This window comes from Mobula birostris, chromosome 11, assembly GCF_030028105.1.
Source record: "Mobula birostris isolate sMobBir1 chromosome 11, sMobBir1.hap1, whole genome shotgun sequence".
In the NCBI taxonomy this organism is placed as follows: domain Eukaryota; kingdom Metazoa; phylum Chordata; class Chondrichthyes; order Myliobatiformes; family Myliobatidae; genus Mobula; species Mobula birostris.
This window is the reverse complement of record NC_092380.1, coordinates 113720952-114137563: the sequence shown is the minus strand read 5'-3', so window position 1 is coordinate 114137563 and position 416612 is coordinate 113720952. Positions and strand designations below refer to the sequence as shown.

General features: G+C 44.6%; 5 protein-coding genes across 10 annotated transcripts; 3 read left to right on the top strand and 2 right to left on the bottom strand.

Annotated features, from left to right (window-relative positions):
* Positions 1 to 14601: 14601 nt before the first annotated feature.
* LOC140204699 (polypeptide N-acetylgalactosaminyltransferase 18-like) lies at positions 14602 to 53659 on the bottom strand. Its single transcript, XM_072271387.1, has 4 exons — positions 53252 to 53659; positions 23017 to 23212; positions 22014 to 22180; positions 14602 to 14789 (listed from the first exon to the last, which is right to left on the bottom strand). The coding sequence occupies exons 1-4, from the start codon at positions 53463 to 53465 to the stop codon at positions 14602 to 14604; spliced, it is 765 nt and encodes a 254-aa protein (XP_072127488.1). The 5' UTR covers positions 53466 to 53659.
* A 26231-nt stretch (positions 53660 to 79890) lies between these two features.
* On the top strand, positions 79891 to 83224 carry pyurf (PIGY upstream open reading frame). 2 transcript variants are annotated; one of them, XM_072272903.1, is made up of 2 exons: positions 79891 to 80079; positions 83074 to 83224. In XM_072272903.1, the coding sequence occupies exons 1-2, from the start codon at positions 79922 to 79924 to the stop codon at positions 83222 to 83224; spliced, it is 309 nt and encodes a 102-aa protein (XP_072129004.1). In that variant the 5' UTR covers positions 79891 to 79921. The 2 variants fall into 2 exon arrangements, with proteins under 2 accessions (XP_072129004.1, XP_072129005.1); XM_072272904.1 differs by having other exon boundaries at positions 79891 to 80152; positions 83074 to 83162.
* On the top strand, positions 83190 to 83741 carry LOC140205323 (phosphatidylinositol N-acetylglucosaminyltransferase subunit Y). The gene has a single exon (XM_072272902.1). The coding sequence runs from the start codon at positions 83190 to 83192 to the stop codon at positions 83505 to 83507; it is 318 nt and encodes a 105-aa protein (XP_072129003.1). The 3' UTR covers positions 83508 to 83741.
* Positions 83742 to 109769: 26028 nt separating this feature from the next.
* usp47 (ubiquitin specific peptidase 47) lies at positions 109770 to 339698 on the top strand. 5 transcript variants are annotated; one of them, XM_072272897.1, is made up of 29 exons: positions 109770 to 110028; positions 176793 to 176852; positions 186646 to 186849; positions 194880 to 194993; positions 198610 to 198760; positions 215935 to 216031; positions 217699 to 217841; positions 217954 to 218033; positions 230193 to 230342; positions 234621 to 234716; positions 235065 to 235217; positions 236667 to 236834; positions 240777 to 240908; positions 242854 to 242930; positions 249996 to 250051; positions 251575 to 251687; positions 252735 to 252839; positions 253438 to 253645; positions 259648 to 259763; positions 276897 to 277016; positions 280671 to 281451; positions 311453 to 311628; positions 312430 to 312510; positions 319367 to 319482; positions 320719 to 320837; positions 326655 to 326785; positions 327126 to 327173; positions 332741 to 332871; positions 338248 to 339698. In XM_072272897.1, exons 1-29 carry the CDS (start codon positions 109990 to 109992, stop codon positions 338420 to 338422), a joined length of 4140 nt encoding a protein of 1379 aa, XP_072128998.1. In that variant the 5' UTR covers positions 109770 to 109989; the 3' UTR covers positions 338423 to 339698. The 5 variants fall into 5 exon arrangements, with proteins under 5 accessions (XP_072128998.1, XP_072128997.1, XP_072129000.1 ...); XM_072272896.1 differs by having other exon boundaries at positions 109771 to 110028; positions 280671 to 281466; XM_072272899.1 differs by lacking the exon at positions 176793 to 176852 and having other exon boundaries at positions 109771 to 110028; positions 280671 to 281466.
* A 367-nt stretch (positions 339699 to 340065) lies between these two features.
* dkk3b (dickkopf WNT signaling pathway inhibitor 3b) lies at positions 340066 to 363830 on the bottom strand. Its single transcript, XM_072272901.1, has 6 exons — positions 363613 to 363830; positions 356323 to 356454; positions 353807 to 353899; positions 349637 to 349781; positions 344830 to 344986; positions 340066 to 342750 (listed from the first exon to the last, which is right to left on the bottom strand). Exons 1-6 carry the CDS (start codon positions 363784 to 363786, stop codon positions 342507 to 342509), a joined length of 945 nt encoding a protein of 314 aa, XP_072129002.1. The 5' UTR covers positions 363787 to 363830; the 3' UTR covers positions 340066 to 342506.
* Between the last annotated feature and the right edge of the window lie 52782 nt (positions 363831 to 416612).

The window sequence follows — 416612 nt, the reverse complement described above, 5'->3', positions numbered from 1 at the left end:
TACCAATCTCCCCTCCCTTCCCAACACTCTACCAATCTCCCCTCCCCTCCCAACACTCTACCAATCTCCCTCCCCTCCCGACACTCTACCAATCTCCCTCCCCTACCGACACTCTACCAATCTCCCCTCCCCTACCCACACTTACCAATCTCCCCTCCCTTCCCAACACTCTACCAATCTCCCCTCCCCTCCCAACACTCTACCAATCTCACCTCCCCTCCCATAACCACACTGTACCGATCTCCCCTCCCCTCCCCTACCCACACTCTACCAATCTCCCCTCCCCTCCCCTACCCACACTCGACCGATCTTCCTCCCTACCCACACTCTACCGATCTCCCCTCCCCTCCCCTACCCACACTGTACCAATCTCCCCTCCCCTCCTATACCCACACTCTACCAATCTCCCCTCCCCTCCCCACACTCTACCGATCTCCCTCCGCTCGCAACACTCTACCAATCTCCCCTCCCCACCCAAACTCTACCAATCTCCCCTCCCCTCCCCTACCCATACTCTCCCGATCTTCCTCCTCCCCGACACACTACCAATCTCCATTCCCCCCGACACTCTACCAATATCCCTCCCTACCGACACTCTAACAATCTCTATTCCCTCCCGACACTCTACCGATCTACCTCCCCTCACGACACTCTACTGATCTCCCTACCCTCCGACACTCTACCGATCTCCATTCCCCCCCGACACTTTACCAATCTCCCTCCCTCCCCGACATTCTACCGGTATCCCTCCCCTCCCGACGCTCAACCGATCTCCCTCCCCCCCGACACTCAACCGATCTCCCTCCCCCCCGACACTCTACCGATGTCCCTACCCCCCGACACTCCACCAATCTCCCCTCCCTTCCCCAACCAACACTCTACCAATCTCCCTCCCCTACCCACACTCTACCGATCTCCCCTCCCCTCCCCTACCCACACTCTACCGATCTCCCTCCCCTCCCGACACTCTACCGATCTCCCCTCCCCTCCCAACACTCTACCAATCTCCCTCCCCTCCCAACACGCTACCAATCTCCCTCCCCTCCCAACACTCTACCAATCTCCCCTCCCCTCCCATAACCACACTCTACCGATCTCCCCTCCCCTCCCCTACCCACACTCTACCAATCTCCCCTCCCCTCCCCACACTCGACCGATCTCCCTCCCCTACCCACACTCTACCGATCTCCCTCCCCTCCCAACACTCTACTGATCTCCCTCCCCTCCCAACACTCTACCGATCTTCCTCCCCCCCGACACTCTAACGATCTCCCTCCCCTCCTAACACTCTACCGATCTCCCTCCCCTCCCGACACTCTACCAATTTCCATTCCCTCCCGACACTCTACCAATCTCCATTCCTCCCCGACACACTACCAATCTCCATTCCCTCCAGACACTCTACCGATCTCCCTCCCCCCGCCACTCTACCAATCTCCATTCCCTCCCGACACTCTATCAATCTCCCTCCCTCCCAACACTCTATCAATCTCCATTCCCCCCCGACACTCTACCGATCTCTCTCCCCCCGACACTCTACCGATCTCCATTCACCCCCGACACTCTACCGATCTCCCTCCCCCCCAACACTCTACCGATCTCCCTCCCCTCCCGACCCTCAACCGATCACCCTCCCCTCCCGACACTCTACCGATCTCCCTCCCCCCCGACACTCTACCGATCTTCCTCCCCTTCCGACACTCTACCAATCTCCATTCCCTCCAGACACTCTACCGATCTCCCTCCTCCCGACACTCTACCAATCTCCATTCCCTGCCGACTCTCTACAGATCTCCCTCCCTCCCAACACTCTACCGATCTCCCTCCCTCCCAAAACTCTACCGATCTCCCTCCCCTCCCGACACTCAACCGATCTCCCTCCCCTCTGACACTCTACTGATCTCCATTCCCTCCCGACACTCTACCGATCCCCTCCCCCCCGACACTCTACCGATCTCCCTCCCCCCCGGCACTCTACCAATCTCCCTCCCCTCCGACACCTAACAATCTCCCTCACCCCCGACACTCCACCAATCTCCATTCCCTCCAGACACTCTACCGATCTCCATTCCCCCCTGACGCTCTACGGATCTCCATTCCCACTGACACTCTACCGATCTCCCTCCCCTCCCGTCACTCTACCGATCTCCCTCCCTTACCGACACTCTACGAATCTCCATTCCCCTCAACACTCTACCAATCTCTATTCCTCCCCGACACTCTACCCATCACCATTCCTCCCCGACACTCTACCGATCACCATTCCCTCCCGACACTCTACCGATCACCATTCCCCGCCGACACTCTACTGATCTCCATTCCCCTCCGACACTCTACCGATCTCCATTCCCCCCCCCCCCGACACTCTACCGATCTCCGTCCGCACCTGACACTCTACCGATCTCCATTCCCCCCCGACACTCTACCGATCTCCCTCCCCTCCGGACACTCTACCGATCTCCCTCCCCTCTCGACACTCTACCAATCTCCATTCCCCTCTGACACTCTACCAATCTCCATTCCCCTCTGACACTCTACCAATCTCCATTCCCTCCCGACACTCTACCAATCTCCCTCCCTCCACGACACTCTACCGATCTCCATTCCACCCCCCCCCCGACACTCTACCGATCTCCCTCCCTCCGGACACTCTTCCGATCTCCCTCCCCCCCGACACTCTACCGATCTCCCTCCCCCCCGGCACTCTACCGATCTCCCTCCCCTCCCGACACTCTACCAATCTCCATTCCCCCCAACACTCTACCAATCTCTATTCCTCCCCGACACTCTACCCATCACCATTCCTCCCCGACACTCTACCGATCACCATTCCCTCCCAACACTCTACCGATCACCATTCCCTCCCGACACTCTACCGATCACCATTCCCCGCCGACACTCTACCGATCTCCATTCCCCCCCGACACTCTACCGATCTCCATTCCCCCCCCCCCCCGACACTCTACCGATCTCCCTCCCTCCGGACACTCTTCCGATCTCCCTCCCCCCCCCGACACTCTACCGATCTCCCTCCCCTCCCGACACTCTACCGATCTCCCTCCCCCCCCCCCCGGCACTCTACCGATCTCCCTCCCCTCCCGACACTCTACCGATCTCCCTCCCCGCCGACACTCTAGCGATCTCCCTCCCCTCCCGAGGCTCTACCGATCTCCCTCCCCTCCCGACGCTCTACCGATCTCCATTCACCCCTGACACTCTACCGATCTCCCTCCCTCCCGGCACTCTACCGATCTCCCTCCCCCCGACACTCTACCGATCTCCATTCCCCCCTGACGCTCCACGGATCTCCATTCCCACTGACACTCTACCGATCTCCCTCCCCTCCCGACACTCTACCGATCTCCCTCCCTTACCGACACTCTACCAATCTCCATTCCCCCAACACCCTACCAATCTCTATTCCTCCCCGACACTCTACCCATCACCATTCCTCCCCGACAGTCTACCCATCACCATTCCCTCCCGACACTCTACCCATCACCATTCCCCGCCGACACTCTACCGATCTCCATTCCCCCCCGACACTCTACCGATCTCCATTCCCCCCCCCCGACACTCTACCGATCTCCGTCCGCTCCTGACACTCTACCGATCTCCATTCCACCCCCCCCCCCCGACACTCTACCGATCTCCCTCCCTCCGGACACTCTTCCGCTCTCCCTCCCCCCCCCCGACACTCTACCGATCTCCCTCCCCTCCCGACACTCTACCGATCTCCCTCCCCCCCGGCACTCTACCGATCTCCCTCCCCTCCCGACACTCTATCGATCTCCCTCCCCGTCGACACTCTACCCATCTCCCTCCCCTCCCGACGCTCTACCGATCTCCCTCCCCTCCCGACGCTCTACCGATCTCCATTCACCCCTGACACTCTACCGATCTCCCTCCCTCCCGGCACTCTACCGATCTCCCTCCCCCCGACACTCTACCGATCTCCATTCCCCCCTAACGCTCCACGGATCTCCATTCCCACTGACACTCTACCGATCTCCCTCCCCTCCCGACACTCTACCGATCTCCCTCCCTTACCGACACTCTACCAATCTCCATTCCCCCCAACACTCTACCGATCTCTATTCCTCCCCGACACTCTACCCATCACCATTCCTCCCCGACACTCTACCGCATCACCATTCCCTCCCGACACTCTACCCGATCACCATTCCCCGCCGACACTCTACCTGATCTCCATTCCCCCTCCGACACTCTACCGATCTCCATTCCCCCCCCCCCACACTCTACCGATCTCTGTCCGCTCCTGACACTCTACCGATCTCCATTCCCCCTCCCCGACACTCTACCGATCTCCCTCCCTCCGGACACTCTTCCGATCTCCCTCCCCCCCCCGACACTCTACCGATCTCCCTCCCCTCCCGACACTCTACCGATCTCCCTCCCCTCCCGACACTCTACCGATCTCCCTCCCCCTCGACACGCTACCGATCTCCCTCCCCGCCGACACTCTACCGATATCCCTCCCCTCCCGACGCTCTACCGATCTCCATTCACCCCTGACACTCTACCGATCTCCCTCTCTCCCGACACTCTACCGATCTCCCTCCCCCCGACACTCTACCGATCTCCCTCCCTCCCGACACTCTACCGATCTCCCTCCCCCCGACACTCTACCGATCTCCCTCCCCTCCCGACACTCTACCGATCTCCCTCCCCTCCCGACACTCTACCAATCTCCCTCCCCCCCGACACTCTACCAATCTCCATTACCCCCCGACACTCTACCGATCTGCCTCCCCCCTCACTCTACCGATCTGCCTCCCTCCTCACTCTACCGATCTCCCTCCCCCCTACACTCTACCGATCTCCCTCCCCCCCGACACTCTACCGATCTCCCTCCCCTCCCGACACTCTACCGAATTCCCTCCCCCACGACACTCTACCGATCTCCCTCCCCCCCCCGACACGCTACCGATCTCCCTCCCCTCCCGACACTCTACCGATCTCCCTCCCCTCCCGACGCTCTACCGATCTCCATTCACCCCTGACACTCTACCGATCTCCCTCCCTCCCGACACTCTACCGATCTCCCTCCCCCCGACACTCTACCGATCTCCCTCCCTCCCGACACTCTACCGATCTCCCTCCCCCCGACACTCTACCGATCTCCCTCACCGCCGACACTCTACCGATCTCCCTCCCCTCCCGACACTCTACCAATCTCCCTCCCCCCCGACACTCTACCAATTTCCATTACCCCCCGACACTCTACCGATCTGCCTCCCCCCTCACTCTACCGATCTCCCTCCCCCCTACACTCTACCGATCTCCCTCCCCCCCGACACTCTACCGATCTGCCTCCCTCCTCACTCTACCGATCTCCCTCCCCCCTACACTCTACCGATCTCCCTCCCCCCCGACACTCTACCGATCTCCCTCCCCTCCCGACACTCTACCGATTTCCCTCCCCCACGACACTCTACCGATCTCCCTCCCCCCCCGACACTCTACCGATCTCCCTCCCCTCCCGACACTCTACCGATCTCCCTCCCTCCGGACACTCTACCGATCTCCCTCCCCCCCCCGACACTCTACCGATCTCCCTCCCCTCCCGACACTGTACCGATCTCCCTCCCTCCGGACACTCTACCGATCTCCCTCCCCCCCGACACTCTACCGATCTGCCTCCCCCCTCACTCTACCGATCTCCCTCCCCCCCTACACTCTACCGATCTCCCTCCCCCCCGACACTCTACCGATCTCCCTCCCCCCCGACACTCTATCGATCTCCATTCCCTCCCGACACTCTATCAATCTACCTCCCTCCCGACACTCTACCAATCTCCCTCCCCTCCCGACACTTTACCAATCTCCCTCCCTCCACGACACTCTACCGATCTCCATTCCCCCCCCCCGACACTCTACCGATCTCCCTCCCCCCCCGGCACTCTACCGATCTCCCTCCCCTCCCGACACTCTACCGATCTCCCTCCCCGCCGACACTCTACCGATCTCCCTCCCCTCCCGACGCTCAACCGATCTCCCTCCCCCCGACACTCTACCGATCTCCCTCCCCTCCCGACACTCTACCGATCTCCATTCCCCCCTGACGCTCTACGGATCTCCATTCCCACTGACACTCTACCGATCTCCCTCCCCTCCCGACACTCTACCGATCTCCCTCCCTTACCGACACTCTACCAATCTCCATTCCCCCCAACACTCTACCAATCTCTATTCCTCCCCGACACTCTACCCATCACCATTCCTCCCCGACACTCTACCGATCACCATTCCCTCCCGACACTCTACCGATCACCATTCCCCGCCGACACTCTACCGATCTCCATTCCCCCCCGACACTCTACCGATCTCCATTCCCCCCCCCGACACTCTACCGATCTCCGTCCGCTCCTGACACTCTACCGATCTCCATTCCCCCCCCCCCGACACTCTACCGATCTCCCTCCCTCCGGACACTCTTCCGATCTCCCTCCCCCCCCCGACACTCTACCGATCTCCCTCCCCTCCCGACACTCTACCGATCTCCCTCCCCCTCGACACGCTACCGATCTCCCTCCCCGCCGACACTCTACCGATCTCCCTCCCCTCCCGACGCTCTACCGATCTCCCTCCCCTCCCGACACTCTACTGATCTCCCTCCCCCCGACACTCTACCGATCTCCCTCACCGCCGACACTCTACCGATCTCCCTCCCCTCCCGACACTCTACCGATCTCCCTCCCCCACGACACTCTACCGATCTCCCTCCCTCCCGACACTCTACCGATCTCCCTCCCCTCCCGACACTCTACCCATCTCCCTCCCCCCGACACTCTACCCATCTCCCTCCCCCCGACACTCTATCTATCTCCCTCCCCTCCCGACACTCTACCGATCTCCCTCCCCCCGACACTCTACCGATCTCCCTCCCCTACCGACACTCTACCGATCTCCCTCCCCTCCCGACACTCTACCGATCTCCCTCCCCTCCCGATACTCTACCGATCTCCCTCCCTCCCGACACTCTACCCATCTCCCTCCCCCCGACACTCTACCCATCTCCCTCCCCCCGACACTCTATCTATCTCTCTCCCCTCCCGACACTCTACCAATCTCCCTCCCCTCCCGACACTCTACCGATCTCCCTCCCCCCGACACTCTACCGATCTCCCTCCCCCAGACACTCTATCGATCTCCCTCCCCCCGACACTCTATCGATCTCCCTCCCCTACCGACACTCTACCGATCTCCCTCCCCTCCCGACACTCTACCGATCTCCCTCCCCCCGACACTCTACCGATCTCCCTCCCCCAGACACTCTATCGATCTCCCTCCCCCCGACACTCTACCGATCTCCCTCCCCTACCGACACTCTACCGATCTCCCTCCCCTCCCGACACTCTACCGATCTCCCTCCCCTCCCGACACTCTACCGATCTCTCTCCCTCCGGACACTCTATCGATCTCCCTCCCCTACCGACACTCTATCAATCTCCCTCCCCTACCGACACTCTACCGATCTCCCTCCTCCCGACACTCTACCGATCTCCATTCCCTCCTAACACTCTATCGATCCCCCTCCCAACCTCCCACTATGCTTCATTGCCCTTTTCCTGCGTGAATGTGTGTGTGTGTGTGTGTGTGTGTGTGTGTGTGTGTGTGTGTGTGTGAGAGAGAAAGTGTCTGTGTGTGTCTCTGTGTGTGTTCGTTTCTTTGTGTGAGTGCCTGAGGGGTAATAATTTTACGTAGAGTGTGGCAATGATATGGGACCAGCTGCCAGAGGAAGTGGTTGGGGCAGGTACAATAGAATCATTTAGGAAGTATTCAGGTAGGTACATGGAGGGGCAGGGATTGGACGGATCCGGGTGAACACAGGGAATTGGGACTAGCTGGGTGGGCACTGTGGTTGGCATGGACATGTTGGGCTGAGTGGCCTGTATTGCTCTGACTCAGTGACTCTCTCTGTGAGGGTTTGGAAATGGGTGAAGAATCTCCAGGGAGTCAGTGGGGAGGGGGAAAGTTGAAAAGTATCAAGCTGGTGATAAATGAAAGTTCTGCAGAGAGCAGACAGTAAATGTGGGGCTCTTGCTGGTAAAGGCAGCAAAATTATATGGGGAAGACAGAAATAAACAAAATATAAATACACGTTTTCTGTCATCTGTCATCACAACTCCTTCCTGGAATAAACAAGGTGCCCAGGATCTATTCTGAATCTGCCTCAAAACTGGGCTGTCTGGAGACATCAGGAAATTTCAAGCAACACACACAAAATGCTGGAGAGACTCAGCTGGTCAGGCAGCAACCTTGCAGAGGAATGAAGAGCCGACAGGAAAGGACGGGGAAAGAAGCCAGGCTAAAAAGGTTTGGGGAGGGAAGGAGGACAAACTGGAAGGTGATAGGGGAAGCACGGTGGACAGGAAAGGAAAAGTTCTGGAGAATCCAAATCTGAATCAGGTTTAATATCACCAGCACATGTTGTGAACTTTGGTGTTGTGTGGCAGAGGTACATCACAATGCATAATAATAAAAATGTGAATTATAATAACTATATATAGAAAAAATCAAATCAGTAGTGCACAAAGAGAGGGAAAACTACTGAGGTAGGGTTCATGGGTTCATTGTCCATTCTGAAATCTGTTGGCAGAGGGAAGAAGCTGTTCCTGAAATGTTGAGTGTGCGTCTTCAGGCTCCTTTACTTCCTCCTTGACGGTAGCAATGAGAAGAGAGCATCCCTGGGTGATAGGGACCTTAATAATGGATGCTGCCTTTCTGAGGCATCGTTGTTTCAAGGAATCCTGGATGCTGAGGAGGCTGGCTGAGTTTACAACTTTCACTGATCTTGTGTATAAAAACAGCCCCTCCATACCAGATGGTGGTGCAGTCAGTTAGAATACTCTCCACAGCACATCGAGAGAATGTAGATTAGATTAGGTTATGATGATTTTGTGCATATCTTTGGTGACATATGATTTCTCCTAAAACTCCAAATGAAATATAACAACAATCGTGCCTTCTTTGTAACTGCATCAATATGTTGGGCCCAGGATAGTCCCTCAGGGATGTTGACACCAAGGAGTTTGAAACTGCTCACGCCTTCCACTCGACGAGCACTGGCATGGGTTCCCTTGACTTTGTCTTCCTGAAGTCTACAATCAATTGCTTGGTCTTAGTGACGCTGATGGTGTTGTAGGCATCATACTGCCGTGACACCACTTAACCAGCTGATCTAGCTCACTCCAGTACATCTTCTCATCACCATCTACAACTCTGCCAACAATAGTTGTGCTGTTGACAAAGTTACGGATGGGGTTGGAGCTGTGCCTAACCACACAGTCATGAGCGTGGAAGGAATCCGATGGGAAAGGTGTTGTTTTGCGACAGTGGTACAGAGCAAGATAGAGAAATTACTAAAGATCACAAGAAGAAATTCAGAGGTAGGGATTGGATACTCACAGAGTGTGGAAAATTCTTCCAATTCACTTTGGTGTGGAGTGATGGGCCAGTGATCAGAGGATTGAGGTGGTAGTCACAGTAAACTCCAGCCTCCTCATCGGCGTAGCTGACAGTTACTTTCTCAGTCAGGTCGTAGAGCACTCCAGCATTGAAACAGGCCCTTCAGCCCATCTAGACCATGCTGAACTATTATTCTGCCTGGTCCCATCAACTCACACCAGCACCATAGCCCAATCCCCATCCTGTCCCATCCATGTTGCTAGCTAAACTTCTCTTACATGTTACAATTGAACCCACATCTCTCACTGCCAATGGTAGCTCATTCCACACTCTAACCACCCTCTGAGTGAAGAAATTCCCACTCAGGTTCTCCTTAAATATTTCACCTTCCACCCTTAACCTATGATCTCTCGTTGTAGTCTCACCCAACCTCAATGGAAAGACCCTGCATGCATTGACTCTATCTATACCCCATAAGTTTATATACTTCTATCAAATCTCCCCTCATTCTCCTACACTCCAGGGTACAAAGTCCAAACATATTCAATATTTCCCTCGAACTCAGGTCCTCAAGTCCCAGAAACATCCTTGTAAATTTTTGTTGTATGTTTTTCAATCTTATTGACATGTTTCTTTAGGTATGTTGCAGATTGACAGGTATGATGCTGTAGGCATCACAGAATTATGGCTGAAAGATTATAGCTGGGAGGTTAGTATCCAAGGATACACATTGTATCAAAGGACAGGCGGGAAGGCAGAGGGGTTGGTGTGGCTCTGTTGGTAAAAAATGAAATCAGATCAATAGAAAGAGGTGACATAGGGTCAGAAGGTGTTGAATCATTGTGGATAGAGCTAAGGAACTGCAAGGGTAAAAAGACCCTGATAAGAGTTGTATACAGACCCCCGAACAGTAGTAAGGATATGGTCTACAAATTACAAAGGGAGAGAGAAAATGCATGCCAAAAGGACAAGGTTACAATAGTCATGGGGACTTCAGTATGCAGGTAGATTGGGAAAATCAGGTTGGTGCTGAATTCCAGGAGGAGGAATTTCTAGAGTACTTACAAGATAGCTTTTTAGAGCAGCTTGTGGTTGAGTCCACTAGGGGATCAGCTGTTCTGGATTGGGTGTTGTGGAATGAACCAGAATTGATTAAGGTAAAGGAACCCCTAGGGTAAAGTGATCATAATATGATCAAACTCACCATGAAATTTGTGGAGAAACTAAAGTCAGATGCAATAGACAATAGACAATAGGTGCAGGAGTAGGCCATTCAGCCCTTCGAGCCAGCACCACCATTCACTGTGATTATGGCTGATCATCCACAATCAGTACCCTGTTCCTGCCGTCTCCCCATATCCCTTGCCTCTGCTATCTTTAAGAGCGCTATCTAACTCTTTCTTGGAAGCATCCAGAGAATTGGCCTCCACTGCCTTCTGAGGCAGAGCATTACAGTGGAGTAAAGGAAATTACAGAGGCATGAGAGAGGAGTTGGCCAGAATTGATTGGAAAAGGACACTGACAGGGATGACAGCAGAGCAGCAGTGGCTGGAATTTCTGGAAGCAATCTGGCAGACACAGGATGTATACATCCCAAAGAGGAAGAAATACTCTAAAGAAAAGATGACACTAGAGTGGCTAACAAGAGAGGTCAAAGCCAACATAACAGCCAAAGCAAGGGCATATAATAGAGCAAAGAATAGTGGGAAGTGAGAGGATTGGAAAGCTTTTAAACACCAACAGAAGGCAAATCTTAAAAATCATTAAGAAAAAGATGGAATATGAAAGTAAACTAGCCAATAATATTAAAAGAGGGTACCAAAAGATTCTTCAGATACGTAAGCGTAAAAGAGAGACAAGAGTGGATATTTGACCTTTGGAGAACAATGCTGGAGAGGTGGTAATGGGGGACAATGAAACGGCAGGCCAACTGAATAATTATTTTGCATCAGTCTTCACTGTGGAAGACACGAGCAGTATGGTGGAGGTTCCAGGTGTCAGGGGGCATGAAGTGTGTCAAGTTACCATAACTAGAGAGAAGGTTCTCGGGAAACTGAAAGTCTGAAGGCAGACAAGTCACCTGGATCAGATGGTGTGCACCCTAGGGTCCTGAAAGAGGTGGGTAAAGAGATTGTGAAGACATTAGTCATGTTAGATATTTAAAGAATCACTAGATTCTGGAAGACTGGAAAATTGCAAATATCACTCCACTCTTCAGGATGGGAGAGAGGCAGCAGAAAGAAAACTATAGGCCAGATAGTCCGACTTCAGTGGTTGGGAAGATGTTGGAGTGATTATGAAGGATGAGGTCTCCGGGTACTTGGAGGCACGTGATAAAATAGGTTGCAGTCAGCATTGTTTCCTGAAGGGAAAATCTTGCCTGACAAACCTGTTGGAATTCTTTGAAGAAGGGAATAGGGCCGCTGCAGGGAACGGCTTTGTTAGTCAGCACTTGAGCAGTGCGGTTGCGAGGCTGCGGTTGGAATGTGGAGGAGATCTGGGCAGAACAAAAGGACACACAAGTGATTAGAAAGTTGTAACTGTGGGTGAGGGGTTTTTCAGTGGCTGAGCAAATCAATTCAGATACACAGGCTCGTTGACTGCAGAGCTCTCTAATCACAGACAATTCAAGATTCAAGATTGTTTAATGTCATTTCCAGTATAAAATTGTAAAGGAGAACGAAATAATTGTTACTCCACATCCGATGCAGCACAAAAAAAGCCCCACAATAAGATAAAGAACACAATAATAATAAAAAAACACAATGAATTTAAAAAGGTGCCGGAAAAGGGCCAGTAACATTATGAAAAATCCCACCCACCTCGCTCATGGACTGATTGTCCCACTCCCGTCAGAGACGAGGCTACATAGCATCCACGTCAGGACCACCAGACTCAAAAACAGTTACTTTCCCCAAGCAGTAAGGCTGATCAACACCCCCACCCACTAACCCACCCCTCCACACCCCCAAACACCACTACTTTATCATTTCCTGTCAGTCACCTTATGTACAGACACCCCCGTGCCTAGCTTTACTTTATGGACGTACAATTAAACTATGTATATAAGCTATCTTATGTATTTATATTTATTGTGTTTTTTATTATTGTGTTCTTCATCTTATTGGGTGTTTTTTTGTGCTGCATCAGATCCAGAGTAATAATTATTTTGTTCTCCTTTACACTGGTGTACTGGAAATGACATTAAAGAATATTGAATCTTGAGTATGTAAGATAGCTGATATACTGTAAGCGGGGCTGGGGTGAGGGTGGTAGTGGTGATAAGCTCCCACTACCTATTGAAAGCCTCAATGCAATGTGTCTCAAACCAAGTCCAGCTCCTGGCCTTCACGGCCCAACTTGCTACTAAGCCCGGTGAAGCTGTTTCTATTGACAGCAGAAGGGCCAAGGTGGGTTACTGGTGCCTTAAAACCAGTCACTTCAGACAGATGGGGCTCCCTCTGCCCCCACTCACAGGACACGGCAGCCATTCACCGGAGAGAGCAAGTGTTCACCGCGCAGTGGGGGCGGGGGGAGTGTGTCTTTACCATTGATCACTGAATTCCACATCAGTGGTGGCAGCTCATCGGGGAGGAGGAAACCGCCGATCTCAGGCCTCCACTGCCACTCGTGGGGAAGGCTTCAGGAGTGAACCCCCGAGGAAAAATCTGGAGCTGGAGTCACTAAGGCAGTCCAACATTGAGTTCAACGCTGACTGGCAACTCCTGCGATGCTGCTGCTGCCAGACTGTATTGGTGTCTGTCATTCCTTTGGATCCATCAGCTGCATGGAGAGTGAGTACTTGCTACACAGGCAAAAGCTGCTCTCCATTTCGTACCCCACTGGCTTGGGTATCACGTAGACAGCTGGGACACAACATCCATGGCCAACTCCGACCAACAGAGGGCACTAGACCGCTGCCGCAAAACAGATTTCACTGCTCATGATTTACTGATAATGATTCTGACTAACTGATTAGTGTTCTGGCAGTGGTCTCACCCAGACCTTATGTAACTGCATTGAGACATCCTACCACATCATTCGGAAGGATGTGGAAGCCTCAGAGAGGATGCAGAGATTTACCAGGATTAGAGGATGGGTTGAGTGAGCTGGGGCTTCTCTCTTGATGGAGCTAAAGGGGGATAAGAGGTGACTTGATAAAGATGTACAAGATGATGATAAGAGGGATACACTGAGTGGACAGCCAGAGGCTTTTTCCCAGATGGAAATGGCTAACACCGAGAGGCATTATTTAAGGAATTGGAGGAAAGACTGGGGGCAGATGTCAGAGTTAGGTTGTTTTTACACAGAGAGGCGTAGGTGCGTGGAATGCCCTGCCAGGGCTGGTGCTAAAGGCAGATACATTAGACAACTTAAGACATTCTTAGTTTGGCACATGGATGAAAGAAAACTGGAGGGTTATGTAGGAGGAAAGGGTTAGATTGATCTAACCAGGTTAAAGGGCCGGCACAACACTGTGGGCTGAAGGGACTTCTGTAACTGGGCTGTAATGTTCTGTGTCGACATCTTCAAAAGGAGATGCCTCAAAAAGACGGCACCCCCTCATTAGAGACCCCCATCGCCCAGGACATGCTGCTTCTCAATGAGGAGCTACAGGAGCCTGAAGACACACACTCGGTCTTTCAGGAACAGCTTCTTCCCCTCCACCAGCAGATTTCTGAACAGACATCGAACCCATGAACACTATCTGACCATTTTTTTCCTCTCCTCCTGTACAAATTGTTTAGTTTTTTTTAAATATTTACTTATTGTAATTGGTAGTTTTTATGATTTATTGCAATGCTTTGCTGCCACAAAACAACACACTTCATGGCAAATGCCAGAGATATGAAACGTGCTCCCCGCCCCCCACTCACCGGACACGGCAGCCTTCACTGGACAGAGCAAGTGTTCACCGCGCAGTGGGGGTGGGGGCGGTACGGGGGGGGGGTGAGTGGTACGAGGAGGTGGGGGCTATACGGTGGGGGTGGGAGTGTTACAGTGGGGGTGGGGGGGTTACGGGAGGGTGGGGGTGGTACAGGGAGGTGGGGGGGGTTACAGGGGGGTGGGGCAGTATGGGGGGTGGGGTGGTACGGGGAGGTGGGGGGGTTACAGGGGGGTGGGATGGTACGGGGAGCTGGGAGGGGTTACATATGGGGGGTTGCGTCTTTACCATTGATCACCAAATTCCACGTGAGCATCAAACAGAGCGACGACGGGTGCCGTGGCAGCCTTCCAGCCGCTGATGCGCGAGCGGATGAGACCCTCCTGCCGGCCATGCCGGATCACCTTTATAAATCCCGGACGGCGACCATTCACCCTCTCCACGTACGCCTCTAGGTCTCTCCGTAGTTCTTCTGCCGGACGGGAGACAGGGCCGGCGTTAGTAAGGTCACACGGGGGGCTGACAAGCTCTCACCCTGCAGACAACAGAAATGCTACACCTGCCCATTCCTCTCCTCTGCCCACCTGCATTCGAGGTCCCAAACAGTCCTTCAAGCTGAGGCAACACCTCACCTCAGAGCGAGGGACTGCTTTGTCAAGCACCTCCACTCCATTTGCAAAAAGTGGGACTACTTTAATTACCAAGCCTATTCCTGTTCCTACATGTCAGCCCATGAGTGACCTTTCGGCCACAATGAGGCTACCCTCAGGGTGGAGGAGCAGCATCTCAGACCCTGTTTAGGTAGCCTACAACCTGATGGCATGAACAACAACTTCCCTTTCTGCATTTCTTCCATCCCCCTTCCCTCTTCTTCAGTTCCTCACTCTCGCCCCTTACCTCTTCTCCTCACCTGCCTATCACCTCCCCCTGGGTCCCCTCCTCCTTCCCTTTCTCCCATGGTCCACTCTCCTCTCCTATCAGTCTCCTTTTTCCCCAGCCCTTTACCTTTCCCACCTATCACCTCCCAGCTTCTTACTTCCTCCCCTCCTCCCCCACCCACTCACCTGGCTTCACCTATCACCTCACACACACAAGAGAATAACAGCAGATGCTGGAAATCCAGAGCAACACACACGAAGTGCTGGAGGAGCTCAGCATCTATGGAAAGGAATACAGTCGATGTCCTGGCCCGAAATGTCCACTGTACTTTTTTCCATACATGCTGCCTGGCCTGCTGAGTTCCTCCAGCATTGTGTGTGTCTTGCTTCACCTATCACCTTCCAGCTTGTCCTCCTTCCCCACCTCCCACCTTCTTATACTGGCACCTCCCCCCTTACTTTCCAGTGCTAATGAAGGCTCTCGGCCTGAAACGTTGACTGTTTATTCCTTTGCTGACTTGCTGAGTTCCTCCAGCATTCTGCGTGTGGCCTCTTGTGTTTTATTTGTCACATGTTTATTTCTTTATTTGGAGATACAGCGCGGAACAGGCCCCACTGACCCTTCAAGCCACGTCGTCCAGCAACGCGCCCCCCCCCCCTCCAATCACAGGACAATTTACGTTGACCAGCTAACCTACCAACTGGTACACCCTTGGAGTGTGGGGAGAAAGGGAAGCACCCGGAGGAAACCCATGATATAGAAATGCCGGAATTGAAAGCTGAACCCTAGTGCTAAGTGCTACACCACCATGGATGTACATCAAAGCATCCTTTGAAATGCTCGACAAAACAGTGCCCCATCTACGTTTTTATCTACAAATGAAAATGGGAGTTTTTCATTGTATCCCTGTACATTTGGAGTAACAGCGTAGAGTATTTTATAAATGGGAGGCAAATCCAGAAATCAGAGGTTCAAAGGGACTTGGAAGTCCTCGTGCAGGGTTCCCTACAGGTTAACTTGCAGGTTAAGTCAACAGCAAGGAAGGCAAATGCAGTACTTGTATTCATTTTGAGAGGATTAGAATAGAAAAGCAAGGATGGAATGCTGAGGCTTTATAAGGCACTGGTTAGACTGCACTTGGAGTATGGGAGCACCTTCAGGCCCCTTTCGAAGAAAGGATGTCTCTGGGATGGTTTAAACTAATTTGGCAGGGGATGGGAACCAGAGTGATAACGCTGAGGATGAAGTGCTTGGTTTACTTATTCTAAATGGGGAGAAAATCCAAAAATCTGAGATGCAAAGGGACTTGGGAGTCCTTGTGCAGAACGCCCTAAAGGTTAACTTGCAGGTTGAGTCGGTGGTGAGGAAGACAAATGTAATGTTAGCATTCATTTCAAGAGGTCTAGAATACAAGAGCAGGGATGTGATGCTGAGGCTTTATAAGGCACTGGTGAGACCTCACCTTGAGTATTGTGAACAGTTTTGGCTCCTCATCTAAGAAAAGATGTGCTGGCAATGGAGAGGGTTCAGAGGAGGCTCACAGGATGATTCCAGGAATGAAAGGGTTATCATGCGAGGAACGTTTGATGGCTCTGGGTCTGTACTCACTGGCATTTAGAAGGATGAGGGGGGATCTCATTGAAACCTTCTGAATGTTGAAAAGCCTAGACAGAGTAGATGCGGAAAGGATGTTTCTCATTGTGGGGGAGTCAGGACAGAGGACGTCCATTTAAAACAGATGCAGAGAAATTCCTTTAGCCAGATGGTGGTGAATTTTGTAATTTGTTACCACAGGCAGCTGTGGAGGCCAGGTCATTGTGTGTATTTAAGGCAGAGCTTGATATGTTCTTGATTGGACACAGCATCAAAGGTTTCAGGGGGAAGGGTGAGGAGTGGGGTTGAGGAGGAGAGGAAAGGATGAGCCATGATTAAATAGTGGAGCAGACTCGATGGGCCAAATGGCCTTATTCTGCTCCAGTGTCTTAGGGTCTTTAGAAACATAGGTAGTGCATAGTGAGACTGCAAGCAAGGAGAGGCTGACGATAGGGTGAGTTGCAATGTAAAACGTGGACAAGGTCAAAAAGGGTAGTTATAGGACTGAAGGAGTTATGTTTGCAACTTTGCAACTGGATCCTTGACTTCCTAGCCGAAAGACCACAATCTGTGTGGATTGGTGATAACATCTCCTCCTTGATGATCAACACTGGCTCACCTCAAGGGTGTTCCCTACTCTCTGTACACACATGACTGTGTAGCTAGGCACAGCTCAAATACCATCTATAAATTTACTGATGATACAACCATTGTTGGTAGAATCTCAGGTGGTGACGAGAGGGTGTACAGGAGTGAGATATGCCAACTAGTGGAGTGGTGTCACAGCAACAACCTGGCACTCAACGTCAGTAAGATGAAAGAGCTGATTGTGGACTTCAGGAAGGGTGAGATGAAGGAACACATACCAATCCTTTTAGAGGGATCAGAAGTGAAGAGAATGAGCAGTTTCAGGTTCCTGGGGGTCAATATCTCTGAGCATCTAACCTGGATGCATCATATTGATGCAGAGATTTGGTTTGTTAACTAAAACACTCTAAAACTTCAACAACTATACTGTAGAGAGCATTCTGACTGGCTGCATCACTATCTGGTTTGGGGGATAGGCTACTGCACAGGATTGTAGTAAGTTGCAGAAATGTGTAGAATCAGTCAGCACCAACTTGGGTACCAGCCGCCATAGTATCCAACACACTTCCAAGGAGCAGTACCTCAAACAGGCGGCATTCATCACTAAGGACCCCCACCACCCAGGACATGCCCTCTTCTGTAATTTCATTTTTTCTCTATTTTTATCTATCATGTATTTCATTGTACTGGTGTTGTAAATTTCACAACATATGGCGGTGATATTGAACCTGATTCTGATTCTGAAAGCGCACAGTATTCAGCACAGTTACTGACTGGCATGTGTAATTAGAACTGGGATCTTAACATCAAAGGATACACATTGTATCAAAAGGATAGGCATGAAGGCAGAGGGGGTGGCGTGGCTCTGTTGGTAAAACATGAAATCAAATCATTCGAAACAGACGATATGGGGTCGGAAGGTGTTGGATCATCATGGATAGAGCTAAGGAACTGTAAGGGTAAAAAGATCCTGATGGGAGTTGTATACAGACAGAGTTGTAAGGATGTGATCTACAAATTACACTGGGAGATAGAAAATGCATGCCAAAAGGCAATGTTACAATAGTCACAGGGAACTTCGATATGGAGGTAGATTGGGGAAATAGGTTGGGGCTGGATTCTAGGAGGAAGAATTTCTAGAATGCCTACGAGATGGCTTTTTGGAACAGCTCATGGTTGAGTCCACTAGGGGATCAGTTATTCTGGATTGGGTGTTGTGCAATGAAACAGAATTGATTAGAGAGAAAGTAAAGGGACCCTTAGGGGATGGTTGTTAAAATATGATTGAATTCACTCTGAAATTTGAGAGGGAGAAGCTGAAGTCAGATGTATTAATATTACAGTGGAGTATAGGGAATTACAGAGGCATGAGAGAGGAGTTGGCCAGAATTGATTGGGAAAGAACACTGGCAGGGATGACGGCAGAGCAGCAATGGCTGGAATTTCTGGAAGCAATTTAGAAGGTACAGGACAAATACATCCCAAAGAGGAAGACGTATTCTAAAGGCAAAATGACACAGCATGGCTAACAAGAGAAGTCAAAGTTAACATAAAAGCCAAAGAGAGGGCATATGATAGAGCAAAAATTACTAGGAAGTTAGAGGATTGGGAAGCTTTCAGAAACCACTTAAGGCAACTGAAGATATCATTAAGAAGGTAAAGATAGAATAGAAAAGTAAACTAGCCAAAAATATTAAAGAGGATACCAACAGTTTCTTCAGATATATAGTGTTAAAGGAAGGTGAGAGTGGATATCAAACTGCTGGAAAATGATGCTGGAGAGCTGGTAATAACGATAAAGAAATGGTGGATGAACTGAATAAGAATTTTGCATCAGTCTTCACTGTGGAAGACACTAGCTGTATGGTGGAAATTGTAGGTGTCAAGGATCATGAAGTGAGTGAAGATACCATAACTAGAGAGAAGGTTCTTGGGAAACTGAAAGGTCTGGAGGTAGCTAAGTCAACTGGATCAGATGGTGTACACCCCAGAGTTTTGAAAGAGGTGGCTGAAGAGATCATAGAGGCAGTAGTAATGATCTTTCAAGAATCACTAGATTCTGGAATAGTTCCAGAAGACTGGAAAATTGCAAATGTCACTCCACTCTTCAAGAAGGGAGAAAGGCAGAAGAAAGGAAACTATAGGCCAGTTATTCTGACCTCAGTGGTTGGGAAGATGTTGGAGTCAATTGTTAAGGATGAGGTTTCAGGGTACTTGGAGGCACATGATAAAATAGGCCGTAGTCAGCATGATTTCCTCAAGGAAAGATCTTGCCTGTCAAATCTGTTGGAATTCTTTGAAGAACTAACAAGCAGGATAGACAAAGCAGAATCAGTTGACGTACTTGGATATTCAGAAGGCTTTTGACAAGGTGCCACACGAGGCTGCTTAACAAGTTACAGCCCCATGGGATTACAGGGAAGATTCTACCATGAATAAAGCAGTAGCTGATTGGGAGGAGGTAAAGGAAATAAAGGGAGCCTTTTGTGGTTGGCTGCCGGTGACTAGTGGTGTTCCACAGGGATTGGTGTTGGGACCGATTCTTTTTATGTTATATGTCAATGATTTGGATGACAGAATTGATGGCTTCATGGCAAAGTTTACGGATGATATGAAGATAGGTGGAGGGGCAGGTAGTTTTGAGGAAGTAGAGAGGCTACAGAAGGACTTAGGCAGATTAGGAGAAAGGGCAAAGAAGAGACAGATAGAATACAGTGTCAGGAAGTGTATGGTCATGCACTTTGGTAGAAGATATAAAAGGATAGCCTATTTTCTAAATGGAGAGAAAATTCAAAAATCTGAGGTGCAAAGGGTCTTGAGAGATCTTGTGCAGGATTCCCTAAAGGTTAATTTCCAGATGGAGTCTGTGGTGAGGAAGGCAAATGTGATGTTATCATTCATTTCAAGAGGACGAGAATATAAGAGCAAGGATGTAATGCTGAGACTTTATAAAGCACTGGTGAGGCCTCACTTGGAGTATTGTGGGTAGCTTTGGGCCTGTTATGTAAGACATGATATGCTGACATTGGAGCGAGTTCAAAAGAGGTTCACAAAAATGATTCATAAAAGTTGCTGGTGAACGCAGCAGGCCAGGCAGCAACTATTGGAAGAGGTACAGTCGACGTTTCGGGCCGAGACCCTTCGTCAGGACTAACTGAAGGAAGAGTGAGTAAGAGATTTGAAAGTGGGAGGGGGAGGGGGAGATCCGAAATGATAGGAGAAGACAGGAGGGGGAGGGATGGAGCCAAGAGCTGGACAGGTGACTGGCAAAGGGGATATGAGAGGACCATGGGACAGGAGGCCCAGGGAGAAAGAAAAGGGGGAGGGGGGGAAGAAAAGGGATCCTCTCATATCCCTTTTGCCAATCACCTGTCCAGCTGTTGGCTCCATCCCTCCCCCTCCTGTCTTCTCCTATCATTTTGGATCTCCCCCTCCCCCTCCCACTTTCAAATCTCTCACTAGCTCTTCTTTCAGTCAGTCCTGACGAAGGGTCTCGGCCCGAAACATCGACTGTACCTCTTCCCAGGGATGCTGCCTGGCCTGCTGCGTTCACCAGCAACTTCTATGTTTGTTGCTTGAAATTCCAGCATCTGCAGGTTTCCTCATGTTTGTGTCACAAAAATGATTCCAAGATCGAATGGCTTGTCATATGAAGAGTGTTTGATGGCTCTGGGCCTGAATTCACTAGAATTCAGAAGAATGAGGGGTGACATCACTGAAACCTATGAAATGTTGAATAGTCTTGATAGAGTGGATGTGGGGAAGATGTTTCCCATGGTGGGAGAGTCTAAAACCAGAGGACACAGCCTCAGAGTAGAGGAACTTTCTTTTAGAATGGAGATGAGGAGGAATTACTTTGGCCAGTGGGTGGTGAATCTGTGGAATTTGATGCCACAGGTGGCCATGGAGATCAAGTCATTGGGTACATTTAAGACAGAGGTTGATAGATTCTTGATTAGTCAGGGTGTGAAGGGATACAGGGAGAAGCCAGCGGGAGACTGGGTCTGAGAGGGAAAATGGATCGGCCATGATGAAATGGCAGAGCAGACTGTGTGGGCCAAATGCATAATTCTGCCCCTTTGTCTTATGGTGTTGACATTGGAGAGGGTCCAGAGGAGCTTCACGAGAATGATTTTAGGAATGATAGGGTTAATATATGAGAAGCATTTGATGGCTCTGGGCCTGTTCTTGCTGGAGTTTAGAAGAATGAGGTTGAAACCAATGGAATACTGAAAGGCTGAGATAATGTTGACAGGGAGAGATGTTTCAACAGTGGGTGAGTTTAGGACCAGAGGGCACAGCCTCAGAATAGAGGGATGTCCATTTAGAACAGAGATGAGGAAGAATTTCTTTAGCCAGAAGGTGGTGAATTTCTGGACTTCATTGTCACAGGTGGCTCTGGAGGCCAGGTTGTTGGTTGTATTTAAAGTGGAGGTTGATAGGTTCTTGGTTACTCAGGGCATCAAAAGTTACAGGAAGAAGGCAGGAGAATGGGGTTGAGAGGGATAATAAATCAGCCATGATGGAATGGTGGAGCAGACTCGATAGACTGAATGGCCAGATTCTGCTCCTGTGTCTTATGGTAGCAAATCAACAGCAAATGTCAAGAGCCCCCAGCACAAGCCAATGTCCCCACCATTGTCGCTGTTGTCATCGATCAGCACGATCTCCTTGAGCAGGTGGGCTGGCGTTTTACACATCACCGAGTGCATGGACCGGAGGATGACTGAGGAGGCTTCGTTCACAAAGATGAAGACCACGCTGATCTGGGGGAGGTTGTTCGGGTAGGTGAGGTTCCTGCACCTGGACAGGTACAACCAGAGAAAGCAATGAGACTTCACAGCTTCTCCTGGAGAGATGCAATCGTGTAGACCTTTCCCAGCCCTCACCAGCCCTCCACCTCCCCAGTCACACCCAGTGGGAACACGTTCCCAGATCCTGACTTCAGGATCAAGGATCATCTTTATTCACCATACACATCTACATGTTTTGTGGATTTTGGTTAATTGGGACAACTCTTAAAGAACAAAAACTAATTGAGAAAATAGCTAGTATTCTCTTCATTTATTTGGGACGCGATGCCACTTAATTGGGGCAGAAGACTGTTCCCGAACAGTTTCTAACTGGACTCAGGTACAGGGACCTGCATTCCCATTAGACGCTATAATTGCTTCATGCAAACAGTTACATTTGTTTGTGTTCACAAAGCACTGAATTTTGTCACTGATCGTTGGCAAGAAATAAGCAGTAAGGCAATTGACGACTATTTCACTCACCGCGGTTTCAAGCACAAGTTTGGAAATGCCAGAAACAGCCTGGAGTGAAAATGAAACAAGTTCACTACTCCAACGAGTTAGGACCTACGAAGAATTTGAAGGTATCAACAATCATCTTGAATGTTGCAATGAAAATGAAGATTTGGAGGATGTAATTGTCCAAAAGTTATGTGAAGGCAGTCCATTATCTACACTAGGAATCTGCACTGGTTTTGTTTACTTACAGTCAATCAAAAGAACATGGCAGGATTCCTCCATCGATAACTATTAGGAACTAATACACAGTTTTAGAGCACTGTAGTAAGTTTGGTACAGACCCTCCCACTCTCTGTACTCTGACACAGTGCTGTGGTCACCACGTACCCATCAGGCCTGAAGTCGGGGATGGGCCTGTCCAGTGGGAGCTGGTCGCTGAGGTAACTGTTGTAGCCATAGTACTGGAATTTCCTCCAGGCGACAAGCCGTGTCTTGGGCGGGAGGTTGTCTCCCCACTGGGCGAAGAGTGGAGAGTTGTCGATAGACTCGGCATCTGTGTTCTCCTCCTGCTCCTCCGGAGATTCTGGCACATAAACAGAGGAAACACATCAACAATCACCACAAAGCACTACAGCACAGAAACATGCCATTCTGATCTAGTTCATGCTGGCCTGGTCTTTGGCTATGCCCGTTGACCCGAACATGGACCGTTGCCCTCGATGGTGGCAAGTTTGGAGTTTGGAGATCGAGCGACCCAGCTCTTTGCTGACTCTGAAAAGGTTCCGGGAAGCAGCGAGCAGAAACCTCAAGGCAAAGAAACTACGAGATGAGGCGCAAGCCAATGTCCAACTCCACTGCGCTGATTAGAGCTTCCATTACTTGTCAATTAAAGCGACAAGGAAGATTGAAACATGGAGGGGAATGCAGAGGGCAAGTGTGGGGAGCCTTCTGATTGCTGGTGGGATCATTCCACTGCCAGAGAGCAAGCTGATGTGGCCTGTCGCCGTGGCCAAATTCTCTCTCTTTCTATAACGCTGGTGAACGCGACCGAGGTTTCAGCACATGGATTTTCGACCATGGACTTATTTTTCCAGTCTTGTGGTTTTTTATATTCTGTGTTTTCGCTATTCTTTTCATTTTGTTGTGCAGGAGAGGGGGTTTTGGGGATTGATGTTCATGCTGTGTTTTGTGTGGGGGAAGGGTTTGAGGGGGTCGATGCTCATGTTGTATTTTGTGTGGAGGAGGGCTGGGGGGGTTAATGTTCTTGTTGAGTTTTTGTTAATTTTGTTGTGCAGGAGAGGGGGTTTTGGGGATTGATGTTCATGTTGTGTTTTGTGTGGGGGAGGAGTTTGGGGGGGGTTAATGTTCTTGTTGAGTTCTTGTTAGTTTTTTGTGCGAGGAGTAGGAGGGGGGTGATGATCATGTTACTGGCTTTGCTGTCTCTCTCTGAACTGACTTCCACGCTTTTCCTTTGTTCTTTGGCTATCTGGAGAAGAGCAGTCTCAGAGTTGTGTACTGATAATAAATGAACCTTTCAACCTTTTGAAGGAGGCATACAGGAGTGAGACTGACCAGCTAGCTGAATGGTGCTGCAACAACAAACTTGCTCCCAGCATCGGTAAGATCAAGGAACTGACTGCACAGTTCAGGAAGGAGCAGTCAAGGGAACACAAACCAGTGCTCATCGAGAGACCAGCAGTGGAAAGGGTGGGCAGTTTCGAGTTCCTGGGTGTCAACACCCCTGAAGATCTGTCCTGGGCCCAACACACTGATGCAGTTACAAAGAATGGCATGACAGTGGTCGTACTGCACTTGGAGTTTGAGGAGATTTGGTATGTCATCAGTGACATTCGCAAATTTCTACAGATGGAACATGGAGAGAATGCATCACCGTCTGGTAGGGAGGGGCTACGGCACAGGATCAGAAAAAGCTGCAGAAAAGGCAGCACTCATCATTAAGGATCCTCATCACCCAGGACACGCCCCCTTCTCTTTGCTACCATCAAGGAGCATGAAAACACACACACAACATTTCAGGAGCAGCTTCTTCCCTACCGCCATCAGATTTCCGAATAGACAATGAACCCGTGAACACTACCTCACTATTGTTTTGCCCAGTCTTCCACTAGCGACTTAATTAATTATATATATTTCTTGTACTTCATAGTTTTTATTACTATGTATTGCAATGTACTGCGGTCACAAAACAACAAATTTCACAGCATATTAGATTAGATTAGACTATGAGGACACGCAGTCCTCTTTTATTGTCATTTAGTAATGCATGCATTAAGAAATGATACAATATTCCTCCGGTGTGATATCACAGAAACACAGGACAGACCAAGACTGAAAAACTAACAAAAACCACATAATTGTAACATACAGTTACAACAGTGCAACAATACCAAAACTTGATGAAGAACAGGCCATGGCACAGTAAAAGAGTTCAAAGTCTCTCGAAAGTTCCACATCTCACGCAGACGGGAGAAGGAAGAAAACTCTCCCTGCCATGCCCGACCACAGTCCAACTCTGAGTCGTCCGAAAACTTCGAGCCTCAGACCAGCCGTCGGACACCGAGTACCGAGCACCATCTCTGCCAAACACTTTGACCCCAGCCCCTGCTGCCAGCGGCAGGCAAAGCTGTGGATTTTGGGGCCTTCCCTCCGGAGATTCTCAATCGCACAGTAGCAGCGGCAGCAAACTGGGCATTTCAGAAGTTTCTCCAGATGTTCCTCTGTGCTTCTCACGTCTGTCTCCATCAAATCAGAATTGTGCATGGCATCCTACTTACAAATACGATATCATTTCACCGGAGAGCTGCGCGCGCTGCGTCGTGCCACCATCTTCTCCTCCTGCCTCAATATGCCACTGATTTTAAACCTGGTTCTGATTCAGATACCTATGTAAACTTCTCTTCAACGTTGAAATCAAACCTGCATCCACCACTCTCATTCCATGCTCTCACTACCCTCTGAATGAAGAAGTTCTTGCTCAGATTCCCCTTAAATATTTCTCCTTTCACCTTTACCCCATGACCTCTGGTTCCAGTCTCTCCCACCCTGACAGAGAAATGGATACATGGATTTGTGGAGAGAATTTCATGACTCAGTCCTCAACATCTTTGAACAACCATTGGTCGTTCCCAGTGAGCGAAGCAACCAGTGAGTCCAGATTCTGTATGAAACCACCTGGTTTCCTTGGCTGTGTAAGTCTGGGGAAGACTCACTCCGGTCCCGTCAAACCCGTGAGATCGAGACGGCTCTCTCACCCCAAACCAAGGTTTGTGTGGGTGCCGTGTAAGTTGCTGTCTTGTTACAACTCAGTGCCCAGAAATAACAGACAGCACACTGCATATGACTAAAGGAATTATATTTATGAATCTTATGTAGCCCCCCCGGTAAGCCTCAGGCTCGCTCAACTCACTTTCGTCTAGGGGGAGCAGCCTTCAGCCCTGCCAAACGGGGTAATCAAGTTTGTGTGGATGTTGTGTGATGTACCCCACCACGCCAAATAACAGACAATACACCATGTGCCATTAACTGATTGCTGGAACTATGTAATTAATAGAGATAAAATATAAAAGGAAAGTAAAAGGCACCAAACTTGTCAGAGTTCAACCACTTCGTGCACAACAGTTGGAGATCAATTAACGGAGTCTTCTTTCCACCATTCGATCCCCTCCGACCCCCTCGACCCGCCGCCTGGGAGCAACCACGGTGGTCGACCAGATGCTCCACACGAGTCTGTCTTCGTCTCCTCTCCTTGCCGAAGACCCTGGGCCTCGGACTCCCACTGTCTTCCTCCTCCTTCCTTTCCAATCCTGATAAGGGCCTCGGCCCAAAATGTCGACTGTTTACTGTTTTCCATCAATGCTGCCTGGCCTGCTGAGTTCCTACAGCTTTTTTTGTGTGCGTTGCTCTGGATTTCCAGCATCTGCAGAATTTCGTGTCTGATTGTGGGTTGTTATTGCATTAACGTCTTATTTTTGTACAGTCTTTTTCTCTCTTCACGATCTTGTACAATCTGGTTGTATCATGACCTGGTAAGCCTACAGAAAGTACTGGGTACAGCCCAGTGCATCACCGTTTCGACATCTCGCAGTAGCACTGTCGCAGGCGAGCAGGGACCCCACCACCCAGGCCATGCCCTCTTCTCGCTGTTGCCACCAGGAAGGTCCAGGAGCCTCAGGTTCTGGAACAGTTATTTTACCCCTCAACTTCACTCACCCCGTCAATGAATGTTCCCACGACATATGGACTCACTTTCAACGACTCTTCATCTCATATATACTTCCTCCCTCCATTCAATTCAGTTCAATTCTTTTCAAATCTTTTTATTAATTCTTCCAAGATTATAAACAAAATAACAATGTTGATACAAAGAGAATGGAATAATCTTATTGTTAATAAACATATACAGAAAACATTTCAGATAAGACAGGTATAGTAGACTTCCAAACTCACGATGTAATTAATCACAGAAAAAAATAAATAAAAAGAAAAAAATACAAAGAAAACCCCCCAAAAAAACAGAAAAAAAGAATTAAATACTGAACCCAAAAAGCAAATGGAACAGAACAAGGCTAGACCAGTATCTTAAATCGAACAGATTCAATAATGTCGTCAACTCTGCTCCTCTATTCATATATTTCAAGTTAACACAAGGGATTTGGAAAGGTCAAATTACGTCATCTGAAAGTGTTGACTAAATGGTTTCCAAGTCTTTTCAAATTTAACCGAAGGATCAAAAATATCACTTCCAATTTTTTCTAAATTTAAACATAATAAAGTTTGGGAAAACCATTGGAATGTAGTAGGAGGATTAGTCTCCTTCCAGTTCAATGAAATAGAGCTTCTGGCCATTAAAGTAACAAATGCAATCATCAATTCAAGTTTAATTGTCATTCAGCCATGGCATGGATACTCATGTCCCAAACGAGACAACATTATTCCAGGGCCAAGATACAAAACACAGTACCAACAGTCACGTACAGTGCAAAGCACACACAGCCTGTATAAGATAGAAAGATACAGTCATTAAATAAAAGAGACCAATCTCAAGCTACTCAATGCCGCCAAAATCTGCCAACGACCATACAAGAGCTTGTCTTCTGCCGAGCAAACACTGGGGAGGGGCAGCACCCACTGCAGCTTCAACTCTTTGCCACGCTGCCCCCGGTGCCTCTCCCTGGCAGCTGCAAACAGGCAACACCATGGCCTGAGGCCCAGTCTTCACACGTACAAGACAGCAAGCACGTACAGGACATCAGTAAAATGCACCACACAATATATATGTGTGTATCATTCAGACTCTGTCTGTTGTTCTGCCAAGTGAACGCGGGGGGGGGGGGGGAGACACTGCATGAACTCCAGCCCGAATGCTGTGCCACGCTGCCGCAGTGGAACACACTGGCTCCGATGTCTTCTCTCTTGGCAGCTGAAAATGGGCAACACCACGGCTTGAGGCCCCAAGTCCAACTGAGTCCCGCCAAAATCTGCAGTCAACCACAATGCAGCTTGACTTCCGCCGAGCAAATGTTCGCGGTGGGGGGGGTGGGGGCAGCACCGACTCCGGCACGGACGCGACACCGAGCACCGTGTCCAAGGTCCAAGGTGGGGTGGAACGGACGTTACACCGACCACCATGTCCAAGGTGGGGTGGAACGGACGCTACACCGACCACCATGTCCAAGGTGGGGTGGAACGGACGCGACACCGAGCACCGTGTCCAAGGTCCAAGGTGGGGTGGAACGGTAGCAAGGCAGCAGTTTGTGCAACATTTTACCTCACAACCTGTACGAGTGGGGTTCAATTCCCAACGCTGTCTGTATGTTTACCCAGTGATTGCACAAATTAATATGCCGCTTTCAGCCCACATTCCAAAGATGTGCAGCTTAGGGGAAGTGAGTTGTGAGTGTGCTATGTTGGTGCCAGGAGCTGCCTTGAGCACAATCCTCGCTGATTTGATTTGAGGCAAAGGACATATTTCACTGTGTGTGTGGCAAATACAAGGGAATCTAATCTTCTTTGTACCTGTGCTTGTGATGATAATTGCAACTTGTTAAGCAGAGGATCTGTCACTGATACGAATGCTGCACTGGCTTCGTTCGAGGAGCCTTTGTCCCACGTCCACTCCAGCACTGGTTTGCTATGGCCTTTCTCTGTGGGATTCTCAGGGGCCAAAAATGCGATGCAGGGGCTTAATAAGGCATTGGCCAGACTGCACTTGGAGTATTGTGAGTGGTTTTGGGCCTTAGATGTGCTGGCATTGGAGAAGGTCCAGAGGAGGTTCATGAGAATCATCTTGTCAATGTAAGGGTTAATGTATAAGGAATGTTTGATGGCTCTGGCCCTGTACTCACTGGAGTTTAGATGAATAGGATGGGGGGATGTTACTGAAACATATTAAATACTGAAGGCATAGATGGAGTGGATGTGAAGAGGATGTTTCCTATAGTGAGGGGAGTCTAGGACCAGAGGACACAAGTTTAGAATAGAACGACATCCGTTTGGAATACAGACACTGCCTCCTGCCAGTGATGCAACACGCATGCATCTCAACAACGCTGTGGCCCTCAGCAGTGACCATTCGACTGTTCCTAACACCACAAGACATAGGAGCAGAATTAGGCCATTTACCCATTGAGTCTGCTCCACCGTTCAATCATGGCTGATCCTTTTTTTTCCTCCATCTCAGCCCCATTCCCCATCATTCCCCCCACAACCTTTGATGCCATGGCCAATAAGAACCGACCAAGCTCTGCCCTAAATACAGCCAGTGACCTGAACTGACCATGAACACTGTTCAGAATCAGAACCAGGTTTAATATCACCCACATGCACACGTTGTGAAATTCGTTGTTTCGTGGCAGCAGCACATTGCAATACATAAAATTAAAAACTATCAATTATAATGGGAGGTACATATAAAAATGAATTATAGTACAAAAAAAGATGGAAAAAGTTCTGAGGTATTGTTCATGCGTTCATTGTCTGTTCAGAAATCTGGTGATGGAGGGGAAGAAGCTGTCGCTGAATCAGTAAGTGTGTGTCTTCAGGCTCCTGTACCTCCTCCCTGGTGGTAGCAATGAGAAGAGGGCCTGTCCTGGGTGATGGGGGTCCTTAATGATGGACACTGCCTTCTTGAGGCATTGCCCTTTGAAGTCTCCTCGACGCTGGGAGGCTGGTGCCCATGATGGAACTGGCTGAGTTTACAACTTTCTGTAGATTTCCCGATCCTGCGGAGTGCTCTCCCCCCAACACCAGATGGTGACGAGCCAGTTAGAGTGCTCTCCACAGTACATCTGCAGAAACTTGTGAGTGTGTTTGGTGACATTCCAAAGCTCCTCAGACTGCTCATGAAATATGGCCACTGTCAGGCCTCCTTTGTGACTGCCTCAAATTCCCAGCAATTTCTCCTTTTGGCACTGCTTAGTTTTCAATTTTTAAATAACTTTATATATTTGCACTGCACAGCTGCCACAAAACAACAAATTTCATGAAATATGTCATTGATAATGAACCTGATTCTGTGTTGTTTTTAACAAAATAAATCCTCTTATGGTTCTTAGCCAACACCTGGCACTGAGCCAGATGTATTTTTGGGTCAGTACAACTGGATCCGAGCCAGTATCCCAGCAGTTCTATCCCACCACCTAGCCATAGTAATACAACAAAGTAACAGGCCATTCAGCCCACTATGCTCATACTAGCCATTGTATTTATCAATCCAGTCCATAGCCTTCCCTGCCTTGATAATTTATACACCAGTACAGTGCAGGAACAGGCTGATCAGCCCACTAAATCCATGCCAACCCCTGTATTCTGCATGAATTCCATTTCCTTTGCCTGGATGGTCTTTACTGGTGATTCACGTACTTGCCCAGATGCTTCACGGATGTCATGTGAGATTCAGTTTCCATTACCCTCTCAGGATGTACGATTCTGACTCTAACCACCTTCTGAGAAAAAATACTCCTCCTTTGATCTTCTCATAACCTCTTCTTTAACGTAGCACCCATAATGGGGAGTGACAGCAGCGGGCAAGACTTGGGGCAGTCCTGGGCCAGTCTTTTCCCAGGTCTAGCCTACGTGTCCTTCCTCCATCAGCGGTGAGGTGTTTGGAGCTTCCTCTGGTGTTTCTGTAGCTTTGGATTTGATGCAATAAGGTTGCTAGCCCCATGACCAGCAGCCAGGCTTTGGCAGAGTTCAAAACCTCTTACCTTAAACCCTGCCCTCTCGCACTAGACAGATAAAAGATTCTTACTGTCCTGATGAAGGGTCTCGGCCCGAAACGTCGACTGTACCTCTTCCTAGAGATGCTGCCTGGCCTGCTGCGTTCACCAGCAACTTTTATGTGTGTTGCTACCCTCCTTACCTAACCCTTTTGTAACTTTGTATGCCTCTGTCAGGTCACCCTGCACCTTCCTCTGATCCTAGGTAAATAAGCTTAGCCGATCAAGTCTCTCCTTAGCACCAAAATGCTCAGATCCAGAGAGGTTTTGCAGCCTTTCCCGTGTAACCACATCCTCCTGTGAAGTACAAATGGTTGTAAATGCCGTCATCAATAACATCAAACTGAGCTCAGGGCACACGCATTCTTAAAACTCAAACTCCATTTACTTGTGCACAAAGAGAACAACATGGCCCCAGTCACCACACTGTCCGGAAGTCTGAACAGCAAAGTGCCGTTTTTATACAGAACTGACATCAGGTATGGATATTGATCATTATAAATTGTAAATGTTTGAATTCCTTACTCACAACATCAAATGCCATTCACAGAACTGATAAAGTCAATCGAACTTCAAGCAGACAGCCGATGATATTCTGAAGTTAGTAAAGACAATAGAACCTTAGCTGTTGGGTATGTTTCACCTCCCACTATCTCATCTGTCCCTGGCATCCCCTATTATGTAATGGACATTAAGTTTTTGGAAGACCGTTCTGGAAAAGTCTCCCTACAGAAGCCTCACTTGTTTGGCTTTGAGTGTACACGGTCTCATCCCTGGTAAGCAGAGGTGTCTCCAGCGGTTTCCGTTCAAAGGTCTTGCTTAACTACAACTGCCCTGGCTATCCTTGCTTACCATGACTTTCACACCGCCTAGAGAGTAGCCACCAGACTGAACAAGGTGCTTGGTAGAGTTGGCATTGTCTAGAGAGATTGGGATGTTATGTTGGAGATGTACAAGACACTGAAAGAGTGCAGAGATTTATGAAGACATTGCTGTGGTTCGAGGGACTGAGTTATGGAAAGAATTTGAGCAGAACGGGACTTTATCCCTTGGAATGTCGGAGATCTTGTTGAGGTGTGTAAAATCATGAGGGTATAGATAGGGTGAATGCACTCAGTCTTTTCCCCGGGGTTGGGGAAACAAGAACTGAGAGACCATAAATTAAAGGGAAGAGAGTAAAGACAATCAAAATCAGAGGGGCATTTTTTAACCCAGGGGAGGTAGGTATATGGAACAATCTGCCAGAGGAAGTCATCAAGGGAAAATTTAAAAGGCACTTGAACGGGTACATGGGTCGGACACGTACAAGGTTTAGAGCAGGGGTTCCCAACCTTCTTTATGCCATGGACCCCTACCACTAACTGAGGGGTCTGTGTTGGGAACCCCTAGTTTACAGGAATATGTGCCAAACACAGGCTAATGAGACCATCTTAGATGGGAGTATTGGTCAGCAGGGAACAGATGGGCCAAAGGGTCAGTTTGTTGTTGATGACTTTAAATCCTGCTCAACATCCACAAATGTTGGAGGAATTAGCAGGTCAGGCAGCATCTATGGAGAGGAATAACCAGTTGACATTTCTGGCCAAGATCTTTCATCAGGACTGGAAAGGAAGGGGGCAAAAACCAGAATGAGAAGGTGGGGAAGGGGACGGAGTACAAACTGGCTGGTGATAGGTGAGACCAGGGGAGGGGAAGGAGTACGAGCTGGCAGGTGACAGGTGAGACCAGGTGAGGGGGAAGGTGGGTGGGTGGGGGAGGGAAGGAATACAAGCTGGCAGGTGACAGGTGAGACCAGGTGAGGGGGAAGGTGGGTGGGTGGGAGAGGGAAGGAGTACAAGCTGGCAGGTGACAGGTGAGACCAGGTGAGGGGGAAGGTGGGTGGGTGGGTGGGGGAAGAAGTAGAAACTGACAGGTGATAGGTGAGACCAGGTGAGGAGGAAGGTGGGTGAGTGGGGGAGGGGAAGGAGTACAAGCTGGCAGGTGACAGGTGAGACCAGGTGAGGGGGAAGGTGGGGGAGGGGAAGGAGTACGAGCTGGCAGGTGACAGGTGAGACCAGGTGAGGGGGAAGGTGGGGGAGAGGAAGGAGAAAAGGCTGGCAGGTGAGAGGTGAGACCAGGTGAGAGGGAAGGTGGGTGGGTGGGGGAGGTGGTGGATGGAAAAGGTGTTCGGACACAACAGATTCTGCAGATGCTGGAAAACGGGGGTGAGCGCAGGTGTCATCAATGGTGGAGGAAGGGAAACCAGGTTCTTTAAAAATTCTCTGATGCCCTGGAAAGGAAAGCCTCATCCTGGGAACAGATGCAGCAGAGGTGAAGGAATTCAGAAAGGGGGATGGCATTTTCATAGGAGACGGGGGTGGGGGGGGGGGAAGGTACCATCAAGATCACCATGAGAATTCGTAGGTTTATAGAAGACAGCCGGAGAGAGATGGTCTCCAGAGATTGAGAAAGGAGAGAGACGGGTCAGAGACAGACCAAGTGAATTTAAGTGCAATGATTTAGGAACATCTTCTTCCCCTCCAGCACTGGTTTCCTGAAAGGCCCATGAACACCACCTTACTATGTCGCTCACCTTTTCGCAATTTTCTTTACACATTCTCAGAGTAAGTTAAAGTTTTTTTTATGTACATAATGCACTGAACAAATTTCATGCTGGATGTCGGTGGTAATGGCACAAGGTCCAATTCTGGAGTCACACGAAGGCTGAGACCAGGTTGGGACAGAGGGACCACCACAGACAAACGAGGCAATTCGACAGTAATCCAACAAACGCAAGGAGAACTTGCACTTTGTGCGATCAAATGTGAAGGGGCAGGACATGCAGGATGTTGAGATCCAGAGGAATCTGGGGATCCATGGCCACAGCCCGCTGAAAGCAGCTACACAGGTTGATGGGGTGGGAAAGAAAGCATAAGGTATGTTTGCCTTTATTAATCGAGGCACTGAGTTCAAAACTCAGGAAGTTATGATGCAGCTTTTTATAAAACTCTAGTTAGGCTGCTTCTGGAATATTGCGTACAGTTCTGTTCACCCCGTTATGGGACAGATGTCGAGGCTTTGGAGAGCGTGCAGAAGCAGTTTAGCAGGATGCTCCTGGATGTGAGGGCATGTGCTATCACGAGAGATTGAGCAAACTAACATTGTTTACTCTGGAGAGGCGGAGGCTGAGGGAAGATCTGATAGAGGTTTATACGACTGCGAGACTCAGATACAGCAGACAGACAGTATCTTTTCCCGGGGTTGAAATGTCATATTGAAGGACCGAGCAGACTCGACAGGACAGACAGCCGGTGTCTGCACCAATTTCTTATGTTCTAGTGTAACAGGGCGTCTCGGTGTGCATGTCAGGATTTGCGGGGGTGGCGGGGGGCCTGGGTGTGCCAGTATTTACATTGAGTCTCAGGGAGTGTGTCAGTATTTACAGGTTGTATCAAGGACTGTGTCAGTATTTACAGGCTGTCCCGGGGAGTGTGTCTGTGTTTACAGAGGGTTCCGGGGAGTGCGTCAGTATTTACAAGCTGTCTCGGGGAGTGCGTCAGTATTTACAGGGGGTCCCGGGGAGTGTGTCTGTATTTACAGGGGGTCCCGGGGAGTGTGTCTGTCTTTACAGGGGGTCCCGGGGAGTGTGTCAGTATTTACAGGGGGTCCTGGGGAGTGTGTCAGTATTTACAGGCTGTCCCGGGGAGTGTGTCTGTGTTTACAGGGGGTCCCGGGGAGTGTGTCAGTATTTACAGGGGGTCCCGGGCAGTGTGTCTGTGTTTACAGGGGGTCCCGGGGAGTGTGTCAGTATTTACAGGGGATCCCGTGGAGTGTGTCAGTATTTACAGGCTGTCCCGGGGAGTGTGACTGTTTTTACAGGGGGTCCCGGGGAGTGTGCCTGTATTTACAGGGGGTCCCGGGGAGGGTGTCTGTATTTACAGGGGGTCCCGGGGAGTGTGTCTGTATTTACAGGGGATCCTGGTGAGTGTGTCTGTATTTACAGGGGGTCCCGGGGAGTGGCTCTGTATTTACCACGGGTCCCGGGGAGTGTGTCAGTATTTACATGCTGTCCCGGGGAGTGTGTCTGTATTTACAGGGGGTCCCGGGGAGTGTGTCTGTATTTACAGGGGATTCCGGGGAGTGTGTCAGTATTTACAGGGGGATCCCGGGAAGTGTGTCAGTATTTACAGGGGGTCCCGGGAAGTGTGACTGTAGTAACAGAGGGATCCCAGGGAGTGTGTCTGTATTTACAGGGGTCCTAGGGAGTGTGTCAGTATTTACAGGGGGTCCTGGGGAGTGTGTCAGTATTTACAGGCTGTCCCGGGGAGTGTGTCAGTATTTACATGCTGTCCTGGGGAGTGTGTCTGTATTTACAAGGGGGCCCGGGGAGTGTGTCTGTATTTACAGGGGGTCCCAGGAAGTGTGTCTGTATTTACAGGGGGTCCCGGGGAGTGGGTCTGTATTTACAAGGGGTCCCGGGGAGTGTGTCAGTATTTACAGGGGGTCCCGGGGAGTGTGTCGTTGTTTACAGGGGGTCCCGGAGAGTGTGTCTGTATTTACAGGGGTCCCGGGGAGTGTATCAGTATTTACAGGGGATCCCGGGGAGTGTGTCAGTATTTACAGGCTGTCCCGGGAAGTGTGTCGGTGTTTACAGGGGGTCCTGGGGAGTGTGTCAGTATTTACAGGGGGATCCCGGGGAGTGTGTCAGTATTTTCAGGCTGTCCCGGGGTTGTGTGTCTGTATTTGCAGGGGGTCCTGGGGAGTGTGTCTGTATTTACAGGGGGTCGCGGGGAGTGTGTCTGTATTTACAGGGGATTCCGGGGAGTGTGTCAGTATTTACAGGGGATCCCGGGGAGTGTGTCTGTATTTACAGGGGGTCCCGGGGAGGGTGTCTGTATTTACAAGGGGTCCCGGGGTGTGTGTCTGTATTTACAGGGGATCCTGGTGAGTGTGTCTGTATTTAAAGGGGGTCCGGGGAGTGTGTCTGTATTTACAGGGGGGTCCCGGGAAGTGTGTCAGTATTTACAGGCTGTTCCGGGGAGTGTGTCAGTATTTACTGGGGGATCCCAGGGAGTGTGTCAGTATTTACAGGGGGTCCCGGGGAGTGTGTCTGTATTTACAGGGGGTCCCGGGGAGTGTGTCAGTATTTACAGGGGGTCCCGGGGAGTGTGTCTGTATTTTCAGGGGGTCCCGGGGAGTGTGTCAGTATTTACAGGGGGTCCCGGGGAGTGTGTCTGTATTTTCAGGGGTCCCGGGGAGTGTGTCTGTATTTACATGGGGTCCCGGGGAGTGTGTCAGTATTTACAGGGGGTCCCGGGGAGCGTGTCTGTATTTTCAGGGGTCCCGGGGAGTGTGTCTGTATTTACAGGGGGTCCCGGGGAGTGTGTCAGTGTTTACAGGGGGTCCCGGGGAGTGGGGCTGAGGGAAAAAAGGACTAGTCATGATTGAAAGGCGGAGCAGGCTCAATGGGCCAAATGGTCTCATTGGGCTCCTTTGTCTTATGGTCTAATGACTCCCAGCAACTGGCTGGAGATTTGTTTTGCTGCTCTCAATAACATAGTTAGAGGTGTTAAACTTCAACACTGCGTCTCTGTCCCCGTCGTGGGACAGCATTGGTGACTGACGGTTTACGATACTCCCCCACCTCAACGCAAATCGGATCACAGTGTTCAGTTGATTAGAGAAAAAGGTTTTTGAGTTGAAGGATTTCTTCCCCTTCACTTCGTTTTTCCATTCACCAGTGATTCCACTCGCACCCCTTCTCTTTTCCCATCACACCTGCCCATCATCTCCCCCGGCACCCCTCCTCCTTCCCCTTCTCCCACAGTCCACTCTCCTCTCCCATCAGAGTCCTTCTTCTCTAGCCCTTCATTCCTTCCACCTATCGCTCCCAGCTTCTCACTTCATCCCACCTCCCCACCCACCAGGCTTCACCTATCCCCGTCTGTCCTGTACTCCTCCCCCCCCCCCATCTTTTTGTTCTGGCTTCATTCCTCCTCCTTTCCAGTCCTGATCAAGGATCTCAGCCTGAAACGTCAACTCTTTATTCCCCTGCATAGATGCTGTCTGACCTGCTGAGTTCCTCCAGCATTTTCTGTGTGTTGCTCTGCAATTCCAGCATCTGCAGAATGTCGTCTGTGTCTGATTGCTGATGCCCCCTGAGAAGAACAAACCGACTAAACTCAGCAACTCCAAACACCAAACATTCTACCCTCTCACCAACTTCAAGTTTATTGTCATCTGACTATACCGTACATCTGCCACCAAACAAAACATTGTTCCTCCGGACTACAGTGCACCCACAAAACATATTTCACACACAGCACAGAAAACAAAATATTACCGTGAATAAGTTGATAAAATTCCATTCAAAATGCAAGTAGAGTGCAGCACAGCTAAACAGTAAACAGATTGCTGAACTAGTGACAACACCTCAGCGGTGGTTAACTGGTTAACGTCAATCGGTTTGCAGAGGGATTAGGGAGGGGTACTCTACAGGATATACAACGTCTATGTACGGTTTGCAGGCTTCACATTTGTACAGATTCACAGGTAAAGACCCACCCCAAACACCAGCTGAGCACACCCAAAGGAGCACTGCCACGAGAAAGCAGCAACCATCATATAGGGCCCCCACCATCCAGGCCAAGCTCTCCTCTCACTGCTACCATCAGGAAGGTGGTACAGGAGCCTCAGGACTCACCGCACCAGGTTCAGGAACAGTTACTACCCCTCAACCATCAGGCTCTTGCACCAGAGGGGATAACTTCACTCACCTCATCGTTGAACTGATTCCACAACCTTTGGACTCACACAACTCATGGTCTCAATGTTCTTTTTTATTTGCGCATATATTCTTCTTTTGCTCATTGGCTGTTTGGCTGTCTTTGTTTACATGTAGTTTCTTGTAGATTCTATTGTATTTCTTTATATTACCCGTGAATGCTTGCAAGAAAAGGAATCTCAGAGTTCTTTATGTTAACAAACATGTACATTCATAATTTACTTTGAACTTTCAACTCCTGGGTTAAAGAAGTGAGATGGTTCTCCCACCACCTGGGCCCATGTCCTGTGCGTCGGTGTGCCTGTGATAACCACTGCATGTCCTGCCATGCCTCACTCTGCGTTTCCCTCGAGGCTATGACTGGTCAGGTGCCTTGATGACGGCCACCTTTCATCTGGATGCTCCCAGGGAAATGTGAGATTCCTGCCGTGCCTCATCCCCTCCCATCAACGTGCAGCAGCCTGTCCGGGCCGGGAGCAGCAGGCAGCGAGGAACGCTGAGGGTAACCGGGTTGACGCAGGGGTGAGCATCACTGCTTTGCAGCTCCAACAAGGCGACTTCAATACCAACCTGCCCCGTTTTACTTATTTGGAAATAAAGCACAGAACAGACTCTTCTGGCCCAAGAGGCACACCGGCCAGCAGCCCACCTGTTTAACTACCTGCAATGACCAACTGAGCTGCCCAGAAGCTCTTCAGACTGTGAAGGAAAACTGGAGGAGACGTGCACTACCTGACTGGCAGACCACAGTACGTGTGCTTGCAACACTGTGTGTCCGACAGAGTGATCAGCAGCACTGGGGCTCCACAGGGGACTGTCTGGTCTCCCTTTCTCTTCACCATTTACACCTCGGACTTCAACTACTGCACAGAGTCTTGTCATCTTCAGAAGTTTTCTGATGACTCTGCCATAGTTGGATGTATCAGCAAGGGAGATGAGACTGAGTACAGGGCTACGGTAGGAAACTTTGTCACATGGTATGAGCAGAATTATCTGCAGCTTAATGTGAAAAAGACTAAGGAGCTGGTGGTAGACCTGAGGAGAGCTAAGGTAACGGTGACCCCTGTTTCCATCCAGGGGGTCAGTGTGGACATGGTGGAGGATTACAAATACCTGGGGATGCAAATTGACAATAAACTGGACTGGTCAAAGAACACTGAGGCTGTCTACAAGAAGGGTCAGAGCCGTCTCTATTTCCTGAGGAGACTGAGGTCCTTTAACATCTGTCGGACGATGCTGAGGATGTTCTACGAGTCTGTGGTGGCCAGTGAGATCATGTTTGCTGTTGTGTGCTGGGGCAGCAGGCTGAGGGTAGCAGACACCAACAGAATCAAAAAACTCATTCGTTAGGCCAGTGATGTTGTAGGGATGGAACTGGACTCTCTCACGGTGGTGTCTGAAAAGAGGATGCTGTCCAAGTTGCATGCCATCTTGGACAATGTCTCCCATCCACTACATAATGTACTGGTTGGGCACAGGAGTACATTCAGCCAGAGACTCATTCCGCCGAGATGCGACACAGAGCGTCATAGGAAGTCATTCCTGCCTGTGGCCATCAAACTTTACAACTCCTCCCTTGGAGGGTCATACACTCTGAGCCAATAGGCTGGTCCTGGACTTATTTCCTGGCACAATTTACATATTACTATTTAATTATTTATGGTTTTATTACTATTTAATTATTTATGGTGCAACTGTAACGAAAACCAATTTCCACTGGGATCAATAAAGTATGACAATGACTATTCCACGAGGAGGAGGTGCAAACTCCTTACAGACGATGTCAGAGTGGAACTCCAAACTCTCCATGCCCGAGCTGTGATAGCATTGTGTGAGCTGCTTCGCTCGTGTGGCAAACAGTCACCACTGTTCTTGCTTTGCAGTTTGCCAGCGGGTTCTTCCCACAACCCCGTCCCCGCGGATGTTCCGGTTCCCCCCCACATCCCGAAGGTGTGCTTTATCGGCCGCTGTGAATTTCCCCTCGTGTGTGTAGGCGAGGCGAGGCGTAGGACATGGGTGGAAATGTGGAGAGAATGTGGCAGTTCTACCGTGAAATTAACAGGATGGACAGGCAACACCTTTGCCCCAGGGACATCCATTTAAGATTTCGCAGGAAAGTAGAGGGGCACATCAACTCTGTGGTAGGGAGAGTGGCGGGTGTGCGGAACACCTTAGCAGAGGTGGTGATAGAGGCGGAAACATCAGGGACATTTCAGACACTCTGACTACAGAAAAACTGAGGGCTCTGTGGGAGGGAAACGTGAAGAGCATGTTCAGCACAACATTGTGGGCCGAAGGGCCTGTACTGTGCTCTAATGTTCTGTCTTCTATGTTCAAGAAATAAGGAGAAGGGAAAAAGGAAGGATGAGATTTCTCTGCTCTATGCTACCATGATTCCTGTTGGCCAAATGGCAAATCATCTCTGTGTTACTCACAATGAAACCGAGAGAGCCTCCAAACTCGTTTCCCAGCAGATCACCTCGAATTCCAGAACGGTGGGTTGTGCCCATAATAATCATGAGTAAGTCACTAAATGCAGAGTAATAGATCATCCAGACCAGTGACTGGGAGCTCTCTCCCTCACACCTCTCACCCAGCATCACAACTCACAGGATTGGGACATACCATCCAGACCGGTGACTGGGAGCCTTCACACCTCACACTCTCCCTCACTGCTTACAGCCCCCAACCTGACATCACAACTCACAGGATCAGGTTACACCATCATTAATTACTTGTCCAATTTTCACAAACCCATGAGAATTACTTTCATAGAGTCATAGAAAAATACAGCAAGGTAACAGGCCATTCAGCCCATCTTATCTGTGGCACAGCATTTAAACTGCCTAGTCCCATCGACCTGTACCAGGACCATAGCTCTCCATACACCCATCCATGTACCTATCCAAACGTCACTTAAATGTTGAAATCGAGCTCGATTCACACTCTCATGACCCTCTGAGTGATAAAGTTTCCCCTCATGTTCCCCTTAAACCTCACTTTTCACCCTTAACCCATGACCTCTAATTGTTGGTCAACCCAACCCCATTGGAAAAAGCCTGCTTGCATTTACCCCAAGTATTTTCCTCATATAATCCCCCCTCAGTCTTCTACATGCTAAAGAATACAGTCCTAACCCATTCAATTTTTCCTTGTAATTCAGGTCCTCTAGATCTGGCAACATCCTTATAAATTTTCTCTGTACTCCTTCAACCTTTTTCCATTGTTCCTGTAGGTAGTTGACCAAAACTGCACACAATACTCCAAATTATGCCTCACCAATGTCTTATACAACTTCAACATAACATGCCATCTCCTGCACTCCTTGATTTATAAAGGCCAATGTGTCAGAAGCTATCTACCTGTGATGTCACTTTCAATGAATTATGGACTTGTATTCCCAGATCCCTTTGTTCTACCCCACTCCTCAGCGCCTACTGTTCACTGTGTAAGATCTACCCTGGTTGGTCCTTCCGAAGTGCAACACCTCACACTTGGTGCATTAAATTCCAGCTGCCATTTTTCAGCCCATTTTTTCCAGCTGGTCCACATCCTGATTCAAATTCAGATAGGTTTCCTTGCTATTCCCCCAATCTTGGTATCATCCACAAATTTGCTGATCCAGTTCACCACATTATCATCCAGATCATTGATACAGATGGTAAACAACAACAGACCCATCACCGATCCCTGCGACACAAACACTAGTCACAGGCCTCCAGTTGCAGAGGCAACCATCTACTACCACTCTCTGGCTTTTCCCAAGTTAATTTACTACCTCATAGTAAACGCCAAGCAACTAAAACCTTCTTGACCAGCCACCCATGTGGGACCTTGTCAATTCCATGTCAACAACATCCACTGCCTTGCCTTCAACATTCCTGGTAACTTCCTCAAAAAGCTCTTCAAGATTGGGTGGACAAGACATTCTATGCACAAAGCCATGCTGACCATCACTAATCAGTCTCTGTCTATTCAAATAGTCATATATCTGGTCCCTTAGAATACATTCCAATAATTTCCCCACTACTGATACCAGGCTCACCAGCCTATAATTTCCTGGTTTATTTTTAGAGCCGTTCTTAAACAGCGGAACATTAGCTATCCTCCAATCCTCCGGTACCTCATCCTGTACTAAGGATGATTTAAACATCTCTGCTGGGGCCCCTGCAATCTCTCCAATCCCTCCCACATGGACTGAGGGAACACCTTGTCAGGCCCTGTGGATTTATCCACCCTAATTTGCATCATGACAGCAAACACTTCCTCCTCTAATCTGGAGAGAGTCAGCTTCTCTCAGTTCCTCCGTCTCCGCCACATCTGCTCTCAGGATGAGGCTTCTCATTCCAGAATGAAGGAGATGTCCTCCTTCTTCAAAGGGCTTCCCTTCCACCACCATCAATGCTGCCCTCCATCGCACCTCTTCTACTCTCACGCACGTCTGCTCTTACGCCACCCTCCCGCCATGCTACCAGGATTAGGGCTCCTCATGTCTTAACGTACCACCCCACTAGACTCTGCGTCCAGCACACAATTCTCCATAACTTTCACCACCAAGCACATCTTTCCCTCCTCCCCACTTTCTGCAGGGATCGCTCCCTACACAACTCCCTTGTCCATTCGTTCCTCCCCACTGATCTCCCCCCGGCACTTATCCTTGCAAGCGGAACAAGTGCCACGCCTGCCCTACACCTCCTCCCTCACTACCATTCAGAGGCCCACATAGACTTTCCAGGTAAGGCAACACTTCATCTGTGAGTCTGTTGGAGTCATCTATGTATCCAGTGCTCCCGGTGTGGCCTTCTGTATATCGGTGAGACCTGACGTAGATTGGGAGACCACTTCACCGAGCACCTACGCTCTGTTTGCCACAAAGAAAGGGATCTCCCAGTGGCCACCCATTTTAATTCCACTCCCCATTCCCATTTATCTATCCATCGCATCCTCTACTGTCGCGATGAGGCCACACTCAGGTTGGAGGAAAAACACCTTATATTCCATTTGGGTAGCCTCCAATCTGATGGCATGAATATCGATTTGTCAAACTTCCAGTAATGCCCCCCTTCACCATTCCCCATCCCCTTTTCCCTTTCTCACCTTATCTCCTTCCCTGCCCATTGCCTCCCTCTGGCGCTCCTTCCCCCTTTTCTTTCTTCCATGGCCTTCTGTCCTCTCCTAACAGATTCCCCCTTCTCCAGCCCTGTATCTCTTTCACCAATCAACTTCCCAACTCTTGACTTCACCCTCTCCCTCCTCTCCCCCACCCCTTTACTCTGACTCGTCATCATTTTTTGCTCCAGTCCTGCTGAAGGGTCTCAGCCCGAAATGTTGACTGTTCTCTTTTCCATTGATGCAGCCCGGCTGACTGAGTTGCTCCTGTGTTTGTGTGTGTGAAGTGAAGTCAAAGTGACTTTGCCTCACATCTGTAGACTCCGCGTCCGTCTCATGAGTAAATAGAGAAGCAACAAATTCATATAAGATACTCCTCCCCCACCATCTTGGCCCCACGCATGGAGCACCATTCTGATCTCCAGAGGACCAATTTTGTCCCTTGTAATCCTTTTGCTGTAAACATATCTGCAGAATTGCTGAGGATTCTCCGTCACCTCGTCTGCTGGGCAACCTCATGCCTTCTATTACCCCTCTCGATTTCTTTCTTCCTCTGTGTTAGGGATCACTTTGTTGATGAGTCTATTCTGGTTTACGATGAAGCCACCTGTGTGGATCCTGAGATTCCTCTCTCTGTCTGTCAAAGGTTCACTGTGAAGCAGATCGCAAGAATCAGAACACAAAGAGGGTACCATGGTAGTTCAGCGGTTAGCGTGACACTGTTACAGCTCGAACGCTGGAGTTCTGAGTTCAATTCCAATGTCATCCGTACGTCCTCCGTGGAATGAGTGGCTTCCTCTGGGAGCTCCAGTTTCATCACACAGTCAGAGGCGTAGCAGGCAGTAGATTCATTGTTCATTGCAAATTGTCCTGTGATTAGAGGCACAGGAGAATTTACAACCCTGGGGTTAAATCAGGAGTTGCTGGGCAGTGCAGCTCAAACGGCTAGAAGGGTCTATTCCTCGCTGTATCTTTAAATAAACAAATCCTAATCCTCTCCTTGTCCTTAATAGATACCTTCTTCACAGCCGATATCACACTCTGGCATTGACTGGCAAATTGTCCTGATTCTTCCTGAAGTCCATCAGATTGTTGGAATCATACAGAATGGATGTGGAGAGGAAGTTTCCTATGGTGGGAGAGTCTAGGAACAGAGGGCACAGCCTCAAAATAGGGGGATAGCCCTTTAGAACAGAGGGGAGGCGGAATTTGTTTAGCCAGTGGGTGGTGGATGTGTGGAATTCATTACCACAGATGGCTGCGGAGGTCAAGTCATTGGGTGTACTTAAAGTGCAGGTTGATATGTTCTTGATTAGTCTGTGTGTGAAAGGTTGTGGGGAGAAGGCAGGAGAATGGGGCTGAGAGGGATAATAAATCAGCCATGATGGAATAGGGGAGCAGACTCGATGGGCTGAATGGCCTAATTCTTCTCCTGTGTCTGATGGTCTTATTCAGCACAGGAACAGGCCCTTGGCCCTACTGGCCTATGCTGAACACAATGCTCCTCCAGGCTAGTTCCATTTACCAGCTTTTGCCCTTTGTCCCCCTGAGGTTGGCATGGTAGTGTAGTGATTAGCACAGTGCATTACAGCACCATAGGGAAGTAATCAGGGTTCAACTGTCTCCCAGGTGTTCTCCCTGTGACCACGTGGGTTTCCTCCAACACTCCAAAGATGTGCTGGTTGGTCACAGTCACGAGGTTGTGGGCATACTTACGTCGGTGTCGGAAGCACTGCAGCACCTGTGGGCTGCTTACAACATATCCTTGGTCATTGACACGTGACATATTCCAATGTACATGTGACAAATACAACTAATCTTTGCCTTCATAAACTTTTCCAATTCATGTACCTGCCCAACTGCCTCTTAAACGTTCTCAGTGAATCTGCCCACCCGCTGCCCCAGATAGCTTGTTCTAATTTGCAGAAACGTTGCCCGTCAGCACCCCAATAGATCTATTAAACCTCTCATTATGACATACGCCCTCTAATCCAGGCCGCAACCTGTTATGCTGCTTCTACATGTCCATCTAGCCCAAGGGTTCCTGATTTTTTTTTATCCCATTGAGCCAATACCATTAAACAAGGGTTCAGTGGAACCCCAGGTTGGGAACCCCTGATCTAGCCTGTTCTAGCTCTGCGTAAGACCACTCTCCAGTCAATCCCACTGCCCGCCTCTCTCATTACGGCTCTAAATGAGTTCAACTTGCAGAATTGATTCAACTCAGTGGGATTGGAACCAGGATGATAGAGCTGAGGATGAGCCAGCAGGTTTACAAGTAGATGATGGATGTAACATGAATGTAAGGAAGGACAAGCCAATGATTAGGTACAAATGCAGACAGAGCAATGAGTTAAATTGTACCACAGAGGCAAAATTCAAAAGAGTGAAGATTGCAGGACTGAAGATGCTGTATTTAAATGCGTGTAGCATTCGGAATAAGGTGGATGAACTCATGGTGCAATTAGAGATTAGTCAGTATGATGTTGTGGGCATCACTGAGTCAAAACTAAAGAAAGACCATAGCTGGGAGCTTAGCATCAAAGGTCATACTTTGTCTTGAAAGAACAGGCAGGAAGGCATAGGCGGTGGTGTAGCCTTGTTGGAAAGAGAATGACATCTTTAGAAAGAGGTGACAGAGGGTCAGAGTATGTTGAATCGTTGTGGGTGGAGTTAAGAAATTGCAAGGGTGAAAAAACCATTATGGGAATCATATATGGGCCTCTAAATAATAGCCAAATGTGGGGTTGAGATTGCAAAGGGAGTGGGAAAGGGCATGTAATAAGGGTAAAGTCACAATTGTAATGGGGGACTTCAATATGCAAGAGGATTGGGAAAATTAGGTTGGTGTCAGATAGTAAGAGAGGGAATTTGATGAATGCTAAGAGATTGCCTTTTAAAGCAACTTGTGCTTGAGCCTACTTGGAGAAAGGCCATCTTAGAATGGGTGTTTTGTAATAACCCAGATCTTATTAGGGAGCTTAATGTAAAGGAAGCCTTAGGAGGCAGTGATCATCACATGATTTAATTAATACTACAATTTGAGAGGGAGAAGCCTAACCCACATGTATCTGTATCACAATGGAATAAAGAGAATTACAGAGGCTTGGGAGAGGAGCTTGCCCGGGTGGATTGGAGGAGGATACCGGCGGGGATGACGGCAGTTCAGAAATGGCTGAAGTATTTGGGAATAGTTACAAGGTGCAGGATAGATCTGTCTCACTGAGGAAGAAGTTCTCAAATGGCAGGTGTAGGCAACTGTAGCTGACAAGGGAAGTTAAGGACAGCATAAAAGCCAAGGAAAGGGCATATAAGGTAGCAAAAGCGAGTGGGAGGTTGGATAATTGGGAAGCTTTTAAAATCCAACAAATGGCAACTAAAAAAAGTATAAAACAGGAAAAGATGAAATATGAGGGCAGACTAGCCAATAATATAAAGTTTTTTCAGTTTTATAAAGAGTAATATGGAGGTGAGAGTTGATATTGGACCACTGGAAAATGATGCTGATGCGGTAGTAATGGGGGACAAAGAAACGGCAGACGAACTTAATTGGTACTTTGCATCTGTCACTGTGATAGACACTAGTAGTGTGCCAGAGGTCTGTGAGTGTCAGGAAGGAGTGAGTGCCATTGCTCTTACAAAGGAATAAGTGCTAGGCAAACTCAAAGGTCTTAAGGTGGATAAATCACCTGGGCCAGATGGACTACATCCCAGAGCCCTGAGAGAGGTTGCTGAAGAGATTGCGGATGCATTGGTCATGATCTTTCAAGAATCACTTGATTCTGGCATGGTCCTGGAGGACTGGAAGATTGTAAATGTCACTCCACTCTTTAAGAAGGGAGGAAGGCAAAAGAAAGGAAATTATAGACCAGTTAGCCTGACCTCAGTGATTGTTGGAGTCTATTATTAAGGATGAGGTTTTGAGGTACTTGGATACTAACGATAAAATAAGTCAAAGTCATCAGAGTTTCTGTAAAGGGAAATTCTACCTGACAAATCTGTTAGTTCCTTGAGGAAGTAACAAGCAGAGTGGACAGAGGAGAGGCAGTTCAAATGTTGAAAGGACTAGATAGGGTGGATACGAAGAGGATGTTTCCTATGGTGGGGGTATCCAGAACTAGAGGACACAGCCTCAAAATTGAGGGGTGACACTTTAGAACAGAGGTCAGGAGGAATTTTTTTTAGCCAGGGAGTAGTAAATCTGTGAAATCCTCTGCCACAAGCTGCAGTGGCGGCTACGTCTGTAGGTGAAGTTAAGGTGGAAGTTGATCGTTTCCTGATCAGTCAGGGCATCAAAGGTTATGGTGAGACGACAGGTGAACGGGGTTGAGTGGGATCTGGGATCAGTCATGATGGAATGGCGGAGCAGACTCGATGGGCTGAATGGCCTAATTCTGCTCCTGTGTCTTATGGTCTTAAAATTCAACAGAAACTGCTTAGTGAAGGCTAATGGATGAAAATGAATGGACTAATTCCTGAGGAAAGTTTGGGATTTTATCCACTGAATTTGGAAAACAGGGAATTTGATAGGGAACAGGGAAGCATATTAAATCCTAAGAGGTCTCGATGGAATGAACGTAGAGAGGCGCGTCTTCGAAGTGTGTGGATCAGCTGGCTGGTGTGTTTATGGACATTTTTAATCTTTCCCTCTCCCAGTGTGTAGTGCCGTCCTGTTTCAAATCATCCATCATTATCCCTGTACCGAAGAAAACCAAGGTAGCATGCCCGAACGGCTGGTGCCCTGTCGCACTCACCTCAATAATAAGCAAATGCTTCGAGAGGCTGGTTAAAGATTACATCCGCAGCTTGCTACCACCCACACTGGACCCCTACAATTCACCTACCAACAGAACCGGTTTTCCACAGCACTACACACCGTCCTCACTCACCTGGAGAAGAGGGATGCATACGTTAGAATGCTGTCCCTGGACTACAGTTCAGCATTCAACACCATAATTCCCTCCAGACTTCCCAGGAAGCTCAGAGACCTCGGCCTGCACCCCACCTTGTGCAGCTGGATCCTAGACTTCCTATCAGATCGCTGACAGGTGGTAAGGATGGGCTCCCTCACCTCTGCTCCTCTGACCCTCAACACAGGTGCCCCTAGGGTTGTGTCCTGAGTCCCCCCCCCCACTCCCTTTACACCCATGACTGTGCTGCCACACACAACTCCATCTGCTGATCAAATTCGCAAATGACACGACTTTCATCGACCTTATTTCTAGCAGTGATGAGACAGCCCACAGAGGAGAGGTTGACACCCTGACACAGTGGTGCCAAGATAACAACCTCTCCCTCAATGTCCAAAAACAAAAGAGCCGATCGTGAATCACAGGAAGAATGGAGACAGGCTCGGCCCGATCAACATCAATGGGACTGCAGTTGAGAGGGAGAGTAGTTTCAAGTTCCTCAGGACACAAATCACCAGTGATCTCACCTGGACTGTACACACCGGCTTTGTGGCAAAAAAAACACCACAGCACCTCTTCCACCTTAGGTAACTGAAGATTTTCGGCATGGGCCCCCAGATGCTCAAGACCTTCTCCAGGAGCACCATTGAGAGCATCCTGACTGGCTGTATCACTGCCTGGTACGGGAACAGCACCAACCTTGATCGCTGGGCACTGCAGAGAGTGGTACGGACAGCCCAGTGCATCTGTGGATGTGAACTTCCCTCCATTGAGGACATTTACAGCAGCAGGTGCAGAAAGAAGGCCTGGAAGATCAGCAGGGACACCAGTCACCCCAACCATAAACTGTTATAGTTGCTTCTGTCTGGCAAACAGTACCGCAGCACTAAAGCCAGGACCAACAGGCTACGGGACAGCTTCTTTCCACGAGTCATTAGACTTGTAAATTCACATGTCTGTACATTGCAACGGAGTCGTAACACGAAGATTTTTACTCCCTCACATTGTGGGATGGATGCAAGATTTAAATAAATTCAAATTCCTTTGTGAGAGAATCTAGAAAACCAGAATGATACTCCCTGGAGGCAGATGCATTAGGGGCATTTCAGAGAGGGCTGTGTAGGAGGGAAGGGTTCGATTGATCTTGGAATAGGTGTAGTGTTCTATGTTCCAAGAATGACAGGAGTTCAGAGCACGGGTTCCCAATCTGTGGTTCACAGACCCCTTGGGTAATGGTAGCAGTCCATTGCATAAAAAAGGTAGCCAGCCCCTGATTTACAGGAACGGGGCATCAGGTATCATGCATAGCTTTGGTCCCTTTGTTCAAGGGAGGATATGCTGGCAGAGAGAGCCTGAAAAAGATTCACTTAGACAAGGTTTGGAATAAGAGGACTCTCTCTCTATGGTTTACAAAGGCAGATTTGCACTCTTTGGAGTTACCAGTGAGGAGAGATCTGATTGAAGCACAACACACAAAGAGACCATTACAGGTAGATACTGATGAGCTTCCACGAGAAGGAAAGTCTCAAACAAGAGGATGTCAGTATAAGACTCACCACACAGAGTGCTGGGTGTGTGGAATGCACAGCCAGGAGTAGTGGCATTGGCAGGCACATCAGGGACATTTCAGAGACTCAGATAGAATATAGAACATAGAAATCTACAGCACACTACAGGCCCTTTGGCCCACAATGTTGTGCTGGCCATGTAACCTACACCAGAAACTGCCTCGAATTTCCCTATCACATTGCCCTCTATTTTTCTAAGCTCCATGTACCTACCTATGAGAGTCTTAAAAGACCCTATTGTATCCACCCCTCCCACTGTTGCTGGCAGTGCATTCCACACACTCACCGTTCTCTGTGTGAAAAATTTACTTCCGACATCCTGCCTGTACCAACTTCCAAGCACCTTAAAACTATGCCCCTTGTCTAAAATACCCAAAAGGAAGAAGGTTGTTAACTCAGATTCGGAAGATGAATTTGGAACCATACCTGTAAAAGCCACTAACAACAAAAAATCCAAGATGCTGGACAATGATAGTTTCCACATTGATAATGCTGGAGACTCCAACTTCACTGCTGACATGGATATAGCACCCAGAGTTACAACAGGTCATGCAAAAAAGACTGTCCGATACCAGGAGGACTCTGATGGTCATATATTTTAAAACAAATAGTTCGATTTTAGCACTGCACTACTGATCCTGTTTCAAGCTTGACAAACTATGGAAATAGCAAATTTAGTTCTAAGTGTAGTTCTTCAGTTGTCAGTGTTTTCCTAGTTTCAGTTTGGATGGATGGAGAAGGCAAAATTCCTGTTCTTGATTCTATCTTGATGAGATGAGAGGGGATAGTTGTTATTGAAATGTTGTTGGCTAATTTTAATTGCTGTAAATATTTGCTGATGACTTGTTCTTATACTCTCCAACCTGTCCTCTTACTCTTGCACTTAAAATATTTTTTCTTTGAACAGTTGTTCATTGTTTCAGTGGAAGTGTATTTGTAGTGCAAAATAAACATCTGTTTTACTTGGTTTAAAACGTAACTATGCCCCTTGTGTTAGCCATTTCAGCCCTGGGAAAAAGCCTCTGACTATCCACATGATCAATACCTCTCATTATCTTATACACCTCTATCAGGTCACCATTTGTCCTCCGTCGCTCCAAGGAGAAAAGGCCGAGTTTACTCAACCTATTCTCATAAGGCATGCTCTCCAATCCAGGCAACATCCTTGTAAATCTCCTCTGCATCCTTTCTATAGTTTCCATATCCTTCCTATAGTGAGGTGACCAGAACTGAACACAGTACTCCAAGTGGAGTCTAACTAAGATCTTATATAGCTTTAACATTACCTCACAGTTCTTGAACTCAATCCCATGGTTGATTGATTGATGACAGCCATCACATCATACACCTTCTTAACAACACTGTCAACCTGCGTAGCAGTTTTGAGCGTCCGATGGACACAGACTCCAAGATCTCGCTGATCCTCCACACTGCCAAGAGTCTTCACATTAATATTATATCCTGTCTTCAAATTTGACCTACCAAAATGAACCACTTCACACTCATCTGGTTGAATTCCACCTGACACTTCTCAGCCCAGTTCTGCATCCTATCAATGTCCCACTGTAACCTCTGACAGCCCTCCACACTATCCACAACACACCCAACCTTTGTGTTATCAGCAAACTTACTAACCCATCCCTCCACTTCCTCATCCAGGTCACTTATAAAAATCACAAAGAGTGGGGGTCCCAGAACAGATCCCTGAGACACTCCACTGGTCACTGACCTCCATGCAGAATATGACCCATCTACAACCACTCTTTGCCTTCTGTGGGCAAGCCAGTTCTGGATCCACAAAACAAAGTCTCCTTGGATCCCATGCTTCCTTACTTTCTGAATGAGCCTTGCATGGGGAACCTTATCAAATGTCTCACTGAAATCCATGTACACTACATCCACTGCTCTACCTTCATCAATGTGTTTTGTTACATCCTCAAAGAATACAATCAGGCTCGTAAGGCACGACCTGCCCTTGACAAAGCCATGCTGACTATCTCTAATCAGTTTATGTCTCTTCAAATGCTCATAAGTCCTGCCTCTCAGGATCTTCTCCATCAACTTGCCCACCACTGAAGTAAGATTCACTGGTCGATAATTTCCTGGGCTATCTCTACTCCCTTTCTTGAGCAAGGGAACAACATTTGCAACCTTCTAATCCTCTGGTACTTCTCCCTTCCCTATTGAAAATGCAAAGATCATCGCCAGAGGCTCAGCAATCTCCTCCCTCGCCTCCCACAGTAGCCTGGGGTACATCTCGTCCGGTCCCGGTGACTTATCTAACTTGATACCTTTCAAAAGCTCCAGCACATCCTCTTTCTTAATGTCTATACACTCAAGCATTTCAGTCCACTGTAAGTCATCCTCACAATTGCCAAGGTCCTTTCCACTGGTGAATACTGAAGCAAAGTATTCATTAAGTACCTCTGCTACCTCCTCCGACTCCGTGCATGTTTCCGCGATCGCACCTGATTGGTCCTATTCTCGCACAGTTCATCACACGGCACATGGATAACAGATAAAGGAAGGGCTTTGTGGGTGGAGTAGGTTACAAGGTCAGCACAGCATTGTGGGCAGATGACCTGTACTGTTCTATCTTCTGTGTCTAAAAAGGCATAAGTATGTGAAAGGCAAATATCCATTTAGGGCAATGATCAGAGAAACATCTCCTCTCAGAGAGTAATGACTACTGAAACTCTCTCTTCTACGAGCAGCTGAAGTAGTTATTGAAAATTTGAACACAGAGTTAGATTAATTCATTATCTCCTCATCTGCACAGTTATGGTGTTTGCATGGTATTAGTCTCACTGCACGACATTTTCTCTGTAATGAGATTCAGTGGCCACTTTAATAGGTACACCAGTACACCTGCTCATTAATGCAAATATCAGCCAATCATGTGGCAGCAACTCATACAAGCATGCAGACATGGTCAAGAGGTTCAGATGATGTTCAGACCAAACATCAGAATGGAGAAGAAATGTGATCTAAGTGACTCTGACTGTGGAATGACTGTTGGTGCCGGACGGGGTGGTTTGAGTATCTCAGAAACTTCTGATCCCCTGGGATTTTCATGCACAACAGTCTCGAGAGTTTACAGAGAATGGTGCAAAAAAAAACATCCGGTGAGTGATAGTTCTGTGGTCAAAAGCACTTTGTTAGTGAGAGAGGTCAGAGGAGTTCAAGCTGATATAAAGGTGACAGTAAATCCAATAACTACATGTTACAACAGCCGGGTGCAGAAGAGCATCACTGAATGTACAACACATCAAACATTGAACTGGATGGTCCACAGCAGCAGAAGACCAGGATCAGACACCCAGTGGCCACAGGAGGTACCCAGTAAGGTGGGTACTGAGTGTATATTTGATTACCTCAATAGAACATACTACAGCACAGAACAGGAACGGGTCCCTCACACCAGCATGTCTGTGCTGAACACAGTGCAAAGCAAACTAAATCTTTTCCAGACAAGATCTACATCCTTGCAGATTCAGGGGCACTTTCAATACCTTCTTCAGCATCACGACCACCACCACCCCGGCAATGCATTCCAGACACTCTGTTAAAAATAAAATCTCATTTGCAGATGATAGCAAGATATTATTTTTTGATTCCCAGATCTCTTTTGCTTTACCCCATTCCCTCAAAGCGTAAAGTGATGATCAAAGTACATTTACGTCACCATAGAAATAGAAACACCCGCCGCAGGATCGATGAAAGACAGCAGCCAACAGGACAAACAACCAGTCTGCAAATACTGAAGAACGGAAAATTTTAAAAAATAATAAATAAATAAGCAATAAATATCAAGAACATGAGATGAAGAGTCCTTGAAAGTGAGTCCAGAGGTTGTTGGAACAGTTCAGTGATGGGGTGAGTGAAGTTCTCCCCTCTGGTTCAGGAGCCTGATGGTTGAGGGGTAGTAACTGTTCCTGAACCTGGTGGTGTGGGTCCAGAGGCTCCTGTGCCTCTCTGATCGCAGCAGCGAGAAGAGAGCATGGCCTGGGTGGTCCTTGCCAACAAGCTTCTTACCTTTAAGGTGCTCCTGGACCAAGACCTCCAGCCGCTCCAGCCTGTCCTGCAGCCGGCGGCTCTCGCCATCCTCCTGCCCCGCTGGCCGCTCAGCCGCGGGAGGCTGCGCCTTGCCGACCCAGGCGACGTAGATGAGACACAGGAGGTTGACGAGAGCGCCCACAATCACACAGCTGCCCAGCAGCGAGCCGCCCTTCCGACAGCGGTGTGCCATGCTACCGGCTCTCCGCAGCCGCTCCGGCTCCGGCTATGTGGCCGCTCCGCCCCCCTCGTGTCCCGGCTGGAGGGCGGGACTGCGCTCCCGGGCTCGCCGCGCCAGGCCGGTGTCTCTCCGGGTCTGCAGCCGATTAACGAGCTCCATCTACGGGCCAAGTTAATCCATTCCGCCGCACCGGTCCAGAACCGGCGGCGTCTGCGCATTGCTCGTCCCGCCGGGTAGTGGGGGCACTGAGGGAACGCCATTAACAGGGGAGACTGCGCCGCGTGGGGGGGAGGGGTACTGAGGGAGCGCCGCGCTGTTGGATCGCCCTCCCTCGCTCCATCCCTCTCCTTCCCCTTCCCGCTCTCGTTCCCTCCCCCTCCCCTTCCCCTCATTCCCCTCCTGTCTCTCTCCCACTCTCTCCATGCTTACTCCCTCCCTCTCTACAGTATTCCCCTCCTGTCTCGAACCCCTCTCATCCTTCTCTCCCTCTCTCACCCCGCTTCCCCTTGCTTCCCTTTCCCCCTCCCACCCTCTCACACCATCCCTATCACTGCGACCGGAGATGAATTGTCCACGTTTCCGATCCCAGAAAGGAGAAAGAGGGATTCTCCACGTTTCCGATCTTTGGGAGAGAGAGAGAGAGAGATTGTCCACGTTCCCGATCTCTATGAGAGAGAGATTGTCCACGTTCCCGATCTCAGAGAGAGAGAGAGAGAGAGAGAGAGAGAGAGAGAGAGAGAGAGAGAAATTGTCCACGTTTCTGATCTCTATGTGAAAGAGGAATTGTCCTCGTTTCCGATCTCTGTGAGAGAGAGGAATTATCCGTTTTTTGATCTTTGTGGGAGAGAGGAATTGTCCAAGTTTCCAATCTCAACACCTGTTCTGACGTGTGACGTTGAGATTTCCTCCTCTTCCCAGAGATATTGTTCCATTCATGGATCGAGCCGTCCACCTTCACATTGGACCCTGGGTTTTATGCACCTGCAGGGTGTATGTGGTGTTCAGGGAGGGGCAGCACCTCTGATGAAGGGTCTTGTTACATTCAGGGGCAGCTCACTCAACTTGCGGTCCACCGGACCCTCAGTTCTCACTTGTGGCCGCAAGTAGCTGTTGGCATGTCACAGTGGTCACGCCCTTCAGCAGCTGAGCGAGACGAGGTGAGGGTTGCCAGCGGGTTTCCTACCGGGCATGCCTGTTCCATCAAGAGAAGTCAGCTCCGGCAGACTGGCCGGATGAGATCTGCAGTATGATAGGGACGTGCCGAACTAGCAAGTGAATTTATCTTCAGCGGAATGGCCAGATGAGACCTACAGTGAGATACAACTGCCAAGAAGATGCTTCTGCACCGCTCCGTAGAGAGTGAAGAGCGTGATGAGGCGCTGAAGAAGAGGAGGAAATTTACAGCGACTTCTGAGGCCGGTAGAATGGAACGGTCCCAGCGCAATAGGTTTTCCACTTTAAAAACTCCCCCACGCAGGTGTCCAGTCATCGTAGGATAAAGACATGATGTGCAGGAGTAGAGTCTCATGATCAACCTTCATAAACATTGAGTCATCGATAAACTCATCACCGTGTCCCGATCCGCGCTCTCTGTTGTGGGGACGATAAAGGTCGTAGAGAGGGCGGAAAAAGATTTCCTAAATTGATTCCAGGGATGAATTTTCATTCTGTGGATCGATTGGATAAGCTGGTGTTGTTCTAAAGTCAGTCATACAAAAACAAGATGGACTTTATTCATCACGTGTATATCAAAATATCTGGAAAATACATTGTTTGTGCAATAGACTCCCCCCACACCCCCCCTCCCACGCAGCTGATGAAGCCAGGGGAACGGGAGAAAGTGTTGCTGCTGCCCCACACACGCGGCCCGAGCCACCCGCCCAGGCAGTGGTGGTACCAGAAGGAGGGTGGGGTGGGTTGAGAGGTGGAGACGTGCCTGAGAGTGGAATTCTGTAGAATTTTATCTTCCTGACCGTTACACCGCTGCCGGTTAGGGCAGCAATGAAGGTCCCCCGTTTCTGCCGGTGTTCAAGGCTTCCTTCATCGTGTCAGTAGTTTCCTCTGGGTCTCCACTCCTGTCTGCCATGCAAGTCCTGGATGGAGGCTCGGGAATATTATCACACTCAGGTGTAGAAGGATTCTTCATTGCTATTTACAGTAATAACAATTTTGTTTGATCAGTCAGGGTTGTTAGCCCTGAGCTAAACCCCCAAACCTGGAGAAGCAGTGGAGCTCTCTTAGTCTGACCTCTACCCTTTGGTCTGTTTGGCATTGGTGACCCCAGAGCACTCCAGCCAGTGGAGATCCCCGGGTCACTGAGGGACGCAAGCCTCTGAACACTCTGACAAGGTTGTGGTCCTCCTGGAGGTGACAGGAACTATGGAGAACGTGGAACTGGTAATGATCAGGGGAAGCCGATTCTCACTGAGTGCGGAGCGAGATAGAATGAGAGCGGATGTGCGCAAAAAGGACTTGAGTGGATGGTAAACTATCAGGCTCCTGAACCAGCTTGGGGAACACTCTGAACTGATAAACCATCAGGCTCCTGCACCGGCCTGGAGAACTTCACTCACCTCAACTCTGAACTGATCCACAACTTGTGGACTCACTTTCAGGGACTACGCTCATGTTCCCAGTGCTATTTATTTAACTTGTACAATTTATCGTCCTTTACAAATTGGTTCTTTGTCCATCTTTATGCACAGTTTTTCATAAATTCTGTTGTATCTCTTTATTTTCCTGTAAATGCCAACAAGAAAATGAATCTCAGGGAGGTATATCATGACATATACATATATTGAAAATAAATTTCAATTGATTTTGACTTTTGACAGATGTTGCCTGACCTGACCAAAAGGCAAAGGAGCAGAATTTAGCCGTTCAGCCCATCAAGTCTGCTGCACCATTCCATCATGGCTGATTTATTATCCCTCTCAACCCCATTCTCCTGTCTTCTCCCCGTATCCTTTGATACCCTGACTAATCAAGAACCTATCAACCTCCACTTTAAGTTGGCATGTACAGGGGAGTGAGGAGATAATCAATCAGAGTTACAGGGAAGTAGTCACCCCACGTTGCAGGAGGCAGGTAGTTGGGTGACTGTCAGGAGAAATGGTATGTTACCACCCAGGTACCAGAGTCAGGGACGTCTCTGATCACGTCCACAGCATTTTGGAGAGGGAAGGGGTGCAGCCAGTTGTCTTGGTACATGTTGGTACCAATGACATAGGAAGGAAAAGCAAGAAGGTCCTGAAAAGAGAATTTAGAGAACTAGGTAGAAAACTGAGAAGCAAGACCTCCAGGGTAGTAATTTCTGGATTGCTGCCTGTGCCACTCACCAGTGAGGGTAGAAACAGGATGACCTGGCAAATAAATGCATGGCTGAGAAGCTAGTGCAGGGGGCAGGGCTTCAGGTTCTTGGATCATTGGGATCTCTTCTGGGGGAGGTATGACCTGTTCAAAAGTGACGGGTTGCATCTGAACCGGGGGGGGGGGGACCAATACTCTCACGGGCAGGTTTGTTAGAGCTGTTGGGAGAGTTTAAACTAATTTGGTAGGGGGGTGGGAACCAGAGTGATGGGACTCAGGACAGGACGGTTGGTAAAAAAGCAAAGCTAGTGTGCAGTCAGACTGTCAGGAAGGGCAGGCAGGTGACAGGGCAAAATTATAGCCAGTAAGGTGAGTATCAGTGCACTAGGGATGCAGAATCAAAAAGGGTAGCAAATACAGTACTCGAAGTGTTCTATCTCAATGCAAGGAGTATAAGAAATAAGGTGGATGATCTTGTTGCACTATTACAGATTGTCAGGAATGATGTTGTGACCATCACTGAATCGTGGCTGAGGATTGTTGAAATTGGAAACTGAATATCCAAGATTACATGTTGTATCGGAGGGATAGGAGGGTGGGAAGGTAGGAAGAGGGGGTGGTGTGGCTCTGCTGGTAAAGAATGGCATCAAATCAGTAGAAAGATGTGACATAGGATCAGAAGGTGTTGAATCCTTGTGGGTTAAGAAACTGCCAAGGTAAAAGGACCCTGATGGCAATTATATACAGTACAGACCTCCCAACAGTAGCTGGGATGTCGACCACAGATCACAACAGGAAATAGAAAAGATGTATCAAAAGGGCAAAGTTATGATAGTCATGGGAGATTTCAACACGCAGATCAATTGGGAAAATCAGGTTGGAAGTGGATGTCAAGAGAGTGAGTTTGTTGAATGCCTAAGAGATAACTTCTAAGACAGTTTGTCTTTGAGCCTGCTAGGGGATCAGCTATACTGCATTGGGTGTTGTGCAATGAACCAATGGTGATTAGAGAGCTTAAGGTAAAAGAATACTTAGGAGATAGTGATCACAATATGATTGAATTCAACTTGAAATTTATAGGGAGAGAGTAAAGTCTGATGTAGCAGTATTTCAGTGGAGTAAAGGAAATGACAGTGGTATGAGAGAGGAGTTGGCTAAAGTAAATTGGAAGGAGATGCTGGCAGGGATGACAACAGAGCAGCAATGGTGTGAGTTTCTGGGGAAAATGAGGAAGGTGCAGGATAAATGGATTCCAAAAATCAAGGAAATACTCAAATGGCAAAATAGTACAACTATGGCTGACAAGGAAAGTCAATGCCAATGTAAAAGCAAAAGAGAGGGCATACAACAAAGCAAAATTTAGCGGGAAGATAGAGGATTGGGAAGCTTTTAAAAACCTACAGAGAGAAACTAAAAAGATGAAATATGAAAGCAAGCTAGCAAACAATATCAGAGTGGATAGTAAAATTTTTTTCAAGTATAAAGCAGGATGAGAGTGGATATAGGACCGCTAGAAAATGAGGCCGGAGAAATAATAATAGGGGACAAGGAGATGGCAGATGAACTATATGAGTATTTTGTATCAGTCTTCACTGTGGAAGACACTAGCAGTGTGCCAGATATTGAAGGGTGTAAGGGAAGAGAGGTGAGTGCAGTTACTATTACAAGGGAGAAGGTGCTCAAAGAGCTGAAAGACCTAAGGATATGTAAGTCACCTGGACCAGATGAACTGCACCCCAGGGTAGAGATTGCAGAGACATTAATAATGATCTTTCAAAAATCATTGGGCTCTGGCATGGTGCCAGGGGATTGGAAAATTGCAAATGTCGTTCCACTCTATAAGAAAGGAGGAAGGCAGTAGAAAGGAAATTATAGACCAGTCAGCCTGACCTCAGTGGTTGGGAAGATGTTAGAGTCAATTGTTAAGGATGGAGTGATGGAGTACTTGGTGACACAGGACAAGATAGGACAAAATCAGCATGGTTTCCTTATATTTTGCCTTGTTGGAATTCTTTGAGGAGATTACATGTAGGATAGATAAAGGGGATTCAGTGGATGTTGTATATTTGGACTTTCAGAGGCCTTTGACAAGATGGCACACATAAGGCTGCTTAACAAGTTAAGATCCTACGGTATTACAGGAAAGTTACTGGCATGGTTAGAGCATTGGCTGATTGGTACAAGGCAGTGAGTGGGAATAAAAGGATCTGGTTGGCTGCCAGTGACTAGTAGTGATCCACAGGGGGTCGGTTGGGACCACTTCTTTTTATGCTGTATACCAATGATGGAATAGATGGCTTTGTTGCCAAGTTTGCAGATGATACAAAGGTTGATAGAGGTGCAGGTAATGTTGAGGAAACAGGTAGGATGCGGAAGGATTTAGACAGATTAGGAGAACGGGCAAGAAAGTTTGAAATGAAATACAATGTTAGCAAATGGGGAGAAATTCCAAAAATCTGAGATGCAAAGGGTCTTCAGACCCCTTGCGCAGAACATGCTGAAGGTTAATTTGCAGGTTGAGTTGGTGGTGAGGAAAGCAAATGCAATGTTAGCATTCATTTCAAGAGGTCTAGAATACAAGAGCAGCGATGTGATGCTGAGGCTTTATAAGGCACTGGTGAGGCCTCACCTTGAGTATTGTGAACAGTTTTGGGCTTCTCATCTAAGAAAAGATGTGTTGGCATTGGAGAGGGTCCAGAAGGTTCACAAGTGATTCTGGGAATGAAAGGGTTATCATACGAAGAACGTTTGGTAGCTCTTGGTCTGTGCTCGCTGGAATTTAGAAGGGGGGGGGCGGAATCTCATTGAAACCTTTCGAATGTTGAAAGGCCTAGACAGAGTAGATGTGGAAAGGGTTTTTCCCATGGTGGGAGAGTCTAGGACAAGAGGGTACAACCTCAGGAAAGAGTGGCATCCATTTAAAACCAAGATGCAGAGAAATTCCTTTAGCCAGAGGGTGGTGAATTTGTGAAATTTGTTACCACAGGCAGCTTTGGAGGCCAGGTTGTTGGGTGTATTTAAGACAGAGCGTGATAGATTTTTGATTGGACATGGCATCAAAGGTTATGGGGAGAAGGCTGGAGAGTGGAGCTGAGGGGGGGAAAGGGATCAGTCATGATTGAATGGTGGAGCAGACTCAATGGCCCAAGCTGCCTAATTCTGCTCCTATGTCCTATGGTCTAAATTTGATGGCCTTCACAGCTGTCCATGGCAATGAATTCCACAGATTCACCATCCTCTGGGTAAAGTAATTCCTCTTCACCTCTGTTTCAAATGGATGTCCCTCTGTTTTGAGGCTGTGTCCTCTGGTCCTCAAGTCTCCCACTACAGGAAACATCCTCTCCATGTCCACTCTATATTCAGTATTTGATAGATTTCAATGAGATCCTCCCTCATACTTTTAAACTCCAACAAGTACAGACCCAGAGCCACCAAACACTCTTCTTTCCTTAACCTTTTCATTCCCAGAATCATTCTCGTGAATTTCGTCTGGACCCTCTGTAATGCCAGCATATCTTTTCTTAAATACATAAAGGCCCAAAAATGCTCACAACATGCCAAGTGCAGCCTTATAAAACTTCAACATTACAACCTTGCTCTTAGATTCTGGTCTTCTCGAAATGAATGCTAACATTGCATTTGCATTCCTTACCACCAATTCAACCTGCAAGTTAAACTTTAGGAAATCCTGTGCGAGGACTCACAGATCTATTTGCACCTCAGATTTTTAAATTTTCTCCCAATTTGGAAAATAGTTTATGCTTTTATTTCTTGCTTGTCCTCCAAGTACTCTGAAACCACATCTTTAACAATCAACTCTGGTATCTTCCCAACCACTGAGGTCAGACTAACTGGCCTATAGTTTCCTTTCTTCTGCCTCTCTGCAATTTTCCAGACCCCTAGAACCATGCCCTAATCAATTGATTTTTGAAAGATCAATACTAATGCCTTCACAATCTCTTAAGCCACCTGTTTCAGAACCCTGGGCAGTAGACCATCTTGTCCAGGTGACTTACCTACCTTCAGACCGTTCAGTTTCCCAAGAACCTTCTCACTAGTAATGGCCACTTCACAAACTTCTGCACCCTGGCACTCATGTACTTCCGGCATATTTGTTAGTGTCTTTCACAATGAAAACTGATGAAAAATACTTATTCAGTTCATCCACTATTTCTCTGACCCTTATACCTTCCTCTCCAGAATCATTTACCAATGGTCCAATATCATTTCTTGCCTAAAGAAATGTTTGGTATCCTCTTTAATATTATTGGCTAGCTTACCTTCATATTCCATCCTTCTTTCTTTATAACTTTTTAATTGCTTTCTATTGGTTTTTAAAAACTTCCTCTAACTTCTAACTTCCTAAAATCCTCTCATTTCCCACTAATTTTTTTCTCTATTATACTTTTTCTCTTTTCCCACTAATTTTTTTCTCTATTGTACTTTTTCTCTTATGTTGACTTTGATTTCTCTTGTCAGCCACAGTTGTCTCATCCTGCCTTTAGAATACTTCGTCCTCTTTGGGATGTATATATCCTGCGCCTTGCAAATTGCTCCCAGAAATTCCAGACATTGCTGCTCTGCCGTCATACCAGCTACTATTCTCTTCCAATCAGTTTTGGCCAGCTCCTTCTCATGCCTCTAATTCCCTTTACTCCACTTTAATACTGATACATCCGACTTTAGCTTCTCCTTCTCAAACTGCAGGGTGAATTCTATCATATTATGATTACTGATTCCTAAGGGTTCCTTTACCTTAAGCTCTCTAATCAATTCCGATTCATTGTACATCACCCAATCAATCCAGAATAACTGATCACCCAGTGGGCTCAACCACAAACTGCACTAAAAAGCTATGCCATAGGATTTTTAGAAATTCTCCCTCTTGGAATCCAGCACCAACCTGATTTTCCCAATCTACCTACATATTGAAATCCCCCATGACTATTGTAACATCTCTCTTTTCACAGGCATTTTCTATTTGTAGACATATTCTTTACTATTGTTTGGGGGTCTGTATATACTGGAACTCCTATCAGGGCCTTTTTACCCTTGCAGTTTCTTAGCTCTACCCACAATGATTCTACACCTTCTGACCCTATGTCACATTTTTCTGATAATTTGATTTCATTTTTTACCAACAGAGCCACACCACCCCCTCTGACTACCTGCCGGTCCTTTCGATACGATGTGTATCCTTGGACATTGAGCTCCCAGCTATAATCTTCTTTCAGCCATGATTCAGTGATGCCTACAACATCGTACCTGCCAATCTGCAACTGTGTACGACTCATCTACCTTATTCTGTATACTGCACACATTCAAATATAACACCTCAGTCCCGTAATCACGCTTTCTGATTTTGTCCACATTTTACAATGACGGCTATTTTGCCCTATTATCAGCCTCTCCTTGCCACAGTATCACTACACACTGCCTCTGTTTGTAAACCATCTACCTCATCCTCAGCTCTATCACTCCAGTTCCCATCCCCCTGCCAAATTAGTTTAAACCCTCCCAACCTGCCCGCAAGGATATTGATCCCCCTCGGGCTCAGGTGTAACCCATCTCTTTCGTACAGATCGTACCTTCCCCAGAAGAGATCCCAATGATATCAGTAATCTGAAATCCTGCTCCCTGCACCAGTTCCTCAACCGCACAGTCATCTGCCAAATCATCTTATTGTTACGCTCACTGGCACGCGGCACAGGCAGCAATCCAGAGATTACTACCCTGGAGATCCTGTTTCTCAGCTTTCTATGTATCTCCTTAAAATGTCTTTTCATGATCTCCTCACCCTGTCTACTTTCGTCACTGGTGCCAAGATGTGCCCAGACTTCTGGCTGCTCATCCTCCCCCTTGAGAATACCATGGATCCAATCCGAGACATCCCTGATCCTGGCTCCAGGAAGGCTACATACCGTCTGGGTATCTCCATAGCATTCATAGAATCTTGTTCCTGTTCCTCTGAGTAAGCAATCTCCTGTCAACACTACAGTCCTCCTCACCTCTCCGCTCTTCTGAGCCACAGCACCAGATTCAATGTCAGACAACCGATCACTGTGGCTCCCCCTGGTAGATCATCCCCCTCAACAGTATCCAGAGCAGTGTACTTATTATTGAGGGAAACTGCTACGGGGTGCTCTGCACTGGCTGCCCAATCCCATTCCCATTCCTTCTCCTGACATACGTGTGAGTGTGCGTGTGTGTGTGCATGTGTGTTTGTGTGTGTATGTCTGTGTGAGTGTGTATGTCTTTATGAGTGTGTGTGTGTGTGTGTGTGTGTGTGTGCGTGTGTGTGTCTGTGTGTGTGTGTTTGTGTCTGTGTGTGTGTGATTTTATATATACACACACATCGTGTTTACAGTTTGGATTGGTTTGATGAGAATGACATGAAATTTGTAGTTTTGCAGTGGCAGTGCAATGCACAGACATAAATTTACTAAAAATGACAAAATAAATAGTTAGCTGAGCAGTTGCATAATGCTTTACAGTGCCAGCAACTGGGATTCGACCAGAGCTGCTTGCTATAAAGAGTTTGTATGTTTGGCCGTGTGGGTTTCCGCCAGGTGCTCCAGTTTCCTCCCACAGTCCAAAGACATTGGAGCAAGTATTAGTAAGCCGTGGCCATTGGGAGTGTAGCGACACCTGCGGTCTGCCCCTGGCACATCCTCGGACAGTGTTGGTCATTGATGCAGGCGATGAATTTCACTGTACTGGATGTTTCAATGTGCATGAGACAAATAAGCTAAATGTATGAGTAATGAGCTTGTGTCCATGGATTCAGACGCTGCCCAGACTTCAGTTGTTAATAACAATTTTAGTAGGGTTCAGTAAGTGCACTAGTCAGCGAAGGGCAGGTTCTCAGGGTGTTTGATGACTGCTCCGGACCCGTAGAATGAAATATCCCTGTCCCTGACCTTCAGGAGTCTGGAGCTGGGACAGGGAGGTGGATGTCTGCATCTGCTGCTGCTTCAGTCCTGTGGCGCCACCTGCTGTACAGACTCTCAAATTCGAATGTTCACTGTCAGTTCCAGCACACAAGTGTGAAGGAGTAGAAAACCACTGTTACTCCAGGCGCGATGCAGCACAAAAAAACACAATAAGGTAAGCAACACAATAAACATCAAACAACACACAGAAAATGTTGGAGGAACTCAGCAGGTCAGGCAATATCTACGGAGAGGAATAAACAGTCCACAATTCAGGCTGAGACCCTTCTTCTGAACTGAAAAGAAGGGGGAAGATGTCGGAATAAAAAGGTGTGGACGGGGGAAGGAGGACAGCTGGAAGGTGATAAGTGGAGCCGGGAGGGTGGGAAAGGTAAAGGGTTGGAGAAGAGAGAATCTGATAGACGAGTGGACCATGGGAGAAAGGGAAGGAGGAGGGGACCCAGGGGATGTGATAGGCAGGTGAGAAGAGGTAAAAGGCCAGGGTGTGGAATGGAAGGTGAGGGGAGTGGGAGAGTTTTTTTTACCGGAAGGAGAAATCAATAGCCATGCCATCGGTTTGGAGGCTAACCAGACGGAATATAAGGTGTTGCTCGTCCACTCTGAGGGTGGCCTCATTGTGACACAAGAGGAGGAGAGGAGGCCATGGACCAACACATTTGAACAGGCATGGGAATCAGAATTAAAATGTTTGGCTTTTGGCAGACGAAGCGAAGGTGCTCAACTAAATGGTCCCCCAATTTACGTTGGGTCTCACCAGTGTAGAAGAGGCCTCACCAGAAGCAATGGACACAAGCAACAACCCCAGCAGGTCCACAGGTTAAGTGTTGCCTCACCTGGAAGGATTGTTTGGGGCCCTGAATGGAGAGAAAGGAGGAAAATCACTTGCAGGGGATAGGTGCCCAGAGGGGATTAGTGGGGAGGGACGAATGGACAAGGGAATCATGGAGGGAGCGATCCCTGTGGAAAGCGGAGGGAAAGATAGGTCTGGTGGTAGAATCCCTTTGGAGATGGTGGAAGTTGTCGAGGGTGATGAGTTGGATGCGGAGGTTGATGGGGTGGTAGGAAAACTCTATCACTGTTAAGATGACGGGTGACGGGAAGTGATGGGGTGAGCGCAGCTGCTCAGGAAATGGCGAAGATGCAGCTGAGGACAGCATCAATGGTGGAGGAAGGGAAACCCTATTCTTTGAAGAAGGAAGACATCTCTGATGTCCTGGAAAGGAACGTCATATCTTGGGAACAGATGTGGCGGAGACAAAAGAACTGAGAAAAGGGATTAGCACTTTTACAGGAGGTAGAGTGAGAAGAGGTATAGTCAAGATAACTGCGGGAATTGGTAGGTTTATGAAAGAGATTGGTAGACAGCTTGTCTCCAGGGATGGAGACAGAGAGATCGAGAAGTGGGTCAAACGATCCATGAGCAGGGTGGGTGGGATCCTTTATGAGTTTACTGGCCCTTTTCCAGCACCTTTCTGTATAACCCAAAAAAGGAATGGCCATTCAACGCAGGAGAAGATAACCTATTGTAAGGCCTAGGAGCAGAACAAAATTGTGATTATAATCATAGTCATACTTTATTGATCCTGGGGGAAATTGGTTTTCATTACAGTTGCACCATAAATAATAAATAGTAATAAAACCATAAATAGTTAAATAGTAATATGTAAATTATGCCAGTAAATTATGAAATAAATCCAGGACCAGCCTATTGGCTCAGGGTGTCTGACCCTCCAAGGGGGAAGTTGTAAAGTTTGATGGCCACAGGCAGGAATGACTTCCTATGACGCTCTGTGCTGCATCTCGGTGGAATGAGTCTCTGGCTGAATGTACTCCTGTGCCCAACGAGTACATTATGTAGTGGATGGGAGACATTGTCCAAGATGGCATGCAACTTGGACAGCATCCTCTTTTCAGACACCACCGTGAGAGAGTCCAGTTCCATCCCCACAACATCACTGGCCTTACGAATGAGTTTGTTGATTCTGTTGGTGTCTGCTACCCTCAGCCTGCTGCCCCAGCACACAACAGCAAACATGATCTCACTGGCCACCACAGACTCGTAGAACATCCTCAGCATTGTCTGGCAGATGTTAAAGGACCTCAGTCTCCTCAGGAAATAGAGACGGCACTGACCCTTTGACCCTTTGATTACTGTACATATATTTATATATATACATACATGCATACATACATATATATATATATACACACACACACACACACACACAGTGCCTATAAAAAGTATTTACCCTCCTTGGAAGTCTTCATGTTTTATTATTTTACAACATTGAATCACAGTGGATTTAATTTGGCTTTTTTGACACTGATCAACAGAAAAAGACTCTTTCGTGTCAAAGTGAAAGCAAATCTCTACAAAGTGATAAAGTTAATTACAAATACAAACACCTTGACATGAAAGAGTCTCCTTTCTTTGTTTGTTGATCTCCCAGATTCTAACATATTTCCTATTCATCCATCGGTTGTATTGTATCCGGCTGCTCCGTCTTGTATTCAGTAAGCCCTATCGCTCCTCTCTTTATCTTCTGCATTTGTCTACTCCAAAGTTCATGTTGAACATCTTTTGAAAATAGTTCTACTATTTGTTTAACATACACAAAATGCTAGAGGAACTCAGCAGGCCAGGCAGTATCTATAGAAAAAAATACAGTCAACATTTCAGGCCGAGACCCTTCGACGGGACTATTTGAATTAATTGCTATAGCTTCACTGATGAAGGAACACACAATTTCAAATCGTCCGTGTATAGAATTGGATGAAATAGGGTATCAAATAGAAATTTATTTGTTTGTCTCTGATTTGATACCCTATTTACATCCAATTTGGTAAATTAGAGAGTGGGTTTAAAGCTAAGCAAAACCACAGAAGGTATAGAGAGTTGTCCTAGAAAATGCCTCGGTTTATTTTGATAATGGTGCTTGCTGTTTGGTTGTTAATAGATCGGGTGATTACAGTACGCCGATACTTCATGAGATGTTGCAGGAATTTCACAAGTATTGGGTGTAGTTTATATATATTAAGAGCTTCTATTAACCGTGAGCGTGGGACAGAGTCAAATGCTTTTTGGTTGCCAATATAACAACATGAAAGATCTCTGCTTTTCTGCTGGGCTTGATATAGAATTACAGAATCTATTATCAGTTTACATCGTTTCATATCCTTGTGGCATCCTTTCTGCTCTTCTGTGAGTATATTGTGGTTATCTGAGTGGGTGGTGATTAGTTGCAAGATGCAAGATGATACAATTTTAGATGTCGTTTGTAAGCAAGTAATAGGACGATATTTTGATGGGTCATTTGTGATTTCTCCTTTAGGTAAAAGATGTGTTTTGTTCTGTCAAAAATTCAAGCACTTTCTCAGAATTTTAAAGAAAATTGTTGATACAATACATATTACAGGCATGGATGAAGACAAGTAAATTTTATACCAATAATTATATTTATTATTTTTTTTCTTTTTGTATTTGCACAGCTTGTTGTCTTTCGCACAGTTTGAACCCCAAGTTGATGAGGTTTTTCATTGATTCTATTATGGATTTACTGAGTATGCCCACAAGAAAATGAATCTCAGGGTTGTATACTGTGACAGATATGTACTTTGATAATAAATTTACCTTGAACTCAGAGGAGGGATGAAGGGACTTGTTGGCATGGAAATGGGAAGTTGAATTGAAATGGGTAGCCACCAGGAAATGCTGCCTTTTGTAGTGGACAGATTGAAGATACTCGATGAACTGCGTCAGGTCTCACCTACGTAGACGAGGCTGCACCATGAGGTGACAGACTCGGAAGGTGAAGTTTTGTCTCAGTGAATTCTCATTCACAAACGACTCTGGAGAAATGCAATTCCATTGGGGGCTAGTCCTCTGTTCTAACACTCTCACTCTCTCTCTCTCTCTCTCTCTCTCTCTCTTTAGAACTTTTTCAGAAGCTGACAGAGGTGACTGTGGAGACCAGAACAGGGATGGGTGTTTGTCACCAACGTACAATATCTCCTCCTCTCCTCACTTTAATCTTCCAAATACTTCCACTGAAGAAAATATTTTTATCTCACCAGCTGTGCATCAGTGACAGTGAGTGGATTGAACTCGGGATTTGTGTGTGTGTGTGTGTGTGTGTGTGTGTGTGTGTGTGTGTGTCTGTCTGTCTGTATGTGAGTGTGTCTGTGTTTGTGTGAGCGTGTGTATGTCTGTGTGTGTGTGTGTGTGTGTGTGTGTGTGTGAGTCTGTGTGTGTGTGTGTCTGTCTGTATGTGAGTGTGTGTGTGTGTGAGTCTGTATGTGTGTGTGTGTGAGTCTGTGTGTGTGTGTGTCTGTCTGTATGTGAGTGTGTGTGTGTGTGTGAGTCTGTGTGTGTGTGTGTGTGTGTGAGTCTGTGTGTGTGTGTGTGTCTGTCTGTCTGTATGTGTGTGAGTGTGTGTGTGTGAGTGTGTGTGTGTGTGTGTGTGAGACCCTGTTGCCCCCATCTCCATGTGCACAAATCAGCAAACACTCCAGAGATGGTTAGTTCCACTTTATTTTTAAATCACGGTGAACCATTGAAACAATAATGTAGGTGATGCCTTCCCTGACCACTCCCTCCGTTTGAACACAGTGCCTCCAGTCCAGCCCTTCGATCAGCAGCCAGCCAGAACCCCCAAGCCCACCGATGGCCTGAACCCTTCCCCATCCTGTCCCACGGTGCAAACGGTGGCAGCTGCCGATCAGCTGAGAGCTGATCCCATGCCTTCAGGGCGGGATGTGCTGATTGGACTGGAATTCCAGAGCCAGCAGTGACTGGTGGATGGGACGGTGGGGCAACAGAAGCATCAGCACAGTTTGAGGAAAATTCCTTCAGGTGTGAAGATGTGATAGTCATTGTCACAGTCATACTTTATTGATCCCAGGGGAAATCGGTTTTCGTCACAGTTGCACCATAAATAATAAATAGTAATAAAACCATAAATAGTTAAATAGTAATGTGTAAATTATGCCAGGAAATAAGTCCAGGACCAGCCTATTGGCTCAGGGTATCTGACCCTCCAAGGGAGGAGTTGTAAAGTTTGATGGCCACAGGCAGGAATGACTTCCTATGACGCTCTGTGCTGCATCTCGGTGGAATGAGTCTCTGGCTGAATGTACTCCTGTGCCCACCCAGTACATTATGTAGTGGATGGGAGACATTGTCCAAGATGGCATGCAACTTAGACAGCATCCTCTTTTCAGACACCACCGTGAGAGAGTCCAGTTCCATCCCCACAACATCACTGGCCTTACGAATGAGTTTGCTGATTCTGTTGGTGTCTGCTACCCTCAGCCTGCTGCCCCAGCACACAACAGCAAACATGATAGCACTGGCCACCACAGACTCGTAGAACATCCTCAGCATCACCCGGCAGATGTTAAAGGACCTCAGTCTCCTCAGGAAATAGAGATGGCTCTGACCCTTCTTGTAGACAGCCTCAGTGTTCTTTGACCAGTCCAGTTTATTGTCAATTCATATCCCCAGGTATTTGTAATCCTCCACCATGTCCACACTGACCCCCTGGATGGAAACAGGGGTCACCGTTACCTTAGCTCTCCTCAGGTCTACCACCAGCTCCTTAGTCTTTTTCACATTAAGCTGCAGATAATTCTGCTCACACCATGTGACAAAGTTTCCTACCGTAGCCCTGATTTAGACTCTCTTCCTTTGGAGGCCACACCCTGATGCTTTTCCCATCCTTCCCCAACTCCTGTACTGGGGGAAATGTGATATCGGCAGGACACAGGGGGACCGAGAACTCAGCTTGTTGACACCCAAAACAAACAGACCCATTACTCTCCACAACACTCACGGGCACAATGGGGGTGGAGACTAACCAAGTAGTCCAGTAGATGAGGAGGGGAGGAGAGGCTTGGCTGGGAAGAGAGACTTAAAGTGAGCATGCTCCATGAGTGCCACACTGCTGGGATTTCCGAATCCAATGTTTGTTCCAGCTGAAAGCACCTGGAGCATCAATCAGTGTGTGGAAGATCCAGGTCCACGTCCTGACTGCTGAGCTCCTGTTTTGGGTTCGACAATGGCATTCCGGAATAACCCTCACTTCGATCGATTTGTCCCCAGAGCCGCCTCCTTACCCTGAGGCCCAGCTGGACAGTGTCCGACAGTGTGTGGAGTATGTTGGAATGAAGAGACCCAACAGAAGGTCGGTTCATCTTCAAACGTCCATGACCTGGCATTCTCCTGGGGCTCCTGAGCCGGCCTGGCCCAGCAGAAGTGAAACACAAAGGCGTACGAGGATGGTCTGTGAGGCCTGGAAAGGGTTAACCAGGATTACCAACCACTGGAACTCCCGGTAGCATCCTGGAGATCAGGCAACCCTCAGCACCAAGAGCTGGAGAAGGACCACAGACTGTGGAGCCTCGAGGTCCACCCGAGGTCCGAGCAGAATGGTGATTGTCCAGGGATGCAAACAACTTGCTCAGTCTAGTAATCCCGCCCCCCCCCCGAGACCAGAGGGGATCTGCACGTTCTCCATGTGGATCATCCAGTCATGAGGGCGGAGCTGAAGGAGCAACTGAAGGGCCTGAGGGCCACAGCACCAAGCCTGGAGAGGGCTGGGCAATGAGATCTGAGATCCTGGTTCACTTGTGGACACATTCCCGGCAGAGGGAGTGAATGGGCCAAAACAACCCACGTTGTGAGCAACAAGGGGGGCTGAGGGCACGAAAGCAGAGGGTCCTCACTCCCTCAGGACTCCTGGACCCTCACACTGGACTGGGCCTCCCCTAGCTTCCCCTTGGGACCACTGGCAAATGGCCCACTCCACGTGCGTGGTACTGGGTGACCGAGGCAGGATCAGTGCTTGGGAAAGTGGAGCTGGACAGGATCTGGGAGGCGAATGGTTGCAAAAGGTGGCTCTTCATTCCCAGTCGGAATGACGGGATAGCGTGGCACAAAGGACACTGAGGTCCAGGCACAGCCTTGGAGAGGCTGGAGGAGGGAGCAAGTATAGGGGGGAAAGCTATTGTGAGCTGTGTTCCCACTCCTTGATACCAGTGAGGGATCTCCTGAAGGGTCAGCTGTCATGGCACAGGGGCCCCGAGGTGGAAGGGGAGGGGAAGTGGTGACTAGGACGATGAGAGACCGCGCTCCTTTACTGAGGCCGCACAGCCTGCTGCCGCAGTGGGCGCTCCCAGGTGGTCCTCATTCTGTTAGCGGTGGCCACCTCAAAATACCTCGCAAGTCATGAACTGCCAGTGGGCACAGACGGGGAAGGGACACTGGCAGGACAAATGGACGGACTTCCAGACTCGAATCACTCTTGTGTTCAGTACGACAGAAGTCGTGACTGACCCAGGCTCCCACTGGGCTTCTGAGGGTGGGGGTTGGGGGTTTGGGGTGGGGGTTGGGGGTGGCGGTGGGTGTAGGGGTGGGATTGGGCTTCCCTCTGGTGAACCAGAGTCTGGACACCAATGCCCAGCCCAGGGGAGAACTCATTTTGGAAACAATCCGGGATGGCAAACACCCATCTAGACACAACTCAAAATGGCAGCTTCTAAATTTAGAAATATCAGCATCAAGACATTAGAATTTTGAGACGGAAGGGTGAACCCGCTGAGCTCGGGATGGACGGGCTGGAAATGGTTCTGAGGTGAGAGAGGTGTCTTCCCTGGTGGGCGTGGAGGGGAATGCCAGCAGCTGCCGAGTTATCACCGAGATGTGGGCCGGACAGGACACAGGGGGACCGACATGAGCAGCAGAGCAGGGAGATCTGCTGCCTCGGCCTAGTAACGTAGATCAGTTGCTCTGGCTCCATCACTGGTTTATGTGGTGAAAGTCTCCGTTTCCCTGCGCTCACCCACGGCTTCCGGCAAGCGTGTTTGTCTCAGAGAAGGGGGGGCAGGTGTAAATTCAGGTTTACATACAGACAGTAACAGAACAGTTTACAAATGTACACAGCACAGGAAATCATCCAAACCTTCACCGCCCTGTTTTCCTGTGTCTCCATTTTCAGAAAACTCTGGACTTGTTAGACTAACCAGACTGTTGTACACACTGCTCAGTGTTAGACTAACCAGACTGTTGTACACACTGCTCAGTGTTAGACTAACCAGACTGTTGTACACACTGCTCAGTGTTAGACTAACCAGACTGTTGTACACACTGCTCACTGTTAGACTAACCAGACTGTTGTACACACTGCTCACTGTTAGACTAACCAGACTGTTGTACACACTGCTCACTGTTAGACTAACCAGACTGTTGTACACACTGCTCACTGTTAGACTAACCAGACTGTTGTACACACTGCTCACTGTTAGACTAACCAGACTGTTGTACACACTGCTCACTGTTAGACTAACCAGACTGTTGTACACACTGCTCACTGTTAGACTAACCAGACTGTTGTACACACTGCTCACTGTTAGACTAACCAGACTGTTGTACACACTGCTCAGTGTTAGACTAACCAGACTGTTGTACACACTGCTCACTGTTAGACTAACCAGACTGTTGTACACACTGCTCACTGTTAGACTAACCAGACTGTTGTACACACTGCTCACTGTTAGACTAACCAGACTGTTGTACACACTGCTCACTGTTAGACTAACCAGACTGTTGTACACACTGCTCACTGTTAGACTAACCAGACTGTTGTACACACTGCTCACTGTTAGACTAACCAGACTGTTGTACACACTGCTCACTGTTAGACTAACCAGACTGTTGTACACACTGCTCACTGTTAGACTAACCAGACTGTTGTACACACTGCTCACTGTTAGACTAACCAGACTGTTGTACACACTGCTCACTGTTAGACTAACCAGACTGTTGTACACACTGCTCACTGTTAGACTAACCAGACTGTTGTACACACTGCTCACTGTTAGACTAACCAGACTGTTGTTCACACTGCTCACTGTTAGACTAACCAGACTGTTGTTCACACTGCTCACTGTTAGACTAACCAGACTGTTGTACACACTGCTCACTGTTAGACTAACCAGACTGTTGTACACACTGCTCACTGTTAGACTAACCAGACTGTTGTACACACTGCTCAGTGTTAGACTAACCAGACTGTTGTACACACTGCTCACTGTTAGACTAACCAGACTGTTGTACACACTGCTCAGTGTTAGACTAACCAGACTGTTGTTCACACTGCTCACTGTTAGACTAACCAGACTGCTGTACACACTGCTCACTGTTAGTCTAACCAGACTGTTGTACACACTGCTCACTGTTAGACTAACCAGACTGTTGTACACACTGCTCAGTGTTAGACTAACCAGACTGTTGTTCACACTGCTCACTGTTAGACTAACCAGACTGCTGTACACACTGCTCACTGTTAGTCTAACCAGACTGTTGTACACACTGCTCACTGTTAGACTAACCAGACTGTTGTACACACTGCTCAGTGTTAGACTAACCAGACTGTTGTACACACTGCTCACTGTTAGACTAACCAGACTGTTGTACACACTGCTCACTGTTAGACTAACCAGACTGTTGTACACACTGCTCACTGTTAGACTAACCAGACTGTTGTACACACTGCTCACTGTTAGACTAACCAGACTGTTGTACACACTGCTCACTGTTAGACTAACCAGACTGTTGTACACACTGCTCACTGTTAGACTAACCAGACTGTTGTACACACTGCTCACTGTTAGACTAACCAGACTGTTGTACACACTGCTCACTGTTAGACTAACCAGACTGTTGTACACACTGCTCACTGTTAGACTAACCAGACTGTTGTACACACTGCTCACTGTTAGTCTAACCAGACTGTTGTACACACTGCTCACTGTTAGACTAACCAGACTGTTGTACACACTGCTCACTGTTAGACTAACCAGACTGTTGTACACACTGCTCAGTGTTAGACTAACCAGACTGTTGTACACACTGCTCACTGTTAGACTAACCAGACTGTTGTACACACTGCTCACTGTTAGACTAACCAGACTGTTGTACACACTGCTCACTGTTAGACTAACCAGACTGTTGTACACACTGCTCACTGTTAGACTAACCAGACTGTTGTACACACTGCTCACTGTTAGACTAACCAGACTGTTGTACACACTGCTCACTGTTAGACTAACCAGACTGTTGCACACACTGCTCACTGTTAGACTAACCAGACTGTTGTACACACTGCTCACTGTTAGACTAACCAGACTGTTGTACACACTGCTCAGTGTTAGACTAACCAGACTGTTGTACACACTGCTCACTGTTAGACTAACCAGACTGCTGTACACACTGCTCACTGTTAGTCTAACCAGACTGTTGTACACACTGCTCACTGTTAGACTAACCAGACTGTTGTACACACTGCTCACTGTTAGACTAACCAGACTGTTGTTCACATTGCTCAGTGTTAGACTAACCAGACTGTTGTACACACTGCTCAGTGTTAGACTAACCAGACTGTTGTACACACTGCTCAGTGTTAGATTAACCAGACTGCTGTACACACTGCTCACTGTTAGTCTAACCAGACTGTTGTACACACTGCTCACTGTTAGACTAACCAGACTGTTGTACACACTGCTCACTGTTAGACTAACCAGACTGTTGTACACACTGCTCACTGTTAGACTAACCAGACTGTTGTACACACTGCTCACTGTTAGACTAACCAGACTGTTGTACACACTGCTCACTGTTAGACTAACCAGACTGTTGTACACACTGCTCACTGTTAGACTAACCAGACTGTTGTACACACTGCTCACTGTTAGACTAACCAGACTGTTGTTCACACTGCTCACTGTTAGACTAACCAGACTGTTGTACACACTGCTCACTGTTAGACTAACCAGACTGTTGTACACACTGCTCACTGTTAGACTAACCAGACTGTTGTACACACTGCTCACTGTTAGACTAACCAGACTGTTGTACACACTGCTCACTGTTAGACTAACCAGACTGTTGTACACACTGCTCACTGTTAGACTAACCAGACTGTTGTACACACTGCTCACTGTTAGACTAACCAGACTGTTGTACACACTGCTCACTGTTAGACTAACCAGACTGTTGCACACACTGCTCACTGTTAGACTAACCAGACTGTTGTACACACTGCTCACTGTTAGACTAACCAGACTGTTGTACACACTGCTCACTGTTAGACTAACCAGACTGTTGTACACACTGCTCACTGTTAGACTAACCAGACTGTTGTTCACATTGCTCAGTGTTAGACTAACCAGACTGTTGTACACACTGCTCAGTGTTAGACTAACCAGACTGTTGTACACACTGCTCAGTGTTAGATTAACCAGACTGTTGTACACACTGCTCAGTGTTAGACTAACCAGACTGTTGTACACACTGCTCAGTGTTAGACTAACCAGACTGTTGCACACACTGCTCAGTGTTAGACTAACCAGACTGTTGTTCACACTGCTCACTGTTAGACTAACCAGACTGTTGTACACACTGCTCTCTGTTAGACTAACCAGACTGTTGCTCACACTGCTCACTGTTAGACTAACCAGACTGTTGTACACACTGCTCACTGTTAGACTAACCAGACTGTTGTACACACTGCTCTCTGTTAGACTAACCAGACTGTTGCTCACACTGCTCACTGTTAGACTAACCAGACTGTTGTTCACACTGCTCACTGTTAGACTAACCAGACTGTTGCTCACACTGCTCACTGTTAGACTAACCAGACTGTTGTACACACTGCTCAGTGTTAGACTAACCAGACTGTTGTACACACTGCTCACTGTTAGACTAACCAGACTGTTGTACACACTGCTCACTGTTAGTCTAACCAGACTGTTGTACACACTGCTCACTGTTAGACTAACCAAACTGTTGTACACACTGCTTCCTGTCGGACTAACCAGACTGTTGTACAGTTCTAGTCTTTGTCTGTCTCTTTTTGCCTCTCTGTCCTGTCTTTCAGAATGGCGAGGCAGTTAGTGTAACGTTTTACAGAACCATTGATCATGGTTCAATTGCCACCACTGTCTGTAAGGAACGTGTACTTTCTCCATGTGACCGTGTGGGTTTCCTCCGGGTGCTCTGGTTTCCTCCTACATTCGAAAGACGTGTGGGTTAGGGTTAGGGAGTTCTGGGCATGCTATGCTGGTTACACTTGTGGGCTGCCCCCAGCACAACCTTGGATTTTGTTGGTCGTTGATGCAAACAACACATTTCACTGTGTGTTTCACAAACAAGAGAAAATCTGCAGGTGCTGGAAATCCAAGTAACAGACACAAAATGCTGGAGGAACTCAGCAGGCCAGGCAGCATCTATGGAAAAGAGTAAGCAGTTGATGTTTCAGGCCGAGACCCTTCAGCCGCACTGGAAAAAAGGAGATTATAAATCAGAGTAAGAAGGTGGGGGGAGGGGAGGAAGATGTACAAGGTGGTAGGTGATAGGTGAAACTGGGAGTGGGGAGGGGTGAAGTAAAGAGCTGGGAAGTTGATTGGTGAAAGAGATACAGAGCTGGAGAAGGGGGAGTCTGACAGTGGACATGGAAGAAAAGGGATGGAGGTGAGGAAACAGGATGAGAGCGGGAAATGGGAATGGGGTATGGTAAAGGAGAAGGGGAGGGGGGCAATTACTGGAAGTTTGAGAAATCGATGTTCAACCGGAAATTTGTGAAATTGATGTCCAACTGGCAGTTTGAGAAATCGATGTAGATTGATGAGAAGTATATGTTTTGAAGTACATGTGACAGATCTTAATTTATAGCCTTTATGGGCCTATTTAACCACCTTTCTTACCAGTTACTCTACACTTATCTGTCTGTGGTCAAATATTCCAACATTTTTCTGTTCCTCTGCAGATCTTTTCCCTCGTGGGACTCGTAGTTGTCAGCAGTACAGCTGAACAAAGATGCCGGTGAAGGAATGATGGATTTTCCAGGAGGGGATTCGAATCAGTAGAGCATCCATCAATCTTCAGAGACTTTTTGATTAGAGAGAGGCTACAACCCGTAAACGGGCCAGACGGCCCAACCTCCTCATGGTGAGCCCGTCCCCTCTGCCTGCAAATTGTTCCAATCCCAGACGAGATCTTAGAACATAGAAATGTCAGATCAACAGAATGCGAATCAGGTCCTGACGAAACGTCAACTGTACCTCTTCCTAGAGATGCTGCCTGGCCTGCTGCGTTCACCAGCAACTTTGGTGTGTGTTGCTTGAATTTCTGGCATATGTCGTGAAAGTTGTTGTTTTGTGGCAGCAATACATTGCAAACCATAACGATAAAAGTAACTAATATTGATTTCTCTCATTTCAAGCTGGTAAAACCTGAGGTGCCAGCTTAACCAAACACACCCATTTCTCAATTGCCAGGAACTTTCAGACTAGTCTAGTGGGGTTTAGTATAGTGACTTTCTCGAGATTTACATAAATATTGCTGTGTGGGTCTAATTGTTTAATGCTATTGTGTAGTGACTTCGGGATTATACCAGTTGTAGATATTACTATCGGGACAATGTATACCCTGTTCATGTTCCATAGTCTTTCAATTTCCTCTTTTAGTTCAGCATATTTCTAATGCTTTTCACTTTTTGCCTTCTGTATGTTGTGTGTGTGTTTGGAATGGCTATACTGTATCTATTAAGTTGTTCTTTCTTGTTTATCGGATAGTATTATATCCAGACAGTTATTACAGATTGACCTATCTGTAAAAATGGATCAGCTGTAACATAATTTGTAGGATTCTGATTCTAAAACAGGATCAGGCTTGTGTTTATAGTAAGGTTTGGTGCCTTTTATGAGTTTGTAATTTAAAGTAAGGTTATGATGAACGATGTTTGCTACCTGGTTGTGCCAGTGTAAGTAATCAGATTGTGTTAAACTGCTGCGGGAATCTGTAATATGTTGGGTTGTTTCTGGTTTCTCTTGGCATTTTCTGCATTTATCATCTTGAATTTGTTGTTCTTTCATTTTGCATGTTTGATTTTTCTTTTGTTAAGCTCCTGGCCCTGTAAGGCCACAATGTTTTTGGGACGAGGTCTCCAACTCTGAGCCGGGCGTTTGCCGCTTCCTCGTTGACATCTAGTCTGCTCAGATTGTGGGGATGTTCTCCATGGAGGGTCATGATCTTCCATTCGTTAACGTTTTCTTCAGTGGTGATAATTTCTTTGCTTTCCTGGGTTGTGTTCTCATTTACAGTAAGTGTACTGGTGAGTACTGCTTATCAGAATTGAATATGCTCATGTGGAGTGATGAATCCTGTTTTTGTTGATATAAATGTTTTATGTCTGTTATTTCTCTTCCTCCTGCTGCCCTGGGTGGTGTTAATCTAAGTGTGTTCAAGTGTGCATAGTGTTTTCTAAAATTTATCATTTCAGTTTTTTTTTTGTTGTAAAATTTCCTTATCGATTTGCCAAAAGAATACATTGGTATGGGTATAGCGAGAGTGTTTATTGCTTTTGTTATATTTTACTATTATAATCATTTTGTTTTCTTTTTGTATTTGCACAGTTTTTTGTCTTTTGCACACTGGTTTATCTGTCATTGTTGTGTTCAGCTTTTTGTTGATTCTGTTGTGTTTCTTTCTAAATGCCCACAAGAAAATGAATCTCAGGGTTGTAAATGGTGACCGTTGTGGGCACATGGCCAAGTGGATAAGGCATTGGACTAGCGATCTGAAGGTCGTGAGTTCGAGCCCCAGCCGAGGCAGCGTGTTGTGTCCTTGAGCAAGGCACTTAAAAAGCTGCAACGAGTTTCAAAGGAGAAGTCTTGGCATTCTGCCCAGACAAGCTGTATCGGTCCTTGCCCTTCCCTTGGACAACATCAGTGTTGTGGAGAGGGAAGACTTGCAGCATGGGCATCTGCCAGTCTTCCATACAACCTTGCCCAGGCCTGGTCTCGCAAGACTAACGGATGCCTTAATACCATACTGTAAGACCATAAGCTATAGAAGCAGAAGGCGGCCATTTGGCCCATCAAGTCTGCCCTGCCATTCAATCATGGGCTGACATTTGCAATTTTTCAGTCATCCGGTGCAATGCCAGAATCTAGCAATCCTTGAAAGATCATTGTTAATGCCTCCGCAGTCTCTCCATCTACTTCCTCCAGAACCCGAAGGCACATTCCATCAGGTCCAGGAGATTTATCCACCCTCAGACCATTAAGCTTCCTGAGCACCTTCTCAGTCATAATTTTCACTAAACATTGTTCACTTCCCTGACACTCTTGAATGTCCAGTATACTGCTGACATCTTCCCCTGCCAGGGACATACTGATAATAAATTTACTCTGAACTGAGAATAAGGCTTGAAGGCCAGGTGATCTTCTCTTGCTCCTATTTCTTATTTCCTCCTGTTGTACAGAGATGACTCCTCCTGTCCATTCTGGGCAGAATGTTGTAACTGAGTGCAAAGACTTCTCCTTTGAAATTCGTTTCAGCTTTTTAAAACTCTCGTTAGACCACATCTGGAGTATTGCATACAGTTCTGGTCACCTCATTACAGGAAAGACTCTGAGCCTCTGGAGAGGGGGCAGAAGAGGTTTACCAGGATGCTGTCTGGATTAGAAAGCATGTGCTATCATGAGAGTTTGGATAAATTTGTTTGTTTTCTCTGGAACAGCAGAGCCTGAAAGGAAATTAATAGAGGTTTATAAGATTATGGGAGGCATAGATAGAATAGACAGACAGTATCCTTTTCCCAGGGTTGACAGGGTTGTCTAATACAAAAGAACAGGCACTTAAGGTAAGGGGTAATTTCAAAGAAGATGTGAGGGGCAAGTTAGAGTGATGGGTGCCTGGTATGCACTACCTGGGGTGGCAGCAGAGGCAGCTACATTAGGGGCCTTTAAGATGCCTTTAGGTAGGCACATGAATGTGAGGAAAATGAAGGGATAGGGATATTGTGTAAGCAGAAGAGATTCATTAGCCATTTGGATTCTAATGTAACTGTTTTAGTGGTGGGTTAAAGAGCCTGTCCTGTGCGGTACTGTTTTACATTCTACACCTGTGTCCTTGAGATGGAGGTGGTCTCGGGAATGGAGGAAGGGGAATGTCAGTGATGATGAATGGAGAAAGGAAGGAGTCTGTGAATAAGAACTGGCGGGGATGGAGCAGGGCCAACTGCGGCTGGAAGGGCTGAATGGCCTAGCCCGCGGGGGGTACTTGTCCCTTTAAGTGGGCGGTGCCGTGACGGCTCCGGGAGGGCGTTACCCGGATGCGGAACCGGAAGTGCAGCGGTGAGTGCCGCCATGCTGCGGGCGGCGGCTCGGAGCGGGCTCGGGATTGTGCGGGGAGTCCGCGGGCTGGGCACCGGCCCAGGGAAGGGCCAAGGGGCGAACCCGCAACCCCGCATCGACCCCGAACTGCTCGCCTACCTCGTCTGCCCGCTGTCCCGGAAGCGCCTGAGGTCGGTTGGGTCGCGGGGTTCCGTGAGCAAGGTCGTGCCGTGCCGTGCCCGGTGCATGGGGTCGAGGGTGAAGGTGGGGGATCGAGGACCCGTGTCTGCACAAGACAGGAGGGGAGCGATTCAGTGAACCCGGGGGTGGCCAGCGAGGAGATTCTGGAGCAACTCGGCAGATCAGGCAGCGGCAATGGAAATTAATTAATCAGTCGACGTTTCGGGCCGAGACCCTTCTTCAGGACTGGATAGGAAGGAGGAAGAAGCCGGAATGAGAAGGTGGAGAGAGGAGAAAGAGGACTAGCTGCCAGGTGATAGGTGAAGCCAGTTGAGAGGGGAGGGGGATGAAGTAAGAAGCTGGGGTGATAGGTGGAAAAGGTAAAGAAGAATCTGAAAGGAGAGTGGAATGTGGGAAAATGGAAAAGGGAGGTGATAGGTAGGTGAGGAGAAGAGGTGGGAGGCCACAGTGCAGAACAGAAGAAGAGGGGAGCAGAAAATCACTAGAAGAAGAAATCGATGTTCATGTTATCAGGTTGTCGAGCACCTCCGCTCCATCCACCAAAAGCGAAATTTTCCAGTGGATAACCGCTTCAATTCCTATCCCCATCCCTGTTCCAATGTGTCAGCCCACGTCCTCCTCTTCTGCTATAATGAGGCTACTCTCAGGTTGGAGAAACAACGCCTCGTATTCCATCTAGTTATCCTCTGACCTGACGGCATGAACATTGATCTCCTCTTCTGGTAATTTTCCTCTGCCCCTTCTTCAATTCCACAGTGTCCTTTTTACTCTTCTCACCTACCTACACCTCTCCCTGGGTCCTCTCCAGCCCTTTACCTTTCCCACCCACCCTGGGGAAGATGCTCACCTATCATCTTCTTGCTTGCCCTCCTTATCCGCCCCACCCCTAGTCTTCTCATTCTGGCATCTCACCCTATCTAGTCCGGAAGAAGGGTCTGGGCCTGAAACGCCATTTCCATTGATGCTGCCTGGTCTGCCGAGCTACTCCTGCAATGTGTGTGTGTGTGGGGCTCTGGATTTCGGCATCTTGTGCTTGGAGACCTCTGCTTGGTCAGATTTGTGTGAAAGGAATGCAATGATGGAGAAGGACGTTGTGCTGGTTGGCTGTGAGTGTCACTGCTCAACATCCATTTCCACACCTCCTTTCAGCCCGACACCATGGACCTGATGGAGGATGTTGGAGGTATTCACTGGGTCAGGGGGTGTAATGGGGACAAGCTCCCACTGCTGATTAAATACTCCCAATGGCATGAGTCCCAAATAGCCTCTGACAACTAGGCCAACTCCTGGCCTTCGCTCGTGGCTTAGCTACTAAGCTCAGTGGAACCATTTCTACTGACGGGAGATGGCTCCTTAAAACCAGTCACTCTGGGCAGGTGGGACCCGTCAGACATGATTGGCAGCTCATCTAGGAGAAAACGCTGATCTCAAACCTCTGCTGCACTTTGGCTATACCCACTCGAGGGGAAGGCTTCGGGAGTAAATCCCAAAGAAAAATCCAGAGCTGGGGTTCCTAAGGCAGTCCTACATTGAGTTCAATACTGACTGGCAACTCCTGCAACACTGCTGGTGCCAAACTGTATCGGTCTCTGCCGTTCCTTTGGGTTCATCAGCTGCGAGGAGAGGGGGAGCCCACTGCACGGGGAACAGCTTGATCTCCATATCGTACTGCCCTGGCTTGCGTATGTTGTACTGCCCAGGCTTGCGTATGTCGTTCTGCCCTGGCTTGCGTATGTCGTTCTGCCCTGGCTTGCGTATGTCGTACTGCCCTGGCTTGCGTATGTCGTACTGCCCTGGCTTGCGTATGTCGTTCTGCCCTGGCTTGCGTATGTTGTACTGCCCTGGCTTGCGTATGTTGTACTGCCCTGGCTTGCGTATGTCGTTCTGCCCTGGCTTGCGTATGTCGTACTGCCCTGGCTTGCGTATGTCGTACTGCCCTGGCTTGCGTATGTCGTACTGCCCTGGCTTGCGTATGTCGTACTGCCCAGGCTTGCGTATGTTGTACTGCCCAGGCTTGCGTATGTTGTACTGCCCTCGCCTGTGTATCTAGTGGGTAGCTGGGACGTAACATCTGTGGTTGACTGAAGCAGTGAAGGTTTCGTCTGTAGCTGCTCTGTACCCTGTTGTAGCCTTTTCACCAAAAACTCTGCCATTCTTTGTGTTGTCTTCAAACTTACCAACCCATCCTCCACATTTGTATCCAAGTCACTGATATACATCATAAATGACAGAGGTGCCCTGTGGAACCCCACTGGCCTCAGACCTCCAGGGAGGATAACGAGCTTCAACCCCACTCTGTCTTCTGTGGGCAAAAATTCTGAATCCACTGAACCAAGTCACCTTTGATCCTGAGCATCTTAATCTTCTGGAACTGTTCATTGGCACGTTATCTTTTGGGACAATTTGTACATTAGCACAAGAGATTCTGCAGATGCTGGAAATCCAGAGCAACACACACAACATGCCGGAGAAATTCAGCAGGCTGGGCAGCATCTGTGGAGATGAATAAACGGTTGTGGTTTTGGGATGTGACCCTCCCATCGATACCTGAATGCTCTTTTATAACTTTTTTGTTCTTTAACTTGCTCCTTCATAAGTTTAAGTTTTTAGGCATTCAAAGTTGAATTTTTGCTCCTGGCCTGGCCAAGATGTCCAGGCAGTGAGCTGTCAAGGGCTGTGCCTGAGCTAACTGCCTGTCCCTTTTCTGGGGCTACATTCATGCCAGGGTGTCCTTAGAGAGGGAGCATGCGACCAAGGTGGGTTCAGTGGGGGATTTCCAGGAGCAGGCCCCCCCCCAGGGAATTGGGTGCATAGAAGATAGTAATAACTATCTTAATTTGTAATCATTAACAGTATTGTAATCACTAACCTTTGTATGCCTTTTGTTACTGAATAAAGATTTGTATGTTTGTTAAAAAAAGAGCATTTCTGTCCATTATGAATCTACACTTACCTCTTCAAATCCCTGTCTGTCACATCTGCAGGTATGAGGAGTCCACCAATCAGCTGATCAACGATGAGCTCGGGATAGCCTATCCGGTCACTGACGGCATTCCCAACATGATCCCACAGGAGGCCACATTAATTCAGAAAAGTGAAGATGGCAGCAAGGCTGAAGAGAGTTCCCAGCAGTGAGGAGTGGAGAGGACACCTGTGGGAGACTGTGGTCCGCGTGATCATTTCCCCGACACCCTGCAGGATGATGCCCGTGCACCTGTCCACACTGACCGTACTCGTTCCCCTGATGTCTCTTGCGGGGTTGTTGTATTCTGCAGCATTTGACGAGGGGTTTCCGCAAGGTTGTACCAGTGCGGCCAGTGTCTGCTTCTACAGCCTGTTACTCCCCATCACCATTCCCGTCTATGTGTTCTTCCACCTCTGGAATTGGATGGGGATTAAACTCTTCAGACACAACTAATCCCAGCATGATTCTCCCAGAGTATTTAGAACTCTCTGAACTTCACCCTGCCGCCAGAATGTTAGAGTGACAGAGTTTTGCTTTGCTTTGAAATGTTGAACCTCTTGGTTGTGAGTTGCTGGTTTTCAAGTGCAAGTTTATTGTCATTCATGTGGATACAGCTAAACAAAAGATAATCTCTCTGGAGCCAAACAAATTCAAGTTTAATTATCATTCAACAGTGCATGAATACAGCCAAACAAAACAGCATTCTCCCAGGGCCAGGATGGAAAACACATTACCAGTAGCACATAGCACAGCGTATACCGAAACATGGTACAATAGCACATACATCCAGTAACAAAATAATGTCCCTGAGTGACGTGGCCTGGAGTTTGACGGGTTGACATAAAGTGCGAGGTGCATTCTGTTTTCAGGGTCGACAGTGGCCTTGGTTAACTCGTCTCTCGGGGTGTGGTGTGTTTTTGTTTGTCAATGTTGTCTCAATACTTATTGCATCGGTTCCGGTTTCAGTGTCCAGTTTGGGTTTCTGTGGTCCTGCGAAAGTTTCCTGGTCGGACTCCCACCGGGGAGCAAGCATTGCAGCATGCTGTCTGCTGTCGGTGATGTCAGGTGAAGAGGCAATGGATTAACCTCCCTGATTTCAGTTGGGACTTCCACTGGAGTTCCTGGATCCTCTGCTTCGTAAAGAAGGGGAGGTGTAAGCTATACTAACATCTATCCTGGAGCAAACATCACCAGAACCAGTGATCTGATCTTTATCACACGCATCTTGCTCTGTGCAATGTGCAGCACAGGTCAGGCGCTGAGGTGTGATGGAGGGACGTGTTCCCCAACCGGGAGAGGTTGTGGGGCCATTGATCATTACACAAAGCAGAGTTCGGAGGCAATGAACCTCAAAACCGACCATCACCCACTCTCAGGTCACAGGCACCAAACTAACACTCGCTCCTGTTTGCTGCGTTAAGTTAAATAAAAAAACAGTTTGAGCAATAATCTGGGATTTTTTTTCAGAGTAGTTTGACTTTTATGGTTGATCCTGTCGTAGGTGTGGGGAGGGAAACAATGAGGTCTCCTGACAGCTTCTGTGAGAGAGAAACTGACCCTGCTGCCAGGATAATCAAGGACACGACCCACCCAGTCAACACAGTTTTCGTCCCTCTTCCCTCCGGGAAAAGGCTCAGGAGCTTGAAGACTCGTATGGCCAGATTTGGGAACAGCTTCTTTCCAACTGTGATTAGACTGCTGAACGGATCCTGACCCGGATCTGGGCCGTACCCTCCAAATATCCGGACCTGCCTCTTGGTTTTTATGCACTACCTTACTTCCCCTTTTCTATTTTCTTTTTATGATTTATAATTTAAATTTTTAATAGTTACTGTTGATTTGTACTCCAGGGAGTGTGAAGCGCAGAATCAAATATTGTTGTGATGATTGTACATTCTAGTATCAATCGTTTGGCGACAATAAAGTATAAAGGGGAAAAAGCTGAGCAGAGCAGTGGGGGGGGGTGCTTGTTTGGGGAGTTACTGCCCCCCCCCTGCCAGCGTGTGTGCCGTCACTTCCTGAGATCACCGTGAAGATTGCCCCTCTAGAGGTGGCATGGTAGCCTAGCAGTTGGCACAGCCCTGTTACAGAACCATTGACCACGGTTCAGTTCCCACCGCTGTCGGTACGGAGTTTGTTCATTCTCCCCATGTCCATGTAGGATTTCCTCCGGGTGCTTGGTGTCCTTCCACATTCCAAGGTTAGGGTTAGTGAGCTGTAGACCTGCTCGGTTGGCGCCGGAAGCATGATCACACTTGCGGGCTGCCCCCAGCACAGCCTCAGACTGTTTCTGATTGGTGACAAAATGGGTTTTTTAATGTACATGTGATAAGTAAAGCTAATCTTTAAAATCAGCCACGGTCAAAAGGTGAGGCAGATTTGATTGTCTGAATTTGGGCACACCCGAGCCCCTGTCTGAGACATAGAAAATAGGTGCAGGAGAAGGCCATTTGGCCCTTTGAGCCTGCACCACCATTCAGTATGATCATGGCTGATCATCCAACTCAGAACCCCGTACCTGCCTTCTCTCCCATACCCCCTGATCCCTTTAGCCACAAGGGCCATATCTAACTCCCTCTTAAATATAGCCAATGAACTGGCCTCAGCTGTTTACTGTGGCAGAGAATTCCACAGATTCACCACTCTCTGTGTGAAGAAGTTTTTCCTCATCTCGGTCCTAAAAGGCTTCCCCTTTATCCTTAAACCGTGACCCCTCATTCTGGACTTCCCCAACATCGGGAACAATCTTCCTGCATCTAGCCTGTCTAATCCCTTTAGAATTTTATATGTTTCAATGAGATCCCCCCTCAATCTTCTAAATTCCAGCAAGTATAAGCCTAGTCGATCCAGTCTTTCATCATATAAAAGTCCTGCCATCCCAGGAATCAATCTGGTGAACCTTCTCTGTACTCCCTCTATGGCAAGAATGTCTTTCCTCAGATTAGGGGACCAAAACTGCACACAATACTCCAGGTGCGGTCTCACCAAGGCCTTGTACAACTGCAGTAGTACCTCCCTGCTCCTGTACTTGAATCCTCTCGCTATAAATGCCAGCATACCATTTGCCTTTTTCACCGCCTGCTGTACCTGCATGCCCACTTTCAATGACTGGTGTATAATGACACCCAGGTCTCGTTGCACCTCCCCTTGTCCTAATCGGCCACCATTCAGATAATAATCTGTTTTCCTGTTCTTGCCACCAAAGTGGATCACTTCACATTTATCCACATTAAATTGCATCTGCCATGAATTTGCCCACTCACCCAACCTATCCAAGTCACCCTGCATCCTCTTAGCATCCTCCTCACAGCTAACACTGTTGCCCAGCTTCGTGTCATCCGCAAACTTGGAGATGCTGCATTTAATTCCCTCGTCTAAGTCATTAATATATATTGTAAACAACTGGGGTCCCAGCACTGAGCCTTGCGGTACCCCACTAGTCACCGCCTGCCATTCTGAAAAGGTCCCGTTTATTCCCACTCTTTGCTTCCTGTCTGCTAACCAATTCTCTATCCCTGTCTGCAAATAAAGGGTTGGCCGTTTAGAAGCTGTCAGGTTTTGAGCAGCCAGCTATCTCTACTTCTCGTTCCAAACCTTGGTTTAGGTCTGTGAATCACGGTAGCGGGTGGGTGCTCGCTCAATGGCAGCAATTTCATCCCTCCGGGATTCACCCCGCTCCCGGGACCGGAGTCCGGCCCCCCCGGGATTCACCCCGCTCCCGGGACCGGAGTCCGGCCCCCCCCCGGGATTCACCCCGCTCCCGGGACCGGAGTCCGGCCCCCCCGGGATTCACCCCGCTCCCGGGACCGGAGTCCGGCCCCCCCCCGGGATTCACCCCGCTCCCGGGACCGGAGTCTGGCTCCCCCGGGATTCACCCCGCTCCCGGGACCGGAGTCCGGCCCCTCCGGGATTCACCCCGCTCCCGGGACCGGAGTCCCAGCCCTCTGGAGCCGCAGCGCTGAGGTCGTCCCATTGTGAGTGAGTGTCCAGACGTCCCAGTCCAGCTACCCGTCCGGCCCTGCCGCTCTCAGACACCGGGTCTCTGGAAGACAGCATCCATCACTGAGACCTGCCCTCTCCTCATCGCTACCATCGGGGAGGACACACACTCAGCGATTCAGGAACAGCTTCTCCCCCTCTGCCATCCGATTCCTGAATGGACAAGAACCCCAGCACTACCTCACTAATCCCTTTGTAATTTATTTCGTAATTAATAATTTTAAGTTTTTATACTGTCCTGTTGCTGCAAAACAATACATTTACTGCCAGTGAAGACTGATACTAAACCCGATTCTGAGGAAGAAAGAACACTCCAGCTCAGTACAGGCCCTCCAGCCCACGATGACCCTGGAACCTACTCCCACCATCAATAAAACCCTTCCCTGACACATTTCTTTCACCTATCTGTCAATCTAATAGTCTCCTAAATGTCACTAATGTACAGTATCTGTCTCTCCTACCGGCCCTGACAGAGCACTCCGTACATCCGCCAGTGCTTTCCTCCAATCACCCTTAAATGGTGCCCCTCCGATTAACCATTTCCACCCTGGGATTGAGTCTCCCGCTGTACACTCGATCTGTACCTCTTGCACATTAGAATCAGAATCGGGTTTAATATTACTGTCTTATGTTGTGAAATGTGTTGTCTTTGCACCAGCAGTAAAATGCAAAATATAATAATAGAAAAAATTGAATTACAGTACTATAAGTATTAAATTGTTAAATTAAGTAAGTACTACAAAAACAAATTTTAAAAAAGTAGTGAGGTGGTGTTCATGGATTCAATGTCCACTCAGAAATTGGATGGCAGAGGGGAAGAAGCTGTTCCTGAATCATTGAGTGTGTGTATTCAGGCTCCTGTACCTCCTCCCTGATGGTAGCAATGAGAAGAGGGCATGTCCTGGGTGATGCCATCGCTCCTTGAAGATGTCCTGGATGCTGGGGAGGCTGGTGCTCGTGGTGGAGCAGACTGAGTTTACAACTCTCTGCAGCTTATTCTGATCCTGTGCAGCAATGACCCCCCCCCCCACCCGCCCATATCAGGTGGCATAGCAGCCTGTTAGAATGCTCTCCATGGTATTTCTGTTGAAATTTGCAAGTGTTTTTGGTGACATAACTAAAACTCATCAAACTCCTAATGAAACAAAGCCACAACTGTGCCTTCTTTGAAACTGTATCACTATGTTGGGTCCAAGATAGAGATCTTGATACCCAGGAGATTGAAATTGTTCTCTCACTTCTGATCAGTTCTGATCCCTCTGTGATCAGTTCTTTGATTAGTTTTTTTGTCTTAGTGATGTTGAGTACAATGTTGTTGCTGCGACACTACTCAATTCTGTGAATGAATCAATTGTTTTAATAAATTTAAGCTTTTAGATCTGAACATGTCCTTTTGGCTAATGAGACCTTCAGCAACAGAGAAAAAAACTGCAAAGCTATTTTTGAAGTTGAGCGTCAACTGTTGTATCACATGAGTAGAAGATTGGATTTCTGGTTGATCAAGGAGGTGACAATGATATCCCCAGTATTGCATTTCATCTCTTTCACTGAAATTAACTACATGCATTTACAGTGTAGTCCGTATGGTCAGGGTGAGCAGGGATGCTTTCTAAGTGAAGTGGTTCTCATTGAAAGTTTCAATTTGTAATAGTTTTGGTAGGTTTGCAAAGCCCTTCCCACCACTGAGGACATCCGTGCGGAGCACTGCCACAGGAGATCAGCATCCATCATCAGGGACTCCCCCCATCATGCCCCCCTCTCACTGCTGCCAGTGGACAGGAGGTACAGGAGCCTTGGGTCCCACACCACCAGATTCAGGAACAATTATTACCCTACGACTAACAGGCTCTGGAACTGGTGTGGATAACTTCCCTCACCACAGCTCTTTATTTATTGAGATACAGTGCGAAATAGGCCCTTCCAGCCTATCTATTGTGTAAATATATCCAATGACTTGGCCCCCGCAGCTGTCGGTGGCAATGAATTCCACAGATTTACCATGTTCTAGCAAAAGAAATTCCTCCTTCTCTGTAGTAAATGCTTGTCCCTCTATTGTGAGGTTGTACCCTCTGGTCCTAAACTCCCCCACTCTCAGAAACATCCACTCTATCTCGGACTTTCAGTATTCGACAGGTCTCAATGAGATCCCCCACCATTCTTCTAAACTCCAGTGACCGGAGCCATCAAACATTTCTCATGTGTTAACCCTTTCATTCCCGGGATGATTCTAATAAAATACTCTGGATCCTTTCCATTGCCAGCACATTTTTTTCTTCGATAAGGGCCTAAATCTGCTCCAAGTGCAGTCTGACCATTGCCTCATAAAGCATCAGAATTACATCCTTGAGCATACATAGTCCTTCTGGTGAAGCTGCACCCACAGATCCGGTGAGGAGTGAGTTCCGAGGTTCAGAACCAGTGACCGTAAGGGAACAGAGGTCGAGTTGTGTGACTGAGAGGAGAACCTGTGAGCGGTGGAGTTCCCCCGCACCCGCTTCCCTCGCTCCTCACCCTTCATGGTGCAAGAGGTGATGAGCTTGGAGTTGCCTGGGAGGACTTTCCACCGAGTAATCCCGCAGTAGCATAGCTGTTGGCACAATGCTGTTACATCTGGGGACATCAGTTCCATTCTGTAAGGAGTCTCTATGTTCTTCCACGGCCATGTGGGTTTCTCCCAGGTGCTTCACTTCCCTCCCTCAGTCCAAAGACACACCCGTTGGTAGGTGAATTGGTCATTGTGATTCGGCTGGGGTGAAATCAGTGGGTTGCTGGGCAGCGTGGCTCAGTGGGCTGGCGGGGCTGTTCTGCATTGTGTCACAAAATAGATAAATATTAGCAAGTTCCTGACCTGTACCCTGAGGCAGAAAGGTTCTGGGGTGTCCAGAGGTGAGCCACTCGCTCTTGGATACCGGCTCTTGTTACCTCAGCAAATGCCGAGATGCACACTCGGGGCACGCAGGGCCGGAAGGGCCTGCTCCCCACTGTACTGCAAATATAAAACTGTATTTTGTACACCTGTATCAAATCCCACCTCATTCCCCTCTGTTCCAGGGAATAAAATAGACAACATTTGCCCAAAATCCCGGGTCCTCAAGTACCAGCAAGACCCTTATAAATTTTTCCCACACTCTTTCAAGATTCTTTCTAACTTTCCTGTAGGTAGGTGACCAAAAGTGTACACTAAACTGCCAGTTACCCCTCCATGCACGTTGCCAGCGGCGTAGCGTAGAGGTTAGCGTGATAGTATCATAGTTCAGAGATGATGATGGAGAGGGAGAGCAGATCATCCAGGAAAACCCCAAGCGGCAACGGGGAGAAGACAAGCACACCTGAGACCAGGATTAACCCGGGCGCTGGTACTGGGCGGTATCAGCACTAACTGCTGCATCCATACGCCATTTCAGAATAGAGCGTAGCGTACTCTGGTTAATTGAGCTGCTCATTTCGGATAACTCTTAAAGAACACAGACTAATCAGTAAAATAGCTGGGATTCCCTTCGTTTATTTGGGACAGCACGCCAACTGCGCCAGACGCTATTTAACAACTGTTCTCTCTGAGGACAGCACAGTGTCAAATGGACAGGTTTTAAATAGCTTCACTTGTGTTATGTTAGACATTTGAGCCAGCAGACGCCAATTCAAAACAGTGATTTTAGATCATTTTGTTTGTTACCTTGCAGAGATGCCATGAAAAGATCTGACACGAGCCAAAAGATTTACCCCACTGGATGAAACAGCAACCTACACTGGATGAGTTCCTCCTTTAATAATTATTAGGAATGTACACAGGGTTTTATTCTACTGTAGTAGTATTGATAGTGTTATCAATTGGTCTATATTTCATTTAAATACATAATTTTTTGCTCTGTTAAATGGTGGTTTTGTTATACCTGTGTAATAATTTCCATGAAACTTTGGCTAATTGGGGCAGCTGCCTAATTGGGCCAAAATCTACCGGTCCTGATGTGTCCTCATTAACTGGAACCCACTGCTTACCATCGCCCTGAAATGTTAACTCTCTTTGCAAATGTGAACCAATGACTTCTGACTTAAAACACACTGAGCCAAACAATGCTTTTCACAATAAATAGTGGGGGAGTCTAGGACCAGAGGGCACAGTCTCAGAATAGAGGCGTATCCATTTAGAACAGAGATGAGGAGGAATTTCTTTAGCCATAGGGTGGTGAATCTGAGGAATTCAGTGCCACAGGTGGCCATGGAGGCCAAGTCAATGTGTATAATTGAAGTGGAGGTTGACTGGTTCTTGATTACATAGAACATAGAATAGTACAGCACAGTACAGGCCCTTCGGCCCACAATGTTGTGCTGACCCTCAAACCCTGCTTCCCATATAAGCCCCCACCTTAAATTCCTCCATATACCTGTCTAGTAGTCTCTTAAACTTCACTAGTGTATCTGCCTCCACCACTGACTCAGGCAGTGCATTCCACGCACCAACCATTCCCTGAGTAAAAAACCTTCCTCTAATATCCCCCTTGAACTTCCCACCCCTTACCTTAAAGCCATGTCCTCTTGTATTGAGCAGTGGTGCCCTAGAGAAGAGGTGCTGGCTGTCCACTCTATTCCTCTTAATAGCTTGTATACCTCTATCATGTCTCCTCTCATCCTCCTTCTCTTCAAAGAGTAAAACCCTAGCTCCCTTAATCTCTGATCATAATGCATACTCTCTAAACCAGGCAGCATCCTGGTAAATCTCCTCTGTACCCTTTCCAATGCTTCCACATCCTTCCTATAGTGAGGTGACCAGAACTGGTCAGGGCATCAAAGGGTTGACAAGGTTAATGAATCAGCCATGATGGAATGGCAGAGCAGACTCGATGGGCCAAATGGCCTAATTCTGCTCCTATATCTAATGGTCTTAGGGTCTTAAATTAGTGAATGGAAACAGGCCCTTTGCCAATTATTAGTATCCAATTACCCAAATCCTACCTTAATCCTAAATTTTCAGCAAATTCCCCCAGATTACACTCAGTTTACAGCGGTCAATTAACCAACCAACATGTACATATTTGGGATGTGTGAGGAAACGGGTGCACAGGGGAAATCCCAGGTAGTCACGAGGGCAGCCTGCAAACTACCCACAGACAGCAGCCGCATCTGGATTGAGTGCAGATCTCCGGTGTTGTGAACTACTGGCTCTATCGCCATGCTTTTCAGCACAACCAGTGGATCCAATCAGCTCTAGTTCAAGTTTGTTATCGTGTATACTGCCAAACGAAACAAAGTTCATCTGGACCAAGATGTACAACACAGGTCATATAACTCACACCCAATACGTAAAGTAATATTACCACAAATAAACTAACAAATAATAAACTATATTCCAGAAGACAGACATTCAGCATAAGGCGATGAAGAAATCATGGCAGTGCCTCTGCTGCCTTCACAATTTGTCAAGATTCAGCGTGACATCTCAAACTTTAACAAACTTCTATAGATGTGTGGAGGAGAGTATATTGACTGGTTGTATCACAGCCTGGAATGGAAACACCAATACCCTTGAACAGAAAATCCTACGAAATGCAGTGGATGTGGCCCAGTCCACCACAGGTAAAACCTTCCCCACAACTAGCAGATCTACACAGAGTGTTGTTGCAGGAAAGCAGCACCCCCTCACCGGGGACTCTCACCACCCCGGTCACCAGGGACTCTCACCACCCCATCACCCATCACCAGGGACTCTCACCACCCCATCACCCATCACCAGGGACTCTCACCACCCCAGTCACCAGGGACTGTCAGCACCCCTCACCGGGGACTCTCACCACCCCAGTCACCAGGGACTGTCAGCACCCCTCACCAGGGACCCTCACCACCCCATCACCCATCACCAGGGACTCTCACCACCCCGGTCACCAGGGACTGTCACCACCCCTCACCAGGGACTTTCACCACTCCGGTCACCAGGGACTCTCACCACCCCAGTCACCAGGGACTGTCAGCACCCCTCACCGGGGACTCTCACCACCCCAGTCACCAGGGACTGTCAGCACCCCTCACCAGGGACCCTCACCACCCCATCACCCATCACCAGGGACTCTCACCACCCCGGTCACCAGGGACTGTCACCACCCCTCACCAGGGACTTTCACCACTCCGGTCACCAGGGACTCTCACCACCCCAGTCACCAGGGACTGTCAGCACCCCTCACCGGGGACTCTCACCACCCCAGTCACCAGGGACTGTCAGCACCCCTCACCAGGGACCCTCACCACCCCATCACCCATCACCAGGGACTCTCACCACCCCGGTCACCAGGGACTGTCACCACCCCTCACCAGGGACTTTCACCACTCCGGTCACCAGGGACTCTCACCACCCCAGTCACCAGGGACTGTCAGCACCCCTCACCGGGGACTCTCACCACCCCAGTCACCAGGGACTGTCAGCACCCCTCACCAGGGACCCTCACCACCCCATCACCCATCACCAGGGACTCTCACCACCCCGGTCACCAGGGACTGTCACCACCCCTCACCAGGGACTTTCACCACTCCGGTCACCAGGGACTCTCACCACCCCAGTCACCAGGGACTGTCAGCACCCCTCACCGGGGACTCTCACCACCCCAGTCACCAGGGACTGTCAGCACCCCTCACCAGGGACCCTCACCACCCCATCACCCATCACCAGGGACTCTCACCACCCCGGTCACCAGGGACTGTCACCACCCCTCACCAGGGACTTTCACCACTCCGGTCACCAGGGACTCTCACCACCCCAGTCACCAGGGACTGTCAGCACCCCTCACCGGGGACTCTCACCACCCCAGTCACCAGGGACTGTCAGCACCCCTCACCAGGGACCCTCACCACCCCATCACCCATCACCAGGGACTCTCACCACCCCGGTCACCAGGGACTGTCACCACCCCTCACCAGGGACTTTCACCACTCCGGTCACCAGGGACTCTCACCACCCCAGTCACCAGGGACTGTCAGCACCCCTCACCGGGGACTCTCACCACCCCGGTCACCAGGGACTGTCAGCACCCCTCACCAGGGACTCTCACCACCCCGGTCACCAGGGACTCTCACCACCCCTCACCGGGGACTCTCACCACCCCAGTCACCAGGGACTGTCAGCACCCCTCACCAGGGACCCTCACCACCCCATCACCCATCACCAGGGACTCTCACCACCCCGGTCACCAGGGACTGTCACCACCCCTCACCAGGGACTTTCACCACTCCGGTCACCAGGGACTCTCACCACCCCAGTCACCAGGGACTGTCAGCACCCCTCACCGGGGACTCTCACCACCCCGGTCACCAGGGACTGTCAGCACCCCTCACCAGGGACTCTCACCACCCCGGTCACCAGGGACTCTCACCACCCCTCACCGGGGACTCTCACCACCCCGGTCACCAGGGACTGTCAGCACCCCTCACCGGGGACTCTCACCACCCCGGTCACCAGGGACTGTCAGCACCCCTCACCGGGGACTCTCATCACCCCGGTCACCAAGGACTGTCAGCACCCCCTCACCGGGGACTCTCACCACCCCAGTCACCAGGGACTGTCAGCACCCCCTCACCGGGGACTCTCACCACCCCGGTCACCAGGGACTGTCAGCACCCCTCACCGGGGACTCTCAGCACCTGTCACCAGGGACTCACAGCACCCATCACCAGGGACTGTCACCCACCCAGCACCCATCACCAGGGACTCTCACCACCCCGGTCACCAGGGACTGTCAGCACCCCTCACCGGGGACTCTCACCACCCCGGTCACCAGGGACTGTCAGCACCCCTCACCGGGGACTCTCACCACCCCGGTCACCAGGGACTCTCACCACCCCTCACCGGGGACTCTCACCACCCCGGTCACCAGGGACTGTCAGCACCCCTCACCGGGGACTCTCACCACCCCGGTCACCAGGGACTGTCAGCACCCCTCACCGGGGACTCTCATCACCCCGGTCACCAAGGACTGTCAGCACCCCCTCACCGGGGACTCTCACCACCCCGGTCACCCCGGACTGTCAGCACCCCTCACCGGGGACTCTCAGCACCTGTCACCAGGGACTCACAGCACCCATCACCAGGGACTGTCACCCACCCAGCACCCATCACCAGGGACTCTCACCACCCCGGTCACCAGGGACTGTCAGCACCCCTCACCGGGGACTGTCACCCACCCATCACCCATCACCGGGGACTCTCACCACCCATCACCCATCACCGGGGTCTCTCAGCACCCATCACCAGGGACTCTCAGCACCCATCACCAGGGACTGTCACCACCCTGGTCACCAGGGACTGTCAGCACCCCTCACCGGGGACTCTCAGCACCCCGGTCACCAGGGACTGTCAGCACCCCTCACCGGGGACTCTCAGCACCCGTTACCAGGGACTCACAGCACCCATCACCAGGGACTGTCACCCACCCATCACCCATCACCAGGGACTCTCACCCATCCCTCACCAGGGACTCACCCACCCATCTCCAGGGCCTCTCACCACCCATCACCCATCACCAGGGTCTCTCAGCACCCATCACCAGGGACTCTCACCACCCACCACCCATCACCAGGGTCTCTCAGCACCCATCACCCATCACCGGGGTCTCTCAGCACCCATCACCAGGGACTGTCAGCACCCATCACTCCTCACCAGGGCCTCTCACCACCCATCACCCATCACCGGGGTCTCTCAGCACCCATCACCAGGGACTCTCAGCACCCATCACCGGGGTCTCTCACCCACCCATCACTCCTCACCAGGGACTCTCAGCACCCATCACCGGGGTCTCTCACCCACCCATCACTCCTCACCAGGGACTCTCAGCACCCATCACCGGGGTCTCTCACCCACCCATCACTCCTCACCAGGGACTCTCAGCACCCATCACCGGGGTCTCTCACCCACCCATCACTCCTCACCAGGGACTCTCAGCACCCATCACCGGGGTCTCTCACCCACCCATCACTCCTCACCAGGGACTCTCAGCACCCATCACCGGGGTCTCTCACCCACCCATCACTCCTCACCAGGGACTCTCAGCACCCATCACCGGGGTCTCTCAGCACCCATCACCGGGGTCTCTCAGCACCCATCACCGGGGTCTCTCAGCACCCATCACCAGGGACTCTCAGCACCCATCACCGGGGTCTCTCACCCACCCATCACTCCTCACCAGGGACTCTCAGCACCCATCACCGGGGTCTCTCAGCACCCCGGTCACACTCTCTCTTTGCTCCTGCCATCAGGACCCACACCACCAGGCTGATTCAGAATCATGTCTAATATCACCGGCAGATTTGGTGAAATCTGTTAACTTAGCAGCAGCTGTACAATGCAATTCATGGTATGTCACCATATAAAATAGTTAATTTTAAAATAGTGCAAAAACAGAAATAATTTTTTAAAAGTGAGGTAGTGTTCACAGGTTCGATGTCCATTTCGACATGGGATGGCAGAGGTGATGAAGCTGTTCCTGAATCACTGAGTGTGTGCCTTCAGGCTTCTGTACCTCCTACCTGACGGTATCAATGAGAAGAGAGCATGTTCTGGGTGATGGGGGCCCTTAATGACGGACAACGCCTTCCTGAGACACCGCTCCTTGAAGATGTCCTGGATACTACAGAGGCTAGTACCCAAGATGGAGATGACTACTTCCACAAATCTTTGTAACTTTCGATTCTGTGCAGTAGTCAACCGCCGTGCGCGCGTGCGCACACACACACACACACACACACACACACACACACACACACACACACACACACACACACACACACACACACCAGACAGTGATGCATCCTGTCAGAAAACTCTCCATGGTACATCTGTAGAAGTTTTCAAGTGTTTTAGATGACAAATGAAATTTCTCAAACTCCTAATGAAGTATAGTCACTGTCTTGCCTTCTTTATAGCTGCATCGATATGCTGGGACCAGGTTAGATCCTCAGAGATCTTGACACCCAGGAACTTGAAGCCGCTCACTCTCTCCACTTCTGATCCCTCTACGAGGATTGGTATGTGTTCCTTCATCTTACCCTTCTTGAAGTCCACAATCAGTGTTTCGTCTTACTGACGTTGAGTGCCAGGTTGTTGCTGTGGCACCACTCCACTAGTTGGCATATCTCACTCCTGTGCACCCTCTCATCACCACCTGAGATTCTACCAACAATGTTTGTATCATCAGCAAATTTATAGATGGTGTTTGAGCTATGCCTAGCCACAGTCATGGGTATAGAGAGAGTAGAGCCGTGGGCTAAGCACACACCCCTGAGGTGTGCCAGTGTTGATCGTCAGCGAGGAGGAGATATTATTACCAATCAGCACAGATATTCAGTTTTCTGATTAGGAAGTTAAAGATCCAATTTGCAAGGGAGGTACAGAGACCCAGTTTTTGTAGCTTATTGATCAGGACTGTATGAATGATGGTGTGAAACGTTGCGTTATGGTCTGACATAGCAGCCTGACATAGGTGTTTTGTATAGTCCAGGTGATATAAGGCTGTGTGATGAGCCATTGAGATTGCGTCTGCCGTAGACCTATTGTGGAAGAACAGTTACTACCCCTCAACTAACAGCTCTTGAATCAAAGCATAACTTCACTCAAATTCAGTTGCCCCACCACTAAACTGTTCCCTTTGGACTCACCCTCAACAACACTTCATCTCATGTTCTCGATATTTATTGTTCACTTATTTATTGTTATAATTATTTGTTGTTCTTTCTTTTTGTATTTCCCCAGTTTGTTGTTTTTGGAACTCTGGATGTCTGCCCTGTTTATGCGGTCTTTCATTGATACTGTTATGATTATTGTACTTATTGAAGAAGCCCACAAGAAAACAATCATATATTTGATTTGATAATACATTTACTCTGAACTTTGAGGTGCATTTACAACAGAAGTGAAAAAGTAAGCAGTGCAATGTTAGTGGCGCTTCACACGTGACAAGATCTGGGTGATGATCATTCGGTAATCTTATTACATGCACGTGTATCAGCAAAGGAAAAACACCCATTCAGCAGTTGAAAATGTTTCTCATGGTAGAATTTTCTTCACCAAAATGTCACAAACATTTCCCTTTGGTCAGCCGCTAAATTTAACTTCCTGGACATTAAATTGTGAAAATGTTCCCTTCTCATGAATTGAACAGTTAATGTCTTTATTTGTGTTGATTATAAATAGGTTTCATCTTGAGACTGGCTGCAGTAGAAAGATTTCCTTGTCGGTCAGCTCTCCTGTAAATAGTGCCCACAGCTAGAAGCTGTATTGACAGTCTGTAAGATCGAGATGATTCATCAGGCTCTGTGACACTGTTTACCTGTGCCATTTATGTCACTTCAGGAAAAAGTTTTTATGTGCAGCTCAGCTGACAGTCCCAATAAAATACCTCCAAATAGACCCTAAGACCTAGGAGCAGAATTAGGCCATTCAGCCCAATGAGTCTGTTACCATATAACAATTACAGCACGGAAACAGGCCATCTCAGCCCTTCCTGTCTGTGCCAAACGCTTACTCTCACCTAGTCCCACCGGCCTGCACTCAGCCCATAACCCTCCATTCCTTTCCTGTCCATATAGCTGTCCAATTTTACTTTAAACAACAACATCGAACCTGCCTCAACCACTTCTGCTGGAAGCTCGTTCCACACAGCCACCACTCTCTGAGTAAAGAAGTTCCCCCTCATGTTACCCCTAAACTTTTGCCCTTTAACTCTCAACTCATGTCCTCTTGTTTGAATCTCCCCCACTCTCAATGGAAAAAGCTTATCCATGTCAACTCTATCTATCCCCCTCATAATTTTAAATACCTCTATCAAGTCCCCCCTCAACCTTCTACACTCCAAAGAATAAAGACCCAACTTGTTCAACCTTTCTCTGTAACATAGGTGATGAAACCCAGGTAACATTCTAGTAAATCTCCTCTGTACTCTCTTTATTTTGTTGACATCTTTCCTATAATTCAGTGACCGGATCTGTACACAATACTCCAAACTTGGCCTTACCAATGTCTTGTACAATTTCAACATTACATCCCAACTCCTATACTCAATGCTCTGATTTATAAAAGCCAGCATACCAAAAGCTCTCTTCACCACCCTATCCACATGAGATTCCACCTTCAGGGAACTATGCACCATTATTCCTAGATCCCTCTGTTCTTCTGCATTCTTCAATGCCCTACCATTTACCATGTATGTCCTATTTTGATTAGTCCTACCAAAGCGTAGCACCTCACGCTTATCAGCATTAAACTCCATTATACATTACACCATTCCATCACAGCTGATTTATTATCCCTCTCAACCCCATTCTCCTGCCTTCTCCCTGTAAACCTCTGATGCACTGACTAATCAAGAATCTATCAACTTCCGCTTTAAATATACCCAATGACTTGGCCTCCACAGCCGTCTGTGACAATGAATTCCACAGATTCACCACCCTCTGGCTAAAGAAATACCTTCTCATCAGGGTGCACAACACAGTTCATATACAGGCATCCGTTAGTATCGTGAGACCATAGATTTGCGCCTTGGAAGGTTTCCAGGGCGCAGGCCTGGGCAAGGTTGTATGGAAGACCGGCAGTTGCCCATGCTGCATGTCTCCCTTCTCCATGCCACCGATGTTGTCCAAGGGAAGGGCATTAGGACCCATACAGCTTGGCACTGGTGTTGTCGCAGAGCAATGTGTGATTAAGTGCCTTGCTCAAGGACACAACACGCTGCTTCAGCCAAGGCTCGAACTAGTGACCTTCAGATCATTAGACAAATGCCTTAACCACTTGGCCATGCACCAACACAGTTCATATAACTCACACAGAACTGTACACATGTATACCAACAAGTGAAACAATATTCCTCCGGACCAGGGTGCATAACACAGTACATAAAACTCATATATAAAACACAAGTAATGATAGGAGAAGACAGGAGGGGGAGAGATGGAGCCAAGAGCTGGACAGGTGATTGGCAAAAGGGATATGAGAGGATCATGGGACAGGAGGCCCAGGGAGAAGGAAAAGGGGGAGGGGGGACCCAGAGGATGGGCAAGGGGTATAGTCAGAGGAACAGAGGGAGAAAAAGGAGAGAGAGAGAAAGAATGTGCCTATAAAAATAAATAACGGATGGGGTACGAGGGGGAGGTGGGGCATTAGCGGAAGTTTGAGAAGTCAATGTTCATGCATATCTGTGTTGTTTTTTTACTGATATTCTGTATAGGTTTGTTGACTAGTATGTGTGAGAACTGGGCATATCAAGCCGTGGGGGTGGGGGGGGGGTCTCTTTATTCTGTGAATGTGTTCTTGTATGTAACTGTTGGTAATGCATTTTAGCACCTTGCCCCAGAGAAAAGCTGTCTTGTTTGGCTGTATTCATGAGTATTCATGTATGGTTGAATGACAATTAAACGTGAATTCAATTGTGCTAGAAACTTGTTACCAACAGCACACAGCACATTGCACACATTACAACAAGCACATATAGTTACAATGGTAGAACAGTCACAAAGGGAAAAAAAAAATGTATAGGTCAACCTTCACTAATCTGACCACCTGTAATCCAGTTCCTTCGATAATCCAGCACTGATTGTGTTTAACGTGATCCTGCTGTAATTCGGTATTTTCACTGATCCGGCACTCCTCAGGTCCCAATGGTGCTGGATTAGTGAAGGTTGACTTGTAGTCCAATTTCCTGAGTTGTCCTGGTCCACTTTGTTCTTCCACCAATGAACACCGGAGGGCAGCACCGAGCGAACACAGGAGAGCAGCACTGAGTGAACACTGGAGAGCAGCACCGAGCGAACACCAGAGGGCAGCACTGAACAAACACCAGAGGGCAGTACTGAGCCAACACCAGAGAGCAGCACTGAGTGAACACCAGGGAGCAGCACCAAGTGAACACAGGGAGTAGCACCGAGTGAACACAGGGGAGCAGCACCGAGTGAACACCGGAGGGCAGCACTGAGCGAACACCGGAGGGCAGCACTGAGCGAACACCGGAGGGCAGCACCGAGTGAACACTGGAGGGCAGCACCGTGCGAACACCGGAGGGCAGCACTGAGCGAACACAGGAGGGCAGCACTGAGCAAACACTGGAGAGCAGCAATGAGCAAACACTGGAGAGCAGCACCGAGCAAACACAGGGGAGCAGCACTGAGCTAACACTGGAGGGCAGCACCGAGCAAACACCGGAGGGCAGCACTGAGCGGACACCGGAGGGCAGCACTGAGCGGACACCGGAAGTCGGCACACTTTGCCTCCTGCCAATCAGCCACTGCTTTATCCATGCTAGAATCTTTCTCATAATACCATGGGCTCATAGCTTGTTAAGCAGCCTCATGTGTGGCACCTTATCAAAATCCAAGTACACTACATCAACTGATTCTCACCAATGATTGACTGAACAGGAGGGTTGTGTGGCTACCGTGGAACCGGCAGAAGGTGGCACATTTTTATCTTTGGTCACGAGTTGGGAGGTGTTTATGTTATAGCCTAAGCAAATAGCAGCATTGCTTTTGGTAGATGGTGCATACAGCAGCCACAGCGTGCCCATACTGGAGGGAATGAAAGTTTAGGGTGGGTATAAATCAGGCCGGTGGAGGGGGGGGGGGGGTGCTATGCCATGGGGCCAAGCTTCTGGAGATGGATTCACCCAGGACATTCAGAATCAAAATCAGGATTATTATCACTATATATATGTCAGTAAGTATGTTGCTTTGAGGCAGCAGTAGTACACATGAATATGACTGGAAATCACATTTCACAGTATAGATAAAAGAAATAGATAGTGCAAAGAGAGCGCGAAGTGGTGAGGTAGTGTTCACGGGTTCACTGTCCATTCGGAAATCTGATTGTGGAGCGGAAGGAGCTGTTCCTGAAACATTGAATGTGAGTCTTCGGACTCCTGTATCTCCTCCTTGTTGGTAACAATGAAGAGACGGCACGTCCTGGGTGCTGAGAGTCCTTCATGATGAATGCCATGTTCTCGAGGCACCAGCTTTGGCACGCCCTCGATGTTGTGGAGGCTGGTGCCTGCGATGGAGCTGGCTGAGCTGATAACCCCCCTGCAGCTTTTCCCGCTCCTGTGCTGTGGCCCTTCTAGACCAGGAGCTGATGCAGCCAGTCAGCACATCCATAGAAACGTGCAAGAACCTTTGGTGACATTCCAAATCTCCACAACCTCTGAATGAAATATAGATGCTGTTGTGCCTTCTTGAACTCTGGCTCTGTCACGGGCACCAGCCTCCCCAGCATCCAGGGCACCTTCGAAAGGCAATGACTCAAAAAGGCAGCATCCATCGTTAAAGACCCCCATCACCCAGGGCATGCCCTCTTCTCATTGTTACCATCAGGGAGACACAGCAGCCTGAAGGCACGTACATACGTTTCAGGAACAGCCTTTCCCCCTCTGTCATCAGATTTACAATGGACAATGAAGCCATGACACTACCTCAGTATTTTTTCTCTCTTAATGCACTAGTTATTTAATTTAATTTTCTTTTTCTGTGTGTACTTCTTACTGTACTTTATAGTTTTTAATTATGTGTTGCAATGTACTGCTGCTGCTGCAAAACGACAAATTTCAGGACATATGTCAGTGATATAAGACCATAAGGTATAGGAGCAGAATCGGGCCATTTGGCCCATCATGTCTGCTCCACCATTTCATCATGGCTGATCCATTTTTCCTCTCAGCCCCAATCTCCAGCCTTCCCTCCACTCCCCTGTATCCTTCATGCCCTGACTAGTCAAGGATCTATCAACCTCTGCCTTAAATATACATAAAGACTTGGCCTCCATAACTACCCGTGGCATCAAATTCCATAGATTCGCCACTCTCTGGCTAAAGAAATTCCTCCTCATCTCCATTCTAAAAGGACGCCCCTCTATTCTGAGGCTGTCTCCTTTGGTCTTAGACTCTCCCACCAAAGGAAATATCCTCTCCTCATCCATTCTTATCAAGGCCTTTCACCATTCGATAGGTTTCAATGAGGTCATCCTCATTTAAAAGCCCAGGATTAATCTTCAGAGATGTTGAGATGTATGAAGTTGAAGCTCAGTGAATTTGAGAGTATTCCATTACATTCCTGACTTGTACTGGAATCATTGAGTAACACAGCATGCAAAGGGGCCAAGGAATTCATCCAAGCTGATGGAAATGTTTTTTTTGATGGGTGTGTCTAATTCAAGTTTAATTGTCATTCAACCATACACATGAATGCGGGCAAATGCAACAGTGTTCCTCTGGGGCCAAGCAGTAAAACACAGACCCAAGTCACACACCGCTCACGTAATTACGATAGCAGAAAAAACATATAGTTACAAAAAAATTATATCGTCTGACTCCCTGAGTGTCACGGCCTGTAGATTGATGGTGCATGGATGTTGTCCTGGAGCCACGTTTCTGCAAGAACGAGCACACAGCAGTTCATTATCACACTGCAGACAAACGCAATCCAGCTGGACTTCTTCCGAGTGAACACTGGGGGGCAGCACTGATGGGTGGGGCCAGCACCAGACAGCTGAGGCAACGCAGTCCCTCTGGTCTTGCCAATGAACCAGTGAACTGGACCAGGGTGACTCAGGAGTTAAAACATTTACGGTGGAATTCACAGCCCTCAGGTAGACATTTACATGGCTGGTGCAGTGAGTCAGTGCTGGTTGTCGAGTTGTTGATAAATGCAAAGTAAATTTGTAATCAAAGTATGCATTTGTTACCATTTACACCTCATATTCCATCTTGGTAGCCTCCAAACTGACAGCGTAAATACTGATTTCTCCATCTTCTGGTAATCACTCCCCTCTGTTCCCCCTCCCTCCCTTTTCTGGTTCCCCCCTCACCCCTTCTCTTCTCCTCACCTGCCCACCACCTCCCTCTGGTTCCCCTCCTCCCGCGGTCCACTCTCCTCTCCATCCGATTCATTCTTCTTCCGTCCTCTCCCCATGGTTTCCTCCCAGAGTCCAAACACACACCAAAGAGGTAAATTGTCACAAGGTTATGTCAGGGTTAATTAGGGTTGCTGGGGCGGTGTGGCTTGAAATTGTGGAAGGGTTTATTCCATGCTGTATCACTGAATAAATGAAATAAATAAAGTTATCTTTTCCAGCAATTACCTTCCCCACTCACCTTCACCCTCACCTGGTGTCACCCATCACCTCCCAGCTTGTACTTCCTCACCTCCCCCACCTTATTCTGGCTTTTCTCCCCTCCTTTCCAGTCCTGATGAAGTGTCTTGTCTCGAAACATTGATCAACACTGGTGCACCTCAGGGGTGTGCGCTTATCCCACACATCTACTCTCTATATATACATGACTGTGTGGCTAGGCATAGCTCAAATACAATCTATAAATTTGCTGACCATACAACCATTGTTGATAGAATCTCAGATGGCGACGAGAGGGCGTACAGGAGTGAGATATGCCAACTAGTGGAATGGTGCCACAGCAACAACCTGGCACTCAATGTCAGTAAGATGAAAGAGCTGATTGTGGACTTCAGGAAGGGTAAGATTAATGGACACATACTAATCCTCATAGAGAGATCAGCAGTGGAGAGAGTGAGCAGTTTCAAGTTCCTGGGTGTCAAGATCTCTGAGGATCTAACCTGGTCCCAACATATTGGTGCAGTTATAAAGAAGGCAAGATAGCGGCTATTCTTCATTAGGAGTTTGAAGAGATTTGGCATATCAACAAATACACTCCACGGTACTGTGGGGAGCATTCTGACAGGCGGCATCACTGCCTGGTTTGGTGGGGAGGGCTACTGCACAGGACCGAAAGAAGCTGCAGAGGGTTGTAAATTTAATCGGCTCCATCTTAGGTACTAGCCAGGGTCAAACTTTAGTCAGGGCTAGGCTGGGCTGCAGCCCAGGGGCCAGAGCTACAGAGGGGTCCAAAATAGGTAGCTATCATCATGGCGGATGATACAAGAGTGGAGTACAGAAAAGAAAAAAAGAAACAAGAAAAAGACCATGAGAAAGAAGCATTTAAAAAGACATTGAAATTGACAGGATTGTTTAAACCTGTTCTCAATGACGCAGCAGTACCATTGCTCTTGTCACAGTCTGAGACCGGTGGACAAATGGAGACTTGTTCAACAGCTAGCGCTAGCACCAGCGTTAGCACAGGAGCACAGGCCTTGCCACAGTCAGCAGCCAATGTTGAAGAGGTAGAGAACATGACTTTGAGATTCCTGAACACAGATGCCTCCGAACAACCAAGTCAGGCCGCCATTAATGTTAACGTTACTGCTACTGAGGATTCTACAGCACTGATCCTGCTCGCTGGGGAAAGGAAACGTTAGGTGATTCAGTCCGAGTATACTGGGCTGAGAAAGGGCCGGAGTCCTGCCAGGATAAGGATGTGGATATCAAAGCTTCGAAACGAGTATACAAACAGAAGAGTCGTTTTTTCTCCAAATTTCACTTCAAACGCAAGATTGTAAATGGTGAGCACATATCAAGGCAATGGCTCTTATATTCCCCTCCCACCGGCTGTGTGTTTTGTTTCTTGGAACAGTGGGTGCCATGTGCAGCACACACATTGAATCGCGTTGGAATCAACAGTGTCAACTGTTGTGTTCAAACAGCTGATTTTTTAAGCTTCGTGCGGAATGCGTTCGACTTCCGCTCCAAGTCAACTTCGAGGTGGAAAGTGATGACTGCAGGACTTCGGCCTAATGCGAACAAGCGCATTGAAACTCTGCACATGCAGAAGCCACACAGGCATTATGCCAATATTGAAGATTCGTTAAAGAGCATTGCAGATGACATTAATCAGAATGTGGCATCTAGAAGTGAAGCAAGGTCACTATACAAAAAAAAGGACAAGCTTGAGATAGTTTTTCTGAGCAAATTGTGGCATTGCATTCTTCAGTGCTTTGAAAGTGCAAGTGTTGCATTGCAAGCTGTAAATCTAGACCTGTGTGATGCTGTGGATTTGGTGAGATCACTATGGAGATACATAGCAAGCTTGCGTGATCAATTTGATACTTTTGAGACCCAGGCTAAAACTATGTCTCCAACAGTCTCACAAGTGTACAAAGAAGACACCCAACAAAAAAGAAAATGTAAAGCCTTTCTGGGTGAATCCACAACATCTGATGTTGGCTTGTCAGCCAGGGAAAATTCTCAGCTACTGTTTTTTTGGCCGTGATGGATAGATTACTTGCAGAAATTGATTGCAGATTTGCATCACCTTAACAACACATTTGGCATCCTAAACAATACCCCTTCTCTCTCTGTACAAGATCTGCGCAGGAGAGCATCTGATCTTCAAAGCAGATATTCAGCTGACCTGGAGCTAGACTTTGTGGAGGAGATTGTCCATTTCAGGGAATTTGTAAGTGGCAAAGATATTTAATCTGCAACAGAGCTTTTATGCTTCCTCAGAGAAAAAAATTTGCAGGTCATCTTCCCAAACGTAAGCATTGTTTTGAGGCTTTACCCGACTCTCCCTGTCACAAATAGTCATAGTCATACTTTATTGATCCCGGGGGAAATTGGTTTTCATTACAGTTGCACCATAAATAATAAATACTAATAGAACCATAAATAGTTAAATAGTAATATGTAAATTATGCCAGTAAATTATGAAATAAGTCCAGGACCAGCCTATCGGCACAGGGTGTCTGACCCTCCAAGGGAGGAGTTGTAAAGTTTGATGGCCACAGGCAGGAATGACTTCCTATGACGCTTTGTGTTACATCTCGGTGGAATGAGTCTCTGGCTGAATGTACTCCTGTGCCCACCCAGTACATTATGTAGTGGATGGGAGACATTGTCCAAGATGGCATGCAACTTAGACAGCATCCTCTTTTCAGACACCACCGTCAGAGAGTCCAGTTCCATCCCCACAACATCACTGGCCTTACGAATGAGTTTGTTGATTCTGTTGGTGTCTGCTACCCTCAGCCTGCTGCCCCAGCACACAACAGCAAACATGATAGCACTGACCACCACAGACTCGTAGAACATCCTCAGCATCATCCGGCAAATGTTAAAGGACCTCAGTCTCCTCAGGAAATAGAGACGGCTCTGACCCTTCTTGTAGACAGCCTCAGTGTTCTTTGACCAGTACAGTTTATTGTCAATACGTATCCCCAGGTATTTATAATCCTCCACCATGTCCACACTGACCCCCTGGATGAAAGCAGGGGTCACCAGTACCTTAGCTCTCCTCAGGTCTACCACCAGCTCCTTAGTCTTTTTCACTTTAAGCTGCAGATAATTCTGCTCACACCATGTGACAAAGTTTCCTACCGTAGCCCTGTTCTCAACCTCATCTCCCTTGCTGATGCATCCAACTATGGCAGAGTCATCAGAAAACTTCTGAAGATGACAAGACTCTGTGCAGTAGTTGAAGTCTGAGGTGTAAATGGTGAAGAGAAAGGGAGACAAGACAGTCCCCTGTGGAGCCTCAGTGCTGCTGATCACTCTGTCGGACACACAGTGTTGCAAGCACACGTACTGTGGTCTGCCAGTCAGGTAATCAAGAATCCACGATACCAGGGAAGCATCCACCTGCATCGCTGTCAGCTTCTTCCCCAGCAGAGCAGGGCGAATGGTGTTGAACGCACAGGAGAAGTCAAAAAACATGACCCTCACAGAGCTCGCTGGCTTGTCCAGGTGGGCGTAGACACGGTTTAGCAGGTAGACGATGGCATCCTCAACTCCTAGTCGGGGCTGGTAGGTGAACTGGAGGGGATCTAATTGTGGCCTGACCATAGGCCGGAGCAGCTCCAGAACAAGTCTCTCCAGGGTCTTCATGATGTGGGAGGTCAATGCCACCGGTCTGTAGTCATTGAGGCCGCTGGGGCGCGGTGTCTTCTGCACAGGGACGAGGCAGGACGTTTTCCACAGTACAGGAACCCTCTGGAGCCTCAGGCTCAGGTTGAATACATGGCAAAGTACTCCACATAGCTGAGGGGCACAGGCTTTGAGCACCCTGGTACTGACACCATCCGGTCCTGCAGCCTTGCTTGGGTTGAGACGTTTCAGCTGTCTTCTCACCTGTTCAGCCATGAAGCCCACCATGGTGGTTTCGTGTGGGGGAGGGGTATAGTCATGAGCGCAGGGTGGGGGACTGTGAGGAGGGGTAGGAGGGGAGAGTGGAACATGTATTGATTGGGGGCCGATAACAGATGGCTCATGTGGAGGATGGGCAGGGGTCACAATGTGAAATCTGTTAAAGAACAGGTTACGTTCATTAGCCCTGTCCACATTGCCCTCAGCTCCTCTGTTGCTAGTTTGCCGGAACCCAGTGATGGTCCTCATCCCCCTCCAGACCAAATGCAAGTGGTAAGCTATCTTTCTCCAAACTCAAGCTAGTGAAGGATAGGCTCAGATCCACAATGGGACAGGACAGGCTGAATCCTCTTACTCTGATGTCACTTGAAAGTGATCTTGTTCGGAAACTGGATTTTAGTGATCTGATCAAGGACTTTGCTGTGAAGAAATCCAGAAGAACTAGGCTTTAATTTTGAAAAACAAGCATCTGACTTTGTAAATATCTAGGTTTGTGTGTCAGTGCTGTTCCTGTTTTTGTGGCAATAGGCTAATAGTTGACTGTTTACAAACCTAGTAAGTAATAAGTGGTCTTTACTCTGCAAGCCACACAGTACAGCAATAGGTTAGTATGTGCTAGATCTCATTTTTCAAAGTATTGGAGTATTGTCAAGTTTCCTAGTTTGCCATAGTGCCATCTCTCTTGGCCTTTTTGTCTCTCATTTCCATTTTACTTTCTCAGAACACACAGTTGAGGAAAATACCTAGATAAAAATGCTTTGACATTGTTTGAGAAATAAGGCCTATGGTGAGAAATAAGGCCTATGGTATGTGCAGCAATAGCTAAATAAAGATTTAAGATTGGGTACATCATACTTCATCTCCCTCATAACTTTACTAAGCCAACTAAGCCTAGGTCAATTTTTCAGTGCTTTAGATGCTGTCCTTCAAACTAAGAACCTGCATTACTTTCTGTCCTCCCTCTTAAGGCCTGTAAGTTTATAGCCTATATATTGTACTAATCCAATGTCTTGGTCCACAGCTTTGATATTTAGACCAGTACGAACTTTGCTCTTGTTCTTGCCTTTTTTTGCTTGGTACAGCAGCATTTTATGGTGCCCACAGGGGTCCATCAGGTCCTCCAGCCCAGGGGCCCCGGCCCTGGTACTAGCCTACAAAGTACTCAGGACACCTTCAAGGACTGGTGTCTCAGAAAGGCAGCATTTATTAGTAAGATCCTCCAGCACCCAGGCACGCCCTTTTCTCACTGTTATCATCAGGTAGGAGACACAGAAGCCTGAAGGCACACACCCAGCGATTCAGGAACAGCTTCTTCCCCTCTGCCAACCCTTGGACATTACTTCACTTCTTAAATGTATATTATTTCTGTTAAGTATGACTACTATTCAATATACGTATACTGTAATTGATTTACTTATTTATTATTTTTAAATGTTGGTTTTTCCTCTATACTATGTATTGTATTGAACTGCTACTGCTGTTAACAAATTTCACGACACATGCCAGTGATAATAAACCTGATTCTGACTGTTTATTCCTTTCCACAGATGCTGCCTGACCTGGGAAGTTCCTCCAGTATTTTGTTTGTGTTGCATTGGTGCAGTTCGCCTTGATTGGGGCAGGTGGCGCGTGCGCACAGCTGCCCGTCCCGGCAGGCGGGGGCGGGTCCGCGTGACGTCACACGCCGTTGCCGCTGACGCAGCGCCGGGGCCGCATTCGCCATTTTGGTTGTTGCCCGGGCGCCTGGACCGAGTTTCTCGGAACTCTCGGGGTCGTTGGTCTGTTCATCCGTCTGTTCTTTTACCCGGCTCCGCTCCCTGCTTCGGCCAGTTTACTGCGGCCCGACGATGTCTCCTTCTTGAGAGGCCCGCTCGCTGCTCCAGCGCCCGGATTGTCGTTTCCCCCTCCCCACCGCCCACCCACTCCCGAGACATGGTGCCCAATGAGGAGAACCGGCTGTTACCCCGGGAGGTGAGGCCTGGTACCAGGGACAGGGCGAGGGATGGATGGAGGGAGGTGTGGGGTTAGAGGGTGAGGAAGGAGATGGGTGGGGATAGGGAGAGGACAAGGTGTGTTGGGGAAGGAGAGTGTAGTGTGAGGCAGTGGGGGAAAGGATGATGGGCAGAGTATGTTGTTGGGGAAGGAGGCAGGCAGTGAGAGGGAGGATGGTGTTTGGAGTGTATGGGGAGGGAAGGAGAGTGGAGGCAGAGGGAGGAGGGTTGGGGGAGGGTATGAGGGGGAAGATGGGTGGGGAGGAGGGGGATGATGCAGTGTGATGTAGGGCAAGAGGGAGTGGGGGTTTGGGAGGGTATGGTGGGTGGGGAAGATGCAAGGAGAGGGTGGGATGGTGGCGAGAAAGGGTTAAGGCAGGGTGACGGTGGGTGGAGGAACACGGATAGGGGAGAGTAAGGAGGGGGATAGTGTTGGGGAGGTGTAGGGCCAAGGAGAGAGTTAAAAGGATGAGGGAAGAGGCTGGAGGTGGGTGATGGGAGAGTGGCTAAGAGGTTCAGAAGCAAAGAGGGATAGAGGTGAAGAGGAGGAAGGGGGCAGAGGAGTAGAGTGGGTAATGGAGACGAAGAGGCCATCGGATTGCTTTAGCGGAACCATAGACAAACTAGTTGGTGCAATGAGGGGAGAGGGGTTTTGAATATGTGTGTGGGCTTGAGTGGGCAAATGGGGAAGGAGGTGGCAGAGCTGAGGGGTGAGGGGTTGGGTTGGATGGGAAAGTGTATAATGCGTGTAGGAAGGTTGTAGAGGTGGATGTGTAGGGGCATCGCTATCTTTACCTTCCCTCACATCTCTGCCCAATTTGAAGATAGTTTACAAGATACTAAGATATATAATATTCCTTGTCAAGTGAAGGGAGATGTGCTTGTTCTCTTCTGCCTGAGGTGGACAGATTGCTCTGATTTGAACCATGATTTATAACCTATCTTTCTCTGCACTCTGGACTTGAGAATTGTTACAAGTACAAATGCTGCCCGGTCCATCTCTCTTTGAACAGATTTGTGTTGGGGTATATCTTTAAAAAAAAGAGCATACAGCCCGGAGCCTGAATTTGATTGATTGCATGAGCTGTGCGGTTGGCACGCCCTTCACTATGCACTTTGTTCTCGAGGTAGAGGGGAGGCACAGGCTGTCTCCATCACGTAAAGAAGCCCTTGGCTCGGGTACAGTTTCACTCTCCCATGGATTGTCAGTGTGCCTGTGTGCAATGTGTGTTGGTTTTATTTTCTGTGTTACTGACAGCTGTCCACACGTGGTTTTGCAATAATGTTATGTGTTGAGTCATTTCTAATGTTCTTTGGATTTGGCTCTTCAACACAGTGCTGTTGACACCCAGCTCCATGTAATTAATTTCTTTGTGCATTGATGTTTATGATAAAACAGTTTCGAAGTTGAAGTGTTCAAAGTGCTTGGCCACTTTTGATGTCTGGTGTTTACCAAAGCCACTCCGCTTATTCCAGCATCTATATTTAATAACTCTACTGGTACACATACTCACAGGATTGTAATTTTAGAATTAAACTCTAGAACTTAATATAATTTTTGTTTTGTACTATATGTGAATGAAAATTGTAATTTTAATTTGTATCATAGATTGGGTTGATGCAAAATATGCCGTATGTAACTGCATCAGCAGCTTTTCTGTTTTATAGCTCTCAGTGAATGTTAATTGTCCTTTCAATTGGCGTATTTCATGTTTTGACAGCAGCAGATGGCTGTGGGGTCCAAGTCATTGGCTATCTTTAAAGTAGAGGTTGATGGGTTCTTGATTAGTCAAGGTGTCAAAGGTTACAGGGAGAAGGCAGGAGAATGGGGCTAAGAGGGATAATAAAACTGCCAGGATTGAATGGCTGAGCAGACTTGATGGGCCAAATGGCCTAATTCTGCTGCTATGTCCTGTAGTCTAACATCTGGGATGGCACGATAGTGTAGCATTTAGCGTAACATTATTATTGCGCCAGTGATCTGGCTTCTATTCCGCCCTTGTCCGTAGGGAGTTTATACATTTTTCCTGTGACTGTGGATTTCCTCTGGGTGCTCAAGTTTCCACCACAACACAAGGATGTACGGTTTGTCAGGTTAATTGGTCACGGGTGTAATTGGATGGTGTGGGCTCGTTGGACCAGAAGGGCCTGTTAACCTGTAACATTACATAGTAACATTACTATGTATATATTTTCTTTAAATTTGGCCAAGCATTGGTATATGGGAATTCTATAGATGGGTACGTTGATCACAATGTGTAGAAGCCTGTTTCTGTATGAAATAATCCTGACTCTAGATTGATTCCTGAAATTAAGGAAGTGTCTTTTGAGGGGAAAATGTAGAAGATTGCCCCATATTGCCAGCAATCCCGTTGTGGATTGTGTGTGGGAGTGACAAGATGCTATTGGATTGTTTTCCAAGGTTTTGGTTGAAGGTTCCCTATTTAGAATAAAAGTGAAAAAATTTCTTCACATGGAGGATTATAAATATTTGAAGTTGTTGATCCTGCAGAACTGTTAATGCTCAGTTTGAGTATATTTGTGGCTGAGTTTTTTATTTTAAAGGGAACCTAGTGGGAACATGGACGAGGCACAGGTTCAGCTATAAGCTTCAAAGCGTAAAAAGATAGAAGCTGGTGCTTTACAGTTCCAGCTGCACCATTCATTGAGACTATGGTTGTTCCTTAATACCATTTTCCTGCAGTCTCTAGATCACTTAGCATCCAGGCATTTATTGTTCTCAGTTTTAATGAGGTCAGTTTCTGAGACTTCACCGTACTCTGGAATGGAGAATTCCTAAGATTCACCGCCCTCTGAGTAAATAACTTAAATGGCAGAATCTCTGCTGAGATGTTGTCAAGACTCCTCAGCAGAAGAAACGTCTTTCCTGCATTTATAAGCTTGAGATCCAGCAGCTGCTGCAAGTCCGTAGCAACACACACAAAATGCTGGAGGAACTCAGTAGGTCAGGCAACATCTGTGGGAATGAATAAATGGTCGCTGTTTTGGGCCGAGACCCTTCATCCGGACTAGAAAGGAGGAGGAAAAAATCAGAATAAGTAGGGGAGGGGGAGGACACGATTGAAGATGATAGGAGAAACCAGGTGGTTGGGGGAGGGGGAGGATGAAGTAAGAAGCTGGGAGTTGATAGATGAAATTAGCAAAGAGCTGGAAAAGAAGGAATCTGATAGAGGAGAGTGGACCATGGGAGAAAGGGAAAGAGGTAAGAAGCTAGAGTGGAGATTTGAAGGGGGAGAAAGTTGGTGAAAGTCCTGGTAAAAGATTCTCAGTCCGAAACATTGACTATTAATTTCCATAGATGCTGCCTGATCTGCTAAGTTCCTCCAGCATTTTGTGCTTGCTGTCTTGCATTTAGCCTTGAGTCCAGTGAGGACTTTGGAAATTTTCTTAGTGTTGCTTCATTTTTATCTAAATTTTTAAGAATGCATACTAAGTCACCCCAATCTCTCATTAAAACATCAAACCTGTCGACCCTGGTACCATCTAGAATATCTTTGCAGCACTACGTTCATGGGCATTATATTCTTGTAACAGTCAGGAGTCCACAGATATGGAAAATGTGCATCTAATAGATTGGCAAAGCAAGCTCAGGAGATAGATGGCATCTGGCTGTTTCTTTTATTCATGTGAGATGCAGCACTGAACAGGCCCTTCTGGCTCAGCAACCACCTATTTAACCTTTGCCTAATCACGGGACAATTTACAATGACCAATGTGCCTACTAACCAGAACGTCTTTGGACTGTGGGAGGAAACCAGAGCACCCAGAGGAAGGAATCCCATGTGTTCATATGGGGGTTTGGGGGGTGGAAATGATGTCAGAATTGAGCTTTGAACTCTGACCCCCATCCCCCTAAGCTGTGATACCGTTGTGCTAATCGCTATACTCCCTTGCTGCCCATCAATTTGTTTTATTGGTACAGGATCGGTCCGAGTCAGCATGTATTTACGAAGGGGAAATCGTGCTCGACTAATCTTCTGGAATTTTTTGAGGATGTAACTATGAAAATGGACAAGGGACAGCCAGTGCATGTAGTGTACCTGGACTTTCAGAAAGCCTTTGATAAAGTCCCACAGAGGAGATTAGTGGGCAAAATTAGGGCACATGGTATTGGGGGCAGAGTACTGACATGGATTGAAAATTGGCTGGCTGACAGAAAACAAAGAGTAGCGATTAACGGGTCCCTTTCGGAATGGCAGGCGGTGACCAGTGGGGTACCGCAGGGTTCAGTGTTGGGACCGCGGCTATTTACAATGTATATTAATGATCTAGACGAGGGAATTAAAAGTAACGTTAGCAAATTTGCCGATGACACAAAGCTGGGTGGCAGTGTGAAATGTGAGGAGGATGTTTTGAGAATGCAGGGTGACTTGGACAGGCTGGGTGAGTGGGCAGATGCAGTTTAATGTGGAGAAATGTAAGGTTATCCACTTTGGTGGTAAGACCAGGAAGGCAGATTACTATCTAAATGGAGTCAAGTTAGGATAAGGGGGAAGTACAATGAGATCTAGGTGTTCTTGTACATCAGTCACTGAAAGCAAGCATGCAAGTACAGCAGGCAGTGAAGAAAGCTAATGGCATGCTTCATAACAAGGGGAATTGAGTATAAGAGCAATGAAGTCCTTCTGCAGCTGTACAGGGCCCTGGTGAGACCACTCCTAGAGTACTGTGTGCAGTTTTGGTCTCCAAATTTGAGGAAGGACATTCTTGCTATTGAGGGAGTAGGGGATCTTATTGAAACATATAAGATTATTAAGAGATTGGACACACTGGAGGCAGGAAGCATGTTCCCGCTGATGGGTGAGTCCAGAACCAGAGGCCACAGTTTAAGAATAAGGGATAGGCCATTTAGAACGGAGTTGAGGAAAAACTTTTTCACCCAGACAGTGGTGGATATGTGGAATGCTCTGCCCCAGAAGGCTGTGGAGGCCAAGTCTCTGGATGCTTTCAAGAAAGAGATGGATAGAGCTCTTGAAGATAGTGGAATCAAAGGTTATGGGGATAAGGCAGGAACTGGATGTTGATTGTGGATGATCAGCCATGATCACAGTGAATGGCGGTGCTGGCTCCAAGGGCCGAATGGCCTACTCCTGAGTCTATTGTGTGTGTATGTACGTCGACAAACAATATAATGGTAAGTCATGAAAGTGGAAAATAGATCTCTGAAAAGAGAAGGCTTGCGTCCCTTGTTTATTTAGCTGGTCTGCATTTCAGTTTTGTCAATGCATCCAGTATAAGGGCAAGGAAATTGTGATGGTCCTTTGTAGTCACTGAGTTACACACTACAGAAACAGGCCATTCAGCCCAATTTGTCCAAGGTGCTGACCTGAATCTGGAGGAGCGGGGCCACAGGAGTTCCCTTCCCTCACTGTTCTCATCCACTTACTCCACTTCCCTATTTAGATCCACGCACACCTTCATCTCCTGTCAGGTTCCATCGTCGACATCCCTTTGTCAGCTCCAGCCCCTTCCACTATTTCCACCGTTCTCTCCAATGTCTGCCGCTCATCCTCGCCTGGATCTATTTATCACTTGCCAACTCTCACCACACTCTTTCACCACTGTCTATAGCCTGTCCCTACTCACTCATTCAGACTAGATGAAGAGTCGTAACCTGGGCATTGTTGGATCTGACTGCTTAAATTTTTTCTTTGCAGCTTAACATTTGTCTGCTTGTATTTCAGTAGTTCTTGTATGCATGTAACAGTTTAGTATGCGTATGTGCATGTTCAGTGTGTCCCCTAGAGGCTATACAAAAATGATTTTGGAAACTTCTCTCGGTACTGCATTATTTGAATAAGAGCTATCTCATTGGTTAATTTTTTTCTACAAATTTGAATGGAGTTTTCCTTTATGGGTATAAAATAGTCGGCCATGAGGCCAGCACCATGTTAGATCTTGGATCTTTCTTCTGTTCCTCCCTTTACTGAGTAGGCCTCTATCACTGTCCCTTTCAATTTTCTTTGTTTTATGAACACTTAATAAAATGACCATGAAGCAACACGTTTTGTGCCTTTCAATTTTTGTGACTTCTGAAAGAACCTTGGATTAAAACATTAGTCCAAGAATATCGACTAATTCCCTCAGCAGATGCTCCCTGTCCTCAGTTCCTTCTTTATATTTGCTATTCAGCTTTTCCCTTTCCTTGCTGAATTCAGAAATCTCATAATTACAGCTTTTTCTGACACTATCAGCCTTTTTCTTTGAACTAATATGACCTTCGGCTTTGCTTGATAGCCATTGTTGGACCACTTTCTCTGTTGTTGTAGGTTAATCAGCCACTGTAAATTGTCCGTAGCATGTCGTAGGTGAGTTATGGGACCTACAGAAGTTGAGAAGAATGTTGTTCGTCCATCGTTGATGTCGATGAGGACCTCGACACCATATGATGGTGTCGAGACTAGCGCGTCATTTGGATTTAAGTGAGGGAGAGTTGCGCAGCGTCGGCCTCACTCTCTCTTCCCAATTCCCATCTGGATCCAGTGGCAAGACAGAGTCTAGGCGACTGGAGATGGGACTAGGTGCAGTGGATGACCAGGACGTCTTCTGTGTCTTGTCCTGCTCTACACTTTCCACGACGCTTGCAGAGACTGCCTTCTTGACCGTTGGACCTTCCATGGGTCTCGTCCGCTCAATCCGCCGGAGTCTGTCTTCACATGCTGGGATAGACAACTCCCTATCTCACCGGGGGTTTGAGACCCGTCGGCTACCCTCACCTGGTTTAGCCCGCTTGTCGAAGCCGTTGCCTGGGGTGTGGCCGCTGTTGCATGCAAACAGCTACGGGGAGCCACAGGTGAGAGCTGAGTGCCAGGTGGGGACCAAAGGTGGACTAACCGCCCTGAAAAGGAGGCGACATGTTCCCCCACCAGAGGTGCTACCCCTCCCTGACACCCCATACATAGAAGAATAGGAGATAGGACACAAAAGTGGGGAAATGGGATTGCTGTTTGTGTCGGTACAGATGATGGGCCAGAATAGTTGTGTCTAATGTTGTAAAGAACTTCGATATGGTGTAAATGTGGTATTTGTAAACTATGTATTAATTGAAAAGGGATTTAGTGCTTTTGTGGCGAATATGACGAATAAACTCTTCTCGGGCTTCAGCTAGGTATAAGCGTTGATTATAACTGATGTTTTGATGACAAGTTTTGTTACCTTCAGGGATTTCATCATCCTTGATGAAGATGGCAGAGCTTGTCATTGAAATATCAGTTTTAATCAATACCTGTACCTGGCTGGGACCCTGGAAGGGTTTATTCATAGGTGCTAATTATTGAAGTTTAAGTTTAAGTTCACGTTTATTTTCATTTAACCATATATATGTATGCAGCAAAATGAAGCAGCACTCCTCTGGGTCCACGGAGAAAAGCACAGCACATACAGCCACATAAAAAAATTAGCACAAGTCCCTGTGTAACTTAGCCTGAAGTTTGCTGGTGCATGGGATGTTGTCCTGGAGCCACATTTCTGATAGAACAAGCACTCAGCGGTTCTTCATCTTGCCCTGGTGTAACTGACTATTGCTATACTCAGATTTAAAAACCCAGGATTCAGATCGAATCGAATCACTTTCAATGTTGATGTAAAGTTCTATTATATTAACCTCATATGCCCTGAAGGCTTCTTCACTGCCTCAGTTCAACCTTAAGAAATTGGGGTCTGTTCTTGAAAGGGGATCTAATTGGGATATTTAAATTCACAAAGGGTCTAGATAGGGTAGAAAGTATTCCCATCGATGGAAGAGTTAGAAACTCTAGGACATGGAAGGAAATTGATTTCAAAAAGCATCTGGAGTCATGTTAAGAAAACTTCATGTGATTATGATCCTGAATGCAATTGTTAAGAGATGTCATTAGGCAAATTAAATCACAGCAACCAAAAGTGGACTGGTAAATTCAGAAACTGAAGAACAATGGGAAGGGGATGGGAGTGCAGCTCTAGAATGCTCTCCCGAGAGCCATCATGAACTCTGCTATAACCTTTCTAAGGTTCTGCAAAATATTTAGCATTTCTTAAGACTCTTTCCTTCAATATTTCCAAGTATTCACTTTGAACTACATTTTTAGGTTCAAGTTTATTGTCATCTGACTACACACACACACACACACACACACACACACAACCAAATACTGTTCCTCAGGACCATGGTGCACCCACAAAACATATATTATTCACAGCACTCAAACCAAAATATTACCAGAAATAAGTTAATAAAATTTAATTCAAGTGTATGTGTGCAGCACAGGTGAACAGTCAACAGCTCACTGTCTTAGTGACAAGACCTCAGTAGTGGCAATGTATTCATTAGTCTCACAGCCTGAGAGGAAAGAAGCTTTTACCCTGCCTGGCAGTCCTGATGCTCCTGTATCCCCCTTCCTGGTGGTAGTTGGTCAAAGAGATTGTGGGATGGATGGTAGGGATCCTTGACAATGCTTCGGGCCCTTCATAATCACAATTCCAGATTCTTTGCAGGGAAATTGGGAGTACCTTCTGGAAAACTGGATTTATTGTAGATTTGCCATATGACTCTTGGCAACGGAATCACTAATTGTAAATATGTGATTTTTTGATCAGTGAGTTATTAAATGAGAGATATGGGTAATGCATTAATAAAAACATTTTACCTGTGTATAAAGAACAGGTTTGTAATTGAAGGAGAAAGGAAAACCATTTACTATCACATAGCAATAGTCTTTGCCGATTGTGTGTCTGTGACATTACTGTAACGCATTCATTGCCCTTTAATCCATAGAGAACCATTATTTATTTACTGCCCCAGTGTGCACCACAGCCAGGTGTTAATTATGTACAATTGCTGTTTTATTCTGACCCTCACCCTCACCCTCACCGTGTCATTTGCTTAGTTATTCAGAATCAGAATTAATATCTTTGGTATGTGTCGTGAAATTTGTTTAGCAGTACATTGCAATGCTTAATAAAAACTAAATTACAATAAGTATATAAATTACATTATGTGCTGCAAAAAAAAAGAATAACAAGTGAGATAGCATACATGGGTTCACTGTCTATTTGGAAATCTAATGACAGAGGAGGAGAAGAAGCTGTTCCTGAAATATTGAGTGTGTGTCTTTTGCCTCCTTGATGGTAGCAATGAGAAGAGAGCATATCCTGAGTGATAGGGGTCCTTACAGATGGATGCTGCCTTTTTGAGGCATTGGCTTTTGAAGGTGTCCTGGATGCTGGGGAGATTATTTCCCATGATGGAGCTGATAGTTTCTGTAGCTTCCCCCCACCCCACCTCCTCCCCATACCAGATGGTGATGCAACCAGTAGAATGCTTCCCATGTACATTTGTAGAAATTTGTGAGTGTATGTGGTGGCATACCAAATCTCCTTAAACTCCTAATGAAATATAGCCATTGTTGTGCCTTCTTTACAGTTGCATCAATATGTTGGGCCCAGGATAGATCCTCAGAGGTGTTGATACCCAGGACAAAAAAAAAGGCAATCCACCGGAGCCCAATGTCAGGCTGTCTTTCAGGAGGGTGAACCCTCATAAGGCAGCAAATCTGATATTGCTCTGAAAAGTTGTGCCAACCAACTGGCAGGTGTTTTCAAGGACATATTTGACCTTTCATTGCTATGGTCAGAAGTTCCCACCTGCTTCAAAAGGACAACAATTATACCAGTGCTCAAGAAGAGCCGTGTGATCTGCCTTAATGACTATAGTCCAGTAGTACTCATATTTATGATGATGAAATACTTTGAGAGGTTGGTCATGGCCAGAATCAACTCCTGCCTCAGTAAGGACCTGGACTCACTGCGATCTCAATGGTTGTTCACATGGTCTTAGATCACTATAAACACCTACGTCAGGATGCTGTTTGTTGATTGTAGCTCAGTGTTTAATACCATCATTCCTACAGTCCTGATCGATAAGCTGCGAAACCTGGGTCCCTGCACCTCCCTCTGCAATTAGATCTTTGACTTCCCAACCTGAAGACCACAATCTGTACAGATTGTTATTAATAACTCCTCGCTGACTATCAACACTGGTGCACTTTGAGAATGTGTGCTTAGCCCACTGCTCTACTCTCTATACTCGTGACTGGGTGGCTAGGCATAGTTCAAATGCCATCTGTAAATTTGCTGATGCTATAACTATTGTTGGCAGAATTGCAGATGGAGACGAGAGGGCGTACGGGAGCAAGATATACTAGCTAGTTGAGTGGTTTCATGGCAACAACTTTGCACTCAGTGTCAGTAAGACCTAAGTGCTGATTGTGGACTTCCTAGAGGGACCAGAAGTAGAGGGAGTGAGTAAATTCAAATTCCTGGGTGCCAAAATCTAACCTAGTCCCAGCATATTGATGTAGCTATAAAGAAGGCAAGACAGCAGCTATATTTGAAGAGATTTGATTTGTCACCTAAGACATTCAAACTTCTACAGATAAACCGTGGTGAGCATTCTGACAGGCTGTATCACTGTTTGGTATGGGGGGGGGGGTGCTCTGCACAGAATCAGAAGAACCTACAGATAGTTGTAAAATTAGTCAGCTCCATCCTGCGTACGAGCCTCTGTAGTATCCAAGGCGCCTTCAAGGAACAGTGTCTCAGAAAGGCGGAGCTCCTCCTTAAGGGCCCCCATCACCTAGGGCTTGCCCTTTTTTCATTGTTACCCCCGGATGGGAGGTACAGAAGCCTGAAGGCACACACTCAGCGATTCAGGAGCCCATGATCACGTTGTTGAGTGTTGTCAAATCGTGTCGACTCATGATGACCCTATGGATAGTGTGGTTGTCGTGGCAAGATACTGAAGTAGATTGCCAGGCCTTTTTTCTGTGTAGATACTGCTGTTCCCTAGGTAGTGGCATGAACATTACTTCACTTCCATTATTGTTTATTTCTGTTTATGCACTATTTTTAATTTAATATGTGTACATACTGTAATTGATTTTTTTCCTCTATTATTGTGTATTGTATTGTACTGCTGCCGCTAAGTTAACTAATTCTTGTAATTAGTAAGTCTTTTTGATGTTGCAAATGTACTCGAATTTGGCTGTTAGTTTTCTTGTAAAATGGGGGTTTATCAAAGTTCAAAGTAAATGTATTATCAAAATATGTATATGTCACCTGCTACCTTGGGATTCATTTTCTTGCAGGCATTTACAGGAAATTAAATGCAATAGAATTTATACAAAACCATAAATAATAAATAACCAATGTGCAAAAGGAGACAAATCGTACAAATAATAAAAAAGTAAATAAATAATACTGAATTGTGGATTCTATAGGTTCAGCATTGAGGTGTGTCAAACTCAGGAGCCTGATGGTTGAAGGGTAATAACTGTTTTTAAACCTGGTCGTGTGGGTTCTGAAGCTGCTGTATCCCCTCCCTGATGGCAGCAGTGAGAAGACACGATGGCCTGGATGGTGGGGGTCCTTGAGGATGGATATTGTTTTCTTATGGCAGTGCTGCTGGTATATGTAAGCTGTATTATGGTTTGCTGCTTCAAGTGTGACTATGGAAATCACATGCTTTTATATTCACTGTTAAATTTTGAATTTTATTTATTACTGTCTATTTGTGTTCCTCACACTCATTGTATCTTTGCATTCTGGAATGCTGCCTTGTTTTTTTTTATTGTTGATTAAGTTGAGCTTTTGTTTTTGAAATCAGTTCATTCCCTTTATATTATAAAATCAAGCCATGTCTACATGCTAGACAGAGATTCAGAATGATAAGGGTCGAAGGATTTAATGTCTAAATCAGTCAAGATCTTGCTCTGCCTTAAGGATCTACTTGGCCAACTTTTGTTCTGCTCCTATGGCCATAACTGTGGTGCTTCTCACTACTGTTCCTGGTACCTCACTAAATCTTCCCTGCACTAATACCCATTCCCAAACTTGTATTTATGATTACTGTACAGGAATTTTGTTACAGGATCTGTTTCTATTGCACATTCTCTGGGTGCCCCTTACCCAAAAGACAAATACAGCCTTTTGAAACCATGCTGGTTAATACATACACAAGAACAATAGAACTGTTTTGTCTTCTCTTTCAAAATACCCTGTGCTCTTTGCAAAAATTCCCTACAATTCACAGGGTTTGTCAGAAGTCACTCATATCAAAAACATCTGTATAGCAGCTGAAATCTGCTGCCTTATTTGTATTGGGCTCCCTTATTTTAAACATCTGTCTCCATATTCACCATCGTTCAATCACTAGTGTAGATCCCAGAGGATGATGAGGTGAGATGTTAGCACTGTGGTATGGAAATTGTGAGAGCATTTAGTAGAATTCATGAGCAGTGGATTTCGGCAGAACATTAAGGACAATATTTTTATTCTCTGAAGCTAGGACAATGTTTTTAAGGAACGTAAGCAGGTTATTGAGCAGGAAAGTACTATTCCTTTTGGAAATGACAGAAGATAAGGCACTAAGAGTGGAATGTAGATCCATGGAATGAATAAACCTGACCTTGGAATTGCTTTATTATTGTCACGTATGGAGATAGTGAAAAGCTTCTCGCGCATGCTCTTCATACAGATCAGATCATTACCCAGTGCATTGAGGTAGAACAAGGTAAAACAATAACAGAATGCAGTATAAAGTGTAATAGCTACAGAGAAAATGCACTACAGGTAGATAATAAGGTGCAAGGTCAAAATGAGGTAGATTGTGAGGTCAATAACCCAACTTGTTATACCTGCGAACTAGTTAATAGTCTGACAAAAGTGGGGTAGAAGCTGTCCTTGAGCCTGGTGGGACATGCTTTCAGGCTTTTGTATCTTCTGCTGAATGGGAGGGAGAGAAGGGGTGGATGGGGATCTTTGATTATGCTGGCTGCTCTATTGAGGCAGTGAGAAGTATATATGACAGAGTTCGTGGAGGGGAGGCTGTGCCCATAACTGCAGTTCTTTGTGGTCTCGGGCAGAGCAGTTGTCAATTGTTGTGCATCCAGATAGAATGCTATCTATGGTGCATTAATAAAAACTGATTAAAGTCATGAGTGTGCAGGGATTAGGGTAGGGGGCTGTGGATGTGTCTCATGAAAGAAAGAAAAAAGAAATATTATTATTAGATAGCTACATCTTGGTAATGTTTGTGAAAGCCATCTGCTCCTATTCCTTCCACCAGCACTTTAAAACACGTCCATAGAATATAGAGCATCTGTGTTTAACAGATCCTTACTGGTCGAGGGCTGTTAGTGAGGTAGTTAAGGATCGAATTACAAAGGGAGGTTTTGACTCCCAGGTTCTAGAGTTTGCTTGGAATTACAGTATTGAAGGCAGGACTGCAGTCAATAAACAAAAAATGTAGCCTGACATATTGTAAGTGTCTTTACTGTCCAGATGCTCCGGCGATGGGCGTATAAAACCGGGGAGATGGCATCTGTTGTAGATCTGTTTTGGCAATAGGTGAATTGCAGTGGTTTGAGGTTTTCTAGGACATTTGGAGTTGTTGTGTGCCATGTCCAGCTTCTCAAAGCACTTCATCGTGATAACTGTCAGAGCCACTGGGCATGTTATCTTGTTTTTTGTTGGTACTGGGATGATATCATCTTGATGTAGGGCGAGTTTAAATATATCTGCAAATACTCTCGCCAACTGACTTGCACAGGATCTAAGGACACGGGGTGCAAAGAGTTTTAGGTTGCTCCATTGAGCCAAACCAAGTGCTGCTTTCTCTTCCTTCAGTGTCTTTGCACCAAAGTCACTTTCCCCCAGTGACAACTATATTTCAAAGCTTGTATTTTAGCAATCTAAGGTTTTGTTTCATGTCGGGGTTGTCCTCAAGCTGTTGAAAAGCTCCTCTGTGGTCAGCTGTTTACCACACTGATAAGCCTTGAGTTTGAGAGAGAATTTTCATGTCATTTTAATCAGGGAAAAACATTTAATGTAGCACATAAAGTGCTGGAGGAACTCAGCTGGTCAGGCACAGTCTATGAAGGGGAATAAATGGTCACTTTTTGGGCAGAGTCCCTTCATCAGGACTCTTGCAGGGTCTTGGCCTCTCTATCGCTCTCTGTGCATGCTGCCTGACCTGGTGTGTTCCTGTAGAATTTTGTGTTGTGCTGGATTTCCAACACTTGTTGGAATGTCTTATGAAAAAGATTAATGGCAGTTTGAGTTGATAGAATTGGGTATAAATTTGTTAAAGGCAAATCGTATTTGGATTGGATTCAGTTTTAGTATCACTGATGAATGTCTTGAAATTGCTTGTTTTGTGGCAGAGGTAGAGGCAATACATAAAACATACTATAAATTATAAAAATATTACAAAGTTTGTATAATTTTGAAAATTAAGTAGTACAACAGTAGTGAGGTAGTGTTCATAAGTTCTTTGTTTAGGAAAAAAATGAGGTTTATGAAGAAAATGCAGTCATTCACGGATTTTGAGAAGGTGCTTCACAATATCCCATTTAAAAGACTGGTTAGCAAAATAGACAATTGTGAAATTAAAGACTCAGTGGCATGTTGGCTTAAAAATTACAACTTTTGGGTAAAGAATCAGGATAAATAAAGCTGCTTACAGTAAAGATTTTTTAAGCCAATGTGCCAAGTTTTCCTTCACCTATCCCCTGCCAGCTTGTATCCTTCCCCTCTCCCCACCTCATTCTGGCTCTGTCCTCTTTTTTTCCAGTACTAATGAAGGGTCTCTGCTTGAAACAGTCACTGTTTATTCTCCTTGATGGATGCCATCTGATCTGCTCAGTTCCTCCAGCATTTTGTTTGTGTTGCTCTGGATTTCCAGCATCTGCTGAATCTCTTGTGTCTATTATTACAAACCGTTTGTGCAAGTTTAGAAATTGTGGCTTGGATGCCTAAGTCTAGGTTGTCAATATAGACCAAGAAGTAAAGTCAATTTCCTGAATATCAATTCTTAAGAGATTGCTATTTCACTTTCCTTCAGTCTGGAGGAGAGGGGTGGTGGTAGAGAAGAACAATTAATGAAATTAAACTGTATCTTTTGGAATTGATTTTAAAGTTCTCTCATTTTTAAAGCTCTGGGGCCAGCGTAGATCACAGAATAATTTTTGTTTTGTAATCCTGCTTGAGTTCTGAGGTCTGCTTCCTCCAGTCTCTTAAATGTAAACAATCTCCCTTAAAAGATGGTTGGCAGGTCAGCTGTTTTGAACTACTGTACTCTCCTAAACTATGGAACAGATGTATACTCAGGTTTTGAGCTGGTGTTTAAGTTTTAACTATTTATTTAACATTGCTTTTAACTAACGTCTTTTTATCTTTTATTTTAAAGTTTGCACGTTACCCCATTGTGAAACACGTTGAAGTACATTGTTTGTATGACAAATGCTCTAAAGAACATTATTAGTAAACTATTCAGCACTACACTCTTCTAACCAACTTAATCAATGTTGTTTTTATGCTGTCAATCTTTCTTTTACTCTTGCATCAGAATATGTGGATCCTGGATCAGCCTCTACAGCCATCTGTGGTCCCAGCAGTAGACAACCCCTTAGGAGATCATCATTCTTGACTCGAGTGATCACCGTACTACTGCAACAATATCCCTTTTATGCTATTTACTTCAACTTTGCAGATATGTAATGCAGCATCTTAGCAAAACCTTCTGGAGGTCTGTCTGTACCATGTTGGCTCTATTACCCTCATCAATTCTGTCACCTGATCAAAAAAAGAGTTTCAAACTGGTGAAACAAATCTCTACTGACTTGCCTTAATTCATGACCCTCCAGAGTCAGTAGGGGGAAGTCTGTCCTTTGATTTGTTTCTTAATTTGCTTTGATTGGTTTGACAGTGAATGCAGCTGTATTTGGAGTGTTTGAATGTATGGCAAGGCTAGTAGTTATTGCATAAAATTTGAAGATTCAAAGGTTTTATAAAATGTGAAGTCCAGAGGAAAGCTTTTGACCTAAAATGTCGACTGTCTGTTTCCCTCCATGAGTGCTGTCTGAGTTTCTCCGGTTTGCAGTGTCTAACTCCGCAATGGACAGTCCCAAGTCCGGCTGCAAAAGGAGTAGGGTTGGGCATGGGGGGAGCAACCCCTTCCAGTAAAATCCAGAGCAACAGAAACGTCAACAGAGGCTGCAAAGACCTTGTTGCTACAGAGAGGAAGGATACATTAAAAAGTTGGGCTAACGTCTTGAGACAAAGTGAAAGACAGACGACTGTGGTGAACTGCTGACGGGGGCCTATGCCCCAGTAGGGAAATGAGCTTAATAAGAAGTCGTTTGCAGCATCTGAAGTATTGTGTCTCTCAACGTTTGAAGTATCACAAACACCAAATAGTCCATAGTTTCTGGAAATCCAAATTAACACACACAAAATGCTGGAGGAACTCAGCAGGTCAGGCAGCATCTATGGAAATGAATAAACAGTAAATGTTTCAGCCCTGATGAAGGGTCTTAGCTTGAAATGTGACTTTTTTTTTACCTCTCCATAGATGCTTCCTGACCTGCTGAGTTTCTCTAGCACTTTGTGTATATGTGTGTGTGTTGGGAGTCTAGTGTTCAGTAAGGAGAGTAGTTGAGAGACTGCTGAGTGGGCAGATGACATTTAACAAAGCAAACAGTGAAGTGCTGGGTACTTTCAGAGAGATAAAATAGCTGAAGGAATTTCTTCTCTTAAATGGCTAACAGCTTATTTTATGACTGACCCAAGCCTTTAGATCGTGCAGCCAGGGAAAAGCTCAACTTGCATGAACCCCAGGCAAGGCCCTTAATAATTTTAAACATGTCAGTGAGGTCATCTTTCCTTTTTGAAAACTACTAGTATAGGCCCTGACTATTTATTCACTTCACGTGACAAACCTATCATCCCAGAATCAGTCTGGTGAACCTTTGACACACCTGCTGTACCATAAGCCTTGGGAGCAGAATTAGGCTCTTCAGCCCATTGAGTATTCTGTCACTTCCTCTCGGACAAATAAATATTCTTTCTTTTGTAGGGAGGCAGTACATGTAGATAATATTCCAGCTTCAAACTCACCAAGGAATAACAGGAACAACATGACTTTGAAAGCAAATTTAAAAACGAGAATTGAAGAACAAAGATCAAAGTAAATTATCAAACTGTGTTTGTATGCAAATACAACAAGAGAAAAAAAGTTATCAATAAATATTGAGAACACAAGATGAAGAGTCCTTGAAAGTGATTCCATGGGTTATGGAATCAGTTCAGTGTGGGGGTGAGTGAAGTTATCCCCACTGATTCAAGTGTCTTTTGGTTGAGGGGTAATAACTGTTCCTGAACCTGGTCCTGTTGGTGTGGGTCCTGAGGCTCCTGTATCTCCTTCCCAATGGCAGTAGTGAGAAGAGAGCATGGCCAGAATGGGGGGGTGGGGGTGAGTTGTTTCCTGATAATGGATGCTGCTTTCCTGCGACAGTGCTCTCTGTAGATGTACTCAGTGGTGGGGTGGTCTTTATCTGCGATGGAATGGGCTGTATCCACTTAATTTTGTAGGATTTTTCCATTCAAGGGCATTGGGTGTTTCCATACCAGTCTATGATGTAACCAGTCAGTATACTCTCCTCCGCACATCTAAAACTTTGACAAATTTCTATAAATGACATGTAAATTATCACAAACTTATAAGGAAGTAGATTCTAAGAATGTTTGGTAGTGAATGTAGCAGTACTTAAAGGAAAAGTTTACTTTTCCATGGAATGTCTGAATGTATGGCAAGGGTAATCTCTGATTGCCCACGAGAATGGAATTGTGACTGTGTTGATGGTATACTATACTAGTAGGAGGAAGAAAAGCCATTGTTTTCACAGAGAATGAGGATCATTGCTGTTTGTATCATTGACAGAAATGATAGTGCAGAAACTGTTATTCATGCTCTATACATACCTCCCACTTCAGCTCAGTTGGCATTAAATTCTTCCATATTTTACATCTAATACTTGGATGTTACCAATTGTGTTATATGCAAATCCCGTCTTCATTATGAGCTGCATATGGGAATGTAACAGAATTGTGCTATTGTACTTGATCTGTTCAATGTTGACTAAATTATTAAAGTGAAGCTACTTTAATCCAGCATTCTTGGGACTTTGGTATCAGACAAGCAGATTTTTTGGATGCTCGCATGTTATCCTTGACAATACCCCAACATTCTTTTGATTTTCATTTTATTATCAACTTTGTAAAATCGGAAAATGTTCCTATGAACCTGATAAGTTTTGTGGAAGCCTGGGGAGCAGAACCAGGTGATTTAAGGGAATGGATGGTGTACTGTGAGTTCTGTGTTCAAAGTACAAAGAAAATTTATAATCAAAGTACACTGTATGCAACCCTGAGATTCATTTTCTTGTGGGCATTCACATTAAGACAAAGAAAGTAACATAGAATCAATGAAAGACCATATGTAACTGGATGGACAAGCAACCAAAGTGCAAAAAAAGCCTAACAAAGTGTGCAATTACAAAAAGAGGAAAAAAGTAATAATAATAAATAAACATCACGTGTCAAGACGATGAGATGAAGAGACCTTGGAAGTGAGTCCATTTCGGTGGGATCAGTTCAGCGATGTGACAAGTGAAGTTATCCCCTCTGGTTCAAGAGCCTGATGGTTGAGCGGTAATAACTGTTCCTGAACCTGGTGGTGCAGACCCTGACGCTCCTTTATCACTTTCCTGATGGCAGCAGTGAGAAGGGAGCATGGTCTGGATCGTGGTGTCCTTGATGATGGATGCTGCTTGGTGGGGAGGTTTTACCTGTGATGGTCTAGGCTGTATCCACTACTTTTTGTAGGATTTTCTGTTCAAGGGCAGACCAGGCCGTGATGCAACCTGTCAATATATTCCCTACTACATGTTTATAGAAGTTTGTCAAAGTTTTAGATGTCATGCTGAATCTTCGCAAACTACTAAGAAAGTAGAGGTGCTGCTGTGCTTTCCTTGTAATGGCACTTGTGTGCTGAACCCAGCACAGGTCCTCTGAAATGATAACACAAAGGAATGTATGGTTACTGACCCTCTCTACTGTAATCCCCCAATGAGCACTGGCTCATGGACCTCTGGTTTCCTTGTCTTGAAGTCAATAGCAAAACATGAAATCTCAAAACACAACACCAAATACAAAAGCTCCTCGTTCTTGCTGACATTGAGAGGTTGTTGTGGCACCACTCAGTCAGATTTTTGGTTTCGCTCATACATGCTGATTCATCACCATCTTTGATTCGGCCAATGACGGTGGTGTCATCAGCAAATTTAAATATGGCATTGGAGCTGTGCTTAGCCTCACAGTCATAAGTATAAAGTGAATAAAGCAGGGAGTTAAGCACACAGCTTGTCTTAAGAGTTTGAATAAAATTACTTTATTGTCACCAAACAATTGATACTAGAGTGTACAATCATCACAGCGATATTTGATTCTGCACTTCGCGCTCCCTGGAGTACAAATTGATAGTAAAAATTTAGATTATGAATCGTAAATAGAAAAGGGGAAGTAAAGTAGTGCAAAAAACCGAGAGGCAGGTCCGGATATTTGGAGGGTACGGCCCAGATCCGGGTCAGGATCCGTTCAGCAGTCTTATCACAGTTGGAAAGAAGCTGTTCCCAAATCTGGCCGTAGGAGTTTTCAAAGCTCCTGAGCCTTTTCCTAGAGGGAAGAGGGACGAAAAATGTGTTGGCTGGGTGGGTTGTGTCCTTGATTATCCTGGCATCATGTCTCCAGAATGACAAAAACAGGCACAGGAGGAGGAGAGAGGAAGAGACAAAGGAGCAGAGAAATGCATGTCTTCAAGATCAGAGACAAAGAATAAACAGCAGAAGAGATGAAGAGATGGCGGATGAAAGGACTGCACGTCTCCAGAATGACCACGAGAGGCACAAGGGTGGCAGATCAACCACAAATGATGCCATCAAAAATGTCCTTCATAAACGAGGAGGAGCTATATTTGCTTTGCTACACATCGTTCTTTAATAAACTGAGGTTTTCTTCAATTTCCAAAGCAAAGCGATACCAATAGCATTCAGGAAAATTTAATGTTCATTCTGGTCACATCAGACTGCACTACTCTTCTCTCAAAAGGTGCCCCAACAGGTCACCCTGTTGTCTAGTCTGTAATAAATATGACTTTGGCACAGTAGGTGTCATGAAGGGGAGTCCCTACCTTGAAGTTGGGTAATAGTGTGGAGTTTTTCAATGACATTCTTGGTTGGCAGCAGCAAAATGTTTTTCTTAAGTCCATTACCCCAACTGGGGCACAGGTCATTGACAGCAGCTTGCCAGAGTCTTCAGTCCGGGTCTGGTATTTCAGTCTGTCAAGGTGTAGCCCATTGAAGATCCTTCCTCTCCCAGAGATGAGGTCTTCAGAGTTTCTGTAACGCTTTTTTTTTACCGTGGCCAACTGTCTTCCTTTTGCAGCTGGGCTTGGGACCATCCATGGCATAGTTTGATGTCCCTTTGGGCCAGTGGAAATGCGCTCATGTAATTCCAGAAAGGTTTGCAGTGTTGCCATTGGTTCTGTGGCTGATGAGTAATTGCATATTCGCCAGGAAGTTCTATTAATTGCCTGCAGTAATAAATTCATCTTTCGGGCCTTGGAGATTGCTTGCAGTGGGATAGACATGCTTGTGCAGCTGATTTTTTTTTAGCGTCAATAAAAGTTATATGAGGATTTTTGCTTTAGTTAAGGAAGCACTTTTGCAATATTCTGGAATAAGTGTTGAATTCAGTAACTTTCTTCTTCCCTGTTGCCATATTTATGTCTCTTTCTCATCTCATTTCTTTTGTGTGCCTTGTTAATGGCCAGTGCTTGGCTTCCTTATCACTTGATCTATCTCTGGTAATTTCAAAGGAGTGTTCGGGTGCGGGGAGGGGATTGCAGAAGATAAATCGAGGACAATTTGTAAACTTGGCTAAATTGCATTTGATAACAGGAGGAGAGAGAATATTAAAATTGAGAAACAATTGGAAAATGGATCTTGATGGAAAGTGCCCATGCAAATTTTCATTGCAATTTCTAACGGTTTAGCTGTGTTGTAAACTTATCACTCGTAGGAGTTGATTGAAACATTTGAATATAAAAATGTCACTTCACTAGCAGCATATCTGATCTTCTGTTAGATTGTCAGAACATTAGGAAACGTGATGACTGACGAAGGTTCTTGTAATTTCACTAGATTTCTGATTGCCACTTGTTCAGTTTTATCAGCAAGTGGAACACACGTCCCTGCATGCTTTACTCACAGTGTTGGAGCAACTATTTGGAGCAGCACGGCAGCATAGCAGCGCTTTAAGGCACCAGCGACCAAAGTTCAATTCCCACCATTGCTTGTGAGGAGTTTGTACGTTCTCACCTCGACCACATGAGAATCTTTCAGATGCTTAATTTTTTCCCAACATTTCAAAGACATGCATGTTAATAGGTTGATTGGTCACAAGGGTGTAATTGGGTGGTGTGGACTCATTGGGCCAGAAGGACCCATTACTGTGCAGTATCTCAGCAGGTCACGCAGCATCTATGGAGGGAAATGAACAATCAACGTTTTGACCCAAGGCTTGATGAAGGGTCTCATCCTGAAATGTCAACTGTTTATTCCTGTCCATAGATGCTACCTGACCTGAGCTCCTCCAGCATTTTGTGTGTGTTGCTCTGGATTTCCAGCATCTGCAGAGTCTTGTGCTTTTGACTTCAAGCTTGCTTGTTGCTTTCATAATAGTTTTGATAAGTTGTGCGAACACATGATGTGTTTCTTTGCTCATTAGTCTCTGGCGGCAATCTGGCAATGTTCTGGCATCAACAAGCCTGTGGATCAGAACTGTGCAGTAATTTATAGAATGTGGTGTCAGATCATACCCTTTTCCAGCATGCATCTCTCCCTCATGCCTTCAGAATGGAACTGATAAATGTTCAGTTTACTCTAGATAGTTCAATAACTATTATGTTTCAAGGGTAGTTTTATTTATAGTGACATTGATGTTGGTTATGGATAATGTAGCGGGTGAAGTATGACTTTATTTCCTGCTGCTATATCCCCACCCCACCCGTTCAAGACATAGTAACGGGGAGAGTACAAATTTGTAACAGTGCGATGTAATAAATATCGGTTAATCTTCATATTTTTTATAGATACTGCCTGGCCTGCTGAGTTCCTCCAGCATTTTGTGTGTGTTGCCAGCATATCAGGAACAGCTTCTTCTCGTCTGCCATCACATTTCTGAATGGACAATGAACCCATGAGCACTATCTCACTATTTTTTTGTTCTCTCTTTACAGGACTTAATTTTTTATATGCATTTCTTCTTGGAATTTATTCTATTTTGTTATTATGCATTCCAGTATATTGCTGCTGCAAAACAATGTACTTTAAAGCAGAACCAGATTTAATATCAATGGCATCTGTGATGAAACTTGTTTAGTTGTAGTTGTTTTACTGCCGCAGTAATTCTCTCCTATCCTGGGGTGGCTCCGGTAGTCCCATTTGTCTTAGGTTGTTACAAATGGCCCAGGCTTTCCTTGGCTGGACATTGTATTTAACTTTTGCCTTACTGCAATTCCCACAATATCACACAGATAATATTGACAGTGAACTAAGATTCATTTACCCCCCCTCGACACAAGTGCTCTACGGTAGAGTTTAGTGTGCAGAAGAAATCTGCCTGGTATCATCAAGGTTCAAGATTATTTCCTGTACACAAATGTAAGAATGAAATAATTGTTATTCCGGATCTAATGCAGCACAAAAAAACACGGTAAAGAACACAATAATTTAAAAAAACACAATAAATATAAATATATAAGATAGCTTGTATACATTTGTGTATATCCATAAAGTGATGCTATCAGTCACATAGGGTGACAGATGGGGAAGAGCAAAGTAGTGGTGTTAGTGGGTGGAGGTGTTGATCACTTTTGCTGCTTTTGGGGCAAGTAAATGTTTTTGAGTCTGATGGTCTTGGTGTGGATGCTACACAGCCTCTCCCTGAAGGGAGTGGGACAATATTTCAAAAGAGGTTATCTGGTCTTTATTCCTTTGCGAGCTTGCTGTATACAATACTGTGCTGAAGTCTTGGGCACATATATATATATCTAGGGTGCCTAAGGCTTTTGCACATTACTGTATTTGTCTACATGGAGCAGAGAGTGAGTTTGTAAATCTGGCGGGAGCAAACGATATTGGGAATGATGAGGGTAGAGCATCATGGAGCGTCCAGTTCATAATTGTCAAATTGTTCTTATGAGATGATTCCTTGTCTAACAGTTACAGTTTATTTTGTACTTTACTGTCTTAGAAGCTAAGCAAAGCCTCATAATAGAGGCACATTCATTTAGAACAGAGATGAAGAATTTTGGACAGTGGTGGATCTGTGAAATTCATTGCCACGTAATGTTGTGGGGGCCAAGTCATTGAGTATGTTTAGAGCAGAGGTTGATAGGTTCCCTCATTTCTGCCATGAGGGAATGCAGAGCAGACACGATGAGCCGAATGGCTTAAATCTGCTCCCATGTCTTTTGGTCTTATCACTAATTTGGCATTGTACTCCTTAAATCCTGGGAGGATTGAGGTTATAAATTTGAGCATGACAGTATAGCCCAGTGTTTAGTACAGGCTGGAACTATACTGTGGGGGGAGGAAAGAAAGGTTCATTCTTAAAATTGCCGGTTTTGGGTTAGATATTAAACTGAAGCACTATGTCCTGGTTCAGATCAAAGGTGGCAGCACTGAGACTTCTACTGTTAGTCTAATAAACGCTTCCAGCAATTTTTGTTGGTAAGTCAGCCACCTTCTGGTATGCCTTTGTATATCAAAAACAAGATATCAACCTGTAGTCTCTCCAAAGATAGAAAAAAATATTGCCCCCCCCCCCCAACTGAACAGCAGATGTCACACAGTGACATGGAATCACTGGCAGATCTAGGGGGACTGGTTGCCCACTTGAATTGGCAGATGCTGCATCTCCTGTTGAAGTCTCCCTGTCATGGCACTTTCCTCTGCAATAATGCATCAGTATTCATTGTTCATTCACAAGGATGATGCTAGGAATGAAATATAGAAAAGATTCTCTACATTTCCACTGTACCTATGCAGTTTAAAAGTGGCTTTAAATCTACAGGGTTTGAAGACAGTAAAAAGGGATTAAGTTCAAAGAAAATTTATTATCAAAGTACATTTATGTCACCATATACAATCCTGAGATTCATTTTCTTGTGGACATTCACAGTAAGTGCAAAGAAAAGCAATAGAATCATTGAAAGACCACACACAAGAAGGATAAACAAATAATATGCAAAAAAAATGAACAGTGCAAATACAGAAAGAAGAAAAAAGTAATAATATCAAAAATGAGATGAAGAGTCCTCAAAAGTGAAACCATGGGTTATGGGAACATTTCAATGATAGGGCGAGTTATAGTTCAAGAGCATAATGGTTGAGGGGTAATAACTGTTTCTGAACCTGGTGGTGTGGTCCTGAGGCTCCTATACCTTCTTCCTGATGGTAGCAGTAAGAAGAGAGCATGACTTTGCTGGTGGGGATCCCTGATGATGGATGCTGCTTTCCTGCAACAGCATTTCGTGTAGATGTGTTCACTGGAGGGAAGGGCTGTACCCTTGATGGACTGGGCAGTATCCACTACTTTTCGTAGGATTTTTCATTCAAGGGTTTTCCATACCACTCTGTGATGCCACCAGTTATATACTGTACATCACACATCTGTAGAAATTTGTCAAAGTTTTAAATGTGCCGAATCTTCACAAATTTCTAAGGAAGTGGAGGTGTTGCTGTGCTTTCTTTGTAATTGCACTTGTATGCTCAGGACAGATTCTCTGAAATGAAACACCAAGGAATTTAAAGTTGTTGACCCTCTCCACCTCTGATCCCTCAATGTGGACTGGCTCATGGACTTCTGGTTTCCTCCTGAAGTCTGTAATGAGCTCCTTGGTCTTGCTGACATTGAGCAAGATGTTGCTGTTATGGTACCACTCAGCCAGACTTTCAATCTCCCTCCTATATGCTGATTCATTGATTTGCCCAACTATTTTAAGAAATAGCTAGGGTGTGGATGATATCTCTGTTTAATGTTGCCTCTAAAGAAGAACATAGCAGATTCTGAAATCTTGAAGAGAAACAAATGCTGAACATAGTCAGCAGAACCTTTGGAGAGAAGAATAGTGTAGTTTCACTTGATATTTCATGTGGTCCACGTTCATACCAGCCACATGTGCATGCTCATCTTCTGCCTACTCCAAGAAGCTGTCCTATTTGTCCTTCACTACATCCAGTGCCTTAAAATATTTTTTTCTTAACGTTTCACTTAGTTCATAGAGTAGTTCATATAGTAGTTGTCAAGGATAACTTGTTGTGGACTGTCTTTCCACCTGCTATAGGAGGGCTTCAGTGGCAGTGTGTGGTCCAACAAACAGTGCAAATAATTGTCTTAGATGATATTCTTGTGATCACAAGACCCTTTTGGACATTGGTAATGTCGATTACTGCAAGTCTGGTTCATTGGCGGGACAGATGGAAGAGAGTTACATGGCCTTGGTTATTGCATGGATTGGGCCCTCATGCCGCGAGGTCGCCTGTTGCAGTCTTCCAGGGGAGAAGTGGCTGGAGGTGGTGTGGTGGATGTCCATGCTGGTTTAGGGCTGGACCCTCCCACTGGTGCTACCCTCCATTGTTCGTTCAGTGGAAGACAGGTTGGATTGTGTTTGAGGCTGCAGAAGCGTTTGATGATCAGACTGCTGTGGGTGTGTTCTTGCTGACAACATCCCTTGCACCATCAATCTATAGCACATAATACTCAGAGAATTGGACTATATTATTATTTCTCTTTTGTGAGGATGTTTACTGCTATGGTAATTATATGTGCTGTATATGCCTTCTCTGTGTGATTGTTGGTACTGTGTTTTGCAGCTTGGCGCTGGAGGAGCACTGCTTCATTTGGCTGTGTTCATGGGTATTCAAAGTACATTTATTATCAAAGTATGCATGCAGTATACAACCCTGAGATTTGTCTTCCCACAGACAGACATGAAACAAAGAAAATCATGGAACCATTTCAAAGAAAAAGTGAAATACCTAATGTGCAAAATAGAGGACAGATTGCGCAAACAACAAAAATGAGCGAAAAACGCAGACCATAAGGCATCAGTCATTGAAGCAGTTGAGGAGTATTCAGCCTAGTTCACTTCAACTTAGCACTGTGTCGTTCGTTGACTGCAGGCCGCAGAGCCAGTTCTTTCCAATCAAAATTGCACAAAATAGCAATTAAAATAGGAGTAACTAGTAACACATCACAATGTGAACTGCAGAGTCCAATCCACAAACTGTGTTGATTAAACCTTGCCCAAGATCCTGGATTCTGGCAACATCGAACGAGAGGAGGAGAGAGAGAGAGGGGGGGGGTGTGGTTAAACTCGGGCACCTTCCTCAGGAAGCAAGCAGCAAGAGAGAGACCTGTCAAACGCAGGCAGATGGCACTGAACACCCACTCATATTCATGTGTGGGTGAACGACTTTTGAACTTGAACTTGACCCTGTGGAAGCTGATCATCTTGCCATCTTTAAATTTTGGATTGTTAGCATCTGTAGCTTTTGCTTTTGTTGTCTTGCTTGTCAGGCTCAGATGAAAGGTCCTCGCTGTAACTAAATTGTGTGCCAATTCAGCCAGACACTTTATTCTGTTGGGCATTCAGAAATTTATTGAGGTACAATATCTCAATCTCACTTGACTGCACGTGAATTGTAGTATAATTACTCTTTATTAATCCAGCAAACTTCAATTAAAAAAATAAAGACAATTAAGTAAAGATTTGCTTAGTTGACTAATCACAAGTATGATGTAATTCACTGGATCTAGACATAATTCCTCATTGAACAAAATTCCTTAAAATTTAATCTTCAACAACCATCAAATGCCAATCCTGGATGACCTCTTCCCTCCTGATCTGGAGTCTATAAATAACAGAAAATTTTGCTTTGGGTTTTTGACAGCCCCCCCCCCCCCCATATTATGCATGGGTTGTGCTCCAGTCCAATTCATATTCTTCCATTACACAAACCTGCATCTTACACATTTGCATCGTGTGCTCTAAAAAGTAATTGGTGCTGATTTATTCTTTTTTCACACAGGTTCCACGAGAGTGAGTTTTTTTATTCCATGTCTCAAATGTTTTGGATTTCTGTATTCTGTAAGGATGAATTATAGCTCAGGCAGCTCAAGTGTAGCTGTTGGTGGTCACTAACAGAGGAGATCGTTCCTGCCTTACCTCACAGGCAGTAGTGTGTACTGCTGACACATGGTGCCCTTCCCTTCAATATACAGTCAAATAGCAGCAAGAAAATATTATTGCCAAATTGTCAAAATATTATTGCCAATCCTTTACGTCTGATAAGTATTGCATTTTTGAGATTAATTCTCACTTAGCTCTTAGTCTATTTTATTCCAACATTTCTGGAACATTGGGATTCAGTATTTTGTGATGTTTAGTGGTTACTCTCAATATATAAATTCATTTACATGGATTATTTTCCAAGTTCAATATTTTTTCTGCAGCAATCAATTTATGGGCTTTTAAGAGACTCTTGGTAGGCATATGGATGATAGAAAAATGGAGGGTTATATAGTAGAGAAGGGTTAGAGTAGATTGAGTAGGTTAAAAAGTCAGCACAACATGATTGGTTGAAGGGCTTGTACTGTGCTGTAATGTTCTACATTCCAATTTGCGTTCAGCTGATCTAGATTTCCTCAATCTCCATAGCATTCTGCGTAGTGTGGGAATGATTCTTGCTTCTGCCCCTTTTCTTTCCCGTGTTGATGAAGGGTCTCGGCATGAAAAGTCAGCTGTTTTTTATTCTCCATCGATGCTGCCTGACCAGCTGGGTTTATGTGTGCTATTCAACCAAAAGGGTTGGAGCGGTTTGGAACCAGTGAAGGCATTGCCTTCCATTTCTGGCAAAGTCAGGTTTGGAGGTGGTCAGGGGATCAGAATTGGACAGGGGTGGAGTCTACAAGAACTAGAAAAGATTAGATTAGATTCAACTTTATTGTCATTGTGCTGAGTACAGATACAAAGCCAATGAAATGCAGTTAGCATCTAACCAGAAATGCAAAGAATAGTGTTACTTACAAAATAACTGCGAATAAAAGGTAAGTGCTATAGCACACAAATATATAAGTACTGAGACGGTACAATATGGGTACAATAAAGATCATGAGTAAGAGGTGTGTCCTCAATTCAAGATCAGAACATTCAAATCCAGGATGTGACCTTGTCATTAATATTTTGCTTCACCTGGATTTGAGCACAGCATGTTGGGTGAGTAAGGTGCAGGTGAGGTCATGGACTTAAATTCTTTGTGGACAGTTCATGGAAGATAGGATGATGAAGGCTGGAGAGGAGCAAGTTGAAATAATCATGTTAAACTTGCAGTTATACCCACTTATGGGGAAGGCTTCAGGAGTAAACCCTGAGGAAAAATTTGGTACTGGGAATGGAGAGAAATGGGCCATTAGTTTAATTTGGCATCATGGTTGGCATTGACATTGGGCTGCAGGGCCTTGTCTCTGTGCTGTTCTATATTTGCTTTCAACCTGAACTGGTATCAAGCAAAAAAAAATGGTTCTACAGAGAAATTGTAGAAGTGTTTCTGTTCTTTCTAGGTTCTGATGGAAGAAGATTCATTTGCCACTACATAAAGGAGAGCAAAATGATTGTTTCTCCGGACCCCATGCAAGCATAAAAACACAATAAATATTAATACATAAGATTAGCTTATACAGAAAGACGGTACATAGGCTGACGAATAGGTACATGAGTATCTGTACATAAGGTGACATAGGAAATGCAGAGATTCTGCATATGAGTCTTGTTTTATTTTCTATTGGAGTAAATTTTTGGCCTTCAAGTTGGATTTGTATTTCAAGTGTACACAGTCACTTTTGCAATGCACTAAGCTTATTGAGAATAATTGGGTCTGAAATTTTGTAAAAAGGGTTGTAAAATGTGGATAGCAATGGAGCTGTTTAATAGTGGATGTTGCGTACAGTGCAAAATCTTAAAAAGTACTTTATAGCATATATTGAAGACCCTCTTGTTGGTCAGAGTCAACCATGGATATTATGGAGATGATAGAGATGAGCTATAGGCAAGTAGTCACACTGGGGCTTCGTGAGACAGATAAATGGGTAACAGTCAGGAGAGGGAAGGGCAAGAGTCAGATACTAGAGAGTACCCCTGTGGCTTTCCCCCTTAACAATAAGTACTCTTGTTTGAGTGCTGTTGGGTGAGGGGGGGGGGAAGAGATGACAGACCTGGGGGAAGCAACAGTGGTGTGCCTCTGGCACAGAGCCTGGGCCTGTGGCTCAGAAAGGTAGGGAAAGAAAGAGGACGGCGGCATTGATAGGGGCCTCTATAGTTGGGTGGGGGGGGGGGGCGGTCAAACAGGCGATTCTGTGGACTCAGGAAAGAAACACGGATGGTAGTTTGCCTCCCAGGTGCCAGGGTCTGGGATGTTTCTGATCGCGTCCATGATATCCTGAAGTGGGAAGGTGAACAGCCAGAAGTCGTGGTACATATTGGTACCAACGACATAGGTAGGAAAAGGGAGGAGGTCCTGAAAACAGACTACAAGGAGTTAGGAAGGGAGTTGAGAAGCAGGACCTCAAAAGTAGTAATCTTGGAATTACTGCCTGTGCCACACGACAGTGAGTATAGGAATAGAATGAGGTGGAGGATAAATGCGTGGCTGAGGGATTGGAGCAGGGGGCAGGCGTGACATGTACGAAAATGACAGTTTGCACTTGAATCTGAGAGGACCAATATCCTGGCAGGGAGGTTTGCAAAGGCTTTTGGGGAGAGTTTAAACTAGAATTGCTGGGGGATGGGAACCAAACTGAAGAGACTGAGGAAGGGACACTAGGCTCACAAATTGAGAAAGCTAGCAGACAGTCTGAGAGGGAGGATAGACAAGTGATAGAGAAGGGATGTGCTCAGACTGATGGTTTGAGATGTGTCTATTTTAATACAAGAAGCATCATGAACAAAGTGGATGAGCTGAGAGCATGGATCAGTACTTGGAGCTATGATGTTGTGGCCATTACAGAGACTTGGATGGCTCAGGGGCAGGAATGGTTACTTAGAGTGCCAGGCAAAAGATGTTTCAGAAAGGATAGGGAGGGAGGTAAAAGAGGTGGGGGCATGGTGCTGCTGATCAGAGATAGTGTCACAGCTGCAGAAAAGGAGGTTATGGAGGGAGCCTAAGTGGGTGGAAGTTAGGAACAGGAAGGGGTCAGTAACTGTACTGGGTGTTTTTTTTTATAGACCACCCAGTAGTAACAGTGAGTCAAGGAGCAGATAGGGAGACAGATTCTGGAAAGATGTAATAATAACAGGGTTGTTGTGGTGGGAGATATTAATTTCCCCAATATTGATTGGCATCTCCCTAGAGCAAGGAGTTTAGATGGGGTGGAGTTTGTTAGGTGTCTTCAGGAAGGTTTCCTGACACAATATGCAGATAAGCCTACAAGAGGAGAGGCTGTACTTCATCTGGTATTGGGAAATGAACCTGGTCAGGTGTCAGCTCTCTCATTGGGAGAGCATTTTGGAGATAGTGACCACAATTTTATCTCCTATACCATAGCATTGGAGAGGGATAGGAGCAGACAAGTTAGGAAAGCATTTAATTGGAGTAAGGGGAAATATGAAACTATCAGACAGGAACTTGGAAGCATAAATTGGGAACAGATGTTCTCAGGGAAATGTATGGCAGAAATGTGGCAAATGTTCAGGGGATATTTGTGTGGCGTTCTACATAGGTTTGCATGTGGTGTTCTAATGAGACAGGGAAAGGATGGTAGGGTACAGGAACTATGGTGTACAAAGGCTGTTGAAAATCTAGTCGAGAAGAAAAGAAAAGCTTATGAAAGTTTCAAAAAAACTAGGTAATGATAGAGATCTAGAAAATTAAAAGGCTAGCAGGAAGGAGTTTAAGAATGAAATTAGGAGTGTCAGAATGGGCCATGAGAAGGCCTTGACGAGCAGGATTAAGGAAAACCCCAAGGCATTCTACAAGTCTGTGAACAGCAAGAGGATAAGACGTGAGAGAATAGGACCAATGAAGTGTGACAGTGGAAAAGTGTGTATGGAACTGGAGGAGATAGGAGAGGTGCTTAATGAATACTTTGCTTCAGTATTAACTACGGAAAAGGACCTTGGCGATTGTAGGGATGACTTAAAGGGGACTGAAAGCTTGAGCATATAGACATTAAGAAAGTGGATGTGCTGGAGTTTTTGGAAAGCATCAAGTTGGATAAATCACCGGAACCAGGTGAGGTATGCCCCAGGCTACTGTGGTAGGTGAGGGAAGAGATTGCTGAGTCTCTGGCAATGATCTTTGCATCATCAGTGGGGATGGAAGGGGTTCCAGAAGATTGGAGGGTTGCAGATGTTGTTCCCTTATTCAAGAAAGGGAGTAGAGATAGCCCAGGAAATTATAGACCAGTGAGTCTTAGTTCAGTGGTTGGTAAGTTGATGGAGAAGATCCTGAGAGGCAGGATTTATGAACATTTGGAGAGGCATAATATGATTAGGAATAGTCAGCATGGCTTTGTCAAAGGCAGGTCATGCCTTACAAGCCTGATTGAATTTTTTTGAGGATGGGACTAAACACATTGATGAAGGTAGAGCAGTAGATGTAGCTTATATGGATGTTGACAAGGCATTTGATAAGGTACCCCATGCAACGCTTATTGAGAAAGTAAAGAGGCATGGGATCCAAGGGAACATTGCTTTGTGGATCCAGAATTGGCTTGCCCACAGAAGGCAAAGAGTGGTTGTAGATGGGTCATATTCTGCATGGAGGTCAGTGACCAATGGTGTGCCTCACTGATCTGTTCTGGGGCTCCTTCTCTTTGTGATTTTTATAAGTGACCTGGATGAGAAAGTGGAGGGATGGGTTAGTAAATTTGCTGATGACACAAAAGTTGGGGGTGTTGTGGATAATGTGGAAGGCTGTCAGGTTACAGCGGGATATTGATAGGATGCAAAACTGGGCTGAGAAGTAACAGCTGGAGTTCAGCCCAGATAAGTGTGAGGTGGTTTATTTTGGTAGGTCAAATATGATGGCAGAATATAGTATTAATGGTAAGACTCTTGGCAGTGTGGATGATCAGAGGGATCTTGGGGTCTGAGTCCATAGGACACTCAAAGCTGTTGCGCAGGTTGACTGTGTGGTTAAGAAGGCATATGGAGCATTGGCCTTCATCAACTGTGGGATTGAGTTCAAGAGCCGAGAGGTAATGTTGCAGCTATATAGGACCCTGGTCAGACGCCACTTGGAGTACTGTGCTCAGTGCTCATCACCTCACTACAGGAAGGATGTGGAAAGTACAGAAAGGGTGCAGTGGAGATTTACAAGGATGTTGCCTGGATTGGGGAGCATGCCTTATGAGAATAGGTTGAGTGAACTCGGCCTTTTCTCCTTGGAGTGACGGAGGATGAGAGGTGACCTGATAGAGGTGTATGAGATAATGAGAGGCATTGATCGTGTGGATAGTCAGAGGCTTTTTCCCAGGGTTGAAATGGCTAACATGAGAGGGCACAGTTTTAAGGTGCTTGGAAGTAGGTACAGAGGAGATGTCAGGGGTAAGTTTTTTACGCAGAGAGTGGTGAGTGCATAGAATGGGCTGTTGGCAACAGTGGTGGAGGCAGATACGATAGGGTCTTTTAAGAGACCACTGGATAGGTACATTGAGCTTAGAAAAATAGAGGGCTATGGGTAACACTAGGTAATTTCTAAAGAAAGTACATGTTCGGCACAGCATTGTGGGACGAAGGGCCTGTATTGTGCTGTAGATTTTCTGTGTTCCATCCCATTTGTCTACGTTGTTGCCATCAAGGTAGAACGATTTGGAGAGCTATTCCTCTTCACACAGTTGATGAATTCAAAGGAACAGCAGAGTGCAATGCAGTTTGGCACCAATGGTGTCGCAAAAGTTATCAGTTAGCCATAGCTGATGAGCCCCATCTGCCCAAAGCAACTGGTTTGAAGGCACTAACAGCTCCTTCTGTCAGTTTAAACTGTTTCTCTGCACTTGGTAGCTAAGCCACAAGTGAAGTGAAGACCAGGAGCTGGACTTGGTTGTCAGAGGCTATTTGAGATACATGCCAGTAGGTAGTGGGAACTAGGTAGTGAGTAGCCCCACGCCCTCCACCAGCTATGACAACCTTATGGAACCTGAGCATATATCACATAGTGAATGCTGAAAGATCTTGAAGTGATTTATCAGTTAGCTGGCAATGGGACAGCACCTCACACTAGATGAGTTGTAGCTACAGGTAAACAAGCACAAGTACTTACCCCTCGTCCGTCAAAGGGAGACATTCATTGTAAAGGAAAAGTCTGTTATCTTTTTAATATACAAAGTACCTGCTGCCACCACCAAAGTAATCAGAAAGGGCTTCACAGTAGCATAGTGGTTAGCACAACATGTTATAGTAACAGTGACCTGGGTTCAATTCCCACTGCTGTTTGTACGTTCTCCTCGTGACTGCATGGGTTTCCTCCAGGGGCTTTGGTTTGCTCCCACAGTCCAAATAAGTACTGGTTGGTATGTTAATTGTTCACTGTAAACTGTCCTGTGATTAGGCTATGGATTAATTGGGGTTGCTGGCCAGTGTATCTCAATTTAAAAAAAGGCTACTCGCCCTGCTCTGATTATCCTTTGACTCAATCCACCTGCTGTATTCACCCATAAAGAAGTCTCTGGGGTGCTTTGGTTTTCCTCTGATCTGTTTATCTGCAGTTGGGATTTCCAGCGCTTTCACCAGTTCAGCAAGTTGTGTGCTAGGTGGCAGCCTTTTCCTTGGATTTAAGTGATGGAATTAATATAGCTGTTCCCAAAACTCCAATGTAGTTGTCACTTGAGGATTAGGAATTGAGCTCTTCATCAACCATTTTCTCTTTCAGACCAATGTGGCAGTGATTCCATCGTTTCCAAATCCCTGACTACCATTCACAGCTTAAATATTAGTGCTCCTATTTTAACTTTTAGACCATACTTATATTTAACTTGACGTTGTGATAAGTCATATTCTCATTACTTGAACTTAGCCATTGTGCTATATTTTTCCTCCCCACAGCTCAAAGATGTGCAGTTTAATAGGGTAATTGGTCATTGTAAATTCTCCTGTGATTAGGCTGATTGGGCCAGGAGGGCCTATTCTGCACAGTAGCTTTAAATAATAAATAAATAAATAAACATACACAGGGGCAGGTCCTTTTAACACATCAAGTCTGTGCCCTCCACAATGCCAATCTAATCCCATCTGACTTCATGGGTCTCTCTATAACACAAAATAATCTGCAGATGCTGGGGTCAAAGCAACACTCACACTGGAACCCTTCGTCAGGACGAGGGTTCCGGCCCGAAACGTCGACCGATCTTTTCCACGGATGCTGCCTGACCTGCTGAGTTCCTCCAGCATGTTGTGAGTGATGGGTCTCTCTATTCCCTCCCTGTCCATGTGTTTGTCTAAATGCTTCTTAAATTTCACTGTTGTGTCTGTTTCTACCACTTTCCCAGCACCTACCACTCTTGTGTGGTAAAGAAAAATCTTGCCTCATCAATCTCCGTTAAACATCAAACATACAGTTGATCTATTCTTTTACTTAACTAAGATGCAGCCACCATGATTACTCATTGAGGAATGAATTGTACTGTGCACTTTTACCAAGTTATTATAGCTTTTAAATATAGCTTACTGTAGTATCGTCCATTCCCCAATGTACCTGTTACTGAATCCCATCTCCGTGCTTTATTCTGGCATACTACAGTCAATATGCTTGACACAGACTCCCCAAATGTGAACTCATCTAATTTACTTTTGCCTTTTCCTAATTGGCACCGTTTTATTCACCTTGCTCCATGTTTTCGCTAACCTCTATACCACCCTCTCAGCCCTTTCCCTCTCCCTCTGGTCACTGTCTGAAATTTCAAGTTCCAATATGGTTTTGGTCTTCAATATTGAAATTTACTGAATATTGAAAGGCCTAGGTAGAGTGCGTGTGGGGTTAACAGTGGGTGAGTCCAGGCACGGAAGGCACAGCCTCAGAACAAAAGGATGTCCATTTAGAACGGAGATGAGGAATTTCTTTAGCCAGAGGATTGTGAATCTGAGGAATTCATTGCCACAGGTGGTTGCGGAGGTCAAGTCATTGGGTGTATTTAAAGCGGAAGTTGATAGCTTCGTGATTAGTCAGGGTGCCAAAGGTAATGAAGAAAAGCTAGGAGAATGGGGTTGGGGGGGGTAATAAATCCGTTATGATGGATTGGTGGAGCGGACTTGCTGGTCCAAATTCTGCTCTTTTGTCTAAAGATCTTGTCTATTTCCCCCAGCCACCAGTCAATCACTTGATCTCAGTTATTCCCTTCAATCCTCTCAGATCTTTGCTTTTCTATCTGGCAATTTGATCTTTAATTTTCACTGCTCCACCATTGTTGCTGTGTGTTTAGTTCTAGTATTTCCTTCCTGAGCTTCATTATCTTTCTTTTCTCTAAAGACACTCATTCATTCCACCTCCTTCATAAAGCTTTTGGCTGTCTTTCCTCAGGGTTTGGTTTTAAATGTAGTTTGATCTTGCTGTAGTGTTTCGTTATGTTACAAATATTGGAATAAATACAAGTTAATGCATGAATTCACACAAGAGAAAATCTGCAGATGCTGGAAATCCAAGCAACACACAAAATGCTGGAGGAACTCAGAAGGCCAGTCAGCATCTATGGGAAAAAGTACAGTTGATGTTTTGGGCTGAGACGCTTCAGCAGGACTGGAGAGAAAAAGATGAGTATATTTAAAAGGTGGGGGAGGGGAGAGAGAAACCAATGTGATAGGTGAAACCAGGAGGGGTAGGGGTGAAGTAAAGAGCTGGGAAGTTGATTGATGACAGAGGTACAGGGCTAGAGAAGGAGGAATCATTAGAGGACAGAAGACCTTGGAAGAAAGAAGAGGGGGGAGGGGAAAAGGGGGTGGGGAGGCAGGGGCATTACTAGAAGTTCGAGAAATTGATGATCATGCCATCCATCAGGTTGGAGGCTGCCCAGACAGAATGTACGGTGTTGTTCCTCCAACCAGAGTGTGAACACTTTCTATTCCAATCCATATACTTGATAGCTTTTGCTGTGTATAGAGTAGTTTATGTGTTGCTGTGGTATGCTTGGACCTGCTGATTCTACAAGCACTAATAGATCTGTTGTAGACGTGATCTGGCTATTGAGCCCTATTTATAGAGGATTTTGCAGATTCTTTCTGTTACGGTATTTTGCATTTGTCCATGTGGAATATCATCTGTCACTGTTCCATTATAGTTACATATTTCATCCTTTGTCCTGCTGAGACCTAAATTTTTTCTTAATCTCTGTCGCTAATTTTGTGCATTAATTTTGAGCTGACTGAGGAACTTTCTAGGGTAGTACATTCAAATCTGACTCCAGAGCAGGACTCCATGGACCCCTTGCTTAATGGTATTGGGCCATGCCATAAAGAAGGTTGGGATCCCCTGCTCTAGAATAAGATCCCAAAAGATTACAGAATAGCTGCTGCACTGTTAAAGGTACACTCTTTCAGATGAGGTTTTAAACTAAGGCCCCACCTGCTCTAAGAGACAAAGATAGAGGGAACAGTCAGGCATTTACCCCAGGTAGAAATAGCTAATATGAGGGGCATGATTTTAAGGTGATTGGAGGAAAGTGTGGGAGGGCTGTCAGAGAGAGTTTTTTTTACACAGTGGTGGGTACATAGAATGCACCGCAGATACATTGGAGACATTTAAGAGACTGTTAGATAGGCTCATGGATGGTAGAAAAATGGAGGGCTATGTGGGAGTGAAGGGTTACACTGATCTTAGAGTAGGTACAAAGGATGGCATGCAACCATACTGTTCTGTTCTGTAGTAGTACTGCTTGCAGTACTGTTTTGTTCTAAAAGATCCCATGGCACTATTTTGCTGATAAGCAGATTTTAGTGATGTACACATTATTTATTCCCTCAAGTAAACTGACCAGGTTTATCATCCAATGACCGTCTCATTTGCTGCTGGTATAGAAGTTGGTGGGAGCCTCCTGTGCTTGGTCGTCATCCGCTTTTCAAAAGGGAAACATGAGCAGCTGGGAATCCAGAGCAACACACACAAAATGCTGAAGGAACTCAGCAGGTCAGGCAGCATCTGTGGAGAAGAATTGGTTGTTGAGTTTTGTACTGAGTACTGATGAAGTGTCTCAGCCCAAAATCTCAGCTCTTTATTGCTCTCCATAAATCAGGGGGTTCCCAAACATTTTAATGCTATGGACCCTTTTCATTAACCAAGAGGTCCGTGGGTCCACGTTGGAAACCCCAGCCATAGACACTGTCTGCCCTGTTGGGTTCCTCTAGCAGTTTTGGTGTGTTGCTCTTCAAATGGGAGACTGATCCAAAATGTTGAAGCTCATGGAAGTTGATAATCTGGGTCAAGAATCGTCCTGGTGATAGGGGTGAGAAGGTGATGCTCTGTTGGAAACCTGTGGCTGGTAGTGTGCTATAGTACAAGACACTTGCAGTTTGTTTTAGGCATTAACAACTTGGATTTGAATGTCTGAGGTATGATTATTAAGTTCTTGAAGACATGAAATTGGTGGTGTTGATTAGGTGGGAAGTCTTTGGCTATTGAACATTATTGATGGATTGGTACAATGGGTAGAGATATTGCAGATGGAATTTATTCCTGAAAAAATGTGGTGGTACGTTTTGCAGAGAGAAAAATGTGTAAAATGAATGTTAGGATCATAGGAAGTACTGAGGTACAAATAGCCAAGAGCTATTAAAATGGAAATGCAGGTAGATAGTGGTTAAGAAGGCACAGGGCTTACTTGCCTGCTAACATGCATTCAGAATACAAGGGCAGGGAGATATGGTCCAGCTATATAAGGTATTAGTTAAGCCACAGATGGGGGTAGTGTGCATTTCTAGTTGCCACATTATAGGAAGGATCTGATTGCACTGAAGAGATTCGTTGGTATGTTACCTAGGCTGCAGCGTTTCAGCGACGAAATGTGATCAGAGAGATTTGGCTGGTTTCGGCAGTTCCCAACCTTCTTTTATGCCATGGACCCCTGCCCATTAACCAAGGGGCCTATAGACCCCAGGTTGGACACTCCTGGTCTGTTTCCTTTGAAGAGACAGCCAAGGGGAAATCTGATAGGGTATCAAGAATGAGGGGCATAAATTAAGAGTAATGAGAAGTTTTCCCTTGAAAGAATGATTAAAATCTGTAAGACACTGCCTGAAGAGAATTGTATTGGCTGTCCCTGGGTTGTAAATGCCTGACTTCTGGATACTAATACAGACATATGTACTTCCATAATATTAAATTCAAAAATCTGACGTGCAGACGCCTGTTGTTATGAGCAGCAGAACTAGTTCTCTCAGCTGTGGAGGTGTGGTTATCATATTGATTTTTTTGTCTTTTCTGACTAATCTGTAAAAATGGAACCAGTTCATTACCCATGGGGTGGGAGGGTGGCAGCTTGTATCCTGATTTAAGTACAGTCGATTTCGGTTATTTGGGGCACATGGGGACCAATACATTTTGGCCCAATTAAGTGTTTGCCCTAATTAGCTGAAGTTTCATGGAAATAGTCAAAATGGTATAAAAAAGACAAACTACCATTTAGCTGAGTAACAAATTTTGTATTTAAATGAAATACAGAACAAATTGGAACACTACCAATACTACTATAAAACTGTATTAGTTCCTAATTGTTAAAGACGGAGGAATTAATCCAGTGAATGCTGCCATGTTCTTTTGATTGACTGTAAATTAATAAAACCGGTGTAGGCACCTAGGATAATTTTTTGGCTAAAGTGAAATCTTTGCGTGCCATCATGGCAAGGGTCTCAAATTTTTTCAAAGTCAAAATTTAAAAAAAAAATCAAAAACCACTGTTTTGAATTGGCGTCCATTGGTCCAAATGGATAACATACCACAAGCACACACAACTGATGCTATTTTAAAAACAGTTTGCTTTGAGCATGGTGTAGTGTCTAAGGGTCACACAGTTGCACGTGACTGATGCTATGGTTTGGCAATGGTCTCTTGCTCTAACTAAGCGGCATAGTGTCCCAAATAAGCAAAGGAATCCTGGATATTTTCTCAATTGGTTTTTGTTCTTTAAGAGTTGTCCCATTAAGTGGCTGCCGCGATTTACCGTTGGCCCAATTAACCAGAATCCATTACATTTAGAGGTGCACTTGTATTACCGTGGCATAGATGGCCATGGCCTGAGTGGTGAGAAGTGAGATTGGTATAAATGGGCACTTGATGATCACTGTGTACTGATATAAATGGGCACTTGACAATCACTGTGGATTGGCATACTGTTGAGCCTGTTTTCTAAACCGTGAGACTCAGTTACATTAGATCCTGATAGTTTTTGATGGGGTACAGACAGAAAGGATGTTTCCTCTTGTAGGAAAATCCTGTGCAAGGATTCCCTGTTTGGGCACCATCGTGGTTGTAAGGGTTAGGGTGTCAATTTGGAGTTCAGGTCCAATATCATCTGTAAGGAGTCTGTTTGTCCTCCCCGTGAATGCATGAGAGGATGCTCCAGTTTCCCTCCTCGGTTCAAAGATGTACTGGTTTGTAGCTTAATTGGTCATTGTAAATTGTCCTGTGATTAGACTCAGGTTAAATTGGTGGGTTGCTGGATGAAACAGCTCAAAGGGCTGGAAGGGCCTGTTCTGTGCTGTATCTCTAAATAATGACAATAAATTAAAAATGAGTCACATATTTGAGATGCGAGACATGTTTCCCTCAGAGTTCTGTGTCTTTGGAACTCTTTTCCTCAAAGGGTCGTGGAAACTGTGTGAATATTATGAAGGAAGCAGGCAGACTATCCAGGAGGGAGAGTGTGTGCATGTGTGGGGGTGGGGGTGGTGTGACAGGTTCCCGTCGGATGGAATGAGGAATTCAGGTTACAGTCAGATCAGCTGTGATCTTATTAAGTTGTGACGCGGGCTTAAGAAAGTTATTGGCCTACCTCTAATCTGTGTTGTTTGTATTTTAAGGGGAAAGTGGATAAAGACAAAAATAAGGGAATAAAAATGCATGTTTAATTGGGTGTGAAGTCTCATGGGGCATACATAATGACCTGGTCCAGTTTGACTGAATATCTTACAGGCTTTTCCCCAGGGCTGAAATGGCTAACATGAGAGGGCGCAGTTTTAAGGTGCTTGGAAATAGGTACAGAGATGATGTCAGGGGTAAGCATTTATGCAGAGAGCACTGAGTGTGTGGAATGGGCTGCCGGCGATGGTAGTGAAACAATAGGGTCTTTTAAGAGACTCCTGGATAGGTACATGGAGCTTAGGAAAATAGAGGGCTTTGGGTAACCCTAGGTAATTTCTAAAGTAAGTACATGTTCAACACAGTATTGTGGGCCGAAGGGCCTGTATTGTGCTGTAGGTTTTCTATGTTTCTACCTGTCAAAGGGCCTGTGTGTGGATCAGTAAGGGATTGGAAGGCCAAGAGAATGTTAGAATTTATTAAAGGCAAAAGTAAAGATTTTAAACCTCAGTTCGGAGACATGGTGAAACCACATCTGGAAAACCAGAACTTCCTCCCTACCTAACAGAATTGGATCTTAGCCATGATCTTATTGAATGACAGCACACTTGATGGGCAAAATGGTCTACTCCTGCTCCTATTTCTTGTGTTACTGTGGGAGCAATGTAGAAAGATAGCTTAACACCGTCTTTTGAAGAGCAGGTTGGGATGAATAAATACTGGCCTCGCCACCAATGCCAAGATGCTGAAAATGAGAATTTTAAAAATGTCTCCCTCTTTTAAGGAAGGATCTTCTGGTCACCATGGTAGTGTAGTGGCTAGTGCGTCAATTCTGGTGCCATCTGTAAGGGTTTGTACATAATTCCTGTGAATGATATGGGTTTCCTCCGGGTGCTCTGATTTCCTCTCCCAGTCCAAAGGTGTACTGCTAAGTTGGGTAATTGGTCATTGTAAATTGTTCTGTGATTAGGCTAGGGGTGTTGCAGGGCAGTGCAGTTTGTTGTGCTGGAAGGGCTTATTTTGTGCTGTGTCTCTAAATAAATCTGTTTAGAGGTGGTATTTCTGGAGGTAGTTATCTCGAATGGGTGTTGTCTCAAGGAAATGTCAGACAGGCTCAGCTGGTATTTGCTGACATTTAGAAGATGTAAAGGGACTTTGGAGTCTATGTGCAGGATTCCCTAAGGTTTAAGGAGGGTAAAATGAATGCTAAGAGCAGGGATGTAATGCTGAGGCCTTGTGAGGCATTGGTCAGACCACACTTGGACTATTGTGAGCAGTTTTGGGCCCTGTATCTATGAAAGGATGTACTGGCATTGGAGAGGGTCCAGAGGAAGTTCACAATAATGGTCCCAAGAATGAAAGGATTAACATGAGCATTTGGATTTGGTCAAGTCAAGTCAATTTTTATTGTCATTTCGACCATAACTGCTGGTACAGTACACAGTAAAAACGAGACAACGTTTTTCAGGGCCACATGAAGAATACAAAAACTACACTGAACTACGTAAAACAACACAAAACTCCACTAGACTACAGGCCTACCCAGGACTGCATAAAGTGCACAAAACAGTGCAGGCATTACAATAAATAATAAACAAGACAATAGGCACAGTAGAGGGCAGTAGGTTGGTGTCAGTCCAGGCTCTGGGTATTGAGGAGTCTGATGACTTGGGGGAAGAAACTGTTACGTAGTCTGGTCGTGAGAGCCCGAATACTACGGTGCCTTTTGCCAGATGACAGGAGGGAGAAGAGTTTGTATGAGGGGGGTGCGTGCAGTCCTTCTTAATGCTGTTTGCTTTATGGATGAGGCGTGTAGTGTAAATGTTTCTAATGGCGGGAAGCGAGACCCCGATGATCTTCTCAGCTGACCTCACTATCCACTGCAGGGTCTTGCAATCCGAGATGGTGCAATTTCCGAACCAGGCAGTGATGCAGCTCCTCAGGATGCTCTCGATACAACCTCTGAAGAGTGTGGTGAGGATGGGGGGTGGGGGATGGACTTTTCTCAGCCTTTGCAGAAAGTAGAGACGCTGCTGGGCTTTCTTTGCTATGCAGCTGGTGTTGAGGGACCAGGTGAGATTCTCCGCCAGGTGAACACCAAGAAATTTGGTGCTCTTAAGGATCTCTACGGAGGAGTCGTCGATGTTCAGCGGAGAGTGGTCATTCCGTGTCCTCCTGAAGTCAACAACCATCTCTTTTGTTTTGTTCACATTCAGAGACAGGTTGTTGGCTCTGCACCAGTCCGTTAGCCACTGCACCTCCTCTCTGTATGCTGACTCATCGTTCTTGCTGATGAAACCCACCAAGGTTGTGTCATCGGCAAACTTGATGTGGTTCAAGCTGTGTGTTGCAGCACAGTTGTGGGTCAGCAGAGTGAACAGCAGTGGACTGAGCACACAGCCCTGGGGGACCCCCGTGCTCAGTGTGATGGTGTTGGAGATGCTGCTTCCAATCCAGACTGACTGAGGTCTCCCAGTCAGGAAGTCTAGGATCCAGTTGCAGAGGGAGGTGTTCAGGCCCAGTCGGCTCAGCTTTCCAATCAATTTCTGAGGAATGATTGTGTTGAATGCTGAACTGAAGTCTATGAACAGCATTCGAACGTACGTGTCTTTTTTGTCCAGGTGGGTTAGGGCCAGGTGGAGGGTGATGGCAATGGCGTCGTCTGTTGAGTGGTTGGGACGGTACGAAATAATAAAGTAGTGGTGGTTCAAGTCAAGTCAAGTTTAGAAGAATGATGGAGGATCTCATTGAAACCTATTGAATATTGAAAAGCTTAGATAGAGTGGATGTAGATAGGGTGCTCCCTATAGTGGGAGAGTCTAAGACCAGAGAGCACAGCCTCAGAATAGAAGAATGCCAATTAGAACAGAGATGAAGAATTTCTGTAGCCAGAGGGTAGTGAACCTGGAATTCATTGCTACAGATGGTTGTGGAGGCAAAGTCATTGAGTAGATTGAAAGGGGAGGTTGATGGGTTCTTGATTAGTCAGGGTGTCAAAAGGTATGTGGAGAAGGCAGGAGAATGAGGTTCAGAGGAATACTAAATCAGCTATGATAGAATGTTGGCGCAGACTCGATGGGGCGTATGGCTAATTATATTCCTGCCTTATGGTCTTGTAAGCGAGAGGATGATAGTTTATTGGGTCTAGGCAAGGTTGTGGAGATAATGTTATCTAAAACTAAAATAATTCTCTCCCTGTTCTGATGCAGAATTGCAGATCTGAAACATTAATTCTGACCTTCCACAGATGCTGAGTATTTCCAGCATTTTGTATTTTTATTTCAATAGTGATGATAATTCAAAAGTAGTTCACTAACTTTGAAGGACTTTGAAGTATCTGAAAATGTGAATGTTACTGTGGACTATCATTCTCTTTCATAGTGTAGAATAAAGATAAAGATTAGCTTTATTTGTCATATGCACAAAACATACAGTGAAGTGTGTTGTTTGTGTCTGTGATCAACACAGTCCAAGGATGTGCTGGGGCAGTCTGCAAATGTCACATTCTTCCAGTGCCAGCTGAGCATGCCCACAATTTGTTTATCTTTGTTCCACACTACATGCATTTGGAATTATATTTTATTGCCCTATTTAAGGTAATATATTGGTTTTTGTGCTGTGTGTGATACCTTTTGTGGGTGCGAAGTGGACCGTGGTTTTGTTTGGTTGTATGTGTGTATAGCCAGATAACAATAAACTTGATCTTGAATTTACTAACCTGTTTGTATTTTGAATGTGAGGTCGAAAACTCAAGGCAATCATCTTATCTAGTGGCACATAATGGACAGAGAATGTGTTGTGCCTGTGCCCTTTGGAGGAGTAGTCAGTACAGTTCTTTATCCTCTTCAGTATTTACTCAGTTCCCCTTTTGAAAGCTCCCATTGAATCTTGCGTGACTATCCTTTTAGGCAGATGGGAAGTGGCTGCATACGAAGACACTTAGAATATAGATCAGCACAGGAACAGGGCCTTTCAGGATACTAAATGTTCCACCTCTTCTTGTGCCTGTCTAAATACCTCCTAAACATTACTATTGTCTAGAACTCCACCACCTCCTCTGGCAGTGTGTGCCCAGTACTTAGAGTACTAATTAAATAAAAGTTCACCGCCCAAGCTACTTTGAATTCCACCCTGTCCCTAAAACACACACTCTGCCCTCAACCCTGATGCCCCACCCTATCTTACAGCTGTGTCCTTGTATTTGACATTTCCATCTTGGAAAAGGACGTGTCTCCCCTATCTACACCTCTTGGTAAGGGCACCGAGGAGTGTGCTGGAACATAGGGATCTGGGAATACAAGATCCATGATTCCTTGAAAGCGATGTGACATGTAGATAGGCTCATAAAGAGAGCTTTTGGCATATTAGCTTTCAGAAATCATTGTTTTTAGTACAGGACTTGGGATGTTGAAGTTGCATATGACAACCCACACATGGACTATAGTCAAATTTGGGGTATAGTGTGCGTTTCTAGTCACCTACACATCTGCCTGCAGGAAAGGTATGAATAAGACTGAAAGAGTGCAGAGAAAATTTACAAGGGTGTTTACAAAGAATTGTTTAGGACACACTTCTCACACTTCTGTTTTCTACTGTGTGACCTTGTCAGGATGAAGGTTGGTGCTCTCTGGTCAGCTGATTAGCAAAGGTCTCCTCATGGAAACATTAAATTGTTAATGTGACCTTTGAAAGTTGGCTCCTGTTTAATTTCCATTGTGTTTCAGGGAAGTGTCAGACTTAATGCTGGATAATTGTGTGTGTAGCAGGAATTGGACACAGAGTGCTCACAAATATACCAATAATGTAGCACCAGTAATAGCAGAAGTGTTTAACCCCACACCTGTATTTGGATTTGGAATAAACAGGAAAAAGAAACAGCTTGTATAAAACATGTTGCAGTCAATTAAATATTAACAGTGTAGTTACTTTCATACCGCCAAATGCATCATCCACTTTTCCACACACACAGGATGATCTTGTGGGCCACACTGCCTTTGTACTTTGGAAATGCTGAATGAGTGTTTAAGGATTGGACCTCAGCAAGTCAGGCAGCGACTATGAAGAGGAATAAGCAGTTGATGTTTTGGACCCTGATGAAGGGTCTCAGCCTGAAACATCAACTATTTATTCCTCTCCACAGATGCTGCCTGACCTGTTGAGTTCTTCGAGCATTTTGTGTGTTGCTCTGGATTTCCAGCACCTGAGGAATCTCTTGGGTTAAATATTGCTCCCTCGTGTTAGCTTGTGTCATTTGGTTAGACCGTGGTTCATTTGTAAGTCATTTCCATGAACCATTTTCCTTGATGTCCAAACCTGTCATGAGTTTATCTGGCGCAGCATTCAGGCCATGGCCTTTTCTCATGAATACAATTGGGGAGAAGTCTGAAGACACATACTTAATGATTCAGGAACAGCTTTTCCCCCTCCGCCATCAGATCTCAGAATGGTCCATGAACCTTTGAGTACTACCTCCTTATTCCTCTTTATTTGTACTATTTATTTTAGTAAGGTATAATAATTTTATATTTTTGCTCTCTTCTGCAAATCCACTGATTTCATGATGTATAAGCCAGTAATGATAAATCTAATTCTGAAGTCTTTACCGATTCAGCTTGAATACCAAGCAGCTTGAATCTTTTGGGAGGTGATTTCAAATTTTTGCTTGTGCTGAAAATGGATTCTGGTTTCTCTTCCAACCAGTGGCATTGGAGATGACTCAGAGGCGGTTCACGAGAATGATCCTGTGAATGGCACATGTAATGAATGAGCAGTATTTGATGGCTCTGGGCTTGTACTCGCTGGAGTTTGGAAGAATGAAGGGGGATCTCATTGAGACATATTGAAAATGAGGCCAAGACAGTGGATTTGAAGAGTATGTTTCCTATAGTGAGAGAGTCTAGGACCAGAGGGGACAGCCAATAATGAAGGACGTCTCCTTAGATCAAAGATGAGAAGGAATTTCTTGAGCCTGAAGGTGGTGAATTTGTGGAATTCATTGACACAGATGTCTGTGGGGGCCAAGTCTTTGGGTAGATTTAAAATGGAGGTTGATTGGTCTTAATTAGTAAGGGGAGAATGCAGGAAAATGGGGTTAAGAGGGATAATACATCAGGAATGATGAAATGGCAAAGCAAATTTGATGGGCCGAATGGCCTAATTCTGCAGCTGGGTCTTATGGTCTAATTCCAGGTTCAAACCTGCATCACTTTGTTTGGAATAGTGTCATGGGGACTTGGCCAAACAGACAACCTGAGATCACCAATCTCACTGTACTGCTGTAAAACAAATTTCATGACATATCTGTGGTAATTCAGATTCTGATTGTACCTGGCGCTTCAATCCATTATGACTAGACTCTAGGACCAGAGTGCGATCACTGAGCGTTCACTGTGTGTTCCACCACATAGCTAAAATTGCTGGTCATTTCCTTGTTTCACAAATAACAGTTTAACTGCAGTGAGCAAACACTGATACTGAAATAGCTGAGGTTTCCATTGGATTGGTGGTATGCAAATACAATAGAATTCGATTGGCTTGCGAGGCAGGAAGTGGCCAGAAAAGCAACTGGGTTTGAAACAAGGAAGTGAAGTACTCTGTATTTACTTTTCTTAAGGTGAACCAGTCCCGGCAGCTGCTTCAACTTTCTATTTGATTTCCTGTTAATGTCTCGTATCACTTCCCTTAACGATCCTGCTGGAAAGAAAATGGACGCTAATTAGGTTTTGTGGAACGTTTGAACCAAATAATGGTTGTTGCTATCTCTCCACCATTTCTCGTTACTGTTGCTGCTGAAATTTGCTACAGATGCCGTCCAACTGTGGAGACTGTCTTGTGACCTTCAACTGTAATTCAGGCCTCGGCAGCAGAACAGGCTTGGAGGTCATAGTTTCTCTGGAACTGTCAGTGTGGGAAGCCAAGCAGGGTCTCACTCTGTGGACTACAGATGTTCAAGATTTTTGGGGATGTTTTGATGTCGTTCAAAGTCAAAGGAAAGAAGGGACGTGTAGTTGATTCTCTGGTAAGTGTGAGAGGTTTGGGATGACTGAAGAGCAAGTTTCTGAATTGGTCTAGTTGTTTCCCAGACCTGTGTTGGTAGAAAAAGATAAATATTATCTTCATTTTGAGTACGGACAGTCCTGGCCACATGGAAACTTGCTGACTGATTAAGTTGGACTTGCAAGGCATCCAAGCATCTATTAGATATGAATAGGATTATGAATAGTTAATTGAGACTATTTGAGAATATTGTTAGATCTCATTTGGATTTTCTTTATATTCTATTATTGTTGGTGGTTGTTCGTTGTATCCAATGATGACAGGAAAACTGTGCAGGAGAGTTTTTAAAGTAGAACAGCCATTGCACTGGAGAGTTCCACTCTCTTGACCTCAGATGTCTGGGTCCAGTGTATGAGTAGAATTTACAAACTGGGGTTTTCCTTTCTTGCAGTAGATGACCATGACTACTTCAGCCCCTTATCATGCTCTTCCCTCTCCACAAAGAGTAGCAGAACCGCCGCCTTGGCCTTTGGGTCTCACTATTGATCTCATCCGCCCAGTCTGTCAAAGCTGACTTCACGTGCAAGGCTAGGCTTGGCTTGTCCCTATCTTACTAGGGTATGAGGCCCGCGAGCTGCTCTCACCTAGCTTTGTCCACCTGTTACTGCCAAAGAACCTTTCATCTGTAGTGCTGTCCTTCAAACGGAAGGAAAGACCCTGAAACATTCTCTGTGAAATTCTTCAACCCTCCTTCCAAATCAGTACTGGAGGAGTTGGTAGGTTCACTGAAAATTACACAACTCTTGATAGGCAAAACTAAAATAAAGCAACGTGAGATACCATTTGCCTCTGAATGGCAGAATCACTTCCTCTTGTGTTCCTATTTGTGGACTTGGTTACTGCATTTTTGAATAGAGATCGTACAGGCTTATTTTTCCTAGTCTTTGAGCTGCCTGTCAAAAGGATGAAGAGTTCAAAATAAATTTATTATCAAAGTATGTATATGTTACCATGAGCTACCTTGAGATTCATTTTCTTGTAGGCAGTTACAGGAAACTAAAATACAAATTTATGAAAATTTTACTATACTTTACAAAAATAAAATTATTAACAAAAGCTACATAAACATTGGCAAATGCCAAAAGTGCAAAAGTTGTGCAAATGAAGAAGAATAATGAGAATAAGTTGTAATGAGTCCTTGAAAGTGAGTCTGTAGGTCGTAGAATCAGCTCGGTGTTGAGGTGAGTGAAGTTATCCATGCCATTTCAGGAGCCTAATGGTTGAACCTGGTTGTGTGAGACCTAAAGCTCCTGTACCTCCTGCCCGATGGTGGTGGTGAAGAGAGAGCACGGCCTGGATTGGGAGGTGGTGCAGTCTATAGTGATGGGTGCTGCTATTTTGAGGCAACACTCCATGTGAATATGCTCAAAGGTGGGGAAGGCATTGCCTGTGATGGACTGGACTAGGACTGTATTTGCTACTTTCCATTCCTGGGCATCGCTGTTTCCTTACGAGGCTGTGATGAAACCAGTTAGGATACTCTCCATCCTGCATCCATGGAAGTTTGTCAGAGTTTTTGATGGAGCAGTAATAGAGTGGACAGCCAGAGACTTTTTCCCAGGGTGGAAAGTTGGGGGAGTGGGTGGGGATAGAGAGTTCTTTACACAGTATGGAATGCACTGCCGGGGGTGATTATGGAGGCAGACGTACTGGGGACATTTAAGAGACTCTTGGTTAGGCATATGTATGGTAGAAAAATGGAGGGTTATGTTGGAGGGAAAGGTTAGATTGATGGAGTAGATTAAAAGATCAGGACAACATCGTGGGCCGAAGGGTCTGTACTGGAATGTACTGATGTTTGCAATTTATGATTAATGTGAAACAGTACTTTGTGACTTAATTAAATGGCTCTAAAATATCCTGCTTCAACATTGCATGGAATATTATCAATAGTACACTGGTATTCCAGTGAACTGTAGTGCATTCAGAATGCAGTTTTACTTTCACTCCTATCTAGTGAGTTTGCAAATTCCAGTAAGGGGTGTGTCCTTCTGCTGTTTCACTAGGCTCTTCACCCAGTCAGTGGGCCCTCTGTTAGTCAGGATCAACCATGGACATTGTGTGCTGGCTGTCTACATTTGTTGGTACAGTGCTGTTTGTCGATACGCAAGCCAGGGCAGTATGATACGGAGAGCAAGGTTATCCATGCAACAGGCTCTCCATCTGCACACAGCTGATAGAGCTAAAGGAACGGCAGAGACTGATACAGTTTGACACCAGCGGTGCCACTGGAGTTGTCAGTTAGCGTTGAACTCAACGTAGGACTGCCTTAGGGACTCCAGCTCTGGATCTTTCCTCAGGGCTTACTCATGAAGCCTTACCCGGTAGTTGGGTATAGCTGCAGTAGTGGTGGTTTGAGATCTGAGTTTTCCTTCTAGATGAGCTGCCAATCACGGCTGATGAGCCCCATCTACCCGGTGACTGGTATTAAGGAGCCAGCAGTCCACCTTCGCCTTTTCTCCTGTCAGAAGAAACTGTCCCACCGGGCTTGGTAGCTAAGCCACATGTGAGGGGCCAGGGGATGCACTTGGATGTCAGAGGCTGTTTGAGGTGCATGGCATTGAGAGCATTTAATAGGTAGAGGGAGCTTATCACCACTACCACCCCCCACCCCTTGGTTATGACATCCTTAAGGACCCATTCACCTAGTGCTGCCATAGAATACAGCATCCATCAAAGACCCTCATCATTGTTGCAACTTCTCTCCGGTTGGGTTTTCAAGGTGCTGGACTTCCATCCGGTTGCTCTCACCCCCATCATTGTAAAGTGCTTTGAGAGACTGGTTCTATCACATCTGATATCCTGTCTGCCCACTACCCTGGACCCCCATCAATTTGCCTGTCGCACCAACAGGTCAACAGAGGGCGCCATCTCCACGGCTCTGCCCTGACCCACGTGGACAGCCCCAACTCTTATGTCAGAATGCTGTTCATTGACTTTAGTTCGGCATTCAATACTGTGATCCCCTCCAAGCTGATCGCCGAACTTCGCCGGCTTGGTATCAGCTCATCCCTCTGCAATTGGACCTTGGATTTTCTGACTAACTGACATTAGACAACTTCTCCTCCTCCACTCTCACCCTGAACACCGGCGTGCCTCAAGGCTGTGTGCTGAGCCCTCTTTTGTATTCCTTTTTCACCTATGACTGCATTCCTGTACATGGTTCTAACTCCATAATCAAGTTTGCAGACGACACCACGGTGGTTGGCCTGATCAGAGGGGATGACGATACTGCCTACAGGGACAAGGTCCAGCACCTGGCCGTGTGGTGTGCCGACAACAATCTGGCTCTTAACACCCAGAAAACCAAGGAGGTCATTGTGGACTTCAGGCATGCTAGGAGCCACACTCACGTCCCCATCTATATCAACGGAGCTGTAGTGGAGCATGTATCAAGCTTCAAATTCCTTGGTGTCCACATTTCCGAGGATCTCACCTGGTCCCTGAGCTCCTCCATCCTGATCAAAAAGGCGCAACGGCACCTTTATTTCCTGCGGAGCATCAAGAAAGCTCACCTCTGTCCCAGGATACTGACGGACTTTTACCGCTGTACCATTGAGAGCATACTCACCAACTGCTTCTCAGTGTGGTATGGCAATTGTCCTGTATCGGACCGCAAAGCACTCCAGCATGTGGTGAAAATTGCCCAGCGGATTATCGGCACCCAATTGCCCACCGTTGAGAACACCTACCATAAACGCTGCCTGGGCAGGGCGAAAAGCATCATCAAGGATGCATCTCACATTAACCATGGGTTTTTTTTACTCTCCTCCCATCTGGTAGGCGCTACAGGAGCCTCCGCTCCCGCACGAGCAGGCACAGGAAGAGCTTCTTCCCCGAAGCTGTGACCCTGCTGAACCTCACATCACAGCGCTAAGCAATATTGCATCTGTATTGTACTGTCTCAGTACTTTTATATTTGTGTGCCGTAGCACTTACTTTTTATTCACAGTTATTTTATAAATAACACTATTCTTTGCATTTCTGAACAGATACTAACTGCATTTCATTGGCCTTGTGTCTGTACTCGGCACAATGACAAAGTTGAATCTAATCTAATCTAATAATCGCAGTTCAATCTTCGAACACAGAATTTAGAACAATACAGCACAGGAACAGGCCCTTCAGCCCACAGTGTTGTGCCGAACCAATTAAATTAGTAACCAATCAGCCAACTAATCCCTTCTGCCTACACAATGTCCATAACCCTCCATTTTCATCGCATTCATGGCCCATCTAAGCATCTCTTAAAAATCCCTGATGTTTTTGCATCTACCACCTCCCCAGGTAGATCATTCCATGCACCCTCATGGTATTGTGAGTTTAAAAAGAAAACATTGCCTCTGACATTCCCTTGGCCCCAGAGGAACACTGTTTCATTTGGCTGTATTTGTGTGTATGGTTGAAGGACAATTCACGATTGAGAGCATCCTGACTGGCTGCATCACTGCCTGGTATGGGAACTGTACTTCCCTTAATCGCAGGACTCTGCAGAGAGTGGTGCGGCAGCCCAGCGCATCTGTAGATGTGAACCTCCCACTATTCAGGACATTTACAAAGACTAGTCTGTAAAAAGGGCTCGAAGGATCATTGGAGACCCGAGTCACCCCAACCACAAACTGTTCCAGCTGCTACCATCTGGGAAACGGTACTGCAGCATAAAAGCCAGGACCAGCAGGCTCAGGGACAGCTTCTTCCACCAGGCCATCAGACTGATTAATTCATGCTGACGCTACTGTATTTCTATGTTAAATTGACTATCCTGTTGTACATAATGTTTATTATAAATTACTGTGATTGCACATTTGAACAGAGACGTAACGTAAAGATTTTTACACCTCGTGTTTTTGAAGAATGTAAGTAATAAAGTTAATTCAATTCAATTAAACTCTTAAGATCTTTGACCTGACTACTAGACAGGTATATGGAGGTATTTAAGGTAGGGGGTTATATGGGAGGCAGCGTTTAAGGGTTGGTACAACATTGTGGGCCGAAGGGCCTGTACTGTGCTGTACTGTTCTATTTGACTGAAGATGGTTCACTGCACTCCTCCCACCTTGACTCGAAGCCCTGAAAAGCTCTTCAAATGTTTTTGTGTTGTGCCCACTAGCAATGATAATTGATTAAAGATTAGATTAACTTTATTTGTCACATGTACATCAAAACATGTAGTGAAATGCGTCATTTGCATCAATGACCAAATCAATCCAGGAATTGTGCTAGGGGCAGCCTGCAAGTGTAACCATGCTTCCAGCAACAACATAGCACGCACACAACTTGCTAACTCTAACCCACACATCTTTGGAATGTGAAAGAAAACTGCAACACCATGCGGTCAAGTGGAAAACCTATAGATGGTGACAGAAACTGAACCCTGATTGCGAGCACTGCAAAGCATTATGCTAACCACTACACTGCCATGCCACACGTGACTATCAGTTAAAGATGCACAGCCTCATATTGTACTTGGGATTTAGTCCTAATACAAGAACTACAAGCAAAATATATAAATGTACTTTGATTTTTAAAAGTCATCGTTCTGCACTGCTCTATCATTTATTATACCTGTATATCCTCCATTTGCTTGACTTCTGTGAGACTTGAAAATCCTTTTCTTTCTTTCAATGCCATCTTAACTTCATTGCTTTAAGGAGAGCAGTACCAACTTCTGTTTCAATAACTTTAATCAGCTATTACATAGGTGGGGCTGAAGGATCAAGGTGGGTAACCACTAGAGCAACTTGTCCCACTACCTTCACACTCACTGGAAACAGTGTAAACAGCAACCTTTGAGATGGAAAAAAAAATGAACAAAGTGCTGGTATATTATTAATTGTCAACAGTCTGTTATGGGTGAGGGGAGCAACTTTCTGCACTTGTTCCAGCATTGCTCTGTAGACAACAATTTTTTTATTTAAAGATACAGTGTGGAATAGACCCTTCCAGCCCCTTGAGCTGTGCCGCTCAGCAGCCCACCTTTTCAATCTTAGCCTAACCACATGCCAATTTACATGGGCCAATTCACCTGTTTGGGCTATGGGACGAAACCGAAGCACCTGGAGGAATCCAACGTGCACACGTGCACAACGTGCAAACTTGCTTACAGAGGAAGCCACAACTGAACTTCAACCTCCGATGCCTCGAGCTGTAATACTGACCTCATGGTGCCCCAAATGTGGATAATATTTGAATTGTCATGCATAAAATTAAGGGATGTTTTCATTCACTTTCAGAGAACAAGAATATAAGAGCATTGTCAGACTGCACTTGGGGAGTATTTTGAGCATTTTGGGCTCTTAATCTAAGAAAAGATGTGCTGGCATTGGAGGAGGTCCAGATAAGACTCACTAGAATGATCCCAGAAATTAAAGGGTTAACAGGAGTGTTTGGCTCGGACCTGTACTCACTGGAATAAGGTGGGGGGGGGCGGGGAATCTCATTGAAACCTATCAATTATTGAATGGCCTAGATAGAGTGAATGTGGAGTGGATGTTTCCAGCAGTGGGGGGAGCCTAGGACTAGAGGGCACACTCTCAGAATAGAGGGTCATCCAATCAGAATGGATATGAGGAATTTCTTTAGTCAGAGGGTGTTGAATCTGTAGAATTTATTTTCACAGACGCCCAAGTCATTGGATATATTTAAAGTGGAGATTGATAGGTTCTTGATTAGTCAGGATGTCAAAGTTTACGGAGAGAACGCAGGAGAATGGGATAATAATCAGACTCAATGGGCTGAATGGCCTAATTCTGCTTTTATATCTTAAGGTCTAACTCAAGCCTTCAGTTCCATTAATATCCTTGTGAATCTTTTCTCCACTTTGTCAGTTAGTCAGTTTTAGTCATTTAATGTATTTATCTGGGTTGGGGGGAGTGGGGGTAGCCTTAACTTTTGGACTACATTACTCAAGGAAAGGAGTTGCATATTTGCACTGTTGGCAATTACACTATCCCTCCTGTAAAATTCTCAGTCAAAATGTAATAAGCAGGATGTCGAGAACTGGATCACCATGTACACCATCACATTGAATGAGAATCTGGTTTAATATCACTGGCATATGTCGTGAAATTTGTTTTGTCACAGCAGTAGAGGCAATACATAATAAAAGATAAATTACCATATGACATGTATTAAAAATATAAAAATTAGTGCAAAAAAATATTGAGGTAGTGTTCATTGTCCATTCAGAATGGTGGAAGGGAGGAAGCTGTTTCTAAAATGTTGAATGTGTGTTTTCAGGCTCCTGTACAACCTCCTTAATGGTAGCACTGAGAAGAGGACATGTCCTGGATGATGGGGGTCCTTAATGATGCTGCCTTTTTGAGGCGCTGCCTTTTTGAGGCATCGCCTTTTGAAGATGTCCTTGATGCTGGGGAGGGTAGTGCCTATGCTAGAGCTGGCTGAGTTTACAACTTTATGCAGCTTTTACTGCATCCTTTGTAGTGGTCCCTTCATACCAGGTGCTGATGCAACCAATTACAATGCTTTCCGCAGTACATCTGTAGAAATTTGAAAGGGTCTTTGTGAACAAAATGAGTCTCCTCAAACTCCAAATAAAATATAGCTGCTATGGTGCCTGGCATTGATATGTTGGGCCCAGGATAGATCTTTAGAGCTGTTGACACCCAGGAACTTGAAACTACTTGATCTTTCTGCTGCTGCTGCCTCGATGAGGACATTAGGTCAGTTGTTAGTAGCAAACCTCTTGCTATAAAATTGATGTATTCAATGGAGTTCTTTCTGCAGGACTCTACTGTAAGGCTCTTCGCCAGGGGTGCATCTACAGTTCCGTGCGATTACCAATGCACTGCTGGTCTTTCTTATTCTTTTTTTCTTTGACATTTAAAAAGTTTTGGAAGGTGAGACTAGATTTTATCGTGTAGCAGACTGTGGATACTCTGAAACGCAGCGGGTGGTTTTGCTCATAATCACAACATTAACTGCAGTATTTATACAACACACATCAAAGTTGCTGGTGAACGCAGCAGGCCAGGCAGCATCTGTAGGAAGAGGTGCAGTCGACGTTTCAGGTCGAGACCCTTCGTCAGGACTAACTCAGTTAGCTTGAATTTCCAGCATCTGCAGAATTCCTGTTGTCTGCAGTATTTATACCTTGGTTCGAGTTTCCCTTTTGTTTGGCAGCTTTTTGTTTTTTTCATCCACACTCTCATGGTTTTTATCACCGATGGTGCCTCCCTTGCCCAAAGGAATTGGATCAGTAAAGGTAAGTGTTCTATTCTGAAAATTAAGCACAATTTTATGTCTTATGTTTATTGTTTGCACAAAAATTTATCAGTGGGAAAGCATTTTTCAATGTCCATATGAAGGATCTCCTCTCCATAGATGCTTCCTGCAGCATTTTGTGTGTATTGCTCTGGACTGCCAGCATCAACAGAATCTCTTCTGCTAATATTTCTCCTGCTTTTAACCAGCAAAAATCTGAAGGGGTGACAATGTACTTTAGAGGAGGATGATGTGTGGCTTGGGGGTGGTATGCCTCGTGTTTTTGCTGCCCTTGTCCTTCCAACCGGTAAAGGTGTGTTTGGAAGGTCTGTCTGAGGTGTCTCGGTGAGTTACTGTCGAGTGTCCTGTGGCTGCTATGACTGGTAGAGGTGGTGGGCTTGGAAGATGCTGTCTGAGGAGTCTTGGTGAGTTACTGCAGTGTGTCCTGTAGATGGTCCAGCTTTTAAAGGTGGCGGGTTTGGAAAATGCTGTCTGAGGAGTCTCGGTGAGTTACTGTACTGTGCCAAATTTATCAAGAAGGATTTTGAGGATTATCTTGAAGGACCTACACACTAACACCAGCGTACTGCGAGAGGCCAACATGAACAACATATGCACCGCCATCAACAGGTGTTACATGGTGTCTGCTTCAACGATGCACAACCCATATCTCTTTGTTTAAAAATATACCTAAGCTGATAATACTACAGATTCTCAGTGCATTAAAGCTCAAAGCAAAGCTGGAATTTTTCAGTATAATACTTCATTATTTTTAGCACACTACCTCTTAAGCCCATCACCCCTACTAGGACATAGGCCTATTGACGGCGCCTCGCCAGAGTCTTCTGACGTGGGCCTTTGGAAGATTGATCGGCTCTGTGGCTTCTGTTTTTACCCCACAGCATGATGCGTCTTGTAGGTGAAGAGCCTTTCCTCTTCCAAGGATAAGGTCGTTGGAGCATCTGTTGGCGTTTCTGTATCTCTGGGTTTGCTAGCCCTATGCCCAGCACTCCTCCTTTCACAACTGGGTTATTTTTTAGCATACGTGCTCCCAATGTCTTAGATGGTTCATCATCAATTTTTGTTTGATGTGTTTTGAAAAATTGTTTTTTACGAGGCATGTACGTTGTGTTAAAGGTGCTATGAAATCAGTATTAGCAGTGGGTTCCCTGCTGAAGTGAATACAGCCAGGTTGTATCAATTCAAAGTGAGGCTTTGCTTTAACAATGAAAGCAGCTGCTTGATAATCATCAGAGCTTTACTGTAGTTCAAGGGGTTAATTATAGTTTTTGGTGGGTCACACTTGATTAAGCTACAGTGATGAACACATTATTTACAAATATGAAATTTGCTGATCATAAATTTAGTCACTTCCCTTTTGGCAACTTAAGGTGAGGTGATTAGATTGAGGATGAACAAAGGGATTAACAACCTGCAATCCTAAGGATTTGCTGGGGCAGCCCACAAGTGTTGCCACATATTCTGGTGCCAACATAGCAATGTTCTGCAGTGCAACACAAGCAACAATGCTAAGAAGACGAGCAAAACGAGCCCCTTTCTCTCTTTCACTCTCTCTCAATCAATCAATCAATCCATCCCAGGACAGGCTGCCTCCAGAGCTCTAATTCTTGACCCCTTAACTCAGACATTAGGCCTCCAGTTCCTGCTTGAGATTCGCAGACATTCAGGTCTTCAAAACCTTCACATCTTTGTAAGAGAGATAGAAAGCTTAGAGGGATGGGAAAGATCGATGAGAGTTACATTACAGAGTGTCTCTCTTGTGCTTGCCGCTCCCTCTCCTCTCCCTTCCTCTTTCCCCAACCATGATTCCCCTCTCCCTTCCCCAACCACGATTCCCCTCTCCCTGCCCCCTTCCCACTCTCAGTCCATAAGATACTCATACCAGAATCAGGTTTATCATCACTCACATATGTCATGGTTTTTTTGTGGCAGCAGTACAATGCAATACATAAAATTACCACAGTACTATGGTAATGTCTTAGGCACTCTTAAGCAAAGTGAATCCCAGCCTTTTCTCAATTGTTTTTCTTCTTTAAGATTTGTCCCAAATAAGTGGCTGCCAGGATTAACTGATGGCTCAATTAACCAGAATCCACTGTATTTGCTCAATTTTGCATAAAGCTGACTGAGGTTGACATGAACCTGTTAAATTTTGGCTTGTAACTCTAATATAGAGTTTCAAATGATGCAAGAGATAAAGATCCCTTCAAAAACAAAATGTATGGTGGCCACCTGGAATGGAAGAGATCTTTTCTAAAATTCTTTAGATTTTAGGCAGGGAAAAAAGAACTAATTTAGAATGGATGTTTTACCTGAATACTGCAAGTCCATTTCACTGGTTCCATGGCGTGGTGGTTGGCGGGGCAGCTGCATTGCCTCGGTTGTGGCAAGGTTGTAGCAAAGTACGGGAGCAGGGAGGTACTACTGCAGTTGTACAAGGCTTTGGTGAGACCACACCTGGAGTATTGTGTGCTCTTTTGGTCCCCTAATCTGAGGAAAGACATCCTTGCCATAGAGGGAGTACAAAGAAGGTTCACCAGATTGATTCCTGGGATGGCAGGACTTTCATATGATGAAAGACTGGATCGACTAGGCTGAGACTCGTTGGAATTTAGAAGATTGAGGGGGGATCTGATTGAAACGTATAAAATCCTAATGGGATTGGACAGGCTAGATGCAGGAAGATTGTTCCCGATGTTGGAGAAGTCCAGAACGAGGGGTCACAGTTTAAGGATAAAGGGGAAGCCTTTTAGGCCCAAGATGAGGAAAAACTTCTTCACACAGAGAGTGGTGAATCTGTGGAATTCTCTACCACAGGAAACAGTTGAGGCCAGTTCATTGGCTATATTTAAGAGGGAGTTAGATAAGGCCCTTGTGGCTAAAGGGATCAGTGGGTATGGGGGAGAAGGCTGGTACAGGATTCTGAGTTGGATGATCAGCCATGATCATACTGAATGGCGGTGCAGGCTCGAAGGGCTGAATGGCCTACTCCTGCACCTATTTTCTATGTTTCTTTGTTTAGGCTGAAGCTGCGATCTTACCTCTTGTAGCCATCCAGGATAGGAGATGCGAGAGGTGGTGTGGGAGAGCCTCTGTAGGGCGAGCTGCAATCTGTTCAGTGTTGGGGGTTGGCCCCTCTCGGCTGTGCTGCCCTCCATTGTTTGCTCGGTGGAAGAACAAGCTTGACCATGACTACAGGCATGCCATTGTTGTATTTGGGCTATATTATTATTTTTTTCCTTTGTGACTGTATGTTTTTTGAAATTGTAACCATTTGTACTATGTCCTGCTGATAATCTGTGTTGCTGCTTGACTCCAGAGGAATGCTTTTCCATTTAGCTATGTTCATATATTGTTGAATGATAATTAAACTTGAAGTTGAATGACAAATCTCATACTGATGTCCACGTTTCACTCCTCCTCTGGATTAGGGAGGTTAGATGAAATTGTTAAGAGTATTTCACCTGTTTTTGATTACTTTATGAACTTGAGAGTGAATCCAGGATAGCTTTGGAACTGAAACCCTTTTACTAAGTTCTACTACTGCCGCAACACCCTAATGTAGAAATATCAGTGTAATTGGATCACTTTGGATCCTACTAGACAGGAATATGGAGGAATTTAAGGTGGGGGGTTATATGGGAGGCAGGGTTTGAGGGTCAGCACAACAATGTGGGCCGAAGGGCCTGCACTGTGTTGTACTGTTCTATGTTCTATGCTTTTAGGATGATGAAGCAATTCAAAATTAAAGTTAGAGTGTTCACCTGGATAACAGCACTTGACAATTACTGGGAATGGCACATAATTACTGAATGTGTGATCTGGGTTCCCTGGCGTACATTTGTACTAATTACTCGTAGGAGAGTGTTTCCAATGAGTTGCAGACTGATTATAGAAGTTGCTGCTTGACTCCAGAGGAATGCTTCTACTTAATGAGTGAAAACGCTTCATGACATTCAGAGGCTCCAGACAAATTAAATGGTTAGATTAAAGAAAAGTCATGCAAAGTCATCTGTGTGAGATAAAAATAGTCTTTGTTACTGAGCAAAGGTAAATTTCCCTGAAAGTTTGAATCTGGCATCAGCAAGCTAGCTATGTACTGGCATGAGTTCTAAAGTCATATAATAAGATTCAGGTTTAATATCATTGTGCATTGCTAGTAACTCTGTGTATAAATGATGTGGACAATGTATTCAACTTGGTTATTCAACTTTTGGGATTGGCAAATCCCAGAAAATGGTTGGCAAATAAAAATGGTTAGCATAACACTTTACAGCACCAGTGACCCGGTGTCAATTCCAACCGCTGTCTGTAATGAGTTGAGATGTTTTCCCTGTGAGTGTGCTCTTGTTCCTGCCAGCAGTTTAAAGATGTAACATTTGGTAGGTGAATTGGTCATTGTAAATAGTCCCATGATTAAGCTTGGATTAAATAGGTGGGTTGCTGAGTGATGCGGCTTCTATGGCCGGTGGGGCATTTCTAAATAAATAAAAAATAAAGAAATCATTTTAAGTTACAGTAAATATACTCTGATCCATTGTGATTAATTTTCTAGTTCACTTTGATAAATATACACACTCCAAGCTGCTTATCGCTGACCTAATTTATTGCATCTGCAAGGTGTGTGTTGCAGGGATAAAGCAGTGTTTGTCCAGTGGCTCAAATCCAGACACAATAAGTATCAGTGGTAATTGCTTCTTCCTTTGCAGTCAAGAGAGTAGCCATGTGGACCAAGTAATTCCCCAGTGGCTCTCACATGGCTCCTACTCCACATCCCTATAATCAGCAAACACCACTTATTGTAGAACTTTGTGGGAAGTATTAGTAGGGGAATGTTAATGATCTGTACTTTTACATGATTGCAAATCTCTGAAGTAATAGTTATCATGTAGTGTAATTTTGAGAATGGAGATTTGATTGGGATAGCTTGCTCTTTTCAGACTTGCAGTGTAATGCTGCATGTCAGGCAACTTGGATTTTGGATAAACCAATCGATTAAACTATCTATGGGAATAATGTCCCTTTATCATCTTGTGCCACTTAAAAGTTCTTGAGCATTGTACTGCAACTCTTACCTTTCACTGAACCAATACTGTGTTTCACGGTCACCCCTAACTGAGTAATCTAAGTCCGGCCTGTGTTTTTATATGTGTGTATATAGATAGAGATAGAGCTGGAAGTGAGGTAAAGAGCACCTTGTATTGAATATTTCTTCATAAATTCTTCTTGGTGGGATTCTTTTTAGTGTACCGTAAGCATGGCTTAACAAGTGCAGCAGAAGAACACAAGTATCTATCTTTAAAGTGTCACCTGTACAGATTAAAGCTCAAACCATCTCATGATTCCTTGGCCAAAATTTTGTCCCATCCCTGCTGAACTTACTGACAGAGTTGTTGCCTCTATAGGTTTTCTGTTATGTGTTTTTCACTCTATGAGCCATCAGCAGCACCATCAAGGACATGCATACAGGAAGGTAATGAAAATGGTCAGTGATATCATGAAGGATTCCACATATCCTGCTCATGGACTGTTTGTCCCATTCCTGTTAGGGTAAAGGCTATGTAGCATCCCCACCAGGACCACCAGACTCAAAAACAGTTACTTTTCCCAATCAGTAAGGCTCATCAACACCTTCACCACTACTTGATCATTTATGTACAGACACTCCTGTGCCTAACGTCACTTTATGTACATACAGTGTGTTTTAGCTTTTTTAAAATATTTATTTATTGTGTTCTTTATCTTGTGTTTTTTTGTGCTGTGTCGGATTTGGAGTAACATTATTTCACTCTACACTTCCTTTATAGGAAATGACATTAAACCATATAGATTTTAGAATTAATCTTGAAAGGCACTTAGATCTAAACTCTGCTTAGGTCATAATATAAAGTTGGTAGCCATGCTAATAATTAAATAGCTCTTGTTTATTCATGTCCTCATGTACCTGTACCTTTGTTCTTTTACTTCTCTGCATTCCTGCTGTGTAGCTTTGCTGTCCTTCTGTGCTCCTGCCAGGGTCAGGTTGTCTCTGTGGCACACTAGTACTGAAAGGTTTGCTTTCTGAAAGCATACCATGTCAACCCTTGTACCTTGGTTTCTAAAGCCACTTTTAGTTCATAAGAATAACTGAATTTTCAATGTTGGTAAAAATTCTTATTTATTTATTTAGCGATACAGCACAGAACAGGCCCTTGCGGTGCAACGAACCCCACTGCAACTCACCAATTTAACCATAGCCTTATCACAGGACAACTTTTTAATAACCAATTGTGCTGTACCGCTATACAATATGTAGATAAGCCTACAAGAGGAGAGGCTGTACTTGATCTAGTATTGGGAAATGAACCTGGTCAGGTCTCTCAGTGGGAGAGCATTTGGGAGATAGTGATCACAATTCTATCTCCTTTACCATAGCATTGGAGAGGGACAGGAACAGACAAGTTAGGAAGGCATTTAATTGGAGTAAGGGGAAATGAGGTTATCAGGCAGGAACTTGGAAGCATAAATTGGAAACAGATGTTCTCAGGGAAACATATGGAAGAAATGTGGCAAATGTTCAGGGGATATTTACATGGGGTTCTGTGTAAATACATTCCAGTGAGACAGGGAAAGGATGGTAGGGTACAGGAACCGTGGTGTACAAAGGCTGTTGTAAATCTAGTCAAGAAGAAAAGAAAAGCTTACCAGCGGTTCAAAAAATTAGGTAATGATAGAGATTTAGAAGATTATAGGCTAGCAGAAAGCTTAAGAAGGAAGTTAGGAGAGCCAGAAGGGGCCATGAGAAGTATTTGGCGGACAGGATTAAGGAGAACCCCAAAGCATTCTACAAGTATGTGAAGAGCAAGAGGATAAGATGAGAGAGAATAGGACCAATCAAGTGTGACAGTGGAAAAATGTGTATGGAGCCGGAGGAAATAGCAGAGGTACTTAATGAATACTTTGATTCATTATTCACTACTGAAAAGGATCTTGGCGATTGTAGGGATGACTTGCAGCTGGCTGAAAAGCTTGAGCATGTAGATATTAAGAAAGAGGATATGCTGGAACTTTTGGAAATCATCAAGTTGGATAAGTCACCGGGACCGGATGAGATGTACCCCAGGCTACCGTGGGAGGTGAGGGTGGAGATTGCTGGTGACGATCTTTGCATCATCAATGGGGACAAGAGAGGTTCCGGAAGGTTAGAGGGTTGCGAGTGTTGTTCCCTTATTCAAGAAAGTGAGTAGAAATAACCTAGGAAATTATAGACCAGTGTGTCTTACTTCAGTGGTTTGCAAGTTGAAGGAAAAGATCCTGAGAGGCAGGATTTATGAACATTTGGAGATGTATAACATGATTCGGAATAGTCAGCATGGCTTTGTCAAAGGCAGGTCATGCCTTACGAACCTGATTGAATTTTTTGAGGATGTGACTAAACACGTTGATAAGGTAGGGCAGTAGATATAGTGTATATGGCTTTCAGCAAGGCATTTGATAAGGTACCCCATGCAAGGCTTATTGGGAAAGTAAGGAGGCATGGGATCTAAGGGGACCTTGCTTTATGGATCTAGAATTGGCTTGTCCATGGAAGGCAAAGAGTGGTTGTAGATGGGTCATATTCTGCATGGAGGCCGGTGACCATTGGTGTGCCTCAGAGATCTGTTCTGGGACCCCCACTCTGTGATTTTTATCAATGACCTGGATGAGGAAGTGGAGGGATGGGTTAGTAAATTTGCTGATGACACAAAGGTTGGGGGTGTTGTGGATAGTGTGGAAATTACAGCGGGACATTGATAGGATGCAAAACTGGGCTGAGAAGTGGCAGATGGAGTTCAACCCGGATACGTGTGAGGTGGTTCATTTTGGTAGGTCAAATATGAGGGCGTAATATAATAATGGCAAGACTCTTGGGAGTGTGGAGGATTAGAGGGATCTTGGGGTCCGAGTCCATAGGACACTCAAAGCTGCTGCACAGGTTGACTTTGTGGTTAAGAAGGCATATGGAGCATTGGCCTTCATCAATCGTGGGATTGAGTTTAAGAGCCAAGAGGTAATGTTACAGCTATAGAGGACCCTGGTCAGACCCCACTTGGAGTACTGTGCTCAGTTCTGGTTGCTGCACTACAGGAAGGACATGGAAACCGTAGGCTGCAGAGAAGATTTACAAGGATGTTGCCTGGATTGGGGAGCATACCTTATGAGAATAGGTTGAGTGAACTCAGCCTTTTCTCCTTGGAGTGACGGAGGATGAGAGGTGACCTGATAGAGGTGTACAAGATGATGAAAGGCATTGATTGTGTGGATAGTCAGAGGCTTTTTCCCAGGACTGAAGTGGCTAGCACGAGAGGGCATAGTTTTAAGGTGCTTGGAAGTAGGTACAGAGGAGATGTCAGGAGTAAGTTTTTTACGCAGAGAGTGGTGAGTGCGTGGAATGGGGTGGCGGTGGTGGAGGCGGAAACGATAGGGTCTTTTAAGAGACTCCTGGATAGATACACGGAGCTTAGAAAAATAGAGGGCTATGGGTAAGCCTAGGTAGTTCTAAGGTAAGGACATGTTCGGCACAGCTTTGTGGGCCGAAGGGCCTGTATTGTGCTGTAGGTTTTCTATGTTTCTATAACTTTCTGTTTAGCAAAGGCAATGTTCCTGAGGCATGGATTTGCCAGACTGACTGTTTGGATGAGAGAATAGTGTGAGATCTACAGTTAAGATTGCGAATCTGCTGGGGTGGGCTGTTGTGTCGGGTGCTCCCAGTACAGCCTCTACATTGGTGAGAACTGTTGTAAATTGGGGGACCGCTTTGTTGAACACCTCTACACCATCCCCAACAAGTGGAACTTCCTGGCAACCAAACATTTTAATTCCGATTCCCATTCCAGTTCCAGCATGTTGGCCCATGGTCTCCTCTTGTTGTTAAGATGAGGCCACCCTCAGGGTGGAGGAGCAACACCTTGTATTCCTCCAACCTGATGGCATGAATATAGATTTCTTCTAGAAAACAAATTTTACCTGTTCCCCACTCTGACTTTTTAATTCTTCTTTCTCACTTGCCTATTAGTTCCCACTGTGTCCTCTCCTCCTTCCCTTTCCCGTATTGTCCACACTGTTCTCCGATCAGATTCCTTCTCCCGCCCTTGACTTTTCCACTTGGCTTCACCTACCACCTTCTAGCTAGCCTTCCACTCTCCCCCCCCCCACCCACCCCTGTTTATTCTGGCACCCTCTCCCTTCCTTTCCTATCCTGCAGAAGGGTCTCAGCCCAAAAGGGTGGCTATTTAAAAATGTAAACACGAGGAATTCTGCAGGTGCTGGAAATTCAAGCAGCACACATCAAAGTTGCTGGTGAACGCAGCAGGCCAGGCAGCATCTCTAGGAAGAGGTACAGTCGACGTTTCGGGCCGAGACCCTTCGTCAGGACTAACTGAAGGAAGAGCTAGTAAGAGATTTGAGAGGGGGAGGGGTAGATCTAAAATGATAGGAGAAGGCAGGAGGGGGAGGGATGGAGCCAAGAGCTGGACAGGTGATTGGCAAAAGGGATATGAGAGGATCATGGGACGGGAGGCCCAGGGAGAAGGAAAAGGAGGCGGGGGGGGAACCCAGAGGATGGGCAAAGGGTATAGTCAGAGGGACAGAGGGAGAAAAAGGAGGGAGAGAGAGAAAGAATGTGTGTATATAAATAAATAACGGATGGGGTACAAGGGGGAGGTGGGGCATTAGCGTAAGTTAGAGAAATCAATGTTCATGCCATCAGGTTGGAGGCTACCCAGACGGAATATGAGGTTGTTCCTCCAACCTGAGTGTGGCTTCATCTTGACAGTAGAGGAGGCCGTGGATAGACATGTCAGAATGGGAATGGGATGTGGAATTAAAATGTGTGGCCACTGGGAGATCCTGCTTTCTCTGGTGGACAGAGCGTAGGTGTTCAGCAAAGCGGTCTCCCAGTCTGTGTCGGGTCTCGCCAGTATATAGAAGGCCACATCGGGAGCACCGGACGCAGTATATCACCCCAGCCGACTCACAGGTGAAGTGTGGCCTCTCCTGGAAGGACTGTCTGGGGCCCTGAATGGTGGTAAGGGAGGAAGTGTAAGGGCATGTGTAGCACTTGTTCCACTTAAATAGCTCGGCTATTTATTCATTTCTGTAGATGCTGCCTGACCTGCTGAGTTCCTCTAGCATTTTGTGTGTGTTGCTTAAGAATTTTACCGGAATTTAGAGACATATAGGTTAACAAAGGTATGACAGAACTGATGGGCTAGATGCTGTACAAAACACAAAAGGCACTAGAAGGAACTCGGCAGGTCAGGCAGCATCAATGGATGGAAATGGACAGTGGATGTTTTGGATCGGGACGTAGATGTTGTTGTAAAAAGTGCCTATGTGTTACCCCAGATTTGAGCATCTGCAGTCCCTTGTAGCTGTGTGGCTATTACCCAAGGGATTTATACCTGGGGTTAAAAATGTAGATTAAGGAAGGGTCCTTTTATTGTCTCCTTTTATTTTTGTTTTTAAAACTATTACAACTTATTTTGAATTATTGTAGATGCATGTTAATCGAGACCAGTACATTTTGGCCCAATTAAGTGGCTGTCCCAGTTAGCTGAAGTTTTATGGAAATAGTTAAAAAGCTATTTAAAAAAGATGTTTAACTGAGTAACAAATTATGTATTTAAATGAAATACAGAACCAAGTAGAACAATACCACTGCTGCTATAGTATTATAAAACTGCATTGGATCTGATAGCTGTTGACAGAGGAATTTATCCAGTGTAAGCTGCCTTGTTCTTTTGATTGACAGTAAATTAACAAAATCAGTGCAGACACCTAGTGCGGATTATGGACTGCCTTCATACAATGCTTTTGATGATTACATCTGCCAAATTTTTATTTTCATTGTAACATTGAAGATGATTGTCGATGCCTTCAAATTCTTTGAGGCTACTGACTTTTTGAAGTGGTGCAATTGTTTCATTTTGACTGTCAGCCTCCGAGCCTGAATGCTTGAAACAGTAGTGTAATTATCTTACTGCTTATTTCTCACTATTAGTGACAAAAATCACAGCTTTTTAATACAAACACAATGCAACTGATGCTATTTAAAAACTTCGCTCTGACTACAGTGTAGCGTCTAATGGCTACACAAGTATAGGCGTCTGATGCTAGTTTAAAAATTGTTCAGCAAGTCTCCTGTCCCAATTAAGTGGCATTATGTCCCACATAAATGAAGGGAATCCCAGGTATTTTCTCAATTAGTTTTTGTTCTTTAAGACATCCCAAATAAGCAGCTGCCCTGATTAACCAGTCGCCCAATTAACCTGAGTCCACTGTACATCTAACAATGTAGTCTCTGCTTGCTCTTTGGCATATTGTTTCTTGTTTCTGGTAATTCCCCTGGCATGTATCTTTGCTTTTCATATGATTTAAAATATGTAATTTTACCTTTTGTGTATCTTAGGGGATGTTTTGGAGTTGCAGACAAAGTATCTTTGAGGAAATGAAGAAGAAATTCTCTCAGGTAGTATCAGTGTTGCATTGGCTGGAAAGTATTAACAGCCTGTGAATGAGGCAATAACATGGCCTGGCCGGGGTTTCACATTGTTCCAGTAATCTTGGGCAGTGCTAACAAAAAAAAGCAAGCGTAGTTGGCTTACTTCTCCTGTTGTTTGTTTTACCTGCCATAATGTAGCTTTATTTTTGGTTAATTAGAAACTGAGAATTCCTGTACCTGTGCTGTCTTTTTAAGCAACACACACAAAATGCTGGTGGAACGCAGCAGGCCAAACAGCATCTCTAGGAAGAAGCACAGTCAACGTTTCGGGCCGAGACCCTTCATCAGGACTAACTGAAAGAAGAGATAGTCAGAGATTTGAAAGTGGAAGGGGGAAGGGGGAGATCCGAAATGATAGGAGAAGACAGGAGGGGGTGGGATGGAGCCAAGAGCTGGGAAGTTGATTGGCAAAAGGGATACACGGCTGGAGAAGGGAGAGGATTGTGGGACAGGAAGCCTAGGGGGATAGAAAGGGGGAGGGGAGCACCAGAGGAAGATATAGTGAGAGGGACAGAGGGAGGGAAAAAAAGAGAAAGGAAGGGGAAAAAGTAAAAAATAATAAATAAGGGATGGGGTAAGAAGGGAAGGAAGGGGCATTAATGGAAGTTAGAGAAGCCAATGTTCATGCCATCAGGTTGAAGGCTACCCAGATGGAATATAAGGTGTTGTTCCTCCAACCTGAGTGTGGATCCATCTTGACAGTAGAGGAGGCCGTGGATAGACATATCAGAATGGGAATGGGATGTGGAATTGAAATGTGTGGCCACTGGGAGATCCTGCTTTCTTTGGCAGACAGAATGTAGGTGTTCAGCGAAACTGTCTCCCAGTCTGCGTCAGGTCTCGCCAATATATAGCAGGCTGCACCGGGAGCACCGGACGCAGTATATCACCCCAGCTGACTCATAGGTGACGTGTCGCCTCACCTGGAAGGACTGTCTGGGGCCCTGAATGGTGGTAAGGGAGGAAGTGTAAGGGCATGTGTAGCACTTGTTTCGCTTACACGGATAAGTGCCGTGAGGGAGATCGGTGGGAAGGGATGGGGGGGGGGACGAATGGACAAGGACGTCGCGTAGGGAGTGATCCCTGTGGAAAGCAGAAATAGGGGAGAGGGAAAGATGTGCTTGGTGGTGGGATCCCGTTGGAGGTGGCGGAAGTTACAGAGAATTATATGTTGGACCCGGAGGCTGGTGGGGTGATAGGTGAGGACAAGGGGAACCCTATTCCTAGTGGGGTGGCGGGAGGATGGGGTGAGAGCAGATGTACATGAAATGGGAGAGATACGTTTGAGAGCAGAGTTGATGGTGGAGGAAGGGAAGCCCCTTTCTTTAAAAAAAAGATCATTTCCCCCTAGGCCTCCCGTCCCATGATCCTCTCCCTTCTCCAGCCTTGTATCCCTTTTGCCAATCAACTTTCCAACTCTTAGCTGCATCCCTCCTCCTCCTCCTCCTCCTGTCTTCTTCTATCATTTTGGATCTCATCCTCCCCCTCCCACTTTCAAATCTCTTACTATCTCTTCTTTCAGTTAGCCTTGATGAAGGGTCTCGGCTGGAAACGTCGACTGTACCTCTTCCTATAGATGCTGCGTGGCCTGCTGTGTTCCACCAGCATTTATTGTGAGTTGCTTGAATTTCTAGCTTCTGCAGACTTCCTCGTGTTTACTGTCTTTTTAAGTTCAGTGGCCATTGATGACCTTTGCTCCTTTCTTGTGTAACTTGCTGCAAGTGTTGAGTGACTGCACAGTAGCATGAGCCAATTCTCCACTTCTGAGCATTCTTTTCTCAGTATATGCTCTCCTGACTTTCTAGTGTTGATGTCTGTATATTGCTATTTTTGTGCAACTGTATCATATATCTACTGTATGTGCTGTCTGCTGTCAGTACCGTGTTTTGCACCTTGGCACCGGGATCACTGTTTGGCTGTATTCATGGATTTTCATGTATGGTTGAATGACAATTAAACCTGCATAGCGTGTTCTGAGGAAGCTTTTGTAGCTTTTTATATTTTTAAAACTATTGCCTGGTGCCTTTTAGAGGTATTCAATTGCTACCGTTTGCGCAAACTTCTCTGTACAATGTGGTGAGGCCATTTGAAACATGCACAAGGCAACAGAGCAACCTTCGGTTACTTTTCATCTATCTTCATCTAGGGCAAAAAAAACCTATTAGTTTAAAATTTAGTGTTGAGATGTTGTGTTCTCAAAATGCATGTATTTTTTAAACATTGTAAGATGTTCTCAAAATGCACCTACCATTTAAATATTATAAATATTCTCACCACTGTTTGTAAGGAGTTTGTACATTCTCTCAGTGACTGAGTGGGTTTCCTCCAGATGCTCTGGTTTCCTCTCTCAGTCCAAAGACGGGATGCCGGAAGGGCCTGTTATACTGTATCTAAATACAAACGTTTGTAAATAAAATTCAAACTTGTAACTGCGCCCGCCTCTACAACTTCCTCTGACAGCTCGTCCCATATACTTGCCACCTTTTGTGTGAAAATATTGTCCCTCAGGTACTCCTTAAATCTCACCCATCTCATGTTAAACCTATCCCCTCAGGTTTTGGGATCCCCTTTACTGGGGGGAAAAGAATTTTTGCCCCTCATGATATACCTCTATAACGTGATCCCTATGCACCACAGATAAAAATCCCCTGCCTTTCCGGGGTCATTGACAGATTTTTGAACAGTTTGTGCTACATAAGATAAAATTCTTCATTCAAAGGTTAGTAGGAATATTGAACAAGCTGCCGGAGAAGGTAGTGGATGTGGGTTCGATTTCAACATTGAAGAAAAGTTTGAAAAAGTACATGTATGGGATGGGAATGGAGGGATATGGTCCAAGTACAGGTTGAGGAGACTGGCAGAATAACAGTTCAGCACGGACTAGCTGAGCTGAAGGACCCGTTTCTGTGCTGTAGTCCTCCGTGACCTTAAAGCATTCTTCCAATAGCTCGGGGACCAGAACTACACAAAATACTCCATGGGTGGTCTCAGTGATGTCTTTTCAGTCGTTACATGATATCCCAACTCTTGTGCTCAATCTGCAGTTTCTTTTACTTTCATATTCTAAAAGGCTAGTGAGTGCACAAGACTGGAACATGCGTCAGGCAGCTGGACAAAGTCCCAATTAAACCACGTCGAGAATATTCAAAGTAGCTCCTGATGCCATCACATGAGATGGATGGATGGGCTTTGGGGGTGGGAATGCAGTAATCTGCCTTTGGACTATTAACCTCATGCTTTGTAACAGCATTCACCTGAAATTCCCAGGCCTGAGACCTATCTTAGAACAGAGATGAAGAGGAATTTCTTTAGCAAGAATCTGTAGAATTCATTGCTTCAAATAGCTGTGGAGGCTAAGTATTTGAGTATATTTAAAGCAGAGTTCTTCCCCACCACCATCAGATTTATGAATAGACAATGAACCCATAAACACTACTATTATTTGGCTCATTTTGCACTACTTAATTTTTAATATATTTCTTATTGTAATTTATAATTTTTATTATGTATTGCAATGTACTGTCTCAAAACAAATTTTGTGACATATGCCAGAGATATTAAACCTGATTTTGATTCAGATTTTTTTATATTGCTTAGTGTACAGCTACATTTTGGCCCATTCTGGCCACGCTGCTGTTTATTTATGGTGAGGCCTAATTTGGAGTTCTGTGTCCAGTTTTGGTTACCTACCTACAGGAAAGATGTTAATAAGATTGAAAGTGCAGAGAAATTATACAAGTATGTTGATGGGGACTTTAGGGCCTGAGTTATAGGGAAAGGTTGAATAGATTAGGACTTTATTTCCTGGAGCATAGGAGACTGAGTGGAGATTTGATAGAGGTATAAAAAATTATGAGGGTTATAGATAGGATAAATGTAAGCAGGCTTTTTCCACTGAGATTAGTTGAGATTAGAACTAGAGCTCATGGGTTAAGGATGAAAGGGGAACCGTTTAAGGGGAGCATGAAGGGGACCTTTGTCACTCAGAAGGTGGGGAGAGTGTGGAACAAGCTGCCAGTGCAAGTGGTGGATGCAGATTCAGTTGCCACATTTAGGTACATTGATGGGAGGGGTACGGAGGGCTATGGTCTGGATGAGATGGACTGAAGGGCCTGTTTCTGTGCTGTAGTGTTCTTTGACTATGATTATTCACAATGTTGGCCAACTCCCATCCCCTCCTCGCTGCCTTTAGGAATGTATTCATTTCTCACAGTTACTATTTCTCCTTAAATGCATCTCCTGCTGTGCATCTCAACTGTTGTCTAAAATCCTGCTTAGTGACTTGTTTCTGCTGATTGGATACAAAATATTTTGGCCCCACAACCAAGTGCCCCCAAGTCTTCGTGAAAATCTGGGAACCCAGTGATGCTTTAACACATGCTGTAGCTTTAATCCCTGTGTGTAATGACAGAATTACTTCCAAGTTTGGGAACTTCATGCATTTGTTGAAGGAATTCAAAATTGCACCAGGACATTTTACAGGAGAATGTCAGGGTCCATCACCTGAAGCTTAATAGAAGTTGAATGATGCAGCAAGACAATGATCTGAAACAAAAGAGTAAATCAACAACTGAATGATTTAAAAAGAAGAAAATTCGTGTTTTGGAATGGCCAAGTCAGAGCCCAGATCTTAACCCAATTGAGATGCTGTGGCATGACCTGAAGAGAGCAAGGGCTGTTCATGCAAGGTATCTCAGAAATATTGATGAACTTTAAGTTTTGTATGGAGGAATGGTCTAAAATTCCTCTTCTGATCAGCAGCTACAGGAAATGCTTGATGGAGGTTATTGCTGCTAAAGGAGGTTCTACCAGTTATTAAATGCAAGGGTTCACATACTTTTTCTAGCCTGGACTGTGAATGATTAAATAATATGTTCATTAAATGCAGTTGGCCCTCCTTATCCGCAAGTTCCGCAAGCGCGAATTCAACCAACCGCGAATCGAGAAAACCAGGAAGTGCTCTTCCAGCACTTGTTGTTTGAGCATGTACAGACTTTTTTTTCTTGTCATTATTCCCTAATCAATGCAGAGTAACATCTATTTTACATGGTATTTACATTGTATTAGGTATCATAAGTAATATAGAGATGGTTTAAAGTATACGGGAGGATGTGCATAGGTTATCGTGGATTCAGATCAAAAAAAACCGGTTTAGTGTCAGTTAGTCAAACGTTTGTTTTAGAATATAGTATATATTTTACCTTTCTCTGCATATAAAACACTTAAGAAGCGTATGTTTCAGCGCTGGGCTTGGGAACGGAAGCTCCCGAGTTGGATCCAGTGACAGACTGCTCCCGAGCGCGCTCTCCATCCATGCCAGGGTTGATGTGGAGGATCAAAAACCCAAAACCCAATAATTAAACCACTGCAATGCTTCGTAATAATTGTAGCTTTCACTGGGGCAAGGCCTTTCTCACTTTATCCTTTAAAATTCTTCCGATTGTTGACCGACTGTAGCCTAACGCTTTTCCAATGACCAATGGCGTTTCACCTCTTTCTGATCGCTTTATTATTTCCACTTTATTTTCGATCGTGATTATTTTCATCAACAGAAACACTGCGGATTCAGAGCTCTGCCGCCAGGTCCTAATGTTCACTGCATTGATAAGGTCTGCGGTTCTGCTGGGTCCTAAGGGCCATCGCATTGAGACAGGTTGAATAAGGGACTTGAGCATCCACGTTCTTGGTACCCGCGAGGATTCCCGAAACCAATCCCTCGCGGATAAGGAGGGCCGACTGAACATGAAAAGTATAATTGTTTGTGTGTTACTAGTTTCAGCAGACTGTATTTGTCTATTATTGTGACTTAGATGAAGATCAGACCACATTTTATTTACTGCAGAAAACCAGTTAATTGGAAAGGGTTCGCAAACTTCTTGCAACTCTAGATAATCACATTTGCTCACCAGCTGAACTGAGACAATTGTTATTAACCTTCAGATTTCATTGAATCTATTGACATTTAACACAGTACAGAAATATCATTGCGTGTCTCTTTAAAAACTGTGGTGTTTGCCATTTGGCTCGCAAAACAAAATAGATTTATTTATTTTATTTATTTTGAGATAAAGTGCAGAACAGGCCTTTCTGGCTCCTTCAAGCTGTGTCACCAGAATTCCCCCGATTTATCCCTTGTCTAATCACTGGACAATTTGGACTGTGGACTGTGGGAGGAAGCTGGAGCACCTGGAAAAAACCCACACTTTCCTTGGGGAGGACGTACAAGCTCCTTAGAGGACGCCAGGATTGAATTCAGAACTCCAACGCTGTAATCGTGTTGCACTAACTGCTATGCCACCATGCTGCCTGATGTTTAAGATTGTATGCACATAGGGCCTTGTATCTCTACATGTTTAGAAGTTTGGTCTCTGCTCTTCACATATGTGGCAACTAATGTACATGGAAGAACATCCCACAGTGTGCGCGAGTGGTATTTGAGGTGGTGAGAAGTCTCCATACTTCTCTTCAGGTCATAGTGCTTAGACTATAAAACATGCAGAATTAGGCCATTCAGACCATCGAGTCTGATTTATTATCCCTCTCAATCCCATTCTCCTGCCTTCTCTTTGTAACCTTTGGCATCCTCACTAATTAAGAACCTATTAACATTCTTTTTAAATATACCCAATGACTTAGCCTCCACTGCTGTCTGTGGCAATGGATTCCACAGATTCACCACCCTCTGGCTTAAGAAACTCCTTCTCAACTTTGTCCTAAGTCAACATCTCTTTATTCTGATGCTGTGCCCTTTGATCCAAGACTCATTCACTGTAGGACACATCCTCACCGCATCAATTCTATCTAGGCCTTCAATATTCGATAGATTCCGCCCACCCCCATCCCCATTCTTCTAAACTCCAGTGAGTATAAGATCAGAGCCATCAACACTCCTCATATGTTAACACTTCCATTCCGGAATTATTCTTGTGAACATCCTCTGGACCCCCTCTATTGTCAGCACATCATCTCATAGTAAGGGGCCCAAAAGTGCTTACAATACTTCGTGTGGTCTGATCAATGCTTTATAAAGCCTCAGCATTTTATCCTTGCTCTTATATTCTCATTCTCTGGATATGAATATTAACATTGCTTTTGCTTTGCATTCCACCAATTTGACCCACCTTTATTCCTTCTACCAAAATGCATGACTGTACACTTCCTGTCACTGTATTCCATCTGCCAATTCTTTGCCCAATCTACTAATCTGTCCAAGTCTTTCTGCAGATTCCTTGTTTTGTCAACATAATGTGCCCCTCCACCTATCTGTCCAAGTCCCTCTGCAGACTCCCTGCTTCAACACTACCTGCCCTGCCCCTCCACCTATCTTTGTTTCAGTTGTTTACATTCACCCAGAGATCTATTTGTCAGCTCCAAATAAAAACCTCTTAAAACATGCAACCATCTTTCAATACCTCACAGTCAGTGCTGATTGTGAACTCGTCATTGGATGTGAATTGACTATCCAGCTTTTCAGCTGAAACACAGATAAACCCATCAAAGTCGGTGGTTTAAAGTTCAGTATAAACCACTATGTTAAGGCTGATTCAGTGCTTTCATTATTATTTTCTGTTTTTTTCCTAAACTGCAAACAATGCTGCATCAGACATGCAAAACTGCACGTTTGGATAGAAGTGTAGGTAGTTTGGGCAGTGTCCACAACACCTTCAATTATTGAGTCGCTGTTTGTTGAATTGTGGTATTCAACAATACTTGCTATTCAGTTTTGTATGGCTTAGCAAGCTTTCTGTTAGACCAACTAAACTAAATGGATTCACACTGTAAGCAGTGGATATATTTAATGACTTTTGCTTTCAGGACACAGACTTTCAAATAATTCAATTTAATATCAGAGAATTTATACAGTATACAACCTGAAATTTTTACTCTTCACATATGTTTATTGGTGTTTAAAATATTTCTGTAGAAAATAAAAATCCAAATTTCTGATCACTGTATTGGTATTGTACCCATGTAAACTACCACACATTTTTTCCTTTTTTTTGCTCTACTTGTTTAATATATATGTATGTTTCTTATTGTAATTTATAGTTCTTTTACATTACGTATTGCAATGTACTGCTGTTGCAAAACATACTTCATGACATATGACAATGATATTAAACTTGAATGTTTCTGAATACCTGACATTTTGGAAAGGCGACCTGTATCTTGATTCAGGGTGGGAATGCTTACCTATCAACCAGTACCTTACTTCACAACTGTACAAGGGACACTGTTTACACTGGCTCTAGGGTGACCAAGTTCTTTTGTTTTCAATAATACACACAGAACAAGCTACCTCAATAACTAGGTTGTTATTGTATGACATTACCTGGCTTCACTGGTAATATTTTACAGAAACAAAATTCCATGATTAACTTAAAACAGTCACTCTTAGGGTCACTCTTAAAAAGGTTAGGGTCACTCTTAAAAAGATTATGGTTAGGCGGATATGATTTCTGTTCAATAAAATAACAATTTATTGCCACGATATGGAATGAATACTGTTGAAATGCAGTGGACAATGAACTAGGTACATTCAAGTCTAGTGCAGGGAGTGGCACTGTAGCGTAGTGGTTGGTGTAACACTAACACAACACCAGTGACCTGGGTTCAGTTCTGCTGCTGTCTGTAAGGAGTTTAATCTGTTCTCCCTGTGACTGTGAGAGTTTCCTCTGGGTGCTCCCAATTTCCTCCCACGTTTTAAAATGGTAAGAGTTATAATTGCTGAGATGGGTGTAATTGAGTTGGAAGGGCCTGTTACCGTGCTGTCTCTCTGAATAAATAACAGGAAATGAAGAGATGTGTTGGCGCGTGGCCAAGTGGTTAAAGGCGTCTGTCTAGTGATCTGAAGGTCACTAGTTCGATCCTCAGCTGAGGCAGTGTGTTGTGTCCTTGAGCAAGGCACTTAACCACACATGGCTTTGCGATGACACCGGTGCCAAGCTGTATCGGCCCTAGTGCCCTTCCCTTGGACAACATCGGTGACGTGGAGAGGGGAGACTTGCAGCATGGGCAACTGCCGGTCTTCCATGCAACCTTGCCCAGGCCTGTGCCCTGGAAACCTTCCAAGGTGCAAATCCATGGTCTCATGAGACTAACAGATGCCTATATATTAAATGAAGAAAGTCGAGGATTGGTATTTGTTGCGAGATTCTTTTCCACTTCAATTCAGGTTTGGTTTATTAGTTTGCCGACATGTAGATGGAGATACAGTGGGAGAAGTTTTGTTTGTATGCCATCCAGGCATATCATGGTGTGCATAAGTCTTCAATGCAGAAGGTAGTGAAGCAGCTACAGAGAAAGTGGTACATGGAGAAGGATATCTGGACGTATATTGGCACAAATTCTGTTGGTCAGGTCCAGCCTATTTCTATTATTGCCCAGACTGGTCCTCATTCACTATATTGAGCTGTGGTAACTGAAGAACTTGGTGGAATGCTGTAGCAGGTACTCTGCCATCTCGTTGAGAGCACCCAGGGACAGAGCCACACCACAGGAAGAAACAGGAGAACACATAAAGCTGGGGGAAAGATGTATGACATAGATAGTGACAAAGGTTAGTGGCTTGATGACTAATGAGGAGACAGGACAGATGAGGGATTATTTTGCTGCATTTTGATGTACATGTGACAAATAAAGCTAATCTTTAATAATTGTGTGAGATATGGGTATGATGCAGTCAAAACCTATGAAAATAATGCATGTCTGATCTATAAAAGCTGCTACTCTATTTTAACAATAACCAATGTTGTTGCAGTCAGAGACGGCGGCAGATGAACCACGGGTACTCTGTATTATTCAGGACACCACAAATGCCAAGTCGGTCACTCAGCGGATCACTCTCAACCTCCCTGCATCAACTCTCGTCAAGCAGCTGTTTGAGGACGTCTCAGCTAAAGCAGGCTACGTTAATGGCACCTTCGAGCTGGTCTGGAGCAACGGTCTTAACAATCCTGACCAGGTGAGCCTGAGAGCTAACTCTTGCTTCTTCAGATAGTGATGTCCACCTTATCACCTAATCATGAATACTAGAATAGCTGGGAGGTGGGAACCGAACTGAAGCGATGGAGGAAGAGTTGGTGGCTCACAAATAGAGGAAGCTTGTAGACAGTGTGAGAAGGAGGGTAGGCAGGTGATAGACAAGGGATGCGCTCAGACCGATGATTTGAGATGTGTCTATTTTAATGCAAGGAGTATTATGAACAAAGCGGATGAGCTTAGAGCATGGATCAGTACTTGGAATTATGATGTGGCCATTACAGAGACTTGGATGACTCAGGGGCAAGAATGGTTACTTCAAGTCCCAGGCTTTAGATGTTTCAGAAAGGATATTAAGGGAGGCCAAAGAGGTGGGGATATGGCACTGTTGATTAGAGATAGTGTCACGGCTGTAGAAAAGGAGGAAGTCATGGAGGGATTGTCTACGGAGTGTCTGTGGGTGGAAGTTAGGAACAGGAAGGGGTCAGTAACTCTACTGGGTGTTTTTTATAGACTACCCAATAGTAACAAGGACATCGAGGAGCAGCTAGGGAGACAGATTCTGGAAAGGTGTAATAATAACAGTGTTGTTGTGGTGGGAGATTTTAATTTCCCAAATATTGGTTGGTGTCTCCCTAGAGCAAGGGGTTCAGATGGCGTGGAGTTTGTTAGGTGTGTTCAGGGTGGATTCTGTTCAGGATGGATTCTTGACACAAAGTGTTTCTAAGCCTAGAAGAGGAGAGGCTGTAATTGTTCTAGTATTTGGAAATGTACCTGGTCAGGTATCAGATCTCTCAGTGGGAGAGCATTTGGGAGATAGTGATTACAACTCTATCTCCTTTACCATAGCATTGGAGAGGGACAGGAACAGACAAGTTAGGAAAGCATTTAATTGGAGTAAGGGGAAATGAGGTTATCAGGCAGGAACTTGAAGCATAAATTGGGAACAGATGGGAAATGTATGGAAGAAATGTGGCAAATGTTCAGAGGATATTTGTGTTGGATTCTGTGTAGATACGTTCCAATGAGACACGGAAAGGATGGTAGGGTACAGGAACAGTGGTGTACACAGGCTGTTGTAAATCTAGTCAAGAAGAAAAGAAAAGCTAACCAGCGGTTCAAAAAATTAGGTAATGATAGAGATTTAGAAGATTATAGGCTAGCAGAAAGCTTAAGAAGGAAGTTAGGAGAGCCAGAAGGGGCCATGAGAAGTATTTGGCGGACAGGATTAAGGAGAACCCCAAAGCATTCTACAAGTATGTGAAGAGCAAGAGGATAAGATGAGAGAGAATAGGACCAATCAAGTGTGACAGTGGAAAAGTGTGTATGGAGCCGGAGGAAATAGCAGAGGTACTTAATGAATACTTTGCTTCATTATTCACTATGGAAAAAGATCTTGGCGATTGTAGGGATGACTTGCAGCAGGCTGAAGAGGTTGAGCATATAGATATTAAGAAAGAGGATGTGCTGGAGCTTTTGGAAAATATCAAATTGGATAAGTCACCAGGACTGGATGAGATGTACCCCAGGCTACGACGGTGGAGATTGCTGAGCCTCTGGTGATGATCTTTGCATCATCAGTGGGGACAAGAGAGATTGGAGGGTTGCGGATGTTGTTCCCTTATTCAAGAAAGGGAGTAGAGATAGCCCAGGAAATTATAGACCAGTGAGTCTTACCTCAGTGGTTGGCAAGTCGATGGAAAAGATCCTGAGAGGCAGGATTTATGAACATTTGGAGATGAATAACATGATTCGGAATAGTCAGCATGGCTTTGTCAAAGGCAAGTCCTGCCTTTCGAATTTTTTTGAGTATGTGACTAAACACGTTGATGAAGGTAGGGCAGTAGATGTAGTGTATATGGATTTCAGCAAGGCATTTGATAAGGTACCCCATGCAAGGCTTATTGAGAAAGTAAGGAGGCATGGGATCCAAGGGCATCTTGCTTTGTGGATCCAGAATTGGCTTGCCCACAGAAAGCAAAGAGTGGTTGTAGATGGGTCATATTCTGCATGGAGGCTGGTGACCAGTGGTGTGCCTCAGGGATCTGTTCTGGGACCCCCTACTCTTCATGACTTTTATAAATGACCTGGATGAGGAAGTGGAGGGTTGGGTTAGTAAATTTGCTGATGACACAAAGATGTGAGGTGTTGTGGATAGTGTGGAGGGCTGTCAGAGATTACAGTGGGACATTGATAGGATGCAAAACTGGGCTGAAAAATGGCAGATGGAGTTCAACCCAGATAAGTGTGAGATGATTCATTTTGGTAGGTCAAATAGGATGGCAGAATATAGTATTAATGGTAAGACCTTTGGCAGTGTGGAGGATGAGAAGGACCTTGGGATCCGAGTCCATTGGACACTCAAAGCTGCTGCGCAGGTTGATTCTGTGGTTAAGAAGGCATATGGTGCATTGGCCTTCATCAATCATGGGATTGAGTTTAGGAGCCGAGAGGTAATGTTGCAGCTACATAGGACTCTAGTCAGACCCCACTTGGAGCACTGTGCTCAGTTCTGGTCACCTCACTACAGGAAGGATGTGGAAACCATAGAAAGGGTGCAGAGGAGATTTACAAGGCTGTTGCCTGGATTGGGGCGCATGCCTTATGAAGACAGGTTGAGTGAACTTGGCCTTCTCTCCTTGGAGCGACGGAGGATGAGAGGTGATCTGATAGAGGTGTATAAAATGATGAGAGGCACTAATCATGTGGATAGTCAGAGGCTTTTTCCCAGAGCTGAACTGGCTGACACGAGAGGACACAGTTTTAAGGTGCTTGGAAGTAGGTACAGAGGAGATGTCAGGGGTAAGTTTTTTATGCCAAGCGTGGTGAATGCGTGGAATGGACTGCCGGGGATGGTGGTGGAGGCGGATACGATAGGGTCTCTTAAGAGACTTCTGTATAGGTGTATGGAGCTTCGAAAAATAGAGGGCTATGGGTAACCCTAGGTAAATTCTAAGGTAAGGACATGTGGGCCGAAGGGCCTGTATTGTGCTGTAGGCTTTCTATGTTTCTGTGAATGTGGCTTCCAACAATCTTCTCATTGAATCATGAGCGTGGCCTCCAACAGTCTTGTCACCTAACCGTTAGTGTGGATTCCAACAATCTTATCACAGAAGCATTACTGTGGGTTCCATTAGTGCGGATTTCCTGATCTTGATCAGAAAACGAGTAGGTAATAAAGTGGAAGAGGGATCTCTCTGTGTGCTAATAACCAGGGCTCATGACTTTGGTATTTTCTCATCATGGCAACAGTTACTTGGAGTATTGTGAGCTGCTTTGGATCCCTTATCTAAGGAAAGATATGATGGCATTACAGAAGGTTCACGAGAATGATTCCAGGAATAAAAAGGTTAATCTATGAGGAGTGTTTGATGGCTTCGGGTCTGTATTCACTGGACTTTAGAAGAATGAGGAAGGATCTTATTGAAACGTATCAAATATTGAAAGGCCTGGACAGAGTGGAAGTGGAGAGGATGTTTCCTGTAGTGGGAGAGTCTAGGACCAGAGGGCAGTCTAGAGGGTCAACCAATCAGAGCAGAGGTGAGGAGGAATTTCTTTAGCCAGGTGGTGTTGAATCTGTGGAATTCATTGCCACAGACGGCTATGGAGGCCAAGTGATGGAGTATATTTAAAGCAGAGTTTAATCGATTCTTGATTAGTCAGGGTGTCAGAGGTTATGTATGGGAAGAATGCAGGAGAACAGGGTTGAGCGAGATAATAAATCAGGCGTGGTGGAATGGTGGAGCAGACCTGATAGGCCAAATGGCCTAATTATGCTTCTGTGTTTTGTGGTCGTATCTCTGCAGACGGATAATAAAACTTTCACTTTGAGGTGTCTGCTTCAAGTCTGAGCTTGCCATTGAAGCCTGCACACAGCTCGAGAGTGCTGTCTTTCACCTGCAGCTAGTCAATGAGGCTTCACATAGGATCTTACTCAGTGTACCTGGTAGGTCTTGACTCAGAATTGTGGACCTGTTCCTTGATGAATAGATTGTTATTCTCTACTGTGCATCTTCTATAGATGTACTGTGGAAAGTATCCTAATTGGTTGCTCCATGAACTGGTATGGAAACACCAAAGCACAGGAACAGGAAAGACTGTAGAAAGTGCTGGATAGGCCATCTCAGGCAAAGCTCTCCCTTCCATTGAATATATTTACATGGGGCACTGCCACAAGAAAGCAGCATTAATCATCAAGGACTGCCATTATCCAAGCCATGCTCTCTTCTCAGTAGTACCATTGGGAAGAGGTACGGAAGCCTTGGATCCCACACCACCAGGTTCAGTAACAGTTACTACAATCAGTCTCCTGAACCAGTGTGGGTAACTTAACTCACCATAACTAAACTGATTCTACAACTAACAGACTCACTTTCAAGGACTGTGGTGCAACTCAAAAGCTCTTAATATTGCTTTTTACTTGCACAGTCTGTCATCTTTTGCACATTGGTTATTTGTCAGTTTTTGTCTCTATAGTTTTTGTTTTTCTTGCAAATGCTGCAAGAAAATCAATGTCAGAGTTGTATGTGATAACTTAGATGTATTTTAGTAATTTACTTTGAATATTGAACTATGGTTTCTGCTAATGGATAATCTATAGCAGAAGTATGTATGTCTCCTAGGGCCATGAGTTTGGAAGAGGCAGAGATACAGAAGTTATTTACTGGTAATGCGTGCTTAACTCTGACATAAACTCCAGGGTCTGTACTTGCTGGAGTTTAGAAGAAATGAGGGAAGATCTCATTGAAACCAATCAAATATTGAAAGATTGGGATCAAGTGGATGCAGAGAGGATGTTTCCTATAATAGGGAACTCTAGGACCAGAGGGCACAGACTCAGAATAGAAGAACATACCTGTAGAACAGAGACAGAACATGGAACAGTATAGCACAGGAACAGGGCCCTCAGCCCACAATATTGTGCTGAAACTAATCCCTTCTGCCTACACAGTATCCATATCCTTCCATTTCTCTCACATTCCCCTCACATTCATGTGCTTATAAGACCATAAGAAGCAAGCGATTTGGCCCATCGAGTCTGCTGCACCGTTCAATCATGGGCTGATCCAATTCTTCTAGTCAGCCCCACTCCCCTGCCTTCTCTTCAGACCCTTTGATGCCCTGGCTAATCAAGAACCTATCTATCTCTGCCTTAAATGCACCCAATGACTTGGCCTCCATAGTTGCTCATGGCAACAAATTTCACAGATTTACCACCCTCTGACTAAGGTAATTTCTCTGCATCTGTGTTCTAAATGGACGTTCTTCAATTCTGAAGTTGTGCCCGCTTGTCCTAGACTCCCCTACTATATGAATAACTTTTCCATATCTAATCTGTTCAGGCCTTTTCTGAGCATCTATTAAAAGTCTCTAATGTGTCTGCCTCAATGACCACCCCAGGCAGTGTATTCCAGGCACCCACCACCCTTTCTTCTTTCTTTTCAAATCTTTTTATTGTTATATTATACGAAAGAAATAACATGAGTACATTGAAGTAACAACACTTACAATGTCCCAAAAAAGACATTATCTTAAAGATTGAAAAAAAAATTGTGATAACAAAAAAAAGCTAAGCAGAAAAAGTGAGGAAAAAAACCCCATTAGGTGTACAACCCCGGAGCCATGCGTCAATACAAAAAGCTTCTAAAAATAAACATCAAACCGCCAGCAAGAAAAGAAAATATACCAAAAAATTTACAATTAGATTGTGGAAAAAATCTATCAATTAACTCAAATGATAATAACGAGCAAATGAGCACCATCTTTTCTCAAAATCAAATAAAGGTTCAAAGGTTGAGTTCTAATTTTCTCCAAACTAAGACATAGCATCACTTGAGAGAACCATTGTGACAAAGTGGGAGCTGATGTATCCTCTCTTTGGACACCACTCTTTGTTTAAAAAAAAACTTGCCCCTCACATCTCTTTTGAAATGACCCCTCTCACCTTAAATGCTTGTCCTCTGGTATTAGGTTCAACCCTGGAAAAAGATGTTGTCTGTCTACACTACCTGTGCCTCTCATAATCATATAAATCTCAGCTTCCTCCACTCCAGAGAAAACAACCCAGTTTGTCTGTGATTTCTTTATTCTGTGTAGCTGGATCTTGTGACCAGCACAGCAGTGCTAATGGTTGGACAAAGCAGCTGCTAATCCACTCCTTTTCTTTTTTCACCCCTTTTAATCAGGAAATGTTGGAATCTTGCCATAAAATCAGCTGTTATTACCACAACACTGTAATTCAACATGGTTCACTGTCTCTGTAATTCATGAACCTTGTTCATGCTGCTTGATTTACACACACACACACACACACACACACACACACACTCCACAGCTTCTTCCCTGCAACCATCAGATTTCTGAATGGCCTATGAATACTATCTTAATGTGTGTGTGTGTATTTCTTATCGTATTATTTATAATTTATGCATTGCAATGTACTGCTGCCACCAAACAGAAAATTTCACAGTGATAATAAATCTGATTCTGATTAACACTATAAACAGACCTCACTGCATTCTGTGTTCAGCTGGTTTGTCATGAGCTAGCTGTAAGACAAACGAATACCCTGCCACCACTGAGGTCTCGTCACTAGGACAGCAAACTTTTTACTGTTTATCTGCACTGCGCAATGCATACGTATTGAATTATATTTTTATTAAATATTGTAATACTTTGGTTTATGTGCTGTTTGTGATGTTTTGTGGATAGTCAGAGGACTATCATTTCGTTTGGTTGTACAGTCAGATGAGAATAAGCCTGAACTTGATATTCCATGATATTGATGAATGGTGGAGCAGGCTCGATGGGCTGAATGGTCTACCCCTCCTGCGGCATGTTCATATGTATTCAGGGCTTCTGGTTACCCAGGCTTAGGGTTCCAAATGCTTAAAATCAGGAAACACTCGGCCGGTCAGGCGGTATCAGTGGAGGAAAAGGAAATTAATATCTCAAGTCTAAGACCTTTGTTAAGAACCGGGATAGAGGAAACAAGTGTTTTCAGGGTATATTTTTTATTTGAAAGATACAGAGCAGAACAGGCCCTTTCGGCCTAATGAGCCGCACTGGCCAGCAGCCCACCAATTTAACCTTGGCTTAATCACAGGACGATTTACAATGACTAATTAACCTACAAATTAGTATGTCTTTGGACTGTGGGGAGGAACACAAGCACACACGTGAAGAACATACAAGCTTTCTTACAGAGGATGCTGGAATTGAACTGTAATATTGCTGCACTAACCACTGTGCTGCCATGACGTCCTAATAACAGTGAAGTGATTGAAGTAAAGGGAATATCTTTGAAATAAAACATTTCAGAAATATTTTTAGTGATACCAGATGAGTTAATGTGACATTTAGAGTCAGATTATCATTCTTTGTGTATTGTGTAGCGACTAATAGAGATGTCATATGCCTTGCAGGCTGATATCTGAAACGTTAACTGTTTCTCTCTCTGCAGATGCTGCCTGACTTGCTAATTTGTTTTTCTGTTTTTTATTTCAGATTTCCAGCATCTGCCTTTGTTTTGCATTATTAACCTCTTCCCCTTATTAACCTGTTCAAATTCAAGTTCAGTTTATTGACATTCAGCCGTGTTTCAATGAAACAATGTTGCTCCAGACCAAGGTGCACAACACAGTACATATACCACACGTATATAAAGTAATATTGCCGCAAATAAATTAACAAATAATAAGGTGCATTTACGACACAAGTTAAAAGTTAAAACAGTATAACGCTACTGGTGCTTCAAATGTGACGGGACCTGGGTGCTGGCAGGGAGTCCTGGGAAAGAAGCGGTTTCTCATCCTAACAGTTCTTGTCCTGATGTTACAGTACCTCCTGCCTGATGTAGGGGGTCAAAGAGATTGTTGGACAGTTGTGAGGGACAATGCTAAGGGTCCTGCTCCTGATGATCCTCACAGCTGTCCTCGCAAGTCTTTGTCATGTTTGGTTTTACAGTGTTTGAATTCATACCATGTAGCCTGTAAACTTTATATTCTGTTTCAGAGCCCTCTGGATTACGCCAGTGAAAAATCTCTTACTGATTCGGGATTTGAAGCAGGAAAGAAAAACTTCCTTCACCTTACAGATAAGGATGGAGAGCAGCCCCAGTTTGCATCGGTAGGTGGCCTTGACTTTCATCATGGGGTTAATCGTATTCGTAGCTGCTCAGTATTCACAACTGATTTCGCTTTCTGGTTCATGTAGGTTCCTCTTCAGTGAGTTATTAGACTCCTCCACAAATATGTACAAGTAAGCTTTGTAGCCTTTGTGTGTGTGTGTGAGGGAGAGAAACTATTGGTGCTGGAAGGATCTTGAGGTTTTAGGCAGTATATAGACATGAATGTGTTCAGTTGGAGTGCTGACACAGGAAAGAAAATCCAGGCCAGGCTGCCTTCTTGCTGGTACCATCAGCCAGGATGTACAGGAATGCCTTCGGGTTGCAGGTTCACCACCAGGTTCAGGAACAGTTATCAGACTACAACAATCAGGCTTCTGAAATAGTGTGGATAACTTCACTCACCTCAACATAGAACTGATTCCATGACGTACAGACTCACTGTCAAGATCTCTATAACTCGTGTTTTCAGTATTATTTTTAATTTACACAGTGTGTCTTTTGCATGTTGGTTATTTGTTAGTCTCTATCTGTTCATGGTTTTGATAATATTCTGGTAATAATGGTTATTTGTTAGTCTCTATCTATTTATAGTGTTGGTAATATTCTGTTACATTATTTTCTTGTAAATGCCTGCAAGAATATAAATCTCAAGGTAGCACACATATTTTCATAATAAATATACTTTGAACTTCAGGTGCTTAACAAATCAGGTGGCATTAGCAGTGAGAGAAAAGGTTCCTGTTTCATAACAGTGATCTTTCATTGCAAGATTTCATTTCCAATCAATGGCCATTAATAGGAGCATTGAACTCTGTTTTTCGAAGGTGTGACCTGACCCACTGAGAACTTGCTGCATTTTCTTAAACATTTTCAATGTGTGCAATGTTTACATGTTGGGCAAACCAGGTGAGAATTCTTTTTATTTATTTTGCTGCGCAGAACAGGCTCTTCTGGCCCAATGGTCTTCACCACCCAGGAAACCACATATTTAACCCAAGCCTAATCACGGGACTGTTTGCAATGACCAATTAGCTTCAATTAACCTATTAGTGGGTATATCCTTGGAATTTAGGAGGAAAGCCGAGCAGCAGGAGTTCACCCATGTGTTTCACGGAGAACGTACAGATTCCTTACAGAAAGCCTCGAGCTGTAATGGCATCACACTAACCATTATGCTACTGTGGTGCACATGTTCCTGAGCTAATTCAAGAACATTGTTGATGCCTGAGTGTAGAGACAGGAAAGATGAGGGGAAAAAGGATCAAATATGCTTTTCTTGCACATCTATGTTCTGGCAGGAGAAATTAAAGTCATGGACCTTAGTCTGAGGAAAAACATTAATATGCAGTGCTATTCTTTTTCCAATTGGTACCTGGATTAATACCAATGCTGACCCAGAGAGCAAAGTGTACCTGACATGAGGCAGGAACTGATAAATGACTGCATTCCCCTGCAATGAGATGTTGTACTTGGTATGCTATGAGAAATTCTTACATTGAGAAAGGATATTTCATCAGCTTTGTATTTGAGGAGCTGGAGTTTATCAATTGCAATTTAATTAGGGTTCCTTCAACAAATTTTTAATGGTCTTAATCACTTACAGGCCAAGAAAATATACTGTATAAAGACCATAAAACTTTCGTGCAGAATTATGCTACTTGGCCTATTGTGTCTGCTCTGTCATTCCATTATGGCTGATTTAAGACCATAAGATATAGGAGCAGAATTAGGCCACTTGGCCCTTTGAACTCTGGCACAGTGAGATGGCACTCTGGTTCCCATCCCCCTGCAACTCTAGTTAAAACTTGAGTGTGAAACATTAACTAACCTTCCTGCTGTGATATTTGTCTCCCCCCTCCAGTTCAGGTGCAAACTGTTCCTTCTGTACTGTTCCCACCTTCCTTGGAAGAGAGCCCAACAATCCAAAAATCTTATGGCCTTCCTCCTACATCAGCTCCTTAGCCAGTGTTAAACTGTATAATCTTCCGAGTTCTGGCTTCACTAGCAAGTGGCACGGGTAACAATCCTGAGATCACAACCTTGGAGGTTCTGCCCTTTAACTTAGCACCTAACTCCCTACGCAGAATCTTGTCACTTGTCCTGCCCATGTCACTGGTACCTACGTGGGTCACTACCTCTGGCTGTTCACCCTCCCACTTAAGATTGCTCAGGACTCGATCCAAGATATCTCTGACCATGGCATCCGGGAATCTTGTTCTTATCCACAGAACCCCTTGTCTGTTCTCTTAACTAACAAAACCCCTACCAGCACAGTGTGCCTCTTCTCCCCCCTTCCCTCTGAGTCACAGAGGCAGACTCAGTGCCAGAGACTCGACCACTGTGACTTACCTCTGTTAGGTCGTCACCCCCCCCCCCCCACCCCCGACAGCATCCAAAGTGATATACCTGTTGTTAGGGTTGGCCATGGGTACACTGCACTGGCTCCTTAACCCCTTTCCCCTTCCAGTCTGTTACCCAGTTTCTAGTGTCCTGCACCTTGGGTATAACTTCCTCTCTATATGTCCCATCTTGTGATCCCCTCAGCCTCCCAAATGATCTAGAGTTCATCCAGTTGCAGCTCCAACTCCTTAATGTGGTTTGTTAGAAGCTGCAGCTGGATGCACTTCTTACAATTGTAGTCCTCAGGGACACTGGAGTCTCCCTGCCATCCGGCATCCCACAAGAGGAGCATTCAGCTATCCTGCCCGGCACCTCTACTATCCTAGCTAAGCAGATATAAAGAAGAGAAGGAAAAAACTTGAGCATTTCTTTTCTTTTTCTCTGACTGAAGCCTCTCTTTGCAGAAGCCTTGAACAGCTAAAGCCTCAAGATCACCACTCTATATGTCCCCTCAGACAGTCGCTGTGATGATGGCTGCTGTGCTTGCCCCTGCCTTCCTTTAATTTGCTCTTACGAATCAATTCCAAATGCCGATTGGTCACTGGTCAAAGCTCTTTTTTGCTTCTGCCTTTTATCCTCGGGCAGTGGACCTGATTGAAGTCCTCCCCTCTCTAAACTTCTGATGTCCAGAAAGGTTGCCGGTCAAAGTTCTTTTTTTATTTATTATCTCTCTCAACCCCATTCTCCTGACTTCTCTCTGTAACTTTTGACACCTTGACAAATTAAGAACTTATCAACCTCTGCTTTAAATATATTCCATGACTTTGCCTCCACGGCAATCTGTAGCAAGGAATTCCACAGATTCACCACCCTCTGGCTAAAGAAATTCCTTCTCATCTCTGTTCTAAATGGACGTCCTTCTATTCTGAGATGTACTCTCTGGTTCTAGACTTCCCCACTATAGGAAACGTCTTCTCTATGTCCACTCAATCTAGGTCCTTCAATGTACGATAGGTTTCAATGTGATGCCCTCTCATTCCTCTAACCCAGAGCCATCAAATGCTTCTCGTATGTTAACCCTTTAATTCCCAAGATAATTTTCATGAGCCTTCTCTGGACCCTCTCCTATGTCAGCAAATCCTTTGAGCCTGATGATTCAGAGGTATTCTCCTGCCTTCACATTCTGGCTAAAGAAATTTATCTTAATCTCCATTGTAAAGGGACATAATTCTATAGTGTGACTGTGCCTTGTGTATGATTTGTGTATCTTTACAGGATGAGTCTGGCACGGCAGAAAGCAGTGGGCATGACCTCAGCACTCAGGAAAGGATTATTGGTCCTCAACTGAGGGAGAACTCCGTCGGTTGTGGAGATTACAGTAATCACAGCTACTCGTATTCTCCCATCTTGGGAAAGTCTGAAACTGGTGAGTGAACAATGTCCTCTACCTAGAATCATACTTTCTATTTATATTTATTTCATTACTCTGTTTTCTGAGAGGTTATTTACTTAATATGAATATTAATGCAAAAATGACAGTAACGTGTAATTCGCTAAGTGCTCGCATCTGCAGTACTCTGGGAAATGTAAAGGATCCATGTGCAACTACTGTTACACATTTTAAAACAAAAATCACTTGGCTTTGAGAGTACTTGGGCTATTAAAATCTTGACCTTAGACATAAGACGTAGGAATAGAATTAGGCCATTCAGCCCTTCAAGTCTGCTCTGCCATTTCATCATGGCTGATCTCACTCAACCCCATACTCCTACCTTCTTGCAATATCCTTTGATGCCCTGACCAATCAGAAAATTATCAAAACTGCCTTAAATAAACCCACGGACTTGGCCTCCACTACAGACTCTGGCAGAGCATTGCACAGATTCACTACTGTCTGGATTCACTACCTTCGTTCTAAAAGATCGCCCCTCAGTTTAAAGCTGTGCCCTCTAGCTCTGGATACTCCCACCATAGGAAACATCCTCTCCACATCCACCCTATCTAGTCCTTTCAATATTCGGTAGGTTTCAGTGAGATTCCACCTCCCCCCAGTTCTTCTAAATTCAAGTGAGTACAGGCCCTAAGGTTATGTTAACCCCTTCATTCCCAGAATCATCCTCATGAACCTGCTCTGGACACTCTCCAATGACAACACATCATTTCTGAGATATGGGGCCCAAAACTGTTGACAATACTCCAAGTACAGCCTGACTAGTATCTTATAAGACCTCAGCATTATTTCCTTGATTTGATATTCTATTCCACTTGAAATAAATGCCAACATTGCATTTGTCTTTGTTACCACAGACCCAACCTGTAAATTAACCTTCTGGGTGTCTTGCATGAGGGTTCTTCAGTCTCTGTGCACCTCTGATGTTTGAATTTTCTCCCGGTTTAGATATCAGCCTGCACTATTGTTCCTTTTACCAAAATGTATTATCATACATTTCCCAACACTGTAATCTATCTGCCACTTTTTTGCCCATTCTTCCAATCTGTCTAAATCCTGCTACGGTTGCATTGCTTCCTCGGCACTACCTACCCCTCCATCTGTCTTTGTATTATCTGCAAACTTTGTCACAAAGCCATCAATTCCATTATCTGAATCTTTGACAAACAATGTGCAGAGTAGCAGTCCCAATACTGACCCCTGAGGAACAGCACTAGTCACTGGCAGACAACCAGAAAAAGTCCCCTTTATTCCCACTCGCAGCCTCGTGTGGCACCTTAACAAATGCCTTCTGAAAATCCAAGTAAAAAACATCCACCTCCTCTCCTCTCTGCATCCTATTTGTTGCTTCCTTGAAGAGCTCTAACAAAATTGTCAGGCAAGATTTCCCTTAATAGAAACCATGCTGACTTTGACTTATTTTATTATCATTTTCCAAGTACCCTGAAACCTCATCCTTGGTAATGGACTCCAACACTTTCCCAACCTCTTAAGGTTAGGCCAACTAGCCTATCATGTCCTTTCTTTTGCTTTCCTCCCTTCTTAGAGTGGAGTGACATTTGCAATCTTGATCTCTGGAACCATGCCAGGATCAAGTGATTCTTTGAAAGATCATGACCAGTGCTTCTGTTCTTCAGCAACCTCTCTCAGGACTCTGGAATGCAATCCACCTGACTATCCACCTTAAGAGCTTTGAGTTTGCCTGGTACTTTTTCCTTTGTAATCAGAATGGCATTCACTCCTGCTCCCTGGCACTCACAGATCTCTGGTTACACTGCTTGTGTCTTCCACGGTGAACACTAATGCAAAGTACCCATTAAGTTTATCTGACATTACTTTGTCCCCAATTACTACTGCACCAGCATCATTTTCCAATGGTTCAATATCAACTCTCACCTCCATTTTTACTCTGTATAACTGGTTGGTGTGCTTCTTTGTTTCAAAGTTCAAGTTTATTGTCATCTGATTGTACATATATACAGTACTGTGCAAAAGTGTAAGGCGTGTGTGTGTGTATTTAACATATAAATAAAAAAAATGTAGAACACGTCGTAATTTTATGAATTGCACTGTACTGCTGCTGTAAGAAAAGGAAAAGTCAAGTTTCATGACATTTGTGAATGATAAACCTATAAACTTGTAAGCATTTGATAATGGTCCCCATGCAAGGCTCATTCAGGAAGTAATGAGGCATGGGATCCAAGGAGACCTTGCTTTGTGGATCCAGAATTGGCTTGCCCACAGAAGGCAAATGGTGGTTGTAGATGGTTCATATTCTGCATGGATGTCGGTGACCAGTGGTGTTCTGCAGGGATCTGATCTGAGATCCCTCCTCTTTGGGATTTTTATAAATGACCTAGATGAGGAAGTAGAAAGGTGGATTAGTAAATTTGCTAATGACACAAAAGTTGGGGGTGTTGTGGGTAGTCTGGAGGGTTGTCAGGTTACAGCGGGTAATTGATAAGATGCAGAACTGGGCTGAGAAGTGGCAGATGGACTTCAACCCAGATGAGTGTGAAGTGGTTCATTTTGGTAGGTCAAATTTGAAGACAGAAAAGACTATCAGCAGTGTGCAGGATCAGCGAGATCTTGGGGTCTGTGCCGATAGGACACTCAAAGCTGCTGCGCTACTCAAAGAAGGCGTATGATGTGTTGGCCTTCATCAGTTGTGGGATTGAACTCAAGAGCTGTAAGGTAATGTTACAGCTATATAAGACCTTAGTTAGACCCCACTTGGTGTACTGTGTTCAGTTCTGGTCACCTCACTACAGGAAGGATGTTGATACTATAGAGATGGTGCAGAGGAGATTTACAAGGATGTTGCCTGGATTGGAGAGCATGCCTTATAAGAATAGGTTGAGTGTACTTGGCCTTTTCTTCTTAGAGCAACAGAGTATGAGAGGTGACCTGATAGAGGTGTATAAGATGATGAGAGGCATTGATCGTGCAGAGAGTCAGAGACTTTTTTCCAGGGCTGAAATAGCTAACATGAGGGGTCGTAGTTGTGAGGTGCTTGGAAGTAGGTACAGGGCGGATGTCGGAGGCAAGTTTTTCACACAGAGCACGGTGGGTAGATGGAATGCACTGCCAGCGATGGTGGTAGAGAAGGATACAATAGGGTCTTTTTAAGAGATTCGTAGGTACATGGAGCTTAGAAAAATAGAGGGCTGTGCAGTAGGGAAACTCTGGAGTAGGTTACCTGGTTGGCACAGCATTGTGGGCCGAAGGGTGTCTCATGTGCTGTAGATTTCTATGTGCTATGATTCTGATCTGGGTTCCTATTGTTGACTGAGAGTGGGAAGGGGGTGCAGGGAGAGAGGAATCATGGTTTGGGAAGGGGAAGGAGTGAGGAGCACCAGAGAGACATTTTTAATGATCAATAATCTTGTTTGGAATCAACTGACCTGCCCCGGTATCTCAGGGCTGGGTGTGCCTGTACCTATGCTACGCCCCACCCCTGGCACTCATCTCTGCCACCTATTCCACATCCTTCCCATGGCACTCCACCCTTGCCATTCCCAACATCCTTTGCACCCGCTGGATTTACAAACCCGCTCTGTGCTCCACCTTGACAAGTATAGTACTTTGCTGAAGCCTTAGGCACCCTAACTATATATGTGCCAAAGACTTTTGCACAATACTGTATACAACCAAGTGAACCAACGTTTTTCCGGACCACGATTCACTCACAAAACGTGTACCACACACAGCACACAAAACAAAGTATTACCATAAATAAGTTTATAGTTAAAAAATGCTTGTAGTGCATAGTGTGTACTTAACAGATCGGATGGCATCAGCAGGGAAAGAAATAATGTTTCTGTTCCACAAATGAACTTTCATCAGAAAATTCCATTTGCAATGAAGCACTACATTTAAATGTTCTTCTCTCTGAGGATGCTTCCTGGCTCAGTGTGTATTTGCAGTGTTTCTTTATCGGTTCCCAGTGCCTTCAAATGTGCGAACCAAGTGCTCATTTTTTTATCAAGCTATTTCAAGGACATGGGGAAGGCTAGAGTGTACAGGCAGGAAAGATGGGGAAAAAAAATTAAAGAAACAAAATCGGTTCGTCCTCAACCAATCAGGTTCCTGTTGTCCCACCTTGTTTACAATTATATTCCAGTTCTTACTTAGAGCAAGACCTTCATCTTTGTTAAAATTCTTATTCTCTGATGAAACTGTTATTCTCTATACAGCAGAGCCTGATTGGTTAGTCCTCAACCAATTAGGAGGGACAATGATGGGGGTATATATGCCATCGGACTAGACGTGCCTAGGTATCATCCCTGATGAAGGTGGCGAAGTTAGTCATTGAAACGCCGGTTAAAATTGACCCCTGAACCCGGCTGGAAGTCATAGAAGAGTTTATGCGTCATATACGCTGGGAAAGCACTTGATCCTTTTTCAAGATCAAAGATGTGTTTTTTACACACCGATGGTTTGGCAGGAGTAAACCCACGGTAAGCAACTTTCTGCACTAATCCTACACCCATTTCTTCTGCTAGTGACTGAGCTCTGAGCTGTCACACCCCATGTAAAGAATTCCTTAGAGTTGCTGTCCTTTTGGTAATATAGTTCTACATTGTCCTGAATGGCTGACCTTTTCATCCTGTGAAGCTCACTTCTAGGCCTGCACAGGGAAACATAAATCTTACCAAGGCCAGTAAGAATCCTGTTTGCTTCATTTACTTATTTATTTTCGTTATTTTTATTTAGCAACACAGCATGGAATTGGTGCTTCTGGCCCTTCGAGCCCTACTGCCCCAGTGACTCCTGACAAACCAATTAACCCTCATCTAATCACAGTGGCCAATTAACCCACCACCCGGTAGGTCTTTGGAAACCAGAGCACCCAGGGAAAACTCATACATTCCACAGGAAGGATGTACACATTCTTTACAGAGGATGCAAAAATTGAACTCTGACGTCTGAGCGGTAATAATGTTGTGCTAACCACTATGAAACCGGGGTGCCCATTGAAGTCACTTTGAGTTTACCTAAATTCACAAGTATTTATTTTCTCCGAAAGGATAAATAGTCCAATCTCAGATAACATTTCTTGTTCTTGCCCCTTTCATGGGAGATCACACTTGTGCATAATATTCTAGATATTGGACTAGCACTTTTTTTGGTTAGAGAGGGACATCAGTATCTTTGTACTCCTTCAATAAAGACTCCAATTCATTTATTTATCACACGTACAGTGAAATGTGTCAGTTGTATTAATAACCAACTCACCCAAGGACGTGCTTGGGACAGCTAGCAAATATCGCCGTACATTCCTGTGGCTACATAGCATTCCCACAATGCTCAGCAGAGCGACACAGAACACAATCAACAAAGCAATAATAACAGAACAAAAGCAACACCCACAAGACACTGGAGGAACTCAGCAGGCCAGACAGCATCTATGGAGAACAGTAAACTGTCGATATTTCGGACCGAGACCCTTCATCAGGACTGATGTTTACTCTTTTCTCTAGATGCTGCCTGGCCTGCTGAGGGATAGCTAAGTGATAGGAAAAGAAAGGTACGTCGCAGGTTAGCAGACGATTTCCCTCCACGCCTCCTGGCGTAGTGGGGATCCGCGTTACAGCGGTGGTTTGCCATTGCCTTCTGCCGGTTGAGTTTCCAAAGAGATCACCAGCTCGTAACCCAGCATGAATGGAAAGCGTGCAGGGGAGCCTGCTGGATTCGAACTCGGGACCTTTCGTCCCAAAGTCCGGCACTGATGCCACTACGCCACCAGCTGCGTCAGCTAAGTGATAGGTGAAGCCAATTGGGTAGGAAAGTTAAAGGGCTGGAGTAGAAGGAATCTTGATAGAGGAGAATGGACCATAGGAGAAAGGGAAGGAAGAGGGGGACATGGACAGATGATAGACAAGAGAGAAGAGGAGGGAGAGGAAAGAAGAGATTTTTTTTTTTTAACCAGAAGGTGAAATTGATATTCATGCTATCAGGTTGGAGGCTACCCAGATGGAATATAAAATGTTGTTCCTCCACCATGAAGGTGGTCTCAGCTTGACAAAACAAGCCCCTTTCCTTCCTCCCCATCCACCTGCACACACAGTCTTCCAACTCCAAGACAGGCCTCTGTGCCTCTAGTCTCCAGGCATCAGCCCTTAGGCTTTGATTTCAGGACTTCAAATCGACCTTTAGGTTCCAGCCTTTGATATTGACCCTCAGACGGGACGCTGAATTGCTAATGCTTTGCTTTCTGAACCTGGACACTCACCTTCAATGCTTCCTTTATAATAAAATCTGACCCTTCTATCAAAGTGCATAACCTTTCATTTTTTTCACATTAGATTCCATGCACCATTCACTTAGCCTATCCAGATCTTCTTGAGACCTTTCTGCAGTGACTCTCAGGACACTGCCACCCAGCTCGATTCATGAATGAATTTGGATAAGTTGTACTTCACCTATTCATCCAGCAATTGTGAACAGTCAGGTCCATTGAACATAACCTCGCAACCTAGAGGGTGTCAAGCAGGATTTCCTGGTGGCCAACCATTTCAGTTCCAATTACCATGCCCATTCTGAGATGTTGGTCCACGGCCTCCTCTTCTGTCATGTTGAGGTCACTCTTAGGTCAGAGGACCAGCACCTCATACCGTTTAGGTAGCCTCCAACCTGATGGTATGAACATCAATTTCTCCAACTTTTTGTAATCCTTTTTCCCATCCCCATTCCCTGTTCTTCAATTCCCCACTCTGACATCTTATCTTTTTCCTCACCTGCCTATCACCTCCCCCTGGTGCCCCTCCTCCTTCCTTTTTCCCAAGGTCCACTCTCTTCTCCTATCCGATTCCTCCTTCTCCAGCTTTCTTTCCCACTTAATCACCTCCCAGTTTCTTATTTCACCCCCTTCCCCCACCCACCTGACTGCACCTATTACTTTCTTTCTTTCTCAATCTTTTTATTAATTTCAGAATACAGAAACAGAACATAGCAATATTACAGATAATGAGATATATTGTTACACTTAAAAAAAGTAATTGCAAAACCAAATAGTAGAAATTAACAAAGCTCCCATGCATGTAGAACTAATCACGAATAATACAAAGCAAAAAAAAAAGGAAAGAAAAGAAAAACAAAAAAAAAACCCATCCCCAAAGAAAAAAAATTAATCAACTAAACTAAAAGACTTGGGCAAAACTAACAACTTGAAAATGGAAAAGAAGAAAACCTCAGTGTCGACGACTCCATTCCCCTCCAACAACAGTACAGAGAAATAAAACAAGTTTGGAAATGATCAAATTACATCAAATGAAAATGCTGAATAAATGGCCTCCAAGTTTTTTCAAACTTAATAGAAGGGTCATAAACTGCACTTCTAATTTTCTCCAAATTCAAACACACCATAGTTTGTGAAAACCAATGAAATACAGTAGGAGGGTTGATCTCTTTCCAATTCAACAAAATGGACCTTCTAGCTATTAAAGTAAGAAATGCAATCATCCTTCGTGATAAAGAGGTTAAATTATTTAAGTCCATCATTGGTAGTCCAAAGATAGCAGTAATTGGATGAGGTTGTAAGTCTATATTTAGGACCGTCGAAATAATATCAAAAATATCTTTCCAATATTTCTCCAACAAGGGACATGACCAAAACATATGGGTTAAAGAAGCAATCTCAGAATGGCATCTGTCACATATTGGATTAATATAAGAGTAATAACGAGATAGTTTATCTTTGGACATATGAGCCCTGTGGACTACTTTAAACTGTATCAACCTATGCTTAGCACATACAGAGGATGAATTCACCAACTGAAGAATTTTTTCCCATTTTTCAGTCGGTATATTAATCTCAAGTTCTCCTTCCCAGTCAGCTTTAATTTTATTAGAGGCATCAGGACATAGATTCATAATTATATTATATATAATTGCTATTACACCTTTCTGAGAAAGATTTAAATCTAAGATTTTTTCCAAAGTGTCCATTGGATATGGGTGTGGAAAATTAGGAGAGACAGTAATTAAAAAGTTTCTAATCTGTAAATATCTAAAAAAGTGAGATCTGGGTAAGTTATATTTATTAGAGAGTTGATCAAAAGACATAAAACAGTTATCCAAGAATAGATCGCGAAAAGATATTCTACCTTTGGTTTTCCAATCAAAGTAAGCTTGATCCATCGTGGAAGGTTGAAAAAGAAAATTTGATATAATGGGACTTGCTAGAATAAATTGATTAAACCCAAAAAATCTTCAGAATTGAAACCATATACGTAAAGTATGCTTAACTATTGGGTTGTTCATTTGTTTATATGATTTAAAAGAAGTAAAAGGAAGTAAAGTTCCTAAAACCGAACCCAAGGAAAACCCTTGTAATGAATTAGATTCAAGATTTACCCAATGAGGGTTTAAGGATGCGTCCAAATCTTGTAGCCAAAATTTTAAATATCGAATATTAATTGCCCAATAATAGAATCTAAAATTTGGGAGGGTGAGCCCCCCCTCCTTTTTAGATTTCTGTAGATATCTTTTACCTAACCTAGGATTTTTATTCTGCCAGATATATGAGGAAATTTTTGAATCTACGTTATCAAAAAAAGATTTTGGGATAAAAATTGGAACCGATTGGAATATATACAAAAATTTGGGCAAAATGTTCATCTTAATAGCATTAATCCGACCAATCAAAGACAAAGAGATTGGGGACCATTTGGTAAATAAAAGTTTAATCTGATCAATTAAAGGTAAAAAATTAGCTTTATATAAATCTTTATATTTTTTCGTAATTGTTATCCCTAAATATATAAATGAATCAGTAACCAATTTAAATGGTAAACGTCCATAAATAGGTACATGCTTATTTAAAGGGAATAATTCACTGTTACTAAGATTCAATTTGTAACCAGAGAAGTTACTAAATTGAGCTAACAGATCTAAGATAGCAGGAATTGACTTCTCCGGGTTAGAGATATAACAACAAATCATCTGCATATAATGATAATTTATGTATTTCGTTTCCACGGGTAATACCAACAATATTTGGCGAGTCACGAATAGCAATTGCTAAAGGTTCAAGAGCAATATTAAATAGTAAAGGACTAAGAGGGCAACCTTGCCTAGTACCACGAAAAAGACGAAAAAAAGGAGATCTATAATTATTTGTACAAACCGAGGCTACCGGGGAGTAATATAACAATTTAATCCAAGATATAAATGTCAAATTAAAATTAAATTTCTCAAGAACATTAAATAAATAAGGCCATTCAACTCTGTCAAAGGCTTTCTCAGCATCTAATGAGATAATACATTCCGGGGTAGTAAATGAGGGGGTGTAAACAATATTCATTAACCTCCTAATATTAAAGGATGAATAGCGATTTTTAATAAGTCTGGTTTGATCCATGGAAATAATTTGAGGTAACACCTTCTCCAGTCTAGTAGCTAGAATTTTTGAAAAAATTTTTGAATCTACATTCGGAAGAGATATCGGTCTGTATGATGCACAATCCGTAGGATCTTTATTCTTTTTAAGAATTAAGGAAATAGAGGCTTCATAAAACGATTGTGGTAATTTACCTAAACTGATTGCTTCCTTAAATATTCTAGACAACTTAGAAGAAAGAATGGAGGAAAAAAATTTAAAAAATTCCACTGTAAACCCATCGGGACCGGGTGCTTTACCGGAATTCAATGATGAGATCGCAGTTATTATTTCTTCCTCTGAAATGGAAGTTTCTAATGATAGGCAATCTTCGGGAGATAGTTTCGGAAAACTCAATTTACTTAAAAAATCATGCGTGAAATTAGAATCATGAGGAAAATCAGAGTGATATAAAGAGGTATAAGATTCTTGAAAGGTTTGGTTTATCCCAACATGATCAACTGTGAAAGTATCATCCTGTTTGCGGATCTTAGTAAATTGACGTTTAACCGAATCAAATTTCAATTGGTTAGCCAGTAATTTACCCGATTTATCACTATGAATATAAAAATCACTTCTAGTTCTCATTAATTGATTTTCGATCGAGGATGTTAATAATAAGCTATGTTCCAATTGGAGTTCAACTCTGTGTTTGTACAGCTCCTTACTGGGAAAAATGGCATATTTTTTATCGACTTCTTTAATTTTATCAACCAACAGAAGTATTTCATTGTTAATACGTCTTTTCAAACCAGCCGAATAGGAAATAATCTGACCATGGATATAAGCTTTAAAGGCGTCCCAAACAGTTCCGTTGGAAACTTCTTCCATAGTATTAGTTGAAAAGAAGAAATCAATCTGCTCCTTTATAAATTTGACAAAGTCCTGATCTTGAAGCAAACTAGGGTTAAATCGCCATTGTCTGGTAGTACAAAAGGTATCCATTAACTTGATGGAAAGTTTCAATGGAGCATGATCTGAAATAGCAATAATGTCATAATTACAATCAACTACATATGGAATCAAACGAGAGTCAATCAGGAAATAATCAATTCGGGAAAAAGAACGATGTACATGTGAAAAAAGGAGAATTCCTTATCATTTGGATGTAGAAATCTCCAAATTTCTGAAATCCCAGCATCCAACATAAAAGAGTTAATAATAGTAGCCGACTTATTCGGTAAAGCCGGACTACTTATGGATCTATCCAACATGGGATTCAAACATAAATTAAAATCACCGCCCATTATCAACATATACTCGTTTAAATTAGGAAAGGAAGTGAGTAAGTGTTTAAAGAATTCAGGATAATCCACATTCGGAGCGTAAACATTAACCATAGCGACCTTTTTATTAAAAAGTACCCCCGTAATTAACAGAAATCTGCCATTAGGATCTGAAATAATGTCTTGATGAATAAATGTAATTGAGGGATCAATAAAAATTGAAACGCCTTTAATTTTGGCTTGAGCATTTGAATGGTATTGTTCTTCTTTCCAAAACTTAAAGAAGAGTTGACTGTCCTCTTTCCTTACATGAGTCTCTTGAGCAAAGATAATATGAGCATTCAGTCTTTGGAATACTTTGAAAATCTTTTTCCGTTTTATTGGATGGTTTAAACCATTTGTATTCCAAGAGACAAAATTAATAGAATGAGCCATAACTAAAAATTAACCCTTTGGTAAGTAAGGGGTTAACCATAATGTGAGTTCATGAAATCGGAAGAGGAATACATGATTAGAGAGGAACCGGAAATCTCGACACTGGGGACAACTTTGTAGTTCTGAATCAGCCCAATAGAAAAAATTAAAAAAGAAAAAGACAACCCCCTCCCCCAACCCCAAGTAGAAACCCGAACTAAGCCAGAAAAGGCTGAAGAAAGCACTAACTAATACTAACTTTAACCCCATTTCTGCAGTGGGCAACTCCAAAAATATATGTTAAATAAGTGACCTCCCGAAGACTAATATATGTGAAAAATAAACAGTATTGTAAATTAGTCTCCATAGTAAAAATTACTAAAATATATGAAATAAAAAAAACAGTATCAATGCATATAATTAGTTAATTATAAGCGAGTAAATAAAAAATCGCTTCCAAAATAAGAAAAATGGATTATGGGAAGAAGAAGCATAAGAACATGGCGTCCCGAAAAAAAAACAAAGATTATAGAAAAAGAAAGACAAGTGGCCATTTTAATTATGCAAAAATCAAAAATAGGAAACATATAACTACAAATGACCGTCGGATCGGATCATTAGTAATAATGATAAGTTATTGATAATGATTAGGATAAGTTAAAACAAACTAAGGGAAAATGATGTTATTCACAGAAGATAAATATTCTATATAAATTATAGAATAATCACTATAGTAATAAACAAAGAACAAAAATCTTAGACTTATAAAAAACCTTCATCGCACAGTAGTAGAAGGTTTATTTTGAAGAAAAAAACCAGAGAGAGAAAAAAAAAAGATTGGTGCTGGAAGCACCAGACACAAATTAAGAGAGGGTGTCTGTATCCGATGGGAAATTATCATCCAAAAAGCTTCGAGCGGCAGTTGTAGAGTGGAAGACACGACGATTTCCATCGGGAAGAGAGATTCTGAGTCATGCAGGGTACAGTAGTGCCGGTTTGAGATATTTTTGATAGCATTCCGACATTAAAGGTTTAAAAGTCAGTCGTTCCTTCATCACTTCAGGACTGTAGTCTTGAACTATCCTGAAGGAATGCTGACGATACTTGATCATCCCTTGTCGACGAGCGATCTGGAGAAGTTGTTCTTTAACATTAACATAATGGAAACGAAGAATAACTGGTCTGAGTTTGGAAAAAGCCGCTGCCGACTTTACCCACGGTATACGATGGGTGCGGTCGAGTAATGGAGGATCGTTGGGAAAAACTGAACCGAACGAATCCTTTAAAAGTTGAGCAAAGAATATTACAGGATCTCCAACCTCAACGTCCTCGGGTAAGCCAATTAAACGTAAATTTTGTCTTCTCGATCAATTCTCAAGATCAATAACTTTGGATTTAAGTTGTTGGAGCTGTTTAGTAGTCGAAGCTAGATTCTTCTCTAAGATCTCAACTTTTGTATCCCTCTTCTGAGATTTAGTATCCAGCTCAGAAACTTTTGCATCGTGTTTTTGAACATCAGAATTCAGGGATTTCAAAGATGCCGTGATTGATTTTAAATCTTCATTGAGGCTTTGACGATGTTGTTGAAATTGAGCAGTTAAACTTTCAGATAATTTTCAATTATTTGAAAACATTTGAGCTGCTCAAACATTTCCTCCAAACACTTCACCATAACTTCGTAAGTTAATTCAGTTGGTTTAGAGTCACCTTTCTTCTTTCCTGCATTCCCATCAGATTCTTTCCCATCTTTGGTTTTAGATCTCGTACTCATTTCTTTAAGCTCAAAAGTTGCAATTGACAAAAGGAAGTCAATTAATCAGTAATTCAGAGAGATAAAGTAAGTCTTCTGGTGTACTTAAAGTTGATTAAATCAAGGAGATCATAGGTTAAAAAGGATAACGGGAATGGAGCGAAGCCGGAGAGACGACCTCACTCCATGAGCGCTCCCTGCAGAATCCCCACCTATTACTTTCAAGTTTGTCTTCCTTTCCCTCCCCACAACTCCTTACTCTGGCATCTTCCCCCTCCCTTTACCGTGCTGATGAAGGTTTTTGCCCTGAAATATTGACTGTTTATTCCTCTCCATAGAAGCAGCCCAACCTGCTGAAATTCCTCCAGCATTTTGTGTGTGTTAACCTGAAAATAAACTGTTAATTCTTGCACCATTGCCTCTGTTCAATAATCATCAACCCAGAGCCTTGTTGGGAGTTTAATGATCGGTGTGGCACCTGATTAAAGTCTTACTGAAAGTTCAAATATACCACACCAATGGATTTCCTCCTCATCTATAATGGTATTGGTAACCTGAAATAAAACTATAAAGAAAAATGCACCCTCCCCCCACAAATTGATAGGGTGGTTAAGAAGCTGTATATTGTTCGTTGGGGGATTTAGTTCAAGACCCACAGGGTAATATTGCAGTTCCATAAAAGCCTGGTTGGACCACACTTGGAGTATTGTGTTCAGTTCTGGCTGCTCATTAAAGGAAGGACATAAAAGCTTCAGAGATGGTGCAGAGGAGGTTTACTAGGATGCTGCCTGGTCTAGAGAGTATGTTTTATGAGTGTGCTCGGGATTTTCTCTTTGGAGTGGAGGAGGATGAGAGGTGACGTGATAGAGGTATAGAAGATGATAAAAGGCGTAGATTGAGTGGGCAGTCAGTGGACTTTTTCCCCAGAGTGAAAATGGCTAATATGAGGGGGTATGATTTTAGGTAATTGGAGATGTCAGAGATAGGTTTTTACACAGGAGTGGAGGGTTGTGTGGAATGCACTACCAAAATTAGTGATAGAGGCAGATACAATAGGGACATTTAAGAAGCTCTTAGATAGGCACATGGATGCTAGAAAAATGGAAGGACATGTTGGAAAGAAGACTTGGGTTGAGTAGGTTAAAATGATTGGCATATCATGGGCCAAAAGGCTTGTATTGTGCTATGTTCAAATGGCACATTGTTGGAAAGAGAACTTGTCAAGGAAATCTTCACTGCTTTGAAATGATTTAAATGCAGTTTAAATATGACAGGGTTAGCACCTGCCCTGTTTGTTGATGGTGCATCATGCAAATTTTCATTTTATTTCAGTTAGAGGACTCAAGTCCAAGCAGCTGATCACTCCCTGCAGCAGTGTGGCTAAAAGTAGGGCTTGTAAACACTCTGTGACTGTACTGTCTTTGTAAAAAGTGTGAGTGCATCATCTAGTGAGGGAAGGGTTTACTTCCGAATTGGAATCAGATGTCATAACACTGGTACACAGTATGTCGTGAAGTTTGTTGTTTTGCTGGCAGCAAGACATTGTAATAAAAGCTATAAATTACAACAAGATATACACTGGTATGCTAAAGTTTGTGCACTCCGGTCAAAATTTCTGTTACTGTGAATAGCTAAGCAAGTAAAAGACCTGATTTCCAAAAGGCATAAAGATAAAGACGACACATTTCTTTAATATTTTAAGCAAGAAAACTTTTTTATTTCCATCTTTTACAGTTTCAAAATAACAAAACAGGAAAAGGGCCCAAAGCAAAAGTTTGGGCACCCTGTATGGTCATTACTTAGTAACACCCCCTTTGGCAAGTATCACAGCTTGTTATCTCTTTCTGTAGCTAGCTAAGAGTCTTTCAACTCTTGTTTGGGGGATTTTCACCCATTCTTCCTTGCAAAAGGCTTCTAGTTCTGTGAGATTCTTGGGCCGTCTTGCATCCACTGCTCTTTTGAGGTCTATCCCACAGATCCTTGATGATGTTTAGGTCAGGGGGCTATGAGGGCCATGGCAAAACCTTCAGCTTGCGCCTCTTGAGATAGTCCATTCTGGATTTTGAGGTGTGTTTAGGATTACTATCCTGTTGTAGAAGCCATCCTCTTTTCATCTTCAGCTTTTTTACAGACAGTGTAATGTTTGCTTCCAGAATTTGCTAGTATTTAATTGAATTCATTCTTCCCTCTACCAGTAAATGTTCCCTGTGCCACTGGCTGCAACACAAGCCCAAAGCATGATCGATCCACCCCCGTGCCTAACAGTTGGAGAGGGGTTCTTTTCATGAAATTCTGCACCATTTTTTCCTCCAAACACCTTTGCTCATTGTGGCCAAAAAGTTCTATTCAGAAGGTTCAAAGGAACATCTAAACAACCCTGATGCATTTTGGAAACAAGTCCTGTGGACTGATGAAGTTAAGATAGAACTTTACTCCTCCTAAATCTTGGAAAGAAATTTGTTCCCTGGCTTCAAACTTGAAGGAGAACCTTGGGTACATGTTGTGATTCTCACCTCACCAGCACTTACATACTTCTGAAACATCCATATCTTTAGCATCTGTAATCTTGGTTGTTTAAAGCACTTCCAGTCATTGTGGGCATGCTGTGTTAGCGCTGATGTGTGCTGACGCTGGCGGGCTGCCTCCAGCACATCCTTAGGTGTGTTGGTTGTTAACACAAGCAACGCATTTCACTGTACATATGATCAATCTGAATCCACTTTCATCTCTGTAAACTTAATCCCTTGATTAACTCTGAGTGCTGTTCACCTGATGCTTGGGCATACTGGCTGACCAAGCTTTCGTTTAAGTGAACCCTTCGAATGATAATTCTAATCTTTGTTCTTAATACTCCTGTGGCCTCCTCCCTCTTCTGGGCTCTATCTTCTTTTTGATGGTAAATGTCTTCGTAGGGTTATATCTCTCTGAAATGACCCTCTGACAAGAGTGGGTTTCTCTAGGAGGCAGGTTTGTTCAGTAACATGGGGATCTTTATGATCTAGTGAAGAAGAAACTAAATACTATCCATTCTGAGCATAGTGGTTAGTGTAACACTTTACAGTGCCAGCTTTAAGATTGGGGTTCAATTCCTACTATAAGATCAGGGTTCAATTCCCACTGCTGCCTGTAAGGAGTTTGTACATTCTCCCTATGACCATATAGGTTTCCTCCAGGTCTTGGGTTTCCTCCCACATTCCAAAGACATATGGGTTTGGGTTAGTAAACTCTGGGCATGTTAAGTTGGTGCCAGAAATTTGGTGACATTTGCGGGCTACCCCACCACATCCTCTTACTGGCTATGTGGGATTGTTGACTGAGATGACGCATTTCACTGTATGTTTCGATGTACGTGTGACATATAAAGGTAATCTTCATCTTCAAATGCTGAAGATACTTAAATTGGGCACTGCATCTGATTGTTTGGAAAGATGATAAGTCAAGTTGCTTTTATTGTCATTTCAACCATAACTGTTGCTACAGTACACAGTAAAAATGAGAACAACATTCCTCCAGGACCATGGTGCTACCTGAAACAACACAAAACTACACTAGACTATGTGAAACAACACAAAACTACATTGGACTTCAGACCTACACGGGACTACATAGAGTGTACAAAACAGTGCAAGGCAGTACAATAATTAATAAACAAGACAATAGACATAGTAAAGGACAAATTATAATATAATAAATGATGTAAATGTAAACAGTGTTTTAGCAGGAATTGAGAAAGAAATGAGCAAAAATTGCAAAGGGAGTGGAGTGGTGTTCGGTTTTGTATGTGCGTGTGTGTAAGTTGATGTCAGACTAGACTCTGGGAATTGAGACTGTTTTGAACAAGAAATCTGGTCAAAGCTTTGCCACTTCAGTGCTCAGAGTTTGCCCAGCTGTTTTGGTTGGGAATAGTGTCACTGATGTTTTGAATTTTTCTTTTGAGGATTGTAAACCTGTCCAGGTTAAAGGAAGGATCGTGTGAATATACAAATTTATCTTTGCAAAGAATTAAAAATTCCCAGAAATGAGTAAAATGAGTAAAACTCCCAGAAATGAGTAAAAGAAGAAAAGTAAGTTTAAAAAAAAATAAAGACTTTCGTTCTTTAAGCACCTTTCACAACCATTGACTAGTCAGTTAAGATGATCTGATGCTTAATCGCTTGTGATGTAGAAGATTTGGAGCCATTTGCTTGTAGTAAGTTTCCATAAGAAATAATATGTCAACACATAATTGTCGTTCACTACCTCAGTCAGGTTTATTTTTTGAATAAGCAGTAATGCTTGGCTTATTGGTAATGCTGATGTCCCATCTGTGAAATAGAATACATTTTGTGAAGTTGTGAAATTGCAGTTTTGAATGTGAGTGGGTTTCTGCTTGCTACAGGATATGTGGGATTGGTGAATCAAGCTATGACCTGCTACCTGAACAGCTTGCTGCAGACGCTTTTTATGACTCCTGAGTTTAGGAATGCACTCTACAGGTAATGTCTAATTCAATTATTTCAGCATTTCAAAAATAAATCTTATCAGACAGGTTGAAGCAGTGTTTAAATAAAAATACCTCCCTCCCCCATCTTGTAATTCTGTGATTGATATTTGCTCTTGTCCGCTCTTGTGAATGGAGCATTTGAGCTCTTGTGTTCAGAGGCCCTTCAGCACATGTAAGGAATCTGCACAATTATCAAGTGTTATTAAGTTAATCTCCACAGTGTAGTTTACAAGTGCGGTATCAGTCATGATTTGTCATTGAGTCAAGAACACATCCTGTAAAACCTCCAGTTCCACAAAGTTTATGCTTTGGCCATAAAAGGGCTTAGTTTAGACTTGGAAGTGTCACATCTGTAGTTTTGGGGAAGTGTGTGGGACCCATAGGTGCTCTGCCATTTGCAGTTTGGAATCCTTGCTTTTAACATGATTCTATGTGTCTGGTTGAGGATGGAAATGAAGAAAACCAGTCTGGGAGAGGAACTCTTGTCTTCCCATGTTTATTCAGCTATCTGTTGAGGAGGAGTGTGACATAATTCTGCAAGCTGAGGTGGCAACTCGAGACATGGTGCTGGTTTGAACCCAAAGGTGACTATCTTGACCACAGTATAGAGCAATTAAGCATGGATACAAGCCTTTCAGCCCATCTAGTCCGTGCCGACCTTGTCACCCACCTAGCTCGTCAATATCTATTAAGTGATATTGCATTTTCCTCAACCACCTTCCTCTGGCAGCTTGTTCTGTATACTCACCATCTTCTGTGGAAAAAAGAAGATGCCCTTCAGATCCCTTTTATATATTCCCCCCCCCCCCCACCTTAAATCTATACCTCCTAGTTTTGGACTCCCCTTACTCTGGGGGGAAAAATCTGTCACATTCACCTTATTGATACCTCTCATGATTTTAGACACTTCTCTAAGGTCACCCCTCAACCTCCTATCTTCCAAGGAATAAAGACCTAGCCTGGTCAAGTTCCCTGATAAACTCAGACCTAATTGTCTGGGCAACATCCTCATAAATTTCTTCTGCACTCTTTCCAGTTCAATCATCTCTTCCCATAATACGATACTCAAACAGTACTAGTAGTGTGGCCTCACTTGGTTTTAAAATCACACATATTTTTATCAGTGAATTAATTTGGATAAAATACTGCCAGCATTTATATGACCTGCCATGGTAGAGTAGCAGTGAGCTCAACACCTTACTGCACCAGCCAACATCCAACGGGATTCAATTCCTGCTGTTGTCTGTGTGGAGTTCGTACATTCTCCTTTGACCTTGTGGGTTTTCTCCAGGTGCTCTAGCTTTCCCCCACAGTCCAAAGATGTATGGGTTAGGGTTAGTGAGTTGTGTGCATGCTATGTTGGCACCAGAAACATGGTGACACTTGCAAGCTTACCCTAGCTCATCCTTGCACCCCAGCATTTCACTGTATGTTTTGATATACTTGTGATAATGTTTGATTTTTATCTCTTTATAGTCAACAATCCACATGTGTTACCACCCAAGATTATACATTTCACAGATAACCCTTTTGGAAGTTCTTTAACCATTCTCATAATCTGTCAAACTCTGAGCTCTGAATCTTCTAACGTAATGATTTTTAAAGATTGCTTAGCAATGTCCCAGTTGGTTCCTTGGGCTGATGCAGATGTGTTCACAGGTGGGAGTTTGAAGGTGAGGAAGATCCGGTCACCAGCATTCCATACCAACTTCAAAGGCTCTTTGTTTTGTTACAAACGAGTAAGAAGAGAGCGGTGGAAACGACAGATGTGACGCGCAGCTTTGGCTGGGATAGCAGCGAAGGTAGGTGGTGCACTGAGTGCACTAGATTGGGGCAAAATATCCCTGGTGTTGTTTTAATGGTTTTCTCTTGACGTCCTTTATCAAGGCCTAATGATTGTGTTCCTCTTGCTAGCCTGGCAGCAGCATGACGTTCAGGAACTGTGCCGAGTCATGTTTGATGCACTCGAACAAAAATGGAAGCAAACAGAACAGGTAACTAATATTACAAACGTCCTTGCTAAAATGAAACTGATATTTCCCTCCTGTTTTTCATCAGATATCAACTCTATTGGCACGTATTAGGGTTTGCACTGAACAACTTGACCCATTATCTTGTAGAGGAAAGTACTGTATGACTTTTAAAAATCTAAATGTATTATGTTGTACTTTGTACTACAATCTCAATTATTTTGTTCTCCTTTGTACTTGTGAACTGCAAATTACATGAAACAATCTTGAATTTTGATTTTCCCCATGTTCATGCTAGTTATACCCTGACAGCAACTTAATGCAATTTCCACAGATGAAAGAAATGTCATAAGATGTCATAAAAGCATGGTGGCTGTGTAATTGTATTATATTTTTTGTTTGTTTAATATTCCCTCGGCAAGAAATCCAACTGTTTGGCATTACCAATGGCTGCCTAAGTCCTTCCCCCATCTCCCACCATCAATTTAATGATCATTGCTAGGGTTCTTCCTCAGCTTACCACAATTACATGTTCAGTTTCCCTTCCTCCATGTAGTTCTTGCCCTCATCACACAGGTTGCAAAAGCCTTTGGACAAATACGTGACCAGGTTCGGCATAGTTATTACTTTATAACCATTGGGCTACTGAAGCAGTGTGGGTATCTTCACTCATCTCAACTCTGAATTGATTCCACAACTTCTGGACTCACTTTCAAGGATCCTACGGCTCAGTATTATTTATGTACTTTTTAAATTATTTCCACAATTTGTCTTTTGCATAATTGTTTAGTCTACATTTTTTTGTGAATTCTCTTGCATTACTTTATTTTCCTGTGAATGTCTGCAAGAAAATGAATCTCAGTGTTGTATATGGTGACAGCAATGTACTTTGATAGTAAGTTTACTTTGAAATGTCTGGATTATCAGTGCTGCCATCTAGGCTTCTGGTTCTGCCTGACTGAAGATCAGACTAACATCTAAACTAAAGGCTGAGGCTGTTTTCTGGATGAAAGTGTGCAGTTTCCTACCACTACCACTCTAGCCCACCCCATAGTATCATTTATCTGCCTCTAGCGGTCATGAGCCAGAGCTGCTTGAGATGTGATGTAGATGTCTGCTACATATGTGAATGTTGAGGATCTCACAGTTGCCCAGCGGCTATGCGGCAAGCAATGTCTCACCTGTCTCTGTAGCTGCAATTTACATTTTTATACATCTTGTATGTAGTTCATTTTCTAATCATTTATGAAATGTCTCTTCTACTTTACAACCTTGTATAGACATTAGATATAACACTATACATTATGCAAAGAGCTAGATGTTAAAATATTTTCTGCCCTGAAGTTAACTCAAGGCATTAGAATCAGGTTTATTATTAGTGCATGGCCTAATTCTGCTCCTATGTCTTTATGATTTTAATAGATATTATACGTTGTGAAATTTGTTGTTTTGTGGCAGCAGTGCAGTACATTACATAAAATATCACGCAAACTACAATAAGGAACGTAAAAAACAAGTGAAAAAGAGCGAAATAGTGAGGTTGTGTTCATGGGTACATTGTCCTTTCAGAAAATAAATGGTGGAGGGGAAGAAGCTATTCATGAACAGCTGAGTGTGGGTCTTCAGGCTTCCGCACCTCCTCCCTGAGATGGTAGTAATGAAAAGAGGACATGTCCTGGGTGCTGAGAGTCTTTCATGGTGGATGTCACCTTGAGGATTATGAAGATGTCATTGATGCTGGGGAGTCTAGTGCCGTGATGAAGCTGGTTGAGTTTGCAACTCTCTGCAGTTTTTTCCGATCCTATGCAGTAGCTCTGCTATCTCTTTACTTGGTGATGCAGAGCACTGCCTTTATTCTCCTCACTCTCCAGATTTGAGGTTCCAGTGACATCATCGTCCAGAATGGCAGCGTAAATCAATAGCCTCTCCGGAAAAACGCATATATTGCCCCGTTAATTCATCAAATATAAGATCTTTCGAAAATATCTGAATTGCTGAGGGGAGCAAGAACGGGGAAAGAGAATGGAGATAAAAAAAGCATTACTGCAGAGCCTATGGACGAGAGAGGTGCAACATGCGGCTGCCCTACCCGAACGCGTGCTAGTGAGGGTGGTGATGAGCCTCGTTCAGGCGAAGCGGCAAATATGATAAAAAAGTTCTGGAAGAGGTACGGGGATTCCAAAAAGATATAAAACAGCAACTCAATGATATCAAGTCAGGGCTCGCCAATGTCAATCAAAAAATAGCAGTGGCAGAGACTTGAATTGAGAAGGTGGAAGATTGTGTGCAAAATGTGGAACGGATACTAAGTAAGACGATAAAAATATTAAATCAACTAGAAAGTAAACTGATTGACCAGGAGGGAAGATCAAGACGGAAAAATAACAGGATATACAATGTTCCCGAAGGAGCGGAGGGTTTGTCTACGACGAAGTTTGTAGGAAAGTTGCTGCGAGACGTGCGAGAGATTCCCTCCACTATGGTGCTTGAAATTGAGAGGGCACATCATGCGCTCGTCCCGAGGCCTACTGGAGACAGAGAAGATAAGCCACGCTCAATAGTAATTAGATTCCTTCGATGCAATGCCAAGGCGGAGAGTCTACAAAGGGCCTGGGGTAAGAAGAGGGTGTTTTTGGATGGAAAATTAATAGATTTCGATCAAAATTACCCCCCGGCGGTCCTGCAGAAACGTAAAGAATACTCTGCAGTAAAGCGAATGTTAAAGCAAGGAAAGATTAGATTCCAAACTTCATACCCTGCTAAACTGCAGGTGTTTTATGAAGATGGTATGCAACTGTATCAGACAGTGTAAGGGGCCACTACAGACATGAGGAACGGAGGGCTGCCCGTCAGCGTGATCAAATCAAGGGAAAGCCTGGCTGAGCAGTTATCCCGATCTGCTTGAGAAATAGTAAGAGAACCGAGAATGCAGGGATTGGGAGGAGGGAGAGAGAATATCAGGAAGAGACTGTGAGTTTTCCAAAGACAGCCCCACCCCCTCCAGAAGAGCCATAAGGTTCGGCTAACTTTAAAAGTGTTGATAAGATGAACGGAAGCAAAAATAGACAGTGCTATACCTATTACAAGAAATACTTATTATAATGTGGATTTTATATTACTCAATTTTTTGTATTCGTTCATTCACTCCTTTTTCCCCACCTGAATGAGAATGAATATATATATATGGAATACACAGGGAAATCTTTGTGTAATGGACATATACTTGTTCACTTACTTTTATGGGTACTGTAATGCAGGTCTCCAACTCACAGGGAGGAGGGGCTATCCCCCACGGCTAGATGTTTCCTCTTGCTCAACCCAGGGTCATCTACTGGAGACCTCAGCCTTGGAATCACATCTTAGTTGCCTTTTTTTTATTATTTGCATTTCTAGGTTCTTGTTTGTTCAGGGAGTAGATCGAAGTAGAGTTTTATTCTGCCAGTTTCAATGATATATTGACAGATAAATACACATGGCTAAGGACAAAGTAAAATTACTTTATTTTAATGTCTTTCTTGATCAATCTTTTTATTAAAAAGTACATATATACAAATAAGAGGAGGATTATCTCAAATATCTGTATCGATAACAATACACAAAAGGTAAAATAAGCATTATCAAGATCATACATAGTATTAATCTAATAATATATAATAAAAAATAAGATAATTGATTCTCCTTTTATCATTTCATAAAAAGAAAAAGATAAAGAAACTTTTATAATTTTTATATATAAAATAACCCACTATTCTCTATGAACAAAAACAAAAAATAAGAAAAAACAGAAAAAGGGGACTGGGCAGCCCAGACTGAGAGTAAAAGCAAGAAAAAAGAGAAACTTCAAGTCTACTCAATGATCCCTACTTTAAGGAACAAATTAAAAAAGAAATTGGTCTTTACTTAGAATTCAATGATAATGGAGAGGTTTCACCTCCCATTCTATGGGATACTCTGAAGGCTGTCTTAAGAGGGAAAATCATAGCGATATCTTCATATAAGAAAAAAATAAGGAATAAAGCATTAGAGGAATTACAAACTAGGCTGAAGGAACTAGAAAAAAACACAAATTGAATTTGGCACAGGATACATTAGAGGAAATTAAAAACAATTAGGAATGAAATTAATAGTTTGGCTACACAAGAAATCAGGAAAAATTTAATGTTTCTGAAACAGAGGCGTTATGAAAGTGGATCTAAAGTCTATGAAAATACTGGCGTGGAAACTGAAGAAAAAGATAGTAAAAAATACAATCTATAGAATTAGGGATCCAAGAACAAAAGTGATAAAAAAAAAAATAAGCTAAGTGAAATTCAAGAAGCTTTTGAAGTGTTTTACAAAACTCTGTATTCCAAAGTTCCAGGGGGAAGCATAACCCAAATTGACACTTTCTTGAATTCTCTAGAGGTACCCACTTTAAGTGAAGAACAAAATAGAATGATGACTGCTGACATAACTGAAGTTGAACTAAAAGCTGCAATTAGTAGGCTTAAATTAAGCAAGTCACCAGGTTCAGATGGGTATACGACAGAGTGGCACAAAGAATTTAAAAATGAGTTAATTCCTGTCTTACTCCTCACACTGAACTGGGCTCTAAAAAAGGCACAAATGCCACCCAGCTGGAAGGAAGTGATAATCTCAACTATACTGAAAGAAGGCAAGGATAAAATGGAATGTGGGTCATTTAGACCAATATCCTTTCTTAATGTAGATTATAGATTATTTACCTCCATCGTGGCCAAACGATTAGAAGAGTTTCTACCCATACTGATACATAATGATCAGACAGGTTTTATACAGCAACGCCAAACACAAGACAATGTACGAAGGACACTTCACATTATGGATCATGTACGAAAAAATAAAATCGAAGTAATAGTGATAAGTGTGGACGCTGAAAAGGCATTTGATTCAGTTAATTGAAATTTTCTTTACGGAGTTTTACATAGATTTGGTTTCCATGACACAATTATTAAAACTATACAGGCACTATATGACAACCCTACTGCTAGGATTAAAATCAATGGATATTTATCAAATAGTTTTACCCTAGAAAGGGGCACGAAACAGGGTTGTACATGGTCACTGCTACTCTTCGCATTATATCTGGAACCATCAGCTCAATACATCAGACAAAATGAAGATATCAGGGGAATTACTATTAAAGGGACAGAGCATAAATTGGCCTCTTATGCGGATGACATTTTGATCTATCTAGAGCAACCAACATACTCTTTACCTAAATTGATGCAATCCTTTGAACAATATGGTCAATTATCAGGATACAAGATCAACATAGATAAAACCCAATTACTTTCATATAACTGTAGCCCACAAAGAGAAATTGAAAGTAAATATCCCTGGGCATGGCAAACAGAGTTTTCAAATATTTGGGCGTCATTATGCCAAAAGATTTGGTAAAATCAGAATGCAATTATCAGCTTATATATAAAAAAAATTAAGGAAGATGTAACAAGATGGAACCTAATTCCTTTTTTTAGTCTCAGTTCAAGGATTGAATCTATTAAAATGAATATATTGCCCTGACTATTATATCTCTTTCAGACCCTACCAATGGAGATTAATCAGAATCAATTCAATGAATGGAACAAAATGTTATCAAGACGTTAGGCAGTTTTCCAGGGAAGGTGAGACTTGTTCCAGCAAGACGGTTTACATCTGAACTGGAGGGGGACAAATATTCTTGTAGGTAGGTTTTGCTAGAGAGGCTCCAGTGGATTTAAACTAGATACAAGGGGGGGAGGGGAACCAGAGTGTAGGAACAGATGTAGGGAAGAAGGAAGAAAAAGAAAATAGTAAAGTTGTTTGCACCGTTAATGAGAAACAGAAGGTAAGAGGTGGAAAATTTCTTAAATACATTTATTTTAATGCTAGGAGCATTATAAGAAAGGTGGATGAGCTTAAAGCATAGATTGATACCTGGAAGTATGATGTGGTAGCTATTAGTGAAACATGGTTACAGGAGGGATGTGATTGGCAACTAAATATTCCTGGATTTCATTGCTTCAGGTGTGATAGAATTAGAGGGACAAGAGGGGGAGGTGTTGCATTGCTTGTTAGAGAAAATATTACAGCAGTGCTCTGGCAGGATAGATTAGAGGACTCGTCTAGGGAGGCTATTTGGGTAGAATTGAGGAATGGGAAAAGTGTAGTAACACTTATGGGGGTGTATTATAGACCACCAAATGGGAAGCGAGAATTGGAGGAGCAAATTTGTAAGGAGACAGCAGATATTTGTAGTAAGCACAAGGTTGTGATTGTGGGAGATTTTAATTTTCCACACATAGACTGGGAAGCCTAAAAGGGCTGGATGGTTTGGAGTTTGTAAAATGTATGCAGGATAGTTTTTTGCAGCAATACATAGAGGTACCAACTAGAGAAGGGGCAGTGTTGGATCTCCTGTTAGGGAATGAGATAGGTCAGGTGACGGAAGTGTGTTTTGGGGAGCACTTCGGGTACAGTGATCACAATACCATTAGTTTCAATATAATTATGGAGAAGGATAGGTCTGGACCCAAGGTTGAGATTTTTGATTGGAGGAAGGCTAACTTTGAAGAGATGCGAAAGGATTTAGAAAGAGTGGATTGGGACAATTTGTTTTATGGGAAGGATGTAATAGAGAAATGGAGGTCATTTAAAGGTGAAATTTTGAGAGTACAGAATCTTTATGTTCCTGTTAGGTTGAAAGGAAAGGTTAAAAGTTTGAGAGACCCATGGTTTTCAAGGGATATTGGAAACTTGGTTTGGAAAAAGAGAGATATCTACAAAAATATAGGCAGCGTGGTGTAAATGAGGTGCTCGAGGAATATAAAGAATGTAAAGAGAATCTTAAGAAAGAAATTAGAAAAGCTAAAAGAAGATATGAGGTTGCTTTGGCAAGTAAGGTGAAAATAAATCCAAAGGGTTTCTACAGTTATGTTAATAGCAAAAGGATAGTGAGGGATGAAATTGGTCCCTTGGAGAATCAGAATGGACAGCTATGTGTGGAGCCAAGGGGGATGGGGGAGATTCTGAACAATTTCTTCGGTATTCACTAAGGAGAAGAATATTGAATTATGTAAGGTAAGGGAAACGGGTAGGGAAATTATGGAAACGATGATTAAAGAAGAGGATGTACTCGCGCTTTTAAGGAATATAAAAGTGGCTAAGTCTCTGGGTCCTGACGGGATATTCCCTAGGACCTTGAGGGACGTTAGTGTGGAAATAGCAGGGGCTCTGACAGAAATATTTCAAATGTCATTAGAAACAGGGATGGTGCCGGAGGATTGGCGTATTGCTCATGTTGTTCTATTGTTTAAAAAGGGCTCTAAGAGTAAACCTAGCAATTATCGGCCTGTGAGTTTGACGTCAGTGGTGGGTAAATTGATGGAAAGTATCCTTAGAAATGGTATATATAATTATCTGGATAGACAGGGTCTGATTAGGAACAGTCAACATGGATTTGTGCATGGAAGGTCATATTTGACAAATCTTACTGAATTTTTTGAAGAGGTTACTAGGAAAGTTGATGAGGGTAAAGTGGTGGATGTTGTCTATATGGACTTCAGTAAGGCCTTTGACAAGGTTCCACATGGAAGGTTAGTTAAGAAGGTTCAATTGCTAGGTATTAATATTGAAGTAGTAAAATAGATTCAGCAGTGATTGGATGGGAGACGCCAGAGGGTAGTGGTGGATAACTGTGTGTCAGACTGGAGGAGGGTGTGTAGTGGTGTGCCTCAGGGATCTGTACTGGGTCCAATGTTGTTTGTCATATACATTAATGATCTGGATGATGGTGTGGTAAATTGGATGAGTATGTATGCGGATGATACTAAGATAGGTGGAGTTGTGGATAATGAAGTAGGTTTTCAAAGCTTGCAGAGAGATTTAGGCCAGTTAGAAGAGTGGGCTGAAAGATGGCAGATGGAGTTTAATGCTGATAAATGTGAGGTGCTACATTTTGGTAGGACTAATCAAAATAGGGCATACATGGTAAATGGTAGGGCATTGAAGAATGCAGTAAAACAGAGGGATCTAGGAATAATGGTGCATAGTTCCTTGAAGGTGGAATCTCATGTGGATAGGGTGGTGAAGAAAGCTTTTGGTATGCTGGTCTTTATAAATCAGAGCATTGAGTATAAGAGTTAGGATGTAATGTTAAAATTGTATAAGGCATTGGTTAGGCCAAATTTGGAATATTGTGTACAGTTCTGGTCACCGAATTATAGGAAAGATGTCAACAAAATAGAGTACAGAGAAGATTTACTAGAACGTTACCTGGGTTTCATCTCCTAAGTTACAGAGAAAGGTTGAACAAGTTGGGTCAACTCCGTCTGGCATGATTTACATATTATTATTCCCTCTGGCATGATTTACATATTATTTGATTGTGGTTTTGTATTGCTGTGTTTGTACTCTGTTCTTGGTTGGTGCAACTGTAACGAAACCCAATTGCCCTCGGGATCAATAAAGTATGTCCATCTATTTATGTACTCTTTGGAGCGTAGAAGTTTGAGAGAGGACTTGATAGAGGTATTTAAAATTTGAAGGGGATAGATAGAGTTGACGTGGATAGGCTTTTTCCATTGTGAGTAGGGGAGATTCAAACGAGGACATGAGTTGAGAGTTAAAGGGCAAAAGTTTAGGGGTAACATGAGGGGGAATTTCTTTACTCAGAAAGTGCTAGCTGTGTGGAACGAGCTTCCAGCAGAAGTGGTTGAGGCAGGTTCGATGTTGTCATTTAAAGTTAAATTGGATAGCTATATGGACAGGAAAGGAATGGAGGGTAATGGGCTGAGTGCAGGTCGGTGGGACTAGGTGAGAGTAAGCATTCGGCATGGACTAGAAGGACCGAGATGGCCTGTTTCCGTGCTGTAATTGTTATATGGTTTTTTTTTTATATATATATATATATATATATATGTATATATATATCTCAAGGTAAAAGGCCTAGAGTTCGTCTCAAAATTTTGCAATTAGCCAAGGAAAAGGGGGGATGGGGCTTACGTTCTCTTAGAGATTATTATCTTGCAGCACAGTTGAGAGCTGTGATATGTTGGTGCAACCCATCATATGACGCTCAATGAAAAAACATTGAGGAGGGGATACAGTCGGCCCTCCTTATCCGCGAGTTCCGCATGCGCGAATTCAACCAAACACGAATCAAGAAAACCAGGAAGTGCTCTTCCAGCACTTGTTGTTCGAGCGTGTACAGACTTTTTTCCCTTGTCATTATTCCCTGAACAATGCAGTGTAACATCTATTTTACATAACATTTACGTTGTATTAGGTATTATAAGTAATCTAGAGATGATTTAAAGTATACGGGAGGATGTGCTTAGGTTATTGTGGACTGGGATAAAAAAAAAATGGTTCTCTTACGAAGAGAGTTGGAACAGGTACATCCGGTAATATTTAACGTCAGTTAGTCAAACGCTTGTCTTAGTATATAGTATATATTTTACCTTTCTATGCATATAAAACACTTAAGAAACATATGTTTCAGCGCCGGGCTCGGGAACGGAAGTTCCCGGGTTCGATCCAGTGACAGACTGCTCCGGAGTGCGCTCACCATCCATGCGGGGTTGATGTGGAGGATCAAAAACCCAAAACTCCAAAACCCAAAAACCCAATAATTAAACCACTGCGTTGCTCCATAATAATTGTAACTTTCATCGGGGCAAGGCCTTTCTCACTTTATCCTTTAAAATTGTTCCGATCGTTGACCGACTGTGGCCAAACGCTTTTCCAATGACCGACGGCGTTTCACCTCTTTTCGATCGCTTTATTACTTCCACTTTATTTTCAGTCGTGATTATTTTCGTGAACAGAAGTACTGTGGATTCAGAGCTCTGCCGCCAGGTCCTAATGTTCACTGCACTGGGGCAGGTTAAATAAGGTCCGGGGTTCTGCTGGCTCCTAAGGTCCACCATATTGAAACTGGTTAAGTAAGGGACTGAGCATCCGTGTTTTTTGGTATCCGCGAGGGGTCCCGGAACCAATCCTTCGCGGATAAGGAGGGCCGACTGTACTTCCATCCCCATACAGGCAATTTTGGCTGATAACAACCTACAAAGGTACATAAATAGTATTGATAATCCATGGGTGAATGGACTCTTAAAATATGGAAAACTATTATAAAAGAACATAAACTAGAGGGAGATATTGTAATTCTTAAATGGTGTGCAAATGACTCAGATTTTACGCTGAATAAACTGGATGCTAGATTTAAGGACTGGACAGCTAAAGGAATGACAGTTCTTTGCAATATAATGAAAGAAGGAACACTGTTCAGTTTTGAAATGCTTAAAGAGAAGCACTTATTAGAAAAACAAGACTTTTATCTGTATCTACAGATGCAACAGTATGTTAATAGGAGGGTTAAAAATGTAACCAAGACGAGTACATGTTTGATAGAGCTGTTTAGAAAAGCATATAATTCAGATAACGGTAGTAGAATCATTTCAAGCGTGTATAAGGGTTTGTCAAATCTTAAAACGCATTCGACTTCATATATTAAAACAAAATGGGAGAAGGAAGGAGGGATAATTATATCTGAGGAAGAATGGACAATAATATGGAGGTATCAATGGAAGTGTACCAGTTCACAGAAATGGAGGGAGTTTGGATGGAAAAACTTGATAAGATATTTTATTACACCCTCTCAGAAATCCCATTATGATAGTAACCTCCCTGTTTGCTGGAGAAATTGTGGAAATCAAAGTGCAAACCATTATCATATTTTCTGGGATTGCCCTGTTATCAAAGACTATTGGAGTAGGATACAAATTTTTAAATGTGAAATACCCTTAGAAAGTAAGACCATATAATTTGGGTATGTACCTCAAAAATGGTTGAAAAGAGATAAATATTTAATGAATATACTGCTGATGGCTGGTAAAAAGACTCTTACCAGGAAATGGTTATCACAGGAGAGCCCAGCTTTAAACGCATGGATGGAAATTACAATGGGCATTTACAAAATGGAGAAGATAACAGCATCTGTTAATCATAAGTTGAAACAATTTGATTCATACTGGGAAAAATGGTTCAACTGCATAATACCTCATAGGCCTGATTTTATTCTCACAAATCAATGAATATGTTGTTAAAAAAAAATCACTCTCTACTTGTACATAGTTTTCTCCTTTTGCTTGTTCTTTCTTTCCTCTCTTTTCTATAGGTATATACCTCAGATAAATATTATGTGGAGATTTGTGGCAAATATGATTATGATCTATATGTACGGTATCTGAAATACAGCTTATGGAAACGTTTGATGAACTTCAATAAAAAATACATTACAAAAAAAAAAGATTTGCAGTGCTAATGAACATCAGTGCCTGAAGGTCTCCATGTCCAACCTTGCTCTGATTTTGAGGTGTTTTGTTGGGGGCTGCAGTCCTGGAATTCCCAATCCTACCTTTGCCCAAACTACGGCGACATGTTGGATTAAATGATGGACAATAAATCCAAAGTTGAGTTTATTCTCATCTGTCGAAATCCATGTGTGCACAGGTGCAATGAAAAACTTGCTTGCAGCAGCATCACAGGCACGGAGCATCAAGTAAACAGCATTCACAAGTAAAACTTAAGACCATAAACACAGCAGGGGTGGGCCATCGGCCCTTTGAGTCTGCTGCACCATTCCACTGTGGCTGATGTATTATTATTCTCAACCCCATTCTCCTGCCCTTTCCCCATAATCTTTGACTCCCTGACTAATTAGAACCTATCAACCTCTGCTTTAAATGTCCTCAACCTCCACAGCCACCTGTGCAATGGATTAAACATAAATTATACACAATTTAAACAAGGAAGAATACAACTTTAAAATCTATTTTAGTGCAAAGTGATCTTGTCTTTGCTTGTGATGACCACAACCCACAGAAGAATGAAGGAAGCAGAATCTTGGCAAAGTTAATTTACTGGGTTGCTTATTTATAGATTTCCTCTTATTGCATTGTGTTTTTAACTTCTACGTACTTCGTTTGTGGCTGTTGGGTCATTGCTGTGACTATCCTGTGACAGTGTTTTCTAAAGACTGGATTTTGCTATGATAGTTGATTGGCGGATCCAGGAGGTGTTATTTACACCTTAATGCTGTACTGTGGTGTGGTGGTAGAGTTATTCATGATATAGCAATGCTTTGTTGTTAATTCTAAGGAATCTTCTTTCCGGTTTCAGGCTGACCTCATTAACCAGCTCTACCAAGGGAAGTTAAAGGACTACGTGAAGTGTCTGGAGTGTGGCTATGAGAGCTGGAGAATTGATACGTACCTCGACATCCCACTGGTGATCAGGCCCTATGGTTCCAACCTTGCATTTAATAGTGTGGTAGGTGGTCATGCAATGTGTATGGACAGTGGCATGTCATTGGATTTGTACAATACAGTGAAGTTACTGAGGACACAGAAGGTCATGGTGGCTTCCAGCGCAGTGATCCCATCATTTCCTGCAGCTTATTCCCTTTTTCATGCCTTTAAACTTTTTGATTCTTTTGGAACTTATGATACGATTAGTTTTGCAAATCATATGTATATTGAAACATACAGTGAAATGCATCAAATAAAAGCGGTGAGGACTGTGCTAGGCAGCCTGCTTGCAGTGCCATATTAGCTTGACGACAACTCACTAACCCTAGCACACTGTCTTTGGAATGTGGGAGGAAACTGGAGCACCTGGAAGAAACCCACATGGTCATGGGGAGAATGTAGTCTCTTTACTTTGGTGGAAATTGAACCCCAATCTGGCAGCTTGCACTGTAATAGTGTTATGCTCATTTCTACACTACCGTGCCGCCCCACTAAGCTGCATAAGAGAGCAGACTACAGTGGCACGTGAACTCGGGATGTGTGAAGAAATCAGAGATCCCAGCAGAAACTCACGTGGTCACAGAGTACTCTGCACAAATAACACCTTCTCGCTTGCTTTCTGCCCGATACGCCGTTGGCAGTTAGGGCAGCATTGAAGGTCCTCCATCTCTGACGGTGTTTAGGCCTTCCTTCATTGTGTCTGTAGCTTCCTTTCTGTTTTCACTACTCTCGGTCATGCAAGTCCTGGGTGAAGACTCAGGAATACCATGACACTCAGATGTAGAAGGGTTCTTCTTTGCTGTTTCTGTAACAATTTTGTTTTACCAGTCAGGGTTGTTCGCCCTGAGCTGAAACCCAGAAGCTGGAGGACTGGTGGACTGCTTTTAATCTGTCCTCTACCCTTTGATCTGTTTGGCATGGGCGATCCCACCAAGAGCCAAAACATAAAGCCCTGACTCCTGCCAGCATAGCTCTGGGGGTCATTGAGACACACAACTCTCCAAACCATGACAAGATTGTGGTCCTGTTGGAGGAAATAGCGCCTCTTGTCAGCATCAAACTTAGGTCCCAGGAACTGAAAGGCAAAGGTGCTAGCTGCTATGCTACTTGTTCTGCCCTGATACTTAGAGCTTTTCCTCTAAGCATATTGACAAGGACCATGTACAGATACATGGCAAGTTCATGCATGGCAGGGAGTTAAGTCTGATTTGTTTCGCTGTTCTTCTTAACCCATCACCCCTACTGGCCATTGACAGCAGCTCACCAGAGTCCTCTGCCATGGGCCAGACTTTCAGTCTGAGAAGGTGTTGTCCATTGAAGATCCTTTCTCTCTCAGGGATGAGGCCTTTGGAATTTCTGTAGCTCTGGAATTTTACGGGATGAGGTTGCTATCCCCATGCCCAACCCTTCTCCTCTCACACCTGGGCTTGGGACTGTCCCTGGCAGGTTGTTATTGCTGTTAGTTGAGGGATAAATGTTTGTTAGATGTTAGTTGAACCCAGCTCTTCAAATAATTCCCTGTAAGACAAAAGATGTTATTCACACCTTCGTGTTATAACTAATTATGATAAAATACTTAAGTTACTGAACTTGTCTGAGTCCTTGTATCCAAGAGAAGTATGCAGAGTTATGAGGATGACACAGTAGCATCACCGTTAGCATAAATCTGTACCAGCACCAGTGGCTAGTTTCCATTTTGCCTCTCTGTCAGGAGTTTGTACGTTCTTTACATGTGAGTTTCCTCCAGACACTCCGCAGGGGTTCGTAGGTTAAATGGTCACATGGCTGTAATTGGGTGGGGCAGGCTCGTTGGGCCAGAGGCCTGTTGCCATGCTGTATCTCCAGAAGAAATTAAGCAACAATGCAGCACCATAGCGAGTGTATTTTCCCTGCAGTGAGATAGGAACTGTGTTTAATTCACTGGTTGGCTGTTGTATCCAACAATGACAGGAGACTTGTGCGGGAGAGTTTTTAAAGTGAAAAAGCTGTTAGACTGGGGCAGCTCCACTCTCTTGACCTTGGAAGTGCAGGTCCACTGCTACGAGTAGTCATCACAAACAGGAGTCTTCCTTGGTTGCAGTGGATAACCATAACTACTACTGTGCCTTGTCATGTGCTTCACTTTCTACGAAACGTTGTAGAACCACCTCCTGGGCTTTGGATCTCACTGTAGAATCATCTGCCCAGTCCACTGGAGCTGATTTCGCATGTTAGGACAGGCATGCCTCTATCTCACCAGGCTATGAGGCCTGCCAGCTATCCCTCATCTGGTTTAGCCTGCCTGTCAAAGTGGTAGACTGAGGTGTGGCTACTGTCACATGCAAACAGCTATTTGGAGCCACAGGTGAGAGCGAGTGTCCAGTGGGGACCAAAGGTGAGTGAGGTGCTACCCCACTGTTTAATTATACAATTGTAAACTGGGCTGAGTTGAGTTCTATTCCATGCTCATTGCCCTGTTACAGGAAAGATGTGGTGGAAGCTTTGGAGAGGGTGCAGAAAAGATTTACCAGGATGTTGTCTGGATTAGAGGGCATGAGAGGTTGGACAAACTTGGGTCGTTTTCTCTGGAGCAGTGGAGGCTGAAGAGAAGCCTGATAGAAGTTTATAAGATTGAGAGACATAGAGCAGACAGCCAGTATATTTTTCCCAGGACTGAACTGTCTCGTGCTAGAGGGCATACATTTAAGGCAAGAGGGGAAAGTTTAAGGGTGATGTGCAGGGCAAGTCTTTCACACAGTGGTAGGTGTCTGGAGTGGGCATTTAAGAGGCACAGGCACATGAATGTGTAGAGTGGAAGGATATAGGCTTTGTGTGGGCCGAAGAATAGGCAGTTTTATTAGGCATTTAGTTATTCGGTTAATTAGTTCAAAGTTTAAAGCTATTAAAGTATATGTACAACCTTAAGATTAATCTTAATGGCACTCAAAACAAAGAGAAACAATAGAATTCACCAAAAAGTATACACACAAGACCAATGTTTGGCACAAAATTATGGGTCTCAGGGCAAGTTCCTGTGCTGTACTGTTCTATGTAACATTTTTCTAGTCTGTCGATCAGTTGAAGCAGGTTGGGAAACTCCATGCCAAATATGTAAACACGAGCATAACATGCAAATGTTCCTGTGTGGTATAATTGAGTGATCAAATTAAACAAGTAGACACACAGCGCAAATCTTTCCTTCATCCACCTAGTCCCAGACAATTAGGATTGCTGTACCTCACGTTATCTATACTCTCTATCTCAATAATGGTACAGCAGCATAGTGGTTAGCTCACTTTACAGTGCACTTGCTGCGAGATCGGGATTTGATTCCTATCGCTGTCTGTAAGGAGTTTTGTTTGTTCTCTCTGTGACTGTGAAGGTTTCCTCTGGGTGCTTTGGTTTCCTCCAACATTAAAAGCATACAGTTCAGGTTCATAAGTGGTGTGCATGTAATGTTGGCACTGGATGGGTAGTAATACGTGCACTGCCCAACACATCCTCGCTGATAGGATTTGATGCAAATAACACATTTCACTGTATATTTTGATGTACATGTGACAAATAAAGGTCGTCTTTAACCAAAATCAGATGATCATACCCAACCGAAGGTGTACCTGACCTTGAAATGCATACTTTTTGTATGTGTTGATGTCAGCCCTTGTCAGAAAAGTCCATGAGTCAAAGTCTATAGCATGGGATTGTCAGGAATAGACCAGAATGCAGCATCGAAACTTTCTCTTAATCTGAATCATCAAGGTCTCTCCTCCACCCACCTAAGGAGTGCTGCATACGCAGGACTCTGAGCATTATCAAGGATCCCTCCCATTCGTCCCACAATCTCTTTGACCCTCTATAGTCAGGCAGGAGGTACTGTAGCATTAGGACAAGGACTGTTGGGTTGGGAATCAGCTTCTTCCCCCAGGCTGTGAGACTACTGAACTCCCTGCCACCACCCAGGTCTCATCATGTACGAAGTGCCAGTAGCATTTTACTGTTTACTTTTCAACTTGTGTTGTAAATACAACTGATACTAAATATCAGTCTTCTGGAATACTGTATATTTTGTTACTTGCTAGTTGTGGTAATTTTTGTGTTTTGTGTGAGTTCTATGTACTGTGTTGTGCACCTTGATCCAGAGAAACATTGCTTTGTTTGGTAGTATACATGTATGACAGTAAACTTGACCTTGAGTCACATTATTGAAACAAGCTGTGTACACTGTCTTTTCCCTTTAACATTGCTGAAGGAATGCGCGATTGGAAGTCTGTTAGCTGTTAGTGTGCTGAAGTGTTTTTTTTTGCCTGTTCTGGTATTCCAGGAAGAAGCTTTGCAAGCGTTTGTCCAGCCTGAGACCCTGGATGGCCCCAACCAATACTTCTGTGAGCGCTGTAAGAAAAAATGTGATGCCCGCAAGGTAAATTATTTCAGGTGGTACAAATCTGTTGAGGCTCTCTATTGTTTGGGATTGACCATAGATATTGCGTCCTAGCTGTCTACACAGGCCAGTATGCAAGCTAGGGCAGTACTGTATGGAGAGCAAGCTGTTGCCCATGCAGCAGGATCCCTCTCTTCACACAGTTAATGAACCTAAAGGCATTGCAGAAGGCTGTACCCACTCATGGGAGTAAACCCTGTGGAAAAATCCAGAGCTGGAGCCTCTAAGACAGTTCTTCTTTGAGTTCATTGCTGACTGACAACTCCTGCGATGCCACTGGTGCCAGATGTTTAATCTGATTTGCAATCTTGTTTTGTTTCCTTGTAGGGATTGAAGTTCCTTCATTTCCCGTATCTACTGACACTGCAGCTGAAGCGGTTTGATTTTGACTACACCACCATGCACAGAATAAAGCTGAACGATCGGATGACGTTTCCAGCTGAGTTGGACATGAGTCCTTTCATAGACTTTGAAGAAGAAGTAAGTTCAATGACACTTCAGCTCCACTGACGAGATGCAGCAGAATGGATTTCCAAGATTCAAGATTATTTGATGTCATTTCCAGTCTATGAGTCTAAAGGAGAACAAAATAATTGTTACTCTGGATCTGATGCAGCCCCCAAAAAAGTTCGAAATTAATTTATTGGCAAAGTACCTATGTGACCGTATACAACCCTGAGATTAGTTTTCATGCTATCATACTCAGTAAATCCAAGAACCATAATAGAATAAAAGACCACTGAGTTCTTAATAAAAAATACAATAATAAAAAAAACACACAATAAATGTAAATACACGAGATTGCTTTCTTACTGCTTGGAGAAAGTAACTGTTTTTGAGTCTGGTGGTCTTGGCGTGTATGCACTGTAGACTCCTCCCTGATGGGAGTAGGACAAACTGTCCGTGAGCAGGGTGGGTGAGATTCAGCTGCCATTCACAGCAATGGGAGAAACATGAGAAAAAAAGTCTTTTCTTCAGGGTAGGGAACTCCAGAACTTGGGGGGGCTTAGGTTTAGGATGAGGAAAAAGATTTAAAAAGAGCCTGAAGGACAACTTCAGGAAGAGGATGGTGAGTATATGGAATGAGGATGTGGTTGAGGCAGGTACAATGAGAAGCACTTGGATTGGTACATGGAGGGGAGGGGCTAAGAGGGATATGGGTCATAGACAGGGAATTAGGACTAGCTGGGTGGACCCTATGATTGGCATGGACTAGTTGGGCTGAATGGCCTGATCCTGTGGTGTATTGGCATAGAACAGTATAACACAGTACAGGCCCCTTGCCCCATGAATGCTGACCTAGCAACGAGTAACAAAGACTCTCCAGTCTGTGTATTTAAAGAAAAAAAACTGACATTCCCCCTATGCTAGCCTCCAATTACCTTAAATTAATACTCCCTTGTATAGCCATTTCTGCCCTGGAAAAAAGCCTCTGGTTGTGCACTCTATTGATTCCCTCTTAACATATGAGGAGCTCTGGGCCTGTACTGTCTGAAATTTAGAAGAATTGGGGTGGGGTATCTCATGGAAACCTATTAAATATTGAAAGGCTTACATAGAGGATGTGGAGAGGATGTTTCCTGTAGTGGGAGAGTCTTCGAGCAGGGGGCACAGCCTAGAATAGAACAGTGTCCCTTTAGAACAGAGATAAAGAGGAATTTCTTTAACCAGAGGGTTGTGAATCTATGGAATTCATTGCCACAGACAGCTATGGAGCCCAAGTTATTTAAAGCAGAGGTTGATGGGTTCTTGATTAGTCATGAGGAGAAGGCAAGAGACTGGGTTGAGACGGATAATAAATCAGCCATGATGGAATGGGAGAGCAGACTCGATGGGCCAGATAGCCTAATTCTGCTCCTGTGTCATATGGTCTAGTCAAAGATGCTACCTGACTCTGTGTGATCTATCTAGGACGTTTTGCTTTCACAGAAATCTCCTCAGACTGAGAGCTGCACAGATAGTGGTGCTGAAAATGAAGGGAGTTGTCACAGTGATCAGTTGAGCAATGACTTCTCCAACGATGATGTTGTGGACGAAGGCATCTGCCTGGACAATAGCGGCACTAGTGATAAAACTTCAAAAGCAGGCAATGAAAAGGTACATGGTATGATCAGTGACTTTGTTTTGGGGTCTATTACGATATACGTGAAATTTCTGTTCTTTCTAAATGTGTTGGGGAAATGGCTGAGAGATAGCAGATGGGGTTTAATCCAGATAAACATAAGCTGCTGTGTTTGCAATGTGAAGGTCAGAACTCTTTATTTTCTAAAAATTACTTTTTCTTCTGTCAGTAAAATTTTACTGATCTTCCTGTCAAAGTCTTTAAGCCTTATGCCTTCAGACTATTTAGAAAGCACTTTGTTTTCCTGTGAATATCCTTCCATGTACTTAAATGAATTGTATCTGCTACCATTTTGTCCAGTCTACCAATGTTTCCCTCTAATTGAATGTTTCCATCTTCACTGTCTTAACTCCTGCCTGAGGAAGGACCTAAATCTGCCTCAATTTGCTTACTGTCACAACAGATTTACAGGAATCACACAGGCTCTCCACTGTGGTTTAAAGCACTAAGACACTGTTGATGACTGGCAGCTCAGTAATAATGCCATCATCCCCTCAGTGTTATTGAAAACCTGAACCTCTACCTCCCTCTGCACCTGGATCTGTAACTTCCTTATCAGAAGACTGCAGACGACAAATCAGTGATTAATGCCATCTTCTCACTGACAATCAATGCAAGCACATCTCAAGGGTGCATGCTTTGCTCTACTGTCTACAGTCATGATTGTGTGGCAAAAATACCAGGTGACACTGCTGGATTCTGATGTCTTAATCTAAGGTTCTTTCAGAAGTCAGGAAAGAGGCACAAAGCTAGTTGCTTCACGATCGTTTTATGAAGCATTAATACAACAGAGAAATTGAAACAAACTGATAGAGATGTACTGAGCTGAGAACTAAGATGCCACTAACATTGTGGTGCAGCACTCTTATACCCATAGATAAGGAAAATTCCATTCACATTTGTAGATAAGAATTGACCAATGAGCTACCCCCTATTCAAATAATGGAGTACCAAGAGAAGCTTCCAGAATCATACCAGTATAGCCATGAGGGGAGGCATTGAGCAACTGCATATGCATACTGTGACCACTTGGAAACATACTAGGCAGTTCCTTGTATATAATATAGTATAAAATACAAGCAGGCAGTTAATTAAACTGGAAGAAACTAACAGTTAAGCAGTCTAAGAATCTAAGATCCAACACACCACAGTTGGTAAAATCTGCAATGACAGAGAGACGGCAGACAGGAATGAGATAAATTGGCTGGGTGATACATAAATGATATACTTCTATATAAATACCAGGAAAACGAAGAAATTCATTATGGTCTTCTGGAAGGAGAAGTCCGGAGAACACACACCGTTCCTTATTGAGGGGTTCATAGTGGTCAGGGTGAGCAGCTTCAAGTTCTTGGGTGTCAACATCTGAGGATATATCTTGGGCCCAACACAATGATACAGTCACAAAGAAGCCATGCTAGCAACTGTACTTTGCTAGGAGATTTAATATGTCACCAGATTACTGTGGAGAAGGTTGTGACTGGTTGCATCCCAGCCCGGTACGGAAGCTGTAATGCACTGGATCGCAAGAGCTGCAGAGGGTTGCAGACTTAGCGAGCTCCATCATGGGTGTAGTCTGCCCTATCATAGAAGATGTCTTCAAAAGGCAGTGCTTCAAGAAGGCTACATTCATCCCTAAAGACCCTCAATAACTGAGACAGGGCATTTTCTCATTGCTACCATCAAGGTACAGGAGTCTAAGACCCACACTTTGTCATGTAAACCTGATCCTGACGAAGGGTCTCGGCCTGAAACGTCGACTGCACCTCTTCCTAGAGATGCTGCCTGGCCTGCTGCATTCACCAGCAACTTTGATGTGTGTTGCTTGAATTTCCAGCATCTGCAGAATTCCTGTTGTTTCTGATCTCTTCTGCACTGTTTCTATTGCTACAACATCACTCTTGTAGTTTGGTGGGTGACCAGTATTGCAGTCTAACCAATGTTTCGTTCAGCTGCTGCATTGTTTTGGTACTTGAATGAATATTTCACAATGATTATACATAGCTACTGCTACCAGAATTCCAAGGTTCGTACCATTATTTGTAAAGCTAAGTGTAAATTCAGCCAGCTCCATCATTGACACTGGACTCCCCACCATTGAGGACATCTTCAATAGGCAATGCCTGAAGAAGGCAGCATCCATCAATATAGACCCCCACCACCCAGTATGTGCCCTCTTTTCATTACTATCATCAGAAGAAGGAACAAGAGCCTGAAGAGAGAGACTCAATATTTGGGAACAGCTTCTTCCCATCCATCATCGGATTTCTGAATGGACGATGAACACTACCTCACTTTTTGCATTACTTATTTTTTTCTTACTTATTGTAACTTAGAGTAATTTTTTAATGTTTTGTACTGTACTGCTGCCGCAAAAGAACAAATTTCATGACATGCAGTATGACCATAAGACATAGGAACAGAATTAGTCTGTTTGGCCCATCGTGTCTGCCCCATCATTCCATTGTTGCTGATTGATCATCCTTCTCAATCCTATTCTTCTGCTTTCTCCCCATAATTTTTGGCTTCCTTATTAATGAACAACCTTTCAACCTCCACTTTAAATACACCCATTGACTTGGCCCCCACAGCCGTCTGGTAATGAATTCCACAGATTCACCAGACTTTGGCTAACAAAATTCCTCCTCATCTCTGTTCTAAAGGGCAACTTTATATACTGAGGATATGCCCTCCAGTGCTATACTTCCCCACTTTAGAAATCATCCTCTTCACATCCAATCCATCTTGGCCTTTCGATAATTGATAGGTTTTAGAAAGATTGATATATCATCGATAATAAAGCTGATTTTGATTCTGCTCACAGATTTGTTGTAGCAGTTCACTCAGCCTTGGTTTTGAAATTGTATTAAGATCAGTTCAGCATTTTTTTAAGCATTAAAGAATTTTCACAAAGTAAGTAAGGTGGACCCTGAAACCTGTGGTAGAAGGGTTGGTAACCAGGCAAGGTCCATCACCTTGTTGTGGTGGAGAGGCTTGTGAATTCCTGAGATCCCTCATGTGGTGCCATCTGGAGCTCAACTCCTGATCGGGTCACCCATGGCAATAAGGTCAAGGTGGAGGTTCCGGTCAAAGAGCGATCCAACCAAGACCTCAGTGGTGGAGCTGATGGAAGCTGATACATCACAACTATGGTGAAGGGTCCTCAGTCGTCATGCACTCATGGCACTGCACCCTGACCCCAACCTGTCAATGACTGTGTGTATCAGGCCTGTTAAACAATTTCATGCGCAGACATTCTCCATTAAGGGATGTACACCTCCCTAGCCTTTTAAGGTGTTTGGCAGAAGTATGGGGATAGAGGGTGTGGGTGTGATGATTATTTTACTTTGTGCTCGAGTTTAGAATGTTTTGTGTGAAGAGATTTTGGGGAAGTGCAGGCAACTGGAACTAACTGGTTTGTTCTTTCTAAGAGCCAGCACAGGCAATGTCTTTTTTCTGTACTGTTGTATCACTCACTGATGCAGTGAAAGTCAGAATCTGATTTAATATCATTGGCATATGTCCTGAAATAGGTTGTTCTGTGGCAGCAGTACATTACAATACATAATAAAAAAAATCTATAAATTACAATAATAAATATAAATGCAAAAAGAGAGCAAAATAAGAGTGTGATGTTCATGGGTTCATTGTCCATTCAGAAATCTGATGGCAGAGGGGAAGAAGCTGTTCCTGAAATATTGAATGTGTGTCTTCAGGCTGTTGTACCTCCTCCCTGATGGTAGCAATGGGTGATGGGGGCCTGTAATAATGGATGCCACCTTTTAGAGGCATCACCTTCTGAAGATGTACTGTATGCTGGGGAGGCTAGTGTCCATGATGGAACTGGCTGATTTTATAACTTTCTGCCTGTTTATAACTCTGGTTATTTAAGGTTACTCCCTGTGCTATTCTTTCAGAGTGGCTGGATTTATGAACTCTTCTCGGTGATGGTTCATTCGGGCAGTGCCGCAGGTGGACATTACTATGCCTGTATTAAATCATTCAGTGACGGGCAATGGTACAGTTTCAACGATCAGCATGTGAGCAGGGTAAGCAAGCATAGTATGCCTTATACACAGGAATGCAGCAAAACTCCGTCTGATTTACAAACGCCCTACTTATAAAACCACTGTCATTCCTGTTCTCTCCGAATTATAATCTAACCGCTGCTTCCCCGCCCTCTCTGTATGCTGCTTGTTAGCTATCAACCATATCCGTCGGTCTGGACTCACTCCCTTTCTTTGTAATCTCCTCACCAAGATGTGAGTACTTTTCCATTTCTGGCACATCAGATAGTCCTGGTTTTGACAACTTTGCCACCGATGGAACTGCTTGTAGCTGCCCTTGTCCTAGGCTCTGAAATTCCCTTACTAAACCTTCCTCCTTTTCCAGTGGAGCTTTTGACTGCGATGTACTCTAATGCAACTACGTGACAGATTCTGTTTTGAATTTTACCCCAGTGAAGCACCTTAGAGCATTGTGCTGTATTAAAAGTCCTGGTGCCAGTGTTGTTGATTAAGATGATAGCTGCTTATTTAAAAGCGAACCTCGTCAAAGCTTCTGTAGAGAATCAAGATGCTGAGAAGGCTGGCATTTATTGCCCATCCATAGTAGTTCATGAGGTGGTGGCATTAAGACATTGATTCGAGACTTTTGATGATGATGCTTGTTGGATCCTGATGTTTTTAATCCAAGATTCTGTCAGAAGTCAGGAAAGAAGCTCAAAACTTGTTGCTTCACTATCATTTAGAACAAAGAGAAATTGAAATAAACAGTGATAGAGGTCTATACGTGAAGGGAGAAGCAAAAAAACTAAGATGGTGCTGCCTTATGATTAGCTATTGTTACACCCAGCGATAAGGTAAATTTCATTCACATTCAACCATTGAGATAGCTCTTATTCAAGTAATGCAACACCAAGAGAAGCTTCCAGAATCATAGCAATATAGCCTCTGGGGACACAATGAACAACTGCATATACATACTATGACTAGGAGGAAGCATACTATACAGTTACTTTTATGTAAGTAATTATATAACCTACAAGCAGACAATTAATCATTAAACTGCAATGAAAATAACAAGTAGTCTAAGAATTTAACAGTCGGATCTAATATGCTCCTACAGTGCTTGAGGGTGTTGGATGCTGATGGTTGTGGGTTTGGGAGTCATTGGGATATCCTAGGATAAGTGTCTGCAGTACATTCAGTAGGTGGTGCACACTGTGCCAGGGTTGGAAGAGAACAAACTGTGAGGTTGTTAGCTGGGTACCAAATATATTTGCTTCTTACCTTGGCGTTTAGAATTCATTCTACAAAAGATAACAGTGAAATACAGGAAAATATTGCTGTGTTTGTGAATATCTAGATGGGGCCATTTTAAGAGAAATATAAGAAATGGGTCGCCTCGGTAGACTGGAGGTTAGTGTGACGCTATTATAGCTCAGGGCGTTGGAGTTCTAGTTCAATTCTGGCGTCCTCTGTAAGGAGTTTGTACGTCCTCCCCAGTATGCATGGGTTTACTCTCGATGATCTGGTTCCATCACATGTTACAAAGATCTATCAAATAGTAGGTTCATTGGTCATTGTAAATTGTCCTGTGATTAGGCTAGGGTTAAATTGGTGGGTTGCTGGGCCAAAAGAACCTTTAAATTAATGTATCTCTAAATTAATAAAATTAAAATTGAACTTAGTACCTTGTCCATGTTCTGACATTCATTAAGGTCATGGTTAATTGTTTACCATAATGTCATTTTCTTGAACTAACCCTTCAATATTTTACACTCTATCACAGTGTAACTGGACTTCACCTGGTGGAGTTATAGTTGTTAAAATAAGTTAATACTTGCATGTAACTATTTCATCAAAGATTTCTTAAAAATGTTTTAAAAATTGCTCAATTAAAGCAGTTTCCAGAAGCAAGTGGTAACATTGAATACATAGATTTCAGGGTTACTTCAGTTGGATGTAATTATATATCTTTCTTCCTTTTTAGATCACTCAGGATGATATCAGGAAAACGTATGGTGGCTCTGCAGTGACCAGAGGTTACTACTCAAGCGCCCTTGCTAGGTGACTACTTGGCACTCACTAATATTATTTACTGTGTATCCTTGGTTATAGCTTTCAACAGCAGAAGGATCAGTAGAAATGTCTGAACACCATTTCAACATTCAGAGTAAATTTGTATTCATATACAACACAGATTATTTTTTCTTGTGGGATTTCACAGTAGAACTACACACCAACAACAACTGGCAAACAACCAATGTGCAAAAGGAGATGAATTGCACAAATACAAAAAAAATACTGCAAACATGAGTTGTAGAGTCCTTGGAAGTGTATCCATAGGTTGTGGAATCCGTTTAGAGTTGAGGTTTTCTCTTCCTGTCTTTGTAATGTAGATCCAAGTATTTAATAAAATCAGGTATGTTAGTGTTCAGCATGTGTCCATCTAAGCACTCTAATACAGAACTGGAAGAGCACCACACTGCCTCTAAACTGAGATGCTAAGGGGTCCTGCCTGCCCCCCATTTGGATGTAAAAGGTACTACAGTGCTTTTGAAGAGCAAAGAGGTTTTCCATTCCCCAGTTAATTTTTAAGTGGCAGACCACAGAACCAAAAGAATTTTTCCCACAAGAGATTCTGCAGATGCTGGAAACCCAGAGCAACACACACACAAAATGCTGGAGGAACTCAGCGGGTCAGGCAGCATCTACGGAGGGGAATAAAACTGTCGATGTTTCGGGCTGAATCTTCAGAACTTCAGGAGATGAAGTGTCTCGGCCCAAAATGTGAACTGTTTATTCATTTCCATAGATGCTGCCTGACCTGTTGAGTTCCTCTGGCATTTTGTTTATTTTTCCTGTTTTTTTTTTGTCTGTAGCTCATTTCTGTGCTCAGATTAATTGCTGCTTGCCTTCAGTGGGACATGGATGTACAGGTGAATTGATATACGGCAAATGAAAGTTAGTTTGGAAGTGGTTATATTTGGCTGTCACAGTGGGTAGCAGTTAGCACGACAATATTGCAGCTCAGGGCATCTGAGTTCTGGGTTCAAATCCCACCACTGCCGGGAACGAGTTTGCGTCCGTGTTTCTTCCCACAGTTCAAAGACATAATGGTTAGTAGGTTAATTGGTCATTGGAAATTGTCCTGTGATTGGGTTAGTGTTAAATAGGTGTGTTCCTGGCCAATGTGGATCGTTGGGCCGCACTGTAACTCTAAATAAACAAAAAATAAGTTGATGGAAGGTACAGGTTTAAAGGGAGTGTTGGGAAAGTTTCGAGATGTCAAGTGAGTGTTGAGAGAGTCCAGGGGATGCCAAGGGAGTGTCGGGAAAGTCCAGGGGATGCCAAGGGAGCAAGGGAGTGCCGGGAGGGTCCGGGAGGATGCCAAGGGAGTGCCGGGAGGGTCCGGGGGATGCCAAGGGAGCGCCGGGAGGGTCCGGGGGATGCCAAGGGAGCAAGGGAGTGCCGGGAGGGTCAGGAGTATAGCAAGGGAGCACCAGGAGGGTCCGGGGGATGCCAGGGGAGTGCCAAGAGGGTCCGAGGGATGCCAAGGGAGTGCCGGGAGGGTCCGGGGGATGCCAAAGGAACACCGGGAGGGTTCGGGGGATGCCAAGGGAGAGCCGAGAGGGTCCGGGGGATGCCAAGGGAGCACCGGGAGGGTCCGGGGGATGCCAAGGGAGCACTAGGAGGGTCTGGGGGATGCCAAGGGAGCGCCGGAAGGGTCCGGGGGATGCCAAGGGAGTGCCATTAGAGTCCGGGGGATGCCAAGGGAGTGCCCAGGGGATGCCAAGGGAGCACCAGGAGGGTCCAGGGGATGCCAAGGGAGTGCTAGTAGAGTCCGGGGGATGCCAAGGGAGTGCCGGGAGGGTCCAGGAGATGCCAAGGGAGTGCCGGGAGGGTCCGGGGAATGCCAAGGGAGTGCCAGTAGAGTCCGGGGGATGCCAAAGGAGTGCCGGGAGGGTCCGGGGGATGCCAAGGGAGCGCCGGGAGGGTCTGGGGGATGCCAAGGGAGCGCTGGGAGGGTCCGGGGGATGCCAAGGGAGTGCCATTAGAGTCCGGGTGATGCCAAGGGAGTGCCAGTAGAGTCCGGGGGATGCCAAGGGAGCGCCGGGAGGGTCCGGAGGATGCCAAGGGAGCAAGGGAGTAGTGGGAGGGTCCAGGGATGCCAAGGGAGCGCCGGGAGGGTCCGGGGGATGCCAAGGGAGCAAGGGAGTAGTGGGAGGGTCTGGGGGATGCCAAGGGAGCGCCGGGAGGGTCTGGGGGATGCCAAGGGAGTGCCAGTAGAGTCCGGGGGATGCCAAGGGAGCACCGGGAGGGTCCGGGCGATGCCAAGGGAGTGCCAGTAGAGTCCGGGGGATACCAAGGGAGCACCGGGAGGGTCCGGGGGATGCCAAGGGAGTACCGGGAGGGTCCGGGGGATGCCAAGGGAGTGCGGGGAGGGTCTGGGAGAAGCAAAGGCACACAGATTCGGAGATAGGATGCTATTTTAATCTGTTAATGAATATCATCCTTGCTTTTTGAATCAAAAGATGGAATGCAAAATGAAGGAGGTGAAGTTGGGAATTTACACAACCTGTTCATGTAATGTCCTCGCTATTTATTGCTTAGTTATTTAATATTATTATTTCTTTCTTTTTGTATTTGCACATTTTTGTCTTTTGCACACCGGTTGTACACCCAGTGGGCGCGGCCTTTCATTGATTCTATTATGGTGATGGGATTTATTGAGAGTGCCCACTAGAAAATGCGTGTCATGGTTGTAAATGGTGATGATGTATGTACTTTGATTATGAATTTACTTTGAACTTCGGGGAAATAAAAATAACAATGTGTGTTTCTGGTGGTATGAATGGGGATAATCAGTCCATGGGGAGTTCATACCCAACCCTCCTCCTTTCACAGCCGGGTTTGGGACTGTCCATGGGGAGTTCATACCCAACCCTCCTCCTTTCACAGCCGGGTTTGGGACTGTCCATGGGGAGTTCATCCCCAACCCTCCTCTTTTCAGGGGTGGGTTTGGGACTGTCCAGGGTGGAGTTCAATTAATTTAGTAATTTCTTTTTTTGTTTTCACATGTATGGAAATACAGTGGAGAAATGTTGTGTGCTATTCTGGCAAATCATTCCAAACATGGTTGCAGTGAAGTCATCCAAAGGGGAAGCTATAACGGAAGCACGTTATAGTGCTATATTTACAGAGAAATGCATTGCAAGTTGACAGTAAGGTATAAGGGCAGTGATGAAAGATGGAGTGCATTCTTTGAATTGTACTCAAATATCCTGACCAATGAAGGAAAGGGTGCCATACACCTGATTTATTGATTTAGTGATGCAGTGCAGTGTAGGCTTTTCTGGCCCTTAAAGCCTCAGCTGCCCCAGCAACCCCACAACCCCGATTAAATCGAACTTAATCACAGGACAGTTTACAATGACCAATTAACCTATCCAGTATGTCCTTGGATTGTGGGAGGAAAGTGAAGCATCCAGGGAGAACCCACATATTCCATGGGGAGGACGTTCAGAGAATCCTTATAGAACGGTGGTGGAATTGAACAGCAAACTCCTGAACACCTGAGCTGTTGTAGCGTCGCGCTAACCCCACCTTATCTACTCGTGTGGCCAGCTGACGTCTATGCTTCCTCCAGTCAAACACGGTTTGATTCCAGAGCTGTTACCCTGCCCTTCCAAGTTCAAAGTAAATTTATTATCAAAGTACGGATATGTTACCATATACTACATTCAGGTTTATCTTCATGCAGGCATTTGCAGATTAAGAAAAAGAAATATTTTAAGGTGACTGGAGGAAAGTATTGAGATGTCAGAGGTAGTTTTTTTTTACACGGGAATGGTGGGCGTGTGAAACTAGCAGAGGTGGTGGTAGAGGCAGGTACATTTAAGGGCGTTTGAGAGATTTTTAGATAGACACATGGATGATAAGAAAATGGAGGGTTATATAGGAGGGAACTGTGATTGATCTTAGAGTAGGTTAAAAAACTCAGCACAATATAATGGGCTGAAAGGCCTGTGCTGGGCTGTTCTCTATTTTTAGCGGCCCTCTATCCACTCTCATCTGTTTTATTGTTTGCATACTTAAAAAGCTTTTAATATCCACTTTATATTGTTTGCTAGCTTGTTTCATATTTCATCTTTTCTCCCCCGAATGATCCTTTTTGGTGCATCCTGTAGGTGTTTAAAAGCTTCCCAATCCTCAATTTTCCCGTTAATTTTTGATTTGTATGCCCTCTCCTTTGCTCTTACATTAGCTTTGAATTCCCTTGTCAGCCATGGTGGTACTACTTGGCTACGCATATTTCTTCATTTTTTGAGTGCATCTATCCTGCACATTCCTTAATTTTCCCAGAAATGCACGCCAGTGCTGCTCTTTATACTTTAATACTTTATACTTTATTGTTGCCAAACAATTGATACTAGAACGTACAATCATCACAGCGATATTTGATTCTGCGCTTTCTGCTCCCTGGATTACAAATATTAAATATTAAAAATAGTAAATATTAGTAAATATTAAAAATTTAAATTATAAATCATAAATAGAAAATAGAAGAATGGAAAGTAAGGTAGTGCAAAAAAACCGAGAGGCAGGTCTGGATATTTGGAGGGTACGGCCCAGATCCGGGTCAGCATCCGTTCAGCAGTCTTAACACAGTTGGAAAGAAGCTGTTCCCAAATCTGGCCGTACGAGTGTTCAAGCTCCTGAGTCTTCTCTCAGAGGGAAGAGGGACGAAAAGTGTGTTGGCTGGGTGGGTAGCGTCCTTGATTATCCTGGCAGCACTGCTCCGACAGTGTGCGGTGTAAAGTGAGTCCACAGGCGGAAGATTGGTTTGTGTGATGTGCTGCACCGTGTTCACGATCTTCTGCAGCTTCTTTCGGTCTTGGACAGGACAACTTCTATACCAGGTTGTGATGCACCCTAGAAGAATGCTTTCTACGGTGCATCTATAAAAATTAGTGAGGGTTTTAGGGGACAGGCCAATTTCTTTAGTTTTCTCAGGAAGTAAAGGTGCTGGTGGGCCTTCTTGGCAGTGAACTCTGCTTGGTTGGACCAAGTCAGGTCATTTGTGATATTGACCCTGAGGAACTTAAAGCTTTTGACGTGTTCCACTTGCGCACCACTGATGTAAATTGGGTCGTGCGGTCCGCTACTTTTTCTGAAGTCAACAACCAATTCCTTCGTCTTGCTGACGTTGAGGGATAGGTTATTGCCTTCGCACCATGCCACCAGGTTCTTAATTTCCTCTCTCTACTCAAACTCATCATTACCCGAGATGCAGCCTACAATTGTTGTGTCATCAGCAAACTTATATATTGAGTTTGATGGAAACTTGGCTACGCAATCATGGGTGTACAATGAGTACAGCAGGGGGCTGAGTACACAGCCTTGTGGGGCACCAGTGCTCAGAGTGATTGTAGAGGAGAGCTTGTCCCCTATTTTTACAGCCTGGGTCCTGTCTGTGAGGAAGTTGAAGATCCAGCTGCAGATCTGAGTGCTAAGGCCCAGGTTCCGGAGCTGAGGAATCAGTTTATTTGGAATGATTGTATTAAAGGCAGAGCTGTAGTCAATGAAAAGGAGCCTTGCGTATGCGTCTTTATTCTCCAGATGTTCTAAGGAGGAATGTAGGGCTCTGCTGTGATCCCTGCCAGCAATTCCTTCCAATTTACTTTGGCCACCTCCTCTCTCATACTACAATAATTTCCTGTACTCCACTGGAGTACTGCTTCATTAGACTTTACTTTCTCCCTTACACATTTCAAGTTGAACTCAATCATATTGTGATCACTGCCTCCTAAGATTTCTTTTACCTTAAGCTCCCAAATCACCTTCGGTTCACTACATAACACCCAATCCTGTATAGTTGACCCCCTAGCAATCTCAACGAAAAACTGCTCTGAAAAGCCATCTCATAGGCATTCAACAAAGATCCATTTCCAACCTGATTTTCCCAGTTGACCTGTATGTTGAAATCTCCCATGACTATCATAACATTGCCCTTCTGACACGCCTTTTCTATTTCCTGTTGTGATCTATGGTCCACAACCAGCTACAGTTGGGAGGTCTGTATGTAACTGCCATCAGGGTTCTTTTACCTTTGCAGTTTCTTAACTCAACCCACAAGGATTCAACATCTTCCGATCCTATGTCACATCTTTCTACTGATTTGATGCCATTCTTTACCAGCAGAGCTACACCACCCCCTCTGCCTACCTTCCCATCCCTCTAATACAATATGTAACCTTGAATATTCAGCTCCCAACAATAACCATCCTTCAGCCACGATTCAGTGATGGCCACAATTTCATACCTGACGATCTCTAATAGTGCAACAAGATCATCCACCTTACTTCTTATACTCCATGCGTTGAGATATAACACTCAATTAAACAGAGTTCCTTAATTTTTTTTTAAGGCCAGAATATCTAACTCTACTTTAGTGATTTCTATCACTTTCTAAGTATTTGAGGTAGATTCTCTGATTTCACTAATATTGGAAAGTGGGCACCTTGGTAGCGTGGTAGTTAGCATGCTATTACAACTTGAGTGCCAGAGTTCAGAGTTCAATTCTGGCGTCCTTTGTCAGCAAGTTTGTATGTCCTTCCCATATGCACGTGGATTTTCTCTGGGTGCCCCAGTTTCCTTCCACAGTACAAAGACGTACCAGTTAGTAGGTTAATTGGTCATTGTAAATTGTCCTGTGACTATGCTGGGATTAATCAGTGGGTTGCTGAGCTGTGCAGCTCGTTGGGCTAGTAGGGCTTGTTCCCCACTCTATCTCTAAATAAAATAAAATAAAAACCCCAGTTCAGTTTGAATCACTAAAACCTTGCCATACTGTGAAGATATGAGCAGCTGCAGTAATATAGTTGTGTTAATGGCATCATTCATTTGTGGAGAAAACAAGTGTTACTGCACTGTACAATGTGTGCCTACGTTTTCCTATTCATTGTGGTATTCCGCTGTGGCAGTTGTAAGGAATTCAGTAAGAGCCAGAGCAAATGTGCATTTGCTATGTGTATGAATATTTCATAGGGGATCAGGTTCTGCTATCTATTATAGCAAGTTCTGAGCTGAGAATAGTGTTGCTAACAGCTGAACTTTCTCTCTCGCCAGCTCGACCAATGCGTACATGTTAATTTACAGACAAAAGGAGTCCACAAGGAATGCAAGTGAGTGAATTTACTTTACCACATTTACCAAAAAGTTTCAACACAACACAGCATTACTCCTCTTGCTGTTTGCTGCAGGAATATTCTTTAATATTTTTCCTTTTTACTGCACAAGTTTAACCTTTGCCCACTTTTGTGTTGCCCATGATTCCTTGCCTTCTTCATTCAGTCATTTGTCAACTTCTAAAAATGGAGATATGAACCAGGATACTCTGGACTTATGGCTGAAATGGACAGAGATTTGATTGAATTGTGCAGTGAAAGGGTATCTTTCAGTTAGTATTGAATGTAATTCAGCCTTTCTGATATTAAGTCTTAAGAAGAAGCAGGTTTATTATCACTGTCATATTGTAGAGAAATTTGTTTTATGGTAGCAGTACAGTTCAATATATATACAAATTACTATAAGCATTTAAAAGTAGTATGTGAAATCAAAAAGTGAGGTCGTGTTCCTAGTCCGTTCAGAAATCTGATGAACCCAGGCAACCATCTTGGGTGGAGCAGGAGATTTCTTGGATCAATATTGCCATGCACCAACAGGAAAACATCTGGTCACTGATGTTGCTTTGTGAGTTTGTTGTTTGCACATTGGGTACTGTACTTCCTGTTTTACAAGTCTCTGGGCTTTAAAAAGGGTCTTACAAGGCTGTGAAGTGTATTGGCACTTTAATCTTTTGCAGAGTGATCGTTTCCTTGGCAATGCTTGTGCATCTGTGGCCACATAAAGTCATGCCTAGCCATAAAGCTGTTGGTCACCGAGATACACATTTAATGTGATGCATTTGTCCCAACCTCAGATGCTCTTCTGTTAAACTCTCTGTCTATTCCTTAAAGCTGCTGCAAAACAACAAATTTCAAGACGTATGTCAGTGATAATAAGCTTGATTCTGATTACAGACCAATTCCATAAATTTCAAGGTTAAGACCATAAAGACCAACGTTGAAATGTCCTTTCTCTACACCGTAGATGTGACTATGGAGTTTGTCAATTTCTCGTATTTTGTGAGTTTTTTTCCCTTAAGGATTTCTAACACGTGAATCTTCTCTGATATTTCCCTCCAAAGTAAATCTTTCCAAGAAATTCTGCTCTTCACATTGTTGTTGGGTGTGTATTTTGTTGTCCTCGGCATTTTCTGGGTATGGCCATTGCAAAATGGCTGTTTAGACCAATACAGTGACTGTTCCAAACATTTAAGCTAACAAAATATATATATGGCCTACCCACAGATTACCAAACAAATTTGTCACCATGCCAGAGGAGGTCACGATAGACTTGTGCCCAAAAACACTTCCAAGGTTCAGTGCGGTCCCTTTATCAGCAACTAGTGTTTGCTTTATCCATCCAAGGGTCTATCCGCTCACTTCCTGCTTTTCCACACTCCTGTAATTTTAGTGAGTAACGCCTTAAAAACTTTAATTACTGTTGCATGATGGCCCATAATGCAAGCTCGCAAGAAGAACATCTTGAATGTTTAGCTATTTTTTCTGTGTGAGTACAGAGCATAACTTTCCTTCTTTGGTAGAGTTCTTGGAAGTGCATGACTTTCCAAAGCACATTGAACATCTGGTCCAGAAGGAGAAAGAATCAGAAGAGCAAGAAAAAAGGCAGAAGGAAATTGAACGCAACACTTGCAAGGTATTATACTTAGTCACGCTTTAACATCTTTATTTTGGAGATAGTTTTTGTTTTGGATAAACTATGTAGATGGGAGAGATATGAAGGGCTATGGTTGTTATGTGGGTTGATGGGAGAGGAAGAATAATAGTTTGTTGTGGACTAGATGGGCCAAAGGGCCTGTTTCTGTATTGCAGTGCTCTGACTATTATAAAGACAGCAGCTTTTTGCTAAATATAAAAGGAAAATCAGAACCCTTGTAACAGTTCCTGGGTTCTGTTGGTGTATTTCAAGCTCTGAGACCCAAGTTAAATACAGCGATGAGCTTAATGTGGTGAAAATCAGCACATATGAGGGAGAAACAGACAGCTGTGGGATGAGAGAGGAGAACTGGTGTACAGATGAGAACTTGGCAAGGTTTATAGGGTGGGCGAGTTTTGACATTGGTAGCACCACCCATGGCAAAAAAAAAATCCCATTCCAGATGCACCTTCTTTCTGAAAGATTAGTATTATGTCATTTGTACATTAAAACATGCAATGAAATGAGATTTTTGCATCAACAAGCATGTGATGGGAGTAGACCGAAAGTATCACCACACTTCTGGTGTCAACACAACTTGCCCACAACTAGCTAGTTATAACCTGAACATCTTTGAACTGAGAGAGGAGATTTAAATTGGTCACAGGGAGAATGTACAAACGTCTTACAGACAGCAGCAGGAAACAACACTCTTTCAACCCAACAAACCCTCGCTACCCAGTTAAATCCATGTGACAAATTTTCCATAAGTCTTTGTTGTATATTAATGGGAGAATGTATAAATTCATTATAGAGAGCAGTAGGAATTGAACCTCAGGCTGTAGCAGCGCTTAGCTAACCATTACGCAACCATGGCATCCTAAGGTTTTGAGGATCTTAGCTCGGCATTGTCTGAATAAAAACACGTTCACTTGTTGGGAGGCAAACCTGTTGCCATGCAGTATTTCTTTAAAAAAATAAATAAATAAAAATAAAGAACAACTTTCATCAATCGTCTTAATGGCTTGTGTAATTCTTCTGCCACAGATTAAGCTATTTTGCATGCACCCCGTGCGGCAGGTAATGATGGAGAACAAACTGGAGGTCCACAAAGACAAATCGTTACGGGAGGCTGTGGAGATTGCATGCAAGGTATGAACACACGGAAAGAGTTTAACTTAAGTACTCTTCTATCAGAGAGTGGCTGTCTTCCTTTCAAAGCAGAATAACCAAAATCTATTTTCATTTACGGAAAATTGCTTGATTTTCTTGTACCTGAAACACAGCTGGCATGTTTGTGGAGAATGCATAAGACACAGGAGCTGAATTAGGCCATTCTGTCCATTAAATCTTCTCTGCCAACTTCTTATCCTTCTCAACTCCATTCTCCTGCCTTCTCCCCGTAACCTTTGATGCCCTAATGAATCAAGAACCTATCAAACCCTGCTTTAAATATACCCAATAACTTAGCCTCCTCGGCCATCTACAGATTCACCACCCTCTGGCAAAAAAATTTCCTCCTCATCTCTGTTCTATTTGGATGAACCTCTATTCTGAGGTCCTAGACTCCCTCACTATAGGAAACATTCACTTTCTCTCAGTTAGTCAATATGCAGTAGGTTTTAATACTCCTTCGCCTGCCAAACATACTTCTAAACTCCAATGAGTTCATGCCCTGGAGTTTATGCCACAGTTAAAAGTGCTTTACCAGTAAATGATAACTTTTATCTCTCTGCCTTTTTTTTTGAAGCTTATGGGCCTAAAAGATGTACTTCCATTGGACTGCTGCCGGCTGGTCAAGTACGATGAGTTCCATGATTACTTGGAGCGTTCATACGAGGGTGAGGAGGATACTCCTATGGGCCTACTCCTGGGCGGAGTCAAGTCCTCTTATATGTTTGACTTGCTGCTGGAAACGAAGCAACTTGATCAGATTTTCCAACCGTACAAGTCAGGAGGTGAGTTTCTCGTATTGGTGCCAAGAAAGCAATGCAGTTGTTTTGATTTCCAAATGGCTGCATAGAAGTAACTTGTATTGAAATTTCATTTTCGTTTTGGAATGCTCTCTTGATAAACTGCTTCAAAAGGTTAGCAGCTGCAGCAATTAAGCACCCCTTCAATCTTGCCTGAATGAGCAGCCTACTTTACGTCTGAAACCTCCTGGTGAAGTTTTGCTGCTTCAATTGTAGAAGCCGGTTTTCAAAACCCTTTCATCTCGTGGAGCAACGATCATCGCCCCTTAGTCCAGAATCAGGTTTATCATCATGAACTTGTAGGATGACAAATATGTTGTTTTGTAGCACCCACCTTTTAATTCCGTAATTTTTCCTCCTTCCTTTCCAATCCTGATGAAGAGTCTCAGCCTGAAGCATCAACTGTTTATTCATTTCCATAGATGCTGCCTGACCTGCTAACTTCCTCCAGCATTTGTGTTTGTTGCTCTGGATTTCCAGCAACTGAAGAATCTCTTGTTTATGATGGGTGATTTGTTGTTTTGCAGCATTAGTATAGTACACTGTGCAGTGTACAGTAGAATTTCTATATAAAAATATTGCCCAATAAAAAGGGAATGATGGGGTAATATTTGGAAGTTACCCTCGATGGTAGGGTGGCATGCCCCCTTGATGGAGCCGACTGAGTCTACAGCCCTCTGCAGCCTTTTGCAATACTGCGCATACCAGACAGTGATGCAAGCAGTCAGACTGCTCTCTACGGTACATCTATAGAAATTTTCCAGTGCCTTTGGTGACATAGTTAACCTGCTCAAATGATAGTTCTCTTGAGCTATCTCTAATTCTTGCCAAGTATGTTAATCCATTCTGATCATGCCTTTAGCCTGGAATATTGACCCTGTTTCTGTTACCACATATGCACAAAACTTGTCTCTTCACAATCGTTTTATGAAGCACTAATAAAGCAGAGAATTGGAAGCAGACAGTAACAGGGAAGGGAAAAAAGAAGTTAAAGATTAACGATCGTGAGCTTGCGTGTTCAGCTCTTTTTATACCCATAGATAAGACACATTCCATTCATACTTGAAGGTAAGAGTAACCAGTCAGGTAGCCCCTATTCAAGTAATACAATACCAGAGAAGCTTCCAGAATAATACAACCCCCTCCCCGCCCCCTTCAACATCCTATCCCCTTTCCCTTTTCTCATCTTATCTCCTTGCCCACCCTTGTGGTGCTCCTCCCCCCTTTTCATTCTTCCATGGCCTTCTATCCTCTTCTATCAGACTCCCCTTTTCCAGCCCTGTATCTCCTTCAATCAAATTCCCAGCTCTTTACTTGACCCCTCCCCCTTCAGATTTCGCATTTCCTCTTGTGTTTCTCTCCCCCACCCCCCCACCTTTTAAATCTACTCCTCAGCCTTTTCTCCAGTCCTACCGAAGGGCATTGGCCCAGCGTTTTGTGTGTGATGCTTGGATTTCCAGCATCTGTAGGTTTTCTCTTGTTTCTGATTCTATATTTCAATTATCTTATAATTGTGTCCCCTCGTATTAGTCATTTCCAGTTGATCAAAGCCTCTAATCATTTTGTACACCTCTTTTAAGATGCCTCTCATCCTCAGTTGCTTCAAAGAGGAAAAACCTATCTTACTCAGTCTTTCTTCATAATACTTGCCCTCTGAACCAGGCAGCATCCTGGTCAATCTCTGCATACACTCTAAACCCGGGGTCCACGATCCCCTTGCTGAATGGTATTGATCCATGGCATAAAAAAAAGCATTAGGAACCCCTGCTATCAATCTCCCACATCCACTTGTCACCAGGGCAGTATTTGGCACTCTGAAGGACGATGCAAATCCTCAAATTAGCCAAAGCTGGAGTCCATGCTTGATTTGTTACAGGGTTTGTTTATCAGCTGCCCAGTGTACTTGTGCAATCAGTCTTCACGTGGGCATTGACGTGAGCCAAGATTTCATTCTGCAAGTGACTGAACCCACATCAGGCCAATGTGCTGAGATTGGAATCTCTTTCTGTACACCATGAGAAAATCAGACGGTGACTTTGCTTTGGAAACACAGCTCAGGATGGCATGGCATGTTTCCAGATCACCTGTTTTCAATGTAATTCCATCCACTTAATGCAAATCATTGTGTACGTTGCCGTCAGGAGCCTAGAACCCTGATACAACAAAACTTTAGTGTATCAACATCAACTCTGTGAAGGATTTTGTCAAAGTCTTGCTGCATAAGGTCACATGACAAACATAGGGTTAGGGGAGGAACTCGCCCTGCATCTGAGAGGGGACCACTTTGTTCCCTCCTTATCTCAGATTGAACATGAAGCACATTTGTAATACTCCGTTTGTAAAATGTGATCTGGAGGCATTTCCTTAAGGTTGTCATAGCCGGAGGTGGGGAGGCAGTGGGGATAAGCTCCCACTATCTATTAAATGCTCCTTATGGCATGTGTCTCAAATATCTTCTGAAAGCCAAGTCTAGCTCCTGGCCTTCACCTGTGGCTTAGCTCCTGAGCCCAGCGGAACAATTTCTACTGACAGGAGAAAAGAGGAAAGGCAGGCTGCTGGCACTTCGGGCAGATGGGGCTTATCAGCCATGGTTGGCAGCTCATCTAGGAGAAAGAAGAATCTGATCTCAAACCTCCGCTGACTTGTGGCTATACCCTGTCATGAGGAAGGCTTTGGGAGTAAACCCCAGGGGAAAATCTGGAGCTGGAGGCCCTAAGGCAGTCCTACATTGAGTTCAACGCTGACTGGCAACTCCTGTGATACCGCTGGTGCCAAACTATATTGGTCTCTATTGTTCCTTTGCATTCATCAGCTGCATGGAGAGGGGGAGCCTGCTGCATGAGTAACAGCTTGCTCTCCATATCATACTGACCTGGCTTATGACAGCTAGGACGCGATATCCATGATCGACCACAGCGTACTTATTCGCTCCACAGTAGAGCCATTCTTCTATTCCCACTAATTCCAGGACAAATCCAACGAGTCTGAGCCAATGAAGAGATTCTACTTTAGGTCCTCCACCCACCTTCTCCCCAGTCCTATTGAAGTGTCTCGACTCAAAACGTCAACTGTCCATTTCCCTCTACAAATGGTGCCTGACCCGCTGTGTTCCTCCAGTATCCAGTGTGTTGCTGAATATTCTGTTTGGTAGAATAAGCAACCTCAGAACACATACCAAAGCTAATCTTTAGAAAATTATTGGAGATGTGAGACGGCTGGAATCTGGAGCAACAATCAATCTGCTAAAGAGCTCAGTGGCTCTAACAGCATCTCTGGATGGAAAGGAATTGTTGGAGTTTCGGGTGGGGAAAAAAAAAACACTGGATCAGTACTGACTTTGGCAACAACTTAAAAAAAAATGCATGAGATTTTGCAGATGCTGGAAATCCAGAGCAATACACACAAAATGCTGGAGGAACTCAGCAGGTCAGGCAGCATCTCTGGAGGGGAATAAATAGCCGATGATTAAGGCTGAGATCCTGCTCCCCTCCTTTCCAGTCCTGATGAAGGGTCTTGGCTTGAAACACCAACTGTTTATTCCCCTTCATAGCTGTTGCCTGACCTGCTGTGTTCCTCCAACATTTTGTGTGTTTCTCTAAAAATAACGTAGTTGCTTTGGCTTTTATTATCAGTTATTGAAGGAAACATAGTGATAACATTGCTCATTCTTTATACTCTTGCACTTTACAATTGAGGATAAGCAGTTCAAGAGCACAGTTTCTTTCAGATATAGTGATGAGCTAACATTCAATTTGCATGATGCTTTAGAGTGCTAACGATCAGGGTTCAATTCCCTCTGCTGCCCGTAAGGAGTTTGTACATTCTCCTTGTGACTGCATGGGTTTCCTCACACATTCCGAAAATGTATGGGTTAGGGATAGTGATTTGTGGACATGCTTTATTGGTGCTAGAAGCATGGTGACACTTCCAGACTGCCCTCAGCACATCGTCAGACTCTGGTCATTGATGCTTATACAGCATTTCACTATGTTTTGATGTACATGTGACAAATAAAGCTAATTTAATGCATCGGCATCGTCCACTGTTTTCCTGCTAAGTTTGTCCACTCTTCTGTTACCGCAGACACAAGAATCACACTGATCATTAGCACCAGACACTGCACAAGGAAACCGGGGTGTGGTTGCAGTAAAGATTATTTTCACACACCAACTCTGAGCAATGGGTCTTACACTTGTGTTTGAGTAAATGTTTTGAAGTGGAGTTGCCTTATTTCTGCAAGTAAGGGGAGCAAATGTGGGTTGGAATCGCTGTATACAGTCTGGTAAATTTGAGTTGCTGGTGCACCTCGTACTGCTATGTCTCTAGAGCTGGGTGGAGGTTGTGTTGGTGATGCCTAAATAATAGTGGTATCAGTTTGCCCTGAATATCTGCAAGTTAAAAGGAACCATAAGACACTGGAGCAAAATTGGGCCATTCTGTCCATTTTGTCTGCTCCGCCATTCCATTATGGCTGATTTATTATCCCCCTCAACCCCTTTCTCCTGCCTTCTCCCCATAACCTTTGATACCCTGACTAATCAAAAACCTGTCAACATCCACATTAAATATATCTGATGACTTGGCCTCCACAGCCATCCATGGCAATGAATTCCACAGATTCACCACCCTCTGGCTAAAGAAATACTTCCTCATCTCTGTTCTAAAGGAATGCCCCTCTATTTTGAGCCTGTACCCCCTGATTCTAGATTCACCTACCATAGGAAACATTCTCTCCATATGCACTCCAGATAGGCCTTTCAATATTCAATAGATTTCAATGATATTTTCTCCCTGCCCGCTGTTCTTCTAAGTTCAGAATAAAGCACGTGTGCATATTCGTTGAATGTCTCTGTGTGGTTACGGAATTTACTCATTGCTTAATTGACAATTTAATATAAAAAATTCAGTGCACAAAGAAAAAACTATTCAGGCTTGGGCAATTCTTTGTGTGTACTGATTTAGTGTTTTAGAGGCACTAAATATACGTTTTAAGTTTGGAAATAGTCATCATAAAATACAGTGGATTCCAGTAAATTGGGACACATCAGGACCAGTACATTTTGGTCCAATTAAGCAGCTGCCTCAATTTGTCAAAGTTTCATGGAAATAGTTAAAAACATGTATTAAAATCAAACTGCTCTATTACTGAGTAACAAATTGTCTATTTAAATGAAATGCAGAACAAATTTAGAACAATACCAATACTATAATAGTACTATAAAATTGTATTAGTTCCTAATAGTTATTGACAGAGGAATTCAATCAGAATACACTGCTGTGTTCTATAGATTGACTGTAAATGAACAAAATCAGAGCAGACTCCTTGTGCAGATAAAGCCCTGCCTTCATACAATGCTTTAGATTGCTTCCTTCAAATCTTCATTTTTCACTGTAGCATTCAAAATTATTGTCGATATCTTCAAACTCTTTGTAGTCCCTAACTTGCTGAAGTAGTGAAATCGTTTCATTTTCACTCCTGGCATTTTTGGTATTTCCAAGCCTGAATGTTTGAAACCACAGTGAGCAATACAGTTCTGAATTGTCTTACTGCTTATTTCTTACCAACTTCAGTGACAGGAATCACTGCTTTTTGTACACACAGCTGACACTATTTTAAAACTATTCACTCTAAGCACAGTGTAGTGTCTAACAGCCACACAAGTACACGCAATTGATGGAAGTTAGAAACTGTTTGGCAATAGTCCTTTGCCCAATTAAGCAACATAGTGTCCCAAATAAATGAAGGGAGTCCTGACTATTTTCTCAATTAGTTTTTATTGTTTAAGAGCCGTATCAAATAAGCAGCTGCCCTGATTAACTGGTGGCCCAATTAACCGGAATCCACTGTATTCCATTTCAGAGGTTTGTTTGTAGCTGAAACAGTGTCAGTAGAGGCCATAAAATGGTGCTTGCAAAGGTCTGCAGCAGAGCAAGCCTGCCACTGCCATTCCTGCTCATCTCATGTTCATCCATTACTTTTTGTTCAGAAGTGATGGTGAAGGTGCACGTGGTTGACCTGAAGACAGAAACGCTGGCTCCGCCCATCAGTGTTCGGGCCTATCTTAACCAAACAGTGGCCGAGTTCAAACAGATCATTTCCCAGGTAGGAGCTGTGGGTCATTAGATTCACGAGTTTGTCTGTGTGCTTGGAGTTGTGTTGCATCTGTGGATTGTACAGTGTGTCATCCTCTCAGTAGGTTGAGTATTTGGCTATGAGCAACACTAGCTCAGATACCAGGTTTACATTTGGGTTTATTATCACTTTCAGATGTCAGAAATGTGTTGTTTTGTGGCGGCAGTATAGTGCAAGACATAAACAATTACTATAAATTAATTCTGCTGAACATTGTCGGCATGCTATGTTGGTGCCAGAATATGTGGCGGCACTTGCAGCCCCAAGCACGTCCTGGGGTTGTATTGGTTGTTCATGTAAATGATGCCTTTCAATGTAATGTTTTGATGAAAATGTGATCAATCTGAAGAGTGCAAAAGAGGAATAGTGAGGTATTCATGGCTCATTCAGAAATCTGATGGCAGAGGGGAAGCAGCTGTTCTTAAAATGCCAAGTATGGGTCTTCAGGTTCCCATACTTCCTCTCCAGTGTTCATAATTAGAAGAGACCATGTTCCGAGTGGTGAGGGTCATAGAACACTGCAGTATAGAAACAGGCCCTTTGGATCATCTAGTCCAGTGGCAAACTATTAATCTGCCTAGTGCCATTGACCTGTACCCAGACCATAGCTCTCCATACCCCTCTCATCCATGTCCCTCTCCTTATTTTTCTTAAATGTTGTGATTGAACCCACATGCACCACTTCCACTGGCAGCTCATTCTACACTGTCACCACCCTCTGAATGAAGAACTTCCCCTTAAGCATTTCACCTTTCGCCCTTAACTTATGACCTCTAGTTCTAGTCTCACCCATGCTCAGTGGAAAAAGCCTGCCTGCATTATACTGATAATTTTGTACACCTCTATCAAATCTCCTCTCATTCTCCTACACTCCAGGGAATAAAGTCCTACTTAATCAGCCTTTCCCTATGAATCAGGAACTCAAGTCCAAAAGACTATAAGATATAGGAGCTGAATTAGGCTATTTGGTTCATCAAGTCTGCTCCACCATTTCATCATGACAGATCCATTTTCCTCACAGCTCCAATCTCCTATCTTTTCTCCATAACCCTTCATGTCCCGACTAATCAAGAATCTGTGAACCTCTGACTTAAATATACCCAGTAACTTGTCCTCCACAGCCTCCTGTGGCAATGAATTCCACAGATTCACAACTCTCTGGCTAAAGTACAGAAACAGGTCCTTCGGGTGAGGGTGTGCCCTTTGGTCCTAGACTCCCCTACCACAGGAAACATTCTCTCCACATCCACTATGTCGCGGCCTAATGAGATAAGTTTCATTGAGACCTCTTCCTTCATTCTTCTGAACTCCTGTGAGTGCAAGCCCAGAGCCATCAATTAGTCCTCATATGGTAACACTTTCATTCCTGGAATAATTTTTGTGAACCTCTTTTGAACCTTCTCCAATGTCAGCACATCCTTTCTCTGATAAGGGGCCCAAAACTGATCTCAGTACTCGAAGTGAGGCCTCACCATTGCTTAAAATGTCTCAACATTATGTCCTTGTTTTTATATTCTAGTCATCTTGAAATGAATGCTAACATCACATTTGCCTTCCTCCCCACCAACTTAACCTGCAAGTTAGCCTTTAGGGAATCATGTCCCTTTACACCTCAGATTTTAGAATTTTCTCCGTTTAGAAAATAGTCTGTGCCTTTATTCCTTCTACCAAAGTACATGACCATACACTTCCCGACACTACTATTCCATCTGCCACTTCTTTGCCCATTCTCCTAATCTGTCTAAGTCATTCTGTAGCCTCCCTTTTTCCTGGCAACATCCTTGTTAGGTCTGCCTCAGATTTGACTATGTGCTCAGTATGAACATTTAGTTTTTTTTAATCTAATCCATGTATCTGGAGCTGGATAGGACAGACACAGAGTATTTATTATCAGACAGTAATGAAGAAAGTGAATATTTTAAGGTAAAAGATGAGTTGCAGATATAAAATTCATACAGGTGACACAAGGAAAAAAATTACCTAGCAGGTAGGAAAAAAAATACCTAGTGAAGTGCATTACCTTGGGTGTTGATACAGTTCTACAGATGTTGGATTCTGGAGTAACACACAAAATGTTGCAGGAGGTCAGCAGGCCAGGCAGCATGTGTGGAGGGACATGCACAAAATGTTGGAGGAACTCAGCAGGCCAGGAACATCTATAGAAAAGAGTAAACAGTTGATATTTCAGGCCGAGACCCTTCATCAGGACTGGGAAGAAAGGAGAGAAGACAGAGAACAGTGGTGGGGGGAGGGAAAGAAGTACAAGGTGACAGGTGATACCGAGGGGGCGGGGGTGGTGAAGTAAAGATTTGGGAAGTTGGTGAAAGAGATGAAGGACTGGAGAAGGGGAATATGATAGAAGAGGACAGAAGACCATGGAAGAAAGGGAAGGAGGAGCAGCAACAAAGGCAGGTGATGGGCAGGGAAGGAGATAAGGTGGGGGGGGGGAACAGGAATGGGGAATGGTGAAGGAGAGTGTGGGAGGGGCAGTTACTGGAAGTTTGAGAAAGCAATGTTCATGCCATCAAGTTGGAGGCTACTCGGACGGAATATAAGGTGTTGCTCATCCAAGCTGAGTGTAACCTCATCCTGGCAGTAGAGGAGTCCTGGACTGACGCGTCAGTGTGGGTGGGTGGCCACCGGGAGATCTCATTTTTTGTGGAGGATGGAGCGCAGGTGCTTGCCGAAGTGGTCTGCCAATCTACATAGCGTCTCACTGATATACAGCAAGCCACACTGGGAGCACCAGTGCAGTAGATGACCCCAGCAGACTTGCAGGTGAAGTGTCACTTCACCTGAATGGACGGTTTGGGGCCCTGAATGGTCATGAGTGAGAAGGTGTAGGGATAGTTGTGGCACTTGTTCCACTTGCAAGGATAAGTGCCAGGAGGAAGATCAATGGGGAGGAACAAGTGGAGAAGGGAGTCATGAAGGGTGCAATCCCTGCAGAAAGTGAGGGGAGGGAGAAGATGTGTTTGGTGTTGGGATCGTGTTGGTGATGGTGGAAATTATGAAGAATTATGTGCTGAACGCAGAGGCTGTTGGGGTGGTAGGTGGGGACAAGAGGAACCATATCCCTGGCGTGGCAGCAGGAGGATGGGATGAGGGCAGATGTACACAAAATGGAAGAGGTGCATGGGAGGACAGCATTGGTGGTGGAGGAAGGAAAGCCCCTTTCTTTGAAGAAGGAGAACATTTCAGTGGTTCTGGATTGAAGAGCCTTATCCTGAGAGCAGATGCAGTGGAGACGGAGGAACTTAGAGAAAGGGATGGCAGTTTTACAAGTGACAGGGTGGGAAGAGGTACAGTACAGATAGCTGTGAGAGTCAGCAGGTTTATAAAAGATATCAATAGATAGACTGTCTCCAGAGAAAGAGGCAGAGATATTGAGAGAGGTGTTGGAAATGGACCAAGTAAATTTGAGGGCAGGTGGAAGTTGTAGGCAAAGTTAATTAAGTTGATGAGCTGAAGATGGGTGTAGGAAGCAGCACCAATGATGGAGCTGGCTGAGCTTAAAACTTTCTGCAGCTTTTTCTGATTCTGTGCTGTGACCCCTTCATGCCAGATAATGATGCTGAAAGGCAGGATTTTGCAAGGCAACAGGGAGAGGATGTACAGTACATATATATACATATACATGCACAGTACATATATACAGCTAGGATACCTGAAACTTTTGCACAGCACTGTTCTTGTCAACATGGAACACAGTGACTTTGTAAATCTGACGAGAGCAAAAGATGTTGAGAATGGGGGTGGATCGCCACAAGAGGGCTGTGGGACAGGTGGCAGAGGATTGCCAGGGCAGGGGTGTGGCATGGGCGCAAACACCCAGTTCTGAAACACCAGGCAGGGTCGGTTGATTCCAAACAATTGGTTTATTGATCATTACGGAATCTCTCTCCAGTGTTCCTGCTTCCTCCCCTTTTGCACTGTACTGCAGCTGGATAGTTCTTGCATTGAACCAATAAGAAATCGACTGATGAGAAGAGAATTTAGTGGGAAAATTAATGTTTATTGTTTTGTGTGAAGAATAGAAAGAATTATAAACGATGAGAAACTCTTTTGCGTACAGAATCATCTTGGGAACTGGTTGATAAAATATAAAAAGTAAACATGCAGGTAAAGCAATCAATTAGGATGACAAATTGTACGTCAAAATTTCTTGTAAAGAGATTGGACTGATTTTTAAAATCGATTGTACTTCAGAACAACCCAGTATGAGATGTCAACAGCTTGGATTATCTGAACTGAAAGAGCAATAGGCATGGGCTCAGAGCAGTGTAGATCCATTTGATTGATTTCTACCATGCAAAAGCTGTTGAGAAAGCAATCTCTTGTCCCTTGTGTGACCTGTGATCATAAATGGTGGAGATATGCGAGACTGCAAATGCTGGAAATCAGCAGCAACGCTCAGCAGCTGAAGGAAAGGAACTGTAAGCATTAGACCATAAAATGTAGGAACAGAATTAGGCCATTCAGCCCATTGAATCTGCTCTGCCATTTCATCATGTCTGATTTTATTATCTCTTTCACCCCATTCTCCTGCCTTCTTCCCATAACCTTTGCCACCCTGACTAATCAAAACCCTATCAACTTCTGCCTTAAATATACTCAATGACTTGGCCTCCACAGCCATTTGTGGCAATGAATTCCACAGGTTTACGACACTCTGGCTAAAGAAATTCCTCCATCTCTGTTCTAAATGGTTGCCCCTCTATTCTGAGGCTGTGCCCTCTGGTTGGAGACATTCCCAGTTTAGGAAACATTCTCACCATATCCAATCTGTCTAGGCCTTTCAATATTCAATAGGTTTCAATGATATTCGCCCCCCCCCCCCCACCCCCAGTCTTCTAAATTCCAGGCCAGAGCCTTTGATCAGTGCTCATATGATATTCCTTTTGTTCCCAGAATCATTCTCCTGAACCTCCTTTGAACCCTCTTCAACGACAGCACATCCTTTCTTAGATAAGAGCCCAAAACTGCTCACAATATTCCAAGTACGGTCTGACCAATGTCTTATAAAGCCTCAGCATTACGTCCTTTTATGATTTAGTTCTCAGGTTGAGTCCCTTCATTGGTCTTGATAAAGCAAATTAAGACACAAATCTATAATCTTTGCTCCATCTGTAAACACAGATATGCTTTGTTTTAAACACAGGCATGCTTTTATTCTCTGTACTTCCTACAGGTATTCAGCACCACATAGACTTTATGAAGTTTCTTTAAGTTGATTGCAATGGTGATACAGATTTGAGGCCAGAGATGGAGTATTGTGTACAGTTTTGGTTGATTGCCACACTGGTGCAGTCAAAAGTCTTCAGGATGTATCTTGGTAGGAGGTAAGAGTAGGTAGACTGTGTTTGTTTATATTGTGGGCATGATCAAGGTGCAGGCTGTTTCCTGGTTATGGACACCTCTGCTTAAACAATGGGTGGTTCAAGTTCAAAGTAAAATTATCAAAGTAGGTATTTAGTATGTCACCTTGAATTTCATTTTGTTGTGAGCATTCACAGTGGAACAGGGAAATGCAATAGAATCAATGACAGACTGACAACCAATGTGCAGAAGAAGCCAAACTTTCCAAATACATGAGGAAATAATACTGAGAACATGAATCGCAAAGAATCATTGAAAGTCAGTTCTTAGGTTGTGGAATCCGTTCAGAATTGTGAGTAAATATATCCACTCTGGTTCAAGTGCCTGATGGTTGAGTGGTAAAAAACTGTTTCTGAATCTTGTGATTTGAGACCTAAGGCTCCAGTACACCTCCCCAGAGATAACAATGAGAAGAGAGCATTGCCTGGATGATAGGGGTCCCTGATGGTTCTTGTTGGCAGCACTCCTTGTAAATATGCTCAGTGGTGAGAAGGGCTGTACGTGTGATGGATTGGGCTGTATCCACCACTTCCTGTCTGCTTTTCTGTTCCTGAGCATGATGCAGCCAGTCAGGATGTTTTTCACTGTGCATCTGCAGCAGCTTGAAGTTCAGAACTAGGACCGTTAAATTGAAAAGCTCGATCTATGTACATATGTTTGTTCCTATGAACAGCAGAGCAGGTTCTCACTGTCGCTCACTCTTTTTTTACTTTTAAAGATTCTGTCTTATAGATGCCATTCATATGAAGTGCAATTTGTCATTTTCTAACTTCAGAGATGTTGCACTAGCTGAATTCCTGGAAGGAAGGGGATACCAAGTGCGGAAATGTTGTGCAGGCTTGGTCTAATCTCTGATTACAGAAGAATGAAAGGTGGTTTTATTGAAACATATTCTGAGGGGGCTTGCTGCTGACAATGCTTCCTCTGATGGAGGGGGTGAGGTTTCACAATAATCTAGGTGAATCAATAAATCTGAAGAGGCTTAACCATTGAATAAATTAAAAACTGAGTTGGGCAGGGTGTTTTGGCCCATTTGAAGGTGGCACTGTAGCATAGCAGTTAGCATAATGCGTTACAGCACCAACAACGGGGGTTCAATTCTGCTGCTGTCTGTAAGGAGTTTGTACTTTCTCCCTGTGACCGCATTAGGGTTTCTTCTGGCGTTCTGATTTCCTCCCATGTTCCAAAGACAGATGAGTATCAAATCTCCACTCATTCCTTTACGTTCTAGGGAATAAAGACCTAACCTATTCAACATATCCTTCTAACTCAGCTCAAGTCCCAGCAACATCTTTGTTAATTTTCCCTGCACTCTTTGAATCTTATTTACATGTGGATAAACAACTAAAACTGCATATAATACTCCAAATTAGGCCTCACCATCCTCTGACACAGTTTCAACAGAACATCCCAACTCCTTACTCAATACATTGAATTATGAACTATAGTAATCTTGTACTACATGCTCTGTCCACACAGTGGAGCTCTAGGCTTTCTGATAGGTGTGAAGTCAACCAACTGCATTACAATCGAGGGAATCTGCAGATGCAGGAAATCCAAGCAACACGCACAAAATGCTGGAGAAACTCAGCAGGCCAGACAGCATCTTTGGAAAAAAGTACGGTTAGAGTTTCGGCCTGAAACCCTGGAGAAAACCTGAAGAGAAGAAGCTGGGGAGTAGATGTAAAAGGTGGGGGAGGGGAGAGAAAAACACCAGGTGATAGGTGAAAACTAGAGCGGGGGGGGTGAAGTAAAGAGCTGAGAAGTTCATTAGTGAAAGAGACAGAAGGCCATGGAAGAAAGAAAAAGGAGGGAGGAGCACCAGAGGGAGGTGATGGGCAGGCAGGGAGATAGGTGAGAGAGGGAAAAGAGGATGGGAAGTGTCAAGCGTGGGGTGGTGGGGGGCACTTCCACAAGTTTGAGGAATCAATGTTCATGCTATCAGGTTGGAGGCTGCCCAGGCGGAATATAAGGTGTTGTTCCTCCAACCTAAGTGTGACCTCATCACGACAGTGGAGGAGGCCATGGATGGACATATCGCCACCAGGATATCTGGTTTGTTCTGGTGGATGGAGCTTAGATGCTCGGCGAAGCAGTCTCCCAATCTATGTCAGGTCTTACCGATATACAGGAGACCACACCGGGAGCACTGAAACCAGTAAATGACCTCAACAGACTCGTGGATGAAGTGTCACCTCACCTGGAGGGACTGTTTAGGGCCCTGAATGGTAGTGAGGGAGGAGATGTATGGGCAGGTGTAGCACTTGTTCCACTTGCAAGGATAAGTGCCAGGAGGGAGATCAGTGGGGAGGGATGAATGGACAAGGGAGTGATCCCAACAGATAGCAGAAAGTAGGAGGGAGGGAAAGATGTGTTTGGTGGTGGGATCCCGTTGGAGGTGGCGGATACGGAGGCTGGTGGGATGGTAGGTGAGGATAAGAGGAACCCTATCCCTGGTAGTGTGGTGGGAGGATGGGGTAAGAGCGGATGTGTGCGAAATGGAAGAGATGCGGTTGAGGGCAGCGTTGATAGTGGAGGAAGGGAAGTCCCTTTCTTTGGAAAAGGAAGACACCTCGTCGTTCTAGGTAGAAAAGCCTTATCCTGAAAGCAGATGCGATAAAGACAGAGGAATTGAGGAAAGAGAATGGCGTTTTTACAAGTAGCAGGTGAGACGAGGTGCCCATCTCCTTCTCTTGACCTAGACTCCCTCTCAATGAGAAACATCCTTTCTACTGTCTAGGCCTTTCAACATTCGAAAGACTTCAATGAGATACCCCTTCATCGTTCTAAATTCCAGTGAGTACAGGCCCACAGCCATCAAATATTCCTCATAAGATAACCCTTTCATTCCTGGAATTATCCTTGTGAACCTCCTCTGAACCCTGCCAGCACATCTTTTTTAGATAAGGAGGCCAAAACTGTTCACAATTCTCAAGGTGAGACCTCATCAGTGCTGTATAAAACCTTAGCATTGTATCTCTGCTCTTGTATTCTAGACCTCTTGAAATGAATGCCAACATTGCAGTTGCCTCCCCCTCCATTGACTCAACCTAAAAGTTAACCTTTAGGGTGTTCTGCACAATGACTTCCAAGTTTCTCTGCATCTCAGATTTTTGAGTTTTCTCCCTGTTTAGAAGACCTTCTGCACATTTATTTTTTCTATCAAAGTGCATGACCATACATTTTCCAACATTGTATTTCATTTGCCACTTTCTTGCCCATTCACCTAATCTGTCCAAGTCCTTCTGCAGCCTTCCTGTTTCCTCAACACTACCTACCCTTCCACCAATCTTTGTATCATCTGCAAACTTGTCAACAAAGCCATCTATTCGATCATCTAAATCATTGATAATACAGCATAAAAAAGAAGTGATCCCAACACCAACCCCTGTGGAACACCACTACTCACTGGCAGCCAACCAGACAGGTATCCTTTTACTCCCACTTGTGCCTTCTTCCAGTCAGCCAATGCTCTAACCATGTCAGTAACTATCCTGTAATATGATGGGCTCTAATCTTGGTAAGCAGTCTTGTGTGGCACCTTGTCAAAGGTCTTCTGAAAATCCAAATATAAAACATCCACTGCATCCCCTTTATCTATCCTACCTGTAATCTCAAAGAATTCCAGCAGGTTAGTCAGGCAAGATTTTCCCTTAAGAAAACAATGCTGACTTTCTCCTATTTTGTCCCATGTCACCAAGTATTCCATAAGCTCATCTTTAACAATTGACTCCCAGTATCTTCCCAACCACTGAGGTCAGGCTAACTGGTCTATAATTTCCTTTCTGCTGCCTCCATCCTTTCTTTAAGAGTGGAGTGACATTTGGGATTTGGAGATTCCTCTTGTCTTCACCTACCACCCCACCAGCCTCTGTGTCCAGCACATAATTCTCCGAAACTTACATCTCCAACTGGATCCCACCACAAAACATATCTTTCCCTCCACCCCCAGTTTCTGCTTTCCGCAGGGATCACTCCTTCGTCCATTCGTCTCTCCCCTCTAATCTCCCTCCTGGCACTTATCCTTGCAAGTGGAGCAAGTGCTTCACCTGTCCCTACACCACCTCCCTCACTACCATTCAGGGCCCCAAACAGTCCTTCCAGGTGAGGCAACACTTCACCTGTTGGGTCTCTGTTCGGTGCTCTTGTATATTGGTGAGATTGGTTCACCGAGCATCTACGCTCTGTCTTCTGGAACAAGCAGGATCTCCCAGTGACCACCCATTTTAAGTCCACTTCCTATTCCCATTCCATGGCCTCCTCCACTGTAGTGGTAAGGCTACACTTAGGTTGGAGGAACAACACCTTATATTGCATTTGGGTAGCCTCCAATCTGATCAACATCCAGTGGTGCTTCCTACCCCACCCTTCACCATTTCCCATCCCTTTGCCCCTCTCTCTTGTTATCTCATTGTCTCCCTCTGGTGCTCCTCGCTCCCTCCCTCCTTCCATGGCCTTCTGTCTCTTTCGCCAATCAACTTCCTAGCTCTTTGCTTCATCTCTCCCCCTCCAAGTTTCACCCATCGTCTTGTGTTTCTCTCTCCCATTCTCCCACCTTTTGAATCAACTCCTCAGCTTTTTTTCTCCAGTCCTGCCAAAGGGCTTCGACCTGCGACATCGATTGTACTTTTTTACATCGATGCTGCCTGGCCTGCTGAGCTCCTCCAGCATTTTGTGTGTGTTGCTCGGATTTCCAGCATCTGCAGATTTTCTCTTGTTTGTGATTTGAATACTATCTGAGTGTCCCGTTCATGTCTACAGAATCTCCTGTCTGTTCCTCTGACTATTGAGTCCCCTCTCACTACTGTTCCCTTCTTCTCCCTCTTTCCCTTCCGCACTACAGACCTATGCTCAGTGCCAATAACGCAGTCTCTGTGACATTCCCCTGGGTGGTCAACCTCCACAATAGTATCCAAAGTGATATACTGATTATTGAGAGGGATGGCCATGGAGAGCTTTGCTCTAACTGCCTATTCACCTTCCCATATCTTCTGACAGTCACCCAGCTACCTGCTCACTGCAACTTAGGGGCGACTTTTTCCCTGCAACTCTTGATTCATGATCTCCTCACTCTCCCATACAAGCTGAAGGTCATCCTGCTGCTGCTCCAGACCCCTAACATGGTCCTCAAGGAGCTGCAGCTGGATGCACCACACAGATGTAGTTCCCTGGAAGAGTCTGCGTCTTCCAGGACTCTTAACATCTGTCAAGAAGAACACACAACAGCCATTTAAAGTGAACTAAATACCCTGACCCAGTAAGAAAAAAGGGAAACTTTATAGAAACTTAGCTGGACAACTTACCCAGAGCCATTATCTCTTCCAAGCCGAAGCCATCTTTGAGCTAAAGCCTGACACTCCCACTCTCACCACTGGCCCACTCCCAACAATGGCCGCTCCACTTGTCTCTTCTGTACTTTTATTTACTCCTCTCTGCGCTTGCTCCCGCTGACCGATGAGAAACTTCCTCGCTGTGTGCTGCTTCCACCGCTGTTTGGGCTGGTGGAATGATACCAAGCACCCGCAAAGCACTCCCAATAATGGCCACTCTGCTTGTCCCTTCTGTACTTGTATTACTCCTCACTGCTCCCGCTGACCTGTGAGAAACTCATCGCTGCTCCCGCCGACTTGTGCGAAACTCCTCGCTGCTCCCGCCGACCTGTGCGAAACTCCCCGCTGCTCCCGCCGACCTGTGCGAAACTCCTCGCTGCTCCCGCCGACCTGTGCGAAACTCCTCGCTGCTCCGGCCGACCTGTGCGAAACTCCTCGCTGCTCCCGCCGACCTGTGCGAAACTCCCCGCTGCTCCCGCCGACCTGTGCGAAACTCCCCGCTGCTCCCGCCGACCTGTGAGAAACTCCCCGCTGCTCCCGCCGACCTGTGCGAAACTCCCCGCTGCTCCCGCCGACCTGTGCGAAACTCCCCGCTGCTCCCGCCGACCTGTGCGAAACTCCCCGCTGCTCCCGCCGACCTGTGCGAAACTCGTCAGTGCATTGCTCTCACTGCTGATTTGGCTGCTGGAGTGAAAGATCAACTGGAGTCCAGAAGACACCGAACTGCAAATGCAAATTTATAACTTGTATTATTTTTTTATGTCTCACATCTGCCCCAAAAGTAATTTTATGACATTTATTTGGCGGCCACTTTGTAATGTATATCATGTGGTCTGCTGCTGCAGCCCATCCACTTCAAGGTTTGATGTGTTTTGCTCCTCTGCACTGCACTGTTGTAACCTGTGGTTATCTGAGTGACTGTCATTTTCCTGTCAGCTTGAACCAGTCTGGCCATTCTCCTCTGACCTCTCTCATTAACAAGGCGTTTTCACCCACAGAACTGCTGCTCACAGGATGTTTTTTGGGTTTTTTTGCGTCTGTCTCAGTAAGCTCGAGGGACTGGTGTATATGAAAATCCCAGGAGATCGGCAGTTTCTGAGATAATCCAACTACCCCGTCTGGCACCACTCGATGCTCAAAGTCACTTGGGTCACATTTGACATTTGGTCTGAACAACAGCTGAATCTCTTGACCATGTCCACGTGCCATGATGCATTGAGTTGATGCCACGTGATTGCCCGATTAGATATTTGCATTGGCAAGCAGCTGTCCGGGTGTACCTAATCAAGTGGCCGCCAAGTGCATCATTGATAATAAAATTGATTCTGATTCTGGTAAATTTAGGTTTTGCTTGAGTGAAACATCACAGCTGCCGCTGAATGGATCTGGTGTAGTTGGGTTGTTGGAGAGGAGTGGGTGAGCTCTAGGTTATCCAAGTGTGATATTAGGTGTGGAATAAAGGAGGCCAGCGGGGACAGAATTGGGAATAGTAGGATCATTTGATAACAAATGCTCAAATGAAAGGTCATAGCAGCATGTGAGCCTTGTGATGTTAGCACAGCCGAAATGAACAAACTTGGCAATGAATCGTTTCTTAAAATTAAATAAGAGAGCAAATAAAATGCAAGAAACAACATGATGGAGGAACTGCAGCATCTGTTGGGGGAAAATGAATTATCAGTGTTTTTGTGGTGAAACCCTGCAGTCTGACCCTCCCTCAGAAAGGTGGCATCTGCTGTTAAGGGCCCCCATCACCCAGGACATGCCCTCTTCTCATTGCTGTCATCGAGGAGGAGGTACAGGAGCCTGAAGACACACACTCAATGATTCAGGAACAGCTTCTTCCCCTCCACCATCAGCTTTCTGAATGGATATTGAATCCAGGAACACTACCTCATCTTTTCTTGTATTTAATTTACATTAATATATATTTATTGTAATTTATAGTTTATCATTATGTATTGCAATGTACTTTTGCCACAAAACAACAAATTTCACGACATAAGCACAAGAAATTCTGCAGATGATTGAAATCCAAAACATTGTACACAAAATGCTGGAGGACTCAGCAGGTCAGGCAGCATCTATGGAGATGAATAAGCAGTCGATGTTTCAGGCTGAGACCTATCTTCAACACTGGAAAGGAAGGGGGGAAGATGCCAAAATAAAAAAAAGTGGAGGAAAGAGGATAACCAGAAGGTGATCGGTGAAGCCAGGTGGGTAGGAAAAGTAACGGGCTGGAAGGGAAGGAATCTGATGGGAGAGTAGAGTGGATCATTGGATAAAGAGGGGAAGGGGAACCAGGAGAAGGTGATTAGCAGGTGAGGAAAGATAGGGGGCTAGAGCTGAGGATAGAAGAGAGAAATAGCAGGGTATTTTTTTTACCGGAAGGAGATATTGATATTCACGCCATTTTACGACATATGCCAGTGATACTAGATCTGATTCTGAACCTGGTCTTTGTACACCCCACATCCTATCAGGAAGCTGTTTAAGCCCTCTGCTTTCTTTGACATACAGTTGCAAGAAAAAAGTTTGTGAACCCTTTGGAATTACGGGTTTCACCCGCTATCCAAAAGTAGAGCATTCCTATGAAACTGTTCATAAGCCGAAATGACATAAAGCAAAGAAGCAATTACCATTAATTTATATGGGAAAAATTTCTGAGCATTCCCAGACCCAAAAAATAACCTACCAAATAGCACATAAAACCTAAAATAACACAACATGTAGTAAAAGCAAAAATGATATGATAAATACACAGCCTATATAAAGTAGAAATAATGTATGTACAGCGTAGTTTCACTTATCAGAATCCGAAAGATTTAGCCAAAACCGATTGTAGAAAAAAATCGGCACGTACACGCATGCACAAAGCTTCACAGTCATGGTAGTCTTTCTCGGGGTAAACACAAGTTTAAAGTGGGCACCTTTTTTCGTAAAAGCAAAAATCCTCTTCGGATTTCTTTCACTTAGAGGAAACAGGTACTAATGTAGGTTTTTCGTAAAAGCAAAGTGGCTTAAAGTGAACTTTCGTAAAGCGGGGACACCTGTACCTGTTTTTTTTTGCATTATTTACTTATAAAATGTCTGATCTTCATCTAAGTCATAATAATAGACAAACACAATCTGCCTAAATTAATGACACACAAATAATTGTACATTTCCTGTCTTTATTGACCATGTTGCTTAATCATTCACAGTCCAGGCTGGAAAAAGGATGTGGACCCTTGTATTTAATAACTGGTAGAATCTCCCTTAGCAGCAATATCCTCCACCAAACATTTCCTCTAGCTGCTGATCAGACTTGCACAATGGCAAGGAAGAATTTTAGACCATTCCTTTCCAAAACTGTTTCAGTTCATCAGTATTTTCACTCTTCACTGAGGAAGACATCAGCAGTATACCGGCCACTCGAGGATGGCAGGGAAGAGAAGTGTGTGCAGTCACAATTACGACAGAGAAAGTACTCAGCAAGCTGAATAGGCTAAAGGTAGATAAATCTCCTGGACCAGATGGAATGCACCCGCGTGTTCTGAAGGAAGTAGCTGTGGAAATTGCGGAGGCATTAGCGATGATCTTTCAAAAGTCGATAGATTCTGGCATGGTTCCGGAGGACCGGAAGATTGCAAATATCACTGCACTATTTAAGAAGGGGGCAAGGAAGCAAAAAGGAAATTATAGACTTGTTAGCTTGACATCCGTGGTTGGGAAGTTGTTGGAGTCGATTGTCAAGGATGAGGTTACAGAGTACCTGGAGGCATATGACAAGATAGGCAGAACTCAGCATGGTTTCCTTAAAGGAAAATCCTGTCTGACAAACCTATTACAATTTTTTGAGGAAATTACAAGTAGGCTAGACAAGGGAGATGCTGTGGATGTTGTATATTTGGATTTTCAGAAGGCCTTTGACAAGGTGCCACACAGGCTACTTAACAAGATAAGAGCCCATGGAATTACAGGAAAGTTACATACGTGGATAGAGCGTTGGCTGATTGGCAGGAAACAGAGAGTGGGAATAAAGGGATCCTATTCTGGTTGGCTGCCGGTTACCAGTTGTGTTCCACAGGGGTCTTGTTGGGGCCGCTTCTTTTTACATTGTACATCAACGATTTGGATTATGGAATAGATGGCTTTGTGGCTAAGTTTGCTGACAATACGAAGATAGGTGGAGGGGCCGGTAGTGCTGAGGAAACGGAGAGTCTGCAGGGAGACTTGGATAGATTGGAAGAATCGGCAAAGAAGTGGCAAATGAAATACAATGTTGGAAAGTGTATGGTTTTGCACTGTGGCAGAAGAAATAAACGGGCAGACTATTATTTAAATGGGGAGAGAATTCAAAGTTCTGAGATGCAACGGGACTTGGGAGTCCTTGTGCAGGATACCCTTAAGGTTAACCTCCAGGTTGAGTCGGTGATGAAGAAGGTGAATGCAATGTTGACATTCATTTCTAGAGGAATAGAATATAGGAGCAGGGATGTGATGTTGAGGCTCTGTAAGGCGCTGGTGAGACCTCACTTGGAGTACTGTGGGCAGTTTTGGTCTGCTTATTTAAGAAAGGTTGTGCTGACCTTGGAGAGTGTACAGAGAAGATTCACTAGAATGATTCCAGGAATGAGAGGGTTAACATATGAGGAACGTTTGTCTGCTCTTGGACTGTATTCCTTGGAGTTTAGAAGAATGAGGGGAGACCTCATAGAAACATTTCGAATGTTGAAAGGCATGGACAGAGTAGATGTGGCGAAGTTGTTTCCCTTGATGGGGGAGTCTAGTACGAGAGGGCATGACTTAAGGATTGAAGGGCACCCATTCAGAACAGAGATGCGAAGAAATTTTTTTAGCCAGAGAGTGGTGAATCTATGGAATTTGTTGCCACGGGCAGCAGTGGAGGCCAAGTCATTGGGTGTATTTAAGGCAGAGACGGATAGGTATCTGAGTAACCAGGGCATCAAAGGTTATGGTGAGAAGCCGGGGGATTGGGACTAAATGGGAGAATGGATCAGCTCATGATAAAATGGCGGAGCAGACTCGATGGGCTGAATGGCCGACTTCTCCTCCTTTGTCTTATGATCTAATATATCTGGGATACCTTGCATGAACAGACCTCATCAGGTCACGTCACCATTTCTCAACTGGTTTAAGGTCTGAACTCTGACTTGGCCATTCCAAAGCACAAATTTTCTGCTTTCTTAAACCACTCTTTTGTTGATTTACTTTTGTGTTTTGGATCATTGTCTTGTTGCATCATCCAAAATCTATGAAGCTTCAGGTGATTCACCACTACCCTGACATTCTCCTGTAAAATGTCTTGATACAATTTTGAATTCATTTTTCCCTCAAGCTGTCCAGGCCTGAGGCTGCAAAACAGGCCCAAACCATGATGTTCCTTCCACCATGCTTCACAGTTGGGGTGAGGTTTTGGTGTTGGTGTGCAGTGCCCTGTTTCCTTCAAACGTAGCAATGTGCATTTCTGCCAAAGATTTCAACGTTTGTCTCATCTGTCCACAGAATATTGTCCCGGAAGCATTGTGGATCATCCAGGTGGTCTTTTGCAAATTTGAGACATGCAGCAAAGTTTTTTTTGAGAGCAATGGGTTCCTTCAGTATGTCCATCCATGAACACCAATCTTGTTCAGTGCTTTTCTTGTAGTGGATACATGAAAAGCGACTTTTGCAAGTTCTCGATGTTTTTGGTTTTTTGCTGTTACCCTTTGGTTCTTTTTTACCTGCTTCTTGGTGTGATCTTTGCAGGACCCCCACTTGCAGAGAGAGTAGCAGTAGTACTGAATTTCCTCCATTTGTAGACAATTTTTCTTGCTGTGGACTGATAAATACTCAAGTCTTTAGAAATGCTTTTGTAGCTTTTTCCAGCTACAATTTTTCTTCTAAGGTCATCTGAAAGTTGTTTTGATTGAGGCATGGTGCACATAAATAGATCTTTCTTGAGAAGAGCAGGTTCTGTCAAGAACCTAACTTTGTGTGTCAGATCACACTTTATGAGCAATTAACGCAGAAAATCAGGTAATTGCAAAAGGTTCATAAACTTTTTCTTGCAACTGTAGATCCAAGTTGTTCCCCTCCATTGACCTCATTTACCTGGCTGAACTTCTATTTAAACTGAACAACTTTTCTTTTAATTCCCACTGCTCAGCCCTGCGTTCCTTCAGCTTTTTCTGTGTTGTTCCAGATTCCAGCATCTATAGTCTCTTGTGTCAACCAAATACTGGTTCAGGTTCACAGCAATAGTAGAAAGAAGAATTGAAGGATGGTGGTGTGGCAGGGTTTTGCTGCTATTTCGTAAAGATTTAAAAATATTCCTGGATTTAAAATTTAAATTGGTTTTCAAAAACAGTTGCCTTATGGAATCCATTTGCCTTTTGTTTCTTAACCACAGGCAACAGGACTCTCTGCTGAACACATGCGCATTGTCCTGGAGCGCTGTTGCAATGATCTGCGGCTGCTTCATGTACTCAGCAAGACACTGAAGGCTGAAGGATTCTTCCGCAGTAATAAGGTGAGTAAAAGAAGGAAGGCGGCCAGAGCTGGACAGTTACAGATATGTGATTCAGGATTGTTTACTGTCATTTCCAGTATGCAAGTGCAAAGGAAAACAAAATAATCGTTACTCCGGAGCTGATGCAGCAGCGACAAAAGATAAATAAGACAATAATAAAAAAAACAACAAATATAAATAGATAGCTTATATATGTAGATAGATTGATTGTATGTCCATAAAGTGATGCTAGGCACAGGAATGTCTATACCTAAGGTGACTGACAGGAAATGATAAAGCCTTGGTGGTTGGTGGTGTGGAGGGGTTGGTAAGCCTTCTGTGAAGCCCTCCATTGGTCAGGGTTGATCATGGATATTGTGCCCTTGTGTAATACTCAAGCCAAGGGCTATGATATGGAGAGTAAGCTGTTGCCCGTGCAGCACGCTCACCCTCTCCACACAACTGATGAATCCAAAGGCATGGCAGAGACCGATGCTGTTTGGCACCAGTGATATTGCAGGAACTGCCAGTCAATGTTGAGCTTAATGTGGGACTGTTTTAAGGACTACAGTTCAGAGTTTTTTCTCATGGTTTACTCCCAAAGCGTTCCTCATGAATGGATATAGCCACAAGGCAGCAGAGGTTTGAGATCAGAGTTTTTCTTCTCCTAGTTTAGCTTCCAACCACAGCTGAGAAGCCCAATCTGTCCAAAGTGATTGGTTTTAAGGCACCAGTATCGACCTTTGCCCTTTCTCCTGTCAATTGAAATGGTTCAGCTGAGTTTATTGGCTAAGCTACACATGAAGGCCAGGAACAGGACTTGGTTGTCAGAAACTATTTGAGATGCAGATCTTTAGGAGCATTTAATAGGTAATGGGAGCTTATCCCCACGACCTCTCCCAGCTGTAACAGCCTTAAGGCATCAGATCAGCCTTACTGCTTGGGGAAGTAACTCCAGGTTAATGGCAATGCAGCAAGTAGGGTTAAAACCTTCTGGTATGAAACCAATTTTAACAGAACCTAATAGAATGAAGTGATTATAAAATACAGTTTTGCTGGAAGGGGAAAGTATTTTAATTTGGATGATAATTTTCATACTTTTTAGTATTCAAATATTTCACTTTAGCACACAGGAAAGCTGTAAAACAGGTAGACAAAACTGCCTAACAGATCACTGGCACTGGCCTACCTGCCATATATACAGGAAGGTGCTGGAAAAGCGTTAGTAACATCATGAAGGACCCCAACCATCCTTCTCATGGACTGTTTGTCCCACTCCCATCAGAGACGAGGCTACATAGCACCCACGTCAGGACCACCATACTCAAAAACTTACTTTTCCCAAGCAGTAGGGCTGATCAACACCTCCACACCCCCAAACACCACTACTTTATCATTTCCTGTCAGTCACCTTATGTACAAACACTCCTGTGCCTAACATCACCTTATGGACATACAATCGATCTATGGATATAAGCCATCTTAATGTATTTATATTTATTTTGTTTTAATTATTGTGTTCTTGATCTTATTGTGTTTTCTTTTTTTGTGCTGCATCAGATCCAGGGCAACAATTCTTTCGTTCTCCTTTACACTTGTGTACAGGAATTGATGTAAAGCAATCTTGAACCTTCAGCCTATTTTGTTGACGCTGTGGCTCAGTGCAAGCCCCAGTTATTTTGTCTGTAACTTACTTTTTCTGATGCTCATTCGTCCCCTCCGATTCTTTTGCCATGTTAGCATTCATTTCAAGAGAATTTCTTGAGCCAAAGGGAGGTGAATCATGGCAAAGATGGCTATAGAGGTCAAGTCATTGCATATATTTTAAGTGGAGGTTGATAGGTTCTTGATTAGTCATGTTGTCAAAGGTTACAGGGAGAAGGCAGAACAATGGGGTTGAGGGATTAATAAATCAGCCGTGATAGAATGGTGGAGTGGACTCGATGGCCTGAATGGCCTAATTCTGCTCCTATGTCTTATGGTCTTATAACCTACCAAGCCAGATCTCTGGTATATAGGTTGAAACCAGAGCACCCAGGGGAAGCCTGTACAGTCATGTACAGATTCCCTCAAACGGCTGTAGTGATTATGATTGAACCCTGTGTCACTGGGGCTACTGGGGAGCGGTTCTCTCTGCTTGTTCCCTTGTGCTGCTCCTGTTGTACAGCTAGTATTGGCATTCAGTGAGAACTATAGAGAGGGTCTGTGTGTGCACTTGTGTGTTGGTGTATAGGAATGTAAGAATGTGTTCCCAATGGAAGGCACAGTTATATTCCTCAGTTAATGTAACATGATATATCAGTTTAAATCATTACAACTCTTATCTCTACAACTCCAGAAGTTCACATACTTTTTTGAACCTAGATTGTGATTGTTTAAATAGTGTACTTGGTATTGACGAGAAGTGGTACAATTGTTTGTGTGCTATTAGTTTAAGCAGATTATCTTTGTCTATTATTGTGACTTATATGAAGATCACACGACACTTTGAGTAATTAATGCAGAAAACCAGGTAATTGCAAAGGGTTCACAAACTTTTTCTTGCAACTATATGTAAATTGATAATGAATTTACTTTGATAGTTGAAACTTCTGTATGTTTCCCCACTAAGATTGAATGTAGAACACTGAACAGTGCAGAACTGCACAGGTCACTTTGCCCATGATGTTGTACTGGTCTTGATGCCAATTTATGCCAAATGCCCTCCCTCCTATATATCATCCATATCTCACCATCATATTCATGTGTACCTGTAAAACCCTCTTAAACTTCATCAGACTGCCTGCTTTCACGACTGGATTGCATTATAACTGTTGAAGAGTGTATGCCCTCTCTGTCAACGTGATATTCAAACCAGGGCAGTACAATATGGAGACCAAGTTATTGCCCATGCAGTAGGCTTCCCCTTTCCACGCAGCTGATAAGTCCAAAGAAACAGCAGAGACTGATACAGTTTGGCACCAGTGGTGTCACAGGAGTTCAACGCAGACCTGCTTAGGGACCCCAGCCATGGATTTTTTCTCGGGGTTTACTCCTGAAGCTTTCCCCATGTGCAGGAATAGCTACAAGGCCAGTGGAGATTTGAGATCAGAGTTTTCCTTCTCCTAGATGAGCTGCCAACCATAGCTGATGAGCCCCATCTGCTCAAAGCAACTGACTGTGACCAACCTTTGCCCCTTCTCCTGACAGTAGAAACAGTTCCACCTTGATTAGTCGCTAAGCCACATGTGAAGTTCAGGAGATGCACTTGGTTGTCAGAGAACAATGCTGGATAAGCAAGAAGGTTTGGATAGCACTGATTCTGTGAACTGTAGAATAGTATGCTACGGTGGCACAGAGATTAGCGGAACACTTTACAGCACTGGCAACCCAGGTTCATTTCTGCTGCTCTCTGTAAAGAGTTTGTACGTTCTCCCCAAGACCACATGGGTTTCCCCCGGCTGTTTGTTTCCTCCCACAGTCCAAAGCTGTAAGCGTTTGGGTTAGTAACTTGTGGGCATATGACATTGGCATCACCTGCAAAATGCTTCAGCATGCTTGGACATTGGTGTGGTTGTTGACACAAATGATGCATTTCACTATATCTTTTGATGTACATATGACAAATAAATCTAATCTTCAAATCTTTTAACATTAACTTCAATCCATGTTAACCTGAGTTTTAATGTGCTCTAGGTATTTGTCGAAAGCTCGGACACGCAGGATAATCAGGTGCCATTCACTGAATCGCATCTCTGGCATCTGCTGGACCAGCACTCCAACACCATTCGGTTGTACGTTTCATTACCAGAGCAGTCACCAGGCTCCCAGGGACTGAGGTACCTGCATCAGAAAGCAGCAGGGGATCCCGCCAGCCAGGAGGACAGCTGTGAGTCTACAAGGGGGTCCTCACGCAGGAAGCCAGTGGAGGCAATTTTGGAGGAGAGCACAGAGAGACTGAGAAACCTTTCACTGTTGCAGCACCAGCAGCAGTCTTCCTGCAGTTTGGGAGGGAATGGCGATGGGCCGAGAAGCGCTGAAGGCAGTGACTTTGAAACAATTGAGTCCCCATCTCAACATCTTAAATTGTCGGTGTCTGTGGACAACAGAGAACTGGAGAACCGGATTCCCTCGTGTGACGCTGAGGCACCATTGCAGTCAGAGGAGCGGTCGGACTCCGATGTAAACAATGACAGGAGCACCAGCTCTGTGGACAGTGACATCCTCAGCTCTAGCCACAGTAGTGACACTCTGTGCAACGCCGACACCGTCCCCATGTCCCTAACCAACGGCTTGGACTCCCACAGCATCACATACAGCCGGCGCTCAAAGGCCAGCGAAGGGAAGAAGGAAACATGGGACACAGCAGAAGAGGATTCGGGGACGGATAGCGAGTATGATGAGAACGGAAAGGGCAGAGGACTTGCGCGGAATATTTACTTCAAAGCAGAACAGTTCGCATCAGAGGATGGATCAGGTGATGGACAGAGAAGTATGTTGCCTCTGTTTAGTGCTTACTAAAATGACTTTTGTTCTTGGGTATATTTCTAACGTCACCAATCTGCTAAATAAGGAGTAATATAACTATAAAATACTGTAAATACACTAGCAGTCATGTTGTGGGTGCTGGTCATGGAGTCATAGAGCAGCACAGAAGCAAGCCTTTGTGCCCATCCAGTTCGTGCCAAACTATTATTCTCCTTGGTCCCATTGACCTGCACCCAGGTCATAGCCCTTCATACTGGTCGGATCCGTGTACTTATTCAAGCTTCTCTTAGATGGTGAAATCAACCCCGCATCCACACCTCTGCTGGCAGCTTGTTCCACTCTTGACCCTCTGAGTGGAGAAGTTCCCCCTATGTTCCCCTTAAAAATTTCACCTTTTACTCTTAACCTATGACCTCTGGCTGTAGTCTCACCCAACTTCAGTGGGGGAAAATAAAACCTTATCTATACTCTTCATAATCTTTTATACCTCTATCAAATCTCCCCTCATTCTTCTATGCTTCAGGGACTAAAGTCCTAATTGATTTAACCTTTCCCTATAACTCAGGTCCTCAAGTCCTGGCAACATCGTTGTAAATGTTCCCTGTACTCTTTCAATCTTATTGATATCTTCCTGAAGGTGAGTGTCAATGGTGAAGTTGCACATGGAACATTGCGTTCAGTTTTGGTCACCCATGTTACTAAACTGGAAATGACGCAAAGTTCACAAGGATGTTGCCAGGACTTGAGTGACTGTTATAGGGAGAGCTTGGACAAGGTAGGACTTTTATTCCTTGGAGCGTAGGAGATGGAGAGGTGTGTATAAAATCACGAGGGCCATAGATAAGGTGAATGCACTTGCTGTTTTTCCCAAAGTTGAGGAATCAGGATGTAGTGGGCATAGGTTTAAAGTGAGAGCGGAAAGATTTAGTGTGAACTTAAGACCCCAACAATTCTTTAAACGTCCGCATGTATATGCAGCGAGTTACCAGAAGAAGTTATACAATAATTATTTGCCACAGTTAAGACCATAAGACATAGGAGCAGAATTAGGCCATTTGGCCAATTGAGTCTGTTCTTCCATTCCATCATAGCTGATATATTATCGCTCTTCAACCCCACTCTCCTGCCTTCTTCCCATAACCTTTGATGCCCTTACTAATCGACATGTCAACTTCTGCTTTAAATGTACCAAAAGACTTGACCTTCACAGTCGTCTGTGGCAATGAATTCCACAGATTCACCACCCTCTGGCTAAAGAAATTCCTCTTCATCTTTGTTCTAAATGGATGTCCTTCTGTTGAGGCTGTGGTCCTAGACTCCCCCACTATAAGAAACCTTCCCATGTCCTCTCTGTCCAGGCCTTTCAATATTCTATAGGTTTCAATGAGATTCTGCACCCCCCCCCCCCCATTCTTCTAAAGTTGGACAAATACCTGACTTAGAAAGGTTTAGAAGGTTAAGAACAAACACTGGTAAATGGGACTCACTTTGAATGGGCATTTTGGTTAGTTGGACCAAAGGGCCTATTTCCATGCTGTATCACTCTGTGACTGTCTTGTAATTCCTGACCTTAGATGCATTGAGATATACCCATTCCAGCAAACAATTTGTATTTGCATTTGTGTAGTTTGTAGATTTAATTTACCTTTTTGGATATGGGTTTTGTTGGACGAGTGTTTGTTACCCTGGTAGTTGGCTGTGAGCATCCTTGAACCACTGCAGGTGCTGGAAATGTGGAGCGATACAGAAGGTTAGAGGAACTCGTGGTTCAGGTGGCATCTACTGGAGGGAAAGGGACAATTTCTGACAGTAATGGAGCAGTTTGCAACAAAGTGTTGTAAGCATATATGATAGCAATGTTAAAGGAGTATTTGGACAGACGGGGATGACTTGCAGACAGATGGGATTAGTTCAGACAAAGGCCATTGTCACTGCAGACATGGTGAACCAAATGGCCTGTGTCTCTACTGTACTGTTTGAAGTACACCACTCCCATCACCCCTGCAACCTCACGCTCTGAACACAACATTCTGTATTCTCTCCACACCAATCCTAGCCTCACTGTCAAACTCAGCACAGAAACAGGCCCTTTGGCACATTGTGTCAGCATTGACCAGAATCAGGTATATTATCTGACCTATTAATCAGGTAATTGCTGGCATATGTCATGACATTTGTTGTTTGGCGGCAGCAGTACAGAGCAATGCAGAACACTAAAAGCCATAAATTACAATAAATATATATTTAAAATAATAGATTAAATAGTAGTGAAAATAAAGAGGGAAAAGAAAATACTGAGGTCGTGTACATGGGATCAGTGTCCATTCAGAAATCTGATTGTGGAAGGGAAAAGCTGTTCCTGAAACATTGAGTGTGTGTCTTCAGGCTCCTGTACCACCACTTTGATGGTAGCAATGAGAAGAAGACATGTCCTGGGTGATGGGGGTCCTTAATGATGGCTGCCACTTTTTTGAGGCATCACCTTTTAGCAGTCTCCTGGATGCTGAGGTGGCTAGTGCCCATGATGGAGCTGGCTGGATTTACAATTTCGTGCAACTTCCGATCCTGTTCAGTGACCCTTCCATACTAGACGGTGATGTAACGTGTTAGAATGCTCTCCATGGTACATTTGTAGAAATTTGCAAGTGCCTTTTGTGACATGCTGATTCTCCTCAAACTGCAGTGCCTTCTTTGTAATTGCATCGATATGTTGGACCCAGGATAGATCCTCAGAGATGTTGACACTCAGGAACTTGAAACCACTCACCCTTTCCAATCCTGATCTCTCGATTAAGACTGGTGTGTGTTCCCTCAACTTCCCCTTCCTGAAATCTACAATCAACTCCTTGGCCTTACTGACATTGAGGCAAATTGTTGCCGGGCCAGGTGGTTGCTTGGGCAGAAGTTGAATCTAGGCATGACCAACCTCACAAAACACTTCATCACAGTAGATGTGAGTGCAAGTGGGTGATAGTCGTTTAGGAAGCTCACCCTTCTCTTGGGCACTGGTATGTTTGTTACACTTTTGAAACAGGTGGAAACCTCTGACTGCAGCAGAGAGAGATATTGAAAGTGCACATATAAAATGCAGAAGGAACTCAGCATTCTTGAGAAGGGTTTCATCCTGAAACATCGACTGTCTGTTCATAGATGCTACCTGTTCTGCTGAGTTCCTCTAGCATTTTGTGTATGTTGCTTTGGATTTCCAGCGTCTGCAGAATTTCTGTGTTTGAGAATGAAGGTGTCTTTGAACAGTTGCTTGGCACAGGTTTTCAGAGCCCTACCTGGTACACCATCAAGGCCTGACACCTTGCAAGAGTTCATCCTCTTGCAAGATGTTCTGACATTGGCCTCGAAAACAGAGAACACAGGATCACCAGGGATTCACACAGGTGTAGTTTTATTCTCTCTTTCAAAGTGCGTAAAAGGCTTTGAGCTCATCTGATAATGAAGCATCACAGAGATTCATGATGTTAGGTTTTGTTTTGTAGGAAGTAATGGTGTGTAAATCTTGCCAGAGCTGACATGCATCTGATTCCGTCTCTAACCTCATTGGGAATTGTTTCTTTTGCTCTTTTACTTGTATAGTTCTGGAGTACCAGTCCTGATGCTAGTCTAACTAATCATATCTACCTGCAGGTCATCCCTGGCTATTCATGCATCTGTCTAAATGCCCCTTAAATGTTGTTGTCACATCTGCCTCCATCGCTTTGCTTTGTCACAAACTACTCCATGGCCTGTCCATTCAACATTCTCATCACTCTACAGTTAAAGTGGTTTATTATTGTCAAAAATACTGAAGTACAGTGGAAAACTTGTCTCACTGTTCATACAGATCAGATCATTACACAGTACACTGAGGTAGAACAAGGTAAAACAATTGCAGAACACAGAATAAAGTGTTACAGTGAAAGTGCAGGCAGATATTAAGCTGCAAGGCCATAAAGAGGTAGATTGTGAGGTCAAGAGTCAGTGTTGGTGTACTGGGCAGATTTTCATTCAATAGTCTTAAAACAGCCTGGTGGGACTTGCTATTTGCTGCCCAGTGGGAAGGGGGAGAAGAAGAAAGAATGCTAACAACAGGAATTCTGCAGATGCTGGAAATTCAAGCAACATACATAAAAGTTGCTGGTGAACGCAGCAGGCCAGGCAGCATCTCTAGGAAGAGGTGCAGTCGACGTTTCAGGCTGAGACCCTTCGTCAGGACTAACTGAAGGAAGAGTGAGTAACAGATTTGAAAGTTGGAGGGGGAGATCCAAAATGATAGGAGAAGACAGGAGGGGGAGGGATGGAGCCAAGAGCTGGACAGGTGATAGGCAAAAGGGATACGAGAGGATCATGGGACAGGAGGTCCAGGAAGAAAGACAAGGGCGGTGGGGGGGGGGGGGACCCAGAGGATGGGCAAGGGGTATATTCAGAGGGACAGAGGGAGAAAAAGGAGAGTGAGAGAAAGAATGTGTGTATAAAAATAAGTAACAGATGGGGTACGAGGGGGAGGTGGAGCATTAGTGGAAGTTAGAGAAGTCGATGTTCACGCCATCAGGTTGAAGGCTACCCAGACGGAATATAAGGTGTTGTTCCTCCAACCTGAGTGTGGCTTCATCTTTACAGTAGAGGAGGCTGTGGATAGACATGTCAGAATGGGAATGGGATGTGGAATTAAAATGTGTGGCCACTGGGAGATCCTGCTTTCTCTGGCGGACAGGGCGTAGGTGTTAAGCAAAGCGGTCTCCCAGTCTGTGTCGGGTCTCGCCAATATATAAAAGGCCACAAGAAGAAAGAATGTCCAGGATGGGTGGGTCCTTTGATTATGCTGGCTGCTTTACTGAGGTAGCGAAAAGTGTAGGCAGAGTCCATGGAGGGGAGGTTGGTTTCTGTGATGTGCTGAGCTATGTCCTCAGTTCTCTGCAGTTTAATGTGGTCACGAGCAAAGCAGTTGCTGTACTAAGCTGAGATGTGTCCAGATAGGATGCTTCCTATTGTAGTTTGATAAAAATCAGTAAAGGACAAAGAGGGCATACCATATTTCTTAAGCCACCCTGAGGAAGTAGAGCTTTCTTAAATGTGGACTCTATATGGTTGGACCAGGACAGACTTTTGGCAATGTTCAGCCAAGGTATCTGAAGCTTTCAACATCTCCTCTGTACCTACTTCCGCCCTTTCGTGGTAGCCATTTCAGCCCTGAGAGAAAGCCTCTGACTATCCACATGATCAATGCATCTCATCATCTTGTACACCACTATCAGGTCACCTCTCATCCTCCATTGCTCCAAGGAGAAAAGGCTAAGTTCACTCAACCTATTCTCATAAGGCATCCTCCCCAATCCTGGCAACATCTTTGTAAATCTCCTCTGCACCCTTTCTATGGCTTCCACATTCTTCCTATAGTGAGGCGACCGGATGAGCACAATACTCCAAGTGGGGTCTGACCAGGATCCTATAGAGCTGCAACATTACCTCTCGGCTCTTAAACTCAATCCCACAATTGATGAAGCCCAATGCACCATATACCTTCTTAACCACAGAGTCAACCTGCACAGCAACTTTGAGTGTCCTATGGACTCAGGCCCCAAGATCCCTCTGATCTAACACACTGCCAGGAATCTTACCATTAATACTATATTCTGCCATCATATTTGACCAACCAAAATGAACCATCTCAAACAGTCTAGCCTGCGGGAGTCATCACTTCCCCAGTTGTAGGTTGATTCATTATAGAGCCTAATGTCCGAGGGTAGGAATGACCTCGTATAGCGTGCTGTGATGCTGTGCAGTTGTCTTAAACTGTTACTAAAATTGCTCCTTTGTTCAGCTAAGGTGGCACGCAGGGGGTGAGAAATACTGTCCAGAATTGCCAGGATTTTCTGTTGGGTCCTTTGTTCCACCACAGCCTTCAGTGTGTCCAGTTTGACTTCTATAACAGAGCCAGCCTTTCTACTCAGTTTATTGAGCCTGTTGGCATCACCTGTGTTGATGGCATTGCCCCAGCACACCACCACATAGAAGATTGTACTGGCGACATGTGTAGGAGAGGTCTGTATACTCCAAAGGACCTCAATCTCCTCAGAAAGGAGAGGTGACTCTGGACCTTCTTGTACATGGCCTCAGAGTTGTTGCTCCACTCAAGCCTGTCATCCAGGTACTTGTAGGTCCTTACCACACCCATTTCCTCACCATCAGTGGTAATGGAGCAATGCAGGCTTAGTCTTGCTAAAGTCAGAATCAGCATCAGCGTCAGATTTATTATCACTGGTATGTGACATGAAATTCGTTAACTTAGCAGCAGCAGAGAGAAAAAATAAATAAATCTATTACAGTATATGTATATTGAGTAGGTTTTAAAAAGTGCAAAAAACAGAAGTACTGTATATTAAAAAAGTGAGGTAGTGTCCAAGGGTTCAATGTCCATTTAGGAATCAGATGGCAGAGAGGAAGAAGCTATTCCTGAATCACTGAGTGTGTGCCTTCAGGCTTCTGTACCTCCTACCTGATGGTAACATTGAGAAAAGGGCATGCCCTGGGTGCTGGACGTCCTTAATAATGGATGCTGCTTTTCTAAGACACCGCTTCCTTGAAGATGTCTTGGGTGCTTTGTAGGCTAGTACCCAAGATGGAGCTGACTAGATTTACAGCCTTCTGCAGCTTCTTTCAGTCCTGTGCCGTAGCCCCTCCATACCAGACGGTGATGCAGCCTGTCAGAATGCTCTCCATGGTGCAACTATAGAAGTTTTTGAGTGTATTTGTTGACGTGCCAAATCTCTTCAAACTCCGAATTAATTATAGCCACTGTCTTGCCTTCTTTATAACTACATCGATATGTTGAAACCAGGTTAGATCCTCAGAGATCTTGACACCCAGGAACTTGAAGCTGCTCAATCTCTCCACTTCTGACCCCTCTATGAGGATTGATATGTGTTCCTACGTCTTACCCTTCCTGAAGTCCACAGTCAGCTCTTTTGTCTTACTAATGTTGAGTGCCAGGTTGTTGCTGCGACACCACTCCACTAGTTGGCATATCTCACTCCTGTATGCCCTCTCATCATCATCTGAGATTCTACCAACAATGGTTGTATTGTTTGCAAATTTATAGATGGTATTTGGGCTATGCCTAGCCACACAGTCATGTGTGTACAGAGAGTAGAGCAGTGGGCCTCTGGGGTGCACCAGTATTGATGATCAGCAAGGAGGATATGTTATCAACAATCCGCACAGATTGTTGTCTTCTGCTTAGGAAGTCGAGGATCCAATTGCAGAGGGAGGTACATAGTTCATCACCATCTCCTGTATCTACTGATGTTGAGCTGCAGATGATTCAGCTTGCACCATTTGACAGAGTCCTCCAGTCCTCCCTTTATACACCCAACTATTGCTGAATGCTCAGAGAATTTCTGCAGATGACATGACTCAGTGTTGTATCTAAAGTCCGAGGTATACAGGGTAAACAGGAAGAGAGTCCCAGTGCTGCTTATAGCCATGTCTGATACACAGCTCCGAAGCTGCACATAATGTGGTCTGCCAGTCAGGCAGTCCATTATCCAGGATACAATGGAAGTTCCAGTCTGCATTGAACGGAGCTCTTCCCCCAGCAATGAGGGTTGTATGGTATTGAAGGCACTTGAGAAATCAAAAAACATGATCCTTACAGTGCTGCCCTGCTTATCCAAATGGGAATAGGTTCTGTTCAGCGGGTAGATGAGAGCATCATCGGCACCAATGATGGGCAAACTGCAGGGGATCGAGGGCTGATCTGACAGGGGTTGGAAATCTGGTTCTGATTCCAATTCTGCTGCTTACCCCTGCTGCTTGCAGTCTGTTGGTCAGGAGGTTAGGGATCCAATTGCAAAAGGAGATGTTGAGGTCTCGGAGCTCTCCATTAATTTTACAGATGGCAGTATTGCATTTTTACTCTGAGTTCTGATTTTGTCCACAAGGGGACAATGTCTTTTCCACATGTGCCTGTCAATCTTACACTGTAATTGTGAAGATCTTTAAAATGATCAAAGCTGGTGAGTGTGCAAACTTACAGTTGTGAATCCTTTGCAGTTACCTGGTTTTCTGCATTAATTACTCATTTAATCTAAGTCTGATCATCTAAGTCACAATAATAGACAAAGACAATCTGCCTAAACTAATAACAAACAAACAATTGTACTACTTCTCGTCAATACTGAGTACACCATTTAAACAATCTTTCTAGTTTCAAAAAAAATTATGTGAACCTCTGGGGTAATGCTTTCTACAGAAGCTAGTTGGAGTCAGGTGTTCAAATCAATAACATGAGATTGGAGGTGTGGGTTGTCGAGGTGCCCTACCCTATAAAAAAGACATACAACATTGGGTTACTGACATGGCCTGATCTTTTCAAAAAAGATATTTATTTGCACCATGCCTCGATTCAAAACAACTCAGAGGACCTTAGAAGAAGAATTGTAGCTCTGAAAGGCTACAAAAGCATTTCTAAAGACTGGAGTGTTCATCAGTCCACAGTAAGAGAAATTGCCTACAAATGGAAGAAACTCAGTACTCTTGCTACTCTCCCTAGGAGTGGGCATCCTGCAAAGGTCACACCAAGAGCACAACGTGCAATGATGGAGGTGAAAAAGAACCGAAGGGTAACTGCAAGAGACCTGCAGAAATCTCTGGAACTGGCTAAAGTCTTTGTTCAGCTCATCCCAACTGTGAAGCATGATGGAAGGAGGATCATGGTTTGGGACTGCTTTGCTGCCTCAGGGCCTGGAGAGCTTGCAATCGTTGAGGAAGCAATGAATTCAAGATTATGCACGTCTGATCAGCAGCCACAGGAAACGTTTGGTGGAGGTTATTGCTGCTAAAGGAGGTTCTACCAGTTATTAAATACAAGGGTTCACATACTTTTTCCAGCCTGGACTATGAATGATTAAGCAATGTGTTCAATAAAGACATGAAAGTACACACATAAAAGTTGCTGGTGAACACAGCAGGCCAGGCAGCATCTCTAGGAAGAGGTACAGTCGACGTTTCGGGCCGAGACCCTTCGTCAGCAATTTTATTTGTGTTGCTTGAAATTCCAGCATCTGCAGATTTCCTCGTGTTTGCGATGAAAAGTACAATTGTTTTTGTGTTATTAGTTTAGGCAGATAGTGTTTGTGTATTTTGACTTGGGTGAAGATCAGACTACATTTTATGAGTAATAAATACTGGAAACCAGGTAATTGCAAAGGGTTCACAAACTTTATCTTGCAACTGTAGATAGTTTCTCTTTGGCTCGCATCTGCCTGTTCGCCAGTGATCTTACTGCTTCTCCCATCCTCCTCCACTTTCTTGCCTTTCTTTCTTTCCCTCCCTCCCCCATCCCCCCACCAATCATCTTGTAAGGAAGAAGCATTATTTGCTTCAACCATGACATGGTTCAGATGGGGAAATTGCAAACCCAGTAATGTGGAAGTAAAAAACTTGTCATTTTATATCTATCAATACAAGTATCTGGTTTGTTCAGCACCATGAAGATGTGAAAAAGAAAGTAATGAAAAATATAGAAGGTATTTAACCTACAGATTTTTGATGTTGGGAAGAATACTAAAAAGTAGAAATTACTCCCCTGACAGAAAATCCGAATTAACCTCGCATACCTCTTGGCAATGGATAACCCGGAGGCCAGATTACACATTTTGGCAAAGGAATAATAAACTTGCATGTTTGGTAATCCTGCCTTCATAAAACTTGCCATGAGTAAGGCCACAGGAATTGTCCTTATTTATTATAAAATACCAGAATTACTGAGTAAGGGGATTAAGAAGGAAACAGTCTTCAGATTTGCCGTTACTCTGTTGTTTAAATATCTTTTCTGTTTAAAGTTTATAGGACATTTCCTGAATGTAGATCTGCTGTCCCAGTGGAGATGTGATAGTTCCCATTACTGCCTCCTGCCCCTACTCCCCCGGTGTTCACTTTCAAGATCCAGTTCCTCTAATGTGCTTGCTGACAGGAAGAACTTTGAAGTTAAAACTGATCCTTGGGGTAAAGTTTGGGTAGGGACCCAAGTCAGTAGTTGCCAGCCTTGTTACAATTTTGGGCAAAGCTCAGAACATAGAACTTCGAACAGTATAGCACAGTACAGGCCCTTCAGCCCAGGTTGTTCTGCCAACCTTTTAACCTACTCTAAGATCAGTTTAACCCTGCCTCCATCTTTCTATCATCCATGTGTCCATCTAAGAGTCTCTTAAATGTTTCCAAAGTGTTTGCCTGTACCACCACCCAAGGAAGCATGTTCCAAGGACCCACCTCTCCAAGTAAAAAAGCCTGCCTCTGACATTTCCTGATACTTTGCTTTCATCTTAAAATTATGTGCCCTGGTATTAGCCATTTTTGCCTTGGGGGATAAAGTCTCTGGCTGTACACTCGATGTATGCCTCTTATCATATTATACATCTCTATTAATTCACCTCTCATCCTCCTGCTCTCCTAAGAGAAAAGCCCTAGTTCAACCTTTCCTCATAAGATATGCTGTCTAATCCAGGCAGTATCCTGGTAAAGCTCCTCTGCACCCTCTTTAAAGCTTCCATATCCTTCATATAATGAGGTGGTCAGAATTGAGCACAATATTCCCAAGTGTGGTCTAACCAGGGTTTTTAAAGCTTCAACATTACCTTGCACCTCTTGAACTCAGTTCCCCGACTAATGAAGACCAACACACCATGCACCTTCTTAACCACCCTATCAACTGGCGCAGCAAGTTTGAAGGATCTATGGTAGCTGGAGTAATGATTTGGGACTATAGTCTTCAAGCAGGAGTACATGGGTGAGGCTACAGGGGGCTTTGATTCTGATACAGATTATGTGGGATTCTACCTGGTGTTAAGAGGCCACAAAAATTGACTGTAACAAAAAGAATTGGTAACCCCATAGGTTTCCTTTGCTTCCTTCTCACATTCCAAAGTCGTTCAAGTTGGACGATTAATTGGTTATATGGTTGTAATTGAGTGGCATGGGCTTATGGGCCAGAAAGGAAAACTGAAGTGGATCTTCACTCTGTGAGTGGTGAGAGTGTGGAATGAGCTGCAGCGAAAGTGGTGAATACAGGCTCGATTTCCAAATTTCAGAAAAATTTGGACAGGTACATGAATGGGGGAGTATGGAGGGCTGTTTTCCAGGTGCAGGACGAGGGGAGTAGGCAGAGTAGAAGTTCAGCATGGACTAGATGGGCTGAAGGGCATGTTTCTGTGCCCTACCATGGTTAGAAGAGTAAGTTTATTTTGTGTAGAGTTGCAGAGTCATGGAGCACTACAGTGCAGAAACAGGCTCTTCAGCCCATCTATTCTATGCTGAACCATTAATCTGCCTAGTCCTATTGAGCTGCACCCAAACCATAACCCTCCATACCCACCAACCCCTATTCATGTACTTATCCAAACTTCTCTTAAATGTTGCAGTTGAACCCACATCCACCACTTGTGCTGGCAGTTCATTCCACACTCACCACCCTCTGAGTGAAGGAGTTCTCCTTAAACATTTCACCTTTCACCCTTACCCCATGGCCCCTAGTTATAGTCTTACCCAACCTCAGTGGAAAGAGCCTGCGTGCTTTTACCCTGTCTATATTCATAATTTTATGTACCTCTATCAAATCTCCTCTCAGTCTTCTATATTCTAGGGAATAAAGTCCTAAACAGTTCAATGTTTCCTTATAACTCAGGTCCTCAAATCCCAGCAACATCCTTGTAAATTTTCTCGGCACTCTTAAAATCTTATTTACATCTTTCCTGTATGTAGGTGCTGGAACTTCACACAAAACTCCAAATTAGGTCTCAGACCATAAGACTATAGGACATAGAAGCAAAATTATGCTGTATCCACTGAACTCTGCCATTTCATCATGGCTGATCCATTTTTCCTCTCCTGCCTTCACCATGTATCCCTTCATGCCTTGACCAATCAAGAATCTATCAACTCTGCCTTAAAAATAGAAATTCCACAGATTCACCACTCTCTGACTAAAGAAATCCTTCCCCATCTCCGTTCTAAAAGGACACCCCTCTTTCCTGTGTCCTTTGATCTCATCATAGGAAACATCCTCTCCAAATGGTCTCTATCAAGGCCTTTTACCATTCGATAGGTTTCAGTGAGGTCACCCCTTATTCTTCTAAATTCTAGTGAATACAGATCCAGAGCCATCAAACGCTCTTTATATGACAATTTATTCAATCCTGGAGTCATTCTTGTGAACTTCCTTTGAACCCTTTCCAGTTTCCGCACATCCTTTCTAAAGTAAGCGGCCCAAAACTGCGCACAGTACTCCAAGTGAGGCCTCAGCAGTGCTTTATAAAGCCTCAACATTACATCCTTTTATATTCTAGTGCTCTTGAAATGAATACTTCATTTGCCTTCATCACCACAGACTCAACCTGCAAATTAACTTTTAGGGAATCCCGCACAAAGACTCCCAAGTCCCTTTCCACCTCAGTTTTTTGGATTTTCTCTTCTTATGGAAAATAGTATACCCTTTCATTCCTTCTACCAAAGTGTATGACCATACACTTCCCACTTCTGCCACTTTGTTGCCCATTCTCCTAATCTAAGTCCATCTGTAGCCTATTTCCTCAAAATTACTTGCCCCTCCACCAACCTTCGTCTTGTCTGCAAACTTTGCAACAAATCCATTGATTCCATCATCCATGTCATTGACGCATAACGTAAAAAAATTGGTCCCAACCTAGACTCCTGTGGAACACCACTAGTCACCAGCAGCCAACCAGAAAAGGCTCCCTTTATTCCCACTCTTTGCTTCCTGCCAATCAGCCACTGCTTTATCCATGCTAGAATCTTTCTTGTAATACCATAGGCTCTTAAATTGTTAAGCAGCCTCGTGTAGCGCCTTGTCAAAGGCCTTCTGAAAATCCAAGTACAAAGCGTCAAGCGATTCTCCTTTGTCTATGCTACTTGATATTTCTTAAAAGAATTCCAACAGATTTGTCAGGCAAGGTTTTCCCTTGAGGAAGCCGTGCTGACTATGGCCTATTTTATCATGAGATCTCATCCTTAATAATCGAGACCAACATCTTTCTAAGCACTGAGATCAGATTAACTGGCCTATAATTTCCTTTTTTCTGCCTCCCTCTTCTTGAAGAGTAGAGTGATATTTGCAAATTTTCAGTCTTCCAGAAGCATTCCAGAATCTAGTGATTCTTGAAAAATCATTACTAACGCCTCCACAATCTCTTCAGCCACCTCTGCTCAGGTAACTTCAGACCTCTCAGTTTCCCAAGAACCTTCTCTCTAGTAATGGCAACTTCACTCCCTTCTGACCCCTGCACTCTGGAACTTCCACCATACTGCTAGTATCTTGCACAGTGAAGACTGATGCAATATACTTATTCAGCTTGACCGCCTTTTTCTTGTTTCCTAATACTACCTCTCCAGCATTGTTTTATAGTGGTTGCAATATCCATTATAGCCTCTCTTTCACATTTTATGTATCTGAAGAAACTTTTGGTATCCTCTATAATATTATAGGCTAGCTTATTTTTGTATTCCATCTTTACCTTAATGACTTTTTTTAGTTGTCTTCTGTTTGTCTTTAAATGCATCCCAATCCTCTGACTTCCCACTATTTTTTGCTGTATTATAGGCCCTCTCTTTAGCTTTTATGTCGGCCTTGACTACTCTTGTTAGCCACAATTGTGTCATCTTGCCTTTAGAATACTATCTCCTCCTTTGGATGTCTGTGTCCTGTGCCTTCCAACCATTCTTGCTCTTCCAGTGTTCTTTTCCAGTTAATTTTGGCCAACTCCTCTCACATGTCATTGTAATTCCCTTTATTTCACTGTATTACTGATGCATCTGACTTTAGTGTCTTCTCAAATTTCAGAGTGAATTGGATCACTCGCCCCTAGGGCTGCTTTTACCTTGAGTTCTTTAATCAATTCTGGTTCTTTGCACAACACCTAATCCAGAATAGCTGATCCCCTATTGGGCTCAACTGCAAGCTGCTCTAAAAGGCCATTTCATAGGCACTCCAGAAATTCCCCCTCCTGGAATCCAGCAGCAACCTGATTTTCCCAGTCTACCTGCGTATTGAAGTCACCCATGACTTTTGTAACATTGCTCTTTGGCATGCATTTTCTATCTCCCTTTTTTATTGCATAGTCATAGTCATACTTTATTGATCCTGGGGGAAATTGGTTTTCGTTACAGTTGCTCCATAAATAATAAATAGTAATAGAACCATAAATAGTTAAATAGTAATATGTAAGTTATGCCAGTAAATTATGAAATAAGTCCAGGACCAGCCTATTGGCTCAGGGTGTCTGACCCTCCAAGGGAGGAGTTGTAAAGTTTGATGGCCACAGGCAGGAATGACTTCCTATGACGCTCTGTGTTGCATCTTGGTGGAATGAGTCTCTGGCTGAATGTACTCCTGTGCCCAACCAGTACATTATGTAGTGGATGGGAGACATTGACCAAGATGGCATGCAACTTAGACAGCAACTTAGACATTTGTAGACCATATCCTTACTACTGTTTCGGGGTCTGTATACAACTTCCATTTTCTACTACTTCAACATGACATCTCAACTCCACTGGCAGTTGTAACTAATGTGAGTTGGGAAGGGTTCTTGAGCAACTTTTAAAGCTTGTTTTGCTCTTCAAAGCATTAACATTTAATATGGAAATAGTTCAAGATACCTCTGATGCACAAAGCAGACTGTCTGAGCCACAGATGTTTAGGCTAGCTGCTAAAATGAACACATACTCCTTTTAGAATTTTGCTTTAGTAGTTAGTCAGCTTTAAAGTGCTGTCCAAGTGTAATCATCCCCTGAAACACATTTCATCATCGTGAGCAAATCGCCCTTTTCATTGCTTTCTTGCGTTCTAATAAATCACTGAGGATCAAGGTTACAAAATGATTGTATTAGTCTTTTCCACTTTTCTGCATGAGTTATTTTACTGTAAGGTTAATATTAGATTAGCTTTACTTATCGCGCAGACATCAAAACATACAATGAAATGTGTTGTTTGTGTCAACAAACCAGCACGGTCCAAGGATTATACTGGGGGCAGTCCAGCACCAACATCGGCATAAGGACAATTTACTAAAGATACTTCTGTAAGCTAAGTTCAGGTTCAGGTTTATTGTCATCTGACTGCACATGTGTACAACCAAACGAAACAGTGTTCCTCTAGACCAGGGCTTCCTCACCTGGGGTCCACAGACCCCTTAGTTCATAGTAGGGGTCTATGGCATAAAAAGCTGGGAGCTCCTCTCCAGACCACGGTGCACCCACAATAATTGAATAAACACACAGCACATAAAACAAAATATTACTATAAAAAAGTAAAAATATAATTCAAAGTGCATGTAGTGAGCAGCCTAAGGCTACGTCCACACTAGACCGGATAAATCCGTAACTGAAGCCTTTTCTCTTCGTTTTGACCCTCCGTCCACACTGAAACAGCATTTTCCTCCCCCGAAGCCCTCGTGTAAATTTGAAAACGTCGATTAGGCAGCGTAGTGTGGACGGGGTAACCAGAGATTTCTAAAAACGCTGTCATGATGTGCCGGAACAGATTGTGGCGGCAGCGCAGCATTTCATTGTTTTCTTGAATGCAATCCCCCACACAACCTAACAATTTCAGAACAGACGGCAACGAGACTGAAGCCAGAAGAGTTAGAAATGTACTCACCAAATACTTTGACCCATAGCTTACTGAGTAAATAAGTATACTCACTTTGCCCTGTTTTCTGTCCTTGCTTGTATGGAGGTGGTTTACCTATTTATGCAAGTACTTTTCTGACAATGGACGTGTACAGCCTAATGTAACATTGTATGGAAATACAAGATAACAGTGATGCAGGCACGTTTTATACATTTAACAAGGTGCTTTATTAATGTAACAGAGTTAGTCAGTTTTTCAATGTTCGTCGTCAGCTGGGTCATACTGTCCATGAACTCCCTGTCAGTTGCCTCCATACGTTCCAGTATTTGTTTTTTTTTTTAGTTTTAAGTCCTCCTGCGTGAGAGTCAACAGCTGTCCGTTGTTTGACAATTTCCTTTTAAGTTTTTCTAGTCTGTAATTGCACAAATGTGCACTTTCACAACGAGATTGGACACCAAACATATCGCTTGTTTTCCGTAGATGTGCCCTGCGCTTGCCCAGTAGGAGGAGATTCACCCAAGTACCTGTTTTAATGTGGACGGAGGTATTTTCAAAAACGCTTTGTGTGTGGACGCCTATCGTTTTTACGCGAAACCGGCATTTTCAAAATTATCCGGTCTAATGTGGACATAGCCTAAGTTAACAGTACAGTAAACAGCTCACTGTCCTAGTGTCAAGACCTCGCTGGTGGCAGGGTACTCATTAGTCTCACAGCCTGAGGGAAGAAGCTGTTACCCAGTCTGGCTGTCCTAGTCCTGATGCTTTTATACCTCCTTCCTGATGGTAATGGACCAAAGAGATGTGGGATGGATGGTAGGGATCCTCAACAATGTTTCGGGCTATTACCAGTTTACCAGCTGTTCAGTTTTGTAATCCCTTCTTCAAATGGGTCACTATTAATCTGTCAGATAGTAATTATATTAGTGGGATAAGATACTGCTTAAAACCCATTTCTTTTACCAAACTTCTTGACCAAATATTATGTGTCAGTTTACGTTTAGGAACCTTCTCTGAAGCATTTGGAAAAGGGCAGGACATTCTGGATTCTGACATGTCAGTCCTGTTCCTGTTCCCACAGAAACACTGGCTGCCGAGTATTTCCGGCATTTTCTGTCTTTCCTTTAGGCCACTTCCCTCCTCGAGCCTCTTGCACTATTGACCATCAACCCTAGACATCACCGCACATAAATGTCTGAACCCAAAACCCTGAATAAACAGTTGTTAAATGGAAACTTGTTCATTTCAGGTTCAACACTAATAATTGGCCCAACATTTCCAGCAGAGAAGTTCGAAATAAATTTATTATCAAAGTGCATAAATGTCACCACATACAAACCTGAGATTCACTTTCTTGCAGGTATTTACATGAAAATGCAGAAATACAATAGAATTTACAAAAAGAAAAATATGCATAAAGACCAACTGCAAGAGACATTTGAGGCCCTGCTTGTTGGTTGGGATTAACCATAGATGTGTCCTAGCTGTCTACATGATACACCAGCCAGGGCAGTATGATATGGAGAGCAAGCTGTTGGCCACACAGCAGGTTTCCTCTCTCCACACAGCTGATAACTCCAAAGGAACACCAGAGACTAATACAATTTAGTGCCAGCGGCATTGCAGGAGTTGCCAGTCAGCATTGAACTCAATGTAGATCTACCTTAGATACTCCAGCTCCAGACTTTTCCTCTCCAGCCATGAGTGGGTAAAGCTGCAAGGCACACCGGTTTGAGATCAGATGTTTCATAGAAAACATAGAAAATAGGTGCAGGAGTAGGCCATTCAGCCCTTTGAGCCTGCACCGACATTTATTATGATCATGACTGATCACCCAACTCAGAACACCGCCCCAGCCTTCCCTCCATACCCCCTGACCCCTGTAGCCACAAGGACCATATCTAACTCCCTCTTAAATATAGCCAATGAACTGGCCTCAACTGTTTCCTGTGGCAGAGAATTCCACAGATGAGCTTCCTTCTGGGTGAGCTGCCAGCCATGGCTGATGAGCCCCGTCTACCTAGAGCAACTGGTTTTAAGACACCAGTAACCCGCTTTTGCTCCTTACCCTGTCAGTAGAAAGGGTTTCGCTGAGCTTAGTAGTTAAGCCACACATGAAGGCCAGGAGCTGGACTTGGTTGTCAGAGGCAATTTGAGTGGCATGCCATTGGGAGCATTTAATGGGTAATGGGAGTTTATCCCCATTACGCCCCTGGCTATGACAACCTTAAGAAACCTTCAAATCACTAACTACAAATAATAAAAAAGTACTGAGAACATGAGTTGTAAAGGGTCCTTGAAGGTGAGTCTGTAGGTTGTGGAATTGGTTCAGAGTGAGGTGAGTGAAGTTATCCATGCTGGTTCAGGAGCCTGATGGTTGTGGGGTAATAACTGTTCCTGAACCTGGTGGTGTGGGACCCAAGGCTTCTGTACCTTCCTGTGTGATGGTAGTAGCGAGAAGAGAGTATGGCCTGTGTGATGGGGGTCGTTATTGACGGATGCTGCTCACAATGTAGTGACAAACCACAATTAAGTAAGTAATCACATGAACTTATCCCTTCTGCCTACACAATAGCCATATCCTTCCATTTTCCTCACATTCATGTACCTATATAAACATCTCTTAAATGCCCTAATGTGTCTGCCTCTACCAGCGGCCCTGGCAGTGCATTCCAGGCACCTATCTGTGTATTAAAAAACACAACTTGACCCTCATGTCTCCTTTAAAATTGCCCCCTCCCACCTTAAATGCACTCCCTCTGGTGAACGGAGTGCTGACCTTAGTAGAACTAGGATCTGTTGAATTGGACTGTAGCTGTACAAAGTTGTGGTTAGACAATAGCTGGAGAGCTGAGCACGTCTGAGCTCTACATTATAGGCTTAATGGAAAACGTATGGACTCGGTTAAATATGAGGAGACATTATACAAAGTGGAATTTAGAAGGTAATGTGATTGAAGTTGCTCGGACACGAAGGGGAACTGATTAAAGAGCTATTTCAGATTTCACTCCAGATTGGGTTTCAAACGAGAGCCAGGTTAATTCTGTGAGGACAGTGGAAGTTTCTTCAACAGATTGTTATGAAGTTAATTTATATCTGAGAGTGGCATTTAAGTTCACCAGAAGTGATAATAATGCAGATATGTGGAGTTTGTTTTCTGGGTAGTGAAATGAACTTGGCTCCTCTAAATCACTCCATGTTTATTCTTATTTTCTTTATTAGTCTACTTTTAAGTTTTCCAAGATGGATTTTTATTCCCTCTATGATGGGTTCTGCCTCTATAACAAGTACTGATATAAAATAATAATCTAGTCTGCCCTATCTTATCCTTTTGTATTTAAATCACAATGAGCATATATTCAAAATACCCACTTTTATCTTAAACAATTTCAGGTCAAATTTTATTCTTATCTTGATTTTGAGATTTCCTAGTTTTTATTTTGTCCCTCTTCTCCCCCTCCCCAAATCAGCTGCATCAACTTTTCCTTGCAAGTTTTCTGTTTTATTTGTCTGTGCAATGTTTTTCTGTGCCTTTTTGTTTTATATTATTAGTTACAGAATCAGTTGTCCAGGGATATTTTCCAGTTTGAAGCATTCAGTTCTTGTCATTCACAGATATAAACTGATTCTGGAATGCCTTAAGTTTGTCATTTTAATCTCTCTCTCCCTTCCAACATGTACCCTCTGAATACCAATCTTCCGAAACCTGGAGAAGGCCTTTTCTTACTAAAAGCTCTATTATTTCTCCCCTTAACCACCTCTATCCACAGACTGTGTGGAGGCCCAAGTCATTGGGTATATTTGAAGCAGAGGTTGATAGTTTCTTCATTAGTAAAGGCAGAATCAGGTTTAGTACCACTGGCATGTGTCATGTAATTTGTTATTTTCTGGCAGCAATACATTCCAATGCATAGAGATAAAAACTATAAATTACAATAAGAAGTATTTGCCTAGGTGGATTGGAGGAGGATTCTGGTGGAAGTAATTCTCAAATGGCAGGGGTAGGCAACCGTGGCTGACAAGGGAAGTTAAGGACCGAATCAAAGCTAAGGAAAGGGCATATACGGTAGCAAAAGTGAGTGGAAATTGGATGATTAGGAAACTCTTAAAATCCGATAAAAGGCAACTAAAAAAGCTATAAGAAGGGAAAAGATGAAATATGAAGGCAATAATATAAAGCAGGATACTAAAAGTTCTTTCTGTTATATAAAGAGTAAAGGGAGGTGTGAGTTGATATTGGACCACTGGAAAATGATGCTGGTGAGCAGGTAACGGGGGACAAAGAAATAGCAGATGAACTTCATAATAACTATGCATCAGCCTTCTCCATGGAACACATTAGTAGTGTGCCAGAGGTCTGTGAGTGTCAGGGAGCAGGAGTGAGTGTCATTGCTATTGCAAAGGAAAAAGTGCTAGGTAAACTGAAAAGTCTTAAGGTGAATAAGTCACCTGGACCAGATGGACTACATCCCAGTGTCCTGAGAGAGATTGCTGAACAGATAACGGATGCATTGTTCATGATCTTTTAAAAATCACTTAGTCTTAGAGGACAGGAAGATTGCAAATATCACTCCACTCTTTAAGAAGGGAGGAAGACAAAAGAAAGAAAATGATCGGCTAGTTAACCTAACCTTAGTTGGGAAAATGTTGGAATCTATTATTAAAGATGAGGTTTCGGGGTACTTGGAGACTAATGATAAAATAAGTCAAAGTCAGCATGGTTTCTGTAACGGGAAATCTTGCCTGACAAATCTTTTAAAGTTCTTTGAGGAAGTAACAAGCAGGGTAGACAGAGAAAAAGCAGTGGATGTCATTTACTTGGATTTTTAGAAGGCATTTGATAAGGTGCCACACATGAGGCTGCTTAACAAGATAAAATCCTGTGGCGTTACAGGAAGATACTGGCATGGATAGCGGAATAGCTGACAGGCAGGAGGCAGTGAGTGGGAATAAAGGAGGCCTTTTCTGGTTGTCTGCCAGTGACTAGGGGTGTTCCTCAGGGGTCAGTATTGGGACCTCTACTTTTCACTTTGTATGTCAATAATTTAGATAATGGAATTGATGACTTTGTGGCAAAGTTTGTGGGTGATACAAAGATAGGTGGGGGGGTAGGTAGTGCTGAGGAAGCAATGCAATTGGAGCAGGATTTAGACAGATTGGAAGCATGGGCAAAAAAGTGGCAGATAGATTACAGTGTTGGGAAATGTATGATAATGCATTTTGGTAAAAGGGACAATAGTGCAGACTGTTATATAAAAGGGGCGAAGGTTCAAACATCAAAGGTGCAGAGGTACTTAGGGAATCCTCGTGCAAGGATCCCAGAAGGTTAATTTACAGGTTGAGTCTGTGGTAAAGAAAACAAATGTAATCACAGGTAAGAGAAAATCTGCAGATGCTGGAAATCCAAGCAACACACTCAAAATGCTGGAGGAACTCAGTAGGTCAGGTACCATCTATGGAAAAGAGTACAGTCAACATTTTGGGCCAAAACCTTCAGCAGGACTCGGCCGGAAACGTCGACTATACTCTTTTCCATAGATACTGCCTGGTCTGAATTCCTCTGGCACTTTGTGTATGTTGCAAGGCAAATGCAATGTTTGCATTTATTTCAAGGGGAATAGAATATAAGAGTGAGGAGATAATGCTGAGGCTTTATAAGACACTAGTCAGGCTGCACCTGGAGTATTGTCAACAGTTTTGGGCCCTGTATCTCAAGAAGGATGTGTTATCATTGAGAGAGTCCAGAGGAGGTTCACAAGGATGATTCCGGGAATGAAGGGGTTAACATATAAGGAGCATCGGAAGTTTTGGGCCTGTTCTCACTGGAATTTAGAAGAATGCGAGTGGATCTCATTGAAACCTACTGAATGTTGAAAGGTCTAGATCAGGGGTCCCCAACCTTTTTTGCAACGCGGACCGGTTTAATATTGACAATATTCTTGTGGACGGGGGGGGGGGCGCGGTGGTGGGGGGTGGTTGGTGGTGTTCAAGTAGGGTTAAACTCACCTCAACATGTCTTTTATAGTTAGGGTTGCCAACTTTCTCACTCCCAAATAAGGACAAAAGTAGCAGTCAAATACAGAATACTTGGGTTTACCCTGAGAAAGACTACCATGACCATGAAGCCTTGCATGAGCACCTGTGTGCGCATGCGCGTACATACAGATTTTTTTCCCCACAAGTTGGTTTTGGCTTAATCTTCTCGACTACACTGTAGATACGTTATTTCTACTTTATATAGGCTGTGTATTTATCATATCGTTCCTGCTTTTACTATATGTTAGTGTTATTTTAGGTTTTATGTGTTATCTGGTAGGTTATTATTTGGGTCTGGGAACGCTCAAAAATTTTTCCCATATAAACTAATGGTAATTGCTTCTTTGCTTTACGCCATTTCGGCACGAAAGGTTTCATAGGAACGCTCAGCCTTAGTGGGGGAAATACAGGACAAGGGTGGTCCCGTGTGGGACAAACCGATTTAGCCCAATATACGGGATGTCCCAGCAAATACGGGACAGTTGGCAACCCTATGTTCAAGTTCAACAGTGCGTGACAGGGAATGAGGAAAGGTGCAGCTGACTCGTATCGTTTCCTCGTGGCCCGGTAGCACAAGCTTTGCGATCCAGTACCAGTCTGCGGCCCGGTAGTTGGGGACCACTGGTCTAGATAGGGTGGATGTGCAGAGGATGTTTCCTCCAGTGGAGGTATCCAGAACTATAGGGCACAGCTTCGAAATTGAAGAGCAATCTTTTAGAACAGAGGTAAGGAGGAATTTTATTAACCAGAGAGTGGTGAAACTGTGGAATACTCTGCCACAGACTGTGGTGGAGGCCAAGTCTGTGGGTATATTTAAGGCAGAAGTTGGTAGTTTCCTGATTGGTCCGGGCATCAAGGATGTGGTGAGAATGCTGGTGTATGGGGTTGAGTGGGATCTGGGATCAGCCATTATGGAATGGTGGAGAAGACTCAATGGGCTGAATGGCCTAATTTTGCTCCTGTATCTTATAGTCTATTTATATTAAAAAAAAATTAAATGTAGTGCAAGAAGAGAGCAACAATACGTGAGGTAGTGTTCATGGGTCCATTGTCCATTCAGAAATCTAATGACAGAAGAGAAGAAGCAGTTTCTTGAAATATTGAGTATATGTCTTCAGGCTCTTATACCACCACATTGACAGTAGCAGTGAGAAATAGGCATCAAAGCTTACGGGGAGAAGGCAGGAGAATGAGATTGAGAGGAATAATAAATCAGCCATGATCAAATGGCAGAGCAGGCTTAATAGCTCGAATGTTCTAATTCTGCACCAATGACTTATGATCTTTAAAAAAACAAAAGGAATATTGGACTAGTGTTCATGGGTTCATGAACGCTGATGGAGGGGAAGAAGCTGTGTCTGAATGGTTGAGTGTGGGTCTTCAGGCTCCTGTACCTCCTGCCCCGATGGTATTAATGAGAAAAGGACATGTTCTTGACAGTAAGGGTTCTTGGTGATGGATGCCACCTTCTTGAGGTATCACCTCTTGAAGATGTCCTCTGGTGCATAGAGTTGTACCCATGATGGAGCTGGAGCCCTTTCAATAAGCCTCTTGTCTATGGTGCTTGCATTCACCCTTGATTAAACTGTGCAGAATGATTTATGGTAGTTTCCTTGCCTTTCAATTCTGTGCCCAATTTAACAAGGCCAGAAATGCCATTTAAGCATTTTACCTCACTGTATAATTTCTATCCTGTGGAGTTCCTGTGAAGAATACTTCATACAATTACATCTTTATTAAAAAAGTGTGATTGTGAATGACAGTTCAAAACAAATTTTAAGCCTTCTTGGTGGTGTTTAAATTAATGAATTTTTTTTGTCCGTCCAAGGCGTCTTGTGTTAAATCTGATGTCACATGTTGGAGTGGTAGAGTAGGAACATCAAGCATGCAGTAAATAATTCCACTAACACTAAAGTAATGAAAGTTCCTTTTCATCTTCAGAATGGGGGCCAGTCTTTAATTACATCTGGAGATTATTACTCCAAAATGCAGAAACCTTGAAGCAAAATAAGTTCGTTGTTTGTTGAGGCTAATGTGGAATTGGACCTGTCAGATCTGTGCCCACACAAGGCAGCTGACCACAACTAGAAACCATAAGTATGTTATTGATAGATCTAGCAGAATCCTCTTTACTTCGTGTGTGATCAGAATATGAAAATTGCTACCACTGAGTGGTTGAGGTGAATTGGTGTATATTATGACCACACCAGGGGCCATCATTTTAAGATGATTGGAAGAAAGTATGGGGGGTATGTCAGAGCCAGGTTTTTCTTTTACACAGAGTGGTGGGTGCCTGGAATGTGCTGCCAGGGATCATGGTTGAGGCTGATACATTAGGGACCTTTAAGAAATTCTTAGATAAGCACATGGATGATCGAACAATGGAGGGCTGTGCAGTTAGATTTATGTTGGAGCATGAGCACTGGCATGGGATTACTGGGCTGAGGTGCCTCTGATAGGTTCTTGCTGAGTCAGAATAGAGGGAAGCCCATTTAGAACAGATTTAGGAGTTATTTCTTGTAGCCTGAGGGTGGGGAATCTGTGGAATTCATTGTCACAGATGGCTTCAGAGGTCAAGCGAGTGAGTATATTTAAAGCAGAGCTTGATAGGTTCTTGCTTCATCAGCTTGACAAAGGTTACTAGGAGGAGGCAGGAGAGTGGGGTTGAGAAGGATAGTTAATCAGCCATGATGGATTGGTGGAGCAAACTCAATGGGCTGAATGGCTGAATTCTGCTCCTATGTCTTATGGTCCAATGTAATTCTGTATACACTCATCATTTTTTATTTTATATTATTTCTCCTACACGTTACAAAATAATCCATAAATTCTGCTCATCCCGCATGTCGCCAACTTCCCTGAGTGTATTATTGAGAGATGTGATAGGCTATATAGCAAAGTGACCTTTTTTTATTGTTTTAGTATTGAATGCCAGATGTAATACAGTGCATGAATATTTATTCTAGGTTCTAGATTTTGGCCATTTCCATAGTTAATGCCCCAGCGGAACATGAACATTGAAATAAAACTGTTAGATTAGCACTCTTTATTTGCTTGCAATCTTATTAATGGAAGAAGTCCTTGGGAGAGTAGAGCAATCAAAACATTGTCTTGTTGCTACTGGCAGGTTTACAGACTGGCTTCTCTCCTTGACAGTTTTGGCTCAGTTTCCTTTGCGACTGTTGGTCTCCAAGTCAGCAGAGGAAACATTTCACCAAGGCGTGTGCAGGAGAGAAGTTGATGAACTTTCTTCAACCTCAAGCTACATTTAAAGTGGTCAATTCCCAGCACAATTGTATCTGCTGAACATGAGCTTCAGGGTTAGGAGTAGGTTATTTGACCTTTAAAATCAATCTCATAATCTCTCTCAATTCTGTTTTCTTGCATGATCCCCAATTCCATTGGTTTCCTTTATAACCACAAATTCTGCACTGTTTGATTGAGCCTCCACACTTCTGTTGTGTATATTCACCGTAGTTCTGATGTAAAATAGAATTCTGGTTGCCTCATTATATAGGAAGGATGTGGAAGCTTTCAAGGGGATGCTGAGATTTACCATGAAGCTGCCTGGATCGGAGCACATGTCTCATGAAGAAAAGTTGAGCAAGCCAGGGCTTTCTCTTTGGAGCGAAGAAAGATGAGAGTTAACTTGATAGAGGTGTACACGATAATTAGATTAAATTAGATTATGAGGACACTTAGTCCTTGTTTATTGTCATTTAGAAATGCATGCATTAAAAAATGGTACAATGTTCCTCCAGAAAGATATCACAGAAACACAGGACAAACCAAGACTAAAACTGACAAACCCACATAATTATAACTTATAGTTACAACAGTGCAAAGCAATACTGTAATTTGATAAGAGCAGACCATGGGCACGGTTTAAAAAAAAGTCTCAAGTCCCGGTAGCCCCATCATCTCACACAGACGGTAGAAGAGATAAACTCTCCCTACCATGAACCTCCAAGCGCCGCAAACACCCGACCGCAGCGGACTCTGAATCCACCCAAAAACTTCGAGCCTCGGACCAGCCCTCCGACACCAAGAATCGAGCACCATCCTCTGCCACGCACTTTGACCCAGCCCCGGCCACCAAGCAACAAGCAAAGCCGAGGACTTGAGGCCTTCCCCTCCAGAGATTCTGGATCACACAGTGGCAGCGAAGCAGGCATTTCAGAAGTCTCACCAGATGTTCCTCCGTGCTCTTACGTCTGTCTCCATCAAATCAGGATCGTGCATGGCACCCTACTTAACAAATAACAGACATCACCATCGGAGTGGCCACTGCAAGCTGCGTCACGCTGCCATCTTCTCCTCCTCAATAAGAGGCAAAAACCAATTGGACAGCCGGAGCCTTTTTTCCAGGGCAGAAATGCCAAATACAACAGCTGTTAATTTTAAGGTAATTGGAGTGAAGTGCAGGGGGGGATTTCAGAGGTAGGTTTTTTGGAGTGATGGGTGCATGGAATCTGGTGCCAAGGCAGATACAATAGGGTCATTTAAGAAATTCTTAGAGAGGCACATGGATGATAGAAAAATGGAGGACTATGCAGGAGGGAAGGGTTAGATTGATCTTAGAGTTAGTTATAAATTCAGCACAATGTCGTGAGCCAAAGAACCTGTACTGTGCTGTAGTGTTCTATGTAGAGAATTTGAAAGATTCACCACCCTCTGAGTGAAAAAACATCTCGTTTCTGTCTCAAGTAATCTTCCTGTATTCAGAGACGCTGAGACTTTGGATGACTCAAATGAGAAGTAACACGCTGCGCTGGAGCAACTCAGTGGGTCAGGCGGCATCTCTGGAGGAAAATGAACAGTTCGTATTTTGGGCCAAGACCCTTTCATCGGGACTGGAAAGAAATGGGCAGAAGGCAGAATAGAGGGGAGTGGGAGGCGCATGAGCTGGCATGTGATGGATGAAGCTGGGAGGTCATAGAAGAGGTAAAAAGGCTGAACAAGATGGAATCTAGCAGGAGATATCAGTAGACCATGGAATAAAGGGAAGGAGGTGGATGTGGAAGGTGCAGGTGATGGATAGGTTGTGAAGACGGGGAGGGAAAATTGAAGGGATATGGGAGGGAAAAGGGAATACAAAAAAGGTGGGGGATGGAACAGAATCAGAATCAGGTTTATTATCACCAGCATGTGATGTGAAATTTGTTAACTTAGCAGCAGCAGTTCAATGCAATACGTAATCTAGCAGAGGGAGAAAAATAATAATAAAATAAAACATAATAAATAAGTAAATCAATTACATGTATTGAATAGATTTTTTAAAATGTGCAGAAACAGAAATACTGTGTAATTTTTTTTTAAAAGGTGTGGTAGTCTCCAAAGCTTCAATGTCCTTTTAGGAATCGTATGGTAGAGGGGAAGAAGCTGTTCCTAAATCGCTGAGTGTGTGCCTTCAGGCTTCTGTACCTCCTCCCTGATGGTAACAATGAGAAAAGGGCATGCCCTGGGTGCTGGAGGTCCTTAATATTGGACGCTGCCTTTCTGAGACACCACTCCCTAAAGATATCCTGAGAACTTTGTAGGCTAGTGCCCAAGATGGAGCTGACTAGATTTACAACCTTCTGCAGCTTCTTTCAGTCATGTGCAGTAGCCCCTCCACACCAGACAGTGACGCAGCCTGTCAGAATGCTCTCCATGGTACAACTATAGAAGTTTCTGAGTGTATTTGTTGACATGCCAAATCTCTTCCAACTCCAAATAAAGTATAGCCACTGCCTTGCCTTCTTTATGACTACATTGATATATTGGGACCAGGTTAGATCCTCAGAGATCTTGACACCCAGGAACTTGAAACTGCTCCCTCTCTCCATTTCTGATCCCTCTATGAAGATTGATATGTGCTCCTTCGTCTTACTGAAGTTGAGTGCCAGGTTGTTGCTGCGACACCATTCCACTAGTTGGCATATCTCACTCCTGTATACCCTCTCGTCACAGTCTGAGATTCTACCAACAATGGTTGTATCGTCAGCAAATTTGTGGATGGTATTTGAGCTATGCCGAGCCCACAGTAACGTGTATGCAGAGAGTAGAGCAGTGGGCTAAGCACACGCCCCTGAGGTGCACCAGTGCTGATCGTCAGCGAGGAGGATATGTTATTACCAATCAGCACAGACTGTGGTCTTCCAGTTAGGAAGTAGAGGATCCAATTGCAGAGGGAGGTACAGGCTCTGCAACTTCTCAATCAGGATTGTGGGAATGATTGTATTCAATGCTGAGCTATAGTGGATGAACAGCATCCTGACGTAGGTGTTTGTGTTGTCCAGGTGGTCTAAAGCCATGTGGAGAGCCATTGAGGTGGAGTGGTTCCAGATGTTAGAAATATCAGTGTTGATACCATCAGGTTGGAGACCACCAAGACATAGTTCCTCTCATCTGTTTAGGCCAGATGCAGATGAGGGGGTGGATAGGCATGTCAGTGTGGGAATGGGAAGTAGACTTAATATGGTGAGCCATGAGGAGATCCTGGCTGTTATGGTGGACAGTGCGAAGGTGTTCGATGAAATGATCCCCTATTCTACGTTGGGTCTCATAGTGCGTGTCTCAATTTGAGGGTCCTTAGTGGTGGATGCCACCTTCAGGAGGAATTATCTTTTGAAGATAAACTCGATGGCGGGGGCCGGGGGGTGGATGGATTACGGCTCAGGATGGAGTTGGATGAGTGTAGGACACTCTTGCCATCCTGTGCAATGGAGCCTCCATACCAGCCTGCGATGCAACCAGTCAGAATGCATCCCAGTGGGCATCCATAGAAGTTTGCCAGGGTCTTTGGTGACGTACCAAATCTCCTAATGAAGTAGAGCCACTGGGATGCCTTCTACGTGCTTGTGTCAGTGCGTTGGCCCAAGATCCTCAGATGTTGACACCTATCTCAGATATTGAACCTGCTCACCCTTTTTCACCGCTGACCTGCGAATGAGGTTATGATCTTGAACCTTATTGTTTACCTGCACTGCACTTTCTCTTCAACTGTTGTACTTCATTCTGCATTCTGTTATAGTTTTACCTTGCGCTACCTCAGTGCACAATGTAATGAACTCATCTCTATGGATGGTATGCAGAACAAGTATTTCTGAATGACCCATGAACATGACCTCTCTATTCTACTTCCACACTTTGTTTATTATAGTTTAGAGCAATTTTTATGTCTAATACTGTACTACTGCAACAAAACAACAAATTTCGTGATGTATGGCAATGTCTGTGAGTCTGCGCAGGGATTGGAGGTTGGTGACCCAATGTCTGAGTCCGGGGCAAAGGGCTGGATGGAGACCTGGAGGTGACCTGTCCTGAGGAGAGTGGGAAAGGGGCTCGTTTTGCTGTTGTTGTTTTGGTGGTGTTGTTTTGCTGAACATTGCTGGCACCAGAACGTGTTGTGGGTCGCCCCCAGCACAACTTTAGAGATGGCTGTGGTTGTTGACACAAATGACACATTTTACTGGTATGTTTCAATGTACATGTGATAAATCTGAATCTGATGATAAATGTGATTGTGACAAACTCTTCACTGTTAGTAGTGTACAATCACTTGAGTCAAATATAGTGATCTCCTGAAGGATTGTTCATTGATGGGTCCTCAGTGGTTCTGGAGGCCAATCCAGGATGCACATATTCTGGTGCTGTGTTGACAATGTGTGTGGTGGCTGTGGTTGGTTGTTCAGTCTGTCATTTAGCAACCGCCACTTGTTCTTTGAGGTATCAGCGGAGGTCACTCTCATGTAGCACAGCTCCCTCTTGCACAGATTTCTTCCAGGTGTATCTATGGAGTGCAATGTCTTCCCAGTTTTTAGATGTAAAGTTGAATTTCTATGGGCCTGTTTTGACGTTATCTTTGACCTCCCTCCAACTGGGCATAATGGATCTGTTTGGAGAGACGCAAGTCGGAAGACATGACTTATCCATCAGAGTAGGTGATACTTTATCCTGGTGGGAGTGCATTTCCGCCTCAATACATATATTGTATTGGTTTATTATTATCATGTACCAAGATAAGAAGTTTATTTTTCATACAGTTTATAGAATGACAGTAATAAAACAATTCCATTTCCTTGGTCTTGCTGAGGTGAGTGTTATGCATACTGGAACTGAGTCTAGTGAGCCAGCAGTTAGCTTGGTTAAAGAGACATTGTGATAACGGGTCCTGTGGCTACGCGGTAATAATCCTGTTCCACTCTGACTGTAGCCTTTACAAAAACACTTACTATGCACACCAAAGCAGACGTTTTGACTGAGTGGTAATTGTGCTAATACTGTGTGCCCTGAACTATTGTTTATTTATGGTGTTTTAATATCAATTTTATTTTTGCAGATTTGTTGGTGTTTGTTGATAAACGCATCACCCTGGCTGCATTCAAGCAGCAGTTGGAGCCTTATATCGGAGTTCCATCGTCCCAGTTTAAGATCTTCCGAGTCTATGCTAACAGCCAGGAGTTTGAGAGTGTTCGATTAAATGAAACTCTTTCATCGTTCTCTGATGACAATAAGGTGAGAAATGGAATTTAATGTTAATCCACTGTTGCTGAGACGTATGTTTTGAGTTGTACATTTAACTATTTTACATCTGATGAACTAGCTCTGCAAAGACTCTAAAATTACTTTATCTCCAAGTAACACACACAAATGCCAAGCAATCTCCTGATTTAATCCAAGTGTAATCATGGGACAATTTACAAAGATTAATTAACCTGCTAACTGGTATGCCTTTGGACTGTGGGAGGAAACCAAAGCACCCGGAGGAAACTTGCGTGGTCACGGGGAGAGTTTCTACGGGCCTACGGGAATACAAACTCCTTATAGACAGTGGCAGGAAGAGACGTGCAATGAAAAACTTACTTGCAGCAGCATCACAGGCAAACAACATCGGGTAAGCAACATTCACAAGAAAAACATAAACCAATTATTCAAGATTGTTTAATGTCACTTCCAGTACACCAGTGTAAAGAATAACCAAGTAATGATTACTCCGAATCCAATGCAGCACAAAAAAATAAGATAAAGAACACAATCATAAAAAAACGCAATAAATAAATATATATATACATGCATATACACATATACATCAGATAGCTTATATACTGTACATAGATGCATTGTATGTCCATAAAGTGATGCTAGGCACAGGAGGTTACTGACAGGAAATGATAAAGTTGTGGTACTAGAACACAATTAAAGCAGGAAAAATAAACAAAGCCCACTTCAGTGCAAAGTGATCGTATAGTTGCTAATCTTTAGTGATAATTCTAATTTGATATTATCCAAATCCTTCCTTTAAAAACAAACCTCTAGATAACCATTCGACTTGGGAGAGCTCTGCGGAAAGGAGAATATCGTGTTAAAGTGTACCAGCTGCTGGTGAATGATCCAGAGGTAGGTCTAGTTAAATTTGTTTAAACTTTGTCACAGACCTGAAGAAGCCTTTGATTAGCCAGCCTTCTCTCCTGTGCTCGAGCCTCTGATGTGCAGAGTGAGCTCAGGACCAGAAAGGGAGACTGTTGGACATTGATTAAATCGAGGTGAATTAACTTTCTGTATTAAGCAATTGTTGGATTATTGATGCAGATTTAATTATTTCGATTGTGACCTTAATTCCCTTCGGCCAGATGGGGCTCATCAGCTGTGGGGCTGGTGGCTCATCTAGGAGAAGAAAAACTCTGAACTCGAACCTCCAATGCCTTGTGGCGAAACTCATGGGGAAAGCTTTGGGAATAAACCCTGACAAAAATCCAGAGCTGGAGTCCCTGAGGCAGTCCTACATGGAGTTCAACGTTTGCTGGCAACTCCTGTGATGCTTCTGGTGCTAAACTGTCGGTCTCTGCCATTCCTTTGGATTCATCAGCTGCGTGGAGAGGGGAAGCCTGCTGCATAGGCAACAGCTTCTTCTCCATATCGTACTGCCTTGGCTTGCATATATGTAGGTAGCTAGGACATAACATCCATGGTCAATCCCAATCAATGGATGCCTCATTCAAACTTAATTGACCATTTGGAATATAAATGAGTTTGTGATTTCTGGGTTACACTTTGGTAATTAGATTAGATTATGAGGACACTCAGTCCTCTTTTATTGTCATTTAGAAATGCATGCATGCATGCATTAAAAAATGATACAATGTTCCTCCAGGGTGATATCACAGAAAAACAGGACAAACCAAAGACTAACACTGACAGAACCACATAATTATAACATATAGTTACAGCAGTGCAAAGCAATACCATAATTTGATAAAGAACAGACCATGGGCACGGTAAAAAAAAAGTCACAAGTCCCGATCGACTCCTGGGTCCCCGATAGCAGGCGGCAAAAGGGAGAAACTCCCTGCCGTAAACCTCCAGGCACCGACAACTTGCCAATGCATTGGAAGCACCCGACCACAGCTGACAATGAGTCCTTCCATCCGAAAACTTCGAGCCTCCAACCAGCCCCTCCAATACAGCCTCCCGAGCGCCATCCTCAGCCGTGCGCCTTCGACCTCGCCGCTGAAACAAGCAAAGCCGAGGATTCGGGGCTTTCTCCTCAGGAGATTCCGATTACCACACAGTAGCAGCAGCAGCGAAGTGGGCATTTCACAAGTTTCCCCAGATGTTCCTCTGTACTCTCACGTCTGTCTCCATCAAATCAGGATTGTGCACGGTCCCCTACTTGACAGATTACAGATATCATTCACCGGAGAGGCCGCGCTTGGTGGTCTTATGAGCACCTCATAAACCATGTTTCAAAAATAATTTGGAATAGTGTAAAATTCAACCCATGGGACCCATTACATCTTTATGTGAATGCAACCATTGCTGGTTCATTTTAAAATTCCCACTGGCATAGTAAAAATGGAGAATTCATCCATGGTAAATGTTTGTGTAAATGTTGAAGCCTTGCAGCAGGAGTGGAGATTTTCACAATTTTCTTTTTCAGTTGCCATTTAACTGGTGGAATAACATTCCAGTGTCATTGGTTACTTGAGAGTGTGTTAAGTATTGCCAGCTACGATTCCTTGAAACACCTGAACATGAAGGTGTGCAGATCTGGCCAGTCCCCGTGAGCTCCATCTCCTTCTCTGTTGAAGAGAATTGATTTAGAATTGTTTAATGTCATTTCCAAGTATACACATTGTCACGTACCCTGTGATGGGTTAAAGATCCAGCAGAAATGGAAAACACTTTGGAGCCCAGTATTGCTATTAACTAATGGTATTTATTAGTAACTACACAATACAGTAATATAACTGCAGATATATCAAACAGGTTAGCAATGATTATATTTAAGTAAGTGTGGAAATATATGAAAACCAAGCTTCTTCAAGTCTAGGGGTAAATAGATAGTCTTATGGTGATGGGTAAAGTTCAGTTCAGTTCGTGGTATTGAGTTGAGTAGTGATGGAGAGAGAGAGGGAGAGATTTGAGTCTTCAGGTGAGCTAATGCCGTTGATCTTCCCCTTGTCCTCCGAAATCCTTTAGAAGTCACCGATTGTGACTACAACAAAAGGGACCGTTCTTCTGTGGTGGGATTATCAACCCAGGCAAGGGTTGGACACACGAATAACTCCCCACCGGTCACACCCTTTTCACACTGTGAGAGCCACTAATCGATCCTCCAAAACCCATCCTTTCTGTGGGCACAACAAAGCTCATTCAGTGTCCAAAACCATGTGTCACCAGGTCTAACAGCTGACCTATTTATCTCACTGTGCTGAACACCAGCTGTCCATCAAGCAGCTCCTCCCTTCTCTCTCTGTAAGAACTTGGAAGCTGCCAGTGTCCTTGTGGAAAGTATAAACAAACTGTGAGCAGTCTTCGCCTCTCTCTCTCTTTCCAAAAGCACAGTTCATAGGGGTAATTCAGGACCCCATCACAACATGTAATTTGTTGCCTGTTACGCTGCTGGTGTTTAGAACAGCGATGAAGGTCCTCTTTCTGTCCTTGGTCGTTTTCTCTGTTCTGCCCCACATGTGGTTCAGGGTCCTCAATACTGTTACACACAGATGTAGAAGGGTTCTTCATTGCTGTTCCCATAAGTTTTGTTTGACCTGTCAGGGTTGTTAGCCCAGAGCTGAACCCCTGAACCAGGAGAACAGGTGGACTAATCTCAGTCTGGCCTCTACCCTTTGACTTTTTCAGCATGGGTGACCCTACCAAGAGCTAAAGCGTAAAGCCCTGACTCCAGCCAGCATAGCTGTCCAGGTCATTGAGGCAGGCAAGCTTCCAAACCATGACAAGGCGTGATTCTCTTTGCGGATACAAGTGTAATAATAATTGTTAATAATGAAATAATTGTTGATCCAGATTCAATGCAACAAAAAAAAGATAACAAACAATAATAAAAAACACAATAAATGTAATTTTGTAAGATAGCTTGTATACATTGATCATATGTCCATAAAGTAATGCTCGACACGAGTGTCTGAACATATGGTGACTCTGACAGGATTAGAATATAAAAGCAAACATGTCACTGGTGAGCCCTCATTTGGAGGGTTGTGAGCAGTTTTGGGCCCCTTCTATAAAAAAAGATGTGCTGACATGGAGAGGGTTCAAAGGAGGTTCATGAAAATTATTCCGGTTTTGAAAGGCTTATCTTATGAGGAGTGTTTGAGGGCTCTGGGTCTCTACTCACTGGAATTCAGAAGGATGAAGAGTGGCCTCATTGAAACCTAATGAATGGTGAAAAACCTCGATAGAGTGGAGGTGGAGAGGATGTTTCTGAAGGTCGGGGAGTCAAAGACCAGGGCGCACAGCCTCAGAATAGAGGGGCGTTTTTTGGAATGGAGAAGAGGAGGAATTTCTTTAGCCAGAGAGCAGTGGATCTGTGGAATTCATTGCCACAGGCAGCTGTGGAAGCCAAGACCTTGTGTAAATTTAAGGCAAAGGTTGATAATTTCTTGATTTGTCAGAGCATGAAGGGATACGGGGAGAAGGCAGGAGATTGGGGCTTGATGGGCTGAATGGCCTAATTCTACTCCTATATCTTATGGTCTTATGGAAATGATAAAGAATGGTGGTTGGGGATGTGGAGGGGTGGGTTAGTGGGTGGAGTGTTGATTAGTCTTCATGCTTGGGGAAAGGAATATGGTCAGTTTGCTGTTATGCAGAGGTTGGAAGAAGCATGGGAGTAACAGGGAGGGGTAACAAATTACCCTCTGCACTTCACAGACATTTTACTGAGCAGACTCTTCCACATTCAATTTACTTTGAATCTGTGTGACATAGGTACATTTATTATCATAGTACATATAGGTCACCTGAGATTCATTTTCTTGCAGGCATTTGCAGTAGAACAAAGAAATACAATAAAGTCAGTGGGAAAACTACACAAAGACTGACAAACAACCAATGTGCAAAAGAAGACAAACTGCAAATACAAAACAATAAATAAGCAAATAATACTGAGAACATAAGGCCTTAAGAAATAGGAGGTGACTCAGCCCATCTAGTCTCCTCGGCTAGTGGTCGGCTGGTGGCGCAGTGACATCAGCGCCGGACTCCAGGGCGGAGGTTCCCGGGTTCGAATCCAGTCGGGCTGTTCCTGAGTACGCTTTCCATCCGTGCCGGGTTGAATGTTGAGCTCGCAACTCAACCTCGTAAAATAAAGAAAAACACTGTACTGCGAAATGTCTGGTGAGGAGTGGCGCGCCACACAGTCTCTTGTTCCGCGCCTTGTAAGGCATGAAAATGCCTGATGCTGGCCTCTCAGGCCTGAGTCGATGTCATCATCATTAGTCTCCTCTGCCATTCCATCATGGCTGTTTTATTTTCCCTCTCAACCCCATTCTCCTGCCTTCTTGTAACCCTTGACACCCTGATTAATCAAGAACCTATCAATCACTGCCTCCATAGCCGTCTGTGCAGTGAATTCCACAGATTCACTACCCTGGGTTGTAGAGCCCTTAAAAGTGAATCCATAAGTGGATCCATTGGTGGATCCACGGCGGCCTAGTGATCAGCTGGGGTCTTAAATGAGCAACTATGTCAACCTTCATGTAAATAGTGAAATGATGGGCAGCAGCTGGCTTTAATATTTTTTCTAAAAGCTTCGGTTTTACTCAGAAACAGGCCCTTCAGCCTGTCTAGTCTGTGCCGATCTGTTATTCTGCCGAGTCCCATCGATGTGGACCATAGCCCTTCATACCTCTCCCATCTATGTACTTACCCAAACTTCTCTTAAATGTTGCATTCAAGTCCGCATGCACCACTTCCGCTCACTCTTGCCACCCTGAGAAAAGTACCCCATTATATTCCCCTTAAATATTTCACCTTTCAAACTTAACCTATGACCTCTAGTTCCAGTCTCACCCAACCTCAGTGGAAAAATCCTACTTGCTTTTACCTATCTATGCCCTTTGTAATTTTGTTTCCCGTGCCTATAAAAAGTATTCACCCCTCCCTTGGAAGTTTTTATGTTTTATTATTTTGCTACATTGAATCACAGTGGATTTAATTTGGCTTTTTTAACACTGATTAACAGAAGAGACTCTTGTGTCAAAGTGAAAACAAATTTCTACAAATTGGTCTAAATTTATTACAGTCATTAAACACAAATTAGCTGATTGTGTAAGTATTCACCCCTTCATGTCAGCAATTGGAAGATATACCTTTGGCAGTAATTATAGCCTTGAGTCTGTGTGGATAGGTCTCTATCAGCTTTACACATCTGGACACCAGTTTTTTCCCATTCTTCTTCACAAACTGCTCAAGCTCTGTCAGATTTCCAGCCACAAATTCTCAATTGGATTGAGGTCTGGACTCTGGTTTGGCCACTCCAGGACATTGACTTTGTTTTTAAGCCGATCGTGCGTAGACTTGGCTTTACATTGGAGTCGTTGTCTTGCTGGGAAACAAATCTTCTCCCAAGTCACCGTTCTCTTGCAAAATGCATCAGGTTTTCCTCCAGGATTTCCCTGTATTTTGCTGCATTCCTTGTACCCTCTACCTTCACAACTCTTCCAGGGCCTGCTGTGGTGAAGTATCCCCACAGCACGATGCAGCCACCACTATGCTTCATGGAAGGGATAGTGTCTTTTTGATGATGTGTAGTGTTTGGCTTACATAAACATAGTCTTATGGCCAAAAAGCTCAATTTTGGCTCCATCAGATCTTAGAACAACCTTCTAAGTGACCAGAGTCTCCGCATGCCTTCTGGCAAACACTAGCTGAGATGGCTTTCTCCTTGCCATTCTCCCATGAAGCTATGACTGGTGAAGCACCCGGGCAACAGTTGTATGTGCATTTTCTCCCATCTCAGCCATTGAAGCTTGAAACTGCTCTGGAGTTGTCGGAGGTCTCATGGTGGCCTCCCTCACTAGTCCCCTTCTTGCACGATCATGCTGTTTTTGAGGACAGTCTGCTCTAGGCAGATTTACAGCTGTGCCATATTCTTTCCATTTCTTGATGATTGACTTAACTGTACTCCAAGGGATGTTCAGTGACTTGGAAGTTTTCTTGTATCCATCTCCTGATGTGCTTTTCAATAACCTTTTCACGGAGTTGCTTGGAGAGTTCTTTTGTCTTTGTGGTGTCGTTTTTGCCAGGATACTGACTCAGCAGCAGTTGGACCTTCCAGATACAGATGTATTTTTACTACAGTCAATTCAAACACCTTGACTGCACACAGGTCTCCATTTAACTAATTATGTGACTTCGAAAACCAGTTGGCTGCACCAGTGATGATTTGGTGTGTCTTATTAAAGGGGGTGAATACTTAAGCAATCAGTAATTTTGTGTTTTTTGTTTGTAGAGATCTGTTTCACTTGACATGAAAGAGTCTTTTTCTGTTGATCAGTGTCAAAAAAAAAAGCCAAATTAAACCTACTGTGATTCAATGTTGTAAAATAATAAAACATGAAATCTTCCAAGGGGAGTGAATTCTTTTTATAGGCACTGTGCCTCTATTAAATTTCCCCTCATTCTCCTATGCACCAGGGAATATAGTCCTAAACTATTCAACCTTTCCCTTTCTATCTGTAATTCACTCATTTTCTACTTTATGGTTGGATCAATGTTTCTGGACAACTTGGGATGGGCAGCAAATATTTCACCCATTTTGCCTGAATAAATACATTTGAAAAGTCTAGTTTCTTCGGGAAATGAGGCCAATATTCTGATGTACCTTTATGACCGGAGATAATAAGAGTTTGGTTCAGACAAGCATGTTTAGTCTTTAATAAATTTCAAACCAGAATGATGTTTCCATCAAAGATTGTTTTGCATATACTATATATTTGTTCTTATATTACAGCCTTGTAAATTTCTCCTCGATGCTGTGTTTGCTAAAGGCATGACAGTGCGTCAATCAAAGGAGGAACTTCTGCCGCAGCTGAGAGAGCAGTGTGGCCTGGATCTCAGCATCGACAGGTAAGAAATTAAGTGAAACGTAACAAAGCACTGGGTGTCTGTTTCTAAACCACTGAGGTGCTCTGTCGTATCCAGCAATGACAGGATACTTGTGCGGGAGAGCTCTTAAAATGGAAAAGCTATTGCACTGGGACGGTCCCACTCTCTTGATTTCAGACGTCCAGATCCGGTGGTACAAGTAGTCGACACAAACTGGGGCCTTCCTTGGTTGCAGTGGATGACTATCACTCCTCTGTGCCTCATCATGCCCTTTCCTCTCCACGGAACATTGCAGAACTGTCTTCCTGGCTGTCGGATCTCATTGCACAGTCCGCCAGAGCTGATTTCACCTGCTAGGACAGGCATGTCCCTATCTCACCAGGGTATGAATCTTGCTTGTGGCCCTCACCTGGTTTAGCATCAACGACCAACACAGTCCGAGGATGTGCTGGAGGCTATCCGTGAGTGTCACCATGTTTCCAGCACCAACGTAACATATCCACAACTCGCTAACTCTAATTTGTGCACCTTTGGAATGTGGAAGGAAACTGGAGCCATTTAGAATGCTCTCCTCAGTACATCTATAGAAATTTGTTACAGTCTTTGGTGACGTACCAAATCTCTGCCAACTCCAAATGAAATATAGCTGCTGGTGTATCTTATTTATAGTGTAATGGGCCCAGGATAGATCTTCAGAGATGTTGACACCCAGGAACTTGAAGCTTCATGGAGTATGGTTCAGGAACTGGTGGATGAATAGTGACTGTCAAAAATTGCAGCAGTTTGTAACTAATTTAATGATTTCAAGATTGTTCAATACAGTTTTCATACACAAGTGTAAAGAAAAACAAAATAATTGTTTCTCCGGATCCGATGCGGCTAAAAAAAACACAGTAAGATAAAGAACACAATAATAAAAAATACAATAAATATAAATACATAAGATAACTTGTATTCACAGATTGATTGTCTGTCCATAAAGTGACGCCGGGCACAGGGGTATCTATACAAAAGGTGACTAACAGGAAATAATGAAGTAGTGGTGGTTGGGGGTGTGGAGAGGTGGGTTAGTTGGTGGAGGTGTTGATCAGCTTTACTCTTTGAGTCTGGTGGTCCTGGTGTGGATGCTTTCTGATGGGACTGAGACAAACGGTCAACGGGCAAGGTGGGTGGGATCCTTCATGATGTTAGTCCATTTGTACATTACTGCACCTTCCTGTGGTACATTGATTGACAATTTCTCATCACGTGTGACAGGTTTAGGCTCAGGAAGAAGACTTGGAAGAACCCTGGAACAATCTTTCTAGACTACCACGTCTACGAGAATGACATTAACATCTCGAGCAACTGGGAGGTTTTCCTCGAGGCACTTAATGGTAAGCTTCCTCAGAGAAAGACATTCTAGATTTTAATGGCAATCTTCCTTGGGAAGGATATTCTAGATCTGATGCATCTGAAAGTGTATCCACCAGCAATGAGGCAAAAGGCCACTGTACAGGAGGACAGGAAGCTACTGAACTGAAGAGTCATTGGAGGAGTTCATGTTGGGACTCAGTAAGACTGAATATGAATTTTAAATTAACATGTAAGGACAAGAAGCCCTTAGAACATAGAAGGGTACAGCACAGAAACACGCCCTTTAACCCACAATGTTGTGCTGTACCAATTAAATTAGTATGGGTCAGTTTGGGGAAACACAGTTTAATGCAGGGCAGGAGACTTGGGGAGTATTTCTGTAGATTGTTAGCTCTGTTTAAATATTGGTGAGATCAAATACAGCCCTATGCAAAAGTCTTGGACACATAGATATAGCTAGGGTACATAGTACTGTATTTGTCATTGTGGAGCAGAGAGCAAGTTTGTAAATGTGGTGGGAGCAGAGGAGCAGAGGATGTTGGGAGTGGTGAGGGTGGCAGAGGAGTGCCACAGGATGGGGGGGGGGGGGTGACAGTGGCAGGAGTGCAGACACACTCACCCCTGTGACACCAGGCAAGGTCATTTCATTCCAAACAACGGGTTTATTCATCATTCCCTCTCCCTTCCCCTTTTCGCAACAATGATTTCCCTCTCCCTGACCCTTTCCAATTTTCAGTCCACAACAGAGACCCCTATCAGAATCAGGTGTATCATCACTCACACATGTCATGAAATTTGAACATAACATAAGAACATAACAAATAGGAGCAGGAGTAGGCCATCCGGCCCATCGAGCCTGCCCCGCCATTCAGTAGGATCATGGCTGATCTGTCTGTAAACTCTGCTCCATCTACCTGCCTTTTCCCCATAACCCTTAATTCCCCTACAATGTAAAAACCTATCTAACTGTATCTTAAATATATTTAGTGAAGAAGCCTCAACTGCTTCCTGCGCAGAGAATTCCACAGATTCACCACTCTCTGGGGAAAACAGTCTCTCCTCATCTCCGTCCTAAATCTTCTCCCCTGAATCTTGAGGCAATGTCCCCTAATTCTAGTCTCACCTACCAATGGAAACAACTTTCCTACTTCTATCTTATCTATCCCTTTCAAAATGTTGTATGTTTCTATAAGATCCCCTCTGATTTTTCTGAATTCCAGAGAGTATAGTCCCATGCGACTCAATCTCTCCTCATAGGTTAACCCTTTCATCCCTGGAATCAACCTTGTGAACCTCCTCTGCACTGCCTCCAAAGCCAATATATCCTTCCTCAAGTATTGGGACCATAACTGTACACAGTTCTCTAGGTGCAGCCTCACCTGTACCCTGTATAGTTGCAGCATGACCTCCCTGCTCTTGAATGCAATCCCTCTAGCAATGAAGGCCAACATTCCGTTTGCCTCCTTAATAACCTGTTGTACCTGCAAGCCAATTTTTTGCCATTCATGAACAAGCACTCACAAGTCCCTCTGCACAACAGCATGTTGCAATCTTTCACCATTTAAATAATAATCTGCTCTTCTATTATTCCTTCCAAAGTGGATGATCTCGCATTTACCAATGTTGTATTCCATTTGCCAGACCTTGGCCCACTCACTTAACCTATCTATATCCCTCTGCAGACTCTCCACATCCTCTGTACAATTTGCTTTTCCACTCAGTTGAGTGTCATCAGCAAATTTTGCTACGCTACACTCAGTCCCCTCTTCCAAATCATCAATGTAAATGGTAAACAACTGCGGGCCCAGCACCGACCCCTGCGGCACCCGACTCACCACTGACTGCCAACTGGAGAAGCACCCATTTGTACCAACTCTCTGCCTTCTATTGGTTAGCCAATCCACTATCCATGCCAATACACTTCCTCCGACTCCATGCATCTGTATCTTATTTATAAGTCTCTTGTGCAGCACCTTATCGAACGCCTTCTGAAAATCCAAGTATACGACATCCACCTGTTCCCCTCTATCTACTGCACTCATGTCCTCAAAGAACTCCCGTAAGTCTGTCAAACAGGACCTACCCTTTCTGAATCCATGCTGCGTCTGTCTAATGGAACCACTCCTTTCTAAATGTTTCGTTATTTCTTCCTTAATGACAACTTCAAGCATTTTCCCGACTACAGATGTTAAGCTAACTGGCCTATAGTTGCCTATCTTTTGCCTACGTCCTTTTTTACATCCTTTGTTTTTTTTTTTGCGGCAGCAGTACATAAAGTTGCTACAGTATTGTGCAAAAGTCTTAGGCACCCTAGCTATCTATATTTATATTGTGTGTGCCTAAGACCTTTGCACATTACTGTATATTAATTACCCTTTAGTAAAAGAGGGATTGAATTCAAAAGCAGGGAGGTCATGCTGCAACTATACAGAGTACCGGTGAGGCCGCACCTGGAGTACTGTGTGCAGTTCTGGTCTCCATATTTGAGGAAGGATATACTGGCTTTGGAGGCAGTGCAGAGGAGGTTCATCAGGTTGATTCCAGATATGAAGAGGTTAACCTACGAGGCGAGATTGAGTCACCTGGGACTACACTCTCTGGAGTTCAGAAGAATGAGAGGGGATCTTATAGAAATACACAAAATTTTGAAAGGGATAGATAAGATAGAAGTAGGAAAGTTGCTTCCATTGGTAGTAAGACTAGAACTCAAGATTCAGAGGAGAAGATTTAGGATGGAGATGAGGAGAGACTATTTTTCCCAGAGAGTGGTGAATCTGTGGAATTCTCTGTCCCGGGAAGCAGTTGAGGCTTCTTCACTAAATATATTTAAGAAACAGTTAGATAGGATTTTACAAAGTAAGGGAATTAAGGGTTACTAGACAGCAGAGTGACCCATTGGGGCACCCTTTGAGAGAAGGGTAGTGCAGTCTGATGTGACCAGAATGAACATTAAATTTTCCTGAATGCTATTGGTATCGCTTTGCTTTGGAAATTGAAGAAGAAAACCTCATTTTATTAAAGAAGAATGATGTGTAGCAAGGCAAATATAGCTCCTCTTCATTTAACGAAGGACACTTTTGATGGGATCATTTCTGGTTGATCTGCCACCCTTGTGCCTCTCGTTGTCATTCTGGAGATGTGCAGTCCTTACATCCGCCATCTTTTAATCTCTTCTGCTGTTTATTCTTTGTCTCTGATCTTGGAGATGTGCATTTCTCTGCTCCTTTGTCTCTTCCTCTCTCCTCCTCCTGTGCCTGTTTTTGTCATTCTGGAGACATGATGCCAGGATAATCAAGGACACAACCCACCCAGCCAATAGTGTGGCAAATGGAGCTTAATGTGGAGAAAATGTGAGATGCAGGAATCAGCAAGAGGAATCGAAAGATGGACTATCTAAATGGAGAGAGAGAGAGAGTGTGCAGAGTCATTCGTGTGTTCCATTGCATGAATCATGGAATAAGCAGGCAGGCACAATAAGAGGTCAGGAAGGCAGAAGGCACATTCAAGTTATTGTCATCTGACTGTACTTATACAACTGTATGAAACAACGATCCTCTGGACCACGGTACACCCACAATACATATATACAACTGTACGGAACAACAATCCTCCGGATCACAGTGCACCACACAAAATATATCATACAGAGCACGTAAACCAAAATATTACTACAAATAAGCTGATAAAATATGATTCAAACTGCATGTCTTTCGCAGCAGGGGTAAACACTAAAACATATGTTAAACAGCTTGCTGAGCTAGTGATGAGACCTTCGTGGTGGCAGTGTATTTGTTAGATTTACAGCCTGAGGGAAGAAGCTGTTACCCAGTCTGGCTGGACTAGGACTGGTCCTGGTCCTTCTCCTTCTCTAACTCTTTCCTGATGGTAGTGGGTCAGAGAGATTGTGGGATGAGTGTATACAGCGGTCCTGGTAAATGTCACAAATGGTGGGCAGGGAGACCCCGGTGATTGTCTCAGTTTTTATTAATCCTTTTTTACCAGAGAGTTGGATTGTAGAAGTAAGGAGGCATTGTCACATGTGTACTGGGAATTAATGAGGACAAACCTGGGATACTGTGCCGTTTCATCCCGTTATGTAAAAGGGGGTATACTGGCAATCCATTAGTCATTTACCAGTGTCATTGTTGAGTGAGAAAGCTGTACCATCATCCATAACTAAGATTAGACCGGTCTCCTTTGGATTTCAGCAGAATGAGGGTTGACTATACTGAAATGTAAGATCCTGAGGAGACAGAGAGAATTGATGCTGAGATGTTTCCACGAGTTGGAGATTGGAGGAATGGAACTATAAAATTAGAAGGTGGGATTTAAAGCTGAGAGATGCAAAGACTTCTTGCAGAGGGATTAGTGAATTGAAAGCTATATTAATCACATCTGCATTGAGACGTACAGTGAAAAGCATGTTGATGTCAATGACCAACACAGTCCAATTATGTGCTGGGGTAGTCCACAAGTGTCGGTATGCTTCTGGCACCAACATAGCATACCCACAACTCTAACCCTAACCCATACCTCTTTAAATGTGGGAGAAAATTGGGAGTACCCAGAGAATCCCAAGTAGTCACAGGGAGAATGTACAAACTCTTGCAGACAGCAGTGGAATTGATCCCGTGTCGCTGGCATTGCGAATGGCTATACTAACGTGATGTCCCCATAACTCTGGTATTCTCTACCTTGGTGGGGGTGGGGAATTGTGGAGGCCGGATCGTTGGGGTATCTCAAGAGGAAGCACATAAAGTTCTGAAAGAAGAGGGAAAAGCAAACTGGGGTACTTTCATTGGGGATTCCTGGGGCAGATCAGCCATGATATTGAATGCTGGAATAGCCTTAAAGGGCTGAGAGGCCTGATTATATTTTCTTTTGCTCTTGAGGCCTGTCTGTGTGAGAAGGTGGGTGGGAGAGAGGATACGGAATTGATTGGCTGTTGTTGCTGCTTGTGTTGTTGTGCGGAACATTGTGGGCCTGCTGTTGTGTTCGGTTCTGGTCACCTTGTTATAGGAAGGATTTTGAAGCTTTAGAGAGGGTACAGAGGAGATTTACCACAGTGCTGTCTGGACTAGAGAGCCAGCCTTGTTGGAAAGGGTGAGCAAGCTATGACTTCTCTCTTTGGAGCTAAGAAGGATGAGAGATGGTTTTGATAGAAGTGTACAAGATGATAAGGGGCATAGATCAAGCGGATAGCCAGAGACTTTTTGTAAGGGCGAAATGGCTAATACAAGGAGGCAGAACTTTAAGATGATTGGAGGAAAATATGAGGGAAATTCGGAGGTAGGTTGTTTTATACAGAGATTGGTGGGTGTGTGGAACGTGTTGCCAGGATTGGTGGTACAGGCAGATACAGTAAGGACACTTAAGAAACTCTTAACCGCACGGATGATAGAAAAATGGAGTGCTATGTGGGAGGGCAGGGTTAGATTGATCTTTGAGTAATTATAGGTCAACACAGCAATGTAGGCCAAAGGACCTGTACTCTGCTATACTGTTCTATGTTGGCATTGGAATGTGTGGTGACACTTGCAAGCTGCCCCTAGCGCACCTTTGTTTGTATTGATTATTAACACAAATGAGACATTTCACTGCATGTCTCAATGTACATGTGATAAATTGATCTGAATCTACATAACAGTCACCAGAACAGGGTGAGGTGTGCACACGGTGGCTGCACTGTGGCATTGGTGAGGGGGTTGGTCGTACTACTAATTGGGGGGAAGCCACTGCTGAGAGACCGGGTAAGTGCATCACCCAGGGGTTTCTAAAGAGCTTTCACTAAGCTCCACTTCCCAATTCTTTAGCACTGTGTTGGCCTTTTTTTGCAGAACCTGAGAAGATGAAGTCCCTGTCCCAGCTGGCAGTGTTGACCAGACATTGGAGGCCGTCACAGATGAAGCTGGACTCGTTCCAGGAGGTTGTCCTGGAGAGCAGCAGTGTGGAAGAACTGAAGGAGAAGGTTGGTCACTTATCGTCATATTTCCTTGTAGTGCTCCTTGCTAAATTGTTCTGAATTGATTGTGGACTTCTGGAAGGGGAAGTTGAGGGAACACACACCAATCCTCATTGAGGGGTCAACGGTAGAAATGGTGGGCAGCTTCAAGATTGCTGGAACCTGGAGCAACACAGGAACTGCTGGAGGAACTCCCAGATGAGGGGTCTTGCCCCAAAATGTTGACTGGCCATTTCACTATGTAGTGTCTCGCTTGACGTGCTGAGTTCCTCCAGGCATTGTACTGTATGTGAGACACGTCCTGTGCTGGTGTGGCTGATGTTTGGTTTGTTTTTCTCTCTAACAGTTACACGCAATAAGTGAAATTCCCATTGAGAACATCGAATTTGCTAAGGTAAGTCATCTTCAGAGTAAATTAAAGTGCTGCAAATCTGAAATAAAATATTACTTTATTTTATTTAGAGATAACAGTGCAGAATGGGCCCTTCCTTCTCTCTGAGCTGCGCCACCCAGCAGCTTCATATTTAATCCTAGCCTAGTCATGGCTTTTGAATGAAAAAAAGCGCTAACACTATAGAATGTATTGCGGCTCTGTTTCCCGAAAGTGTTACGCAAGTGAATGAAGTGGTAAAGGAAGAGTAGACATGCCTGCCTTCATTGGTAGGGGTGCTGAGTATTCTCTATTTATTAATTTGTTGGGATATGACACAGAATAGGCCCTTCGAGCTGAGCCGCCCATCAACCCTTGAATTAACCCTAGCCTAATCACAGAACAATTTACAATGACCAGTGAACCTAACCTGCACATTTTTGGACTCTGGGAGGAAACCATAGCACCCGGAGGAAACCCAAGTGGTCACAGGGGGGATTGTACAAACTCCCTTCAGGCAGCAGCAGGAATTAAACTCTGAACTCTGACACCAGAGCTGTAATAGTGTCACATGCTAACCACTACGCTGTCATGGTGCCCAAAAAACCTGAAATGCTGAAAACACTCAGTGAATTAGGCTGCTTCTATGAAGCTGTGAATGTTTTTAAAGTAAAATTTAGCTAAGATGTTAACTTTCAAATATTACAGCACAGTACCAGCTATTCAGCCCTTTAATCTTCTCCGAGATCAATCTAACACTTCCTTCCTAGGTAGCGCTCCATTTTCATCCATATGCCTATTTAAAAGACTCTTAAATGTCTCTAGTGTATCTGCTACCCCTGGCAGCACACTCCACACACTCACCAGTCACTGTGTAAAATATCTACCTCTGATATGCCCCCTATCCAATTGCCTTAATATTATGCCCCCTTGTATTGGCCATTTCCATCCTCGGGAGAAGTCTCTGGCTGTCCACTTGATCATCTTACCATCTTGTACACTTCTATTGTCACCTACCTTCCTCCTTTGCTCCAGAGAAAAGCCCTAGGTCACTCAACCTATCCTCATAAGACATGTTGTCTAATCCAGGCAGAGTCCTTTATGTGATAGGCAGTATAGTTAAACAGGCTATAGGACCCACCTGATGGTTATTCCCACATGTGATACCCTCCCACACAACCCTGTAAGTATATCCTTTATCATGGAGCTGATACTGCCCAGGTTTGTCTTTTCTCAGTCATGAAGACGAGTTTGAACATCGTATGTACCTACAGGCTTGGTCTAAACTCAGAGTACGGAAGAATGAGATGTGGTTTTATTGAAACCTACTCTGGCTGGGCTTAATGTTGAAGATGCTACCCCTTAGCCAAAAAAAAATGCTGATATTTGCGAGGGTCCAGAGGAGGCTCGCAAGAACATTTCCAGGAATGAAAGGGTTAATATATGAGGAGTGTTTGATGTCTCTGGGCCTGTACCTGCTGGAGTTCAGAAGAATTAGGGGACATCTCTTTGAAGCCTATTGAATGTTGAAAGGCCTAGATAGAGTGGATGTTTCCTACAGTGGGGGAATTTAGGACCAAAGGGCACAGCGTCAACAGTACAAGGATATCCCTTTAGAACAGAGATGAGGAAGAACTTCTTTAGATAGAGGGTAGTGAATCTGGGGAATTCGTTGTCAAAGATGGCTGTAGAGGTCAAGTCAGTGGGTATATTTAAAGCAGAGGATGATAAGCTTGAGCTTCGGCTGTCAACGGTTACAGAGAAGAGGCAGAACAGGGCTGAGAGAGAAAGTAAATCAGCCAGGATGGAATAGCAGAACAGATTGGATGGCTAAATGGTCTAAATCTGCTCCTTCGTCTTATGGAGTGGATGAGGCTTCGTAGTAATCTCCGTGATCATTGGATCTGAAGAGGCTGAACCATTGAATCTATTAAACATTAGATTCTGCAGATGCTGGAAATCCAGAGTAGCCATTGAATCTATTAAAATGTGAATTAGAGATTTTTTTTGGCCAGTAAGGGATTCAGGGGATGTGGACCTGAGGAGAAGGTCAGATCAGCAGAGCAGATTCTGTTTTTCAGGTTTATGCTCCTGCTGACTGAGTGCCAACCACTTCCAGCACCTACACCTTGCTGATTATTGTTGGATTAGACTGCTTAATTGTTTAATAGCTAAGCAATTACTTGTCTTTTATGTAACTACTTATATACATGTAACTGTTTAGTGTGTGATTGCAGTATGTATATACATTTGTTCAGTGTGTCCTCTAGTGGTTACATTTGTGAGATTCTGGAATGTTCTCTTGGTATTGCGTTATTAGGTATCATCTGATTGGTTAACTTATCTACAAATTTGAATGGAATGTTCCTTATCAACCACGCTGATCCATCATCTTTTAGCTTTTAGTCTCTCTGTTCTTAGCTACTAGACTTTTGCAGCTCTACAGCCTAGTGGTTAACACAATGCTTTACAGTACCAGCAGCCTGGGTTCAAGTCCCGCCGCTGCCTATAAGGAGTTTACGTGTTCTTCCCGTGACCACGTGGATTTCCTCCAGGTGCTCTGGTTTCCTCCCACAGTCCAAATACATTTCAGTTGGTAAGTTAATTGATCATTGTAAATTGTCCCATGTTTAGGCTAGTATTAAATCCGGGGATTGCTGGGCGGTGTGACTTGAAGAGCTCAAGGGGCTTGTTCTGCACTGTATCTCAATAAATAAATAAATTTCCAATCACAAACAAGAGAAAATCTGCAGATGCTGTTAATCCAAGCAACAGACACAAAATACTGCAGGAACTCAGCAGGCCAGGCAGCATCTATGGATAACAGTACATTCGATGTTTTGGGCCTGCTGAAGGGTCTCGGCCTGAAACATTGAATGTACTCTTTTCCATAGATGCTGCCTGGCCTGCTGAGTTCCTCCAGTATTTTTTGGGCGTTGAAATAAATTTCCACTTTGATTTATTTCCGCATAATAAATGATCGTGAAGCAACAAGTTTTGTGCCTCTTACCTGACTTCCGAAAGAACTTTGAATTTAAAAACACCCGAATCCAACACTATTCCTGCCCTACGCCATTTGGGGAGGGGAGCGGGATGGTGGTGGCGGTATGATAGTGTAGTAGTTAGCATAATGCCTTTACAGTGCAGCAACCAGGGTTCAGTTCTCACCCCTGTCTCTCCCTATGACAATGTGGGTTTTCTCCAGGTGCTCTGGTTTCCTCCAACGTTCCAAAGTTGTATGGATAGGTAGTTAATTGGTCACATGCATGTAATTGGGCAGCGTGGGCTCACTGGACCAGAAGGGCCTGTTACCGTGCGTATCTCTAAATTAAAAAATGATCCTTGTAAAGTTTTCTGTTTAGTCTTTCAACCTTACTTACATCTTTCCTGTCAGTAGGTGACCAAAACTGCACACAATATTCCAACTTAGGCATCACCAATGTCTTATACAATTTCAACATCACATCCCAATGCCCGTTCTCAATCCATTAATTTATGAAGGCCAATGTGCTAAAAGCTTTCTTTATGACCCTTTTTACCTGTGATGCCTCTTTCAATGAGTTGTGGACCTGTATTCCCAGATCCCTTTGTTGGTCCTGGTTGGTCCTACTGAAGTACAACACCTCACACTCGTTGGCATTAAAATTTCATCTGCCATTTTCCAGCTGGTCCAGATCACGATGCAAGCTCTGATAGTCTTCCTCGGTGTACACGACACGTCCAATCTTGTTGTCATCCACAAATTTGCTGATCCCGTTAACCACATTATCATCCAAATTGATAATACAGATGACCAACAACAACGGACCCATCACCAATCCCTGTGACACTCCACTAGTCACAAACCTGCCATCCAAGAGGCAACCATCTACTACCATTCTCCGGTTTCTCCCACAAAGCCATTGTGTAATCCAACTTACTACCTCATCCTAAATGCTGAGTGACTGAACCTTCCTGACCAACTTCCTAAGTGGACCTTGCCAGATGCCTTACTAAAGTCCGTGTAGACAACAACCACTGCTTTGCTTTCATCAACTTTCCTGCTAACTTCCTCAAAAAATCTCTATAAGATTTGTTAGATATGACCTGTCATGCACAAAGCCAAGCTGACTATCCCTAATCATTCCCTGTCTATCCAATATTCATATATCCGGTCCCTTTGACGATCTTCCAATAACTTCCCACTACTGATGTCAGGCTCACCGGCCTATAATTTCATAGTTTATTTTTAGAGCCTTTCTTAAACAGCAGAGCAACATTGTCTGTCCTCCGGTCCCTCACCTGTTGCTAAGAATGATTTAAATATCTCTGCGACGGCCCCTGCAATTTCTGCACTTGCCTCCCATAGGGTCCAAGGGTCCATCTTGACAAGCACTGGGGATTTATCCAGCCTAATTTGTCTCAAGACAGCAAGAGCCTCCTCCTCTGTAATCTGTATATGGTCCATGATCTTGCTGCTCTTCTGCTTAAGTTCTATTGACTGTGTCTATCTCCTGAGTAAATACAGATGCAAAAAATGCATTTAAGATCTCCTCCCCACCCAATCTTTTTTGGCTCTATACATGGATTACCATTCTGATCTTCCAGAGGGCAAAACTTGTCCCTTGGTCTTAACGTATCTGTAGAATCCCTTGGGATTCTCCTTCTCCTTGTCTGCTAGAGCAACATCATGCCTCCTTTTAGCCCTCCTGTGTTCTTTCTTAGGTGTTCCCTTGCATATCTTGTACTCCACAAGAACCTCGTTTGTTCCTACCTGTCGATACCTGCCATGTACTTCCTTTTTTTTTCTTAACCAGGGCCTCAATATCACTTGAAAACCAAGGTTCCCTAAACCTACTTTACGTTTTATTCTGACAGGCACATTCTAGCTTTGTACTCTCAAAACACATCAAAGTTGCTGGTGAACGCAGCAGGCCAGGCAGCATCTCTAGGAAGAGGTACAGTCGACGTTTCGGGCTGAGACCCTTCGTCAGGACTAACTGAAAGAAGAGCTAGTAGTGCTCTTACTATCTCTTCTTTCAGTTAGTCCTGACGAAGGGTCTCGGCCTGAAACGTCAACTGTACCTCTTCCTAGAGATGCTGCCTGGCCTGCTGCACTCACCAGCAACTTTGATGTGTGTTGCTTGAATTTCCAGCATCTGCAGAATTCTTCGTGTTTGTACTCTCAAAATTTCACTTTTGAAGGCCTCCCACCTTCCAAGTACACTTTTGCCAGAAAACAGCCTGTCCCAATCCACACTTGCCAAATCCTTTCTGATATCATCAAAATTGGCCTTTCTCCAGTTTAGAACCTCAACCCACAGATAAGACCTATCATTTTCCATATCTACTTTGAAACTAATGGCATTATGATCACTAGAAGCAAAATGTTCCCCTACATAAACTTCTGTCACCTGCTCTGTCTCATTCCCTAATAGGAGATCAGATATCTCACACTCTCTCATTGGGACTTCTATGCACTGAGTAAGGAAACTTCCCTGAACACAGTTGACAAACTCTATCCCATCTAGTCTTTTCACAGTATGGGAGTACAGTGCAGTATCTTGAATCATTGTTTCTAAGTTATTAATGGTGTTATCTTATGTCCACAGGGCAGGGGGACGTTTCCCTGTGATATTTCGGTGTTGGAAATACATCAAGATTTAGACTGGAATCCGAAAGTCACAACTCTGAACGTCTGGCCACTGTACATCTGTGATGATGGAGCAGTCATCTACTACAGGTAGCTGAGATCGCTGAGTACTGGGGGAGTCAGACAGTGACACTAACTTCTCCACACACAGCTCATGCTGATGATTAACTCCCCAGTACACACTCTAAGCTGGGGGTGTCAGACAGTAACACCTCACCTCTGCACACACAACTCACACTGATGATTATTTCCCCGGGACACACTGCTTCACCATTGTATGTGATTCACTTGTGCCATCATTTGGCCCAGGCATCACAATCTGATCTAACACTTAGAGGGTGCCTTGGTATTGTGGTGGTTAGTGTAACTTTATTACAGCTTGGGGTGTTGAAGTTCTGTGGGTATGTCATGATGTCTTCTGTTGAGGAAGTTTAGATGTTCTTCCTGTGAGCACGTGGGTTTCCTCTGGGTGCTTCAGATTCCTCTCTCAGTCCAAGCACATACCAGTTAGTAGGTGATTGTCCTGAGATTAGACCAGGGTTAAATAGGTGGGTTGCTCAGTTGTGTGGGCTCATTGGGCCGCAAGGGCCTGTTCTGTGCTGTATCTCTAAGTAGATAGATAGATCAGTCAATACTCAGGAGATGATCGGAGTTATAGAGTGCTACAGCACGGAAACAGCCTCTTCAGCCTGCTGAACTGTTCTTCAACCTTTTCCTATCAACCCAGTCCTAAACCACAGCCCTCCATACCCCTACCATCCATGTACCTATGCAGATTTCTCTTAAGTATTGAAATCGAGTTCGCATCTACCACTTCCACTGGCAGCTCATTCTACGCTCTCACTGCCCTCTGAATGAAGGATTTCCCCTTCATGTTCCCCTTGAATATTTCACCTTCCTCCTGCCTTCTCCACCCCGTCAGACAATGTGTGAGGGGGTTTAGACCAAATTGCGTTGAGGTGCCACCCAGTTTCACATGGGGTGTGAGAGGAGGCCAGTTGGGACCAGTGTGCTCTCATGCGGGAGGGGAGGCATTGCATTCCTTATGCATATTGCATTACGATCCCTCAAGGAGGTGTACATCCTTGTCTTTTTCCTCTACCCACTCAGTAAGGAATCCACAGAAAGACGTGGCAGATGGAATATTGTGTTGGGAAGTGCATAGTTCTGCATTTTGGTAGAAGGAACAAAGGTGTTGACTATTTTTTCCTAACTGGGAGAAAATTCAGAAAATGGAGGTGCAAAGGGACGTGCATCTCTGATGCCAGTTTGGGAGGCCCTGTGCAGGATTCCCTCAAAGGCTAACCTACGGGTTGAATTGGTAGTAAGGAGGGCAAATGCAATGTTAACATTAATTTTGAGAGGACTAGAATACAAAAGGAAGGATGTAATGCTGAGGCTTTATAGGGTATTAGTCAGACTGCATTGAACTATTGTGAGCAGTTTTGGGCTTCACATAGAAACATAGAAAACCTATAGCACAATACAGGCTCCTCGGCCCACAAAGGTCTGCCAAACATGTCCTTGCCTTAGAAATTACCAAGGGTTACCCATAGCCCTCTATTTTTCTGAGCTCCATGTACCTGTCTAGGAGTCTCTTAAAAGACCCTATCGTATCTGCCTCCACCACTGTCGCCGGCAGCCCATTCTACACACTCACCACTCTCTGTGTTTAAAAAAAAACAACTAACCCCTGACATCTCCCCTGTACCTACTTCCAAGCACCTTAAAACTAAACCCTCTCATGTTAGCCATTTCAGCCCTGGGAAAAAGTCTCTGACTATCCACACGATCAATGCCTCTTATCATCTTGTACACCTCTATCAGGTCACCTCTCATTCTCCATCACTCCAAGGAGAAAAGGCCGAGTTCACTCAACCTATGCTCATAAGGCATGCTCCCCAATCCAGGCAACATCCTTATAAATCTCCTCTGCAGCCTTTCTATGGTTTCCACATCCTTCCTGGAGTGAGGTGACCAGAACTGAGCACAGTACTCCAAGTGGGGTTTGACCAGGGTCCTATATAGCTGCAACATTACCTCTCAGCTCCTGAACTCAATCCCATGATTGATGAAGGCCAGTGCACCGTATGCTTCCTTAACCACAGAATCAACCTGTGCAGCAGCTTTGAGCGTCCTATGGACTCGGCCCCCCAAGATCCCTCTGATCCCTCCACATTGCCAAGAGTCTTACCATTAATACTAAATTCTGCCATCATATTTGACCTACCAAAATGAACCACCTCACACTTATCTGGGTTGAACTCCATCTGTCACTTCTCAGCCCAGTTTTGCATCCTATCAATGTCCCGTTGTAACCTCTGACAGCCCTCCACACTATCCACAACACCCCCACCCTTTGTGTCATTAGCAAATTTACTAACCTGTCCCTCCACTTTCTCGTCCAGGTCATTTATAAAAATCACGAAGAGTAGGGGTCCCAGAACAGATCCCTGAGGCAAACCACTGGTCACCAATCTCTATGCAGAATATGACCCGTCTACAACCACGCTTTGCGTCCTGTGGGCAAGTCAGTTGTGGATCCACAAAGCAATGTCCCCTTGGATCCCATGCCTCCTTACTTTCTCAATAAGCCTTGCATGAGGTACCTTGTCAAATGCCTTGCTGAATTCCATATGCACTACATCTACCACTCTACCTTCATCAATGTGTTTAGTCACATCATCATCATCAGGTGCCATGCCCAGTTTGAGCTTTGACTGCCATGGCCCACACACTCCTGTTTCGGGTCAAGTGGATCAATTCATTGGTATTCATTTCTAGTTCTCTGGCTGCTGTCTCCATCATCATTTGTCTTTGCCTTCCTCTTGCTTTCTTCCCTTCAATCTTTCCCATAATTACCGTGCTTTCTAACTCCTCTTTCCTAATCACATGTCCAATGAAGTCACGTTGCCTTTTCATGATCTCATACATTATTTCTCTTATTGTGCTTGCTCTGTTCATGACACATCCTCAAAAAATTCAATCAGGCTCATAAGGCAAGACCTGCCTTTCACAAAGCCATGCTGACTATTCATAATCATATTATGCCTCTCCAAATGTTCCTAAAACCTGCCTCTCAGGATCTTCTCCAGCAACTTACCAACCACTGAAGAAAGACTCACTGGTCTATAATTTCCTGGGCTATCTCTACTCCCTTTCTTGAAGAGGGGAACGACATCTGCAACCCTCCAATCCTACGGAACCTCTCCCATCCCCACTGATGATGCAAAGATCATTGCCAGAGGCTCAGCAATCTCCTTCCTCGCCTCCCACAGTAGCCTGGGGTACATCTCGTCCGGTCCCGGTGACTTAACCAGTTTGATGCTTTCCAAAAGCTCCAGCACATTCTCTTTCTTAATATCTACATGCACAAGCTTTTCAGTCCACTGTAAGTCATCCCAACAAGTGCCAAGATCCTTTTCTGTAGTGAATACTAAAGCAAAGTACTCATTAGGTACACTCTGCTATCTCCTCCAGTTCCATACACACTTTTCCACTGTCACATGTGATTGGTCCTATTTTCTCACGCCTTATTGTCTTGCTCTTCACATATTTGTAGAATGCTTTGGGGTTTTCTTTAATCCTGTCCACCAAGGCCTTCTCATGGCCCCTTCTGGCTCTCCTAATTTCATTCTTAAACTCCTTCCTGCTACCTTACAGTATTCTAGGTTTCTAGGTCCAAAATGCTCTCTCAGTGAGAGATCTGACACCTGACCAGGTTCATTTCCCAATACCAGATGAAGTACAGCCTCTCCTCTTGTAGGCTTATCTGCATATTGTGTCAGGAAACCTTCCTGAACACACCTAACAAACTCCACCCCATCTAAACCCCTTGCTCTAGGGAGATGCCAATCAATATTTGGGAAATTAAAATCTCCCACCACGACAACCCTGTTATTACTACACCTTTCCAGAATCTGTCTCCCTATCTGCTCCTCGATGTCCCTGTTACTATTGGGTGGTCTATAAAAAACACCCAGTAGAGTTATTGACCCCTTCCTGTTCCTATCTTTCACCCACAGAGATTCCGTAGACAATCTCTCCATGACTTCCTCCTTTTCTGCAGCCGTGACACTATCTCTGATCAACAGTGCCACGCCCCCACCTCTTTTACCTCCCTCCCTATCCTTTCTGAAACATCTAAAGTCTGGCACTCGAAGTAACCATTCCTGCCCCTGAGCATCCAAGTCTCTGTAATAGCCACCACATCATATCTCCAAGTACTGATCCATGCTCTAAGCTCATCTGCTTTGTTCGTAATACTCCTTGCATTAAAATAGACACATTTCATACCATCAGTCTGAGCACATCCCTTCTCTATTGCCTGTCTATCCTCCCTCTCGCACTCTTCAAGTTTTCTCTATTTGTGAGCCAACAGCCCCTTCCTCTGTCTCTTCAGTTCTGTTCCCACTCCCCAACAATCCTAGTTTAAACTCTTCCCCAATAGCCTTAGTAAACCTCCCCGCCAGGATATTGGTCCCCCTAGGATTCAAGTGCAACCAGTCCTTTTTGTACAGGTCACTCCTGCCCCAAAAGAGGTTCCAATGATCCAGAAATCTGAATCCAGGCCCTCTGCTGCAATCCCTCAGCCACGCACTTATCCTCCACCTCACTCTATTCCTATACTCACTGTCACGTGGCACAGGCAGTAATCCTGAGATTATTACCCTTGTGGTCCTGCTTCTCAACTTTCTGTAGTCTGCTTTCAGGATCTCCTCCCTTTTCTTGTCTATATCGTTGGTAGCAATATGTACCACGACCTCTGGCAGTTCTCCTTCCCACTTCAGGATATCGTGGATGTGATCAGAAACATCCAGGATCCTGGCACCTGGAAGGCAAACTACCAGCCGTGCTTCTTTCCGAAGGAAAGGATGTCTAAGGAGGGATGTGCTGTCATTGGAGAGGGTCCCGAGGAGGTTCACAAGAGTGATCCCAGGAATGAAAGGGTTAAAATACAAGAAGTGTTAAATAGCTCTGGGCCTGTACTTACTGGAGTTCAGAATAATGAGGGGAGATCTCATTGAAACCTATCGAATATTAAAAGGCTTAGATAGAGTGGATGTGTTGAGGATGTTTCCTATAATGGGGGAGTCTAGGACCAGAGGGCACAGCCTCAGAATAGAGGAACATCCCTTTAGAACAGAGATGAGGAGGAACTAATTTAGCCGGAAGGTGGTGAATCTGTGGAATTCATTGTCACAGACCGCTGTGGAGGCCAAGTCATGGAGTATATTTAAAGTGGAGGTTGATAGGTTCTTGATTAGTCAGAGTGTCAAAGGTCACGGGGAGAAAGCAGGAAATGAGGCTGCAGGGGGTAATATATTAATCAGCCATGATTGAATGGCGGAGCAGACTCGATGGGCCAAATGGCCTAATTCTGCTCCTATTTCTTATTGTCTCCCAGCTTCCACAGATGTAATCTAACATGCTCTCTCCTCTCCCTTTAATTGCCCCGTGTTACAGGGACAGGACTGAGGCGCTGATGGACATGACTGAGGAACAGCGCAGTGGCCTGTTGAAGAAGGAGAGCAGCCGCCTGCAGAAATCGGGCCACAGGGTGAACTACTCTCCCCGCAAGGAGAAAGCACTGAAAATCTACCTGGATAGCGGCCCCAGCAAGGACTCCAGCCAAGAATGAGACCTGGCCTGGTTCACTCTGGCTCAGCTCTCTGCTCGATGGAAACAGAACCGATTCACCACTGCTGTGGCTGCCCCCATTCACCATTAGGTCTACCTAATGACACCAGCACTGATTGGCTATTTTTGCCCACCAATCGGAAACCGAGTGGGGACAACCAACTCCAAATCATGTCGTGCACTATCATATATCGTCCTGTCAAGGAAGTGCAAACCGTGAGGGAAAATTAGGGTATAATGTGGGCTCTGCACATACTCAATGGAAAAGCTAGACCCCCTTCACACACGGGATTCTGTAGCTGAATAAAGGCTGTGCACAGTCCAAAGAATTTGTCATTTATTTTCAGCACGTATCTCATCGGTGAATTTTAAAATAAGGCGTACTATATCTGGGATAGGGAGGGAGAGCTTTGGGGATGGGGAGCCATGACATCCGGACAAAAAGGTCTGTGATAAACCAAATGAATGAGTGTTCTTAGCGACTTTTGCTTGGCCTGAAGTTCTGTGCTTGTGATTTAAAGGCCTGTGCCTTTGCATCTCGTCAGAGGCAAATCAGGATTGTAACTTTTTTTTGGGTTTCCAAGTCATGATTTCTAGGATCAGGCGCTCATATCGCTGGGTGGACGATGTGACGTGGAAGTCAGCTACAGCTTGGCGGATAATTCACTGGGCTGGGGTGGAGTTACCCTCTCCCACCATTCCCCCAGCACTGCCTCAGGTACACATACCAAGCCACACCGCACCTGCGGTGAACTCCTAAACGGCTGCTTGAACTTTTTTTTAAGGTGTTTTCTTTATCTGGTTGCGATTTGGACATCAAAAATTTTGATGCCTCTTAATTCTTTTGGTCTTCATCCCTCAAGTCCACCTTGGTTCCAATAATGTTTGCTGTACTTTTGTGACCCTGTGCCAGATGGTTCGAGTGGTTTGTGAATCTTGCATAGATTGATTTTAATTTTATGATGTATTTAATTCACTTGACAGAAATGGGAGCAGTCCTTCTCGTAGAGTTTGAATTTATTTCATTCTATTCAACTAGAGGCAGTTGGGACAGTTTTTGTTTCATGGCTGGCTTCACCTCACTCATCTGAGAATCTCTAGTAGCTAGAAGCTCCCTCTTACGAAACCTCCACCATGGTTTTCCTCAGAACTTTTCGGAAGTTCTCATTTTTTAATGACTCAAATGGATCATCAAAGATGCATTTTGGTGAATATTTTTTCATACCCAATGCTGGTCACGAATGAGTAACATGCCAATAAAACACTGATTCATTCTATTTAAGTTCTCAGGTTTGCATTTTGTGGCTGCTTTTACCCGTGTGCTCATTTTACCAGTGTTTACCAGCCTGTAATGTCTTATGAAAAGCAATGCTTATCTTTGTCAGAGTATAACACATACAAAATGCTGGAGGAACTCAGCAAGTCAGGCAGCATTGATGGAAATTAATAAATTGTCAAAGTTTCAGGCGAAGACCCTTCAGATTCCTCCTTCCCTTTCCTCCGTGGGCCACTCTCCTCTCCTGAGATTCCTCCTCCTTCAGTCCTTTATCTTTTCCACCTATTACCACCCAGCTTCATACTTCACTTATCACCTTCTAAGTTGTCCTTCTCTCCCCCCCCCCACTTCCTTTCCAGCCCTGATGAAGGGTATCAGCTTGAAATATCGGTAGTTTATTCATTTCCATAGACGCTGCCTGACCTGCTGAGTTCCTCCAGCATTTTGTGTGTGTTACTCTGGATTTTCAGCATCTGCAGTATCGCCTGTGTTCCTGTCTGATTGAGTTCCTCTAAATTTCCTGAATATAAACTTTTTGAAACTGTGAGGTTAAATGTCAACATCAGCATCATGTGTTGACTTGCAAAGCGTCTTGTTAGCTGGTTGGAAATGTTCCTGTTGGTATTGGTTTCCATTCTGTAGGAAAATCTTTCAAATGGAAATGAATCACAGGTGACAGAGCAAAGGCTGTGATTTGTTCCATTATCTTATGTCCATGAAGATCCCTGAAACCTGAAGCCCATTGTGTGTTTTACAAATAAAGTGCTGGAGGAATTCAGCAAGCTGGGCAGTATCGATGGAGGGGAGTTAACGGTCAATCAGATTCAGGTTGAAGTTCTGTGTTCTCAGGTGGGTGATAAAGGTGCTACAGTCAATATTTAAGGAATAACATGACTTTGCTCCAATATTCTGGCTGACAATTGTATTTCACTGAACAAATACAGCAGATCAATACACACAAAATGCTGAAGGAACTCAGTTCAGGCAGCCTCTATGGAGTAAATTAAACAGTTGACATTTAGGGTGGAGACCCTTCATTGGAATCAGCTGTCCTTTGTAATTGCATCAATATGTGATTGTGTAGTTCCAGCACGATGTTGAGATCTAGGCTCTTGGAACTGCTTACCCGTTCCACTCCTTGATATTGACTGTCGTGTGGTCTCCCAACTTCCCTGTCCTGAAGTCGGGACTGTAGTTGTGGGCCCACTGGGTACAGTGACAGTGTGATTTTCCCTCAGGACTTTCTAGACTTGTCTCCACTCAAACCCAGAATCACACAGTGAATGCAAGGACTGTCAGGTCTGGTGTATGTATCAGACTGTGTGGGTGCAGATTAACAGTAGAGAACTGTTTAATGTTGTGGTTCCAAGTGGGAAATTCCTGCACTGACTGGACGGGTGGGAGTGGTGGCAACTGGAGGAACGTTGGCTTTGGGAGACTGAGTTGAGCCCAAAAGCTAGGTTTTGGAGCTGTTGGAAAGGATTCACCAGAGAAAGGTTCCACTGCTGACCCTAAGGTATTCACTGCCAGGCCATGCCGATCCTGGCTCTAATGGTGTGTACACAGCAGATCTGGCTGTGGCTGTATATGGCAGTATTGTACAGGCTCTCTACCAGCTCCCTCATGGGCACTAGCCTCCCCAAAATCAATGACAATTTTTATATACCTGCATCAAATGTCCCCTCGTTCCAGGGAATAAAGTCCAAATCTATTCAACCTTTCCTTTCAAATCCTGGCAACATCTTGTAAATTTTTTTCTGCACTCTTTCAATCTTGTTACCTTCCCTGTAGATGGGTGAATAAAATTGTGCACAATGTAGCAGCTAATGGCATTCCTGTGCTGGGAGTAAACATTGACTCGAATGGCTAAATAGCTCTCTGACAAGAGCCTGCTGGATCACAAACAGCAGATTCTGCTTTCTACAGTTTATATAAATCATACCAAGGTCCCAACATCACCTCTGGAAGATGCTCTGTTTATTGATAATACTGTAAATCTGGTAGTTTTAGAAAAAGCATCTAACAGCTTGGAATTCTAAACATAAGTTTGAAACAAAAAAAAGTTCTAAACTAAACCTGGAGCCAGTAGTCAGAGCTGTAGATGTCTCCAACTGTTCTTTCTCATTCACTGGAAATGAGACCCAGTTTAACAGCTGGCAATGCCCCTAGCTACAACCAGCCCACACACGAAATGCAGGAGGAATGCAGCATCTTTGGAAATGAATAAAACAGTTTCAGGCTGAGTCTTTTCAGGACTGGAAAGGAAGGGGTCAGAAGCCAGAATAAGGTGGTGGGGGGAGGTTAGGAGTACAAGCTGGAAGGTGATAGGTGAGACTGGGGGCACCACGCAGGGGGAAGGAAGAGTCCACCAGTGATGTTTTTCTAAGGATTGGCAGTGGAGTCCATCAGGGTAGCATAGCAGTTATCACGATGCTGTCACAGTTTGGGCATCGGAGTTCAGAGTTTAATTCAGGCAACCTCTGGAAGGAGTCTACATCCCATGATCACATGGGTTTCCTCCCACAGTCCAAAAGACATAGCAGGTTGGTTAATTGGTCTTTGTAATTGTCCTGTGCTTTGGCCAATGTAGATCAGTAGGTTGCTGGGCGATGTGGTGCATTGGGTCAGAAAGGCCTGTTCAACACTATCTCTAAATAAATAAAATCTACTGAGTATCAACAGATGATCAATAAGCCGCTGAAGACTATTTTCCAACGGATTGTTACAATTATCTAGCCTCTATGCTCCTGACTTTCCGTATCACTTGGAAGGATTGTATGCGGGCTGGGTTTCAGAGAGATCAGACAAGTCAGCTGTGATTTTTGTCTCCTGCCTCATATTCGTCAACTCTTCCTGTGTTCTCCCAGTTGTGGAGGTCTTTTGTGGAATCCAGCCTGGTACTGAGTACAGTCCACAACTCAGCCTCGTCCTTCTCCCCTTCGCTGGGATCTACGTTCTCTGCACTGAGGAGTGGCCGCTCTTCCATGTCGTCAGAGAGATCTTTCGTGACACTGGCCCGCTGGTTTTCCTGGCACACGGATATCAGGCTGTTACTGAGCAGGAGAGAGGAGAAAAAGTTTATTTAGTGATACAGTGTACAGTAGGCCCTTCACACCACACAATCCCACAACCCCAATTAACCCACCCAGTATGCCTTGGAACTGTGGGAGGAAACCAGAGCACCCGGGGAAAACCCACGCATTCCACAGGGAGAACATACAGAGGATCATTACAAAACAGTACTGAACTCTGAAACACCCCTACACGACCATGGTCCCCTACTTACAGGAAAGATATCAATAAGACTGAAAGAGTATCAACAAGCTTACACCTTCTCAAAAGTCATAGCAGTTAGCGCAATGCTTTAAATCAACTGGGATTTAATTCCCACCATGCTCTGTAAGGAGTAAGCTCCCCTCATGACTATTTGGATTTCCTCTGGCTGCTCCTGTTTCCTCCCACATTCCAAAGATGTCTGGGTTAGGGTTAGTACGTTTTGGGCACGCTGTGTTGATGCCTGAAGCCTGGTGACATTTGCAGGCTGCCCCCGCACATCCTCAGGCTGCGCTGGTCATTGACACAAATGACGTGCATTTCACTGACATATATGTGATAAAGCTACTCTTTAAATACACATCTTCAAGGAGCGGTGCCTCAGAAAGGCAGCGTTCATTATTAAGGACCTCCAGCACCCAGGGCATACCCTTTTCTCACTGTTACCATCAGGTAGGAGGTACAGAAGCCTGAAGACACACATTCAGCGATTCAGGAACAGCTTCTTCCCCTCTGCCATCCAGTTCCTAAATAGACATTGAATCTTTGGACACTACCTCACTTTTTAAAAAATACAATATTTGGTTTTTTTGCACTTTTTAAAATCTAGACAATATACATATACTGTAATTGATTTAATTATTTATTATCTTTCTTTCTATATTATGTATTGCATTAAACTGCTGCTGCTAAGTTAACAAATTTCAGTACCCATACCGGTGATAATAAACCTGACTGATATCTCTGTACCCAACCCTTGCATCCCTCTGTATGAAGAGTGGACCCACTGTCACTTGGGCCAACAAGGTTTGGTGGTGGATGATCAGAGGGGTTGATCACACTGATGTACAGTCCTATGCCATTTCAATGCCTCTGAGCCAAGGTCATCTGTCAAGTTCAATTTAATGTACCTTCAAGCAGCTCAGGGAGAGAAGTTCAATGCCACTGCACAACAATATTACTCATCAGTTGTAAATAAGTAACCCATAGACAGCTTTGGCTCAATGTAGCCATGTACTGCCCAGCGAGCCTGTCTCATCTGCTTGTGTTTGCCCCATAGCCCTCTAAACCTCTTCCGTCCATGTACTCATCCCAATGGACTTTTAAATGTTGCAATTGTGTGAAGCAGCAGCTCCTGGTGTCCCCTTTAAAGAACACCCCTCCCTGGGGAGAAAAAAAAAGCATGTGCTTTTAGCCTCATGATCTTGGGGTCTGCAACCATAGATCAATCGAAGTTACCCTGCAAGGTGGAGTATATTAGTCGGGGAAATGAGTTCAAGGACCGCCAGGCAATGTTGCAGCTCTAAAACCCTGGTTAGACCACACTTGGAATATTGTGTTCAGTTCTGGTCCCCTCAAGCTGAAGAATGTGGAAGATTTTGAGAGGGTGCAGAGGAGATTAATGGCTGGATTAGAGAGCAGGTCTTGCGGATCAGTTGAGTGAGCTGGGGTTTTTCTCTCCGGAACAAAGGAAGATGAGAGGTGACTTGATAGAGGTGTACAAGAGGCAACGGTCGAGTAGACAGCTAGAGACTTTTTCCCCCAGGGTGGAATTGGCTAATACAAAAGGGCAGAGTTTTAAAGGTGTTTGGAGAACACTTTTTTTTTACACTCACACACAACAGTGTCTGTGTGGAACACCCTGGCAGGGGTGGTGGTAAAGACAAATACATTAGGGTCATTTAAGGGACTCCCAGATAGGTACATGGATGATAGAAAAATGGAGGGCTATGTGGAAGGGAAGGGTTTGATTGATCTTTGAGTAGGTCAAAAGATCAGCACAACGAAAGGAGCTGTTCTGTTCTATGTTCTTGTGCACCTCAATCCTGGCCTCACTGCTGGATACAGGGTCTCCTTACCCTTCTGGTGCGCACTGCAGTCCACTGGCACAGGGACACCGGTCCAGAGCTCCGTCCGGTTCCATTTCCCAAGTGACGAGGTCCAGCAAATGGTGGGCAGGGTTGTGACACACCTGATCCTTCTCAGCCAAGGGGGTGCACACAGGAAACAGGAGATCTGCACAAAGCCAAGACAAATCTGGTGAGAACTGTTCGTCAGGGGCACATCCAAAAACCAGCACTCTAACAAGGTAACCAAAGTTAATACCACATTGTTATAGAATATCAATAACATTTATGATAGGTCTGATTTATTACTCCTTCGGGAATGTCCATAAGACATAGGAGCAGAATTAGGCCATTTGGCCCATCGGGTCTGCTCCACCATTTACACATCATCAATGATCTCACCTGGACTGTACACACTGGCTTTGTGGCAGAAAAAAACATAAGAACAGAGGTTACAGCGGAACATTGATGGGGTGCAAAACTGGGCTGAGAAGTGGCAGATGGAGTTCAACCCAGATAAATGTGAAGTGGTTCATTTTGTTAGGTCAAATACAATGGCAGAATATAGTACTAGTGGTAAGACTCTTGGCAGTGCGGAGGATCAGAGGGATCTTGGGTTCCAATTCCATAGGACACTCAAAGCAGCTGCGCAGGTTGACTGTGGCTAAGAAGGTGTACGGTGCATTTTCCTTCATCAATTGTGGAATTGAATTTAGGAGCCGAGAGGTAATGTTGCAGCTATATAGGACCCTGGTCAGACCCCACTTGGAGTACTGTGCTCAGTTCTGGTCACCTCACTCCAGGAAGGATGTGGAAACCATAGAAAGGGTGCAGAGGAGATTTACAAGGATGTTGCCTGGATTGGGGTGCATGCCTCATGAGAGTAGGTTGAGTGAACTCGGCCTTTTCTCCTTGGAGCGACAGAGGATGAGAGGTGACCTGATAGAGGTGTATAAGATGATGAGAGGCATTGATCGTGTGGATAATCAGAGGCTTTTTCCCCAGGGCTGAAATGGCTGCCAAGTTTTTTATGCAGAGTGATGAGTGCGTGGAATGGGCCTCCGGCAATGGTGGTGAAGGTGGATACGATAGGGTCTTTTAAGAGACTTTTGGATAGGTACATGGAGCTTAGAAATTACTGGGGTTACCCAGAGCCCTCTATTTTTCTAAGGTAGGGACATGTTGGGCACAATTTTGTGGGCCAAAAGGCCTGTATTGGGCTGTAGGTTTTCTGTGTTTCTAACATAAGAAATAGGAGCAGGAGTATATTGGCCCACATTGTTGTGCCGACCCTCAAGGTGCAGGTACAGAAAGGCAGCCTGGAAGATCATTAGGGACACCAGTCACCCAACCATAAACTGTTCCAGCTTCTTCCGTCTGGCATTAAAGCCAGAACCGACAGGCTACGGAACGGCTTCTTTCCACGAGTCATTAGACTTTTAAATGCACATGCCTGTACATTGCAACAGAGTCATAACACAAAGATTTTTACTCATTCACATTTAAATTAATTCATTCATGGCTGATTTATTTTCCTTCTCAACCTCATTCTCCTGCCTCCTCCCTCCTCCCTTTAACCTTTGACACCCAGACTAATCAAGAACTTGTCAAACTCTGCTTTAAATATACCCAATGACTTGGCCTCCTCAGCCACATGCAGCAAAGAATTCCAGATTATCACCCTCTGGCTAGAGAAATTTAGAGAAAATCTAAATAGGTGTCCCTCTATTCTGAGGCTGTGCCTTCTGGTCCTAAACTCCCCCATTACAGGAAACATCCTCTCCACGGCCACTATCTAGGCCTTTCAATAAGATCACTCTCTCCCCCCGCTCCCACCCCTCTAAACTGTAGCAAGTACAGGCCCAGAGAAAAACGCTCATGTTAATTCTTTCATTCCTGGAATAATTCTCGTGAACCTTCTCTGGTCCCTCTCCTGTGCCAGCACATCTTTTATTCGATAAGAGCCCCAAACAGCTCAGAACAAGGGGAAAAAAAATTATGAAACCATCTAACAATGGTTCAACTGCTTCAGTTTAATCAATTTATTGTGAGCTTCACTTAACAGCCGTCTGATTTAATTTTCACGTAATACAGCCTGAGGTCAGGTTTGAATTGCCTTTTTGAAAAGAGATTTTGCACAAGTTTCAATCCACTCTGAAGGTTCACATTTCCACCAGTGGGAGGGTCACAAACAAGTGGTCATGGTTATAACGGGGTGGGCATTTAAAACTGAGGTTTCTTCTCTTGGAGGGAGGTGAATCTGTGGAATTCTCTGCTCCTGAGAGGGGGCGGAGGCCGGACCATCGGCACCATGGTAGCGTAGCGGTTAGTGTGATACAATTACGGCTTGGGGCATCGGAGTTCAGAGTTCAATTACGGCATCCTCTAAGCACATTTGCACATTCTTCCCGTGTGTGTGTGGGTTTCCTCCAGGTGCTCCGGTTTCCTCCCACAATCCAAAGACATACTGGTTAGTAGGTTATTTGGTGATTGTAGATGGCCCTGTGATTAAGCCAGGGTTAAATTGGTCTTGCTGGGTGGTGCAGCTCGTGAGGACAGAAGAGCTTATTCTGCGTTGTATCTCTGAATAAATATTTACGATAGAGACAAATGATCGAGGATTTGTGGGAAACTGATTCGCTGGTACCAGATGTCCTGCATTTACTGTGGGGGGAGATCCAAAGACATACAGGGCAAGATTTTCTGTACAGACTGGAGGATGTCTGGGACAGGCTGCCGAGGTTTGCGGGGGAAGCAGATGCGATGGAGGCATTCAGGAGGTCGTTAGACACGACAACAACCTTCATGACATAGGTCAGTGATGATAAACCAGATTCTGAGAGCACATGGAATGGAGGCAGGTTCGTTCTCTCTCTCTCTCTCTCTCTCTCTCTCTCTCTCACACACACACACACACACACACACACACACCCCAACCTACACTTTATCCTCCCATCTTTGGCCATCTTACTACCCTATTCCTGCTTATCCATTATATCCTATAAAAAATACCCCTGTATCCCTTGAGAAAGCTAAAAATACCCTGACCTGTGCTCTCTCACCCATGCCCAACAACCCTTTTAATGTGAGTTCCTGCACCCCCGATTCCCTTAGATTGATTATCATCATCTCCTGCAACACAAAACTACATGTTCTACTGACTCCTCTTCCTGACATTCCTCACACAATCCTGTTTGGTGTTTCCCTATCATTTTCAATGTTTTGTTTAATGCACGGTGTCCCAGCCTTAACCTAGTCCACACAGTTTCCTCTCTTCTGTATCCACTACCTACCCTAGTACCTGCAACACCCTCTTGTATTTGATATAAATGCCTCCCTTTCCCTTCCCTGTCCCATCTTTCTTGCCACATTTGGTTGATTTTTTCCCCAGATTACACACTTCACCTCTGCTTTACTGATACTAATGTGCATTTCTATATTTTATTTCTTTAATGCCCTCTTTGCCAACTCATCCACCCTCTCATTCCCCTTCACCCCTACATGTGCTGGAACCCATAGAAATTTTACCTGACCTCCCTGATTTGCAATTCTTGTAACTAACTGAAGGACTTCATAAAGTACACCTTGCCGACCGTTCGAGTGAAAAGACCTTAAACTTGCTAGAACTGAGGATGAATCTGAACATATCAACACCTTGACTTGTCTAGCTTTCTCCACCCATCGCAACGCAACCAACACTGCCAGCATCTCCACTGTAAACACCCCTAATTTATTAGATGTTCCTCTGCTGATTAAACGCGAGTCCATCTATCTATGTTTATATTCTTATTGGGATACAGCACAGAATAGGTCCTTCTGTCTCTCCGAGCTGGGCTGCTCAGCAATTACCCTAATTAACCCGAGCCTAGTCATGGGACAATTTACAATGACCAATTAACCCACCAGCTAGTATGCCTTCGTACTGTGGGAGGAAAGGAACACTCAGAAAACCCACATGTGTCATGAGGAGAACATACAAAGTGCTTGCAGACAGCTGTGGGAATTGAATCCCAGTAGAGCGTGTGCCAACCACCATGCTACTGTGCCATCGTCTCACAAACGATCAGGTATTTTATCAACACTCCATTTGTAACACACGTCACACTGTAACATTTCAGCAGAGCTGGCGAGGGGAGAGCAGGAACTGGGGCTTCAGTGTCCCCCATCAACCGATGCACCTTTGAGAGCTTTCTGGATGCATCACAGCTTGGTAGAGCAAATGTTCTGCCAGTGCCCGCAAGAAACTGCAGAGAGTTGTGGACACAGCTCAGCACGTCACGGAAGCCAGCCTCCCCTCCGCGGACTCTATCTACACGTCTCACTGTGCCTTGGTAAAGCAGCCAGCAGAATCAAAGACCCCAGCCACCCCGAACTTTCTCTCTTCTCCCCTCACCCATCGGGCAGAAGACACCAAAGCCTGAAAGCAGGTCCCACCAGCCTCAAGGACACCCACCCTGCTGATATTGAATGGTTCCCTCATTGAAAAGATGGCCTTGTGACCTCAATCTGTCTCGTTATGATCTTGCACCTCATTGTTTACCTGCAGTGCACGCTGTAACTATGACAATTTACTCCGCATTCTGTTACTGTTTTCCCTTGCTGTATCTCAATGCACTGGGTAATGACCTGATCTGTATGAACAGTATGCAAGACCAGCTTTTCACTGTATCTCAGTACCTGACTATTCCAATGCCAGATCTGAACTATCTAATTCCCCAAATTGGGTAGCGGAGGATGGGAGATTTTCTGTCCTGGGTAACAACTTTGATGATCCCTGCCAGTTTACATTGGTGTGCAGCGAGGGGTCTGGGGAACTCACCGGTGTGGAAGGCACAGCAGAGGTGTAGATGACAGTCTGACTGATGTTGACAGATGGAGCCCTGCTCTCCTCTTACTGCATCTGCCTGGCATTGTCCCCAGATACACAGGTGGTCCCCATCGCACTCAACATCTCGAGAACAATTCTAGGAACGAACAAACATTCAGCACCAAACGTTAACCAACAAACAAATCCATTATGCATATGAATAGCATGATTAATTAAAACTGCAGCAGCTGCTGGGCTGAAGGATGTTGGCAAGGCTGCATTAATAGCCCACTCTCCCAAGACAATCCCTCTTCTCCTCTTTCCCATCAGCACATCATAGAAACCAACCTCACCTCAATGGACTGTTTACACTTCACTGCCGCGGTAAAGCAGCCAGCGTAATCAAAGACCACCCCCCCCCACCCCATGCATTCACCTGAAACAACCACCCCCTTCCCCACGGGCGAAAGATACAGAAGTCTGAAAACGCATCCCACCATACTCAATGACTGCTCCTACCGGCTGTTATCAGACTAGGAAATGGTTCCCTTCTACAAAAAGATGGACTCTTGACATCATTGCAACCTTCCATCTTATTGTCTACCAGCACGGCACTTTCTTAGTAACACTATTCTGCATTCTGTAATTGTTTCAGCTTGTTCTATCCCAATACACTGTGTAATGATCAGATTTATATGAACAGTGTGCAAGACTAATTTTTCCACTGGACCGCGGTACATCTGACATGGAACATCACAGCACAATACAGGTCTTCAGGTGCACAATGTTGTGCCAGTCTTAACCTACTCTAAGATCAATCTAACCCCTCCCTCCCACATAACCTCCAAGACTAAACCAAATCCAATTCTAATTCCAACAGAAGACCTGGTAAATTGAGGAGAGAAAGTGATACAGGATATTCTAGTAATTCAACAATAAAAGATATTTCACTGAATTTATTCTTGGGACATGACCACAAAACATACAGTAGGAACAGAATTAGGCCATTCAGCCCATCAAGTTTACTCTGCCATTCCATCATGGCTGACTCATTATCCCTCTCAACCCCATTCTCCTGCCTTCTCCCATAACCTTTGACACCCTGACTAACTAAGAACCTATCAACCTCCACTTCAAGTATACCCAATGACTTGGCTTCCATTGTTATCTGTGGCAGTGAATTCCACAGATTCACCACCCTCTGGCTAAAGAAATTCCTCCTCGTCTCTGTTCTAAAGGGACATCTTTCTGAAGCTTGCCCTCTGGTCCTAGACTCCCCTGTTACTGTGGTGCTAGCAAGTTTGTGAACACTGTAGAATTTTCTCTATTTCTGCAAAAATGATAAAATATGACCATATCTTCACACGAGTCCTAAAACTGGATAAAGAGAACCTATTTAAATAAATAACACAAAAAACATTATACTTGTTCATTTATTTATTGAGAAAAATTATCTAATATTACATGTAATTGTTGGGAAAAGTATGTGAACCTCTGGGGTAATGCTTTATACAAAAGCTATTTGGAGTCAGGTGTTCCAATCAATGAGCTGAGATTGGGGGTGTGGGTTGGAGAGGTGCCCTGCCCCATAAAAAAGACACACAAAGTCAGGTTACTGACAGAGTCTGCTCTTCTCAAAAGGGATCTGTTTATGTGCACCATGCCTTGATCAAAACAACTTTCAGAGACCTTAGAAGGATTGTAGAGATGCATGAAGCTGGAAAAGGCTAGAAAAGCATTTCTGAAGACCTGAGAGCTGACCAGTCCACAGTAAGAGAAATTGGCTACAAATGGAGGATATTCAGTACTGTTGTTACTCTCCCTAGGAGTGGATGCCCTGCAAAGATCACACCAAGAGCACAACGTGCTATGATGAAGGAGGTGAGAAAAAAAAACCCAGACGTATCAGCAAAAGACCTGCAGAAATCTCTGGAACTTGCTGAAGTCACTGTTCATGTGTCCGCTATAAGAAAAACACTGAACAAGAATGGTGTTCACAGAAGGACACCGCAGAGGAAACCACCGCTCTCAAAAAACAAAACACACACACCACATTGCTGCACATCTGAAATTTGCAAAAGATCATATGACCCGATGTTCTACAACACTTCTGTGACAATGTTTTGTGGAAAGATGAGAAAAAAGTTGAACTTTTTGGCAGAAATGCACACCGCTATATTTGGGGAAAAAAAAGGACATTGCGCACAAACACGAAAACCTCACCCAACTGTGAAGCAGGGTGGAAGGAGCATCATGGTTTGGAGCTGCTTTGCTGCCTCAGGGCCTGGACAGCTTGCAATTGTTGAGGGAACAATGAATTCAAAATCATATTACAGGAGAATGTCAGGGTAGCAGTCCATCACCTGAAGCTCAATAGAAGTTGGATAATGCAACAAGACCATGATCTGAAAGACGAGAGTAAATCAACAACAGGATGGGTTAAAAAGAAGAAAATCCGTGTTTTGGAATGGCCGAGTCAAAGCCCTGACCCGAGTCCTATAGAAATGTTGTGAAAGGACCTGAAGCAAGCAGTTCATGCAAGGAAGCCCACCAACATCCCAGAGCTGAAGCAGTTTTGTAAGAAGGAATGGCCCAAAATTCCTCCAGGTTGATGTGCAGGACTGATCAACAGTTACCGGAAATGCTTGGTTGAAGTTATTGCCGTACAAGGAGGTCATAACCAGTTACTGAAAACAAACGTTCACATACGCACAAAATAATCTGCAGATGCTGTTGTCAAAGGAACACTCACAATGCACTGGAGGAACTCAGCAAGTCAGTCAGCATCAGTTGAAAAGATTAGTCAAAGTTTCAGGCTGAAACCCTTTGTCAGGACTGAAGGAAGAACTTTGGAGAGGGTTTGAAGAATGCTGGTAGTTGAAAAAAACAGTAATTTGAAAGCTCCCTATTTCACATCACCTCCCTCATAGTTCCGCCTCCTTCTACTACTGCACATTGTTCTCCTGCCAATCACCTCCCTGCTTCCCCTCCCCCACCCCTTTGTCTTTCAAATTACTGTCTTTTTCAACTACCAGCATTCTTCAAACCCTCCCCAAAGTTCTTCCTTCAGTCCTGACGAAGGGTTTCGGCCCGAAACGTTGACTAATCTTTTCAACTGATGCTGACTGACCTGCTAAGTTCCTCCAGCGCATTGTAAACGTTCACATACTTCGACCAACAAATACATGTAATATTGGATCATTTTTTCCCTCAATAAATGAACAAATATAATGTTTTTGTGGTATTTATTTAATTGGATTCTCCTTACCCAGCTTTAGGATTTAAGTGAAGATCTGATCACATTTTAAGTCATACTTAGGCAGAAATAGTGAAAATTCTACAGGGTTCACAAAGTTTCTAGTACCACTATATAGGAAACATCCTCTATATGTCCATTCTATCTAGGCCTTTCAATATTTGATTTCAAATAGGATTCAATGAGATACCCCTCATTCTTCTAATCTCCAGTGAGTACAGGCCCAAAGCATCAAACACGCCTCATACATTAACCCTTTCATTCCCAGGAACATTCTTGTAAACCTTCTCCGGACTCCCTCCAATGTCAGCACGTCCTTTCTCAGAACGAAGAGGTCCAAATCTGCTCACAATACTCCAACAGCGATCTGACCAATGCCTTATAAAGTCTCAGCATCTCATCCTTGCTTTTATATTCTCGTCCTCTCGAAATGAATGCTATTATTGCATTTGCCTTCCTCACCACAGACTCAACCTGCAAGATAACCTTTAGGGAATCCTGCACAAAGACTCCCAAGTCACTTTTCACCTCAGATTTTTGAATTTTATCCGTTTAGAAAATTGTCTACACCTTTATTTCTTCACCCAAAGCACATGACCATACACTTCCCTGAACCTGCCATTTCTTTGCCCATTCTCCTAACCCATGTAATGCAGGTAACCAGGATCAATGTACATACATCTCACGGTCAGACGAGACAAGATGGACCAAAGGGCTTGTTTCTGTGCCATACAGATTTAACGAAAAATAACTCGGGACTACACCAAGTGTTCAGGCTCATCCACTCGCCCTTCGTTCTGAACATGTTACCTCTTTTTCCCTCCTGATCAACTTCCCCCGAACGTTGTTTGGCTCAGCCCCTCCCTGGGTTGATCGCTGCCCACATCCCTGAGAATCAACCCATCCCAGGGACCGGCCGAACTTGCCTCTCGCTCTGCTCTCCGTCGAAGGCATTTGGGCTCCAGCGGGTCTGTCTGGCAGAACTGGTACTTCCCACAGTCTTCATCTACGAAGCACTCCTGCAGAACAGACAGACAGACCTGTCAACAGCAGCACTAACAGCTACAGAATACGACAGCAGTTAGTACCACGCTATCATGGGTTGGGGCTCGCAGTTCAATTCCAATGCCGTCTATCCTCCGGGTGCTCTGGTTTCCTCCCACAGTCCACAGAGGTACTGTCAGTAGGTTAATTGGTCACTGTAACGTGTCCTGTGAGTAAGCCGGGGTTAAGTCGGGGGTTGCTGACTGACACAGCTCGCTGGGTCAGAAACGGACGGGCCTGTTCCTGCTGAATCTCTGAATAAGAAAGGATACTAACAGTTCCAGCGTGTCTGTGTCACCCAGGAGCTGAGGGTACTTTGAGGAAAAGAGGAAATCAGCTCTGCAGTTGGACACACCAAGTTTATAATTTACAGGGCTTTCGATGTTGTAAATCATTGAGAATGCACAAGTCAAGTTGAAATTTATTGTCCTCCGACTGTGTGTGTGGGGGGGGGGGGAGGGTGTGTACAAAACATATACCAAACACAGCACATAAGACAAATTATAATATGATTTGGCGGTTGTTGCTTATATATATATAAAAAATTGTAAGACGTATTGCTCCAGGAGTTAGTTCCTAATGGTTTTTTCCCCCCCTCTTTTTTTGTCTTATAGCTATGGGTTTTTTTTTTAAACTTAGCTGGGGTTCTCTTTTTTCCTTCTTTTCCTTTTATAAAATTGTTTTTTTCATTAGCATATATGTTTTTTTTCTTCAGCTTTATTAATTATATACATACTAGTTTGTTGAATTTCTGTATTTTATAGTTGTAGAAGATTATATATTAATAAAAAGATTTAAGAATGAAAATGAAATGGATGAACAAATTATTACCACTCAAAATGCATGTAGTACACAGCACGGGTAAACAGTAAACAGCTCGCTGTCCTAGTGATGAGACCTTGGTGGTGGCAGGGTATTCATTAGTCTCACGGCCTGCAGGAAGAAGCTGTTACCCAGTCTGGCAGTCCGAATCCTGATGCTCCTGTACCTTCCTCATGGCAGTGGGTCAAAGAGATTGTGGGATGGGTGGTAGGGATCCTCAATGCTCTGGGCCCTTTGTCTACAATGCTCCCAGGAGATTTTGCAAATAGAGGGGTGAGGGAGACCCTGGTGAACCTCTCAAAATTTATTTATTATTTTTAAAAAGGGTCTTGTGGTCCGCTGCCTTGCAGCTTCTGTACCACACAATAATGCAGCCAGACAGGATACTCAAGATGGGGCTCCTGTAGAAAGCTGTTAGAATGGGGGCAAAGGGCCTTGCACACCTCGATTCCCTCAAAGTGTTGACACTGCTGTGCCCTCTTGACTAGTGAGGTGGTGTGGTGGACTGGCATTAAATCACGGGTTACCAGCTGTACCGCTCGTTGGGCTGGAAGGGCTGTTCTGCACTACTTAAATAAACCACATACACCAGGGCAGATTTAGAAGGTTGTTTGAACGAGGTGGCTTGAAGAAGCATTGTAAAGGTGTGAGGAGGGATTAGGGATGAATCCGTGGTCAATCCCAATCATTCCCAGGGAATTGGACACAGAAATCCTGGAAACCTATGGGACCCGAATTGGGAATGAGAGGGGTCAGGGAGGGACGTGGGGTATCATCGGGTAGAGAGCTTTTGTGGGCCAGCAAACACTCGGTTCACAGCAAGGTAAATAGGGTCCAGCGGTGATGGTGTGGGCGCGGCCAGGAGGCTAGTCACTGGGACGTGAAGCACACCAGCTAACAGCACTGGAAGCCCAGAGCGCGCTGCCCACTGCCGGAAGAGAGATGGCTACACGCTGTGTGGGAGGAAGGGTGCTGCACAGATAGGGCTTGTCCGCCGTGGTTGCCAGCTCATCTCGAAGGAGAACTGATCTCACACCTCTGCTGCCTCGCAGTTATACTCACTCATGGGGAAGGCTTCAGGAGTAAACTCTGAGGAAAATCCGGAACTGGAGTTCCCGAGGCATTCTGTGTATGAGTCTCTGCCGCTTCTTTGGATTCATCGGCTGCGTGGAGACAGGGAGCCTGCTACACGGGGAACAGCTTACTCTCCATATCGTACTGCCCTGGCCTGTGTATCACGTAGACAGCTGGAGGCAGCATCCATGGTCGACCCTGACCAACGGAAGGCCACGAAAGGGAGGAAGCAGGGTGAAGATCAGTTGGAGGGGAAGGGAAGGGTCAAGACAGAAGGGGGTAACAGGGGAGGGGTTCTTTTCATTTTCCATAGGTGCTGCTGTATTCCGTGATGCGGCAGCCGAAAGGACATTCTACATCTAATGGGCTGAATGCTCTGCAGTGTTCTCACCACCCTCCGCTCTCGCGAGAGCCGCGTGCGTGGAGGAGGAGAGGTGAGTTTCACTACCCTGGGACACTCAGTGGGGGGGGGGTGCTGTGGGTGTGCTTTGGATCAGCCTACCTTCCTGGCTCCCTGCCACGTGCCGATGTCTGGCTCTCCGGTTCCGAGGGGGGAGGCAGGTTCTTCGCGCTGGTCCTGAGGGACGGGAGGCGGCTCTGTGTCCCAGGTCGTCCACCCTGGCACCAGGTCCATCTGCAGTACCAGACACGAGTCCTGTTAGCAGGGCGGGGCGGGGCAGCAAGACCAGCCATCACAACTCATCACCACCACCCCACCCCAGGAGCCAGGATACATCCTGTCAGTCTAATCATATTGTAGCCCCTCTCCCTGGAGCACATCGAAGACAAACGCCTCAATTTATAAACCAGCTTAGGCCATTCAGCCCATCATCATCTCCACCATTCCATCATGATAATTTAGTATCCCTCTCAACCCCATTCTCCTGCCTCTCCCTGTAACCTTTGACTCCTTGACTAATCAACAACCTACGCATTGCCACTTTAAATATACCCAATGACTTGGCCTCCACAGCCGTCTGTGACAACAAAGTCTACACATTCACCACCCTCTGTCAAAAGAAATTCCTCATCTCTGTTCTAAATGGACGTCCCCCTTTTCTGAGGCTGTGTCCTCAGGTCCTATACTCACTCACTATAGGGAACATCCTCTCCACATCCACTATGGAAGCCTTTTAGTATCACATTTCAATGAGATCCACCCCTCATTCTTCCAAGGTGCAGGCCCAGAGCCTGCATACACTGGTATGTTAACCCTTTCATTCCCAGAATCATTTTCCTGAACCTCATATGGACCCATTCCAATGCCAGCACATCAAAACAGGCAAAAACCACCTGAGGACCAGAGAAATAGATCCCCAGTCTCACCTAATGTTGGATTAGGGTCTGATTTGCTGTTTTTCTTGTAATTTAACTTTCTTTATGCTTGATCATATCTTTGTACAATTACCTGCTTGTCCATAAATGTTCAAAGGATTTTCAGTAATTTCAGAATCAGATTATCACTAATGTACAAAATGATGGAACTCTCCAGCACAGAAACAGGCCCTTCAGCCCATCTAATCTGTCCAAACTGTTAACCTGTCGAGTCCCATCGACCTGCACCTGGACCATATCCCTACATTCCCTTCTTATCCAAACATCTCTTACATGTTGAATCGATGTGGCATGCGCCACTTGCACTGCAGCTCGTTCCACTCTCTCACCACCCTCTGAGTGGAGTTCCCCTCCTGTTCCCCTTAAACATTTCACCCATGACCTCTGGTTGGAGTCCCACCCAACCTCATTGGAAAAAGCCTGCTTACTTTTCCCTATCTATACCCCTCATAATTTTATATACCTCTATCAAATCTCCTCTCATTCTCCTATGCTCTAGAGAATAAAGTCCTAACCTATTCAATCTTTCCCTATAACTCAGGCACTAAAATCCCCATCAACATACTTGCAATGTTTCTCTGCACCCTTTCAACTTATCGACACCTTTCCTGTCAGTAGGTGGCCAAAACTGGACACAATACTCCAAATTAGGCCTCACCAATCTCTTATACAACTTCAGTATAACATCCCATCTCCTGTACTCAATACTTTGATTTAAGGAGACCAATGTGCCAAAAGCTTTCTGTACAACCCCATCTACCCATGACGCCACTTTCACAAAATTATGGACCTGTGGTCTGAGATCCCCCACTCTACTGGTATTTATCAGTGACCCATGTCATGATCTGAGCTGATAAAAATCCTTCAGTGCTTGGACATTGATGGGAAAGATATCAGAATCATCAGAAATTTGCAGTGTGAACAAAGAGCAGGAATAAGTGATTTTGTTCCGATTAAGAAGGGAGTCAAGCAGAGTTGTGTTCTCTTGTCTGACCTATTCAACCTTTATAGAGAGAAGATTCTAAGAGAAATTAGCAGTATTCCAGGCATGATAATTGGTAGATACAATTTAAACAACCTACGATGTGCAGATGACACAGTGCTGATAGCTACTTCTAAAGAAAAACTCCAAGAAATACTGGATAAAGTCAAGGTACAAAGAGAGGGTTGACCGCAAGAAGACCGAATGTATGGTTGTCACCAAGAGAGTACAGAAATACGAACTGAAAGTAGGCAACGTAACAATCAAACAGATGTGGAATTTCAATTACTTAGGGAGCATAAGATCCGACAGTAGGGCTGATGTTGAAATTAGGAGGATTGGGATTGCTAAATGCCTGCTCGAGCGTTTGAGCAAGATACTAAAGAATAATCATTTCTATTGGTAGGAAACTCAGTGTTGTAGTGCTGTGTTCACTCCACGCTAACATATGGAGTGAATATTGGACAACATCAAAGCAAAATAAAGCTGCAGAAATGTGGCTTTTGAGAATAACGATGAAAATATTTTAAGACAGAAACAAATGAAGTACTGTGAAAAGCCGGAATAAGAAGAGAATTGATATCAATCAGGAAACGGCAGCTGGAATTTCTGGGACAGATACCAAGGAAAGAGAAGCTTGAACTTCTTGCAATGATGGGAAAAATTGATGGAATAAAAAATCATGGTCAATAGCGAATGGCATTCTTGGGACGGACAGGCAAAAGTTCTGAAAAAGTTATTAGAACTTCTCAGATGGAAGACATGATCCCCCACATCATATGACATGACACAGAATGATGTGAAATTTCACAAACAAAAAGTCTGCAGATGCTGGAAATTCAGAGCAACACACACACACAGTGCTGGAGGGACTCAGCGGCTCGGGCCACATGGAAAAGAGTGAACAGTCAGCATTTCAGGCTGGTCCTGATGAAGGGTCTCAGCCCAAAGCATCAACAGCTTACTCTTTTCCACAGACACGACCTGGCCTGCTCAGCTCCTCCAGCATCTTGTATATGTCGCTGATATGAAAGCTGCTGTTTTGTGCAGTACAGTGCAAATCAAAATCTTAAAATCACAGAAATATATATTGTAAAGTTAAATGAAATAACGAGTGCAAAAAAGAGAGCAAAAATATCGAGTGTTGATGGGTTCATCGTTCAGAACCCTAATGGCAGAGGGGAAGAAGCTGTTGCTGAAACGGTGTTCCTGTAATATCAGTGGGTCTGTATATTTTGTTGCTGTGAGACTGTACACCACAAATCAATCTGCCTCACAGGCTGTTCTTATCAATACTGGACAGTATCATCTGTCCAGTTTGTGCTGTTTTACACCGGAAAGACAACCACAAGGCAAGGCTCTTTGTTTTTTTTTTAATTACTTTCAGTGGAATGACAGCATCTCTAGGAAGAGGTACAGTCGACGTTTCAGGTCGAGACCCTTCGTCAGGACCAACTGAAAGAAGAGTTAGTAAGAGATTTGAAAGTGGGAAGGGGAGGGGGAGATCTGAAATGATAGGAGAAGACAGGAGGGGGAGGATGGAGCCAAGAGCTGGACAGGTGATTGGCAAAAGGGATATGAGAGGATCATGGGACAGGAGGCCTAGGGAGAAAGAAAGGGGGAGTGGAGCCCAGAGGATGGAGAGCAGGCAAGGAGTTATAGTGAGAGGGAGAGAGGGAGAAAAGAAGAGAAAAAAAAGGGGAAAAAATAATAATAAATAAGGGATGGGGTACGAAGGGGAGGAGGGGCCAAGAGCAGATTCCTGTGCTGTTGTGCTGTGCAACTCGAGCGAGAGACATTGGACAGGCTGGGACTTAATACCCTGGAGCACAGCGAGAGAGAATGCCATCATGGACAGTGCCAAGCCCAGCTGTGAAAGGTGGTGGTTTGGGCATGGGGATAGCAACCCCATCCCGTAAGACCCAGAGCTACAGAAATGCCAAGAGAAGTTCCAAAGACCTCATTCCTGGGGGGAGGAAGTATCTTTACCGCGACGACATCCGAAGTTAGTGGTGAAAGGAAAGCCACAGGACCGATCAACCTTCAGCCCAGAGCAGAGACCTCTGAGGAACCTATGCCCCAGTCGGGGTGATGGGTTAAAAACAGGAGAGTATCGATAGAAAACGCTGGCTCTCGGGAAGGGCCACAGAACCCAGCAGGAGAGATCGGGGAGCACAAGGTTAAAGGCAGAGGAATAAGGGGAGGGCCACAGGTAACACGTTAACAAAAAGCAGTCAGCACCTGGAACATCATCTGTCCACTTACTTCCCACAGATACTGCCTGACTCACTCAGTTCTTCCAGTGTGTTGTGTGATGATTCAGCTTCTCGTATCTGCAGTCCAGTGTCTCCTGGAGAGCTATACTGATTCAGTTTTCAACCCCCTCCCCTTTACTCTTTTTCCATTCCCCATTCCGGCCTCGTGCCAGTTCTCCTCACCAGCCTATCACCTTCCCCAGTGCCCCTCCACCTTCCCTTCCTCCTCTCAGATTCCAACTTCTCTAGTCCTTTCCCTTTTCCACCCATCAGCACCCAGCTTCTCACATCATCCTCCCTCTCCCAGCTCTCCACATTCCCCTTCACCTATCAGCTTGTTATCCTCCCTCTCCCCCACTTTCTTATTCTGGCACCTTTCCTCTTCCTTTCCCACCCTGAAGGTGGCTCTTGGCCTGAAACGTCGACTGGTTATTCATTTCCATAGATGCTTCCAAGCTGCTGAGTTCCTCCTTATCAAATTTCAAGTTGAACTCAGTTATATTGTGATCACTGCCTCCTCAGGGTTCCCTTACCTTAAGCTCCCCAATTGCCTCCTGTTCATTACATAACACCCAATACAGTACAGCTGATCCCCTAGTTGGCTGCTCAAAAAAGCTATCTCATAGGCATTCAACAAACTCACTCAAGATCCATTTCCAACCTGATTTTCCCAATCAACCAGCATATAACCATATATAACCATATAAAATGCATGTTAAAATCTCCCACGACTATCATAACATTGTCTTTTTGACACGCCTTTTCTACTTCCCATTATAATTTGTAGTCCACCTCCCAGCTACTGTTGGGAGGCCTGTATATAACTGCATTCAATGTCCTTTCATCCTTGCAATTTCTTAACTCAACCCACAAGGATTCAACATCTTCTGATCCCATGTCACATCTTTCTAATGATTTGATGCCATTCTTTACCAGTAGAGCCACACCACCCCCTCAGCCTATCTTCCTATCCCTCCGATACAACATGTAACCCTGGACATTCAGCTCCCAACTACAACTATGATTCAGCTAATGGCTACAGCATCATACCCAACAATCTATAAAAGTGCAACAAGATCATCCACCTTTTTCTTATGCTCTGTGCATTGAGATATAACACTTTGAGTGCTGTATTTGCTACCCTTTTTGATTCTGCATCCCAAATGCACTGATACTTGCCCTGCTGGCTACAATTTTGTCCTATCACCTGCCTGTCCCTCCTGACAGTCTGATTGCATACTATCTTTGTTTTTCTACCCTTCATCCTATCCTGAGTCCCTTCACTCTGGTTCCCAACCCCTCTGCCAAATTAGTTTAAACCCTCCCCAACAAGTCTAACAAACCTCCCTGCGAGCATATTGATCCCCCTCGGGTTCGGGTGCAACCCGTCCCTCTTGCAGAGTTTATAGATCCCAATGTTTCAAGAACCTGAAGCCCTGCCCCCTGCACCAGTTTCTCAGTCACGTATTTATCTACCAGATAATCCTCTTTCCACCCTCAGTGGCGTGTGACACAGGCAGCAATCCAGAAATTACTACCCTGGAGGTCCAGCTTCTCAGCTTTCTGCCTGGCTTTCGAAATCCTCTTTTCAGGACCTCTTTGCTTTCCCTTCCTGTGTCATTGATATGTACCGACTATGTACCTCCTACCCGATGGTAGCAATGAGAACAAGACATGATGTGGGTGATGGGGATTCTTAATGATGGACACTACCTTTTTCAGGCATTGCTCCTTGACGAATGGATACTACACAACTACATACGAAAGACACACACTCAACAATTCAGGAACAGCTTCTTCCTTTCCACCATCAGATTTCTCAATGGACCATGAACCTACCTCACTATTTTTTCTTTTTAAATCACTCTTTTTGCACTACTTACTTAAGACCATAAGAGAATAAAAAATAACTTGCAATCAGAAATACCTATTAAGTGGAATTATCTGTGTAATTTGTTGCCAAGAGCAGCTGTGGAGGCCAAGTCATTGGGTGTATTTAAGGCAGAGATAGATAGGCTCTTGATTAGCCAGGGCATCAAAGAGTATGGGGAGAAGGCAGGGGAGTGGAGGTGACTGGAAGAATTGGATCAGCCCATGATTGAATGGCAGAGCAGACTCGATGGGCTGAATAGCCTGCTTCTGTTCCTATATCTTATGATCTTAAGTAGTGCCAAAAAGAGAGTGGTATAGGAGCAGAAGTAGACCATTTAGCCCATAGAGTCTGCTCCACCATTCAATAAGATCATGGCTGATCTGGCCATGGACTCATCTCCACCTACCTGCCTTTCCCCCATAACCCTAATTCCCTTACTAGGCAAAAAAAACTCTCCGACCTTGTCTTAAATATATTTACTGAGGTAGCCTCTACTATGGTCAGAGAATTCCACAGATTCACCACCCTTTAGAAAAGCAGTTTCTCCTCATCTTTGGCCTAAATCTACTCCCCCAAATCTTGAGGCTAAGTTCCCTAGTTCTAGTCTCACATTTCACAGCATATGCCAGTTAGAGTAAAGCTGATCCGCAGCAGGCCTTTCGGCCCATCTCATACATGCCATCCGAGATGCGCCATTTAAACTCGTCCCATTTGCCTGTATTTGGCCCATATCCGTCGTAACCTCTGCTGTCCGAATGTCTATTAAACGTTGTTATTGTACCTGCCTCTGGCAGTTCGTTCCACATACAAACCAGCGTCTGCGTGAAGTTGCCCTCAGGGTTCCTCGTAAATCTCCCTCCTCCCACCTTAAACCTAGTCCTCGATTCTCCAACCCTGGGGTAAAACCCCGAGCAGCGGTGCATCGCTCCAGCCGCAGTTCCAGTGCCGCCACGTGTATTCCAGCCGCTCGGCAACCGGCGCACTGCTGCCGGGGGTGTCGCTCCGCACCCGGTCTTGGCGTGTAACTCCCGGCGCTGCACCGGTGCCTCTCCGCAGCCGGTGCATTGCTCCCGGGGCTGTGCTCCAGCCGTTAGCGGCGTATTACTACCGGCGCTAGCCTGTGCGGGTGTCGCTCCGTAACTGGTACGGGTGCATTTGCTCTCCGCAGCCGGTGCGTTGCTCCCGGGGCTACTCAGCAGCCGGTAGAGACGCATTTTCTCCCGGACCGCACGGCTGCCTCTCCGCAGCCGGTGCATTGCCCCCGGGGCTGTTCCACAGCCAGGAGCTGGAGCCGGAGCCGGGATATTGCTCCCGGCTCCGGGCGGGTGCCGTTCCGAAACCGCTCACCTCCCGGACTGCTCCCTGCAGTTTGAGCCGCGTGTCCTCCATCAGTTCGCCCACCTCCTGCAGCATCTCCCGCAGGCCGGCTCCCCCCGTTTCTGCCGGGGCCGGAGACCCGCGGGCACACTGGCCCAGACACAACAGGAACAAGAGACCGACCCGCTGCCGTGAGCCACCCATCGCAGCCCCGCTCCCCGCCACCTCCAACCCTCCGCACTGGGGTCCACCCCGGTCCGGTCCCGTCCCGCTCCCGGGCCCCGCCTCCCCGGGTCCTCTCCTCCAATCAGCTGCTCTGCCGTCCCGTCACGCTCCCGGGCCCCGCCTCCCCGGGTCCTCTCCTCCAATCAGCTGCGCTGCTGCCGCGGCAGCCGAACGCCACGTGCGGAGCGGACCGAGTTCGCGGGACAGCGCGGGAAACGTGCCCGCGCGCCTGCGGGAGTGTCCGGGTGGGCGCGTGTAAAAGGTGCGGGAATGTCGGGGAGTTCACAGAAACTTCAAAAAGTAGCCGAGAAGTTCAGACTGCAGAAACTTCAAATTGTATCCAATTTTCCTCTCAGCTCCAGCCTCTTGCCTTCTCCCCGTATCCCTTCATGCCCTGACCAATCATGAATCTATCAACCTCTGCCTTAAATATACACAAAGACTTAGCCTCCACAGCTTCACCACCCTCTGGCTAAAGAAATTCCTCCTCATCTCCATTCTAAAAGGACAACATATTTTTCCCAGTCTGTGTCCTCTGGTCCTAGATTCTCCCACCATAGGAAACATCCTCTGCACATCCACTCTATCAAGAACTTTCACAATTCGATAGGTTTCAATAAGATCATCCCTCTTCTGAATTCTAGTGAATACAGTCCCTGAGCCATCAGACACTCTTCATATGACAAGCCATTCAATCCTGGAATCATTTTCATGAACCTCCTTTGAACCCTCTCCAATTTGAGCACATCTGTTCTGAGATAAGGGGCCTAAACCTGCTCACAATTCTCCAAGTTAGGCCTCACCAGTGCTCTATAAAGTCTCAACATTACATCCTTGCTTTTATGTTCTAGTCCTCTTGAGATGAATGAAATATCACATTTGCCTTCCTCACCACAGACTCAAACTGCAAATTAACCTTTAGGGAATCCTGCACAAGGACTCCCAAGTCCTTTGCATCTCAGGCTTTTGTATTTTCTCTCTATTTAGAAAATAGTCAACTCTTTAACTTCTTCTACCAAAGTGCATGACCATACGTTTCCCAGCACTGTATTCCATCTGCCACTTCTTTGCCCATTCTAATCTGTTTAAGTCCTTCTGTAGCCTCTCTAATTCCTCAAAGCTACCTGCCACTCCATGTATCTTCACATTGTCTGCAAACTTTGCAACAAAGCCATCAATTCCATCATCCAAATCATTGACATATCAAGTCAAGTCGTGTATAATGTAGAAAACAATCGGTCCCAACACAGATCCCAGTGGAACACCATTAGTCACTGGTAGTCAGTTAGAAAGGGCTCCCTTTATTCACACTCTTTGCTTCCTGCCAATCGGCCGCTGCTTTATCCATGCTAGAATCTTTCCTGGAATACCATGGACTCGTACCTTGTTTGGCACCTTGTCAAAGCCCTTCTGAAAATCCAAGTATACAACATCAACCAGTTCTCCTTTGTCAGTCCTGCTTGTTAATTCTTCAAAGAGGACTCAACCAGCAGCTACTCTTAAAAACGCATCAAGCAGGCGCTCTAAAATTCCCCTCCTGTAATCCAGCACCAACCTGATTTTCCCAATCTACCTGCAAAATGGAGTTCCCCATGACTATTATAACATTGTCCTTTTGGCATGCATTTTCTAACTCCCTTTGTAATTTGTCAACCCACATCCAAAAACTCCGAGGGAAAGTTGGCTCTCGCAATTCTCTCTTGAAAAAATTAGCAGGTACGAAATGGGGAGCTAATGCTCACACACTTAGATCAACTGCCCTAGCACTCTGCTATGCACCTGCAGAATACCGTGCACCTGTGTGGGGCAGATCAGCCCATGCGAAGAAAATAGACCTGTTGCTTAACGAAGCCTGCCGAATAATCACGGGCACACTGCGCCCCACACCCACTAACATCATTTACAGACTTGCAGGCATTGCTCCCCCAGAGATCCGAAGACACACAACAAAAGTTGAAAAAGGTAAACAGAACTCAGATCCACGGCACCCACTACATCATCATGTGCCAGTTTCCAGCCGCCTAAAATCGAGGAGAAGCTTTGCTACAGTGGAGGAACTACCGCACGGAACATCCCCCCAAACATACAGGACTGACCTCTGGCAACAAACAGAAGCCAGAACCCCACCAAACAATACAGTACAAGACCCCACAGAAATGTTACCAGACGGGGCACTGCTTGACAGACGGAAGTGGTGCACTCTTAACAGAGCGAGAGTGGGAGTTTGTAGGACGGGAGACAGTATGGTGAAGTGGGGTTTAAAGACCAGCGAATCCTGTGAGTGTGGCAAAAGGGTGCAGAACATTGAACACGTTCTGCACAACTGCCCACTCTCACCTGATTTAGCTGACGCTGACCTGCTCAACATCGACCAAACAACACTAGAGTGGCTGCCTGTCTGGTGTGACAAACTATGATGATGATGATTTGTCGACCAGATCCTTACCACTGTTTGAGGGTCTGTATACAACTCCCATTAGGGTCTTTTTACCCTTAGCTCTATCCACAACGATTCAACACCTTCTGACCCTCTGTCACCTCTTTCTATTGATCTGATTTCATTTTTTACCAACAAGACAACGCCAGCCACCCCATCTAACTTTCTGCCTGTCCTTTCAATGCAATGTGTATCCTTGAATATTAAGCTCCCAGCTATAATCTTTCAGCCTTGATTCAGTGATGCCTAAAATATCATACCTGCCAATCTACAACTGTGCTGCGAGTTCATTTACCTTATTCCATATACTGCGCACATTCAAATATAACACCTTCAGTCCTGTATTCACCCTTTTCAATTTTGTCCACCTTTTATGTTACAACTCATCCTGTTGGCTGCAATTTTGCCCTACCAACACTCTCTACTCACTGCACATTGCCTCTGTTTGTAAACCAGCTCCCTCATCTTTAGCACTGTTACAGTATCCACCTTTCCGATGATACTTCTTGCATTAAAAGACAGGCAGCTCAGGATACTAGTCGCACCATACTCAACCTTTTGATTCCTGACTTTCTCTGAGTCTTACCAACGTCTGCCTCCACAATCTCCCCACTAACTGTTCTGGCACTCTGGCTCCCATCCACCTGCAACTCTAGTTTAAACCCCACAGTGCAGCACTAATAAACGTTCCCACCAGGATATTAGTCCCCTTTAGTTCACGTGGAAACTGTCCCTTCTGTACAGGTCCCATCTTCCCCGGAAGAGAGCCCAGTGATCCAAAAATCTTATGCCCTCCCTCCTACACCAATTCCTTAGCCACATGTTAAACTGTATAATCTTCCTCGTTCTGGCCTCACTAGCATGTGGCACCGTAGCAATCTTGAGATCACAACCCTGTAGGTCCTGCCCTTTAGCTGAGCACCTAACTCCACGAACTCCCTGTGCAGAACTTCGTCACTCGTCCTACTGGTGTCCTAATGGTGGTCCTACATGGACCACGACCTCTGGCTGTTCACCCTCCCACTTAAGAATGCTGAGGACTCGATCCAAGATATTCCGGATCCTGGCACTCGGGAAGCAGCATACCATCGGGAATCTCATTCTCATCTTCAGAACTTCCTGTCCGTTCCTCTAACTAGCAAAATCCCATCACCTCAGCATGCCCCTTCTCCCCCCTTCCCTTCAGAGTCACAGACTCAGTGACAGAGCTTTCCTCTTCTTTTGCTTTCTCTGACTGAAACCTCAAAAAGCTAAAGCCTTAAGATCGCCACTCTGACTATGCCCACTCAGTCTAAGGCCACTGTGACGACGGCCACTGCATTCGCCTCTGCCTTCCTTTAATATGTTCTTACTAATCAAACCCAAACGCCGACTGGTCACTGGTCAAAGCTCTACTCCACTGCCGTGACCCACTCTTGCCTTTTATTCCCAGGTGGTGGACCTGACTGAGGTCCCCTCCAACTTCGATGTCTGGATTGGCCGCTGGTCAGAACTCTATGTCGGTCCACGGGCAACTCTTCTGCTGTGATGAGGCCACCCCCAGGCTGGAGGTGCAGCACCTCATATTTCATTTGGGTAGCCTCCAGCCTGATGGCATAAACCTCAATTTCTCTAACTTCCAGTGATTTTCCCCCTCCACCTTCCCTCTTCTTCAATTCCCCAGTCTGGCCTCTTCCCTCTTCTCCTCATCTGCCCATCACCTCCCCCTGGTGCCCCTCCTCTTTCCCTTTCTCCCAGGATGAATCCTCCTACTCTCATGGTCCACTCTCCTCTCCTATCAAATTCCTTCTTCAGCCCTTTACCTTTCCACCAATCACCTCCCAGCTTCTTACTTTGCCTCCCCTCATTCACCCACCTGGCTTCTCCTATCACCTTCTAGCTTGTCCCCCTTCCCCTCCCCTCCACCTGTTTATTCTGGCATTTTCCCCCTTCCTCTTCAGTCCTGAAGAAGGGTCTCAGCCCGATATGTTCATTGCTTATTCATTTCCATAGTTGCTGCTTGGCCTGCTGAGTTCCTCCAGCATTTTGCACACGTTGATCTGCAAGAATATTTTTTCAAACACTGTAGAAATACCCAGGGAATCTACAGAAATGTGCTGGTAATTTGTGGAAACTGCAGAAATATCTAGAGTTTGCAGGAAACGGGCGGGAGGATTTGGCTGAAAATGCAGGAACATTTGGAGAGTTTGTGTAAATCACAACAAGAACCCAGGAATGTTCAGAAACTGCCAAAAGTAGCCAGGGAGCTTGCAGTAGCATGGGGAATGTCTGCAGTGCTTGTAGGACAGCTTACAGAGTTTGTGGAAACTGCTGCAGTTCTGCAGGAATGGGTAGAGTTTTTGCAGAAATATCTGGGGAGATAAAGTGCAAAAGCAGACAGCCGTCTGACCATCAGTGGCTCAATTCTACTCCTATGTCTTATGGTCCAAGACGAGGGTGCAGAATGTGAGCCTTTCCCCTCAGATTCCCCAAAGGCATTGCCAGTTACCTACCACCGTGCAAGGGTGGTCCTTGCGTATTGAACACACATCGCTTCAGACCATGCAGAATTAATAACTCTCCTTTCAGCATGAGCTGCTCGGTCCCTCTAACACTTTGTGTGTGTGTGTTACTCTGTATTTCCAGCATCTGCAGAATCTCTTGTGTTTATGACTTGCTGCTTCTCTGTGAAGTCTCTTTGAGGCATTCCTACCCTTCACTTCTGCGGGAGTTCAGTGAACCCTCTCTCACTGCTCCCTTCTGCTGCCCTCCTCACCTATCACCCTCTACTTTGTCCTCCTTCACTTCCGCTATTTCTTATTCTGGCTTCTTGCCCCTTCCTTTCAAGTCCTGATGAAGGATCTTGTTGATTCTTTATTCATTTCCGTAGGTGCTGCCTGACTTGCTGAGTTCCTCCAGCATTTGAGTGTGTTTCACTCTACATTTAATGCCTTAATGTAATTTGACAGATAAAGCTAATCTTTTTATATACTGATCACCCTCTGGGTGAAAAAGTTCCCCCCTAATTTCCCATTAAATCTCTGCCCTCGAGTGTTTGACTCCCTACCTCTTGGAAAAAGATTCACTCTAACTGTGCTCCTCATTGATTTTGGGAACCTCTATATTGTGCGCAGGTTTGGTCGCCTACTTACAGGAAAAATAATAATAAGATTGAAAGAGTACAGAGAACATTTACAACGATGTTGCTGGGACTTGACGATCTGAGTTATAGGGACTAGTTGAATAGGACTTTATTTCCTGGAGCGTAGGAGAATGAGAGGAGATTTGATAGAGATATACAAAATTATGAGGGGTATATAGATAGGGTAAACGCAAGCAGGCTTTTTCCACTGAGTTTGGGTGAGAAATGAATAAGAGATCATGGGTTAAGGGTGAAAGGTGAACCTGAGGGGAACTTCTTCACTCAGAGGGTAATGAGAGTGTGGAACGAGCTCCCAGTAGAAGTGATGGGTGGATGGGGGGGTTCAATTTTAACACTTGAGAAGTTTGGATAGGTACATGGGTGGGAGGGGTATGGAGGGATGTGGCCCAGGTGCAGATAGATGGGACAAGGCAGATTAATAGTTCAGCATGGGCTAGATGGGCTGAAGGGCCTGTTTCTGTGCTCTAGTGACTATGACTCGATGGCATTAGTCATGGAATTATAGAAACATACAAACATAGAAAATAGGTGCAGGAGTAGGCCATTCGGCCCTTCGAGCCTGCACCGCCATTTATTATGATCATGGCTGATCATCCAACTCAGAACACCGCCCCAGCCTTCCCTCCATACCCCCTGACCCCCGTAGCCACAAGGGCCATACCTAACTCCCTCTTAAATATAGCCAATGAACTGGCCTCAACTCTATCCTGTGGCAGAGAATTCCACAGATTCACCACTCTCTGTGTGAAGAAGTTTTTCCTAATCTCGGTCCTAAAAGGCTTCCCCTCTATCCTCAAACTGTGACCCCTCGTTCTGGACTTCCCCAACATCGGGAACAATCTTCCTGCATCTAGCCTGTCCAATCCCCTTAGGATCTTATATGTTTCAATCAGATCCCCCCTCAATCTTCTAAATTCCAACGAGTACAAGCCCAGTTCATCCAGTCTTTCTTCATATGAAAGTCCTGCCATCCCAGGAATCAATCTGGTGAACCTTCTCTGTACTCCCTCTATGGCAAGGATGTCTTTCCTCAGATTAGGGGACCAAGACTGCACACAATACTCCAGGTGTGGTCTCACCAAGGCCTTGTACAACTGCAGTAGTACCTCCCTGCTCCTGTACTCAAATCCTCTCGCTATAAATGCCAGCATACCATTCGCCTTTTTCACCGCCTGCTGTACCTGCATGCCCACTTTCAATGACTGGTGGATAATGACACCCAGGTCACGTTGCACCTCCCCTTTTCCTAATCGGCCACCATTCAGATAATAATCTGTTTTCCTATTTTTACCACCAAGGTGGATAACTTCACATTTATCCACATTAAATTGCATCTGCCATGAATTTGCCCACTCACCCAACCTATCCAAGTCACCCTGCATCCTCTTAGCATCCTCCTCACAGCTAACACTGCCACCCAGCTTCGTGTCATCCGCAAACTTGGAGATGCTGCAATTATGCACCATCTTGGCCTGAAATATTGACTGTTTAGTCTACTGAAAGCCCACAGAAATTCTCCTTCTATCCTCAGTGAAAAATGAACAGGGATCAACTGGTCAGACCTCTGAGAAGTCCCAAAAAGCTTCACATTTACTAAGGAGAAAGTTAAAGAAAAAAGCTACTGTGATAAAACACCATTCACATACAGGAATCCCAATGAAAGGTCCAAAACATCAACCGGTTACTCCCCTCCACAGATGCTGCCTGAGCTGCTGAGCTCCTCCAGCATTTTGTGTGTGTTGCTCTGCATTTCCAGCACCTGCAGAATCTCTTGGTTTCATGTGGTCATGAAGTTTTTAGTTTTGTGCCAGTAGTACAGTGCTAGAAAAATTACTTTTAAAGTTACTCTAAGTTACAAAAAATCAAGGAAATCCGTGGACAGAGGCAAAGAGCAGCGAGGTGGAGAGGTTAATGAGTTAGCCCTCATCCTGGAGTCCAAGTCATCACTCCCTGAAAGTGGCGACACGGGCTGATCGGATGGTTAAGAAGGTGTATGACATGCATTGCGTTCAAAAATCAGGAAGTTGTGTTGCAGCTTTATAAAACACTAGTTAGGCTGCACCTGGAATATTGCATACAGTCCTGGTCAACCCGTTATAGGAAGGATGTCGAGGCTTTGGAGGGAGTGCAGAAGAGGTTTACCAGGATGCTGCCTGCATTAGAGGGCATGTGCCATCATAAGAGGTTGGACAAACATGTTGTTTTCTCTGGAATATCAGAGGCTGGGGGGAGATCTGATAGAGGTTTATGAGATTATGAGCGGCAGAGATAGAGCAGACAGGGAGCATCTTTTTCCCAGGGTTGAAATGTCAAATACCAGAGGGCATGCATTTAATGTGAGAGGGGGTAATTTCAAAGGAGATGTGAGGGTCAAGTTTTGGTACACAGAGTGTGGTGGGTGCCCGGAATGCACTGCCTGGGGTGATGGTAGAGACTTTTCAGAGATGTTTAGATGGGCACGTGAATGGGAGGATATAGACATTGTGAAGGCAGAGAGAATTAGTTTATCTGGCCTTTTGGTTACTAATTTAATTGGTTCAGCACAACACTGTGGGCTGAAGGGCCTGTTCCTGTGCTGTACTGTTCTCTGTTCTATCACAGACTACCAGAAGATGTTAAGTGGGCCAAATGGCCTTCTCATCAGCCTATGTTCTAACTGGATGTCTCCAACCTGCTTATGAAGGGGTTCAGGTGTTCCCAATCTTTCTTCTGTCGTGGACCCTCACCATTAACCCAGGAGTCCGTGGACCCTCACCATTAACCGAGGACTCCATGGACCGCAGGTTGGGGATCCCTGTTCTACCCTGTCCATATCACAGCAGGTATTAGACACAATACTGCCAATGGCCTGACTAACCAGCCAGTCCAGTAACTGTTGTTTGTTGTCTAGTTTCCAGGAGAGGGCTCTCAAGTACAGTGACTGGCTGTCATTCAGTATCAGACTCACCGGGCCGTGTCCCTCAGTGAAATCAGAACGGAATCACGGCTCTCGGCAGTGACGCACAAAGCCCCTGCTCTGCGATCAGATTCATGCTTGTGAATTCCACGGGATTACAACCTTCAATTAATAGTGACATTGCTCAATGTTCTGCATTTGTTTTGAGATTTCCTTTCTTGGAAATACATTTGAAGCAGGGCTCTAATTACCTTAGCAAGGGAGGGAAGCTGGAAGAGTCAAAACCCATCTGAAGACGGGGTTCTGGATCTGCTCTTGGTAGCATCCTCAACAGTTCCTGAACTCTGACGTAACTGAAATTCTCTGTTAGAGGCCATGCTCTCTTCTTGCTGCTGCCCTTTGCAAGAAGGCAGAACCCACACCACCAGGAACAGTTATCACCCCTCAACCATCAGGCTCTTAAACCAGAGGGATAACTTCACTCACCCCAACACTGAACTCTGCCAACAACCTATGGACTCACTCTCAAGGACTCTTCATTTAATGTTCTCAATATAGGACCAGAAGACCAGGAGCAGTATTAGGCCATTTGGCCCAATGAGTCTGCTCCACCATTTCATCATGACCGATCCAATTTTCCTCTGAGCCGCAAACTCCTGCCTTGTCCCTGTATCCCTTCATGCCCTGAACAATCAACAATCTATCAAACTCTGCCTTAAATATACATAAAGACTTGGCCTCCACAGCTGCCTGTGGCAAAGAATTCCACAGATTCACCACTCTCTGCCTGAAGAAATCCCCCCTCATCTCCATTCTAAAAGGACATTCCTTTACTTTGAGGCTGTGTCTTCTGGTCTTAGACTCTCCCACCATAGGAAACATCCTCTCCACATCCGCTCTATCAAGGCTATTCAACATTTGATAGGTTTCAGTGAGGTCACCCCTCATTCTTCTGAATTCTAGTGAATACAGGCCCAGAGCCATCAAACGCTCTTCATATGACAAGCCATTCAATCCTGGAATCATTTTCATGAACCTCCATTGAACCCTTGCCTGTTTCTGCACATCTTTTCTAAAATAAGGAGTACAAAATTGCTCACAATTTTGATGAATGCTAACATTGCATTTGCCCTACTCACTGCAGAATCAACTTGCAAATGAACCTGTAGGGACCCCTGCACGAGGACTCCCAAGTCCCTTTGTACCACGTTTTATATCTCTCTCTATTTAGAAAATAGTCAATCCTCTCATTTCTTCTACCAAATTGTATTCACTTCCCGACACTGTATTCCAGCTGCCATTTCTTTGCCCATTCTCCTAATTTAAGTCCTTCTACTTCTTCAGAACTACCTGCCTCTCCACCTACCTTCATATCATCAGAAAACTTTGCAACAAAGCCATCAATTCCATCATCCAAATCATTGACAAATAATGTAATAAGAATCGGTCCCAACACAAATCTCAATGGAACGCCACCAGTCACTGGCAGCCAGAAAGGGCTCCCTTTATTCCCATTGCTTTATCCATGCTAGAATACTTTCTATAATACCATGGGCTAGTAGCTTGATAAACAGCCTCATGAGAGGCACCTTGTCAAAGGCCTTCTGAAAACCCAACTACACAACATCAACCAATTTTCCTTTGTCTATCCTGCTTGTTATTTCTACAAAGAATTCCAACAGATTTGTCAGGCAAGATTTTCCCTTGAGGAAACCATGCTGACTATGGCCTATTTTATCATGTGCCTCCAAGTACCCTGAGACCTCATCCTTAATAATTGACTCCAACATATTTCCAACTATTTATATTTATATTTCAAACTAAATGGCCCATAGCTTTCTTTCTTTTGCCTCTCCCCCTTCTTGAAGAGTGGAATGACATTTGCAATTCTCCAGTCTTCTGGAACCATTCCAGAATCTAGTGATTCTTGAAAGATCATTACTAATGGCCTCCAAGATCTCTTCAGCCATCACTTTTCAAAGTCTGGGGTGTAGCCATCTGGTTCAGATGACTTATTTACCTTCAGACCTTTCAGTTTCCCATTATTTCTCTCTAGTTATGGTAACTTCACACACTTCATAACCCCTGATAGCTGGAACCTCCACCATAGTGTCTTCCATAATGTTGTAAAATACTTATTCTGTTCATCCGCCATCTCGTTGTCTCCATTACTACCTCTCCAGCATCGTTTTCCAGCAGTCTGATATCCCCTGTTGTCTCTCCTTTACACTTTATGTATCTGAAGGAACTTTTGGTATCCTCTTTAATATCACTGGCTAGCTTACTTTCGTATTCCATCTTTACCTGCTTAATGACTTTTTTATTTGCCTTCTGTTGATATTTGAAAGCCTCCCAATCCTCTAAATTCCTACTAAATTTTGTACAATTATATGCCTTCTCTTTGGCTTTTATGTCGGTTTTGACTTCTCTTGTTAACTACAGTTGCATCATCTTTCCTTTAGAATACTTCTTCCTCTTTGGGATGTGTATATCCTGTGCCTTCCGAATTGCTTCCAGAAATTCCAGCCACTGCTGCTCTGCCATCATCCCTGCCAGTGTTCTTCTCCAATCAATTCTGGCCAATTTCTATTCTGCTTTGGATTCTGCTTGGTTCGTATTCTGCATGGAGGTTGGTGACCAGTGGTGCTCCGCAGGGACTTTTTTTCAATGACCTGGATGAAGAAGTAGAGACCATAGAAACTACAGCACAGAAGCAGGCCTTTTAGCACTTCTTGGCTGTGCTGAACCATTTTCTGCCTCGTCCCACTGACCTGCACACAGACCATATCCCTCCATATACCTCCCATCCATGTATCTGTCCAATTTATTCTTAAATGTTAAAAAAGAACCCGCATTTACCACCTCATCTGGCAGCTCATTCCATACTCCCACCACTCTCTGTGTGAAGAAGCCCCCCCCTAATGTTCCCTTTAAACTTTTCACCCCTCACCCTTAACCCATGTCCTCTGGTTTTTTTCTCCCCTTGCCTCAGTGGAAAAAGCCTGCTTGCATTCACTCTATCTATACCCATCATAATTTTATATACTTCTATCAAATCTCCCCTCATTCTCCTATGCTCCAGGGAATAAAGTCCTAACCTATTCAACCTTTCTCTGTAACTGAGTTTCTCAAGTCCCGGCAACATCCTTGTAAACCTTCTCTGCACTTTTTCAACCTTATTTATATCCTTCCTGTAATTTGGTGACCAAAACTGAACACAATACTCCAGATTCGGCCTCACCAATGCCTTATACAACCTCATCATAACTTTCCAGCTCTTATACTCAATACTTTGATTAATAAAGGCCAATGTACCAAAAGCTCTCTTTACGACCCTATCTACTTGTGACGGCACTTTTAGGGAATCTTGTATCTGTATTCCCAGATCCCTCTGTTCCACTGCACTCCTCAGTGCCTTACCATTAACCCTGTATGTTCTACCTTGGTTTGTCTTTCCAACGTGCAATACCTCACACTTGTCTGTATTAAACTCCATCTGCCATTTTTCAGCCCATTTTTCCAGAAGGGTGGGTTAGTAAGTTTGCTGATGACACAAAGGTGGGGGTGTTGTGGATAGTGTGGAGGGTTGTCAGAGGTTACAGCGGGACATTGATAGGATGCAGAAATGGGCTGAGAAGTAGCAGGTGGAGTTCAACCCGGAGAAGTGTGAAGTGGTTCATTTTGGAAGGTCCAATTTGAAGACAGAATATAATATAAATAGTACGACTCTTGACAGTGTGGAGGATCTGAGGGATCTTGGGGTCCGTGTCAATAGGACACTCAAAGCTGCTGCACAGGTTGACAGTCTTATTAAGAAGGTGTATGGTGGGATTAAGTTCAAAAGCCATGAGGTAATGTTACTGCTATATAGGACCTTGGTCAGGCACCATTTGGAGTACTGTGCTCAGTTCTGGTCGCCTCACTACAGGAAGGATGTGGAAGCCATAGAAAGGGTGCAGAGAAGATTGGGGAGCATGCCTTATGAGAATAGGTTGAGTGAATTTGACCTTTTCTCCTTGGAGCGACGGAAGATGAGAGGTGACCTGATAGAGGTGTATAAGATGATGAGAGGCATTGATTATGTGGATAGTCAGAGGCTTTTTCCCAGGGCTGAAATGGCTAAAACGAGAGGGCATATTTTTAAGGTGCTTGGAAATAGGTACCGTAGGGATGTCAGGGGTAGGTTTTTCACACAGAGAGTGGTGGGTGTGTGGAATGCACTGCCAGTGACGGTGGTGGAAGCAGATACAATAGGGTCTTTTAGGAGCCTGTTAGGTAGGTACATGGAGTTTAGAAAAATAGAGGGCTATGTGCGAGGGAAATTCTAGTCAGTTTCTAGAGTAGGTAACGAGGTTGGCACAACATTGTGGGCCGAAGGGCCTGTAATGTGCTGTAGATCTCTATGTTCTATGTTAACTCCTTTATTTATTCTGGCCAATATTTATTTCTTATTTATTTATTAATTTTATTTTGCTTGTTTATTTTTCTTTGTATTTATTGTGAATGCCCACAATTTCAGGGTTGGACATAGTGACATATAAGTACTTTGATAATAACTGTACTTTGTGTTCTGCTGTCTCCATGTCAGGATGCTGGCTTGTGGCCTTACATGCTCTCTCAGCTCTGCAAGTTGTGGTTTCAAGCCCGGTCCAGCATTGTTCCTCCACCATGCGACCAAAAGATGGCGCGAGGTTCTGCTAAACAACAAATTACTCAATATATTTCAGTGATAATAAACCTGATTCTGATTCTGAATCCTCGAGAGCCTCCAGAGAGCACAAACTGAGAGGCAAGTCAGAGAGACACAACAAGTTGTACGTGTCTCCTTCTACCCGACGAAGACTAGGAGATCGCTTTGTCGAGCACCTCTGCTCCATCCACAAAAAGTGGAATTTCCCAGTGGCCAACAATTTTAATTCCTATCCCCATTCCCATTCAGGATAGAGGAGCAGCACCTCATTTTATGTCCGGGTGGCCTTCAAACTGATGAAGGGTCTTGGCCCAAAACATCGACTGTTTATTCACCTCCATAGATGCTGCCTGACCTGCTGTGTTCCTCCAGCATTGTGTGTGTGTTTTGCTCTGGAGTTCCAGCATCTGCTGAATCTCGTATGTTTATGTGTGTCTTCTAGATTTTTCTGAAAGTTAGCGTGTGTCTAACGTCAACGTTAGGAGCAGGATTGGGTCAGTCCCTGCATCAAGGGTCCACCGTCCAATCTAATCATCTCTTGGCAGGGAGGGCCAGGATTTAGTCTGTTATGGGACATGTCCAGAGGATTGGACGGAATCCACTCCCAAATTCCGCAGTGGCCCATCCAGTCTTATCAGTCTTATCCTGTCAGAGATCTTTCCTTTGTTCAACATACCTCCCCCACCTTCTCTGTGCCATCCAGGACATCTTCAAGAGATGGTGTAACAAGAAGGCGGATCCATCATTAAGGACCCCCATCACCCAGGACATGTCCTCTTCTCATTGCTATCATCAGGGAGGAGGTACAGGAGCCTGAAGACACACACTCAACATTTCAGGAACAGCTTCTTCCCCTCCACCATCAGATTTCTGAATGGTCTTTGCACTATATTGCTGCCACAAAACAACAAACTTTGAATCTTATAAAACAGTGGTGGAGCTGAATGTTTAATTGTCATTTTCTTTTCAGTCTTAACAATTAATTATGTTTGTATTTTATATAATTCCTCACATACAAGTAACCTGGGCAGGTGAGGCTTGTCAGCCACGGTTGGCAGATCACCAAGGAGATGGAAAACTCTGATCTCAAACCCTGCTGCCCTCACTCATGGTATAGGCTTTGGGAATAAACCCTGAGGAAAAATCCAGAGCTGGAATCCCTAAGGCTGCCCTACACTGAGTTCAACTCTAACCTGCAACTTCTGTGACGCTGCTGGTGCCAAACAATATTATTCTCTGCCGTTCCTTTTGATTCATCAGCTGCATGGGTGGGGTGGGGTCTGCTGCATGGGCAACAGCTTGCTCTACAGATTGTACTGTCCTGGCTTGTGTATCGTGTTGGCAGCTGGGTCAACTCCGACCCCTGACCAACAGAGGGCCTCAGACAAGTAACTGCCTAGTATGCTTCCTAGTGGTCACAGTATGCGTGCAATTGTTCAGTGTGTCCCCTAGTGGTCACAGTGTGTATATGCAATTGTTCAGTGTGTCCCCTAATGGTGACAGTATGTATATACAATTGTTCAGTGTGTCCCCTAGTGGTCACAGTGTGTATATACAATTGTTCAGTGTGTCCCCTAGTGGTCACAGTGTGTATATGCAATTGTTCGGTGTATCTCGTATTAACCATATAACCATATAACAATTACTACACGGAAACAGGCCATCTCAGCCCTTCTAGTCTGTGCCGAACTCTTACTCTCACCTAGTCCCACCGACCTGCACTCAGCCCATAACCCTCCATTCCTTTCCTGTCCATATATCTATCCAATTTTACTTTAAATGACAACATCAAACCTGCCTCAACCACTTCTGCTGGAAGCTCGTTCCACACAGCTACCACTCTCTGAGTAAAGAAGTTCCCCCTCATGTTACCCCTAAGCTTTTGCCCTACAACTCTCAACTCATGTCCTCTTGTTTGAATCTCCCCCATTCTCAATGGAAAAAGCCTATCCATGTCAACTCTATCTATCCCCCTCATAATTTTAAATACCTCTATCAAGTCCCCCTCAACCTTCTACGTTCCAAAGAATAAAGACCCAACTTGTTCAACCTTCCTCTTTATCTTAGGTGATGAAACCCAGGTAACATTCTAGTAAATCTTCTCTGTACTCTCTCTATTTTTTTGACATCTTTCCTATAATTCTGTAACCAAAACTGTACACAATAGTCCAAATTTGGCCTCACCAATGCCTTGTACAATGTCAACATTACATCCCAACTCCTATACTCAATGCTCTGATTTATAAAAGCCAGCATACCAAAAGCTTTCTTCACCACCCTATCCACATGAGATTCCACCTTCAGGGAACTATGCACCATTATTCCTAGATCCCTCTGTTCTACTGCATTCTTCAATACCCTACCATTTACCATGTATGTCCTATTTTGATTAGTCCTACCAAAATGTAGCACCTCACATTTATCAGCATTAAACTCCATCTGCCATCTTTCAGCCCACTCTTCTAACTGGCCTAAATCTCTCTGCAAGCTTTGAAAACCTACTTCATTATCCACAACTCCACCTATTTTTGTATCATCTGCATACAGGTTTCCCCCGCCATCCGAAGGTAGAGCGTTCCTATGAAACGGTTCGTAAGCCGGAATGTCGTAAAGCGAAGAAGCAATTACCATTTATTTATATGGGAAAATTTTGTGACCGTTCGCAGACCCAAAAATAACCTACCAAATCATGCCAAATAACACATAAAACCTAAAATAACTGTAACATATAGTAAAAGCAGGAATGATATGATAAGTACACAGCCTATATAAAGTAGAAATACTTTTCCACAATCATTGGCTGCACTGTTGTCCGTAGCGAAAATCTCACAAAAGCGCTCTTGGCAAAAACACTCTCTCCAGTAACCTTTAAGCTGTGAAACTGCCAAATCATACCAAATAACACGTAACAATACACAGCCGATATAAAGTAGAAATAATGTATGTACAGTGTAGTATCACTTACAGGAATCGTGAAGACATTGAGCACACTGATGATGGGGTGTTAGGCTGAGTCGTCAGAGGTTGGGTGGTGCAGTGGCCCCCACCCTCCAGGCCGCTGACCGATACATTGCCGTGAAGCATGCAGTGGTACAGTGGTAGCCAGGAGGCACACAGCACATCCCCAAGAAAAATGCGTATTGGTTATAAAAAGTATAACTCTGGAAGGTTCTGGAAGCTTCTGTTGGTGTTGCATTATTTGAGTAGAGGATGTCTCATTGGTTTGAATCTGATCTACGAATTTGAATGAAATGTCATTATATGTATATAAAAGGACCTGCACCATATTAGTTCCCTTTGCTTCTCTCGCTTTTGCTTAATAGACCTCTATCACTGTCTGTTTCAATTTCTCTTTGTTCTATTGACACTTAGTAAAACTATTGTGAAGCAACAAATTTTGAGCCTCTTTCCTGATTTCTGAAAGAGCTTTGCATTAAAACATCAGATTCTAACAACAGTGATAATAAACCAGATACTTCTTGAAAACTAACCTGTTCTCTGATGAAGAGTCTGGAAGGTCAAACATCAGCTCTATTTCTAGAGGTGCTGACAGACCTGGTGAGTGTCCCTGTGCCGGCTTGTCTGGAGGTCAGAGGCCCGATATCTGCTAGTCTTGTTGCATTAGGCAATTTAATTGTTACTTTCTTTACAGCTTAACAAATTACCTGCTAGTATTTTTTATACCTACTGCAGGCACCAGTAGCATAGTGTAGTGGTTAGCAGGGGGTGTCTGGATTTCAGAGTTCAACTCCAATGCCATCTGTATGTTCTCCCCGTGAAATGTGTAGCTTTCCTCTGGGGACTCAGGTTTCCTTCCACAGTTCAAAGACGTACCGGTTAATAGGTTAATTTTTCATTGTTCCATAGTTCAATAGTTCCATTTAATATCAGAGAATATATACAATAGACAGCTGACAGTACCCGGAATGGGCCCCTATCCAGGGTTACGGATCCCACTGCCTTGTGGGTATCTTCGGGAGAAGAGAAGGCTGAGGAGTAAACCCTACACGAATCCGGAGTGGAGCCCCTAAGGCGGTTGGATGACGTATCACGTCACCTCCAGGCAGCTCCTGCAGCCAAGCTGATGCCAAATGTACTGCTTCGCATTCCTTTGGACCACATCCGCAAGGCCGAGAGGGAGATCTTGATGTCTGGGCAGCCCAGGATCTCCATATTCATCGCCCAGGTCTGCGCCTCGAGTGGGCGCATCCATTGTCTACTTAGACAGACGGAACCATGATGATGATGATACAATATACAACCTGAGATTCTTACTCTCTGCAGACATCCTCGAAACAGAAGAAAACCCTCAATGAATGAATGACAGAAAAAAGACCTAAGAACCCAAAGCCCACTGCCCCCTCCCACACACAAGAGGCAGCAAGCAGTATCAACCATCCCCCCTCCCCCTCCCCCTCCCTCAAATTATCCTGGCATAAAGCGTCACCATCCCTACCAATCTCCATGCAAGCAACAGCAAAGGCCCCAAAGAGAGACCGTGGTCTACAATCCATCAAAATTGAACTGTTCACTCCAACATTTCAATATCCCACAGGCTCTCTCTCTCACTAACAAGGGAGAGACAGATATTCCTCTTTCCACAGTGACAGGGGAAACAACATTCTACAGTCAGTTTGAAGCATTGCTTTTTATTTCTTGTTCCCCTACTCGAGAATCAGCAAATCGATAACTGAGTGCAGAGCCCTCTGGCAGCCACTCTCACTGTCTTCGATGTTCTGGCTCCTGCTACGCTTCAGTTTGTGACACCTGTGAAAATTCACGTCCCCAGAGTCACACAAAGCCCTGAACTCTCACCCAACTTCAGGCCAAACCTAGATATACCGAAATGTGACCAACTGGCAAGCTGCAATAATGGGTTGTCCTGGGTATGACTCTAAACTGCAACTGGTGATGAGGCTCTGATTGGGGACTTTCAGAGCTTTGGGGAAAGTGGAGTTACCCCTTGGTCATTCATTGCTCCCAGGGCTCCTCTGACCCAGAACGGTAGCACCTGCAAGGGTTCCTGCTCAGGATACGAGCGAAGGCCAACAGCAGATCCGGCAGGTTCAGTAACTGAATTTATGACGGAGAAGGCGGTTGAGCTGGGACCTCAAATGTCAACGGCTATAGTACAGGCAGATGAACATTTGGGAAGAGAAATGGTGATTTCTTTAGTTCGCCCAACTGTAGGCAAAAGCAAACCACCGTTGCGAGATACTAGGTTTCCTAGAATCTATTTGCTAAGAAAACCATGGTCAAACTCACAAAATGTATCACACAACAACAGCGTCAAGGGGATCTTCAAGACAATTCTGAAGATGCTTCGCTCGGTAGGGTTGATTCTGGTCATCAGGGGATCCCCGACCGTCATCAAGCTACTGCTCATAAAATTCAAGTAACACAAAAGAGAATTATTGCCACTTGGAATGTAAGAACCCTATACCAAGCGGGAAGATTGTGATAAATGAAATGGAAAGACTAAAAATTAACATCATGGGAATTAGTGAAGTTCGTTGGATAGGTGCTGCAACATGTCAGAATAGAAATAAAACACTAGTTTATTCTTGTGGGACATCCCATACTAATAGAGTAGGAATTCTTATGGATGAAAACATGGCAAGAAGTGTTTTAGGACATTGGGCAATATCAGAAAGAGTGCTCCTTGTTAGATTCAGAGGACAACCATTTGATTTAGCAATTATACAGGTATATGCACCAACAGCAGATAGAACAAATGAAGATATAGATAAATTCCATGAAGAACTTGAACAAGCAAAGAATGGATGCAAATCTCAAGATATGGTTATTGTCATGGGAGATCTAAATGCTGAAGTCGGATAAGCTGCTGATGGAAATACCACAGGAAAATTTGGACTAGGGGAAAGAAATGAAAGAGGTGAGAAATGGGTAGAATGGTGCAAGATGAATAATCAGGTCATTATGAATACCTACTTTAAAAATCATCCAAGACACTTGTGGACCTGGAAAAGTCCAGGGGATAACACCAGAAATCAAATTGACTTTATTACTATAAAGCAAAGATTTAGAAACTCAGTGACTCAATGCAAAACATATCCAGATGCAGACTGTAATAGTGACCATAACCCAGTAGTATGTCATGTAAAAGTAAAACTTAAATAATTAAAGAAGCAAAAACCTCAACAATCCCTTGACTACTCGCAATTAATTAAAGAAGGAAACTTAAGGCAAAAATTTACAATTGAAGTAAGGAATAGATTTCAAAGTCTAGAAATAGAATCTGTTGAAGATGATAGCAATCATGTAGAAATGAAATTTAACTCTCTGAAAGTTGCCTTGGTAGAATCGGCAAAGTCAGTGATTCCTAAAAAAGAAAAAATGCACTAAGAATAAATGGATGACAAATGAAATCAAAAATCTAATGGAAGAAAGGAGACTGAAGAAAGCAAATCCTATAGAATTTAAGTCCTTAGATAAAAAGGTTAAAAGCTTATGTCAAAAAGCCAAAGAAGAATGGTTAATCCAGGAATGTGAGCAAATAGAAAGAATCTCTATTACTGATCCAAAAAGGTTACATCAACAAATCAAGAATATCACTGGTAAAAAGCTCCTCTGTTCTTCAGCTGGATGTTTGAAAGCAAAGGACAGTACCATTATCATGGAAAAAGATGAGATTATGAACAGGTGGACTGAGTATATTCAGGAATTGTTTGAAGACGATTGAGGCGAAAAACCAGAAATTAAGAAGAACATTGAAGGTCCAAATATTTTAAAATCTGAAGTTTGTAATGCTATAAATAAGATGAAGAAAGAGAGGCAGCAGGTCCTGATGAATTAGTAACAGAACAAATTATCGCCCTTGAAGATTATGGAATTGAAAAACTTACTGATTTAATTAATGACATTTATGAGACTGGAATAATATCAGAAGAGATGAAAAAATCAGTATTTATCACCCTTCCTAAGAAACCTGGAGCAATAGAATGTGAATTACATAGGACCATAAGTTTAATGAGTCATATCACCAAGATACTTCTAAGAATTTTGATGACAAGAGCTAAAAGTATGATACAAGCTGAAATATGTAAAGAACAATGTGGTTTTGTGAAAGACAAAGGTACAAGAAACACAATATTGATGTTAAGGATACTATCAGAACGAGCTATTCAAGTGCAAAGAGATTTGTTTGTTTTATCGACTATACAAAAGCATTTGATAAAGTGAAGCACAATAAGTTATTTGAAATATTACAGGAAACCCTAGATCTAGATTCGAAAGACCTCCACCTAATCAGAAATCTGTACTGGGAACAAACTGCTGCTGTAAGAATAGATGGAGAAGTCAGTCAGTTTACGAAAATCAAGGGAGGCGTTAGACAAGAGTGTGTTTTCTCCCCTGATTTGTTTAATGTGTACAGTGAAACAATATTACAAAAAATAAGAGACAACTTGGGAGTCAAAGTTGGCGGTGAAAACATCAATAATTTTAGATATGTGGATGACACTGTGCTAATTGCAAGTATGGAGGAAGAACTACAAAACTTAATTGATATAGCTGTTGAAGAAAGTGCAAAAATGGGTCTATCTATTAATTACAAAAAGACAAAGTATGGTGATATCCAAAAAGGAGAATCCTATCTGCAGGCTGAGAATAAATGGGGAAGACATAAAACAAGTACAGAACTTTTGCTACTTAGGAAGCTGGGTGACATCAGATGGCAGGTGCGACTTGGACATCAAAAGAAGAATAGGGATGGCAAAAGACACCTTTACAAGAATAAAGAGTATACTGACCAACACTAAACTAGGCATGACAACCCGCCTCAGAGCACTGAAATGTTATGTTTATCCAGTTATGTTATATGGCTCAGAATGTTGGACAATATCTAGTAACATGAGGAAACGAATTGAAGCAGCAGAGATGTGGTTTTTGAGGAGGATGCAAAGAATATCATGGACAGAACGAATATCTAACCAGGATATCATAAACAGAGCAAACACAAAAAGAGAAATAATGTATGAGATCATGAAAAGGCAACGTAACTTCATTGGACATGTGATTAGGAACGATGAGTTAGAATGCTCGGTAATTATGGGAAAGATTGAAGGGAAGAAAGCAAGAGGAAGACAAAGACAAATGATGATGGAGACAGCAGCCAGAGAACTGGAAATGAATACCAATGAATTGATCCACTTGACCCGAAACAGGAGTGTGTGGGCCATGGCAGTCTAAGCTCAAACTGGGCACAGCACCTGATGATGATGTTGATCAACAATGGGAACATGCTGTTGTGCAGTGGTCACAGATGCAATTGTTCAGTGTGTCCCCTAGTGGTCACAGTGTGTAGATGCAGTTGTTCAGTGTGTCCCCTAGTGGTCACAGTGTGTAGATGCAGTTGTTCAGTGTGTCCCCTAGTGGTCACAGTGTGTAGATGCAGTAGTTCAGTGTGTCCCCTAGTGGTCACAGTGTGTAGCCTCCCCCTCGTACCCCATCTGTTACTTATTTTTATACACACATTCTTTCTCTCACTCTCCTTTTTCTCCCTCTGTCCCTCTGAATATACCCCTTGCCCATCCTCTGGGTTCCCGCCCCCCTTGTCTTTCTTCCCGGACCTCCTGTCCCATGATCCTCTCATATCCCTTTTGCCAATCACCTGTCCAGCTCTTGGCTCTATCCCTCCCCCTCCTGTCTTCTAACATTTTGGATCGCCCCCTCCCCGTCCAACTTTCAAATCTCTTACTCACTCTTCCTTCAGTTAGTCCTGACGAAGGGTCTCGGCCTGAAACGTTGACTGCACCTCTTCCTGGAGATGCTGCCTGGCCTGCTGCGTTCACCAGCAACTTTGATGGGTGTTGCTTGAATTTCCAGCATCTGCAGAATTCCTGTTGTTTGTGTGTGTATATGCAATTGTTCAGTGTGCCCCTAGTGGTCACAGTGTGTATATGCAATTGTTCAGTGTGCCCCTAGTGGTCACAGTGTGTATATGCAATTGTTCAGTGTGTCCCCTAGTGGTCACAGTGTGTATATGCAGTTGTTCAGTGTGTTCTCTAGTGGTCACAGTAGATACATGCAGTGTAGAGCCTTTCCTAACATCTGAAAGTAGCTTGGATTAAAAACATCAGATTCCAACTGAAGGATGGAAGCCTGATGTCTGTGAGTCAAAGAGTTCAGGACCAAGCACTGCAGGCCCAGAGGTGGCCTGTCCTGGGCTGGGGGTCTCTCTGTGTGAGTTAGTGGGTGGGGAAGGTACTTGTTTTGCTGTTGTTGTCTTGTTTGGTTGTTGTTGTTTGTGTTGTTCTGCTGATACGTTGGCGGCAGAACATGTGGGCGACACTTGCGGGCTGCTGCCTTGGGTTGTGTTGGGTGTCATGCAAATGGCACATTTCAGTGTAAGTTTCAATGTATATCTGATAAATAAATTACTCTGAATCTGATTCTGAAGTCTTGTTCCTCTTCTAAAGCCCATCACCCCTATTGGGGCCCAGGCCGCTGACAGCAGCTTGCCAGAGTCTCCTGTCCGGGGCCAGGCTTTCAGTCTGTCAAGATATAGCCAGTCAAAGATCCTTTCTCTCCCAGGGATGAGGTCCTTGGGGTTTCTGTAGCTCTGGGTTTTTACGGGATGGGGTTGCTAGTCCCATGGCCAACCCGGGCTTGGGGTTATAGCTGTGTTTGAATTTCTGTTGTTCCTCTATAAGTGCCTGCCTGCTAAACACTTAAGCTCTGTCCTTCGTCATCGACACTGACACCACTCTCACTCAGTTCCAACTCCCTTTATGGATGTTAAACACATCTGTTTCCTATGCTTGTTTTTTTGCTCACACTATCAATCACAAAATCTCAGGAGACCTTTTCACTCTGAGGTGACTTGTAAACCCTGCCACGTTAATTGTTACCGGATCCAAGACAGTCTGTTCCTTTGTCGTTCCCATGGCCAATTGTTCCAGGAAACTTTGTCCAGTGCATTCCATAAATTAATTTTTGTAGTTGCCCTTTCCAACTCGATTATCCCAGCGTGAAGATTAAAGACTCCCCTGGGTGCCCTTTTCACAAGCCTCCATTGTGTGATAATTTATACCCTCGTCTTGGGGGTGGTGGAGAAACTACTGGTTAGTGTCCTTAGACAACTCTAACCAATATCTTCTTTCCCTAGCAGCCCAAAAGGAGCCCAGATAGTCACTCCAATGGTACTTCATGGAGAAACACAGGGCTGTAGATGCTGAAATTTGGAGCAAAAGAAACGATTACCTCAGTAAACCGAGCAGCGTGCTAACATGGCACAGAAAATGCTCTGCCACAGACAGAAAGATTCTACACCGGGCAGTGAAAGCAGCCCAACGCATCACTAGCACCAGCCCACCCGCCAGCAAGGACACATATACAGAAAGGTCCGGAAAAGAGCCAATGACATCATGAAGGATCCCACCCTCCCTGCTCATGGACTGTCTGTCCCACTCCCATCAGGGAGGAGGCTACGTAGCAGAAAGTCTGATCAACACCTCCACCCACTAACCCCTCCCTCCACACCCCCAAACACCACTGCTTTCTCATTTCCTGTCAGTCACCTTATGTACAGACACTCCTGTGCCTAGTGTCATTTTATGGATGTACGATCAGTCTATGTATATAAACTATCTTATGTATTTATAATTTATTGTGTTTTTTAATTATTATAGTTTCATAGAACATAGAATAGTACAGCACATTACAGGCCCTTCGGCCCACAATGTTGTGCCGACCCTCAAACCCTGCCTCCCATATAAGCCCCCACCTTAAATTCCTTCATATACCTGTCTATAGTTTCTTAAACTTCACTAGTGTATCTGCCTCCACCACTGACTCAGGCAGTGCATTCCACGCACCAACCACTCTCTGAGTAAAAATCTTTCTCTAATACCCCACTTGAACTTCCCACCCCTTATCTTAAAGCCATGTCCCCTTGTATTGAGCAGTGGTGCCCTGGGGAAGAGGCGCTGGCTATCCACTATATCTATTCCTCTTAATATCTTGTATATCTCTATCATGTCTCCTCTCATCCTCCTTCTCTCCAAAGAGTAAAGCCCTAGCTCCCTTAATCTCTGATCATAATCCATACTCTCTAAACCAGGCAGCACCCTGGTAAATCTCCTCTGTACCCTTTCCAATGCTTCCACATCCTTCCTATAATGGAAGGTGGGAGAACATGTCGCGTCCTTTTCAGGGCGGTTAGTCCACCTTTGGTCCCCACCTGGCACTCAGCTCTCACCTGTGGCTCCCCGTAGCTGTTTGCATGCGACAGTGGCCACACCCCGGGCAACAGCTTCGACAAGCCGACTAAACCAGGTGAGGGTAGCCGACGGGTCTCAAACCCTCGGTGAGATAGGGAGTTGTCTATCCCAGCATGTGAAGACAGACTCCGGCGGATTGAGCGGACAAAACCTATGGAAGATCCAATGGTCAAGAAGGCGGTCTCTGCAAGTGTCGTGGAACGTGTAGAGCAGGACAAGACACAGAAGATGTCCTGGTCATCCACTGCACCTAATCCCATCTCCAGCCGTCTAGACTCTGTCTTGCCACTGGACCCAGATGGGAATTGGGAAGAGAGAGTGAGGCTGACGCTGCGCAACTCTCCCTCACTTAAATCCAAATCACGCGCTAGTCTCGACAGCATCATAATGGTGTCGAGGTCCTCATCGACGTCAACAATAGACGAACAACGCACGCATAATGGGCGACTGGAACTGGACACAGTACTCCAAGTGTGGCCTAACCAGAGTTTTATAGAGCTGCATCATTACCTCACGACTCTTAAAATCTATCCCTCGATTTATGAAAGCTAACACTCCATAAGCTTTCTTAACTACCCAATCTACCTGTGAGGCAACTTTCAGGGATCTGTGGACATGTACCCCCAGATCCCTCTGCTCCTCCACACTACCAAGTATCCTGCCATTTACTTTGTACTCTGCCTTGGAGTTTGTCCTTCCAAAGTGTACCACCTCACACTTCTCCGGGTTGAACTCCATCTGCCACTTCTCAGCCCACTTCTGCAACCTATCAATGTCCCTCCGCAATCTTTGACAATCTTCTACACGATCTACAACACCACCAACCTTTGTGTCATCTGCAAACTTGCCAACTCACCCTTCTACCCCCACATCCAGGTTGTTAATAAAAATCACGAAAAGTGGAGGTCCCAGAACAGATCCTTGTGAGACACCACTAGTCACAATCCTCCAATCTGAATGTACTCCCTCCACCACCACCCTCTGCCTTCTGCAGGCAAGCCAATTCTGAATCCACCTGGCCAAACTTCCCTGGATCCCATGCCTTCTGACTTTCTGAATAAGCCTACCGTGTGGAACCTTGTCAAATGCCTTACTAAAATCTATATAGATCACATCCACTGCACTACCCTCATCTATATGCCTGGTCACCTCCTCAAGGAACTCTATCAGGCTTGTTAGACACGATCTGCCCTTCAGAAAGCCATGCAGACTGTCCCTGATCAGACCATGATTCTCTAAATGCCCAGAGTTCCTATCTCTAAGAATCTTTTCCAACAGCTTTCCCACATGGACTAAAGGCTCACTGGTCTATAATTACCCGGACTATCCCTACTACCTTTTTTGAACAAGGGGACGACATTCGCCTCCCTCCAGTCCTCTGGTACCATTCCTGTGGACAACGAGGACATAAAAATCCTAGCCAGGGGCTCAGCAATCTCTTCCCTCGCCTTGTGGAGCAGCCTGGGGAATATTCCGTCAGGCCCCGGGGACTTATCCGTCCTAATGTATTTTAACAATTCCAACACCTCCTCTCCCTTAATATCAACATGCTCCAGAACATCAACCTCACTCATATTGTCCTCACCATCATCAAGTTCCCTCTCATTGGTGAATACTGAAGAGAAGTATTCATTGAGGACCTCGCTCACTTCCACAGCCTCCAGGCACATCTTCCCACCTTTATCTCTAATCGGTCCTACCTTCACTCCTGTCATCCTTTTGTTCTTCACATAATTGAAGAATGCCTTGGGGTTTTCCTTTACCCTACTCGCCAAGGCCTTCTCATGCCCACTTCTTGCTCTTCTCAGCCCCTTCTTAAGTTTCTTTCTTCCTACCCTATATTCCTCAATAGACCCATCTGATCCTTTCTTCCTAAACCTCATTTATGCTGCCTTCTTCCACCTGACTAGATTTTCCACCTCACTTGTCACCCATGGTTCCTTCACCCTACCATTCTTTATCTTCCTCACCGGGATAAATTTATCCCTAACATCCTGCAAGAGATCTCTAAACATCGACCACATATCCATAGTACATTTCCCTGCAAAAACATCATCCCAATTCACACCCACAAGTTCTAGCCTTGTAGCCTCATAATTTGCCCTTCCCCAATTAAAAATTTTCCTGTCCTCTCTGATTCTATCCTTTTCCATGATAATGCTAAAGGCCAGGGAGCGGTGGTCACTGTCCCCCAGATGTTCACCCGCTGAGAGTTCTGTGACCTGACCTAGTTCATTACCTAGTACTAGATCTAGTATGGCATTCCCCCTAGTCGGCCTGTCCACATACTGTGACAGGAATCCGTCCTGAACACACTTAACAAACTCTGCCCCATCTAAACCCTTGGAACTAATCAGGTGCCAATCAATATTAGGGAAGTTAAAATCACCCATGATAACAACCCTGTTATTTTTGCACCTTTCCAAAATCTGCCTCCCAATCTGCTCCTCTGTATCTCTGCTGCTACCAGGGGGCCTATAGAATATCCCCAGTAGAGTAACTGCTCCCTTCCTGTTCCTGACTTCCACCCATATTGACTCAAAAGAGGATCCTGCTACATTACCCACCCTTTCTGTAGCTGTGATAGTATCCCTGACCAGTAATGCCACCCCTCCTCCCCCTTTACCTCCCTCTCTATCCCTTTTAAAGCACTGAAATCCAGGAATATTGAGAATCCACTCCTGCCCTAGTGCCAGCCAAGTCTCTGTAATGGCCACTACATCATAATTCCATGTATGTATCCAAGCTCTCAGTTCATCACCTTTGTTCCTGATGCTTTTTGCATTGAGGTTCACACATTTCAGCCCTTCTACCTTACTCTCTTTACACCGTTTATTCTGCTTCTCTTTCCTCAAAGCCTCTCTGTATCTGGCTTTACTCCATGCACTTCTTTCACTGCTCTATCGCTCTGGGTCCCAACCCCCTTGCAACTTATTTTAACCCCTCCCGAACCATGCTAGCAAACCTACCTGAACTTACCCATCTACTTACCTAGACGGCTTTTGAATGTTGCTAATGCCCTCAAGCACTATTTCTGGAGCTCGTTCCAACCCAAGTGCACAACACTCTTCGTGTGAAGAAGCTGCCCCAGATATATCCCCTTTGTGTTCTTTATCTTATGTTTTTTTCTGCCTTGGATCTGGAGTAACATTATTTGTTTATTATTTACAATATGGAACAGGCCCTTTTGATCCTTCAAGCCACATCAGCCAACAATCCAAATTAAACCTTAACCTAATCACGGGACAATTTACAACGACCAGTTAACCTACCTGGTCCACCTTTGGACTGTGGGGGGAAACCGAAGTGCCCGGGGAGGACGTACAAGGCGCTGGGATTGACTGCAAGCTCCAGAAGGCCGCGAGCTGTGATGATGGCTGTGCTAGCCATTACACTACAGTGGTGCCCGGTAGTTTTGTTCCCCTTTACACTTGTGTAGTCAAAATGACATTAAACAATCTTGTACCTGTGGGCAGATACGTGTCCTGCTGAACGTTGTTGGCGTGTTATTTTATCGCCAGAGTGTGTGGTGAAGTGTGTGGGCTGCCCCAGCACATCCTTGGCTTGTGTTGGTTGTTAACACCATCCTCATACCATTCCAATTCCCTTGAGTTAAATTATTGAAACCTTCCATCGCAGACATCAATGGTGAATCTCCTCTGTAGCGCAGTCTCGCACTGGGGCCACAGATCTGAACACATACTAGGGCTGTGGTCTAACCAAACTTTTATAAAGTTGTAACAACTCCTGCCTGCTTTGCTTGTGGGGATGTTTCCAGTGAAGAACGTGGCCAACGGCGACGTCCTGCTGACAATCACAGAACTTCTCCTCTTTCAGATATGATTTGACCACAGGGCATTGTGTGATTGGAACCTGTGATTTACATTTGATGGTCGTTGTCAGAGGAAAGTGCAGGAGCCTTGGGATCCACATTGCCAGGATTGATGGGGCACTTTGAGGCTCATGTTGTACGTGTTTCTGGATTCTGGTTTCTCTTTTTCATTGTTCTTGAGCGGTTTGATCAGGGTGATCGATGTGGACCGTGGCGCTTTGGCGAAGAATGGCCCTGCGGCTGGCAGTGGGCCAGTGGCATGGTGCCGCACTCAACTAAACTGAATACTCCTGGGCGTTACCACCCAGTGATAATAAACAGCCTATCAAACAATCCAGGTTCATCCCTGATAAGGAAAACTAAGAAGCTTCCTGAAAAATGCTGGGTTAGCATTACGACAACAACTTGAAAATTCACTGAATAATTGCATGTATATAGGTGATTATAGAACAATTATAAGCAAGCATAGGAAAATGAAAATGCAAGAAAAATACAATTAAAAAATAACATTTTAACAGCCTAATCCAACAACAGTAACCAAGGCTCTTAAAATCGAATGAATCTCTGATGCATGACACTGACAAGTCATATCCAGTGTGGAGAGAGCTTCCCGAGAAACACTTGTGGGCTGCCCCCAGCCCCAGCACATCCATAGGTTGTGCTGTTTGACACATTTCACTTGTATGTTTCCATAAGACGTAGGAGCAGAATTGGGCCGTTCAGCCCATCAAGACTGCTCCACCATTCCATCATGACTGATTTATTTTCCCCGTCAACCTCATTCTCCCGCTTTCCCCAGTAACCTTTGACACCCTTGCTAATCAAGAACCTATCAACCTCCAGTTCAAATTTACCCAATAACTTGGCCTCTGTGACAATGAATTCCACAGATTCACCATCCTCTGGCTAAAGAATTTCCTCCTCATCTCTGTTCTAAATGTACGTCCCTCTATCCTGAGGCTGTGTCCTCTGGTCCTAGACTCCTCCACATGGGAAACATTCTCTCCACATCCACTCTATCTAGGCCTTTCAATATTCGATAGGTTTCATGAGATCTCCCTCCCTCATTCTCCCAAGTTCCAGCGAGTACCGGGCGAGTTTCAATGTGCGTGTGATAAGCAAACAAGTGAACATGAGTCTGTGTGACTGTATCAACATTCGATTTGTCTGCGCAGCTCTGTCGACATCAGCCACTCCCAGCTGCGTCAGAGAGTAGGGAGTGTGGGACGCAGCTGGGGTGGTCCCAGCACTGCTCATCAGATAAAACAGCAACTCATTTGGAAGGGTAATCTTCCAGACATGCCTTCGTGCTCTGATGATGCATCAAGTGATCCACGCTAATCCTCTGCTGGGTTTAACGTTTCTTGCCCAACTCTCTGATCGGATCATCAGCTTGCTCAGAGATTTTATATTGGATATCTGCTCCAACAGCATAACATGAATTTTATTGATTTATTTAGAGATACAATGGCCCCAGGAGCCCTTGATTTAACCCTAGCCTAATCACAGGATAACTTACAATCACCTCCTGCCTGGTAACCTTAGGGCTGAGGCTGGAAACCAGAGCACCCGGAGGAAACCCACATACCCACAGGAAGGAATGTACAAGCTTCTTACTGAAAGTGTCGGGATTAACTCCAACCGCCAGCACCCGAGCTGTAATGGCATCACGCTCACTGCTACACGACTGTGATGCCCGTCTGTATACCCTTTCATTCTGTAAGCTCATTTGAGAGAGACTGTGTGCTCCTTGGACTCCTGCAGGAAGTCCAAAAGCACCTGTAGACAGTGCGGTACGAAGGAGGTGGACCCACTGTTATGATGCACAGCCGGTGTGTGAACAGCACGACGTCACAGAAAACAGAGAATCATAATTCAGGTGACAACCTGCTGGGTAGAGCAGTCCTGAAGCAGGCTTTTGACTCAAGACCTTCTGTCCCCCACCCCTCAGGAAGGCAGCATCCATCATTGAAGGCCCCCATCACCCAGGACATGCCCTCTTCTCATTGCTACCAACAGGATGGAGGTACAGGAGCCTGAAGCCACACACTCAGCGATTCAGGAACAGCCTCTTCCCCAGCACCATCAGATTCCTGAATGAAAAATGAACCTTTGAACTATTTTTTTCTTTTTTTTTGGCTCTCTTTTGGCACGACTTGTTTAATTGCTATAACAGAGAGACGTGGGAATCTGGGGAAAACACACAGACTGCTGGAATAAACATTTCTTCTCGTAACTTATAGATTTTATTACTACACGTTGCAATGTACCGCTGCTGCAAAACAACAAATTCCACGACATTTGCCAACGATATTAAACCCGGTTCTGACTCTGATTCAGGACCTGTTGAGTCCCTGCAGTAAGTTTGTCCAGATTCCAGAGTCTCTCATGTCTCAAGGGCTTTTCAGCTCTTGTTTGAGAGATAACGTCAGCGTAATGAAGCCAGGCTCCTTGTGGTCTTTTACAGAGAGATAAAGTTCCCTTGGAGCTCTTTGACAAGATCAGCTTCAGCAATCTGATCAGGCACCAGTGTTACCCTTCTGTTAAAGTCACTTTAACAGAATGTTATGGAGTGCATGGGAGGGGTACACCTGCAGATGGGGTCTTGTCACACTCCTTGGAGGGGCTCGTCATCTGTTGGTCCCCACTAATGCCCAGCTCTCACCTGTGGCTCCCCGTAGCTGTTTGCACGTGACAGCGGCCACACCCCGGGCAACGGCTTCGACAGGCTGGCTAAACCAGGTGAGGGTAGCCGACGGGTCTCAGGCCCTTGGTGAGATAGGAATTTGCTCATCCCGGCATGCGAAGACTGCTTCGGTGGTTCAGGCAGAGGAAACCCCAGGGGTTCAACGGCTGAGAAAGCGTTGCAGCAGCGCATTGTGGAGTGCGTAGGGTGCGGCAGAGCACTTAAGAAAACGCGGCCATCCAATGCAGCCAAGGAAGCTGCCAGATGTAATGATTCTTTGTGCCACTGGATTCTGATTTCTGAGGCTGAGAGAGTGGGATTGTCTCTGTGCAAGGCTCTTCCACTTTCACAGCTTTCACGCACTGGTTACATCGTGCAACATTCATCTCCCAACTTTCAATTCCTACCCGTCTTCTACAAGTCCTATGGTGATGGGGGAGTGGCGAAGCAACAGGTGGAGGTGACCACTGGGAGTTGTAGTCACAAACCCGCACGTAGGTGGCCATTGGACAAGTGGTCGTTCTTCTCTGTACCCAGGGCAGCAGAGGAGTCCGGCAGCACCAATGGCGACTGAGCAGTCCTTTTCAGGACAGCACTGCTCACCCTTTGATAGGGAGGGGCCTAGAAAAGGTGGCCTAAACATTGCCTGCCCTACAGACAGATAACTGGCCAGCTTGCTGCGGCTGGCAGTTCATCCGCCAATGCAGTTACACTCAAAGGAGAAGAAAGAAACTTCTATTAGGATCATGGAATGTCCACACACTCATGGACAGAGAGAACTCAGCAAGACCCCAAAGAAGAACAGCCCTTGTTGCCAAGGAACTTTCACAATACAACATCAACATCGCAGCCCTCAGTGAAACCAGGCTTGCGGAGGAAGGATCCCTGGCTGAAACCACCAGCAGCTACACTTTCTTTTGGAAAGGAAAAGCAGAAGATGAAGAGGAGATTCATGGAGCTGGATTTGCAGTCAAGTCCAGCTTCCTGAAACAACTCTCCGACCTGCCCGCGGGAATCAACAAAAGGCTTATGTGGCTACGTCTGCCCCTCAGCCACAGACATCACACAACAGTCATCAGCGCTTCTGCCCCCAGCATGACCAGCAAATATGAGACCATTGAACGCTCTAGGCCAACCTTAGCTCTGTTCTGTGCTCAGTCCCGGCCAACAACAAACTAATCCTGCTCGGTGACTTCAATGCCCGAGCAGGCTGCGATCACAGTCACTGGGAAGGGGTTCTAGGCAAACATGATATTGGCAATATGAACAGCAACGGCCTCTTTCTCCTTAGCAAATGTGCAGAATACGACCTCCTGATCACAAACACAGTGTTCAGGCTGGTGAACAAGTACAAGACAACAGGAATGCACCCAAGATCCAAACATTGGCATATGATCAACTATGTTATAGTACGTCGCCGAGACATACGGGATGTCCTCATCACCAGAGCCATGCGAGGAGCGGAGTGCTGGACTGACCGCAGGCTTGTCTGCACCACACTGAAGCTACGTATTACTCTCCACCATTCCAAGCGCCCTAAGTTCATCAGAACAGCTGTTAACACCGCCAGATTCCAAGAGCCTCTGTATCTTCGCAGGTTCCAGACCACCCTTAATGAGAAGCTGTCTGCCAACAGACCAATAACTGGTGGCCCAACCCAGAATTCGAATCAGTTTAGAGAGATGGTGACGGAGACAGCAAAATCAGTCCTCGGCCCCAAGGACTGGACCAGCAAGGCTGGTTTGACGAGAATGACAGTGCCATCAAAGATCTCCTGGCCAGGAAGAACAAAGCATTCGTGGAGTGGCAAAATGACCCAAGCTCCATTCCCAAAAAAGAGCGGTTCAAGTCCTTTCCGGAAATTCGCAAGATGCACGACCTGTGGTGGGATAGGAAAGCTGAAGAGGTGCAACGCTTCGCTGACATCAACAACTCGAAGCTGCTCTTCAATTCCATCAAGATGGTCCTCAGCCCCTCAAAATCTGGCTCACCTCCACTATTGTCTGCTGATGGAACCACACTGCTAAAGGACAAAGAGAGCATCCAACACGGATGGAAAGATCATTTCACTCTTGAAGGCTGAGACTTTCATCAGGACATTTGCTGCTGTTCAGCTCACTGAGTTCCTCCATCATCCAGCTACAGATCCCAGCAACTGCAGCTTTGTCTCTTCTCACTGAAGAGCTGATGACCTGGTGATTACTTTAATGGTGCTTGCAAACTGGTTGCCTCTTTTCCTCGGCACGTCGACCTGTAATCGGATCTTAGACCCTCTGTAATCACACCCTGATGGTAAAACTAGGCAAGCACATATCAACACCCCTCACCCCGCAGGAGTGTGTACTGAGCCCACTGCTCTACTCCCTCTTCAGCTGGGTCTACACTCTGCTTATGCTACAAACTCAATCATCCTATCTGCAGATGACACAACTGCAATTAGCCGAATCACAAACAATAATGAATCTGCGTATAGAGAGGAGGATCTGAATCTGCCCGATTGGCGCAGGAACCACGACCTATCACTCTACACCAACAAGACAAAAGAGATGATAATTGGCTTCAGGAAGGCAAGAGGTCCCGAACAAGCCCCACTGTTCACAAATGGTGGGGTAGTGGAAGAGATCTCCAGTTTCAGGTTTTTGGGGATGAACATCACTGAGGAGCTGTCTTGGTTCGTCAACACCACATCGATAGTAGGGAAGGCATAACAGTGACTGTACTACCTGAGGTGCTGAAGCAGAGTCAACCTGCCCCAAAAATTGCTGGCTGAAAGTTATCAGTGTGTGATAGAGAGCATACTGACAGTGTGGGACTCTCGCTCCAGCACGACAGGTCACAGAGCCCTCCACCAGGTGATTAGGACAGCTCAGCATATCATTGGACTCAACCACCCGACCGGAGACAATCTGTTACTCTCAATGCCTATGGCTGCTCATAACATTATGAGATACCCATCCCGTCCCGGACACTGTCTGTTCAATCTCCTGCCATCTGGTAGGAGATACAGAAACATCTCAGCCAAGACAATTGGACTGAAAAACAGCTTCTTCATGAGGGCTGTTGTACAAACTTCTTACAGATGATACCGGAATTGAACTCTGAACTCCAATACCTGGCTTGCCAATAGCCTTTGAGTGTTCGGACTATCAAAGTCACTTGTTGCTTGTAAGTATGGGATTTTTTTGAAGCCATGCTGCATGCATTGTAAATATCTGCTCTGCACAGACTGGAGTAGCACCACAATCTCGTCTTGAGCAATGACAGTAAAGTTCTATTCCATTCATAACACAAGAGATTCTGCAGATGCTGGAAATCCAGAGCAACACACCCTAACTGCTGGAGGAAGTCAGCAGGTCAGGCAGATTCAGATATTAAATGTCATATTTTTTACTGTAATTTATAGTTTTTATCATTATGCATTGCGAAGTACTGCTGCTGCAATACACCACGTTTCACAGCATATGTCAGTGATACTGAACCAGACTCTGATTCCGTCTGTGACCTCTACTTAGAAACACAAGGATGCCAGGTATACGGGAACATCATTCCCTGTGGATACACTTCACATCCTGATATGGATAAATAGAACCGTTCCTTCATCGTGACTGCGTCTAAATCCTGGGACTCCCTCCCCAGCAAGACTGCAGTGCCTCAAGATGGTGGCTCACCTCCACCTTCAGTCAGTAGTCGGCAATAAATCCGGGTCAAAGTCAGAATCAGGTTTAACATCACTGATGTATGTTGTGAGATTTGTTGTTTTCTGGCAGTGGTACATTACAATACATAAAATTACTATAACTTACAATAACAGATATTAAAAAATTAAATAAGTAATGCAAAAAAAGCAGCAAGCTACTGAGGTAGTGTTCATGGGTTCACTGTCCATTCAGAGGGGAAGAAGCTGTTCCTGAAACGTTGAGTGTGAATCTTCAAACTTCTGTATCTCTTCCCTGATGGTGGCATTGAGAAGAGGGCATGTCCTGGGTGATGGGGGTCCTTAATGATGGATGCTGCCATTTCAAGGCTTCACCTTTTGAAGTCTCCTCGATGCTGGGGAGGCTAGTGTCCATGATGGAGCTGGCCGAGTTTACAACTTTCTGCAGCTTTTCCCGATCCTGTGCAGTGGCCCCTCCACACCAGACAGTGATGCAACCAATCAAATACAATGATATAATGTTGAGACTTTATAAAGCTCTGGTGAGGCCTCACTTGGATATTGTGAGCAGTTTTGGGCCCCTTATCTTAGAAACTGCAGAAACTGGAGAGGGTTCAAAGGAAGTTCACAAAAATGATTCAGGATTGAATGCCTTGTCATATGAAGAGTGTCTGATGGGCCGGTATTCTCTAGAATTCAGAGAATGAGGGGTGACCTCGTTCAAACCTATTGAATGCCTTGATAGAGTGGATATAGAGAGGATGTTTCCTGTGGTGAGAGAGTCTATGACCAGAGGACACAGCCACAGAATAGAGGGGCGTCCTTTTAGAACAGAGATGAGGAGGAATTTCTTTAGCCAGAGAGTGATGAATCTGTGGAATTCTTTGCCACAGGCAGCTGCAGGGGCCAAGTCTTTGTGTATATTTAAGGCAGAGGTTGATAGATTCTTGGTTGGTCGGGGCATGAAGGGATAAGGGGAGAAGGCAGGAGATTGGGGCTGAAAGGAAAATTGGATCAGCCATGATGAAACAGCGGAGCAGACTCGATGGGACAAATGGCCTAATTCTGCTCTTTTATCTTATGTTCTTATAGAATGCTCTCCATGGTACATCTGTAGAGAGTGGAAGGAGCTAAAGGTGATGCCAGTGATTTTTGTGGGCCTGGACAACTCCTTCCAGTTCACTTGTGGAATAGTCTAATTCTCTTCTCATGTCTCTTTTTCTCTCTCCAAGGTGGCTAGGATCTTGTCAGAGTCCGTGATCTACAACTGCAGCTAAAACCGCTGTTCTTCATGTGTCCTAGAGATGCTGCCTGGCCTGCTGCGTTCACCAGCAACTTTTACGTGTGTTGCTTGAATTTCCAGCATCTGCAGAATTCCTGTTGTTTGCGTTCTTCATGTGTGTTAGGTTCTTGGTCTCAGAACTTGCCAAGAGATCTGGCATTCGATATCTCCTGGAGCAGCCAGGAAGACATGCGCCCTTGGGCTGTGGCCCTCTGGATAACCCAGTTCCTTGCCAGTGTCACCGACTGAAGCATCGCAGGAGATCCAAACATCGAGATAGCAGGCGGTGTACTCTGCTGTTGAAAGAAGGCCCCTGTATTCGAGCCACCCTATCTCTCTTTCTCGATGATGGTCCTCATCAGGGGAATTTGGGGAAGGGACTCAGCAGATGACACCATTTAACAGTGACCTGTTGGTCTCCCTCTCGCTCTGGCAGGAGCGATATCTCTCTATTTCGCTAGTGAGAGAGCGAGAGCCTGTCTGAGATGGACTGTCATTTTTGATGGACTCTAGATCACGGTCTCTTTGGGGGCTTTTGGTGCATGGTGGGGGGGGTGGGTGCTGCTAATTTTGCTGGATCAAGTGGGGGGTGATGATTTTGCTACTGCTTATGTGTGGGAGGGGGGGCTTTGGGGTTGTAACTTTTCTGCCATTCATTCTGTGGGGCTTTCCCTGTTTCGTGGATGTCTGTGGTAAGTAAGAATTTCAGGTTGTATACTGTATACATTCTCTGATATTAAATTGAACCATGAACCATTTGCGAGTGTCTTTGGTGACATATCATATCTCCTCAAACTCTGAATGAAGTACAGCTGCTGTCATGTCTTCTTCATGATTGCATCAATATCATTCTGTCAGTGATTCATCTCCTTTAAAATCCTCTTTCTTTAATCACCTCTGACCACCCGGGGTTTGTCACTGGACCAGGCGCTACATAAATGAGAGTTGAATTTGATTGAGATAGATAGAGTGGATGGCCACAGACATTTTTTCCCCCAGGGTGGAAGTGGCTAATATCAGAAGGCATAAATTTGAGGTGATTGGAGGAAAGTATACGGGGGATAGCCGAGGTAGGTTCTTTACACACACGTGATGCCAGGGGTTGTGGTGGAGGCAGACACATAAGGGGCATTTAAGAGGCTTGTACATCGGCACATAGTGATAGAAAAATGGAGAGTTATGTAGGAGGGCAGGGTTAGATTGATCTTAGAGAAGGTTAAATTCAAGGCCTGCAAGGCCTGTACTGTGCTGTAGTGTTCTATGTTCTATGGTTGACACTGGGCTTGTTTGGTTCGGGAGAGGACTGGATCTGTAGGTGAACATAGACTCTGAACACCCACCAACAGGGTTTTCTGGAGTCTCAGAAGCGGTGAATGGTACAACAGAAAAGGGTTATTTTGGTCTAATTCAGTGGTGAACAAGGCAGTTCATCCCTCTCTCATCCTCCTCCCCCACCACCACCTGAACAGTTATTAGCAGTGTGGAGGAAAAGACTTTGTGTCCATGTCCATAGATCCCAAAGTTGTGCACAGGTTGACAGGGTGATAGATAGATAATTTATCGATCCCAAAGGAAATTACAGTGTCACAGTAGCATTACAAGTGCACTGATATACAAATATTAGAAGAGAAGTAAGAAAGAATAAAAAATAAGTTGCCTCAAACAGTCTAACGGGAGGGGGTCATCACTTCCCCCGCTACAGGTTAACTCATTATAGAGCCTAACGGCTGAGGGTAAGAATAACCTCATATAACGCTCTTTGGAGCAGCGCAGTTGTCCTAGCCTATTACTCAAAGTGCTCCTCTGTTCAGCCAAGGTGGCAGGCAGAGGGTGAGAAACATTGTCCAGAATTACAGGATATTCCGTAGGGTCCTGTGTTCTACCACAGCCTCCAGTGTGTCCAGTTTGACTTTATTCAGCCTGTTGGCATCACCCGTGTTGATGCCATTGCCCCAGCAGACCACTACATAGAAGATTGTTCTGGCAACAACAGACTGGCAGAACATATGAAGGAGAGGCCTGCATACTCCAAAGGTCCTCAGTCTCCTCAGGAAGTAGAGGTGACCTGGCCCTTCTTGTACACAGGCTCTGTGTTGGTGCTCCACTCAAGTCTGTCGTCCAGGTGCACCCCCAAGTACTTGTAGGTTCACACCACATCCACATCCTCACCATCAATAGTAACAGGGAGCAGTGCAGGCTTAGTCTGCTGAAAGCCCATCACCATCTCCTTTGTCTTACTGATGTTGAGCTGCAGATGATTCAGCTTGCACCGTTTGACAAAGTCCTCCACCAGGACCCTGCATTCATCCTCCCGTCCTCCCTTTATACACCCAACTATTGCTGAGTCATCAGAGAATTTCTGCAGATGACATGACTCAGTGTTGTATCTAAAGTCCGAGTTATGCAGGGCAAATGGGAAGGGATCCAATACAGTCCCCTGTGGGGCCTCAGTGTGTTGTCTGACACACAGCTCTGAATCCGCACGTACTGTGGACTGCCAGACAGGTTGTCCATTATCCAGGATACAATGGAGAGGTGCCAACCTGCAGTGAACGGAGCTTTACCCCAGCAAAGAGGGTTGTACGGTATTGAAGGCACTTGAGAAATCAAAAACATGACCCTCACAGTGCTGCCCTGTTTATCCAAATGGGAGTAGGGTCTGTTCAGCAGGTAGATGACAGCATCATCGACTCCAATGTGCTCCTGGTAGGCAAACTGCAGGGGATCGAGGGCTGATCCAACCAGGGGTCAGAGGTGCGCCAGGACCAGCCTCTCTAGGGTCTTCATGATGTGTGAGGTCAGTGGCACTGTACGGTAGTCATTCAAGATTTTCGGTTGGCCCTTTTTGGGTACTAGGACCATACATGTTGTTTTCCATACAGTCGAGACCCTTTCCGGGCTGAGACTCAGACTGAACATCCGCTGGAGAACTCCACACAGCTGCTCAGCAAACTCCCTCAGGACCCTGGGGCTCACACCATCCGGTCCCAATGCTAAGAATGCTAATAGTGTGTGTTGGCCTTCATTAATTGGTGGATTGAGTTCAAGAGTTGTGAGGTAATGTTGCAACTCTATAAAACCCTGGTTGGACCACACTTGGAATATTGTGCTCAGTTCTGGTCACTTCATTATAGGAAGGATATGGAAGCTTTAGAGAAGGTGCAGAAGAGATTTACCATGATGCTGCCTGGATTAGAGAGTGTGTTTTATGAGGATAGGTTGAGTGAACTAGAGTTTTTCTCATTGGACTGAAGGAGGATGAAAGGACACTTGATAGAGGTGTATGAGATGATAAGACTATAAGACCATAACATATGGGAGCAGAATTAGACCATTTGGCCCATCAAGTGTGCTCTGCCATTTCATCGTGGCTGATCCAATTTTTCTCTCAGCTCCAATCTTCTGCCTTCTCTCCATATCCCTTCATGCCCTGACCAATCAAGAATCTGTCAATCTCTGGCTTAAATACACACAAAGACTTATCCTTCACAGCTGCCTGTGGCAAAGAACTCCACAGATTCACCACACTCTGGCTAAAGAAATTCCTCCTCATCTACGTTCTAAAAGGATGCTCCTCAATTCTGAGGCTGTGTCTTCTGGTCTTAGACTCTCCCACCATCGAAAACATCCTCTCCATATCCACTCTATCAAGGACTTTCACCATTTAATAGGTTTCAATGAGGTCACCCCTCATTCTTCTGAATTCTAGTGAATACAGGCCCAGAGCCATCAGATGTTCTTCGTATGACAAACCGTTCAATCCTGGAATCATTTTCATGAACCTCCTTTGAACCCTCTCCAATTTCAGCACATCCTTTCCAAGATAAGGGGCCCTAAACTGCTCACAATACTCCAAGTGAGGCCTCACCAGAGCTTTATAAAGGCTCAACATTACATCATTTATTTATATTCTAGTCCTCTTGAAATGAATGCTAACATCACACTTGTCTTCCTCACCACAGACTCGACCTGCAAATTAACCTTTATGGAATCCTGCACAAGGACTCCCAAGTCCCTTTGCATCTCAGTTTTTTATATTTTCTCTCCATTTAGAAAATAGTCAACCTTTTCATTCCTTCCACCAAAGTGTATGACCACACAGTTCCCAACACTGAATTGAATTGTATTGACTTTACTTCTTACATCCTTCACATACATGAGGAGTAAAAATTTTTACATTACGACTCCATCTAAATGTGCAATGGCAATCAAAATAATTTATCATAATTTATAATAAATAGAACACTCAATGTAACACAGAAGTACACTCAAATCATTGTCAGTTAATCAGTCTGATGGCCTGGTGGAAGAAGCTGTCCCGGAGCCTGTTGGTTCTGGCTTTTATGCTGCGATACCTCTTCCCGGATGGTAGCAGCTGGAACAGTTTGTGGTTGGAGTGACTCGGGTCTCCAATGATCCGTCGGGCCCTTTTTACACACCTGTCTTTGTAAATGTCCTGAATAGTGGGAAGTTCACATCTACAGATGCGCTGGGCTGTCCGCACCACTCTCTGCAGAGTCCTGTGATTAAGGGAGGTACAGTTCCCATACCAGGCAGTGATGCAGCCAGTCAGGATGCTCTCAATTGTGCCCCTGTAGAAAGTTCTTAGGATTTGGGCCCACACCAAACTTCTTCAACCGTCTGAGGTGAAAAAAGCGCTGTTGTGCCTTTTTCACCACACAGCTGGTGTGTACAGTCCACATGAGGTCCTCAGTGCTGTTTATGCTGAGGAATTTAAAGCTGTTTACCCTCTCAACCCCAGATCCATTGATGTCAATAGGGTTAGCCTGTCTCCATTCCTCCTGTAATCCACAACCAGCTCCTTTGTTTTTGTGACTTTGAGGAAGAGGTTGTTTTCTTGACACCACTGTGTCAGAGAGATGACTTCTTTCCTGTAGGCCACCTTGTTATCGTTTGAGATTAGGCCAATCAATGTAGTGTCGTCAGCTAATTTAATTAGCAGATTAGAGCTGTGGGTGGCGACACAGCCATGGGTATACAGGGAGTAAAGGAGGGGACTTAGTACACAGCCCTGAGGGGCTCCTATGTTGAGGGTCAGAAGGGCAGAGGTGAGGGAGCCCACTCTTACCACCTGCCAGCGATCTGACAGGAAGTCCAGGATCCAGCTACAAAAGGCAGGGTTAGGGCTGAGGTCTCTGAACTTCCTGTTGAGCCTGGATGGAATTACGGTGTTGAATTCTGAACTGTAGTCCAGAAACAGCATTCTCACATAAGCATCCTTCCTCTCCAGATGTGTAAGGACGGTATGTAGGGCAGTGGCTATTGCGTCGTCTGTCGACTGGTTTTGTCTGTAGGTGAATTGTAGGGGGTCCAGTGTGGGTGGTAGCAAGCTGCAGATGTAGTCCTTGACCAGCCTCTCAAAGCATTTGCTTATTACTGAGGTGAGTGCAACAGGATGCCAGTCGTTCAGGCATGTTACCTTGGTCTTTTTTGGTACAGGGACAATGGTGGATGATTTGAAGCAGGAGAGCACTCTACACTGGGACAGGGAGAGATTAAAAATGTCTGTAAACACACCTGCCAGTTGTGCTGCGCACATCCTGAGTACTCACCCCGGGATGCCGTCTGGTCCTGCAGCATTGCGACTGTCCACTTGTTGGAAACATCTGCGTACTCAGCCTCAGAGATGACCAGTCTGCAGGTTGTAGCGGTGGCTTTCCTCGGATGCTCAGAGTTAGTGACATCGAACAGAGCGTAAAGGTGATTGAGCTCATCTGGGAGAGAGGCCGCGATGTCGGTGGTGCCACAACGTTTGGCTTTGAAGTCTGCGATGGTATGCAGCCCTTGCCACAAGTCACGTGTGCTATTCGTTGTGAATCTTGACTTAATCTTTTCCCTATATTGTTGTTTCGCAACCTCGATAGCTTTGTGCAGATCACAGCTGCTTTTCTTGAGCTCTAGTTGATCGCCAGCGATGTAAGCTCAATGTCACGCGGTAAGTGCTGCTCACATGGAACTATTGGCCCAGGGTTTCTGGTTCAGGAAGACCCTGACCGACTTCTGGGGGACAACATCGTCGATGCACTTCCAGATGAAGCACGTGACTCCATTGGTGAACTCGGAGACATCCTCATCATGGAAGACATTCCATTGAAGGTCATCGAAGCAGTCCTGCAGCATGGAGGCCGATTAGTTGGACCAACAGTGGGTGGTTTTAACTATGGCTGCCCCTTGTTTCAGCTTCCGTCTGTACGTTGGCAAAAGCAGGGTCGGAGAGTGATCTGATTTTTCAAAAGCTGGGCAAAGGAGAGCTTTGTAAGCATTGCGGAAGAGAGTGTAACAGTAGTCAAATGTTTTATCTCCACAAGTGCTCACCAGGATGTGCTGACAAAACTTCAGAGAGACTTTCGTCAGCGACGCTCAATTAAAGTCATCAGCGATGATGAAGGGGTATTCCATCTGCCATTTCTTTGTCCATTCTCCTAATCTGTTTAAGTTCTTCGGTAGCCTCTCTACTTTCCCAAAGCTACCTGCCCCTCCACCTATCTTCATATCATCTGCAAACTTTGCAACAAAGCCATCAATTCCATCATCCACAAACAAGAGAAAATCTGCAGGTGCTGGAAATCTGAGCAACACACACAAAATGCTGGAGGAACTCAGCAGGCCAGGCAGCACCAATGGAAAAGAGTACAGTTGAAGTTTCGGGCTGAAACCCTTTGGAAGGACCGCAGAAAAAAAGCTGAGAAATAGATTTAAAAGGTGTGGGGAGGCGGGGAGGGAAAAGAGAAACACCAGGTGATAGGTGAAACCTGGAGGGGGAGGGATGAAGTAAAGACCCGGGAAGTTGATTGGTGAAAGAGACAGAAGGCAATGGAAGAAAGAAACTGGAGAAGCACCAGAGGGAGGTGATGGGTGGGCAAGGAGATACGGTAAAGGAGGGAAAAGGGGGTTGGGAAATGGTGAAGGGGGGGGGTGTGGAGGCATTAACGGAAGTTCGAGAAATTGACATTCATGCCATCAGGTTGGAGGCTACCCAAATGGAATATAAGGTGTTGTTCCTCCAACCTAAGTGTGGCCTCATCACAACAGTGGAGAAGGCCATGGAATGGACATATTGGAATGGGAATGGGAAGTGGAATTGCATCATCCAAATCATTGACATATAATGTAAAAAAAGCAATCCCAACACAGACTCCAGTGGAACACCACTAGTCACCGGCAGTCAGTCAGAAAAGGCTCCCTTTATTCCCACTCTTTGTTTCCTGCCAACCAGCCACTGCTTTATCCATGCTAGACTCTCTCCTGTAATACCACGGGCCTGTAGCTTGTTATACAGTCTCATGTGTGGCACTTAGTCAAAGGCCTTCTGAAAACCAAGTACACAATGTCAACTGACTCTCCTTTGTCTATCCTGCTCATTACTTCTTCAAAGAATTCCAACAGATTTGTCAGGCAAGATTTGCCCTCATGGAAACCATACTGACTACTGCCTATTTTATCATGTACCTCCAAGTACCCTGAGACCTCATCCTTAATTATCAACTCCAACATCTTCCCAATTACTGAGGTCAGACTAATCGGCCTATAGTTTTCTTTCTTCTGCCTCTCTCCCTTCTTGAAGAGTGGAGTGACATTTGCAACTTTCCAGTCTTCTGGAATCATTCCAGAATCTAGTGATTCTTGAAAGATCATTACTAAAGCCTCCACAATCTCTTCAGCCACCTCTTTCAGAACTCTGGGGTGTACTCCATCTGATCCAGGTGACTTATCTACTTTCAGACCTTTAAGTTTCCCAAGAACCTTCTCTCTAATTATAGTAACTTCACACTCTTCATGCCCCTCGATATCTGGAACTTCCACCATACTGTTAGTGTCTTCCAGAGTGAAGACTAATGTCAAGGCATAGATAGAAAGGACAGCCAGAGACTTATTCCTAGGGTGGAAATGGGTACGGTGAGAGGGCACATCATTTAAAGGTGAATGTATAAGGGGATGTATAGGTTGTCAGGTAGGCGGTGGGTGTGTGGAACGTTCTGTCAGGATGGTGGTAGAGGCAGATACAATGGGGGCATATAAGAGACTCTTAGATAGGTACATGAATAAAAGAAAACTGGAGGGCTATGTGGGAGGGAAAGGTTAGGTTGATCTTGGAGCAGGTTAAAAAGTTGGCACAACTTGGACTGAAGGGCCTGTACTGTGCTGTAATGTTCTACGTTCTATATAATTCCCTTTGGAAACCTTCTGTTGAATCTGCCTTCACCACAGTGCCAGGCAGCTCATCCCCAATCATAACAACTCATCACACCAAAACATTTTCTTTGTTTCTAACCCCTCTGGTTTCTTTGCCAATATCTCTCAGGTTAACAACACTGCTGTCCCTGGAAACAGGGTCTCGTTATTTACCTGATCAAATTCCCCTTGGTTTTCCTGGTACCTCTATTAGATATCCTCTTAACCTTCTCTGCTACGTGCCACCGAAGTGGTGTTGCAAAGATCTGCTTTTGGAACGTTGAATGTAAAAGCTCGAAGATTCTCTGGTATTTCTGGTACCTGGAACAGACTCGTCACAAGAACAGGAATTTCTGACCAATGTGCAAAATAGCTCGCTGTGATCTCTCCTTTAACTATCCATTTCTATTTTTGGTTTTATCTGTTAATGCAATGCTCAGGCTAATGCCATTGCTATTGAGTTGATGGCTCGGCCTTCTCGGTGTTTGTGAAATCAGTTTGACCGATTTAAAGAAGGAAGGTAGCAGCATTTTTTTTGGAATTTACAGCAAAAATATGCAGATTTCGTTTGCCGCTCTGGGATGGTGACTGAAACAAGATTTCAAGGCCAAGAGTGTTCTTGTTGTGTTTCTGCAGTTGACATCCTGCCCCCTTCCCATGTGGTTTCAATGCTGTTAGTGGGTGAGACCGCACGGTCTAGGAGAGATTCAAGATTCAAGACTATTTAATGTCATTTCCAGTACACTAGTGTAAAGGAGAACAAAATAATTGTTACTCTGGATACAGTGTAACACAAAAAATCCACAATAAGGTAAAGAATACATTAATAATAAAAAAAAACACAATAAATAAAAATACATAAATGGTTTATATCCATAGATTGATTCTATGTCCATAAAGTGATGTTAGGCACAGCAGTGTCCGTACATAAGGTGACTGACAGGAAATGATAAGGTAGTGGTGTTTGGGGGTGTAGAGGGCTGGGTTAGTGGGTGGGGGTGTTGATCAGCCTTACTGCTTGGGGAAAGTAACTGTTTTTGAGTCTGGTGGTCCTGGTGTGGATGCTACGTAGCCTCGTCTCTGATGGGAGTGGGACAAACAGTCCATGAGCAGACTGGGTAGGTTCCCTGCATGATGTTACTGGGCTTTTCCAGCACCTTTCTGCATACCTATCCTTGATGGTGAGGAGGCTGGTGCCGGTGCTGTGTTGGGCAGTTTTGACTACCCAGTGTAGAGCCCTCTTGTCTGCCAGAGTGCGGTTTTCATACCAAACAGTGATGCAGCTCATTAAGATACTCTCTACTGTGTATCTGTACAGGCCCTTCAGCCCACAATGCTGTGCTGACCTGTGCCGAACCTACCCCATGATCAATCTAACCCTTCCTCCCTGATGGTAGCAACAAGAAGTGGGTGGGTGGTGAGAGTTCCGAGTAAGGCACTTCCTCTGGAGGATGCCTTCGATGGTGGGGAGGGTTCTCAAAGTTCAAAGTAAAGTAAATTTATTGTCAAAGCACATTGATGTCACACGACTCTGAGATTCACTTTTTTGCAGGCATCCACAGTAAATAGAAGGAAACACAATCGAATCACACACAATAGTGATGGACAAATAGCCAGTGTGCAAAAGACCATAAACTGTACCAATACAAAAAGAAGATAATAATAATAAAAAAAATGTCAAGAACATGAATCATAGAGTCCTTAGAAGTGAGTTCTGCTTTTTAAGCACATGCTTATTTTCTTGGTTTGAAAATTTTGTCAGATTTTTTTGAAGAAACAAACGGTTGGTGTTTGACACCAGCCTGGGACCTGCCTGGCCCTGTTTCAAATGGTTTATTGAGGATCCCAGACACTTGCTGGTAATTAAAGTTTCAGCATTTCTGGGAATTACCTTCTAATCTGATTATACTCCCAGTGACGGCATTTTCCAGTCTTTGCCGTTGCCAAGACATTGCCTCTTCCAAAAACAAATCTGTATGTTTATTTGAACAATGTTACACATCAGTGTATAAACTTTTTGGAAATCTCAGGATCAGTTTAATATCATTGCCATGTGTTGTCTTGTAGCAGCAGTACAGTGCTATGAGTACAGTAGATACAAATAACTAATAAGGTGTGCAAAAAGAGAGGAATAAAACAGCGAGGTGGTGTACGTGGGCTCATTGTCCATTCAAAAATCTGATGGTGGGGGGGGAAGAAGCTGTTCCTGAATCACTGAGTGTGTGTCTTCCCTCTCCTGTACCTCCTCCCTGATGGTAGCAATGAGAAGAGGGCATGTCCTGGGTGATGGAGGTCCGTAATGATGGATGGCACCTTTCTGAGGCATCACTTTTTGAAGGTATCCTCAGTGCTGGGGAAGCTAATGCTCATGGTGGAGCTGGCTAAGCTTACAATTGTGTTGCACCTTTTTTCAGATCCTGTGCAGTGGCTGGGACTTATGGCCCTCGGGTGAATCACTGTCGATTGTAAACAGCTCACACACTCCTATCATGCTCTCCTAAACTAAGTCAATGTAGAAATTTATTATCAAACTATGTATACACTTGGTGGCCACTTATTTAGTTACACTCGTACACCTGCACGTTCCTGCAAACATCTAATCAACCAATCACGTGGCAGTAACTCAATGCATAAAGGCATACAGACATGGTCAAGAGGTTCAGTTGTTGTTCAGACCAAACATCAGAATGGAGAAGAAATGGGATCTAAGTGATTTTGACCATGGATTGGTTGTTGGTGCCAGATGGGGTGGTTTGAGTATCTCAGAAACTGCTGATCTCCTGGTATTTTCATGCACAACAGTCTCTAGAGTTTACAGAGAATGGTGCGAGAAACAAAAAAAAAATCCAGTGAGCAGCAGTTCTGTGGGTGAAAACACCTTGTTAATGAGAGAGGTCAGAGGAGAATGGCCAGACTGGTTCAAGCTGACAGGAAGGTGACAGTAACTCAATAACCACGTATTACAACAGTGATGTGCAGAAGAGCATCTCTGAGCACACAACATGTCAAAGCTTGAAGTGGACGGGCTACAGCAGTGGAAGACCACGAGCACACACTCAGTGGCCTCTTCATTAGGTACAGGAATAAAGTGGCCCTTGATATGTGTCACCACATACTACCTTGAGATTTATTTTCTTGCAGGCATTTATAGAAAAATAAAGCTATACAATAGAACATAGAACTTATAGCACAGTACAAGCCATTCGACCCACGATGTTGTGCTGACTCTTTAGCCTACTCGAAGATCAGCCTAACCTTTCCCTCCCACAGCTCTCCTCTGCCCACTACGCCGCTGGCATTTAGGGCAGCAATGGAGATCTCCCATCTCTGGCAGTGTTCATAGCTTCCTTCATGTGTCAGTAGCTTCTAATCGTGCCGTGGTTCGGAGGCTTGCGTGTCTGAATAACCCAGAAAGCTATGCTGATCGAAGTCACGCTTTGGCTCTTGGTGGGATCACCCATACCAAACAGGTCAAAGGGCAGAGGCCAGACCAAGAGTGGTCCACCAGCCCTCTGGGTTCAGCTCAGGGGTTCGGCTCAGGGCTTACAACTGTGACTGGTCAAAAGATAATTGTTTCAGAAACAGCAACAAAGAATTCTTCAACATCTGAGTGTGATGGTATCCCTTCCCACATAACCCTCCATTTTCCTATCAACAGAATTTATGAAATACTATATGTAAACAAAGACTGACAAACAACCAGACAAACTGTAAGTAAAAATAAGAAAATGAGTTAGCCACAGTCTGCAAAGCTGACTTGCTAAGTTCCCTTTTCTAAGTGCAATCGAAATACAGAGTCAGGGGATTGGGTATAGAAGTCAGGAAGTTATGTCAGGAAGATGCTGGTGAGGCTGCACTCAGAGCCCCTTATGTGGGGAAGATGTGGTTAAACTGGAGTGAGAGCAGAGAAGGTTTATGAGTATGTTGCCAGGATGCAAGGGCCCGAGTTATAGGGAGAGGTTGGCCAGGCTAGGTCCTTACTCCTTGGAATTTAAGGGACTAAGGGGTGATGTTATAGAGGTGTATAAAATCTTGATAGCATAAATAGAAAGAAAAGTAGAGGATATGGCCTGGTCCATCACAGGTAGAGTCCACCCCAGCACTGAACACCTCTATATGGAGCGCTGTTGCAGGAAAGCAGCATCCATCTTCAAAGACCCCCACAACCAGGCCATGCTCTCTTCTCGCTGCTGCCATCAGGAAGAAGGTATGGGAGCCTCAGGACTCACACCACCAGGTTCAGGAGCAGTTATTATCCTCAAACATCAGGTTCTTGAACCAGAGGGGATAACTTCACTCACCCTAACACTAAACTGGTCCCACAGACTCACCTTCAAGGACTCTTTAGCTCATGTTCTCAACACTTATTGCTTATTTATTTATTATTATTTTCTATTGTTATTTATTTTTGCTCAGCTCAAGCTGGTAAAACCTGAGGTATAGGCATAACCAAGCACACTTATCTCTCAATTGCTAGGAACTTTTGGACTATTCTAGTGATGTTTAGGATTGTGGCTTTCCGGAGATTTACATAAATGTTGCTGTGTGGGTCTAATTGTTTAATGCTATTGTGTAGTGACTTCGGGATTATACCAGTTGTAGATGTTACTATCGGGACAATGTATACCCTGTTCATGTTCCATAGTCTTTCAATTTCCTCTTTTAATTCAGCATATTTCTGGTGTTTTTCACTAACTGATTTCCATATGTTGTGTGTGTTTTGGAATGACTATATCTACTAATTAAGTTGTTCTTGCTTGTTTATCCTGCAATATTTTATCCGGTCAGTTATTATGGATCGTCTTATCTGGAATAATGAATCAGTTGTAATATAATTTGTATGATTGTGACTCGAAAACTGGATCAGACTATGTGTTTATAGTGAGGTATGGTGGCTTTTAGGAGTTTGTATTTTAAAGCAAGATTTTGGTGAAAGATATTTGCCACTTGATTGTGCCTGTGTAAGTAATCAGATTGACTTAAACTGCTGCAGGATCCCATAATGTATTGGGTTGTTTCTGGTTTCTTTTGGCATTTTCTATATTTATCATCTTGAATTTGTTGGTCTTTTATTATGCATTGTTGAACATTTTTGTGTTAACCACCTGGTTTTGTATTGCCTCTGGGAATCGGTCTCCAACTCTGAGCTATAATAATAATAATGATGATGATGAAGAGGAATAACATAAACATTTACACAATTATCAGATAACATTTCTAAGGATATATTTTCATCAATGAAACAGGACTCATCACTCCACACGAGCATATGCAATTCTGATATGCAGTACACACCACTACACTTAAATGAGAGCACAACCCAGGAAAGTGAAGAATTATCACTACAGAAGAAAAAGTTAACCAACAGAAGAGTATGACCCTCCATGGAAGACATTCTCACGACCTGAGCAGACTAGGTGTCTACAAGGAAGTGTCGAATGCCTGCTTCAGAGTTGGAGACCTCTTCCCAGAAACAGAGGGGTTCCTTGTGGCCATACAGGACCACAGAAAAAGTACTGGAGTGAGTATTACCAAGCATATTGCATGTACATAGTCAAACAAACAGAGAACTATATATTGGGTGGTGGTAGAGGCAGATACATGAGTGACTTTTAAGAGATGCATAGATAGGCACGTGAATGTGATGAAAATACAAAGATTTACCTACCATCCATCAGGAACATTTATCAGGGACGCTGCGTACGCAGGGCCCTTCGTATTAGTAAGGATCCCACCCATCCATCCAGCATCCTCTCTGACTTTCTACCATCAGGCAGGAGACTCTGATGCATAAAAACAAGGATGAGAAACCCCAGGCCACTGAGCCTCTGAACTCCCTACTGCATCATATTCGAGCTATCCTGGGTTAATCTGTTCTGAACCTTATAATATTTAATATTAATGCATTTTAGCTTGTTATTTATGAGTGATTCATCTGCAGATTTTATCCCTACCTTCATAAGTTTTCATGTGTTATGTGTTTTATGTGCTTTGCAACCTGGTTGGAGAAACATTGCCTCATTTCTATATATCATAAGACCATAAGACAAAGGAGCAGAAGTCGGCCATTCGGCCCGTCAAGTCTGCTCTGCCATTTTATCATGAGCTGATCCATTCTCCCATTTAGTCCCACTCCCCCGACTTCTCACCATAACCTTTGATGCCCTGGCTACTCAGATACCGATCAATCTCTGCCTTAATACACCCAATGACTTGGCCTCCACTGCTGCCCGTGGCAACAAATTCCATAGATTCACCACCCTCTGGCTAAAAAAAATTTCTTTGCATTTCTGTTCTGAATGGGCGCCCTTCAGTCCTTAAGTCATGCCCTCCCGTACTAGACTCCCCCATCATGGGAAACAACTTTGCCACTCTGTCCATGCCTTTCAACATTCGAAATGTTTCTATGAGGTCTCCCCTTACTCTTCTAAACTCCAAGGAATACAGTCCAAGAGCGGACAAACGTTCCTCATATGTTAACCCGCTCATTCCCAGAATCATTCTAGTGAATCTTCTCTGTACCCTCTCCAACGTCAGCCCATCCTTTTTCAAATAAGGAGACCACAGTACTCCAAGTGAGGTCTCACTAGCACCTTATAGAGCCTCAACATCACATCCCTGCTCCTATACTCTATTCCACTAGAAATGAATGTCAACATTGCATTCGCCTTCTTCGCCACAGACTCAACCTGGAGGTTAACCTTAAGGGTATCCTGTACAAGGCCTCCCAAGTCCCGTTGCATCTCAGAACTTTGAATTCTCTCCCCATTTAAATAATAGTCTGCCCGTTTATTTCTTCTGCCAAAGTCTCTCTGCAGACTCTCTGTTTCCTCAGCACTACCAGCCCCTCCACCTATCCTTGTATCATCAGCAAACTTAGCCACAAAGCCATCTATTCCATAATCCAAATCGTTGATGTACAATGTAAAAAGAAGTGGCCCCAACACAGACCCCTGTGGAACACCACTGGTAACCGGCAGCCAACCAGAATAGGATCCCTTTATTCCCACTCTCTGTTTCCTGCCAATCAGCCAATGCTCTATCCACGTATGTAACTTTCCCGTAATTCCATGGGCTCTTATCTTGTTAAGTAGCCTCATGTGTGGCACCTTGTCAAAGGCCTTCTGAAAATCCAAATATACAACATCCACTGCATCTCCCTTGTCTGGCCTACTGGTAATTTCCTCAAAAAATTGTAATAGGTTTGTCAGGCAGGATTTTCCTTTAAGGAATCCATGCTGAGTTCTGCCTATACACTATACATATGTACATTATTCATATCTATATACATTATATAGTTAAATGACAATAAACTTGACTTGAATTGACTTTGATATGGCCATTGTGTAGGCAGAAGGGATGAGTTAGGTTGTCCATTTGATGACCAATTTAATTGGATCAGCACAACATAGTGGGCTGAAGGGCCTGTTCCTGTGCTGTACTACATTCTGTGTTACACTGACCACTCCTTAACAGTGCTGCCCAGGTTTAAGCCAAGGAGAAAAGATTGAAAAGGGACCCGGGGTTCAGGTTTTCACTCGATGGTGATCCCTATATGGAACGAGCTGCCGGAGAAGTGTCATAAACCTGAGAAAATCTGCAGATGCTGGAAATCCATAGTAACACACACAAAATGCTGGGGAAACTCAAACCTAGGGTCCCGCCGAAGGGCCTCAGCCTGAAACGTTGACTGTATTCTTTTCCATAGATGCTGCCTGGCCTGCTGAGTTCCTCCAGCATTTTGTATGTGTTGCCAGAGGAAGTGGTTGATTTGGCAACAATAACAACATTTAAAAAATATTTGAACAAGTGCATGGATAGAAAAGCTTTAGAGGGATATGCATCAAGTGTGGGCAAATGGGATGATCTTTAGACTGTATGGCCCAGTTGGGCTGGAGGGCCTTTTTCCCTGTGCTGTTCCATGACCGATATCCATTGGTCCATTGTCTAAATACATGCAGTGTATGGCACCATAGACAACCCTGAGATTCGTTCTGTTGTGGGCATTCACAGTAAATTCAAGAAGCACAATAGAATCATTGAAAGACCGCATCCAGCAGGACAAAGAACCAGTGTGCGAAAGACAACAAACTGTGAAAATACAATAAATAAATAAGCAATAAATATCGAGAACATGAGATGAAGCATCCTTGCAATGAATCCATAGGTTGTGGGAACAGTTCAGTGATGGGGTGAGGGAGGTTGCGTTCATCTGGGGCTATACCAGCACATGATGAGGAAATGCTACGTGCTTGTTCTTGCAGAAGCACGGTTTCAGGACAACATCTCATACACCATTAATCTACAGAACATGACACCCAGGGACATGGAGAGCCTGCAAGCAGTGTGGCTGGAGAGGGTTCAGAGGAAGTTCACGAGAACCATTCTGGAAATGAAAGGATTGATTATGAGGAATGTTTGATGGCTCTAGGCCTGTACTTGCTGGAGTTTAGAAGAATAAGAGGGAATCTCATTGAAATATATCAAATATTGAAAGGCTGAGATAGAGTGGACGCGGAGAGGATGTTTCCTGAGGTGGGGAAGTTTAGGACCAGAGGGCACAGCCTCAGAATAGATCGGGGCTCCCAACCTTTTTTATGCCATGGAACAATACCTTTAAGCAAGGAGTCCGTGGGCCCCAGGTTGGGAACTCCTGGGATAGAGGGATATCCTTTTAACATAGAACATAGAATAGTACAGCACAGTACAGGCCCTTTGGCCCACATTGTTGTGCCGACCCTCAAACCCT

Bases quoted from the DNA above. Each gene is read 5' to 3' on its own strand.
- usp47 (XM_072272896.1), top strand. From the start codon at position 109,990: ATGGTGCCCAATGAGGAGAACCGGCTGTTACCCCGGGAG. The intron at 253,646-259,647 runs GTGAGTTTCTCG...CTTTTTGTTCAG, and splicing joins CCAACCGTACAAGTCAGGAG to AAGTGATGGTGAAGGTGCAC. The intron at 312,511-319,366 runs GTAGGTCTAGTT...CTTATATTACAG, and splicing joins TGCTGGTGAATGATCCAGAG to CCTTGTAAATTTCTCCTCGA.
- pyurf (XM_072272903.1), top strand. From the start codon at position 79,922: ATGCTGCGGGCGGCGGCTCGGAGCGGGCTCGGGATTGTGCGGGGAGTC. The intron at 80,080-83,073 runs GTCGGTTGGGTC...TCACATCTGCAG, and splicing joins CTGTCCCGGAAGCGCCTGAG to GTATGAGGAGTCCACCAATC.
- LOC140204699 (XM_072271387.1), bottom strand. From the start codon at position 53,465: ATGGCACACCGCTGTCGGAAGGGCGGCTCGCTGCTGGGCAGCTGTGTG. The intron at 23,213-53,251 runs GTAAGAAGCTTG...TTTATGTGCCAG, and splicing joins GGTCCAGGAGCACCTTAAAG to AATCTCCGGAGGAGCAGGAG. The intron at 22,181-23,016 runs GTACGTGGTGAC...GTACCTGTCCAG, and splicing joins CCCGACTTCAGGCCTGATGG to GTGCAGGAACCTCACCTACC.
- LOC140205323 (XM_072272902.1), top strand. From the start codon at position 83,190: ATGGCAGCAAGGCTGAAGAGAGTTCCCAGCAGTGAGGAGTGGAGAGGA.
- dkk3b (XM_072272901.1), bottom strand. From the start codon at position 363,786: ATGGGTGGCTCACGGCAGCGGGTCGGTCTCTTGTTCCTGTTGTGTCTG. The intron at 356,455-363,612 runs GTGAGCGGTTTC...CTGGTACTGCAG, and splicing joins TGCAGGGAGCAGTCCGGGAG to ATGGACCTGGTGCCAGGGTG. The intron at 342,751-344,829 runs GTAAGGAGACCC...TCTCCTGCTCAG, and splicing joins CTGCAGTGCGCACCAGAAGG to TAACAGCCTGATATCCGTGT.